This window comes from Dipodomys merriami, unplaced genomic scaffold (assembly GCF_024711535.1).
Source record: "Dipodomys merriami isolate MVZ:Mamm:240054 unplaced genomic scaffold, mDipMer1.0.p SCAF_24, whole genome shotgun sequence".
Lineage (NCBI taxonomy): Eukaryota > Metazoa > Chordata > Mammalia > Rodentia > Heteromyidae > Dipodomys > Dipodomys merriami.
This window is the reverse complement of record NW_027203826.1, coordinates 12,593,826-13,170,541: the sequence shown is the minus strand read 5'-3', so window position 1 is coordinate 13,170,541 and position 576,716 is coordinate 12,593,826. Positions and strand designations below refer to the sequence as shown.

The following is a 576,716-nucleotide window of genomic DNA, read 5'->3' as shown; positions in this document are numbered from 1 at the left end:
GCTTGAGGAATAAGAGCTTCTCAGGAAGGAAGAACTATTTCCTAAATGGAAACTTCAAAGTCAGAATATTCCCAGGGCACTGGAGAAAAGGAGTACTTTTGAGAAAGAAAAGATGCATTTCTTGTCTCACACAGTTTGCCTATATGAAATTACATGTCCAAAGAAGCTTGGAAATGACACCATTGGTTTTCACAGAAAATCTTAGACCCAGAAGCATAAGGCAACATTACTGGAAGGTGCTAGTGTGGAACTCAGCACTAGGTAAGGTGTGGGGGCACAAGAGTACCAGTCCAGCCTCAGCTTCAGCGTCTGCCAAATGTCTTTGAAAGTAGCCAAACTGAAGCCCCGGGCACCAGTGGCTCACACCTGTAATCCTAGTTTCTTAGGAGGCTGAGATCTGAGGATCACAGTTCAAAGCCAACCTGGGTAACTTTATAAGACCTTTATTTCCAATAAATAACTCACAAAAAATTGAAAGTGGTGTTGTGACTCAAACGGTAGAGTGCTCACCTTGAGTAAAAGAAGCTCAGGGACAGCACCTAGGCCCAGAGTTCAAGCCCCAGGGCTTAGAGTAGCTGAATTGCATGGCAGGAGTGGAGCTGATCACAGCATTGCCAACTCCTGAGACTGCAGCCATGCCAGGCCAGGCGGGCAAAGAGCGGCTTTGAGGGCTGCAGGCAGCAGTACTTTTTACAGACTCTGTCTCAGGGGTTCATTATCTCTCCCCAGTCAGCAAAGTTACTTAATGATTTTAGCAAAACTAATACTTAAGATTTGTAGTGATCAGGGACCTAAAGAATTTCTAACACTCAACTAATTTTGTTTCTGCTTTTAAAATGTATAACCTCCAGCATGGTAGTACATGCCTACAATCCAAACAGTTGGGAGGTGAGGCAAAAGGTTCACCTGTTTTAGATCAGCCTAGCTTGCTTAATGCATCTGTCTATAATTAAATAAACAGCCAATAAATACATAGATGTAAGAACAACAGACTTTTGATATTGGAGACTTACTATATTTGGCCTAAATTTTTCATAGGCAAGCCTGAAATTCATTGGAATGTAACAATTTATAAAGCTTTAAAACATGAATCTGAATCATGGGTGTCTTGCAGTAATGACTAAAGCTGGTGGTACTCAGCCTCTACATTTCAATGAGACTTTGCTGAACCCTAAGTCTGTTTTTGGAAGATGCTGGCTACAACAAGGAATAATTTCTTCATTAGTGTCACAATCCTCTCCTACAGTGATAATGACAGGGAATAAAATGCTCCATTTTCCATGAAATTTATGCACCTTGTTGATGACTATCTTAAACTCTGAAAATGAGTCATAAGAATAAATCTACATACCTAATGTCCTAACAAACTGAACAGCTACCTTTAAAACCACAGGATTAGATTATTTTCTTCTTTAAAAAGTCCACTGGGAAAATGACACCGAGGTAACAAGAAGTCTACCCCACTCATATTATAGAGAAAACACCTTTCTGGATTGCTAGCACAAATAACATCTTAATAAATTTATCCTAAAACCTATTTATCTTGTGGAGTTTCAATATGAAACAAGACAGATAAGAGATTCAGAACAAAGTGCTGGAACTGGCCTGCTTAATTTAGTGGGAGTTTTTTTTTAATTAATAAGTTCTTGTTATTGTGAAAATGCCATACAGAAGGGTTACAATTGCATGAGCAAGGTAATGAGTACATTTCTTATCAAGCATTGTTGCCTCCTCCTTTGTTTCCCCTTCCCATCCCTGCCCTCCCACCTCCACCCCCACCCCACCCCGCTACCAAAGTTGTAAAGTTCGTACATCTCATTGTTAGAATGGATCTGTATCTAGTAGGAGTTTTCTTGAATGGTGATTGAAATTACTATTCTTTAGACATGAAAGACATTAAATTCCTTTCTAAGTTTGTCAATGACGATGTGTTTAATCCATGTATTCCAATGCTGACCAAATCTATCCCAATTGCTTTCTATCACTAACTAGATTTTAACCTTGAAATGTACATCTAATCTCAAAAGTTTTATTATGTGAACAGATGAAAATGACCAAGTTTATCAAAAGAAAGAAAGAAAGAAAGAAAGAAAGAAAGAAAGAAAGAAAGAAAGAAAGAAAGAAAGAGAAAGAAAGAGGGAAGGAAGGAAGGAAGGAAGGAAGGAAGGAAGGAAGGAAGGAAGGAAGGAAGGAAGGAAGGAAAGACAGACAGACAGACAGACAGACAGACAGAAAGAAAGAAAGAAAGAAAGATTAAAAGAAATGGGAAGTAGAACAGTGGCTCAAGTGGTAGAGCACTATAGACTTGAGCAATAAAGCTCAAGAACAGTGCCTGGACCCTGAGTTTAAGATTCAGGGTTGAAGTATGCATGTATATGAACACACACACACACATACACACACACACACACACACACACACACACACACACACACACACACACACACACACACACACACACAAGCTCTCAATCAGAAGCCCAGACACACTCTTGACTACATCAGTGAGTTTTCACCATGTTCTGTCCTCCAAGATGTATCTCTCCCATCCTCTCTCCACCAGTTATTCTAAACGTAATAAAAATTCAAGTAAAGTCATGTATCTGGAGAATGAAAATGCCTGCTTCTTGAATTTCTCCTGTGCATCCCTCATTACAGTGTTCTTTCGATACAAATACCAATCATCAAGCAGTTTACTGTTTTCCCCAACAGGGCCACTAAGCATCTGCCTGCCTGCTTGCCTGCTTTCTCTTTCCTTTTTTTCTTCCTTTTTCTCTTTTTTCCCTTCCTTCCTTTCTCCTCCCCCCTCTCCTCTTTTGGTGCCAGAACTAATGCTTGAATTTAGGACTTGAGTGCTCTCTCTCAGCCTTTTCATTCAAGTATAGTATTCTACCCCTTAAGCCACATCCCCACTTCCAGCTTTTTACTGGTTAATTAAAGAAAAGAGTCTCACAAAGTTTCCTGCCTAGCTAGCTTCAAATGTGATTCTCAGCTCGAAGCCTCCTGACTAGCTGGGATTACAGGTGTGAGCCACCAGCACCAGCCTTTTTCATTTCTTCCTTCTCCTTACACCATGCTGGACTTTCTTTTTTTTCCAACGTAATGGAGAAGTAAAGCCCCTTGTCTACAGCTGCTTTCAGCAAAGCCTAAGAATCATCTTGTCTTTACATCATTGTTTTAACATTTCCTAAGGTAGAAAAAGCCCAGACTGTAATGAAAATGGTTTTCACTTTTTTGGTTTACATATAGGCTATCCTTATAAATGAGCACCCTGTAACTGTAGTCAGAAGGAAAGGAGAAGCAAGGCTGCTTGGCAGCCTACAGGACAGCAATGCACTGTTCAGCTGAACAGAATAGAAAACAAAGTGCCTTGAAAAGAGGTAGGGACTCCAGACACAAGGGAACATTGTTTTTCACTTTTCTATCCCTCTGAAAATCAGTGCCTGACAAGCAGTGTGACACCTTCAAAGCAATTCCAAAGCCTATGTGATCACAGGCCCCTCTCCTGTCACCCAATGTTACATGGTTGCATTTAGACATTTGGAGATACTGTCTTAGTATGAATGAGCTGCTGTTGAGAAGATTCCAAATTAAGTTTCTGAAAGGATTTCAAAGTTCAGATGGCATGACCTTGCCTCAGAAAGAACAAAACCATGAAGGTTGATCATTGGAACCCCCGTTTCCATACATGAACAAAACAGTCCCAGTATGAAACAAAAGCTTGGAAGAAAATGCCACAATAGGAATTGGAGGATGTTAGTGGAGCTAGTAATATCTCAGTATAGAACTTGATCTTCTGATAACAGATCACTGATGCTGGGAAGTAAAATAAAACAATGTTATTGCTTGCACAAAGAGGCACCTGTATGCACACACACACACACACACACACACACACACACACACACACACACACACGCATGCATGCACACACGCACATACACATACCTACATTGCATTCAGATATGACAGTCATTGTGACACCCAGAATCCCTAATTTTTACTTAATAGAAAACTTATTTCTATAATTTGGGACTTAACAGATCAAGGTTTTATAATTAAGAATATATCAGGAGTTTTAAAACAAGTCCAAGTAAAGATATTTCATCTTTATCAAGATAGGTATATTGAATTTTAACTGCATTTATTAAAGGACTAAGATTTTATCCTATTGCAGGCTAACAACAGTGGGCTTAGTTGGAACTAATAATAGTTATTTTAAAAGAATGAAGAACATATTAGAAAGGGCAGAAAAGATGAAAGATGAGTTTGAATTCTTAGTAACAGACAGTAAGGGAGCGTTCTGAAAATGCCCGTGAGCCCAAGTGCCACAGTGGGCAACTTGAAAAGATCCATACAGCCAAAGCAGAAGACAAGATACCTGATCAGATCCACAGTATACAGTAACTAAAGCATTTCACTAACATAAAATGCTTGAGTGAGTAACTATTAGAGAAAGGATAAATCTACCTAGAAGAATGACAAATAGAGACTTATCAGTTCATCTCCAGTACAGGAGTTGTTGAAGGTAGGATCTGAAAATTAACTTCCAACAATGAGACACACCTTAAACAACAGTAAAACTAGCTGAACAAGATCAAGGTCACCAATTGTGTCATGTCCCCAGAATGGACAATTTGATGTACACAGGATGATGCTTGAGTGTACAAATAACAGTCTAATCATGAAAAGCAAAGCCAAAATGCAGAACACTCTTCCAAGTGCCTTGTCATTTTAGTGCTTTGAAACTGCCAAGGTCAAGAAAGTCAAGGAAAGCCCGGGAAATTCACAGCACAGAAGTGACTAAATCACATGGCAACCACAGGCAATGCGATTCCTTGGATAGGATTCTGGGACAGGGAAAATAAAAGAAATGATATTAGAAGACTTGTGAAGTTTGAATAGTCTAGAGTTGTAGAATTGGCATTAGAAAAAACAACTTGTTTTTTCTACATGCACTATATGAAGTTCTTTTGTAGTTCTAAAGTTACTTCGAAAACTTAAAAGAAAAACGGCAAATAAAAAAACAAATCCTTTAAATAGGGATACAGGTGGACCCGTTGCAACAATGAGATGTACAAGTCGTTCTGTTGAAAATCGAACTTTACAACTTTGGCTGGGGGGGGGGTGGGTATGGGAAACAAAGGAGGAGGCTACAATGTTTGATAAGAAATATATTTATGGGGCGGGGAAGGTCGCTCAGTGGTAGAGTGCTTGCTTTGCATGTTTGAGGCCCTGGGTTTGATTACTCAGCACCACATAAACAGAAAAAAAAAAGCCAGAAGTGGTGCTGTGGCTCAAGTGGTAGAGCGCTAGCCCTGAGCTGAAGAGCTGAGGGACAGTGCCCATGCCCAGAGTTCAGGTCCCACTACCAGAACCCTCTCCCCCGAAAAAAAACGAAGAAATGTACTCATTATCTTGCCCATGTAATTGTAACCCCTCTATACAGCATTTTCACAATAAAAAAATAAGCAAAAAGAAGTATTAGGAATCTTACAGGATAGATTTGAAGTTGTGTATGCACATGTCATAGACTAAGGCAAGATTTTAGGGAATAACAAAAGAAGTTCAAGAAGAGAAGAGTTAGGAAACATAGGAGATTTTTAAGAAAAAACAAAAACTGGCAAGAATTTAAGAAGAATTGGAATGTTCTGACATGAAAGACACTGCAGAGTGTCTTTCAATCTCAGATCAATTGCACCCATCCAGAGTAGCATAGAAGGTAAATAATGAGCCATTAGATTTGGGCAAAGCAAGTTAGACCATAGTATTCAAAGGAAAATTTAAAAATCAATGTCTCCTCACCAACTTAACAGATTTGTAGCAAACAACCAATAAGAAGTCCTGCTGCAAACAATAAAATTAGATATTTTTATATATTTTTATTGTAAAAATATTGTACAGAGGGGTTACAGTTACCTGAGTAAGGTAATGAGTACATTTCCTATCTAGCATTGTTACCTCCTCCTTTGTTTTTCCCCTGCCATCCCTTTCCTCCCCACCTCCCCAACTCCAGCAGCCCTTTTCACCCCCAAGTTGCAAAGTTCGTTTTTAACATAGTGTTTTATATACAACACATTGTTACAATGGGCCAACCTGTATCCTTATTTAAGCATTTTGTTGTTTCCCTTCCAATCCCCAAATTAGAAAAATCTATACACAAGATGCAGGGCACCGGAATCAAATACAGTGAAAACAAGGATTATGCCATGGGGGAAGAACATACCAAAGAAACAAAAAAAATCACATAGTATATTATAAATACATTAAAAACAATAGCAAGCAAGAAAAAAGAAACACTTGTATCCCACTTGTGTCCCTATCTTGGGGTTCATTTTGCTTAACATCATCTTATATGGTCATATGTACATAGCTTTTGACCTTTACTGCTTGTCCTAGAACAAGGCTATACTAAAGCTACCAGCACAATGTTTATTGCAGCATTATTTACCATAGCTAAGATATGGAACCAACCCAGATGCCCCTCAGTAGATGAATGGATCAAGAAAATGTGATATATATATATATATATATATATATATATATATATATATATATATATTTGAATTCTATGCCTCCATCAGAAAGAATGGCATATGATGTTGCCCCATTTGTTAGGAAATGGAAAGACTTGGAAAAAATTATATTAAGTGAAGTAAGCCAGGTCTAAAGAAACATAGGTCCCATGGTTTCCCTTATTTGCAATAACTAGTATATGTCTAGGACAAGCAGAAAAAATTAGGTATATTTCTTATGTAGATCCAAACCTTCTTTTCCTGAGTCTTTTAAAGGAAATCAATAGAGTCTAAGCTGTAGCTGATGGCTTAGATACAGGTTTTGTCTATTTTCTTTTTACCCGACACCTCATTGTAGTGCTGTGAATACCTTTCAAGTTTTTTCATGGCACTTCTAATGTTTCTTTCCACTGAATTCTTGTATTAAATATCTGTAGCATTCAATTAGTAAGCATAAAAACACCCCCCACCTGCCATATTCTTTCAATCATGTGTATATCTTGCCTCGTTATGCACATGTCATTCTTTCATTCTTTCTACAATAGTTCAGTTAATCAATATTGGTTATCTACCAAACATTGTGCTGGGCATTAACAATGCATTCTTATGAATAAGACATCATTGACTTCAAACTTCCCACTAATACCTTAAACAGACTATCAGGCAATTAAACAATATGTTAAATGCTATATATTGCATGCCTGTAATCATGTTTTGGCCTACACAATAAAACTCAGCCAGACTTTACATTTAGAGATAATATATTATTTGTTTTAGTCCTGAAAAATAAATAGAACAGAAATAATATAAGGTCAAATGCCCAATCATGTATGCATATTTGAATGTTCCAAAGCTTGAAGCACAATTCCTTAGGGAAAGTAGGTATAGGGAAATTAATGTTAATTATGCTCATAATAATATTGATAATATGAATCAAGAGAATAACAGTGGCCTGAGTCCAAGATACAAAGATGAGCAGGGCAGATTTCCAATTCTCAAGGAGCTTTTGGATTTTTTCTGTTTATTCCTCTATCCACCAGGCAATTGCAATTTCTGGCACATCCCTATCACTCATTAAATGCTTGCTGGATGGATGAGCTTCCTCAGACTGGCCATATCCACTCCAGCACCAAGACCTGGGAACTCCTCTTTCAAGTTTGTCTCACATCAGCGCTTCACTTCTTATCACTACTTTGTCATTGACCACTGAAAGACATTTTCTATCAGTCTCTCCTACTCTTGACTCTTGACTTCAATACTATCTACTGTATTTGCTGAAAACTTGGACTTGCCAGGTATTTCTCCTTTGCTTGTAGAATAAAGACTACTATCTTCATATCCACAAATATACTCTGTTGAGTGTATTTATTCTTAGCACTCCCATAAACTTTGTCCGCTAGCCATGCTTGATAACTGGTGCTCTACACATGTTTTTCTATGTCAAGATTCTCATTCAAATCTATGCAGTACAAACCATTGTGCAGACCAGTACAAACCATTGTGCAGGATGCAGTCTTTCTGAACCAACTTGTATAGACAAAGAGTGTGTGAAGGTCTCTCAGATAAGGAAGTCATTATTGGCCAAGCAATGGCTAGCTCAGAGAGTACAGTAAGAACTTACAGAGTGAGTGATCTTGTGGGAGAATACAGATAAAAATTCAGTTCCAATGACTAGGATGACACAGCAGGGTGTGTAAACAGACACTGAAGTGAAGAGAGAGGAAAGGACTTAAAAAGCTATATGGGAGAGGTGACAAGCAGGAGTCATTCATGTGAAGACAACAGTGACAGAGGCCATGATGGCTCAAGCAAACAGGTTAGAAAGAATAGGATGACTGATAGAGTCTAAGGAGGTATAACCAGAGAAGAAAGGTAAGCAAGGGAAGGGGAATTATTCACATTCTATTTATTTTTTATTTTTTCCAATTAACTTTTTACTGTGAAAATTCTGTACAGAGGGGTTACAGTTACATGAGCAAGGTTACGAGTACATTTCTTATCCAGCATTGTTGCCTCCTCCTTTGTTTTTCCCCTACCATCCCTTCCCTTCCCACCTCCTCAGCTATACCCCCCCCCCATATTGTAAAGTTTTTTTTTGGACATAGCATCTTGTACATCTCATTGTTGCAATTGGTCCACCTGTATCCCTATTTAAACAATTTGTTTTTTCCCTTCCCCTCGCCAAATTATACCAACATCAGATACAGTGAAAACAGGGGTTATACCATGAAGGAGGGACATACAAAGCAACAAAAATAATCACATGGTACCTTATTTAAAAAAAAAACACTTGTGTCCCGATCTTGGAGTTCATTTCACTTAACATCATCTTATCTGACCTTTTCTGCTTGTCCCAGACATATACTAGTTATTGCAAATAAGGGAAACCATGGGACCTATGTTTCTTTGGGCCTGGCTTACTTCACTTAATATAATTTTTTCCAAGTCTTTCCATTTCCTAACAAATGGGGCAATGCCATTCTTTCTGATGGAGGCATAGAATTCCATTGTGTATATATACCACATTTTCTTGATCCATTCATCTACTGAATGGCATCTGGGTTGGTTCCATATTTATAAACCATCACTGAAAAATGCTTAATGCAGGCATTTCTTCAGCATATAGCTCTGTTAAACTCTTACCCACTATCCAAAACAAAGGAAATGGCACCTACTTCTGCAGAAGCCTGTCTTTAAGCACTTCCTTCAATGGTAGCTATCTCCAAAGCACAGCCCCACTTGCTTGCTGTGTGTATGTGTGTGTGTGTGTGTGTGTGTGTGTGTGTGTGTGTGTGTGTGTGTGCCTGTGTGTGCCTGTGTGTGCCTGTGTGTGCCTGTGTGTGTTGCTGAGGATCAAACCAGAGCCTTTCACATGCTACATCCCCGTCCTTTCATCTGCCTTTCCACATAAATGGATTCATCTCTGTCCTGTACTGATTACTGTATTTGACAAAGTCATCCACATTATTGCAATGGATATGTAAGCTCTCTTCACATGAATAATTTATACTGTCCATCTAACTATGGCTATATATGGATATTAGTGATATATCCTACTGGGTATTACAAAAACTAAGTGTCCAGTAAGTATTTGGAAGGGGAAAATTTTAATTTCTGGGTCAAAAAACATACTTATGCTCTCCTTAGTAGATAAACTATGGACAATTTTCTAAAATGATTCAATGAATTGTAGTCCTATCATTGATATATTACATTAGTATCATGTAAGATTTGAATCTTGTATTTGCTTGCTGACTGAAAACAAAGGCCATTTGGATTTGCTCTTCTGTAAGGTTCCTGTTAAGTGTCTTGCTTACTCTTCTGTTGGCCTAAATATGTTTTTGATTGATTTATAGGAGTTATTATTATTTTTAAATTTTATTTTATTGTAAGGATGCTGTACAGAGGGGTTACATTGTTACTCCCTCTGTTTTTTCTCCATACCCTCCATACCCTCTCCCACCTTCCCCATTCCTCCCGCCCCCGAAGTTGTAAAGTTCATTTTCAACATTTGTAAGAGTTATTATTGATAAAAATGTTTTCCAAACTGTATATTGAAAATACAGCCTTCTTCTTGTGGGTTTCTTTTTAGCTTCTAAATGTAATTGATATTTTGGAAACAAAGTATTTAGTTTTTACTGTATTCCAATTTATTAATCTTAATAAAATTAAAAACTTGCTTGAGAATGTCTCTAATCCAAGTCGGTAAGGATTTTCTTGTCTATATTATTTTCTAGAAGACTCATTATTCACTTTGTAATTTAGGTCTAAAACTCCCATTAAACTGACTTTCGTGGGTGGTGTGAAAAACAAATCAAGATATATTTGTCATATAAATGCGCAACTGGGGAGTCTTTAATTCCAATTTTCTGCATGGGGATTGGAATAATTTTTTTGTTCTTTTGATTTCTCTTTCCTTTAATCCTGTTAAATGAAAATAAAGCTTTGCTACAAATATATGAGTGTATCAATATATTTCTATTTTGTCTATCTATTCTATCTATCTATCTATCTATCTATCTATCTGTCTATCTATCTATCTATCTATCTATCTATCTATCTATCTATCTGTCTGTCTGTCTGTCTGTCTGTCTATCTATCTATCCACCCATCCATCCATCCAGCTAATCCAGTACTTACTTTTTCCTTGAAAAGACAATTCCCACTGTGTCACTTTATCATAAACTATGTAACTATATATGTATAGATCCTTTTAGCAGCTCTCTGGCTTGTTCTATTTGTTATCCTTGCACTAAGTCTTCACTGTTGTAACCACTACAGTTTAGAGAAAGCCTTAAGATCCAGAAGCACTGTTCTAGCTTTATTCTTCTGGATCGTTTTGCATATTTTGGGATTTTTCTTTCCATATAAATTTTGAATTATATTTTAGTATGTATCCATACACAAACATTAAGATGTTAATGAACTGATCTACTCTACATAGATCAGTATGGAGAATTTAAAAAGATGTCTTAATGGCTTTTATTAGATGTATTCCTAGTATGTCATTTTTAATGCTAATAAAAATGGTAGCAGTCTTAGTTTTACTTCAGAATTGGTTTTCCATATGGACCTTATATCCAATAGCAGTGACAAATCCTGGAACATTACTCATTCATCAGGTATATCTGTAGTTTATCTTGGAATTTTTAAATGTACACAATCACATAACTTGGCCAATAACCAGGGTATTATTACTTCCTCATCAGTTTTTATATTTTTACCACTTTTATTCCTTATTATCATTCCCTATGACTTCCAATTCAATTCAATGATGAATAGGAGCAGTCTCTGCAGATAATTTGTCAATATTTCACTATTATCCATTTCTAGAATACTAAAGGCTCCTTTTTTTTTTTTTTTTTTGGTTGGTCCTGGGGCTTGAACACTGGGCCTGGGCATTGTCCTTCAGCTCCTCAGCTCAAGGCTAGCGCTCTACCACTTGAGCCACAGCACCACTTTCGGTTTTCTGAGTGGTTTATTGGAGATAAGAGTCTCACAGACTTTCTTGCCTGAGCTGGCTTTGAACCACGATCCTCAGATTTCAGCCTCCCAAGTAGCTAGGATTATAGGTGTGAGCCACCAGCACCAGATTTTTTTTTTTTTTAAATTGTATTTTATTTTATTTGAGAACATACTGTACAGAGGGGCTACAATTACATGGGCAGAATAATGCATACATTTCTTACCAAGCATTGCAGCCTCCTCCTTTGTTTACCCTTCACTTCCCTTCCCTGCCTCCCCCCTCCCCCCACCCAATTTTACCCCCCTCCCCCCACCCAATTATACCCCCCTCCCCCCCCACACCGAAATTGTAAAGCTGGTTTTGACATGACATTTTGTACTTCTCATTGTTGCAACAGGTCCACCTGAATCCTTAAACGATTTGTTTGTCCCCATCTCCTCCACATGATATACTGATATCAAATATAGTGAAAGCGGGGGTTACACTGTGGGGGAGGGACATACAAAGCAATAAAGGAATAATCTTATAAATGCATTAGAAATACAGAGCACCAGATTTAAAGGCTGTTTTTGTTGACAATTTTCACAGATAGACACATGCTTTCATCAAAGAATCAAACTTTTTCACCTATCTATAGATAGTAAAACTGACTCTTATTGTAATAAAGTGCATTACTTGGTGTTCAAATTTGACATCAGCATTTCATTATTAGAATAAATTCAATTTTGTTGTGATATACTATCTATATACATCACCATGCTCATTACTTTTATTTATTTAGAGTCAGGTTTTTACTACCTCAACCTGTTATTCCTGCAGGCTCAGCCTCCCAAATGAGGACTGCAATTGCCACAATGCCTTGCCTCATTATTTTTAATCTGTGTTCTTTCTTTACGTAAATAGTGACATATTTGAAGGTAGTACACATACTGCTTTGGCCTTTTTCTGTTATGTACAGCAATATAATCATATACTAAATGAATCTGCAAAACTTTCCTGAGGAAAGGGCAGAGACTCCCATTCTCCAAGTTTGGAATACAGTCTATGGGAGGTAAATGCATGTGAAAGAAAGAAAGGAAGAAAGAAGGAAGGAAAGAAGGAAGGAAGGAAAGAAGGAAGGAAGGAAGGAAGGAAAGAAGGAAAAGTTTTCTTAATCTCATAATATGGTGTCTTTCATACAAAAAGTAGCCTCAACACATATCTCAACTGATGAGTTTTATAATTGGAAGGTTTTATGTCCAGTCGGTGCCATCTTCTCAACTGAGCTCATGTCACTGATGGGTCAGACCTAACAACTTATTGGTAGAAACAACAATAGCAGAATAAAAACCCACTCCAGATTAACACTGCTCACCTGTCCCATAATATATTTTAGAGAATATAGAAACATACTTACAACCCAGTGGTCATCACGTACATTCCCCCAACACACAAGTAGTTCAATTGGGCCTATTTCACAGACCAGGCAACAGTAAGCTTTCTAAAATGGTAATGTTGGCCCCATTTTAAAAAATATTCTCAATGTTTAGATGTTTAATTTTGGAAACTCAGTTTACCTTTCCATGCTTTAAGTAAAATGTATAATTTTTTGGATTAAAAAATCCTATATGTAACAACCATAGTCTAATATTTCTACATGTATGCTGCATCTAATTCTCTCATAACATAATCGGTGTAGCAATGGACCTTTGGAAACTCAGCAGCTTTAATGTCCCCAACAAATAATTTCGGCCACATTTGTGAGGTTAAGGTCTTGCCAGGAAGTGTGGATGTAAGACATTTTTCTGGTGTGCATAGAGAATGAAAGATGCCAGCAAAAAACCCTGGTTGTTTAGGCTGAGGGTTTGACCTGCAATAATCCTGTCAAAAGACAGGAAGGAATGTCTGAGGGTAATTACCTTACTGATTGCTATTTTTTTTCTTGTTATCTACCTCTTAGAATGTGGCCCTTTGGTTTGCTTTCCCATCACTCTCTTAAAATAGCCTATAAAAGCAGAGAATGGTGTAGACACCTTCAGTTTAACCATGTGTGTTGGTTAGACATTCGTCTTCCAATGGTGACACTAGAATATTATTTAATAATAAAGTACACTGAGATACCACTGCTTGGGCATCTCATCATCTGTTGGTTAGAACTGGCAAAAAGGCCACCCATTTAACTCTACAGCATCTATCTGCCCACCAATTCAGTGCGAGAACATACCATTGTTACTATCCTGTCCCAGAATCTCAATTTTTTTTTATCACACATCTTGATCTCTGGAGATGAAATAAATACATCAAATACTGCTACATAGATTTAAGACTGAGATGATTCAGAAGTCTAGAGAAACTAGCCTGCAATGGGTTATTTGACTACCATATGTAGAGAAGACATCTTAAGTCCAGTCACCGTAAGCTTCTTAAATTACTAAATGTGATGCATCAGAGACTATGATAATGTTAAACTAAGTCAATAAGCTACACTCAATAGAGTGAAAAGAAAACAAAGCCTCTTCTAAGCAAAATATAATGTTATCCACCATAAATTAAATCTAGTAGTGGGCCAAACACATGAAAACTGTACTAGGAACAAGTACCATAGGTGGACACAACCCTGAGTTCTATTAGAAGATCCTCATGAGAAACAAGCACTCATCTCTTGCCTGATAAGTTCTAGAGGTAGAATTCTGACTGTTTAGTGTGTCTATTTTGAATACTCAAAATCACGGGGACTAATCTTGGTAAATGTTACTGTGCTTAATTGTTTGCTCAGCTGTTTGACTTTTAATTGAACATTTTGAAGATTCACTCCGTTAGGTTGAATTTGGTCATCCCATGCTTTTCTGATCTGCTCTGTGTGGTATAATACTTTTATGGATCTGCCCTGTAGGACATAAATGGCCATTATATAACATAAGCTGAGACCATTGTGACTAATTTTCCTGATCTATTTATTCTTTGCTTATCAGGTGAATAATTTATTCAAGAACACAAGAGTGCATCTGGCATTTATTTACTACCTGCTGTAACATAAGTTCTATTAAAACCGATGCAAATTCTCACTTAGATGAGACTATCTTTGGATGAGACTATCTTTAAGTCTAAGACACTTAGCACCAAGTGGGAACATGAAGGCGTCTTCTACTCTTTACCCTTCTCTTCTTGGCTTTATGATTCTATTCCAAATAGATTTCCTGAGCCCCCTTGCACTAATTAAAATAGGTAGAAAAGAAATGAGGGATAGTGATAGTGATAAAGAACTGTTCAGAAGGGAGCATGATAACCAGAAGAGGTAGCTTTGGAAAACCTAGGCAAGGAGTATGCAAAAGGAGACTGGAGGGAAATGTCAGGTGCCTAGAGAATGTTCTATAAACTCAACAAGAGGATAACATAACAGGCCGGTCCAGTGAGGCAGTCTTGCTGGTTAAAGAAACCATATGGCTCAGGTTCAGGACTGTAAGGGAGGCTGTCTGATGTCAGTCAAGCGTCTGAGAGCTCTCTGAGTGGAGTGGGAGGACTGAGGCAGAGAGCCAAACAGTGCTTGAGAATTCATTACAGCACTAGGCACATATGTTGAAGACTTATACAAGTCCAACACTATACTAAATCCCTCATGTACTGTTGTAGTCCTAACATGGGGTAGAGAGGGATACTCTCTCTTCTTCCTGTTGTTTGGACCTGCTTATCACACTCATGTAAAGTGAGCCTGGAACATGAGATTTTCTTTGTCCAATAAGCATGACTTCTGGATGGAAATACCAGCTTATCTAAGCTATCTTGGCAATCGAGCAAAAATTCAGGGTTTTCATTAGTGGGCATGAGACTGACAGACCCTACCAGTCTTCCCAGATGAGAAGGAGAAGAGAAAAATACATTTATACGGTACTGAGCCTCTGACATTTGGAAACTATTTTTGCAGTGTAGAGTAAGATCAACCCATTTAATCCTTAGAGCAAACTGGAGACTTCTTTAAGGATGAATGTAAACATTCATCTTGGAGACTGTAAGAGCTTTGTCTATGGTTGCAGACTTAATTAGAAATGGAGGCAGTCTAAACCCAGGTCTGTCTAATCAGAGACACCTACTTTATGTACTGTGGTGAGTGTGTGTGTGTGTGTGTGTGTGTGTGTGTGTGTGTGTGTGTGTGTGTGTGTGTGTGTGTGTGTGTGTGTGTGTGCTAGTACTAGGGGTGGAGCTCAGAGTAAGGGAACTGTCCCTTAGGTTTTTTGCTCAAGGCTAACCTTGTACCAGTTAAGCCACAGTCTCAATTCTGGCTTTTTGATTATTAATTGAAGACGACGGTCTCACAGACTTTCTAGATAAGATCAGCTTTCCACAGCAATCCTAAGATCTCAACCTCCTAGGTAGCCAAAATTATAGGGTGAGCCACCCAGCCTGAGCCCTTATTATTTGTCTATTCATTTAGTCAGTCAGGAAGCTTGAACTCAGGGCCAGGGCCCTGTCCCTCAGGTCTTCTGCTCAAGGCTAGTGCTCAACCATTTTTGAGCCACAGAACCACTTCCTGTTTTCTGATGGTTAATTGGAATTAAGAGTTTCACAGTCTTTCCTGCCTAGGCTGTCTTTGAACATAATCCTTAGGTCTCAGCCTTCTGAGTAGCTAGGATTACAGGCGTGAGCCACTGACCTGCCTTAAGCACACTGAAGCATGAACCAATAGTATATAGAGAAGAAAAAAACAAAGCATCTCCACTCATAGTATCGAAAACTTTGATACAACTTGTGTAAACACTGACAACTTTCTCCAAAACAAAACAAAACCCTTTCTAAAAAGTAAAATGTAATAAGAATTGAAAGTTCAAGAAAAGAATACAACACAGAAGGTTATCAGCCTAACATCATGCAGTCATCTAGGAAAGTCAAGAGTACTAAATAGTGTCCTGACAGTGATCCAACCCTGGTGGCACAGAGAATCCAAAGGGTGCCACTGTTTCTTAGTTGCATTATAATCTTTTTCATTACACATCAATCTGAAAAACAAATTGAGATTTTTGTTTCTTCCTAAATCTAATGTCCTCAAAAGCTGTAAGAGTTAGGACACAGAACAGAAGCGAAAGATTCTTAGAACTAAGAGTACTATTTGTAGCCAATAAAACAATATTCTGGGTGTAGCCAGTAATTTTACTTTTTCCTGAAATGCCTACATGGATTTCAAAGTCAAGAAAGCATGGTAGGCTGCAACTTCATTGTGCATTCAGAAATGGGAGAAATTCGCCAGACTCTGGTGGCTCATACCTGTAATCCATAGGAGGCTGAGATCTGAGTATCACAGTTATAAGCCAGCCCAGGCAGGAAAGTTCATAGATGCTTGCCTCCAATAAACTGCCAAAAAAGCTAGAAGTAGAGCTATGGTTCAAATGTTAAGAGTGCTAACCTTGAGCAAAAGTAGCTCAGGGACAGCACCCAGGCCCGGAGTTCAAGCCTCAGGACCAACGCGCGCTCGCACACACACACACCCACACCCACACCCCAGAAAAGAAATGGAAGAATTGCCTACACTCACAGATGTTCATCTTATCAACCAACCAATGATAGAAATCCAGTTTCAAGATCAAAAGTATTATAGACCTCAACCAATTTGTGTCATTATCCTCTGCTCCAGCCCAAGGATTCATTCAGAGCCTTTATGCCAAAAATTGAGAGATAAATTATTCCCATTTAGTTAAAGGGGTATAAATATATTCCTTAGCTGCTACTTTACACGATGTTATTGATTCTCAGATTAAGCTGTACCTCTGAAGCTTGGATAGAAGCCACACTGCCACATTTCATCTGAGGGAATCCCTTTACTGTGGTGACTAAATATAAGTGTCACTTGAAGTCATAATTTATTTATTGCCTTAATACTAAGATTGGCTTTTAAAGCACCAGCAAAATAACTGAGTAGGCTGTTTTCAGGTATAATGATTCCATCATCATTAGCAATTCTTTTCTTTTTCAGCATAAAATTGCTCTTTATCCTTTCAATTAGACAAATCTGAAGAATACTTTTGAACCTGCATATAACACACTCAAATCTTCCTGACACCCGCATCTTATCCCTGTCACATTTGAACTCAAAGGCATCAGACAAGTTGAGCTCCTTGTCCAGTGAACATGACATTTTTACACCTTTTGTAGCAACTATCTATCAGGTTATAGGCTTTTATATCTCAAATACTCAAAAATGAAATCACCACCAATCTACATGAAACACATACCAAGGGCTTGAATTCCAAAGAAACTTAGATCTTTGACTTTTAATTTTCATGGCACTTCCATACCTATTAACTCATTAACATGTATGTCACTAATTCCAAAGGGCAGAGGATTGTAAAAAAATTTATTTGAAACAAAACTCCACTCTTAACTGAAAGTGGGTAGAGAGGAAAATAGAATAGTATACATATCTCTAGCAAAATATAGTTTAAAATGAAATCCTCATTTAAATAACAAATGAGGTAACTGATTATTTTTAATAAATGTAATATTCTTTTGTAGCTCTGATAAAGAAGAAAGCACGGATGTTTCATATGATTTCAAACACCCCGGTTTTCTTTTGCTTGGTGTCTAATCCCCAGGGGGTGAGCAGCCCATCCTCAGGCAGAAAGGTGAGGCTACAGGGTCCATATGGGAGAATCGATATTTTCAGTGAAAATTTTAACAGTGGGAAAGCATTAAACATTAATGCTCACAGCATCTGTGACTCTAGAAGACATGCAAAGGAAGTTGCACTATTGATTTTCAGTAATAAAAAGATCAGCTAAAAGCACGCACTGCAAATGAACACACATGCATGAAGAGCAGACATGCATGGTGACACTGAAATAAGACATTTCCATCCCCATTCTAAGGCTGGAGCTTTTTGTGCTGGTACGAAGATCAAAAGCATTCAGAACCATATTACACCAAGATGCCATTTGTCCCCTGTAAAACATAAGTTCCTTCACTAATTTGGAAGTCTGCATCTTTAAATTGCTGCTGCTGCCTTTAAACTTAAACATCCTAGAAATCTCCTTTAGTTAATGTCGGTGGTCTTAAAGATCCTGAGGCTTCTTTTTGGCATTAATAAATGGTCCTCCACACAATAGAGATACGTTTCTCAATGGAAAGCCTTAGAGCTTTAGATTGTTATTTCAGGACTTAATTAGGCCCCCAGAAAAAGGAAAGAAACAGACTGTCTTTTTTTTTTTTCAGATAGTAACAGAGAAATACCCAAATGCATTTGGCCTGTGTGATGCTACAAAGCGCTGGAAAAGCACTTGGGGAATGGAGGAGATGGGACTCAGGTTGTGCAGTGGTTGGAGATGGGCGAGTTCCAGGAGTTTGGGGTCTTATCTTTTGCTCATTTTAAGTAGCATGACCCAAATACGAGGAGAATTCCACATTCCATGAACAAACTCGATTTTGATTCTGCAGCTCTCTGGGGGCGGGGGCAGGGGGGACAGTAGTCCTTACCTCTAGCTGAGCTCTAAAATCTCCTCCTTCGATTTCTAACATTTCGTTTAAGAAGATGCTAGTGGTGTAGACGTAGTAGCACTGCCAATCTACAAAATACCCTTTTTAGGACTTATTCTTCCAGCAGGACCAGCCCTAGAGGCTCAGCCCCACAGCCAACTCTTCTCAGGAACCCTGCCTGCACGCTTGGAGTGCGGGGTGGGGTGGGGGTGGGGAGATGCTGTATTCGTTTATGGACCGTCATTGGCAGAGTGGAGGGTTTCTGGGGAACAGGGAGAGCTACTTTTCTTTTTCCTTTCTCTGTAATTCGCAAATCTCTCTCTCTACTAGGACTCCGGGACAGAGGGTGGCCAACTGCTTATTCCAGCAAACACTGCAGCAAACTCTTAAGAGTCCTGTGCGAATCGACAGGAACAACTTTACACCTGCATTCATTTGTAGTGTCTGCACGGAGTGAAATCGCCCCCCAAAGAACTCAAGTACGCGTCCTCTAAAACTCTCTAACAGAGCAACTCGACTCAGTGTCCAGTAGCCACGCTCCTGGAACTTGTACTTTATGCTCACCTCGCACAAACCCCTACAGAGAAAGTAGTGGATCTGAGGGTGCAGGGCCAGAGGGAGTAGCCACAAGAAAATGCCAGGTGTATAGCCCCAGGAAGCGGACCAGCTCTCCCCTAACCCCCTCCCCTGGCTCTGGGGCTGGCCATCTGCCTGTCCTGTGGCGGGTTCGGTGCTTGGTGCGCGCTCGGGCCAGGACCCCAAGGAGGGGTGCGCACGGCAGGGGCGCAGCCGAAGCCCCGGGGGACGGAGAGAGCCACCCTTCCTTACGTGTTCCAGCTTGTCTTTCCTCCGGAGCCAGACGCTGGCGCTGTAGTCCTGCTGCTTGACGCTGCTGTAGAAGTTCGCGCCCACTCGGGTCAGGCTTGGCGAGGGCTCCTTGGGGCGGCTTTTCAGCCTCATCTGCTCGAAGCCCTCGTGGGGGGAGGCCGAGAGCCACTCGTGCTGCCGGATCTCCATCCTGACATGACCAGGCGGCGGCCGGCGCGCAGCGGACTCGGGAAGTGAGCGGGGCGCGCGGGACGGACGCCGCCGACCCCGAGGCTGGGCAGGTGGGGGACGAAGGAGTGGCAGGAGCGATCGGGTTCCGGGAGCGCGCGGCCGCGCGGGGGGTAGAGGGGCCGAGGAGGAAGGGAGGGAGGGCGGGGTCGGGGAAGACGCGGGGAAGGGAGAGGGGACCCGGAGAAAGAGGGAGAGGGGACAAAGGAAGAAAGGGCGGAGGAAAGCCGTCTCCCGCCAGGCAGAAGCGCCGGGTGACGGGGCTGTGTCCGCGAGGTCGCGCGGTGGCCGCGGTCCCGCGCGGACCTTCCGATCGCCGGCCGCTCGCGGCGCCGGCGGGGACTCGCGCGGACGGGGGCGGGGTGCGGTGGGAGGGGCTCCGCCCGCCCAGCCTGCCCGAGCCCGCAGGTTGGTGCAGTGAGCCGCGGCCGCCGCCCTCCCGCGGTGCCCGGGCCGGGCGTCGGGTTCTCCCTGCGGACCTGACTCTGCCCCAGTTCCCTACGACTCGCCCGGGTTCTCGGGCATATTTGCTGCAAAGCCCGCGAGCAGGTGGAGGAGGAAGCGCTGTCTGTCCGGCTAGCGCTGGCCGAGCTCCTCGGGGCGAAATGTAGAGAACCCCCTCCACCCTCCCCCCCCCCCCCCCCCCCCCCCCGCACTCTAGCAGGCTTTACCTTCGCTCTTTTGGAAAGTTCACTAACTTGCCGCCTGGAGATCCCAGGCTTGGGGAAGGTACGGATGCTGTCGTCCTCCCCCCCCTCTCCCCCCCACACGTTGCATTCCTTGGTGGACTGGTTTTAGGACCACCGATGCTCATCCCAGACTCCATCTCTGAAACCGGGCTCTGAGGCCCTGTTCTCCTCCCCTTCTCCCCCCCCCCCCCTCCCCTCTGTGGCCCTCTGAAAAGCTGTGCCTGGGTTTGGATTCTTTTCTTTTGGGCCTGTGTGGCCTGACTGCAGGGCAACTTATTCTTCTGTTTCTACCCCCACCCCGCGGTCTTTTCACTGTCCCAAGGTTTTCATGTGTTCTCCCCTACTGGATTCACTCTTAAAACAGTCCAAGCATGGGGAGGGGGTGTTCAATCTGGAATCTGGTCCGGCTTTTGCTGGCTTTGGAGTCAGCATCGTCCCCAAGTATTTTAAATTAGCTTCAACTAAGAGCTAAACCATAACCATTGTTAAAGATTTGTTAGGTCCTTGAAAAGCCAGGGAAGCGGGTGCAAGTTTGAGTTGCATCCTTGGGGATTTTGAAGAGCTGTTCTTGGATTCTGCCTCTCCGGGAGGATGACTTCAAAGAAAGTCATTCTTGGTTTAAATCTGACAAACTTTTATGAGGACAAGAATTGTCTATCTATTGAAAGTCCCTTATGAACAGACTGTCCCTACCGTCTAGGGCGGAGTATGTGTGCTTTCGTGTGGTAGAATCATGATTTTGCATGTCCAAGACCCTGGGTTAAATTCCAATCATAAATAGATGTTAATCAATAGAAAAAATATTGCAAAAGCATTACTTGAAATAAAATACTGACATCTATCAATATGGAGATGAACACACACACACACACACACACACACACACACACACTTATATACTAACCAGGTTTTCTTTTTTCTTTTTTTTTTTTTTTAACCAGGTTTTCTTAAAAGTAGAATTGTAGAGCTGGGCACTGGTGATTCATGCCAGTAATCCTAGCTACTCAAAAGGCTGAGAGCTGAGGATCATAGTTCGAAGCCAGCCTGGGCAGGATAACCACTAAACTTATCTCCCATCAACCACTAAAAAAACTGAACTGGTGCTGTGGCTCAAAGTCGTAGAGTGCTAGTCTTGAGCAAAAAACTCAGGGACAGTGCTCAGGTCCTGAGTTCAAGCCCCAGGACCAATTAAAAAGGAGGAGGAAGAAGAGAAGGAGGAGGAGGAGGAGGAGGAGGAGGAGGAGGAGGAGGAGGAGGAGGAGGAGGAGGAGGAGGAGGAGGAGGAGGAGGAGGAAAAGAGGAGGAGGAGGGGAGGAGAAAGAGGAGGAGGAGGAGGAGGAGTGGGATGAGGAAGTGGGAAAGGAAGAGGAGGAGGAGGGGGAGGGGAGGAGGAAAAAGAGAACGAGGAGGGGGAAGAGGAGGAGGGGGAGAAGGGAGAACAAGAAGGAGGAGGAGGAGGAAGAAGAAAGTAAATTGCATTGTGTAGTATGTGTCTGACCTGTAGGTTATCTCTCAGTTTCACAGCTATCCTGCAAGCTTAATGTTATGTTCATTTTCCAAGCTCTTCTTTCAAACAAGAATTCAAATAGAATCCAAAAGTCTGTGGGGGCTATGACTCTGTATCACTGGTAGCTTGCTTGGCAGGCATGGAGTAGCCCTGGTTCCATCCCTAGCTAAGGGGGTATGTAAGGAGGGAAAAATAAAGAGGAGGAGGGCTCTTGTTGTATCTTTCATTTTATGCTATTTCAAGTTATCCTAGGATTTATTGTCTCCTTTTTGCTATCACAATTTAGCCTTTGTAGCTATTGCCTTTTATGTTTAAACACACAACTTAAAGGATACAATTAGTTTTCTATAATCCTGACATTAAAATTTGAATTTCTTTTGGAAAAATATTTCTGCTTTTTGCTCTAGGAAGCTACACTGTAAGTTATAGGATATAACCAAACTTTGATTTGTGGTAGATATGCAATTCAGAGGCATAACAAGATATGCTACTGTAGAATAATTTAAACAGTTTCTCTCTGAAGCTAGGTTTTTAGATTGAACCAAATTTTTAAAATTATCTTTTTATAAAGGAAAGTACTATGGTATTTGCTACCAACTCCATATTTAGAATCAGTTTAAAGTTATAGCAGAGTGCAAACTACTAAAATGAGCATTTTAATCATTTAGTAGATAATGTTTTGCTATTGTCCAAAAATATCAGACTAAGCATAAATTTTTTACTGTTTCATATTGAACCTAATTAGTATAGTATCCCAGATAATAAAGAGAACATGTCAAAAGAATCTCAGTGCATTCTTATTCACAGTTCTTTTTCTTTTCTCTTAGATTTCTGTCCAAGTTTATTGTTTATGACAGTGATATGGAACTTGCTAGTTGACCATCAAAGGAACATTTTCTATTAGATTAAACTCAATTCAAACTATTAGAGGGAGGAAAAGTATTTCTGATAACCAACTACTTTATAGAACTATTGCACCAAAATATTCTTGAAATGATTTAAAGTGATTTAATAAATTAACTCCTATAATACTTTATCTTGAACACTTTCATAGTCCTTAGATTGATTAATGGGTGCTACATATCTACCACACTAGCCCATGAGCATCCAATAATGATGGTGAATATATAGCTGAATGAGTGATAACCATTCATAACACACTCTTGGTTTATCTTTAGGAGCTCCAGACGTCACAGAAAAGTAGTCATATGTGAGAATGAACTTTTCTCTCTGGTAAGGGCCTTCATTACTAAATAATAACTTTGTTTCATTTTATTTTCATAAGCTTGGGGTTCATTAAATAAAGGGGTATGTGTTAGCATTCTGATACTGTAACCAAATACTAAAATAATCAACTTGAAAAGGTTTTGTTTTGTCTCACAGGTTTGGAACTTAGAGCTCATGATGGATTGGCTACCTTGCTTTCAGGATTGTGGTGAGGCAGGAAGGAGGCAGTGGGGAAAAATACACATCTCACAGTGAGGAAGCCAAGAGGAAAGACAAATGATGGGAATTCCTTATCCCCTTTAAAGGCATGCTCCCTGTGACCGGTTTTCCCACTGCTCTACACTTCTTAAAGGTTCCATCATCTCTCACGATCATGAGTTGGGGACCACATCTTCAACTACATGAGTCTTTAAGAGACATTTATTCAAACATGGTACAGAAATTATTGCCAGTTCACATGCTGCAGAGGTAAAGTAAGAAAATGCTGCCTGTGCTATGAAGCCCCTTCTGTTATTGTTCTGAGGACTTCAGGCACACAAATCTTCTTTGCATTATTGTAACAATAAGTTAGCTTCTGCATTAGCAATGATAACATTTAATTAATCTTCACTACTTATTATGGAAGCTGCACTCAGCCACAGATGTGAATCTTCCTACTGTTTACATTTATTCCAGAAATAGTTTACCATAGTCGCTATTGGTATTTTTTATAATATAGAGAGTATTCAAGTGAAACATCCATCTATTGATTTCAAATCTATTTTGCATGGAAAAGAGACCTAAAAGAATTTCTAGATCAAGAAGTAGCAGAACATCCAATTAAACCCTTTATAACAAGAATGTCTGTCATTTCCATAATATCTACATTTGTAGCATTTGTTTTTCCCTTTATCCTATTTCCTGTATGGAAAACTTATCTGAAAGCAGTCTTCATTTGCTTCCCACTCCTTTTTTTTTTTCAAAAGGGTGAAACTGAAGCTCATAGGTTAAGTGATCTGCTCAAATCTGTTGTAATATGTGACAAGAGTATGTGGTCTGAGAGCAAAGTTCACTCATTCTAAATTAAGCCATTTTCTCCTGCCATATCAGATTACCAAATCTCAAATGTGTATTTTGTAATAATTATGTTTTTTTTCATATATACTTTTATCAAGAATTTCTGGGTTTTGTGGAAAAGTTTATTGCTAGTGAATGAAACTCTTCAATTAAATCTTTCATGACACTATGCATTATGTCCTCCATAATTATCCTTACACTGTGCAAGGCCATATTAAACCCCGACCTAGGAATGACTCTCTTCTTTGCTGTGAAGAAGCAGATCTAGCAGCTTAAAATAGTATCATCTTTTCTAGATGTATATGTAAATTAATAGGTTATTTCTGTAGCAAATTTGAGTCAAGTAATTCCATTTGAACAAAATTAATGTAGTCTAGAATTTAAAATAGTTCCTAAAAGTATATAAGTAACCGTATATGGTATAATCCTAAGAGGGGTCATTTGTCCTAAATTATTTTCTTTTTAAAAATTTTTATTGTCAAGGTAATGTCTCCTATATTATTTTCTTTTCTTTTTTTTGGGGGGGGGGTCTGGTCATGGGGCCTGAACTCTGGGCCTGGGCACTATCCCTCAGCTCTTCAGCTCAAGGCTAGCGCTCTACCACTTGAGCCACAGCACCACTTCCGGTTTTTTTCTTTTTGCTTATGTGGTGCTGAGGAATCGAACCCAGGGCCTCAGGCATGCAAGGCAAGCGCTTTAACCACTGAGCTACCTTCCCAGCCCTCCTATATTATTTTCTTAACCCAAGTGGTCACTATTATAAAATGATAATGAGAGTTTTAAAACTATATTATTTAAAAGAAATACAGATCTATCTACCTACACACTGCTTGTAGAGTAATATATCACATTTTTCAAGCCCTGACTCTGTGCTCATCACTGTATTGATCTTCAAAAGCTTTGTATCACTAGGTTCTCACAAAATTCTTGCCAAGTCAGCATAACCAATCTCAAGTGTCATACTCTGTTTTCCATGGGTGTAAAAATACCATAGGCTGGGTAATTCATATATGAAGAAAAATAGGTTTAGGAGTTAGAAGCATGGCTCATTTGGTAGAGCACTAGCCAATGACCAAAAGGATTAGTTTGAGTTCTAGTCTCAGACCCAGAAGAAAAAATATTCACTTAGGCTGGAAAATACAAGGATTGTGTGTCACGTTATGTCAAAACATGGAAGAAGGTGGAATTACCTGGAAAAGAGAAAGTGTAAAATGTGGAATTGCTGTTACAACGGAACTTTCTCACAATGACTAATGTACTTCCCGATGAGGAGATGAGTCCTTGAGGGCTCTCATTAAGCCCTAACACCCAACAAAGAGCAGTGCATCTTTCACCACATGAACTGGATTGAGGAGAGGGACATATTCATGTCACATATGAGGAAACAAAGACTCAGAAAGATGTACTTGTCCAAGAACATAAGGACTGAGATAATACTATGGCTCATCTCCAAACTCTTTTCATACTTGACAACATGACATTACTTGAGGCTTTGCCATTTCTGCTGGGTTGAGAGCACCACAGTAACCAGAGAGAACCAGGGAATAGTGGGAAAACAACTAATTATGAGGGCAAGACTCATGCACAAGGCATTTCTACTGTGATACACAGGCTCTAATTTTTATTTTTTTTATTTTATGGCTATTGTAAAAGTGATAATACACAGGGGTTACAGTTACATAACTCAGGTAATGAGTACATTTTTTGAATACTGTCACCTTTTCCATTGTTTTTTTTCCCAATTTCCCCCTCCTAGACGAGTTGTGTAGTTCATTTTCAACATAATGTCTAATATCACTACTGTATTTGTTTACATTTTGTCTCTCCATTTCTGTGTTCCCCCTTACCCTACTACAACAGATAAACTTACATACAAAGCAAAAGTACAGATATAAAAAAACAGCCACAACAGAGGAAGAAAAACCACCTAAAAGAAGTAAAATTACATAAAAAACTCTTGCTTCTATTTCTTGGAGATCATTTTGATAAATATCATTTTATATGATCACATGACCATTTTGATCCTCTCCTAAGTACATTCTCCCTTGGTCTCACTCAGTGAATGTCTAGGCTTCAATCATATGCAAACAAGGATGACAAAATCAGATGGCACTGGATTATTTGATGCTGAGAATTACTTCTTTTGGATCATTGGACCAACTATAGAAATTTGTGACAGTTGCTTTGCTTGGTTTATCTGTTGAGCTGCTAAGGTTATGTCACAAAATTAGTCGTTGCAGAAAAATACCGCACAAGTCACACAACACAGAATTACACAATAGCTATACTGGAAGAACAATAGAAAGAAAGGAGATAGCTGAGTTAGTTTTCCGTTTTATTGACTGAAAACTTCTAGTGTCAACAAAATCCTGAATTCTCCCAGTTTACAACATGAGGGTATTAAGCTAATCAAACAGTTGCTTAAACTGCCACTCCATTTAATCTTTGTGTATACAGTCTTAAATTTAATAATCATAAAATATCAATACTTTATACTTATTTCTTCTTCTAGTTAAATTTTAACTTTGACTACTGTATTGGCCAGTTATTACTAGAACAAAATTAATTTATGAAGAGACAAGGTTTTGGCTACAGTTTTGTAACCATTATCAAATAGTTCCATTAGTTAGATTTCTGGCTGAAAGTTTCCAATGATAATGGAAGGAATTGTGGTACAGAAAAATCACTTAGACTCAATCTGCGGAGGTAACGAAACAGAAGATGAAGTGCCTGGTCTTACTGTCCCCTTCCAGGGCATTTCCTACTAAAGTTTCCATCGTCTCCCAGTAGTCTCATCCTGGGGATCAAATCTTTAACACTTAAAAGTTTTTAACACATTCAATATATGAACTATAGTATTATCGAGGGCAATCTTTGTGTATCTAACATGGTAACTCCTATAAAATACATCACATCAGAACATCAAACACAACAGTAAGAAGGACATATCTGATCTGATAAGCCATACCTTACTTCTGACTGATCCTTTGGTTCTTGAAACTGAAATCTAACCTTATATCAATTAATTTAAGAATGATGAGTGCTTATGATATTTAGATATCCTGGAAAATGGACTTTGCAATGGTAATATAATAAGCATTTTTTTGTCTTTTAAGAACTTATTTTTGAGACAAAAATGTAGAACTAGTAAACATCATAAAACTGTTTGAACATTGCTGACATCTACCATCTGTGCACACATGCTAAAGAGGGATTTTCTGATTCTTGACAGCTTCAATATTTCTGACAATTACAGTAATTGTTTCTACAGTAAATCACTTAAAACAAGCCAATGCAAACCATCTCAGTACTTGTCTTAGTCACTATTGTATAATGCACACATTTTTTTGTCATATTAGATAGAACTCAGAGCCTGACATTGCTCAGCAAGAACTCTATCCCCTGTCCACATGCTCAGCCCCCTTTTCTTTCCCCATTTTGTTATTTTCAGATAGAATCTTGCTTTTTATCCAGGCTAGCCTGGACTGCAATCCTCATGTTTATGCTGCTCACAGAAGCTATATGATAGGCATATAATACTCTACCTAGCTTTTATTTGTTGAGATGGGGTAGAGGGTCTTAAAAATATTTTTCTAAGCTGGTCTTTAACCACAGTCTTCATGGCTACTCCTGAAAATCAGTTTGTGACTGCTTTGTTAAAAATCAATTCCTCTGTACAACTGCTTAAAGATAATTAAACTATTAACTAATAAAAAACAGAACAAGTCAGTTTATGAATACAATGTATCTTGATCAGTGTCACCTCTTTCATCATTCTCCTCTTTCCCTCCCAACTCCACCCCTCACCTTAATGTTCTTAATTTCATAGGCTATGTATTGAGTATTGTGACTGCATTCCCTCATTACCTCTCTCGAAAGCATTTGTATTTCCCAACAATGACATTCAGAGTGTTCAGAATTAATCTTTGTTCCTAGTGAATAGAGCTTCTTTGGCCATAGGTTTTCTATGTCAATGATCTCTTCTCTCCTGATTATGAGCTTCTTCTACTGTACTCTTGCAATGATGCTACTTTGTGGTCTTTTGTTTTTACTTTAAACTGCTCCTGTGGCTTAAAAAAAACAGGCAGAGTATAAATAATAGATGAAGAATTAGTTAATCTGTCATGAACCAAGACTGCATAACAACATGTCAGACTGATGGATAGGTTCCAAGTTATAAGAAGTATTAAACTGATACCCAAAGTTGGAAGAGACACATTAAATTATCTTTCATCTCCCTCTTAACATTTTTCCTCTAATTATGCTCAAGCCACTCCTATGCTTTTCAAAAGAATTCATTTTAGAAATTGATGTGTGCTAGGCCATAGAGACAAGATAAATTAAGAAAACAAGATTAAAATTTATTTCAGCTTGATCTGGTTGGAGAAACAGACAAGTAAAGTGCATGCTGTAATACAATTAGAGGGGTCAGTCAGCTAATCTAGGGTAGGAAAGGCAGAGGTATAGGAGAAAACTAACCAGAGGGGTATCAAATGGGGATACGCTTCTAATAAGAAATCATGCTATAAAGTGAGGTGATCTAGAAAAGACAATTTTGTTGAACTGGAACTCAAAACTTGACAAATATTGAATTTCCATTATCTCCGTAGAATTTAGTAAGCATCATGGGAAGTCACAGTTCTGAGGAGCCATAAACCTTGATGTACAAATTCTAATGAAATCATGACTAAGATTTTGATCAAATGTTGAGATTAATGGTGCAAAAAATAAATACTAAATAGTCCTCAAATGAGACAGCAGTTTATGCTATTGAAACACCCATTCCCAGAAGTTTGAGGTTTGTAATATGGATTAGGAAAGCAGATGAAACATAGTTGAAAAAAGGCAGTTCACTGTAAGCCGGAAGTTTTTCATTAAAATGTCTTTAGAAAAGAGACACCGGTTTACAGTAGCTGTGTTGCTAAGGAATCTCAGTGGAGTTGGATGCTTACATTATCTGTACAACTAGCTGGCTTGAGCCTAACAATGATACAGAATTAGAGGTGGTAACTTGTGATGCTTGGCTTTAGAATGATACAGAAAACATTGTTCACTTCAGTGACTTTATGATGAATAGTCATGTGATGAATTTACTATATTTAATACTAGGATAAAAGGTAGACAGTTTCTCTGTTAAGTGTTACCCAATTGCCCGATTAGTCATTTGACACTTGTGTATTATGGTTGATGGAAAGCTAACAGAACTCTGAGCATCAACTTGTTGTAAATTTTAGACAGTGTCACAGAGTAAATATGCACAGTAAATAGAAGGAAATAGAAACTTTTAGTCTCTGTATGAAGGAAGCCCCTCAGCTTTGCTTACTCATCAAAAACCTGAGTTTGCTTTCAAGTGATTGACCAGGATGCTATGGATTCCAGAACAAGAAAGAGAGCTCACTGAATAGAAATAAGTTATTACTAGAAGCCAAGGCTGGTAAGTTCCTCATTGCTCAAATGTCTTCAGATCAAGATCTTTATTGGGAAAGGGAGGAAGGCTAGAAAGTTAGTAACACAATTTTTAGATTATAATCAGCTCAGTTATCAACAGATAGGTAAGAATATTAAGAAAACAATAAAAAGAGCTTTTGATGATAAAAGGATCTAAGAATTGTATGTTTACATTGTCAAACAATTTAGAGAAAGATAACTACAACAGACCAATTGAAGTTGCAAAGAATCATTGCCTCTCTGATTTTATTATAGGAAATAAAGAGGGATGAGATTCATACAAATTTCCTTTAGGCTTTACCTTTTTGCACTCTTCGTAGGTAAGAAGAGACATCGCTTTCTGCACATGACCTGATCCAGGAGTTCCTTGCATGCATGTCTGGACACTGGAAGAGAGAGTCTTCACATTTACTTTTTGTAGGGTGTTATGCAAACACCTCAGCTTACTTTTTCCTTTAAGCCTCACAGAAACTTACTATCATCTACATTTTATATTCATAGTTTGTGGCAACAAAGGCTGGAGTCAAGGTCACATAAAAGTGACAGAATGAAATCAAACCCAGGACTGAGTTAAAACCCAGATTCTTGAATCATATGTTACAGGAATCTGTTCATAATACAGGACACAGCTGTGCTTGTGCTTTAATTTTAAACATCCTAAGAATCACAGGTTGTAGAATGGTACTTCCATCCTTTTTGATGGCAGGGGAATAAGGTAGGGGGCTCCATGTCCTCTAGCCTTTGCTACCTGCCTCTTGTAGTCAGTCCTGAGAATCCAGTAAAGCATGAAGAGTGTTGCCAGTTGGTTTCTTCAGAGAGCAGACAGACGGAGATGAGTGTGCAAAGGATTTTTTTTAATATGTCTAGCTCTGTTCTCTTTCCATGGCTCCTCCAGGAATATAGCAAGTCAAAATGATCTTACTGTATTTGAATACACTACAGGATACTTTCATCTTCTGTCCAGGGATTGTTTGAAATCTCATGTGAAAACATGGTAATGATGACAGCCCTTTGCAGGAGTATTCCCTGTAAGATTTCAAAAGATAGAAAGCTGGGTTTTGGTGACTCACATCTAGTATCCTAGATATTCAGGTGTCTGAGAGCTTGAGGAACCAATTTTGAAGACAGCTTGGGAAGGAAAGTCCAAATTCCCTCTTTAAATAGCCAGCAAAAAAACAGGAAGGGGGCATAGTTTAAACAGTACATCATCAGCCTAAAAGGCAAGCTGAGCAAGGGTGAGGTCCCAGGTTCATACCTTCATATCAGCACAATAATCAGGAATCCCATAGAATGAGTGCCACATAGTTTCATGTGCTATGTGTATTTGTACTCATTTCCATCCAAGATACTAATAATATTTATCAATACACATGCATATTCTTTTCTGTAAGATTTGGTGGTTAAACTCAGGGCCTCTTGCTGTTCGTCAGGTACTCTATCACTGGGCTATTCCTCTAATCATTTTGGTATTTGTTTACCTTTAAGATAGAGTGTCCTTTATGCCATGCTGGCTTGGTCTTTGATCTTCTTATTGTGTTTTTTGTTCTATTTGGAATGAGGAATGCTCAGGACTGCATACAGCACTGGTTGAGATGGGGTCTAGCCAATTTGTTTTTCTTTTGCACAGCTAAACTTGTCACACTTTAAAGATGAGAGACTGAGTAATCCCCTGACCAAGTATATTTATATTTTCTTTCCCTCTGATGATTTTTTTTCCTCAGTGTTGAGGCCCTACCTTCCCCAGTGCATTTTTAGAATGGTTGAGGTCATTCAATGGTTGTGTTCTTTCCTTGCCTCTCATAGTCAGTTTTCACAGGTTCACACAGCCTGTAATCAGGCAGTATAGGCAACACATGAAAAACTACATGAGCAGAGTGTCAATTTAAGAGACAAGGATGAAAATGTCTTGAATACCAAGTGCCTATTACTAGTGCCAGGGAGAAACTATGCTTTGTACTCTACAGTCAGTTCTAATTATTCCTTTGAGACTTAGCAGAGAATCAGTTCAATTCTCACTCTGTGGGCAAGGCTGCGAAGAACACCTAAGGCATAGTACTCAGCCTTCTGCCACAGCAGGTGTCAAGTAAAAAATGCTACCAGGCACCATCCATCTTTAGAATAGTGGAAGATAAAAGCTCTTAAGTACAGGATGTACTATATTGTAATCATCATTAGAGTACTTCACATTTTTAAATGACTTTTACCTATCACTTCACAATGCACAATTGTGAGCTTTATTAAATGGGTTAGAAAGTCTCCTTACCCAATAATAATAATAATAATAATAATAATAATAATAATAATAATAATAATAATAATAAATTGTTGGGCAAAGTATGTAGGGAAACTTTCTCCACCATATGCTACTGGACAAAAATTTCCTGCTATGTACTGGTCCCATCCAGCTGGAAAGTCCACAAAAGCCAAACTTAAGCAGAGTCCTTGGGGCTCTTCTCTCATTGATAAGAAAAATTTGTTCTCATAACCCAAACTTCCTTTTTTACATCAGCCTGGGTCATAAAAGCACAGACATTTTATTAATCCATTTCTTTGGGCATTTGTTTAAAAAGCAAGGTAGACAGATATGCATAGCCACACTGAGGTATATTAGTAGCCAGACATATTAGTAGGCAAGAAATAATTAGGTGTTTTGCAATTATTGAATATTCTAACTCTCAAGAAATAGAAGCAGGGCTGGGAAGGTGGCTCAGTGGTAGAGCTCTTGCCTTGCATGCCTGAGGCCCTGGGTTTGATTCCTCAGCACCACATAAGCAGAAAAAAAAAGCCAGAAGTGGCACTGTGGCTCAAGTGGTAGAGTGCTAGCCTTGAACTGAAGAGCTGAAGGAGAGCGCCCGGGCCCAGAGTTCAGGCCCCATGACTGGACCCCCCCCCCAAAAAAAAAAGAAAAAAAAAGAAATAGAACCAAACAGCCAATAGCATTTCAAGTATCAATCACATTCAAGTAATAAGCATCATCTGGCAATGACAGAACAACAGGTCTTACTTTTGACATGCTCCTCTAGCACTGAAGAAAACCAGAGAAAAGCTTTCTGAATTATGGGCCAATGACTGGTTCTAGGTGGTAAAACTCTAGTGACAAATTTTGTAGTATCCATTCATGGCTACTCTGTCAGGTCTAAAGAATATCATGGGGACTTTCAGACCCTGGAAAACATTGCCAAGAAAGTTTTCAAATTCTCTTCTCTGGTTTTGTCTTAAACTATTCCACTTAATTTTTTTCCTACAGTAATAAGCTGACTAGGAGGAAAAAGAACAGTGAACATCACCTTGTGTTCTCTTTGGATGGAAGGATCTTTATTGTTCCTAAAGGGTACAATAAAACAAGAGTGCAGGCTGTAACTGGAGGGAAAAAGAGGCAATTCCATTTCAATGCTTACAGTGTGCTGGTGGGAAATGCCAGATTATGGATTCAGCTGCCTCAAAAGGTAATCACGAAGCAAAGAACAGAGGAACATTACCACTTGACAGAGACACTAAGTTCCGCAAGGATCTGCTGCTATCACTTTGCTGCCCTGGCCTGGTGCCACTTGCTTTGGATCTGTGCCACTTCCTCTCTCTGATAGATGTGTGTTCACTTGTTGAATATGAGCAAGGCACCCCATGTGTTTCTGAGAGCTAAGTAGCCAGATGAAACAATTGGACTGGAATCTTGCAAATGAGGAACCTTCTTCAGCTAGTAGAGAATGAAATACCATGACTCTTTTTGTGGGTTTCCCTTTTTCTTTTTGCTTTTTGGTGGTATTTGGATTGAACTCAGTTCTTTCTAGGCAAAGATTCTACCATTTAAGCCAAGCCAACAGCTCTTGTTTTACTTACTGTGATTCAGTAGGGCCTCAAACTTTCATCTAGGGAGACCATGGACTATAATCTTCCATATTCTACCTTCCCATAGCTGGGATTACAGGTTCATGGCACCGCTGTGTGTACTATACCTCTTTGGTAGAGATTAGATCTTGCTAACATTTTGCCTGAGCCGATGTCAAACTAAAATCCTATCTATGCCTCCTGAGTATTTAGGATTAAGACATACAACCATGCCCAGCCACATCTATTTTTAAAAATATTATTCATTTGAATAGTTTTATTAAGTAGTTGTACAGTGCTTATATAGGGATACAGGTTGATCCATTGTAAAAATGAGATGCAAAAGACACTATTTTGAAAAACAAACTTTACAGTTTAGGCCAGGGGGGCAGGGGGGAGGGGAGTGTAGTTGGGGAGGTGGGAGGGAAGGGATGGTAGGGGTAAAACAAAGGCGGAGGTAACAATGCCTGATAGGAACGGTAATGACTTTGCTCATGTAACTGTAACCCATTTGTACAATTAAAAAAAAGTATAAAAAGTAGTTGTCATTCAACAAAGCAGTTTAATAATTACACAGTGCATCTTGATCAATGTCACCCCTGTCAACATTCTCATCCACCCCTCTCAACTCATCCATTCCCTCACTTAATTTCTAGGATATATATGGAATTATTTTTTCCATTTAACAAAACAGTTTATACATACATACATACATATATATATATATATATATATATATACATACATACATACATATGCATTTTGATCTATGTCATCCCTTCTACATTTTCACTGGACTCAGAGAAACACAGGTTGCATGGTTTCCCTCATTTGTGGTATCTAGAATGTAACTAAATCTATAAGTAAATACAGTAGGGATGGTATAAAAGTGGTTATACCTGAATTTACTGAAAGATAACAGACTATGGAGACCTAAGTCAAAGCTCAACAAAATGAGTACCAGGAAATGGGTACTTGTAAAAGGGAGGTGGGCCAAGGGGAGAGGGGAAGAAGGGGAGAATGTAGTCAAGAATTCATTGTACACACCACATAATTGAGAAAAATAAGGGAAGGGGCGGGAAAGGGAAAGGGAATGAAAATGCAGAAGGGACAACGCATCGAATTTTGTGTATCCGCATTACTCTGGCTTGTATAAAAATTAAATCACTCATTTTATCCCCACAAAGATAAAACAAAGGAAAAACTGGGGATAGAAACCAGAATTTAATAAGTGGTATTATGATGGTTTATGTAAGGGTAATTTGAGGGAAGGGTATTGTAGATTCTGTTTCTACTTCCTAGAAGAAGCTCTGGGGGCATAAGGATGGTTGTCTAGGGGACAAAGGAAAAACAAGTATATGCCTGCAATATTTATCACTTACAGATTCTGCCTTTGTTTTCATTTATAAAGCATTTATTTTACTTGCCTCTGTCTTATTACTCCTATTTGAAGACCTTTGGTGTCGTAATTTGAACTTCACAATCAGACTACCTAGACAAAAGGAGATGAAATTATTTTAAGAGCTTCAACAAGAATCTGCTGGTTTAAAAAAATACTTCAAAAGGGATTTCCTGTTACATTATATTATTTCCATCCTAGAGTCCCCCGAAGATCAAAATGATGCCTAAGAAATTACAATCATTTACCAAAAGAGGATACACTAAGCATTTCATTTTGGGACTTGCCAGGAAGGTACAGAGCAAAGGAAATGCAGGCAATGTGAAGTCAGTTTTAAGTGACTGCATTTATTTTTAGAGTCAATTATAGCATTATGATCTACTTGGATAGGAAATACATATTAAAATTTATCCCTTGTGTGGTGACATCATAGTTAGTAATTCCTTTATCTGGGTTTAAATATAATAGCTCACCGAGTCAGGACTTGATCATAAAGACCACTAGAGGGTCAGCTCTAGGAATGAGTGCCACTTGCCTCACTCTTCCTGTGTGTGAACAACTATCTCCTGTTACTGTGTCCAGTGACATCAAATTTGAAGTGGGAATATTTAGACACAATCAGGAAATTTTACAAATCAGTAGCATTTGAGTCTGTTTTTGCTTAAACATTTACCAGATATGCATAGGAGAAGAAAGAGGAAATGTGTGGCTCATTTATCTATGTCATTAGAAAGCAAGAGTTCTATTTCCTCTAAATGTTAGGTTATAAGGTGTGGTTCAGTAGTAGAGCTCTTGCTAATTAAAACTGGGTTAGATCCCTAGCACAAGAAAAGCGATGGGCCACTTTCTGAAAATGTGGTCAAAATCATCTTGTTTGTGATCATTTGGGTAAATGCCCAAAAGTGAAATTGCTGGGTCATAGGGCTGCTCTATGTGGAGTCTTTTGAGGAACCTCCATACTATTTTCAAAAGTGGTTGAACAAGTTTACACTCCCACCAACAATGCAGCAGGGTTCCTTTCTGTCCACCTCCCCTCTAGCATCTGTTGTTATTAGAGTTCTTGACTATAACCATTCTAACTGGGGTGAGGTTGTATCTCTATGTTGTTTTGATATGCATTTCTTTTGTAGCTAAGGAGGTTGAGCATTTCTTCATGTGTCTATTGGCCATCCTTCTTTCCTCTTCAGAGAAGTTTCTCTTTTCTAACATATTTATAAGATAATTTCTTTGTGTGTCCCTCTCCCACGGTATAACCCCTGTTTTCACTGTATTTGATATTGGTATAATTTGTGGAGGGGAAGGGAAAAACAAATTGTTAAATAGGGATACAGATGGACCTATTGCAACAATGAGATATACAAGACGTTATGTCGAAAAACGAACAACTTTGGTTCAGGGTGGGGGTGGGGGGAGGGGACAGAGGGGATGGGAAGGGATGGGAAGGGGCAACAAAGGAGGAGACAAAATGCTTGGTAAGAAATGTACTCATTACCTTGCCCATGTAATTGTAACCCCTGTGTACGGTATTTTCACAATAATAAAAAAAAAGAAAAGAAAAAGAAATATCATCTTGTTTGCTTGCTTGTGTAATTGTTTATGATGAAAACAAACAAGAGAGCACACTCTGGGATATATTTTTGCTAAGAGTATTTAACAGCTACAAAATTTACCTTGCTTGCCACTTTGCAGAACTAGTCAATGAGAAGAAAACACAACTGTTGAAATCAGTGCCAGCTTTGCTTCATGAGAGCTAGTGTAGGAGAATACCCACCACGTTTTCATCATTCCATGAATTCAGATGCCCAGTGCCACTGCAACCTAGTGTCACTCCATGCCCATGAGACACATGATATTTTCACCTTTGTTGTGACTGTTTGATTGCTTGATTTTTGCCTTTTGATGTAATGGAGTTTTCAACTCAGGCTTTCTAGAGGCACAAATCATGAGGCTAGACTATTTTTCTCTGATGAGAGATAGTCATCTTTTGCAAAGGTTGCCCTATAACCATGATTTCAGGCTCAAGCATAGCTGAGATGATGGATGCATATCAATTTACCAAGCTTTTACTTGGATCATTTGAGGTTCTGTGACTTTTTGCTTTGGCTGGCCTTGAACCATGATCTTCTCTCAGTTTCTAGAGTAGCTAGGATCACTGGTGTGAGTCACCACATTCCGTTTTCACCTAAGTATTAAAAGAATAACACAAACACAAAGATGCCTTAGAATGAACCATAACCATCTTCAACAACATTCCTAGATTTAATTTTTCTCTTATACAAAAATTGAAGGAAGTCATTTGGAAATGAGAGAGACAAAAGTTCAGGAAATAAATGCTCTAAGGATTAAATTAGCTGCCCTTGATTGAGAGGCTAGGTAGGTTAATCATGTGGCTGTTCGAAGGTTGCAGACACCAGCAATCTATGTTTATTTCATCTGGATGTAGCTATCAGTAAAGGAAATTGAATGTCACACATGCATGTTGTCAGAAGCTCAGCAACACCATTCTCCTTCCTATAAATCCCACTGGCAATGAATACAAGCAGTGGGTCTTCACAGATGGCTCCCAAAGCACATCTCTGGCTCAGTTATCATTAGTCATTGTAGTGGGTAGTTTGGGACTTGTTTTATGTGCAAGAACAAAAGGTTCTATTTTTATATTATTTCCAATTTTTCAAAGCCAATCCTTGAAATTCAAGGGCAGTGAAATGTTTCTCATTTTGTTTCTTTATTTGAAACCATCTTCTTATGCTCTCATTTGTCTACTCAAATGTGATACTTGGCATATGTCATCTTGTATGGATTCAAGCATACATTTTTTTCTTGCATGTATAGGGAGGTGGGTGGTGCATCATACTCATTTTATATCAGTAATCAAGATATGATCTTATTAGGTGTTCATAAGTAGTTATTTTTAAGGGAGAAATTTAGTGTTAACTGGATAAATGGTTAAGCACGTGGGCTTAAAGTCTGAATATGCATGGGATTCAAGAAAATAATTTTGTTATGATTGGAAGTCTTCAGTTATCCAACTAGAGGGTATTTGATAGTTAGTTTCTTGTATCTGTGATATGGTTTATTGATACCTAAGTGGCTAGCACTCTGATTGGCATATGGCTGATGCCCTGTATATGTTCATCTCTTTCCATTCTCCTCTCAGATTACACTTGGGTTTGGCACTCTGATTGCATGTTCTCTGAATCTTTTTCACTTGATGCACAAAGACCTCAGCTACATTTCCCTACTTCCCTGACCCCTGCCTTGTTCAGGACCATGGAGAGATCCAGCAAGGCATGGTAAGAGGTAAAGTTTTGATCACAGACTGAGAGATCTTATTTAAGTGCTCTCTCTTTAACCTGTTTTATTTTCAACAAATTTATGGGTTGAACTTTCAAGCCTAAGGACAAATAAAATGGGACCTGTAAACTCCTATCAGGCCCAGAAAACACAGATTTCCACACCTTCTGGATTTGAAAGTCCTGATCTCCTTTAACTGCTTTAGTTTAGGTTCTGGAGTCACACTGCTGCTATTGAGAGTAATATTTTTAATGTACTATGTGATATTTTTTGCTGGTCCTGGAGCTTAAACTCAGAGCTAGGGCACTATCCTTGAGTCTCTCTATGCTCAAAGCTAGTGCTTACCACTTGAGCTACAACACCACCTCTGGCTTTTTCTGTTTATGTGGTACTGAGGAACTGAACTCAGGGCTTCATACATACTAGAATGTAGCCCCTACGCCACATTCCTAGCCCCTATTTTTGTTTCTTTTGTATGTTCTTCCTCCTGTGGTATACCCCCTGTTGATTTTGGTATCCTGAATCTTGTATATACATTTATCTAATTTGGGGAGGGGAAAGGAATAACAAAATGCTGAAACAAGGACACAGGATGACCCATTGAACAATGATACTCACAAGACACTACGTTGGAAATGATCTTTACAACTTTAAGGATGGTGAAGAAAAGAGAGTGGTTGGGAAGGGTAGGGACAGTAGGGAAAAAACAAAGGAGGGGGTAACAATGTTTGACAAGAGATGTACTCATTACCTTACTCATGTACCTAACTCCTCTGTACAGCATCTTCACAATAAAATAAAATTCAAAAAAATAGAAAAAAGAGTAACATATCTTGATACTGCTCTTTTCTTTTTGGGGGGAGAGGGGTGTCTACATTGTCCCGGCACATGCCTGCACATTGTCCCGGATAGGTTTTTGTTTGTTTTGTAACTTTTCTCAAATCTAGTGTTCTGTCAGTTGAGTCTCAACTTGGTTTTAGGCTTTTCTTTTGGGGGGGGGGGCATTAATTGAAAATAAGAGTCTCCTGGACTTTTTTGCTTTGGGTTGATTTCATATTGGGATCTTCATCTCAGCCTCCTAAGTAGCGGAAGTATAGGTGTAAGCCATTGGGACCAGATTGTTTGCAATAATCACTTTGCAATTCTTATAAGGAATCTATAGGACTTGGGCTATTGTAGTCAATCAATGCAACATTTACAAGGCTTTGCTGTTACCTTCTTCTCTTTTTTCCCTTGCCCCTCTTCCTGCTTCTCCTTACCCTCTCTTACCCTTCTTTCTTCTTCCCTTCCCCGCCTCTTGCCCTTCATTTCTTCCCTTCCCCCACTTCTCCTGCCCTTCTTTCTTTTTTCTCCCCACCCTCTTTCAATCTATAAAGCTAACCCATAGGGAATGAGCACTAGAATTCTCATCTTTTTCCTTGGGTAGTGCTTGGGCTTGAATAAACTTTACTCCCACACCCAGCATGCCTTGTCTTGCCTTTAGGTTGATGTTTTCCTGGTTTCCTCTGTAAGATAAAGAACTCATATGGTGACTACACGGAGTAATATGGGCAATAGGTCCAAGCTGCAGTACTTTAGCATGAAGGGCGCTGTGGCCAGCCTTACCAGCACAGGCCTTCACTGCAGGAAGCTCAGAGGGTGGTCCATTTCCCTTTTCCCTCATTTTGGTGCTCCAGAGAAGAGTCTGGAATGAAGCGTAGTGGGCCAGGGAATCCAGTAGAAAGTTTAGGGAATTCAGATTTGGAATTCAAAATACTTCTCATGTTCACTTCTCTGGTTTCTAAAGGCTCCCTTTTGTTCTCTTGATTCCCTTCCCCACACCTATCATGTATCTACCCCATCCAATCCTGCTTTGTCCCCATAGGATCACAGTTTAAAATCACACTCTTCCGTCTTTCCAGGAAAGGTATTGTATCTAGCCTGGACAGTCCCTAAATCCCTGTCAGGTAATAGCAAACATCCCAAGGCTCCTGTATCAGTCTGGAAATAGGTGGATCAGATGTGGAAAAGAGGTCCTACTTCAGGGGGACTTTCACAGAGAGAAGTTTCTTTAGCTATTTCCCTTAGAAGTAGTTATCAATGAATAGAAGGTGCAGGGACAGAGCCTTCAGCTCCAGGTAAGGGAGAATTTTCTACATTGAAAGATTGAATGAACTTTCGATCCCACCCACAAATAAAGACATTCAGAAACAACCTGAAATCACTGCCCAGCAGGTTAAATATTGGGAAGAGGGGGGGAATATGCTGACAAACTCAGAATAATTATTTTATTAGAAGTTCAATGGTATTTAAAGTTCAGAAATTTTAGACAGGAGAACAAGTCTGAATCTCACATGTGGCACTCCTTTTGCAGACTAAGTAAGGGTAGAAAAAAACTCCAATGGACTTAAGACTTTTCAATTTTATTTTTGAAAAGAGCACTCCAGAATAATCAGGACACATTCAGAGATTAGCTGCAGTTCATTTAGTTAATCCTCTTTATCATAAGAAAGCAGTTCTGCCCTTTCTTTTGGAGACTTAGCAGAGACATTTGTTAATAAAATTCTACTTTGCATGTTCCTGTGCATAAGTCCATTTCAGGACTACTTGATTTGAATGACAGGTATCTGCCTAGGTCTTTGAGTACACCCAATAAGTCCTATCAATCTAACCTTGGAGAAAACCAGAAATCCCAGTGTTATTTTGAATCAGGATGATCTCCTGGGAAAAGCATGGACACTTTATTACTGCGTCTTCCATTTAAAACTCATCTTTCTTTTGACACTTGGGCTTCCTTGGTCTTCAAGTTGTATGTAAAATATGATTCAGAATACTCACTGAATACTTGTGAAGTACAAGTTATTGTAATCAGCTTTGAGAGGAAATGCAGAAAGTTAGAAGTGAGTAAGGCATGGTTCCTGCCTCAAGAAATTTAAAATCTACGGTGGGAGGAAGCAGTGACTGATACTGTCGGTTTGATTACTGCCTTTTATTTTTTCGATCGTGGGGCTTGAACTCTGGGCTTGGGTACTGTCCCTGAGCGATTTAAGTTTAAGGTGAGAGCTCTACCACTCAAGCCATGGCACCACTGCTGTTTTTCTGGTGGTTAATTGGAGATAAGAATCTCATGGACTTTCCTGTCTGGTCGGTCTTTGAGCCTTGATCCTCAGATCTCAGCCTCTTGCGTAGCTAGGATTACAGGCATGAGCCACCAGTAGCTGACGAGCATATTTTTAAAAATTGATATAACATACTTTAAACAAGAGTTATTAAAAAGTTGAATACCAGGAAGAAAAATTCTTAAAGCATACTGGAAGACAGTAAATACTAATGGTCATGTGTCACAACATTCAGATTTAGGACAATTTGTTTTTATTTTGCTATTTTCTCATATTCAATAGAATTTTAAAATAATAAAAATCTGTATCAACTTGGAAGTTCATTTGAGTACATTTCACCCCTAACAATTAGCTATTATGTCTAAGAATTTTCCATAAGTTATATAAAGTTAAAATCACTATCAGTACAAGTGGAATTTATAAAAAGTGGCTTTCATATGATTTTATAGCACATATGCCTCACATGCACTCAAGAAGAGAAAAGATTAACTGGCAGATGCATACAAAGCACAAGTTTATTTCCCAAACTATGTGTATGTGTATGTGCACATATATATATATACATATATACATATATATATATATATATATATATATATATATATATTCCTAGCAAGGAATATTTTGTTTTTCTGTCCCTTGGGCCTTTATTATACTAACAATTAGAGACCCACTATCCATGTTCACTTTTATTAATGAAAACACATAGTAGAAAGTGAAAAATACCATTCGAGGAGTACTAGTTCTGGGTTCACATTTTCACAACTGCTCTGGGAATGTATGGAATTTTCTAACCTCCTGCCTACATATTCTCCGCAGGATTACAAGAGCCAATAAAAGCCCTTGGTGATAGCAGTAAAAGTCAGTTAGTTGACTAGAAAAAAAATTGAGAGGTATTGTGCTTCTGTTGACCTTAGTTTCTAGAAAGTATTTGGAAGTCTCTTATCCAGAAAGAGAAATTTACCAATTCCAACCCCAGAAACTTCACATTTGCCACTGTATCTACCTCTATTACCCACCACTCTTCCCTACTTCCTTCATAGAGGGGAGGTAGGAAATGGTTCTACCAAGATTGAGTGTAGACAAATAGCTATCTTTATTATTAAAAAAAATATATTGTAAAGGTGATGAATAGGGGGTTACAGTTACATAAGTAAGGAAATGAGTACATTGCTTTTTAAACACTGTTACCCCTTCCTCATTTTCTCCCACTAACCTAACTCCCCACTTCCCACTCCCCCTCCCACCTTGTAAAGTTCATTTCGAATGTAATGTCTAGTGGGTATCATTGTTGTATTAGTTCATCCTTTGTCTTGCTGTTTCTGTGAGCTATCTTTAGTATGCATTATTTTTAGCATGTATTATTTATCAAGGTCCAGTATAGGCAAAGTCTTTACTGCCATTACTTTAATTCTTATGAGAATCCTCCCAATTAGCTATTTTCCTGGCTTTGCCATGTAGAGCAAAGTAACCTACCCCAGGACCGCTAATTAACAAATCAAAACGTAGTTTGTCAATCTGACACTGTGCTATGTTAGAATGGCCATTATCAAGAAAACAAACAATAACAAATGCTGGAGAGGTGGAAATGTAAGTTTGCTTAACCACTCTGGAAAGCAAACTTACCGTATGACCCACCAATTCCACTACTGGGCACTTATCCAATAGAGCACAAATGAGGCTACAGTAAAGCTATCAGCACAACCATGTTTATTGCAGAACTATTTACCATAGCCAAAATACAAAACCAGCCAGATGCCCCTCAATGTATAAATGGATCAAAATGTGGTGTACATACACAGCAGAATTTTATTCATCCATTAGAAAGAATGATATTTTATTCTTCATAAGGAAATAGAAAGATTGGGGGGGGGGATTTAAGTGAAGTAAGCCAGATTGAGAGAAATAAAGGCTGCATGATTTCCCTCATTTGTGGTAGCTAGAATGTACCTATAAAATCTATAAGTAAACACACTGGGTGATGTATAAGTGGTTACAACTGAATTAACAAGTATAATACTCTATATGGAGAGTTCAGATAGTATAATTCTTTAGAAAGACTAAGTTAAAACCCAACAAAATAAATACCAGGAAATGAGTACTTAGTGAGAGGTGGAGTGGGGCCAAGGGGAGAAAGGTAGATTAATCAGGGGAAGAAAGGGTCAGAGGACACTGTCAAGAATTCAATGTATATGCCAGAAAATTAAGAAAAATAAGGGAAAAGAGGGCTGAAAGGGCATGAAAATATTGAAAAGAGTGACATATCAACATGCACTGGATGCATAAACTGTTTTGTTAAATGTCAAGGAAAAACTCAGTTCATATCCTACAAACTAAGAAATGAGAAGGGATGGGTTTCAGGCGAGGTTTAGTGATCATCTGCGTCTTCTATAGTTGCTTCTGTGTGACACTGCAGATATAAACATCTTATGAATGAAATCACACTTTTTCTCTGTTTCCCCATTATCAAGTTGGTGAGACTTATTCTCATGGGCTTTGAGTATATCAAAATGTCTTTACTCAGCTTATGGTGCTAAAGCTTTGCTTATGTTCAGTTTGTGTCTACTTAAGGCAAAAGGAAACATAGATAAAGCAGAAAATATTGAAAGTAGCTACCCAGAAATTTGCAGAAGGAGAAGAGAAAATGATTGCAGGCCAAAGGAAAAAAATTGTGACTAGTTCTTAAACATTTCTGCTTTTCAATCATAGAATGTTATATACTCAAAAATTATAAAAATCAAAATTTTATCTTGGTAATTATACATAATTAGGCTTCAACTAAATGCTTTTTTGTCTGCCAAACCATCTATTTCTCCATGAACTGCTTCTGCAATTACTGATTTTATTCACAAATAACTGGTAAATAGAAAAAGATCACCTATGAGCATTTGATACAGACATCATCTTTCACAGTCTTTCACTTGAAGAGTAAAAAGAAAGTTTTACATCTGCCTAAAAACTGCCTAAAAAGCCAGGTGCCAGTGGCTCAAATCTGTAACCCTCGCTACTCAGGAGGCTGAGATCTGAGGATCATAGTTGGAAGCCATCCTGGGCTAGAAAGTCCATGAGACTCTTTTCTCCAATATTTAGAAAAAGCCAGAAGTAGCACTGTGGCTCAAGTGGTAGAGTGCTAGCCTTGAGCAAGAAAAGCTTAGGGACAGCACCCATTCCCAGAATTCAAGCCTCAGGACTGGCAAAAACAAACAAACAAAATATAACTGTCCAAAGGTATGATGACTATCAGACTACAGAGGAAAAGAAGAATGAAACCAGGTGTGATAGTGTAGATTGTAATCCCAGTATGTGGGAGGCCAAGGCAGAGAAAATCATGAGTTTGAAGCCATCCTGGACTACATAGGGAGACTGTGTCAAAAATATCAGAAGAGGAAAAATGAGTGTTGCTTTGGCTGGGTTAAACAGATTCCTTTCTGTTTTCCTAGAGGATCTTCTCCTAAATCAAAGAATAACCTAAAAGATGGTTAACTAAAAGAGTTACAGCTTTTTCCTGTAAGTGTAAGAGCTTGTCTCTAAAAGTACCTACCTAGAGGCTAAGTGGAGCCATGTAGCTGATTCTGGAAAATGAGGTGTGGGCTGAGGTTTTAGTGATCTCCCTCTGCTGCAGAGACTGGCAACATTGGCAAAGGCTCTCAACATAAGAGATGCCAACTGAGAAAGGAAGGCATGTGTAATGTTAAGAAAACAAACCCTTGTTATAAGCCACCATGATTTTAAAGGAATTTGCATTGTAGAATACCTCATTCTCAGAGACAGACAACCAAAATGGTTTTAATCAACAAAGTCAACTAATGACTGATATAGAAAACAGAGAATTTTCAGCCCTACTTGAAGGCCTAAAGAGTAATATACATCAAGACAAGACTTTTTCCCTGTGGTTATAGGAACTCATTTAAAACTATTTTGGCTTCAGGGCATATTTATGAAATTTTCCTCTTTAGAAAAAGATTTTAATTTGGTTCTTAGTTTGTCATAATTAATGAGACCATGAAATCTGAAACAAAAGATCACATCAACTACTTTAGTCAAGATGTGCTTGTGTCAGTGAAAGAGAAGCTATGAATTTGATATTGTGGTACAGTGTTAAATAGTTTCAGCCCTTGTCCCTGATTCTTGACAGAAGCTCCTAAAACCATTGAAATCTCTGGCATGATAATGGTCTCTTGCACGCCAGGTTTGTTAGTAGTTTCAGGATGGAATGTGAAGAACTAGTTTTGATTAAAGGACAGGTCTATTCAGCCCCATTCCTTGGATCCTGGATAGAAGAGAAGAGCCAGAAATTGAGTTTTAACAACCGTAAATATTATAATGAATCTTCTGTAAAACCGTTAACTGTGGACCTTTGGGAGTTTTCAGAATGGTGAACCATTGAGATATGATAGAGTAATATGTCCAGAGAGGGCGTGGAAGCTCCTTCTCCTTTACTTTACCTCTGGTATTTGTTTTTTTTTCTGAATTGTCTTCTTTTTTTAATTGTGAAAATACCATACAGAGGGGTTAAAATTACATGAGCAAGGTAATGAGTGCATTTCTTATCAAGCATTGTTGCCTCCTCCTTTGTTTCCCTTTACATAAGCCAGAATAGTAAGCACTGTTTTGACTAATGTGATCCAGTCTAGCAAATAATCAAATCGGGAAGAAGGTATGGGAAACTAAGAAGTTGAACATCCAATACAGTGTCCTATGTCCAATATAGGACAGTGCCATAGAACTGAGCACTTGTACCTGTGGAGTAACTTTGATACTACTCAGAGAACTGAATGGTAGGATACTTACAGTTGGTGTTTGGTGATGAGAGTTGTGGAACAAAGTCACACATGTAGCATCAATTGTAGTGATCAGAAAGTGGCCTTGATCAATACTTTTGTTTCTTTTGGGATTGTATAAATCTTTCACCTTTTACTAAAGATTTCCATGGAAATCTTTAGTAAATCCATGGTCTTGATCACTAACTAGCAGACTTGAAGTCTATTATAAGTAGCTACCACTGACTTGCTTGTTAGAGTGAAAATTGCCCACTTACCCATTTTATCTTTGATAAGAAAGAATGAAATGTGTTGTATTATTGAGGGAATGTGCTAGTATCTGAAGATTCAAATTTACAAAATCTATACTCATAAAACCAGTGATTGAAACAATTTCAGAGGTTTTTAGGTTTGAAAAAAAGATTAAAGAGCATGATGGCTTTGAATTGTGATACCAGTGATACTGGTGCTGAGGTTCTAATTTAAAGATAAATCCAATGTTTTACTAAAGGATGGCATATAAGTTACTATAGAAAAAAGTGGAAATGAATGCTGGAATTAACAAAAAGAATGGAGTTGTCATAATCAGTTACTGAGCTAATCAGTGAAAAAATCAGACAGGACAAAAACAAATCACCTTGAGTGCCTAGTGTGTGGTCTTACTGCTTTAGCCTGAAGATGAACAAAACTAAGCATTTATGTATCAGGAATTTTTATTTCACATCCTTTCATTCTATTTTAACTTCTAATACATGCCCCCAGCTACAAATTACTTCAAGCCTCAGGCTCATTTTTACAACAGAACTTACGGGCTAGCATGTAGCTATTAGTCTATGGATGGCATAGCATTTTCTGAGAAGGTTTTGTGCTATTCCTTGAGTCTATGTGGCTCAAGGCAAAGCAGTAAAAGAGCAAGGTGACAAGAAACAGAGCTTTAATATGGAAGTCTAGATAAGAAAGGATCAAATCAGGAACAAAGGACAAGCAAAGTAAAGGAGTATTAAAAATGACGTATGGTTTGACATCTTTGTATTGAAATTCAACCACTAGCTAAGAAATGAAAGTCAGTCAATAGATGAGAAATGATTCCTCAAAATGATGCCCAAAGCTCAAAGCTTCACTTCATGGGAATAAATGTGAGGTTGAGACTCAGAATATAATAAAGGATATCCTGCACATTCATTTATATCTAAGTTTTTTTTCCCATTTAAACAGAGTTTCACTATGTAGCCTAGTTTGGCTTCAAACTCATGATCTTCCTGTCTCAAGTTTCTCTAGTGTTGGAATTACAGGTGTGCTTTATGACACCTAACTCAGTTAATATGGAGTTCCTCCTGTATAACTGTAAATGCTCTAGACACAGATATGAACAAAAAAACTTAAATTTTCTTTACTAAAGAAAATTAACCAATAATGTGGCTGTATATTTGCCACTCAGAGCTATAAAGAAAGCAGAAAGGAGGAAAAGGATATTTGAAAGATAATGCCAACATGTTTATCTACATAGTCAAAAAACCTTAGTCTAAAGTGATGGTTGATCAAAGGAGCTGAAAGATATTGTTGACAAGTATGTTTTTTTTTGGAAGAAAATCTAAGCAAGGGGGAAATTCTTGAGTAAGGTCTGAGACAAGAGCATGTCTTTGTGTATGATGAACAACAATGCAGCAAGTGTGGCAAAACTAGAAAGAAAGGGAAAGTTTTGTAATCTAGTGAAAGACTAATTTTTGCTTTGAGGGAGAAAAATGACATTGGGGAATGCTTGGCAGAATGGTTAGATGATTTATTAAGGTGACAGTTAGTTGTAGAGTTCTAGTGATAATTTAAGGATAAACCATATGCAAGTCCTATGGCTCTAACTATAAGTCATCAGAGAGTTAAAATATGGATTTGACCTAAGTAATTAAGAATGAAGTTTCTAAGTAGTTTTTGAGAGAAAATGTAGACGAATAGATTCTGAGTCAAAAATCTGAACAAGAATCATTTTAATTATGCTAAATTTGAGATGGGTAATATAATGGATGTTTAGAGAGCAAAGTCTGGAGTTTAAATCTTCACTGAAAATATGAATCATCTACACAACAATATGACTTAAGCCTATGGGGCAGAAAATGGAGCCACTTGTATTTGTCCTTTCAAAAGTAAAGCCAAGAGGGTAAGAAAATGGCTCCGAATGGCTACCTGATACCCATGCTTGTCTCTCTTTTAAATGGACAGAAACTAACTAGCTTTCCTTCCTCTGTTATTTCTGTGAGTACACTAAAACCTTTTGAACAAGTTTCATGCTCTTGTTCAAAATGGGCCCAACTAACCTGACAAAGGCTAAAGGCATCCTTGATTGGTTAGTTACCTTTTAGATTTTGCTTTCTGGTCTCTTCCTGTACAGCTACCACTTAGAAATGCCTACCAGCCAATTGGATTGGTGTCAAACATTTTGATTTGTTTCCTCTGTCTCAAATCTTCTCAAGTGAAAGTCCTTTGAATCTGTTTTATGGCTCCCGTTTTACCCCCAGCAGCAAAAACGGCAATAGAAGCCCTGCGTCTCCTGGCTGCAGTCATGGTTCTCTATGAGGGAGGAGGTAGCTAGTCCCAGGAACAGCATGTATTGTTATCTATTGAACTCTTTCAAATGCCTCAAAACTCATAAAAAGATTGATTATGCTGACTGCAAATTGGGAAGATTTGCATTCTTCTGGGGGAAGATTACTGTTTCTTTTCTTTTTTTGTTGTTGGTTGTGGGGCTTGAACTCTTGGCCTGGGAGCTGTCCCTGTGCTCTTTAGCTCAAGGCGAGTGCTCTACTGCTTGAGCCATAGCACCACTTCCAGTTTTCTGGTGGTTTACTGGAGATAAGAGTCTCACGGACTTTCCTGCCTGGGCTGGCTTTGAACTGTGATCCTCAGATCTCAACCTTCTGAGTAGCTAGGATTATAGGTGTGAGCCACCAGTACCTGGCAGGATTACTGTTTCTATACCAAAAAGTCTGGTATTGTTGAATACAGGGTCCCAGGGCTAAGGCTGAATGAAACCATCTTCCCAGCTGCAACACAAGAACATTCCAAGACTGTCCCCTACTCCAATCCCTTGAGAAACCTCCATATCATCTCACCTCAGCACAAAGTAGCCAGAAAGAATGCATTGCTCCCTCTTCCTTTTTCTAGAATTGTATTGATAGAATCAGTACTAATTTCAGGCCACTTCTCAGAAAAAAATAATGGCCCTTGATTACTATATCTTGCTCAACTAAGTCTACTCTCAATCAAGTTTGAAAGCTCCTACAGCTATGCCACAAATTTTAACCCCTGGCCGTGCATTTCATCTCTGTACCTCACCTCATTTCCTACATGCAGTCTTTAACACCTCCCACCACAATCTGTTAAGACAGGAATTCTTTCCATTAGTGAAGAGGGTCCCTCTCAGGTTTGTCCTGAATATACCTGCTTTATTAAGTTTGTTTCTACTTTTGTTCCCTCTGTTTCCCAACAGATGAGATCACAAAAGGAGTGGTCAAAGAAGAATGACATCAGAGCACAGCAATAATGAGAAGCAATACTGGGAGGAATGCTTGCGTGCAAGCCCAAGATACGCTTCCTGCTCTCCCTCCTAAGTATCCACTCAAGGTAAGAGAATCAGAGATGCTCCAGGCACCAACTGACAAACAGAAGGATTTAAAGAGAAAACAATTGGCTCTGGCATATGGCCAAACATAGAATAAGAGGACTTATAGTTGACCTTTGGAGTCTAATGTCAGGTGTACTAGTTCCACCTCAGGTACTAGTGTCAGCTGAGCGTTTAATGAAACAAACAAACAAAAAACAAACAAAAACCCAGTTGGAGGAACAAAAGAAGATGAAGGCCAAACCATATGGAATCACCCTACCTCTCTCTACTCAAACAGAGATTTAGGGTCCTAACACACTTCTCAAGAGAGTGACAACAACAAATCAACAAGAGTCACAGCAATGGGAAAAAATACTCCTAACTTGTACACATAAGAATGTAAATTAACAAAGAGCCTTTCCCATTCCCCTATTCCTCGCTGGCAGTGCAGTTAGGCTGCAGAAGTGGCCAGTGTCTGCCCAGGACCGGCCAGTGGGACCACAGCATCAAGACAGAAAACTTCCACAACACCGGACCTGGATAGCACAAAAGAGACAGAGACCACAGCACCATGACATCCAGACCTAGGGAACTTCCACAATGTCGCTGGTTAGTCCACAACCAACGTGCTAAGCTGGAAGAGCAGCTCTAAAGCTGCCCAGGACTCTGGACTGGACCAGCTTGGCAGACATTTACAATAGCACCACAGGTCTGCCCACAGCCAATTCCAATATCAGTGAGTGCCCTGCTGGCGACTCCCTCCCTGACCCCCAAGGGAGACTAGAACTGGTGGTGACCCACAGAACGTGGCTTGGACTCCTCCTCTCGCCCAAGAAGGGACACCACACTTGAAGAGGACACAGAGGCCACAGCCTTTCCTCACTCTTCATCAACCCACCTGCTGGTTTCCAGCCAGAGGCGATCGGAATTCACCCGGTGTGGGCACTAGGACTCTGCATCTTCCACAGCTCTGGCTATCCACAGGGAAACTGGGCCTTTTTGAAAACAACATAGACAAAAGCCCAAACACCCAGATGATCCACTCCTTCTGAAGCCTCGAGCCCATCCTGGAAGCCTGAAGTCAGCCTTCCTACTCCCCCTCCCCCTCCCACAAACAGGTCCAAGCACCCAGCTACAGCTGGATGGTTCCCCAGCCTGGAGCTGAAAAGAGTGTGCATGTGTACACATGCTGGCGGCCAAGTGCCGGTCAGCTAAGGGGTGAGAACTAACTAGGGGCCAAAGCACAAACAAACTGGCACACCAGTGGGAGCTCACCCCTTCAGAAATGCACACCTACCCCCGGGTCTTGAAATTAGCCTTCCTAGCTCACACAGCAGACTGGACCCTGTGCCCAGCTGTAGGCGGAGAGCTCTAGCCAAGGGCCAACCAAAGCATGTGTACACAAGGTGGCAGACGAGCGCAAGCCACCCTCAGGATGAGAACCAACCTGGGGCTGAAGCGCAGACAAACTCCATGCACCTGTGGGAGCCCATCCCTTCTGAAGTACATACCCATTCCAGAGGTCTGAATCTAACCTTCCTTGAACCCACTCCAGACCAGGCCGGGCTCCTTTCAGCTACCCAGGGGCCAAGCGCACATGCCCAAGCATTTGCTGGCCCAGGGACTCAGTGTGGACTAGTCCACCCAGAGTGAACTTGCCTGGGCCAAGCTAGTGCTGCCACCTGTCAGGCATGAGCAGGCCAACCCTGGGTCACAGCCCTGACAATCCCTGAAACCAAATGTGTAAATGACAATGAAAGATTACAAGATTCATGAACTATCAAGACAACGAACCAAATATAAAAGCCTACAACAATCCATGGAAGGACCCCAGTGAAAATGAAGAAGAGATGGAAGACAAAAGACACATTACAGAAATGATGGCAGAGCCAGCCAATGAAATAAAAGGGGAGTTGCAAAAACAATTTCAAGTAGAAATGAAAAAAGAAAATCCAGGACTTCCCAAAATATATGCAGATAAAAATAAAAACTCTATACATTCCTTTAAAAGATGAAATTAATTGATATCAGAAGCATAAAAGGTTCAATTTCCACAGTGCAAACCAGAGTGGAATCCATAAAGAGCAGAAGAAGTGAAATGGAAATAGAATAGCAGGAGTTGAGGATAAAGCAGAGGAACTAAAACAAAGAGTCAAAGATATGGAAAAAAAACACTCTGAATTTATCAAAGTGAAATCCTAGAATTGGCAGCCAGAGCTAAGAAATCAAATTTACTCATAATTAGGATCAAAAAGGGAAGAAGTCAATACTAAAGGCATAGAAAACCTAGTGAGGAAAATAATAACAGAGAACTTTCTCAATCTTGAGAGAAAAATCTCACCAGCCTAATAGAGGTAAATAGAACCCCCAGTAGAACCACATACAAGAAGAAACACTTCTAGATACATCTCAGTAAAAACATTAGTTTGAAAAGCAAGGAATTAAATTTAAATGCTGCAAAATCAAAGGAAGAGCTATATTACAATGGAAAGAAAATCAGAATCACTGCAGATGTCTCCACACAAACTTTTAATGCCTGGAGAGCCTGGAATGGTATAATCCAAGCCCTGAAGATCAATAACTGCCAACTCAAACTGGTGTAATCAGTGAAGTTATCATTTACATTTGATGGTGAAACTAATTCATGAACACTAACCCAGATCTACATAGAATATGGGAAGAATACAATCTGAAGAATACAAAATCAAAACACATCAGACAAAAATCACTAGAAGACCAATTTAGTATCACTAGAAGACCAATTTAGTATGAACAGGAAAAGGAAAGAAGCAAAGTACAGGAAATAAAAAAAATAGGAGGAAAAATGCCACATATCTCTATAATAATCCTAAGCATTAACAGACTAAATTCTCCAATATAAAGTAAAACAACAGCAGATTGGATCAAAAATCAAGATCCATCCATTTGTTGTTTCCAAGAAACCCATCAAAGATAAAAATATCAAAGATAAAAACAAACTCCAAGTGAAGTGATGGAAAAAGATCTTTCATGCCAATCCACCCTGCAGGAAGTAAGGAGTAGCCATGCTGATAAATGATAAAATAAACTTTTCATTAAAATCAGCACAAAGAGACAAGGAAGGTCATTATATATTAATAAAGGGAATGATCCTTGAAGAGCAAATCAAAGTGGTCAGTATCTATTCAAGCAAAGAGCACCTAAATCTGTTAAAGAAATATTTTCAGATTTACAGAACAAGATAGTCCCAAACACAATAATAGTGGGAGATTTTTCATACCCTACTTGCATCAAAGGACAGGTCAACCAAACAAAAAATAAGCAAAGAAGCCTCTGAACTAATTGACACCATAATCCAAATGGACTAACAGATATCTACAGAGTAATCCACCCAATAATGACCCAATTCACATCCTCCTCAGGAGCCCATAGAAATTCTCCAAAACATATAATATCATAGTACACACAGAAAATATAAGCAAATACAACAGGATTCACATAATTTCTGTCTCCTATCTGGCCATAATGGAATCAGAAAAGAGAATAATCTTGGGAGAAAATCACAAAAGTGCATACTGAACAAACTCCAACCATATGGAAACAAAGAACGTTTTCCTTGAGTTGTTTTTTTTTTTCTGATAACTGTGCATTCTTTACCTTATATATGGTTTATGTGGGAGGTTGAGGAGAGAGCACTAAATCAGAAGAAAAAGTGTGGAAAAAGCGCAGCAGTGGAGTGCACTAGACATTGATGAAAGTGAGCTATACAACTTGGAGATGGAGATGGGAGGAAATGGAGAGAATGAAGGACCAGATGACACAACGAGAAAGAAAATGTACTTATTACCTAATGTAAATAAATGTAACCCTGCTACATATCACCTTTAAAGTAACAATAAATTAAATTAGAAAAAAGGAAAAAAAAGAAACCAAGGAACACTAACAGAAGTTTTAGTTTCAGAATAGAACTCCACAGAGAATGTTTGTTCCTGGGGTAAAAGTAGAAAACATGGAAAAACTTTTTTTCTTTAGGTCTGGCAAAGAACTTTTGAAATGAGAAAGCACTGATAAATTGGATTCTTAAGAGGATTGCTATTCAAAGATCAGAGAGCCAGGGTGGCTTCCATAACTGGACCAAGGCAAACAAGAAAGCAGCATTAAGTGAAACTTGGCAGACGAAAACGGATCAACTTCTAGAGCACAGGGGAGATAGTCAAGACTGAGTAGAGTCTCCAAGAGAAATAAATAGAAAGAAAAAAAAGAGGAAAGAAAAAGGAAATTGCTTAGTGTAACCTTTCCCACTCCTCATTTCCTATTGCCCTATGTATTTGTCGCCGAAAGCGAAGTGCTCCTGGAAATTTCTCTGAATAGTGAGGTGTCTGGTAGGAATAAGGACACCAACTTGCAAGGAGCTCTGCAAAGCAAAGTTTGATTCTGCCAATGGACACGATTCCAACATGAATCCAAGAAAGAAAACGACTGGGTGGCAGTTTGCTCCAATTCCTTCTACTTTCCAGCCTCATCCTGGAGCTTGAACTATGGGCCTGGGCGCTGTCCCCTGACCTTCTTTGGCTAAAGTCTAGCGCTCTATGACTTGAGCCATAACACCACTTCTAGCTTCTTTTGAGTAGATTTTTGGAGAAAGGATCTCACAGACTTCCCTGCCCATGCTGGCTTCAAGCCGTGATCATCAGACCTCAGCCTCCTGAATAGTTAGGATTATAATTGTGAACCACCTACCCCATCTGCCCCAATTTTATACCTAACACATTATTGTCCTTTCTTTAGATTGGTGAGAACTTAGGTTCACAGTTTTAGGGGATTGGCTAGTTAGAAAAGGGTTACAAGTTTCCTGAGCAATTAACCAAAACCTGTCCCCAAACCAGTACCTTGTCAGTCGTGGGGCTTGAACTCTGGGCCTGGGCGCTGTCCCTCAGCTCTCCAGCTCAAGGCTAGAGCTCTACCATCTGAGCCACAGTGCCACTTCCGGGTTTCTTGTGGTTTATTGGAGATAAGAGTTTCAAGGACTTTCCTGCCCTGGCTGACTTTGAACCGTGATCCTCAGAGCTCACCCTCCTGAGTAGCTAGGATTACAGGCATGAGCCACCAGCACCTGGCCAGAAAAACAATTCTTACTTAGCTGGTACTCTACTACTTGAGCCCTGCCTCCAGCCCTAGAAATAGCAGGTTAGGGCTTAACTAAAATACCTTCTTGTATGATGGTGGCTACACTGAAAATGGTGTTGCTTATGTCAAGCAACAACTTTGACAGAGAAGATTCTAATTCCTACAGTGTGTGGAGGAAATCATGACCAGGGAATCTCATGTTGCCTATATTTAAAAGGGTTGCTGGGGTTAATCTAAAATGGATTTAAAAAAACTGAGGCTCTTATCCAATCTACTTACATCTGAAGTAATAAAGGAGCCAAGGAGATGTTATAATATGAGGAGCATATGGGAGGTTAGAGATTGATTTGAACCTAATTTAAATCCATAGCATGTCAATGGCTCTCGATAACTCTAGAAAGAATGTGATTTTTTTAACATAACTTTTCCAAAGGAGATGACTTATACTCATCTGGAAAAATAATAAAAAGATAGTAAATTAAATGCTGCCCAATCAATAAGATGTTAACATAAATGAGCTAGACAATACAACTAAAAGGTAGCATTTATTGGAATGGATTGAAAAAAAATTAAGACCCACATACAAGATATATTAAACAAAGATGTAGTCCCTGTATGGAAGCACAAGCAATTGAGAATAGAAGGATGGGAAAAATATACCTTGTAATCCCTAATCATAAGAAAGCAGACGTATCATATCAACATTAGTCATAAAGATATGTGTCTAAGCAACATTTAGCATAACTAAAACTAGGTAAGCCCACATGGAGAAGATCTGAACATTTATTTCTCAAATAAGCAAGGAAAAGAAGACAAAGAAGGGATGACAAGGACAGATGGCAAGAAATCTAGTGAAGATGCAACACTTTGAATGATACAATCAACAAATATGAAGCAATCAAAGTTTATTCAGAACCAATAACAAATGTAAAACATTGACATTTATTCAATACACCAACAACAAATATGAGCCAATCAACACTTACTTAATACAACCCAAAATGCATATAAGCCAACCAGCTTTTACTCTGTAAAACCAATAACACATGTGAACCAATCAATCTTTACTCAATAAATATGAGCCAATCAACATTTACTGAAAACCACCAATAACTGCAGAACATACAATATTTCCAAGTGTGCATTCCCCAATAAGAACTTTCTGCCATAAAAGCAAGCTCAGTCTCTAAGTTCCCATATGCTTCTCATGTATAATTATGATTATATACGATTATATATGATTATAATTATTATAATCTTTAGATGTATTTCTCAAGCCAAAAGAATAAAAATAAAAATAGACAGATGTGTGAAAAAAAATCTCCAAACATTTGGAAAGTAAGATACTCTTTTAAGGTACTATGAGAGAGAGGAAAGAAGAAGAGTATGGAGATCTAATTAAAAATGAGTGCTAGTAAAACCAAAACATAACATTTTATGGAATGAAGCTAAAGCAGTTTTTAGAAACTCTTAACTACAAATATTTACATCAAAATGAAGGAAGATTCAGAATCAAGCTTTCTTGTTTAGATACTAGAAAAAATAAATCTAATTCAAAATGAGTAAAAGCAAGGAAATAATGATAAAAGAGGAAATCAGATAACAGGAATAGGAATCATGCTGCAAGTTATTTGTTATAAAAGGTTAATACAATTGATTAATCAAAAGATTAATACAAATCCTCTTGGCAACTCTGTACAAGTAAAAGTAAGAAAACATAAATACCAAGATTATACAACAGTGTACTATGCCTGCAATCCTAGCTAAAATATGGAGAGTTGAGGTCCAAAGCCAGTTCAAGCAGAGAAGTGTGCAAAACTTTGTCTCCAATCAGCAACACAAAGCAGGGCTGGGGGTGTGGCTCAAGTCACACAGTACCACCCTGGAGCAATTAAGACAAGTTAATGTGAGGCTTAGAGTTTAAGCCCCTCCCCTGCATATAATCAATTAACTCTTCTTTTTTAATGTGTTACCATTTCTTTTTATTTATCTTCATGTTGTTTTGATTTCATGTAGAGGTCAATGGCAGAGTAAAAGTGACATTTTAATACCTACTTCTTTTTAAATACTTTTTTTGGTAAAAATACTGTACAGAGGGGTCACAGTTACATGAGCAAGGTAATGAGTACATTTCCTATCAAGCATCATTACCTCCTCCTTTGTTTTTCCCCTACCATCTCTTCTCTCCCACCTCCACAACCACACTCCTCCCTCCCCACCCTCCCCACTTAAATTGTAAAGTTCGTTTTTCAACTTAGTGTCTTGTACATCTCATTGTTACAATGGGTCAACCTGTATCCCTATTTAAACATTTTGTTTTTTCCCTTCCCCTCCCAAAACTAGAGAAGTGTATATAAAAGATGCAGGACACCAACATCCAATACAGAGAAAACAGGGGTTATACCACAGGGAAGAAACATACAAAGAAACTGAAAAAATCACATGGTACATTATAAATAAGTTAGGAACAATAGCAAGCAAGAAAAAAAACACTGTGTCCCTATCTTGGGTTCATTTCACTTAACAACATCTTATCTGGTCATATGTACATAGTTCATTGGGTACACAGTGTGGCTCACCGTGACTTCATTATTGTATGGAAATATCTTACTACACACCACCAGCCTGGGAAAAGATCAAAATTAAAATTAAAATTATGGTTCTTTACAGCCTAACACCTCACTCATCTTTTTTTTTTTTTTTTTTTTTTGCTAGAGTTCAGCCTTCTCCCCACCATACAACTACTAAAAGGTAATTTTTAAAAGGTATGATTTCTATCAAATGCATTTCAGGTTGTTTTTTTTAATCCTACTTGAAATTTTTTTTTAAAATTTCTGTTGAATACAACCCAGGCTGGCCTTAAACTTGAACTCCTCCTGTCCCAGCCTCCCAAGTATGAGAATTATGGGCAAATATCACCTATAAATTGTATTATCTTTGTACTATCATAAAGCTTGAAAATTATAGCTTACACCATTATAAGTAAAGGGTTATCTATGTCAAGAAAAAAAATGAATACATCTTTACTATATCTTATCACAACCCCTCTTCTAACAACAAAGGATAGCTGGGTAAAAAACAATGTAACCAGTCAGCCTTTATATGAGCAGAGCCAGTGGCAACACACCACAAGTAGGAATGAATAAGGAGCTGCATTTATAAATGTTTAAAGGACAGTGGAAGCTAGCCGGACACTTTAGAATTCCATTTCCCAAGCTTCTCTCCACTGACCTTCACTGATGCTCACATGAAATCTTTGAGCAGGAGACAATATTGCCAAAATAACCCTTATGAAGGGACAAAGTTGGAGACTTTATCTGATGTACACTAAAGACACACCAATGAAGATATGTATTAAATTAACTCAGTAAAGACTTACATTAATAATTTAAACTTTTTAAAAATAAATTTTGCTAGAATGACTGGACAGAGCAAAGTGAACATTGATTCATATCACACATTAAATGCACCCCAAACATATAAATGTATATGGTTATGTAGGTCTGAAGATAACAAATTACAGTGGAAAAATAATATAGTCCATCTTTACAACACATGAGAAGGCCAATATGTCTCAGAAAAGAAATAAAAGTAACTAATTATTAAAGAAAAAATTGTTATGCATTGCTTTTTATTAAAATTTGAAACTTTACAAACTTTGGGGAGAATACAGTCAATTAAATGTATATACTACAACATTTTTTAAAAAGTGAGGGAAGGGGTAGGTGGGGATAGGTGGGTGAAAATGTTGAACAGGGTGACACTGATCAAGGTGCATTGTATTCACGAACTTCTTTGTTAAACGACAACTCCTTTGTACAACTACTTAAAGATAATTAAAAGATTCAGATATCAAATTTTCTTTTTCATTTTTTACTATCTTTAAGTAGTTTTACAACAGGATTTCAATTCGACATGTTAATTTATGAGTAGTACAAAGTCTTGTGATCAGTGTCACCCCTTACACAATTTCTCCTCCATCTATCCCAATCCCAACCCTCTTCTTGTTTCCTAGTTCAATTTTCATGTAAAGCTTGAAACTTTTGCTCAGCTTAAAATACCATTAAAATAAATATTGAATGTAGAGTCTTGAAGAAAATATTTGCAATATCTTTATCTGAGAGTGGAGTTATATTCACTATATAAACATGTTATATTACAGTGATACATCCATGTGGTATAACTCTAATATTTCCCAAGAGTCCCACTCCTGGTAAGTAAGCTTGGTATATACCTTTCTCCTGTTTTGTATACAGGATCTGTGAATGTGATGCTTGTCATTCATGTCACCATATTATGTTATATGAAAAAGATGGAGACATTTTGTAGATTTAATTAAAGTCAATGATTAAATTACCAGCACCACTCAGGAATTAAATGTTACATACCACTGATGCATCCAGCAATGTGAGTGAGACTCAACCACACTGCATTCAGAGCCAAAATAATTAATATTGTGTAATTTTTTTATGTGTGAAAACCAATAATAAGCAAATCTACTGTGATAGAATCAGAACTAAGAGTTGCCTCTAGGGGAGGAGATACTAATTACAAAGGAGCACAAGCGAATTTGGGAATGGCAGTTAAGATGCTCTGTACCATAAATAGCCTGTGCAGATAAATACACTTTGCAAAACATTTGCCTTTATGTTAAATTACACTCTTATTCTGAAAAATGCTGAAAAAGGCAGCATTAGGAAAAAAGCATTAGGGTCAATATGGATCAATAATTGTTGAAGTTTGTTGAGCAACAAGGAAGGCACAAAGTAGTGAGTTCATGATATGGATGTTGGTGAAGAATTTTGTGCAGCTTAAATATAAGAGAAACATTTGTATGCTGGTGCAATGCTTTGCTACAGAGGGAAAAATCAATAGTAGAGGAGAGACAAAGAAGATTAGTCAGGATGAGAAGGTGAGGGGGAAGGGATGAATACGTTCACTTTAGACCAAAGTACAAATTACTCAAAGGAACAGGAGAAGGGCAGGGATTACTGGACAGATGCTCACTAAGAATGACAGAGAAAGACAGGGAAGGAGGGGGGTCCAAGGCACTGATTTTGAAATCTAGAGTTTCAGCGTTCAACACTAACTAGGTGGCAAAAAGACTTCCTGCTCTTCTTGCTCCACAAGATCATAAAATGAGCTTATAAATTAGAACGCATCTGTAAAATGATAAAATCCACAAAATAATAAAGCATTATAATTAATAACAAGATTTTCCCTGCAGTAGATTGGGTTAGATTATGAACTCAGGGACTAGAAATCTTGGATTGTTTGTACAGAAATAATTTGTGTGTTGTATGGAAAGCCCGACTTGGTGAACTCTCAAGATGCTTTATGGCTCAAGATGAACAAAAAGCAAAGTGAAATGATGTGAGGTATGATGGGGCACTGTCCTTTCTGTGAAGTGTCATGTAGGCAGTCCGATGCATGTCTAGATTTCAGGCAGGGTACAATAATAGGGAATGAACATTAGCTTGGTTACAATCATTGTTACATTTGACTGTAATCATTGTTCTATCACTTAGAAAATGGAAGACTTTTCAAGGAAATTTTATTACCCCAACCATAGCATAAGCAAGTGAATAAAATAACACAAATATAAATGATTAGCTGAAATAAAGTATTCTTCTACTGTTATTGAAAGGGTTAAATAATGATATTTGTAAAATATGTAGGTTAAATATTGCTTGGTGAGAAAATACAGTTCCTCTTAGTGTGGGGTATCATAGTGAATAAGTCAGATTTCTATGCCTGCAAGAAATACTTCAGATAATCAACACACAGAGATTTATTTTTGCTCATAGGGTCAGAGGTTCCAGTCCATGGTTGATTGACCCTCTTGTTTTGTGCCTTGGGCAAGGCAGTGCATGATGGGAGGAACATGTATCAGGGCAAAATCAGTCACCTTTTGTCTCTAGGAATTACAGAGCGATAGAAGAGACTGTGTACCACAATCCCCTTTGAGGGCATACCCTTACTGAACTCTAAATTTCACCAAGATCCACCTCCAAAAATGTCTAAATCCTCCAATAGCCCCATACAGAGAATAAATCTGTAATGTCTCAACCTTTGGAGGCCATTTGAGATAAAAACTATAGAAGATGCAATTTAACTATGCTAAAAGGAGACACTATGTCCCAAGGAAAGAAGAACTGGTACTGAGGAAATCAACACCTCCCAACACCCTTTTGGCACTCAGCTTCAGTTCTTTGTGATAAATTGAACAAAAAAATCATTCAGTGAAATGTCAACACTGACATATAGTGCCCATCTTTTGAAAATCTTCCCTCTCTACAGCCATGTGCATCTTAGAACGTGAGCTCCATTGAAACATTTGAACATCCTACCTTAAAACTAAACTTGCCGGGCTGGGAAGGTGGCTCAGTGGTAGAGTACTTGCTTTGTAAGCATGAGGACCTGGGTTCGATTCCTCAGCATTACATAAGCAGAACAGCCGGAAGTGGGGCTATATTTCAAGTGGTAGAGTGCTAGCCTTAAGCTGAAGAGCTGAGGGACAGTGCCCAGGGCCAGCGTTCAGGCCCTATGACCGACAAAAAAACAACAACAAACCCCCCCCCCAAAACTAAACTTGTCAAACTGTACTTCTCTGTGTTGAGGAGCAACAAATTCTGAATATCACTATGGATACAAATGTCTTTCATTAATTTTTATTTATTAATAAATAGCAACTTGAAGCTGGGCACCAGTGGCTCATACCTGTAACCCCAGCTATTCAGGAGGTTGAGATCTAAGGATCATGTTTCAAAGCCAACCCCAGCAAGAAAGTCTGTACGCTTCTTATCTCCACCAAAAACCACAAAAAACAAAATGAACAAACCACAAAAAACAACAATCAAAAGTGGAGATATGGCTCAAGTGGTTGAGCACTAGCCCTGAGCTAAAGAAGCTCAGGAATAGCACCTAGGCCCAGAGTTCATGTCAGAGTGGCACACAAAAAAGTTAGCAATCTGAGAATCTCCTTAAAATTATGTTAACCTTCCTAGATAAGGAAGGGAGAAGAGGACACAAGTAATACACAATGAACATAAATAGGTATATTAGGAATGAAACAGAAATCATCAGTAGATAGAAGAAATGCTTTATCAATGACTCACTTAACAAACCAGGTTTCTTTTTGCCCCAGAATTGCTGTAAGACAGAGATCCACAGATGTTTTCTGAAAAGGGCCAGATGGCAAATGTTTCTGTCTGTGAGAACCAAATAGAACCTGGAGGGCATCTACTCATCTTTGCTTTACAGCATGAAAGCAGTCACAGATAATACAAAATGAATAGATAAAGGGCTTTTAGTGTACCTTGATTTACAAAGATGGGTAGCAAGACATAGTTTACCATGACCTAGGCTTCATGGATACTCGGATCATATTTACCCCCTCTGTTAGTCTTTATCAACCATCCTTTCTCCCTTCCTCATTTTAGCAGTTTTTATTGGATTTCATTATGGCATTTTCACCTGAACATATAATATCCTTCTATTTTCCCCTTCACACTTAACACTAATAATTTTTTTTCCTAAAAAGCTATCCATCTTCTCATCATACCAGGTCCCAGGCAGGAACTTCCCTTCAGGTTTGCTAATCTCAAACAAAACATGAGAATGGTGTGAGATGATCAGGGCACAGGACTGGAACCACCTTAAATTTTGTTCATTGTATTTGTGAAAATCTCCAAAGCTCTCCCCTTTCGCATGGGAATTCCTCCCTGACATCTCTTCTCCTCAGTTTCTGGTTTGCTGCAGACTGCTGGCTCTCTTCTCTGTGATCGTATTCCTACATATAGATATGAAAAGGTTATAAGATTTATGTGTTATGCTTATTGATCCTGTCCTTAGAAGCAGGAATACATAAGGGATTCCATACCTCTGTGCTTCCAATTATCTCCTGTCTACTGAGAAGCCCAAATTTGAACAAAACTGTGATTGCCATGGAGTAATGTAAAATATAGTCATGGTTAGGCTGACTAATTCTTTTGGAAATGAAGGCTCTCATTGATCAGATTTCAAATTACAATGAAGTACTCTCATATGTGGAAAGTGGAATGTGTAGTAAGCCAGAAAATCTATAATGTGGGGTAGAAGCTGAGAAATGCTCTCTAATATAATTGATTTTGATCTCACTGAGAATCCAACTATATTCGAATATGCCTGTAGACTTCATGATGAGAAGTAATTTGTTAAGGATTGAAGTTCACCACTTAGCATGATGAATGTATCACCCATTTAGGTGAAGAAAATCATGTTTTTTAAAATTTCATTTGTACTTTTAGTCAAGTCCCAGCATGTGTTAGTATTCTAACATTCAGAAGAAGTAACCTTGTTTTCTAGATCTAAAGAAATAAATCTTTTAGAATCAAATAGAATCTAGGTTTCCAGGGCCTTGATTACTAAGTAACTATATTCCCTACTGTACCAAAATCCCATGGTCTGAAAGCATAATTCAAACTTTGCTATTGGTAGTGATATGGTGAGTGAGCTGGAATTAAAAGGATATAAAAGCTCGAAGGTAGAGATATATATGTAAAAATTTCTCAAGATTTATGGCACTGACTACCTCCTGTACTAGTAGGAATCACTTGCCTATAAATCTGGTGAGGAAATTTCCATCACTGTTGACAAATATTCCCCTTGAGGAATGAGCCAGGAGAAAGCAATGCTTCACTCCAGGGCATCAGGTACACCCATCACTTGGTGCTGCCAGTCTTGGCATTTGAGGCCTGAGAAATAATTAATTCTACTATGAGAGTACATAGAACAAATGAAAACTAAAATTAATCAAACTGTGACTACAGTTTCAATCAGACAGCACAGAACTTGACAAGAAGAATGTAAATGTTATTATAAGTCACATCAAACCTGGCACTAATTAGATCAGAATCCACAGAAACCAATTCTTATCAAAAAAGCCAGAAGTTTGGGGAGGTCCACAAAGCTCAGAATAGTCATTCTACCTAAACTGCTGCCAAGATTTTCAATGAGGAAAGAAAAAATCCAATATTGGAATGTATACTATTATATGTGTGTATGTGTGTGTGTGTGTATACGTGTGTACATGTGTGTACGTTTGGCATTGTCTTGCTATGTAGTCTAGGTTATCCAAATCTCTCTAGTGCTAGGACACAGGCATATTCTGCTAAACCTGACTAGGTTTTTCTTTTTATTTCTTACAAATAGATAGTGCTATAATCTTTTGAACTTTCCTCTAAAGAGATTTATCTTACAGGTTCCAGCCCATCACATTCCAGGAGAGAAATTGTAGGTATGACAAAAGCGTGTAGTGATAACCATTTTGAGGGAAGGGCCTAGTATGTCTTGTTTGTCCTTGAGACTCTAGCCTCAATCCAGAGCTTCTAAACACATGATTGTGAAATAAATGAACTCTTTGAAGGACTTCATAAATCATAGAAAGACTCAGCCATAGAACATTTTGTTAGGCTCTGTAGGTGAGTGATCAGCTCATTGAAAAGATAAAACGTGAGAGGTAAACATCAGTTACAATAAGGATCCCAGAGCTAAGGAAGCCGATACAAAGAAACTTCAGTGTTAACAGCCAGATTATGTCAGTGTTCTCTTTCAGATAGTTCTGCTACATTTTTCTTGCTCATGGATCTGGTTGAGGTGTGGAGAACCTCCAGAGACAAATCCTTGATAGTGGGCATTGATGAGGCTGTAGAAGGCATGCCCCTACACACCGCTCCCAGCTAATGACTGAGAGGGTCTTGAACACTTATTCCAAGAAAGAAGCTGGGTAGATTGAAGGCTAGGGTCTCTGCCAGATTGGCGATTAGAGTCTCTGGATGAGTTTGGCTTGACTGTGTACCTAATGCTCCAATGAATCTTCATTAGTGCAGATGGCTGGAGAACTGCCACCCTGTTTCCTTTTATCCCTTTCTCCCTCTCTTGGGATCAGCCTCCATTCACTAGTCTAACAATTCTTCCAAAGTCCCTAATCAAAACAAAAGAAACATTTTTGACCTGGGCGCTGGTGACTCACGCCTATGATCCTAGTTACTCAGGAGGCTGAGATCTGAGGATTGTAGTTCAAAACTAGCCTGGGCAGAAAAGTCCACGAGACTCCTATCTCCCATAAACTATTAAAAAAAAGCCAGAAGTGGTGCTGTGGCTCAAGTGGTAGAATGCTAGCCTTGTGCACAGAGGCTCAGAGACAGTGCCCAGACCCTGAGTTCAAGACCCAGGTTCCCCCACCCCATGCCCCACAAATCAGTCCTGTAGGCATTATATTAATGAAGCCTCTGATTGGTTATTTCCATTTTTGGTATCTTGGTTAACTCACCAGGAATAAGAGAGTATTTTGAAGTGGAGTCAGGGATGGGGACATCACATGACACTTTTCTCTGACTGGGACAAAATGAAGACCCACTAGGTCCCAGCCTGCCACAGTGCTGCTGCCTGCTAAAGATGTCAGCAAAATGTTTAAATAGAGATACAGGTGGACACATTGCAACAATGAGATGTACAAGTTGCTATGTCAAAAAACGAACTTTACAATTTAGGTGGGAGTGGGGGGTGGGTGTAGTTGATGAGGAAGTGGAAGGGAAGGGATGGTAGGGGAAAAATAAAGGAGGAGGCAACAATGTTGAATAAGAAATGTACTCATTACCTTGCTCATGTAACTGTAACCCCTCTGTACACTATTTTCACAATAAAAAACTTACTGAAAAAAAAGATGTCAGCAACCTTTAGATAAAGGAAGAGCTACTGATATAGGCAGAAAAAGTCAGTGATTACAATATAGTATATGCGATATATAAACATATAGAAGTCAGAAATTAATTACGATTAAACTAAAAATAAAAACATTACTTAAATTTAAAAACAAATTTAATTAAAATTTTCTTAAAGAAACATTACTATTTAACACAGAAAACATTGTACCTTAAAAAAGACGATAGGCAATTAGAAATGAATAGTCATGATACATTGTCTATTCACTGGGCTTTAATCAAAACAGCCAAGACTCTCACACCAATTCTTGGTGTCTACTTTAGAGAGGGAGCTGAAGCATAGGTGGGTTGAGATGGTTTGGACATCACTGACTAGCACTTTTTGGTGTCATATTGGCACTGCTGTGGTTGTTAGGCAGGTGCTATGCCACTTGAGCACACTTGCAGTCTTCTAGGCTTTAGAATTTTTTAAAATGAGGTTTTATTTTATTATTATTATTTGATCCTAAGCCTGCTTTCTGACTGCATCTTAAACCTTCCATGTAACTGGTATTACAGATGTGAGCCTCTAAGTTTGGCCACTGCCTCCAACCTTACCTCCTCATTCCATAATTCTATTGTCCCATTTCATAATTGCCTTCCAAGCCTGGTGAATGTATCATTAGTTAACTCAAATTCCAAATCTTGGCGTAATTGTCTAGTTCCAATTTCCTGATTGACCCCAGTCATTTTTGTATTAAATTCCGTCTCTAATAGCTTATTTTGGTTGTTAAGCTTGGAAAGAGCAATTTCCATGGGACTCTGCTTCCAGTAATCCAAACGGTTTTGAAGCAGTTTCTACCTGCCACAAAACAGCTAGAGGGCTATGTGTGGTAGAGGGGATATTCCTTAATACACCTAGGGGTTGTGTCGTGTTAGGAAACACTCCAAGCCACCTGTCAAACAAAAACACACCAAATAGCAGACCCTCATTTGAAAATTGAATTCTTTAGGAATCGATTCCTGAAACAACCATGAGAGAGAGAGAGAGAAAGAGAGAGAGAGAGAGAGACAGACAGACATGCAGACAGACAGACAGACAGACAGAGAGACAGACAGAGACAGAGAGACAGAGACAGAGAGACAGAGACAGAGAGAGAGAGAGAGACAGAGACAGAGACAGACAGACAGACAGACACAGAGACACAGAGAAAGGCAGAGAAAGACTGAGGCAGAGAGACTGAGGCAGAGAGACAGAGAGAGACAGAGATACATACACACACACAGAATTCAAGATGGCGATGCTTGAAGGTAGAGCCTTCAGCATAAAAGTTGCCAGGATGGATACCCTAAGGAAGAGTGAGCCTTGGTTTATCCAATCTCTATTCTCAGTACAACAGCCAAAGAGACCCTGTTGCATTCTAAGTTGGATCATCTTTGCTTTTTGTTCACAATTCATTAGAGAAGGTTCATCTCATTCATAATAAAATACGAAGTTCTTTCTGTGGTCTAGCTGACCACCAAATTAACTTGTTTCTTAAACCTCTTCCTCCATCACTCTTCTTTCTTCCACTGGTGATAGCAGACCAGGAAAAAGACTGTTGTTCTTAAGTTCCCTCTTCATTTAGCATAATGGTCCTGGACAGGACAGATGTTCTCAAGTTCTTAGCTTGAACATAGTAGTGGATCCCAAGGGCCCTGCATCTGCCTAGTGCCAGCTGTCTCCACTCCTTTATAAGCGACTGCTCTTCCACCTGTCAGAGCACCCACCTCTGAGACTGCCAAGAAGAAGGCCTCAATCAATCAAATTCAGATTAAGAGCAGATATTTTTGTCCTACTTTTTTTCTTTTACATATTATACAAATTAGTGAACTCTCTAATACATTCTCTTTAATTAGGTTAAAAGGGACTTTTCTGATGATCAAAAAATTTTTGAAAAAATAATTTACAGCTTTTTTCTCATAGTCATTAACTGTGAGAAAAACAGATTGACTAATAATGTTGACTAATAAAATCATTAGGAAGAGAATTTAAGGGGGAAATAAAATCATTTTTTCAGTTATCTACACTTATGAATTCCAATATCCTTCATTTATTCCAAAGTTTTGAGTTTCTATATCATGCTCTTTCTATTCAATCTGAGGAACTTCAGTATTTATAAAATATCTTGAAGTATTTTAGTTGGCTGCAGTGTGGAATGCCTGCAATCAGAAGGGTGAAACCGGAGGATTTTAAGTTTGTGGCCAGTCTGGGCTACATAGTGAAACTTTAGGTTAAAAATTTTTCTTCTCTTCTTCTTCTTCTTCCTCTTCTTCTTCCTCCTCTTCTTCCTCCTCTTCTTCCTCCTCTTCTTCCTCCTCCTCTTCTTCTTCTTCTTCTTCTTCTTCTTCTTCTTCTTCTTCTTCTTCTTCTTCTTCTTCTTCTTCTTCTTCTTCTTCTTCTTCTTCTTCTTCTTCTTCTTCTTCTTCTTCTTCTTCTTCTTCTTCTTTCTTCTGCTTCTGCTTCTGCTTCTGCTTCTGCTTCTGCTTCTTCTGCTTCTTCTGCTTCTGCTTCTGCTTCTGCTTCTGCTTCTGCTTTTGTCGGTTGTAGGGCTTGAACTCTGAGCCTGGGAGCTGTCTCTCAGCTCTTCAGCTCAAGGCCAGCACTCTACCACTTGAGCCACAGAACCATTTCCTACCTTCATTTTTTTTAAGACTTAGTTTTCTAGAGAAGTTTCAGCTTTAAAGAAAAACTGAGCAAAATATAAGACTTCCTAAAAGCCCCTTGCTCTCCCTTCTTTATTTTCTGTATTAACATACTTCATCAATGCAGTCCTTACGGTTGATGAAACAATATTAATAAATGTTAATAAACTAATAAATAACATTAATAACCAAAGCCGGCAATTTATACTAGATTTTACTCTTTTTTTTTTTTTTTAGTGTTACTGGGGTTTGAACTTAGAGCCCAGTGCTTGCCAGGAAAATGCTCAAGCACTTCACCAGCACTTTATATGGTGGTTAATTTTGTGATAGAGTCTTACATCATGCTTGTTTGTTTTGATGACATTTACTTCCTGAATAGCTAAAAGGCACATACTATAGTGTCCAGCCATTGTTTGAGATAGGGTGTCACAATTATTTTGCCCAGCCTAGTCTCTATCTGCTGCCATCAAAATCTCTGCCTCCCAAGTCGGTAGGATTAGATTGTTTTGAGTACGTTTACAAGGGTGTTTCTGGATATGGTGGTGGGCCTTGTTCAATTCATTAAGGACCTCATACAATAACAGGTAAGTAGGAGTTTTCTCTCTCTGGCTGACATGTTTCAAGCTGGAATATCAAACTTGGTCTGGAACCACAAAATTGGGTCAGCTGAGTTAACAGCTTGCTGACTGTACATACTGACTGTTTCCACAATAAAATAGGTCAATTTCTTCAAATGAATGAATGAATGAATTAGGTAACATTGGGGTTTGAAATCAGGGCACTGCAATTGTTCAGCCTGCTTGTTTGGCTGGCGGTCTACCACTTAGCTACACTTCCAGCCTTGATTTTTCCTGATTATTTTGAAGATGTAATCTTGTAGACTTTTCTGTTTGGGCTGACATTAAACTGCCATTTTCTGAATCTCAGCCTTCTGAGTAGCTAGGATTATGGGTATATACCATCAGTATTGGGCTTAAACATTATACACAAAAATACAAACCTTCTCTTGATTCTATTTTTTGGGGTATCCCCAACTAATACACAGAAAATGAGGCCTTTCCAGGCCAGCTTCTTTCACTTAGAAATATGAATTTAAGTTTCCTCTATGTATTTTTGGTAGCTTTATAGGCCTTTTACTTCTTATTCATTTATTTGTGTGTTTATTTATTTTTATTGTTTTTGTGCTGGTAAGTGAGCTCAGGGCAAAGCATGTGTTCTACCACCAACCTATACTCCAAGCCCTGCCTATTTCTTTTTGTTTCTGAATTATAGGCCACTCAACGGAAGCACTGTTATTTATCCATTTGCCTATTGAAGAATATCTTTACTGATTCCATGTTTGTTCAATTAGAAATAAAACTGTTATAAAAATTTGTGTGTATGCCTTGTCAAATCACAGATAGTAAATAATAAGTCCAATTAAGTATTTTATGGTAAAAGTATTTTTAGACTTAAACCTCCAAATTGTCTCTCAAGGTGACTAGCTTCCATTTTTACCAATAATAGTTACTTAATAATGACCCAAGTTTGTCTTTCTTTCTTTTTCTTTCTCTTTCTTTTGGCAGTACTGATGTTTGAACTCAGGGCTTATGCTTTTGCTAGACAGCTACTCTACTGCTGAGCCACACCTTAGTCTTTTCTTATATGGATTAATAATCTGTGGTCTTCCTGCCTTGTCGTGTACTTGGACTATGATCTGAATATTTTAGGCTTTTGGTCATACCTGAGATACTATACCCCGCAGGTGGTTAAGAAAGGATCTTGGAAATTTTCCATCTGCATTTGGGCTCAAACCATGACCTTTCTGATTTCAGTCTCCAAAGTAGCTAGAACTGGAAGTTGAGTTACTGAACATAGCTAATCATCTCATTTTGAAAGATAGTATTTAGATACAGAATTTTTTCTCTGGTCTTATAAGGTTGCCATTCTTCTGTCTTATTTCTGATCAGAGATCAGAGATTATTGATGTTGTTCCTGTGGCTGGATTCAAGGTTATATTGCCTTTATTTCCAGTAATCTGACCATCATACCCATATAGATGTGCTCTAAAAAAAACTGCTCTGAGGATTAAACCCAAGGGTAAGTGCCCTGTGAGTGACAGTCCCATTTTGTTTTTCCTTCTACAAATTTATCTTGTTTAGATAAATTTCTTCTGTAATCCTATGATTAGATAATATTTAAAAAATAATCATGTCAATTATTTTTAGTGACTTAATATAAAATGTTCAGAGCAGTGCTTGTCACATAAACAGCTATTACTATAGAACATGAGTTTTCACATTAACTGCAAAAATATGCAAAACAGTGAGATCTCTTATTACTGAGGGATATTTTTTAAACTATTATCTTTCAAGGAAACATTGTACTTACAGATAGAGCAAAGTTAAGCTATTCCTAAGCAGTAATCACAATTATTCTAAATTCAAAATTAAATAAATCCAACTTGGTATGGATTTTCTGTGTTCTAGTTCCCCAAAGAGAGATATGTACAAATATTATGGCTCAGGAAAGACTTTAAACTAATAACCTCTAAGGAGAATGCAAGAGGAAGAGGATTCAGGGCAAAATTACTTCTGCCTCCAGAGATTGCTCTTAATATTCTTTGAAGGAGAAAATACAAATGACTTCTCTATGAGTTGTAAAGCACCTTAAAGTCAGCTTATGGAAATCATTGTGAAGAAAGAATACATTTATTTTGTTTCTTGGTACTATTTCCTTCTTGGTAGCTTTTCCTATAGTGGTATCAGTTTCTCCATAGTAGCAACATATTTCAGGAAAGTAACAATTTATGTGTGGTACTACACCAATTTGCAAGGAATTTTTAATGCATTTTATCTCATTTAATCTTTACAAAAGTCAATGGGATCAGCATCTGTTTCATTTAGACTCAATAAATTTAGACTAAGTAAATTTTTCTCAATTCAATATATCTAGTTAATGCCAGACCCAAGCATCAGAACTGCATGCTTTAGTTCCATACAATTCAATACCCTACTATATTGCTATTGCATGAAAATCAATTGCTCCTCACACCAGGAGGTAAATTTACAGTATCTAAAGCACAAATGGCACAATTCAGTAGACGAAGTTTTGGGGGAAACTGGAAACATTTCAAGGTGTGATAGTGATAGAGCAGAGCTGAATGTTTGAGACAGTAGAGGCATATAACATAAAGAAAGAATGCACAGGGTTTTCTTTTTGTTTGTTTTTGTTTTGTAAGTGTACTGCTTGTGCACAAAACAACAAAGTAAACAAGACAGTGCAAGTGTAATGCTGACCACAGATTGCAGAGTGGTTGAAGGAGAGAGATAGACTAAATGACAAGATTACAAAGGAATCTTCCTGGGACAGCAACAAGTATACAAGATAGAAAAAGAATAATAATAGAAAAAATAGCCACTAGTACTAACACCCACAGTAAACATTTAACCCAGGTCTACATTAAACAATTCATGCATGTTATTTTTCAACCCACAATGAAATCATTTTTGAGACTGACTCTACATGTAGAGAAAAAAAGCTAGACTTGGAGGGATTGTATAACATGGCAGATCCAGTAGAGGACAATAGGTATGACAACAGATGAAAACACGTAATCTAGACAGTCCTAACACTGCTGGACTGCTCTGCACCTGCAGTTCCCTGTCCTCAGGGCTTAATGAAGAGACTGGAATGTTGTTCCAGTCCAACAGAACAGGGTGAACTAGTTTTGCATGAAGGCAAATGTTGGAGTAAGAGCTCCCTGTGCTTGCTCTTAATTTTATGCTATTGTGGAAGATATGAAAAATTATTTTTAAATAAAAGCCCTATATGTAATAATATTCCTATTTTGTAAAATGTCGCAATAAGTCTTAAAGGATCTTCAACCTTTGTTTTGTCTACTTCTCAATAAAGGACTGCTCTTCTGCACAGCAGTTCATCTTAGCATGGCAGATGCTTGATGCGTGCATGAACTGATAATACTTTTTCCTTGAAATTAGGGCAAGTGGCTGTACATCATTATACTTGATAAAATTCTCTCTACATTGTATTTTTAAATTTTGATATTAGTAGGATTTCTGTACGAAATTGGAAAATAAGTAGAACTTTAATAAAAGAGGATTCATAGATTTGTGTACCAAATTGGAAAATAAGTAGAAATTTAATAAAATAGGATTCAGGGACTTAGGAATGGACCTTGAATTTTTGTTTGATTTTCATTAGCATTGTAATTTTTCACTTGTGGATTCACAGTGTTCAACTCAATGCATGGGTACAGATCCACAGTAATACCTAGTTGTGAGCACCGTTGTTCCTCAAGAAGCCAAATACAAGCTGGGCACAGGTGGCTCATGCTTATGATCCTAGCTTAGATCTAAGGAAGCCAGGAGGCTTAGATCTGAGGATTGCAGTTCCAAGCTAGCAGGGCAGAAAAGTCCCCTTGAGACTCTTATCTCCAACTAACCACCCGATACTGGAAGTGGCACTGTGGCTTAAAGTGGTAGAGTGTTAGCCTTGAGCAAAATAGCGCAGGGTCAGTCAGTGTCCCGGCCCAGAGGTCAAGCCTCACAACTGGGGGGAGAAAAAGAGAGAAAAAAAGAGAGACCAAATGCCACAAGGACACAATGCAGGAACTCTGACTCTTTATGCATACCATAGGATATAGTCTTGTAATTTGAATTTTTTTTTTTTTTGGCAGTCATGGGGCTTGAACTCTGGGCCTGGGCACTGTCCCTCAGCTCTTCAGTTCAAGGCAGGCACTCTATCACTTGAGCCACAGTGCCACTCCTAAATTTTTCTGCTTATGTGGTGCTTAGAAATCAAACCCAGGGCCTCATGCATGCAAGGCAAGCACTCTACCACTGAGTCACGTTCCCAGCTCCTGCAACTTGAATTTCTAACAGTAATAAACGGGAAATAAATTGGGGCCTTGGCCTTTTTCTGCCCCCCCCTTGCCAAAATGCATTCTATTGGAGAGCATAGTCAGTTCCAGAATCTTAATCAACTACCTGGAAACTTCAAGAACTTCAGCATTGACATAGTTGTGGCCATGCAACTAACATTCCACCACATATACAGTCGCCTTTGAATTGTACTTTCCCCACAGCATATAATGTCTGCTCTTCTAAGGGAAGTTAATACAGCTCTGTCTTCCTGGTTCTAATCTTTCAGTCATGTAAATTATTAAAAATCACTTTTCTATATATCAGAACTAGCAATAGACCACAGTTTGTAGGATTTCTATGACCATTAAAAAACATTCTTTGTAGTATTTTATTTTTTTCTGGGTCCATCCCCTTTCATGTGAATGACATAATATTCTTTTTCTTGATGGATTAGTAAATCCATTGTGTTTATACACAAGTATATGCATACTTATACACATATACATACAACACACATTTTCTTTAGCTATTCATCTATTTTAGGACAATGTAACAATCTTATGATGGATGTTTATGTAAGGTATGGTGTGTACAGGGAAAAGTGCAATGGAACAAGTCCTTTGAACCATTTTTTTTGGGGGGGTCCGGTCGTGGGGTCTGAACTCTGGGCCTGGGTGCTGTCCCTCAGCTCTTCAGCTCAAGGCTAGCACTCTACCACTTGAGCCACAGCACCACTTCCGGCTTTTTTCCTTTTGCTTATGTGGTGCTGAGGAATCAAACCCAGGGCCTTAGGCATGCAAGGCAAGCACTCAACCACTGAGCCACCTTCCCAGCCCAATCCTTTGAACCTTTTAACAAAACAAATATAAGAAAGCTAAAATGTGATGTTGGAGGGTGTCAGGAAAAGAGAGAGCAAATAAATGGAGAGAGGAATAGCAAACAAATACAGTCATAGTATTCAATGTGCACATGTAAAAATGGAAGCAGGTAACTTGAGGAATAGGTGGGACTGGAAGAAATGGGTGAGAACAATGAAAGGGGTAACTGATCAAGATGCATTGTACTCACAGACTGACATGTTGAACTAAAAACACTTAAAGGTGGTGTGTGTGTGTGAGTGTGTATGTGTGTGTATGTGTGTGTGTGTGTGTGTGTGTGTGTGTGTGTATCCAGTGTACCTGAAAAACTGCTGCTGACTTAATAAACAACAAGCATCTCTTTAAGAAAAGTCAGTGTCTGCATAGCTTGTAATTTTCTTCATGGCTAATTTGGGGTGAAGAGACAGCTTTAAAAAGTGTATTATGTACAATCCCTAAGCTTTATTTTTATCTCCCGAATCCTACCCAAGTGTCAAAATTGACATGAAAGGACTCTCCAAATCTATGGACAACAGAAGACAGTGACTATGTCATTAGCTGGTGAGATATGCTTTTCCCTGAGTAGAAAGCTTGGAGTGAATTCTCCCTGGATGATTCCTTATTATGCCCAGGGGACCATGATTTTCAAGGAAATGTGTGAGTGAATCAGCATTTGCCAATTCAACTTCTTCTTAGCTCTTGGGAATTCAAGGAACAGACTTCTTCTAGGAAAACTTTCAGAGTAATGCTCAGAATTCCTTGAGCAAATCATTAGTATCTGGGACTCTATGTGTCCTACTTACCTGTTTAATAAATGGTGTTCTTGAAGATAGGCATGAAAATTTACTATTCCATATTTCCTTAATTTAGCTTGTCATTGATGACAGAAGTTGCCTAAAAGTAATATATATCCACTGGATCATTTTTTTATACTGTTGTGGCATTTATGACTATTTACCTTCAGCAACAACAAATGTACTCCCTGTAATAAGAAACCACTATTTCTACACACTGCTGGTGAGAAAGCATTTATTTACATGTTTTATTTTCAGTTTTGTTGTTATCTGTTATCTGGACTCCTGTCATTCTAGAGATGAATACCAAAATAAAATGTTTCTTAGTGTAGTAGGTGCTATTTGGTGCCAGCTACAATGAGAAAGCTTCTCTGAATCTTCTTTGTATCTACAGAGCTGCCCAATGTGCTATGAGAATTTAACATTTTTTGTTTGTTTTTTCTTAAAGCACATTATTATTATCATCATCATCATCATCATCATCATCATCATCATCATCATCATCATCATCATGCCTGGCCAAAACAGCCTGCAGTAAATACACAAAAAGGTGGGTTTATATATTATAAATAATGCTTCCAGAAACACTCTTGCATGTTTTCCTAGACCAAATAGTGTGACAGTAAATGTTTAATAACAGATTCTCCTGAACATTTCCATGTTGCTCATTTCAAGCCACCAGTGTGAGTCCCTGAGGTGGGCACAAACAATTCTCCCAAACCGGTTGTGGCTAGTTTTAGCAACTACCTAGAGAATATCTATGTTTCTTTTGATGCGGAAGATAACTGGGAGAGATTTGACTCTTCCAGTGTATGTTCAACTAGGAAATTATGTCATAATATTTCCAAAGTGATAATACCCATTTCAGGTAGTCCCGGTTCAATAGTGGGCTGTTTTCAGTCGTTTAGCATTGACACCTTAACATAAAGCAGTTGGCCATTTGAATACACTTTTGTGAAATTCTTATTTAAATCTCTTGTCTAATTTCCTATCAGGATGCCTGACATATTTTATTTTGTGATTATAAATGTATTATGATTTTTATTATCTGTAAGGAGTTGTACAAAGTATTTTGATTTGTAGTTCTTTTTATTTGTAGAAACTATTATTTTAGTTGGGTATTACTATGGATTGAATATGCTTTACCCCTTCTGACATTTTCACTAACGTTTGAGTTGCTATTGTGGAAGTGTAGGAGTGTGCAGCCTAATGGAAGGTTTTGAGGTCTTCTGGGGAAACTCTCATTAACAGATGCATGAATTTCCAAGGGGATTAGTTATTGTGGGGATCTGATCCCTTCTCTCCAACATGGACTCTTCTTCTTCTTTCTTCTTCTTCTTCTTCTTCTTCTTCTTCTTCTTCTTCTTCTTCTTCTTCTTCTTCTTCTTCTTCTTCTTCTTCTTCTTCTTCTTCTTCTCTCCTCCTCCTCCTCCTCCTCCTCCTCCTCCTCCTCCTCCTCCTCCTCCTCCTCCTCCTCCTCCTCCTCCTCCTCCTCCTCCTCCTCCTCCTCCTCCTCCTCCTCCTCCTCCTCCTCCTCCTCCTCCTCCTCCTCCTCCTCCTCCTCCTCCTTCTTCTTCTTCTTCTTCGTTATTGTGGGGATCTGATCCCTTCTCTCCAATATGGACTCTTCTTCTTCTTCTTCTTCTTCTTCTTCTTCTTCTTCTTCTTCTTCTTCTTCTTCTTCTTCTTCTTCTTCTTCTTCTTCTCCTCCTCCTCCTCCTCCTCCTCCTCCTCCTCCTCCTCCTCCTCCTCCTCCTCCTCCTCCTCCTCCTCCTCCTCCTCCTCCTCCTCCTCCTCCTCCTCCTCCTTCTTCTTCTTCTTCTCCTTCTCCTTCTCCTTCTCCTTCTCCTTCTCCTTCTCCTTCTCCTTCTCCTTCTTCTCCTTCTCCTTCTTCTTCTTCTTCCTTCTTCTTTTTGGGGGGGTCCGGTCGTGTAGCCTGAACTCTGGGTCTGGGTGCTGTCCCTCAGCTCTTCAGCTCAAGGCTAGTGCTCTACCACTTGAGCCACAGCACCACTTCCAGCTTTTTGCTTTTTGCTTATGTTGTGCTGAGGAATCGAACCCAGGGCCTCATGCATGCAAGGCAAGCGCTCTATCACTGAGCCACCTTCCCAGCCCCCATCTCCTCTTCTATGTTTCCACATGTATCGAAGTGGCATGTGATTCTCCTGTGTCCAGTTGATACTAGACTTTGCAGCCATTGAGCAAAATTAAACCTCTTTTCTCTATAAATTAGCTAGTCTCTGATATTGTTTTAGCAGCAGAAAATGGCATAAGATAGGTAGGCAAACTACAGATAATTTTTCTCATCCAGTATGCTTTCCTTTATTTCTCTTAGTGATTAGTGCTTTTGAGTTTTTAATTTTCTTTTTTTAAATTTTTATTTTTTTTTGTGAAAATACTGTACAGAGCGGTTACAATTACATGGGCAAGATAATGAGTACATTTCTTATCAAGCATTGTAGCCTCCTCCTTTGTTTCCCCTTCCCATCCATTTCTATCTTCCCCCGACCACCCCACCCAATCCTCCCCACCCCCCCTCCCTGCACCAAAGTTTTAAAGTTTGTTTTTGACATAACGACTTGTACATCTCATTGTTGCAATGGGTCCACCTGTATCCCTATTTAAATGATTTGTTTTTCTCCTTCCCCTCCACATATTATACCGACATGAAATACAGTGAAAGCAGGGGTTATACTGTGGGGGAGTGACATACAAAGCAACAAAGAAATAATCTTATAAATGTGTTAGAAACTATCACATGAAAGAAAAAAAAAACATTTGAATACATATCTTAGGGTTCATTTCCCTAACATCACCTTATCTGACCTTTTCTGCTTGACTCAGACATATACTAGATATTGCAAATAAGGGAAACCATGGGACCTATGTTTCTTTGGGCCTGACTTACTTCACTTAATATGCTTTCCTTTATTTCTCTTAGTGATTAGTGCTTCTGAGGTTTTAATTTTAATTAAATGTTTAAAAACTAAGACTTGATTCAGTTATTGGAAAACTTTTTACAATGTTTCGAAACAACTCAGATATAAATTTCATCAAGACCCACACATAAAGAAACTTCTATTTGAGCTGGGCACCAGAGGTGGATGTCTTTAATTTTAGCTACTTAGAAGGTTGAGATCTGAGGATCAAGGTTTGGCCAGTCCAAGAAGGAAAATCCATGAGACTCTTACCTCTGAACACTACCACCACCACCAGCAAAAGTAAGATATATAGCTAAAGTGGTTGAGCACTAGCTTTGGGTAAGAAAGCTAAAAGAAAATGCCCAGGCTCTGAGTTCAAGTTCCAATACTGGTACCAAAAAAAATCATAAAAGGAAAAGAAAGAAAATATAATTTTTCATTTAAAATTTGGAAAAATATGATCTTATATTTTTTGAATTGCCAACTTAGTTTAAAAGTATATTTAATACAGGCTTTCATAATATGAAAGTAGGCTATTTATATGGTCTTGATATTAATACAGGTTTTATCTGATATTCTATTATATTTAAAACCTATAGGAGTATAAGCATTAAAGCAAAGCCCATTAGGCAATATTAATAGAACTATATCATCTCACTACCAGGGAAAATATTCCATTTTATACCTCAAGCCTAATTTAAGTTGTAAATTACACAGCCTATCTTTAAACAGTCTTCAATCACACATAATAAGTAAATGATGGCTTTTCATTAATAGAAGTATTTGAGTTTGAACTACTCAAATACATTTTTCTTTTCTGTTTAATACTTTGTTTAAAAATTATTTCCTTATCATGAGATCTTAGAGATACTCTTGGACAACAATCTCTATATTTTTTTGTCTTGCTCTTTATACTTAGATCTGGAGTGGAGCTTCTGTGAGAGTAGAGGTGGTCTACAGATTCAATTGTTTCACTACCATTTATCAAGAAATTATCTTCTCCTAACTGCTGCTCCCTTATGTTGAATTTGTGCTAAATGAAGCTCCATTATATAAATAGATTTGCTTTTGTACCTCCTATACTTCTGTATTGTTTATTTTTCTAACTCTAATGCAATAATAATAGATTGGACATTTCATGATTTGTTTTATTTTGTTTTGTTCTTGTGTTTACACAGGGTCATGCTATGTAGGCTGGGCTAGCCTTTAACTCATGAGTGATCCTTCCTGCTGGATTACAGGAAAGTACCACTATAACCACCATTGCTGGTTCCTAAGTCACTTTTTAAAATTGTAATACTAGGTAGAACAAATGATCTCACGTTGTTGCTCTGCATGTATGTTTTGACTATTCTTGGTTACATATTTCTCCTTTCATGTTAAACTAAGCTTATCCCCCATACAAAGTTGAAATAATAGGATTACATTAAATATACAGATTAACTTGAAAATAACTGACATCTTAAAATATTGGGTTTTTAATTCAGGGAGGTAGTATAGTTCTTGATTTCTTCTGATTATTTAAAATTTCCCTAAATTTAGTTATCATGTTCTTCAAAGAAATTTTGCCCATTTTCACAACATTTTCCAAGGTAGATGATATTTTCTATTACTGAAAATAGATTTTTTAATTAAAAATTGTGCTTGTTGATAGCATTATGACAATTAAAATGGTATTGAATCTCTAAATCCTAATACACATGAATAACATCAGTATATATTCAATATTAATTTATATTTCAGATATATCAGTATTTATAATCTATTCTATGTGCACGAATAACAAGGAAATACTTTTGTGCTCTTTGGCTTGCATTTTGCTCACTCCTGAACATATATGCACACACCTTCCTGGTTCAGGGAGAGACGTTTAATGACACAAGGCTAAAGGCATCAGGAGTAGAAAATATGCTGAAATGGGAAAAGCAGATTTACTTTGTGAGGAATCAGGTTAAAACTCTTTTTTCAAAAAAATATGGAACCATTTTAGAGAAATGCAGATTTTGAATGTTCACACAAAGATCCTTTGAGCTCCCTCATTCACAGCATAGAACACCTTCATTTTCTCAAGAGATTTGACTTCATTTGCATTTGAGAGAGTACCAGCTTTCATGGCTTCTATTCCTTTTTCTCTTGTCAGCTCTAGTAGGGCTTCTTGCCAGCCTTCTAAAGATAATGTACATTTCTTGCTTTGTCTGGAGGTCTCTGTCCATGGGGCATCCGAAGAAGCAAAAATATGTACAGCATCCACCATTTTTCTGTGAGCTGTTCTCAGATGAAACTCCCTTCTCAGCACCCACGCTATTCCGAAGGTGACCTGCGACCAGCACACAGAATTGGAAAATTCGCAACGTGAGGAGAATGCCTTAATGCATGGAGAGCAGCCAGGCTCAGAGGCTGGCCCTGACAAATCGCAGCATCGCTTTGCTGAGCTTGGTGACGTGAAAGCTTCCTGAGAGGGAATCTCTTTGCTACGCAGTTAGCAGCAGCTGCGGCGTGACCACAATGCATAACAAGCAGGGCGAGACTCAGCTGAGAAAGATGCTAGCTGCCCTGTATTACTGCTGGTGTTACCGCTCATCTCTTCCTGGAGGAAGCCAGCAGCTGTACTAGTGGCAACAGGACAAACATGAAGGTCTGCAATAAAAAGAGTAAGGCTGTTACCATGCATCCATAATAGATAGGCACTCCTGCACCTCCTGCTAACCACAAAGATGTAGAAATGGGAAGGGATGGCAGCCAGGAACCTAACTCCTTGCCCTGGCTGGAGGAGCAGCGACCTGCTGTGAGACAGGTAGAGATTCCTAAGAAGCTTTAGTTGTTAGAGTAGCTTCTGATCACTTGATCCCACAGGAGTTGGCACTTTTTTCTACTGGAGATAAGAAAAGGTTGGAGAAAAGCTGTGCTTTTAGTCTCTTTGTCCCTGTCATATTACTGTACAAGTGAGTGATTTGCATAGAGAGGAGGATGCTACCTAGACTATAGACTGACCTGTAAGATCCTGGGCACTTTCAAGATTTGGAGCTCAGTCTTTGGAAGCACCAAATAAGGAGGTAGGGAAGTTAGAAAAGAGGAGTTAGAAATTGTTTGGGCACAGATTGGAAGAAGATCTTCACTAGCCATACAACAGACAAGGGTCTCATATCTAAAATATACTTTGAACTCAAAAAATTAAATCATTAAATCCCCCAACAACAAATCCTCAAAAAAACAACTGCCCAATAAATAAGTGGGCTAAAGACTTACGGAGAAACCTCTCTGAAGAGGAAAGAAGGATGGCCAATAGACACATGAAGAAATGCTCAACCTCCCTAGCCATAAAAGAAATGCAAATCAAAACAACATTGAGATACCACCTCACCCCAGTTAGAATGGCAAAAATCAAGAACTCTAACAACAACAGATGCTGGAGCAATGTGGACAGAAGGGAACCCTACTGCATTGTTGGTGGGAGTGTAAACTTGTTCAACCACTTTGGAAAGCAGTATGGAGGTTCCTCAAAAAACTCCACATAGAGCTCCCCTATGACCCAGCAATCCCACTTTTGTGCATTTACCCAAATGATCACAAACAAGACCACACTAAAGCTACCAGCAAAACAATTTTTATCGCAACATTATTTACCATAGCTAAGTTATGGAACCAATTCAGATGCCCTTCAGTAGATGAATGGATCAAGAAAATGTGATATGTGTGCGTGTGTGTGTGTATGTGTGTGTGTGTGTGTGTGTGTGTGTGTGTGTGTGTGTGTGTGTGTGTATATATATATAAATGTATATATTCATTGCCTCCATCAGAAAGAATGATACCGCCTCATTTGTTAGGAAATGGAAAGGCTTGGAAAAAATTATATTAAGTGAAGTACCTCAGGCCCAAAGAAACATAGGTCCCATGGTTTCCCTTATTTGCAATAACTAGTACATGTGTAGGACAAGCAGTAATAATACCATATAAGATGATGTTAAGTGAAATGAACCCTAAGATAGGGACACAAATAACTTTTTACTGTCTTGCTATTGTTTCTAACGTATTTATAATGTACCATGTGATTTTTTTGTTTCTTTGTATTTTTCTCCCCCACGGTATAACCCTTGTTTTCACTGTATTTAATGTCAGTTCCCTGCATCTTGTATATAGACTTCTCTAATTTGGGAAGGGGAAGGTAAAACACAAAATGCTTAAATAAGGGTACAGGTTGACCCATTGTTACAATGAGATATATGAAACACTATGTTGAAAATGAACTTTACAACTTTGGTGGGGGAGCTGGGATAGTTGTAGGGGTGGGAGGGAAGGGATGGTAGGGGAAAACAAAGGAGCAGACAACAATGCTCAATAGGAAATGTACTCATTACCTTGCTCATGTAACAGTAACCCCTCAATACAACATTTTTACAATAAAAAACGTATAAAAAAGTGGAGTTACATTTAGATTCGTTTAGTATGAATCTCTTTAAAGATGAAGTAGATTATCCAGTTAGAAAGGTTTGTTATAGGTCTGGAATTAGAGAGAGAGGTTGAGAGTCCCAGGACGTTGCACTTGCTAGGCAAGCGCTTTGCCACTGAGCTACATCCCAGCCCAGAAAGGCATTTTCTTTATAAGTTCACTCTAAAATCCTTTCTGTCAGCTTTGTCATTGTCCTCATCTTGATCTTAGTCAGAGAAACTCACATTTATTACAATGCTCACAAATGCTGAGGTTACAAGTTGGAGCATCTATATACTAATATGCAGGAAATAGGTTTTCTTTCCTGTCAGTGGATGCTCATTTCTTCCATTTGGGCACCATTTTCCAGTATTAGAATCCCTGGAATGCCCAAATAGCAAACCAAACACTAATTTGTGAGCATGAAATTGGACCAGAGAAAATGGACAGCTACCTGAAGAGATATTCTAGCATAGAGTCACCTATGCTCTGTGATTCTGAATTTCCTTAGTAACTGGAAAATCTCTATACCTTGTATTTATTGCCTCTGTTCCTATTTAGCACACAGTCAACATCAGCTTCTGAAGTTGATTCTTCTATGTTAAGTCATAGTTCCTGTTCACATATTCTTTCTGCAAGTAAGGCAGTTTATAATCGGTGTTTCTGATAAAGAACAAAAATGACAGTCATATTTACCTTATTTCTTTGGAGTTTTGGGTGCTTCCAAAATCCTATCCTACACATTTCTATATATTTTCGCATATTCTGCTGTCTCATCACATCCCATTGCTTCGGCCTGTGGGTTTTGCTGGTTTAATTAGAGTGGCTCATGCATGGTGGAATTAATAATAATAAATATTTTGGGGTCTTTTGTGTACTTCTATCATCTTTAAAATCTTTTTTGGCTGCAAGAAACAAACGCAAATCAGCTCAAGAAAGGAATAGATTTTGACAAGGGATAGGAGAGTACCATGAAAATCATGAATGGAAGCCAGTATTTTGCCTACTTTATTTAAAAAATATATTGTTAAGGTGATGTACCTAGAGGCTACCGTTACACAGTAAGGTAGTGAGTACATTTCTTGTTGAACTTGTTAACCCCTCCCTCATTTTTCTCCCACTTTCCCTCCCTTTACCCCTCCCCCAAGTTGTGTAGATCATTTTCAAATTATTGTCTTATGAGTATCACTGTTGCATGGGTTCCCATTTTGTCCATTGTCTCACCATATTTTTACACACTTCTTGAAGAAGTTTCTCTTGGGAAGTCTGTGAGAACATTTTGTAGATTCTTCTCTCAAGCATACCTAGTCAAGAGAAGTCAAATATTTCCAAGTATTTGATTATTCAAGAAGGCCAATTAAGAACACCTATTAGAAATCACTTCATGTCTTCAAAACTTGGGCTAAATAGAAGCAGAAGTCAAGACATCTCCTTTCCCATACATATGCTCTCCCATCTTTTCTTTTTTTCTCATCGCATTCAACATCTTCTTTGTTTGGAAGAGTAACGTCTTATTTTTCTAAAAGTCTTGAATTCATTTGCATCTGTCTTGTTATCTGTTCTTGAAACCATCAGAAAAGTCTACTTCCAGTGTCAGACAGGCACTGAGCTTACGCAAGAGTTTTGGTGACTGATAAAGAGCAGAATCCATGTGACACTCTGGTAGAAAGAGAGTGCCATCTTCTCTCTCATCTACTCTCCCTGTGGCTGGGAACAGATGGCCAGTGTCATCTGTAATTGGAAATGACAGTCAGTCAATACCATTTTTTATTGGACATTAACAGGGTGGTTGGTAATAATGAGGTATTTGAAAGACAAATGGCCAGAATTTTAGAAAAGATCCCATGCCAAGAAATCCAGCAAACAAAGGGAGAAAAGTTTGTCTCAGTTATAAGATAAAAGAAAAGGCTAAGTAACTCCTCCTCCTTCTGTCTCCCAGCTCTCTGTTGTGTTCTTGACTTGGCTCCTGTGACCCTCTGGCTTCAGTGAATATCTGGCTTTGTACTTATTGGTCATCTTCATTTGACTCTGAGACACACAAAACCAGTGTCAAGTGCCTAGGACACAGTAGTTATCTAATCAGTGGTTTCTCAAGTTTTAGTGTTGTACTTAATATATAGATAACAAAACTAATATGTAGGGAATAGTCAGTCTTATCCATGACTATTCAAAAGTTAATGACACTCTGATTTTCAATCCCCCAATTCATCCCAAATCCAGTCTCATATCTCAGCTTTTGGAGCATTCCATAGCTCTAATATTTCTGCAAGGAGTTGAGCTGTATGGCATGAGATCCTGCTGGACTTGTTCTCAGCTTTCTGTCTGGCTGAGTTCCTCCTTCTTTAGGTCCTTAGGATCATTGATTTGCAGCCTCACCCAGCAGCGGCAGAGATCCATGACCTCTTGGTGTTTGTTTCTCCAGTGCCTTTAGTAAAAACCCATCCAAGAATTAGAATGAATGCTGGCTGAATGACATGGCTGCATAGGTCCATATACGGTGAAACCACAGAGCTCTCCATATTTCTTTTACTTATTTGAAAATAAGGGATTAAGAAGACACTGTAATACAAGCTAAAGACTGACACTTGGTCAGACGGTTAGACCAAATATAGACCCAGAGTGTCTCAGGAATTTATGAGAAAAGCAGCTTTTGGGGTCACAATATTTTGTCAGTGCTTTGTCCTATTTTATACCTCCCTCCCTCCCTCCCTCCCTCCCTCTCTCCCTCCATCCCTCCCTCCCTCCCTCCCTCCCTCCCTCTCTCCCTCCCTCCCTCCTTCCCTCCCTCCCTCCCTCCCTCCCTCCCTCCCTCCCTCCCTCCCTCCCTTCCTCCCTTCCTTCCTTCCTTCCTTCCTTCCTTCCTTCCTTCCTTCCTTCCTTCCTTCCTTCCTTCCTTCCTTCCCTGATACCAGAGTTAGAATTCAGGACTTCCGCCAACTTGGTTTGCTTGTTTGGTTGGTACTCTAAGACTTGACTTATGTGTCCAATCTACTTTTTGCTGGTTATTTGGGAATGGAGTTTTATAGACTTTTCTTCCTGGGCTTGCTTTGAATCTTGATCCTCTGGATTGCTAGGATTACAAGTGTGAGCTACCAGTGCCTAGCTTCTTTTGTGTTTCTTATAGCTCTAAATAGAACCTGGAGCAGGAAGGAGAAAACTTTGAAAGAAAGGAAATGAAGCCAGCTGCTGTTCCAGTTTTTCTGGCTGGCATCAGACATACTCTGGGCTTCATTTCATCATCCACTTCTTTTCCCTGCTCCTTTTCATATTCTTTCCTATGCTTAAGACAGAATGAGGCAGATGGCAAAGAGAAGAAGGTTATGGTTGGGGTCAGCCTCAGCACAGTTTTAGAAAACACTCTTTCTAATATGTAAAGTGATGAAAGTGTTTATTTAGTCTTTTAATATTATAAGAGAGTTTGAAATGAGACATGGATGATGGTAGAGTGCTTGCCTATTAAGTATGAGGCCTTGAGTTCAATTCCAGCATCGCCAAATGAATGAATGAGTTGAAACTCAAAGAGTTCAAATGACTTACTCCTCTCATGTTTAGTTTGAGCAACAGAGAAAGACCTAAATCTAATAGCTTTGAGTTCCAGTTGGGTCTCTCATGGCTGTGGTGCAGTTTGTGTTGTATCTACTTGTGTAAGAAGTCTGTTTATGATGTCAGGATCTACCATAGAATACCAAAGGTGGTATTTTGCTTATATAACGAGAATATCACTTATGCATCTGGAGCTTGAGCAAAGATGGAGGTTTATTTGCCATCACTTTTTGGCATTTCACTTCTCAGTGTCTTGGAGAGGAGAACACAGCTGGATTAATCTCCTTCCATATTAAGAAGCTTTCATCCATGGCTTTCATGCCCAGAATTAATTGGTCAGCATTCTCTCCTGAGGTTTCACAGCAAGACTGTTTCCATTTTGTAGCTTTTGATACCTCAGGGTTCAATAAGGATGGTAATAAATGCTCTCCGTGAGTTTGCAGGGTTATCTGCATATTCCTACAGCTGAACTCTGCAAAGGGAATTTAGGTCCTATAAATTCAAAGATTAGACAATTAGGCAATAAAACCAAGTTTCAAACTATGAGCAGTATTGTCTAAGAGATTAAGTTAGTAGACTCAAGGGATGAATATAAGTTTAGTAAGTTCTGTTAACTATGAAATATTATGTAGGCATTTTATTCCCAAGTACTTGCCCATTCTGTCTATTATGATTGCATAGTAGATTGAATAGTAAACATATTTTCAGCCTTAAGTTTTCTGGGTTTATTTTAGATCGAGAAACACTAGAAATTAAAATAAAATTTAAATGGCTTGATTATGTTCCAGTTTCATTTTCTAAAGTTGGCTTTTGAGCTGGGGGGCATAAGATAGGCCTTGGGGTGGGGTTAGTACAGGAGGAGGAAAGAAAGGAGCAGAATGGGCAGGGGTTTGTTCCACTCAGGAGTGATATCACCTGTCTCTGGCACAAGCCTAAATAGTATGCAGAGCCATCCAGTTCTCATCACCTCTATGAAAGACAGAAGGCTGGTTCAAGACTTTCTCCACTTGCATCTTCTCAATGCTATATAAAAGAATTACCTTGAAGAGTAGATCTTATCTTAAATAAAGGGTTCAACAATGCTTATTTGGTGGCTCTTGTTCACTTTCCATAATCATTCCTCCTTTTTAATCCATGGGTTTGCATTAAGCCAAGACATTTCATGGATCAAAAGATGAGAACTCCATCCGTCTCTAGCCAGCCACTTGGCGATTAATGAGTAAGTGCATGTGCTGCAGCAAATTCCTGGTTAATAAGGCTGGGGGGAGAGAGAGAGAGAGAGAGAGAGAGAGAGAGAGAGAGAAGAGAGAGAGAGAGAGAGAGAGAGAGAGAGAGAGAGAGAGAGAGAGAGAGAGAGAGAGAGAGAGAGAGAGAGAGAGAGAGAGATTTCACTTATCCGTTTACTTAGGGCTAAATGAATATGAATGCAATGCAGCATGCATTCTTACAGGTTCCTTGTTTTTTCAGAGTAAAATTTGGGAATTCTATTCAATATCACTTCACAGATTAAAAAAGATAGTTGTATTCTCCACAATCTCTCCAAATATGGGAAGCTATTGTTTTGGTCTAACTAACAGCAGAATAAAGAAATTTACAGACTAAAGGTGACATTAAATATTAAATACTTAAGTAAATTGTTGTTAGCTGGCTATAACTTCACACAAACCCCGGCTGGAGTAGATAAGGAGAAATGTCTTTTAGATAGACTGCACAGAAATTACTTGACTCACTGCCATCTAGCATAGAGTAAAAGAATCCATCTACAAGCTTCTTTGCATCTCCTGTTTCTTTCTGATTGAATTGGCCCCATGGAGCAGTGACCATGCTGCATTTCTCAGTTGGGTTGCCTGGCAAAAAATCAGATCCTCTACCTTGCAGTGGATTTTTAAAAATCTCATCTGGAAGTTTATGTGGTCAAGCAAGATCATGAGATGGAGACCAGCCTCTGTGGCTCTCATCCCCACAAAAAGCTGAGAAACCCAAGGTAACTCCACTTGGCCCCAGCGTAGTGACAAGGGTTAAATACTTGAGGCAACCACAGCCAGGCAGATCGCAGAGACACGCGTGCTTAGTCCGGCTTAGATCCTGTCTATGTTGATATCTGCAAGGTGATTTCCCCCCGTTTCTTCTTTTTATCCAAGATTAAAGTTTAGTCAGGAATAGAGGTATAACTCAGTGGTAGAACATTTGTCAAGCATGTACCAGGCCCTATGTTTCATCCCTAACTATGAACAAACAATCTAGCACTCAAGGATACATTGTATATGTGGCATCAGCCAACTCCTCCCTTGCCACCTCCAAAATAGTGAATTGACCACACACAAAGACAGACCTCCTGGAAAGAAAGTGTTAAGACAGAAACAGGAAAAGATGTCAAGCAAAAACCAGTCTCATAAGTGCAGTTTTACCTGAGAGTTTTCGCTTTCATTCTCTCACAAATATGGAGTTCACATTATTCCACAGGAAATGCATTTTTCATGACTGGGATTTCTGACTCCTAGTTCGTCCCAGGGCCTACCTTCAGGAGCCTAAGATTATAGGATCACAGTGTGTGACCTGCTTACCCAGGTAGTGAAGAGGGCAGGTCTTTAAGCTGCTGTTTGTGAACTTTTTGTTTTTTGTTTTTTTTTACATTTTTTAATTGTGAAAATACTGTATAGAACTTTTGTATGGGTAGAAGGACAGACTTACAGCTTGCTTTATCAGTTTAACATAGTTTCAGAGGCTTACAATTAAGAGCTGCTTCTGCTTTCTGACAGACATGCAATCAACTCTACAGCCTAAACTGAAAGGTAACCATGAAAGAAGAATAAAAATAACAGAATTCATTATAGAGGAAGAAACCACAGGTCTGTGTTATGGAGCCTGCCCTCCACCATCTCCCTGTCTGTGGGCCTGTGACTCCAGTGTTCCTTCCCTCACAAATTGACCTATTCAACCATCTCAACCATCTGGAATTCCTAACAGGCCTATTCCTATTTCTATTGGCCTATTCCTGTCTCTCATCTACTTAGATTCTCTGCTGTGCCAAATATCTGGGATCATTTTCTTTTCCCCCCAAATGCCATTATTTGTCTTTAGAATTGCAGTCTTCAGATTCTCCTCTTCCTCTTGGAAAACCTCCAACAATCTTTTCAGTTGGCTTCCCTTCTTCAAATAGTTTCATCCATGATCATGGGGGCTTCATGGCCAATTACATGCTGACCCCAAATCTGCCTTTTTATTGCTCCCCTACTTAGGCTCTATAATTTTATTTCAGATTACTTAATGGATACTAGAACTTGAATGTGTCATTTGCATGTCAATTTGACATGTACTAAGCTTAACTTTGCTTGCAGCTTTGCTACCAGATGTGTTTGCTCTCTTATTGACTAGTTCAATAAATGATGTCAGGCATCATCTAAGAGATCTCAGAATTTGAGGAGTAATCTAGATTTTTCTTTTTCCTTTATAAAAGCTGTGATCTAAGGGCAGACTGGGAACATTCTTCCAGTCTCTGTATGGAGACTCTGATCCAGACACTTGACACTTTCCAAATTTATTGTCTCTATATCTTGAGCTCTGCTAGATCTCAGACTCACCATTGTGAGACTTCAATCTGAAAAAACAATTATTCTGTTTATTTTCCCTATGTCTTTAGTCAGATTCTCTAGAAACAGCCAAAGACAGGAATTGGGGTATTTGTGGTTTACTGTAAGGACAAAACTTTCAAGAAGGGAGTAAATAGGATAGCAAAGAGGAAAGGATGTGAAGGAAGGAATTAGATGTTCTGGCTTTCGCCCAGCCCATAAGGGTGGAATGCCTCTCCAGCAGAAATCTTGCTGTTGTTTTCCCTGACGGTAAAGGGGCTGTCCTATGTGCCTTTGGTTTAACTCCATGTCAGGCTCTGGATTTGCCCCAGAGTTAGTTGCCACAATTATTCCTCTTGCCCCACTAACACCCCAAGATGCTGTTAGGGCAAGAGTAATAACTTTCCATTTTGGTTATTCAAGAACAGTTCTCCAAAGATGAGAATCAACATGTCTTCAGTAGCCAAAGTGTATACTAGTTGAAGAAAAGGTACATTGGATCAGGACCTGGGCATAGTCCCAGAGCTTCTACTATATCATGGTTCATGGATTAAAATAGCTCTCTATTCAAATGAAATAGACTAAAAACCACTGGCCTTCTCTGATTTTTGTCAGCCTCTCCTTACCTGCCATCCTTATTCAAATTTTCCCTATTGGCTGAATCTCCTCTGCAGGTTTGCAGTTAATTTTTTCCCCTTATTGCTCCTTTTGTATGAGACTCTTCTTTCCTGTTCAACTGAACACTCTAGCTCAAATGTCACATGTGGAAACCATTGTTGAAATTCTTAGGCAGAATTAATTGCTCCTATATCTAGTTGCCATTGCATTTTATATATAGTTCCATTATAATAATCTTTGAATCATAGAGATTTTCTGGAGTCCTTGTTTCTTCTAGATCATTCAAGGACAAGAAGCATTTTGTGGCCCAATGTTTAAACCCAAAGACCTAGAAAAAGTTCTAATCCTTTGCAAAGAGTTCATAAATGTCAAATTGAAATACATATCTATGCCCTTTTCATAATCAGCAACAACACATTCCTAAAACACAGTAATTCCCAGTTGTAAAGCAGTAACTGATTTGATTATATTTAAGTTTACTGTTATAAATTCCTTTAATTCTTCAATCTTTATTTCACTTTCACATCTTTCTAATCCATTGTAATTTCTTTGGTTGTTTTCACCCCATTGGGACTCAGAAAATGATATTCTAAAAGTAACATTTGTTGGAATGTTGAGTACTTTGAACTAAAGAAAACCGGAAGACCTCAGATGCAGGTTTTTCTCTCTTTCTGTCTGACCTTCTGCTCTCTTGTCTCCCATTCCTTATTCTCCCCTAAAATGAGTCATAGAAAAGAATTCTTCTGACTCTTCTCCTGTCTCCTAGACCCTCATGCCAGAAGAAGCTCTTTCAATACACACAGAAAATACCCAACAGGTAGATCTCACTTGATAACTCCAACCCTCTTTGATAGAGTTTTAGGAATTCAATGCTGCCATATTTTTTGGAGAAAAAGATCATACCCTTTTGTCTAATCACATGTCTGTACACTGCCAATTCTTATCATCTAAGCATAAAAATGAAAAAGTTTTATCTATGTATTTTGTTATTCCTTTCTGAAAGCTCCTGTATTATGTAAAACTTTGATTAAATTTGTTGAACTTCTCTCTTGTAATTGTCCTTTTTTAAATTTAATTTTATTTGTGAACATACTGTACAGAGGAGTTACAATTACATGGGCAGGATAATGCGTACATTTCTTACCAAGCATTGCAGCCTCCTCCTGTGTTTACCCTTCACATCCCTTCCCAGCCTCCCCCCTCCCCCCCAATCCCAATCCTTCTCCTTCCCCCTCCCCCCCCCCCCTGCCCCCTGCACCAACATTGTAAAGCTCATTTTGGACATGACAACTTGTACTTCTCATTGTTGCAACAGGTTCTCTCTTGTAATTGTCCTTTTGTGTATGAATATTGGCCAGTATCCCTACTGTAGAGAGAAACAAAATAATACCTATTGCTCCTGCAAGTGCGCAAATCCTGAAACCATATGAAGTTTAAATTCTATGAAAAAGACTAGAAAGTTCAATAGAACACTGGCTAGGTAAATCCAAAACATAAAAAAATATTAATCATAGGAAAGAAATGTCTTTTCTGAAAGTCATATCTATCAGAGATGACATGATACCACGTGATTTTTTGTTGCTTTGTATGCCCCTCCCCCATGGTATAACCCCTGTTTTCACTATATTTGATGTTGGAATAATTTTGGTTGGGGAAGGAAAAAAACAAATTGTTTAAATAGGGATACAGGTTAACCCATTGCAACAATGAGATGTATAAGATGTTACGTCGAAAAATGAACTTTATAATTTAGGTGGGCAGGGGGAAGAGGGAGTGTAGTTGTGGACATAGGAGAGAAGGGATGGTAGGGGAAAAAGCAAAGGAGGAGACAACAATGCTTGATAAGAAATGTGCTCATTACTTTGCTCATGCAACTGTAACCCCTCCTCTGTACAGTATTTTCACAATAAAAACTTATTAAAAAATAAGATATTGAAAAGTTAAGGAGCTCTTCCTTTGATTTGGCATGATCAAAGCATTCAAATAAAAGCTTTATTATTGTTATTATTATTATTATTGTCAGCTGGGGGCTTGAACTCAGAGACTTGAATGCTGTCTCTGAGCCTCTTTGTGCTCAAGGCTAGTGCTCTACCAGTTGAGACACAGCACCACTTCCATTTTTTGAGTAGTTAGTTGGAGATAAGTGTCTCAGGGGAGACTTTCTGTCTAGGCAGGCTTTGAACTGCAATCATCTGATCTCAGCTTCCTGAGTAGCTAGGATTATAGGCAGGAGCCACCAATTCCTGGCTTCTTTTCTTTATTATTATATTTTTTTATTTGTATTTTCCCACTTCATATACCTTCTTCAGGCTTAACTTAGAATAACATTCATCCTTTTCAATGTACAGTTTGTAATCAATCATATATCCATCATTGCTTCCATGACTACTGTCCCCAGCTACCCTCTGATTTTTTTCTAGTGTTTCACTTAAATGAAGTAATAAATGTAATCTTTTTATATTTTACTTCTTTTGCTACCACACACTATTTTTGACTCATCAATGTTACTGTGTGTTTAACATCTTATTCACTTGTATATGAATGTTCTGCAATTGGTTTAGCCATTCATCAGCTGATATCTATATTTATATCTATATCTATTTAATTTTTGACTTGCAATCATGAATGCTCAAGAATATTAGTCTCTGGTGAACATGTATCTTCATTTCTCTTGAGATACAATGGCTTATTTGTACAGTTAGTGTACATTTAATATTATAAGATGTTTTCCAAAATTGTTGCACTACATTATATTCCTAATAGTAGTGTATGAGAGTTTCTTCCATTATCCAAAATAAATACTGGAATCTAGAATTCTGATTTTGATCAAACTATATGTAATGATAATCTTGTGTTGTAATTTGCTATTTTCTTATGAATACTGATATTTTGTGTGCTTTATGGCTGTATTTTTCAGATTTCTTCAGAGAAACAGAATCACTCAGATAATTATCTATCTATCCATCCATATATCCATCCTGTGTTTGTGACCATGTGTATCACACAAGGGAAATGATTATAATGATTTAGATGAAAATGTCCCAAGATCTCAATTTGGCCATCTAGAGATGCAAGAAAACCGGGAATATAATTCCTATCTGAGTCAAAGGCCTGAGGAGTAGAGAGCCTCTTGGGTGAGTTCCTGGTGGACAGGAGAAGACCAACGCTCAGCAATCAGTTAAACATAATTAAACTTTGTGTGTGTGTGTGTGTGTGTGTGTGTGTGCTTGTTCTTGGACTTGAATTCAGACCCAATATGCTGTCCCTCAGCTTCATTTGCTCAAGGTTAGCCTTTTACAACTTGAACTCAGAGCTCTACTTCTTGCTTTTTAGATGACTTTATTTGTTTTTGAGGGAGGTAGTTTATTGGAGATAAGAGTCTCAGACATTTCTGCCTAGGCTGGCTTTAAAACATGAACCTCACACCTCAGATCTCAGCCTCCTGAATAGCTAGGATTACAGATGTGAGCCACCGGCACCAGGCTAGACATATTAGTTTTTTTTCTGTAGTCAGTTCTTTAATTGAAGTACATTGACAGTGTGTGTGTGTGTGTGTGTGTGTGTGTGTGTGAGAGAGAGAGAGAGAGAGAGAGAGAGAGAGAGAGAGAGAGAGAGAGAGTGTGTATGAGAGCGAGAGAGAGAGAAAGAGAGAGAGAGAGGGAAGGAGGGAGGGAGGGAGGGAGAGAAAAATCTGTTTTACTTTAATGATTCAGAAGTTAATGTCTTTGAGAAATACTCTTAAGGACACACCCTAGGTAATGTATGATTACATGTTTGTACATCCCATGACTTAGTAGTGTTGGCATAAACATTAATGATAATAATGACTTCACTTATTCTCTTTGGTAAAGTATCTATTCAAATGTTTAGTGCAGTTTTTGTTGGAATAAGGATTTGTTTTCTTTCAATTAATCTTTAAAGATTATATTTTGGGGTTGACACATTGTAATAATGAGACGTACATGACACTATGTTGAATAAAATCTTTACAACTTCGGGGCAGGGAGGGAGGAGTTGGGGAGGTGGGGAGGGAAGGGATGTTAGGGGAAAAAGAAAGGCGTAACAATGCTCAATAGCAAATGTACTCATTACCTTACTCATGTAACCCCTCTGTACAGTATCTTTACAATAAAAATATATATTTAAAATAATATATTTCACACATAAAGATCTTTGTAAAAATTCTTTTTTTTCATGATCTTAGTTGATCTCATAATTTCTACATTTTTACTGAATTTTTTTATCTTTTCACAGTTTTTATATTTTGATTAGGAAAATTAGGAATAAGCCAATATCACAAAACGTTTCTCTTGTGTCTTCTGATAAATATTTTACAGTTTTAGGAAAATTATAGTCTTTTTCTTGTAGTCATTTTCAATGATCTATTCCTAGTTTTAAAGAGTAAGATTTTTTGCAGGTGCCTATTATAAGATTACAACCCATATTTTAAATACACAATGGAAATGCGTTACCATTTATTTATAATTATCACAGTTGCAAAAATCATAGCTAAAGTAAGATCAGACTTTTTAAAAATTAGAAAAAGAGACACCAAATAGAGAAGATTTCATCTTTGAGTAGTGTAATTGTCAGTCAGTTTTACTTTTGCTTTTGTGTATTTTTCCCGATTATTTGAATGTATAATTTTTACATTTCAGTGTACTGCTATTACATTTGGCCTGTTAGTTAAAGAGAAGCACAAATATATACAATTAAGTTTCTTCTTGTTAGTTAAGTCCTATTATTAGTTTGTTAAGTCCTATTTGTCTGAAAACATAAAGAAAAATGAATTTTTTTCTATGCAGTTAGAATGTTAACTTAATATACCCATTTATTTGGCATGCCCAGGATTTACTACAGTTTTTTATTTGTATTTTATTCACATATTTAAAACATCTTTCCACTGATTTTTGACTTCAGCTCTAACTTTTTAGTCATCATATTTTACAATAATAACAATAAGAAGCATTGACCTCCATTGACTCCCTTTCAAATCTGTCCTTAACTCTTTGCTTGGATTTATCTACTTGGGAGTAAGGAAATCCAACTAAAATAATTAAGAGAGCTAGTGCCTTCAATTACAAGAATTCAAGTGCTTTAACAAAACGCTTCATGCTAAGGTATGAACTCTGCTACCTTCTGTGTTTCTTTCTCTGGGCATGTAGACCTCACTGTGCTAGTTGACACAATGTAATTTCTTGAATGCTGATTTTATCTACTCCACAACTATAACTGCAGGAAGAGCTACAGTACTAGGAAGTGTACCAGGAAGTGTGTACTGTATCCGCTCAATGCAATTCTTCTTATTTACAACCAAATGCATTACATAATCACATCTTTCTTCTATTGTGTACATCTGTTCTACAGCTTAACCGAACCTTCTCCTAACTTGCATCTGATTAGAACACATTATCTTAGCATTGTCTTCCTCATTTGCATGTAGCTTTTCACTTTATATTATTAACATAATTAATAATCCTTATTCTGGAAGCCAGCTGGGGGGTTTTCATTATGTACTCTCATATAGGAAACTCATTCTGGTTCTTTATTTTCAAATCTATTTGGAGGTCACAGAGAATTTACCACTGTTGTGTCTTCCTTCTTATTTAATTTGTGTATTCTAGTGTGAGTCCTGAATTAAAACCAATTTCTTCTAACTAAACATAGTGTGATCACTTACAATTCAGTGATTTTTCCATTCATCTTAATGCTAAACTATAGATAGCTTCTTGAGGGAGACAGAATTTGTGGACCAAGATTAATCCCTGTATCACGCAGCAGCAAGGTATTCTAACAGCAAACTGTGAGGTTTCTACAATTGTTGGTGGCTGAAGAGAAAATGTGTCATAGATTTCCTCACTGAAAATAGGAACCAGCTATTTCCACCTTTTTGTTTCAGTCTCCTGGGGTCAGTTCTAGCATAGATTAACTGTGATTCCTCCCAAACATATTGTCAAGTTACTGACAGTGCTACATTTTCAAATCATTCATCCAATAGCCATGAATACCACTTATTAGCAAGGCAACTTCAAATTACCCCAAAACACTATAAAAGTTTATGGTAAGCATTCATCAAATCAGACTAATTGCTCTTTCTGTTCTGCTCCACTTCTTTGAGTAAGCAGAATTCATTACGATGCTAACATCATTTATCATCTGCCTTTCTCCTTAGTTTGGAATTAAGACCTCAAACTAATGTTTTAGATCTGTAGATTTAAAAAGCATATATGACCCTTCTTTTTGTACATTTTTTATTGTAAAAATGCTGTACAGAGGGGTTACAGTTACATGAGCAAGGTACTGAGTATGTTTCCTATTGAACATTGTTGCCTCCTCCTTTGTTTTCCCCCTACCATCCCTTCCCTCCCAACTCCACAACTACCCCCTTCTTTGAGCCACCAGTTACCTAGGCCATTCTGGTATTCAGAGAGTCTAAGGTCACCACCCAGTTATCCCAAGCATATAGTGACTGCCTATTGATCGACAGCATTCCTATGCCTGCATTCATAACCCTTTTCTCAAGTTCTGCTTGTCTTAATCTACAGATAACATATGCTCTTTAACACATTGTATAACTTATTATAACTACTGCTATTATCTCTTCTAAAGTTTAAGTTGCAGGGCAAGGATGTTTGTCTTGTTTATTGATACCTGGAGCAATGCCTGGCTTGTAACAGTCCCCCAGTAATACTTATTGAATGAAAAATTTGGTGATTGTGGTCCTCAGAAAGTCTTATAAGATATCCTCCATAGTGTCTTTACCATACAAATGGCCCAATGTCTTAAACTCTACCTTACAAATTTCTGCCTTGTAGTTTCTTTTTTGCTTATTTAGGTTATGTTCTCAGCATACTTCTATGAGGATCAACAATCACCTATCTATCCATTCAGGACTTAATAATAATAATAATTACTATAATAATCATGATTGTATTCAAAGTATTGTACTGGATGCCTTGGGGAAATATCATCCTCCTCAGGCTTATTCAGCCCACAAGACAGGCTTACACTTACTATCGATAGACACTATGGCCTCGAGTAAGAAATAAGACCTACCACTGGTGACAGTGGTTGCCTCTACCTTGGGAGGTTCAGATCCTATGGTGCTGATATTTAATTGCTACAAACAGAGAGTGATAAATGGAGACTTTCATTCACTCATTTAGTTATCTTTTTATTAATTTCACATATACTGAGTTCCTTCTTTGTGCCAGACATTTGCTAAGTACTACGAAGAGAGCAATAAATAAACATGAAAGACTCACAATTAGCTAATTACAAGGGTGGATAGTAAACAACAAATTATTTCTTCCAAATGTAACCAAGGTTTCCATAGGATATACAGAAGCACATACAAAGAACCTTAACTCTAATCTTGCCCCCAGATAGGGACTAGTTATGCCACTGAGGCCTCCAAGGAAGCCCAGGATTCTACAGGTTTGTACCTGATTCCCAGATGTATAGACCGAAGTCTAAGCATATGTCTTGAGAGTTTTATTTTGGCTTTGTTAGCTGGGCTGATTTTCACAGTTGTGATTGAAGTGGTTGTTATTTTTGTGTTTGGTTTGTTGCCTCTGATTACATGACCCTTGCCATGAGACTCTAGAATTCTCTTCCTCCATGCCAGCACTAGCACCAAAGTTCATCACATTTTACTCTATAAAAGCACTGCTTCTCAGCCTAAGCTGTACTTTGGAATCAATGGGAGGACTACAGAAAAAGTGATCAAGCACAAACCAAAACCTTAGTTTCCTGTCCATGGAAAACAATTTCCCTACATCCTTCCTCATCGTCTACATGGAAATCTTCTTCTACAGCTAATGATCAAAATGTGCCTTTCCTTCTGAGTTTGATGTCTTAACAAGTTGCTGCTTAGTCTCCCAATCCCCCAAAATATAAAAAAAAACCTTGGGTTTTAGGTCTATCCCATTTTACTATATCCTTTTTAATGGTATCTTTCAATTTCTTGATAAATATATCAAGTTTCCAGACCTTGCCTGAAATCATTTTTTCATTTGCTAATTCGTTAAAATTATAGTAATTAATATTATTTGGGTGACTCTAATGGGCTATGTATTTTTTTAGGTCATAATGGAAAGAACTGACAATATTGTTTATCTCAGTAATTTCCTAGATGTCTACTGAGGAGACAACTACTGTCCCCTGACTCAGTACAACTCAGGAAACATAGCTGAATGGGCAGAAGGTAGAGGAGTAAAGTTCCTAATTGCTATGGCTTGGAACTGGAATATCCCCCAAAGGCTACATGATAAAGGCTTTATCTTCAGCCTATGGTCCTGCTGGAGGTGGTAGAAGGCTTAAGAGATGAACCTAGTTCTAGAAGGACTTAGGTCATTAGAGCATGCTCTTAAAAGTGCTTGTAACAGCCTTGTCTCTTCTGCTCTCTTCCTGGATTCTTTTCTATGTGGTGAAAGGGTTTCCTCTCTTATACATTCCTGCATGCTACACCATGCTGCAATATCCTCAATCAGCATGAAGGGAAACTTCTAAACTGTCAACCCAAAGAAGTCTTTCTTCTCTGAAAGTTGGCTATACCAGTTATTTGTTATAGTAGCAGAAAGCTGACTAATACTAACTGTGTACTTCCACAGAGTACACACATACCCTGCTGGGAGTTTGGATTAACCAAATTCATTTTGGATGAAACAGCAACTGTAACTCATGTGGGTTTGTGCATGCTCTGTCAGGCACTTTGCCCAGTACGGAGCAAACATCACTTTATTTATGCCAGACAACTATACAGAATAAGGATTCTTGATGCACTTCTTCTCTCTCTCACAGATAGGCAATGCAAGAAAGTGATTTGAAACTTAGAGAAAGAGATGCATTGCATTCTATGAGACACTTAAAGTGACCATGATAGATGTTACCATTGTTTTTTTCTGTTTGATATTATTGCTGCTGGAACATTTATATCTGTAGGAGAGTTATCCAGTTTTTAAACAGAACTACTATGCATTTTTGAATGTCAAACAGCAACATCCTTGATACTGGCAAACCACAGACTTCAGTGAGCTATTAGTTCATTTAGAATTTAAATTTAGAAAGTAAGTAATGTCTAATTGCATTAGGTTTCCAGAGCCAAAGAATTGCTATCATTCACTAGGATAAAACAAAAACAGCAAGAATAATATGCATGTCTATATAATTCCCTGAAAAGATAAAAATAATTTAAACCCATGTTTTAGAAATTACTATGAAACCTTGGAAGTACTGTTTTGTGAAGTGAACGAAGAAGCCTTATGATCAGAAAAGAAGAGTATTTCTCATTTGTCAATCCTAAAGCATTATGTAGATTTTCATTGTCATGATTACAAGCTGTAGGATGCAAAAAAAGGGCAGGTGGCCCCTGAACTAAGCATCAGAAAAAAGAAGAGCTTCCTCTATGCTACTATCATTAAAACAGCATGTTGCAAAAGCTATGCGGGAGCTACTTTGGGAGAATTGCCAACAACCAGCTTCAACACGTGGACCCCACTGTTGAACAACAAGAACTCATCAGCAACTGCCATTGCAACAGCCATAAATAACTATCACAGGACAAGACTATTAGAACATATAGCTCAAATAAGCTGTAATTTGGTGCTACAGATAACAACAGCAAATAGAACATAAACTTAAAGGATTTGAGATTCAAATAAAGAAACTTTTATTCTCCATGTCACATCAACTCTAAAATATTCTTGTGAAAGATCTGTGGGGGGAAAACACAAGGGATTCACTAAAACTATTCCATTTAGTTCAGAATTTAAATCACTTACATAATGGCAAAGATTGAACATCACTATACTGATGAGATATTTTTATTGCATTGCATATTTTAAAAGTTCATAGCAATTATCCTTGGACATTTATGGACCTTTAGAAAAGACCTTAGAAAGCAAGGCAGCGTTTCCCCTGGGACCCTAATGACGTACTAGTGATCACTGTCAAGGCCAGCTGGGCTGGTTCTCTCTGGGTCTCAATGTTCAGAACACTGGATGTTGAATATTGTAGAAATTCTTTCTTTTGAGTTCCTCCCGATATGCCTGATAACACAGAGATTATGTCTCTGGCATATACTGGGGAAACAACTAACTCAATGAAACAATGGGAATGTTTCCTATTGATTTTGAAACCAGTCTTTCAAAGGGCCAAGATGATTTCTGTGATGCTTAGCTAAAGTGAGTGCTGAAAACATTAATGATGTTGGATTGGCAAGTGAGTGGAAACCTTTTGGAAATGTTCGTTCAATTGTTCTACTGACATTCGTCTAGAGATTAATGACGTCAGTTATCTTTCTGTTACTCTGATAAATATCTGAGTCAAGCAATTTATAAAGAGAAAAGGTATTTTTAGCTCACAGCCCTGAAGATTTTTGTCTAGGAATAATTGATCCCATTGTTTTTAGTCCTGTGATGAGGCAGCTTATCATAGTGAAGAGCATGCAGCAGGGCAAAGCCGCACAGCCCATAGCCTGGATGCAAAACAGTTAGAGGAAGGGACCATGGAGCCATAACCCTTTCAAAGGCACATCACTAATGACCCAGAGACCTCTCACTTAAATCTTACCTCTTATATGTTCTGCCACATCCCCCAAATACCTTGGCTGGGAATAAGCCTTTGACACCTGGGCCTCTGAGAAGCATTTTAGATTTAGTCACTAGCATGGGGTTAACATATTCCATTTTTCTGGTGAGAAAAGCCATGGATGAAGAGATGAATTGACTTAATTTTCTAAAGAAGCAAAGTGTCTAAAATGAAATCAGACAGAGATGACCTGGAGGAGACGGCATCTGCTTTTCCAAAGTGATCTGGAGATATGGAGATGGACGTACTCTACTGTCCTTCCATCCTCCATCCATTCCTCCTAATGTTTTCTTCCTTCAAACTCATGTTTGCATTGACTTCCATTCCCAACATTTAAATAAGCTTAACCTAGGCCAACATCATACAACTGGACACCAAGACTTACTTGGTAGGGCAAAGTTGAGGAGTCATCTGACCTACTCCTTATATTCACTAGAGGTTTTAGGCTTTGATTCAGCCCATCTTGCATATGTGACAAATGTTATATTAATTTGGCTAAACGTTGAATTGTTAAATATAAACATTTTATAAACATCATTGTTTTCATAAGTTTATATATTTTATTTTTGTAATTTATTGCCATTACTAAAAATAGAACTAGTTCAGACTTGTCCGTGTGGCTAAACTACTAATAATCAAAATAAATGATTCTCAGACTCACCCTGTTTACAGAGAACATCCTGGCCTTCTAAGTTTCATTGGCTCCTAATTCTGTGTTTTTGAGGCAGTATCATACTATTTAGTCTAGGCTGGCCTTGAGGTTATGAGCCTCCAGTCTTAGCCTCCTGATGCTTGGATTATGAATATGGGCTTTTAATCTGCTCCTTTCCTGGCTTTGAAAGGCTGCTATTCTATCCACTGTACCACTACTGTTTTTGTTCTGGCTCAGTGTCTTCATTTGATTTCTCACCACCAGCTTTACCTTCTCCTTGACTGGAAAACAGGACAGACTTTCTGCTTTGTCCTCACTGTGCCCATAACTTATAGATTGAATTTATCTTTATATTTTTTTCTCCTTTTCCTACTTATGTCCTGATGCTTTAGATGCTCCTACAAGGTTTTTCTAGCTGTCTCTGCCACTTACCTCCCACATAGGTGGACATTCTTATTTCAAACTTAGAAACCAAATAGGCCTATTGCTATGGCAACACAGATGCTTTGGTGATTACACAGTAATCACTTCACCTGAGAAGCACAGAGCTAAGGGAAGAAAATGCCAGCCTTCTTATGTCAAATTTATTGACTGAGGCTGCCTGAGGTCACCTCTAACTCCAACTTTCTACTTGATACAATCTTCATGAACTCTTCTTGGCTATATTTGAATCTCTGGTTATTGAAAAAATTTAGAAAATCCAATATAACTTCCAGAATTTGTACTGGAGTCTTAAGTTTAAATGGAATCTTAGGCCTTGGAATGTGGGAAAATCATTGGAAAGATGTCATGTCCCATGAAATGCACTAGTTCTCTATGGTTGGTAAAACATTTGTCTCATCATTGTCTTGGTGTTTATTGCTGAACTTTGATTGTGAATTTCTAAAGAATCACACTCTTTTGAAGTCTCCCTTGAGTCTACTATATGTCAGTCAATACATTTGTATACATTTGCATACCACCCAACATATTTACTTACAGGTTTGTAAGCTAAATCTAGCTCCTACATACAAGGGAAAACATGGACCCTTTGTCTCTCTGGGACTGACTTATTTCTCATTATATCACCAGGAAGCAGGTTCTCAAAAGGAGCGCAGTGACGTCATGGGGCAGGGGGTAGATGTATGAAGAGATGAAGAGGGAGAAAATGCAGACAAAATTCCAATGTATATCCTACAAAATTAAGATTCATGAGGGAAGAGGTGGGGATGGGAAGGGTGGGTGAGGATGTTGATCAAGATATACTGTATTCACAAGCTGCTTTGTAAATGGCAACTCCTTCATACAACTACTTAAAGGTAATAATAAAGTACATTATTACAACATTATTATCTCTCCCTTTCTTTGGTTTGAGAACAGTGTCTTTGCTGGTGGCTCTGGCTTAAGGTTGCCCATGAAGGCTCAACAAGGTACTAGGTAGCATTACAACCATCTGACATGTGAGCTGGGCTGGCCTCCATGATGGTTCAGAGGTGGTTGCTGAGGGAAGGTTTGCATGTAAAGTACCTTGGTTGTAAGGGAAGTTTCCTAGCAAGGGTGCTGCAAGGAGCATTAGGCCTCAACTATGTGGAAAGTTTCTAAGCACAAGGAAGCTTATCTGCTCAATGTCTAACTGACATCTAGTCACTAAGTATGCAAGTAGTGCTGCTCAAATAATCACACTAGAGTAACCCTTCATAATTTTTTTCTGCTTGTATTATAAAATACATGGGTGTGTACTTTAATTACTTACATGATTATAGAGTTACCTAACTTTTGTTTTCAGTTCCGTCATATCTTTTTTGTATAGACACATGTACATATAAGATATTGACACATATTGAGTAAGTCAGGGTCCATGGAGGGGTGAGCACAAATTGGCCTTGATTTTGTAAATCCATCTTTGCAGCCTCTTGGGTTCTGGGGTTATGGGTTTATGCTGTTACACTTTATATATTTTGAGGTTACATTATTTGGTCCTTAACATGTAAAACTGTATTCCTAGGGTAAATTGAAATATTTATCTTTATGAAGTGAACCTCTTTTCATTAGAAATATTATTTGACATTATATTAGCTTTACTGATTCTTTGATAGTATATATGTTATTCAAATTTATGCTTTTTTCCTAGTGTTCAACCTTTCTGAATGTGCTTTAGAATGGTCTTTTAAACACCATACCATTAGATTTTCTTATGCCATGTTTTCCTTTAAAATGCTCCCTGACAATAATAGTCTTAACATTTTGTTTACCTATAATTAAACACAACTGTATTTTGATCCATTTGCCATTTTATTTCATATGTTTTATCTTTGTTCCATCTGTCCAGTATTTCATTAACTTTTCTTCTTGACTATTAAGGAAAGTGAAAAACTGTATTTTATCATGTAATTTTTATTTCTGCTGGTTCCATAGTTTCATTGTGATCATATTATTTGTTTATACTAGAAAGTATTATATGATTAACTAATTCAACAAAACCTAGTTATAAATCTAGAACTTTCATCATCTCTGAGACAATGCAAATGTTTACACATTTAAATACATTTATACATTTAAATGTCCTTTTGAATATTTAAATTACTTTTACCTTCCTTTTAACCTATATGTTAATCTCTTTTTTCTGTTGCTGGCATCTCTTTGTACTACTAAACATTATTGTTACAGGTTCATAGAACTCACAAAAGAGTATAAGACTAAAGATACAGCTTCTTAGGATCTTTCCTGGATCCAATTCTCCGTGTTTTATTTATCTGCAATCCCCTGGGATTGAAGGTGCAGTAAGATTGGTTTAGATTGTTTTGTTCTCATCCTGGTGGGTTCTACACTCTATGTCTTTGGTGAGCCCTGATTGGGCTTCTGACCTTGGCCTATGAAGCTCACTTTCAGATCTTTCTTTTGCTGCATCAGCAAGTGAATTTAGGACATGTGTACCTTCTAGCCCCTAATTTTATGCTTACCATTCTGTTTTAGGCCTTCCTTGAACAATTAATTAGCATATGAGCTCTCCTCTATATTTTAAGGTGTTCATGTTCATTAGAAAAATGTACATAAAACAGTTTTTGAAAGATGATCCACCTAAATAATTCACTCTTACATAATCTTTCATGCAATAAAGGTTATATTTGATTCAAAAATGAACAAGACAGGGGCTGGGAAGATGGCTTAGTGGTAGAGTGCTTGCCTTGCATGCATGAAGCCCTGGGTGCAATTCCTCAGCACCACGTAAGCAGAAAAAGCCAGAAGTGGTGCTGTGGCTCAAGTGGTAGAGCGCTAGCCTTGAGCTGAAGAACTGAGAGACAGCACCCAGGCCTAGAGTTCAGACCCCATGACTGACCAAAAGAAAAAAAAAATGAACAAGAAGACAAAGACTTAGAGCACTAGCCTTGAGCTGAAGAACTGCGGGACAGCACCCAGGCCTAGAATTCAGACCCCATGACTGACCAAAAGGAAAAAAAAATGAACAAGAAGACAAAGACTTCCTTGATTTCATTTAATAATAAAATAATAAACTGATTAAAAAATTCATTGAACATTTACATATGTTAGAGTGGCATGAATATCGTTTGTATATCATATTGTCCCCATAATTTAGAACAGTGTCTAGCATATGTTTATGTGTAATAAGTATTAGTAATTATAGTTTCTTTTATATTCACTTCTTGTTTGAAACATTTTTCACTTCATTTTCTGCCCTGCTGAGGCACAAAGTCACTGTCCAAGGTCCTATTCCAGAGTTTGCTGGAGTTCTTATTAAAGTGTTATCATGTTGTAACATAACTGCTTAATTTAGTGACTTCTAAACAAGGAATTTCTGTTTTTGCAGGGGCTTTCTGTGTGATTTGATATTTTATGAACCTTCAAATTATATCATGTGTCATTGGATCACAGAAGAATTCTGTGAAATGTGGCTCAAGTGGTAAAGTGCCTGTCTACTAATTGCAAGGCCTTCATTTTAAATCAAAATAGTAAAAAAGAAAAAAAAAGAGAAAAGAGAAGAAATGACTTTATTTTTTGTGATGTCTGTGCAAGAGACTTCTTGACCATTCATTCTCAACCTTCTGTTCACAAAAAAAATGTACTTCTGGATTAAAATTTGGAGTTCTCATTTCCATTTTCACAATAAATTCTTGTAGAAAATTTAAAACTTAATTTTAACAGATACAAGGAAGAGCGTTTTCAAATGCACCCTTGACTGTAATTCTGTTTGTTTAAGCTAAATCTCAATGTCATTTGAACAGACTTGGACTGTAAATAGTTTAAGTTCTGGTGCCAAGAACCAATTATCTACAGCGAGCAAAACCCAAGTGATTTTATGCAGAATGAATCATGCTGGGAACTTCAAATTCTCAGCAGGCAAATTGGCTCAGATAAGATGTAATGCTGTTGCTTGATTAGAGATGAAGCCACCAACTTAAGGTGGCTGTTTTCAGGGACTGAAGCAGATACAAATCACATAATATTTACATAGCATTTCTAAATTTCAGCATGCAAGGATTCTATGTTCTTTTGTTTGCATTGTCTAAGATGAAAGTTTAGAGAGAAACAATGGGTTTTGTGTCTGTGGTTTTCCAAGTATTATGATCTAATAGGAGTCTTCAGTAGTCCCTTGTTTTTATTAAATTTCTGCAAAAAAGTTTATATAGTACGGTTTAAAAACTCTTTAGAGGCTGGGTGCTAGTGGCTAATACTTGTAATCCTAGCTACTCGGGAAACTGAGATCTGAGGATTGCAGTTCAAAGCCAACTTGGGACAGAAAGTCCATGAGACTCTTACCTCCAATTAACAACCAAAAAAGCTGGAAGTGGGTCTGTGGTTCAAATGTTAGAGTGCTTGAGCAAAAATGTACAGAGACAAATCCCAGGCCTCAAGTTCAAGCCCCAGGACCAGTACACATACTTGAAAAGAAGCCTCCAAACAATAAGAACAATGAAAATTGTTAACTTATTTAGAAGTTGATAAAAATGATAAGCTACCTCTTGAAAATTCTGACATCATAACATCAGTACATTTATGCATAGCTTGGAAGACAAACTTTGGTATACATACAGCCACTCTGAGAGATCTCAGGCTTGTGAAGCTTTAGTTTCAGGACCTAGGACAGTAAAATGATACCTCAAAATGAGCAAACAAAACATACTTGACATAATATCTAATGAGTATCATTGCTGCATTTGTTCACTTTTTGTTCCACTGTTTCTGTGCTCTCGTCTTACCCATCCCAAAACAGATAAAGATACAAATAAGACAAAAGGTATAGAAAACAAGAATGACAATAATTGGAAAAATCAAAATAAGCAAAAACACTTCTTGTTACATTTCTTGGCGTTCATTTAGATGAATATCATTGTATATGATATGATCATATGCAAATAGACATTTTGCCTTTGTGATCCCCTCCTAAAATATCCTCATTTGTCTCACTGTGTGACTGTCTAGAGTCTTGTATAATCTATCATGTCCCAGTGTATTTTTTAAAAAATCTTTTACTATCTAGTATGTTTACTACTTGTAGATTTATAGGTACATTTTAGATCATTAAATGAGAGAAACCATGCAAACTATATTTCCTTGGGTCTGGCTTATTTCTCTTAATAAAATTTATTCCAAGTTTTTCCATTTCCATAAGGCTAGAACAATAAGAGTAGAATTATATAATATATTGATGGGGCATGGGAGGGAAAAACTGGGGAAAAGTGAGAAATATACTCATTATCTGACTTATGTAACTGTAACCCCTCTGTAATCACCTTTACAATAAAAATAATAAAGCATATTTGACTGAGTTAAGAAATCTGACCTTTGATCATAGTCACTGAATTAATCTGAACACACTGGTGTTGATGTTACTGAGTCCTCACATTTATCCAGTCTGTGATGCACCTGAGAATTTGGCAGTACATATCTAAGTTCATTTTCCTCTTCCTGTCATTCAATTGTCACACAGACAGCCATATACACACGATATCTTCTATTGGTTTTGTACTCTTCCTACTGTTTAGTTGAAACTTAGGTGCTAAAAGTAGACAACTACGATGTGACACCTGTTAAACCCATCAACATGGCAAAGTGATCAGGCCTAGAGATGCAAAACAATATTCCGAAAAAATCTCCTAGAAGAGGCCTGAGCATGATGGCTTATGCCTGTGTTTCCACCTGTTATAAGGGAGGAAGACGTGAAAAGATTGTGATCTGAGGCTGGCTCCAAGCAAAATTGAGACCCCACCTGAAAAATACACCAAATGGAAAAGGACTGGGTCTGCAGCTCAAATGGCTGCACACTTGCCTATCGAGTGCTTCCTGGGTGAGTCCCTGAGTTCAATAAATATAATTGGAAAACAGTTTCATTATTTTGATGACTCTGTTAGGTTTAGGTTTGCTTATCGCAATTGTTCCAGTCTTTGTTTGGCTTTGTGTTTTTGAGACAGAGTCTCTCTAAGCAGCCCAGGCTAATGTCAAACTCAGTTTTAAAAATAAGTTTTTATTGTGGAAATTCTGTACAGAGGGGTTACAGTTACACGAACAAGGTAATGAGTACATTTCTTATCAAGCATTGTTGCCTCCTCCTTTGTTTCCCCTTCCCATCCCTGCCATTCCACCCCCCCAGTTGTAAAATTTCTTTCTCAGCATAACGTCTTGTACATCTCATTGTTGCAAGGGGTCAAACTGTATCCTTATTTAAACATTTTGTTTTTTCCCTTTCCCTCCCCAAATTATACCTACATCAAATACAGTGAAAATAGGGTTTATACCATTGGGGAGGAACATACAAAGCAACAAAAAAATCACATGGTACATTATAAATATGTTAGAAACAACAGCAAGAAAGAAATAGCCACTTATTTCTCTATCTTGGGGTTCATTTCACTTTACTTCATCTTATCTGATCATATGTATATAGATTTTTTGACCCTTTGTACTTGTCCCAGAATATACTAGTTATTGCAAGTAAGAGAAACCATAGGACATATGTTTCTTTGGGCCTGGCTTACTTCACTTAATATAATTTTTTCTAAGTCTTTCCATTTCCTAACAAATGGAGCAATGTCATTATTTCTGATGGAGGCATAGAATTCCATTGTGTATATATACAACATTTTCTTGATCCATTCATCTACTGAGGGGCATCTGGGTTGGCTTCATATCTTAGGTATGGTAAATAATGCTGCAATAAAGATAGTTGTGCTGGTAGCTTTAGTATGTATGGTCTTGAAAACATTACAGAATGGAATAGGAGGAATCCTAGGTCTCCTCGGAACAGGCCAAAATTTTCTTAATAGAGACCTAGAAACACAACAAATGAAAGAAAGGTTGGACAAATGGGATTGCATGAAGGTGCAGAGCTTCTGTATGGCAAAGACATAGCTGTCAAGATCAATAGAAAGCTCATGGATTGAGGGAAGATCTTCAGTAGCCATACAACAGACAAGGGTCTCATATCTAAAATATACTTGGAACTCAAAAAATTAAATCCCCCAACAACAAATCCTCAAAGAAACAAATGCCCAATAAATAAGTGGATTAAAGATTTAAAGAGAAACTTTTCTGAAGAGGAAATTAGAATGGCCAAAAGACGCATGCAGAAATGCTCAACTTCTTTAGCCATAAAAAATGCAAATCAAAACAACATTGAGATACCACCTCACTCCATTTAGAATGGCTATAATCAAGAACTCTAATAACAACAGATGCTGGAGGGGATGTGGCCAGAAGGGAACCCTACTGCATTGTTGGTGGGAATATAAACTTGTTCAACCACTTTGGAAAGCAGTATGGAGGTTTCTCAAAAGACTCCACATAGAGCTCCCCTATGACCCAGCAATCTCAAACTCAGTTTTCTTCAAGCTTGAATTATCAACCTGTGCCATTGCCATTAACTGTGGCTTTAGTCTTATCAATCAAAGTACTGATTTCTGTGAACAATGTTATTTCCTGATTCCTGAATCTGTGTCATGTGAAAAGTTTTCCCCTCAAGAAGACAATTCCTTAACATGGAGATATCCATGTCTGCATTCCTGAAGCTCAGCAGTGATTTCAGTTTCGAGTCTACTCAGCATCAGATGTTTTCTTCTTGTTTAGGTAGAACGTGGCCACAGTGGTGCTCCTGGTACCCACACTGCTCTGGTAACAAGCCAGTCCACAAAGAAGAATCTGGTGGATCCTCTAGTGCATCACATCAGATCTGGGCTCAGATGACCTAACTGGAATGAGCCCACTGTACTTTATATCATACATTTAAAAAATAAGAAATGATACCCCAATTTCTTTTTAAGCTAATTTAGTGGAAGATTAAACAGGCCAGTTGCCTTTTGACATTAAAAAGATTATAATATATCATCAGCTAGAAGATATTTGCTCATATGTGTGAAATCCTCCCACCTCTCTTTCCTTCCTTCCTTCCTTCCTTCCTTCCTTCCTTCCTTCCTTCCTTCCTTCCTTCCTTCCTTCCTTCCTTCCTTCCTTCTTTCCTTCCTTCCTTTCTCTCTTTCTCTCCCTCTCTCTCCCTCCCTCATTCCCCTCCTTACTTTCCTCTTACTCTTTCTTCCTCCTCCTAGTCCTCCTTTTCCTCCTCCTACTCCTCATCCTTATTCTTACTTATTTATAGTTTTGTGGGTTGACAGGAGCCTCATAATTGCCAGGAAAACATTTTACCACTTGAGGAATGTCCCAGCTCCTTTTTGCCTTGGTTATTTTCAAGGCAGGGTTTTGCCCCTTGCTGGACTGGCTTTGGCTGTGATCCTTCTATTTGTGCTCCCTCAATTGGCTAGGGATGACAGGCACATACCATTAACCCAACCATAGGTTGAGATGGAGTCTAGAGAACTTCTTTTTGCCTGTGTCAGTGTCTAACCTTGACCTTCTGTTTTCTACCTCCCAAATAGATAGGATTATAGGTGTGAACTACATCATCTGACTATACTCTTCATTCTTAATATTTCTGAAGGAGATTGCTGCCTTTACCTTAGAATAGGTAAGAGTGATGGTAAGATGAATATTAAGTTGGCTTTGATAATTGCCTGAAGTTGGAAAGCTGTAAATTCACACATGAAAATCCATGAAAACAAGGCAGACACTTGTCCAACCTGCCCATCACTGTTTGTAACTTTAATTGAATCCTATTATTGCCAATTCTTTCCTCCATGGTGCTGTGTTACGATTTGAGATGTGTATAAAGACATCCTGTTCCTTAAGACTCCAGACATTAACAAGTATTTAGCTGACTTTTCTCTGGTCATTAGGAAACACTTTGGATCCATTTCCTCACCTGTGAAAACATACAAGGTTTCTGAGATGAGGACATGAGATAATGCACACAATGTACACCATGCACAATTCCCCAGCATATGTTGGAGAATTAAATGCTTGAGCTACATTGTATGCTAAATCGGTGCATGCTCCTGAGTTGGTAAAAATCCTTGAGTTTAGAATGCAGATACTCTTGGAACCTTTCTAATGCCCAAGTATATGTTATTTGTGTCTAAGAAAGTCTAATCGCAGAGACGTTTAATTCATTTTTATATCTGTGAAATAGATAAGGGGGCAGGCAGAAATTTTTACTATAGAGCAAGAAGATGTTTAATTCATCACTCTTTCCTTAGTGTAGTGCCTGCGTTGCTTGGTGATGAGTATAGAAACAGAATTTCTTGACTATCCTTTCCATCTTAGGGTGGGTTTACCATCAAGTGAATTAAGCCCAAAGGAATGATTAATTTCATCACCAATTAGCATCATCTGAGCACCCTGTGGTTTGATTTATACATAAAAAGTAAATTGGAGTCATCATTAAAATAACACTAATCAAAGAATATTTTTTAGCGTAATTAAGATAGTAGTTTTGTGCTTGTGATTAATCTAGTCTTAGAAGATAAAAAGAGAGTGACTTCATATACCTCCCTTAATTTAATCCATTTCTTTGTAACACTGTTTTAGTTACCTTAAAAATCCTAGCCAATCTTGAAAGAACATGAAAGGCTCATTAATGAATAAATATTCATTAATTAGTTACACACACATACAGTCTGATATTCATGATAGGAAAGAACATTTAGCAAGGTTACAATTAAGGTCTCCTGTGATATCAAATGAAGTAATTTTGTTTGTCGTTACTAAAAGTGAATGATTCTCAATCAGATTTTCCCTAAACTGATTTTTATAATAAAATTCCAGTATTAGGTAACCCATCATTGCCTTGGCAATCAAAGCAATGAATGTGCTTATTTATAGAATAAAATACAGTCTTAGTGACATCATTCATTCCTTTAAAGAACAAATACAAATTAAAAACAAGAGACTTAATTCTGCCTACTGAAATTAAGGGAAGAGATTTTTATTAAGTGATTTCCCTCTCCTTCTTTGAGCACCCACTTTAGAAAACTTATCATTGTAAGTATTTTCTCCTATCTTGAAGCATGTGTGTGTTAGTTCAATTTACACAGTCATCCTTTCTTTTTAAATATTTTTGTACAACTACTTAAAGATAATAAACATAAATCAATCTTTGTGACTTAGGAATATCACAGTGACCTGGGAGCCATCTCGTAGGAGAAAACAAAGAAACAAAAAAGAAAAACAACAAATAAGTTCGCAGTCTCACCTCCCCATGTCTGAGCTCAGGAGCCTAGCTTCAGGGAGCTTCTTGATCTAGTCACAACTATCCAGTGGACCCTCTGGGTAAAGCCAGGGAGCTAAGCCAGATGATCAGACAACAACCAGTGAAGTTAGAATGAACTCTGTGTGTCAGTGCTCTCTAGTTGCCCTACTTTAGGACTAATTCCTGTTTATGGAAAATATGTCTGCATGAATTGTTTCTGCCCAAATGTATATATATATATGTATATATATATATATATATATATATATATATATACATATATATATATACTACATACATACATACATACATACATATTCTTTCTTTTCCTTTTTCTCTTTCCTTCCCTCACTCCCTCCCTCCTCCCTCCCTCCCTCCCTCCTTTCCTTCCCCCTCCCTCTCTTCCTTCCTTCCTTCCTTCCTTCCTTCCTTCCTTCCTTCCTTCCTTCCTTCCTTCCTTCCTTCCTTCCTTCCTTCCTTCCTTCCTTCTTTCTGGCATAATTGGAATTCAGACTCCAGGCCTCATGCTTACTAGGCTGGTACAATACCATTTGAACCATATACCTGTCCTATTTTTTGCTGGTTATTTTTGCAATATTTTTTTGAAATTCTGCCCAGGTTGGCTGCAAACCATCATTTTCCAGCTCTCAGCTTCCTGAAGAGCCTTCTCTTCGGGGGAATTGTGGCTCTCTTAATGGATTAATGGCAATGAACATCACATTCTTGTTTAACATTATTTAATAATAAGTATGGGCTTTTTTCCCTACTACCTTTATGGAGATGATTTTTTGGGTTGAGTGAAGTTTTTTTTTTTCTGTTTCTATTTTTATAACAAAGAAATGTCTTAGATGCCTTGTGTTACTGGGTACTCTTTCAGACATAGGGAAGCAATCGATCTACAACCAACATGAACAAAATCATTGTTATTTTGAACCTTGAACAAAATCATTGTTATTTTGAACCTTATCTAGTGATAACTTCTCTACAAAGATGCTATCTTTATTATGTAATGTTATTCTTTAATGAGTATAATGGGACGAGTGAATTTGCTGTAAGCTTTCATTATCTAAAATATTGAAATCTTCTTTTCTCATAACTTTTATATGTGGCCAAAATTATCAGGACAATTTCCCTGACACTGTGTCAATTTGGATAACCCTAAGCATTTTGTGCTTGGATTAGAATAAAATTAGAATCATTAGAGTGGTTAGAATAACTGAGATTAGGGATTAGAATTGTGTGTGTGTGTGTGTGTGTGTGTGTGTGTGTGTGTGTGTGTGTGTGTGTGATTTCAGATGACATGAATGATAGAAGCAACTAACTCATAATTTTAGTTCTATTTAGTCCTCCATACTTTCCGCATCTTAAAATTTATTTTTTTCTCCTTTTACAAGTTTTTGAGGTCTCATAAATTGAACTCTAGAATATGTTCTGAACATGCCCCCAAACAATAGCAATCAACACAGAAATTTAAGAAAATTTGAATTAAGTTAGGACCATATATAGGGTGGTAAAGAAAAACATAGCTCATGAGAAATGTAACCATATAAATCAGTTTTGAATACATTTGAAAAAGGGATGGGTACCTGTGCAATTCTAGCTACTCAAGGGACTGGGATTTGAGGGGTGCAATTCAAAGCCAGCCTGGGCAGGGAATTCCATGATATTCCTATCTCTGATTAATTACCAAAATGCCACAAGTAGAACTGTGGCTCAAGTGACAGAATACTGGTCCTAAGTAAAAAAAGCACAGGGACAGCATCCAGGCCCTGAATTCCATTCCAGGAGCAGCATATGCACATATACACACATGCACACACATACATACACACAGAGACATTCATACATACAAATAAATAAACAAATAAAATGTTTTATGATTAAGGCTTTCTAATCTTTTGTAGTTCTGGCATCTGAACTCAGGGTCTCATGCTTGCTTAGGTGGTACTATACTATACCATGCTACCTAAGCTGATTATTTTGGGGTACACTTATATATACTTCTCTGACAAGAAAAACTCAGGAAATTGCAATATCAATAATAGATAAATTGGAAGTTACATATATTATTAAGAACTGCTTAATATATTTCAACCTTATATTGTATCAGGAAATATCTGGGCTTCCAAGAGAAGAAAACTGCAATATGAAATCACGAAGAAAGCAAAGGAGAGAAAGAAAGAAAGGAAGTCAGCAATCAACTTCAGGTATGTGAAGAGAACAAAAAAAATGGTGAGATACTTTGGATGAATTGTTGAGGTCGATTGGCCAAAATTTTGTTGAGTAGTTTTGCATCGATGTCCATCAAAGAAATGGGTCTATAGTTCTTTTTCTTTGATGAGTCCCTGCCTGGTTTTGGGATGAGGGTAATGATGGCTTCATTGAAAGAGTTCAGTAGTGAATTTCCTCTTTCAATTTCATTGAAGAGTTGGATGAGTATTGGTGTGAGTTCTGCTTTGAACAGCTGGTAGAATTCCACTGTAAATCCATCCGGTCCTGGGATTTTCTTAGATGGGAGATTTCTTATTGCTGTTTCTATTTCAGTGCTTGATATGGGCCTGTTGAGTTGGTTTAACTCATCTTGGTTTAGTTTTGGCATGTCAATATTTGCTAGGAAGTTGTCCATTCCTTCCAGGTTCTTAAACATATTAGCATAAAGGTTTGCAAATTATTCCCTTATAATGTTCTGAATCTTGGTTGTTTCTGTGGTGATGTTTCCATTCTTATCTCTGAGTTTGTTTATTTGGGTGTGTTCTCTTCTTATTTGCAATAACTAGTATATTTAAGCAGAAAAGGTCAGATAAGATGACATTAAGCAAAATGAATTCTTCTTTTTAAGCAAAATGAATTCTAAGATATAGACACAAGTGGTTTTTTCTTCCTTGCTATTGTTTCTAACGTATTTATAAGGTACCATGTGATTTTTTGTTTCTTGTTGTATGCCCCTCCCCCACGGTTTAACCACTGTTTTCACTTTATTTGATGTTCGTATAATTTGGGGAGGGGAAGGGAAAAAATTGTTTAAATAGAGATATGGATGGACCCATTGCAACAATGAGATGTACAAGATGCTATGTCGAAAAATGAAATTTACAATTTAGGAAGAAGTGGGGAGGGGTGGAGGGTGGAGGGCAGGGGGTGGGGGGTATAGCTGAGGAGGTGGGAGGGAAGGGATGGTAGGGGAAAAACAAAGGAGGAGGCAAGAATGCTGGATAAGAATTTGACTCATTACCTTGGTCATGTAACTGTAACACCTTTGCACAGTACTTTCACAATAAAAATCTTAATTAAAAATGGTGAGGGGCTTGGAAGGTGGCTCAGTGGTAGAGCACTTGCCTTGCATGCTCGAGGCCCTGGGTTCGATTCCTCAGCACCACATAAGCAAAAAGAAAAAAGCCAGAAGTGGCGCTGTGGCTCAAGTGGTAGAGCACTAGCCTTGAGCGGAAGAGCTTAGGGACAACGCCCAGGCCCAGAGTTCAGGCCCCAGGACCAGACCCCCCCCCCAAAAAAAAAAAGAAATGATGAAATAATGAGACTAGAATGACCAAGTAAAAGTTTAAACAAAGGTTTTCTTTTGGCTAAAAAGAGCAAAATCACATCTTAGTGGTTCTGTAATTTCCTGGTTATTTGTTAGTAGTTTACCCATCCAGTAGTAGTAGGTATTCCTGCTCTTGCTTTTATCTGATTTTTTTTTTTCTGTTTTTCTTTCTTACAAAAAATCTGCTTTGCAACAATTCTACTTTATTGTAGATTTCAGTTTATGTAGGATTTGGATTTGGGCTTCATGAATCTTTAAAAATATGTTGTTATTCATTTGGGTCACGTAGCCTTTCTATTGTCTTTTATAAATTGTCTTAATGTTAGAATGTTAATCTTAGAATGTTCCTACAAAATTTCCTTTAATAGCATTTTGATGGTCAGAAGCACATTGTGAATATTAAGGCCCTTCTTTGTCAACCATGTTCTTCCCCTTCAGAAATTGTGAATGTGGAAGGGCAACCGATTGTCCTGAGTACCTTTGATGAGGTCTTACAGCATTCAAACATATGTATGATCACCTCTGCCAAAGACTCATAACCTATTGTATGGTGAACTTCAGGAATATTTTGCCTAAAGCATATTTTCATTTTTTCAGATTATTAATATTTTATGAATAAAAGGAATGGAAATACAGAAGAGTCAACTTTTTAGCATTTCCTATAAACTGGGAGATGAATTTATTATTGGATATACTGCTACAGAACACATTAATCAACTGATTTGAAGGAATCTTCTGTATCTTAGCTCTTTGTTTGTCAATGTTTATATTGGTGTCTCAGTCATTTGTCTTTTGTCTTGGTTTGGTTGTATTGTATATTCCCTTTGCCATATTTGTTCTTTCTCCTTTTCTATCTTCACTCCATTGTCTTTGTCCATTCCTTGTTTTAATATATACAACTAAACACATTCTAATATAACAGCTACTGTATGGTAGTCATCCAACATTGTAGGAGTAATCTAAAAATTCAATACTTTCTCCCTAAGAACAAGCATTCTTTTTTTTGGCAGGTCCTTGTGCTAAAACCCTGGGCTTGCATATTGTCCCTGAGCTTCTTTTGCTCCAGGCTAGCGCTCTAGTACTTGAGCTGTGCACACCACCACTTCCTGCTCTTTCTGAGTAGTTTATTGGAGATAAGTGTCTAACATATTTTTCTGCTTGGGCTGACTTTGAACGTGGATCCCCAATTTTCAGCCTCCTGAATAACTTAGAATTACAAGCATGAGCCACTGCTGCCCAATTAGAACAAACAAACATACTCTGTATACAGGAATCTTTTATTCAACACATATTTAAAATCATTTCTGGTCCAGGAATGTGTTTGGCTTTCAAATTTTCCTTTACATACATACATACACACACACACACACACACACACACACACACACAGAGGTTATTCCAGAAAGTAAAAGGATGCTTGTCTATCAATTTACTTATTTCAGTGTTTCAGGAATATATTCAATCTTACCGACACTTAAGGATATTTATATAGGTCACTTGATTACTTATTCTCTTCAGGTAAAATGCAAGCACTTGAAGCCATAAACACTTAACAGCAAGTAAGTGTTAAGTTTCCCAACATAAGAAAGTCCATTAACATCTTCCAACTTTTAGGGGCAGTTTTTTCTTGGAATATTTGATGCTACTATATCTTCTTATCACAAAATGTTATTGGTCTTTTCTCATTTTCTTTAAAAATTCTATCTAAAGGTTTGGTTGTTTTTCTTTAAATCACATTTAGTATTGGCCTTCTCAGTATTTGTTACATAAAGCACAAGCCATTTTCCAAAATGATGGTCCTTAGTAATGTCCACTCAATAATTCTCTCACTTTCTGTTTTCAGGCAGCCGTGTATGAATGCATTTCTTGGCCACTTGAAGGTCAGATGGAGCCATAGCTGATTGACTCTGACCAACAGCTAAAAGAGGAAATGAGAAGTACTGCTCTTAGTAGAGTATTTCATTGTCTAAAGAAGGTAATGGAATTTTACTCATCCATTAGAAAGAATGATATTGTACTATTTGTAAAGAAATAGAAAGACCTGGGAAAAATATGTTAAGTGAAGTAAGTCAGGGCCAGAGAGAAAAAGGATACATGTTTTCCCTTACACATGGAAGTTAGATTTACCAAATAAACTTATATGCAAGTATTTTGGTTGACATGCAAGTGTATGTATATCTGTGTATGAAATGAAATATGATAGATTCAAGGAAGATCTCAAATAGTATAATTCCTTAGAAAGGCAAAAACCTAAGTTCAGCAAAAGAAAACACCTGGAAGCAGGTACTCAAAACGGGTGGGACATGGTGATGGGAAAAAAGACAAACAAATGAAGAGGAGAAGAGGGAGAGGATGCAGTCAAGGTTCCAATATGGATGTGTCAAATTAAGAAGAATGAGGGAAAGCATGGATGAGAGGGGTGATATTATATTCATAAACTGCTTCCTTAAATGGTAACTCCTTTGTACAACTACTTAAAGATATTAATAAAAAGAAAAATACAAACAAAAAAATCTTAAATTATCTTACCCTCTATTACAGAAACAACAGTATCTAAGATGTTTATTGCTCTGACAACACTAAGCCTGGAATGAGGAGACTTGTAAATGAAGTTTGGACACATGTACAGGCAATTAAGCACTTGTCATAATCTGAAGTAATACTTGAGTTTCCAACCTAGAATGCTAATGTCATAATGAATATCTCCCAAGTTTCATCTATGTTTGTTTTCTTATAAAATAGCAAACATGGTAGGTCATGTCAGAAGCTAATGAATCTTGGCAAGGTTTCTGTATCATCTCAAACTTTAATTATTTTTCAAATAATAATGGCATCTATTATGGCCATATTTGCAGCTATTTTTTCACTTTTTGTATTGCAAAATCAGGACATATATACCAAAGTGGTGTAACATAAATCAGAAATAATCACTGAAAGAAACCCTCTAAAATTTCAGAAGAAAACATGCTTTAATGTTTGAAACATTAAACTTGTCTATTAAGCCCGAAGTGATACTCAAGTTTTAGGACCCTGGTCCATGCTTCTGGGCTTCCATGTGTCAAGGTGTCCTTAAATATCAAAGAAAGACATCCTGGATGACAATAAGAGAGATTTAGTACATGGCATAGACAGCAAGGAGATAATAGTATTTAGGTTCATCTTCAGCCATCTTCAGGGTACAAACATGAACTTTAGCTTTAAATAACAAAGAATTAGGGATATAGGGTGAAAGGCCCCGGCCATGCAGTCAGAAGTGGTGGCATCAGGTGGTCTGGCAGGTCATTGTCTCAGTGTTGGTCAGGGAGAACTTGCCTCGCTGTTCCTCAGTGCTTGTCCTCTGATAGATCTGGAGACACCAGTGCTGTACTTCAGGGGAGCAAGCTGGTTCCCATGAGATGATTACTCCTGCTCCAGGGTAGAGCCTCATCACTATAAATGATGTCTTCATTTGTCAGCACTGCTCTATCTGCAAGGCTCTGCTGTTCTTTCAGGTATTGGTCCCTAATCATAAAGATACCATTGGCTATCTCCTTCTTGGCGACCAAGTTTCCACAGTCTTAGATCATAAGCACACATAAGATGGAGGCCCAGATGACAAGCTTTTACTTTTACTTAATTTGTAGGTCCATGTAAGAAGTCAGTATTTTCTAGCTAAAGCAGCAACTTTAAAACCTGTTACAAAAGCACATAATAATAATGGGATTTAATAGGAAATATAGAATTGGTCTTCTTGGGGCTGGGAAGGTGGCTCAGTGGTTAAAGCGCTTGCCTTGCATGCCTGAGGCCCTGGGTTCGATTCCTCAGCACCACATAAGCAAAAAGAAAAAAGCCGGAAGTGGCGCTGTGGCTCAAGTGGTAGAGCACTAGCTTTGAGCTGAAGAGCTGAGGGACAGTGCCCAAGCCCAGAGTTCAGGCCCCATGACCGGACCCAAAAAAAAAAAAAAAAAAAGAATTGGTCTTCTTCCCTATTCTTGACACACTGGAATTTTTTGAGTGATAGGTATGAGACTACTGTCTTTTATTCTTAATGAAGTTTATGCTAATGAGGTGAGGACCCTTAGATTGGTGCAGAATTGGTATTGGTTGCCTGAGAACCAACCATGAGAGTAGAAAGGTGGAACCTCTGACTCTAGGGAGGGCAGAGGGATGAAGCTAAAGTTAATCCTAATGCCTAATGACATACCATATCATATTACATATAAGAACTTCAACTAAAAGCCCTAAATAATGGAGTACAGAGAGCCTTGTGGTTGGTGAACACACAAGTGCTGGGAGGTTGGAGCCTTTGGAGAGGGTATATCATTCCTATTCCAGTCCTTGTCCTATGCATCTTCCATTTGCCTGTTCCTGAGTGGTATCCTTTATCATAAACCAGTGAGAGGTGAACTGTTTATCTTAGTTTTCATGTAATTTATTCAAATAAAATTTCAGATATGAATAGAAAGATAAGCAATCTCTTAACTTAAAGGGAGCCAGAAATATGAGGAACAATTATAATTTGAAATGTGGCAGTCTTGTGGCACTCAACTCTATAAATTGTGGGTTCTGATATTCAAGTTCAGTTTTCAAGTATGGTGTAATTAGTGTTAGAAGTGAAAAGAATTGTTGGGCACCTAGTATTAGTGTGGATAGTCAGAAAATCAATTGTTAGTGTGGAAGCTCCACACACATATTTGGTGTTAGGTGTAAATACCAGCACTAACAGTCATTGTATTTATTGGATTGGAGTTTCATTTCACTTTATAAGCTTGAGCTTGAAAGGCCAGAGTACAAGAGTAATCTTGTTCTCTCTTGTCTTCTACACATAGATCTTGGCTAGACTTGTTTCTGTGGTCTACCATCCAAAGGAATGAAAACTTAAGGGAGTTATTATCTATTGATTTATAAATATTATTATTTTTCTCTAAAAACTTTAAAGTTACTCAAATTTTAATATAACTTAATTAGAAATATTGAAAAGGCTACAAAAACTGTTACCAATATTTAAAGCCATAAAACAGTTAATATCCTTGACAGATAACTGTTCAGCGTGCTGACTTTTTAACCTCTTAAACATGATATCTAAACATGTGACAATTTGCTTACCTTAAGGTAGAATAATCATTAAAGTTAACCATAGCTCATGCTTTTCTAGCCCTTGTAGATAGAATCTTGAGTAATTGTTCTTTCTACAAGGGGAACTGCTGCTGATCTCCTAATTGCAAGAAAATGTTGTTTCCCAATTCCTTAATATCATCTTTGGGGGAAGTCTCTCTGGTTACCTTGGACAGTTCCAGCTACCAGGAGAGGACAAGGGTTGAGGACAGTAATGTCAGGATGTGAGTCTTGAATATTTAGTCAAACCAGATCTTGCTAATTACAGACAAAGAGCCACCTCCTTAGTACCTCTTCCTCTGTTGAGATCTAGAGTTGTTTTGTCAGTATTGACAGCACACTATCTTGTCTTAATCCCAATGTCAGACTGACTTCCATACTCTGCCTGGCTAAGGAGGTACATACAGTTTCCTCAAACATTTTCTGAATGAACCTCGGATGCCTCTCATAGATATGATGGTCAACAATTTATCCTGATGCTCAATTTCTATCCTCTTGATAAGCCAGGCATTAAACTTTGCTTTGGTTGTAAAAGACCAACCTTCTCCTAGATATAGTGGTAGTTAGTTATTAGAAAAAAAGATGTAGTATGTAGTGGAGAATGTGAGAGTCCTCTCTATGCTATTAGATGGTACCTCACCTACTGCAAACCTTTTCTGGTATCCAACTATTTTTCTCCAGGTATAGATCAAACTGGGTTAGAGATATCACTTTTCAAAACACCAACAGTCAAAAGTCATTGTAAGACCCACATTAGTAGTAGAGAGACAGTTTCTATTACCTCCTACGAAGAAATGATTCTATTTGTACAGAAGTTTAGAAGAGACTACACAAGTGAATGGACACAGTTACATACACCTTACAACCTTCATATTTCTCCTATGCATAAGTAGAACATGACTTTTATTTTGCAGAGGCAGTGTAAGAAAATAATAAGATGACTTGCTCATCAGAACAGTTGGTGACTATGTTTTCCAAGCAGTGATTTCCCTGACAGCTTCTAAATTGCTTCAGGTTCTCCTCTTCTATTTATTTCTAGCTGTTAGATGTTTACTGATGAAGTAGTATTGCCTATAATTTGTCTTAAGAGTCCTGAAGCTAAAAAAGAACACACATTCTGGAGTTTTCCAATTACTGGTTTGGTAAGCTGTGAGAATTCATTGAAATAGTCTAATTTGAAAGTTTTTTGTCTAGGAAATGAGGATAATAAACTGTATATATATATATTTCTTTTTTGTCTTTTTAATTTTTTATGTTCTATTGTAAAGATACTGTGCAGAGGGGTTACAGTTACCTGAGTAAGGTAATGAGTACATTTCCTATTGAGCATTGTTACTCCCCTCCTTTGTTTTTTCCCTACCATCCCTTCTCTCCCTCCCCACCTCCCCAACTCCTCCCCCCTCAAGTTGTAAAGTTTATTTTCAACATAGTGTCTTGTACATCTCATTGTTACAATGGGTCAACATGTATCCTTGTTTATATATATATATATATATATATATATATATATATATATATATGTGTATGTTATATTTCTAGTTGTTGCGTCAATAGTGCCCAACTTTATGAAATGTCCCTTAGATAAAATGCAACAATATACTGTCATAATAGAATAGTTTCTTTGTAAATAAACAAAAAAGTAACTAAACATGCAATTTATATCATACCATGTATAAAATTTTGTCAAATGCTTTGAATTTCCAAAATTTTCATTTGTCAGTTATATACTTACAAAGAAATAAGTGTTCACCACGTGTTAAATAAATGTTTAATCTTAATGTGATTGGTATTGTATGGGGGTGAGTGATACATAGTCTCAAATCTTGGCACTCAGGAGGCTGAGGCAGGAGCACTGAGAGTTTAAGGCCAGTGTATGCTACACTGTGTCCCAAGATAGGGACACAAGTGGTTTTTTCTTTCTTGCTATTGTTCCTAACTTATTTATAATGTACCATGTGATTTTTTTGTTTCTTTGTATTTTCCTCCCCCATGGTATAACCCCTGTTTTCACTGTATTTTGATGTCAGTGCCCTGCATCTTGTATATACACTTATCTAGCTTGGGGAGGGGAAGGGGAAAAACAAAATGCTTAAATAAGGATACAGGTTGACCCACTGTAGCAACGAGATGCACAAGATACTATGTTGAAAAATGAACTTTACAATTTAGCTGGGGGTGGGGTGGGGGTCGGGAGAGTGTAGTTGTGGAGGTGGGAGGGAAGGGGGGTTAAGGGAAAAACAAAGGAGGAGGTAACAATGCTTGATCGGAAATGTATTCATGGCCTGGCTCATGTAACTGTAACCCCTCTGTATAGTATTAAAAAAAAAAACTTTCAAAACTTTAAAGGAAATTGTGAAAGATAATTTCTTTCAGCTAAAAGAAAACTATTTTTTCAAATATAAACGCAAGGCACTAAAAGGCTCTGTATTCCTTCATTCACAGTTGAAAAGAAGAGAGAGTATGGCAGACAGCAAACTAGGCAACCCTATCCAAAATGCTAAGGAATCAATTCCTGTGAGACCTGCAGCAGAAGCACCATAGCCACAGCTGTGGTGCCCATAGGGATTTATTTGCATTTCAAAAATCAACACCTGAGGCTTTATTCAAATTCTTCTGTCAGAGGTTACTGCAGGGAATTTGAACTTTGGTAGATAATTTACAATATAATTTTTTCTATTATTTTATCCACAGGGAGGATTTAGTTTATAGCAAATTAAGTAATACTGTTTAAATTATATGTGGATGCATTGAGTAACCATTTCTAGTTGCTATATTTGGATCTGAGAGATCTCCCCGAAGGGTGATATGTTTCATTAAAGGCTTGCTCCCAGGGTGTGATTATTGGAAAATTAAGAAATGTTTGGAAGATGGGGCCTTGGTAGAAGGCCTTACATTACTGGATTATTGGGATCAACCTCCATAGGGATTTTCCCAAACATAGACCCCTTCTCTTTCTCTTGTTTCCTGGTGAGGAGGTGAGCAGTTCTTTTTCCAACATACTCCCTGCCATTGCCAGCTGAACTGTACACAGAAGCCTAGGACCTGCCTAGGAGTGAACTGGAACTTCCAAATCTCTGAGACAAAACAAACTTTTAGTTTTTAAGCAATTAATTATCTAAGGTATATTGTCATGATGATAAGGCATGATTTTTCCCTTGTGAACTTCCCTGGAAATCAAGTTTGAAAATTTGAATTAATGAAGACTCATAATAAATAAATGTCCCACTGAAAGGGTTAGGCAAGGAATTAGGAAACCTGGTGGCTGAGAAAGATGGCTTTTACAGACCTCTGATAGTAAGAGAATGACTCATGCCATTCTGCTGTGTCTTGCTGATCTCCAGCCCTCTGTAGCCTGAAGAAGAATTGAAATGTCCTGGTCTTAGCATTGAAGGCTCCAAATTTCTCCAGTGGACATGTGGGAGGAGATAAGGATGAAAAACCCAGTCTCTGGTTGCAACACATTAGGCAGTTTCCCAGGAATGACCATTGTCATGTCTCTGATTGGGATAAGAGACTGCAGCTGCTATTTGAGCCTGCTCACTACAAGTAAAGCTTTCACATCACTTTTGCATTGATATTTATCCAGGGCTTCATGCATGCAAGGCAAGCACTCTATCACTGAGCCACCTTCCCAGCCCCCTCACTTTTCTTAACTTTGTAGCTATACATTGAATTTTCCCCTGCATTCAACCTTCCACCCCCTCCTTTTTTAAAGCCAGGAACTGGTGGCTCATGCCTCTAATTTTAGCTATTTAGGAGACTGAGATCTGAGGACCACAATTCAAAGCCAGTTCATGCAGGAAAGTCCATAAGACTCATATCTTCAATTTACTATCCCTTTCCCCACAACAAAAGGCTGGCAATAGAGCTATGGCTCAAGTAAGTAGAAGAGTACTTCCCTTCAGCAAAAGAAACTGAGGGACAGTGACCAGGTCCTGAATTCTAGCTCCAGGACTGGTGTTTGTGTGAGCTGTGTGCATGCACACAACACACATTATTTTAATAAGAAATTTCAGTTTTAAAGAAGTTCAACTTGTGATGTATACACAAAGGCAACAAGTGAGTTATGTAAGTTGATAGTGTTGATTCACACCAAGTGGTACCCAAGTACCCAGATGCATATAATGGATTCTGGGGGTGTCAGCCAGAGATGCTTGCACTAGGACTTCTGAGATGTACCAGAAAGCAATCTGCAAGGAGTGAGTGGAAGTAGCTGAAATTGATGTGACCCTGTTCTGACATTCTGCACATTTAACTCAGCTTACAACCTCTTCATGAGGCAGATACCATTATGCAATAGTCCCTAATTTTAAAGATGAAAAACATCTGAAATTCAGAAATGTTACAGGAGTTCCTTCAAATCACACAATTCATGATGGGAGCCAGGATGGAACCCAGTAGTATGACATCAGACTCTTACCTTTAACCACTATGTTGCCTAGCTGAGTTAACATACCAGAAGGTGAAAGAACTCCCCAGGCTGAAAAGCAGTTCCATAAGAGATCAATATTTTTGACCCTTGTGGACACACAAGACATAGATAAACCACTGAATTAGGTTGTCACTTCAGGCTGGTGTGAATTTGTCTAGTGTCAATATTTGTTTACTGTTTCTAAGATATAGTCAGTCAAGAAAGACAATGCAAGATAGAGTAGAAATTGCAATTCATGTGACTTCTTGATGCAGAATAATCAATAAGTTCTCCATGGCAAGCAGAGCAGAGTTTGCACATGCAGTGGTGCTTTAAAGTTATAGCAGGGTACAGATGTCATCCACTAGAAAGTTCTGGTTCATGTGGTCCAGTGTACATGCTACACATAACCCTTTAGCTTGGGGTGGGGGTGGGGGTACTGCTAAGGCTGTCTATTAGTTAAAGTCTCTTTCTCCCAGCAAATACCATTAGTTGGATCGCACGGATATTTAGCTTAAAAAGGATTGAAAGGATTAATTGCCTTCTTTTCTTTCATTTAGACGTTTCCCCTAGTAAAGGCACAGGGTGAATTTCCATCCAAATATTTCCTTTTATCCTCCTGATCACTAATACAGCCAGCTTCTATACACTACACATAAAGGAGATGGATATTTCCTTGTTCAATGCGTTATTAATGTAGCATATGCATGCTGTTCAGATCTGTATCATCCTGTACATTCTAACCCTTAAACCTTGCCTAGAAACTGAAGAGTGTATAAAAGCTCTAGTTACCTCTGCACACCATTCTGAGAGAAGACCTATGTGTATACATGCAAGTATTTATGTATGTATATATGCATCTATCTATCTATGTATCTATGTATCTATGTATCTATGTATCTATGTATCTATGTATCTATGTATCTATGTATCTATGTATCTATCTATCTATCTATCTATCTATCTATCTATCTATCTATCTATCTATCTATCTATCTATCTTTCTATCTATCTATCTATCTATCTATCTATCTATCTATCTATCTATCTATCTATCTATCTATCTATCTATCTATCTATCTATCTATCTATCTATCTACATGGCATAGCAGCGGATGTTGGAGACAAAAAGAGCAGGAGAGATAGAAGGTATTTGAATAATCCACTAAAAGGATCACCTGACCAAATGCTAGCCAATGGTAATTTTTCTGGTTCCATTCCTTATCTTCCAGAGCCTCTTTGAAGCACAGATGAGGAGGGAAAGGTGATAGTTCTCTTTTTGCCAGGATTGCAGGCTACAGGACAGAGATTCTTATGCACCAAGCTTAAATGTCTAGAAGCCTTGCAAATAATGTTGTGTTTTTCTCATTTCCAGGTAGAATTCCATCTCATCCTTCTGTTGTGTTTATTTTTGCTCACTATTCCATATCTTCATACTATGCAGAACAGCACATTGTAATCTTTTTGAATAGTGATAAGAAATGTATTATTAATTGGCTTATTTCTATTCTAAGTCAAGTAAGTTATTAAAAATGATGTTAGAGAGATGTCTGAAAGCCCAGCCTCAAGTTTTCAAAATGAGGGATATAGATTTATTGCATTAATTTACCTCATACTTTGCAAATGACTGTGTATCCTCAGTATTAAAGAGATAACGCAATAACTTTCTTCTCTATATTTATTTGTCTGTTTCTTTAGCTTTAAGGGACAATCCTTTTCCTTTTCATGACCATTTTCTTTCATCTATGTGTCATTAAGTTTCAATTGAGGTATTACCTGCTCAGTTAGTATTGTCTGACCTCTCTACTCTCAGAACACCGTGGTCCTAAGCACACTTAGGGCCTGTTATTTATGTTATCATCATCATACTGCTATCTACCTTTGACAGTTTATTTCTCCAGTACAGTCCAGATAGATGGATAGATAGATAGATAGATAAATACATAGATAGATTCCTAGGAATCTATGATGGTGAATCAGATGGAGCAAAAAGAATTAAGAAAAATTAAGTACCTTCCTTCAGTGTCAATTTTACTTGAATACTTAGAAAATATTTTTGTATGTATAAAATATCTGTATGCATTTATACTTAATACACATTAGTAGAATTCCCTTTTTATGTGTTGGCCTACTTCAAATTGGGTGTATGTATTTTCTTTAAAAAATGTTTTATTTTTATTGTAGAGTTGATATTAAGAGAGGTTACATGATTTAATCATATTAGAATACAAATACAGCCACAGATTGTTTCAGTCCCTCTATTTATATTCCTTGAAAATTTAGTGACTTTATAATTTATTCCCAACAGGAGCTATGATCATCATTCATCTGCTGGTTTCTCTTGTAATTGTAAAATATTATGCTAAATAGAGATCTGAAAAGAGTTATGTATTGGGCTAGCTCTTTCTGGAAAACTACTACCATGTCAAGAAGTCTAAGCTAAACTGCTGGAGAATGGAAGGCCATAAAAAGTGGGAGGCACCCTTATTCAATAGGTAGAGAGCTCCTAATAGGCTCTCAGTTATGCAATGATTTGAGCCCAGACAAGATCCAAACAGAAGGACCACTCAGATGAGTTCAGTCCTAATCATTACCTATAGAAGCCTAAACTATGTGCACAACTTAGTTAATTTGGAGCCAGCATTCATAAGGGACAAATAATAATATGTATAATGAATGAAAAAAGAAGGAAGAGAGGCAAAGAGGTTGTTGTTGGGAAAAAGTGAGTAGATGGTTTAGTACTTTGAAGTACTGATCCATAAGACTGCGTGGAGCTGTCACTGCTATGAGGATGTTTTCAAATCAACCATATGGAATTTTAAAGATAATCAGAAACCAAAGTGTTTGCAATTCAAATACACATTAAACACAATTGAACAAGTACTTTAGAAATGATTTGAAGCTTACTTCAAAGTTATTTTCACATATACTTTCACAGAGTTAAGCAATAAAATGGACTAGAAGGTATCAACACTGTGCATCACAGACCTAAAAGTAAATACATGTTTATACCTGAAAAGTAGAAACAAGATGTAAAAGTACCCTTGAGAGTACCTGGTGATCTATGTACACAACTTTGAGTGAAAACCAAACTTAAGCCAGCTGTTTACATTACATTTGGATGAACTTATGTTTTTCTGTTCTCTCATGTTAGAAGTGCTCATGTGTGTTCAATGAAGTGGTCGAAAAGACAAATTTTATACAGGCACACAATGTGTTAGGATCTGTGATTGCGTAGTATAATCATGTTGTAGCTAAACTTCAATAAAATGGGAAGGGATTCTGAGAGTTGACAATCTTGTACAGCAGTGAGTACTTATATATGGTGTTGGGAGTTTTCTGACCTGGGACAGGGGAGTATTTTCCATAGAAAGTTGAAAGGTATTCATAGAGCCTACTAAAATTAGGTCTTCCAATAATGACCATGTTCTGCAATTGTAGATAATTTCAGTGATAGTGTTTTTGCTCTCTCACACAGACACAGACAGCTTCCCCCTTACTTTCCCAGAAAACCCTGCTAGTGCCACCTTGGCTGGAGAAAAACCTTACTCAGGACTTATAGACTCATCATTTCTTTAGTTTTATGCATGAAAACTATTCCAAAATGGGGAGAATGTTGAATAAGGTAGATGTGTCAACTAGAAGAATCAAGCATAACTCACATAGTGACAGTTTTCACAAAATCCTAAAGAATGCTTTGAATATATATATGGATGTAGATTTAAAAATATACATTTATATGTATATACATGTAGCTATTTCTCAAAACATATACATGTCTAAATATTACACATTTCTAAGTAGATATACATTTCTAAATATATTTTATATCTACATTCTAAATGTATACACATATCTAAATATATACACATTTCTAAACATATACGTACCTATACTTACATATAATTATAATTATGTATAATTTTATAATATATTTTATATAGATAAAATATGTTTGTACAAATAGATAAACATGAATTTCATGCAAATATATACACACAAATGCACACAAAAAATTCCATACAAGTATCAAAAGTCAAAGAGTTTATTAGATGTGAGATATTACTACCTAATTTGGATTTTCTTTGTAGTTTTGTGTTAGGCAATTTCTGATCAGCTTTAAGAGAATTGTATGGTATGCTTATTAGGTATGAAAGGACAATCTAAGGATTGTTTCTCCAAATATTCTGCCATTATTTCTGGTAATGAGGATGCTGTAAAGCTAAAAGTACAATCTCCAGGCTCCTTTGTAGTTAAGATTGCCAACAACTCATGAGTGCCCACTTGATGGTTCACAAATGCCCATTGAGACTTGTTGCGGAGGACATCACATGCCATGTAGCATCTGTTCAGTGGGCACTGGTTGTTCTGGAGATGATATGGATTTGTCATCTGTGGTGGCAGAAGCATCTTCCTGATTTGCTAGACTTCCTGTTTGTAACACAAGCAGAATAAGTCTACAAACCGTGTTTTATTGCTGTAATCTCAGATCAAATGCCTGCTCCTCCTGTCTTTTTGATGATTCTATAAATCTCATTAATCTGTAGCACATTTCTTTCTATTTAAACTAGGTAGGGTAGATTCTAATTCAAGTATGCTCAAAAGGGTCTGACTGTGTGTATGTGTGTGTGTGTGTGTGTATGTGTGTGTGAATGCATACAAGTGTTTTCTTGAGAGTAACTTTGCTGTGAAGTCAAATAATCTCTGCAGATCAGACTCCTTGTCAAATGTAGCACAATGTGAAAGCAAATGTAATAGCTTATGAGGACATAGATAACAGTCCAATTCATGTATTAAAGTCTATTACCTAAAAAATATATCCAAGATCACTTTTAATTCACATCAAAAATCTGGTTTCATTTGAGTTATTTGCCCAAAGCAAATTAGGAAAGAATTTGGATGTCAAAGAAAAGCAGAATAACAGCAGGATATGTTATCTAACTTTCTGACAATGAAGAATGAGTCAGGAAATTATGAGCAAATACAAGAACAAAGAAAACCCTACAGTCTGGTCCAGTCATGTACAACAGGTGAACTCAGGACCTCAACGTCCCAAAGGACATCACCAGCTTGCTATATACAATGATGACACTAAATCAAAGGGGAGAATTTTAATGTATGACATTTTTCTCCTCTTCATAAACAGGAAAGGCCAGTGCTTAGCACCTGTGGATTTAATTGTCCCAAGAAGTCAGGAATATGCTCTCCAAGGAGAGAACATTGTGGGGGCCCAAAGACTGACCTCCCACCTGATGATGTTTTCTCCATGCCTTGTCATGTCTCACCACACACGGAGGCTAAGAGCTTCCCTTAGGACTCCTGAGAAGCCACTGACCTTCTGCTGGCTGTTGCAGTAGACCACTTAGGTTCTTTCATTGACCTGTCACCCCAGCCCTGTCGTCTGGGGAAATGGCATAAGGTAACAAAAGGACTAGATGAAAAGAGCAACGTGAAGAATATGGATCCTTCTATTTGACCTCTTGCCACGTTTGTTATATATAGCAGATAGAAATACAACAAAACAATTGGATTGTCTCCTTTGGAAAGAAAAGGAGGGAATTTAGAGAAAGGAGTTGAGGAAAGCCTTGAAGTTCCTGTAATTTTAATCCCAGTATTTTGCTATGGAGGAAAAAATAATTTTAAAAAAGGTATTGTTCTTGGTGGTTACTGGTGACTCATGCCTGTAATCTTAGCTACTCAGGAAGCTGGGAGCTGAGGGCTGTAATTAAAAGCCAGCCCAGGCAGGAAAGCCTGTGTGAAACTTTTGTCTCCAACTAATCCCCCAAAAGCCAAAGAAGAGCTGTAAGTCAAGTGGTAGAGTGCTGATCGTGAACAAACATGTTCAGAGACAGCATCTAGGCTCTAAGTTACAGATCCTGGGCACACACACACACACACACACACACACACACACACACACACACATGCATGCACGCACGCGCGCACACACACACACACAAACAAAGCAAAAATGTATCATTGTTTTTCCAATCAAAGAGGATGATTCCAACTTCCTTTCCTAGTGTCCAAGTTTACAGCACAGCCTTTGAGGGGTAAGAGGAATACACCAAATCCATAAAGACTTAGAGTAGGACATTTGTAAAACTCTTTTGTAAACTGGAATTAATTTATAAATTGCATTCTACAAAAGTAGAAAATTCACAGGAGAATCATCACAATTTCTCCAACCTGGGCTTTTAGAAAACTTCCATAAAAATAGTGATGGGAGCTTTGTGTTCTTTAAACTTTAAACAATATCTTCTAGGTCAATCAATGTTTTACCTAGGAAGTAATCTAAGAGGTTTCTTTTTCTAAATGCAATGGCAACATTTTGTGTTCCATTAGGTCCCTGAGCACAAGTGTGCAGTTGTGGAGTTGATCCAGGTTTGGAGTTTTGCCATATGATTGTAGGCAAGCAAGTTGTAAGGCATAGTTATAATGTTGGACTATGGAATCTAAGTAAGTTTAGCAGACACTACTAACTCCTTAACAAAACCCAAGTCATCTTTTATTCCCAAATACTCCACAAGACCTGGACTGATTAAACTCAGTATATCTGCGATAGAGATAGTTGACTTGATACAGTACATTTTTTGCACTAAAAGAAGGTGGTGATGTCTGGTGAAACACAATTCATGCTCTTCCAAAGGACTATGTTCTCCAGTTCCAGCTACAGCATTAGTGATACTATGACCTTTGACCTTGGAAGACCATTCAGAGTTGAATTAACATTTACATCCAGGAAAGTTGAAGCCTTTCTATGGAGTCTTGATGTCTCAGGTCATGCATAAACATGTACTATATACAAACAATATCATTCTGAAATGGAATACTATAAATTTATGTATTGATTAAAACAAAATTGACATGCATATGGTATAGTGCCTTGCATTAATACCACATATTTATTATTTAGTTTTAGTTATGTTTCATAGCATACTGTTTTGTGAACATAAGCAATAATGTCTACAATCAATGTATCCTTCTTCAAAGACTGTGATCTATGCCAATTGTTACAATTGGCAATGTCATTATCCTATTTTACTATTGTCAGTAAACTCTCTTATTGCCAGACCCCGTGGAAGAATTCATGTTAACAATTGTTATGATTCTATGCAGTCAAATAATTACAAAGCCGATTTACAAACATTAAATGCTTCATCAATAGCGAACAAGGACAAAAACAATGAATATGAATTTACTGCTGTATAAGAAATACATTATTTTTCAACTATGAATACAGGAAACTAGTTGTGAATACTAAATGAATGATGATCATTTTTCAATACATATTTCCAGAAAATAGTTATAATGTTAATTTTCTTTTTTTTATTGTGAAAATACTGTACAGAGGGGTTACAATTGCATGGGCAAGATATAATGTGAATTTTCTTACAAGGCAATAAAAATAATTATATTAAGAATTCAAGGGAACTGATTCAAATATTCAAGTTAGAGGAAACTCAGGAAATTGTATGCTTTCTGCTGTTGACTAATGATGGGTGTAAGGGTGAAAGGAAGTTTAGGAAGCTATTCCAAAAGCATTGAGATCTTGAGACCCTAATAAGGGTGCTAGGATACAAAAGAGGGTGGCCAATGGATAGAAGAAGCCGGAGTTTAAATGGTCCAGTAATTAGTAAGACAGGTAAATACACGCTGGAAAGGTGGAGACCAAACATTCATTTTGTCCTAAAACATACCTTATTTAACAAAAGAGGTGGACAGGACCCGAATACTGCATCCCACTTATCAACAGCAATTTCTCAAATAATAAGGAATAGGAATGTCTTACATATTAGATGTGAGATGTACTTAGGTAATATCCAAAATTTAGCCTTGCTAATATTTCATAAATGAATCAACCCTGTCCACAATGATTTTCATTTTTCTCTTTTACAAAAGACTAAGATTGGGGATTAATTTTATAACCTGCTACTTTGCCAAAGTTTTGACTCAGCTTGAGTAATTTGGGAGTGGAGTCTATGGGATTCTTTAAATACAAGATCATGTCATCTGCAAAGAGGGAGAGTTTTATTTCTTCTTTCCCTATTTGGATCCCCTTTATGTCTGCATCTTGTCTTATTGCTGTAGCTAGGCATTCTAATACTAGATTGAAGAGAAGTGGAGAGAGTGGGCATCCTTGTCTTGTTCCTGAGTTAAGAGGAAATGGCTTTAGTTTTTCACCATTGAGTATAATGCTGGCTGTAGGTTTGTCATATACAGCCTTTATTGTATTGAGGAATGCTCCATGTATTCCTAATTTTTTCAGAACCTTCATCATAAAGGGGTGTTGGATCTTGTCAAATGCTTTTTCTGCATCTATTGAGATAACCATGTGGTTCTTATTCTTGCTCCTGTTGATGTGATGAATAATATTAATTGATTTGCAGATATTGAACCAGCTTTGCATCCATGAAATGAATCCTGTTTGATCATGGTGTATGATTTTTTGGATGAATTGTTGAAGTCGATTGGACAAAATTTTGTTGAGAAGTTTTGCATCAATGTTCATCAAAGAAATGGGTCTATAGTTCTCTTTCTTTGATGAGTCCCTGCCTGGTTTTGGGATGAGGGTTATGATGGCTTCATAGAATGTGTTTGGTAGTGAGCTTTCTCTTTCAATTTCATTGAAGAGTTGGAGGAGTATTGGTGTGAGCTCTGCTTTGAAGGCCTTGTAAAATTCCGCTGTAAAACCATCTGGTCCTGGACTTTTCTTAGCTGGGAGGTGTCTTATTGCTGTTTCTATTTCAATGCTTGATATGGGCCTGTTGAGCTGGTTTGACTCATCTTGGTTTAGGTTTGGCATGTCATTATTTGCTAGGAAAAGGTCCATTTCTGTCAAGTTCTCAAACTTATTAGCATAAAGTTTTGAGAAGTATTCCCTTATAATGTTCTAAATCTTGGTTGTTTCCATGGTGATGTTTCCATTCTCATCTCTGAGTTTATTAATTTGGGTGTGTTCTCTTCTTTTTCTGATAAGATTTGCTAAGGGTCTGTCAATTTTGTTAAGTTTTTCGAAGAACCAACTCTTTGTTTTGTTGATTCTTTCTATAGTTTTTTTTGGATTCTAATTCATTTAATTCTGATTTAATTTTGATTATTTCTTTCCGTCTACTGGATTGGGGTTTATCTTGCTGCTCTTTTTCAAGGAGGTTTAGATGTGTCATTAAATTGTTAGTTTCCGATCTCTCCAATTTGTTGATGTAGGAGCTCAGAGCTATAAACTTGCCTCTGAGTACTGCCTTTGCTGTGTCCCAGAGGAGCTGGTAATTTGTGTGTTCATTTTTGTTGAAAAGCATGAACATTTGAATTTCCTTTCTAATCTCTTCCATGACCCACTCTTGATTCAGCAGTGTGTTGTTCAGCCTCCATGTGATACCGGACTTTCTTTGGTGGCTTTTGGTGTTGAGTTCTAATTTTATTCCCTTGTGGTTAGAGAGAATGCAAGGTATAACTTCAATGTTTCTGAATTTAGACAAGTTTGCTTTGTGGCCTAAAATGTGGTCTATTTTAGAAAACGTTCCATGTGCTGCTGAGAAAAACGTGTATATTCTGATGCTGCTGGGTGAAATGTTCGGTAGATGTCTGTTAAGTCTAGTTGATCTATGCAGCTGTTTAGATCTGCGGTTTCTCTGTTGAGTTTTTGCTGTGTTGATCTATCTAGTGGGGAGAGTGGTGTGTTAAAATCCCCAACAATTAATGTCTTTGGATCTATATGGGATTTGAGGGAAAGTAGTGTTTCTTTGATAAATTTGGGTGCTCCATTGTTTGGCGAATAGATATTTAGAATTGTAATATCCTCCTGAAGGAGAGATCCTTTAATTAGTATGTAGCGACCTTCTTTATCTCTTCTCACAAATTTTAATTTGAAGTCTATTTTATCTGATATTAGGATTGCAACTCCCGCCTGTTTATGGGGGCCGTTTGCTTGGTAGATTTTGTTCCAGCCTTTAACTTTGAAAATGTGTTTGTTTTTACGGGCAAGATGTGACTCCTGCAGGCAGCAGATAGAAGGGTCTTGTTTTTTATTCCAACTAGACAGTCTATGTTGCTTAATTGGAGAGTTCAGTCCGTTAACGTTAAGAGATAGGACTGAGAGGTATTTGGGAGTTCCTGCCATGTTATCCACCTTCTTGGGGGCTGCAAAAACTGGATTCTTCCTATGGTTCTTGGATTCTCAGTTTGGGTGCAGTTTCTAGGCCTTTGTTGCGGTCTTGTTGGTTTTCTATGTGTAGGACATCTTTAAGAATCTTTTGTAGGGCTGGTTTGGTGGAGATGTATTGTTTCAATTTTTCTTTGCTATGGAAGGTTTTTATTTGGCCTTCAGTTATGAAGGAGAGTTTAGCTGGGTACAGTATTCTTGGTTGATAGTTGTTTGTTTTTAGGGCATGGCATACGTCATTCCAGGCTCTTCTTGCTTTGATTGTCTCTGCTCAGAAATCTGAGGTGATTCTAATTGGTTTCCCTTTATAGGTGATTACCCTTTTCTCCTTGACAGCTTTAAGGATCTTTTCCTTGGTCTGAGTTGATCCTGTGTGGATTATAATGTGACAGTGGGATGTCCTATTCTGGTCTGGTCTATTTGGGGTTCTAAAAGCTTCTTGTATCTGAATAGGCCTATCTTTTTGTATGTTTGGGAAGTTCTCTGCTAGGATCCTGTTAAACAAATTTCCTAGACCATTAACTTCTGTTTCTAGGTGCTCCTCTACACCCATTATCCTTAGATTAGGCCTTCTGATGGTGTCTTCCAGGTGTTGGATAGATCTATCATATTTCTTGGACTTGTCTTGGATGGTTGTATATTCTTTCTCTATAATATCTAGGCTGTCTTCAATCCCTGAGATTCGATCTTCTGCATGGTCTAACCTGCTGTCGAGACTCTCTACTTTGTTTTTTATCTCTTTTCCTTCTAGTTGGTCAGCTTTGATGGCTTCAAGTTCTTTGTTGAAGCTCTGTTTTAGGTCTTGTATGAATTTCTTTACTTCCTTAATTTGGTGTTCAGTGTTTGTTCTCAAATCACTTAGTTGATTGGTTATGGTTTCTTTGGATTCCCATTCCTTCTGTTGGGTTCCATTCAGCATTCCCTTTGTGGTCTCCCTGACTTCCTTCAGCTCTTTGTTAATGGATTCCATGAATGCCTTTAGTGATCTTTGTGTATTCTCTACCTGGTTTCTCAATTCCTGAATTACTCTTTGATTAGCTTCCTCCCTTCTGTGGGATTCCTGCAGTTCTCTTTCTTCCCGTTCGTGGGATTCCTGCAATTCTCTTTGAGTGTTCTCAGCCTGCTCACGCCATTCCTCCCTTTCTCTTTGAGTATTCTCAAGTTGTTCAAGCAAATCCTGTATCAGTTTTTGAATAGCTTCCTCACACTTATGATATTCCTGTATAAACTTTTGGGATGCCTCCTCTCTCTCCCTATCACGCTCATACAGAATCCTTTGTAAGTTGTCAAACTTCTCATTTGTCATGTTTGCCACCAGTGTTTGTAGGGCTATTTGGGAACTCTCCTCTGGTTTGTTCATTATCTGATCTGACCCCTGATTATCAAGAATGGGAATTGAGATACCAGGATTTGCCATTTTTCTTGTGTTTTTCCGGCTTACTCTACCCATTTGAGATGAAAATAGCACCAGTTTTGTGCTAGAACACTATCTTAAGGCAACCATCAACCAACGTTCGCATTTATACAGTCAATAGTCTACAGATACAATCTAGTTCAACAGATACATGTATTCTACATCAAACAAGTATATGTTAATGGGTTTCGTACCGCAGAGAAGAATTTGGAAAACCAGAAATTTTTAGGGTTAGGGAAAGATGTGGGTAAAAAATAAGAATAGATTGGTGTGGGTAGGCACAGGGAGAGTTAACTATGTCCTAATCTCAATGCAGGAAATAGGTTGGGTAGGATGCAAGTAGAGCGAAAGAGAAAAGGAAGAAAGGGAAAGGGAAATGAAAAGAGACCAGAAAAAAATACAAACATAAAAATTAATATTATTATGGAGATCAAAAGACCATCTATTTAGAGAGGAATGTGAGTATATTAATAGAAGGGTAAGGACATAGAGCAGAAGTGAAAAACTTAAGAAAATGCTTAAAATATTATATAGGTATAAAGAGGTACTACTGCTATTAAGGAATTTAAGTCTCAGAGGTTTTGAATTGAGTAATAAATTTGTGGATTAAGTGTGTACACAGTGGGGGATAGGGTCTACTAGTTAACTACAGGTTTATCTGAGGATATGCAGGACAAGAGTTAAGTCACATACAGGAGATCAAAGGAGAGGAAAAGGTGAAAAGGATTAGAAAGGGAGAGAAAAAGATCAGAAGTTTAGTAGAGCTAGACAAAAAAACAAAAAGATAGTTAAGAAAGAAAGAAAAAGAGAAAGAAGACAAGAAAAGAAAGGAAAACACACATTCATGTATTCCTAAAATAAAAATTATAAGAGGAAAAAAAAAGTTACTGGAAAACAATTATTTTTTCAAAAAAGGCAAAAGTTAAAGATTAATACAATTTTTAGAAAAGGAAAAAAATTATATATATATATATATATATATATATATATATATATATAAGGTACCAAAAAAAAGAAAAAAAAAAGAGAAAAAAAAAGAAAAGAAGAGGAAGAGAAGAAAAAAAAAGTTCTTTGATTTTTTTTTTGATTTTTTGGGAGGGGTGGGAAGAATCCTGTATCTCCCTTTTGTCTGAAAACAGCCTCTTGTTGGAGTCTCTGGTCAGCTTGAGGTCCTGTGGCTTGATTGGTTTCTTAAGTCAGTTTGTTTGAACAGGCAGAAAAATGCTCTGCTTTACCCAAGATTTTGAGATCCCCCTCCCAGATTAGTTTACTGGGAGGGTGAGAATCACAAAAGATGGGGATGCAGTGGTAAGGCTAGGTTCTGGGTAGGGTTGAGGCCTTTCAACAATCAGTAGCTTTTTCCTGGGGTTATTTGTGAAAAAACAAAACAAAACAAAACAAAAAACTCACAGAGCCCAGCCTGGAGCCATTCTCAGGGTTTCTGTTTTTCAATTGATTGTTGAGGCTGCTAGAGGGAGGGGCAGCCTCTGGCTCTGGTTACCCAGTGAGGAAAGCCATTCCAATGGCTGGTGCCTGAGCTGGGTGACTTTTCCCTGGATGGAGCCGAGTCTGGCAGGTCACTTCGCCACCGTTAAGTTCTTGTGACCTGCTAAATGACTCATTTTATTCCAAGGCCTGGGTTGGAGCTGGCAGCTCCTCCGAGCTTTGTCGGTATCCAAGATGGAGATCACCGGTGCTGGGGGGGGAATGGTGGCCTTCCCTCCTCTGCTCCCCGAGAAGGAGTGAGGAAGTCGGGCTTCTACTCACGTCGAGTCTTGGATCCTGGGTCATCTCTGGTCTGCGACCTGCAGGATGAAGATGTCCGCTCCTTGTCGGTTCTTGGTGGTGTTGAGTAGAATCTGCTCGCCCTCTGCGTCTGGCTCCTTCGTCCTGGACTCTCTGTGTGAGCGCTCAGTTATGGCCCCGGCTGGCAGGCGCTCAGATGTGTCTTTTTGCCTTGGCTTCCCCTCTCTTGTCTAACTCTCTGTCCTGTGATGGCACACTTGGTGTGATTCTCTGGCTTAGGATTGTTCACTGGAACTCTAAAACTGCTTTCTATGTGAGAGCTTGTTCAGATTCCAGCTTCTCCGCCGCCATCTTCCCCAAGATGAAAACTTTAAAACCTTAAAAAAGGAAATCAACACAGAACTGAAAAAATGGCAAAACCTCCCATGCTCCTGGATTGGAAAGATTAACATTGTGAAAATGGCAATTCTTCCCAAGACTATCTACAAATTCAACGCAATACCTATCAAAATTCCAACCTCATTCTTCAAGGAAATAGAAGAGGCAATCCAAAAATTCATATGGAAAAATAAAAGACCCCGAATAGCAAAAACGCTCCTCAACGGAAAGAACACTGCTGGAGGAATATCAATACCAAACTTCAAACTCTACTATAAAGCCATAGTAATCAAAACAGCTTGGTATTGGCATAAGAACAGACCTCAGGACCAATGGAATAGAATTGAAAACCCAGAAATGAACCTACAGACCCATAGCCATCTAATCTTCGATAAGGGAGCTAAAACAATAGAATGGAAGAAAGACAACCTCTTCAGTAAATGGTGCTGGCAAAATTGGTTAACTACATATAGAAAACTTAAGCTAGATCCTTATATATCACCCTGCACCAGAATCAACTCCAAATGGATCAAAGACCTTGAACTCAAAGCAGACACTCTGAAAACATTACAGGATGGAATAGGAGAAACCCTAGGTCTCCTTGGCTCAGGACGAAATTTTCTGAATAGAGACCCGGAAACACAACAAATCAAAGAAAGGTTGGACAAATGGGACTGCATAAAGTTGCAGAGCTTCTGCAGGGCAAATGACATAGCTAGCAAGATCAATAGAAAACCCACGGATTGGGAGAAGATCTTTACTAGCCATACAACGGACAAGGGTCTCATATCTAAAATATACTTGGAACTCAAAAAATTAAACCCCCCAACAACAAATCCTCAAAGAAACAACTGCCCAATAAATAAGTGGGCGAAAGACTTAAAGAGAAACTTCTCTGAAGAAGAAAGAAGGATGGCCAATAGACACATGAAGAAATGTTCAACATCCCTAGCCATAAAAGAAATGCAAATCAAAACAACATTGAGATATCACCTCACTCCAGTTAGAACGGCAAAAATCAAGAACTCTAACAACAACAGATGCTGGAGGGGATCTGGACAGAAAGGAACTTTACTTCATTGTTGGTGGGAATGTAAACTTGTTCAACCACTTTGGAAAGCAGTATGGAAGTTCTTCAAAAGTCTTCACATAGAACTCCCCTATGACCCAGCAATCCCACTTTTGGGCATTTACCCAAATGTTTACAAACAAGACCACACTAAAGCTGCCAGCACATCTATGTTTATTGCAGCATTATTTACCATAGCTAAGATATGGAACCAACCCAGATGCCTCTCAGTAGATGAATGGATCAAGAAAATGTGGTATATATACACAATGGAATTCTATGCCTCCATCAGAAAGAATGACATTGCCCCATTTGTTAGGAAATGGAAAAACTTGGAAAAAATTATATTAAGTGAAGTAAGCCAGGCCCAAAGAAACATAGGTCCCACGGTTTCCCTTATTTGTAATATCTAGTATATGTATGAGTCAAGTGGAAAAGGTCAGATAATGTGATGTCAGGAAAATGAACCCTTAGATGTGTATTTTAATGTTTTTTCTTTCATGCATGTGTTTCTAACGCATTTATAAGATTATCTCTTTGTTGCTTTGTATGTCCCTTGCCCACAGTATAACCCCTGCTTTCACTATATTTGATGTCAGTATAACTTGTGGAGGAGATGGGGAAAAACCAGTTGTTTAAGGATACAGGTGGACCTGTTGCAACAATGAGAAGTACAAGTTGTCATGTCCAAAACGAGCTTTACAAAGTCGGTGCGGGGGGGGGGGGGCGAAGGAATAGGATTGGGATGGGGGTGTGGGGGGAGCCTGGGAAGGGATGTGAAGGGTAAACAAAGGAGGAGGCTGCAATGCTTGGTAAGAAATGTATGCATTATCCTGCCCATGTAATTGTAACTCTTCTGTACAGTATGTTCACAAATAAAATTAAATTAAATTAAAAAAAAAGAAATAGATTTTAGGTATCGCTATAGAACAATAACAACAAAACCAAGAAAGTGATGGAAGTACATTTAATTTCCCTGTGGTAGTCATTTCACAGTGTATTCACCTATTGAATCAGCACAACATACACTTCAAATATATCCTTTCTGTCCAGTATCCTTTAAGAAAGGTAAAAAAGACATCAATTTGGAGAAACATTCACACAGCAATAATAAGGAAATAGTAGTAACACATTTACCCTTGCAAGAAGTTTTACCTATATTGTATTTTCATGGGTATAAAGGAACATTTACGTACATTAATGAATTGGAACCCTTCAACATTTCTTTGGATTGCACATTTCCACAACATACACCAGACACAAGAGTTTGGGGAGGGCCAGCCACGTGCAATGGCAGGTGATCTGGGGATGTAGTGGTGCTGTGTACTTCACCTCCTTGCGGCTTATGTGCTCATTCTTCAAAGATCATCCTTGGGAGACTATTTTTTAAAACCCATATTGGGAAGGCGTAACAATGTTCAATAGGAAATGTACTCATTGCCTTACTCATGTAACTGTACCCTCTTTGTACAGTATCTTTATAATAAAAATATATTTTTAAAAACCCTCCTATTGGGGGAAAAAAAAGACTAAGATTGCAAATATTTAATCATTTTTGTGATGGTGTGTAGGGTTCTGTTACCTAACAAAACTCATGGCTAAACAAATGTGGTTAGCTTGCCACTTCCTTATAGGTAGCTTTTGAGAAATGAACCAGAAATACTAATTTCCAAGAAAATAATCTTGTTCTATGAGGAAAGGTTTTGACAATATAAATCTTGGGACTATTTGCATTGCTATAAAATTTTGTTATGGAAAAGAATTCATGTCAGCCATAAGGCTATTAATGTTTGGAATGTTCTAACTGATTAAAATAATCTTCAAAAATGATTTTTTCAGTGATTTTTAATTTCTTTGTTGGAAAATAATGTAATTAAACACCTTCACTTTTTTTTACTTGAACAATAGATTGACATCTAGGAAGAAAAGTAGTAAGAAAATTTCAAGAGAAATATGGACACACTTGGAAAATTGATTTTGATTTAATAGTAATTTAAAAAGGCAAGGAGGAATAGATGAATTAAATATTTTATTTTTAACTCAACCATATATATATGTATATATATATGCATATATATATAGTGTCTTATAATATCTATCACATATCAGTATAACAACATATGTGAATAATTTAGAAATAAATGTATCTATAGGTTACCTTCTTTTTCCATGGATTCCTCATATACATAAGCAAATGTGGATTGTAAATATTTAGAAAAAATGTGTTTGCACTGAACCTGTAGAGACATCTTTTTATTCTTTCCTCAACAGAGTATAGAAAATATGTATATAATATTTACATTATATTTGGTACAGATGATTTACAAAATCATCTAGAGATAGATTGACTTATCTAGACTGTGTTGCAGGTTATATGAAAATACTTTAACATTTTATATAACGAATTTGAGCATCCACAAAATTTGGTATTTGCAGGGTTCCTAGACCTAACTCCCTTGAATACCAAGGGATCACTTGTGTACATTTTAAGCACAAGAGTTTTGCAGTCATAAAAGTTTGGAAACATCAGTATTAGAGAGCCTCTTTTTCTCTACTCATTGCTCAATCAAACAAAAGATTATAAAAATTGTATTGTAAAGTGCATAAATAAATAAAATAAACCATTATTTAGCCATTTAGTGGGGCAGTATTAGTATCTGAACTGTTTATGTTTCGGGGCAGCTTGGACCACAGAAACTGACCACTATACCTAGTTTAATTCACCTTTGGCCTGCTAATGGGTGCAATCACGATTTTCCAATCTTTGCCCCCTGAATATCTGGATTATAAGCCCGAGCCACTGGATCTCACCTGGCTTCAGTATAACCATTTTAAAATGTGCAGTTCTGTGGCAATAAGTGCATTCATGTTACTGTGCATAATTAACTGCTCTTTAGTGTGCAACTTTATGCTCTGCAAAACACTACGAGATGGATCATTTAACTTAGCTCACTACTGCTTATGAGAAAGGAGTCTGAGTATGACTAAGCCCATTTTGTGGATGCTAAAATATACGCTGGGGAAATTAAATGTAGCAGTTTTCAGAGCCACCAGTATTCAAATTGTGATCTCCTGGCACAGCCCAAAGTACCATTTCCCCCCACACTTTCATCAAAACCTGATGTGTCTGATAGTCCAAAACTTTCTCCTAACTAACCTTTCAACCCCAGATTTATCTGTCATGAAATGCTTCCCTGCAGTATTCAGGTCCAAAATACAGAATTACACAAGGTTGCAAAAGATAGGAGATTCTCCAAAGCAGATCATTGAGAAACTGTATCCTTAAGCTAACACAATATACATCTTTGACAACTCTTTCCCTCCACACTTTTGGCTTCTAGAGGCCGTGGAAATGAAGGAAGGCAAAGTCTTAACCGTACTCGCATGTGCCCTGCTTAAGCGCTGAGACTAGGTGCTTTCTGCTCTGAGCATGCGCACAGCCTAAACACCCACCACTCCAACCCAATTCTGTTCAACTCCCGCCACTTAACAGTTCTTGCACCCATAAGACAGTGATCACAACTACTGAGAAGGCAGTTCTCAAGAATTCTTGGTCTAAACTGAAGTCCATAAAACAGTTTCTTTATCTACGCCGTTATTGCGCTGGGCATCTTGTTTTGCAATGGGGTGTCTTGCCTTTGTCAGTCCAGAACTGGTGGATTCTAGAGCCCAGAGTCAGATGAGGACCAGTGCTGTTTCCTTGCGGAGAATGGTTCATTTGTTAACCATCTGTTCATTTGTGTTAACAAAGGGGATCAGTCTTCTCCCTGGAGTTGTGGCTAAACATTTTAATCTTTTCTAAACAAATGCAGGGCACTTTCAGAGTTCCTGGGAAGGGGAACAAGGACGAGAGAGAATTATTCTTAGGGAATCACAGCTGTGGATCCAGTTATTCAACCTGGTCTCTCTGGGCTCAGCTGAACCCCTTAAAATAACCTCCAAATATTCTCCCAAAGGCTGAGGCAAGCACATCCTGTCAATCCAGCTCCCCTCATTTCTTAACCCCAACCCTCATTACAGAAGCACAGCTTTCTCCTTATACTCCTTCAAGTCCAAGCAGGGAGCCCAACAAGGTCAGACCTTTGCAGTCCTATGCCAATAACTGCTAAGAGCTCTGTGCTAAGCCTCACCAAGCATTTTGGGCATGGAACAGGGCTGATTCAGGGGCTAGGCTTGGCTTCTTAGAAGCTGCCATCTGGAAGTGCTCCATTTCAGAGAAAAATGCCCAGCTCAGGGCAGGGGGGAGGGGCTCCAGGTGCACCTCGGAGTAGCCTCACTCATCAGTTCAGGCACGCAGGACCAGAGCAATATAACCCAATCAGAAACAGTCCACCTGATCTAAGTATTGGAGCTGGGAAAATACTGACATCATTTGGCAGAAGCTTGGGGGCTGTCTGTAAGAGGCAAAGTGGAAGTGAATAGGGTCATGGGGTGGGAAGCCAAGGTCAGTGTCAAGGTTAATAGATTCAGAGTATCGAAATCTTCACTGCTATAACAGGCCTACAAAATGCTACAAGTCTGATCTTCTCCTCGCTCCCTGCTCTGTTTATCAGTAAAATAGACATAATGATAAAGAATAAGCAATGAACAAGAGAAATAAAGGAAGACATCACTGAATGAATGGAAAGTTTAAAACATTAAAGTCCTGTTACCTCAAGCCACACATACTTAGGATTATTTATGTGTTGGCTCAAGTCACTGCATTAATAAATGAGCTATCACTTCTGTAAAAAAAATAAAAAAGTAATTGCCAGGACGTGTTGGCTCTCAGACAAATACTGAGTTTTGCCTCAATTGACCTTGTTTCAGATCATAAATAGTCTGTGGCTGAGTGAGTTCAGCTTTAGTAATATCCCCCATTCGACTTGTGAGTAAAACCCAGGTTCTAAAGTTTTGCTGAAGGTTATGTTCATGACATCTCCCAGAAGCCAGATAAGTCCAGAGGCACGTCAGAGAAGCCAAGTACAGTTTACTATCCAAGATCCTGGTTTTAAGTGAGGATCAAACTCTCTCTTCCTTCCAACCTTAGTCTTTGCAGAACTATCAGGTAGTTTACAAAGGACGAAATGACTTTAGCTCATCCCTAAACTTTCCCCCTTCTCCTGTTGGCTGGGATGGGGAGTACAAATAGAGCATGTTCAGATGTTCATCTTAATTGGCTGATACATTAAAAATAGCCATAACAGGATTAATGATGATGCTGAACTGCTCATCTGAATTAGTTACCATATTAAGCTCAGCCAACAGAAAAAAAAGATTTATAAAAGACTGCTAATGAATACATGTCTGTACTATATTCCTGATACCAATTGCTTAGATCATTTTTCTGATGTGTTTGTTATATTGACTCAATTCCACATAGATGCTGGTGATTTTTTTTTATTTGCAATAACTAGTATATGTCTGAGTCAAGCAGAAAAGGTCAGATAAATTGATGTTAGGGGAATGAACCCCAAGATAAGTATTCAACATTTTTTTCTTTCATGCAATTGTTTCTAACTTATTTATAAGATGATTTTTTTGTTGCTTTGTATGTCTCTCCCCAGGGTATAACCCCTGCTTTCAAGTCATGGGGCTTGAACTCTGGGCTTGAGCACTATCTCTGCTCTCTTCAGCTCAAGGTGAGCACTCTACCGCTTGAGCCACAGTGCCACTTCTGGTTTTCTAGTAGTTAATTGGAGATAAGAGTCTCACTGACTTTTCTGCCCAGGCTGGCTTTGAACCATGATCCTCAGATCTCAGCCTTCTCAGTAGAGAGGATTCCAGGTGTGAGCCACCGGCACCCGGCATGGTGATTTTTTTTTAAACCTACAGAGGAAGGATCCAACTCAGTACTTCTACATTTCTATTCTATATCTTCCATCCACTAATTCCTCCTGCTTGGTCTCAGCACTGTATACAGTACTAACTTTCATTTAAAACCGAATGCCTTGACACATTTCCAATCTTTCATTGGTGAGTCAGGTACCTGCCAGGTGTGGCACAGAAAACTGCAGAGGTATTCCACTTCTTTCAAATCCTTTGGAATTATTTTATTTATTTATTTATTTATTTATTTATTTATTTATTTATTTATTATTTTTTGGTCTGGTCATGGGGTCTGAACTCTGGGCCTGGCTGCTGTCCCTCAGCTCTTCAGTTCAAGGCTAGCGCTCTACCACTTGATTCACAGTGCCATTTCCCGCTTTTTTCTTTTTGCTTATGTGGTGCTGAGGAATCGAACCCAGGGCCTCAGGCATGCAAGGCAAGCACTCTACCACTGAGCCACCTTCCCAGCCCCTCTGGAATTATTTAGTAGTGGGCACTTTCTTATTTATTTCAAGGAGTCTTGTCTCGGGAACTAGGAAAGACATAAGGTATAAAATCGTATTATTTATTTATTTATTTATTTATTTATTTATTTATTTATTTATTTATTTATTTATTTATTTATCTTTGTGCTGGTCCTGGGCCTTATACTCAGGCCCAGAAGCTTTCTCTGAGCTTTTGTGCTTAAAGCTAGGGTTCTACCACTTGAGACACATTGAAGATAAACATCTTATGGACTTTCTTGCCTGGGCTTGCTTCAAACTGCGATCCTCAGATCTCAACCTCTTGAGCAGCTAGAATTACAGTTGTGACCTACCTGTTCCCAGCTTAAATTTTTACTTTAAACACTGTTCCATTATCTTTATGAGCAGCACAATTATTGCAAAGGGATAAGAGAGCAAAAGAAACCTAAATACTAAAGAAGCAAGAAAACCTTTAGCAACCTCCCTGTTCATTACCTTTACAGTAAAGGTTAAAAACATTTAGATTGTTTCAAAATAATATGGAGTTGGTGAGGTGATGAGATGATCAAAACCCTCTTGAGGACAAAAGCTGTAGCTGCAGCAACACATACAGGGTGGCAGTATGGTTGCAATCCTCGCAAAGGCTTTTGGGAAAGTTCAGAGTTGAGAAAGCTTAGTTCAAACTAGCCTGATAGAATCAGATAGCCACAACAAGGACAGTTTGTTCTGTTCTGACATTTTTCTCCTCTTGCCTCTTCTTTGTCAAAATGCTGTCAGGCATCCTTCTAGGTTCAGCAGTTCTACTTTTTTAAAAATCTACTTCCCTAGATCACACAGCTTTCACTCTCGTCACCTTTATCCAAACTCTCAAAGCATGCCTCGTTCCTAATTACATAGTCGATTCTTCTTAGTCAATCTCCTGAATGCAAATATATATATATATATATATATATATATATATATATATATATATATACACACACATATATATATGTGTATATATATATATATATATATATATATATACTTATCTGTGTATTTATTTCCTTCACAAATATTTAAAAATATCTATTGGGGAAAATGTTGAAATCACAATGTAAAATAAGAATAAATACATCCCTTCAAAGGAGATTCAAAAAGGTAATAAATAATTGCAAGGTAGTATGACAGCTAAAGGATAAGACTAAGTTCACAGGAAGATCACATTTCTAAAAGGGTCCAATCTAAAAGATGTAGTTTAAAAAATAAAATGAGAAACCAGGACACAGGATGACCATGGCAACAGTGATACTCATAAGACACTATGTTGGAAATTATCTTTACAACTTTGGGGAGAGGGAGAAGTGGGGAATGTGGGGGAGGGAGGGGATAGTAGGAAAAATCAAAGGAGGGGTAGCAATGTTCAACAAGAAATGTACTCATAACCTTATTCATGTAAATGTAACCCCTCTTTATAGCATCTTTACAATAAAATAAAAATAAAAATAAAATGAAGCTGTTGGCTAGTCAAGCAAGGTGACTTTATTCTAAAACACTCATCATTCAGAGGAAATAATTTTTGTCTACCATGATAGGTGGTCTTGGCCCACTGTTGACTGATCAGTATGGAAAAATTGCCTTTTCTATGTCCCATCTATTCCCTTCTTGTGTCCAGCCAGCTGCCAGCAGTCAAGTGTTCCCAGGTGAATGGCAGATTACCGCTAGTAAACCTGGTATACTACCACCTTTAATTTTCCCCTGACAATCTGGAACATTAAACATTATCCATAAAACAATCTCTGCGCAGTCAGCATGTTTTTAAATACTGTATTTTTGCTTTTGTAGCAAGATGAAAACGCTGTCTATGACTTTTATCTGAGTCCTTATGGTCTTAAAGATTCTGACACATAAAGAGTGTGACCTAATCTATAAGCTCTTGGATTCCTTCCAACAACAACAAAAAGCTTTCAACAGTCCCTTCTACTCTATGGGCTCATATTGAAAGGAGGAGCAAGATCACCAATACCCTTAAGGTTTAGAGTTGAACTACAACATAGAACATCTTGTTGTCAGCATACATTCATGTTTCCCAAAACGTAGTCACTGAATAAATTCTCATGTAAATTTTTAGTGATTCTAAATGGACTAATCAAGATCCATTTGTGTTTCATTCCCCTTTGGCCAGAATGAAATCCAGGCAAGAAATATCTAATAGTCAGCAAATGTCTGTTTTTCCAGAAAGTCCCATGGCTCTACCGTATTTGGATTAATACCTGATAAGTTTCTGCATCATGCAGTCAGCCTGGATGTGCCCACTTCTGAGTTTTTACTTATCACATGTCCAGATTCTTTAGCATGTATGTGGAGCATAATATGTACATTTATTCTTCCTCTAGGAATGGGTTCTCAGAATTAATAGTTGTTTAAAAAGCAACCCCAAAGCAACATATTATGATCAGATCCACCCAATTCAAAATGCATATGAAAACCATGTGTGGGTGCCTCCTGCCTGTAATTCTAGTTACTCAGGAAGCTGAGATCCAAGGATTGTATTCAAAGCCAGCCCGGGAGGAAACTCCAAGAGACTCTGATCTCCAATTAGCCACCAGAAAGCCAGAAGTAGAACTGTGGCTCAGGGGTGGTGTCCAATCACTGAGTGTGATCCCTAGCATAGGCACACACACACACACACACACACACACACACACACACACACACACACACACACACACACACAGACAGACAGATGTAATAACTTCTGCAGTTTACTTACTGTCCATGAGTCTATATATTAATGTTTTTTGCCTTGAATCAGAAAACTTGTTTGCAGTACTAATTATGTAACTTTGATGAATTACTCAAAGCCTTAACTTTTTTGTCTACTATAGGAAAATCTTAACCTTTTAGAGGTTTCTGTAGTAAAACTATTATGGCACAGCACTTTTTTTTTCTTATTACTACCCTTGTTAGCTCCTTACTCTTTTCAATTAAAAGAAAAAGAGAGGAGAAAAATATATGGAGAACAGTCATCTTGAAATGTAAAACAAATGTTATTCTAAGTATTGTCTGATGTTTGACCCTTTGTCTTGAGTTCCTAAACCCAGTGAAATGAGTTGCAGGGCTTTTACACAACAAATACAACACATCGATGGTGTCAGAGACAATGCCAAAGTAGCAGAAAAGAACTCAAAAACCTTTCTCTAATGAAGAAGATAGGAATGGTGTAGACAAATATTAGATGGTAATAGGTAGTAAGGAGACTCCCATGAAGTGGGAGAAGTGAGCAAAAGAGTAATAAAGGATTATTTTTTCTTGTGTTTATTGGCTTGGCTATCTGTCTAGGATTTGAAACCTGTGATAAATGAAGGGATGAGTACTGAAATGGGGAAGAAATACAGGTGTAAGAAAGGAGGAAGTTAATAGAATCCAAAATCAAGTATCTGTTTGGGAAAAACTAAGTTTGAAATGTTAAAGTAGCTGATTCAATGCTGATACCACGCAGGCCTTTGGACATAGGTGGGTGGGGATTTCAGTACAAGTTTAGGCACATGACTTCACTTTTAGGATTGTCACCTAGGGGGTGGCTTTTAAAGCAAGGAGATTAGTAAGACAATGTAGGTGGCTGTGGAGACACAGGCTGGCACTCTGGAACACTTGGCATTTTGTGGTCAGGAGAAAGAGATAAATTTACAGAAAGGATAAGAATGTAAAAAGAAAATGAGGAGCATACATTAACTCAAAGTCAAGTACAAGTGTAGGATCAAGTGTTTAAAGTACTCCAGGAAAGGGTGTTCATATAAAGTAAAGTGCCCCCTGGATTTAGCATTATTGGGAATTTTCCAAAGCACAATTTTAGTTGAATGATGGGGACGAAAACCAGACTGAGGTGAGTTGAAGAATGAATACTAAATAAAGAATTGGGGTTTGTTGTCTAGTCAACTACTATAAAAAGTGCTACTGAGAAGGTCAGCAGGTAAAATGGTACTTTAGATAAAAAGATGTGAGGTCAGAACCACATTTGATGCTATTTATCCACTGTGAGCACTGATAGAGGAGGAGCAGGTGGATACAGAGAAATGTAGAATGAAATAGCAGAGATTCTCTGGAGGCATGCAAAGATTCTTTCAGAGGCCAAGCAGAAGTATCAGGAAGATACAGAAAGTACATACAAATAGATTTTCAGGCTGGGCACTGGTGGCTCATGCCTGTAATCCTAGCTACTGAGGAGGCTGAGATCTGATGATCATGGTTCAAAGCCAGCCCAGGCAGAAAAGTCAGTGAGACTCTTATCTCCAATTAACCACTAGAAAACTGGAAGTGGTGCTGTGGCTCAAGTGGTAGAATGCTCGCCTTGAGCTGAAGAGCACAAGGGTAGTGCCCAAGCCCAGACAACGGGCCAAAAAAAAAAAAAAAAGAAGATTTTCATATTCAGATAGTGTGTTTTGTTTTGTATGTTTTTGCAGGTACTAATATTTGAACTTGAAGTGTTATGCTTGTTCAGTATGCTTGCTCAGTGGGTGCTTTAAAACTGAGGTCAAACCTTCAGACTGACTTTCTGCTATTTATTTTGGAGAAGGAGTCACAGACATTTCTGTCCACACTGACTTTGCACTGTGATTATCATGAAGTCAACCTCCTGTATAACTAGGATTTAAGCATAAATCACCAATACCCCTTTAAAGATAGTCTTCTTCATAATTTCTATTTTAATCAGTAAGTCAACACTAGTCAGGGAAAACATGGGAGAGAAGGGATATGGACATGAGGAGAGAGTACATGATTATGAAAAATCATTTAGGAAATGCAAAAGCAAAGACAAGGCAATTGTTTGTTAGCTCAAGTTCACAGCCATAGATTTCAAGTTGTTGAAGAGCTCAGTCTTCAGTTACAAGAATGAAGAATGAGGGAAGTTACAGAGAAAATACGGAATTTTGTCAGGTGAGTATGAATGATGTGGATGATGGATCATTAAGTGTCAGAGTAGAAGAGAAGAAAATAAACAAATGGAGGGATAAATTGGTAAAAATTGAAAAAATGCCTGGCTAGATGACTCCGTGACTAGAGGACTGAAGTGAAGAGTTTTTGGAGAAACTGTGCTGTAGAAAAGAGACTATGAGTAGGGAACAGGACTCATGGCATTTATGAGATGAAGACACAGCCTAAAGGAGAGAGCACTGGACATAGGAATAAGAGGAAAATGAGAATGGGAGGGGAAAAGTCAAGGTGTTGATGGAGGGAGGTTATATCAGAGGAATGGAAGCTCTAGAGTTGCAAAGGATTGTTTTGAACCAGGAGCTAATGTCATTCTTGGGTAAAGGGAATGACCAGGAAGATGTCAGATAGCAATAACCCTTGTAAATGAGGGTTGGTTTTTTTTTTAGTGGAGGGTGATCAAAAGTCAGAAATAGCTAAACACCAAGAAACAAACATAAAAAAAAACAAAGCAACAACAAAAAAAGAGAAAACAGTCTCTACTATACAAATAGGCCAAGTGTAGTATCACTACACGTTTGAGTCATGCAAGAAGTCCAGAGAATACTCTGATAGATTATTAAAAATGGAGAAACTACAGGATGCCTGTGGCTCATACCTGTAATCCTAGCTATTCAGGAGCCTAAGATCTGAGGACCAAGGTTCAGAGCCAACCCCGGCAGGGAAGTCCATGAGACTCTTATTGCATGTAATCACCAAAAAGCTGAAAGTAGAGCTGTGGCTCAAATTGTAGAGCACTAGCCTTGAGGAGCATGTACACACAAACACACACATACACTCACACACACACACACACAGAGGGACAGAGAGAGAGAGAGAGACAGAGAGAGAGAGAGAGAGAGAGAGAGAGAGAGAGAGAGAGAGAGATGCAAGATTTTTTCCTATTATTATAATTGCTATATTGTATTTTATTTTGTTTTGAGACGTTCATGATAGTTTTGAAGATGAATGGGAAATGATTAAAGATTGTTCTGAAATATCTCAAGGTATATGAAATTAGATCTTAATCGCTTTCTGTCATTTATAGTCTCCTTTTAGAATTAGACATAGAAATACCTTAAAATAGAAATAATCAAGTTCTTTTTGGTTTACCTGATTTGGGTTTAGTGAAAAAGTGTCTAGAAGGTCAAACATTTGTACCTTTCCTGAATGTATTTCCTTTCATAATTACATGTCAGAGCTCTACTTGGACACTTTTATGTGAATCCATCCTGATGCCATCAATGGTTCAATGGCTTTTTGCATTTCAGTAACTATGAAATTTTTATTTTCCTTGGGTTCATGATGGAAACATCTAATCTTACAGTGCTGAAGATTTATTAGGAAAAAAAGTTGAAAATACAGGTTCAAATTAGAGTGGTGTGTGGAAGAGAAAGAGGCAGAGAGAAAGAGAGAGATAGTTTTGCCAGTTACTAGGTATGTGGTCTTGGCCTTGGTGTTGTGACTTTGGCTTTATATTATAAAGATTAGGAAAGAATCATAGGGTAGTATGAGAACTAAATCAGAAAACATACATATAGAGGTTGACACAAAATCCAAGTCATAGTGAGAATTAAATAAATGGTAAATTTGATGAGCAAGACATTAGGACTGTATAGATATAGGTTGTAGATCACCTGGAATTACAGATGTACACACAAATACAATTCCTAGGAACTTCACTGTCTTTTTTTCCCGAAATACTCTCAACAAGCATTGCAACCTGGAGACTTTGAGCATCTAATTATGTTCCACTAGAGCAATCAATCAGTTCTGTGATTTTTTCCTCAAATTTCCTTCAAAAGAGATTTTTGTCTTCCACTCCTCTAGCCATTAGGAATTTTGCTCTTTAAGTTTTAACCATTTGAAAAAGTAAATAAAAGATTGCTAGAACTGATGGGATCCCCCTAAGCAGTGTTTTTTAGCCAATATTATTTTAAAACTACTTTTAAAATGAATCAATGAATGCCTCAATGAAGACTGAAAATTACTTTCTCCTTGCCCTCTTGACATTCTTTGGTGAAAACAGTCATCTGATTAAGTGCATCTTAGTTATACATACCATAATTCATCTGAAGAAGAAAATAAGTAGATTTGGTGCTGGATATAGCTCAATAGTAGAGTGCTTACTTAGCATGCCCTGAGGATCATTTTTAACAAGGAAAAAAATAATAAAGTTTCTAGCTTCTGGAGGAGGACACAGAAGTTGAACTGTAGGATCCTGTCAGTGGTGACAAAAATTTTTGATAACTTGCCTCATAGAAATTTACCAACCTGATATTATTCTTTAAGTTTACCTTTTGCTTTTGTGAAAACAGAACTTTATTGGGGTACAGGTAAATATATAATTTCTCAAATTACAGGTGTCTATAAATAGCTGGTATCCAGAATGTAAGGTGAAGAGAGCAAGTTAGAATGTGACATTTACCTCAGCTTTTTTAATCAGTAGAAAGAAGGTAACAAAGTATTGTTATTTCGAAAGGAGTCATCTCAATTTGACTTCTCTCTGCCACAGGCAATAAGTAGTGTTGATTGCCATGGTTAATTAGTCTTCAATCACTTCATGTATGTGACGAAGACTATTATGGGAACAGGAGACAAGCCTTGGCAATAATGTGAAGAAATGGGAATTCTGGAACAGTGTTGGGGTAAAATGTAGATTGCTGCAGCCATTAGGGAAAATAGTACAGAGAAATTCCTGGAGAAACTAAACAAAAATACCAAACAACTGAGCAAACAACTCTTCTGGGTATAAACCCAAGAGAAATGGAATCACCATGTTATAAAGATGTCATAAACATGTCTCTTGTTCTACCATTATTCAAAAAAATGCCAAGATGTGGAATCAATGTAAACCACAGATGAATAAAGAAAGTGTTATATATGGCAGGATTTTAATCAACCTTAAAAATGATAGTTTACTGCTATTTGTTATGACATGAATGACCTTGGAAGACTTTGTACTAAATGAAAGAGGTCAGGCACAGAAAGAAAAATAGGGTGTGATCTCATTTATGTATGGAACTGTCCACCTAAAAAAAGGTCAAATATATAGAGACAGATAATAAAACAGCCCAGAAGAAATAGGCTAAACTGAAGAATAGAAAGTAGCAGGCCTAGAGGATGAACTGTAGAATGAACTGTAGAGATGTAATGTACAGCACAAAAATTATAGGTAATAAAATTGTGTTATATCAGCCAGGTGCTGGGGACTTACATTTATAATCCTAGTACTTAGGAGGCAGAGTCCTCGAGATTCAAGGTTCAAAGCCAACTCCAGAATTCTGCAAGCCTCAGTCTCTAATAATAGTAACCAGCAAAAAGCCAAGCTAAAGGCATGGTTCAACTAGTAGAGAGCAAGACTAACAAGCATGAGGCCCTGATTTCAAACCTTGGTAACAAGTAAAACCAAAAAGAAAATTGTGTTTTATTTGAGATTTTGCTGAATAAGTAGGCTTTAGTTGCTTTGTCACAGAAAAATATATGTCAGCTGACAGATCTGTTGGTCTGATTCACTGTAGTAACCATTTTATTCTTTTTTATGTATGTGATTGTTTCATAGTTTAAGCTTCAAATATATCCAGTTAAATTTATATATTTATGTTTGAAATCTAAAAATAATCTATTAAAAAGACCTCAGCTGAATAGCACAAAGGCCACTGAGCTGAAGACCACAACTTCTGGTTCAGACAAAAGGAGGGAAAAGAGTGGAGAGAAAGGCTGTTTGATCCCCTTGATGCTGTTCTTTAAAAGTAATTTGATTATCCAAAAATCACAATAAACTTGATGATTTCTATTTTAGAATCTTTTGATTTCCAACGCTAAAGACAACGTGTATCTTTTTAAGTGTATGGATTGACTATTGTCTTTTATTTCCAATACTTGTTTACTTTATAGTAAAATATATCTTATCTATAAAATTAGTAAGAGGAATTAGATATCATTAAGGCTTCCCAAATTAACCTGCATTCTCTACTTCTTTATGAAATGGTGATATAATAAGAACCACTCTGGTAACTTCACCAATTAATATTATATAATGTATGTAAAATAGAAAAGTATAATTCGTTAATCAAATGCACATTTCTCTTGCTATTCTGAGTAATGTAACCATTTGTCTAAGACAACCATCATTAATAATTAGAAATTCTTTGCTTCCTATAACAAGTATAACCCATCATAGAAATTTAAAATCTTCATTTTTTTCCTTTGTGTTCCAGTACCAGGGTTTAACATAAGGAGCTCACATTTGCTATGCTTTCTTGTTTATAGCTGACACTTTGCCCTTTGAACCATGCCTTTATGTAGAAGTTTTGCTGCTTCATTGGAGATGGAATCTCAAGAAGTTTTTTTTTCTATAGGTGGTTTCAAACCTTGATTCTACAGGCCTTAACCTCCTGAGTAGAATTACAGGTATATGCCACCAGTGCTTAGTTTAATAAATTATTTTTAACATATACTTGCATGAGCCAGGGTTTGAATCTAGGTTGTCTGGCCTAGGGGCTGAAAGTCTAGCCACTGTGTCATGTTATTTCATATCTACTGCCAAAGAGAAATTAAAGTTAGCTGAAGAGATGTGATGGAGCAATTCTACAGAATTAGTACCAACTCAATTTAGAAGAATGAAAACAGAAGACAGCAGAACAAGGAAGCCATCAGACATGATTTAGAATGAGGACAATTGTAATGAGAGAAATGCTTCTGAGATAGACAATACCAGAAAATACTCCTGCTTTAGGTATTGTAGCAAAGTTCCTCCTTTTCCTAAGAAAGGGGAAGAAATACACGGAGTAATTATAGTTAACTACTCAGATATGCTGATCCATCCCTGAGGGGGTAGTGCTTTAACAGGAGTAAGAACAATGCCCAGATGAGAGAGCCCAAAGTACCAGCTCGGCTCAATACAGAATAATTAAAGGAGGCTCCATTTCCTCCAACTCTCAAAGCACAAAGCAGACTTGCTGAAAAGGCCAATATGATCCTGGCTCCTCTTCTGCCCTGCTTACACCTACCATCTGTCCCTAAGCCTGTGGCATATGATACTGAAAGCTGACCTATCCCCTAGGAGTCAGACTATTTCTTCCTCCTTGTCTAAATGACATCTCCTCCCACCGCTGATCTTCCTCTGAGAATAGCACTATCAGCTTCCCTTCCTCAGAGACTTGTTTATGTTCAGGGATATAAAGGCATTTGTGTGTTTTTTTAAAAAATGCCTCTACCTTTTTTACTGTTAAAGTTAAGCCTTGCTTAACTTGGGAATATATCAAAATGTGTTGAAATACTAAATATAACTTTCTTACATAGAATCAAAGCACTCTGGTATTTATTGTCATGTGCCTGTATATGTTTATTACATTTTATCCAAAATTCTTGTGCCCAGTATTTTGGATTTATTATTTTCAGATTTTGTAATATTTGTGTCTATATAATAAAAATATTTTGGGTATACATCTAAGTATAACATCCATTTGTTTCATATATACCATATATATATATATATATATATATATATATATATATATATATATATATATATATATATATATATTCTGAAGGCAATTGGAAAAATAATTGTCAGTACCAGAGTTTGAGTTCGGAGCCTAAAGCTTGTTTGGGTTGCTTGCTGGACTAATATTCTCCCAGTTGGGCTATGCCTGCAGCCCTTTTTGATGGTTTGTTAGGAGATAAAATCCCTGAAACGTTTCTGCCTAGGCTGCTTTTAAATTCCTGATTTTCTGTATCTCAGCCTCCTGGGTAGATATGATTACAGATAGGAATGACCAGAAGTGGGGTAAAGGAAGAAAGGAAAAATGAAACATACCAATTACAGAGAAAAATAGTGATATGATACATATAACTATAATTGCAGCAGTAATTACAAAAAATAGATGAATTATAACTGCCAAGAAAAAAAAAAACAAAACTGTTAGGCTAATTTGACAAAGGGCAAAAACATCCATACTGCTTAAAAGACATACTTAAAAATATACTTAAAAGACATACTTTAAAAATAGGAGATGCAGAAAATAAAAGTGTGGAGGAAAACATTCCATACAAGCAATAACCTAAACAAACCAAGAGAATAAAATGAACATTATTAGAGGCCACAGGAACACTCATGAGCCAGAAAGTTAGCATCACTAGAGAGATAGGATTAAGCATTTTATACACTTCACAGGATTGCCTTGAAAAATGTAACTGGAATTTCTTGTAGGTGAAAGAAGTGAGCAAATTCACAATCATAGTGGGAGATTTTAATACTTCAATCTTAGTAACTGATAAGACAATGAACAGAGCCACAAGTAAACATAGCAAAGATGTGAACATGATTTTTATTGGTATAATTCACAAACATGTCCATCTATACATAAAACATTGCCCAATGGTGAAAGAATTATGTTTTTTATAAGTGTACATGAGGCATTTATAAAATACAGTATGCAATCTGCGATCAAGTCTCATCTGCTCATAGGATAAATAGACAAGAAATCAATAACCAAAGACTCCTGAAAACTAAAATGTAGAAGGGAGGCAAACACTTAGATTCCCTAAAACAACTTTTTGGGACAAAATGTGGACAAATTACATTACCTGAGGTAAATACTTTCTGTTCATCTATATTTTAAAATATGTAACTGCTGAGTGTAATGGCTCATACCTGGAAGCCTTTGGAAAATTGACATCAGGAGGATGATGGTTTGAGGCCAGCCCAGGCCAAAGTTCTTAGGAACATTTCAACAAATGGTTTGATACAGTAGGACACTATTGTCATTCCAAGTATTTTGGAAGTGAAAATTGGGAGGCTCTTAATCCCAGGCAAGCCTGGACAAAAACATTTGCAAGACCCTATCTCAGTAGGAAGACATAATGGCATGTTTATGTCATCCTAGCTAATGCAGAAAGCAGGCCAGCACTGGCAAATGCCAGATCCTTTTTCAAAGATGATTACAGAAAAAAATGCGTAGAGGTGTGACTCAAGCAGTAGAGCACTTGCCTAATGAGCACTAAGTCCAAAATTCAAACCCCAGCCCTTCTAAAGAAAGTAAGAATAAATATTGCAACTTCACTATGAGTTAACTAACAAAAAACAAGATGAAATATCAAATATTTTGGCAAGAAGATAAACAGATGATAAATTAGGAGATGAAAAGATGCTAATTTAACAATTTATTGTGAGAAATTTGCAAAGAAAACTCATAAGTAGGTTCCCATGGTTGCTTCCAATGTTAAACAAAACTGCAAAGGGATGGAAAAGGTAGAGTTACTGGTATTTATTGTAGCATAGAAAATGCAAAATGCAATGGCCACTTGGGAAAACAATTGGACAGTTTCTTAAAGGGCTAATCATATTCCTATCAAGTGTTCCAGCAATTCTATTCTTGGGTTTTTACTAAAGAAAATAATTATGTCCATGCAAAGATCTGTGCATAAATATTTACAGCATCTTTATTTAAAATAGTCCCAGTTTTGAACAGTTCAAAAGTCCATCCACTGGTGACAGTATAAATAAACCCATACTACAAAATGAAGAAATTATTTACATTTGTAATTCCATGGATAAATGCAAAAAATAGTGCTAAGATGAGTTAAGAGAAGCCAAACAGAAATGGAGTTCTCTGGGTCTTGCCTAAAAACCTAGTTACTCAAAAAGCTGACATAAGACCGATTGTGGTTTGAAGCTAGCAGGACCCAAAAGTGAGCCAGATTCCATCTCATCCCCTTTACTTTTCTTTTCTTTTCTCTTTTTTCTTCCTTCCTTCCTTCCTTTCTTTTTTGTCAGGCAATGTGTTTTATTTTATTTATTTATTTAGATTTAATTTCATACTCACATATCTTTCATTCTAGCTCCATGGGAAACATAAATAGGAAGATTATAGTCCAGGTCAGCCTGGGAAAATGTGAGAATCTATTAGGAAATTAAAGCAAAAAGGGATAGGAGAATGACTCAGGTGCTTGTCCAGTAAGTGCAGTGTCACAGATTCAAACCTATTATTGCCATAAAGTAGAGAGAGAAAGAGAGAGAAAAGCAAGTAAGCAAGCAAGCAAGCAAGCAAGAAGGACAGACAGGAAGAAAGAAAAGGAAAGAAAGACAGACTATATAAAAAGTTTGTGTAAAATATAATTTCCATAGTCATGTAGTTTTCTCCCAGATGCACAGGTTTTCTTGGTGTCAGTCACTTCCTCTTACCACCCATGTAAGGTGTCTGTTATATTTTGCTATTATGAAAAATATTTCTTTTTCACTATTGTGTTTTAATTTTCTAAACTTTTGAATTTTTTGTTTCTAAAGAAAATCTCCTTTCCTGGAAGCATGGTTCACTTGCTAAAGTGCTTACTTAACAAGCATAAAGCCTTTGACTTCCAACCTTCCTACTTAAAAAAAGGACAAAATCTCTGAAAGTACAAGTGCTAGGTCAAAGGAAGGCTTTACTTCCTTTTTCTTTTCTTGGTGCCTTGGGGTGGGAGAATTTCTGTCTGTGATCTACCACTGACCTACATCACCAGTGGATAAACATTTTAAAGATGAGAATAACATATTGCCCAATTGTCCTCCAGAAAAACCATTTCACTATTAGAACCCAAAGGTCATTCCTATTCAGGACAGATTTAGCTGCTTGCAGCCCTTATATTACTTGACCTTTATAATAGTTCACAATGTAACCATCTCTTCTTCCATAAAATTTTATTCTCCTCAGGCTTTCTATACACTTCCCTGCCCAGCCCATTCTTCTCCTTCCAGTGTCCATTATGTCCATTACTAAAGTTCACTTCCTTCTTCCTCTCACCTTTAAAAGGGATAATGTCTTTCTTATTTTTCACTTTCCCTCTGTGCTTGTAATTTCCTATTCTCTTAAATTTCAGCTTCCCTTCTTGTTCACCATTGACAACAGCTGGTTGTTTATACTCATTAGCCATTGTTGCCTCATATGTAATTAAATATTGGGAATAGTGCTTAATGAGCTAATGACTATGGGAAAAAGCAGAAGGAGTGAGGGATAATCTTTAGAAGGTGAAAGACCACAGAAATCATTGCATATACTCAGTCGCTAACATGCCCTCAACATCCAGGCACTGGCCTTTCCCTCTTCCTCCCGTTTTTCTTTATCTCTACCTGCTCTAGCTTCCCTAAAATCACTTCCCGTCCTCACTTACATCATCACCTTTTTCTCTACTTTCTCTTGTCCCTGTACTGCATTGTACAAAAGCCGAACATTTTTCCATTTACTTTATCAATAAAGTTTTGTGATGCTGGTTTTCTAACTAGAAGCACTAAACTAAAAATCAGTGAATAGCCAAGTACCAGTGGTTCATGCTTATAATGATTGTTATTCAGGAAGTGAAGAGCTAGAAAATCATGTTTTGAATCTACACTGTGCAGAAAAGTTTCAGAAACTCCATCTTTGGAGCCAGCTGGCAGTGTGTCTCAAGTGGTATCATGCCAGCAGAAGAAGCAAGTGCCAGGGATCTGAGTTCAAACCTCAAAAAATAAATAAAATAATAGTAGGTGAGTTAATACCTTGTTTGCCTGTTTCTTTTTTATTATCTTCAAGTATTTGTACAAAGAAGTTTCAATTAATATTTTACTTTCTAAAAGTAATTAATTCACTTATTGTTTTGAATGTGACCTTTTCTCAATAGGGAAGAAGAATGGATTGATTATATTGCTTAAAATGCCACACTGAAATGTCTGGTTATTGCATATCTACTGTGTCACTCATTCATAGTCCATTAGGCAAGTGCTCTACCACTTGAGCCACAGAGCTACTTCTGGTGTTCTGGTGTTTATTGGAGATAAGATTCTCACGGACTTTCCTGTCCAGGCTGGCTTTGAACCTTGATTCTCAAATCTCAGCCTCCTGAGTAGCTAGGATTATAGGAGTGAGACACCATGCGTGGCTAGTTGTCAGATTCTTTAGGATATTGCTTGTAGTCAGTTTGTGCTTTTTTGAATGAGAAACTGAAGCATAGACTGAGCATCTTGTCTAGGTCATTGTCTGGTAGGATGAAGGACAGCCTGATTTATATCTCAATTGTTGATTCTTGACTCAAGAGCTTTTCTCCATGGTGCTAAAAGCCCAGTGAAAGTTGTTACAGTGAGCAGTGATCACCTCTCTGATCCTCACTCTCTTAAGATCAGGAACACAAAACAGACCACTCAGAAATTGAGAGAACTCTGCAATGTCCCTCTTCTAGCCCTTTCTAAGCTGCATCATCTCCTTTGATCATAGTAAAAGACATAAATTGACATAAGGTTCCAACCGTTGCCTGAATTATGGACAGAATCCTCAGAGCCTGTCCCTAAGAGGTCTACTGGGTCTGGATATGGGGTATGAGTTATGGGCTAGAAAACTCTGAAGCAGACAAACATCTAATTTAAACCGTTTGTCTATTCCAGTCCTTATCTTCTTCAACACCACTCAGAAAAGAAAAAAGAGAACTATGTCCAAGGTCTTTCTTATTTATGAATTGAATGACTTATTTATGAGATGCACATGCTAAAGTGCATATTAGAAGATGACTGGCTAAAATTATGGTCTTAATGTGTCAGTCAGGGTCAGTTGATTTATTATGGGCACTTCAACCACTCTGGATTCTTGCTTATGATTACCTAGCTAGCTGAGATTTAGAGCTTGTAGTAAACATGATATTTAGGAACACCACAAAACTTCCCTGGAAACTCTTCCTCTCCATTTTTATTTGTTCATTTCTTTTGATATAAAGAAATCTGATCATCAATTTTGTTTGCCTGAATGCTTTGGTAAGTAGAACACTCACACTCATCTAATTACACATGACTTGCTCTCATAAAATATACAATTATGTCCCCTTTATACACACACACACACACACACACACACACACACACACACACACACACAAACACACACACACATTTCCATTCCCACAGCAGCATTCAAGACATGTTGGTCAGGCACTGGTGGCTCATGGCTATAATCCTATCTACTCAGAAGGCTGAGACTCAAAGAATTATGGTTTGAAACCAGCCTGGGCAAAAATCTCTGAGAGACTCCATCTCTAACCAGCAAAATGCCTGACTGGAGGTTTGGGCCAAGTGGTAGAATACTAATTGTGAACAAGAAAGTTGACTGAATGGGCAAGGTCCTGATTTCATCATAGCAACAAAAGTATTCATAGTCCAATCAAGGGCAATGCTTCAAACTGATTAGAGAAATCAAAGTGCTAAAGTCTTTATCTTCATGACTGGTCTACAGACAAGGTGGTATGGCCTTACTGCTTTGTGGGGCATAGGATCTCAACTTCTTGGGTAGAGCATTTGACACTTGCCAAGTTGATAGATATGGACCAGTTGTCCTCCTGTGAGAAGCCTTTCTTGATGTGTAAGAAAAGTGAATTACACTCTTTCATTTCTTGATTTATACTTTTGAACTCAAAAGCAAAACTCTACAGCCCTAGAGTCCTGGAGCCTTCGGATGACTGATAGATGCTAGCTGACAGTTAGTGGTAGTGAGTCTCTCTGGTGTCAGAAGAAAGATATGTGGAGGAAAGAATGACCTTGGGGGTCCATAGTACGCTGGAGAAGAAAGGGAGGGTTGAGTTGGGGGGGGAACAAAAGGCATCAACTAACATACAGTCATTTACCTTACCCACATAGTACTATAAAGATTTGCTTGTATATATGTCTTTCCTGCGAGCAAGAGATGTTCCTAAACTATAAACTGTGTCACCTTCATGTTTTATCACTGTGTCATGTGACAGAGAAGTGAACAGATCAGGTCCATAGTGAATGTTTGCTGAATGGACACAAGCAGCTAGAAAATGACATCCTGGTAGTGCTTTTTCATGAGAACATGAGAAACTATGTGCAGCATTGTTATACTTTCCCCGCAGAGGAAAAAAAGTAGGGACCTTAAGCTGTCTCTGATGTGACAACAGTTTTCCAATCAGGGCCCTACTGAAAAATTCCAACAGTGTGTAAGTTCCTCCTCAGTCATCCTGAGTGCCATTAATAGATTCCAGGGAAATTTTTTGTATGTGACAGATGAACTGTTAGGACCAGGAAACCCTCCAGAATGTAATCTCTGGGGAAGAAGATGATTATGAATCAAGCCCAGGTTAAATTTTCTTAAAAGGCTGTAGACCAAAACACCTGAGTTAGGGAGCAGTTTATTTAAAATGATCCATCAGAATAGAGCAAGGGAAAAAGCAGTGGCAATTTTATGTGCATGGAGGGAAGTTAGAGCCATAGCTTTCAGCTGGCCTGGGCTTCACTTATGCTTCAGCGATTGATTGAAACCCTTTTATGTAGGAAAGGGAAAAGGAGACTGGGATTGAATATTTAAACATAATTGTCTTAAGGGTGCTCCTTCATAAACAAAGACTAAAATGGACTTTGAGTCTCCAGATCTTTTCAGGGAAGCTTTAATTTCTTGGGTGCTTTTTAAATTTCAAGCAAGGGAAAGATATGAGTAACTAAGTTAGAAAAGCTAAGGGACAGTCTTGGTTCTGTAAGACCAAACACGCATGTGTTAGAACATATCTTCTATTGAGAGGTAGTGTCCTCCATGCATAAACTGGACCATTTATCTTGACAAAGACTTTTGGAACCTACACTGGGCTTCTCATCCCAACACACGAGCCAGGAAACTATTTTATTCCAAGATAGACACATCTTTGGGGCCAAAAATGGAGCTTAATAGAAGTAAGTATGGAGAGTAGTCCAAGATGAGTGGAAAAAAGACATCCAAAAATACCTAATTTGGAGCACATCCCTTTGCTCCTAGAAATACATTTTTAGCCATGCTACACATGCACACATATGCACATACTCACACACAGACAAAAGCGCGAGTACCCATACATACTCTTGCAGATGTAACCTCTTCATCCTCTTCAATGCCTAAGATCCTCTCACGACAGACGGATCCCTAGCCATTTACCTCTGAGATTAGCTGTTTTCAGGAATCAGCTGCATGTGGAACTTGCATGTGGTTATTATGACTGGTTTCTTCAGAGAGGGATTTCAAGTGTCAGGAAGAAGGTGAGGTAAAAGCTGTGTGGCTGCTCTTCCTCTAGCCAGGGCAGACAATGTCTCTGTCTTCCCAGGACAATTTTGTGCATTTTTACATCTATGCTGAGATATCCTTCTAGGCATGCTCTTTCCTAAATCTTACAAAGCTGCTTTCTCAGATGACCACTATTTAAACAGTATCAACAAAGCCAAATACTCTGAATCGTCTGGGAATGTTATGTCATGAGTTATCACCAAAACTTAATGTGAAAAAATGCTTCGTGGATTGATTTAACAAGTGATTATTGAGGATATAACAGTGTTTTCACTTTCTGTACCTGTGGCAAAGTATCTGAGAAAAATAAATAAAAAGAGGAAGACTTAATTTGCTTTGTGATTTCAGAGGTTGTAGTCCATGGCTGCTTTTCCACATTGTTGGCCAGTGATAAGGCAGAACCTCACAGTAAGAGGGCATAGCAGAACAAAGCTGCTTACTGCTTACCTTATGGTGACTGGAAAAGAAAGACAGAGAGGAGACTGATACAGGGCAAAACCCACTCTCATACACTCGGTCTCATCTCCAAGAAAACTATCAAATTATGAATCCATAAGTGAACCAAATCTTCAACACATAAGCCTCTGGGGGAACATTTTAGGTCTAAAACATCACATCCAGGTACTGGATTCAGTGCTGGAAATTAACACTTGCTATTACCTGGAAATCTTAATGTGACTTTCCTTTTTTTTTTCTGGTCCTGGGGCTTGAATTCAGGACCTGGGCACTGTCTCTAAGCTTCTTTTTCTCAAAGCTAGCACTCTACCACTTGAGCCACAGAGGTACTTCTGACTTTTTCTGTGTCTATAGTATTGAGGAATCAAACCCAGGGCTTCATGCATGCTAGGCAAGCACTCTATCACTAAGCCACCTTTCCAGCCCGTGACTTTATTTTTGAGTGAACTGAGTTTCATAGAAGTACTCTGAGTATCTGGTTCACTTTTGCCATGTGCCACAGAATGTGATTGTATCACCCGTACAATCTAACACCTGAATCTACCGAAGGTCGATGATGATTCAACAACTTGGCTGTTGTTATTTAAATCTTCTCTCAATTTTGTCATCTTTCAATCAAGTGCTCAGAACATTTATTTCATGGGACTATTTGAAGTATTTAATAAGAAGGTCTAAATTGAAAGCTTATCATATGAAAACACAGGCTACTTAGCTGGATTTAAGGATGATATCTTTAATATCTGGAAGAAGAGCTCTGGAGGTCAGTGTATATATTCAGGCCTAGATAAATGCATTTCAGGAAGATAGGAAATCATGGGAGGTCCATGAATCTGAAGAAACAAAATTTGAACTCCAGTAGATAAGGTGAGCTCTGCCCCAGTAGGTATAATATTCCCAAGGAAACTAAAGAGTAATAGCAGTACCCTTGCACTTCAGGCATTATCAGCCTCATTTCAGCTACCATATGAATCAGCACTACAATGTCTGTCAATACTAACTATTGTTGTGTCTGCTATCTCCTGCCAACACCATTGCCTTCACCACCATCCCTGTCATTGGCACCATCAATATCCACATCACTTTCATACAACCTCCATGACTACTATTAGTCCACTCCATGTCCACTGCCAATAAATGCCACCACTGTCATCATCACCACCACCAGCACTTCTCCTAGCCTAAGCGTAATAACCATTATTGTGCATCCTAATGTTTCTCCCCCAAAAGACTCAGCATCTTCTGGAGCTTTTATTCAAATTATAGCATCCCAAATAACTGGTTTCTGAACCCTAAATCTCTGGTTCTTCTCCAGAAATTGACACCCAAACAAGCATACTGGTAACCTGAGGTAGTTGAAATAAAGATCAGTGATTTGAGCTCATTTTTTTTTTTTTTTGTTAGTCATGGGGCTTGAACTCTGGGCCTGGGCGCTGACCCTGTACTCTTCAGTTCAAGGTGAGCGCTCTACCACTTTAGCCACAACACCACTTCTAATTTTCTAGTAGTTTATTGGAGATAAAGAGTCTTATGGACTTTCTTACCCGGGGTGGCTTTGAACCGTGATCCTCAGATCTCAGCCTCCTGAGTAACTAGGATTACAGGTGTGAGTCACCAGCACCTGGCTGTTTTGTGAACTCTTTCTCTCTCTCTCTCTCTCTCTCTCTCTCTCTCTCTCTCTCTCTCTCTCTCTCTCTCTCTCTCTCTCTCTCTCACATACACACACACACAGACACACACACAGACACACACACAGACACACACAGAGACACACACACACGTAGGTACCTCATCCATATATTGGGACTCCTTGTTTATCTTGAAACTACAAGTGGGAAAGTACTAAATTAAGGCTTATCGAATACTGAAGAGTAGAAGTCATAGGTGTTAGTGCAAAAAGAAAAAAGGAGAGAACAAACTGAACATATGGATAAAGAGTGCCTGGTGCAGAGACCAAGTGCTTATAAACTCTAGCAAGCTGTAGCTGATTCACATTTCTCTGGCCTTAGGATTGCTCACCTATAAAATGAGGACATGCCTCTAAGTGCTAGGAAAACTGTTTTCTGCCTCTCTATTTGGTCTGGTCTTTTTTTCAAGAAGCTGGAAGAAACGGTATAACCCCTGCTTTCACTGTATTTGATGTTGGTATAATTTGTGGAGGGGAAGGGCAAAAGCAAACCATTTAAATAGGGATACAGGTGGACTCATTGCAACAATGAGATGTACAAGTCATAATGTTGAAAAACGACTTTACAACTTTGGCCGGGCAGGGTGAAGGGGATATGGGGGGCGGGGGGAGGGGGTAGATGGGAAGGGATGGGAAGGGGAAACAAAGGAGGAGGCAACAATGCTTGATAAGAAATGTACTCATTACCTTGCCCATGTAATTGTAATCCCTCGGTATGGTATTTTCACAATAAAAAATTAAAAAAAAAGAAGCTGGAAGAAGAAGGCAATATAAACAACAGCAAAGCAGCCTGATTTGGGGTAGCTTTGACTCAGCCCATGCCTGGGACTGTGTGTGTAACATGTGTAATATTGATAGGGACCAGTCCTAGATAGGAAAGCATGAGAAAAGAATAAGATGTCTTTGGAAAGTGATCAATTGCTTCCTGTCCTGTTTGTCCCTTCAATTTCTCCTCTCCTCTCTCATCTACATATGCACTTCCTATACAGTGCATCAAGACCCACCTTCCTCTCCAAATATATCACCTCTGTTACCATAATCAACATCACCACCATAATTACGAACACTAACTATTATTGCCCAATACATTTCCTATCTGGCTTTCCCTTTGTTATGTCTCAAACCCAAGCTATTGTTATTGCTCAATGAGCTTTTGCAATCCTGCCATTCCTAAACATATCAAGATATCCCATCTTATGGCCTTGAGGATTCCTGGTCCTTTTTCTCAAATTGCTCTGTCTTTCTCCACTTATTTTCAGACGTTGTCCAGATGCCACCATCTTAAAGAGCTCTTACCTGATAACCCTTTTTCAAAGTGGTCTCTTTCTAGTTCTATACACTGATTTATTCTTCACTCTCTGATACATTATCTAAATATATATTAGGTTGATCCTCTCTCTTCTCTCAATAGAAACGTAACATTACTTGAAAAAAGGAAATTTAATGTCTATTTTATTCTCATAGGGAAGGATACATAGTAGGTGTTCAATAAGTATTATCTAAGCAAATGAATCACCCATTATGTTGCTACCACAAGCAGAGGTTAATACCTTATTCTTCTACAGGGAATCTATTTGCATTTGACATGACTTGCAGGAGAAAAAGAAAAGAAAATATACAAAGAAATCATCCCTGTAGTAGATAGAGCAGCTCAATGAAACTGACATTTGAAATACATGTTCAGCAACCCTATAATTACCTTACAATCACTATTCATCACTGGAATTCAACACTTTGACCAAGGCCTGACACATGGTATTTGTTCAATAAGTTTGTTGAACTTGACTGTGTGGGAGGCTTTGTTTTGCCCACATGGAAAGTCAGCTCTATGTGGACTAATTCAATTCTCACATCTATGAGGTTTTCTAATTGGTCACTGTGCTGGCTTTGCTTACAAAAATGTAACCACAGGCACAATTTCAGGTCTTGCTTCTCTTATAAACATGATTTTATGGCCTGTTATTGCAGTTTTACCATTGGTGACAAGTGGAAAATGGAAGGTGGTCTCATAAAGAGCCCAGATTTTTTTTTTATTTTGTAGAACAAATAATTGCTCATAGAATGAGCAATTAACAAGTTTGAATCCAGTGTTTTCCACCAGGATTTCCTAATAAGCCATGTTTCCCTTAAGAGGGAAAGAAAAACAGTTGTGCTAAGCAATTGTACCTTAACCTATCTTAGAGCTCAAGGATTCAGTTTTTAATCAGTGCTAAATTTATCAGATCTTGCCTAGATTTGCAATAGAACAGCTGCCAAGCAAACTGTGAAGGAACAGAATGCATCAATGTTCAGCTGAACCAGCAAAGAAATCCTTCCTAATCAAACCCAGCAGTCTCCGTCAAAATGAGCACACCCAGAGTGATTGCCTCTGACATGCTGATTGCCCTAATCCGAAAGTTCTGTGAAATACCCTGAACATTTCCATGAGCAATTTTTCAAACATAGTGGAGAATTTCCATTTTCAAAACAAAGACACTAACGTGAAGTATCTGTATTCTAATGTGTCTTAGGTCATATTAATGTTTAACTTCAGTGCTTGTAAGTTTTGCCCACTAGAAGGACTTATTTTTAAGATCAAAATTCTCTCATTTAATCCATATAATTTAATCTCATTTAATTACTATAATTTTTGTATGTTTTTATTGTAAAAATACTGTACAGAGGGGTTACAGTTACATGAGCAAGGTAATGAGTACATTTCCTATTGAGCATTGTTGCCTCCTCCTTTGTTTTTCCCCTACCTTCCCTTCCCTCCCACCTCCACAACTACACCCCCCTCCACCTCCAGGAGTTCTAAGTTCATTTTCATCATAGTGTCTTTTACATCTCATTGTTACAATGGGTCAATCTGTATCCCTATTTAAGTATTTTGTTTTTTCCCTTCCCCTCCCTAAATTAGAGAAGTGTATATACAAGATGCAAGATACCATAATTTCTTATTTAACTATATCTTTCTTTATTCACCACAAGGTTGTTTTGTTCTTTAAATTTAGTTAAAATAGCTGGGTGTCAGTTGCTCACGCCTGTAATCCTAGCTACTCAGGGGGCTGAGATCTGAGGATCACGGTTCAAAGCCAGCCCGAGCAGGAAAGTCTGTCAAACTCTTATCTCCAATAAAACCACCTTCTCAAAAGATCACAGTGCTCACCTTCTCAATGGTTCTTGTGTGGACTTCATGTTTTTAAACTTCCAGTACTATATATGATCCTCTCCCACTTCATTGTCCTTCAGACATTCATTCTTATCTAACGTGAGTCTCATATGTGTTTTGTGTATTCTACAACTCCAAGTTATCTGTCAATTCCACAGGGTTATTCATCTTTCTTTGTCTACTCAGAGATTGCCTGTCTTATAAAAGGTGCTAAAAATATTAGAATAAATGAATAAATCAGTAATAGTAAAAATGCTGGTTTCCAAGTTAGTTTGTGTAGATTAAACTCATACTTTACTACCTAAAGAAGAAATTTAAAAAACTATCAGTAGCTAAGATTGCAGATTGCAATACACACACACACACACACACACACACACACACACACACACACACACACACACACACACACACACACACACATATATGTCTCATATCTGCAATCCTACTACTTAGGAGGCTGAGATCTGGAGGATCATAATTTGAATCCAGCCCAGTAGAAAAATCCATGAGACTCTGCTTCCAAAATAACCAACATTAAAGCTGCCTGGAGGCACGGTAGAGTGTCAGCTAATAAAGGAAGCTGAATAAGCATACAGTTTTCAGTTCAAACACCAGCATTATGAGAAAGAATATGAAGCCTCACTTTTTTCTTCTGCAGAATAGAACTGATAATAATGATGTTAACTTACAAACAATAGTAGTAATAAATCGTTACAATTAACTAAAGAATGATACATATGAAAAGGTAGCAATATTGTCTATTAGAAAATTCCCTTGGCAGAAATGGCTGCTGTGGAGTTCTTTATACTGCACGGAATATCCCAGAAGTTCTCAGGCGCTCCCATAAGCTTTGGGGATGGAGAAGCCAAGATCTACTTTTCAAATGTCTCCAACCCAAATATCATCTCTAAAGCCAACAGTCCAGCTTAAGCAACTGCATTTTGTATATGGACTTCATTTTGCTCAGGCTCCTCCTTGTTTATTTTTGTTAAACTTATCTTACAGCTCTTTGCTTATTCTCTAAACAACAATAACAACAAACCCCACAGAACCCAGGAATTTTGAAGACATGTTTCTGGATAAAGCACACCCTGGCGAGTGTGCAGGTAGAGTCAAGGGCACAATTTACCACTTTTCAAAAGGACCAATGGCTGTCAATTCTCTCCTCTGCTCTCCACCCCCCACCTCCATCATTCCTAAAAGTCTCAACTTCTACCAGCCCTTAAAAACCAACTCCAATTACCTGTCAGGGCATCACTGTTTATAGTGCAGCCCTACCCAGCCCATCTCCTCTCTTGGAAAGTAAATTGATCTTTGTCCTCTTGCTTTCCTTACCAACTCTAGTGAAGTTTTTCCTACCTCATGTATCTGTCAAAGCTTCCAAACCTGCTAGCCACTCCTCCTTAAATTTTCAACTTAGTTTTTATTATTGCAGAGGAGACGTTGAAAAAATCCTCCTATACTTTAAAAAGTCCCTAGTCTATTATTTTCAGTAGTCGGAAGGGAAAAAGTCTTTGTGCACACACTTAGCTTCCCCTGCCCTCTCACTGGCTCTTGGACCTTACATGAAGTCCTTCTTTGAGGCTCATGTGTGTCTTTGGCCCCTCAGGGATGAAAAAGTGCTGGGAATGTTGATAGAATAGAGACAGAAGAGCATTATGGAAATCGACTTCTTATACTTAAGCATTAGTCCTGACACCACATAGACATTCAGAAAGTAGCATTTTCAACCTTTTTTATTTGGGATAAAGGAGGCAGCAACCATCCAACATCCAAAAGAGCAGCAAACTTATTCCAAGTCCAAGCGTGTCCATGTTCTTGCTGTCGTTTTGGATCGTGCACAGCACAGATCCTATGCACTGTAGGAGGAAAGAGGTACTATGATATCTCCTAAAGATTTCAGCTTGACTATTCATACTGTTTTTTCCACTTTAATTTACAGTAAAAAGTAATTTGATATGACTCAGTGCACACACACACACACACACACACACACACACACACACACACCAATGTATGTGTTAACCAATGCATATAAAACAGAAGCAATCACTAATGCTTAAGTGAAATAACTTGATTTCCATAATGCTCTTCTGTCTCTATTCTATCAATTTTCCCACTCCTCTTTTATCCCCAAGGGGGTATGTCTGGCCAAGGACACACATGGGCCTCAAACAAGGACTTCATGTAAGGTCCAAAAGCCAGTGATAGGTCAGTGGAAGCTAAGTGTATGTCCAAAGACTTTTTCCCTTCTGACTACTGAAAATAACAGACTAGGCTCTTTTTAAAGTATAGAAGATTTTTTTCAAAACAAAACTAGTAAGCCATAAGATAATTCTGCTATTTCCTTTTCTATTTTATTCATGTTTAAAGTGTTGGGCATAAGTTACTACATTGAAGTTTGAAAAACTCTGGGTTAGTATGGGAGATCCACAAAACAACAGTTTATTACGCAGCAATTTGAGAGGCATTATTAAAAGGTCATAGCCAAGCTATCACTAAGACACAAAGGAGAGGAGTCTGACCTGGCTGAAGGCAGATGAAAGTAAGAGGCCTGTGGTGTCTGTCTGAAGACCCTTGCTCAGAACCCCTGAGTTCACTGTTTCCCAGAAATGATTGCAGGTGTGATATTTGCAGTACTCTCAGAGAAATAAAGATTTCTGCATCAAAGAGGAGGAGGACGGGGAAAAAAAGGAAAAGGCATCAATGGCTGGGGTGGCAAGATTCAAAACTGTCTCATAGTGGATAAGTGGATCGAGAAAATGTGGTAGATATGCACAATGGAACTCTGCTCATCCATTGGAAAGGATGATAGAATACTATTTGTAAAGAAATAGAAAGATGGGAAAAAGTATATTAAGTGAAGTAAGTCAGGTCAAGAAAGACAAAAGATGCATGTTTTCCCTATTATGTGGAAACTAGATTTATCCTACAAACATCTAAGTAAACACATTGGGTAATATGCAAGTGTTTACAGATATATTCACTGAAATACGGTAGATTCAAGGGAAACTCAAATAGTGTAATTAGAAAGGCAAAATCAAAGCCCAACAACTTAGTGGAATCAAGGGTAGATTAGAAGAATGAAAAACTGGGTGAGGGGGTAAGAATGCACTAAAACATTCAGTGTATATTCTATGAAATTATAAAACAGTAAGTGAAGAGATAGGTTGGGAGGAGTGGGTGAGAATGTTGAAAAGATGACATTGATCAGGATGCACTGCCTTCATGAACTGCTTTGGTGAAGGGCAACTCCTTTGTACTAGTATTCAAAGATAGCTTACAAACAGAAAGCTGTCTAAGGTGAGGGGAGACAGTAGTGTGTAAGAAGAATGTAAGAGAACTTCAGATGAGGACACTGACAAGAGCTACAAAAGGTTTTAATTGGACCTAAGTTCATGAAAACTGTCTTATTGGTGCATGAAAAAAAATAAGGTATCTTTATGTCCATAAACAATGTAGGGCAGACAGTACATTTACACACACACACACACACACACACACACACACACACACACACACACACACACACACACAAAACACACACTCCACCACCACCATCGTTTAGTTGGTGGTGGGTTCTTAATAATGAGGGTGGAAAGATAGATTAAAAGATAAACATTGGGAGAAGGTTTGTCAAGTTCTCTTTTCCTTTTCTTCACCTTTATTTTCAGACTTCCTTAATGAATGGATTTCAGATGAGCAAAAACATTCTCATGCTCAGATGTTGATGAAGGTAAACTGTGCTAAGTATAACCAGGAAGAATAGAATAGCAGGACACCCCAGTACGAAATGTATCCTTTTGGATTTGTGTTGTTTAATTTGATAATCACTGGATCTTTAACCAATGATTCTTCAGACAGTAAATATTAAGAATATAATTATTAGGTGAAGATATTATATTGGGAATGGTCATGTAAGAAATGAAACGACAGAATATTATTTCTAATTGCTTTCTGTGTCTGTAGTTAGCAGCATTTCCCTGAAGCTCATTCAGAGTGAGGCATAACTTAGGTCAGTTGGAAATGCCTATGAGCATTAAGAGACTCCCCTTCTTCCCCCAACAAGAGCAAGACTGTATCTAGGAAATTCCTAGAATCCACCATGAAGCCAGTCCTGCCACTAACCCTGCCTCTTCTTCCAGACCCAGTGATTCTGCCCTGCACAGAAATAAATTAAAACCCTCTGAATAGCCTCTTGCCATTACTTTTTAGATACTTCAGAAGATTAAGGCCATTGCAACTTTGATGAGAAGGTAAGTAGAAGTTAATCGAATGTTTCATACTCAGACTTGTCTTCCTTGTGTGTAATGATTGGATTGAGAGATGACAAGGAGATTAATAAAACATACTTCTGAATGTGTGAGAACATTTCCAGAGATGATTGACATGTAGAAGAGCACCTATGAGAGAAAAACCTTTCCTGAATATCCTCAGAACCTTCCAGTGGGTGGGGATCCAGATGGGATAAAAGTGGCAAGAAGAGAATCAAACCTGAGAATGAAAGTTCCATTCTTCCCAAGCATCTAATGCTGCTGGCCATCATTTGACAACATGAGATTCTTTAGCTTTTCAGTGCAGATCCACACCAGCCACTCTCCAGGAAACCTTTAGTCTCAAATGGGCTGTTTCATTAGTCCTCCTTGGACTGAGGTTTCCAGCTTTGTGAACTGAGCAGATACTAGGGTTTCTTTCTCTACTGGCTTAAAACAATGACTGGGAGATTAGCAAGCCCTCAGTTATGCAAACCATTCTAAGAAATCCTCCTTTGTAATATATATTCCATTGGTTCTGTTCTTGTAGACAACTTTGACTATCATAAAGTTTGAGCTTGTCCGTGTTGCAGCTGGGGGTATTTGGGTGTAAAAAGATTTGAGCAAAAATAAAAATGTGGGGTTGGTATCAAGCTATCTATATTATAATATGTAAGCCCAGAGGGTGAGAAAATTCAGTGAATTGTTTTGTCCACTTTGACAAACCTCTCAGCGTTAGCATCTCCAGGGAGGGAAATGTGAAGGCATGTCTGTTCTGCCTTTAAAAGCTACCCAACAGCACTGTTAACACACCGGAGTCAGCACTCTCCTAATCAATAAGTGAAAAGGCCACAAAAATCGCTCTCATTCTTTCTAGAAGTCTGTGATGCATGCTTGTTAGAGTCATCACCTTGAGTTAGGATATTTTTCTTAGGGCCTTGATGTTCTTATCCTGATTAGAAATATCCAATGTGCCATGAAGATCAAAAGAGAGTACAATATCAGCAATCTCAATATTGTAAGTGCAGTTCTAAATTTCAGTACTGACTGCGTCTGTATGATTTTACTTCCCCTGATTTCAGTTCCTCATCAACCATGGTCAATGGAGGAAAATATATCTATACCTATATATCTATATCTATATCTATACTCATATGTTTGTGCATCCTACTCAACTGAGCTACAGCACCCCAGTCCTTAAGAATATTAACATTGGCCTTGATTCTTGAGAGAAAGAGACTACCTTCACTTGACTTGTGTTACATATATTACAATTGTTGTGTTTTATTATTAGTTATTGTTGAGCATTTCTTATGTTATTCATATGTATGGGAACAAACATTATATTCTGGGTTCAGGGCTATCAGGCATCCCTAAAGGATATTGGAAGACAGCTCTCTCCCTGTGTACAAACAGGGTGGACTGGCTGTACTTGCTTGATTGCATCTCTTGACTATTTTTCACTAAAGTCCTAACATGAAATTGTGTTCTCTCTTTGGAAATGGTCTCCAGGAGGCAAGCCTTGTGCTTTAATGGTCAAGTGGGGAGAGAGAGATGCTGGTGAAGTGGGGAGGGTTTTCTTTCTGTGGAGGCCTTCATGTGTTCAAAGTACTATCATGCCTATGGCTTTATTTTTCCTCCCAGAAAAATGACACCAGAGCCATCTAACAAGGTTACAGAAGAGGCATGAGGATGGCCCCGGGTGCTTTAGAGTCCTCTGTCAAATGAACAACCCACCTCTGTCAGCCTTAATAATAGCACCAGATTGCTAGTACTCCCAAAATAAATAAAATAATAAAATAAAATACAATCTTCTGGCCTTAAAGAGCAAGACACTGAGAAACATTCCCCGCCTCCCCCAATTTAAAGTGACAGTTACCAAATTGCTGTTTTCACTGCAGAGGATATTTTCATTGTGTGAAATATTCTAGCTCCTCATTAAGGTCTCCATCTTTAGAGCAAAGTTGCATTTATTATGCAGATGTTCATTTACAAAGGCTTTTGTTTGCTGTTTCTGAGACATGAAAATTATTTTTGCTTTTTCCTTATTCAGTTACTATGTGAAGTAAATGAATGAAATAAATGCAATGTTGAGTTTTTGGACAGATAGACAGCTGGACAAAGGACACATCAATGACTGTGGCCCCTGCAAAATGATGGAGATGAACAGGGGATTCAAAACTACCACTATCCCTTTCAGCTCAGCTGCAAACTGAACCACAGCTAGGTCTTTGGTTCAGAGACGTTTTGGTCCTGGACTTCCCTTGAATAAGGACATTTTAACTAACAAAAGAGAAAACACTTAAGTGGTTTTTGTTCAGAACTTTTGAACTTACCATTGTCTGCAAGATAGCAGATTCAGTATTTACTAGTCATTAAAATGTTCAGCAAGACTAAAGTACTTACATTTAAAGGAGCAGTCTAATATAATATACACACTGATGTGTCCATCTGTTTAATGATCAATAAAGACAAATGTAAAGCAACTCCCACTTCAATTTGACCTTGAAGAAAATCACACACACATACACACACACACACACACACACACACACACACACACACACACACACACACACACACACACACACATTATTTTAACAGTGCTGATTTTTCAGTGTTCATTTTGCAAGAATAGTGTGGATAGGACCCTGAAGACCCTGAAAAGCAAGAAGAGCTAATTCTACAGCTTACCTGGGCCAAGAAACTGTGGTTTTCTAGCAAGGACATTTAGAAGCTGAAAACTTAAAATGAATGAAGCAGCAAGCACACACTGACCAGTGTAAATCTACTTTCAGCAAGAACAAATGTTTCAGGTGATCAATAAAAACTCAGTCCTTCAATTGACTATTGTTCAAAGGGCATAGACTTTCCTATCATTCCTTTGATTCTTTTCTTTTTTAATAAGTTTTTTTATTATGAAAATACTGTAAAGAGGGGTTACAATCACATGAGCAAAGTAATGAGTACATTTCTTATAAAGCATTGTTGCCTCCTCCTTTGTTTTTCCCCTTCCATCCCTTTCCTCCCATCTCCACAACTACATCCCCCCTCCACCCTGCCCCGTCTCCCTTGCATACCTAAATTAAAAAGTTCGTTTTTTCAACATAGTGTCTTGTACATCTCATTGTTGCAATGGGTCCACCTGTATCCCTATTTAAACAATTTGTTTTTTCCCTTCTGCTCCCCAAATTATACCAACATCAAATACAGTGAAGATAGGGGTTATACAGTGGGGGAGGGACATACATGGCAACAAAAAATCACGTGGTACCTTATAAATACATTAGAAACAATAGCAAGAAAGAAAAAAACACCTGTGTCCTTATCTTGAGGTTCAGTCACTTAACATCATCTTATCTGACCTTTTCTGTTTATCTTAGATATATGCTAGTTATTGCAAATAAAGGAAACCATGGGACCTATGAATTTTTGCCCCTAGCTTACTTCACTTAATATGATTTTTAACAAGTCTTTTATTTCCTAACAAATGGGGGGGCAATGTCATTCTTTCTGATAGAGGCATAGAATTCACTGAGTGGGAGAAGATCTTCACTAGCCATACAATGGACAAGGGTCTCATATCTAAAATATACCTAGAACTCAAAAAATTAAATCCCCCAACAACAAATCCTCAAAGAAACAACTGGCCAATCAATAAATGAGCTAAAGATTTAAAGAGAAACTTCTCTGAAGAGGAAAGAAGGATGGCCAATAGACACATGAAGAAATGCTCAACCTCTCTAGCCATAAAAGAAATGCAAATCAAAACAACATTGAGATACCACCTCACCCCAGTTAGAATGGCTATAATCAAGAACTCCAATAACAACAGATGCTGGAGGGGATGTGGACAGAAGGGAACCCTACTGCATTGTTGGTGGGAGTGTAAACTTGTTCAACCACTTGGGAAAGCAGTATGGAGGTTCCTCAAAAGACTCCACATAGAGCTCCCCTATGACCCAGCAATCCTACTTTTGGGCATTTACCTGAATGATCAGAAACAAGGCCATACTAAGTCTACCAGCACAACTATGTTTATTGCAGCATTATTTACTATAGCTAAAATATGGAACCAACCCAGATGTCCCTCCATAGATGAATGGATCAAGAAACTGTGGTATATATATATATATATATATATATATATATATATATATATATATATATATATATATATATACACAATGGAATCCTTTGATTCTTTTCTAAATATTGGAACTCCTCTTTCAAGCAGCTTTATTTGAAAGAGCTCTCTCTATAGTTTAATGCTAATCATCTGGGAGCATCTCTATTCTGTTTTGCTTTATTCTTCCAAGCTCAGTGTTCAGACTAATATTAGTTTATTTTTCCAAATTTTCCCTAACAAAATCACAGGATAGGATGATGGGTCAGAGGCACAGTGGGCTGGGGGGTATTCCTTGTATGTTTCGCATGCTCAATCCAGGGGAAGACTGGTCTGGAATTCTCTGCTCTCATACCCAGAGGAGAAAAACATGGCCCAATCGGTGAGCAGAGGAATAAAGATATTTTTGACTCCAGAAAGTAGTAAAGAAGGTGAGACTGAAATACTTTGGATTTGCTTTCAATTGGAGGCACCAAATTTTGCAAGAAAGAGAAGATAAAGAAAAGTCCATGATGGGATCTACTTATACTAGGAAGTTATTCATTGTTTACCTACACTTCAGATTTGGCTGAGCATCTTACAGTTTACCTGGCAACCCTTATTGCCAACCTGCCTTTTCTCTCCCTCCTATTGGAGTAGATTCAACATTACTATTCCCTAAATTGAAGTCCATATAAAATTTTAAGAAGGAGTTTCTAGCTTTAAAAATATTTAAACGGAGGAAACTTTTTTTTAATATTTTATTTTATTTTATTTGAGAACATACTGTACAGAGGGGTTACAATTACATGGGCGGGATAATGCATACATTTCTTACCAAGCATTGCAGCCTCCTCCTTTGTTTACCCTTCACCTCCCTTCCCAGCCTCCCCCCTCCCCCCCACCCAATCATACCCCCCTCCCCCCCCAACCGACATTGTAAAGCTGGTTTTGACATGACATTTTGTACTTCTCATTGTTGCAACAGGTCCACCTGAATCCTTAAACGACTTGTTTGTCCCCATCTTTTGAAAATGATCTGTGCATATGAGAAGAAAAAGGAATACATATTCTATCACTTTATGAGAAAATTTACAGATTTATGTCATCATTGACATGGATTGTTATCCCTCATATATTCCAAGATGACCTGTATATTAAAAAGATAATCTTCAAATGGTTGCAATTTAACATTTCCATTTAAGCGTCCAGTGCTTCAGGATCAGCCTCTTCCCTCCTTCTCTCCTACTTCCATTATACATCTTGGATACATGTCATGTTTTCTCCTTCATATTTTTTTGTGTGTGTCAGTTGTGGGGCTTGAACTCTGGGCTTGGGAGCTGCTTCTAAGCTTTTCAGCTCAAGGCAAGCACTCTACCACTTGAGCTACAGTGCCACTTTCTGCTTCATTTTTTTAAAAAAATAACATGTTATTATTACTATATTTTCTTCCCATTCCTTTTCCCATTCATCTAAACTCTTCCTGCTAACCCCCTTCATTTAAAGTATGTTTCAGACAAATTGGTGAAAGTATGGTATACAAAGGAAAGATATAACTCCTCAGAACAACTAACTTATAGAGTAACAAAATGAATACAGGGAACTGAAACATGTTTTCTCATAGGGCATTGAGGAGGAGGGCAATCAGAGAGGGAAAGAGTTAGTGAATACTGTTAAAAGATTTAATGCACATATGTTAAAGTGGAACTGGATAATTTGAGGGGATGGGTGTAGTTGGGACAGAGCAAGGAAAATGATGGAAGATGATGTCAACAGTCAAAATTATACTCATGAAGAGACATATGAACTCCTTTATACAAGTACTTAAAAATAAGGAGAATAAATACAGAAAAAAACAAAAGGAAGACAAGGAATTAAATATAGAAGAGTAAAAAAAAAGAATGATTCAGCTTCCTGATATTCATTTTGTTAAACTGTGTTAATTGTTCAAAGAATTTACACTACGGTGTCTTAATCCTGTGTGTACCTTAGTCCACTTGGTTGCATGTGCTTCTGTGTATCTTTCATGAGAGGTTGTATTTGTAGTCTAAGACCCCCATATAAGAGCACATGCACCTTTTGTCTTTCTGAGCCTTGGGTACTTCTCTCTGTGTTTTATAAACACAGATTCACACTGGTATCATGACATAGACTTTTCAATGAAGTTAGGACATTTTTGAGAAGACATCCCCAGAAATTCCCAGTATTCACAGAGATACCATGCGGCTAAATCAAACATAATATCCAACTTGAGCAATCTGCTGAATTTGAAAACCAAATATTCTCTCCATGAGTTCTTTTTTTAATCTTTTTTATTGTCAAGGTGATGTACAGAAGGGGTTTCAGTTACATAAGTAAGGTAATGAGTACATTTCTTCAACCTTGTTACCCCTTCCCTCAATATTTCCCTCCTTTCCATCCCTCAATCCTTCCCCCCACCAAGTTGTACAGATCATTTCCAACACATTGTCTTGTCAGTTGGGACTTGAACTCTGGGACTGGGTGCTGTGCCTGAGATTTTCAGCTCAAGGCTAGCACTTGAGCCACAGGGCCACTTCTAGTTTTCTGGTGGTTAATTGGAGATAAGAGTCTCACAGACTTTCCTGCCCTGGCTGGCTTTGAATTGTGATCCTCAGATCTCAGTCTTTTGATTAGCTAGGATTATAGGCATGCTTTTTAAAAAGCATTTTGAAGGTAAAAATGAGGAGTAGCCACCATAAAAAAGTATACCACTGAACAGATGTTCAGGCAACTCATTTATTAAAGCAAATATTTAACCAGGCTGTAATTGGAGCTTAATATTCCGCATTCAATGTATTTTGTATTCAGGATATATGTTTCATTAAACTTGGTATTTGCAGGATGAATCCAGTGTAGCAGATGGGAAAGTTGGAGGATGCTTTCTTTTTATTTTGGTGAGTGGTATTCTGCAGAGATGTCTGCCACTAAACCTCCTCCCTCTACCCCACTCCTTGAAAAAAATATGTCAAAATGAATTTCTATGCTCAGTGCCTCCTACAACACCACCTTGCAATGTAGTAAAGCCAAATATTTGTACAAACATTTCTAAACATCACCAGAAGGACGAGAACTCTTCAAAATTCACACTGTATTACATGGAGCAAATTTGACAACCAAAACAAACTCTTCAATCAACTCTCATGCCAACCATTGCATGAGAAATCATCATCAAGCAGCTAGGGAAATAAAGTCTGCCTGATGATTTTTTAACAAGAACTGTAAAAATGACTCACTGGGAAAGACGATCAAGTTAAATCAGGTGAAAACACAGCGTGGTTCCAAAAAATGCAATCTGCTTTCTAGGAGTTAATGTCTAGGAGCTTAGTATCTCCCCTGAGCATGAGAATACATAGACCTGGCTATAGTGACAAGTTAAACATGGTAGATTTTTGAGGAAAATGTTGTTTCTGAAACATTTTGCCAAAAAATATTCTTTTAGGAAGTGAGGAAAGGACTTTAAGAGGTCTGATGTCACTTTAGACTAAAACTGCAGAGAATTAGGGAATTTTCTTTTCTTTTTTGTATATATTTTTATTGTAAAAATACTGTACAGAGGGGTTACAGTTACATGAGTAAGGTAATGAGTACATTTCCTATCGAGCATTTTTACCTCCTCCTTTGTTTTTCCCCCACCATTCCTTCCCTCCCCACCTTCCCAACTCCTCCCCCCACCCCCTGCCCCAGCAGTGTTGTAGTGTCTTGTTATAATGTGTCAACCTGCATCCTTATGTCAGCATTTTTTATTTCCCTTCCCCTCCCCAAATTAGAAAAATGTATTTACAAGATGTAGGGCACTGGAATCAAATACAGTGAAAACAGGGGTTATATCATGGGGAAAGAACATGCAAAAGAAGCAATTTTATTTTCAAAGCCCATAAGTTTTACATTCTATTTCATAATATATCTACTGTTTAACATTCTTCTTATTGTCAGAGGAAACATGTTTTTTGGATTATTTAGTCCATTGGTTTTTGAAAATTGGGCTATGTTTAAGAGCCCTAAGTCTAAATAATTTCTCACCAAAATGTTGAGATGCATCAGCAATTTCTTAGCTCTAAAAAAGCCTCTGGAATGAAGTCAATGGCAACAAAGCAAAGCCCACAGACGGAGACTTCAAATATGAAATTCTGCAACAACTGGAATATGTTTAAATATACTTTGTTCCCCAAAGGCTTGTGGGCTAGAAACACAATATTCAGTGTGGGGAACCTTTAAGAAATGGTGTCTAGTTGGGAGATCCTTAGGCCAGAGAAGAGATTTGGGACTGACCTCTCTGACCTCCTGCTATAAGATGAACGTCTTCTTTTCACATGCATTGTCACCATGATGTGACCCAGACAAGAGAGCTCTCTCCAGAGCCAAATCTGTGCTGGCACTATGCCTTTGGACCTCCAGAATTATGAGCTAAATACACTTAATTTCCTTATGACATTAGCATGTCTTGGGTGACTTGCTATAATAACAAAGGACAGAATAATACAAGCCCTGACATACAATGTTCCATAGTGGAGTGACAGTAATATGGGTGATGTGTCACAGGTAGTTTAGCTGTTTTTTTTGGAAAGCATTGACTATTTATTTGGATCCATGATTTAACTTGGGCAGGATTAAAACTAGGCATCCCTGTCTTCATTTTACATATTTGCCTTTTGCCTAAGTTTTTTCTTCAATTCCCAGTCACTTTGGCACTCCAGGAAGGTCAGAATTTACAGATTACCATCTTAGGAAACTGCCCCTCTGACAGGCAATTCATTCTTCTCATCACGTTGTGAAAGAAGAGGAAAACTATCCAAAAGGAAGAAAAAAGGCAAAATGTTAGGTCAGGCTATCTATCAGTCAACAGCAATTGATTCTCTCCCTCAAAGATGAAGAGATAAAATCATCTTAACAACTTCTTCAGAACTCAGAGAACAAAACTCAGATAATGGTTAATCAGGGCATAGCAGTCTGAGACAGTTTAGGAATACTTCTCTCCCTCTACCCTTTGTTCTTTGTCTATTTGAACCTACAACTCATGTCTAGACTTTGAAGGCAATTGAAGATGGACTGAAGTTTTGTCTTTCTATAACTGTCTATGACATGCAATACATTTCCTTTCTCTCTCCCTCCTTTACTCTGTGTCTCTATTTGGTATAGAAGGTATGTAGCTGGGCATGACATGTGAAACTTCTGGAGTTTGGGCCTGGGGTCTTAAAATTCAGTTTTTGATGACTGTAGGTTCAGGTATTTGAAAGTGGCAAATCATTCTCTTTTTTCTTTCTTTCTTTTTACTCAAGGTTAACACCTTACCACTTTGAGCCACTGGTTCACTTCTGGTTTCTGGAAGTTAATTGGAGATAAGACTCTCCTAGACTTTACTGTCTGAGGTTGCGTTGAACTATGAACTTGGATCTCAGACTCCTGAATAGCTAGAATTACAGGTGTGAGCCGCTAGCACCCAATAACAAATGCCTTTTCATGATGATATTTTCATTCAGACTTATTTGTATTTGCATTTTCAACAACAATGTATATGATTCTAATTTCTCAATATCCTCACCAAAACTTCTGCAATTGTTTCGCTAATTTTAGTCATCTAGTTGACATTCAGTATAATTTAGATTTTTGTTCCCCTAATGACTAGTGCGATTGAACATTTTGACATACTTATTGGCTGTTTATAAATGTGTCTTCCTAGAAGTGGCTATTCAGAGCCTTCAGAACATTTTACTTCATTTTTTTTGTCTGTTTTAACATTGAGCTGTAAGGCTTCATTATATAGTCTGAATACTGAACCTTTGCTAGATTGATAGATTTTCAGATATTTCATTTTAGTTTTTGGATTTTCCTTTATTGTTATTGATAATGATCTTTGAAGTATAAGATATTTGATTTTGATGGAATTCAATTTATTGGTTTTTTTTAGATTATTTATATCATTGGGCCACTTTGACCCAGTGAAAATGAGTACAGATACATTCTAGCTCAACAACAAACCATTAGGGATCAACTTGATTTCTATTTTTTTTCTTTTGTGTTTTTTCCCCTTATATCCCCTTTTGTCACTCCATTCAATTTTGGTACCCTGGGTATTGTATATAAGTTTATCTGAACTAGGGAAGGGAAGGGGAATGACAAAATAAAGTGAGTAAAAGGGCAAAGGAGGGACCTATGCAAAAGTGATATTCACAAAACAATATGTTAGAAATTATCTGTACAACTTGTGGGGAATTGGAGGGGGGAATAGGGAGAAAAATGAGAGAAGGGGTAACAAGTTAGACAAGAAATGTAATGACTACCTTAGTTATGTAACTATAACCCCACTGTACATCATCTTGACAATAAAATTAAAATATATTTATGTTTTTGGTGTCCCATTGAAGATACTGTTACCTAACCTGAGGACATAAGGACTTAATAGTTATATATTTTAGGCTTTACATTTTAATATTTAGTCTATTATAGATTGCATATGGCATAAAATGGTTTGCTCTTTAGACTCCTCTTCAATATAGTCCTGGAATTCCTAGCCAGAGCAATAAGGCAAGAAAAGGACCTAGAAGGCATTCACATAGGGAAAGAAGAAATCCAATTGTCCTTATTTGCAGATGACATGATCATACACCCAAAGGACCCAAAACCTCCATCCCTAAGTAGTTTGGCAAAGTAACAGGATACAAAATTAACACACAAAAATTACTAGCATTTCTGTGTTTCAACAATGTACAAGTAGAAAGTGAAATTATATTTAAAAAAAACTCCATTTGCAATAGCCTTAAAAAAAACCCAGACTAGGGGCTGGGGGTTTAGCCCAGAAGAAGGGCTCCCGCCAGACGCGCAGCAAGGCCCTGGGTTCGGTCCTCAGCCCTGGAAAAAAAAAAAAAAAACCTAAAAAAAACCCAAACTAAAAATTAAGCTAACCAAAAACATAAATGATCTGTATATTAAAAACTATAAAAACATGAAGAAACAAATCAAAGAGGTTTTCTGTTCATCTGATAAGAATATCTTAGACATATACTAATTATTGCAAATAGTGGAAAACATGGGACCTAGATTTCTTTGGGTCTCATTTACTTCACTTAATATGATTCTTTTTCCATTTCCTAACAAATGGGGCAGTGTCATTCATTCTGATGGAAGCACAGAATTCCAATATATATATATATATATATATATATATATATATATATATATATATATATATATATATATATATATATATATATGTACATATATATCACATTTTCTTGATCCATTCATCTGCTGAGGGGCATCTGGGTTGGTTCCATATCTTAGCTATGGTGAATAAAGTTGCAATAAACATAGTTGTGCTGGAAGCTTTAGTATGGCCTTGTTTGTAATCATTGGGGTAAATGTCTGGAAGTAGGATTGCTGGGTCATAGGGGAGCTCTATGTACATATGACCATATACGTTGATGAAATGAACGCCATATATGTGAAATGAACCCCAAGATATGGACACAAGATATTTTTCTTTGTTGTTGTTTTTTTTAACATATTATGTGATTTTTTCTTTGTTTCTTTTGTATATTCTTCCTCCTATGGTATATTCCTGTTGCCACTGTATTTGATTTTGGAACCTTGCATCTTGTATATATATTTATCTAATCTGGGGAGGGGAAGGGGAATAACAAAATACTGAAACAAGGACACAGGATAATCCATTGCAACAATGAGACTCACAAGACCCTATGTTGGAAATGAACCTTACAACTTTGGGGGCGGGGAGGAGTGAGGGAGGTGAAGGAGGGAAGGGATAGTGGGAGAAAAACAAAGGAGGGGGTAACAAGGCCTGACAAGAAATGTGCTCATTACCTTACTGATGAAACTGTAACCTCTCTGTACAGCATCTTTACAAGAAAATAAAAGTGAAAAAAATCAAAGAGGACAGCAGAAAATGGAAAGACCTTCCATGTTCATGAATAGGTAGAATCAATATTGTGAAAATTGCCATATCACCAAAAATCATTTACAAAAACAATGCAAAAACTCATATGGAACAACAAAAGGCCAAAACAATTCTAGGCAAAAATTGCAATGTGGGTGCTATCACAATACCGGACTTCAAACTTCTACAACACCATAATAACAAAAACAGCTTGGTATTGGCACAAAAATAGACTTGAAGATCAATGAAATAGATTAAAGGACCCAGAAATAAAACCATACATGTAATTATCTGATGTGTGATAAAGGAGCCACAGACATACAGTGAAAATAAAACAGCCTCTTCATCAATTAGTGTTGGGAAAACTGTGTGTCCATAAGCAGAAAACTAACAGTGGATCCTCATTTGTCCCCATGCACTAATAACAACTCAAAGTGGATCAAAGACCTCAATGTCAGACCAAAAACTGAAAGTACTGCAAGAGAAAGTAGGAGAAACATTCGAACTTACAGAAATAGGCAGAAATTTCTTACAGGAGTACAACAGATAGGAGAGAGACTAGACTAGTGAAATTATGTCAAAATAAAAAGTTTCTGCACAGATAAGTACATAGTTACTAAACTAGAAAGACAGTCAACCAGCTGGGAAAAGATCTTTGGAGAATTATAGTAGACAAAAACCTAATTTCCAATATTTACAAGGTGATCAAAAAACTAACTCCTGTCAAACCTAATAAACCAATCACTAAATGCGAAAAGGAGCTTAGGAGATACTTTTCAGAAGGGGTAAGAATGGTAAAGAAACACCGGAGGAAATGCTTATTATCCCTGGCCATAAAGGAAATGCAAATCAAAACAATTCTGATATTCCATCTCACCCCAGTTAGATTGGCCAACACTGTGAATTCAAACATCAAATGTTGGTGGAGATGTGGAGAAAAGAAGCCCTACTGCACTGTTGGTGGAAATGTCAACTATTAAAATCACTCTGGACAGCAGTCTGGAGGCTCCTCACAAAAGTAAACATAGACATTCCCTATGACCCAGCCATTCCTCTCTTAGGCATCTCCCTGAACATCATGAGCCAGGATATGATAAGGACACCTCTACATCCATGTTCATTTCCATACTGTTCACCATAGCCAAGGTATGGAAACAGCCCAGATACCCCACAATAGATGAATAGATCCAAAAAAGGTGGTACCTATACACAAGACATTTTACACAGCTATTAGAAAGAATAAAATGTTGTAGCCAGGGGCTGGTGGCTCATGCTTGTAATCCTAGCTACTCAGGAGGCTGAGATCTGAGGATCACGGTTCAAAGCCAGCCTGGGCAGTAAAGTCCATGAAACTCTTATGTCCAATAAATCACTAGAAAACTGGAAGTGGTACTGTGGCTCAAGCGGTAGAGTGCTCACTTTGAGCTAAAGAGCTGAGGGATAGAGCCCAAGCCCAGAGTTCAAGCCCCACAACCACAAAATAAATAAATAAATAAATAAATAAATAAATAAATAAATATTAAAATATTGCCATAAATAAATATTAAAATATTGCCACAAATAAATATTAAAATATTGTTAACTAGGGTAAGCCAAGCTCAGAGAGATGAATAGCATATGTTCTCTGGGATATGCAGAAATTAGATCTAAAATGCACTGGGATATGACAAGTTGTACTGGGTTTTACATACTCACAGATAGTGAGATCAAAAGAGGATAATCATTTCAGGAGAGAAACACAAAGTCACAATGCCTTTCATAATCTAAAAAATTATATAGTTGCTGAAATGAACTCCAAGATATGAAAACAAGATTTTTTTTTTTTAGTTTTTGATGATTCTGTCTTCTTTACTGTATGTATGGTGAATTCATGTTTATATATTTGGGAGATTGGGAGCAAAGCACAGAACTAGAGGGAAGAAGGGTGAAAAAGTACAGCAGTAGAGTTCATTGGACATTGGTGAAAGTGAACTAAACAATTTGTGGGTGGAGACAGGAGGGAGGGACTGGGAAAGAATGATGGAACAGAAGACACTGTAAGAATGGAAATGTACTCATTACCTGACTCATGCAATTGTAATCCCTCTGAACACCACTCTATAATAACAATAAAGGAAATTAATTAAAAAGAAAGAAATGACTCAAGAATGCTATTCTGTGTTGAAATTTTGTTTCAGCATCATTCATGCAATTGCTTGTCTTGGCATTCTTTTGTTTTGTCTTGGCATTCTTGTCAACAGATACATAGGTTTATTTATACACTCAAGAGTGTATTTATCTGATCTATATATCTATCTCCATACTCTGAAAGGTAGCCTGGTCTAGATTATTGCTGCGTCAAGGTGCAGTGCCAGCCTTCTAACAATTCTTTTTAGTGTGACATGTTTCAAAAGGTTAATTGGTTCTCTTACATTTTCATTGAGTATTTTGGTATGTGTTGCATTAAAACTGTGTATCAGTTTGCCATTTTGTCTTTTCCATTTTTTAGTACTAGTGATTGAACATAAGGCTTTGTGCTTCCTAGGTATGTGCTCCACCATTTAGGCTACAACCCCACACCTGGTCATCTTTACAAGATCTTTCTATTAACATAACTCTAATTTTTTCAATGATGTTTTGTAATATTGAATATTCAAACATATCTTGTGTTGAATTTCTTCATGTAAACTTTTTTGATACTGTAATATACATAATAGTTTTTGTGTTGTTCATTTCTACTACAAAACAACTATTGATGTTTGTGCATTTATCTTGGACCCTTCATGTGTTCTGAACTTAATTAGTTCCAAATGGTTTTCAATGGATTCCTTAGGATTTTCTATGTTCAAGGTTATGCCATTCACCAGTAGAGAAAATTTTGTGCATTTCTTTCCATTTTATCTGACCTTATATTTAATCTTCTTTCCAATGTAAGCTTGTTACAATCTGTATAGAAAGACTGAATGAAAGAAGAGACAGGTTCCGGGAAGATGGCAGAGGAGAAGCTGGAATCTGAACAAGCTCTCGCATAGAAAGCAGTTATAGAGTTCCAGTGAACAGTCCTAAGCCAGAGAATCACACCAAGTGTGCCATCACAGGACAGAGAGTTAGACAAGAGAGGGGAAGCCAAGGCAAAAAGACACATCTGAGCACCTGCCAGCAGCTGCCGCTGCGGCGGCAGGGTCGCGGCGGCGACCACCGCCGCGGGGTCATACCTGAGACACAGAGAGTCGGGGATGAAGGAGCCAGACGCAGCGGACGAGCGGATTCTACTCAACACCAACAAGAACCGACAAGGAGCGGAAATCTTCATCCTGCTGATGGCAGACCAGAGACGACCCAGGATCCAAGACTCAGCGTGAGTCAGGGAGCAGAGGAGGGAAGGCCACCCCTCCCCCCCCAGCACAGGTGATCTCCATCTTGGATACCGACAAAGCTCGGAGGAGCTGCTAGCTCCAGCTCAGGCCTTGGAATAAAACGAGTCATTTAGCAGGTCACAAGAACTTAACGGCGAAGTGACCTGCCAGACTCAGCTCCATCCAGGGAAAAGTCACCCAGCTCAGGCGCCAGCCATTGGAGTGCCTTGCCTCACTGGGTAACCAGAGCCAGAGGCTGCCCCTCCCTCTAGCAGCCACCACAATCAATTGAAAAACAGAAACCCTGAGAATGGCTCCAGGCTGGGCGCTGTGAGCTTTATCAAAAAATAGCCCCAGGGAAAAGCTACTGTTTGTTGAAAGGCCTCAACTCTACCCAAAACCTAGCCTCACCACCACATCCCCCTCTTTTGTGATTCTCAAAGCAGATCACCCTCCCAGAAAACTAACCTGGGAGGGGGATCTCAAAATCTTGGGTAAAGCAGAGCATTTTTCTGCCTCTTCCAACCAACCGACTTAAGAAACCAATCAAGCCACAGGACCTAAAGCTGACCAGACTCCAACAAGAGACTGGTTACAGACAAAAGGGAGATACAGGATTCTTCCCACTCCTCCCACCCAAAAAAAAAAAAATCAAAAGACTTTTTTTTTTCTTTTTTTTTTCTTTTTTTCTTCTTCTTCTTCTTTTCTTTTTTTTTGCTTGTTTTTTGTTTTTTGTTACCTTATATATATATATATATATATATATATATATATATATATATATATAAATTTTTTTCCCTTCAAAACTTTTATTAATCTTTAATTTTTGCCTCTTCTGAAAAAAAATCGTTTTCCAGTAACTTTTTTTTTTTTTCCTCATCTTATAATTTTTATTTTAGGAATACGTGAATGAGTGTTTTCCTTTCTTTTCTTGTCTTCTTTCTCTTTTTCTTTCTTTCTTAATTATCTTTTTGTTTTTTATCTACCTCTACTGAACTTCTGATCTTTTCTTCTCCCTTTCCCATCCTTAAAGTTTTTCATATCTCCTCTATGTCCCTCCCCTTCTCTGAACATATTCACATTCCTCTCTAAATAGACGGTCTTTTAACCTCTATAATAACATTAATTTTTACATTTCTATTTTTTTCTGGTCTCTCTTTATTCCCCTTTCCGTCTCTTCTTTCTCTCTCTCTCTCTACTTGCATCCTACCCAACCCATTTCCTGCATTGTGATTAGGACATAGCTAACTCTCCCTGTGTCTCCCCACACCAATCTATTCCTATTTTTTACCCACATCTCTCCCTAATCCTAATAATTTCTGGTTTTCCAAATTCTTTTCTGCGGTTCGAAGTCCTTTAACATATAGTTGTTTGATGTTGAATAGATGTATCTGCTGAACTAGATTGTATCTGTAGACTATTGACTGTACAAATGCAAACTTTGGTTGATGGTTGCCTTAAGATAGTGTTCTAGCACAAAACTGGTGCAATCTTCATCTCAAATGGGCTGAGTAAGCCGGAAAAACACAAGAAAAATGGCAAATTTGGGTATCTCAATTCCCAATCTTGATAATCAGGGATTAGAACAGATAAAGAATAATCCAGAGGAGAGTTCCCAAATAGCTCTACAAACACTAATAGCAAACATGATAAATGAGAAGTTTGACAATGTACAAAGGACTCTGTATGAGCGTGATAGGGAGAGAGAGGAGGCATCCCAGAAGTTTATACAGGAATATCATAAGCGTGAGGAAGCTACTCAAAAACTGATACAGGATTTGCGTGAACAACTTGAGAATACTCAAAGAGAAAGGGAGGAATGGCGTGAGCAGGCTGAGAACACTCAAAGAGAACTGCAGGAATCCCACGAACGGGAAGAAAGAGAACTGCAGGAATCCCACAGACGGGAGGAAGCTAATCAAAGAGTAATTCAGGAATTGAGAGACCAGGTAGAGAATACACAAAGATCACTAAAGGCATTCATGGAATCCATTAACAAAGAGCTGAAGGAAGTCAGGGAGACCACAAAGGGAATGCTGAATGGAACCCAACAGAAGGAATGGGAGTCCAAAGAAACCATAACCAATCAACTAAGTGATTTGAGAACAAACACTGAACACCAAATTAAGGAAGTAAAGAAATTCATACAAGACCTAAAACAGAGCTTCAACAAAGAACTTGAAGCCATCAAAGCTGACCAATTAGAAGGAAAAGAGATAAAAAACAGAGAGTCTTGACAGCAGGTTAGACCATGCAGAAGATCGAATCTCAGGGATTGAAGACAGCCTAGATATTATAGAGAAAGAACATATAACCATCCAAGACAAGTCCAAGAAATATGATAGGTCTATCCAACACCTGGAAGACACCATCAGAAGGCCCAATCTAAGGATAATGGGTGTAGAGGAGCACCTAGAAACAGAAGTTAATCGTCTAGGAAATTTGTTTAACAGGATCCTAGCAGAGAACTTCCCAAACATACAAAAAGATAGGCCTATTCAGATACAAGAAGCTTTTAGAACCCCAAATAGACCAGACCAGAATAGGACATCCCACTGTCACATTATAATCCACACAGGATCAACCCAGACCAAGGAAAAGATCCTCAAAGCTGTCAGGGAGAAAAGGGTAATCACCTACAAAGGGAAACCTATTAGAATTACCTCAGATCTCTCAGCAGAGACAATCAAAGCAAGAAGAGCCTGGAATGACGTATGCCATGCCCTAAAAACAAACAACTATCAACCAAGAATACTGTACCCAGCTAAACTCTCCTTCATAACTGAAGGCCAAATAAAAACCTTCCATAGCAAAGAAAAATTGAAACAATACATCTCCACCAAACCAGCCCTGCAAAAGATTCTTAAAGATGTTCTACACATAGAAAACCAACAAGAACGCAACAAAGGCCAGGAAACTGCACACAAACTGAGAATCCAAGAACCTTAGGAAGAACCCAGTTTTCACAGCCCCCAAGAAGGTGGATAACATGGCAGGAACTCCCAAATACCTCTCAGTCCTATCTCTTAACGTTAATGGACTGAACTCTCCAATTAAGCGACATAGACTGTCTAGTTGGATTAAAAAACAAGACCCTTCTATCTGCTGCCTGCAGGAGTCACATCTTGCCCATAAAAACAAACACATTTTCAAGGTTAAAGGCTGGAACAAAATATACCAAGCAAACGGCCCTCATAAACAGGCGGGAGTTGCAATCCTAATATCAGATAAAATAGACTTAAATTAAAATTCGTGAGAAGAGATAAAGAAGGTCGCTACATACTAATTAAAGAATCTCTCCTTCAGGAGGATATTACAATTCGAAATATCTATTCGCCAAACAATGGAGCACCCAAATTTATCAAAGAAACACTACTTTCCCTCAAATCCCATATAGATCCAAAGACATTAATTGTTGGGGATTTTAACACACCACTCTCCCCACTAGATAGATCAACTCGGCAAAAACTCAACAGAGAAACTGCAGATCTAAACAGCTGCATAGATCAACTAGACTTAACAGACATTTACCGAACATTTCACCAGCAGCATCAGAATACACGTTCTTCTCAGCAGCACATGGAACGTGTTCTAAAATAGACCACATTTTAGGCCACAAAGCAAACTTGTCTAAATTCAGAAACATTGAAGTTATACCTTGCATTCTCTCTAACCACAAGGGAATAAAATTAGAACTCAACACCAAAAGCCACCAAAGAAAGTCCGGTATCACATGGAGGCTGAACAACACACTGTGAATCATGAGCGGGTCATGAAAGAGATTAGAAAGGAAATTCAAATGTTCATGCTTTTCAACAAAAATGAACACACAAATTACCAGCTCCTCTGGGACACAGCAAAGGCAGTACTCAGAGGCAAGTTTATAGCTCTGAGCTCCTACATCAACAAATTGGAGAGATCTGAAACTAACAATTTAATGACACATCTAAACCTCCTTGAAAAAGAGCAGCAAGATAAACCCCAATCCAATAGACGGAAAGAAATAATCAAAATTAAATCAGAATTAAATGAATTAGAATCCAAAAAACTATAGAAAGAATCAACAAAACAAAGAGTTGGTTCTTCGAAAAACTTAACAAAATTGACAGACCCTTAGCAAACCTTATCAGAAAAAGGAGAGAACACACCCAAATTAATAAACTCAGAGATGAGAATGGAAACATCACTACGGAAACAACCAAGATTCAGAACATTATAAGGGAATACTTCTCAAAACTTTATGCTAATAAGTTTGAGAACTTGACAGAAATGGACCTTTTCCTAGCAAATATTGACATGCCAAAACTAAACCAAGATGAGTTAAACCAGCTTAATAGGCCCATATCAAGCATTGAAATAGAAACAGCAATAAGAGACCTCCCAGCTAAGAAAAGTCCAGGACCGGATGGTTTTACAGCGGAATTTTACAAGGCCTTCAAAGCAGAACTCACACCAATACTCCTCCAACTCTTCAATGAAATTGAAAGAGAAAGCTCACTACCGAACACATTCTATGAAGCCATCATAACCCTCATCCCAAAACCAGGCAGGGACTCATCAAAGAAAGAGAACTATAGACCCATTTCTTTGATGAACATTGATGCAAAACTTCTCAACAAAATTTTGTCCAATCGACTTCAACAATTCATCCAAAAAATCATACACCATGATCAAACAGGATTCATTTCAGGGATGCAAAGCTGGTTCAATATACGCAAATCAATTAATATTATTCATCACATCAACAGGAGCAAGAATAAGAACCACATGGTTATCTCAATAGATGCAGAAAAAGCATTTGACAAGATCCAACACCCCTTTATGATGAAGGTTCTGAAAAAATTAGGAATACATGGAGCATTCCTCAATACAATAAAGGCTGTATATGACAAACCTACAGCCAGCATTATACTCAATGGTGAAAAACTAAAGCCATTTCCTCTTAACTCAGGAACAAGACAAGGATGCCCACTCTCTCCACTTCTCTTCAATCTAGTATTAGAATGCCTAGCTACAGCAATAAGACAAGATGCAAACATAAAGGGGATCCAAATTGGGAAAGAAGAAATAAAACTCTCCCTCTTTGCAGATGACATGATCTTGTATTTAAAGAATCCCATAGACTCCACTCCCAAATTACTCAAGCTGATTCAAAACTTTGGCAAAGTAGCAGGTTATAAAATTAACCCCCCAAAATCAATGGCTTTTCTATATGCCAACAATGAAAAAAGTGTGGCTGAAATTAGGAAAGCAACTCCATTTGTAATAGCCCCACCAAAAATAAAATACCTAGGAATTAACTTAACCAAAGAAGTGAAGGACCTCTATGATGAAAACTTTAAAATCTTGAAAAAGGAAATCAACACAGAACTTAAAAAATGGCAAAACCTCCCATGCTCCTGGATTGGCAAGATTAACATAGTGAAAATGGCAATACTTCCCAAGGCTATCTACAAATTCAACGCGATACCTATCAAAATTTCACCCTCATTCTTCAAGGAAATAGAGGAGGCAATCCAAAAATTCATATGGAACAATAAAAGACCCCGAATAGCAAAAACGCTCCTCATCGGAAAGAACACTGCTGGAGGAATATCAATACCAAATTTCAAACTCTACTATAAAGCCATAGTAATCAAAACAGCTTGGTATTGGCATAAGAACAGACCTCAGGACCAATGGAATAGAATTGAAAACCCAGAAATGAACCTACAGACCTATAGCCATCTAATCTTCGATAAGGAAGCTAAAACAATAGAATGGAAGAAAGACAGCCTCTTCAGTAAATGGTGCTGGCAAAATTGGTTAACTACATGTAGAAAACTAAAGCTAGATCCTTATATATCACCCTGCACCAGAATCAACTCCAAATGGATCAAAGACCTTGAACTCAAAGCAGACACTCTGAAAACATTACAGGATGGAATAGGAGAAACCCTAGGTCTCCTTGGCTCAGGTCGAAATTTTCTGAATAGAGACCCGGAAGCACAACAAATCAAAGAAAGGTTGGACAAATGGGATTGCATAAGATTGCAGAGCTTCTGCAGGGCAAATGACATAGCTGGCAAGATCAATAGAAAGCCCACCGATTGGGAGAAGATCTTTACTAGCCATACAACGGACAAGGGTCTCATATCTAAAATATACTTGGAACTCAAAAAATTAAACCACCCAACAACAAATCCTCAAAGAAACAACTGCCCAATAAATAAGTGGGCGAAAGACTTAAAGAGAAGCTTCTCTGAAGAAGAAAGAAGGATGGCCAATAGACACATGAAGAAATGTTCAACATCCCTAGCCATAAAAGAAATGCAAATCAAAACAACATTGAGATATCACCTCACTCCAGTTAGAACAGCAAAAATCAAGAACTCTAACAACAACAGATGCTGGAGGGGATGTGGACAGAAAGGAACCTTACTTCATTGTTGGTGGGAATGTAAACTTGTTCAACCACTTTGGAAAGCAGTATGGAGGTTCCTCAAAAGACTTCACATAGATCTCCCCTATGATCCAGCAATCCCACTTTTGGGCATTTACCCAAATGTTTACAAACAAGACCACACTAAAGCTACTAGCACAACTATGTTTATTGCAGCATTATTTACCATAGCTAAGATATGGAACCAACCCAGATGCCCCTCAGTAGATGAATGGATCAAGAAAATGTGGTATATATACACAATGGAATTCTATGCCTCCATCAGAAAGAATGACATTTCCCCATTTGTTAGGAAATGGAAAGGTTTGGAAAAAATTATATTAAGTGAAGTAAGCCAGGCCCAAAGAAGCATAGGTCCCATGGTTTCCCTTATTTGCAATATATAGTATAGGTATGATTCAAGCGGAAAAGGTCAGATAATGTGATGTTAGGAAAATGAACCCTTAAATATGTATTTTAATGTTTTCGTTTCTTTCATGCATGTGTTTCTAACGCATTTATAAGATTATCTCTTTGTTGCTTTGTATGTCCCTCCCCCACAGTGTAACCCCCGCTTTCACTATATTTGATGTCAGTATAACATGTGGAGGAGATGGGGACAAACAAGTCGTTTAAGGATTCAGGTGGACCTGTTGCAACAATGAGAAGTACAAAATGTCATGTCAAAACCAGCTTTACAATGTCGGTGTGGGGGGGAGGGGGGTATAATTGGGTGGGGGGAGGGGGGAGACGGGGAAGGGAGGTGAAGGGTAAACAAAGGAGGAGGCTGCAATGCTTGGTAAGAAATGTATGCATTATCCTGCCCATGTAATTGTAGCCCCTCTGTACAGTATGTTCTCAAATAAAATAAAATAAAATTAAAAAAAAAAAAAGAAGTGACAGCCTTGCTTCCATGTTTTTCTTGCTGTTAAAGGAAGAGCCTCAAGTCTCTCACCGCTAGGCTAGCTGTGTTTTATACATACTCCTTTTTCAGATAAGAAGATGGCTTCTATTGCTGTTATTTTGAACATTTTTAACAGGAAAATCTGCTGTTGGATTTTCAACAATACTTTTCTGTGTCTAGTGAGTTAAAGGTTTTTGCCCTTTTGCCCTGGTCTATTACAGTGATTGATTTTCCGATGTTGAAACTATCTGACATTAACAGGGCAAATTCTACTCTGTGGTGACATATATGATTTTTGATACATTGTTAGATTTCATTTGACAGCATTTTGTTGAAGATTTTTGCATGTATATTCATAAGGAATATTGGTATCTAGTTTCCTTATTATATCTTTGATTTTAGTATCAGACTAATAATGGCCACTTACAGTGAGGTGTAACGTGGATTAAGATTTTTTTTAAATATGGAACACTTGACAAATTTGTGGGTCATCTTTGCACAGGAGCCATGCTAATCTTTTCTGTGTCATTGCTAGTTTAGTATGTGTGTTGCCAAAGAGAGCACATTGCCGTGTTTCTTGAAAAGAAAAAAAAAAACAGGAAACTTTTAAGGAATTGATGGAGTTGCTATCTTTCTTTATTCCTTCCTTGGAATAGTTCTAAGCCCCTGAACATTACATACAATGGAAACCAACAAAAAAAAGGCTCTAAGGCAGAATACCCAGGGATGTTACCATCAAAGAAAGCAAGACATGCTGGTTAGTTCCCTCGGTTTCCATTTTGCTCTTGGGTATCAGATTTGGTATTGGAAAAGCTGAGATCCTAAAGCTTCAACTCAAACTCAAAGAGCAGTAGAAGGGAGTATATCAAGCCCAAAAAGGTTCAAACAGAACAAGCACCTGGAATCACTCCAGCCAAGGCTGAAAAGAAACCTAGATGCTCTCATGTGATCCTGCAAGTGGGCTTCTAGTTTTACTCCAGGTGGAGTCAGCAATGGCTTATGGCATGTCCATAACTTCCCATCTCCCAGCTCTGGGAGGAGTCCTAATGGGGGTGGAAGTCTATTCCTGTCAAGGAAAACCTTGCTATTCAACGAGTACACTGGGGATCAAGAATGACTCTGGTCTTCTGGCACCAATAAAGTGTGTCCATCCTTCCATGGCCAGAGTGGTGTCAGGAGAGGCCACTGAAAAACAGGAAGGTTAAGTAATACATAATTTCATAACTTCCGGACTTGTAGGTTTCAATAGGAAATGACTTGTAAAAGGAGGTGATGGAGACATTAGAAATATCTGACATGCATTAGAGAACGCCGATAGTAAAAATACATCAATAATTGATCGCAAAAACATTCGATACAGCTGGATGCCACTGACCCACACCTGTCATCCTAGCTGCTCAGGAGGCTGAGATCTGAGGATTGTGGTTGGAAGCCAGCCCGGGCAGGAAAGTACATGAGACTTTTTATCTCCAATTAACTACCAGAAACCTGGAAGTGGCACTGTGGCTTAAGTGGCAGAGTTGTTGCCTTCAGCTGAAGACAGCACCCTGGCCCAGAGTTCAAGACCCACTACTGACAAACAAAAACAAAAACATTTGCTACATGGGCCTTCTCTATGCCATTCGAGCCACATTTCTAATTCTCTTTGTTTTTGCTGTTTGTATGCAAATAAGGTTTAGATTTTTTCCAAGAACAGCCTGGACCAGCATCTTCTTATTTATGTTTTCTAGTATCTAGGATGATAAATGTGTGACACTCTACTCAGCTTGTTGGTTGAGTAGGTGTGTTTTTACTTTTAGGTTTGGTCAGACTCAAACTGCTCTCCTCATTTCACCTCATTTCAGCTTCCTGAGTGGTTAGACTATGGGGTTGAGTGACTATACCATGATGGACATTTGAATATTACAAATACAATATCCAAAATAGAAAATCTATGTGAATTCAACAACAGGAGAGAGAAGAAGGGAAGAGAGAGATTAGTGAGCACATTCTTCATTTACACATTCTTCAAAACATATAGATCAACATAAATCATTGTATATAGCACAGAATTGAGAAACTAAGGACGGGGTGCGTCAACAGGAGGAAAGTAAAAATAAATATAAACCACACTGCTGGTAAGAAGAAAAGTTGATATAACTTCTCTAAACAATTTGCCTTTGCCTTTTTTTTAACAGCTGTATTCTTTTCAGAAATATCTTGATTCTACTCAGGATAAATAATAAATAATAAGAATGTCTTGCAAATATAATTACATTTATAACAACAATGTTCTTATCCAAAATTGCAGGTCAAAAAAGGGAATGGATCTGGGTGCTGGTAGCTCACACCTGTAATTCTAGTTACTCAAGAGGCTGAGATCTGATGATCTTGGTTTGAAGCCAGCCTGGCAGGAAAGGCCATCAGATTCTGAAGTAGTGATGGGGTTCAAATGGTACCATGCGAGCCTTGAGCAAAAGAAGCTCAGGGACAATGCTCAAGCCCTGAGTTCATGTTCTGGAGGGAAGCAGGTTGGAGGGTGGAGGGAGGAAGGATGATAACAAAGCATTCTGCGTTCATGCACTGAATTGTTTCATATTGAAAGGAAACAAGAATTACACTAACATCCTTCTAGCAATGGAAGGATTTTAGTGAAAATATCATTCGACCAAACCAAACACCCAGGTTTTTATGAAAACTTTTTTGTAAAAGCAATTAAAAGCAATGTCAAGCTTTCAATTTGTATATATTTTTGTTTATTTATTTATCTATTTATAAGTACACCATGAAGGAACTTTAGGAAACTGAGAGATTGGCTAAAGAAAAGCTCTTTGGTAAATGAGGTCATGGTTAATGACACGTTTCTTAAATTAGGCAGCAAATTCACAGTTGTTCTTTGTATTATGAAGATATATTCTTGGCAAAACAACACAAAATTGGTTTATTGGTATATTACAGATGACACTGTGACATAAAGCAGGGTGGTGACTCACGAATATTGTCTTCTCAAGATCCATTTAAGAAAAACAAATTCGGTAAGTGCTTTCTTCTGGCTAAGCCAGCTTACATCTGTACATTCTAGCAAGCTTGCAAAGACATTTCAGGGTTTTTTTTTTTGACATTTTTTAAGGTGAGTGTGTTTCAGGTCCTCTCACCCCAAATGAATTAACCAAGAAATTAATGAGCTTTCTCGGGTGAGATGTGTTGGGAAGATGTCTTGTGAGACAAGTCTTCCCTCAGTGTACTGCCAGTTAGCGAGTAAGGTATAATTATTCTCCTCTCTACCTCTCCATACTTGTCTCTACAGGTGTATGAGTTTTTGAAATTGATACAGTGAATGCAAACCACCTCTTGAAACTTTTGACAATGTTGTCACCAGTTCTTTTGCCAAAAGATCTTCTGAAGTTTGCATTTTCACAGACAACATGATTATAAAAATATGGTAACCTAACAACAATAAAACAAGTAAATTATTCACACCCATGTCTTTGACCATCTGTACTAGAAAGAACCAAATTAACCCAGCCTCTCAGCCAACTGTTTAAATATGTCTGTGGAACACATTAAACTGTGTCATATAAAAGTCATCTAATAATCAGTGGTCTTCCTTATGGGTGAGTCATATGGGACCCAAAATAGGGTCAAGATTTCACCCAATGGTCTCTGTCACTGAGAGGAGCCAGAGGACACCCACAGTGAATTGCCTGCTGCCTGTTGTCACTAAGATTTCAATATACTTTTTGTGATTGTTCATTTCATGGGACTTCTCAATGTATTGTTCTCACCAATACTGACCTGTTTTCATTTACATGTATTTTTTTGCCCAAATTTATAGCACTAAGAGCCAAAGAAGACCCTGGTTAGACAATCAGGGCACAGGCCCCCCTTCCCATAGTTATTCTGCATTCTTCAACCATAGCCTAGAGCAGTCCCATATACTGGCCCTTAAATATGATATCACTGTAGCCTTGAACAGTGTCATACATAGCCCTGTAGACATCATGTCATGGCCCATTGCCCCAGGAAGACATTCAATTGAACAATAATCTGATTGGAACCCAGAGAGGTACTCCAGAGTAGGCATCCAGTTGCAGGGCATAAAGGGTACATGGAGAATACCTGATTGGTTCTGGAGCGGGGAGGGACTGTCCAATTAGCTTGACAGTTATGTAGCTCTTTCCTAGAGACACTTTACTAAGCCCAGCACAATGCATCCTGGGCAATGCCCTTCCCTGGACCCCCTCCTGTCTAGTAGAAGCTCTGCTCATTTTTTCTTCAATAACACTTTTTTGCTTTAACTCCGTGTCTGTGGACTCATTCTCTGACTTTATAGAGCCCAAGGATTTGACCCAGTTGTTGCAGTTTTGCAGTATCAGCAATGATTTTTAAATGGTAGGTTTCATCAAAACAGCACTGTGGGCTTTCTCTTGTGGTTTTTGTCTTCTTTGTATACCAACTACAATTCAAAGTGCCAACTTAATGAAGCATCTAAGTGTCCTATCTGCTTTGAGATAAATTGTTTCCATGACCACCATTCTCTGGAAGGTAGTTGAGGAGTGTTTTCTACCTGCACTTTCAGAAGATTTGTGGGAAGATCTGGCCACCTAACACTCCTGGACCTTGCCTCCTGCCCCCCACATTCAGGCTTCCAAATTAATTAGTTTGTTATTGAAATAAAATTCTTGATTGGTTTTGCTGTGAAATCAGTCCTCTCTAATAAGGTGTCTTTTTTATATTGTACACCAAATAATCATCTATACTAAATATGTTGGAGTCCCAATTGATATTCTTCTCATCCTCATAAACCCACATTTACTCTGCCAGAATGTCCAGGCTCCATTTTCAAAATGTATCAGCAACTGATGATGCTCAAAATCCTCCCTACGTCCTGCACTGCCCCACTCCAACCATTAACACTGCTCAAGGGGATGATTGCAATGACATTCTAATTGATGTATCAGTTTTACATCCAAGAATGATCCTGCCAAAATGACAGTCATTGATACTCAAACTCTTGTCCTTCTATATCACGCAGATTCAAACACAGTTTTCTGCTGACAATAATTCCCCTCCTCAAATTTGTCTCCTATTCTTTGTCTTAGTTGCCACTTCGAACACCACCCACTAGCTACTATTCCTCTCAATACCTTCCTACCTTCCCTGTTTTCTTTCTTTCCTGAGCACTTACCATCATGTAATATCCCTAATGCAATACTTATGATTTATGTGTACAACAGTACTGGGGCTTGACTAGGATTTCCTGTTTTTTCTCAGTTTCATTTTTGCTCATTGCTGGTATTTTACTACTTGAGCCTTTACTACTTAAGCCATACCTCCAGTTCTTTGTTATAGTTCATTTCTATTTGCTTTTGCTTGGGCCAGCTCTACATTTGCTTCCTTCATAGCTATGACCAAAAACATTCACACCTTGTATAGCTTGTTTTCCAAGATGATGTTTTAATAGTACTGCTTACCCGAGCTGGCCTCAAATTGTTATTCTTTTATCTCTTTCTCCCCATGTAGTTGGGATTACAGGTGTGTTCCACCATGGCTACAAGACCTCAAAGGTTTTATTTTCTGCTTTCCTCATTAGTCAAAGAGGGAAGCATTTTGATTTCACTCACTGATATTCTCAATATCTAAAACTATCTATCTAAACAATACTAGATATTCACAACATTCAGGTATTGGTTGAGTTGTTAGTAGTTTAACTAGTTGAAATGAGAGATGTAGCTGGGATTTAAACCAAGTCAGGAAATGCTAGCATGAAATTATGAAATTCTTGCTTTACCAAGGGTGCTGTGTGTGTTTTGTGGTAAATGCTTCAAAGGAGTCTGTCTGTCTATCTATCTATCTATCTATCTATCTATCTATCTATCTATCTATCTATCTATCTGTCGATCACTGTATCTATTCATCTTTCTATTGTCTACTGCATCAGTACAGCGAGAGATGATCTTAGCTTGACTCAGGACTGTGACAACAATGATGGCTACTTTTAAGGAAATGGTGACTGGACTTGCTGACATGACACATATGAGGTAGGAGCAGTAATAAGAGATGCCTCCTTGCTTCTTGACAAAGAAGATAAATGAGGAGAAATCTGTGGTATGGGAGCAAAGCCAGAAAGCTGTAGACTTTAAAGAAGAAAGTACTTCAAAAAAAACGAGAGTGATTCATTGTGAGATGTAGTGTAAGGGAGAGAAGCAAGAATTGACACCAGATTCTGTTAAGATGGAAGTTTCTGGGAACTTGGCAACTGATGGTATGGTGATATGTGGTTTTAGTCAACAGTTCAGTTAAGGAGGAATGAGACAGGAACTTGAAAAAGCCAGACAGCAGTTCAGTCAAAGCTCACAAGAGGTTTTTTCCCCTCATAAGGTGATCTGAAAAATGGGAAAACACATAAAAAATTAAAATGGGAAATATAAGTTATATTTACAGGGTGTTAGAAATGTCCAAAAAGAGAAAAAAAGACTGGGTGTAATGATAGGGAGGGAAATGGCAAGAATAGAAGCCTTGAGAGTGAACCTACAGTGGGATCCACAGTGAAGGTGGAAGGTGGTGTTCAATGGCCGTGGGCCACATTGTCACCCAGCATAGCAGCTGTGAGGTAAAGCTGGTCTATGTGCACATGGGCTGCTGGAAGACTGGGTGGTGAGAACAGGGATTTTTTTCATTGAAGTGCTCCTATTTTGAGAGAGAGAGAAGAATGGGAAACTGTGCCATGAGTGGGGGTGGAACCCTTTTAGCACAGATCGGAAAGTTATGAACACAAGTCAAAATGAGACCAGTTGGTGTGCTTTTGTGGTCATCTGAGCTATTCAACTCTTCAGCTACAAGTGCAGGGTAGTTTAGACTCAAACTCATATATTTTATTTTGGAAAATAGTATGTAGAAGGATAAAGAGACTGTGCTCAGAAACTGGTATTGTGGAATTAAATACCTAGATAGACTATGAAGCTGAGCAAGGGATATAGAAGATGGAGAAATAAGCAATGGGCAGAATGAACCAGAGGTATCTATGCCTGGAAAATGCCTGAACAGGGTTGTAGAGGAGTGAAATAGGTAATGAAGTCACTTTAGTAACCAGAGAGCAAGCAAGATGGCTAGACCTGAAACAGCTCACCTGGAGAGCCTATTAACATACATTCGTGGATCAACTTTGAGATTTTGTTATGGTTGTGTGGTTTTGGAGTGATGCCTGATCCTCTCTATTTTTTCATCAGTGGCCACAAGTATCCTGACACTGTTATTCCAAAGAAATATATTTGGGACTATTAGGTGTTAATAAATGTAATTGTGGGGCTAAGAAGGAGATCAATCAAATAAAAACAATCAGAAGACCGAGATCTTGAAGACAGCAATGCTATACTTGTGGACAACACAAATTATTCTAAAACAGACACAAGATGACTAATTTTTTGGTAAATAAGTTCTTAGTCACTGAAGAGATAAATTTATTTAGGGATAAGGAGAGAAAAATAACTATAGCAATGAATGAGAAGAAAAAGATTAGATGCTTCACTTTAGACATCTGATGAAGACAGTAACGATACAGCCCATGTCAACAGTGTTACATGGAGACAAGATATCTCAGTGGGCATTGTATCTCTGATACCATAATATGGTGGTCAGTTAAGTTAAATGGCTTTCTTCTCTGAGTATTAGTTTCTTCCTTCTGCCATCAGATGTCAAGAAATGAGTAACAGGCTTGTGCTGAATGTCTCACATCAGGCCTTTTGTTAGTGGCAAAATCTTGTTCAAAACATTGAGGAAACAGGACAGAAGTGGTTCTCCACTTTCTCTCTGGAAGTGGAAGTAAGAAAGCACTTTCTTTGATGCTAAGTGTACACTTACCAAAGAATGCTACGTTATCCAAAGGAGATGAGTTTCAAAAAGAGAAAAGTGTTTGGTGCAGGGTACTGGCTGCATACTGTGAAGAGGAAAACAGGAGAGGAAAAGCAAGAAGAGAGGGGAGGAGAGGGGAGGGGAGGGTAGGTGAGGAGAGGAGAGAGGAGAGGATAGCAGAGAGGAGAGGAGTAGAGAAAGGAAAGGAAAAGAAAGAAAACAATGGGTTAGAAGGCTGTGAAATCTACTTCCTGCAGGGATACATTAGGCTGAGTTATCAATCTTGGTCACTTTGGCGACTAGGAAGGTGTCTACACAATTCTAGAGAGATTAGATTATATGAGAGATAAAGAAGAAAATGAGACATTTACAGATGTGCCTATACTCAAATTTCATTTAAGTTTGGCCAAGGCATAAAAGTTCCCAGAGATTACAGGGACAGTTTATGACAAGAGAAGCAGGGAAATACAGGAAAGAATCAGTCTATCCATTCCGTTAAGTTTCTGGAACTTGCTAGTTTTATAACCTTGGTCAAATTGTCAAACCATTATACCACTTTATATACAGAAGTACATATATTATAAAGGAAGATGAAGATAAGAGTAAACAGCCTATAACACAATTTGTGTTAAGAATTTAATTATAAGCTCTTAGCACAGAGCCTGGCTCACTGTACATGCTGAATAAATGCTACGTATTTTGAAATATTGAATGCTAAACACATCATAGAAAATTTTAAAACAGCATAGAACATTGACACAACAAAAACAGTGTAGATAAATGGTTCACCCAAGACTTGTTAAAAAAATAGGCTGAAGGCTGACAAAAGACAGAAGCAGAAATAACATCAATATAGGAAAAGGGAAAGAGATTTAAAAATGAATGAAAATGAGAACAAAATATTCTCCAGAGCTCCTGATAGAAGAAGTGTCCACATCACTAATTGTATCCCACTAAACACACACCTTTCTCATCTAATTCAATTCAGCTGGCGCTGGCGTGTTCCGTCTGCTCCTGTGCCAAAACCTGAAGAGAACATTGCAATAAAGAGAGGATAAAACATACATAAAAGAAAGTGATAGAAACAGTCTGGTGCTCAAGTCATGCTGAAATTGATCATAGTAAATCTCCATTTCCTCACATATGAAATAAGAAAACAATAGTTTTTATCTCTGAATAACTACTGATTAGATGAGAAGAGAATCAATGGGTAGATGTGGTTGTCTTCTAGTTCCAGGCAAAGGATAGTGGCTTTCACATATATTAACATTAAAGATCAAGTCACAATGGGAGGACTATTAAAACTACTTGGAACAACATAAACTTACAAAGTGCTTAAAACTTCAGTTAAATCTCAGGTTTGTCTACATGGAATGAATTTTCCAAAACACAAATTTATGCTTATCTTAAAACAGTCAGACCAGATGAAACTAATATTAACTACAGATGCCCTTCAAATAAAGAAATTAAAGATGAAAATAATTTTGTCTTTTTTCTACCTTCATTCATTTTCCACTTTGATGACCTTTTACATTCTCTTCAGCAAATAGTTTATTATTTTAAAGTTAAGCAATAAAAAATGTATCTAATAAAGAATGGCACAAAATCATTGAAATCATGAAGTAATTAGTAGGTGACTGTGTGGAACTAGCTGAATAATTACAAAAAAAACTATAATTTATAGCCACCTGTGGTATCTGTTTAATCAATTTAGACAAAAATAAATTAGTCAAAAGAGGTTGACAATATATGAAGACAATACACATTTTGTTCATTTCTACTGTTTTCATACTCAGTATGAGATTAAAACACAATAAATAAATAAAAATGACAGATGAATCAGGATAAGAAGCAATATGTATTTCCCAAGAACTTTTTTTTGTTGATTTGCTGGATAGTGTACAGAATGATGGGATAAATTTTAAAATTTGAACAGATAGTAAATAATTCTTTATTATAAGCATGCCCCTAAAAGTTGTATTGGGATGGGCTTAAAATGAAAAGTAGTGGTTATTTGCCTGAAATTCAAATTAACTTTTTATTATAGATTTTTTCTTTGTTATAGCTTCTCACTGAGCCTTCTCAATATACCAATCTTGAAGGGAAAAACCTGCATGTACGACCATGAGAAAGAGAAGACACAACTCTTGAAGCTAAGTCTTCACATTCTTCCAAATTGTTCCTATATTGGAATCAAACAGAAGAATGCCAGATGTTTAGAATCAAGTACTATTTGGATGCCTACCCAGTGTTGGATAGCTGGTGACAATAACTCTGGAGTTTTCAGATTTTGTGTCTGTTTCCTAGCCACTGGTCCATGTGACCTCTTACAAATTATGTAGTTGGCCTGTGCCTCAATTTCTTCACTGGCAAAGTAAATAATAAGAATTGTTAATTTGTGTAGAAAAGGAGTGATTTTCACACTGAGCACTCAGAACAGCAGTTAGTAGACACATCACTGTTTTTAAGGAAAGCAAAAAATAATACATATCATAAATGCAAAACTGGAAACAGGTTTCTGAGATGAAAAATTGTAGGAGAGGAAGGTGTCACATATGATGCAAACTAACAGACATTAAAAGACTAAAAAATATCACTAATAACTTCAAAAGAGGGCAAGAAAAACCAAAGAACAAAAGTGGACTTAATAGAAAACCACAACAACAAAAATAATACAATAGAAATAAAGCCAAAGTAACATTGCCAAAATAACTGTAAGTGGACTAGAAAATCAGATATATGATGCTTGAAAGTTTCAACCTAAATCAGATGTAGCATCAAGTATTGAACATATGATAAGAAAATATTTGAGAAAACAGGATACAAAGGCATGATTTGAGAACTTTTACCATTATGCAAAAATTAAATCTAGAGTGTGGAGAAATCTACAGGAAACACACAGTAAGTAAACTACATAGAAAACAATGTTGAGAGTGAATATAATGGGTTAAGAGGGACTTTGATCTGGTTTCTAATCACTCATGTCTATCCTCCTAACTACTTGGAAAGCTGAGGTAGACAGGATTGCAACTGAGGCGAGTCTGGGCTAAAGAATTAAGGATACTCCCTTCTTGACCAATATTTGGATGCTGTGGAGCCTTTATGTTAGCCCCAATTTTGTGGGAAACATAAATAGGTGGATGACAGTCCAGGTGTATGCCAAAACAAAATGAGACCTTCTCTCCAAAAAGGGTTGGAAATGTGGCTCATTGGTAGATACCTGTTTAGCATTAAGCCCTCAGTTCAAAATTCAATATTGCCGAGAGAAAAAGGAGGACACACACACACACACACACACACACACACACACACACACACACACACACACACACACACACACACACACACACACACACACACACACACACACACACACACACACACACACACACACACACACACACACCTGGAATGACTTACAGTTATATCAAACTAAAATTGCTATTTTAAGATATATAAAAATGATCACATAGAAGAAGTTTATAAATTCATCATTGTAGTAAATAATTTCAATGTAGCTTTATGACAGATCAAGGAAAGTAAAAATTATTGAATATAATTTTTATTTAAAATATATATTTTATTGTTATTGTAGAGCTGATGTACAGAGGGGTTACAGTTACATAAGTCACCCATGTCACCCATATCTGTGCTCTCTCCCAGTTTTTACCTCTTGTCACCACCCAAAAGTGGTATAGTTCCTTTTCCACACAGTATCTAGTGAGTATCACTGCTGTATTTAGTCACCCTTTATCCCACATTTGTGTGGAAACCCTTACCCTCAAAAAGATAATAAGCTAATGGAAGTTAATAAACAAAACAAAAAGAAAAGACAACAGAAACAGAAATAACAACAACAATAAATCTCGTGTTTACATTCCTTGCAGTTAATTTAGAAAGATCTTAGTTTATATGAGCATATTCACACAGCTGTCAAGCCTTTGTGATCCACTCCTTTGAATATCCTCCTTTGGTCTCATTTTGTAATTGTCTAGAATACATTTAGAACAAAATTACAGATAATTTATAATCTTTCTCCAAACAATCAAAGAATACATGTTGTTTTCAAGTACATATATGATACTCATGAACACTAAAGTAAGTCTCAAGACATTTTTAAAAATTGGCAAAAATAAATTCAATTCTCTAATCTATTGTGGTCAACTTACAAATGAATAATAAAAATCATAACCATTGATGTATACAATCTTCAATTTACCTTTAAGTCACAGATCAAAAAGAAATATGACTAAAATTAAAAATTAAATCTTGAGCACATTAAATGTTTTTAACGGAAATAGAGCATTATGCAGAGAGAATTCATACAATAGAGAAGAAAGTTGAAAATCCATGAGCCAGTCATTGATCTAAAGATTTCAGGGAACATCCGCAAGAACTTTAAAGGCATTACCTAGGATCAAAGCAAATGTTATGAAATAGAGAACAAAAATTCAACAGAAATAAAGTGAAAAGACTAATATACATGCCAAGTCTCCTGCAAAGGGAACAAGAAGGAAAACAGCACAATAAACAATTCTAGGCATGAAGAGGGATTACATAGAATCCATATTTATTTGAGATTGCAAACCAATAGTGCTACAAACAAATGAAAATAATATAGAGAAATCCTAGGAAAATATAACTTGTCAAGACTAACTTGAAGCAAGATAGGAAACTTGAACAATCATTGTACTAATGGTAAGGAAAATCACAGTTTAAAGATTGATAAGAACATCATGATGGGACACTTGATTCTGTTTTGTTGTTGTTGTTGTTTTATTTTTGTCTTGTTTTGTTTTGTCTGCATCTTGAAATCAGGGCCTGAGTGTTGTCCCTGAGCTGTTTTGCTAAAGGTTATCACTCTACCACTTGAGCCACAGCTTCACTTCCAGCTTTTTGATTCAGCAAGAATGTGTGTTTGTGTGTTTGTGTGTGTGTGTGTGTGTGTGGTTTGATAAGGTTGGAGAAAGCTGTCCCTGCAGGATGATTGGGTGTTCTCAGAATTCAGGGTCCATAAACATTAAGGTCTTTCCCTCATATAGTGTCTAGTGTCTAGTGAACTCTGGGCCTGGGTGCTATCCCTCAGCTCTTCAGCTCAAGGCTAGTCCCCTACCACTTGAGCCACAGCACCACTTCTGGCTTTTTTCTGATTATGTGTTGTTGAGGAATCTAACCCAGGGCCTCATGCATGCGAGACAAGCACTCTACCACTGAGCCACCTTCCCAGCCCCTAGTGTCTTCTGTTTCTTTCCTTAGTGTTTTATTGCTTTTATTCAATAAATATTCACCACTTTAGTTAAAGTTATTTTTAGTTTTTCTTGTGTGTCTTTTGCAGGGGAGGGTGTTATTATGGGATTGTTATCCTGTTTTTTTTTATACCCGGAAAGTTTAATTTTGGTATGCAAAAAAGCTACTGATTTTATATGTAGATTTTTGCATCCTGCCCCTCTTCTGAAAGTGTATATTAAGTCTGATAGTTTTCTCCAGGAATTATTTGTGCTTTTTAAGACATGCCAACTGCAATTAGAAATAATTTGACTTCTTTCTTTTCTGTTTGTCTTTTTTACTTTCTCTTTTCTTATTGCTTTGGTCAAGAATTCAATCACTGTACTGAATACAAGTAGAGAGAATAAATATTTTTGTCTCCATAGGGGTAATGATTTCAGATTTTCTCTGTTTAGTGCAATGTTGATTGTAGGTTTGTCATGTTAAGGCAATTTCCTTCCATCTTTACTTTCTTCAGTGTAGTTTTCACAAATGGATGTTGAGTTTCGCTTAAGGCCTCTTCTATATCTATAGAAATTATCATGTAATTTTGTGTCGTTAGTCCTGTTTAAACGCTGGATTACATTTATTGATTTTTGGTACATTGTTACAACCCTTCATTTCTGGAATAAAACCAAGTTCATTGCTTTGTACATAGACATGTACAAGGAAAGATAAAGTAGAAAAGATGACAGAAACAAATCAGCAATCAAAAATAAAGAAAAACCAAAACAAAAAAGAAAAAAGGAAAGAAGGAAGAGATGGAAGGAAGGAAGGAAAAGAGGGAGGGAGGGAGGAAGGAAAAGAAGGAAGATGGCTAGATAAGTGGGTGAGGAGTTAAAATAGACTCCTGGCCCACCCTGGAGCAGGATCAGTTTCTTCTTACTGTTGTTATTTGAGCTTGAACAGATTAGAACACAGGTGTAGTCTGAGTTAGGGATCTAGCTCAGTGGCAGAGCACCCATACAGGGCATGCAAGATATTGAGGCAGATGCCCAGCAGAGGATGCAGACACAAGATGCTATGTGCACGTTGGGTAAACAGCAAACAGCTGATGCCCTCCTGGCACCCAGTGGCCTGATACCTGACTGGTGTGTGTGAGGCTATTTCCTTATTCCTGTCAACTGCGAATTCACTTAATACTTGATTTGTGGATTATCAAGTTGGCTCTTACCTCTCTCTCTAGTTGCTTTATCCCAATGGCCTTGTAGCAACATATCAACCATGCACAAAAACATACCTGGAACTCAGGGAACAGTACCATGTTCTGGCTTTCCACTTGCATGATTCTAAATACTGGCGCTTCCAGCTCCCAGTTTTCAGTTTCTATGCAGATACTTCTTTGAGAATGTGAGACCCAGTCCCAACTAGTCTCATGGAGTCACGTGGCTCTCTGGGTGGTCTTTTGTTGTTGTCAGTGTGTGCGCACACTGGTAGAAGTGGAGTGGGGCTTAGAGATATAGCTCTGGTACAGTCTCCTGCTCTCCCCTCCCCTCCCCCAGGCCTTGTCCTTATAACCTCTCCCAAGGGCACTTCCAGTATGTTCTACTTTTTTTTTCATACAAATGTGTTTATTGTAAATTTTACATAAAATGGCCTTCTTTCTAAGGAAATGAAAATCTCCAAACAGGTAGTTTTTGATGCTTTTATGCTTAGGTTTGCTGAAGAGCAAGATAGTTCTGAGAAGTGTGGCTGAACCGAAGTGTGAACCAACAGCGATAAGCCTGGCCGTTTATTCAAATTGCCCATGTCTCTGTGTCTTCTGTGTCTTTGGAGGTGAGGAGGTTTCCCCCTCTAGGAACAGTGAAGGTCCCTCTCATACAATAGTCTTACTTCTTTCCCAGGGGAAGACAACAACAGAAAGTACAAATGATCTTCCTGCTTACAGTGTTTTCTCAAATACAGCTATGACATTGTGTTTTAGGATGATCATGTCCTGAAGCTCATTCATCCAATGCTACATTGCCTTAATTATTAGAGCTGTATAAAAAAGGTTTCTGAGCCGGTGGCTCATGCCTGTAATCCTAGCTACTAAGGAGGCTGAGATCTGATGATGGAGGTTCAAAGCCAGCCCAGGTGGGAAAGTCCGTGAAACTTATCTCCAATAAAGCACTAGACAACTGGGAAGTGGCACTGTGGCTCAAGCGGTAGAGTGCTCGCCCTGGGCTGAAGAGCGCAGGGACAGTGCCCAAGCCCAGAGTTCAAGCCCTATGACAGACCAAAAAAAAAAAGTTTCTGTTTTATGATAGTATAAGCTCTCCAACATAAATTATTTTTTAATGGCCATTCTCGCTACTAGAAAGCCCTATAAACATATTTTTGAGTCAGCTTTTCAATTTCAAAAAAAGAAAACCCAGTATTTCTGTTAACATTCCAGTATTTCCTAAGGATTATAAGCTCAAAAAGGTTGCTTTCTGAAAAGAATTTTTTTTCACTGTAAGCCAAGAAGTTGTTTACAAAATATGTGTGTTTATAAATGATCTTGCTCCAAGGCCGACGTGGAATGTGTTATAGTTAGGCTATACAGCAACCCACATGATGAAAAGTACCCAGACAACAGAGCCCAATAGCTTTTGCAAGGACTATTGAATTTCAATTTCCTCCCACGTGCTTCACACTCTCACTGAAAGGACGGGCAGGCTTTCTGAATCTGAAGCCATTTTTCATGAAGCATACAACCACTTTTTAAACTAGCTACCCCTTTTAAGTATGCTGAATTCACTATGAACTTGACTTTTTGATTCTGATTTCTTGGTTTTTAAACTTGCCTTTAAGTCAGTAAGTAATTGTACAAAAGGATTTTGATTCCACATGTCTGTTTATCAGTACAGCCAGACTGAAGCCTGCCACGCCTATCCTGTCACTTTGATATAAAAGTAGACTTGGTTGCCTTTCAGCTCATGTGCTGTTTGTAACTTTAATTCAGGAAAATTTATATATAGGCTTTCCTATAAAGTTCAGCATTTGCATGTGTTCATTGGAATTTGTAAGTATCTTGAATTCAAACTATTTCTATCTGCTAAAACTCATAGAAGACTTTTGGGGGGGTTGAGGGGTGTGGTCAGTATTGGAGTTTGAATCTACAATCCTGTACTTGTGTGCTGCCCAAGTGCTCTTCCACTTGAGCCACTTTTCCAATCCTAGAAAATGACTTTCAATATAATTTGTACTTAAAAGAAATTCCTTAATTCACTAGATGATGGGTCTTGTTAGAGATGTCTGCTGAGGGATTAAATGGTCCAATATTGTCTTAGAAAAAAATATAAAGAAAGGACCAGGGTAGTATAACACCTTGGAGAAGGAAAGGAAACAAAGTTGAGAGAATCAGGCATTGAATTAATCATTTTTGTATTTTTTAGCAGATTTACCTCAAATGCAATGAGTGATGGGTGTTATTTCATTTGCTGTCCCTGTAACTATAGTTGGTCTTGTTTTCACTGGTGAACAAAGAGGCACACAGGAAATGTACTACTTGAGGCTATAAAACCACTAGTATTTAAGCCATAAATTCCTGGTGTCAACCCTAAACCTAGGTCTTGTTTGCTTTTTTCCCTATGAACTGCTGTTGCTAATTTGTTGATTTATTTCTACACAAAATCTGCATCAAATAACTGAAATAAAACTTTTCACCCAGATAGATCAACGTGGGAGACAGTGCAGTTTGCTCACTAGGTTTAGGATTTACATATTATGATAAAGTTCTCCATATCCATCAGTGAACAAGGAATTCAAGCTGCTAGTGCTGTGAGGCAAGTGTAGGAGGTATACTCTGTCCTGGAAGGAAGGATAGCTTAAGAAGAGCAGGCCTAGGTTTTTCTATGAGATGCAGGTCCTGTGTGCTGGATTTTTGCTAGGATAATGACGGTAACTCTTAAGACAGCAGATTCTTTATCTACCTCTGTGCTATGCTTGGAGAAGATTGCTGATCATTAAACATGAGTTAAAGCTGGGAAAATATATTATGAACCTGGGACCACAAAATCTCCATAAAAGTGATTTGCTTAGTAATGTTTCTAATTTACATGGTTTTTTTCCCCCAGATATCAAGAATGCCAGGAAGCACTGGGTGGTCTGACAAACTTGTTCAAAGATTAAGCACATGTTTTTAACAACCAGGAGTCAGACTTGGACATTATTATTATTATAAGGACAATAGTTGTTAAATAGGTCAAATAGACTCTCCCTTCTTCAACAGACAAGGACTGACCAGATACATTGTAGATGATCCTCCATTCTCTTTCTGATCTACTGCACTGAAGCTACATTTATTATTGTTGGAGTCTGACTTTTCTGACTGAATTTGTTTTAAAACATAACGATCTTGTGTGAACATGTAGACTAAACTCCTGATAATGAGGGTGAGTGTGTCGGATTGCTTCTCCAGTGAGAGACACAGTTCTAGTTTCCATCTCATTAAAAAAACGGAAGAGATGATGAAGAGGGAACGGAATGCCTCCTGTTAAGTCAAATATTTGTTTACCATCCAATAACAGGCTTTTGGTTGTTTCTGTGGTTCATAATGTTACCAATGGAAACAGGAGCCCAAGAGATCATTTCTAAATGACATGGAGGATAGCCAAGAATATTAAAGGAGGTTCAAGCGAATGGAACAGAATGAGGAAGAAATTCTAGTCATGCATGTTTCCAGTACTTTCCATCACCTCAGGTGCCAGATCTGGTGAACCTCCAATGTTTGCCTGTAACAGGATTGCAGCCAGGGGCCAGACAGAATGAGAAATGCTGGCCTCTCCACACTCTGTAACCTTCACAGTGTTTCTCTTCTTGCAGGGTAGCATGTTCTCATATACTTTTAGGAAAACCCAAAGATAAAGGTCAACACAAATTAGATTACCCTTAAAGGCACTTCTCGAAAACTTCACTTTTTCAATAAAATAATCACAGAGTTTCAGAGCAGAGTTTATCTGACCCAGCTGCTTTCATTTCACAATGTAACCAGCAAAGTATGGAAGACCTGTACCAGCATCTTGACACAGAAAAATATATCTCATCCTGTTTTAAACCTTTTATGGTAAAAAAAAGTCAAGGAGGATAAAACTCAGTGTATAGACAATCTTTTTTTTAAATTTAATTTAATTTTATTTGTGAACATAGTGTACAGAGGAGTTACAATTACATGGGCAGGGTAATGCGTACATTTCTTACCAAGCATTGGAGCCTCCTCCTTTGTTTACCCTTCACATCCCTTCCCAGCCTCCCCCCTCCCCCCCAATCCCAATCCTTCTCCTTCCCCCGCCCCCTCACCGAGCTTTTGGACATGACAACTTGTACTTCTCATTGTTGCAACAGGTCCACCTGTATCCTTAAACAACTGGTTTTTCCCCATCTCCTCCACAAGTTATACTGACATCAAATATAGTGAAAGCAGGGGTTATACTGTGGGGGAGGGACATACAAAGCAACAAAGAGATAATCTTATAAATGCGTTAGAAACACATGCATGAAAGAAAGAAACATTAAAATACACATCTAAGGGTTCATTTTCCTGACATCACATTATCTGACCTTTTCCGCTTGACTCATACATATACTAAAGCAATTGTGCCTCTAATCAACATTTTAGTTTGTGTAGGGAAATCTTTTTTTGTTTTTGTTTTGTTGGTTATAGGGCTTGAACTCTGGGCCTGGGTGCTGTACCTGGGCTCTTCAGCTCAAGACTAGTGCTCTAACACTTGTGCCAGAGCACCACTTCTGGCTTTTTGTGTTTATGTGGTGTTGTGGAATCAAACCCAGGGACTCATGCATGCAAGGCAAGCACACTACTACTAAGCCACCTTCCCAGCCCTGTGTAGGGAAAATCTTAATAGGAACATTTCTGTTAAGTAGTTGTTTTTCTTTGTAAGTCTGAAGATATTGACATGTGGTCCAAATGCACCTTAGCCTTCTCTGGGTTAAATTTAACATGATCGCTGAATCAAACTGTTTCAAGGTGTTAGTAACATGAGTTGATTTTGCTTAAAATGCCAAGCCCCCCCCAAAAAAGGATTTTGTTGCATTATCTTGTTCTGATATTGTAATCACTGACCCAACTCTCTCTCTCTCTCTCACCCATTTACTATCTCTGTGGAGAAAGTGAGGGAGTGTGTGTGTTTCTCTCTGCACATCTGTCACTGATTCTATCTATCTATCTATCTATCTATCTATCTATCTATCTATCTATCTATCTATCTATCTATCTCTATCAATTATCTATCTAACTCAATAATATAGAGATGGAAATTTATGGGTTAAAAATAATAAACATACAATAGACTTTCTAGATATTACCTTCTATTTAAATACCAAAGAAAAGCAAGGCAATATGAAGCTACATAAAAAGTATGATTCTAATTATTCTATAAAGATACCTCTTTCTGTAACAACAAATAACCATGGACCTTACAATTCCTGTTATTTGCAAAGTAAAAATCTTAAGAAACTACAGAATCGATACTTGCCTTTATTATAGTTATTCTTGCTAACTGTGTTAAGTATTTAGCCTAAAGTGTTGAAAGGCTAAATAAGCATTCCACCATTGAGCTACACTCTCAGTTGAGAAGCATGGAAAGTACATGTCTTTTACTTGTGTGACTGAGCACACAGGCTCTGTGGCTGTAGGGCTGGTGGCCACCCTCTCGTTTCAGCAAAAGAAGTGTGATCCTGTGTGGGAAACCATGGAGAGCCCACTGTCTAATAATAAAAGTAACTATAAATCATTGTGGAGCCTATATCTCTAACCCTTCCCATGATAGTCTTGATCTTAACTTCTGGAGGCAGAGTCACTTCTACAGAAGTTAGTATTGATACTCTTTCTTGGACCATAGTTTCTGTGAAACTCTTTTTTTTTTTTTCGGTCCGGTCGTGGGGCCTGAACTCTGGGCCTGGGCGCAGTCCCTCAGCTCTTCAGCTCAAGGCTAGCACCCTACCACTTGAGCCACAGTGCCACTTCCGGTTTTTTTCTTATGTGGTGCTGAGGAATCGAACCCAGGGCCTCAGGCAAGCAAGGCAAGTGCTCTACCACTGAGCCACCTTCCCAGCCCATGGACCACAGTTTCTGATAGGTAGAGAAGAGCAACTCATCTGGTGCATACTTCTTCATTCAAAATGGTTTCTTCTTGGCAGGTCTACATTTACCCTCTACTGCCTTAGGTATAGTTGACTTTCCACTGAGCCTCAGTATGCTACCCAGGGACCTCGATGATTCACTACATTGATGTTAGCATAAATGTTCAAAACTAAAGAAGAAATTGTAGGAGGCAAACTAAAATCAAATGAGTCACATGCCCCAAACAATGGAAGGTAGTTAACATCCAACAAATTCACTGGCTTGAATTCTCAGTGACATTCCACTGGTCAGATGATAAAGCATATGTTAGATAGCCCCCCAAAGCATAAATGTACATCATTTCTTGTACCCATCAGCTCAGCAATACTATAGTGGCTAAGTATGTGAGCACCAAGTCCTTAGGTCCAATCTTGATTCCCTAGTTGTGTATCCTTGAACAGATTTCTTCACCTCTGTGCCTCAATTTCCTTATCTGTCTAAGAATAATTATTATGGTCTCTCTAATGATAATTATCAGCATTATGAGGGAAATTTCTAGGAATTAAACTCAGGACCCTGGACTTGATAGATAAGTGCTCTACCAATTTATCCATGCCATCAGTTCTTTTTTTGCTTTAGTTAATTTTCAAAGCAGTGGATTGATCTTTTCTCTGGTTAGTCTGGGACTGTAATTATCCTACTATAACCTCTGAGTAGCTTGGATTACAGGTATGAATATTGTGTGTGTGTATATATGTGTGTGTGTGTGTGTGTGTGAGAGAGAGAGAGAGAGAGAGACAGACAGACAGACAGACAGAGTGAGACAGAGAGTCCAAGGATTCGAACTCAGGGCCTGGACACTGTCCCTGAGCGTTGTTGCTAAGGCTAGTGCTCTACGTCTATGGCCACCGCTTTGTTTTGGTTATATGGTTTATTAGAAATAAGAGTCTCTTAGATTTTCCTGCCTAGACTGGCTTTGAACTGTGAACCTCAGATCTTAGCCTGCTAAGTAGCTAGGTTTACAGGCATGAGCCTCTGGCACCAGGCTACACCATGGTTTGTTTGTTTGTTTTTGTATTTTAATTTAGTATCTGTGTGACACAATGGGACTACAACTGGAAAACTGAATTCTCATACTTATCTACCAGAGCCAGTGCTGTAGTCGTTAGCTTATCTGGCTTTTTTATTCCCATTAAACACCACTTTGATTTGAGTTCGTTTTCAACATAGTGTCTTGTATTTCTCATCGTCACAATGGGTACTATGTTGAAAACGAACTTTACAATGTGTGTGGCAATGTGTGTGGCGGGGGGAAGGGGAAGAGGAGGATTTAGGGATGTGGAGGGAATGGATGGCAGGGAAAAATCTCAAAGGAAGAGGTAACAATTCTTGATAGGAAATGTACTCATTACCCTACTCATGTGGCTGTAACCCCTCTTTACATAAAACAAAACAAAACAAAACAAAACCGCAAAACACAATTGGTAGACAACATGCAAGCTAGAGTTTTTGGGAAATTTCTATCCACCATGATGAGATTCACAGTTTCCAAAAAATAAAAGAGTGAGATCAGTGAATTAAAATTCCATATATATATTAAGAAAATCTACAACTGAGTGAGCCAGTATTTTCCAAATGAACACTGCAGTATGTTATAACCGTGAAATCCACCATATAAATTGTAAAATAGAATAATAGATTTTGACCCAGCAGCATAAGAGTCTCATTAAATGCTTTCACATTTTCACTGCATCCAACCTATAAGATTAGACTTCTCAAACTTTGTTATAGAATAAAAAATTCACAATTATCTGAAAAATATACTAAAACCACCCCCAATTTCCTAATACATAACACATATTTCAAACAAAACTATATGAAAATATATTAAATGTAGAAGCACATATAAAAATATGACTGTCATCAGTTAGCCCAGACATTAAATAAGTTAGAAAATATAAGACATGAATACCATGTCTCATTAATTTTTTGGAAGACATTCTTATTTCTCTCCAAAATGACTTTCAGTAACATGGAATATGATTGCTGTTTCAGTTTTAAGATTCATTAATAAATAATTTTAAATTTTATTTATTATTGTCAGTACTGAAGCTTGAACTTAGGGCCTATACACTGTCCTTTACCTTTATTGCTCAAGGCTGGCATTCTACCACTTGAGCCATAGCTTTACCTCTGGCTTTTTTGGTGGTTAACTGGTGATAAGAATCTCAGAATTTTCTGCTCATGCTGGCTTTTAATTGTAGTCCTCAGATGTTAGCCTCCTGAATAGCAAGAATTATATGTGTGATCTACTAGCTTTTGGCTTCTCTTCATTTTTTTAAATTTTTCATATGATAAGTATTCACAGCATATATACAAGGCATACATAAACAGAAGCACTTTGGTTTCATGGTATTTGTGTGTGTGTGTGTGTGTGTGTGTGTGTGTGTGTGTTTGGTTTTTTGCAACACAAGGATTCCTAAGGCAAAAATGTTTGTGCATGACTTAGAAGGTTAATTTATAGAAAAGAAGGCTATTGGACATCTACAGAGCTATTTTGATAGACAATAAAAAATCAAGAGGAGAGTGGGATAAATGCTCAATATCACAAAGAAAAAATTTGTCAATCAAAAATGCTATATTCTGGCCAGACACAAATAGATTATACCTGTAATTCTCGATACTCAGGAGGACTGAGATGTGAGAATTGAAGTTCAAAGCCTGCCCAGGTAGGACAGTCCATGAGATTCTTATCTCTAAGTAACCAGGAAAAAAAAACTGGAAGTGGAACTGTGGCTCAGGTGGAAGAGTGCTAGCCTTGAGCACAAAAGCTAAGAGATAGCACAAAGGCCCCAAGTTGAAGTCCAGGACCTGTGTACTGTGCATATAGGTGTGTGCGTGTGTGCACACACACATATGCATGCACGTGCCCGTGTGCACACACAAACACAAAAAAAATGCTATATCCTTCAAAGATGTTCTTCAAAAACAAAGATTTTTTTCTTTGTATAAGCAAAATCTGAAAAACTTCATCCCCTCCAGATCTGTTTTGCAAGAAATGCTAAGAGGAGTTCCTAGAGCTGAAAGACGAGAGTGTAATTATTAATACAGAAGTAGCTGAATATTTACTAAAATTGCTTACTCTAATCACCAGGGAAACTTAAAATCAAACCACAATAAATGGTTACCTCCTTCCTGATGGAATAGCTGTTACCAAAAAGACAAAAGACACATGTTTTGGGCAAGTGTGTGGAGAGAAGGGAACCTATGCACACTATTGGTAGGAATGTAAATTAGTATAACCATTATATAAACAATATAGAGATCTCTAAAAATTTGTATCACAGCTACAATACAATCAGGCAATCTTACTTAAGGTATGTATTCAAGGAACTTATTACCACAGTAAAAGACTTGATTTTTGAGCATCTTGAAGATCTTGAAGAGAGGCTTAAAGCCATAGATGACCTAGGAAAAACTTTCAATCCTTCAAATAGTTCAAGGTAAATTATTTTCTCTAAAAACTGGCAGTCAAACAATCCACAGTAGAGAGTGTTGGGATGTTGATTTGCTTTCCCTCTCAGCTCCGATTTTCTTTCCATCTTTTCTTGGCTGAAGCAATAACTTTGAGCAAGTCTACCATGCAGATTTGTGGATAATGAAAATTACCAGTTGGTTACTGGAGTGATTTCCTGACAAAGGCATTTGCTGAACACTGGTCTCATGAGTAAGAGAAAATGAGGAGAACCCTGGATCTGGAATTTATCCACAAAATTTTCCACGACAGAACAGAAGCATCCCAGCTTTCCAACTGCCTGGGAAATGGTACAAGGTGCTATTTTGCTATTTCTCAGATTGTCTATTCAACTTCACTGGGATTTTGGCAGGGGAGCCTTGGCTAAGATTGAAGAGACTTATCTATAAAAATAATTCTTGTTAGACTAAAAGGCTGTCCAATTCTCAGGTTGGCTCTTTTTCCTGTGAAGAAGAATGTGTGTGTGTGTGTGTGTGTGTGTGTGCGCGCGCGCGCGCGCGCGTGTGTGTGTGTGTGAGATTGTGTGTGTGTGTGTGTGTGTGTGTGTGTGTGCTTACTCAGAGAAATTGGAGAAATGAGCAATGTGTCACCATGCCTCCCTCCCTCTTAAAATGAGTCACTACATCGTTATTCTTTCTGCTTTTGATTTTTCTTATAAAATGTCTCACTTTCAGAAACCTTTATCAGTTTGTTTCATTCTTCTTCCTCATCCTCCAGAAATCAACAGTCTGTCTCCAAGAAAGCTGTCTCAAGCCCCACTGCCTGGCACAGACCCTTCTGAAGCCCTTGCAAGGCACTGTAACTTGGCCTTGAAGACGCTTAGAGCCTTTTCATTCTGCAATGTGTTGCTTAGCATCTGACTTGCTGACAGAATACGGTCCAGGAAGGGCGAGCACCCTCTCTACCTCTACTACTATGGAGTTCTCACACCTCACATATCAAACACATTTAACTTGGTATTTAGTAAATACTAAATGAAATCTTGAATCTGAGCTTCATCTTGTAGAGAAATGAAATACAACAGAAGGCATTTAGCACACAGATTGAGATAGAGTAAATCCTTGATTATTTATTACCATAAATTTTGATCAATGTTGAGAAATTCTTGAAAAATGTCAATTTATTGAACCTAAAATCAACTCTGAAAATAGGACAGAAAGCACATTAAAATCCTCAAGTACTATTTCATTTTTCCCAAGTGTTTTCTGCCATTGGTAATTTTCAACATAAGGGCTTTCTTTGTCCTGACAGACCTGAAACCATTGTGCTTCTCCTGAAACTAATGATACCAGGCATGTACCACTTTGTCAAACCTTAAGTGATACAGAGTCATATAAACTTTTATACCTGCCCTGGTCTCAGATCTAGATCCACAATTCTTTACCTCCCAGGTAGCTAGAATTATACATCTTAGCCATTGCTTCTAGTTCAAGATCCTCAATTGTTTTTTGTTTAATACGTTTTTTTATTGTGAAAATACTGTACTGAGGGGTTATAATCACATGAGCAAGATAATTAGTACATTTCTTAGCAAGCATTGTTGTCTCCTCCTTTGTTTTACCCCTACCATCCCTTCCGTCCCATCTCCACAATGACACTCCCTGCCCCCTGCCTAAATTGTAAAGTTCGTTTTTCAACATAGCATCTTGTACATCACATTGTTGCAATGGGTGAATCTGTATCCCTATTTAAACAATTTGTTTTTTTTAGTTCCGCTCCACAAATTATATCAACATCAAATACAATGAGGATAGGGGTTATACCATGGGGGAGGGACATACAAAGCAACAAAAAGCATGTGGTCCCTTATAAATGCGTTAGAAGCAATAGCAAGAAAGAAAAAAAATAACACTTGTGTCTTTATCTTGGGGTTCATTTCACATAACATCATCTTATCTGAACTTTTCTGCTTGTCTCAGGTATATACTAGTTATTGCAAATAAGGGAAAAAATGGACCTATGTTTCTTTGGGCCTGGCTTACTTCACTTAATATAATTTTTTCCAAGTCTTTCCATTTCCTAACAAATGGGCAATATCATTCTTTCTGATGGAAGCATAGAATTCCATTGTGTATATATACCACATCTTCTTAATCCATTCATCTACTGAGGGCCATCTGGGTTGGTTCCATATCTTAGCTATGGTAAATAATGCTACAATAAACATTATTGTGCTGGTAGCTTTGTTTGTGATCATTCAGGTAAATGCCCCAAAGTGGGATTGCTGGGTCACAGGGGAGCTCTAAGATCCTCAATTTTTATATAAATACAAATTGGGCAACCCAAGCTTGGGCAAGTACACATCCTTGGTAGGACAGAGTGTATGTTTCACATAATGTACATTATGGCTCAGCCAATTGTTAGGTGTGAAGAGGCATCTAGTAAGCATTTTAGGCTTGTCATGCTAGCCTGTGTATCATAACTATTGAGGTCTAGCATTATATCAACATCACAGATTAGTTACTATGCTTTAGATTTGAAGTGTTCTTCCCAAGTTCCAAGTAGTTACAATCTTGTCCATAACATGGCACTATTGGGAGGTGATGGAACCAGTAAGTTAGGTCATTGGGACCATGTCCTTTAAGCAGAAAATGAGACTTTCATCTCTTTCTCTTTGTCTATCTTACTTCTTAGCCACAAGTTTTACTCCAGCATTGCTTCTGCCTTGGTGTGTTGTCCCAGGCATAACACAATGGGACTAACCAATCATGGTTTGAAACCTCTTTAAATGTGAGCCATAATAAGCCTTTTCTCTTAATAATTTGATCATACAATGACTAAAAACTGATTAATACATGTGTCATAGAAAGGAGGAAGAGGAGGAGGAGGAGGAGGAGAAGGAGGAGGAGGAGGAGGAGGAGGAAGAAGAAGCTGCCAGGCACTAGTAGTTCATGCCTATAATCCTAGCTCCTCAGGAGGCTGAGATCTGAAGATGGCAGTTCAAAGCTAGCCTGGGAAGGAAAGTCTGTGAAACTCTTATTTCCAATTACCCACCAGAAAACCAGAAGTGGAGCTGTGGTTCAAAGCAGTAGAGCTCTATCTTTGAGCAAAAGAGCTCAGGATCAGCACTCAGGCCCCAAGTTCAAGCCCATGACCAACAAAAAAGAAAGAAAAGAAAGAAGAGAGAGAGAGAGAGAAAGAGAGAGACAGACAGAGAGAGAGAGAGAGAGAAAGTAAGTAAGAAAGAAAAACAAGGAGAAAGAGAGAAAGAGAAAGAGAAAAAGGAAGATAGGAAGGGAGGGAGGAAGGGAGGAAGAGAAAAAAGAAGAGAGGAAGGGAGGAAGGGAGGAAGGGAAGGAAAGGAAGGAAGGAAGGGACGGAAAGTAAGGAAGGAAGGGAAGGAAAGGAAGGAAGGAACTCATTACCTGACTATGAAATGATAGCCCCTCTGTACAATACCTTAATAATAATAATAAACACTTTTAAATGCAAAAAAGAAATGAGAGTGGCAATATTCCAATAAAATTCTAAATGCTACAATTCTGATTTTTATAAAATTTCCATATGTCAGAAAATAGTCATTTCCCTTTTTCATTTAAGAATATTTAAGATGTAACAAACTATTCTTAGTTTGCAGGTTGTAAATGTATTGGGCTGATTTTGACTTAAGGACCACGGTTTAACAACCCCAATACACATGAATGTATTTATTGCTAGTTCCTTTTGAATATATTTAAGAAAGCTACTCATTTCACTGTTACTTTTACACACACACACATACACAGAAGGCATACAGTCGAAAAATTCAAGAATTTAGAAGTCATCTCAAGTAAATCAAAGATGAAAGGAGAAATGTACCAAATAGAATTTGATGAAGAAGAGTTACTACCCATCAGATTTCCCTTATATAACTTTTTGGCAGTAATATTTCTCTTGAGGCTTTTCATTGATGTGAACTAAAGTGCAGATTGATCATATACATCATTGCCTCACTCTCCACCAATGTTAAGAATCCAAGCCATAGCCCTTATTTTCCTTCAGAAGGGGATCTGATTTTTGACATGTCAAAAATCTTTATGGGTTTCATAGCTTCGTCACAATAATAAAGCAGCTCTGAAGCCATTCTCAGAGCTCTTTCAAGAAATGTCCAGTCAACACAAACTATTGGCACTCCTTAGAAATATTTCCCAAGGATTTCAAGTATGTCAATATATAAATGCCACTCCAGTACGTATTTTCCTATAAAATGTGATAGCGCATTCCTGAAAATCTGAATGAGTCCTTTCAGATCTTTTTTACAAGGAATAAATATAGAACCATAGTGATTTATAAGGCTATTGACTGCTTTCATGACTTACTATGAACATAAAGGAGAGGAAAAAAAACCCAAAGTGAATGCTGACTTTTGTATGGCTCACTGTCCTCGTTAAGTGACTCAATTCTCCATGTCAGCCTGGCAGAAAACATTACTCAATGTAATGTCCTAATGAAATTAGAGTTAGGTCCTTAAGTGAACCTTAAGGATCACATGAGATTGCCAATGTTCTATCTATGAAGGCCACATTTATTTCTGGGAAGGAAGTGCCTACATTGCATTAAGTTCATATGATTTTAGATAAATATAAGCAAATGACAGATAGACGTGTCTTAATATGGGACAGACTCACAGGAGTGACTGCTTCTTGACGGATGTCATGTGAGGGAAGGATCCACATGAGGAAGGGGGTGTAGAATGAGACCAAATGTTTTTCAGATATTTATAGGACAGCGAAACTCCTTCTTACAAAATTTCCCAGTGAAATCCCCAAAATACATCAGGGCTCATTCAACAGAACATATTTCCCTTAAAGACCGTTCCAATGCTAAGAGTTTTTTTTTAAAAACTGGTATTACTTGGCTATGAATAAGAAAATTAAAAGAAAAGAATGAAATAAATTCCGCATAACAATTTCAATTAGAAATACTACCTCATGCATGTAACTGTAATCCTTCTGTGCATCACCTTAACAATAAAATTTACAAAAGAAAAGAAAAAAAAGAAATTAATTCTGCAGAGGCCTCAGGAGTCCTTAATTTTCTCACTCAATCCTTGGCCTTGGTGCAGGACCTAGGCAATAAGAAATATCAGGTAATAGCTGGGTTTAGTAAAACTGAAATAGACAAATCTGTGCAGCTAGGAATTTAGCTCCTGTGGGGTTTGTCCTTTCTGAGAAAGACATGGACTAGAACAAGCATCCTTTCTAGTATCTACAGGATTGGGGGACAGTGGAAGATTGATTCAGGTGAAGAATGAAGACAGCGGTGTTTTCCTGATGTTACCATCTTTATGTCAATCTTGGAATTTATTTTCTGTAATAACATCACTTCTTTAAGGAATTAATTCTTCCCCCATTCTGTAAGATTCTACTGCTTCAGCTCAATCATGGAGGGGACATGTGACCTAGACCAGACCAATTACATGCTTTCTACTTAAAATATGGATCGTAAGCAATCTTGTAAGGTAAGGAAGGACCATGAGGATAAATTAACAGAATGTAAAGTCTTATTTCAACCATTAAATTCTGTTTTTGTTTCCTCAAAAAAAAAACAAACCCCACACTAGCCGGGCGCTGGTGGCTCGCGCCTGTAATCCTAGCTACTCAGGAGGCTGAGATGTGAGGATTGCGGTTCAAAGCCAGCCTGGGCAAGAGAGACTGTGAGAATCCTCTCTCCAATAAACCACCAGAAAACTGGAAGTGGCGCTGTAGCTCAAGTGGTAGCGCGCTTGCCTTTTGCTGAAGAGCTTAGCTTAGCATGTGAATTCATGCTCAAATTCCCACCTACTGATGAGGAGAGGCAGCATGCCTGCTTGAGCCCAAGAGTTTAAGATTACCTGCCCTCCTCCCGAGACTCCACTTCAAACAAAACAAAATTCTAATCCAAAGCAGCACTCTTTTTTTTTCAAATTATATTTTTATTATTTTATTTTTTAATTTTAATTTTTTATTTTTTTATTGTGAAAATACTGTACAGAGGAGTTACAATTACATGGGCAAGATAATGAGTACATTTCTTATCAAGCATTATAGCCTCCTCCTTTGTTTCCCCTTCCCATCCCTTCCCATCTTCCCCCTGCACCCCCACCCAATCCTCCCCGCTTCCCGCCCCTCTGCACCAAAGTTGTAAAGTTCATTTTTCAACATAACACTTGTACATCTCATTGTTGCAATGGGTCCACCTGTATTTAAATGATTTGTTTTTCCCTTTCCCTCCACAAATTATAGCAACATCAAATACAGTGAAAGCAGGGGTTATACTGTGGGGGAGGGACATACAAAGCAACAAAAATCATCTTATAAATGTGTTAGAAACAATCGCATGAAAGAAAAAAAAATTTGAATACATCTTAGGGTTCATTTCCCTAACATCACCTTATCTGACCTTTTCTGCTTGACTCAGACATATACTAGATACTGCAAATAAGGGAAACCATGGGACTTATGTTTCTTTGGGCCTGGCTTACTTCACTTAATATAATTTTTCCAACCCTTTCCATTTTTATTATTTTAAAAGTAGCTGTACAGAGGGATTACCTACCATTCAACATGTCTGTTTGTAAGTACCATGAATCTTGATCAATATCACCCCTTGAGAGGATTTTCTTAACTACATGAATATTTTACCATTTGATGGTAAAGAGCCAAAAGTAACTTCATGTCAAGTACAGAGACCCATGCCTGTAATCTTAGCTACTCAAGGCTACAAAACCAGGAGAATCATGGTTCAAAGTCACATTAAGTAAAATGTTCTCAAGGCCCCACCTCAACAAGATGGATGGAGTGCCACATACCTGCTATATTGCCTATACAGGGAGAACAAAAAACAAGATTGATGTTTAGACAGGCCTGGACAAAGAGCCAGAGCCCATTCTATTAATAGTAAGAGCAAAAAAGACTGAGCTGTAGCTTAAGTAGTAGAAGACCTATGTAGCAAGTAGAAGGCTCTGAGTTCAAACCCTAGTACTGGTGAGAGAGAGAGAGAGAGAGAGAGAGAGACAGAGACAGAGACAGAGACAGAGACAGAGACAGAGACAGAGACAGAGAGAGACAGAGAGAGACAGAGAGAGACAGAGAGAGACAGAGAGACAGAGACAGAGAGACAGAGACAGAGACAGAGACAGAGAGAGGAGAGAGGGAAAGAGAAAGAGAGACAGAAAGAGAGAGAAAGGGAGGAAGAGAGAGAAAGAGGGAGGGAGGGAGACAGAGGGAGAGACAGAGAGACAGAGAGAAGAAGCTGGACTCTGGTAGCTTACGCCTATAATCCTAGCTAGTCAGGAGGCTGAGAATCACAGTTCAAAGCCAGCCTTGGCAGGAGAGTCTGTGAGACTCTTATCTCCAATTTACCACCAGAAAACTGAAAGTGGCACTGTGGCTCAAAGTGGTAGAGCACTATTCTTGAGCAAAAAGAGCTCAGGGACAGTGCCTTAGCTCTGAATTCAAGCTTCATGACTTACCAAAAAAAAAAAGAAGACTTTTATGGCTGCTCCCTTCTATTAGTCCTACTATTTAACATTATTCAGTATACCCTGCCAAATGCACTAAGAAACATAAAGACAGGAACATAATCACTGTCCATTATCATAATGATCCTGTAACCAGATTAATGCCTTGAAAATGACATACTACATGATCTTTATTCTAGATTTTTGAAGGACAGGAGGAATAGAGATGACAATGTGATTTTGCAAAAAGAAAAAAATTATAAATACAGTAACATTCTGTCTAGTAGGTAGGATGAATGTTCTTTTGGGCAGAAAAGATACCAAGTCTTCTATTCCAAAAGAGCCAAGGACATTTCACATAAATCCTGATTGTGTCTGGCTTAGGAGAGTAAAGATACAAAAGAGCCAAGCTGGCCAGGACAGTGCTGGCTCTCTGGTTAGGGAGATTTGCAAGACAAATACAGATAAAATAGAACAGGCTATCATATCTCATGTTCCATTTGGGGACCTGGAAGAAGGTCAATATATTTATGTTACCCCGATACCATCATAAGATTAAAATGCATCAAATTCAGCTCAGATACATGCAGAGTGGGCCACTTTTTAAAACTAATGTATACTTCTAAACTGCGACCTGAAAGTTGTATATATTAAAGTAGAACCATATGATGCACAGATACTAGAAAGTTATTCAAACAAAGAAGAGAGTCATGGAGTATAGCTAGGGAAAAGATTTACATATAAAATTAGAGGTTTTACTATCTCCTTAAACTACCTGTCAGGCATAGTGGGGCATACCTGCCCCACTAATACCAGTGCATGGGAAGTAAAGGAAGACAGTAATGAGTTGCATAATGAGATTCTGTCTCAAAAAGGCAATAATAAATTAGTAGATGAATGCCAGTTGCAAGTATAATTTTAAAGATCCCCTTCATAATACAGTAAAGATTCCCTTTATGAGATATACTAAATGGTATAAAGACATTAAGTTAAAGGGTAAAGAAAAATAAAAAATGAAGAGAAATAATACGATTTTGGAAACAATTTCCATTTTTAATGTCAAACAAATTTCCTTAGGGATACTTTTTCAGTTGAAGTTGATGAGATGATACTAAAGTTTATCTGGAAGTCTAGTTAATTAAATCTGGGCAGGAAAAACAGAAAACAACAACACAAAAACCATCCAGCTATGTAATGGCCATAGGAGATATTTAGACATATTACTAAGAAAATATTCCTTAAACAGCTCATATATTGGTGCAGGATTTTTTTTAAAAAATGGATAAGAGAAAAAGAAAAAAACTTTTTAAAAAATGTCATAATCACATAGATTTTGTGGTTACTTGAATATAGTACCTGAAGGGAGATCAGTAGGTAATTGCTATGGAAAAGATATTTTGTTGTAATCATAGACCACTTAAAAGAGAGGGAAAGACATACGGAGCTCACAAGGAGGCCCTGAGTCAGCCAGGAAAGGTAGGAGGCAACCAGGGTTAGAGTCTTTACTGTGGCTTCAGTGCGGGCAGGAGGGGTGAGGGATATGGGTTTGACTGGCTTGGAGGATTTTAGTGATTTCTGATAGATAAGTTGCCTGCTGCAGCCAGATAAGGGCCTGAAGTGTGATAGGTTCCTAAAAGCAGGGGTGCCAGCATGAGCTCTAAGGCTGGTGTGTGAGCATTTCTTTCTGAACAACACTTCCGGCTGTATGTGAGCTGTTTACTCTCTCTAAGCCCTGGATAACTCTCCAAGCTCACCAAAGCCTCAGATATCAAGCATCAACATACAGAAACCAATAGATAGGGTTAACACAAATAGCATTTCATGTTGGTGGAATCACATCATTAGTTAACAAATTGGGGTGTAATAATTAGTTCTGAAAATGTTCAACTTCTTCAAGTGAAAGAAAAAATATTAAAAAGATAAAGTATTTCAACTACTGCTTGCCAAAGTAAAGTAGGAAATATGGAAATTGAGACAAGGAGTGTCTAGAAACTTCCCCTATATGTTTGCCTGGTTTCTTTGTGAAGAAACCACACCTATTAAGTGCATCATCTCTGCACTTGGACCTTGAATCAATCAAGAGCTACTATTCTGCTCTTGAACAAAGCTCCCAAACAGAACTGACCTCATCAGCAAGCAGACTGGGTGGCTGCCACAGAATAGATTACAAGAGCACCAAGAATATTCTCTTGCTCTATATTTCTCTTTTCCACTATCTACATGTCCATTCATAATTCAACCTCAGTTTTCATAATCATATGATACGATGTAGCTAAAACCTGAGGAGGCTAATATGCTCATCGCAGAGGCTGAACAGTTTAATAGGAACAAATAATCTTGTGTCTCTCCTAAGACTCACCTTCTTCTTCAGATAGTGATTCTATTTTATTAATAGAGTTGGACCATACTGATGACAAGGTCAGAGCACACTTCCCCTGGGCATTTGAATATGACCCCTGGGCATTTGAGAAGACATAAGCAAAATAGACTTTTTGATCTCCTTCCCTTTTCCTTTTGAAGACCCTCATGTCCAAGAGGAAAGAATAAAGGCACATGGAGGCCAAGAAGGATCTGAGCCTTCTGGACTTGCTAAGTTTCCCTCCCCTCAGTTTATTATCACTGGATCATACCCATGCCTGTCCACTGTGCTCCACCCTAAGTAGTCTTCCTCATTCCTTTGTGTCTTCATTTCTGTACGCACCTTATCACTACAGAAAACTTATATAGGTTTCTATGCTTTTCTCCTGTCAATATGTGTCAGCCTGATTTTAAAGCCTCAAAGACTCTGGAAGTAGATGAATCTTTTTTCCACTATGCTGGCAAGTCAGAAAGAATAATAAAACTGGCTGATGTGGACATTGTGGAGATGGGGTGGAATGTGTGAAACAATTTAATACTATTTCCAAAGAATGAATCAGTCAAATAAAGGTCAAGGTGGTTGTTTCAAACTTGGAGTTAAATAGGAACAAGGTCTTGCACCAAAAACATGTGAGAAATCCAGGCATGTACAAATAAGAAGTCTGTCTTTCTCTCCTTATTTGTTCTTCTCATTTACCATTTATTGTCTTATCTTTTGCTTTGAAGAATTTTAATTTAAATGCTTTCTTAATTTAGGTATTAATAAGTTTGTTTTTTTAACCTAAGTTTGTTAATATAACTTTTGGTAGTAGAAATCATAATGTTGGTTGTGGAGGGCAGAGTGTTTAATTTTTGGAAGGGGTTTATTTTTCATAGAGGATACATATTACGTTAAACAATATATACTCTTTCCTAAGAACCATATTTCTATCTAACTTCTCTACCTTCCAAAATGATTGAGTCTTTCATGTGTTCTTCTCACTCAGAATACACTTTATAATCTAATTTGGAGAATGTTAATTTTTACTGATTTCACGTTCTTTCTCTGCTTGAGAGACTGCTTATCCAGAGAGATGTCTGGTATCTCTGCTACCACTGGAAAGTGAGCTTTGTCTTCCTCTTATCTCAGATGGCCTTGCAACCCACGTTCCCTACTCCCCCAAGCCTAGACCTGTTCCTTGGTCCAGCAAGATTTAATAAGCAGTGCTTCAGAGTCAAACAGATCGTGGTGACCTTGGAGAAACCCACACAACTCCCTCAAACCCTACTATCCTCATTTACAACATAAAATTCACTTAGATTTCTTGGCTAATAAGGGTAAGTATAACTCCATAAAGTTCAGTGTTCACTGATATCTCTAGCAAATAACACGAATTACATAAACAGAGTAGTGTAATTACTCCTGCTATTCCCATGATTATTACTTTGAGTTGGTTGAGATTTTAGTCTTGCAATAGAGGGAGATTTATTAAGCATGAAACCAAAAGCAAAACCATTAAAAGGCAAAAAATATAAAATATTATATTTCTCCATGTAGTAAGGAGTACCATAAATAAGATTAATGTTCAAATAGAGGAAAATACCTATGTATGAATAGAACTCAAATATTTCTATCTTTAATATATATATTTTTAAACCAATAGAAAGATTTGTATTGCTAATATACACTTTTAAATCAATAGGAAAAAAAGAACGCAAAGAGAAAAACACTTCAAATTCATTATAAACTAAAGAAAAGGCCAGAAACAAATAAGAGCAAAATGTTTAGCCTTGCTCGGACTCAAAATGCAAATAAATGATAACTAGTTTTCACACTGATTAGACAAACATAAAATATTGAATTGAGGAAACATTCATTTTGTTTAAATAGATTATATTATGTGCCTCAGAATCATTTCTAGGCATTGCATTTTTTCCCAGAGACTTTAATCAGTAAGAATTAGTTTCAAGAGATATTCCTAAAGCACTTGGAGTGCTTTGCAAACTTCAACTCCACTTCAGGGATAATAAAAAATTCAGAATATTAAAAAAATGAAATATCCCTTATATTTTGGATCTTTTTATGTAGATTTTTAAAAACCAAAGTTTATAGTTATTCTTTTCTTTTTGGATGACTTTCTCTCTCTCTTTTTATTGTGAAAATACCGTACAGAGGGGTTACCTTTCCATCCCTTCCCATCTTCCCCCCAAACCCCTACTCCCGCCCCCACGCCAAAATTGTAAAGTTCATTTTTTGACATAACAACTTGTACATCTCATTGATGCAATGGCTCCACCTGTATCCCTATTTAAAGAATTTGTTTTTTCCCTTCCCCTCCACAAATTATACCAACTTCAAATACAGTGAAAACAGGGGTTATACTGTGGGGGAGGAACATACAAAGCAACAAAGAAATCATCTTATAAATATGTTAGAAACAATAGCAAGCAAGAAAGAACATCTGAGTCCTTATCTTGGGGTTCATTTCACCTAACATCAACTTATCTGACCATTTCTGCTTGTCTCAGATATATACTAGTTATTGCAAATAAGGGAAACCATGGGATCTATGTTTCTCTGGGCCTGGCTTACTTCACTTAATATATTTTTTTCCAAGTCTTTCCATTTCCTAAGAAATGGAGCAATGTCACTCTTTCTGATGGAGGCATAGAATTCCATTGTGTATATATACCCCATTTTCTTGATCCATTCATGTACTGAGGGGCATCTGGGTTGGTTCCATATCTTAGCTATGGTAAATAATGTTATTCTTTAAAAAAGTCACGATTTTGTCAAAAGTGAGCGACAGATCCGAAATATTTTTCTAAAATATATTTAAAAGTTTAATTTTTTTCTACCCCTACCTTTACAAAGAAATAGATTCATTAGAGGAATGACTGTTTTCTCAATCAAACTGTCCTAAAAAGAAAGAACCAGTGAATATAGATTAAAAAATAAGAAAAATTAATCTTTTTTTTGGGGGGGGGTCCAGTCATGAGGCCTGAACTCGGCCTGGGCGCTGACCCTCAGCTCTTCAGCTTAAGGTTAGCACTCTACCACTTGAGCCACAGCGCCACTTCTGGCTTTTTCTGTTTATGTGGTGCTGAGGAATCGAACCCAGGGCCTCATGCATGCAAGGCAAGCACTCTACCACTGAGCCACCTTCCCAGCCCGAAAAAGTAGTCTTTTTAAATTTAAAGAAAGGTGCAGGGCATGGTAAGTCATGCCTGCAAATTCCAGACAGACAGTTGAGGCAGGAAGACCTTTACTAGCCTCAAGAACACAAAATGAACAAAAAGAGATGTTATAGATGTATCTGACATTCTCACTATCAAACGTTTGAATATTCAAGTATTGAGGAAGGAAAATGGGAATGCAGAATGTTAATTTGATTAACAGTCAAAATCCGATTCAGTTTCTCAAATCTGATTCATTTTATCACCTCCATTTTGAATAACAGCATTTAGCATCATGAATACCAATTGGTTTCACATTTAAAGATCCAGAGACTGAAGAATTGGTAAACTTGGCAACAGATCAGAGGGCGTGGGAAACATGGACCTGTTCATCCTCAGAGACAAATCCTGAGCAGCTGGAGAGCATGTATTCTTTATGAGTGTCACATTGGCATTAGTCCTGAGGACTCAGGAAGTCAATGATATGGAATCTCAACACTCCTTATCAGGTTTAGTAGTCTTGAAGTCAATCCCACTTTGATGTAATATTGAAAGGCAGCTCCTAATTCCAGTTTAGCCTAATCTTTGGCCAAACTAACCAGCTAAATTGCTTTGGAAGCCATGGAACTTGACCACTGGGGTTGCAAGTTATCAAAGAGCTCTCACTGCAAAACACATCAGCATGAAAATGCTATTTACTGCCCAACTGCCTCAGATAAGGTGTGCTCAAGACTTTAATGAGATCAGAAGAAAGCTTGCTACACACAATGTGTCTTGGCCAATTGTCATAACTGCTTTTCCACAGTTGGGAAAACAGAACTTAGCCTCTTCCAACTTTGTAATGGAATAAAGAACATATATAACAATGAGGTAAAGACTTCCTTTCATATATAAGCATGCTTTTCTTAGAGAGAGAGAGGTGGGGGGGGAGGGAAAAGGGGAGAGAGGGAAGAGAGGGATTGGGGGAGAGAGGGAGAGGAGGAGAGAGGGGGCAGAGAGGAAAAGAGAGAGAGAAAGAACCACCAAGTGCTGGTAGATTATACCTAAATCACTAGCCATTCAGGAGGCTGAGATCCAGAGGGTTACATGCAAACTAGAAAAGTCCTAATAGAAAAGTCCTCAAGTCTCCAAATAAACCAGCAACAAGCTTGTGTGGAGGCATGACTCAAGTGGCAGAGCATAAGACAAGAAAGCAAGCTAAACAAGAATGAGACCTTGTGTTCAAACCCAGGAACCAGCTAATAATAAAATATAAAAAAAATAAGAAGAACAAAACTTAAAAATGTTGAAAGGCGTGGCATTGATCAACATATATTCAAAATCTGCTTCATTAAATGCAACTCCTTTACACAATGACTTAAAGATCAGAATAAAAAATTCTGTCCAAATAAAAAAATCTGAGAGTGCAATATAACTTCAAGACATTTGCATATAGTTTCCCCTCAGTGAATAGCTTCTTGTTGACAGCTGCACTGAAGATCAGGCAGTGTTTCGCAAGACTGGTAGAAGGCAACAATTTGGGGGGTTTGCTCTCACCTAAAGAAATCACTTAAGTTTTCTACCTTCTTGGGAAAGGCTATGCACTTTAATTTCCTGTGCTTTAATTGTCTCTAGGCCATGATTTCCTGCTTCAATAGCCAGTTTCATGCTTGATAACAGGAAGAAGAGTCAAATTTTTCCTCCAGAGCTAAAATGTATATTCTGGAAGCCAAAATTCGATATGCAATCTCTTGGATGATTATCTTTGTTTTCATTGTGAACACAATGCTAAAAATAAGAAAGGAAAGCAATGTGGGGAAATCAAATTAAACTTTTACACAGCCTGAGCTTGGATGTTCAGGCAGCTTCTATTAAGGAGGTCTGGGCAGAGAGAGATGTCAGCAGTCAAAACTTAGGCAGGATAGATAGAGGAGGAGACCAGGAAATTGTATTATTTTTGGCAAATATCAAAGGAGTCAGACTCAGTAGTTGAGACCAGGAAATCAAATGGAAAGGCAATTGAGCTCCTTCCCACAAACCTCCTTTCCAGATGCTAAGTTATTAGAATGGGAACATAAGAGGGTTGGCTATTTGGCTTTCTCCTTCAAAATGTGAAAAGTTTTGGAGTAGAGAAGGAATGAAAGGCGTAGCTGATGAGAGTAAGTCTTGACGAATATTACCTGAGTTATGAGTGGCTCTCCCCCATCTCACCCACCCAGAACCACTGATGAATAGCTCAGACTTGCTTTGTTTCTTTTTTTTGTTGTTTGTTTTTTGTTTTGGTGGTTGTGGGCCTTGAACCCTGTGCTTTGGATCTGTTCCTCAGCTCTTCAACTCAAGGCAAGCACTCTTCCACTTGAGACACTGTACCACTTCCAGTTTTCTGAGTGGTTTATTGGAGTAGCTAGAATTACAGGTGTGTGCCACAAGTTCCTGCTACCATGTTGAATCTTTAACACCCATTTCCCTCATGAGGGCAGAAAACATTTCCATTTTCTCATTTCTCCCTAATCCTGTTACACTAAAATAAACTCTTGCTAAAACTTCCACTTTTTGAGACTCCTTTTTATGAGACATCCTGAAATACTTTTCATGAGTGGATCTCAAGGACCTTTTATTTTTGCATAGAAATTTGGAAGCTTGAAGAAATTTCTCATCCATCTTCTGGTGAGACAAACTTCCAAGGTAACAAGGGAAATTATCCACATAAAGCAAGGTCTTGCACATGCTTATGTAGCTCCTCTGCCCTGCTAAGACAGCACATTTCCCTCTGAGATACAGTTTGCACAAATGCAAGGGAGGTTGCTTGCCTTCTGTGGAGTTAAAAAAGAAAGAAAGCTCTGAGAGCTATGTTATACTAAAATTGTATCCTAAGACATGAGAAAAGAAATCTACAAGGACTTTGATTCACAGATGTCTGAGAAGACCAAGGATATCTTGCTAAATTAGCTCAGAGATCCGTCCCCTCTAAGTTTTCCCCAGTCTGCGACAAGCCAGTGCTATCTTTGCACCATGTGCAGTAGAAAAGTGAGGAAAATGAGAATTTTGTTTTTCAATCAAAAATATCATTTTAAAGAAATATTTTTCATTCTACATTGAAACCTTCTGGGGTTTTTGTTGTTATGAAACAATGGTACTAATAACAAGAGTTGCTGTCCTTTGTTGTTCCTTGTTGGTGAATAAAATCAAATGTGAAGTTATCTGTCAAGGTTATAGCCACAATCATTCTGTAACACAGTACCACAAAACTCAGCACTATGTTACTAAAAGCATTCATTCCTTGGTCACATGTTGATAAATTGGTTGGGCCAGCTCCTCTCTGCTGCTCATTCTCCTGCGTGCCTGGTATGATTCACAGTGCTTCCTGGAACATGGGCTTTCCATTCTAATGGTAGAGAAGTAAAGGAAGCAAGCCTACAGGTCACTGTAGCAAAAGCGAATCACATAGCTGAGTCCAGAATCAGGGGTAGGAGAAGTGCACACCATCTTCCACTAGGGCAACGTTATAAAGATATGACACCATTACACATTAGTGGGGAGAGGAAAATGGTGACTGCATTCATTTTACCATTCGTTGTTTATCCAGTGTTTGCTAAGCTGAAACATTTAATAATTTATAGCTTAGAAGGGAGTCAAGATAGATAATGTTATTAGAAAATTATATATATGTGTGTATATATATATATATATACATACATATTTATTTAGTATGTATACACACAAATAACACACATACATTACACTTGATTCAAGAATTAAGAGGACCAGGAAATGAAGAACTAGTGCCTATCAGTGAGGACCACAGCATTCTTTCCATTACCCTCCTGTCTTTCAGAAGCTATACAATTTTATATCTCTTCAATGGTGAGGGAAATAAGATAATAAAGTCATGTCTGGTGAATAGATTCTCTGATGCATAGGAATGCTCCAGCATTGGTTCACCCTGGATTGACTCTTTGTCTTCATGGATTATAACTGATCAATCCACTCTATACCCATTGTCTCCATAATTTAGCAGATGATTAGCGTTTTTTAGGTGACTGATGTTTAAATGGAGTTTGAAGATAGGATCTCTCAGCCAGAAGGCATAAATATACTAGGGACAAGGACTGCCATTTTGAGTTCCTGTTTTCCTGCTGCCAGCATGCTAGAGGAAGTGTGTTTGGGGTAACGCTTTTTTTTTTTTAATCTATCAACTTCTGACTACTATGCACTACTTTACTAAACATTAAAATAAAAAGTTTGCTAAACTTTCACTTTGTGAGTTTCCTGCTTTTGCAAAGCGCTTTCAGTTGCTTTACTGTTGTAGATTTCAAGTTCTAGCGACTTGCATGGAAATTGGAAGTGGAGTATGGTATTTACTCCTTTCCCTTGTTATTAAGGAGTCCACTTAGGTCATTTCTTTTCTCTAGCAATGCAAATATGTTGAAGATAAGGAAAATTCATAATGAGATGAGGTGAGAAGATGTGATCAGAACTCATTACCAGTACTGTGAATCTTGCTAGTCTCTGACTATCCCTGCAGTGGCATGCTATTAGGCATCTCATTCTGTGAAATATGACACCAACATGTACCTCTTATATTCCTAAGGCATTTTTGATGCAGCAGTGAGGTATTTGTTTCCTAATGACCATTGCAAAGAACTTAACCTTTGCTATTACAGATGAGATCACTGATAATGGATTCAACTGTCCATATTTCCCTGAACACATGCAGTAGAGTCAATTTCCATTCAAGGAAATTAATGCACTAAAGTTTATTATTAATTCATTATCCAAATGTCTTTATGATATGTAATACCCTTTCAAGCTAATTCAGGTTTGACTTTCCCAATTCCTTTTGAATTTCAAAACACTTTTGAGCATAAAATACAATCCCTAAAACATTGTTGCTGTCTCAAATCATAAAGAATAAACATGGAAAATTCTAAGAAGCATCATTTTGAATATCATGTGCTTACCAGAACTAGGATCTCCAAAGGACTCAACAAAGACAAATGGCCTATACTTTTCTCCAGGAGCTGTCTCTGTGAAATTAGAGTAAACTTGTTTCTTATTTCTGTGACTCTCTGGTTCCATATTTACAAACTTGGACATGGGTTAAGATTTAAATATGTATATATATATATATATATATATATATATATATGTATGTGCTTTGAACAAAACTTAGTATAAGCATGGGAAACCAGGTCTTAGTTCTAATAAGAATCATGCTCAAAACTCAGCTTAAAGTCAGGAGAGAATGGCTGCTTCTTAGTGTTATTTTCTTTGTGTCAAACAAACAAAAGAAACAACAACAACAAAGAAACCACACAAAAAACAAAAAACACTGAATACATGGCTGTGTGTATTCCAGCCAGGATGCTGGGAGAAGCTACACATAAGAAGACATTGGCATAGTTAGCCAGCAAGTCCTATGACTTCTGCAACAGGTGTTGTGTAGCACAGCTTCCTTTTGCCCAGCTGATTTCTCTACTGTAGAGTGCCTAGGATATGGAGCTGTGGCCCCGTTAGGGGACATAATATTCATCTCCCTCACTAAAGTTCATGACAAAGAGGAAAAGGCTCAATTAGCATCAAATCAAAGGCCTTTGGGGAGACTGAGAGTAAAGGAAGCAGAATAGAAAAGAATGGACTCAATTAGCCTGGTAAATCTTAAGACTATGAGTTTTTTGACATGCTTTTCATCATATATAGATAGGTTGATGTATATACAATAACAGGGTACCAAAATCAAATACAGTGACAACTGGGGATATACCATAGAACATATAAAAGAAATAAGAAATCACATAGTACATTAAAAACAACAACAAAGAAAAACCTCTGTGTCCATGTCTTGGAGTTCACTTTGCTTAGTATCATCTTATATGGTCATATGTATGTATCTATTGTATAACACAAATCTCAAGTTTCTTGGGTGCCTAGCTGATGGAGAGGGTGACATCCAGCCTGGATGTCTCTTAGTTAAGCACACATGTAATTTCCATCCAAGAAAGGCAAAAAGAGAGAGACGCTAACATTCTCTAACCCCACAATAAGATATGGTGTAGGCGAGAATGAGCACATAAAATAGGTGGGGGTTTTAATGCTTTCTATACATGTTCTTTTTTATTGTGAAAATACTGTACAGAGGAGTTACAATTACATGGGCAAGATAATGAGTACATTTTTTATCAAAGTTGGCAATCAACCACTTGCATCATAGCTCTACTTCTGGTTTTTAGAATAGATCTTTAGATCTATTCTGGTTTTTAGAATAGATCTTTAGATCTCAGTCTTTTGAATAGCTAGATTACAGGTATGAGCCACCGATTCCTGACTCAGTAGGAAAGCTTATTAAGAGGGAAATATGGCAGAGAAATAGATTACATGGTATGATGCCCCAGGAGGATGGTACTGCAGGTATAATTGGCCATATTCCAGGTACAGACTTTAACATTATTAAGTAGAGGGACAATTAGAGGCAGGAGAGAAAGTTATCGATAGTTTAAGAGTACTAATTATGTCGGTGGGATTGACTCACACCTGCAATTCTAGCTACTCAGCAGGCTGAGATCTGAGGATCATAGTTTGAAGGCAGCCTGGGCAAGAAAGCTTGGAAGTCCATGAGATTCTTATCTTCAACTTACCACCCTGCCCCAAAAAGAAAATAAAAGAAGTGAAACTGTGGCTCAAGTATAGTTTGTTAGTCTTGAGTCACAAAAGCACAGCAACTGTGTGCAGGCCCTGAGTTCAAACCCAGGATAAGTCCTGATTACAGGTATGGCTGATCAGGCATAACCTCAATTCTGATTTTCTTGGTTTCAGATAAATTGCTATAACTGACATTACCTGAGGTGAGCAGTCTGGTTTTCATGAGAAGATGTTTCCAGTTTTAGGTATAGCCAGTAATTTTCCTCATTTGTAGATGATCTGTTCTGCAAGGCTCTACTGTTTTTTAGGGGTAGTTTTAGTTCTTTATCATAAAGATGTTAGTGATTGGTGACATGTAAGATCACTGAAAAGTGATTGTGGAGACAATGACAAACATAAAATGAGGCACAGGCTTTTCTCTTGCTTGTAGTTAATTCATGGTAGCAAAAACAATGTAAACACTTTACTACAAGTACACTTTCAGTAAACTGAAAGCTATGGTGAGAACAACAACATTTGCCTTTAGACTCTGAGTACTTTTTGATATTACCTGTAAGAAATTCCTATTTGTAGGTCAATTCTATGGGACTGAGAACTTGTGATGTAATCCTCTGTATTAGGTCTTCTATGCATTTTCCCATTGCCCATAACTATCTGCAACTGAGTAAAATCAGCTTTTAAATATGACAAAATTAAAACAAATGTGTAGGCGAGCTTGTCCTGGCATTGAGGTAAATCTTCTAGTAAAAACAATGAAGCAGTTAAACTGGGTACTGCTGGATGGCTCACAACTGTATTCCTAGAGTCTTGGGTGCTGGGACCTGAGGATTGTGGTTCAAAGCTAACCTAGGCAGAAAAGTCAGAAAAATTTCTATATCCAAGTAAATAACAAAATGCTGTGCTAGAGGCATGGCTCACATATTAAAGCACCAGCTGTAAACACTCCCAGTAAGATCAACAAGTGCAAGCCCTTGCACCTATACACACACATCCACATATCCACACTCATACTCAAACAAACCCAAACAAAACTAGAAGTCAAAATTTACCAAAAAGAAAAATAAAGTCAATCTAGAGAAAATCAGCAGAGAGATGAATAAATGTATCACAAACAATTGTTTTCTACTAAACATTGAAAAGAGCATGCACTGAGGGTGTATGATTGGGTCGGAAATGCTGGAACAACTGGTTCACCCTATTGAGATCTGAATCACTTCCCTAATGCTATACACAAAGGCCGACATTAATTTGCAATTGAATTCCTGAATTGAAAGGCACAGCTATAAAGTCAATGTAATAAAGCCTGAGATTGTCTCCATGACATAGAGGTAATGAAGGACTTCTTTAAAATCCAAAACCTATAAGCAAAGCAGTAATTAATTTGATCACATTAAAACAGGAAATTCTGCTCAATGAAAAATATCAAGAACAGGTGACTAAATGGGAGAAGGTATATTTTAACATTTGAAACCAATAATGTCATCTGACAAGAAAGGAATGTCTTCACCATAGCAAGAAGAGGATAGAAGCATCCTCCCACCACAGCCACACACAGACATCAACTGCAGGACACCCCTGTGGCCAGTGCACACTTTCCTTGTTGTTCTTATGGTCACCTCCCTTCCCTGATGGGTCAATCTCATTACCCCATGCTTGTCTTCTTATTTTTACTTATTTACTCATTTATTTATTTACTTATTTATGTGTAGTATTTGGGTCTAACCTCAGAACTTTGCTCTTCCTCAAGTTCTTGTTCCAGGTCTGTAGCTTTTTGGCTTTATTTTTTATTCATTTATTGTTATTGTAAAGGTTATATACAGAGGGATTACAGTTACATAAGTCAGGTAATAAAAGTACATTTCATTTTGAACACTGTCACCCCTTCCCTGTTCATCTCCCAATGTTTCCCTCCTATCCCCACCCACAAGTTGTATACTTCATTTTCAATATAGTGTCTTGTGAGTATTACTATGCATTTGCTCCCCCATTTGTTTAGATAGGATTCTTGAGCTTTGTTTCTCAGAATTGAGAGTCAGACTATGATCCTTTTTTCTACCTATGTCTACTACGGAGCTGGAATTACAGACATGTTATACCACACTTGGTTTATTTTTTAAGATAGAATTTTATTTTTCCCAGGCTACTCTAAAATAATGATTCTCAAATCTCTGCTTCCCATGTAGGTTGGGAATAAATGTGTGGCCCATTATGATTGCTCCCTCTCACATTGGATTGAATTCGGGGGCCTTGAGCTTGCTAGGCAAGAACTCTACCACTTCAAACTCATGCCACCCTCTTTTTGCATTGATTTTTTCTGAGGCAGTCTCACTTTATCCTCAGGCTGAACTTGATTTCTGATATTTCTATTTGTGCTTTACAATGTTGCAGGGGATAACAGTCATGCATTACTGTGCCCAGCCATTGGTTGAGAGACAGTCTTGCAAATATATATGACTAGACTGGCCCAGAACCACGATCCTAGGTAGCTAGAATTAGAGAACTGTGCCACTCCACAAAGCTACTCTGTTTTAACCCAATTTCAACCTAATTTCTGCAGTCTTCACAAAATCACTCTAAAAGGGTTTCTACTGTTTCATTCTCTTTTCAAATGTTTATCATATATGATTTGATTATTACAGAAAAAATATATAAATTATTAAACATTGATTTAAAGAACACCAGCAAATGTACTTCACTTTAAACTTGGTATCTCATCAATTTCATTCCATCAATGCACCTGTCTCTTCCATGTCCCACAACTCTGCCATTACTTCTCCCTATGAAGATGTCACTACCCTTAGTTTTCTATTCATCATTACATTCCATTTTGTAAAGTTTGTATCACACAGATCCATACTCATAAATGATACTCATTAAAATCAGTGTGCAAGGACTCAGGTTCTGTTTATTTTCGTTCTACCTTTTAAAGAGATTTCATATTCACATGTGCAAAGGAAGCTCTTAAAACTTTTTTTTATCACATCTGCATGATATTCTGATTCGTGCAAAGCCATCCTTCTTGTTGTGTAGACAGAATGTTTTACTCATTTATGACTGTCTTTACATGGTGACACACACACAATCGATCAGTAAATTCTGTTGACCTACCAAAATTGAAGCATTCCTCATCTCCCCAGTTTATGCCAGGCTGAAGTCACCATCATCTTTCTCTTTCACTTGCTGAAATATTTACACCTCTCAGTGTGTGTTTGTACCCTTCCCTCTGTGGTGGCCACAATCTCTTGCCAGCACCAAAATTAGGGTGATTATTTGGAAACTCACATCCAAGCACATTACTCTTTAATTTAGCACAACAATAAGTTCTATTGGAGAGTAAGAATCTCTAGGTGCTATACATATAAACATGGCTTGTAGATTCCTCCTATATCTTCAAGCTTTCTAGGACAAACAAGCATACTCCTGTTTCAGAGCCTCTACCTGTGGGGCTTTATCTTTGCGTATCTCCACTTTCCTCCTTCACTTCTTAAAAGACACCTTCCTTAATACTGTATTAGGAAGCGCATTTTTAGGGCTGGAATGGAGCTCAGTGGTGGAGCACATGCTTAGCACCTGTAAGGTTCTGGTACAGAAGAGTACAAAAACCAGGACTACAAAAGTAAACTGAAACTAGACTCCTATCTCTTGCCTCAAGCTAAAGTCAATTCTAATTAAATCAAAGTTCTTAATGTAAAACCAGAAACCTTCAAACTGCCAAAAGAGAGCCATAGGAGAATTCCTTGAGGATACAGGCATAGGTAACACTTTGTAACTAGCAACCCAATTGGTCAAACAAGAAATTAACAATGGGATTGCATCAAATTAGACGGTATTGCACAGAAATAAAAAGAATATATATATATATATATATATATATATATATATATATATATGAGAAATAAAAACCTCCAGAATTACAAAAACTACAGTATGGTAGAAAAATCTTTTCCAGTCATGCTCAGATAAAGTATTTAAAGGATTCATATCCAGAATATATAAAGAGCTCCAGCCTAGTTACTCAGGAGGTTGAGATCTGAGGATTGTCATTTGAAGCTACTCTGGGTAGAAAAGTCAAATGAGACTCCTAGCTTCAATTAAGTAGCAAAAAGCTAGAAGTGAAGCTGTGACTCAAACTGTAGAGAGATAACTTTGGGCACAAAAGCTCAGGGCCAGCACCAAGGACAGCACCAGTACTGGCAGCAAAACAAAACAAACAAACAAAAAAAACCAAGCAAACAAAAATAATCAAAAAATTAAATTCTAAAAGATCAAATATCCAATTAAAAATATTCAAATGACCTAAATAGGTACTTTTGTGTGTGTGTGTGTGTGTGTGTGTGTGTGTGTGTGTGTGTGTGTGTGTGTGTGCGTGCGTGCATGTGCGCGTGCGTGCGCGCACGCTGGAACGAGGGCTTGAACTCGGAGCCCTGCACAACTTAGCTAGCTTGTTCACACTGGCATTCTGCCACTTGAGCCCCCTTCAGTCTGGCAATTTTGCTGGTTAATTGAAGATGGAGACTCTTGTACTTTTCTGCCTAGACTGGCATCAAAATGTAATCTTCCATGTAATTATTAAGATTCTGTCTCACCCCAATCAAAATGGCTATCACAAAGCAAACATCAAATGCTGGCTCGTGAGGGTATAGGGGAGAAGAAGGCACACTTATACAACTGCTGGTGGGAATGTAAACTAGTGCAACCATTGTGGAAATCAGTAATGGTAAAACTAGCATATGCTTCTACTTAATCTATCCAAAGATATGTAAGTCAAAACATAGTTAAGACATCTGAACATCCATGTTGATAGCAGTACTACTCCTACTGCCAAAATATGGAGTCTGCCTCCATTATCAAATAGAGGAGGGGCACATTTGATAAATCAAGAAATGATGGTACATATCCCAAAGGAGGTACTACTCATCCATAAAGGAGAATGAAATTCTGGCACTTGGAGGAAAACGGATGGAATTATAGAAATCATGATGTTAGTGAAGTAAGACAAATTCAGAAAGTCAACTATTACATGGTCTCTCTGTAGTCTTCAGAATGAATGACAAGAATATAAAACAGATTGTGTGTGTGTGTGTGTGTGTGTGTGTGTGTGTGTGTGAATATAGAATAGAATAGATAATATATGCTGGGGAGTATGTTGAAACATTTTACATACATGTGAGAAAATAAACCTGTGAAACATATTGATATTTTCCCAAGAAAGAGAGGGGATAGACAAGGAGTGACAGAGGGAACAATTTGACAGAGCACATTACATCATAATCCCTGTGTACAAGTAATATAGGATAAGAAAAACTATGGAAACTTAGAATTAGCATACTGACAACAATCCATAGCATTCTTATCCCCATATGTTATCTTACTCTCTGCTTCATTTTCTTTCATACCATTTATCACAATTTGGCCATCCATTTCTTCTATTCATATATTGTCTAACTTCCACCTGTAAAAACAAGCTCCTTAAGTTATAGTTAATTGTTCTATGTTTAAAAATACCTATAAAATATTGTTTAGTAAACATTTTGATTGAATAAATGAATTAATCAATGCAAATATTTTTTGCTTACCATTGTAAAAGCCTGTATGCTTATAGTCTCAACTAATGTGTAGATTGAGACAGGAGGATTGCTTAAACCCAAACAATCATAGAAAACTTACCAATACTCCATCTGAAAGCAAAATCAATAACAATTTCTCACTTTCAGCACTTTAATCAGCTACCCATATCTCATCCCTAACTATGTACTCTTTAACCACTTTAAATATCTTTAACCTCTCCACAAACAAGCTCCAGAACAAATGAAACTGATGTTTATCACTGCACAACAGTGATAATTCTAAGTGGAATGTTTCCCTTTCTCCACCAAGGGCTGTACCCATGCTCTAAATGCTGGAAAATACATTCTTTCCTATGGAAGATCAATGGCTCTCTCTGTGGAAGTCATCACCTACTTGTTTCCTGTCCTGACATAAGCCTGTTGTCAGTTATGCAAATATTTAGGGCTCACGCATAAAGGTCTGTGGCCAAAAGTTAATTTCTTGGTTTTATTTTATCATATCCTCAGGTGAAATACATGGGTTTAATATTCCCCTTAGAAAGAAAAGAAAAGCAAAAGGCCTCACCCCATTGATCCTCAACCTTGCTCTTTCTCCAAGTATCCCCTCAGATGAGAGAACCTAAATTACTTGAAGTTTTAAAAATTAACTACTTTGTTAGCAGGTGGATTTATGACTGAATGTTCAAATGCACATTTTATTACTCAGTATCCTTGGAATGAAATACTTGAAATGTGGGATGAAGTCATTCCAGACTGACTCAATAAAAGGAGGTGAAGCAAAAATATTTTCATGAAAGATTTATCAGGAAGCCTGATGGCAGGGTGGACAAAAAAAAAGACTCCACATAAAGACCGCCAATGACCCAACAATCCCACTTTTAGGTATTTACCCAAATGATCACAAACAGGACCATAATAAAGCTACCAGCACAACTATGTTTATTGCAGCATTATTTATCATAGCTAAGATATGGAACCAACCCAGATGCCCCTCAGTAGATGAATGGATCATGAAAATGTGATACACACACACACACACACACACACACACACACACACACACACACACACACACACACACAATGGAATTTTTGTTTCCATCAGAAAGAATGACATTGTCCCATTTGCTAGAAAATGAAAAGGCTTGGAAAAAATTATATTAAGTGAAGTAAGCCAGGCCCAGAAAAACATAGGTCCCATGGTTTCCCTTATTTGCAATAACTATTATATGTCTGGGACAAGCAGAAAAGGTCAAAAGCTATGTAAATATGACCAGATAAGATGATGTTAAGTGAAATGAACCCCAAGATAGGGACACAAGTGTTTTTTTTTCTTTCTTGCTATTGTTTCTAACATATTTGTAAGGTACTATGTGATTTTTTTGTTGCTTTGTATGTTCCTCCGCCACGGTATAACCCCTGTTTTCACTGTATCTGATGTCAGTATAATTTGGGGAGGGGAAGGGAAAAGATGTTTAAATATGGTTACAGGTTGACCCATTGTAACAATGACATGTACGAGACACTGTTGAATATCGAACTTTACAATTTAGGTGTGGGGTGGGGAGGGGGGAGTGAGGGCGGGGAGGGTAGTTGTGGAAGTTGGAGGGAAGGGATGGTAGGGGAAAACCGGTGGCAACAATGCTTGATAAGACATGTACTCATTACCTTGCTCATGTAACTGTAACCCCTCCTCTAAACAGTATTCTCACAATAAAAAAACTTATTAAAAAAAGAAAGAAAGGAAGGAAGGAAGGAAGGAAGGAAGGAAGGAAGGAAGGAAAGAAGGAAGGTAGGAAGAAAGAAGTAAAGAAAGAAAAGAAGAAAGAAAGAGGATGGAAGAAAAAGAGAAAGAGAAAAAAAAAAGAAACTTAAATATATCTCAAATTGCATTTAAGACCCTAAGGGTCCAATATTTATGAGAAATTTTAGAAGGCAAATACTAAGGCAGATAGCACACCTTTCAAATTTCACCTTGACAAATAATAAAATCAAAACAGCATCAAGGGGAGAGGAGGGGAACTAAGGTATAAGTCGGGAAATATACACTGAGAAAGATGATTAAAAATTGAAACTTATCCTTCTCACTGTCTTTATGAAAAGCTCATAGGATATAGAAATATTGAACTCCAATTCTTTAGCAAAATATGTAATAAAGTAAATTGATTTTTCTTTTAGCGATCTGATGATTCATATACTTCATTAATAGCTTCTGGCTGGTTCCAGTTCATCAGAGTGGCAAGCTTTTAAATCTTTTTTATGTTTTTTTTTATTGTGAAAATACTGTACAGACAGGTTGCAGTTACATGAGCAAGGTAATGAGTACATGTCTTATCAAGCATTGTTGCCTCCTTTGTTTTTCCCCTACCATCCCCTCCCATCTCCACAACTACACACTTCCCCTGCCGACCTAAATTGTAAAGTTTGTTTTTTGACATAGCAGTCTTGTTTGTACATCTCATTGTTGCAATGGGTCAACCTGTATCACTGTTTAAACAATTTGTTTTTTCCTCCCTCCCTCCCTCCCTCCCTCCCTCCCTCCCTTCCTCCCTTCCTCCCTCCCTCCCTTCTTTCCTTCCTCCCTCCCTTCCTTCCTTCCTTCCTTCCTTCCTTCCTTCCTTCCTTCCTTCCTTCCTTCCTTCCTTCCTTCCTTCCTTGTTTGAACTCAGAGCCTTGGAGTAGCCAAAAATCCTCTATCACTTGATTTATGCCCCAGCTTTTGTTACTTTAGTTGTTTTTCTCAGGTAGATTCTTACTTTTTTTTCACCTTCGCTTGATCTCAAGCTACAGGTCTCCTAATTTCTGCCTCCTGATTGGCTGGTTTATAGGCATAAATCACTACATCCAGCCAGCTGACATAACCAAGTATCACAAATGGAGACAGGTATTGGTTTACATTTCTGCAGGCTAGATATCTGAGATATCGTCAGGACCATGCCTCCTTTAGAGCCTGCAGAAGACAATCCTTCCTTGTTTCTGGTGACTTGTGAGTGGCACTTTAGTCTCTACTCTTACATCACTTATGATTGTGTAATTCATCTATATCATTTCCTCCTTTTCTCTTAAGGACTTCAGTAGTAGTATTAGGTCCATCCTAATTTACCTTCACCTGATTATATTTGAAAAGTATTTTTCCAAATCCTAATACATTTTCAGATGCTAGAGATTAAGATTTCAACAGGGCATTTTACTGATCACAATTCAACAGATAATACCTACCTCTGGCCAAAAAAACCCACAAAAAAACAAAAACCAAAAACTAAAAAAAAAACTTTCATGAGGTTCCTATTGCCCACCATTTAGAGATGGATAGTGACCTTTAATCTCAGTTTCATAATTAGAATGCTGATGTTGCCTGCTTGGGGGGAAATGGTTAGCTATTCTGCATGGGTGAGGGACTTAGGTGATTATTGCTGTAGACCTCCTGAGTAGGTAAAATTATAGTCACATACCACCATACCCAGGCACTCAAATAATTTTTATAGAGTACAAAAATAAGGTTATTCTTCATTCTAGTCACCTCAAGAAGATGTTCTGAAATGCTTAGGTTCTGCCAAAGGTACAATAGTCTAAACTCTACATTTTCACGCCAAGTCCACCCAAGGTTAGAACTTTGGTGTTCTCCACATTTGCTTTGAATTTGTGGCATTACTTGGTTTTCTTAGATGCTATTTAAGAGGGAAGAAAAATATTTGATGGATTTAGGATTTTTAGATCAGATTCTTAGGAAAACTTTTTGGAGTTCAGGGTTGTATTTGGGGTTTCTTTTCTCTCCCTTGTATTTTCGTCCTATTTCTGCCTTGCCCCAGACCCCATGATGTAGGATTTTGAGCCCATCAATCCTCTCCAATATTCTACCAGGAGGAAGATATGCTTCAAGTATCTTTCTTATACCTTTCAACCAAACTCTCAATATGTCAATGAAACTAGCTTGAGGCCCTTATGAAAGAAACTCAATTAACAACTAATTTATACCAACATGGGGATAATTGAGAACTTGTAAGTTCCCAGAAGTATTTTTTTATTGTAAAACTGAGAACTCTTGAATATAAAAAAACTCTCAAAATCGATGGAATTTCAGTATATGTAAAAGATCTTATTGTTCTTTTTCTACTCTTACATTTTTTTCCATTATTCTATTATATGTACAAAATAAGAAGATAAGCTGGGCGCTGGTGCTCAAGCCTGTAATCCTACCTACTCAGTAGGCTGAGATCTGAAGATCACAATTCAAAGCCAGCCAGGGCAGGAAAGTCCTTTAGACTCTTATCTCCAATAAACTAGTAGAAAACCCAAAGTGGCTCTGTGGCTCAAGCATCAAGTGGTAGAGTGCTTGCCTTGTGCTGAAGAGTGCAGGGATAGCAGCTAAGTCCAGAGTTCAAACTCCACAACCCACACACACAAAAGATAGTAGATGGATAGACAAAAAAGAAAAAAGGACAGTATCAATAATTTGATTAGGTAGATTGTTGATACTGTAAGTTGGATTGGAGATTAGATAATGAGAAGTAATCAGTAGACCAGGAATGGTAACAATTTCAGTAGTGGTAGGGATCTGTTGGGCTATGATAAGTTGCTAAAATGGCAGACTAAATTTGAACTTGAACATAGTTGTAAATGACTTTAAGTCTATTATCTTTCCCCTTGGTGTCTGTAGAAATTCAAAAATTGTATTTACCCTTATTTTGCTTTGATAACATCTAGACACAGAATGAGCCATCAAAGGGCCCTGAGCGGAAGGTACTAAAATAAAAGCACATGATTTACTAAGTAGAGAGAGGTAAAAGTGAAGTAAACTTACTCTTTGGAATTTATATTCTAAAATAAAGGAGGAAGAACATGTTCAGTGTGGAATAATGTATTTTGTATGTATTATAAGACATATTGGAGTCTGCAGAATAGTCCCTCAATGGAGCTGGGTTAAATAAATATAGACTATCTGATTGCGCTAGACTATTTGCTGTTGTGATGAAATACATAAAGATCTCACAGCAAGAAAGGTTTATTTTTAGTTCAGTCAGTGTCAGCATTCAGTCCCTAATTCTTAGCACCATTGATTCTACTGCCATGGTGAGGCATACAGGTGGGAACATGTGGTAGACAATATTTAACTCACGGTAGAGAGGAAGCATGTATGGGGACACACACAACCCATTTCATAAGAACCTGGCTCCAGTGACCTATATTCTTTAGGTCCCACATTCTAAACTTCCCAGAACTTCCTAATGCATCATCATTATCTAAGGACAAAGGCTTTATAGCTTCATAGAGAAACTATTACTCATCAATTAAAACTTGTGCAAATATGTGAGTTAGGACTATCTGGACTAACATGAGACATGTTCATAGTATCAAGGTGAAACAGGTAACAGGAATGCCCAAATATTTTAAAATGTCTAAAGAAAACAAGATAAGGGGTTATTCCCCAACTCATTTCATAATACAGATATATATCATTATGGCAAGATATGTGCTTAAAATGAGAAATACAGATAAATGACATTTATGTAGGTGTGCAGAACACTTAGTATACAATAGAAAATAATATGCAAAGATCAAGTATGGTTTCTTGATCAGAATGCAATCTAGGATTGGCATTTGAAGATAAATTATCATCTACCACATTAATAGATTAAGAAGAAAATGCCATGACATATGCAAAAGTAAACATGACTATAAAATTTTACATTTATCTATGTTTGAGAATAGGAGGACACATACTTACCAAATTAGGTATTTAAAGATATTCCTCTGTATAATGCTTGGATGGATTGGATTGGATAATGATTTGGATAAATATTCTGGAAAGCCCATGAGCGAAGCTTGTCGCTAGACCATAAAATAAAAGCAAAAGGTGGACCCTGTCTTGAATAAAATGGTAAAGGATCTAGTACTAATCTAGTAGTAGTGACTGATGGGAATCAGAAACTACTGAGCATGAGTTTGACTTAAGCTTTATTCATAAGCATAGCTATGAATATCTCATAAGCCTAATATGTGAGATTTTGACCCATTATGAAAGATAGAAGTGTATCTATAAAGATTAGCTATGTAATAATAGATTTGTATATTTATATGTGCATATACACAAATAACTTTTATTTTCCCTTTTTGTTAGTCTACTGTTGTTAATTTACTTCTTTTTTTCAGTTAGCTCAGGCTGCTATATAAAGTACCATGGCTGGGGCATTACATAACAGACATTTATTTCACAGTTGTGAAATAAATAGCAAAGTGGTCATGCTCTTGTGAGGGCATCTTCCTTGCTTACAGAGACACCTCCTCACTGGGCTTTCACAGGGCAAATTGTGATCACCTTGTTGCTCTCCTCTCCTCAGGGTGCTAAAACCATTCTAGAGGAATTTTACCTTCAAGCCTAGTTATCTCCCAATGGTCCTATCTTCAATTTATGATTTTGGGATGGACATAGACATCCGGTCCATAGAACCTGCCAAATATAAAAGTCTCAACTGCTGCACTAGTAGCCAACTCCTAAAAGAAGAAGAGGAACAGAAAATAATCCTAAATGTCAAAAATTTTTGCAATAGCTAGCTCATAGTAACAGGGCAAATTGGCCCTAGGTAGACTCTAAAACTCTGAACTCAAATAAACCTTAGTGCTTTATTTTTTTTAATTGTGATTTTTTTAAATATAGTGGTACTGGGATTGAACTCAGTGCAAAGGTGCTGTTCTTTATCTTTTTTGCTCAAGGCTGGTGCTTTATCACTTGAGCCAAAACACCACCTGTGGATTTTTTTTCTGGCTAATTGGACCTTGTGCATTTTCCCATCCAGGCAGGCTTCAAATTGTGCAAACATCAGATCCCCAAATATTGAGTACTTAGGATTATAGGTGTGAGCCAGGGGTACCAAGGCTGTGGAGCTTGAACTAAACCTGGATGTTGTCCATTAACTTTTTTGCTCAAGGATAGCATTTTACCACTTTGAGCTACAGCACCATATCCAGTTTTCTGGTGGCTAATTGCAGATAAGAGTCTCATGGATTTTCCTGCCCAGGCTGGCTTTGAATCACAATCCTCAGATCTCAGCTTCTTGAGTAGCTGAGATTACAAGCATGAGCCACAAGTACCCGGCTTAAAAACTTTGTTTCCGGGCTGGGAAGGTGGCTCAGTGGTAGAGCGCTTGCCTTGCAGGCGTGAGGTCCTGGTGTTCGATTCCTCAGCACCACGTAAGTAAAAAGAAAAAAAGCCAGAAGTGGCGCTGTGGCTCAAGTGGTAGAGCGCTAGCCTTGAGCTGAAGAGCTGAGGGACAGTGCCCAGGCCCAGAGTTCAGGCCCCACGACAGGACCCAAAAAACAAAACAACAACAAAAAAACTTTGTTTCCTCTCTCTCTCGCTAATGGAAATTTTAATATTTTTATTGTGAAAATACCGTACAGAGGGGTTACAGTTATATGGGCAAGGTATGAGTACATTTTTTACCAAGCATGTTGCCTCCTCCATTGTTTCCCCTTCTCACCCTTCCCACCCATCTCCCCCTTCCTTCGTTCTCCCTGCCCCCGCTGCCCTCCACCTTCCTCCCTTCCTCCACCAACCCCACCCCTCCCCCGCCAAAGTTGTAAAGTTCGCTTTTCTTTTCTTTTCTTTTTTTATTGTGAAAATACTGTACAGAGGGGTTACAATTAATTACATGGGCAAGATAATGAGTACATTTCTTATCAAGCATTGTAGCCTCCTTTGTTTCCCCTTCCCATCCCTTCCCATCCTCCCCCCCACCCAATCCTGCCCACCCCACCCCACCCCCAAAATTGTAAAGTTCATTTTTCCACATAACGACTTGAACTTCTCATTGTTGCAATGGGTCCACCTGTATCCCTATTTAAACGATTTGTTTTTCCCCTTCCCCTCTACAAATTATACCAACATCAAATACAGTGAAAGCAGGGGTTATACTGTGGGGGAGGGACATACAAAGCAACAAAGAAATAATCTTATGTGTTAGAAACAATTGAATGAAAGAAAAAAAAACATTTGAATACATATCTTAGGGTTCATTTCCCTAACATCACCTTATCTGACCTTTCCTGCTTGACTCATACATATACTAGATATTGAAAATAAGGAAAACCAGGGGACCTATGTTTCTTTGGGCCTGGCTTACTACACTTAATATAATTTTTTCCAAGCCTTTCCATTTCCTACCAAATGGGGCAATGTCATTCTTTCCGATGGAGGAATAGAATTCCATTCTGTATATATACCACATTTTCTTGATCCATTCATCTACTGAGGGGCATCTGGGTTGGTTCCATATCTTAGCTATAGTAAATAATGCTGCAATAAACATAGTTGTGCTGGTAGCTTTAGTGTGGTGTTGTTTGTAAACATTTGGGTAAATGCCCAAAAGTGGGCTTGCTGGGTCATAGGGGAGCTCTATGTGGACCCTTTTGTGGAACGTCCATACTACTTTCTAAAGTGGTTGAACAAGTTTACACTCCCACCAACAATGCAGTAAGGTTCCCTTCTGTCTACATCCCCTCCAGCATCCCCTTCTTGATTTTTGCCATTCTAACTGGAGTGAGGTGATATCTTAATGTTGTTTTGATTTGCATTTCTTTTATGGCTAGACAGGTTGAGCATTTCTTCATGTGTCTATTGGCCATCCTTCTTTCCTCTTCAGAGAAGTTTCTCTTGAAGTCTTTAGCCCACGTATTGGGCAGTTGTTTCTTTGAAGATTTGTTGTTGGGGGATTTAATTTTTTGAGTTCAAAGTATATTTTATATATGAGACCCTTGTCCGTTGTATGACTAGTGAAGATCTTCTCCCAATCCGTGGGCTTTCTATTGATCTTGATAGCTATGTCTATTGCCATGCAGAAGCTCTGCAACTTTATGCAATCCCCTTTGTCCAACCTTTCTTTGATTTATTGTGTTTCTTGGTCTCTATTAAGAAAATTTCGGCCTGTGTCTAGGAGACCTAGGGTTTCTCCTATTCCATCCTTTAATGTTTTCAGAGTGTCTGCTTTGACTCTGAGGTCTCTGATCCATTTGGAGTTGATTCTGGTGCAGGGTGATATATAAGGATCTACCTTTAGTTTTCTACAATTAGTTAACGAATTTTACCAGCACCATTTACTGAAGAAGCTGTCTTTCTTCCATTCTAATTTTTTAGCTCCCTTATTGAAGATTAGATTGCTATAGGTCTGTAGGTTCATTTCTGGGTTTTCAATTCTATTCCATTGGTCCTGAGGTCTGTTCTTGTGCCAGTACCAAGCTGTTTTGATTACTATGGCTTTATAGTAGAGTTTGAAATTTGGTATTGATATTCCTCCAGCACTGTACTTTCTGTTGAGGATTGATTTGCTATTCGGGGTCTTATATTGTTCCATATGATTTTTTGGATTACCTCTTCTATTTCCTTGAAGAATGAGGTTGGAATTTTGATAGGTATCACATTGAATTTGTAGAGAGCCTTGGGAAGTATTGCCATTTTCATGATGTTAATCTTTCCAATCCAGGAGCATGGGAGTTTTTGCCACTTTCTAAGGTCTGTTTTGATTTCCTTTTTCAAGTTTTTAAAGTTTTCATCATAGAGGTCCTTCACTTCTTTGGTTAAGTTAATTCCTAGGTATTTTATTTTTTGTGGGGCTATTACTAATGGAGTTGCTTTCCTAATTTCAGCCACGCTTTTCTCATTGTTGGCATACAGAAAAGCCGTTGATTTTGGGGGGTTAATTTTATACCCTGCTACTTTGCCAAAGCTTTGAATCATCTTGAGTAATTTGGGAGTGGAGTCTATGGGATTCTTTAAATACATGATCATGTCGTCTGCAAAGAGGGAGAGTTTTATTTCTCCTTTCCCTATTTGGATCCCCTTTATGTTTGCTTCTTGTCTTATTGCTGTAGCTAGGCATTCTAATACTAGATTGAAGAGAAGTGGAAAGAGTGGATATCCTTGTCTTGTTCCTGAGTTAAGAGGAAATGGCTTTAGTTTTAGTTCACTTTTCGACATAATGTCTTGTACATCTCATTGTTGCAATGGGTCCACCTGTCTTTCTCTTTTTCTATATATAATATTTCTTACAGCAATGGAGAACTCACTGGCTCACTTACTAAGTGTGCTAAGGAACACTTTAGAGACAGGAAAAACAGTAATGTTCCAAGTTAGTGAATAGTACAAGAATAAATAAGAATTAATGAAGTTGGCATTTGCCTTGTGCTACTACAGTTTTCATTCAGCATCTCTTCTGAGGTTCCATTCACTAGATAATGTGATGTTAATTGAGGACAGTGATGGCCCAGGGACAGTATTTCCATTTCCTCATTATCCAGCGAGTGTGTCTCCTTTGGGCAGTAAGTCATCAGCCCCAACATATTATTAGCTTCATCGTTTTAGCAAATCAGCCCTGACTAATAGCTGAAAATTGGTTAAATAGGATGTTCTCTGACAGGCAGCTCTGAGAATGATGAGAAAATAATGGGTCTTTTCTTTAGGCAAAAAATAATTAGCAATAAGGACTTGCCCAACTTCGATTAAGTAATGATTAGCCAACACCCTGAGTGACACATAAGAATACAGAGAGTCCGGGTCAGGATTGATTTGAGGTGAAATGAATAAGCAAGTGAGATACAAAGAATACACTCATTAGTGTGTTTCTTTTTCTTCCATTTAGTCCAATTTCAAGTCATCTGTGCACCCAAAGTTCCACCTACCTGGGAGAACACTAATGAAAACCTTTCTCTTCCTTAAGAGGTAAGTCTTATGATCATTGTAGAGTTGGTGAATTTCATAGACTTATCAAAATACTTTAGCAATAAAATCTACTTCATCAATACTGGATGAGGAAGCATGTAAAATAATTCAAAAATGTGGGATAATTTTAGGTGGAAGAGTAGCTACCTTTTTCATTTGTATTTTCCTATTTACAAGTATCCTCTTCACTCAAATCCTAAGATTTGAGTGAAGATTTGGTCCTAAGAGAATGGTTTCAGAATATGTAGGAGTAGACCACAAAAATTGATTACACTTTATCAGAGGAACTTACCTGTTCCTCTGTATCCAAGTGTATGTGACCTCCTTTTTTTTTATTTTAAAAATACCATACAGAGTGGTTACAATTACATGAGCAAGGTAATAAGTGCATTTCTTATCAAGCATTGTGGCCTCCTCCTTTGTTTCCCTTCCCATCCCTTCCCATCTCCCTCCCACCTGCCCAGGTCCCCTTCTTCCCCCTCCTCCCCCAGGGCCAAAGTTGTAAAGTTTGTTTTGCGACATAACGTCTTGTACATCTCATTGTTGCAATGGGTCCACCTGTATCCCTATTTAAACAATAAGAAGATGTTTTGGCAGTTAAGATTAATAGGACATTTGCCAAATATTTAATCTTCCTCAAGTGGTTCATTGTTAAGGGCCCCAAAGCTTCTTTTAAAACTCCTCCAAACTATACTTCTCAAACTTACTCTGCCCAAGAAGTGCAGGGAAGAATCTCCAACTCCATTCTTTTGACAAGCTCAGCTTCAGCATTATGCTATGGGAAAAACGGTTTTAGAATTACCAATGCAAGTCCTGTTTTTGAATATAGTAATTCTTCAAATGCTTCAAAATGCTTTCAGTGCTATCTTAATTGGTTGTTACTTGAATTGTGGAAAAAAACTCAAAGAACACTGAAGCAAAGGTCAACATATAATGTTGGAAATAATATATTTTATGCATATATTTTTTGCATATTACTAAATAAAAGAAAACACAGGTCTGAGTGATTGCGCTCCTTGTTAAGTAACAAGGGGAACAATGCAGCAAATGTTTCTTTAGATAATAATGTAAAGAAACATTTTATAAAACTATGCATTGTTATGCATGTAACAGACATAAAACTGAAATTAAATATGCACCACTAATGCCACTAAACTGCAGGTAAAGTACATTTTCTTTCTTTCTTTTTCTTCCTTCCTTCCTTCCTTCCTTCCTTCCTTCCTTCCTTCCTTCCTTCCTTCCTTTCTTTCTTTCTTTCTTTCTTTCTTTCTTTCTTTCTTTCTTTCTTTCTTTCTTTCTTTCTTTTTCTTTTTTATTTTTTTGCCGGTTGTGGGGCTTGAACTCTGGGCCTGGGCGCTGTTCCTCAGCTCTTCAGTTCAAGGCGAGTGCTGTACTTCTTGAGCCACAGCACCACTTCCGGTTTTCTAGTGGTTTATTGGAGATAAGAGTCTCACAGACTTTCCTGCCTGGGCTGGCTTTGAACTGTGATCCTCAGATCTCAGCCTCCTGAGTAACTAGGATTACAGGCGTGAGCCACTGGCTCCTGGCTCACTCGTTCTTTCTTTCTTTTCTTTCTTTCTTTCTTTCTTTCTTTCTTTCTTTCTTTCTTTCTTTCTTTCTTTCTTTCTTTCTTTCTTTCTTTCTTTCTTTCTTCTTTCTTTCTTTATATATGTATATAAAATAAATGTATTTATTATATATATAATTGTAAAAATACTGTACAGAGGGGTTACAGTTACATGAGCAAAGTAATAAGTACATTTCCTATTGAGCATTGTTACCTCCTCCTTTGTTTTTCCCTTACCATCTCTTCCCTCCCCACCGCTCCAATTCCTCCTCCCCCACCAAGTTGTAAAGTTCATTTTCAACATAGTGTCTTGTACATCTCATTGTTACAGTGGGTCAACTGTATCTTTATTTAAGCATTTTGTTATTTCCTTTCTCCTCTCCAAGTTCTGATGCAGGGCACTGGAATCAAATACAGTGAAAACAGGGGTTATACCATGGGGGAAGAACAAACAAAAGAAACAAAAATATAATATAGTACATTATAAGTAAGCAAGAAAAAACACTTTTTATTTCAGATAAGTGAAACTATGGGAACTATGTTTCTTTGAGTGTGGTTCACATCACTTACTATAATTTTTTCCAAGTTTTTCCATTTCCTAACAAATGTGGCGGTGTCATTCTTTCTGATGGAGGCATAGAACTCCTCTATCTATCTATCTATCTATCTATCTATCTATCTATCTATCTGTCTGTCTGTCTGTCTGTCTGTCTGTCTGTCTGTCTGTCTGTCTGTCTGTCTATCACATTTATACATATACACATATATGTATATATCACATATACATATATAACATTTTCTTGATCCATTCATCTACTGAGGGGCAATAACTAGTATAAATCTAGGATAAGCAGAAGAGGTCAAAAGATATGACCATATAACCTGATGCTAAACAAAATGAACCCCAAGATAGGGACACAAGAGAATTTATCTTTCTTGTTCTTTTTAATGTACTTATAATGTACTATCTGATTTTTTTCTTTGTATTTTTTCTTTCCTGTTGTTACTGTATTTGATTCCAGTGCCCTGCATCTTCTATATACATTTTTCTAATTTGGGGAATGGAAGGGAAATGATAGAATGCTGAAATAAGGATATAGGTTGACCCATTGTAACAATAAGATGTACAAGACACGTTGAAAATGAACTTTACAACTTTGGGGAGCAGGAGGAGGGGATTTGGGAAGGTGGGGTGGAAAGGGATGGTAGGGGAAAAACAAAGGAGGGGTAACAATGCTTGTTAGGAAATGGACTCATTTCCTTGCTCATATAACTGTAACCCCCTCTGTACAGTATCTTTACTATATGTATATGTATATATATATATAGATAGATAGATAGATAGATAGATAGATAGATAGATAGATAGATAGATAGATAGATATATTTAAAAAGAGGAAAATAACACTTGTGTACCTATCTTGGGGTTCATTTTGCTTAGCATCATCTGTTCTTTCTTTCTTTCTTTCTTTCTTTCTTTCTTTCTTTCTTTCTTTCTTTCCTTCCCTCTTTTCTTTCTTTCTCTCCTTTCTCTCCTTTTTTCTTTCTAAAGGTCATTTTGAAGTGGAAGAATAGCCTACATTCCTAGTTTAGTTCAGGTGAATTCCTAATGTTGCCATTCTTCTCAGTTTCTTTGATTGCCAATTTAACAGAGATGAACAGTTTTCTCTGAAGGTATGCCTAACAAATTTTCTTTCAAAAGGCCAAGTAGCTAAGGTTAAAAAATCAGGTGTAGAAATAAGTGTACTTACTTTTATGGGAAATTTTATTAAGATAATGGAATCACAGGAAGTTGGAAAAGATAATATATGGACACTTCATATGCAACACCTTTTCCCTTAATGGAAAAATGGGCAATTCTGTAATAAAGCATCAAAAAATATACTGACATTCATATGACCTACAGATATAGTTAAAAATTTCCAAGTCTTCCTTACATTTATGAGTGTGTATTAAAAATGAGAGAGAGGGGGGAGAGGGACTATTCAGTTTTATTATCCATTTTGATTTCATATGTCCACCAACACAAGCAAAATACTGGATAATTCTCACACCACAGGGTCTCTCATGTTGCTTACCTAAACCCTGTTGCGTTCTAAGCCCAATTCATCTCCTCATTCCTAATCCCTGGCAAACCTGCTATTTGTAAGGTCTGACAAGTCAAGAGTGTTACACAAAATAATCATCCAATATGTAACTTTTGCAGATTTTGCTTTAACTCAGCCAAATTCTCTAGAGATTCACCCATTCATATGTGCATGGATAGTTGCTCCTTTATATTGCTGATTTATTTATTTATTATACATTTTTATTGTAAAAATACTTACACAGGGGTAACAGTTACCTGAGCAATGTAATGAGTACATTTCCTACCAAGCATTGTTGGTCATGAGACTTGAACTCTGGGTCTGGGTGCTGTCCCTCAGCTCTTCAGCTCAAGGTGAGTGCTCTATCACTTAAACCACAGCATCACTTGTAGTTTTTTGAGTTGTTTATTGGAGGTAAAAGTCTCTCCGGCTTTCATGCCCCAGCTGACTTTGAACCATGATCTTCAGACCTCAGCCTTCTGAGTAGCTAGGCCTACAGGTGTGAGCCACTAGATCCTAGCGCTGATTTTATTTTTAATCCATTCTACATATTCACTAGAGTTTAAGGAACCATTTTCCTGCTTTAAAAACCTCTGGATTGTTCCTTATTATAGATATATTCAAAATAACATTGTTATTAATTTGTGTGTGTATACTGGTTTCAGTGTAAACATTGTGAACATTGATTTTTTAATCATACCATAAATGATGACACTGATCTTCTATTACTCCTAACTAATCATTCTTTTATATTCAAGTGGTTAGATTTCATAAAAACAAAACAAAATATTTAGAGGTACAGGAAGTAGAATAATAATGAGGAATATAAACATTGAAATCAGTCAGACTTGGTTTTGAATCCTTGCTCCACCTTATAGTGTTAATTACCTTTTCATTCTTTTGGGTCGGTCATGGGGCCTGAATTCTGGGCATGGGTGTTGTCCCTCAGCTCTTCTGCTCAAGGCTAGTGTTCTACTACTTGAACATCAGTGCCACTTCCAGCCTTTTCTGCTTATGTGATGCTGAGGAATTGAACCCAGTGTCTTATGCATGCAAGGCAAGCCCTCTACCACTGAACCACCTTCCCAGACCTACTAACTACTTTTTTTTCAGCAGCAGGGCTAGAACTCAGAACCTTGCATTTACACAGATGTTGTTCTACCACTTGAATATTACCTCCAGTCCAGCATTTTGCTGGTAATTTTTTTGCGGGGGATGGGGGTCAGTTGTGGGGCTTGAACTCTGGGCTGGGCCTGGTTGCTGGGCCTGCACTCTTCAGCTCAAGGCCAGAGCTCTACCACTTGAGCCACAGGACCACTTCCAGTTTTCTGGTAGTTTATTGGCTATAAGAGTCTCAGGGACTTTCCTGCCCTGCCTGGCTTTGAACTGTGATCCTCAGGTCTCAGTCTTCTGAGTAGCAAGGATTACAGGTGTGAGCCACCAGGGCCCAGCTTTGCATTTCTGTCTAGGCTGTCTTCAAACTGCAAACTTTAAGCTTTCAGTTTCCCAAATAGGATTATAGGTGCAAAGTATGGGTGCCCGGCTCTAGTATTTGCTAATTTTGGTTGAGTAGAGAGTTGCTGCTGATCAGAGTACTGGTCATACTATATAATTACCATAAATTTTGGAGGTAAAAATTAGACATATAGACGCAGTTAATTTTTGTATAGTTGCACACTACACTGAGAGCCAAGCAGAGACTGAAATGTGGGCAGTCCAATCCAGAATTACCTGAAGCACCACTGTTCTGCAAACTCTGTCAGCCTGAAAGAGGCATTCATCCTCCAAAGACCCTATCTCCCCATATCAGGGAGCCCACCTCCTACAGCTACACTGAGCACAGGTAAAAATAGATGTATAGAGCCCTTGGTTCAGTGATGAGAATTTCATAAGCACTTGATGCTCAAAGCTATTCTCAATGTCACTTTTATTTCCTTTTAACCATGTGTTGAATACTAAAAATGGAAAGCTAGAGTTAGTGATAGAAAAGAAAAACAGGAAAAATGCATCTTTCTTTCCCAACCCTGGTAAAGACAAGTATGCTTGGTATCTGACATGTCACTACCTCGAGGTTTTAGATTTATAGATGTTCATGTTCCTGTCTCAAGAACACCTTGCCTTATCCATCAAAACTTGGTGGCAGATTAACTGAGTGTGAATGATCTATAACAAACAGAAATTGAGCTATGAGTAAGAAGCGAAAGTGAGAATAAACGGCTCAGTTGTGAAAAGCATTCAGATGATCTAATATGCCATTCAGGGCATCGCTGTTGGGAAAAAATGACTTGCTTTGGTTAATCTCATCTAAGATTTGAGATGGAATGCTGTATTGGCACACATACACTTACATGTCTATTTGTGTTTATATAACCATCACAGGTCAGTATATGAAACCAGCATTTCAGATGCAATAACGATTTTAAGCAAGTACATACACCGATACCTAAAACTGTGTTTCCTCTATTTTTGTTGACTCTTCTGATTTATGATCATACAAAAGACTATGTTCTTCACCCCGAGAGACAGTCATTTGACACAACCAATTTGAAAAATGACTTGGTAAAATCTAATGAAGTTGAAAATGTGCCTATTAACTATAATTTTCTCTTAAATATGACTGTGGATTCAGACCCTCTTTTGATATCCAGGTGCCCAATTTCTTTTATTTTATGTTAGTAAATTGCTTTTCCTGAAGGGTACTGCTTCTCTTAGACACAATCAAGTCTCTTCTCTCTTTTTTGTGGCAGCCTATCCTAACACAGGAGTATGAAATGCAAGCATTCTTGCTGTGATTTGGGACAGCTTTAAGGAACATCTTAGTTTGGGAGCTGGGGTTTCTTTTGCAACTACATTGGAGTTCAATTTTTTACCTCTATCCAGTTCTGCTTCATTCATTTCATTATATGTGGTGGTATTGCAAAGATCCCTGCCTAACAAGCAGCATATATATTTATATAAAACTTTAGAATCTTTTTAAAGAAGCAAATCTAGATACTCTCTAGAATAAAATCCACCCAACTTGCACAGAGATACAATACACATTTTCTGCAGCAATAGAAAATCTTAGGGTATCTGCAGAAAAAATTGAGTCTATAAATTTGATATGTTTACATACTTTGAGTACCTATTGTACTTTTTTAGGGATGTATCATTGCACAATACAAACAAAAAGTTTTAGTACCCATGGAAGAGAGGATTAGAGAGAGAAAGAGTAGAGAGGTAGTTGCAATACTAAAATGCCACAGAAAGATGACTAGATATAACATTAAAAGGTGTAAGTGTATGTGGATGTGTATATGTGCTAGTGAGACAGAGATGGACAGACTATCTCAATAAAAAAGTTTTAATTGCTTTAGAATAAGAATACAGGTATAGTTTTAAATAATGTCAAATAATGTCATCAAAATAGTCCTAAGAGGAAAACTTTGAACATATTTGCTGAAAGAAAATATTTATCAAAATGCCAGCAAGGGAAAGTTCAATCCATAAGGGGCTAAGGTCCTGCAGAAACACCCTGTCCGGCATGTTTGAGGAACAGTAAAGATGTCAGAGTGGCTAGAGTAAATGAAGAATGAGGAACAGATGATCGGGAAGCCTGAGCCATGAAAGGCTGTGGTGTTTACCCTGAGTGAGGTTGGAAGCAGTGTAAACATTTTGAAGTAAGGAGCATGATGCCACTTAGGCTTTAGACAGTTCCTGCTAACTATTGTACTTCAATGCCATGTAAAAGGAAGCAGTAAGATCAGAGATACCAACAAGGAGATTTTGAAAACAAGCTAAGCAAGAGGTGATGGTTCTTCTTTTTTAAAGCATATATACATACATATGTATATACATATATATATATATACGTGCATATATATGGTAAGATGCATATGTATACAATGTAAATATATTTATATTTTTATAAAGATGATGTACAGAAGGGTTTCAGTTCCATAAGTCAGGCAATGAGTACATTTCTTTTTGCCACGTTTTCCCTCATTTTCTCCTGGGATTTTATGGCTGTTTTCAACATGGTGCCTGCTGGTGATCACTGCTGCATTCAAGAGGCAGTGGTTCTTTTATATTGTCAAGGTGATTATAGAGGGGTTATAGTTACATAAGTAGGGTAATGAGTACATTTCTTGCCAAACTTATTACCCCTTCCCTCAATTTTTTCCTACTTCTCCCCACAAGTTGTACAGATCATTTCCAACATATTGTCTTGTGTATATCACTGTTGCATTGGTTCCAGCCTTGTCCTTTGTCTCACCATTCTATTGTTCCCCTTCCCTTCTCCAATTCAGAAATGTATATGCAATAGCAGGGTACCAAAATCAAATACAGTGATAATAAGGGATATACCATAGGGTGAAGAACATACAAAAGAAACAAAAAAAAATCACACAATACCTTAAAAACAACAATGACAAAGAAATGCCTCTTGTGTCCATATGGTGGAGTTCATTTTGGTTAGCATCATCTTTTTAAATATATATATATATAGTAAATATACTGTACAGAGAGGTTACAGTTACATGACTAAGGTAGTGAGTACATTTCTTATCGAGCATTGTTACCCCCTCCTTTGTTTATCCCCTATCATCACTTCCTTCCCCACCTCCCCAACCACCCTCTTCCCAATGTTGTAAAGTTCATTTTCAAAATAGTGTCTTGTACACCTCATTGTTAAAATGGGTCAACCGGTTTCTTTGTTTCAACGTTTTGTTATTTCCCTTCCCCTCCCCTATCTGAGGGTTAATTTTGCTTAGCATCATCTTATATGGTCATATAAACATAGCTATTGAGATATTTTGCCCATCTGCTAAGATTAATCTAGACATATAGTAATTATCTCAAATAATTTCTTTTGGTCTGGCTTACTTGTTAATATTTTTCCAAGTCTGTCCATTTTCTTAGAAGTGGGTGGCGTCATTCTTTCTGATGGAAGCATAGAATTCCACTATACATATATATTGTATATATATATATGTTATATATGTTATAGATAGATAGATAGATATAGATAGATAGATAGATAGATAGATAGATAGATAGATAGATAGATAGATAGATAGATCCATTCATCTACTGAAGGGTATCTGGGTTCATTCCATATCTTAGCAATGGTGAATAATGCTGTAAATAATGTATTTGTTCTGGTAGCTTTAGTATGGCCTTGTTTTTGATAATTTGAATAAATGCCAGAAGTGGGATTGATAGGTCATATGGGAGCTCTATTTGTAGTCTTTTGAAGAACCTCCATACTGCTTTCCAGAGTGGTTGAATGGTCAATAGACACATGAAGAAATACTCAACTTCTCTGTCCATAAAATAAATGCAAATCCAAACAACATTGAGATTCCACCTCACCCATGTACAATGGCTATAATCAAGAAATCTAATAAAAACAGAAGCTGGAGGGGATGTGGTCAAACGGAAAGCTACTTTTCTGATGGTGGAGTGGAAACTTGTTCAGGCAATGATTCTTCACAGAAAGCCAGTAGCAGTGACAATAGAAAGGAGTAAATGGATTCTACACATACATTGAAAGTAGTACCTCAGTAATTATTGATATTGGTTAAATGGTATGGGCATTAAGAATAAAGATGGAAAATCCTACTAAGGTAATCACCCCGATGAACTCTGTCTCTACAGTTGCCATTTACTATACTGGCATTACTGTAGAAGGCATGTGCCTTTATGGAAAAATTCAGAAATTTGACTGAGATTGCCATTATGCCTCAAATATGTCTAATCTGCCATTGGATATATACATTTGGAGCATGTGAATTGAGTATGTAGACTTCAATTATTTTAATGGGGCCATATGAGTTTAGCAGGGTGATTATTTTAGATAGAAGGGAAAGGAATTTAAGTATTGAGAATTAGAAACAAATGTACATATGTGTATATATTTCATCCATACGTACTTGACATAGAGTATATATGTGTTTTATATATATATATATTATATATATTACACAGTAACTGTCTTGTTCATAATTGTACCTTATTGCCTAGAACACTAGTACCTATTAAATAGGCATTCAATTAATTAATAAGTAAATTAATAAGTGAATGAGTAAACTTATGAATATTGGGCTTCTACATAAATTTTCATCTAAAGAAAATGTCTTAAACACTTTAAAAAATTTTTATAAACCATTTCATATTATTGGCATTGAAATATACATTGACAGTAGTTTGTTATTATTTTTTGGAGTTAATCTTGTTTTATTAAATTTTTTATTGTGAAAATACCATACAGAGGGGTTACAATTACATGGGGAAGGTAATGAGTACATTTCTTATCAAGCATTGTTGCCTACTCCTTTGCTTCCCCTTCCAATCCCTTCCCATCTCCCTCCCCCTAACCCCCCTAGGCCAAAGTTGTAAAGTTCGTTTTTGGACATAATGTCTTGTACATATCATTGTTGCAGTGGGTCCACCTGTATCCCTATTTAAACAATTTTTTTTCGCTTCCCCTCCACAAATTATACCAACATCAAATACAGTGAAAACAGGGGTTATATCATGGTGGGTGGGGACATACAAAGCAACAAAGAAATCACCTTATAAAATATGTAGAAACAATCTCAAGAAAGAAAAAACATTTGAATCCCTATCTTGAGGTTCATTTTGCCTGACAATCAACTTACCTGACCATTTCTGCTTGTCTCAGACATACACTAGTAACTGCAAATAAGGGAAACCATGGGACCTATGTTTCTTTGGGCCTGGCTTACTTTACTTAATATAATTTTTTCCAAGTCTTTCCATTTACTAACAAAAGGAGAAGCGTCATTATTTTTGATGGAGGCATAGAATTCCATTGTGTGTGTGTATATATAGATGTATGTATACATACATCTATATATCACATTTTCTTGATCCATTCATCTACTGAGGGGCATCTGGGTTGTTTCCATATCTTAGCTAAAGTAAATAATGTGCTTTACTATGATCTTGTTTGTGATCATTTGGTTAAATGCCCAAAAGTGGGATTGCTAGGGCACAGGGGAGCTCTATGTAGCGTCTACTTTCCAAAGTTGTTGAACAAGTTTACACTCCCACCAACAATGCAGTAGGGTTCCCTTCTGTCCACATCCCCTCCAGCATCTGTTGTTATTAGAGTTCTTGATTATAGCCATTCTAACTGGGTGAGGTGGTATCTCAATGTTGTTTTGATTTGCATTTCTTTTATGGCTAGACAGGTTGAGCATTTCTTCATGTTTCTATTGGCCATCCTTCTTTCATCTTCAGAGAAGTTTCTCTTGAAGTCTTTAGCCCACTTATTTATTGGGCACTTGTTTCTTTGAGAATTTGTTGTTGGGAGATTTAATTTTTTAAGTTCTAATGATCCTTAACAGAAAGAACAGTGCTAGAGCAGTATCAATACCACATTTCAAACTCTACAACAAAGCCATAGTAATCAAAACAGCTTGGTACTGACACAAGAACAGACTTCAAGGCCAATGGAATAGAATTGAAAACCCAGAGATGAACCCACAGACCTATAGCCATCTAATCTTCAATAAGGGAGCTAAAAAAATAGAATGGAAGAAAGACAGCCTTTTCAGTAAATGGTGCTGGCAAAATTGGTTAATCACTTGTAGGAAACTAAAGCTAGAGCCTGATATATCACCCTGTACCAGAATCAACTCCAAATGGATCAAAGACCTCCAAGTCAAAGCAGACACTCTGAAAACATTACAGGATAGAATAGGAGAATCCTAGGTGGCCTTGGCACAGGCCGAAATTTTCTTAAGGGACACAGAAACACAACAAATCAAAAAAAGATTGGACAAATGGGATTGCATGAAATTGCAGAGCTTCTGCATGGCAAAGGACATGGCTAGCAAGACCAATAGAAAGCCTTCGGATCGGGAGGTCTTCACTATCCTTACAACAGACAAGGGTCTCATATCTAGTTTATTATTTTTGAAGCATCTGATTTAATCAAAACTTAATTAGAACTAAATAAGGCAAAATATGTGCAGAAGAAAAAAAATAATACCATAACAATAGTGCATTAGACCAAAACAAGGAGCCAGTAATTGCCAAAGCTTGGGTTGAAAATAAACCTGGAACTCAAAAAATTAAATCCCCCAGAAACAAATCTTCAAAGAAACAACTGCCCAATAAATAAGTAGGCTAAAGACTTCAAGAGAAACTTCTCTGAAGAGGAAAGAAGGATGGCCTATAGACACATGAAGAAATGCTCAACCTGTCTAGCCATAAAAGAAATGCAAATCAAAACAACATTGAAATACTACCTCACCCCAGTTAGAATGACTATAATCAAGAACTCTAATAACAACAGATGCTGGAGGGGATGTGAACAGAAAGGAATCCTATTGCATTGCTGGTGAGAGTGTAAACTTGTTCAACCACTTTGGAAAGCAGTATGGAGGTTCCTCAAAAGACTCCACATAGAGCTCCCCTATAACCCAGCAATCCCACTTTTGGGCATTTACCCAAATGATCACAAACAAGACCACACTAAAGCTACCAGCACAACTATGTTTATTGCAACATTATTTACCATAGCTAAGATATGGAACCAACCCAGATGCCCCTCAGTAGATGAATGGATCAAGAAAATGTGGTATATATACACAATGGTATTCTATGCCTCCATCAGAAAGAATGACATTGCCCCATTTGTTAGGAAATGGAAAGGCTTGGAAAAAATTATATTAAGTAAAGTAAGCCAGGCCCAAAGAAACATAGGTCCCATGGTTTCCTTTATTTGTAATATCTAGTATATGTCTGAGACAAGCAGAAAAGGTCAGATAGGTTGATGTTAGGTAAATGAACCCCAAGGTAAGTATTCAAATGTTTTTTTTCTCTTTTATGCAATTGTTTTTAATATATTTATAAGATGATTTCTATGTTGCTTTGTATGTTCCTCCCCCATGGTATAACTCCTGCTTTCACTGTATTTGATGTTGGTATAATTTGTGGCGGGGAAGGGAAAAAACAAATCGTTTAAATAGGGATACAGGTGGACCCATTGCAACAATGAGATGTACAAGATGTTACGATGAAAAATGAGCTTTACAACTTTGGTGAAGGGGGGAGGATTGGGTCTGGAGATGGGGGCGAGTATGGGAAGGGATGGGAAGGGGAAACAAAGAGGAGACAACAATGCTTGATAGGAAATGTACTCGTCCCCATGTAATTGTAACCCCTCAGTACAGTATGTTCACAATAAAAAAAAAGAAATGTACTCTATCTTGCCCATGTAATTGTAACTCTTCTGCATGGTATTTTCACAATTACAAAAAAAAAAGAACTGAAAAATGTTCTTTCAATTTGACAAATGGATATTTATAATCTCAGCAATAAATAAATATAAATGTTTAACTCAATGAGAGCACATAAGAGAAATCTAAAGTATGGAGAATTATGTCTGGGGATATATAGAGTAAAGAGCTAGATATGAAAGATAAGGACCTGCTACTGCTAGAAGGTGATAGGAGAGAGGAAGCGAACACCAACAGCATTTAATTCTGGTTGTGTGAGAAGGGAACAATTCGAGTGAGATTTACTTTACCCCTGAGAATGTAATTATGAATTATAAGTATGTGCTCAAGTACATTTCTTTGAAAAGCAACAGTATTGTACAGCATATAATCTCTATGAAGTATATGTGTGATATAACTCAAATGGAGAGAGTGGATGAGTGGACTTTAATGAATGACGGAGATTTTAAACACACTGCATAAGGAATTGACTAGGAACTCTCAAGCGGGTTTATCTGTGCCCAGAGACCCTGAACTCAATGTAAGTAATGTTGTGATTTTCTTCAGAAATCTTTTTAAAAAAAACACGAAGGTTGGTATGCTGATAACTAGTTGGCTTAGCTTTGTGCTTGAAGGATAAACCAAAAATGGGGTAAGATCAAAAGACTGAAGGATTTGCTGAATTGATCAAATATTGGATCTAGAAAAGTGTTTATGAAGTGGAAGAAAAATGAGACATAACTGAATTGAAATTTGTTTTAAAGTGAAGAGTAAAAAAGTTTGAGAGATGGAGGAGGTCAACAGCTACATTTTACACACTGGCTCTGGTTGTCTGACCACTGGGGATCACTTGTATATGTGGCTAAATCCAGATGTTCAGCCATGTTTTGTTATGTCATAATGCAGCATATTTTGTAAAGCTCTGATTCCACAAGTCTTGTTGGAACCCTAAAGTTATTTGAGATCACGGTCTCAGCATTACTGTTCTAAGAGCTATCTGCTGCCTTAACAGATAGAAGCAGCAGTCTGGAGGTGGTGGCAGAATTGGGGCTGTTTTTGCTTCTTCTGCAACATCCCCTGTGCTTACAGCTCATCTGACCTTGAGCTTTGCACTACTCTGACCTTGAGCATCTTTTCATAATTACTGGAAAACTATTCTAACCCTCACATTTGGATGCTCCATATGGACTCCTGGCCATTTAATCCTCAGTAAATGTGAAAAAGGCATCATAATTGTGAAAAATTGACAAGAGCCCTGAGGCTATAATACCTAGTTACATAAATATTGATGATCTAATGAAGAAAGATGCATACTGATTTGGATGATGAGGTGCCTGGAAGGAGCATCAGGACAAGACTTTAGAAAACGGAGTTTGTCAGAGCCTCTCAAACAAATGGAGATGTGCCCAGGCATGGGCCACGTTGATGACAGTCTTCATGAAATGGATCCACTGGGACAGGGGAGCTGGGTATTTTCATATTCTGTATCATTTATAATTGACAATCACTTCTTGTTGTATGAGAGTATCCTTACAGAATTTGAATGAATCATTTCCCCTAGTCACAATTCTGAAGTGAACACTCTTCTACACATTTGTGCCAGACAGAAGTTTTGTTTGCAGTTTTTCTTTGGGATATATATATATATATATATATATATATATATATATATATATATACACATATATATATGTATATATCTATATATAACTATATCTATCTATCTATCTATCTATCTATCTATCTATCTATCTATCTATCTATCTATCTATATATATATAGTTAAATCAGCATTCCTTGAAAACTCAGTACCCTTAGTTCTGTTCCTGGCCTCATTTATTATTAGCCTACCAAAAACCTGTGTTTGACTCTCACTTTTCTTAGGCAGCAGGAGGTATGGTCTATATCAGAAAGCATCAACAGAATAGAGCAACATTTCTAATTTCTCTCTCATTATATATATATATGCCTATTTTAAATATATAAAATATTGCATATTTTGAAGAGATAGAGCACAAAAAACAAAACAGACCTAAATCCAGTGAATTCTTACTAAATCTCTGGCCATATATTTCTATTTTCTTGCCTGGATGTTATTTGCTGGGTCTCAAACTCAGGTGGAAATTTGTTTAAGCTCACAATAAGGCAACAATGCTTGATAACAAATGCACTCATTACCTTGCTCATGTAATTGTAACCCCTCCGTAACGTATTTTCACAATAAAAAAACCAAAAATATTTTATGCTCAGAAAATAGTCAATTTCCCTTGGAAACAATAAGCAAAAGACTGATTTGAGAATGTTTGAACAACCAGTTGAAACATGGAAAGCCTTCTAACAGAGTATTTGAGATAGGCTAGCCCAGCTCTTATGCCAAATGCTTTGATTGTAAACTTTGGGGAAAAATAAACAAACGTGGATACTATTTATTTTGTGTGTGTGCCTGTCCTGGGGCTTGAGTTCAGGGACTGGGAGTGGTCCCTGAGCTTCTTTGGCTCATAGCTAGCACTGAACCATTTGAATCACAGTGCCACTTCTGGCCTTTTCTGAGTAGTTTACTGAAAATAAGAGTCTCACGGACATGTTCCTGCCTGGGCCAGCTTTGAACTATGATCCTTAGATCTCATCCTCCTCAGTAGCTGATGGCCACCAGAGCCTGGCAAGAACTCCGCCATTTTATAGGATATAGTCTTGTTATCACAGTCAAACCCTCAGCTTCATTATCATGTGTGGATTTTGAAATAAATAATAAAAGTAATATACGTATATCTCCTCTCAAGGTCAATATCACTTTTGTATTATAGGTTTAAATATGACTGACTTATCCAATCTTCCAAATGATGGAAGATAGGATTAAAGATCAGTTCTAGATAAATATATGTAAGTTTGGAAAAGAATAAAATAAATACAGAGAAAAATATTAATCATGTTGATGGCCATTATCATTGGATGTTGATGATAATTTTGGTTTCTACCTATTGATCTTTCTATTACATATTTTACATAGACACATACCTCAGTAAATAGAAATGTTCACCATGTAGGTGGGTTCATGGGACAGGATCAGGTGTTAAAAGCAAAGTGCTTTATGATCCTTTCCTTCTTGGTTTTTTGTTTTCTAAACATCTTCAAGTTATTAGTTGAAACCCAACAAGAAAGGCTCAAATGAGTGGTATGACCTGTAGTAGCACCAAGAAACATCCCCAAATGCAAAAGCCCTCATGTAGGAGAGAAGCCTGGCTTGAGATACTCACCTAAATAAGGTGATCAAGATGAAATAGGTTAGCACATGACTAATCCAGGCCAGGGAAGTAAGTAGGACATACCTACAGTGGACAAGTGGGCATCAGAGTCTACATGGGGGGAAAGAAGCAAGCCAGATAAGAAGTCTGACAGCCTGGCATGTAGTGTTGGAGTTCAGCTAGAGTGAAAAGGTGAATATGCATGGGTAGAGACTGACCCAGAATAAAAGAGATAGAGAGAATGAGGAAAATACCATGTAGTAGGATTTCAGAAAGAGCACTGGATGTCAGAAGACACGTGGAATGAAGGTGACAACTAGATTGTTGTCTCTGTAAGCCAAGTAATGTTTTGACAGTGCTAACATGGCAGCATCCAGATTATAACTCCCAAAAGAGTGAGTGAAAGAAGCATGGATGCCTGGGAATATGACATGGGTAAGACTGAAAAATAAGACAATCTACTACTACCTTTGACGACATGTTTTAATGCTCCCCTTTCATCTGGTTTCATTGGTCACAGTCTCTTCCACCTCTCTTTGGGCTTGAAGTAAAGACTGCTTGGCTGTATCTGTGTGGAAAGGCCTGTGAGCACATGTGCCCTGCTCTTGGCAACCATGCTTAGGCAGAACAAAGGCAATTATGATGCTTGTTTGCTCCACAGGGCTCTGATAAAGGAGACAAGCCTTGGAAAATGGTAAACAATCAGCACACAGAAAACAAGCAAGCTAGCCCACTTGGTTCTCACAACCGTAATATACACTGGTAATGGAGCAAACACTCTTTCCCATCAGGAGCCAATGCCTCTGAATCTTTTTCCACACAGGCCGCCAATTTTCCATGACCAATCCAAAGAGGCTGAGACAAAAAGATAACATTTGTTTGGCCAACCTTGCAGTAATTGCAGTTATTCTTTGACATGGTGTTCTTCTCATAGTGAAAAGATACAAAAAATTGTTTAGAGAGAAGGGGTGATATGGTCCAAAAAGAAATGTACTCATTAACTCACTTATGAAACTGTAACTCCTCTGAACATCATCTTTATAATGGCAAAATAAATAAAATACATATTTTTTCAAAGGCCTGGGAGGAAGAAGAAGATGGAAATTAATAACTGCAGAAATGTTTTTAAATTCTAGAATCTCTAGCATTCAGTTCTTGTTAAGAGAATATAGCTGGTTTACTTTATATACTGGAAGAAGGGCTGTGGGCATGGATCAAGTGGCCAAGTGCTTATCTACCAAGCATAGCATAAGAATCAAGTTCAAACCCCCAAAACACACACACACACACACACACACACACACACACACACACACACACACACACACACACACATCCTAACCTGCAGGAATATAATAATCAAAGAAATCAGAATCACCTGGAAATTTCACACCATATCTGGAGCAAAACCCACACTACATACCCAGAGTACAGTATCCTTTCTAAAGCCAATGAATTGATAGCTTTCAGCATTGAAGGAGTCAGCCTTTTTCTGCATAGCCCTTTGTTTAAAACCTTAAATACATACAGAAGGATGCAGGAAGCTGAGCAAAAAGGCAGGTATAACACCACATACCAGTTCTCTTTGTTAAATGCCAGAGAATACATGGTAATGACACTAAAGCTTTGAGTGATAGCTACCATTCATGGAGGATCTCCCATGGATCGAGCACTTTAGGAACATTATATCATTTCCTAATGCAAACAATCTTTGAGAGAGGAATGTTTAGCTTCATTTTTACAAGTAAAGCATGGTAATTTGTAGGGATGAGTAATTGCTCAAGGACAGACAGAGCTGAAATTCAGACTGAGGCTTGGCTCTATCCCAGGCAAAGAAGTAAGCAGAGGGAATTTTCAGAGGGAAAATGCAGATGACATGTGGGATATTAAACTTCTATTGCTCACAAAATGGGCATTTTTCTGGCAGGCATTTTTCCCCAGTTGAAATTAAATATTAATTCATAATAGCCTGTCAACTGGGCAACAAAGTGACAAACACTGTCCTCCAGGAGGAAAGTAATGTTCTAGAGAATGGAAAGAGTTGTAGCTAACTCTGTTATCCAAGAGATGGGGGAAATAAAGCATCCTGAACCACTATGACCCTTTGCTGAGTATGTTATCACTGTAAACAGAGTTCCTGGAATTTTGGGACAAGAATCAGCACTGGTTCTTCAGCTGGTTTATCAAAGAGAGTAGAATCATATAGAAGAGGTAAAAGGAGGATAGAATTCCATGTTGAGTGCTGTGGCCATGGCTTAAATGGTAAAGTACTTGCCTTGGGTTCTATCCTCAGCAAAGAAATAATTGCATGTTGAGAACATAAAAAATATTATAATTATGCACATATTCAAATAACATATTTGCACTTAATAACATAATTTCTAAATGCATAAAGTAAAACTTGATATAAGATAGAAAGAAGGAAATTCAAATGAAGTTGGAAATGTAATTATTTGTCACTTAGAAACTAATAGTAAAGACAAAATGATCAGTAAGGATACAAGAGATTTCAAAATAAAAAGTCAAAATGATCTAAGTGAAAATTTGAAAACATTTTATGCAACAATTGCAAAATACAAAACATTTCAAGGCCATGAAGGAAGTCTAACCAATTTCCAAAGATGAAAATCATATGGTACATTTTATGAGTAGAATGAAAAGAACTTTTATCTGTTTTATGAATAAAGTTAAAAGAGGTTTAAAATAAAAGATCCAAACTTTTTATCATTAGAAGAAAAAAATTGTCAGAAGAGAAATAAGTATAGAGCAAAAATCAATGACATTGAAAGCAGAGAATTTTAAAGTTGAAATTTGAAAAGGTAAATGATTTAAAAATATGTGGTAAAATTTATTAAGAAAAGAAGATAAACAAAAAATACAAAAATTTAAGCCCAGCACCAATGACTCATGCCTGAAATCTTACTCAGGAGACTAAGATTTGAAGATTGTAGTTTGAAGCCAGCCCAATTAGGAAAGTGCATGGGATTCTTATCTCCAGTAAACTACTCAGAAAAAGCTGAAAGTAGCACTTTAGCTTGAGGAAACAGAGGCTTAGGGCAGTGCCCAGTTCTTGAGTTCAAGCCCCAGGTTTGACAAAAAATAAAATAAAATATATAATTCTCTGCAAATCTTATAGACATTAGAAAATATTAAATATTACAAATTATTTACACCAATAAATTTGCCTAATTAAATGACATGGCTAGTTTCTCTAAAAACCACAAATCACCGAACTTAACAAAAGATAAAACAGAAAATTTGATATCTGTGAATAAATTTAATAAATTACTCAAACTTTTCCCTCAAAGAAATCACTAGGCTCAAAAAGCTTCACTGGTGAATTTTATCAAACTCATAAAGAAATTATAACAATGTGATGTAAATTCTTTATGAAACGGAGAAAAACTTCCCAAATCATTGTGAGAACAGCTGACAAAATAACACAGTAGTCTCTAGACAAACTAGGAACAAAATCAAATCCAGAAACCTATAAGACACATGATCAACAGTGATTAAATGATATTAGTGTACATTTGAAGTTGGCTTATTTCTTGAAAGTCAATCCACGTAAAATCCATGAAATATCACATGACTTTCTCAGTAAATGCACAAGTATTTAAGAAAAATTCACAACCATGTGAAATAAAAGATTTGCAGAAAACCCAATCTAGAAGGGAAACTTAGTAATATAATTAAGTAGTAAAATATTATTCCTATTGACAGGAGGAAGATGCCATAATCATTTATGTTCAATCTTCCTCTTTTTTTTTCTAGTCTTGGAACTTGATTTCTGGGCCTGAGTGCTATCGCTGAGATCTTCAGCTCTACCACTTGGGCCACAGCTCCTTAATTAGAGATAAGAATATCATGGTTGTTCCTGCTCAGGCTGGCTTTGAATGCAATCCTCAGATCTCAGCTTCCTGAGTAGCTAGGATTATAGGAATAATAAAAGTTAGAAAATTTTAAAAAAATGAATAATGATTATTCAACGAGCCTTGGTTCAAACTGCTGATAAACTGACAATGTTATCGTATTTGGAAAAAAGAACTTTGAGAATGTTAAAACATGGGAAGCAAAAGTTACTTGGGTTATATTGGTAACCATCTGAAATGACAATGATGAATGCTAAGGGACAGAAGAAACATGATATGGAGAGGCAGGTGGGAAGATAAAGGTAGGTTCAGGTTGTGTACCAAGGAATACACAGCTAACAGACACTGGAAAACACTATGTTGACATTTCTCCAGGATCCTACAGAAGGGTTATGCTCTTTCCTCTACCCTGATTTCAGAATTATAGCCTACAAACCTGTGGGAAAGTATTCGTTGTTTTGGCCACCAGTATGTGGGAATTTTTCACAGCAACTACAAAGACTCAGTAGAGAAAGCATGAAGTAAGACTGGTTTTACTTGCAAATGATATCATTCTATACATAAACTGATCTAAAGGATTCCATTAAAGAGAAGCCATTAAAATTAGGAAATGATTTTAGCAAGTATGCTTGATGATGTTAGGTTAATATGCAGAAATCAACTGGAGTTTTATATATTTTACATTCTAGAAAACACTGGGAAATTAAGTTTTAAGCAGCACTCTTTGTGATATTACAATACTGTGTTCTATCATCACTACTGTATATCCTAACTATCTAGAAATAACTATTAAAAATAAATGGAAGACCACTACACAGAAAATTATAAATATTGCTAAGAGAAATTAAGGAAAATGTAAAGAAACATACTATGTTTATAAATTGGGAAGCACAACATTGTCAGAATCCCAATAAAAATTCTAATCATTTTAATTTTTTGGAAAGTGCCAATATGGTTTTTAAAATTCATATGGAAATACAAAGTTTTCAGAATAGCTAAGAACTGTAAGGAAAAGAAAGAACAAAGCTAGAAAATTTACATGATCATATTTTAAGAATTTCTGCAAATCCAGAGTAAATAAAACAATATAATATTTGATCAATATGTAAGGATAGAATAATAGAAGAAAATAAGATCAGAGATTTCCCATCTTTACCCAATCATGTGATTTGTAAGAAAAGCAGGCACCACATCAGCTCTGATAAAGAAAAGGAAAGTCAGTGCAAACAAATGACGCTGGAAGAACTGGAATTTCTATGGAAAAATTCATTAAAATCTCATCTCACTCCATTTTAAAAAGTTGAACTGAGACAGATGGTAGACTCACATGTAAAATCTAAATGAATAAAACATAGGAGCATGTTTCCATGGCCTTTCAGTTAAAGCAAAATTTTTAAGACTCCAACAGCCCTAACAAAGCAGCAAAAATCAGATAAATCGGATCAAGCTATGTACATATTATCTGTATATTAAAACATTATTGAGAATGTAAATTAAAAATATCATATGCATATAAAATATCCTTCTATATGTACACATAAAATATTCTCACACTCTCTTCTATATACCCTCCTGTTTATATTTTTATTCCATTTGTCTACATACATAAATATACCTCCTCATTCAAGTGTGCTGGAGGTTCTTCTATTCAGAATATATGGAGAACTCTTATTCCTTAATAAGCAATAGACAAAACAACATATTCTTTAAAAAAAAAAAAGCACAAATGTTTGGAGGAGCACTTCACAATAAAAATATTTAAGTAGTAAAATTTTATAATTAAAATTGTTTGAAATCAGTCTTCATGGAAACAAACCAAAATCACAAAGATGTACAAGTGCTTTGGCCATTAGAACTGCCAAAATGAAAAAGATAGACATTATCAAACTTGGGAAAATGTGAAGCAACTGTTACAGTGAGCTATTGCTGTTGTCAGTGCATACTATTTTAGCTACTGTATGATTTTTATTTTTTGAGACGGGTATGGAACCCAAGTTGGCCCCTAATTTGTAAATCCTCCTACCGTAGGCCCCTTTGAAACCGTGTGGGTTTAAGGATTTGGTAAATATTAATTCACTTGGTAGCTGAGAGGCTTATCTTCCATGAAAGTCACTTTTTGAGTTTTCTGGAGGAAGTAGAGACTTGGAGGTCTGGAGCATCTGTAAAACATAAAAACTGAGAAGTCATCTAGGGACATGTGCTCCAACATCCTATTGTCATTGAATGGGGTTGACCTTAGGCCTTGTATATAGACAAGGCAGCTCTCATCAGCTAAGGGAATTTCCTGAGATGGATTCAGTAGCCATTTGCCAGCAGCTCATCTTCCAACTATGGTGGGAAAGAAGAGCTTCATTCAGTTCTGAAGCGGGATGTGGCCATAGGGACCATAATGTCCCTTCCAACTCAAACTGATTATATACTCTGTCCTCACAGGAAGCTGGAAATGCATCAACATGTTTGCAGGTGACTTAGCATTTGGGGATTACAAAATATGAAATATGTTTATCATATATATTTACCATATAATTAGAATACAAATTGGCCTGATTTTTGTTTTTTGTTTTTTTTTTCCCAGTCAAGGGGCTTGAACTCTGGGCCTGGACATTGTCTCTGAGCTCTTCAGCTCAACGCAAGTGCTCTACCACCTGAGCCACAGTGCCAATTGGAGTTTTTCTAGTGGTTTATTGGAGATAAGAATCTCGTGGTCTTTCCTGCTCTTGCTGGCTTTGAACCATTTCCTCAGATCTCAGCCTCTGGAGTAGCTAGGATTACAGGCATGAGACTATGTTTTAAATAATAGTTGTATCTTAAATATCTTAAATAATTGGTGTATGCTATTAGTACTAAGTAAATGAGTCTATCATGGTTAGTATTTCATTATTGGTCCCTAGCAGCCTAATGAATTTTCATATCATTTATAGTTTTTTTCATTATTATTCTGATAGATTTAAATCTCTAAATGACATAAAAGGGATTACTGACTCAGACATGCTGTGTGGATGCCTAAAAGTAGTGAGATAAAAACTTAAATACAACTTAAATACAACTAAAGACAACACAATAAACCAGCAGAGGGAAAGGAATTCCAGTGCAAAGAAGATTTTGCAGCTGCTAATAATTCAGAAGGTGACCAGAGAATAAAAAATGAAACATAGGAAGATTGCATTTGTAATTAGGTGTTTGATTTTTTTGTTTAATTTTATTATCAAGGGGATGTACAGAGGGGTTAAGTTACGTATGTAAGTACATTTCTTATCAAACATTGTTACCACCTCTCTCATGTTGGAAATGAACTTTACAATAGTGTGGAGTGGGGGAGGGAAGTAGGTATTTGGTTTTAGTTCTTTTGGTATGTTTGCTGTCTGTTAAGATGTTTTGCCAAATATTGGTAGGCATCTACTGTAATTTTTTGGTATAATTTTCAAGTCTTTGGTATCATCTTATAAGTCTTGAAATGACGATATAATAATGCTTTGAAGTAATAAGCTCATTTGCTAAAAGTCATTATTTGAAGTTGCATTATTTTCTATAGGAAGAAAAATAAAGCAAGACAAGATGCATAACTGCCAAAAGTCGTATAAACTAGGAGCAATGTTGGTAAACTGATGCTCAAAAAGAATGCAGATGATACACACATTACAACTATAAAAATCTTTTCTGAAATGGAACTTTCTGGAAATGTAGAGGAAGAAACATAATATGTATTTGTGTGAAACAGGTGTTATCACAAACATGCGTCAGGTTTGGCAAATGTATGGTACATAAAAGTCATTTTCTCATTTTTATTCAAATACAATTATTAAAAGTAAGAACAATTATTTATTGGTTTGATTCTGTAATAAGAGAATGTGTATAGGATTCTTTAGTGGATCACTGGCCAGTATGGATAGATAAATCTCTTAAGTATATGTTATCTTCAAATTTGAATTTCTATCCTGCTTTATTAAGATGTTATGTTTTATGATTGATAATGTTGCCTTTTATCTTGAACCAGAAGTGAAGAAAACAGTGAAAACTGATGAAGTACTTTTCTTTTCTTAGTGTGCATGTTTGAAGGTGTGGGGTGGAGGGATGAACAATAAGAACTGACACCTCCTAAGAAAGACAACATGCAAATGAGTTTCTGAAATGAGAGAGAATTTACAGGAATCTTTTCTTTGCAAAGGACTATTTGGGTATACATAACATTATTTGCAGATCATACAAAATTGTCATCATCATAATCATAGAAAATTATCATACAAATGATAATTATTTATATATAATATAATCATATATTTTATATTATTATTATTATTATTATTATTATTATTATTATTATTATTATTATATCTGGTGTTGGTACTGGGGCTTGAACTCAGGGCCTGGATACTGTCCCTTAATATGTCTGTTCAAGGCTAGTGCTATACTATTTGACTCTCACTTCCATTTCTAGCTTTTTGCTGATCAGTTGCATGAATTTCCTGCTCAGGCTGGCTTTGAACTGTGAGCTTCAGATCTCAGCCTCCCGAGTAGTAAAATTATCAGTGTAAGCAGACCGTTGAGGCCTAATGAGGAGACGCTCACAAGAAGGATAAATATCTGTCTCATCATGTACCAGATGATTTTGCAGGCCTTATGTGACATAGGCAACATTTTAAAAACATTCTGCCAAAGAACTTCGCAAAAATATCCAACATAATCAGATTCCAGCTTTTCAATATGAACCTGTGCTCACCTATTCACCTTTGTCTCCTGGACTTTTCATTGCTCCTAGGATAGAGATCAAAAGCTCCCATATGACAAAATGTCTGGCTTTAAACACCACCTCTCCTATCTGCACCAGCCACTGAGTCTTTCTTTTTCCCCAGGAAGCCTTGTTTCCTCATGCAAGGAACATTTTTATATCATATTCAATCTGCGGTGCAATTTTCACCTCTGTTCTTCTCACCTACCTTAATTCCTAGGTTTTTTTGCCAGTGCTTCTTGGAAGAAACCTTTGCTGATAAGATCAGTTCCTTTGATAGACATTCCCATAGCCTGACACCTATCTTAATATGCCTCTTAAATTATATATATGTGTGTATATATATATATATATATATATATATATATATGATTCTTTGATTAATGTCTTTCTATACTTTCACATTATCTTCTACCGACATTCTCCGAAGTCAAGAGCTGGTTGTTTGTTTTTTCCTCCAGCTCTTCAGTGTAGAGATTTGATAACTATTTGACTGAATCACTAGTGGTAACGTGAGCATTTTAATTGGAATTGGGCTCTGGAAGTAGGGAGGTTGCTGTTGAATATATTCAGGCCACAGTGTACTGGAGTGATCTTTTTTTTTTTTTTTTAATTTTATTTTATTTTATTTGAGAACATACTGTACAGAGGGGCTACAATTACATGGGCAGGATAATGCATACATTTCTTACCAAGCATTGCAGCCTCCTCCTTTGTTTACCCTTCACCTCCCTTCCCAGCCTCCCCCCTCCCCCCACCCAATCATACCTCCCTCCCCCCCCCACCGACATTGTAAAGTTGGTTTTGACATGACATTTTGTACTTCTCATTGTTGCAACAGGTCCACCTGAATCCTTAAACGACTTGTTTGTCCCCATCTCCTCCACATGTTATACTGACATCAAATATAGTGAAAGCGGGGGTTACACTGTGGGGGAGGGACATACAAAGCAACAAAGAAATAATCTTATAAATGAGTTAGAAACACATGCATGAAAGAAACGAAAATATTAAAATACATATTTAAGGGTTCATTTTCCTAACATCACATTATCTGACCTTTTCCGCTTGACTCATACCTATACTAGATATTGCAAATAAGGGAAACCATGGGACCTATGCTTCTTTGGGTGGAGTGATCTTAATACACAAGAAGAAATGAAAGGAGCCTGGGTAGGATGGAATTGCTGTCGTGAGAGGGAGATTAGAATAGTACATTTAGATAAAGGCAGTGGCAGTCACTAAGTACATGGATTTGAAATATTTAGGTACACAGACTAGCACCTGAAAATGATGTGGCTATAGACTGGAAGTGGAATATCAAAGATGACTCCTAAGATTGAGTAATTTGATGGATGATGTCAATCTTTTTTTATTTCATTTTATTTTTTGTTGGTCATGGGGCTTGAACTCTGGGCTTGGGCGCTGTCCCTGCACTCTTTTGCTCAAGGTGAGCGCTCTACTGCTTGAGCCACAGGGCCATTTTTGGTTTTCTAGTGGTTTTTACTGGAGATAAGAGTCTCACAGACTTTCCTGCCCGGGCTGGCCTTGAACCACAATCCTCAGATCTTAGCCTCCTGAGTATCTAGGATTTCAGGCGTGAGCCACCGGCGCCTGGCTGATGTCAATCTTTAAGACAAAAAGACTTGGAACAAGTCCAAAATGAGAGATATATTTCCTTGGGAAGGAAATTTAGAGAAAGCTTCTTGAATTATTGAAGTATGGATTCGCAACAAAAGAGGAGTAAAGAAAATGTACTAACATTGTTGTTTTTGAAATTTGGATGAGGTACAAGAGTCTTTCAAAAAACAATGTAGCCTTTGGCTCAGAAAGCCAGCATTTACAGTGTGCCTTAAATACTTTTGCATAGAAATTGGTAATTGGGAATGCATTCATCTTTCACCAAATTGTTTGGAACTGCTGGTTGTTATCAAGGTCTGTTTTCCCAAGACATTCCCCAATTGAAGACCAGGGGTATTACATGACTAAGAAGTTTCTGATCCTCCTGTTCCCTTCGGTGTTTTGGTAATAATACTCTACACTTCTGAAAAGAATGAGCTAAGGTGACCTTTATAAAGTAGTCTGAGCCCATTGTGACCTAACTCATTTTTCCCTTGGAGGCCTTGCATGCTCCCTGTTTAGTGATCTAATTTGTTCTCCTCCTCCATCATTTCAGAAACAAACCAACTGTGGTACGTGAGGCTGTCAGTATTATAAAGAAGAGTCTATGAGGTATAAACTTTCTGCCCCTACAAGAAATTGGTAGTAGAACTGTCAATTAGTGTGGAGCTAATTTTGTTAAAAGCCACCCCTGAAGAGTGAGGTAATCTGTGGACAAAAATAATACAGATATGAACTGTCAGTGTGTAGCTGATAAGAAGTGGGGTTTAAAAACCCATGAGTTCCTTCCTCAGTCTAGAGTCTGAGACAGAAGTGACTACATAGTTGCTTCCTCCAGAGGTGCCAGAGAGCCTCTGCCCCATATGTCTCTCCTAGCTACTGCTGCTGTTGGGCACATGGTGTTCCTTGCTTATAGATGAATCATTTCCCTCTCTGCCTGTAACTTTGCATGATTTCTATCCTGGGTGCATGTATACTTCTGTGTCCAGATATCACCTTATTTTTCTTCAGTACTGGGATTTGTATTGAGGGCCTCATGCTTGCTCAGCTTTCTGGCTCTGCTAGTGCTCTACCCTTTGAGCCACTCCTCCATCACTGCTCTTTTGCTAGTTATTTTGAAAACAGAATCTCACAGACTTCCCTGCCTCAGATGGCATCAAAGCACAATCTTTTGGATCTCAGCATTTTGAGTTAGCTAAAATTATAAGTGTAGCCATTAGCACCCTGAGAGCAGTCTTCTTTCTGTGGGGGGAAAAGATTTGAACTGCTTCAGAAGGGTCATCTGAATTTGATTATCCGCAAACACTGTTTCCAAATAAGGACAACTTCAGTGTGGTCTCAGGGGTTAAAGCTCTAGCACTTTTAAGGGAATGCCCAACTCAAATTGGTCAGTGAAGTTTATGAAGTAACAAAGTAACTGATGGACGTATCCTAGCCAGAAATACTCTGGTAGGGAGAGCAGGGTTCAGTCTGGAGTACCAGAAAAGGACCCACTGGACAGGGCCTTTCACTGAGGCAGAGTCAGAGTTGGGCGAGTGGGCTACAACAGAGAATTTCCTAACTTTGCAAGCAATAGAATTACTTTCCCTTCTAACAAAATCTTGAACAATAACAGCACCACCAACAACAAGAACAACAACAAAAACAATGAATGAACCAATTTAAGGACTGGAGTCTGGCTCAACAGTACTTTCCATGCATGTGCAAGGCACAAGGTTCAATCCCAAGCACCACAGAATAGATAATAAAATAAATTCAAGATATTAAACAAAAATAAACAGCTATATAAGTGGAGTGATTCCAGTGGCACATTATGTGGTGGTAGGGGAAGGGGAGGAGGGACAGAAGGCCATGTACTGAATACATATCTCTCTGGTCCAGCATGAACATCCTGGCCTTGTGATTGGTGAACTAATAAACCATGGACTCAGTGGACAAAAGTCTTCTGGGGAAATGCCACTAGCTGAGGAAGCAGCCTTTTCCCCAAACACAGCTGTCCCTTTGTATCTGCAAGGTGTTGATTCTAGGAATTCCTTACACTCACAAGTTGCTTATGAAAAGTGGTATGGTGTTTGCATATAATCTGAACACTCTGTCCTATACAATTTTAGTCCATTACTAGATTACCTAACATACCCAATATAAGTGCTCTAAATGGTTTTTTTTTCAATGAAAATGACAACAAAAAGTAGACAGAATTCTTTGAAAACCCTTTTGGATCTAAAGTTGGATGTATCTGCAGATGTAGAACTCAGTGATAAGCAGGCTGACATGTACTTATCAAGAAGCCTTCTGAGCATAATCTATTTACACTATCCATGTCCCTCAGAGAGAGAATGTCCGTGTGAAAATTCAAGTTTCTATTTTCTTCAACCATTATCTTTCTAGATGTAAGTGAGGGCATTGGTGTTCTGATTTATAGATCAATACCCAATTCCAGGTGTTTGTCTTAAAACTCGTAAAGCTCTTAAAGCTGCTGATGCAGCTGTCACATATGGAATCAGGAACCTTGAAGCCAAGACACAGGCTCTGAAGGCCTCCTAAGGTGATGACAACTCACCTGGGAAGGTTTCAAACCAGGAACCTCAGATCTCAGCCTTCTGACTAGCTAAGATTAGAGGCATGTGCTACTGGGGCCTAGCTGAGAAATACATTAGTTTTTTGAATGAGAGTTTCTCAATCTCAGCATCACTGACACTTTGAGGTGAGAGAAGTCTCTACCCCTGCATTGGGAGATGTTTAGAAACATTGACACTGGATCCCAAATTTGATATCAAACAATGTCTTCAGACATTGCTGAGGGTTCTCCCACCTTCAAATGAAAACCACTAATCAAAAGAACTAGAGACATTTTTCCTTACATGTTCTTCAGGGAAGTTTGTAGAGTCAAAAGAAATTGACCAATATCTACCACACATTCCTACATAGCTGGCATTTTTTTTAATGTAACTGTGAGTGCTTTATTAGCAAACAGCTTATTCTCCTTAACACTGTTGCTGCATTTAGGAAGGAAAATCCTTGTGAGACAAAGAAACAATATTTACCAATCCTCTGCTCCAGGAAATTACAGGTGAACTAAATTTTGAAGTGTTCAGAGGAAACTTTTAGATAGTTAAACCTAAAAGGATACGTGCAGATAGAAAACAGAGTTCCTATGAAATATGGGGCCTTGGTTCTCACCACTTGCAGAGACAATGAAAATTATCTGCCTCTGCAAGTACTGTCACACAAAAAAATGTATATATACAACTTTATGATTTTGTGGATAAGTATATAATGTTGAAACCATCATCACAGTCAAAGCCATAGTCATATCTATTTCTTCACAAAGTTCCTCCTTTCCTCCTTTTCTCCCTTCCTTTCTCTCTCATTCTTTTCATTTCTTTCTCCTCCTCTTTTTCTCCTCTCCTCCATCTCTTATGCTCTCCTTCCTTCCTCCTGCCTTCCCTTCTTTATTCCCTCCTTTCTCCTTTTCTTAACTTTGGTGACAAAATTACAACACACACACATACACACACAAAATCTACTCTCTTTGCGTTTTTTTTGTTTTTGTTTTTGTTTTGTGTGGCTTGAACTCTGGGCCTGGGCACTGTCTCTGAGCTCTTCAGCTCAAGGCAAGCACTCTACCATGTGAGCCACAGTGCTACTTCCGGTTTTCTGGTGGTTAATTGGATTTTCTTGCCTGAGCTTGCTTTGAACTCTGATCCTCAAATCTCAGCTTCCTAAGTAGCTAGGATTTGTTGTAGTTTTAACAATCAAATCTCACTATATGGTCCAAGCTACATAGTCCCAGCCTCCAGAGTACTGGGATCCCTGGTGAGAACCACCACTGCAGCATTTAAATATACGCACTTTACTGTATATCTTGAGAATATACTTCTTTGCATAATTAACCATTTGTATCTTTAACCATGGTCTATTTCCCCTCCCTCCATTCCCTGGCAACTATAATCCTACTCTTTGTTTCTGCTAGATTATTTCATTCAGATTGCTCATGTAAATGGAGGCATGCAGTAGTTATCTTTTCTTGTTGGGTTGTTTTACTTAGCTTAATGTCTTCTAGGATTTTTCTTCTAGGATTTCCTGCTTGTTCTAAGATTGAGTAATACCTCATTAAATGCGTGAAGCACACTGTTTTAGGCATTCATCCATTTGCTGAACATTTGTGTTGTTTCTGTGCACTGATTTTGTGAATAGTGCTGCAACAAGCAAGAAAATAAAGCTATCTCTTCAAGTCTGACTTCAGTTTTTCTTTGGTGTATACCCTTTAGTGAGATTGCTTGGTTATATGTTGGTAGTTTAATTTTTTTGAGGAGACTCCATACTATTTTTCATAAAGGCGACAGCAGTTTGTACTCACATTGAGAATGTATCTTGGTTTTCCTTTATCCACACTTAAACAATTAATAAAAGATGTGAGGTGGTTTTGGTATGTATTTTTCTAGTTATTGGTAATATGAGCATATCCTTTCATTTTTCTGTGCCAAGGACTAAACCTAGAGCCTCATGCATGGTAGACAGATACTCTACCACTGAACTATATACACAGCCCTAAGCACCTTTCCATATACTTGTTTACCAGGTCTCTTGAGATCCTTTTCCATTTTTTTCCCAGTCCTGGGGCTTACACTCTGACCTAGGCACTATCTCAGATATCTTTTTGCTCAAGACTATCACTCTACAATTTGAGAAACAGCGCTACTTCCAGCTTTTTCTATTATTAATTGGATATAAGAGTCTTGTGGACTTTCCTGTCTGGTCTGGCTTTGAATCATGATCCTCAGATCTCAGCCTCCTGAATAGCTAGGATTACAGTTATGAGCCATCATTGATTGCCTTTGCCTAGTTTTTAATATGGTTGTTTTTATTCTATTGAATTGTAAGACATATATTTTGAATATTACTATCAACACCTTCTTAGGGAACATTTCTAGCAGCTTTATTAATCCTGACTTCCAAGTTTGTTTCCTCCATCTATCTGGACTTGCTGCTTATTAAAAGTAGTGGAAAGCATTAATGTGATCTTCATATGGCAGAAAGGAATTTAATTATTTTTATAATAAAAATCATAGAGACAAATGAGCTTTCCTTTACAATTTTAATAAAATAGGGAGAAATGTCTGTTTCCTGCACTAATGAAAGTTTGGGAAGCTGGCAATCAAAATGGGACTTGAGACAGCAACTGTGATAAGGGCTGTGTGCCAAGAACTCTGGGTATAAGCTGTTGTGTCATAAATTCCCTATGCAGGTTGCAAGCAACTGGCAACTCATTTTCTAGATTCTTAACTCCACATCAGAAATATTAAGATAAAAACTGCAGTCTGGTTTTTTGTCCTGGGCAATCTTTTCCCTTCTTGTTGGGAAATCTTTTGCTGTCAGACATCCGCAAACCAGAACTAAATTTATAAACTTTGTGCCAGTTCAGAGAACTTGGTTCAAACACCCTTAAACTGTTCTGCTTTAAGGGTCTTGACCTTCATGATGAAAAAGGCACAGGCAGGGAGGGTTTGGAACCAAATGGTTAATATAAAATCGATCTTTTATTTCCGTACCATACATCAATAAGCAGAGTGAGAGACTGTAGGAAAAAGTGCTCAGGCAACCAGAAATGTAAGTACCTTATGATTTATAAACTTTATGCACATACTTTTGAATTTTCTGGCTCAGCACTTTTCTTGAAGCTGAAAGAGCCCAAATACCGTAATTCTGTGCCCCAAACAAATGAAGTTCTTTCACTCTGTGCTGATTGATGGTGGATATAAAGTTTATGTGTTCCCTATCTTTCACAATATAGTGGGCAATTTGGTTGAAACGTAGGAAACGTCATAAAATAGCTCTGGTATCTTTGATGGAAGTCTTAGGAAAAAATGATGTTAATGCACAGTCACTTAGCAATGAAATAATGAGATTGATATGCTTTTTCTTCATACTGATTTAGGGAGAAGAAAGAGTGGAGAGTTCCCAATGTGAACTCAAAATGCAAAGTTCATGATTAAGTGAGAGGGGACTTTGGCTCCGCGAAACTCTGAGGTTCAAAACACGGATCATGTGGGTATAATTTGGGGAGGGGAAAGGAAAATACAAAATGCTTAAAGAGGAATACAGGTTGACCCATTGTAACAATGAGATGTACAAGACACTATGTTGAAAAACAAACTTTACAATTTAGGTGGGGTGGGGCGGGGCGGGGGATGGGAGGAGAAAAACAAAGGAGGAGGCAACAATGCTTGATAAGAAATGTATTCATTACCTTGCTCATGTAATTGTAACCATTCTGTACAATATTTTCACAATAAAAACTTATTTTAAAAAAACCATAGATCATTTTGCATCATGAAGCCACACTATGGCCAGCCAGCTCCCATTTGCTAGCTAATTCAGACAAAATTAAAAACAAAGGAAAAGAGATTAATTCTTTGAAAACCAAATAGCTAACTTGCTGAAACCTTCCTATTAGCCTGTGGCAGGTACCTTGATCTATGCATGGATCCCGTGTGTGTTTGCTAGTGATCACGATGTCCCCTAATCTACTTTCTTTTACACCCTTCAGAATCCCTTCTCCCCTAAATGGAATGACTCTTCCAATAGTCAACACCTGACATATTATTTCTACTTTCAAATTCAGAGCACAATACATCTTGCTTTAAATCCCAATATGTATTCAAATGGCCAATTCAGTGTCTGTGTGTTTGTGTTTGTGTGTGTGTGTGTGTGTGTATTTCTCTCCTACTAAAATTTTAATTAATTCAGATGTTCACAGTATTTTAGCTAATTTAGTGTTCTGTTTACCTCCAGATTAACTAGAAAATTGTATTTCTTTCAACCTGTACTGTTTAAAAACATTACTAAGCTACATTGATGCATGCTCTTCTTTCTGGTATCCCAGTAAAATAAATTTAAGTTTCTTTTGTTTCTGAAGTACTATTTGAGGTTAAAAATCACTGTCTATACTGATAACTTGCAACTCATAACTCCAAACTTTAAGCATAAATCTCAACTTTATTCATTTGATCTTTCACTCTTATCCCAGTATTATAGTCTGGTATTTTTTTCTATTTTTGTCTCATTTGGTTTTATTTAATATTTAATATCATGGCCTAAAATAATGTTTATATGAAAAAATTATGTCTGAGAGAAGTTTGACCTTTTGAGGATTTTTGCTATGTGTAGCATGTACATAAACCTAGGCTTACTTAAGGTTTACTGAAGTTCAGGTGGATGGAGATTATCCCATTTTAAGTGAAGAATAAGTAACTAGGGAAGACTAGCAACATGAGACACTTCATTTCTTAACTTAGGTGTAAGATCTGAGACAAGTTATTTACACAATATATAAGTTCCCTGACTTATTATAAGGAGAGATATGGGTTTGTGATTGTTTTTATGATTCTTCTTGCAAGACTTTTCTATGAACTTAAACGTCATTCAGCAGTATTCTGTTCAGTGGGAAGATATTGACTGCTAATGTAGATACATTTCTGAGAAAGATTTCAATTCTTTGAAAGCCAATGTCTTAGCCATCATGTACAACATATTATCATTTTTTTCTCTTAGAATCTTTTTCACCCTTAGTATCTTATCAACCAAAATTTATTGGGAACATCTGTACAAATTCTATTGATCGGAGAAATCATTTGTCTATAATGGAAATTTTGGAGCATGTTATCATTTGTGTCACATATTTTATGTAGTTCACAAAAGTGAAATTGCATTTGAAAAGAGTTTATTTGACCAATTCTGCTATATTGAAATTCTGAACTTGTCTATAATCAGTTTGCCATCAGAATTATAAAGAAATAATAGACAAATGGAAGCTCTATTTTTAAGGTACTGATGAAAATGATTTCTTAGGAAATAGTTTGTACATATGTAGTAAAGTCATAAATTAGACAAAAATGAGAAATAGAATATCTATGTACTTGGGATACATAACAGTTAAATGTCAATGTGTGTGTGTGTGTGTGTGTGTGTCTGTCTGTCTGTGCATGCAAATGCACACATGCATATATGGTGTTAGTGATCAAACATGGGGCTTTTCACATGTAGGTCATGTACTCTTTCCTAGACCTACATTGTTAGCCCTTGGTCTTTTGAGACAGAGTCTCATTATATAATTCAGTCTGTCAATGAACTCTCTTTGTGACTGAGGCCAGCTTCAAACTGACCATCCTCCTATCTCTGCATTTTGGTTCCTTGGATTATAGGCATGTACCTGTAATTCAGACCTACTCAGGGTCTGAATGTCAGTTTTTAAATTTAAATTTTAATTTTAAAATCCACTGTAAATAATTTTCTAATTACTTTCATTTTCTACATTCTTAGATTTGAATCAAAACTGATGCTTTGTTGAGTTACTGGCAATAATACACTTACAAGAGGGCTGAGGATGTAGCTGATAGAGAACTTGCCTATATTATGCAAGGCATTCAGTTCAATCTAAGCACAGCTAAAGGCAAAACCAAGCCAAACCAAAACATAAAAGTCTCCAAGGGAATGGCTGATTCTATGAGTATAATGAGCAAGTGCAAGAAAGTCAAAGCCCGATTATGATTTTCCATACTTCTCTGCTTTGCCTTTTTGGTTTGAGCTCCCAGGTTTAGTAGTGTTTGGGGGTATGGTCATGTTTGCAATTTCAAAAAAATCAACATTACATTCTTCCTAAATATATTGATGATTTTTTCCAAAGAAAACTCTTGAGTATAAAATCTTTTTCCAATCCTCAGTCAAACATACAGTATGAACACAATTAATCACTGCTTGACATATGAGTAAAGATGAAATTTACATCAGGAAAATATCACTGAATTATGACTTCTAGTTACACCTCCAAGCAGAAAATATATGACGTGTCTTTTGGATGACTGTCATTTGAATGCAATTTTTTTCATTGGAATACTATACATAATCTTTAATAGCTCTTAAAATGTATACATCCACATCTTCCTTTCTTTTTTTAAATGTTATTATCTAGGTGATGTACAGAGAGGCTACAGTTACATAATTAAGGTAGTGAGTATATTTCTTATTGAACTTGTTATGCCTTCCCTCATTTTTCTCCCATTTGCCCTCCCCTACAACCACCATGACCCAAGTTGTACAGTTCATTTTCAACATATTGTCTTGTGAGTATCACTGTTGCATTGGTTCACCCTTTGTTCTTTGTCTCACCATTTGGTTGTTCCCTTTCTCTTCCCTAACTCAGATAAACCTATATACAATATTCAGGGAACCAAAATCAAATACAGGGACAGCAGAAGACAAACCACAGGAAAAACAAAACAAAAAAGGAAATCACATAGTGCATTATAAACAACAATGACAAATAAAAATCTCTTGCTTTGTTGTCTTGGAGTTTATTTCATTTAGCCTCATCTTATATGGTAATATGTACATAGCTATTCTGCTCATCTGCTAGGACTATCCTGGACATTTATTACAAATGAGGGAAACCATGGTATCTATGTTTCTTTGGGTCTGGCTTACTTCATTTAAAATGATTTTTTCCAAGTCTTTCTGAAGGAAAGCACATAATTACATTGTGTATATATACTACAGTTTTTTAATCCATTCATCTATTGAGGGGTATCTAGGTTGGTTCCATACATTCTCTGAAGAGGAAATAAAAATGACCAATAGACACAGGAAGAAATGTTAAACATCTCTGGCCATAAAGGAAATGGAAATCAAAACAACATTGAGATTCTATCAAGAAATCTAATAACAACAGATGCTGGAGGGGATGTGACCATTAGGAATTCTACTACACTGTTGGTGTGAGTATAAACTTGTTTAACCACTCTGCAAAGCAGTATGGCCACAAACAAGGCCGTACTAAAGCTCCCAGTACAACCATGTTTATTTCATCGTTATTTACTATAAGTAAGATATAGAACCAACTCACACCTTCTCTTCTTTTAATAATATTTCCTCAGATAGGTGTCTGATTGCATCTTCTCTCTCAATTAGAATATATAAAAGTAGGTTACTGCAAACTGCTAATGTCATTCAAGATGACATTTAGGGATTAGGAAGAAATTTCAGGCAGAAATCACTAGTATTTCTCATATACTTGCCTAAGGAAATAATTTTCCTGGGAGAAAGTGGATAATTTTCAATGTTGCATTTGTTTTAAATGGCTTAAAATTTCCCAAATGTTTAGGATCTACACATTAAAACAAAAGTAATTTTATTATACTTCATTTTATCTTATAAATAGTAGTGCAAACTACTTTTTTAAAAACTCACCATAGAGCAAGGTCAGGAAACACAACAAGTTCTGTATTAGATTCAGAAGAGCCTAATTCTCTGTATGCTGTGCCACAGCCATGCTGTAGTAGGCCACATTTTGCTTATGGATTGTCCTTCCATGTCTTCCAAATGCAGAAGTTAAAGGTTCATTTAGATTGTATATTACTCTATCACATTTCCACAGTTCAGTTCATCCAGTTCATATTTACTGAATTTTGATTCTGAGTCAGGATCTGCCCCAGGGTTTAAGAAAACCATACATGGCAGAATATAGTCTTGATTCCTAAAGACTCCAATGAGGTAAACCAGTAGGTGAATACAACTGAGTCCATTCTGAGGCATGGTTTTATCTCCAAGTATTGAATCACACCCAATCTTTTTCATGTGCCTTTATCTATACATATAAATTTCTAACCATATGACCAAACTCAATCTATCAGCAAGTCATCTACCTTATTATAACTTTACTTAGGTTAAGTCTGTCTTTCTGATTGGCTGAATTGTACTTGATGGTTAAAATGTGAATTGATGGTTGAAAACTCTCCATTTTAGCTATATATATTTTTACATTATGCTCAGCTATATATGAAAAGGTAAAAAAGTTTGGGAAAAAGTAAGCACCTTGCACTAACATGTACCTTCCACTTGTTGGTCGCCCTGTCTAAAATTCAACCACACAATATTTCTTTCTTTGATTTCCTTTGTTAGCTCCCTATTTTCATCATATAGATACTATGCTATAGCTTTTCTAGTCATTAAATGCTTGGTACAAATTAACTTGACAGATGCTATTTTTTAACAAATGAGAACAAATTGCAGCTGGAATTGTTCCCACTCCTATTCTCTAAGTGGAAGTGTAGATATGAGTACTGGCTGAAGATCTGGATTTAGGATTAGGATAAGAAGAAGGCTGTGGAGTACAGAGCTGACAGAGAAGTTGAGATGGTATCTAGAGGCAGAGTCATAGCTGAAACTCAAGAATCTAGCCAAGAGACTAGGAAAGTCCAGAGATTAGCTCCCTTAACATAGAATAAGTAGATTCAGAGTAAATGTTGAATGTAATAATTTAGAAATTTTCTAAAACATTGGAATATAAAATCATGGGGAAATATTATAGGGAGCTACAAAAAAAGGCCATATATGAAAAGAAATGTAGCACACAGGAAAAACAATCACAAAAAGAAGAGATTTGGCTGGAAACCTATAAGAATGTCTTAGAGATGAATTAGAAAATCTTTTGCTGGCCTCTGAGCTCATTTGAAAGGACCTTCAGAGAAGACAGAGGTCAGCAAAGGCTTGTTTATGCCATCAGCTGGTTTAATGCCCAAGTCCTGTTACCTCCACCGAAACAGCACAGAGATTGTCACCATTTTTTTTTAATATCATTTCCATGCTGGATCTCCATCTTCCATGCATGTCCTCAGAGTAGACAGTCAACAAGAGGACAGAGGTTTTATACATTAATATTGCACTGGAACTGGTGAAATGAAATTACCTCTAGTTTATCCATGGACATCTGAGAATCTGCTCAGTCACACCTCTCCTAGGGTTAGATGCTTGTTTTCTTCTCCCTGACAGGCCCTTTTATGTGAGCTGCAAGCTCATGAGATGCAATTACTTCTACTTCTTTGTCTGCCTTGACTTCCAAACAAAGCTTTTGGAGGCACAGATCTTTAATGTGTTCTGCTGAGTCCCCTGGGCCTATCAGAGTCTCTCCTTTAATACATATTTATGAAGTTATTTAATGAAGGGATGACTATCCCCGCTCATTTTACAGGTCAACCACTCAGATTTGATCTATAATAAATCGCCACCCATACATCTGCAAACATAGGACTTGTCCTAAAGCTGTTTTGCCAAGATTAGATACAAGTACAAGACAAAGGAATTTGCTTATAACAATGTCTTGGGATCTAGGAATATATACCCATCGATGATCCGAGGATTTTCTCTGTTGGAGGATAATTACATTGGATTCTCTGCCCTTCCTCAGCTTCTGCTTCTAGACACTCTGCTGTTTTTATCTTAGCAAGCAGCTTTACCAGGGTAGAAAAGATAAGGAAACAGGTCAGAAGGCAGTTTTGTCTTTGGATTTAACTGTTCCAATAACAACGCACGCACTTCAGATTAAATTCTACCTGGACATGTAAGCTTCTTAGGTACTTTCAAAGGAGAAAAAATGTTTATTTGGCACACAGCACTAGACTTTGTGGCCCAGGGTTGGTGGAGGGAGAGCTGAGGTGGATGGGGTACTGCTTTGGGTTTCTGATGAGGCAGAATGTGTGGCAGAGAGAGTGCATGGAGGAGCAATTCTGCTCATACCATGGGCAGAAGGTAAAAAGAAGGGGAAGGGGCTGGGTTTACCTATTTCATGGAAAAACTTATTGACGAAGGATGTGGTCCCACAAGACTCTCCTCATAAAGATTCGAACTCCTTTCCATGGTAAGACCCTAGGGATCAAGCCTTTAACAAATGGGCCTGTAGAGAGCATTCAACATGCAAATCATAGCAGGTAGATAGTTAAGTTAAACTCCAGTAGTTAGGATACAACCTGGTCTGAGTTGTATCTTTATGTTAAAGCATAGAAAGCATATACTAAGACCTTTGACCGTGTCAAAGCAATTGCAAGTATGACTCGAAACTCAACGTATGTAGAAGCATTTTTTTTCTTTCCCATAGCACCATAAACATGGAGATCAGCTAACATCACACATAAACTGGCCAATGGCCCTTGACATAGAAAGGTTCTATACTCTGCAGCCTACTGTATGCATACAGAACAAAAGTCAAGAAGACATAAAGGAAAACCTACAAGAAAACAGGGTGAGAGGCCTCCGTAGAATAAAGCTTCACAACAGACCAAATAGTCTCCAGAACTATGTGCAAATGAAATTCTGTTTTGTTAGTTGCCTAATCTATAACATTTTGTTATAGCAAATCAAGCAAATAATACATCTACTAACATTCTTCTTGTAAAATTTTCCATAGAAGTTGTCTAGTAGCCATCTAACAGAAGGTGACAGAAGAATAGGAAAGATCATTGATATGCAAGTGCTGGACTGTGATGAGCAATGTTAGTGGTCCACACATCTCTTGGTCCCTTTCACCATTTTTAAGTAGCCCTCACCATCCTGTTTCCATGGGCTTTGCGTCACAAAACTTAATGCCTTGGCAAAGGCACAAATACAGAGAAATGGGAATTTCCTCTGTCAGCCCCATGCTTTGTCACATACACAATAGGCCCTTGGGACTATGGTACACTGAACTTGGGAACAGAGTGAGCTCTCTTACTAAGGAACAGAACAGGGAGAGTCCAGCAAAGGCCCCTGCTCCCTCCTCAATTTGCACTGATGCTCCTCAACATCGACTATGCCACACAAAAAACTGTCAGCATTCCAAGGAAGGAAAATGAAAGTTAACATTACCTTCTAAAATAATATGCCTAAGAAGGAAGACTTTCACCAGAGAAAATGGATCTATCAGTATACTCTGATTGCTGCCAAGAGAGGGGATATGACTAGCCCAACATAGCCCCTTATCTCAGGAGCAACCTGGAAAAAGCTGTTTCCCTTAAAAAAAATTGCCGGTTCAGTTTAGAGGGCTTGTGGGCTGTGTGAACATTGATCTCAGTCCTCTAAAGTTATCTTCAATTTAGTCATTTCTTGCTCCTCAATATCTTTCCCTTTCCTTATCTCCAAAATAAACCATTCTGGCTATTTTCTACTTTGGAAGGGGGAGGAGGGAAGATGGCTTATCTTTATTTATTTATTTGAAGATTTATATTCTGTATGCTTCTGGAAGGACCTGAAACTCGCTCACACTTTTAATGTGCAGCAGCAACGCAGAATAAGACATTTAAACATGGAAGCAAAAGGAGGGAATGGTGTTGGTACTGCTAGATGTGACAGTGCAATGATTTCTTATACTTAGGCAATGAGTGTGGTAGCATTTTTTTGGCACAATGGCAGAAGTTGAACTGTGCCTTGGTTGGCTGGCCCCAAAGCTCCTGCAATTCTTTTCAGAAATTAAGTTCTCCTCGAAACAAAAGAAATTCTTTTTTTAAAAAAGATTCTTTTAGAAACAGTCTTTTCTTCCTCCAAAGTCTCCTGGACCTGGAAAGATCAAAATCTTTCATCATTTCTGCCAAAAGAACTAACAAATGAATGGTGGTGGCTGTAACATCCCATTATTGATCTAGGACAGCAACTAATTACTCAGAAATAGGAAAAGAAACCACGCCTCCACTGTGTGCCCACTAGCTCATTGGGGGGAAAAAAGCATATCTAGATAAAAGAGACTGAGATCTGTTCCCAGCTTACCAAAGCCCATATAAGAGAAAGAGAGAGAGGAGGGAGGGAGGGAGAGAGAGAGAGAGAGAGAGAGAGAGAGAGAGAGAGAGAGAGAGAGAGAGAGAGAGAGAGAGAGAGAGAGAGAGAGAGAGAGAGAGAGAGAGAGAGAGAGAGAGTGAAGGGTGATAGTCTGGTAGGGCTGAATATGAAACACCAAATAAACTGGGTATGGTAGCAAATGCCTTTCATCCCAGCTATGTAGGAAATACAAATAGGATTGTAATGCAGGCAGCTTGGGAGCTAATGTGCAACTTTTTAACAAAATAACTAAAGCCCAAAGCATGAAGGTTTTGGTTCCAGTGGTAAAACACCTGCCTAGAAGCAAAACTTCCTAAGTTCAAACCCCAGAACTCCCAAATGCATGTCTCAGCTTTCTGTATTTTTCTAATTTAGCTAGCAAACTTTATGAAAATCCAATTATTCACTCTAGCTCACTTTCTCTTTTGTTGATTTAGTATCTAAAACCAATGCTCATGACGATTTCCACTTCTGTGGAGGTATTTCCCTTACAAAAATGGTATTATAACACTTTCCTTACTTCCCAGTCCAAAACATACAGGTTAACGTCTTTCTCTGCATTCTCCACTTGTGAGTTCCCAATTGTTCTAATCTTGAGCTACCTCTCTTCACAAACAAGATGACAAGGTCCACTATATGAACTTCTGCCTACACACCACCCCATTTTCCCCCTCACACATCTATAGCCCATCACCAGGGCTGCTTGGTCACAGCACAGACCTGCTGCAGAGCTTTCTTGCATGAGACATTATCCTTGACTCTGTCATCTTTCTACAACTCAGTGTGATACAGATTGTGCAACTTTAGAGCACAAAGAGATACGGTAGGTATAGTAGTTCCTTCTAAACAGAATGCACAACTTCTAATTAACTTTTAGTTTTCAACATTAGTTTTCCAAGTTCTCCAATTATATAATAATTGATTGCATATCATCATAAGACAAGAGGCTCCTAAATTCTACAAGGGCCATCTACAAACCAGAGAGGCAGGAAAACCCTCAGTGGTTCTAGTCTAAGATTCCAGAAACCCTACAATGAGAAAGCTTGGTGATGTAGCCCAAGTTTGAGGCTAAAGTTCTGGAAGCCCCGGAGAGGGTCCTGGACTCTCTGAATTTAAATGATGAAGAACCTGGAGTATAATGGAGAGCATCAGAAATAGGATGGTGACCACCATCCCTGCTGCCTTTACATCCTGAAGGTCAATACTAATCTCTTCCAACCCTCTAGCAGGTGATACTGCTTAGATTACTTTCTTAGCCAGATGCAGCAGTTTCAAAGCCATCCTTTTGGCTTTTACTACTAGGGAAGTGTAGGTCAAATAAGTCTTCAGTTGACCTTTGGGGCACGTGAGAGCCAGCAACATGTATCTGAATAGTTTCTTAGTGAGAAGAGTTGGCTACCTTTGTGTCTCCCTGTCAGGCAGTCACCAGTGGCAAGCTGTACCTCTGAAGGGTAAGGAAAGCAGGCCTCTGCCCCTGATAGAGCCCCTGAAGGTCTGAAGCTGGAGGCTGATTGTCAGCCACATGTGCACAGCTGGGACATAGTCCTTGCTGCAAGGGGAATCTGGATAATGTTGTTGTTTGTCTGCATGTGTGCTATGGTCTGCACCACTCTGGAATCCCAGAATTTGATCTGTAGGAAAAGATGTTGGAAGAACATCTTTGAGATCTCATCCCAAACAACTGCTAAAAACTATTATCATCACCAGCAGCAGCTGCATCTCCCCATAGAATTCTCTTTGATAAAGTACAAATCAAGAGCTTGTCCTGAGCACTGTTCCTGACATCTTTGAATTGATTCTTACAAAGAGTGGGGATCCTCACTATCTCTAAGTTATAAAAAAAGAAAGTGATGCATCCAAATGGGGAAAGAATTCGGCCAAAGTCATACATTTATTAAAGATAGCGCTAGGATATCTTTCTTCTTCCTATTTTGTAATATCATATAAAATAATGACATGTTACTACAATGCCACCCCACCAAACAAAAGCAAATAAACGTGTGGTGAGGAGGAAATGACTTTATGTTGCTTTGTATTTGCTTGGGATGGGCAAGGAAATAACTAATCCTGCTTTATCTTTTTTGGTCAGTAAATTATTCATCATGCTTTTCATTTTTAAAGAGTAGCCCTGAAATTTTTTCCCTATTATCTGTATTCAATTAGAAAGTATGTCCCAATTTCTATTCTGCAATAAATGCTGGAATGCCTCCTGAGTAGGTGAATGTGTAAGAGAATGATAAGACAGCCACTGATTCTAAAAATACATTGAAGCAGGAGAAATAAGCTGTTCGTTCTTTTCTAAAGAAATCTCAAAAATGGCATCTCTCTCTCAGCTCATTAGGTCCTGAGACTTCCTTAGGAAGAGGGCTACCAAGGAACTTTCCTTCATTTGAGACTGAAGGGGAAGTAAGTGGGTGGAAAGAAAAGATATCAAAATGCCAGTAAGAGCTTATCTTATTAAGAAAAAAACCCAAGTATCTTGCAGTGCAGGAGTTAAAATCAGGTCTTAATTCAAAGCTGTATTCAGTAGATGAGTTTCTTTTTGGGGGGAACAGGTAGGAAAGTATTGGAAAAGTATTTTTTAGGGATAACTTGTTTTTAATCTAGAGAGGAGAATTTATGGCCACAAGGGCATTCATTATACCATTTGTCTTTCCTGTATTTTTCAAACTTCTAAAACAAAAATAAGTTTTTAGAGAAATCTGAAAAGAAAATAAATATAAACAAAAAGTTTTCTTTTTCTTTTTTTTTGGGGGGGGGATCCAGTCATGGGGCCTGAACTCTGGGCCTGAGTGCTGTCCCTCAGCTCTTCAGTTCAAGGCTAGCGCTTTACTACTTGAGCCATAGTGCCACTTCTGGCTTTTTTCTTTTGCTTATGTGGTGCTGAGGAATCGAACCCAGGGCCTCAGGCATGCAAGGCAAGCGCTCTACCACTGAGCCACCTTCCCAGCCCAAAGTTTTATTTTTCTACACATCAATTTTCTTTCTTTTTAGAAAACAAATTAGAAGCAATTTGCAAAAAATGCCTTTTTTTCTACTTTATTCTTCCTTTATTCCCCCCCTCAACAAACAAAAACAAAAAACAAAGGGGAAAGACAATGTTCTCAACTGAAGAGTAAGGATATCCTTGGTTGATCATCCTGTTCAATATCTTAGTGAATTCTGTAATGACTAAGAAAGGCATGGAGATTTTGTGCGTAGGGATTTGTTAATGTGTGGGAAACAAAGGTGTCATGGCTTGATTAGAAGAGTGGGCTTTGTTACTAGCGTGTGACTAGTGGTTATTAAATCTTAGTAGTTTACTTGTTTATCTGCATTATGAAGATACTAAAGGTTTCCTTATGAGCAATCAAACTGGTGTACAGCTAGTACTCATATAAACTAATAAACATTTCCCAAGCCATCCTGCCTACGCTTTCTTCTACTAAGAATCTGGCTTACCAGAGGATCTTCTGTAGCACAAGCTGAGCACTTGGGACCATTTCCAAGTGCAGCACAGTCCCCATGAACTGCTCTCTAAACAAGCCAGATCCTCATTCCTGTCAGGCCCGTTGACCTGTGAACCCTGTGGAGTCATAGTCATTTCTGCTCTTCAAAGGACATTCTGAGAGAAACAAGGGGCACATGGTATCCTGACTCTCCAGAAAGCCTGATCTGCTTGGCACTGAGCCCACTATTGTTTCTGATTTGATGGGCTCCAGAGTAGCTTTAAGGTGGCTTCTGCACTGAGGTCTTGGGAAGCTGCTTTGGGTTTGATTTCTAACACGGTATGAAGTGTTAGCTGTATGACAGATGAGCAAAAATTACTCAAGGTCTGTAATTATCAACCTTAAAATACCCACCTCTGTGGTTATTTATGTTTCTCTTATGGTTTCTTTTCTTTTGATGATACGAAGGTTTCAACAGAGAGTCGTATGCTCACTACATATCAAAAAACCCAAACTAAATCATTACATTAATAAATCAATAAATCTTTCACAGAATGAATAAGTTAATAGCCACAGCCTTATAATAGAAAAGAATGTAGGCACTACTTTTCTTTGTTCTAGGAGTGATGTCTGACTTCCTTAGAGCTTTGTCCCCAACTAGCCCAAGCAGAGGTATTGGTAAAGAAGCCTTGAGGGGTTGGTAGCATGGTTTAGGTAGTAGAGCACCAGCCAATGAGCAAATATATCAAATACTGAGTCCTGAATCAGGATACAAAAAAAGGAATCTTGACTTCTCTATTAGTATTCTCAGATTATTTGTGTTAATTTTCCTGTTATCTCATCATTTGAATTAAAATATTGAAAAGAAACAATAGAAACAGTAACAGATCGCCATTATACATTCCAGAAAAACATTACAAAATGGTGTATACATTATATATTGTGTTCTATTCAGAAGTGTTTTCAATTTTCAAGAAGAAAGTAATAATAGTAACTTTGGATGAATGAATTTTAGAAGAGTGCAAAAGCTACAATTGTTGGTAAACTTGTACCACCCCCAAAAGTCATATGATGGTATTAGTTATTTAAACATGGGGAAGATAAGCAAAGCAAGGGGGAAATAGAAGAGAAATTCAGAGTTTTCTAAGTAATAAGGACGCAGGAATGCAGACTATTTCAGAGCTAGAGAATTTAAGTAGCCTTCCATGTCCTTGCTAAACAAGAGGGAGAAATTCTCTGAAGTCTTTGTTCCAATAGTGTAGAAAGCTCCTGTTTGCAAGAGCTTACTTACCAAAGAAATTTCAGTTTTTAATTAGTTCATGTTTCAACGATCAACTTTACATTAGCATAAGAGTGGGCCAACATGGATGGAATCTATAATGGCATATCAAGAGAAAATGTCAGACATTTTAGTTAGCCCCAGTAGCACCTATCATAAGTAAAAGTGTTCCTTTAAGATATTTTTGATGTAGCAAACAGCTTTGGACCCCCAGTGTCTGAAGAGTTGAGAGTAGACTTTACAAATCAAACCTTGACCAGTGATCGCAAATGTTACACAGACCTCGGGACCACTGGAAGTATTGAGTGCAAACGACTGACTTTATTTTTGTCTGAACTCGTTCTCCAAATACCAGAGGCTCCCTGAGGCTGCCAAAAGAAGTTAAATGTTCTTTGTAAGAAAAGCAAGGGTCATTTTTGTCAATGTAAAATCCCCATTCTGCTGGGTGCCAGCCACTTTGAAACTCAAGGTCACCTTCTTTGCCTTCCCAAAGTATCTCTGTTCCAGAAGAAGGCAGAGTAGAGTAGGATATCCAGATCATCACTCATCTTTCTTTTTCTCCTAGTATACAGGAATACTTCCTTGCTCTGAATATTCCAATACAGCCTCCCTTTTCAATACAGCACCTTTTCTCCCAGGTTTTATAGTGAAAATGATACAGCAATCATAATGGCCCTCTGGCCTCAAACAATTCCAGTTTTCTTCCACACCTAGGACCTCCCAGGACACTGACCAGATACGAGAACTGGGCAAGCATTGCAGCTTTTACTCAACAATGACTCACTGACACACGTAGACTCAAGGCACTGAGGGGTTTTTAGGAGTAACTGATACACAAAAAGTAAATAATTTCAACATTAATTAGATAAGGAGGTGAGAATGAGTGGAAGTTCTTTGAGCTTACAGAGGTAGGAAGAAATTACTGTGGAAAACCAAGCACATTTCATTTAGGAAGCTATGTGCGGAATTGACTGTGTTCAAAGAAATGATGGATATATCTCAAGCAGAAGCAATCTTATTGGAATAGCTGGAATGTGTTTGAGAATTAGTAGCCCATTCAACAAACCTAGGAATATCTAGAATTTATATGGGCTGTTATTCTCAACTTTAAAGAACTAAAATAGGCTCTAATTGGGCATTAGGAACAATCATGCACCAAAATTTAGTTGCCTAGAAGAAATGCACAGATTCCTAGAAGTGCACACTCTACCAAAAGTGAATCATGAAGAAATAGAAAATGTAAATAGATCTATAAGTGTTATAAAACTGCATCAATTTTCAAAAACTTCCTAAAAAGGAAAAACTTTGGGCCAAGTGGATTTATCTATGAATCCTATCAAATGTTCAAAGAATAATTAAAACCAATTCTGTCTAAGATTATCCCATAAATGAAATAAAGACCAATTCCAATTTATTCTGAGGCAAATATATAATACACAATATATATATATGTTTATATATAGTTACAATATTGCTCTGACACAGATATATAGACTGGTAGAATATGGTAGTGTAGAAAGAAATTCCCATATACAATTAATTAATTTTCAACATGGGCACAAAGTCTATCCAATAAGAAATGGAGTCTTTTGTACAAATGATGTCCAGAAAATAGTATGTCTGCATGTAAAAGAAGGAAATCGGACTTCTCTATTATTACAAATACAAAACTTAACTCAAAAGTGGTGAAAGAATATACAAACTAAAGCTAAAACATTGAAAAAAGATTAACATGCAGAGCACATAAAACTTAACACTACCAAAATATCAATTGGTTATTAATTAACCCAATTCAAAATTAGACAGAGGACTCAAATAAAAAAAGCTCTAGAAGTGATCTCCAAGCATATGAAAATATATCCAGCACTAATAACCACTAAGGAAATGCCAACTAAAACCACAGTTAGATACTACTTTATCCTTAATAGGTTTACTTGTTGGGAATTAAAAATAATGTAGCATCCCTATCAAAATTTTGGAAGTTCCTTCAAAGTTAAACATACAGCTGGGAAGGTGGCTCAGTGGTAGAGCACTTGCCTTGCATGCCTGAGGCCCTGTGTTTGATTCCTCAGCACCACATAAGCAAAAAAGAAAAAAGCCGGAAGTGGTGCTGTGGCTCAAGTGGTAGAGCGCTAGCCTTTAGCTGAAGAGGTGAGAGACAGCGCCCAGGCCTAGAGTTCAGGCCCCATGACCAGACCTAAAAAAAAAAGCCCCTAAAAACAAAGTTAAATATACAATTATGCTAATCCTCGTGATCTGGCAATTATCTCCTAGGAATAGACCTAAAAGAGCTAAAAATAACAACTGAAATGATACCTAGTCACATTGCTGACAACAGCCAAAAAAAGAGGGGTACCCAAATGTTAATCAATAAGTGAGTTAAGAAACAAATTGTAGTAAAAACATACACCAAATATTATTCAGTACTTAAAATTTCTGATACAGGCTACAAGACAAAAGAAACTTGGAAGACTATATTAACTGAAATAAGCTAAAAACAATAAATCAAATACTGTGTAATTACAATTAGATGGGAAACTTGCAATAAGAAAATGCATAAAGACGGAAAGTAGATTGGGCCATAAGGTGGGAGAAGTTGGAAGCTGTTGCTTAATGACATCAGTGATGATGAGAGGGGGATGATAAGTTGATGGACAATAGATGGACAATGGTGGACGTGAGATAAGGAACAGACAGAAAGAGGCAGCAAGCCAAGCAGGTGTACCAAGAAAAGAATGGAGACAGTTGCTTGTGTAGCATAAACAGCTGCAATCCTAAATTCCTCACATGGATTAGCTCTTTAAATATTTAAAACTCTTGTGCTGTAGGAGGTAATGAGTATTGTCTTTCTGTAGACTGGCAAACTGAAGCACACAGCTGCTAAATAACTCCCAGCAATATGTGTCCAACAAGCAGCAGAGGTGAAGTGTGCCCAGGAAAGCTGGCCATCCTGTGTTTCTAAGAGTGATCATTTCAGTCAGAGGAAAGCTGAGTGAAGATGATGTCTTTGCGGTGGAGAGAGGACTTGTAATATCTGCAAAGAGCGTAGCAGAGACAATTTATAGAGTGACTGAGACGTGCCAGAATGGAATCTGCAGGTTCTTGCAGGACCACTGTCGGAGTTATTCTGAGGGAGATTGATGAAACTGGAGAGATTTGGACAGGGAAATGTTTTGAATTTTCCAAAGTCTCCCTTCTGACTGTAGGATGAAGAATGATGCTAAAGTGAATGCATTCATTCCCTATTGCTGTTATAATAAATTACCAGAGATTTTAGTGGCTTAAAAAAACAAATTCATTATCTATAATTCTTTTAAGTTAATATTTCTTGTGATGTTGGGACTAAAGTGCAGTGCCTCATGGATATATGGAGCACATACTCCACTGCTGAGTTAATTCAGTTCTCCAAGCTATTTTTTTGTCAGTCGTGGGGCCTGAACTCTGGGCCTGGGCCCTGTCCCTCAGCTCTTCAGCCCAAGGCTAATGCTCTACCACTGGAGCCACGGGACCACTTCTGGCTTCTTTTACTTATGTGGTGCTGAGGAATCAAACCCAGGGCCTCATGCAGGCAAGACAAGCACTCTACCACTTAGCCACCTTCCCAGCCCAAGCTAAAATTTTAATCTGATTTTCACAGGGCTAGAATCAGGGTGTAGCAAGAATGCATTTACTCCTGAATAGTCTCTTGTAAGTTCTTTGCCTATTGTGACTCTGAAGACTATGCCATTCCTTCCTCCATCTGCAGCTACAGAAGGAAGTGAGAGTCCTCTTAGTTCATCGCTCTTACCTCTCTCAAGGACCACATGATTACACTGGAAAAGTCTAAGTAATCCAAGGAAAATTTTCCATCTCAAGGACCTTCATTCAATCACACTTGCAAAGACCCCTTGGACACACAAGATAATAAATTTACAAATTCTAGGGATTGTAGAGCAAATTCTAGGGATTGTAGTTCCAACTATGTGTTACCTCACCCCTGCTTTACAGATAAAATAACTGAGGTGTGAAGCTCAAATTCAAGAGTCTCACTGCTTGAATCTATGCCCCTTTTACTGTGCTATCATTACAGTAAGAGAAATCAGAACAATATGTAATCATGAAAAAATAACTTGTTGTGTTATAAGAAGAGGGGGGAGATAACCACAGTGGGTTATTGGATACCAAATCTAGATTTTTTTTTCTCCAGATAAGCAGGTTTCAAGCAGGAACTTGAAGGATAATATAACAATCCCTACAAAGAAGCCAGCCTGATTTCCCAGCACAGGACACTTCCAGACAACTCTGTCATGTTGAAAGCCATTATCTGCAAACGTCATTGTTATTTGTGTTAATGCTCTAATGGTGTTGAACCACAGAATTAAAGCTTTCTGGACAGCGAGCGGATACAATAGATGGAGAATGAATATATAAATATATGCTATCCCTTGACCTATTTCTACCAAGTCATTTGCTGGCTCCTTCAACAGAAAACTCATTAAGGATTTTTTTTTCTCAAGAGATTTTCTCATTTCTTTTTATTCCCCTGCTAGTCTGCCCTTTTACTCTAATTCACCCGTTCCGTGTGTTTAGGCTTTAGACTATAGTGCTACCCAAAGCAGATCAAATGATGCTTCAATCATTCATTTTCAGAGCCTTACTAATGAGGACACTTATCTCTTCTCCGCAGAAATACACCATTACTGTGCTTGTTTCTTTTCCCATCTAGAAGGCACACAGGTGGGCTAATAGGACATCTAGTTATGGTTCCTGCAGGGGTGGCACCTAGGTATGTAGCATTCCTATTTGAGGGACTTGGGGTAGATTATTTTGTTCTACTTTATAGTGTTGCATAGCATTTCTTTTTCTATGGTCAAACTTTAGAGAAAGACTCACCTCATCTTTATATACATATTTCCACCCAAAAGGGAGTTTGGGGCGAGTGGCAAATGAGGTAGATGGCCAAGTCTAATGCAGTGAGACTGTGGTTTGAAAGGTAACTAGGATGATTTTGAGGCTAACTCCTGTCCTGCAAGAGCAATTATCATTCGTGAAAAATAGAGGTCAACCAGATGGAGTGTACAGGAGAGGATTATTTGTATATTTCTTGAGGGAAGCAAGGGTCATAACTTAGCATCCATCCCAAGGTCCTCATGGGAAGAGGAACTAGAATTTTCCAGTCACAGCCTGTGAAGCAGACAAGGTGATCCCAGGACTAGCACAGAATAGTCAAGCAGAAAGTTCTACCTCCTTGGGCTGGGCTTGCTGTTACTCTTGTTGTTTTATTGTTTTTCTTTTGGTCCTACTGTGTATTGAACTCAAGCCCTCATTTTTGCTATGCAAGTGCTCTGTCACTTCAATTGAGTCCAAACTCAAGTTTTGTGTTTGTTGTTTTTGAGATAGGGCCTTGATTTACACCCAGGACAGCCAGGGGTTCTGTCATCATATTTGTGCTTCTTTTTGTGTCACTAAATGTGACAGGCAGAGTCGCCACACATAGCTATTGCTTTCTTTGTAGCTAACATAACAGGTGGATGCTACAGGAGCTAATCATTGAGTGAGCTAGAATTTCATAAATTTTAATGCCAGGATTCACCTTAAACTACAATCCCCAGATCTCTGTCTCCCAAGGAGCTAGCATTACAGACTTTCAGTTTTAAGAAGAAAAAAAAAGCATATACTCTAACATAAGCCTTAGGATAGAGAAGCTGCCCATCTTAAAAGAATCCTTCAACGTATAGTCAGCCCACACTAGATTGGTTTTCTCTTATCTTAATCCCTGAAAGAAAAGGTAAATGCTTCTTGGAGCCCATGCTTTATAGGACAGATATATGTTACCTTAGATCCATCAGAATCCAGTAGCTGGCTGTATCTATTAACATATTTTAGTTAATATGTTAGGAGATTCCTTCCTCGAGGAAGAGCAAGCAGAGAGGTGTTTCAACTTTTCATTTCTAATGCATTAGCAGTTTCCATGGAGACGAAGGTAAATGTGCTGCACAGATTTTTCTGGCACTCACTGAAGTGACATCACTATGCCTGGGGGCTTCCAGTGCCTGTGTCTTTCTGTCTTCTTTGTCAGGCAATGGCCCTCATATGTGCCTTCTGGCAGCAATAGGCCCTATGTTAGAACCTTGTAAGGCTGATACCACCAAAACCAGAATCAGGACACGTGACATAGTTTGTGGGACCCAGTACAAAATGAAAATGTATTCTCCTTGTTCAAAGAGCAAGGTAAGCATGCTGCTCATAGTGCTGAAAGATAAAGCTTTATTCTCCTTTCCGCAGCTTACCTCCCCTCCCTACCTCTTCTCTTTCAACTTGTCATGGTGCTTTTTATTTGCAATTTAATGTTGTTCTAAGCAAAGTAAACTAGAAAATTTAAATTTGTATGATAAATTTTACTGCTCACTATTATCAAGGAACAACAAAGCAAAGGAAAACAAAATAAAAACCATCTATAATCCAGTCTTTCAAATAGCATAAATAGGCATCTTTAACATCTTAGCTTTAATGCAAAAGTAAGGGCAACATTTAATTAAGGCAAAATAATAATTCCTGCAATTCCTGTTTCAGACATTCTTGATTACATAGGTATTTTGTTTGATCAGAACAGTGGAAATGCTTCACAGAACCAAATTAAAGTCTTTCTCTCTTTCTCTTTCTCTCTCTCTCTTACACACACACACACACACACACACACACACACACACACACACACACACACACACACACACACACATCAGTCATAGGTCTAAAACTCTGGGCCTGGACGCTGTCCCTAAACTCTTCAGCTTAAGGCGAGTTCTCTACCACTTGAGCCATTATGCCACTTCCAGTTTTCAGGTAGTTAATTGGAGATGAGTCTAACTGACTTTCCTTCCTGGACGGGCTTTCAACTGTGATCCTCAGATGTCAACCTCTTGAGTAGCTAGGATCACAGGGGTGAGCCACCCGTGCCCTGATCAATGTCTCTTTTATACCACTAGATCCTGTGCATATTCTACCAAAGCATTCTACCTAGTCAACTCACTTGTGGGTGAGAAAGTGCTACAAGAAAAAGCTTCAATCAGTTGCCTCATCTTTCTTTTTCTTTCTCTTCTGGTTCCTCCTTTAGAGTGTTGGCTAGTAACAAATAGAAAGTAGGTGATTCAACTCTTTAATGCACATTTTTCTAAAATACTGTTTCTTTGCTGTGTTGGAAGGAAGTTCTTGCTCATCTGGAAAGCAGGAACCTTAGGGTTGTCAGTCATGGACTTCTACTCATGTTCACCTTACACTCAGCTTGCCTGTCATCAACTCCCAGAAAGCGTAGCTTGTGGGTATTCACATAGACACTAAATGCTCTTGGAATGACTGAGGTGAGATACAGAAATTCATTTATATATCTCTCCTCTGTTCATGAGCACACCCCATTAGCCCATTAGAGTTCACTCAGAAAAATACAAGTTCAAAGACAAAGCTACAAGAAGTTTCAAAATGGCAGCCACAGAGCATTTAACTCTATTATAGAGCTCTTAAGAGTACAGAGCCTCATGTGTCTACCCAACACCAGGAAGCCAGTCCTAAATTGTATGAGCTGAATTGTAATATTTATTTTCTTCCTCTTGGTACTTTGTAGATTATCTTTGGTTACTAAGTTTCCTTTTTTATAAAATGACACAATACTTGCTCCAAGGTAACTTTCTATATAAAAGTGTTGTGCTTCTGAATTTAGAAGTAACCCAAGTCTTGAGATTGATTTAGAAAGCATAGCACAGAGGTTTTTAAGCACCTGTTGCTCATGAATGGTCTTTAGTGGTGTTACTAGCTCAACATCTAACATTCGACTCTTATCTCTTCTGTTACTTCCCCATCTAACATCCAGGAGATATTGACAATCTTGTCTAACATACCTTAGTAGAATGATTTTTTTTAAAACCAAGACCTTAAACTGCTTCCTTCACCTCATCCTCATATCCCAAGAATCATATTCAAGAACAATTATTCTCATCTTCAGGCAAGTTTTAGAAAACTAGTTTTCTATTAAGAACTCCTAGTGAATAATTGAAAATTCTAAAAAGATATCCATTATATTAAAAATCAGATATCTCATCTAACCAGTAGACTCACAATCCAATTTCCCATTTTCCAGCTCCCTGTGACCTATGTGGTTCAGACCCAGGCCTTGTGAGCCAGGCAACACAATAGAGGTATTTCTGTTTAGCAGGGCCAAAAGAGGATATCTGCGGGAAGACAGCATTTGGATACTGTACTGAAAAACCGGAGACAACCAATTTACAGTGAAGAAAGGTCTATCCTGACTCATCATTTTGGAGGTTTCAATCCATTGTTAGATAGCTTGTTACTTTTGGGGCTGTGGCCTGGCAGCATCTCATAGTGCAAGCTGTTCCTTTCATGATGTAGGGAGATAAGAAAGTATGAAGAGCAGGGTCTAGAATCCAAAGAGCCTCTTTCAGTGCACTAAGGAGGAATCATTCAGCCCATCACAGAGTTTCCATCACCTTCCAGCAGGGCCAAGCTGAGGACTAAGCCTTTAACATACAGGCCTTGAGGAACATTTAAAATCAGAAAGAGTGAGGAGGTTTGAGGACAGAGAGAACTTCAAGCTGTGGTCATTGAAACATATTGAATCTTCCTGTCACTCAAACTAAATTCCTTAGTGGAGCAATGTGAATAAGTTGGGTTTCTTGATCTCTTAGCCAAAGATATGATTGACTACATGTTTCACTTGGAAACAAGTTGTAGAGACCTCATGTAGATAAAGCTTAAGATTATTCCTTGCTAATGTCTCCTCTCAGCTGGTAATGACTGCAGAATCCTGAAGGTTGATTTTCAAGAAATCAATAGGGAAAAAATGAAAATAACAGTGTTGAAAATACATTCCCCTTGCCTGATACCTAATAGAAGTACAGATAAACTCGCAATTTGATCAGCATCTTAAGCAGGCTCTCTGGTCAACCCAGCTTCCTAGATAATGATTCTATTGGAAGTCAGGTTGCAGAAACCATTGTACAAATATGTCTTGCTAATTTGTCCATAGAGATGATGCTCATTCCTTCCATAAAGAGAAGCCATGCTGTCTGTCTAAGCCCGTGTTCTATGAATTAAGGAATAGGTAGGTAGATGAATCATAAAAAATATATACACCTTTCAGAGAGAAGATAACAGACTCTGTGTGTGTGTGTGTGTGTGTGTGTGTGTGTGTGTGTGCACTTCGTGAGAATAAAATCCATGAAGGCAAAATCTATTTGATGAAAGTCTAATTATGTTATTATTAGCAAAGCTTTGTCTTGGACATAATAGATTCCTTTGGCACTTTTGTGCTTTTACTTAGAGAATTGCAAATCAGTAGTTTGTTGTCAAGATTTTAGCTGTAGTTGTTTTGATAATTCATGCTACAAGGTTTGACTTTCATTCAGTTAACTACTGACCAAGAACTAGGATTTATAGGGAGCAAAAACTAACAAGAAAAAAAAAAGTAGCCAGCAGAAAACTTCTGAAATCTTGGAAAAAGCAGAGATAGACAATAAATGCTATAAGAAAAAAGGTAGCTTCTTCTTTGTAGCTTGGTTTTACTATAGTCTCTAAATGATGAACACTATTATCTCAGTACATTTCTGAAGTTGGTTTTGATATTAAAATATTGAATAAATATTATGAACTTAATGAACACTGATTTTGCCAGAAACGTCCAGAGTTTTAGTTTAAACTGATGTCCAAATGTGCTGATCTTGCTATGTCTTTGTTCTTTGGGAACATGGCTATAATATTACATCTATTTTATTTCTGGTCTTATAGTAGCAGTTGAAATCCCTAAAATAATGAAAGTTTTAGGTGTACTGACTATCATTGAGAGATTATTTCACCTGCTCAGTACTTGAATTCCACCTCAAGTCTTAACCCAGTTTTTTTCCCCCTGTGGTGTTTTGACAAGAAGAAAGTATTATTACTTTAACAAATAGATATTGCATGCCTACTGTGCAGTAGGTGCTTCTTAATTCAGGAGGTAGGAGGATAAACAATATGAAGATGGCTGCCTGCAGTGAAGGCAGGTGAAATAAACAAGCAAATAGGTGAATTTCAAGTCCTCACAAATGCTACAGAAAGAGAAATACAGAGTGATAGGCCCAAATAGGTTTATATTTCCATATGAATACAAATTCATGATTTTCAGAAGAACACTACAGGAAAGATATGTCTGTCCTTAGCCAAGGACTTTTGTCTGGCTCCAGGGTGTTCCTAGTGCTATGGCAACACTTTTAATCCTAACCAGAACACATCATTGTCCTGAAGGACACAGGTAACTTTACCATAGAAGATGACTTTTGTGGGGGTGGAGCTCTGTTAGAAACATCAAAGTAGGGCCTTTCTTGGGAGGTAATATTTGAGCAGAGACAAGAGTAATGAGAAGAAGCTTGTCACATGTGGATCTTGAGAAAAAATGCAGAAAGATTATACACAAAACACTAAGGTAGAAGTGGTAGGTATATTCAGGAAACTAAAGACCAAGCACCCTGGAGAATAAAAACAAGAGGAAAAATGCTGATTGGAAGGTTAAGAGCTTGCCAGGAACCAGAACATCCAGAAACTATAAACCTTTGCAAAGATTTGGGATTGATTGGAATTGTGGTGAACGGCTGGATTGGAAGGAATGATAATGATCTAGTGCTGTGTAGAGACCAAATTGAAGACAGATTAAAAATGAAACCTGAAAGACCAGTTAGTGAGAAAGAATACTCAAGTCAGATTATCTTTTTATAATCCTGCCTTCCCTACAATTTATGTAACTTCTAGGTATATATTTTATTATTTACAGAACATGTATAACATGATATTGTTAGGATGAATGGAATCATACAAATGAGAAAGCTTTAAAAAATAAAAAAAGTGTTTCTTGGCTCTAAAGAAGAACCCATTTTTCATGACTTTAAACTACTATGAAACACTACATCTTAGCCTAGTGCTTATTCAATCTCCTTTTAGCTCCTACCCACTGATTCTTTTGGAACTGCTATCATGTACTTTATAATAGAAAATGTACTTCACAGTATAAAGTATTATGTTGGAATTGTAAAACATAGTCACAATTTGCAGGAGGAGATATCATATAAGAAAGGTTAGTTATTTGGTGACCCATTCTCAATATAGACAGATGACACCAAAACACCATTCTGCAACACACACACACACACACACACACACACACAACACATATACTTATGGACACATATACATATCTCATATATGCATATATGCAGAAATAACTTTGCCAGAAAAGCAAATATTTGCATTAAGAATTCAGATGAATTCAAAATTAAATAAAGGGGCAGAAAGCAAGCTGGGTTCACGAGTACTCAGTTATACTTAGATAAGTGTATGGGTTCTGGTGTGCTAATTGCACAGCAGGGAGGTTAGATAACAAGTGCAGAATATAGACTTCAGAAAGTAAGAAGAAGCCTGGGACTGATGCTCCTAACTATAATCTTAGCTACTCAGGAGGCTAACATGGGAGTACTGTGATTTGAAGCTAGCCCAGGAAGAAAAGTCATCAAGACTACTTATTTCACTTAACAAAAAGCTTAGCTGGAGGCCAAATACAAATGGTAGACCAATGAGAGAGAGGATTTTTATGAACATTTTTGCCCTAAAATTTATAGGTATTTAAAGAGATAAATATGTATAACCTTATTATACATTGTATACATTTATACATTGTATTAAAAACATCATATGAAGCCAGAAACCAGTGGCTTATGCCGGTAATTGTAGCTAATCAAGTGGCTGAAATCTGAGCACTACTGTTTAAAATTATCATAGGGAGGAAAGTCTCTTAAGACTCATCTCTAATTAGCCCCCAAAGCCATAAATAGAATTGTGCCTCAAGTGATAGACTGCTACCCTTGAGCAAAAAATCGGAGGGACAGAGCCTAGGTCCTGAGTTCAAGCCCAAGAACCAGCACAAATAGAAAAAACAAAAACAACAACAAAAAACACATGGTCACCCATTCATATGCCAATTTTTATGGTTTCATGCATCAGACAAAAATTTAAAGACTGTTTAGGATAATGAATCTCTTAACAACCCAAAGTTATCCTAGAAGAAACAATCTGGCCATGAGAAAGAAGTTTATGATTTCACCTTGTTCAACCACTAAACAGTTACAGAGCCACCCAGAAGCGAACTCACTTATTCCACCAATGGGTACATTGGAGCTTGCTTTGTGCAGTGTTTTCTCATTTACTTTCAGGCCACCCTGTGAAATCGTTGTCATTTCTTGACATTTCCACCCCACTCACACATCAAAAGGGAGGGGGAGGGGAAGGCTTCAAGAAGACACAGAAGTTACATAAAGCTACTAGTACATTAGTACAGAGTACCCAATGCCCAGCTTTTCATGGATTGTCTCTATGGTCCACACATGTCTGCTATTTTGATCTACAATGAATAGCCAAAGTGTGCACAGGAAGGAATAAAAAAAAACTAATTAATTCCAAAGCAAAGGAAAAATCCCAGGAAAAAAAATTGTAAATTGGCTTTTGAAACACACTGTTGTCAATTTCTTCTATTATAATGTGCAGAGGAGAGGTACCTGTAAGAAGCTGAAAAAGAATCAAGGAGACTTGCTCAGGAATAATAGAAATTTAATCTACATTTCCCGGATTCTCATTTTCAGTTAACAGGAATGAGGGGCAGTTTTGCAAAGCAATGCATCCCAATTCAGTTTCCAAAGGTGAGTGAACATTAGCACAATTCTCTGATGATGGAGGGTCCTCTGCCCATACAAAACACTTCTCTCACTCATATCCTCACTTTCCTGTCCAGTGCCGTGCATTCTCTACATACCATGAGCTGAAGCCCATAGCCATAGTCACAGAGAAAAGAAATGAAACAGAATTCAGGTCATTGTTCTGTTAACAACCTAAATCCACCATGCAAAACAATCTACACATAAAGAAGTGCACCATGGATTTTCCTGGTTCTGTCACTCCTCTCAGCTAAGGGAAAAGTGAGAGAAGTTCATTTCATAGCCTGCTACCTGGCCCGGCCACATCTGACCTCTCTCCTGTGGGCCTAAGCTCTTCCAAATTCAATCTGAACACAGTTAAAGATTAGAAATGAATTCAAATAAAGTCCTAGGTGACTCATAACTACTTAACCATGAGGTATCAGAAAAATGCTTCTTTAATAGTTTTTTCTCTCCAGTGGAAGTGTTTTAACATCACAGAAGCCTAAATTTAGTCCCTGTGAAGGTAGCTGCAAAAATGGCTTTGGTCTACTCTTCCACTAGTTTGTGGATTACAAACTAGTAAACCTTAACTAACCCTAGTGGAGATGGCCATTCAAGAAGACAATTCTGGATTATTTAGCTCTCTCAGTCCTTTCTAACTTCTGCCTAAATCTTCAGATTCAGTTTCCACTTCCTTTAGGAAAGCAGAAATAACAGTTATTTTCCCCTCCAAATCCCCTACCATACACCCCCTCACACACACACACACACACACACACACACACACACACACACACACACACACACACACACACACACACACACACACACACACACACACACACACACACACACTGTAATTTACCAATTAGATGAGTGGTATCTGTTTGCTCCATTCCAAACAGAAATCACAGGTAGATTATAAGTACTTTTCTAATGTTGACTGAACTGAATCTTTGAATGTTCAAACTTATGGACTGGCCTGATAAACTCAGAGCTTACAATTGCACATCCTGAGAACTACAGGCATATGGCTACAGCCTTGAAGCCAGAGACTGATTCCCAGGTTGGAGGATTATCACTTTGGAACTTCATTGCCAGTAGCCTGGTACTCAGCTGCTAAAGTAATCCTTGACCAGTAGCAGCTAGTAGTAAAAGCTGCAGTCAGCATCAGCTAGTGTTATAGGACTGGGTGTCAGAACCTTCAGTTTGTAATAGTGGCTAGTCTTCTAGCTCTTCAGTCACTAGAGTCAGGACTCTCATAGTCAACAGTATCTAGCTCTCAGGCCTTAAATATCAGGACCCCAAGCCCTTACAGCTTGATAGCTTCCTAGTACATTCTTCCGTGATTGAGGCTTGTAGTCCCTTGTTGCTGACTCTTCATACCCTCTGCTCATCCATATATTAATTGTCCTTTACTGTCACAGATGTCTCTATTCCCTCTCTACCATCTCCACTTTCTGGCGGTTATGGATTCTGATGATTGTTGTTGCCATATGCTGTTTGGGAACCTAATGCCACAAGACAAGAAGGCAGCATCAGAAGCTAGGAAGCTGGCTTAAAAAGCAATTGTGCTGAATAGCCTATTATATAGCCAAAGAAGAACATGGTTGCAAAAATAAGAGCATAGTTTCTGGCTCCATCAAACATAGGACCTGAATCTGGACCAATCAGAAGCCTTAGGTAAGGACCAATCACAAGTCATGCATCATAACACTGGCCTCTTGCCGAGTTACCAAGGAGGTACTGATCTCCCATCTGGAGAAAGAATAGTTTCAGGATCATCTAAAAGCTCAGCAGGATCAGACAGGCTTTTTGTGCCTACAGAGCTGCCTTCTAAGTCCAGTTCAGAGCATCGAGAACTGTAGTGATTGAAGCAAGTCCTCCCAAAGCAGGAGTCAAGTCTCTAAGCAGCAACTATAGCTGTGGTCCCCCGGCCCACAGCTGCAGGAAGGTAATTCTAAAGTATCCCAATCAACCAGGCTGCCATGAGGCCAAAGAAGGGCTTGCTGGCTGACAGTTTCTTCTCTAGGCTGAGGAGAAGGTTCTCTTCATTGCTATTCTAAGGCCACTAATGTCTTCCTCACAGCAATTTTGCTCCATCACAGAATAAAGCAGTAGAAAGTGTTAAAAAAATACTAAAGACTTAAAGAAAGCTCAACATAAACCTTAATTCTCAACAGCACTTAACAGTGTTTAACAGCATTTGCCAAGGCTCAACAGTGTTTAAACCTGCCTTAGTGCCCTAGGGAGCATTCTGTCCCCCTGTCAGCCTCAGTGAGATTTGAAAGCCTCAGACTGCTCTTTGCCAAATCCAATAGATCTGTTAAATTTCTCCATTGAAGAGGAGATTATGTACAGATATGTTTGATACCCATATGTCCCAGAATTATCTCAGCCTTTTAGCAGATGAGGAGATCAACACTGTCTTCTGAAATTCTTGACACTGGTTCTTGTTTCTGACCCACTCATCACTAGGACTTGAAGAGATGTTATAGAGTACAAGTGAAGACTTGAGAGATTAACTGTGTGGCTAATTTGCAGATCTGTGCTTGCCTGGAGACTCTCTATTTCTTACCCATGTCCGTTAAGAGGTGACATTTCTCCAAGAGTATAGGTGTCACTCTCTTTGTCTTCTTAGACAACCACGTGAGGACAGCGAGTCCTGAATGCTCTTGTCATTCAGTGACTAATGTTTCCAAGTAATGGATACATGGAATCTTATTTTTTCTCCATCTCAGGATGTGTAGGGTCACGTCTGACCCATTTCTAAAGCGCTGTGGTATGCAATGTGTTCTTGACTAGTGTTCAATCACTTTCATTGCCACATAGAGCCCATTTGGGTTGCATATGCTTCTCCTTATCCTCTCAACTCAAAGTCTTAGTTTTCTTTCATGGTTCTAGCATTTAAGCTTAGAGCCTCCATACTTTTTAAACAGGTGGTCTACCAGTCATCCTTCCAGCTCTTTCTTTGCTTTAGATTTTTATATTGTTTGCATTTTTGTATCGGATTCACATTTTTGTTCCCTGTGGGCTGACGACTGTTTCTTTTAATTATGTGTTCCATACACCTGGGCCCATAGGTGTATACCACAACACCATGCTCATTCATTTTGCCCGTTTGGTCTTGAATCTTAATTCTACCTTCCACTTGAAGATATAATATAGAAGAAAAAGGCATCACAGGATAAGAAGGGATCACAAGAAAGAAATGAGCCAAGTTCCAGCAAATCAAAAAGGGTCTCTCAGAAACTATGATAAAAGGCTACAGGCTGAGGAAAGCACATCTATTTATTTACCAGATGAGAATTCAAATGGGACAGGGAAACAATGACAATCAGTAACTATGGGCATCAAGAACTGGTCATTGTTCTTCTCATGGCTCCAGCATCACATCCAGCTCCACGTGGCTCATTGCAAGTCTACCTTCTACTTAGTCTCTGTTCATGGACAATCCTGAAATATTGTTTTCTGTCCTTTCCTGTGAGCATCCTGATTCATCACTTTACCGTTTTTTGTAGGAAATGATAGCCAATAATGATGGCATATGCCATCCCCATCTCTCCAAAGTGCACAAATACCTCAAATAAAATTTTCCTTCTTGAAATTTGGAACCAATAAAATGAAGAATTAATTGAGCAGTAAAGGAGACTTACTATTGTCTAAGTATAGGAGAAGTGAGAAATAGACTTACAAATAAAGTTCTTTACTTATTAGGGGTGAGAAAGTTATAGTTACAGGGCAATAGAAATGAAAGGGACTGGCTACTAAGAGAGAAGAATATTCATGACTGAAGAAGCGGATAGGTGGAGATTTTTCCAGGAATCTGGGTCCTACCTCTTTTCAGTCCACTTATGCTCCTTTATGCTGTTGTCATGGCAATGGTCAACTATTCTGGCACTGAAGGCCTGTAATTTAGCATGCAAACATCATTTTAATGTAGTTAGAAGTTATCTGGTGACCACTCTGGCAGCCATCTTAGATACAACAAAGGCAGCACATGCAGTGGTAACTAAAACTTAAATGTAATAAATAACATTCTTTATTTCCCCAGAACCACAAATATACATGTTTATTTAATAGCCAGGTAGTGTTTTAATGGAAATCTCAACATTGAAAACCCCAACCCTGGCTGCAAAGTCAAAGTTTGAGATAGTGGTTCTCAACATTGACTCCATATTAATACTACGAGGGTAGTTCACTATATAAGAAAAGAAGCCACAGAGCAATGGCTGCAGTGCTTGGAGCTGAGGCCTGTGACTCTTCCCAAGTAAATATTAATGCTGTCAACCAAACGAAAGTGCTTCCAGCAGTATCAATCCTTATAATTTCTATGTAGAGGAAGACATCAATTGTTAGGTTGCTATTTCTATTACAGATGGCCTATAATTTGTAATGGTTTGACCTACATCATTTTCCATCTATCATGATAAGATGATACAACTTCAGTGGAAACTACACTACGTGTTTTTAGATTTTGATCTTTTTTTGAGACTAGTGATATGTGATATAATATTCATTTCATGAGGCTGCTTATCATAAAAGTAAACCAAGGACACTCAACTGAGTTTCATGTGGTAGATTAGGTGTATTTAATGCATTTTGACCAAATAATTTTTACTTATGATGAGTTTATCAGGATTTAACCCCTGTCATGAATCAAGGAGTATCAATGGTTGTTTGCTTACTGTATAGCCTTGAAATGAACTGGTACAATAATGAAAATGAGCAACATAGAGGGAAAATCTTTGTGAGAAAGGGTAACTGACACCAATTTTCATGTGTTAATTTTAATGTGCAAATAAAAATATCAACTAGATATTTGGATAAGTATAGTGTAGCTAGAGAAAAATTGGGACTAAAATATACATTAAGAGAAATCTTTTTTTGTGTGTGTAGAACTTGGTGAAAATCCTGTTCGCAAGCCCCCTGTCTGTTTCTTAAAGTGTCATCTTAAATGTAGCCTTACCTTTAATGGTTAAATAAAACAGCTTATGTTTCTGTCTTATATACTATAGAGAATCCAATGTTCTTGCTAAGCTTTCTTGTATTCCTAAGGGATGCAAGCCATAATGCACAGTTTAAATCTTTTTTTTTTAAGTCCCTTCCATCCACTTACTTTTCTATGACTGCCAGAATTAGTTTACTTTGACTCCCTAAAGGATCATTAACACAGTATCCTTTTATTAGGTGTGGAAGTAATGGAGAAATAGAAAGCAAAGACCAGAAACAATTTAATCCTGAAAACTTGGACATTTTACTCAACTGTGCCATGGAAAATTTCTTCCTGGATAGATTTTTCTTCCATCCTTGGCTACTGCCTTGTTAGGGCCCTCTCTTCTCCATCCCTGCAAACTGCAATCTGAGCTCATCAATTCTCTGCACATTGTGTTTGCAGCCCTTCCTGGAGCACCCACCGAATCTCAAATTTCTTATCTCTTTACTATGCAGATAAATTCAGTTCTATTTTGTACTTAACTGTCAAATCAGCGAGGTGCGAGGGGCTTCACTTTTTGTTTCCTTAAGAAGCATTTATGGGGGCTGGGAAGATGGCTCAGTGGTAGAGCGCTTGCCTTGAGCTGAAGAGCTGAGGGACAGTGCCCAGGCCCAGAGTGCAGGCCCCACGACTAGACCGGACCCAAAACAAAAAACAAACAAACAATAAACAAACAAACAAAAAGAAGCATTTATGCTCAAACAGGTCTGGACCATGATCTTCTTACAGAGGTAGGATGACTGGTGAATGCTGGTATGCCCAGCTTTTACTGGCTGAAATGGGGTCTTATGAGCTTTTGATCTCAGCTTCAAACCATAAGATTGAACTTGCATCCCAAGTTCCAACACTTATAGATGTAAGCCCCCTCCTAACTCCAGATTGCAATTCTAATTAGCCTCCAAAATGCAATTTTCCTTATTCTTGACTAGGGTGATTATAGTCAACAAAAACTCATGACCTTCATAAGAAACTAATTTCACTGCAGAGACAGCCAGAGTTCATGGAGATTAAGCTACTCAGCCAAGGTGATGTGGTTGTTAAATAGAAACTCAGACCCTGCCTTTGCTGAATCTAAGATGGCTGCCAGAGTGGCCACCAGATAACTTCTAACTACATTGAAATGATGTTTGCATGCTAAATTACAGGCCTTCAGTGCCAGAATAGTTGACCATTGCCATGACAACAGCATAAAGGAGCATAAGTGGACTGAAAAGAGGTAGGACCCAGATTCCTGGAAAAATCTCCACCTATCCACTTCTTCAGTCATGAATATTCTTCTCTCTTAGTAGCCAGTCTCTTTCATTTCATTTGCCCTGTAACTATAACCTTCTCACCCCAAACAAGTAAAAAACTTTATTTGTAAGTCTATTTCTCACTTCTCCTACTATTGCCCAAATAGTAAGTCTCCTTTACTGCTCAATTAATTCTTCATTTTATTGGTTCCAGAATTTCAAGAGGGAAAATTTTATTTGAGGTAAATAACTGATAACATCCTGTTGTTCTCCTATACCTCTTCACCCAGCACTGTGCTAGTAAATAGTTCACAAGCAACTTTACAAAGGAAAATTCCCACTTTGTACACTATACTAATTTTCCTGGTGAAAATACATGCTACAAGACCTACTTCAAGCTTCAATGTGACATCATTGAGCACAGAACAGGGAGGAGAAAAACGGGAACATATCATTGCTTAGTAATTGATATAACACCATATGAATTTAACAGACAAATATCCCAAGAGCACAAATAACAACTAAGTAAAGTAAATAGGAAGTAATTATTTTATATATTTATTATCTCTTTTAAAATATGCTATTTCATTCAAAGTTTAAGCAGTTGAAATTTATAAGGAAATACTAGCTAGTAAAATTCCTGAAAATTTAGCAGTTGATTATAGTAAGCCTGAATAAACTACTCACAATGACTTCAACATCCATAAATATCATCTAGATATAAAGCAATTAGGGAAAGAAACAACATCAAAGTGGAATAAAATTCAGGAAGGCTGGATATGGGCAAGGCAAACATTTTATGTTAAGCAGTATATAGTGGTTGGAGTTTGGGTATACTTGTCTCACACCAAAGAATTGGGATTAACTGGGAAACACTTTAAGGGGAGTCATATAGTTGTTTGTTTATTGGTCATTGTGAAATTATAAACAAATATAAGCATAGTGACTTCTTATAAAGGAAAATCATAAATTAACAATGAATGCCATTTCTCTGAATTTAAGAAAAGTAGTTTCTTCTTTCTTGCTATTGTTTCTAACGTATTTATAAGGTATCATGTGATTTTTTTTGTTGCTTTGTATGTTTCTCCCACACAGTATAACTCTTGTTTTCACTGTATCTGATGTCAGTATAATTTGGGGAGGGGAAGGGAAAAACAAAGTGCTTAAATAAGGATACAGTTTAACCCATTGTAACAATGAGATATACAAGACACTGTTGAACAACAAACTTTACTATTTGGATAGGGGGGTGGAGTGTAGTTTTGGAGGTGGGAGGGAAGGGATGATAGGGGAAAAACAAAGGAGGGTGGTAGCAATACTCAATAGGAAATGTACTCATTACCCTGCTCATGTAACTGTAACCCCTCTGTACAGTATTTTCATAATAAAAAAAAACTTATTAAGAAAAGAAATGTTGGCTTTATTTGGGATATATTTGATCAATGTCCACTATTTTACAATTCACTATCAGTTGTGAACATTTCATATTGGACTATCTATATGAGATTTTCTATGACTAGAGAAAATAATTCCCCTAATCAGACCCTTCCAGTGTAGAGAGCTAGAACACAGTATTACATATACAAACCTTACTGTCACAGGTGTGAAAAGAGTCCAAGAGAAGTCAGCATACAAACAACCCCAGAGTCAGAAACTCTAACTATTCCTACATTTTTTTATGGAACAGTAAATGAACTTTTTCTAGCCTCATTTTACATCACTCTGAGGACTGAAAATCACAAGTGGACTATCTGGCTACCTATAATTGTTCTAGTGGTAGTAAGCAAAGCCTTCTAAAATCCAGTTTCCCTTGAATAACTGACTGAGCCTATAACCATTTGTCAGACACAGCAGTTCCAATAATGAGCAAGACAGTCAAGGTCTCTGCCCATAAGGAATGTTCAGCCTACCATAAAGCAAAGGATGTTTAGAGAAGGGAAAATCTATATCCAGTGCATAAATTTTTGTTGTCATTTCCTGTTTTAAAGCAATCATTGCCAAGTTGACAATTAAAATAGGATCCATGAACATCCAGACCTTGGGGTGTTTTCTACACAAGATACAGCTATTAATTCCACTTTGGCTGTGTTGATATAATTAAAAGAAAGAGCCAAAGTTACATTGAGAAAATGCTGTTTATAATTAGAAAGTCTTATCTAACTAGATGATTTCATAACAAAGAGACAACATAAAGCAGATAATTATATGGTGAAAAATAAAATAAGTGTCTAAAATATTTTTCCTATTCTCTCCTACATGGTAAATGTCGATTGCAAGGTTAGTTTTAAGCTGAGACCAAGGGTTTTTAACCTTGAATGTCTGTTATTGCATAATAATAAGTTCTGACTATTTTATAATCTGTCCAAAATTTCCAAAAAGCTATTATTACTTAGCTTAATGGCCTGTGTAACCTAATTTAAGATAGAAAAGTGAACTGCAGGTTGCCTCTCTTCAGTTTACTGTGAAGTAAGCATTAGCATACCATTGTCTCCTAGATAGCATATCATTGTCTCCTAGCTATCGTTTATCATTTATAGTTTCTTTCAGTGAGGAAATCTGTCATATTATAGAGTTGATTCAAAATTATCTGCTTACATTTGCCTAGAAGAACCCAAGGGAAGATGGAAAAGAGTACATGATATGGCTATAGGCTTCAAAAGACACAGAAATTTACTCTGCAATATAGGAACATGCAGAACATTTTAATGATGTAATGTGACCTTGAGAATAGCATATAACCTGACCTATCTAACTCTGAATTGTATCATCTGGAAAATGGGTCTAGACTTTTCAGTTGATGGCTTCTGCAGTGCTATCCTCTATACAATCAGTGATTTGGCCTTCCCTTGGCCTCACTGAGCCCGACGGTCTTTCCATAGCTAGCACACTGACATACCCAATGGAGTCACATTGTGACTAAACATAACACAACTATATTCTCTGTCCTGGAAACTGGATATTTGTGCAGAGACACAGAAGCTATACTTTTCTTTGGAAACATATTTTCTTTGTAACCTAGGACAGTCTCAAGTTCTCAATCTTCCTGCCTCAGCATTGTGAGTGCTGAAATTGTAAGTGGGCATCATTATTCCTGGCTCTAACATGTATCATTCTAAGTGTTTTCTCTACATTAATTTATTTACACTAACAGAATGAGTCTATGCACTTTTACTGTTATCAACTATATTTAGCATAGAAGGAACTTTGTGCTCCTTTGTGTTTTTCTGGGACTCAGACTCAGAGATTCTGAGTCACCGTTACATTAATGTTAACCCTCTCGAGAAAATACATACAGCATTGTTTCTTAGGCCCCTGGGGTCTCAGTTGTCAGGGTTCAATTATTTGAATTTCATGAAGACTTCAATTTTAAAATATTCCTCTGTCCAATATTGGTGAGAGCCAGATTGTTACCAAACATAGCAGATTACTAGCAAAAAAATAAGATCTTAAGGAATGTAGTTATTACATTACTGTTAGTCATGGCTTATGTAAGCCAGTTAACAATGGACTTAGAACAATTACCAGGGAGAATCAGGAAGAATTTTTATCACTGAATCATCTCAACTATCCATGGTTCTCCAGGCTCTGTTGATTAGAGCCTTTTTATAAAGCTAAAATCCCATTAATGGCAATAGTTTCTGAAAGGTATTTTTTTCTGACACTGTGCTATGGGCCCTGGTTGTATTATCTCACTTAATCCTCACAGCCTCTGTGCTATGCGTTTTTTTTTCACTACAGTCATTTTGCATGTAGAAAAATACAACCTGGGCGCAGGCACGCGCGCACACACACACACACACACACACACACACACACACACACACACACACACACACACACACTTGTTCCCTTTCTCAACTCTCTGTTGAAGGATAGTCTCAGTATAAATAGCTAGGGATGTAGGACTGCTATGAATGTTGATGTCTCAGGATCTGATCAAAGACAACAGAAGGATTTGGCTTATTTCATGGATTCTGAAATGTGCAGAATGTAAAAGGTTGAAGTCCATTCACTTTTACATTATTGTCAGACTTGGAGATTGAATTGAATCACCTACCAGAGGAAGCTGGGTCTCAGAAAGTAGACACAGTGTACTGAAAATGCTGAATCAGAGGATGAGGACAGGAAAGACAATGACAGGACAGTTTCCTACCTTACCATGATTGGCAAGAGCTAAGAGACAGTGTGAAAATTATCCAGTAGGTGGGGGGAGGGTGTGGAACTGAGGCTTTCACAGAAATGAAGGCACTTCCTTTCAGAGAAGTTAACTAATCTGTGCAGTCAAACAGCTGAAGTAGTACAAGCAGAACTGAAACCCTTGTTTCAAATTTTGGAGTTCATTCTCCCAGTCCATGATTCCATATTGGAACTTCTTTTGCTCTTTAGAACTTTTGTCGTAGAGAGCTCATGCACAAGTGGGCTCTTATACAAGAAGCTCTACTTCTACCATAAGCTCTACACTTCTACCATAAGACTACCCAGGGAGGAGGAACCTCCCATGAATTGGGAAGGGTACCTTCACTCCAAATTCATTCTGCTGATACACTCTTTTCTTAGACTTCTAGCTTCCAGCATTGTAAATAATACATTTCTGTTGCTTAAAATCCACTCAATGGTGGTATTTTTGTTGCAGAATTCCCAGTGGATTAGGACGCTCTCACAGCTTCGTATTTACCTAGACATACCACGTGAAACCTGCTTCTGTGAGAGCTGTGTAGGTGTGCTCTGTTTTCTCTAACAATTGGTCTTCAAAGTGCTGTATCCACCTTCCATATTTCACTCTCCTCCCTGATCAATATGTCAACATCTCCAGGAAAAGGCCTACACTCAACACTCAAAAAATGAGGAGGCCGATAAGAGAGGGCTTCAACCAACCAGATCATTTTACAGACTCAGAGGCAGCACCTGCCTTAGCTTCATTCCTTAGGCCAGAAAGGCAGGTTTGAGTTCAAGAAGCTTCTTCTAAAGAAAGGGATATGGGTTCATAGTAATACATTACCATTAGATTTTTATACACAGATAGATAACGTCATCTAATTTAAACACAAAAAAGAAAGATAGTGTATTCCCCTGGTAGAATCATGGACGTTGTTACATTTACTTGGGTAATTTCCCCTGTTGACAATTAGGTCACAAAATGCTTGCTTAATCACATGCTTTCTGTAGGTCCTGTCCCAGGGACCAGCAGTATCTGGAATTCCCAATTGGAGAACTGGGTTAGGGGTGTCCCTGATGAGCTGCAAGGTGGCAGCTTGCCATACTCTTAGCATAAGAATTCCTCGGAAAAGCCAAGTAAGCCAGGCCCAAAGAAACATAGGTCCCATGGTTTCCCTTATTTGCAATATCTAGTATATGTCTGAGTCAAGCAGAAAAGGTCAGATAAGTTGATGTTAAGGAAATGAACCCTAAGGTAAGTATTCAAATGTTTTTTTTTTCTTTCATGCTATTGTTTCTAACATATTTATAAGATATTTCTCTGTTGCTTTGTATGTCCCTCCTCCACGGTATAACCCTTGTCTTTACTGTATTTGATGCTGGAATAATTTGTGGAGGGGAAGGGGAAAAAACAAACTGTTTAAATAGGGATACAGGTGGACCCATTGCAACAATGAGATGTACAAGTCGTTATGTCGAAAAACGAACTTTACAACTTTGGCTGTGGGGGTGAGAGGGGGGAGAGGAAGGGGAGGGGTAGATGGGAAGGGACGGGAAGGGGAAACAAAGGAGGAGGCAACAATATTGATAAGAAATGTATTCATTATCTTGTCCATGTAATTGTAACCCCTCTAAATGGTATATTCACAATAAAAAATTAAAAATAAAAGAATTCCTCAGGAAATCTTCCTAGCTTGGAAGATAAGATATCTTATAGAAGGACTGTTGGGGGATAGTGTATAGCATAAGTAAAGACCATGTAGATCCATTATTTAAACTAGAATCAGTGTTGATGGGTTGGGATGATAGCACTTCTGAGAGAAACTATCCATGAAGCTTGACAGAAACAAGCCAACGAAGTAGCCTCTACTCCCAGTGGTACCTTTAGTGGTGTTGCTGTTAAATTTACAAAATGAGGGGATAATTACAGAACTAGAAAAAGAGAGATGCTAAGAAGGAATGTGAGTCTTCTCCTAGGTGGTCATGTTTGGATTTTCAAAAGTGGACAATAATACACATGGATATGTCAAGATGGATAGGTGGTGGCTTCACCTTTCTTATTCTAATAAGAATAAACATAGAATGTCTTCTTCCTTTGAAGTTGTTGTCTGAGAGATTCATGAAACATTTCTATTTGAGAAGTTCTCAAATTGGATTGCATTTTTTTTTGTTTTCTCCTAATTACTTTACAGTAATCTGGTTCCTCTTAAGTATTTTGAGATCTCCGGAGTTTCATATGCCCTCTTTGATTCACAAGGGGGTTATGTTGTGGTAAAACCAAAGGCACCAAATAAAGCAGCTCTCTATTTCATAAGTCTTTAGAAATCCATTTAAATAATAACAGTAATAACAGTAACCACTACCACCTTGCCTCCAATACAACCACAATAAAACCACAAACACTCCAGAGCTCAGTAGCTGGAATTCCACTTCATTGATAGTCTTTTATATTCCACCTAGAATCATCCAGAAACAACCTCCAAAAGTGGGGCTAACTGCCTACAACAGCCCTGAATTAACACTCTAAAATACATGTTTTTTTTAAATATCTGCCTTGTTCTGTGCTATTAAGGGAGACAGACCCAGGAATAGTAACGATGTGTGGTACACATCAGACACAGGAAATGATAAGCTATATTGAAGATGAAACTAGAAAAAAGGCTGAGTATAGATCAGCAGAACTGCATGAGTGAAGACTATTCTAGAAGAAGAAGAGACAGAGAGGTGGAAAGATGCCTGTCAGTTCACAGTCTCTGAGCCCTAAAGAAAAATGTTGCCTTCATAAGAAGTAAATTTGGTAAAAGTAAAGAGATGATAAGGCTTTTGAAGATATGCTTGATGATTTGGAGTTGATATCTGAATTTTTCAAAGCCTTCTTACTTCCTTACCCAAGTGGACTCTCTAAGTTTTACATTTCTTCACTATTACTTAAAAATAACTGATGCCTAACTGAAGCATTTGTAATCAGTTATTGAGTGTGAACAGTACCAGGCACCCTGTCAAAGCTGCAGATATCCATCATTTCCTCCACGTCCTTGTGATGATGAACGGGATATTACCTACTCTGTCAGAATTTTCTGCAGAAAGAAAAGATTATAGTGTTATAAAACCAGCATTACTATCTATATTAAACATGTGATACAAAATATAACCTAATAGAGTTAAAAATAGGTCTTTGGGGAAAGAAATGAGATTTCTTTTACGTCAAGCAAAACCATAAAAAGCTGAAAAATGTAAACCAAACTACTTTTGGGATAGGATTATTTTCAAATAGATCCATAAAGACAGGTTGAACAGGAAGGTTCTGAATTTATCCCTGAAGATTGACGGGGGCAGTTACTCTATGTATACTACATATAATATTGGAGACCAGAGGTTAGCTATTTGAAATGTACAATGCTTTCGGCCTCTCATCCCACTCTAAATTGTAGCAATTGAAACCTGGGATTCAATCCTCTTTCCTCTCTTAGTATCTGTTAGTGCCTCCGTTTTTGTTTAATAATTAATCTTTAAGTAATTGTACAAAGGGCTTACAATATGTCAATCAGTGTATAGGCACAATGTTTCTTGATTGATACAACTCTGTTCATCATTCTCATTATGCCCGCCTCTCAGTTTTCCAAGTGTCATAGGATGTTCACTGAATATTATGACTGCACTCCCCCTCCTTCTGATAGCAGCCTGGGAGAAATAGGCCTCTCAGTCACATCTGCCCCAATGTCCCTTAGGTAACACTGAGGATTTGAAAGATAAAAAGCACGCACCCATGCATCTAATGTCTCCTTCGGTTGAGTGGGCTTCCCTTCCCTCTTAGTTGGTCTTTTATAAGCAGCAGATAGTATCTAAAGGTTTAGAGTTCTGAGTTGTACTGTTTTTGTGTGATTTCTGGATTTCCTCTTCACAGAACGTGACTTTAGGCTCTTCAGCCATCCAAGTCTTGTTCTTATCTCATGTAAAATAGATATATGATAGAGAAAATAAGGGGGGGGGTGTTAATGCTGTCCCAAAAGCAATGTACTCATTACCGTCCTTATGTAACTGGGATCCCTCTGTACATCAGCTTTAAAATAAAAATATGATAAAGATATACAGATAAACAGGGAGGTTAGGCAGATAAGCATAAAGAAATAGAGATAATTGATAGGTAGATAGATAACAGATAAATAGAGGTATAGACAACTGTAGGAAAATTATTACAGACTTCTTACATTTTATATCTGTAATGTCCTCCCAAATCCCTTGTATAGAAGGCTTAGTCCCTCAGTTGGTAACACTTTGGGGAAGTGGTGGAAACTGAAGTTTGTATTTTGTTCCTGACCCCTTTCTCTCTTTCCTTTTGCTTTCAAGTCATCACGAGTTTTGCTAAGCCATAATTCTCCAACTTGTTATTCAGCCTCACCATAGATGCACAACAATGGGGTCAAATGAACACTGATGGAAATGCCTGGAGTTGTAAGCCAAAATAAAACGTCCCTCCCTTAGGTTGACTATGCTTTGATAAAATATCTGAAAATAACAATACGGATAGGCAGATAAGTGGAAAAATGTTTAGACTGATTGATAGATGATAGACAGATATAGATATTATAGACACAGGTAGATCAAACCATATAAAAATACAACTTTCCAACTAGTCTTTGTGCCTCCACTTCTACCCCCAATATCTTTTTCAATTCAATAAAAATTTTTACTTGCACATATGTTTTAATGTTTTATATTTCTACTGCCTTACATCTGTAATACAATATTATTGTTACATTTCTGCACCTTTACACTGAATTACAACCTATTTCACCACTCTATCACACTTCCCCTCCCTGCTCTGAGAAAGAACATCTCCAAAAGCTTTCTTGTTACATTTTCATAGTTAGAAATCTATTTTGACTGTATATAATCCTCTTTATACTCTCCTCATGCTTACTCCCTCTTACCACTCCTCACCAAAGAGTCTTCCATTTCCCTATTAATGATCAGTTCTGGGTGAATTTCTCTGTGCTGCTCTCATAAACTTGCATTGTGTTACAGTTACTCATCTTCCTTTTTTCCCATTCTCCCATATCCTCCTCAGATGTCTCCTTGTTTGGTTCATGTATATTTTAACCAGCTAAGTAATTATGTAGATAGAAGTTAATAGTGACATATATTTCCATAAGTGTGGATGTCCATGCTTTGTGAGCTTGGCTTATCTCACTCAGTAGATTGTCCTTAATTTGTGTCTATTATCCATTCATCTGCTGTCAGGTACCTGAGTTGATTCCATTGTTTGGCTCTTATGAATAGTGTGATAAACAGGGATATGCACTTGTCAACTGGTATACTGATTTATTCTCCTTCAGATATAGGCCCAATAGCAGTATAGTGGGGACATAAGGAAGATTTACTGTTAAGTTTTTGATGGATCTCAATCCTACACAGATTTCTACACTTGCTTACATTCCCAGCAATGGTGTATGAGGGATCCTCTTTCATAACTCTTCCAACATTTCTTGCTGTTTACTTTCATGATGACTACCACTTTGACTGGAGTGAGATAGCATCTCAGGGTGGTTTTACTTTTCATTTCCCTTATCTCTAAGGACATGGAACACTTTCTCATGTATCTACTAGCCATTATATTTGCACAGATTTTTTTAAAAGCAAGTCATTCTGCAAATCATCTGGCAAAAATTGCCAATTTCCAATTTCTTTATCATCCCATGACCATTTCTTCTTCTCTAAAAGACACTGCATTCAATTCTTTCAACAGATTTATTACATTTGCCTCCATAACTTGGAACCGATCATGACTGGTCAGTGTTAGGGCATTACCTACTGACATCCCACCACGGATCATGAGGATGTGACTCTTGTTGACTATCTGACTTCCTTTGCTTCAAAACCCTAGTCACCCATCCTCATAATACACTACTCTAACAATTGTTTGGGTTAATAACTGGGATATATGTTTTGAGATTCTGTGAATAGTGCCTTTCAGTAATGTCACTTGAAAAGCTATAGGAAATGAGCAGCATATTTGATTTGTCAGAGTATTGATAAGATGGGGGGCTACAGGTATCTATTGGGTGAACTAGGATGCTAAAATTTCTAAAATGTGCCCAGCAGATAACCCAAATTCCAATATATCCTTTGGAGAAGCTATGATACTGTTTATGTTTAGGGTATGGTACTTTTTGTTTTCCTGGGCCACTTGTTTTCCTTGGAGCTAACATTGTCTTGATGTTTTTATTTTTCTTTTCTGGAAACGTTCACAGGCATATTTTTATTCCACTGTATTCTAGTATTTCACATTGACATCATTGTGTTTTATCCACTGTCTGTCTAAAGAAAGGGTCCTTTCAACCTTGGTTTCTGTACCTCAGCTCTTGGTTATTTTCTGAGATTTCTTCTTGAATTAATTCTTCCTTCTATTTCCCCAGACTTCTCGCTGATTTGTGTTGCTTAAGTTTTGGAACTACTAGTTTTCAAATTACATTAATATTTTTCTTGTTTTTTGTCTTTATTCTCAGCAATGTTTCTCAGATTTTGCTTCTAGAACCTACCATTGAACTGATTTTTGTTTTGTTGTGATATGTTTTTATCATATCTGTTGACTTTTTTAAGTCCAAAATCTTTTTATTTGCTAAGCCTATTTTATAGTATATTTATTTCTAGTTCATGGATACAGTTTCTTCTTTTATCATTCTAGAGAATAAGTAATACAATACTTTTTGTTTTATTCCATATTTTCTTTTTATTGCATAGGAATTTCCTATCTGCTGTGTTCAGTTTGTTCATTTTTGGCTTTTATAGTTTATATTACAACAAAAATAGAGTCCAGATATTTGATGATCCTTGGAATATCTAAAGAGGTTGGTTAGAAGCTCTTTGCATAAAGCTATGAATATTTCTAATCACATAATTTATTGACCCCTCTACATAATCTATGTGTATTGTTTCCGTAGCTACACCCATATCAGCAAATTAATTTTTTGATTGGGTTAGTAAAATTTCTCCAAGAAAAGCTTTGCCAATATCCTCTCCAAGGAGTGTAAGTTTGGTTTCTCACTTGCTAAGGATGCATGTAGCATGTTAACTTTCACTGAGTTCCTCAGTTTTGTCTTCACTAGCATGTCTTCCTTCAAGGAAGAAAATCTAGTCAAGATCTTTGGAGTTTTGCCCTCTCTAGAGAATGGGAGGGTCTATTTGCATCTTAAATGGACTTTCAGTCAAGGTCTCTGTTAACTTTACCTTGATCTTCCTTCTACAGGCAATTCAGCTGACCCCTGAGCATTCAGGGCAGCAATAGAGACAATGATTTGCTATGTGCCTCAGATGTTTCTCTGTGAAATATGTGAAATAGCAAACAAACAAACCTTTTGATCTTAGCAGAGGTAGACCTGTTCAAGTGTACTTGAAAGTGAGCGGAGAAGTCTCTTTGTGCCCTGTTATCTCCTACCATAGATGTGATACTTCTGCCAAGTTTTGCCACCTCTGCTCTAAGCCTTTGATTGGCATTAGGGCCAAGTTCTGTCTCCTCCTGAGCGTACACCCTCTGCCTTGGTACTCATGCTCTAATAATGTCTTCAGTGCGGGCTCAGGGCCTGGCATAGGTACTAGTTGTATTTTCAGTCAAGCAATCTCCAGCCTAGCAAGGAGAAGGGCCTATGAAGGAAGGCGTTAATATTTCTGAGTGTCATAGGGACATTTTACAGGGATGGAAGGCTGAGTTCACAGTGATTGGAAATGCTGTTTCCTTGTAAGGCAGAAGGTGACCTTGGACAGCTCTCCCTACCACAATCCTCTCCCAAACCACCACCCCTCCATGTGGGATGGGAAAGAGCACTTCTAGGAAAGCCACTACTTGACAGCAAAACTCCCAGTCATGAGGCATCCCATCCCAGTTGATGTGTTGTGTATCAGTTTCTACAGCATCTGTTTATGAACTCCAAGTCCTAAGGCCTGGGTGATTATCAAAGCAGTGTATTTAGCTATACTAGTAGTGACATTGTGGAAGAAGTCAAACATCTCCAGCTGTAACAGCCTAGAACCTTGACTTGGAAGGATGGTATACAATGGTAGATAGGCAGCAAGAATTTATCTTATTAGTCCACAGTGGCTCAGGGCATTAAGGATGGAACATAATAGAATAGAGAAGTATTTGCCTGTGGCTAGTGAATTGTGGTCCTAGTGTAGGAATATTTTTTTTCTCATGTTTCTACATAGCTGTTTCTTTTAAAGGATGCACCTGTCATTAAACATACAGGAAACAAGGTCTCATAGAAGTGCTTCCTCTGTACCTTTCCTTCTAGTAGTGCACACAGCAGTACATTTATACTATCTATTTGCAGTTGATTTTCTCTTTCTTTGCCTCCTTCTAGACCACTGGATGTATTCTATCAAGAATACAACTCGAGTCTTATTCAGCATAATATCCTGAATAAATGCATAAGAATTAATTAGTACTCAATAGATGCAGTGAATACAGGCAATGACCATAATAGAAGTGAGAAAAATAAAATTTGGGCAATCTGGAAAGTAGCATTATGTAGAATCACCTGTTTTATTTGATCTGAGCTATTAAGCAGCATTAGCAGTCATGTGCTAGCCACAGAATGAAAAATTAAAATCATTTGTCAGAAGTGGCACTAAATTGCTTTAGTACACTCAGCAACTGCCAATAATTATGGAAACAGGAAGAATGTTGGGGGGCATTCTTGGTGACACTGAGGGCTTGCTCCTCTATACTAACCTCCCAATGGAAGCCCCACCACAGTTTGAACCCAGTAAACATACTTAAAAACAAACAATCATATCATTGTTTCTATTTTCCATTCCTCCTTAACCTCCCCAAACACAAATACAATAGAATGGATATCTCTCACCTTGACAGTATCAAACATGTCAAGATGGTTGTAGTATACAGTGTGAATATCAGTGCTGTGTTCCCTGGAAGGAAGATGAGTTTCAATGCCGTGCTTCTAGAAGGCTCCTTATTCAGAACACCCTCTGTTCACTTGTCACAAGTAGTAATGCTTTGCAATGTTAAAAGTGAACTCTATTCTTAAAAGAATCTTCATTTCACAAAGTAATTGTAGAGAGTGTATACAAAAATCTGTTATGTTTTTCAGCTTTGTCTTTTCTGTGGCACTTACTTTTTTCAGACTAGAACACTCAGTGACATTTATTTTTTGGATAAATATCCATCCAGGCTCAAACTGTTGGACAATGTTAGAAAAGAGAAATTGCAGATACATTCCAGCTCCTACCTTGGACTTAAAGTTTACAAGTATATAGAACTTTATCTTGTTAAGGCAGCTGAGATATTTTATAGGAACAATTGGATTCTATGTGGAGTCTGAAGTAGTGAATCTTGTCTAACAAGACACTTTCCCAGATTATGGATGAGACTTTCCTTTCTGCTTTGACAAGAAAACAAGACTACTAGCAGACTTGAACAGAAGAGCAGGGGTGAGACTTTCTGGCTCAAAAATCAACTTCAATGAAGCAAGCCTTGTTAGAGAATCAGCCATGGCCACGAACGGTGCGTTATGACTCAGAAAGAATGGAGGTGGAGCCTTAGTATCTAAGATGCTCCTTGTGAGGAATGAGCTAGTCAGCGAGCACATAGTGCCCCAGATCCAGATTAGCAAGACTTCTCAGTCTTCTGTTCTACTTGCTTTTCATTACTATCCATGCACAACATGGAAGTGCCCAATAATGTTTTGAGTCTCATTTATTTAAAACCGCATTCCTCAGACCTTTCACCTGTGTGCCTAAGCAGATTTTCTCTTCTTTTCCTCTCCTATAATGTTTAACTCACTGGGACTAGCAAATTCAAATGTAGTCCAGAAGTGAATTGGAAGGTAAAAATAGAAGGAAAAAACAGGTGTTCAAGTGAGAATCACTGACTCCTGCTCCTAAAATCAAGTTACTCTGTAGATGAGTGTAGGGGTCAAGTGACTTTGGACTCATTAACCAGTTGATTTTATTTAGTCTGTTTCCCTAGAGAACTTAGCTAAGAAGCGAGGCCAACACACCAGCACAAGGTTCCTCTCGTTGCTCTTTTGCAGAGAAAGATACTAAAGTGAAAACATTTCTCTTAGGCAACGTAGGAGATAGACAGTGAGTTGGAAAACCATCCTCAATCAGACAATCCGTCAAATCTGTTTCAGTGTTCATTTAAAAATGTCTGACCCATAAACCCATAAACCAGAGAACCAGGAATAGTCTGCCTCTTCTGTTTATTTTTTCTTTCAATGTTTTGCCAGTCCTGGGGCTTGAACTTAAGGCCTGGGCACTGTCCCTGAGCTTCTTTTTCCCAAGGCTAGAACCCTACCACTTGAGCCACAGCACCATTTCCAACTTTTTCTGTGTATGTGGTACTGAGGAATTGAACCCAAAGCTTCATGCATGCTAGGAAAGTGTATTCCCAGCACTGCCTCTTCTATTTATGTGAAACTAGAGTATAAATTTCTTTTACTCATGCAGAGACATTCAAAATGCCACAGAACTCCCAGAAGGAGTTCATTTGCAGAGAAAGATATACTTGCCTTGGCCAAAGGGTAAGAGAAAGTTCTCTTTGTAGAACATGCAATTTAAAGGCTAATTTGGTGCCTGATACACAGAGGACAATCACTCAGTGAATGCGATAGACTGTCAAATAAGTTAGAAAGCAGTCAGAATGCTCCTTGAATTGATGATTTCTTAACCCCTTTCAGCCTGCTTTTAGATTGTTATTTGGAGCATCTATCCAGGGATTCTGTTTTAAAGAATAGGGACATTTTGAATTATTTTAGATCTTTGAGATTCCTTGGATTTGTATTTATGTTGCCTACTTGAGGTGACTAATTATGAGTAGAGGAGGCTCTTGAATTTTAAAGTCTTAAGTTTCTTGAGACTTCAAACCTTTTCTTCAATTGGGTTGTCAGTCATTGAATGCACAGAGAACTAAGCCATTGTCCTCTATTTCTGAATGCTATTCTGGCTGTCCTGGTAAAAAGGATTCTAGAAATCACAGAGTGATGTCTACTTTCTCTTTTCACAAGGTGTCACTACACCTCCAGACTTAAGCCATTACTTCTAATTTGGGGGGGTGTGAATTTGGGGAGCAGTGTGAATGAAAACAATGATGCACATTTTTCTCCTCTCTTTTTTCTATTAAAATCAATTATGTCTTTGAGTCTTTTCTTTGCTGTAAATGAATTGGGTAAAGAATGAAGGAGAAAAATAAAAAGCAAGCTTAATCTAATTTTTTTGGAAATGACAGATTTTTTTGGCCAATGAGTAGAGATGAGGTACAAAGGATGAAAGGGATAGAAACCAAGGGCATCATTAAAGAAGGATTGGAAGGAGCTCAGGGAGGAAGGAGAAAGGAGTAGAGATGAGGGGCGACAGCTTTAAGGGTAACTGCCATTTTGATAGTTGTTAAGTAAGAGAGACAAGTGGGAAAAGATTTTAATAACCTTACACCGTATTAAGAATGGTCCAGGGAATCACTCATACATTGAAATTGCTTTTCAAATATGTTGTTGAATGTCATGTTGTTCCTGTAATATCACTCTGTGCTAAACAGGAACCATAAAGGAGCTCAGATATATGCGAATTCTATTTTGCCCCAGCCTCTTCCATAAGTTAGGGATAGATTTAAATGTACCTTGTTGGTTTATTTGTCCTAACACCTCTTTAAAATTTAATTCCACAGAATCTGACAGTTGGATAGGACTTCAGAGCATATCCAATGCAATCTTCTGATTGAACTTTTTTTTAAAATTAAATTAAGTCAGACCATGTAGTCTAGACTGGCCTCAAACTTGGGATCCTTCTACCTCAGCCTTTTTAGCCCATGAGATCATGATTGTGCACCACAAAATCTGGCTTCAATATTTTGGTCGGGATGTAGGGAAAACCATCTGTATTTTGTTGTTATTGTTGTTTGTTTGTTTGTTTTGCTGGTCACAGGGCCTGAACTCTGAGCACTGTCCCTCAGCTCTTCCGCTCAAGGCTAAGGCTTTACCACTTGAGCCACAGCACCACTTCTGGCTTTCTCTGCTGATGTGGTGCTGAGGAACTCATGCATGCAAAGCAAGCACTCAACCACTGAGACACCTTCCCAGCCTTTGTTTCATTTTCTATAATACCTCTGCTTCTTTCTTTGATATGGGGAGATTAATGACCAAGTCTAACTTGATTTGGACTCTAAGGCTCAGACTTTCATCCCAAACTGAATTCAACAAGGCTAATGACTTTTTGACAATTTGGTAGTATGGCTAATGACTTTTTGACAATTTGGTAGTATGGGCTTTGTTTAAAAAATTGAAACTCGGGGATTTATTTATTTATAATATTTGCGATCTGATATACAAAATTAACAAGAAAAAAATGTGAGGTAACAACATGGTGAATTCTGATACCCAAGGCATTTATTTATCATTTACCATAAATGACTACCCTGTTATATACCTACTCATTACTTTTTCCTTCTCATGCCTTCCTAATTCAGCTCTAGATCCTGATCAATGTCTGGCCTCCCTAGCCTTCAACCTAATAAAGGATTTTAAAATGGAGGACCCTAAAATAGTACTTGGAAGCATTTACTAGCAAAAATGTCTTCTTTCTTAGATTTCTTTCCTCAGCCTTTTCTGTCTTTGAGTACTGATGTGAAAGGCAGGCTCTGGCTTTGTGGTCTGGGGGTGGAGGGGTAGTCTAGGTTTGTGGGGAGATATCAAGGGCTTTCCTTATCCCTCTAATCACAGCATCTAAACAATTACCACCACAAACAAGACTTCTTCTGGCCTGGCCTTTGAATCTGTCCCTTGGACTGGCCAAGTAACAGTAGTCATTGAAGCAGGTGGTACTTTTCAAACTACATCCCTGACAAAGACACATCTATAAGAGAGAAGTAAATTTCCATGCCAGGCATGCATACTATCCCTTTTGGCAGGAGAATATAATAAGTATAGATTATTGCAGGCTTACTGTCAGTGTCCAACAACAGAAAGGAAAATGGGTCTTTAGAAACTGAGTCTAAGGAAGAAATGAATATCTACTGTAGTAGTAGCTCCTCATTTCTCTGGGGAACCAGTAAAATTTCTTTTCTCTATATATTTAATTCATGACCTTTCACAAATATTTCCAGACCAGGACTGTGCAACATAATCATCAAGGGAAATAAGAAGAGATATGGGTACTAGGAACAATGGTTTAAGTGGTAACACATCTGCCTGGTAAGCACAAGGCCCTGAGTTCAAACCCAAGTACTGCCAATAAAATAAAATTAATTAATAAATCAAATAAAGAAGATAGTTTGATTTCCAGAAGTCCAGAATTGATGAAGAACTCTGAGACTACAGGAGTATAGAACAGAGAACTTGCTTTCAAATTAAATCCCTCACTCTACTAGGAAGATGTACTTTATAATGACATCAAGTAATGAGTTCCATTTAAAGCTTCAATACAGTGTGACCACTGTTTCTGAGTGTTATATTAATGTAAACATAATCATTTCCAGAAAGCCTAGACTCTATATATTTTTCATAATCAAGTGCATAAATACTTCTGAGCATCTCTATATGCCAGACAGCTGATGAGTATTGGAACAAACATTTAATAACACAAAGTCCTTCACTTTAAAATGGAATAAATGTAGTTGGTAATTCAGTTAAGACAGAAGCTCTATTCAAAGGTGATGGATTACTGAATGAATCAGAGAAAAACATAGACCAAAGCAATTACTGTTATGAAATACACTAAAAGCCTGTGTAAGCACAACTTAAAATTAACAATGTCCTATAACGACTCAAGGTCTCTAGGCTCCTCCAAATAAGAGTCAGATTGCTTCACTAATTGATGTGTTGCTTTTTAACCAAAGAAATTACTAGAAGGGCACTTTCCCTAAATAAGTCAAGCTATTCAATACCTTCAGTAAAGCAGAAAACACTTGATGTATCAAATGTTCTCTGCTTTCTCTACGTCAAGATACACATATTACCAAGCTTTATGTGTGTGATTCTAATTTGCATGCTCAATCACAATATTTCTTTTGTGTTCACTCAATGGAAATGCTAAGAAATGTTGAGGGGCTGGTGCTATCAAGACAAACCATTTATGGTGAATTTGTACATTTTGGTTAGAGAATGGTGAGCTAGGAATGAGCAGTCTTGAATCTTCTCCCAGGATACCAGTAAGTATTTTGCTATAATTTCCACTAAGAAAAAATTGCTGGGGCTGGAAAATTGCCTCAGTTGTAGAGTGCTTGTCTTACATGCATGAGGCCCTGAGTTCAATTCCTAAGCAGAAAAAAGCCAGAAGTGGTGCTGTGGCTCAAGTGGTAGGATGCTAGCCTTGAGCTGAAGAGCTGAGGGACAGCTCCTAGGCCCAGAGTTCAGCCCCATGACAGGCAAACAGAAAACAAAAACAAAACAAAACAAAACAAAAAAAACCCATAATTGCTGGCCTGGCATAGTAGTACACACCTATATATCCATTTACTAGTGAGGCAGAATTAGAAAGATCACTGCCCAAAACCAGCTTGAGCAAAATGTTAGAAAGATGCTGTCTTAGAAAACTGAGTATGTTGATGTATGTCTATAATCCTAGCTACAGAGGAGGTAGATATAAGAATGTCATGCTCAGTTATCTGCCTGGAAAAATATATGAGATCTTATCTGTATACAAAACCAAAGCAAAGAGAACTGGGCATATGGCTGAGGTGATAAAGTGCTTCAAATTAGTCCTCAGAACATACACAAAACCACACACACACACACACACACACACACACACACACACACACACACACACACAAAGGAAATTTTCACACTGGTAATCCTAAATTATTCAAGAGGCTGAGATCTGAGGATCATGGTTGGAAACCAGCTTGTGCAGGAAAGTCCATAAGACTCTTATCTCTAATAAATTAGCAAAATTAAAGCTGGAAGTGGCACTGTGGCCCATGTGGTAGAGTGCTAGACTTGAACACAAAGAAGCTCAGGGTCAGGGCTTAGACCTTGAGCTCAAGTCCCAGGACTAGCAAAAAAAAGAAAAGAAAAGAAAAGAAAGTCCTAATTAAGCTCTGTCAGGTCAGGGAACTAAAAAGCAAGTAATAAGGTATGACTAAAACCTTAAAATTTCTATTTGTATATGGGTATAAGTGTATTCTTAGAGGAGCATCTCATCTCCTATGTGAGATGCCTACATGAACAGATAAAAACCATTAGGACATGCAAGCTTACTACTTGAGGTTATATAACAACTTCTCAGGGTGAGGGTTGTCCTGTCCTGTCTGAGCTCAAGCCAAGCTCAGACTTGGCAGAAGAGGGCTCAGAAAATTTGCCCAGACCAGAAACCACATCCTCTAAGAAGGAGTAGATAAACTGGTGGAGGAAAATCTATAATGCTAAGGAACTTAAATTCATCAAGTCCTACTGCTATCAATCTTTGATCAAGCTCACACACCCTTCCTTCTCAAGCCACATTGGCCACCTTCTGGTTCCTGGAGAGGCTCTTACCTGATCTCACATGACCTCTAGATGTATTGCATTTACTGCTCCCTCTAATGAAATATTTTTTTCCTCCTCTCCTTTGTAAATGGCTGCTTCACTCATGAAGTCTCAGTTTAAATATCACTTTTTAAATTCTCTTTTTGGGGCTTCATTTTTTTTTTTTTGTCAGTCATGGGGCCTGAACTCTGGGCCTGGGCGCTGTCCCTCAGCTCTTCAGCTCAAGGCTAGCGCCCTACCACTTGAGCCACAGCACCACTTCCGGCTTTTTTCTGCTTATGTGGTGCTGAGAAATCAAACCCAGAGCCTCATGCATGCAAGGCAAGCGTTCTACCACTGAGCCACGTGCCCAGCCCCTAAGGCTTCATTTTTCTAAAGAGAATGTCCCTGGTTTGATTTCCCCCATGGTGTCTTATATATAATTCTACCAATGTTAATTGTCACAATCTGTGGTTACATGTTTATAAATTTATGTTACCACATAAATTTCATCAAGGGGAAAGAAATAATCATATCTATTCACTCCTATAGGCCACTGCCTAACACAGATTTGAGTGCCATAGATATGTAGTGAATATATAGGTTTAGAAGGAGTGAGAGATGAATTACTTTCATATGTCATAGTGGAGACCAATTGATTAAGTTTTATCATAAGCTTGTTAATATATTTGAAGATAAATGAAAAGGATTTACGGTCATTTTTTCAACCATCTATGATTGTTCATTGATAACTCTGTGATTTATCAATGTTGAAGAGTACTTATTGCATGCCAGCTAGGTTCAGGTGCTAGAGATGGAGTAGTGGATACAGTGTGGACTCAGGATTTGAGCTGGTCATTGTGTATTTCTATACATCAAGTCTGTGGGCTGAGAGAGTGCCTGGTCTCTTCAGCTTCTCAGTGAGTTGGGCTCTGGTGACACATGCATACAATCCTACCTACTCAGGAGAGTCAGATCTAAGGATCACTGTTTGAAATCAGCCCAGCAGGAAAGTTTGTGAGACTTATTTCCAATAAATTACCACCAACTACCAAAGAAAAAAAGCCAGAAGTGGAGCTGTGGATGTAGCTTAAGTGGTAGAGCACTAGCCTTGAGTAAAAAGAAACTAAGGGACAACATCCTGGCCCTGAGTTCAAGCCCCAAGACCAGCAGGAACATACAACATACATCCTCGAAATGAGCATGGAACTCGCTGTCAAAGTAGAGTGAGGAGCTTCTCCTGAGGGTAAATTACTCCAATTAGAAAGCCAGCTGCATACCATGTTCAGCTTAATGGTGTCTTCAGAAATAAAGGATCTCCAGCTTTATGTGTCTGATGTATATTGTCCAGAAGGACAGTAATTCTTTTTTTACTGGAACAAACGTTTCCCATGTAGCTGGTTATCTCAAACTGTTTAAATGACAGACAGTTTTAGTTTAAGCAACTTATCTAGGATTCTAGTCCAAAGATTGTTGGCAACTCAGTCTAAGGGTGACAACAGGCCCAGCCTACTGGAGTATAGCAGTCATTTATCATTTGACCAAACTTTGCACTATTCTTCAGTGTCTAGCTTCAGCTTTCTTTGATCCTTTTCTAATTATTGGCAGGATAATAAAGTCTATAGCCAAGACATTTCAGATCCTTGAAGACACCAAGCACTTGAAGTGATGATAAAGCACCGATTCTCCTCATCTGAAATACTGCTTTTTAGAGGCCTTTCTCGTTAATGAGTTGGAGCAATACAGATGGCTGCATTGCTAAGAGGCAGTTATGCAGCAGTCTAGTTGGAGCCGATAATAAGGACATTCTTTGCTACTAAGATAGCTAGTCTCACTCACTCTTATTGTTTCATTATCTGTTCCTTAGCTCTCCCTCTTTCAAGTGAAGTTGATTCTTATTTTTTTTAGAGGAGGAGAAGATAGTGTTCCAACTTATGTGACTTTAGAAATTGCTAAATGTCTTCCATCCACATCCACCCTTACAAAATCATTTTACTTGACTAATTTATAAAACCTCTGCAATTCTGAGCTAAAAACTCAACTTAGCCTTAAGTCAGACTCTGGACAATTGTAAGCAACCGCTATAAAAGCTAAGCTCTTCCCTTGAGTTGTCCATCATCACTTTAGTTTTGGATGTTCAGTGGACAGAAAGAAAATGGATTTCCAGTTAGGCTTGGAAGGATGTATCCAATGATGATTATACCTCACTGTGTTTTCAAAGAGAGATTTGGTCTTCTTAGATATGGTTGTTGACCCTAATTTGATTTAAATATCTTTGTACTCTGGCTCTACTCTTTGAATGGATGTTAGGTATTCATTTCTAAGGAAGCAATTGGACTTTTAGAGATAGACCAAGTTATTCACCTCCAACTCTGGTGGTTTCTGAAAATAGAGCATCACCAGGCATATAACATTTTAAACCCCCACCCTATAGAAACCCCCTCTCAACAATAAGTAGCTGGAATAAAGAGCTTTCCTCTTAGGGTATGGAATGAGGGTTAGTTACAATTGGAAAATGATTTACTGTTAAATGTATCTATTTTTAATCTAAGTATTTTACTTAGAAGAGTAAGAAGGTCAAAGAGGTAAAGGGAATTATGCATATGGCTGAGATTATATAATATCAATACATATTTATGATATAAATATAATAATCTCCCCAGTATTTAATATATGAGCAGCTAGCTACCTTGAGGGCTAAACTGTTAAAGAAATTTCCTTTAGTGACTTTAAGTCTGTCCTCAATAAAGGCTTTGGACTCAGATGCTCATTCATATTTTATTATGACATAGGATGGCTTGCTTATACACCAACAAAATAAATCAAGAAAATGCATCTGTATGTGCCAATGCAAACCTGGGATATCCAATTTAAGTGTATTTCCATTTTAATTAAAATAAAAGCTTTCTGATTGTGTTCTTTGGCGTCTTTCTTTGCCTAATCACAAAGAAATGAGAAAGGCAATGGAGACAAGAAAAGAAAATCTCACTGCTCTTGGAGAGACAGGTCACAAAGCAAAACCATCTTTTCCTTGGATGTGTTCATTTTTATACAAGTAAACACTTAGGGATTTGAGACCTATTAGAAATGTATCTACTGACAAAACAGAGGTACTTCTTGATCCATATATTTTCAAGGATGGCATCTCTTTTAAGATGCTCAGTTCTTCTGGAGAAGTACATGGTTAATAAATGGTTCAATTGAGGCCTGGTATACTTTTTTATCTCTTGGTAGGGTTTGGGGTATAGTTTCAGTAATGTTAAAATAAGCTCTACTGTAGCCAGGCACAAAGGGCTCATGCCTGTAATCCTAGCTATTCAGGAGGCTGAGTAGCCAGCCTGAGCAGGAAAGTCCTTATCTCCATTTATCGCCTTATCTCCAAGAAAGACTCTTATCTTCAATTAACCACCTGGAAATGGCACTGTGGCTCAAGTGGTAGAGTACTAACTTTGAGCTGAAGAGCTAAGGTCAGGGACAGCATCTCTGCTCCAGAGTTCAAGCCCCATGACTGACAAAAAGAAAAAGAAAAAGCTCTACTGGACTTCATGTAGGTGAGTTTAAGATGTAGAACTGGCAGAGGCAGAAGTATGCCACATCCGCTCTAGTCACTAGAATAATGGTAGCATCTACAAAAGCATAACCTTTTTCAGGACCTCAGAGAATCAATGTCCTAAAGTAACTTAATGAGTTACATCATGCTATTCCAAGAGGGAGAGAAAAGCACATGATTTCATTTCCTTAAGAGCAGAAATGGAAGAAGAAAATCTGACAAACTTAAACAACTTAAAATTTCTTACTCATCAAAATCAACGTTAAATTAATTAGCCAGCAAGGTGCCTCTGACTCACACCTATAAGTCTAGCTAGTCAAGGAGATGAGATCTGAGGATCAAAATTTAGAACCAGTTTGAGCAGGAAAGGCCATGCAGTTCTTATCTCCAATTAAGCACCAAAACAGCTTCAAGTGAAGCTGCGGCTCAAGTGGTAGAATGCTAGACTTAAGCACAATGAGACTCAGGGACAGCACCGAGGCCCTAAGTTCAAGGCCCAGGCCCAGGCCCAGCACATACACACAATAAAATCACATAGTCACCTTACAGTTGCCCATTGAAAATAATGACTAATGTGCATGCTATGTACTATATTCTGTATATTTTTCACCTTTTAATTATTTTGCTGATTTGGGGGCTTGAACGTAGAGACCCACTCTCTTAGATGGCTTCCTTAATCACAGCCGGCCCTCTGCTAGCTGAGCCATTTCTCGGGCTGGTTCACTGAACACGGGGTCTAGAATACTTTTATGATCAGGCTTAGCTTTGAACTGAAATCATCCGATCTCAGCTCCCTAAGTAGCTAGGATTATAAGTGTAAGCCACCAGGGATGGCTACCTTTCAATTCTAGAATGAATTACTGCAGGAGATAACTTAAAAAAAATGAGTCAAAGCATAGCAAAGTGAGATTACTCCTTCAGTGAAAAATAGTTTATAACACCTTTGGTCCAGAACACACCTCTCTTCCATAGCTATTCATGGACAGACTGAAAGTCAAGGCATGCTGATCTTGCTAACTTTTCTTAATATCTGAGGCAGATGAATCCTAAGAAATTATTGTGACTATCTCAGAAAAATGAAAAACCATGGCTTAAATATATGTATGCTTCCAATTTAACTGCCTAAAATCATCTAACTGAATTCTTAAAAGAATTATGCAAGAAAATTAAAGACACATGAGGAAATGTTTGATGAAAGGACTATTTAGGTCCTAAGCTTAATATCACATAATCATTCTTATTTTCCTGATTTAGTGTATTTCTAATATTAGTATAAAATTATTATAATTCAAATTATAATTCACCTAACACATGCATTTTCCAGGTATGGTATAAACATTTCAAGGAAGATGTCTGTTTCAACCAAAGTAAGCAAAGATATCTGTTTAAAGCAAAGTAATGCACTGCTCATTGAAAAAACAAGGAGCTTAAAATGCATTTGCTAACCTAGATGCAAAAGTGTTTTACATTCATTTAACAGTTTCATTTTGTTGATACAAGAAAACTGATAAATTCATGTTTCTCATGTTGAAAAGGATCCAAGGGGTAGAAAGAACCAATCTGAAGTAGGATAGCTCAGGAGAAAAAGAGGCATGGCAAAATGCAGGCTGGTAGTTAGAGGCAAATATTACATTAATGAATAGTGTGATTAAATACATAGAAGCACTATTTTTGTCCCTGCATTTCTCATTAGCTATAAGATTTAGTAAAAAGAAAGACATAGAACAGTTCTCTCCCTTTGAACTTAAACACATGCCTAGCTGATTAGCATGCTCTCCCTGATGAAGAAAAATCTTAAGAAAAACACATATTTTGGTAAAATGACTTTCTTTGGACAAAAAAGGTGTTTACTAATATCTATCTAATCTAATATTTACTAATAATGTTTACTAATATCTATCTATCCATAGATAGCTCTCTATATAGATCTCTATATCTTTATATAGAGATCTCTATATAAATATAGCTCTCTACAGAGAATGTCAGAATGATCATCCCAGCACATTTCTGAGTAGAAGTAAAGAAGTGAATTCAAGTTTTTCATTCACCTCAAGGAAGAAAAGGGGAGTGGAACTTTAATTGTACAGCGAGGGAACAAGGCAATGGTCAGAAACATCTTCTAGCTCTTTCATTTAAATCATTCATGCTATCCTAGGTATATATGTATCCTGGGAGCATTATTGTTTTGTACCCCATTGTTTTCCACAAACACTTTGATTTGCTTTCAAGAAAACAATGGGAGAGTGGCTACTCCTGAGATGATGAATATTTGTTTCATGAATAAACATTAATCCTCATAAAAATATAGCTCTCTCTATAGATATTTCTGTTTGTATCTATATATCTTTAGAGAGATATCTATATCTATATATGTATATGGAGAGATATCTATAAATACATAGCTATACATATGTGTTTATTAACAATTATCTCTAATATTTTTAGATATTTATGTAGATATCTTTCTATATATTTCTATATAAATATATAGGATATACAGATATATAGAGAGATACTTATATATCTATCTAAATATCTATAGATCTATATAGATATCCATATATATCTAGATATATTTATCTAGATACATAGATCTATAGATATAATTATATATAAGAATATAGGTATATAGATATATAGATATAGATATTTCTAGATAGATAGACAGACAGATATCTGAGGTTGGACACGTGTTTTGAAAAGACTGTGGAAAAATTCATTCTTTGTCTCACGTAAAGTGCACATATCAGTGATTCAATTGGCTTCAGTGGCTCAAATTTAGTGGGTCAATCTTTGAGGTCTCTAGACTCAGTTATATAAACAGTGTAAAAATAAGGATGACAAAATTCACTGGTGTCAAACCAAAGAGAATCACTACCCAAGGTGAATTTGAGCCAAACTCCAAACTCCAACATACATTTTTACCATGTATACACACCTACTTCACTTATTAATTGATGTGTCCATTCCTATATCTGAGCTGTGTATTATCTCTCTATCTTTCCTTTCCTTTACTAAATAAACATTCTTTGTCTCTACCTTCATGTGCCTTCTAAATATTTCAGTGACACAAGAACTTAATGTCAAAGGACCAAGCAGTAACTCCTTTGTTTTAGAGACCTCCCCTCCATGGAGGTACCAATTTGGTAACAAATGCACACACTGTCCAAAGATTTTAAGAGAGATGTCAATATAAACCCACATATATGAACATAAAATGACATTTTGGTTTTGGAGTGTTATAGTAGCAAATGCATACTTTGAAATAGACATTGAGGTCTAGTCTATCCACTATGGATTGAGGTCTAACAATCCACTATGGATTGTTTTGAAGCAAACGCTATATATTGAGTTATTTTATATGTGAATATCTCAGCATATTATACTCAAGAAAATGCCCACAGAATTAGAATCTCATCATTGCATTTAGAAAATCAATAGTAATTTGTCGATATCCAATATTATTTGGTATTCAAATTTCTCTCTCGTTATTTTGTATACTTGGTTTGAATACCTTGTTGTTCTTTGTGGTAATTAATAGGTTATCATTTTCCATGTGTTCTTCACATAGTAATTGATTTTATATAGTTTTTAAAGGACATTGTATGGGTAATACATTCAGAGAACACTGAATTCAACAGAGTTACACAGATTTTTTTTTCTGTAAGACTTGTCTCTGAAGGAGGAGACTACAATGCTTGATAAGAAATGTACTCACTATCTTGCCCATGTAATTGTAACCCCTCTATACAGTATTTTCACAATAAAAAAATTAAATAAAAAAAGACTTGTCTCTGCCTTCAATTCATTAATGTGCATTGAAGCAACAGACATACTGGTCAGTTGTTCACAGATAGGAACAGGACTTTGTTTTTCTGGAGCATATTTTAGGAACTATTGCAACTATTGCAAATGACTTAATTCTTGTTTCAGTTTTTGTCCCTATGTGAAATTCAGTTTTAATGGGGTTCAGTTTCATCCCAGAAAGTCTGAAGACTATTAATCAAATGGCTGTTTGAGAAAAATGTCTAGAGTTAGTCTGATGGTAAAGTGAAGACAACTATATTTTTGGGAAGAAAACTCTAGAACTGATCTATAGTTTGGAAAAGAGACCTAGCAAATGGCAGAATACTTCAAGAAACACTGTTCATAGAACGCAGAGTCTGCAGTCAGACTTTTGGAGAAATCCAGACTGTTCTCCTCATCAAGGAAACAACTTTTTCCTGCTGTGTGCCATTTTCTATGATGATGTTTTCCAAGAATAGATAGAACCTACCATATGAAGAATTTGTGTGTTACAAGGAGCTGGAAATAAGGAATTTGAGACATACAATGTCTATCCAGAGCATTTCACCTATTTGCAGGAATAATAAGGCAAAACATTTGAAATTTCCTATTAACTTGAAATAGTCCATCTTAGGAGAAGAAATCGTCTCAAAGACATACCTAGAGACAGCGCTGAATTTTCCTTGTCTCTCAAAGTAGTATTTACAGCTCTAGCACTCACTTTATTGTTCTAAAACCAATACTATAAAGAAAAGAGACCTCACTTTGTGTTCCAAAATGGAGAAAGCTATGTTGGCAAAAGACAGATCTTCCCCCATTTCCTGGCAGTGCCACTCAGGAAGAGAATGTAATGCTGAAAATAATATGCCAACATTGCTTTTTGCTGGCTTGGGTGACCCTGATGTTTCTCCAAATCCCCAGACACTCATTTTCCACCAAGTCTAGTCTTTGAAATGCCCCTTATGTAAGAGATAGGACTTGTCTGCCAAGAACCTTTCTAGAGCTTATGTCTTTGAGGACAATGAATTCAAAGAATTCAATATTCCAGGGGTTATATGTTGTTCCAGGATTTTACTTAGCTGACTTGCTTCAGCTTGGGCAGAAACAGCAATCAACATGAGTGATGCTAATTAGGAGGCTGGTTGATTTCTATTTTCTTTTTCATCATCTGCTCTTGGAGCAAAGTTAAAAAAGTTAGTTTTTGCTGGCACACATGGGGAACATGACTGCAATTACCATGCACTCATTTCCCAAGTGAGGGCTATAAAGATTGAAGGATATAAGACCTCTTTCCACTGGTAGCCCATTGTTGGAATTATTAGTCTGTTGGAGTTTCTCTATTGCTTCTGATTAATGAGGAGCTACCTGTATTGAGCATTATCACCAGAAATCTTTTTTTCTTTCCTTTTTGCCAGTCTTGAGGCCTAAACTCTGGGACTGGGCACTGTTACTCAGCTCTTCAGCTCAAGGCCAGTGCTCTACCCCTTGAGAAACAGAGCCACTTCTGGCTTTTTGGGCTTATGTGGTGTTGAGGAATTGAACCCAGGGCCTTGTGTATATAAGGCAAGCACTCTACCACTGAGCCACTTTCCCAGACCAGAAATTTTTTTTAACTCTATTTTTTGTTTTCCTTTTTGGTATTAGAGACCAAATCCAGGATGTAGCACTTGCCAGGCAAGCACTTTGCCACTGAGCTATACCCAGCCTGAACCAGAAATCTTGATGCACTGACCATTGGCCTTGCTAGTGAAGTAGTGAGATATCCACCATAGAGTGAAGCACTTGACCTTAGGGGGATTGCAAATTGCTTAATTCTCCCTTTATTATGAAAAATATAGAAAGAGAAGTGACAGGAATAGTATGAACTAAGCATCCTTATATTAAGTACACTGAACACCTAGATTAGAAAATTGCTCCCATGATTTACTTTATTATACTCTTTCTCTGTGTATGTGTGCATGAGAGAAAAAGAGAGACTATTGAATAACATGAAAGTAAATTGCAGATAATCTGACACTTAAAATTTCTAAAGAATTCAACCACACCTCTTAAAAATTCAGAATATTTTTTTCTATCCAATCACAATTCTTTTGTTTATTTGTTTGTTTGTTTTGTCGGTTGTAGGGCTTCAACTCTGGGCCTGGGCACTGTCCTTCAGCTCTTCAGCTCAAGGCAAGCTCTTTACCATTTGAGCCACAGCACCACTTCTGGTTTTCCCGTGGTTTATTGGAGGTAAGAGTCTCACGGACTTTCCTGTCCAGCTGGCTTTGAACCATTATTCTCAGATCTCATCCTCCTAAGTAGATAGGATTACCAGTGTGAGCCACTTGTGCCCAACCAATCACAATTCTTTTTTGTATGTTTTCTTATTGTAAAACTGCTGTACAGAGGGGTTACAATTACATGAGCAAGGTAATGAGTACATTATATGTATCTCAGAAAATTACAATTCCCTAATGAGATATATATGCCATGTCTATTCAAATATCCTTGCTTTGTCCAAATTTTCTTTTAGAATCATTTTGATTTTACTAGACTCCAATGGAGGTTTCACATTTTTTTTCTGTCTCATAGTTTACAATCTTTTTTCCAGGAGATTGGCTCATAGACTGTTTGAGGAGATTAGGCCAGTTGTAGATTGTCCATCTTTATGCATTTGTTTGATGGGCTTATCATTTTGTTGACTAACATTTTTTTTGTCAATGTGTTCCCCAAACTAAAAATTTGTCCTATAGTCTTCATAAACAAATCAAACATGATTGGGAGAAAAATCAAAATACCTTTTTACATGGATGGTTAGAATACAAGACAGCATAGTAGCTTTAGAATAAAAAAGCTTAAAGTTTAAAGAGTCACCAGATGATCTAGCAATCCTACTTCAAGGTCTATACTCAAGAAAAAATATTTTTAACTCATAGATCCAGACAAAAAATATGTACTCAAGGAACGTTACTTAGTCGAAGTCTCAAAGAGGAAATCACTTGTGTCTATCAATGGATGAATAAATAAAATTTGATATATACTTATAATGGAATGGTATAAAAACATCCCAAGTGTCCACTAATAGATAAATAAAATTATATATATATTCATTCATGGAATATTTTTTTTAAAGATGAAGTGCTGATACATGGATGAGTCTTAAAAACCTTGTAGATGAGCCAGGCTGACAGCTCAAGCCTTAATTGGAATTAGCTACCAAAAGAATAAAAGCTGGAATAGAGTTGTAGCTCAAATGGGAGAGTACTATCCTTTAACTGAAAAGCTCAAGGACAGGGGCTTGAGGTCCTGTGCTCAAGCTGAGGACAAGCAGCAGATAAAACAAAACAAAACAAAAATACCCATGGTAAGTGAAAGAAATGTGTCACAAAGGATCACTTATTATATGATTCCATGTATATGACATATCTCTAATAAGCAATGCAAGTAATAGTTAAACTAGATTAGTAGTTACTTGTAGCTTGTAGTGGGAATGACTGTGAATGGGTCTGAAAATTCTTTTGGAGGTGGTGCAAATGTCTTAAGCCTAGATGCTGATGATTATTATACAATGGTATGAATATAACACAACATGATCTTCTATGCTTTATTTAGACGAATCATATGCTTCAATAATTATATGTCAGTATAGCTCTTCATAAGAAGAAGCTTCAGAAACGGTGCTGTGTGTTTTCTATCAAGAGATTCATGAGTTCAGGTTATGTCTTGGCTAATGATGCTCCGTGTGACTTTTGAGTTAAGTGGGTGACCGAGAGCATCTCGGGAGGACAAGTCTGCTTTTGTCTGTATGTTGTGAGCCATCTATTGAGGGGAATGGACTGAAGTTTAAAAACACTGTGCTCCCTTGCATCTAATCTGTGGCTTTTCAAGAAAACCCTTGTTTGAATCAGCAATTTTATTAGGGATTACAGAAAGGCCAAGACTTTCTTTATTTTTAAATTTTAATTGTATTGTAAAGGTGTTACACAGAGGAGTACAGTTAATAAGTAAATCAACAAGTATATTTCTTGTCAAAAATTGTTAGGCCTTTCCCAATTTTTCTCCTACTTTCCCTCTACCCAACTCCCCTTTCCCCCAGTTGTAAAGTTCATTACCAACTTAGTGTCTTGTATAACTGTTGCATTGGTTCCCCCTTTTTCCTTTGTCTCACTAGTTTGTTATTCTTCTTCCCTTCCCCAAATCAGATAAATGCATATACAAGACACAGGATATCAGAATAGAAAACAGTGACATCAGGGGATAAACCAACGGAAAAGAAAAAGACAAAAAAAAATGAAAGGAAAAAGAACAAACTCTTGTTTCCGTATCTTGGAGTCCATTTTGATTAGGATCATTTTATATAGTGATATGCACATAACTATTGAGCTATTGTGATCCTCTGCTAGGATTATCCTAGACATATACTAATTATTACAATTGAGGGAAACTATGAAGCCTATGTTTCTTTGGATCTGGCTTACTTCACTTAATACGATTCTTTTCCAAATCTTTCCATTTCCTTAAGAATGGGTGAGGTCATTCTATGCTTCCATCAGAAAGATTTTCTTATACAGACTCAGACACTCCAATGCTGTGACAGCCATCCCAGCTTTTACACTACTTAGTGACTGCAGTAATCCTAAGTGAATAGTAGGACAGGGACTGAAAGACAAGGCTCTGTTTTGTAGTCTACTCAAGCCATTGCCTTAGGCTGTCATTTACATGTGTATAAGAAGAGAATCTGGTATCTTAGTATGTACAAAAATGCTGAGTAAAGTGTAATGCCAAAGATGGGCACCTGTGGCTCATGCCTGTAAACCTAGCTACTCAAAAGGCCAGATCTGAGGATTACAGTTTGAAGCCAACCCCAGGCAAAAAAGTTCCCTGAGACTCCTATATCCAATTAACTGCTCAAAAACCAGAAGTGGCACTGTGGCTCAAAGTAGTAGAGTGTTAACCTTGAGCAAAAGAGCTCAGGGACAGAACCCAGGTCTTGAGTTCAAGCCATACAACCCACAAAAACAAACAGACAAAAATAGTTTTACCAAGATCTTGGCCTTGAAATCTGTAGGCAGAGCTGGGAAGGTGGCTCAGTGGTAGAGCACTTGCCTTGTATGCCTGAGGCCCTGGGTTCAATTCCTCACCACCACATAAACAAAAAGAAACCTGTAGGCAATTCAGGAAGACTCCCTGAAAAGGGCTGGACCACTGGAAATCCTTCAGTCTACACAAGAGGTTTCCAGTTGTAGTTCAAGCAAAGAACTTCACTGGAAACAGCCTAGGTTCCTAAGTATAGAAGAAAAATGTAGTTGATGAGCTGAAAAATTGCAATCACTTATAATCTCCTGCTAAAGAACATGAGCTGTTCAGCTAAATTGTCAGGGTTTGAACAAGATGGCTACCACTTACTACCTATGCAGCCTTGAATAAGGCTTAACCCTTCCATGCCTTGATTCCTTGGCTGTAAAATGAGGATAATACTAATTTCACTCTCACCAGTTTTATGTGAGAATTAAGTGAGTTTGTGATCAGTTTCTGATGTCAGAAATCTTCAAAAATACTGGATATCCACATTCTACCAATGTGATGATAGTTGTTTGTAAAAGAATCAGAGTAGTGCAGAGGTTGCAAGCAGCCAGCCTGCTTTCGCTCTGTAAACATGACATTGTTCATGCTCAACGTGGGGACAGCTATTGCACTAAGTGAAGTATTTCAGACAGAGAGACATCAGGACTGGAACCTCAGGACTGGAGATCTGGGCTGCAATGACACATCTGCCATCAACCAAGGGGTGATCCAGAGTGAGTCCTTTCTCCTCTCGGATCCTCAGAGATGTAAAAATGGAGAAGTTGGGGAAGTTCATGTTCAAGGGCTCTTCTGCTTCTGCCTATGTGAATCTAAGAGTCTTCCTTGGGTAAGGAAGCCAATCTGTTCTGCTCAGTGCTTCCAGTGTGGTGTATAATCAGCACTGAGAGCCACTGATTCCCCAAAATAAGAGTCATTGCATGTCACAGCCCCCAAGTTAATTTATCATGTATCACCCATCCATTTATCTAAGGGATTAGTTTACAGAAACCACAATTAATCTGAAGTAGATATGGAATAATTTTAGATTATATTACTATTATTATGAGTCACAGGTAGCTCACTATGTGAACTTTCTTTCTTTTCTTCATCTTAGAAATTAATTTTCTTCTTTTGCCTGAAATTGACTAGAAAAAAAAATTAAAGGAAAAAAAAGGAAAATCTTTGATTGCATAAAAGACTGTTTGATGGTCATAAATGAACAATATAAAGCAGGTCACAGGCATATATTGTGCTGTGAAGTATTGGACGGAAATCAGCAAGTAGTCCTCAAGTGGACATTTCCTTATTATATTTTTCACTTTGGCATTGTCTGAGATATTGCAAGCATTCAGCCAGCAATGGCAACTGTCTAAATGACTGATATTATAGTTGCTAATGGGAGAGGGTGCTGAAAAAAGTGTCTACAGGCTTAACCATGACATAAGTTCGAGCTTTATGACAGGCATTCTGGTGATACATCCATTGCTTTCTTTATACTTCCCTTGCTCTTTCTTAAATCTCTAGCTCCAGATACAAAGAACTAACATGTTAGCAGCTCTACAGCAGTTGCATGATGAAGAACTAAGCCTCCAGCCAAGGCCATGTGAATAAGCCTTCCTTCTGCAGATCTTCCATCCCAGTCTAGCCCTCTGAAAACTTCAGTGTCAGTCAACATCTTGATTACAAACCTATAAGAGTAACCTCAGCAGACACACACAACTAGTCCATTCCCATATTCCTTCCCTTCCAAAAGTTACGAGATGAGTGATTGACATTGTCACTAAATGTTCAAGCAATTCATTAAGTAGCAATGATAATGATGACAGATGTATAAATTAATAGGTAGAAGGTATATTGCTTATGTAATTGACAAAGGGATACCAATACGTAGGCATTTGTGTTGTTGGTGTTTTTTCCCTCTGAATGTGTGTGTGTGTGTGTGTGTGTGTGTGTGTGTGTGTGTGTGTGTGTGTGTATGTGTGTGCAGATCCTAGGATTTGAATTTAGATCTTGGACAATGTCCCTAGTTATTTTTTGTTGTTTGTTTAAGGCTAGTGTTTTTACCACTTGAATCACAGTTCTACTTCTGGCTTTTATGTGGTTAACTTGAAATAAAATCTCATGGACTTTACTGGCTTCAAACAGAGATCCTCAGCTCTCAGCCTCCTGCATAGCTAGGATTGCAAGTGTGAGCCAAGGCCACTCAGCTCACTTTCTTTTTTTAATTCTCCATAAATTATCTTTTTATCTACTTCTTGCCTTATTTATATTGTTTTTTATCATTTATTATCATTTTTCTATTTTATACAGGCCAATGTGTTCTATATGGCAGAACTGTTAAACATAACAATGAAAATTCAAGGAAATGTGGACTGTTAATCCTTTTTCTTTTCCATGTTCTTAGTATACTGCCAGTCCCTCTGCCCTCTCTTTCTCTCTCTCTTTTTTTTCAACAGTGGGGCTTGAACTAAGGGTAGGGTACTATCCCTGAGATATTTTTTTTAAGGCTAGCTTTCTACCGCTTTGAGCCACAGAGTGATTTCCAGGTTTCTGGTAGTTAATTGGAGATGAGTCTCATGGAACTTGCCTGGCTAGTTTGGAACTGTGATCCTCAGATCTCAGCCTCCTGAATAGTTAGGATTACTGTCATTGGCTCCTCTGCCTTCTCTTTCCGAGGGTTAAAAGTGGTTTTTACTGTCTGTCCTCTGTGCTTAGGAAAAAAGAGCAAATTGAAGTTTGCAGCAGCAGTCATGGATGTCGAATCAGCCATGTTATCTGGGAGCCACAGGGACATTTTAATCAGAGCTAAAATGATTTATTTACAGATAAAAAGCCAAATATATCTCATACAGAATTTTCCAGGAGAGAAACATTATTTTGAGTTCATTCCCACGTTCATTCATTGGCTAGCCAACTACGAAGCCAGGATTGCTGATTGTATCTTTTTAGGGTGGCTTAGTTAAACTTGTTTCAATATGGAAAAACATCATCCAAATTACTGGGGTTTACAAATTGCAGCATTGGAAATAATACTGCTTCAATAAGGAGAAAATTAACTTCCAAAACGTAGCAGGGTTCAAAACATCATAGAAACGTATTACTCATATACATCAACCTGAAAATAGATGTTTTGATTTGCAAGTGGGTCTCTTCTGCATCAAGGAACACATCTTTTCATTTTGTGCCTCCATCATTTTCTTAGTCAGCTTTCCATAACTTTCATAAAATCTGTGAAGTAATCAATTTATAAATAGAAATGATACACCTTGGTTCACAATTCTGGAGTTTTTACTTGGCTCCACTGCCATCCAGCACACCGTGGCAGGAGGATGTAGTAGAAGCCATCCACTGCACAGGGGGTAAGAAGTATAGGCAGCAAGAAAAACAGCATCCTTTGATGTACTTCAAGGCCACTCCTCCATGACTTAAAACCCCTCACTATGTCCCAACTTTAAAAGGCTCCATCACCTTCCCAGAGTCCTCAGTTGAGGGCCAAGTCTTTAACCTATGGACTTTTGAGGGACATTCTAGATCCAAACTGCAGTGGTCATTTTTCACACAAGGCTTCTAGGTTTCTGTCTTGTTTATATTGTGTCCATAGATAGGGAAAAGCATGCCAAAAAAAAAGCTAGAAAATGTATGGACCAGGCCTTGAAGTAACATACTTCATTTCTAGCATATTGTTTTGGCTAAAATTTAGTTACTGGTTCCCCTGAGACAGCCAGGATGCTCAGCAGAAATAGCAGATAGATTTTAAGCAATTTGTCAATCCCCGCCTCAGTATGGATACCATCAAGCGGTGGATGGTCATAGGTTACCTTCACATAGGTCATATGTTACACCCACATCCCCCCCTCAATCTAAGACAGACTTAGACTCACTGTTGTCTGTTCCCAGAAAAATTTGTACCTATCCTTCCATAATTATTACTTGGCTATCATTGTTGATGAGTTTTTTCTTCCACACACTGTTGGCATGGGGAAGGCAGAGAACAGGCCATTTGTTCTCTATTTGGGAGCATCAGACAGAACAGAGGTTTGTTGTGAGAGAAAAATTGGTAGGTTAAAGAATGCATAACATTTTTTAAGACCAGTTTTGCTAATATGAGCAGGTCTACATTGATATTAGCATTCAATGGAATCTGATAGGAAATATAAGAAATAGCAGAGACATTACATGCTCATGAGGACGTCTGGGTGCAGTAGGGTACACTTGTAACCTTAACCCTTAGGTGGCTGAGGTAGGATAATCCTAACTTTGAGGACAGCTTGGATGACACAGTGATACATGGTTGCAAAATAACAACAAAACCAACTTGCCAACTGTGCAAACACTCACAAAATAAAGGGCAGTTGTAGTTCTACAATCAATCCGTGGAGGATTCCTAACTGTCTAGTAAAACCATCCCTAGGATTCTAAAATTCTTTCAACTGGGGCTTTCCAATTATCCATGGTAAGAAGTATTTAACTCTCCATTACTGAAAGCATTTGAACAACAACAGAAAAAAAGGAGTCAATTTTAATGACCATGCAGCTGCATTTATTGCATGCTTACTGAAATCCTAGAAATGTGTTAAGTACTTACTTGCAGTTTTCTTCCTAAAACGTTATGAAGAAATTTGTAATGTCATTTCCATTTTATAGATAGTGAAACTGATGCTTACAGATACAATGTAAATTCATGGAAGTCATCCTGCTGCACAATGGTGGGGTCAGGGTTTAGGCCTGAGCATATTCTCCTCTGTGCTGTAGTTCATAATTGAGAGAGCAATATGACTAGCAGACATTAGGGGTGCACTTCCACTAAGAGACTTTAGTTATTAAAAAAATAATAATTGAACATGCCATGTAACCGTGACTCATATCTGTGATCCAGCTATTCAGGAAGCTGAGACTTAATGATCAAAGTTGGAAGTAAGCAGGACAGGAAAGATTGCTAAATTCCATCTCTCATTAACCAGCAAGTAGCCAGTCTGTAGTCAAGGCTTATGTAGTAAAGCACTAACCATGAACAAGCAGGCCAAAGGAGAGCTCAAATATTAAAATATTCTGATCTCAAGCCCCCATGCTGGAAAAAATAATAATAATAAAATAATAATAACTGTTGTTACATAGTGTAATGATATAACACACATTTATAATAATAACATTATCATTATTATTATATGACTGGCTAGGGAAGGAAAGAAGAAATCCCCAATCAGAATAACCTTACACATATTTTTAGAATCTATCTATCTATCTATCTATCTATCTATCTATCTATCTATCTATCTATCTATCTATTTATTTGTGAAAATACTGTACAGGGGTTACAATTACATGGGCAAGATAATGAGTACATTTCTTATCAAGCATTGTTGCCTCCTCCTTTGTTTCCCCTTCTCATTCTTTCCCATCTCTCCCTGCCCCCTCACCCCCCCCCCCAAAGTTGTAAAGTTCATTTTTCCACATAACGTCTTGTACATCTCATTGTTGCAATGGATCTTAAGAACTGTCCCAAACCAGGCATCAGTGGGTCAGGCCTGTAATCCTAGCTACTCAGAAGGCTGAGATCTGAGGATTACAGTTCAAAGCCAGACTCAGCAAGAAACTCCGTGAGACTTTTATCTCTAATAAACCACTCAGAAAAACGGAAGTGGCTCTGTGGCTCAAGTGGTAGAGCGATTGCCTTGAGCTGAAGAGCTGAGGGACAGTGCCCAAGCCCAAAGTTCAAGCCCCACGACTGACAAGAAAGAAAGAAAGAAACGCCGGGCGCTGGTGGCTCATGCCTGTAATCCTAGCTACTCTGGAGGCTGAGATCTGAGGATCACGGTTCAAAGCCAGCCCCGGCAGGAGAGACCGAGAGACTCTTATCTCCAATAAACCACCAGAAAACCGGAAGTGGCGCTGTAGCTCAAGTGGTAGAGCGCTTGCCTTGAGCTGAAGAGCTGAGGGACAGCGCCCAGGCCCAGAGTTCAAGCCCCACGACCGAACAAAACAAAACAATAAAAAAAAAGAAGGAAGGAAGGAAGGAAGGAAGATCTGTCCCAATAGCTTTCTGTTATCTATGGGTCATACATTAACAAAATTTGAAAAGATGCTTGAAACCAAAGATAAAACCAATGCAATGAGTACTGTGTGTGGGGTTGGTTTTGTCTATGTTATTTTATCTATGAGAAAGTTTAATTACAAAGTAGGTACATAATAAAATTAACAAGAACAATAAATTAGGACAATAGACTAAAATAAAATTGCCAATATCACTACTCTTGCACATTGAGACCACGGTTTTTAAAAACAAAGGCTTGGTCTGGAGCTAGTGGCTCATGCCTATAATCCTAGCTACTTAGGAGGCTGAGATCTGAGGATAGCAGTTCAAAATCCAGCCTAGGCAGGAAAGTCCATGAGACTCTTATCTCCAATTAACACCAGAATACTTGAAGTGGCACTGTGGCTCAAGTGGTAGAACACTAGCCTTGAGCCCCATGACTGACCAAAAAAACAAACCAAACCAAAACAAAACAAAACAAAAAAACCCAAACATCAACAACAGCAGCAAAAACCCTACAAAGGCATAACTTAATGTAAGTACTGGGAATGCCAAAACTGAGGTGATCACTAAGTGATCCAGGGAAGACAGTATATACACTTTAAATACACTGGACAAGTTCAAGTTAAATATATGAGATGCCAACAGTGGCTGGCACATAAAAAGCACTAGGGTAGATAGTTCTTTCAAGTTCAAATAATCAATGGGTATAAATCAACATTCAGAACCTGGGGCTAGGCACACAGGGAAAAATATTCAATACAAAGTAATAAACTGAAGGAGTGGCAGGGAGTGCAGAAGTCACAATTGTTCCAGATAGATTTGAACTTGGTTTTACAAGCATCATGGACTATCCTGCAATCCATCAGTCAAGCCACAATTCCTAGAGGCCCTTGCTAGACAATTTCTCTTTGAGAAACCATTTATTCCTCAGATAGTAGTTTCTTATCTTTTTAAAATATTTGTATTGTAAAAGTACTGTACAGAGGGTTTACAGCTACATGAGTAAGCAATAAGTCCATTTCCTAACAAGCATTGTTCCCCCCTCCTTTGTTTTTCCCCTGCCATCCCTTCCCTCCCCCTTCCCCAACTCCTCCCTCCCCGCACCTCAAAGGTGTAATGTGCATTTTCAACATAGTGTCTTGTACATCTCATTGTTACAATGGTCAACCTGTATCCTTATTTCAGCATTTTGTTATTTCCTTTCCCCCACTCAAATTAGAAAAATGCATCTACAAGATGCAGGGCACGAGAATCAAATACAGTGACAACAGGGGTTATACCTTGGGGGAAGAAAATACAAAAGAAACAAAAAGTGACATAGTACATTAAAAACAGCAGCAACAAAGAAAAAAAACCTGTTGTGTCCCAATCTGGGGGTTCATTTCTCTTGACATCATCTTCTATGTTGATATGTACATAGCTTTTGACCTTTTCTGCTTGTCTGGTAAGATTATCCTAGATGTATACTGGCTATTGTAAATAAGGGAAAACATGGGACTGGGACCGATGTTTCTTTTGGTCAGGCTTACTTCGCTGAATATAATTTTTTCCCCCAAGTCTTTCCATTTCTTAACAAATGGGGCAATGTCATTCTTTTTTTTTTTTTTGTCGGTCGTGGGGCTTGAACTCTGGGAACTCTGGGCCTGGGCGCTGTCCCTCAGCTCTTCAGCTCAAGGCAAGCGCTCTACCACTTGAGCTACAGCGCCACTTCCGGTTTTCTGGTGGTTTATTTGAGATAGGAGTCTCACGGTCTCTCCTGCCCGGGCTGGCTTTGAACCGCGATCCACAGATCTCAGCCTCCTGAGTAGCTAGGATTACAGGCGTGAGCCACCAGCGCCCGGCAATGTCATTCTTTTTGATGGAGGCATAGAATTCCATTGTGTGTGTGTGTGTGTGTGTGTGTGTGTGTGTGTGTGTGTGTGTGTGTGTGTGTGTGTATCACATTTTCTTAATCCATTCATCTACTGAGGGGCATCTGGTTGGTTCCATATCTTAGCTATGGTGAATAATGCTGCGACAAACTTAGTTGTGCTGGTAGATTTAGTATGGTCTTGTTTTTGATCATTTGGGTACATTCCCAAAAGTAGGATTTCTGGGACATAGGGGAGCTCTATGTGGAGTCTTTTGAGGAACCTCCATACTACTTTCCAAAGTTTACACTCCCACCAACAATGCAGTAAGATTCCCTTCTGTCCAGATCCCCTCCAGCATCTGTTGTTGTTAGAGCTCTTGGTTTTAGCCATTCTAACTGGGGTGAGGTGGTATCTCAATGTTGTTTTGATTTGCATTTCTTTTATCACTAGAAAAGTTTAGCATTTCTTCATGTGTCTATTGGCCATTCTTATTTCCTCTTCAGAGAAGTTTCTCCTTAAGTCTTTAGCCCACTTGTTATTCAGGCGGTTTTTTCTTTGAGGATTTGTTTTAGGGGGATTTTTTTTTTAGTTCCAAGTATATTTTAGATATAAGACCCTTGTCTACTGTATGGCTACTGAAGATCTTCTCCAATCCATGGGCTTTCTATTGATCAATGGTTTTCCTGTATGCCAATAATGAGAAGTGTGTGGCTGAAATCAGGAAAGCAACTCCTTTTGTGAGAGCCCCACAAAAAATAAAATACCTAGAATTTAACTTAAATAAGAAGTGATGGACCTCTATGATGAAAGTTTAAAAACCTGTAAAAGGAAATTAAAGTAGAACTAAGGAAGTGGAAAAAACTCCCATGCTCCTGGATTGGGAGGATTAACATATTGAAAATGGCCACACTGCCAAATACTATCCACAAATTCAATGTGATACCTATCAATATCCCAACCTCATTCTTCAAGGAAATAGAAGAAGCAATCTAAAAATTCATATTGAACAATAAAAGACCCCTAATAGCAAAAACAATCCTTAGCAGAAAGAACATTGCTGGAGGAATATCAATTCCAAATTTTAATCTCTACTACACAGCCATAGTAATCAAAATACCTTGATGCTGGCACAAGAACAGACCCGAGGACCAATGGAATAGAACTGAAAACCCAGAAATGAACTCACAGACCTATAGCCACCTAATCTTCGATAAGGGAGCTAAAAAATAGAGTGGAAGAAAGACAGCCTCTTCAGTGCTGGAAAAATTGGTTAAACACCTGTAAAAAAACTAAAGCTAGATCCTTATTCCAAATGGATCAAAGAACTCAAAGTAAAAGCAGACACCCTGAAAACATTACAGGAAGGAATAGGATAAACTCCAGGGCTCCTTGGCACAGGCTGAAAGTTTCTTACTAGATACCCAGAAACACAAATCAAAGAAAGGATGGACAAATGGGATTGCATGAAGTTGCAGAGTTTCTGCATGGCAAAGGACAGAGCTAGCAAGATCAGTAGAAAGCCCACAATATTATTTTCTAAAGATAAATCCAACTGTTTATTCAGCATCTCTGTAGATGCTGGTTTATCACCTCATGGAGCTAGTAGAAAGCCTAAGGGATCTATTAATAGATCCAGGGCTGATGGTCACATAATACAAAGTAAGCTCAGGCATCATCTGTGGATATTGATGGAAGCATGATTCATGGAACACAAAAATCCTGCCAGAAGGGTACTTACCTCCTTTATTTATTTTTACATAAGTTCAGATGTTAGTTATTTCTCAGGAATGTAGTAAATTAATGCTAATTCTCTCGATTATAACTCCAGCACATAGGGCTATCATTTTTTCCTAGAGGAAAAAAATTAAACCTTCAGCATCAAATGGAAGTCCATTCTGTCTGCCTTCTCGTGTGGAACCGAAGGAGCCTTAGCTGATAGTGGGCTCCGCTCCTTTAAATACATGCATCTTGACTTCCAAGGGGAATAAAACAGATCAATTCCCAAAAATATTTCAAATACCCATAGTGTTACAGGGTTGGTCTCCACCCTGCAGCAGTATTGAGAGGAGGCAAAACCTTGAAGAGAAAGAACCCAGTGGGTTTCTTAGTTCATTGTGGAAAGGAACTGTGTAGGACAGGCGTTGAGGAGCCCCACTTGCATATTCTTCCTTTCTCTTCCATTCTCAGCTGTGAAGTGAATGGCTTTGCTTTATCATGTGCGTCTATGCTGCTCCAGCCCCAGAGAAATGGATTCCATTGCTTAGAGACAGAGACTTCCAAAATGACAAGCCCAAATAGATCGTACCTCTTTATAAGCTGATTGTCTTAGATAGTGTGTTTTAATAATGTAAAGTTAACACAGTAATCCTTCCATTCATTTAGTTTTAAAAGGAAGACTCAATCAGTTGTACTACCATGAAATCATATTATTTAAGAGGTTTTGCCCCTACCTGGAATTGAGGATTGGATTTAAGGATTTGAGCTTGCTAAGGTACGTTCTCTACCATAGAAGACACACCTCCAGCTCTTTTTGCTTTAAGCTTTTTTCAGACAGCATCTTGTGTTTTGGCCTGGGTCTGCATTCCAACAGCAATCAATTTATGCTCCTGTATAACAGAGGTAACAAACACATATCACCATGCCAAAATTGTTGGTTGAGAATAGAATCTCTAACTTTTTCCCTGGGCTGACCTTGAATAGAGGTCCTTCCGATTTCTGTCATACAAGTGGCTAAAATTACAGGTGGGAACTACCATACCCAGCCTCAGACTACTCAGTTCTTTGAAGAGTAGATGGAGATTGACATTTTGCATGCTCTAAATAAACACATATATTGATTAATTACTCCAGTGTTGATTTGTTGTTACAAAACCTAAATTTAATCCAAAATATAATCTCACTTCCAGTAAGGAAGAATCTTTAGCGATGCCTTAAACCTTTTTACCTAATTGAGTCCCTGGTTAACTCCATAAAAGAGGCCTCATTGGTATTCCTCCAAGGTTTTAGTAGAGGGAGAGATGTAACCAGGAAGCAAACCTGGAGCACAGGATCTAGGATCTTGGCGACACCAAAGCACTACTATTGGTGGGTTCCTTTGCCCTATCTGAGACCAATTACACCATAAAGTAGAAATAAACAAGCCAGATGAATTGGAGCCTTCCACTTCTGCCATGATTGCTCCAGTAATGTTGTATTTGTGCTGAACTTTACCTTCAATGGAGCTCCCACCCAGGAAAAATGAGTGAACTTCCAGAACTGAAAGTCCTCTTCTTCTTCCAGTGTTCTTGCTGCCTGTAATCCACAAGTTCCAGGGGAAAGATTTCTAGATTCTGGGAGACTTTAGTATACTCAAACTCCATCCTAGAGTTAGATAGAAATCTTGTCATTGATGGCAAGTTGACTTAGGAGGTAAAAACTGATATAGAGAAAGTAGCTATATTTTGCTTCCTTTTTGGGTTCATAAATTCCATGAAATAATCCAGAGTTCATTTTACTTTCTTTTTGGGTTCATAAATTCCATGAAATAATCCAAAGTTCAAGTACTACCAAGATCTTCCTCTTGGGTCACACCAAAACCTAAGCAAATTCTGCAGTTTGTGTTCCGTGACTGCTGATGGAAAAAAGTAAGGTTAATTATAGATCTGGAAATTGGCTCTACTCCCGGGCCTGGTGAGGGAAGCAGACAAGAAAACCTAAATTTAATCCAAAATACAATCTCATTTCCAGTAGGGAAGAGCACCTAGAAATGGCTTAAACTTTTTCACCCTTAGTTGAAGGGACAGAAAACCAATTATTTCACATTTAGGAAACCTCTCGTGTAGTCTAGTTGACTGAAATATTTTAGTTTATTTTTAGAAAGCCCATTCAATGCCACTGATAGATTAAAAATAAGACAAGTCCTGTGATGAGTTCAAGAAAACAAATGGTCTTCTTCATATGTCAATCAGGCCTTTCCCATCTCATCATAGGAATAAAATAATATGGATGGTCCATGTCATAGACTATTCTCACAAAGGGACAAATAAGTTTACTAAGTCTTCCTGCGTAGGTTCTTTTCACTGGCTGATGCCCATCCGGTATCTTTGACAGGCACTCTGCTAACGCACTATATGATTGAATCAAGTTGAGATACCATGCAACCCTGTGTTTGGGACATTCAGACGTCCACAGCTATGTGCGACCCTGCACCTGTTTGGCCCTTTTGGCTTCTGAGCTTTTCATTAACTCTGACTCCAACATCTGCTGTCAAGTTATTCTGTTACCTCCAACAAGATAGAGAAAGCAAAAACAAGGTATAGCCTGTTTTCTCCAGTGCCCCTCTTTGTCCCACCTACGCAGCATGGCCTAGGCCATGCTTGTTGAGAGTTTAAGGGAAATTACCTTTGACAGTAGCAAAAGATTTTCAGTAGCTTTAACAAGGAGATTTTCATAGCCATACTTGGATTTTAGTCTGGAGAAGCATTTTCTATTTTCTATTTCAAAAGAAATTTCTGGTTAGCTTTGTAGTTTGGAAATGGGTGATAAGGAGAAGTGTTTGGGAACCTGGACCTGTTGGAACAGGGTGGCATATGAATGATACAGCTCAGAGTAGGCTAGGAAAAAGAAGACCACAGGAACATGGGGTGTCTTGTCTCAGGCATAGAATATCCACGGTGTTGGAAGAGAAAGAAGAACACAACCATGTCTGCACAGAGTCTATAATTCGCCAGAGTCTATAATTCATAGAGGGGCATTTGTTTTCTTGTGGGTTCCTTCACCATCCATTGCCCCTTCTAGGGAAACAATTTTTATTTGGGAGTGTGCTGTCTCCCCTCCCAAATCTCTGTGTGTTCTTATTGCTCGTCTCCTTTCTCCCCTCTCTTCTCTCTCTCTTTTCTCCTCTATTCTTATCTTTCCTTCCTACTCTCCTCTTTTTCTCCTGTCCTCCTCTTTCTCCTTTCCTCCACTTTCTCCTTTCTGTCATCTCCTTTCCTCTCATTTTGTCTCTTTTCCTCTCATCTTTTCTCATTTTCTCTTCCTCTTCTCCTCTCCACTCCTTTCTTGTATAGTGTCTTCCCAAGGTAATAATCAGCACAATAATTGCAGGGGAATATATAATCAATCCAGGAGGTTTCAGAGTGTTCCTAAAGGTAAGGTCCAAAAAACTGCTAAAGGGAGAGAAATCTAGATGGAGACTCCTGGAATTAGGGTCCCTGTGTAGTCAAAATTCTAGGGATACAGGTGGACCCATTGCAACAATGAGATGTACAAGTCGTTATGTCGAAAACGAACTTTACAACATTGGTGGGGGGGGGATTGGGTTGGGGGGCAGGGGGAGGAGGGGAAGGGATGGGAAGGGGAAACAAAGGAGGAGGCTGCAATGCTTGATAAGATATCTACTCATTATCTTGCCCATGTAATTGTAAACCCTCTGTACAGTATTTTCACAATAAAAAAATAAAAAAAATAAAAAAATTGCTTTTGAGTTCCTGGGAATAACTTACTAGTGATTAGAGCATTTTAGCCCTTTTCAAGTTGCAAGCTTAAACCTAGACAACCTCACCCACCTGCTGAGATCAAAGTGGCTCCCAGGGACCTCACCACAGGTTCAGCAGACGACACAGCTGTATTTGTTTCCAGTCCCTCCTAGTCTCCTGAAATTGGGGCATCTCTTGCCTTTTTTGATGGAACACTAATACGTAATTGCAGAGGAGAAACGACTGGGTACTTAATATTATTTCCTTTTAAAATGAAAAAGAAAATGAAATCAGTCCAGCCATGTATTTCTAATTTTTTTTCACCTAAGGTTAAGCATTTTCAATATTTTGTGGTAAGTTCCAGGTAATTTATAAGAGAATTACGAATGAAAAGTACCTGTCATTAAAAATTGCCAATTCTGGTGGGCTTTGAATTCAGAACCTTGTGTATGTTAGGCAAGTACTCTACCATTTTAACCATGCCCCCAGTTGTACATATGATTTTTAAAAGTTCCCTTTATACTTAATGTAAGCAACTTTTCATATGAAATATTTATAAAGGTAATGTGTTAATGTTTATATAGTATTTCCTATATCATTGCAAATCCTCATTCTTAATTATTTAGATTGGTCCTAATTTTGCATTTCTATTCCTTTGTATGTATCCTTAATCAAACTGTTATGATGTAGTTCTATAAATGTTATCTCAAGGTCAAATGGCATGGTGAGTTTTTAAACCCATGGTAGAGATTGAAAAATTGCCTTCCATGAAGGTTATAACAGTTTACCTTTTCTCCAGGGAAACAGTCTCTGTAAAGCTCACAGTAGCTAACCTTTAATTTCTACCTTCTTTTTCAGTCCAAATGCTTGTACCACTCACTTCTCAGTGACTCTTCACAGAGGTGAGACAATTGAAAACTTACTCTTCACAGTTTGCATAGCACTTCAGTATTCTTTTAAGTTCTTGTGATGAGACATAGGACTTAATGTTATTGTGCTCATTTGCAAATCATGCCCAGTGCTGTTGAGCAATCATTCTTTGGCCTCCTGAACAAGAATCATGGAATGAGATTTTAAAAAGAAAAAAAAGCCTGCTTATCTCCCAAGGCCAACATTCCTGTTACCCAAATGATTTTCTACTCAGTCTTTCCCTTAGAGTGCAGTATCCTCGAGAATCTGATTTAATTATTCTGATGTGCATATCTGAAATGGGAAACATTCTCCCAGGTTTTGAGAACCTGATAGAAATAGTGGGTCACTTTCCAAAAACAGCAACGCTCATAGGCACTCAATAAATTATAAATGCAACTCCAGGAAGAAGAGATCAAAAAGACTTGAACCTACAAAAAGACTAGAGAATAAAGACTTGAAGTGAGATTTAGTAAACACAAGTTGCAGTCAAAACTGCTAAGATGATCCAAATTACTCACCTTAATATAATTCTTACCTTTCAAGCATGGGCAGAATCTCTGTATGAAAACCATGTGATGTTATAGCTAGAGATAAGGCACAGAGACTATTCCTGGATGGGTCCCTCACAATTTCCTGAATTGTTTAATCTGGACCTAGGAGTGAGAGACTGATCAGAGGAGAAAGAGATTTTCTTGATGACTTTGAAGAAGAATAAGACTCTGTAGAGAGCCTATGAAAGGCCTTTCTGAGTGAAGATTGCACACTGACATACAGACAGGCACATGCACATACAAATGCATGCACACATGTGTGCCCACACACGCAAACATTGACTGACAGCAGAAGTATAGAGTATCAGTACTATATAACCTCAGAAGTGACTCACAGGAGGCAGCAGACTTGAAGAATGTCCAAAGAGAAGCAATGATAGCCACTACCATATTTTAACCCTGTGAAATTCCAAGCCCCAAACCCACCTATGCATCAGCTATACTTCTGACCTACATAAACTGAAGTACTAGAGAGATGCTTGAAGTCAGTAAATGTGTCTAATTTGCAGTGCAACAGTAACAGATGCAAATCAACTTTATATACTGGAACACATGCTAGGATAGCATTAAGTTTGCTCCAATAGAGGATGAAAGGATCTTTGCTTCGTGTTTCTGCTCTGTATTCTGTGAGCAAATATGAAATAATCCTAGGTCTCAGGTATACATCAACAGACAGCCTGAGCTGAACACTGTATGTTAACAAAGCTGAAATTTTCTCTGCCAGTCCAAGAAAAGGAGGCTTCAATGGGCAAGAGGTCATCACAAAATCACTCACTGAAGGACAGTGAGTTGGGTTTTGTGGACAGACTTAGCGGAAATGTTGTCTATCCTCAGTTTCCTCCTTTGTAAGGTAGAGTGAAGGGGAACACTCAGAATTTTCAGGAAGCAGCAATTAGATCTAACTTGCTGAAACCCAAAGTAGGTCATATATCTCATGGAAGTACTTCCAAAAAGATAGGGAAAGATGAGATTGTGTAGAAAGTTGAGCCTTTGATCTTAAATATCGACATGGATTTGTGTGCTGTGGAGGTTCCTAGAAGGTTCCACTAGTGTGGCTTTTTCAAATGCCGGGCATAGAAGAATGATCAAAAACTGTTACACTCCCATCTGGCTGGGCTCCATGTCCAATTGTTTTTGGTTTTATTGCTTTCTGGAGGAGAAGCCTTGTTGAGCAGGATAGCTAGGGATTCCCATCTGTAGCAGTGTCATCAACTTTGCACAAGGGGTCTACATGAAGTGTATCTTGGCTTGACACTACCACCAGTCAAAGGTGACACATTCCCACTGCAAGCAGTATACCTAATGTGACACCTCCTTTTCCATCTGTCTAGTCAACCTCCATGGCTCCCACTTCACTGAACAAGAAGAGCCATTTTCTTGGGGCGCAAAAGATCATATAATCTGTTTTGTGTCAGCCAGAGACCCCTGACAGCAAATATAAACGATAACTTCTAAAAGATCTGCTTTACTGCTTTGAAGACTCCATTTATCTTGTGCCAAACCATCACTGCAGCAGGTCAGAGTCAATTTAAAAAAGTGGAAGCAACAATCTTCTGACAGCAATCACAAGGATTTATAAATTATATCACAAATACCCTTACTTTAGCCTGGCACCAGTGGCTAACACCTGTAATCCTAACTACTCAGGAGACTGAGATCTTATGATTGAGGTTCAAGGCCAGCCTGGACAGGAAAGTCCTTGTAAAGATGATGCACAAAGGGGTTACAGTTGCAGTTACAGTTGCAGGGGTTACAGTAAGGAAATGAGTACAATTCTTGTGGAACATTGTTACCCCTTCCCCCATTTTCTCCTGCTCTCTTTCCTCCATCCACCCTGACTCCTCTCCCCACCAAGTTGTGAAGTTCAATTCCAACATAGTTTCTTGTGAGTATCACTGTTGCATTGATTCACAGTTTGCCCTTTGTCTCACCAGTTTGTTATGCCCTTTCCCTTCCCCAAATCAGATAAACTTATATACAAGACACAGGGTACTGAAATCAAAATCACTGACAACAGGGGGTAAACCACAGGAGGAAAAAAAGGACAAAGAAAAATAAATAACTGCATACAGTACACTAATGAAAAAAAACACAACAAAAAGCCTTTTGTTTCCATATCTTATATTTCACTTAGATTAGAATCATTTTATAAGGTCATATGTGCATAGCTATTGATCTGTTGTAATCCTCTGTTAGGACTATCCTAGACATATACTAATTATTACAAATAAGGGAAAACAGGCAGCCTATGTTTCTTTGGATCTGGCTTACTCCACTTAATATGATTTCTTTCCAAGTCCTTAGCAGGAACAACTGTGCTGGAGGAATATCAATACCAAACTTCAATCTCTATTACAAAACCATAGTAATAAAAACAGCTTGATCCTGGCACATGAACAGGCTTGAAGACCAAGAGAACATAATTGAAAATTCAGAAAAGAACCAACAGACATCTGGCCACCTAATCTTTGATAAAGGAGTCAAAAAGACAAGATGGAAGAAAGACAGCCTCTTCAACAAATGGTACTGGCAGAATTGGATATATACATACAGAAAATTGAAGTTGGATCCTTATATATCACTCTGAACAGAATCAAATGCAAATGGATCAAAGACCTCAATGTAAATATTACAGGAAGGAATAGGAGAAACACTAGGACTACTTTCTTAATAAAGACACAGAAACACAACAAATCCAAGAAAGGCTGCATAAATCAAATTGCATTAAACTTCAGAGCTTCTGCATGACAAAAGACATAGCCAGGAAACTCTTTTTGATGTTGATGGTGGTGGTGGTCATGGGGCTTGAACTCAGGGCTTAGATGCTGTCCCTGAACTCTTCTGCTTAAGGCAAATACTCTACTACTTGAGCCACAGTACCACTTTTGGTTTTCTGGTGGTTAATTAGAGATAAGAGTCTTACCGACTTTCCTGCCTGAGGTATTTGAACCACAATCCTCAGATCTCAGCTTCCTGAGTAGCTAGTATTACAGGCGTGAGTCACTGGCATTCTGCTAGCCAGGAAACTTTTATCTGCAATTAATCACAGAAAAAGCTGGGAATAGACCTGTGGCTCAAATGACAGAGCAGTAGAAAAGAAGAAAAAGAAGTTCAGGGACAGTGGCCAAGCCCTGAATTCAAGCCCCAGGACCAGCACAAAATACTAACGATACTACTACTAATAATAAATACCGTACCACATCCAGACGAACCAATAGAATTGGATTTTTGGTTTGGCATTGGTTCTGAGTAGAAACTGGATGCAGAAGCTCTAACACATTGGTAACTCACCCACTCACCTAGTTGCAGTGAATTTCAGCCCTAGTTTCCCTGTGCTCTGTGGTCCTCAGCACATGCATGCAGTTCTGCCCTTCTGGCGGTAGACCTAGGGGATCTTGTCTATCTGCAGTCCTCTGTAAAATGGGTATAAGGACAAGATGTCTGGGACATGCTATCTATAGGCCAGAGGTTGGGAGCTCTGAACCTGAGAACACCATGCCCATGACCCACCACTAGTGAGTGTATGCTTATCGCAGAGAAACCTAGACCTCAGGTCAGTACAGGCCAGAAAGTGGCAGGGGCCTGATTCCAGAATTGCCTTCTCTTCTAAGTGGATTATAAAGCCAGGCCTCATTGAGTTAGTGGTGAACATTAAATCCTTGTGATGCCTTGAGATCTCCCTCTGTATGGCTCATTCTATTATTTTAAGCCAATATGAAAAAAAAAAACGCAGACATTAGAACCCAGGAAATAAAAACTGAAAAATCAGAGCAAATAATTTTCTCTTCTACACCTCCATGTAGATGATAAGTTTCACAAGGGCAGGAAGACTTAAAGGATTAATCTGCATCTGTATTCTCCTTTGAAATGGTAAAAAGATTGGGAACTCTAACAGAATAAAAAAGTGAGAGAAATATATCTGAGAGAAGGATAAGGATAAGGAAGCCCTAAAACACTGGTGTTTTCTTTGTGTTGTAAATAGATCCAGATATAGCTTCATAGTTTAGAATAATATATATTAATCATATCTTAATAACATCATCTATCTTTGGCCATCCAGAAGCTTTGTCTCACGATAGGGGTCCTTGAGCAACATGATCATGTGTCTGTTCAGAAAGAACAAAGTAGCAGATACCACTGGCCGTTTTCAATATTTATCATTCAGTCTTCATTTTCTGCCCGGAAGCAGGAACTGTCCCCACCCCCACACCTTTTTCTTTTCCATTTCTCCTTACCTTATCCTAATATACTAAAATAAATCCTTGCTAAAACTTTCACTTTGTGAGACTCTCCTGGTTCAACCCCTTGAAATACTTTTCATGCATGGATCTTAAGGGTCTGTGATTTTGCAAAGACACTAAAAAGCTGAGGGTCCCCTTCTCCATCTATATCATCTGACAATTCCAGGGTTCCACCAATTTGGGGGGCTCACCAGAAAAGGTTAACAGGATAGTCAGAGGCTGTGAAATGGTCATACCTGTGGCCACTGAGCACACTGACCACCAAACTCACATGAACACACACTGAGCCCATTGCACACAAAAGGGTGGACAAAGAGCTATTTCAGGGGATGCTCCCGAATGGGCTTGAAGAAATGAACAACATGACCCAGATGGAGGTTTGAAAGTTCCAAAGCCCAGCAAAAGAGACACACATCTGTACCTAAGAAAATTTAATCACTATTTCAGGAGCAAGGGAATTAAGACAACTCGTAACCACAAAATGGACCCTTTATTATTGGAACATTTAGAACATGTAACAGGACATTAGGCTTATAGAAGACTTCTCTGAATATTGTTTTCTTTTCAGATGAAAATTTAAGTCCATCTGAGTATTTTTAAAGAAAAGTGTGAATATAGCAATGAGACTTTTATCTTAGAGAGGGAGAGAGAGAGAGAGAGAGAGAGAGAGAGAGAGAGAGAGAGAGCGTGGGGGGGGCAGGCCTGTCGTGAGTAAGGTGAGGCTTCCTTAGGCTGACTGTATCTGGCCCTTCTGTTTCCCTCCTCTTCAGAACTACCTTCTACCACAATGCTCTAAGCCTTTGATTAACTTGTCTTGTCTTTATCCTCCATTCCAGATTCACTGGATCTCAGAACGAAAGTGGATGGATTGTTGAAGTAGTTAAAATACAGAACTGTTATGTAGAGTTTTCATTAGTGAACTAATGATCTGTGAAAACTCTCCAGCACTTCAAAAAGGAAAAAGCAGGTGCTTCCCAGGAACACTTTCCCAATAGTAGGTTCCCACAAAGCTTCTGGAATACTTTGTGAGTATGATTTTTTTTTCTTAATTTGAATTTTGTTTTGAGATAATTTCTCTTTCATTTCCTTTCCTTCTTTCTTTGCTTTCTCTCTTTCTCTTCCTTCCTTCCTTCCTTTCTTTCTTTCTCTTTTTTATTTTTGCAAACCATTTCTTTTTTCCCTTTTTGCTTACACATTGCAATCCCAAGCCCCACAATCAAGAGAAGCACCAAACACAGTGTAGGCAATAGTTCAGATTTTCCCCTATTTTAATTCCTTCTTCGTTCTTCCAGTGACATCTGACTTAATATCTACATGTATACCTGCTGCCATCATAGCATGAATTTTAACCCACTGTGCAATTATTTTGACTCACAGAACAGATCCTTGCACATCTCTGCAGTCACTCCTCTCAAGCTAGTAGGTGTACCCTTGAGGACACAGGAGCCTCTTCTTCCTAGGGATAGATGAGGATTGCCTCTGCCTCTTCCTTCCATGGCTAGTGAGTGATATCACACCCAGTGACTTCTGAGAGAGTGATTAAAATATTAGTTGTCAGAAACTAGACTGATCCAGATGCTTTGACTGCCTCTGGTCCTACTTCTCTGTATCAAATGCCATGACAGAGGAAATACAGATGTTTCTGATGGTCTCTAGGCCAAAGAAATGTGCTGCATAAAGTGGAGCTGATGGAGTATGAGAAAATTACATGGATAATGGTTATGAAATGACAAATATGAAGGCTGAGCTTTTTGTGGCATTTTCTGGAGAAAAAATGGAGATATTTCTGTTTGTTTTTTATTTTTCTGTGTCCCTGTTGGAAAGTTATTTTTACAAGCAATGATTTTATTTATTATTATATCCCAAGAACTTAGCACAATGCTTTCTAGCACATGATAAGTATTCCAAAAATGTTTAAGGTATGAAAGAAGAAAAAAACAAGCAAGAGAGGGAACAAAGGAAGAAAGAAATAGAGGAAGAACAGACAGAATGAAGGGAGGGAAGCAAGGAGAAAGAGAGAGAGAAGAAGGGAAGGAAGGAAAAAAGAGGAAAGGAAGAAAGGAACAAAATGAGGATGTAAAGGAGGTAAAGAAGGGCAATTCACATAGACAGTTGAGTCATGAAAACTGTTTAAATTATTCCTGTGGCAATTCTAGGTATATAAAAACATGGATAAAAAACATGTATTCATGCATATTCTAGGAGTACTAGGCAATTGAAACATAGAAACAAATTACATGATTTCAAATATTATTATTGATAATAAGTAAATCCTCGACACTGAAAATGGGATTAGTTTCCAGTCAGAGCATGTTCATAAAGGATGGTCACCAAGTTATCTGCTCAATGCCAGCTACCTCCTGAGCAAAAAATACCCTTCTCTGCCCAGTTTAGCAAAATATGTATCCATTGTCCTTCATTCTCATTTTGTCTTAGTTACCCATAATTCACTCTCAACCTCCCTTGTGATAAGGGATATATATTTCAACAATGGAGTTTACTCAGCCTTCATGTTTGACCCTGGTTTAGGACTTTCAAGTCTGAGAATGGACCCCAAGGCAGCATGTGAGAGTATAGCTTGATTCTTCCCTGTACTCTGATAAGGACAGGGAATTCTTAGAGCTTTTCTCAGTGTAGATGATTAAGTCATCAAAGTATATTTCCAAATAAAAAGTATACCCTTCATATAAGCATACAAGGAGATTTACTTACTTCATAAAAGAGAAAACCACAGAATCATAAAGCTGTTTCAAAGGACAGTGTGAAGGAGAAATATTTAGACCATTAGGTTGAGCACATTGTAATGACTTTGCTGATATAGAGACCATATAAGTTAATGTGTTATAGGACAATATAATCTTCTTACAAGAAGAAACCACTAGCATCTCTACCAGACAATAATTAACATGCAACTTCGCAGAGTCTGGGCTTTAATCAATAGAAAATAGTAAAATTCTATTGAGCAATAGTCCCGTATGGCAGACATCCTGTTTTCATTTATGAGTTTCAGGTACCTTTTGAAAATAGAAATGATATCCAACAGCCTAGTGGACTTTGCTGCAGTATTTAAAACTTTTGCAATTTTCTAGGTTCCTGGCATCATCACTTAATTCTCAATCGAATTGGCTGTAGAGGACATCTGCGCAGAACAGTTCAACTATCAATTACTCCCCAGGCACACAGGGCTGCCTTTTCTCTGCCATTGGTAGAGCAGCTTCTAGTCAGCTTTCTAGTCAGGTGCTAGTCAGCTTTCTATCACTACAACATAACACCTGAGGTAATTCACTTATAAGGAGAAAGGGAATATTTTTGCTCTCATAAAACTTTGCAGGTTTCAGTCCATAGGCAATTGGCTTTGCTGCTTTTTAGCCTGAGGTAAGCCACAGGCAAGAATGCCTGATGTAATATAATCACTCACCTCATGGCTAGGACACAAGATAAAGAAAGAGGAAAGGATGGGGATCCCAATATTCCTTCAATAGCTCCTTTCCAATGACCTAAAGACCTCCCACTAGACCAATATCAGAGAGCTTCCAACCACTCCCAACAGTGCCATCCCAGTGACCAAGCCGTCAACATAAGAGACATACAGTAACTTCCAAATGATAGTATTTTGAAAGAAGGGCAATAAACTAGAATGGAAGATGGAGGTATAAAAAAAGGAATCACAGCAGAGAGAAGCACTTTCTTTCAATTGCAGAGAATTGTCTACAGAGAACTCTATTTAATGCCTTCTCTTTTTTAGAGTGACCTGGTAGAGGAAGTAGCTGAGCTGAGTGACAGGAAACCCAAAGGTGTGCCCCTTTAATGATCTTTAGCAGTCAGAACAGCAGATTGCAACCACACCCTGGTATGAGTACATGAGCAATCTAGTTGAGCATCACTTCTGCAATCACCTGCACAATCTTGTTGTAGACCTGGTATTGAAACCACCATTTAGAGGGTTACCACCAATGGCATTTTATGGGAAAAAGACCAGTTAATGGGGTTTTCTTAGTCCATTTCACTCAGTCTCCTAAGGGCTTAAATAGCTAGCACAGTAGTCCTTTTATCTTAGTATGAATACTGGATTTATTTGCCAAAAGGAGATGTACAGATTTTACTGCAGTTTCAGGAAAAGATTAGAAGTACAAAGTACAATTATAGAATTATCATTGTTACTATGATCTCCAATCAGTCCTTCATTCACAGTGGCAGTTTCTAAGAGCTTTGTATGGAAAATGGAAAAAGGGTAATCTCTAGTACAAATAGAAGGCAAGCCATCATTTAGACCCTGTGGTCTCTTTCAGAGGGCAAGGGACACCATTTCCTTTTACTGAGCTGAAAGAAAGGAAAATGCAAGAAGCTGAACCTGGAGCAATGATGCCATGTTCAAGCCAATTCTTGGCTCAATTCAGTGTCAGACTCAATCAGCATGGAATCTTTGCAGTGGACATTCAGGAGCAACAGGAAACACCAAAACAACAGGAAGAAATTGTTCAGTTCTTGTAAGAGTCTCTTTGGATTTAGTTGGGCATTGTTTAATCCAGCCAACTGCTCCCCTTCCCAGGATTTTACAAATGCTGATGCTGATTTTTAATAATTTGTGTGGAATTGGGGGTTTGAACTCAGAGCCTCATGATTGGTAGGCTGAGATACCATTGAGACATACCATTGAGATACCATTGGCAGATAAGAGCAAACACTGAAGAACACTAAAACAGGGTAAAAAGTTGGAGATTTCTGTAAGGTGCTTTTTACAGTCTCAATGAGGAGAGTGCTTCTCCAGGGAGATAGATGTTGACAAGATGAAGATGTTGCATACAAAAATCATCTGAAGGAAGACATGACTTGATCCCCTGACCTCTGCCTGCACTGGTGCTGACCTAGAGTTTAGCTTTCTAACACCATCTCAGGGCTGGCATAGTCTGGTAGAATCTGGGGAAGGGCAGATGCTAGAGGAAGAGGGAAAGGAATGTGCATTATTGCTTCATGATCAGTTATCTGTTTGGGATTAGGTAGGGAAGTTCAGATCCAAGGAGACTTTCAATGGAATTCACTGCTCAGCCAGAGCTCCTATTTATCTTCGAACTCCTGGTTTATATGTGTAGTTGTCTCTGTTGATGTTGATATCTATGGATGCTTATACTTTAGTCTTCTGTGTTTGTCTGAGCCATGATACTCTTCCTTGAAGCCTGGTGGTGGTACACCACTGGCTTAGCCACCTAGAGACAATTAAAAAACAAAAAAGAAAACAAACAAACTTGCTGTACCTTACCTTTCTATTTGTCAATAGAACTGGAGTGTAAGAATACCTATGCCACAGGGGTATGTTGATGGCTAGAGATCTAATTTGTATAAAATCTTTAGAAGTACATCTCACCCACCAAAACCTCTCACAAACACTGACTTTTATTAATATCCTACACCCCTGCATCTATCTGTATGTTACTGAGCTTTCTGTCACTGTGACAAAAACCTGAGATAATCAACCTAAAGAAGATGAATGGTTTATTTGGATTCACAGTTTCAGAAGGTTTAGTCTGTAGTCATTTGGTTCTGTCATTTTTTCATCTGGTTTTCTGGTCATGGTGGAAGCATGTAGTGAAACAAAGTTCTTCACTTTATGGCTCCCAGAAAGTGAAAAATTCCCTGTCCCTTTTGAGGGAATGGTCATAATCACTCAAAACATCTCACTTAAATTTTCCTCAACTTCCCAATAGTATCTCTGGTGATAAAGCTATCGGAATTTTTTCATGATTCACACATGTGCATGATAGAGAGAAGGAAAGGGAGGGACAAACAATTCACAGAGTCTATTTTGCCACTAAAATTATTCCTTTTGCTTTCATTATTTCTGACACTTTGCATGAATAGCTCTCATGGAAGCAATCAATGTTTATGAGTAGTTATATCTTTTCCTATTAAATCTTATTAGAAAAAATACTTAAGGCAAAACATGGACTTACTTCCTAGGAAATTAACAATATATTGCTAGAAATTGTAATTATTTAAAAGGTCGCATCAGGACAAATTTGAGTACACCTAAAGTACAAAAATGTAATTCCCCACAGCTAAAATGAAGCTCTGTTTATTTGCCTCTACTAATTAAAAAATCAGAACTAAACACATTGCATTTAAACAATACAGTTAAAATGGCATGGCTTTATAATGGCTTAATGAATTCTCTTATGAAATCAACTAAAATGTTAGTCATCACAAATTATAAACCCTGATGTTCTGAGTTCTCTTAGGAGCTTTATAGTGGATTTTAAAAATCAATGATATATTCTATTGTATCATTTTTGCAATTACCTTTGATCAGGAAACAAAAAGAAGGAACAAACTCTGGCTTTGGAGCTATAGGTAAATTCCTTATATTCAAAACGGAAAATATGTTTAGCGTCTAAATAATGATTTTTCACCTTAGTTTTATAAAAATTTCATTCCTGCCCTCTTTGAATGTTTTTGCATTAAATTGTCAATCAGAACCCTCCATCTGAATGTCACTTCCAAAAAAAAAAAAAAAAAAAAAAGCACTTGAGCCTGATGCTTGTTTAACCTCAGCTACTCAGGAGGCTGGTTTTGAAGCAGCCCATGTAGAAAGTCCCATGAGCCTCTTATCCAGTTAGCTAGCAAAAAGCCAGATGCGTAACTCAAGTAGTAGAGCACCAGCCTTGAGCAACAAAGCTAAGCTAGAGTGTGAAGCCCTGAGTTCAATCAAGTCCTACTACCTATACAATATAAATATAAAATAAATAAAAGGAAAAAAAGAAACCCTCTTTAGGGCTGGCATATGCATGATCCCAGGGTTCCATCCACATACAACTCCCAAGAGAAATAGTACAACTAATTTTGTTTTAATTTTAAGCCTATGCATTATCTCTCTTTCCAAATTCACTATTTCCAGTAAGCTCAGGATTCTCCATCTCTGGGGCTGATTCATTCTCCATCCACTGTTTTCATCATATTAAAAAGAAGTCTTACTAATTTTCAAGTTCATTAAATCTGTTTTTCTTTCTCTGAAATGCTCCCTATGCTTCAGGATGCAGTCCACCATCGAGTCTTAAGTAAATTGCTGTAAGAACCTTCCAAATGATCTTAGCTGAAGCTTTGTGAACTTCAAGTCTGTGTGTCTCGGTGAACAAGGTCATATTGGAAAATCCGTATCTGGTCATGTTATTTCCTAGTTAATTCTCTCTCTAGATGCTTTTCTAAACTCCTTCATATTCTGTCCTGTTTCTCTGTGTCATCCTCAACAAACTTCTCTCCCACATACACACTCTGCAAATATTGTTCTTAGTGACCAGTATGTAGAAGCTTGTGGCAGCAAAATACAATGGATATTTTTACTTTTTAGCTGCTACTCAGTAATAACATCAAAACTAACCACATAATTAATTATATTTTGCCTGAGTTCTCTTATTTTACTGCATACAGTGAAGGATATATTGGATGGCAGCTTTATGAGAAGCCCACTCGGATTACTGGCAGTTGGATGCCAACTTCAATTTTCTCCAAGTGACTTTCTCACCCTACAACAAGTGATCTTAGGCTGTATAGAAAGACAATAAAGGCAGAAGTTCAAAGGCTTATTTAAAATTATATAACATTGTCTTTCCTCTTTCCTTCCTTCCTTCCTTGCTTCCTTGCTTGCTTGCTTGCTTCCTTCCTTCCTTCCTTCCTTCCTTTCCTTCCTTCCTTGCTTCCTTGCTTCCTTGCTTCCTTGCTTCCTTGCTTTCTTGTTTCCTTCCTTCCTTGCTTCCTTCCTTGCTTGCTTGCTTCCTTCCTTCCTTCCTTGCTTCCTTCCTTCCTTGCTTCTTTCCTTCCTTCCTTCCTTCCTTCCTTCCTTCCTTCCTTCCTTCCTTCCTTCCTTCCTTCCTTCCTTCTTTCTTTCTTTGTTTCCTTCCTTCTTTCTTTGGTTCCTTCTTTCCTTGAATCCTTCCTTCCTTCTTTCCTTCCTTCCTTATTTCTTGCCTCTCTTCCTTCTCCTCCCTCTCCTTCTCTATCTTTAGTTTTCATCTGGATCCCAGGGTGATTCCTTTACTTGTTCCCCCTTTTGTTATTAGTTTTAAGCAGTTACTATTTAACGAAGTACTTTATGAATGCAATACTTCTTGATCAATATCAACCCCTGTCAATATTCTCACCCATCCCTACTCTACCCATGCTTGCCTTCACTCTTCTTAATTTTGTAGGATACACATTTAATCCTTGAATGCATTTCCTCCATCTTCTTCTCTTCATTTGTCTACCATTTTCCCCTAGACCTCATCCCACCCTTTTAAAGTCTCTGCTTCCTGGTGTTCATTTTCTTGGATTTTGTGGCTTTGCCTTTATAAAGAATTACACTATTTGAGTTCTCTCTTGAATCTACTGTATTTCTTCTATACACTTGCATACAACTTTACATACTTACTTATAAGTTTATAAACTAAATCTAGCTCCACATTTGAATGGAAACATGTACCCTGTGTCTCTCTGAGCCTTACTTCATTGGACTTAATTTTCCCAAGTATTTCCATTCTTTACAAATGGTAAATCACTCTTTCTAATGGATGAGTAAAATTCCACTGTGTGTGTATACCACATTTTCTTGATCCTTTTGTCCATTGAGGGGCATCTGGATTGATCTCATACCTTGGCTATGGTGAATAGTGCTGCAAGAAACATGGTTACTTTTCAGTATGGAGAATGTGGCAAAGTCACATTGTCAAGTGATAACTGAAATGTTCCCTATACTGCATGTGGCTCTCTACCTGCCAATTACACATGCCTTTCATGTCTGTATTTTACAATCTGTGCTATGAATACAAATGAATACAAACAAATTGTTTTTTTAAGTTTAGGAGCAAATGGGACCCTAGCTACTCCTTTGGCCTGTATGAAATCCAAGGAGACTACAGTTATGGCTAGGCGCAGCAAGGTACACTGGATGGTACACTTACAGGGAGTTTTTATGGTTTTATTTATAATTATTTTCAAAGTGGTGTGAGCCTGGACTCCACCAGGAAGATTATAAAGGGAGGAACTAAGATATTCATCCTCCTTCTGAACTTGTTAAGTTAATAATATGGAGAGGTTTTATGTTCCCAACTCTCCAGTACAAAAAATAAGAATGCTTAATAAAATACACAGCATTTATTTTGTATGCAGTGACAACCTAGATTTCTAGACTTGAGGATCCAATAGCAATAATAATATGAGATGACAGAGCAATTTCTGAATAGTGCCATGTTTCTTATGAATAGATAAGCATATCTAGAGGTGTGGAAGAATCTAAAGAAGAAAACAAATATCTTCCATTCTGAGTCCAGGGATGACCTCAGAAGTTCTCATCATTCATAATGCCTCACATAAAATATCATTTCCACTTTCATCATATCTACAAGAGAGTCTGATCATGGTATCTGCTCTAAGTTAGGGCCAGAAAGTACATAGAGCAGACTCAAGAGTCAGAGTATCCAGGTCACCTTGACAAGGAGTAAAATCAAATGGAATGAACAGAAGGAGACATGCACACCTGTCACTAGTTCTGTGATGTTCTTCAGTGAGCTCTGGAAGAGCAAAGGTGGTGCACATTGCTGACAGGTAGCCCAGATCAGAGACTGAGAGCTGCTTTCCTACTTCTAGGAGAAAAGATGGTTGGAATTTAGCCTCCTCATTAGCCCATAGGCTCACTCCATTTTGGTGGAGTGGTGATAGACAGCTTCATAGAGAAAGCAACAATGAACGAGGAAGTTTAATAAATACTAGGGGGGGTGGTGGTGCGGGGGGGGGGGGTGTTGTAGGCCAGAGAAATATGCCAACTGCCAAAAAGAATGAAAAGGCCCTCATCCTGATCTTATGTTCATGTTAGGCCATTGATGCCTAGAAACTGGATTTCCTTGGGGATGATGTGATTATATAGGATGGGGGATGGTAGAAGCAGAGTGATCCCCAAAGATCCTCTGTTCAATTCACATGGAGCCAGTAGAGCAGAAGGGAGGTAGTTCATGTGCTAAAGGACAGGAAATATGTCTGTGCTTAAAGATGTCCCTCATTAGATGATAATAAAGAGTGACTTCCAGTCACTACAAGAAACCAATAAAGTAATGACCAAATGCTATTGCAGGATAGCTGGGAAAATGCATGAGGCCCAATTTCAGTAAAACAATTAAGACTGGCTTTTCAACTAATGTTCAGGTACTTGGAGTCTGCGACATGAGGACAGGAAATTCTAGTTTATCCTGAGTTACACAGCAAGGCCCTGTCTCAAAACTAAACCAATAAAAAAAACATTGTTCAAGATAAATGCTAAATTAGCTCCAGCAACTATTCTGAAGGGATATATGTGCTCAATGTGAACAATTGAGTACAATGGGACTTATGAATCTCATGTGCTTCGCATCTGTCTGCATAACTTTGTATGGCTCGAGAGTAATTTTGTATATAATCTAAATGGTCTTTTCCCTAAACCTATGGTGGGATCTCACCTCAGTCAGGTCGCTATATATTTCTAAAGGGAGAGTACTAAACTAGGAACTTCTGGATTAAGTGAGCTCCCTGGTTTGTGTTTCAGTTTGTTTTGTTTCTCTTCCTTTAATGTTATAGTAACAGGTTCCCATAGGCTAAGTAGGTGGAAATGAGTCTTGTCTTTAGCCTTGCTAATAGGCTGGTACATTAATCCTTAATGAAAGTAAACCTGCTTACAAGTGAAATTGTATTGCTGCTCTGTGTGTGTGTGTGTGGAGGGGGGACAGGGAGAGAAAGAGAGAGAGGGGGAGAGAGAGAAAGAGGGAGAAAGAGAGGGAGGGAGAGCAGGCTGAGGGAGAGAAGAGAGAAGGGATATAAGAAATGGAAATACTGGCCTAGAACTTGCCATTTAACAGAAGGTGAACTATAAACCATACCACCACCACTTTTAGATATTACTGCACTTCAGCTTGGCTTAGTCCATTTTCCATTACTATATGTAACTAAAAACAAGCAAAAACAAAAACTTCTTACAGTTCCAAGGTAAAGGATCTTTATCAGGTGAGGAGAAGAGAAGTTGCTGGTAGGGAGCTGTAAGGATATGCAGAGCATTCTATTCGGAAAGGTTCACATTTAAGAAATGAGGCCAACTTGTTTTCAATAGCAGCCTTACCTCTTAGACCATGAATGGATAAAGATAATTGTAACCCTCCCCAACATAAGCATCTTTCAAAGATCCAAACTATAAGTGCTATTAACATATGGCTTTGAGGATTACATTTTCCAGCCTGAATTTAAACCACACTTAAACCACAGCACTGTGTAGGGTAATAGTTTTATAATGAAATATTATGTTTACTTTCCCATCTTTAATGTCCTTCCCAGATGGGTTCTTATCTTCAAGGACTAATCCATGCCCCAGCAATGTGTTTTCTGAGTAAATGTTGTCCATATTTGCATGATACCTAAACTAGTGCTATGTTTTCTCAGTTCAGAAAATGTTAGATCATATGGTAAAGTGGGACTGTAATGATGGAACTATGTGAGAGCCGAAAATCCAAGCTGTGAGACCCTGAAAGGACTGGGAGTTTGGAATGCCTTCTTCCAATACCCCCTTGGAACACTGAGAGTTTTCCTGAAAAAATCAATCAGTCCTGGCTAACCCGCAACTCAGATTCCACCCTAAACTGTGTGGGAGCCTAAGGGTAGACTTTGGTTTATGTAAATTGTAAGTTATTTACTGCTTAGTTCCTCTTCCCAGAGAAAAGAAGGTCATCTACTACTTGTATACAAAATATTGTCACATGTTGAAGTTTGTACCTTACTTCCTTGCATAAGACCAATTACAAACCTTGCTTAATGGAACCTTGAGATCTATTTCTGGCAGAATGCTACAAGTCCCTTGGTCCCCAAACCTCAGTTCCACAGTCTGGTCTCCATTATTGTGTTGTTCCCAGTCACTGCAGATTAAGGAGCACAAGGGAGGTTGCAAAAGAACATTTGTTTTTACATTTTTGCAAATTGTTTAATATAGTATTACATCAAATTATAGCAAAACCCCATTTATTTCTTGATTATCATAAAGGTTTATTTATGTTTACCCAGTGGTTTCCAATATTCAAAGATTAGTCTCAGTTCTTGAGATGTTGTAGAGAATGTTGAACCTCTCTAAAAGTCTCTGATGTGCCTACTAAACTAGAGTAGATAATTTAAAGGAAATTTACAATTATTTCTTTCTTTCCCATTGAAGAGTGTCTTCTCGCCAGACATCAGTGGCTCATGCCTAGAGTCCTATCCAAACTCAGGACATTGAGATCTAAGGATCAAAGTTTGAATTTAGGCCAAGCAAGAAAGTCCATGTGATCCTTATCTCCAATTAACTACCAACAAGCCAGAAATGGACCTGTAGCTAAAGTGGTAAAATGATAGCCTTGAGCAGAAAAGTTCAGGGATAAGTGTCCAGGCTCCAAGTTCAAGTCCCAGGACTGCCACAAAGAAAAAAAAAGTGTCCTCTCTAGCTGACAAGATAAAAGCTATAATAATTATGATGAAATAGTAAATTCTGTGCAAAAATTATACCAAGTATACTCTGCTTGTCACTAGGCTGATATTCCTCCAGAAAAAAGGTCTTTTTAAATTTGAATATCATCTTTAAGATGTGACTTGTTTGAAGCAGAGACATGGCCATCAGTTTCAGAAGAATGTATAAAAAGACTATACATCTACCAAAAATTATAGAAGAGATTCATATGTTTTCCACCTGGTATATCCTGCTTCCCACAAACTTGATTCCAAATGAACTTGATGGGCAGAGCTCTTTATGTTAAGATGCAGAGATTTGGAAGATATATGTTAATGAAGCTTAAGCAAACATACCCAACTATTGTTATAGGGAAGTATATCATAAAGAAGTCTGTCAACACTGAGGGGAGAGGCTTCCATTATGAATGTCCTAGTTGGCTAGTCTCACAATCTCTCCTGAGAATTCTAGATAAGAAGGTAGGTAGGTAGGTTGTGTGTGTGTGTGTGTGTGTGTGTGTGTGTGTGTGTGCATATGTACCCATCAGTCCTGGGGTTTGACTCTCATTCACCTTGCTCACTCCCATGCTTCCACTAGATTAATGCTTTTTGCTAGTTAATTGGAAATAACAAATATGCAAATTTGTTGGCCTGGTCTGGCTTCAAATCACTATCCTCAGCTCTCAGCCTCCTTAGGTGCTAGGTTAAGTAAGATACCTGTGCCCAGCCTAGAAATTAGGCAAATTCTAATTCCTGGGATTCCCAGTCTCTATCCATCTCATTCCAATGTGGCAAAAGCAAACTCTGCTTCTCTAGCCAAGGACTTCCCTCAGAACTCAGCCAGCAAAAGAAAATTGGCTCACTTTTCTCCTCCTACTGCTGACTCACACCTTGTTTTATAAATTAATCTTCATCCAGAAACCTCACTTCTAGAAAAACCTTCAAGATGCCCTCTGGAGGCTAAATGGGTAACTGTATTGCCCCCAGCCACTATCAGAATACCCCAATGACCAAGAAGAGAAACTGTAGTTACTATTATGAAATGGAAAGTTAGAGAACCAAGTGAAGGTCTTTGCAGAATATGATTTTCTGTTTGTGTTTACCTCTTTCATACAGGCAATTAATAAACAGTGTTGACTAACTGACTAATGTGTCCAGCTGATGTCATCAAGAAAAGATTTCTATTCAAACTCAAGAAGCCACTTATCCTGTGATGAAGAGCTGCCTTAATTTCTGTTGGGACATATAGAAGCAATGCTTTCTATAGTAGCAGAATTTTAAAAATCATGTATAAATAAGCTTCAATGTGTGTACATGAGAAAGAGAGAGAGAAGCAGAAAGAGGGAAAGCAGAGGAATGAAAGAAAGGAGAAAGGGAGAGATGAAGTGGATTATTATTATTATACTGTGATGCTATATTCAGTGGGAAAATGTTCCCAAGCCTGCAAGAAAAGAGCTAAGTGCCACTGTCACCTGTCTCTGTGGTCTTCTGATTGCTTTTATAGCCATGTTTACATGCTTGCTGCAGGCACAATGTCATTTTGCCCTTAAGATTATTCTGTGCTAAACCTAGATCATGATGACAAATATTCAACACTGATGTTCTCAGATGAGAAGAGCAATTAGCAAATTCATAAATTAAGTGTTTGCTTTCTCTTCTTTAGTTAAACATAAACATTTGTTAAAAGGTACTTTTCTTTAACTGAAATTTTTCTCCTAGGAAATAAACAGATGTCTGAATACCTGCGTTGTTCCTTGAAAGTCATATTACTTCTTCATACCAGGCACTATGATCCAATTATAAAATATCACCAGCAGTGCACGTTGGCTCATAAGTCAATGTGCACTGGGAGAGATTTTGATTGAATGCCATAGGGCTTTCTTTCTCTTTCATCACATATTGTCTATGCTTCTGTGGGAAAGTACAGTGAAATCATAGGGCTCTGGATAGGGACAGTTAGAAGATTGCTATTACAGACAATATCTTATCCAGTTTATAATGTTATCAGTTCTGTCTAAATGTTGAACACACAAAAGCTATTTTAATCATCTGAAGAGGAAAGAGTATTTCTGAAGATGAAGTAATCACACCAACCCAGTCTATGGAGAACAATGTACAGAACCAAGGTGACAAGTTATCAAAATCTACTGGGATGGGGGCTGGAAATGTGGCTTAGTTGTAGAGTGCTTGCTTAGCATGCATAAAGCCCTGGGTTCAATTCCTCAGTATCACATAAAAGCTGGAAGTGGTGGTATGGCTCAAGTGGTATAGTGCTAGCCTTGAGCACAGAGAGAGAGGCTCAAGGACTTTTTCAGCTATATAAACTGATACTTTAGCACTCTGAAGCCTAGTATATCCTTTCTCTGCAGATGATGTAGATCATCTAGGATGTCAAATCAAAATCAGAATAATGTTTAAGGAGCAAGAAACTACATCAAGGGAAGTTAATTGTATAAATTTGTAGAAATATGTCTCAGCAAAAATAGCAGAAGGCAGACTTCCTCATTAGAAGGTAATCTTGGAATTAATAATCCCAATGAAACAGGACTAATGAAGTCATTAGAAATAATTCCTCTATGTTAGACACTTTCTGGATTTACATGGTCTATTAACCTTTGGCTGAGTCATATTTCAAACACAGAATCAAGCTCACCATTTTATAGGTGATTCTCCACTTATCTATTCTAACTTGGTTTGGGGTTTTTGGTTTTTGGTTTTGGTTTTGGTTTTTTTTTTTTTTTTTTTTTTTTTTTTTTTTTTTTTTTGGTCATGGGTCCTGAACTCTGTGCCTGGGCACTGTCCCTCAGCTCTTCAGCTCAAGGCTAGCGCTCTCCCACTTGAGCCACAGCACCACTTCCAGCTTTTTCTGCTTATGTGGTGCTGAGGAGTTGAACCCAGGGCCTCATGCGTGCAAGGCAAGAACTCTACCACTGAGCCACCTTCCCAGACCAATTCTTTTTTGGCTGGTCGTGGGGCTTGAGTGCTATCCCTCAGCTCTTCAGCTCAGGGTTAGCGCTCTTCTGCTTGAGCCATAGGGCCACTTCCTTCTAACTTGGTAAAGTTGGGTAACCAAACTGTTTCCTGGAGTGATGGAGCTGTCCCTGGTCCTGGACCACTATTAGCAACCTAGAGAGCCTATTGAAACCAAATCTACATCTCCCTGCAGTTTTAAACTAAGCTGTTAACACTAGGACTGGTTAGATATAAAGAAGACCAAAAGAAAGCTCTTTATAAAGGATAAGACATAAACTACTATGCAAAAAAGTACACCTTTTATTCATAATTTCATGAATATCAAACATCAGAAAATTAAAGGAGCTATACAAAGAAAGAAAAAATGATGGTAAAACAATACTTTTTTCTTTTAATCTCATTATAGAGCAACAAGGTAACAAAATATCTATATGAGTGCGTGATGCATATATATCATAATGATAATAAAGTAACATCCATTTATATAAAATATTTGAATGTGTAATAGGTACTCTGCCCACCCAAATCTTAGGAAACATTAAAACACTTCAAATATCTGGGCGCCATTGTGGACATCTGTAATTCCAAACCTTAGAAAGCTGGAAGGTTGAGAGTTCAAAGTTAGTCTATGATATATACATAGTGAGTTCCAGGCTTTTCTGTACTACCCAGGAAAACTCTGTCTCAGAATAATGCTAACAATTATATACTTAGTTCATATTGGTATAAAACTAAAAATGACAACATGGAAAGTTGAAAGTTCTCTCTTAAATAATAATCATGTCAAGGAAATGCAAAATCTGCAGAATGTCCAAAAATGAGTAACAATTTAAAAAGACGATATGGTTATAGCAGAGTGAAAATAAATGCATTATATGTTATATTGAAAAGGCATAGAAGATAAACTACCCCTTAGAAAAATGGTGTGCACTAATATGATGGAAAGTAGGAACTAATAAATTTGGAAGCAAAAAATGTATCTTGGCAAAGAAAAGGACTTTCTGAAGTAAGGCTGGTATATGTTGGGAAGACATAGAGAAGAAGGTAGAAAGAGCTCATTAGATAGAAGCAGCAAGAGAAAGAAAGCCACCAAAGATTACCAGGGATCAAAAAGAAATCCTCTATTTGCCACCTTTTCAAATGTGTAGTTCCACGCAAAATCATTTCTCCCTCTCTGGAAGATTAAGGGGACAATTTCTTTTTATTTCTTGTCCTCTGACCTTCCCCACACACTCACAAGCATTCCATGCCCCTCCCTTCCTCAAATGAAATCTCTCAAATAGCATTCTTATCTCCATTATTTCTTTGGAAAATAGATTGCATTTCCCTCCTGTGTACTAAGAAATCATTCATTGAATGCCTATCACAGGCCAAACTTGACATAGGGCTTTACAGACAGAGCTGCTGAACCCACACCAGAACTGTCTTTTGCTACAAGCAAATTTGTTTGATTGTAGATAAAGAAATTGAAGCTCATAGAATCTCAGTAGCTTTTCCAATGTTAGACAGGTTGTAATTTGAGACGCTGCTCAGTAGTTAAATTCTTTTCATGATTCTCTACTGACTCTCCATGGATAGCGGTGGGTATTACATTGATCAACATACATTGTAGTCTCAAACTGACATGTTGAATTAAAACCCGTTTCACAACTACTTAAAGGGGAAAAGGAGGAGGAGGTGAGGAGCAGGAGGAAGTAGAGGAGGGAGAGGAGGAAGAAGAGGAAAAGGAGAAGGAAGAGGAGAAAGCATTGTACTCACAAACTGATATGTTGAATTGAACAAGTACTTAAAAAAATAAAATGTCTTTTTGTTGTTTTGGTCATGGGGCTTGAACTCTGGGCCTGGGCACTATCCCTCAGGTCTTCAGTTCAAGGTGAGCACTCTACCACTTGAGCCACAGGGCCATTTCCAGTTTTCGGAGTGGTTTATTGGAGATAAGAATCTCACAGACTTTCCTGCCTGGGCTGGTTTTGAACAATGATCCTCACATCTCAGCCTTCTAAGTAGCTAGGATTACAGACCTGAGCCATGGGCACCTGGCAAAATGTCATTTCAAAAATTTTGTTTTATTGTAAAGATGCTGTACAAAGTGGTTAGTTACATAAGTAAAGCAATGAGTACATTTCTTGTTGAGTTTTGTTATGAATGTTGTTCATTTTTAAAGAACAGTTCTACACATTTATAACCAAGACCTGGCCTTGTACAAATGTGAAACATGGCTCAGTCTTTTTGTAATCTGTTCCTTTCTTGTAGTTTCCAGGATGCCATCAGAAAAGAGTTGTTATCTCCATGGTTTTATTAAGTAGAACTTCATAAGTGTTTCTAGAATCAAGGGAGCTAGCTAAGAATTGCCAGCCATCATGGCCTAAAGATAGGTGAAGAAGCTGTGAATATAAACATATATTTTTATATGTTCTTTATGCATGTTATTACATGGTTCAACACATCTTTGTGCTAACAATCAATATTTCTGTGGGGGTCTTCCAGTGGTCAGCTTCAACCAGAATCTACAGAGCAGATTTTACAAATCTGAGCAGTGCATTCAGTAGACTCACAAGGCAAGACAAAGTTTGAGGTTCCATTAAGTAGGAAAGCAAAAGAATTACTATTACATCCATCCTCTAGTAGCAGGATAATTCAGGTGCTAAAATAAAACTAATTCAGTTTCAGAATTTATTAATTTATCTTCTTTTTTGTGTGTTGTGTTGGGGATTGAATTCATGGTGTGTGCATGCTAGGCAGGTGCTCTACCACTGAGCTACACTTTTTGAGATCTAGATTTTCAGAACTCACAGACCTACTAGCCTGGGGCAAACCAGAACACATTTGGATATCATGTTCAACCTAGATATCTCATAGAGGAGAAAATTTACACATGAGAAATATATCCTGATGAAGCCAGCTGATCTGTTAGCCATTACAAAATCCCTTGTGTTTACTCTAGGGAAAAAATACTTAGGAAAGACAACTACAAAGGCTAATTTGAGGTGGTTTAGAAAGCAGCTATTAAATGAAAGAAAGCTATTAGGAAACAGAGTTTATCTTAATATAAGTAATAAGTTGCCGACCCCCAAATCTGTCCATTAGTGACATGAACTGCAGGTGGAAAGAGTAATCCTATCACTTACAGAATTTAGTACTAGCCAAGGCTGCCATCTGCTGCTGGCCCTGCTGTAAAAGGAAATCTTGCATTTGGTTAATATTGAGAGGAAGAGTACTTCCTTTCCTTCCAGCCCTAGGTTCTGAATCAGTACCAAACCCACTAAAACCCACCTAACAACTACCTTTCAGAGTAGGCCCATAAGGTCAGATCCACATTTCTGACTTTGTCCATTTGTCACCTCTACTACTGACATATCAACATTAAATTGTCAGTACATACATCCAGTGGTTTGGATCTTAAATGTCTCATGTATTAAAGGCTTGGCTAATAGCCTGTGGTGCTATTTCGACATAGGACATTTTTAAGTGTGAGACCTTAACGGAAGGAAGTTAAGTTTTTGAGGGTGTACCCTTGAAGCAGATCTTAGACTCTGGTCTTTTTCTCTGTCTTTGTTTCCTTTCAGTCATGTGGTGAAAAAGCCTTTTTTGCTATATGCTCCTGCCACGATGTATTGTGCTTCAACAGGCCCAAAGCAGTATGTTTAAGTGGTTGTGTGATAAAGCCTTTGAAACCATGAACTAAAACAACGCTTTCTGCCCTATGATGGTTGTTCACTGCAGGTATTTTGTCACAGTGACCAAGACCTGACTAACAAAATCCATAGCAACCTTTGAATGTTACCGTTCACAGAAAGGTAAGCAGATTGTGACCAAATATTGTGAAGCACCAAATGCTTTTAAATTCTCTCAAAACAACAACAACAACAACAACAACACCAATAACAACAATTTAATCACAACAAAGCAATTTTGCACTTAACTTTAGGCTGCATGCTGTTTCTCTTTTTTTGGCTATAATTATAGCCTCAGTAGTTCTTTCCACTCACAGGGTAAAATCCTGATGAAAATACAATGCCTCTAGATATGTCATCAAGGAAAAAAAAGTGTACTAGTATCATTGATAAGTGTACATTTATTCACTCTGTGGGATGTGTAAATCAACAGAAAAAAATGAAAGTTAATATACTCCAAAAAGTCATATTATCTCTAATTAGTGCATATAGAGTTGCTTTCCATTTTCTTCATTTTACTTACTGTACTTTCTACAATAAACTTCTTTCTTTTGAACAATGAAGCTTTCTACTGTGCTTTTGACTTTCCTCTGTTTAAGACAGAGGAAGATGATGTGAGCTAGGCTCTTTCTACCTTGGTTAGGAAGACTTTTCAAGAGGTTGGCTGCTTGGGAAAGGTAAAAAGAAATGTTTGTCTTTCTTCTATAGTTTGTGATCTGACTCAGAAAAGGACATAAAAATGTTGACTTGAACCCTGGTTTGGGGGTGTCATTCTCCCTGCTGGAGTTCTTTCATGGATCATGAACTTAGAAATGGCTGCCGTAAAACAAGCATTATTGATAGGAAGAAATCTGACCCAAGACAGATAAAGGAAAACAAAGAGCACATGAGCAAATGCAGTGGCCTTTTCAGAAACCTATGATTTATTGTTTTGGACCTGCTCCCACTCTGCTCACCAAACTCCCTTATGCAATTATAACTGAAAATTGCTCCTTTAGGAAAACCCAGGGGAATCAGAGGTGCTCCCAGATGGTATTGACTACAAAGACTTTAAAATAATAATACAGGATGGAGTGTATTTCAGTGGGAGAGCTTGCGCTTAGCATGTGAAAGGCTCTGGGTTCAATCCCCAGTACTGCAAAAATAAAAAGAGCAGACAAGAAAAAGGATGTCTACTTAGAAATATATATTTTGTTTCCTTTCAGTAGTTATACAAACAAGTTGTATTCAATAGAGCAGCTTATGAATACAGGGGCTCAGGATCATTGTCAATCCTGTTAACATTCTCACCCACGCCACCTCTTCCCTCACTTTTCTTAATTGAAAAATTTGCCACTTAATGAAGCAATTTATGTATTCAATGCATCTTGACCTGTGTCATGTCTTCAACATCTTCATACATCCATTCTTCCCCTTATTTTTCTCAGTTCTGTGGCATATACAATGCATTCCTGCCTTCATTCTACTCATTCTTCTAACCCTCTCCTTTTGTTCCTATCCTTGCAAGTACCTATTTCCTGGTACTTATTTTGTTAGACTTTGATTTAATTTTTGCCCCTTCCATAGATTCTATTATACATTGGTTAATCCATTGATAATCTCTTGGGTGCCACCCAGTGTTTGCTTTATGTACAAGACACTAGGTTGAAAAACAAACATTACCATTTGGGGTGGGGGTAGTTGTAGAGGTGGGAGGGAAGGGATGGTAGGGGAAAAACAAAGGAGCAGGCAACAATGCTTGGTAAGAAATGTACTCATTACCTTGCTCATGTAACTGTAATCCCTCTGAACAGTATTTTCACAATAAAAAACTTATTTAATAAAAAGTGTGCATCAGTGACCACCCTGACCATATTGCTTGTTGGGTAAATAGACAGCTCTTGAAGAATTTTATGCCTAAAAAGACAAATGTCTTCTTCATTCTTGACCCAAAGGTCATGAAAGCATTTCATCTTAGGTAGCTTCTATAATCATATTGCTTTGTCTTCATTGAAGGTCATTTGCCCACTAACTTTCTATTCCCCCTTCTTTCATTTCCCGCCTCTTATCAGGTCTTTTCTTTTTCTTCATATGTTCGTCCATTGGGAGAAAATGTGTGTAGAATACCCACTTTGCTCATAGATTTATTTCATCTAGTTTTGATCAGGAATGGTAAAAATAATAAATTTTTTAAAATCAAACAAATCACAAAAACAAAATTTTTTAATTTCTGCTTGCACATTATGGAGCTCATCTGATGTTGAAAAACTCAATACATTCCCCAGCATGGTCAATTATATTGAAAATATTGTGTGATCTTCTGAGTGTTTCCCTGTATTTAATTTTTGAAAATATGCCTCTTTCAAAACATTTTCCTTTCTTTCACTAGGACAGCATTCCATTTAACTAGATTTTATAATCTTACTGCTTTGTCTTTATTTGCCCACCAAATTTCCTCAACTGTTTGAAAAAGTAGTTTTTTTTTCTCTGAATCCTCCATTTACATATAATTTTTCTGAAATATGAGGACTTGATTCCTTAAGAGTAAGCACCTGAGATGAATTTTATTTCCCTTTTTCTGTATGTTATGTTCCAGGTGTCAAGATATTTTTAGGCTGTTGTGTTATTAGAATTATATCACTTTGACATTGCAAGGCTAAGGATTTTGTCACATCACTGTTGGTGTAAGGTTAATATGCCCACATATTTCACAGGACTTGAAATGTCTTGAAAGGTGTTTGCTCCCATTTTCATTCATGTGGTATTTTTAGCTTTGAATTTATTTTCACATAAGGTTTAATTCCATGTGCAAGGGAAACACCCAAAGTTACAATTCTGTTTTTACAATCTCATTGTTCTAGTACAGCAAGATTGATCTTATTTTATTCACAATTTAATGGGGGCTGAAAAGAATTCATATATATATATATATATGTGTGTGTGTGTGTAATAGACCTATATCAACTTCATAATTTCAACACTAACCACATAGCTGTGGCAAATACTAAGCCATTGCAAATACATGGACATGACATCCTATAGAAGCAAGTTAAACCTCATTGAAAGAACACACATATCATCTTTCCTTCCAGTATTTTTTGTTTGTTTCAGGAAGCATTTTATTAGTTGAACTTTAATTTGCATACTTTTTCTTCAACTTACGCAAATTAGTTTGAAAAATGAATGGCATAGAAGTTTCTCTTTTTGGAAAATATCAAACATGTGTTTTTCATATTCTTCTTTTGAGGGATAACAGTATTTCTGATAGACTGTGAGCCAGAATCTCCCAGTACCACATGTTCTAACAAGTAAGAAAGGAAGTTATTAAAGAAAGGCTCTGTAGGCTCCACTGTTCTCAGCATACCTCTTTTAGCTCAGCTTGGGACACTATAGTTTGTGAACCAAGTAGTAGAGTTTCATTTTGTGAATTTTTATCAGAGTAATGCATCCCTGAAAATGGATGGATACAACTTCAAAGCAATCCTAAGCACCAAGAAAATTCCAAAGATAATCCTCTTTTGATACCATTACTTTGCTTTACATAGATGTATCATAAAGAGTATGGCATTGCTATCAATAATACTACCAATAATAATGATTATAGAAGAAGAAAGCTGGCAGGGTGCTACTGACTGTGGATGACGGCAGGATTGGGGAGATGCTGATTAATGGCACACTTGCAGAAAGACATAACTACAAAATGTCCTCTGCTGACTAGAGCTACTAGCAACAAATTATGTGCATGGACATTATACAAAAGTTGATTTTAAAGCTGGGCACTGGTGGCTCACTCCTATAATCCTAGCTACTCAAGAGGCTGAGATCTGAGGATCACGGTTCAAAGCCAGCCCGGGCAGGAAAGACCGAGAGACTCTTATCTCCAATAAACCACCATAAAACCGGAAGTGGCGCTGTAGCTCAAATGGTAGAGTGCTCTCCTTGAGCTGAAGAGCTGAGGGACAGTGCCCAGGCCCAGAGTTCAAGCCCCACAACCGATTTAAAAAAAAAAAGTTGATTTTAAGTGTTCTAAGAATGAACAGTAAGGATATGAAGTAATACACAAGCTAATTATTAATGTTGTCATTTCACAATGAATATATATATATATATATATATATATATCAGAATGTCATGTTGTACATCGACCGATTAAAAAAAAAGTTGATTTTAAGTGTTCTAAGAATGAACAGTAAGTATATGAAGTAATACACAGGCTAATTATTAATGTTGTCATTTCACAATGAATATATATATATATCAGAATGTCATGTTGTACATCAAACTTATTTTAGTGTTTGTCTCAATATTTTCTTTTTCTTTCATTTATTCTTTTTACTTTCCTTCCTTCTCTCCCTCTCACCCACCTCTCCACTCTCTCTTCCTTTCTTCTTTTTGAGGTACTAGGGTATTGAATATAGGATTTTGTGCTTGCTCGACAGTGGTCCACCCAAGCAAACTGGTGCCTTCCCCACTGCTCTCCTGGGTTCACACGTGGCCTTTTCCCTAGAAGTCCCCGCCCAGCATTCCCAACCCAGGTAAGTGGCACACTGGGGGGTAATGAGCAGTCTACCAGGCTCTGAGGTCTTCCCTGTGGCCAAACCTCCTCCCCACCCTCTCCTTATATATGAGTCTCCATCATGAGTTCCACCTCTGTTTTGCCCCTGGCCTCCTGGCAGGCTTTCCCCTGCCCCTTGCCCCTTGCCCCTTGCCCTTTCCCTTCCCTTTCTCTTCTTGTGCATCCCCTGCACACCCTGCACTCCTCCATCTTGTGAAGGCCAGCAGTATGCTCTCCGCCAAATAAACTTTTCTGCCTGATATGTCAGTCTCCTTTTGCTGAACCTTACAGTATTGATACCACCGATCCACACTTCCAGCCCATTTTACTTTGGTTATTTTTTGAGGTAAGGTCTCATTTTTTGGTCCAGACTAGCTTGAACTATGATCTTCTATTTATGCTTCCTACCATAGCTTGAATGATAGGCTTATACCACCATGCCCTGCTTTCTCTGTTGAGATGGAGATATCCTATACTTTTTGCCTCGATTTGGCAGGAGCTATACTCCTCTATGTCTCTGCTCCTCAAGTTGCTACAATTTCCAGGAATAAGCCACCAACAACAGCCATCTGATAAGGTAAGGTTCTTAAAATAATAGCGCCATCTCCAGGTTGAGGAAAAAGAAGTATATTTATTAGTGGATGCATACTGCAATAATAAAGGTTAGTATTTTCTTTACTTAAAACATCTATTAATCAACTGACTCTGTAAAATTTGGCAAAAATATTCATCATTTGACATAATTTAGACAGCTACAAAATCCACTGTGGGCTGTGGGCATAGCTTCATGGTAGAACATTTACTGATGGATAAGGTCCAGAAAAGGAATATTTATAATATAGGCATCGAGAGTATCTTATTTCTTTTCAGACTTACTAAAGGATCCTTTTATAGAAATTCCTTTAATTACTAATACAAACAGCCAAGTTACTGAACCCAGATTAATAACCAATATTGAAATATAAAGTCTATTTCATCACTTTTTTTTTTTTTTTGTCGGTAGCTGGGGTTGAACTCTGGGCCTGGGTGCTGTCCCTCAGCTCTTCAGCTCAAGGCTAGTGCTCTACCACTTGAGCCACAGCACCATTTCCAGTTTTCTGTTGTTTTTTTTTTTTTTGTTGCTTTTTAATTGGAGATAAGAGTCTCACGGACTTTCCTGCCTGGGCTGGCTTTGAACCATGATCCTCAGATCTCTGCTTCCTGAGTAGCTAGGATTACAGGCATGAGCCACTGGCGCCCAGCTATTTCATCACTTCTGATCTCATTCTTCCAGAACTCAAAGCCAACTCCATTTTGGAAAAAAATATTTAAATATGAAACATCTTTTGGACATATTGTCTTAAAATTGTGATTGATATAAGTATCTCCACTACTTTCATGTTACTGAGAAGTAGTTTCTAAGATACACCAAAAAAAAAAAATCACCATGTGGGTTCTCCTTTAAGCCCCACTGGTAGCTAATTACCTCCCAGTAGCCATTCTATCTCAGAATGAAAGACCCTAGAATAAAAGCGTACTTTCTTAGGATCTTTACAACATGTAAAATTTTGACTAAAAGCACATTGCATGAGCATGAATGTAGTGAGAGATTTCCAGCAAAGTTCCTTGAGCATATGGGCACTGAGAAAGTACCTTTGTCTCTGTTACTCTCATCTGGGAGGAGGACTCTTCCCCCTTTGGCCTTCCTTCCTCCCCTTTCAAACCTGCAACATAGGAGGAATGGCTGGAGCCCTACCAGCCGTCATGAACCCTGACATGAACATAAAGAAAAAAATGCACATGGTAGAGTGTGGAGCACATGGGCAGCAAAGATGGCGCTGGGAGAGAGTAGAGTGGGCAGAGCCCAATTGATCTTCCGACCAGTGCCTAACCAGCCCGTGAAGGCTTAGGTGCATGATAGGGTGTGACCTTGACAGTGATTGGTTCCTCTTCCTCCCTTGCCATGCCATCCGCCCTTTTTGGCTTTAAAAAGGGCTGCTCTCTGTAATAAATGAGTTTTCTACCTGCTGGATTTGGCTCCCCGCTGTGTCTGATTGTCTCCGGGGCTGAGGGAGCCTGGGGAATGGGCAAGCTCCGCACTTACCTTTCCTCAGACCCCATCTGTCTTTCGTGGGACGGACAAAGACCCAACAGTAGAGTGAGGATGAAGCAGAGGAAACTAGCTCTCCCATGATTATGAGGCTGCTCTGTCTGTCAACTTTGCATTTCATATGCCAAGACTTCTTTTATGAGACTCAGAGATGCTCTGGGGACAGGGGTGTGAGACACGGAGGCAGCAGGTACATGCAGCAAGCCTTACCCTAACACATACAATCATAAAACACACTTCCCCACCTCACCCACCACAGGAGAAGCACCTAATGGGTTAACCCCATGGACATTCTCATGCCAGGATTTTCAAAAAGTGTGAAATCCAGAAAGGAAAATTGCTGGATAAAGGCACAGGCGGCAGGCACCAAGCTAAGAGACAAAAGGCTCCTCAGGATGTGTTTCACTTGGTGCTTCCAGACTAGCCAATTGACTGATAATTAAAAAACTGTGGACAAAATGGTGGCTGGTTTTTCCTTTTGTTGTTGTTACTTCTTTCACAGAACTGAATGTTTGAAGATCTCAGAAATAGATGAAAACATGTGAGTAATTTTTTTAGTTAAGTTGCAGAACAGGAAGGCATTCAGTAAACAAAGTCACAAATCTGGGTTCAGCTTTAGCCTCTTTATAACTGCTGGTTCTAAAGTCAGATGCAGAAGCCATAGCATCAAGAACTAGAGTTCTGTTTGGAAGCTAATGACACTGTCAAGATGAATTAGAGTTCTCTAACAGGGAGAATTAAGGTTAGTGTCCTCTGGTAAGAAGAAACCTAGAAAACTTCTTGAAACTTTCACTGAAACTCCAGAAAGCTATTCCTGGAAATGGATCACCCCTCTCAGGGAAGAATGTCCAGTTTAAAGCAAACTCAAATCCTGAATTGATGCTAGGCTACGCTAGCTGATTGCCACTGAAAAGGTAAATCTTATCTAAAAATTACACTCACCTAGAGCCAGAAGATTGCTCCACCCATAGCCTAAAACTCTGGGCATAAAAACAATCTCAAGATTTGGAACAAAAACAAAACGAAATAAAGCAGAAAAAACAACCAATCACATACACACAAAAACAGAAATAGAAATCCAGCAAGTGGAAAGATCCTTGGAGATGTGAAGATCAAAATTATAAGATAAGGAATTAAAGTATAAGAGTGAATTTTGTCAGAAAACTGAAGACTCCAGTGAGAGAGTCCCAATTAATCTTCTAGAATGGAAAACTCTAATGACCAAGGCTAAATAATTTATGGATGAACTGAACAGCAAGTTAGACAAGGTTGGTTTAAAGAAAAAATAATGATCTGGCTTGAAGACAGTACAGAACAAAATAGAAAATATAAGGTTGAGAAAATTGAAGAGGAAATTTAGAAAAGAGCTTATAAAAGCAAGCACATAGTTAGACTTTCTTGGCTTGGTTCACCTAGATGACCAGGGACACGTGCCCCTTCTCCACCCCCTCACTTTAGAAGTCAGGAGATTACCTAGATGGGATTTCTTTTTTTGTTCTTTTGTTTTTATTTTTATTGTGAAAATACCATAGAGAGGGGTTACAATTACATGGGCAAGGTAATGAGTACATTTCTTATCAAACATTGTTGCCCCCTGCCCCCCCTCCAGCCAAAGTTGTAAAGTTTTTCAACATAATGACCCATTGTTGCAATGGGTCCACCTGTATCCCTATTTAAACAATTTGTTTTTTCTCTTCTCCTCCACAAAGTATACCAACATCAAACACAGTGAAAACAGGGGTTATATTGTGGAGGAGGTAATAAAAAATTCGTCATTTGAAGAAACTTGGATCAAAGCTAGAGAGGAGAATGTATAGGATAAGCCTAGAATGCCTTTCTGGACAAGAAATAAGGCAGCACTCTAAAAGTAATGCTAAACATGACCATAAAAAACCCACAGAAAACACACACACACACACACAAACCCAGAAGTCAGAAAGATTCCACTTGACTAAAAATGGGATATTTCAATACATACAAAATATCAGCAGTAACAGATATGTAACTTAGTGAATAAAAATTTATGACAGAGTGTTGGTACAAACTATAATTAAACATTGCCAAGGTACCATGTACAAACCTACTTGGTGCCCTTATCACATTGTGCAGGAATTAAACAGGTAAGTCTAAGGATGATTATGAGCAAGAACTTCAGAAACTAAGTTTTTCCTTTTATGAAATGGGGGAAATTAGTGACTCCTCTGTACTTAGTTTTTCATTTGTAAGGAAGACGTGAGCATTTAATTTATTGTATGGATAAGAGGGTCAAATTATATTACATAGCATGTATGCAGCACTTCATAGAATGGAAGGGAAGAGTGATTGTAAAATAATTGAATGTCAGTGTTGGTATATATGATCAAATAGTCATGATTAGAAATCCATACAGGTGGACCCATTGCAACAATGTCAAAAAAACTTTACAACTTCGGTGTGGGGGGGGGAGGGGGGAGGGGGGTAGTAGGGAGGATTGGGTGGGGAGGGCGGGGGGAGGATGGGAAGGGATGGGAAGGGGAAACAAAGGAGGAGGCTACATTGCTTGATAAGAAATGTACTCATTATCTTGCCCATGTAATTGTAACCCCTCTGTACAGTATTTTCACAATAAAAAAAAGAAATCCAACACTGAGCCTGAGTTGTGTTCTTTTGCCCTCTTTCTCCACTTTGCACATTTTCTGTTAGGCAAGAAGATAGAGCAGTGGGAAAGGAGAAAAATTTGAATATCAACCCTGGAATCAAGACAGAAGAAGAAACCCTTTCTTATACTCACTGTCAATGTGATGAGCAGGAACTAGTGCAGCACAATTGACAGCAAAAATTCATCAAGCAGTCACCAAGAGATTCAGGCTCATGCACAGACTCGAATGGGCTTCCTTCCCATGGACATGAAGTGAGTGTGCACAGAGGAAAACAAACCCTAACAAATGTGGAGAAGAATCTCATCTTCAGAACTCCCCTATTGTCCCAGCCATCCAAAGATGGCAGAATTGTTTATTTCAAACTAAGTTTAGACTTCCTCAGTAAATGGCAAGTGAGAAAGTCAGTTCCTTTCCCAAAGGCCAGGAACCCATGAGAACATGTGAAGAATTCATTTCTGAAGTAAGCAGGCAGTGATAGATAACCAGTCTCAGAACATTAATTTACAAAGAGTTATCAGGTTAAGTATTTGGTAGGGAGGAAATGTAAGCCCAGAAAGAATGCCTGCCCTCTTGTTATTTGCTTCAGAACTTCTTGGTTGAGAGGTGACATGTTTTTATTTGAAACCGATCTCTCTGCTCTTTTGGCAGTTCTGTCTTTTATACAGTTTCTGGCTGCATCGGAAGAGAATTTTAGCTCAAAGTAATGTTGGAATGGGCTCCAACATGCTATGTCTGATCAAAATATCTTGAACCCTCCCTCTCTTTCCCTCTCTTTCTCACTCTGTATGTAGGTAGGTGAAAATCATTTTATTATTTATTTTAATGGAAAGATGTATTTCTTTTCTATGGATATTATAGTAAAGCAAGCAACACAAAATACATGAAATTAGATGGGAAAGCAAGGTAAGTAAGTGCACCTGTCTGAAAGATAGGCAGCCAGCTCTGGTGGTCTTGTTTTCTGAATGTCATGATTTCTTCTTCTTTGGAAAGCAATGCATTTTCATCCTGGGGTACCTATAATTCAAATTGTCACAAAGTAAGAATTACATTTGGATCTGTCCAGGTCACTAAATCTTCCTTCATGTTGTAGAAAGTAATCTGCCTGTTCTTATGACTAGGTTATCATGCTTGTATCCCTGGATAAATGAAATGATGGAACAGAAAAGCAAGATGGCTTTTACCTATTGATAGAGTGGGGAAAAGTGAAGCTAGATGAACAAGAACAAAAAATGACATCCTGCTCTCCCTACACTTCTAAGAATGGATGCTGATTTGGAGAAGGTGCTGAGAACCAGTGAGGTAGCTAAGAAGTGCCCAAGAAAACCACTTTTTAAATTGGCTCATATAGCAGGGAGTTTGCAAGGCTTTCTTTGTCCTCCAGGGAAGGCACTGGGGAAAACCTGCTGAGGAGGTGTGGCTAGAGAGGAGGCGGGGTTCTTGGTGTCTGCAAAGGAGAGTAATGCGCCAGATGTACAAACCCTGAGATTCATAGTGCTGTTGGATCACCTGATAAAATGAAGGATGTCTCAGTACATTGGGATTTCAGAAAAAAACAGCAAAAAATTAAAAAAATATATATATTTTTTATCATTGCTTATCTTCTACTTTCTTTTTTTTATTGTAAAAATACCATACAGATGGATTACAATTACATGGACAAGGTAATGAGTACATTTCTTATCAAGCACTGTTGCCTCCTCCTTGGTTTCCCCTTCGAATCCCTTTCCATCTCCTCCCCGTTCTCCCTCACCACCAACCCCCGCGCTAAAGCTGTGAAGTTCATTTTCATTTTCATTTTCGACATAACAACTTGTACGTCTCATTGTTGCAATGGGTCCACCTGTATCCCTATTTAAACAATTTATTTTTTCCCTTCCCCTCCACAAATTATACCAACATAAGGATTCAAACATTTTTCTTTCTTACTATTGTTTTTAACATATTTATAAAAAATATTTCTTTAGCCCCCATCGTTAAACTAAAAATTTGAAATTCAGATTTAACCAGTGTTCTCTTTGTGTGTGTGTGTGTGTGTGTGTGTGAATTAAAAACAACTTCTAGAAGCTCTTATCTGGGTGGATCCATAGCTTCCTGCCTTACTGCTGCCTAGTCACAGAACCACACATGTAAACACGGTGCTGAAGAGAGACGGTGTACAGGGAGAATCTAAAGGTTCTAGAAGCAGGATCACTGACAAAGGAGGAGATTGTCCTAGCATTAACTAACAGGTCTAACCTTCTGGTTTCCAACCAGTTTTCAGGGAGGGAATCCTCTAAAATATAAATTTGGTTAGCTACAGGGAAATACCAAAGCCATATTTTCATTTGCACCCCTAAAGAGTACAGTTGTGAAAGTTTTCATCCTGCTATTAGGACTGGAATATTTGTCATAAAAATATACAGAACTCCTAGACCAAATTTTAAAATATATGAATAGGGATTCTGTGGATAAAAGAGGTTCAGGGATTAAATAAGTTTGAAGAGAAATGCTGAAAAAGCCAATATGCAATATCTTCTTGAATATGAACAAAGCATATATATGTTCCAGTATTAGACATGTCCTACTTATTATTGTTTAATTAAATATTTTGTTATATTTTACATTTCCTGAGGGGAATATGTCATTTTCAAAATTGTTTAATGACTGTCTACTCTAAAGGTAACAAAATTGTAGTAAATGTGTTGTTAAAATTGTTATGTATTAGAATTTGTACATCAGCAGTACCCTTTAGATAGTAAATACTCTGGGGCTGGGAAGGTGGCTCAGTGGTAGAGTACTTGCCTTGCATGCATGAGGCCCTGGGTTTGATTCCTCAGCACCACATGAGCAGAAAAATCTGGAAGTGGTTCAAGTGGTAGAGCACTAACCTTGAGGGACAGCGCATAGGTCCAGAGTTCAGGCTCATGACTGACAAAAAAAAAGAGAGAGAGAGAGAGTAAATATTCCCATTTTGGTTATTTTTTCCATGAATGAGTGGTGTCTTGCAGCCACTAGCCACATATGTCTATTAAAATTTACATTTAAATTAACATAAATAAAATGTAAATTCAGTTTCCTAGTCCTGCTAGTCAGATTTTAAGTGCTCAATATGTAGTTGTAGCAATACTCTGCCAGTTTGTCTTTTTGCTTTTGTAGTTCACAATAAATACTCCAGTAAAACAAATTTTCATAAAAATCTAAAACATCTAATGGAGACATTTATCCAGGGTTCTCAACCTGTGTGGAAAACATCAATTTCTTAATCTTCAAAGAAGCTTGTGATATAAGAAGCATAATTCCTTTCTGGGGAGAAGAAATCAGGTGTTTTCATTTAAGAGAAATTGTAGTACCTGGGCTTAATTGCTCCATTAGCAACTTGAAAAAGTTCCCTGCAGTCCTTTGTGTGTGCTATAAGCAAATGGAGAATGCATAAAACAATTTGAGCCATTTCTTGATACAAAGTGAGAGAGAGACATGTTTCCACATACTTTTACAGGGACAGGTGTAGATGACCATGTAGCATCTGTCAGACAGTTCTGAACCATCAAGGTCTGAAACATCTGAAATACCTGTTCCACTCAGGGAGCTGGATCAAAATAGAAGTAGCTTGCAGTAGAATAGAACAACCTAAGGGTTGAGGGGAAAGGGAAGGGAAAGGAAGGAAAGGAAAAGGGCCAGAAGGAAAGAGGAATGGAAGGGAAAGGAGGGAAGAGAGGAGACATAAGAAAAGGAAAGAAAATGAAGAAACAAAATGTGACAATTTAACAATCTGATGAAAGCAATGATAATAAAGGATTGAAGTGGGAGGAAGAGAAATAAGAGAGGGAACTGAATAAGGACATTAAGAAAATAAAAGTAGGTTGACAGGAGAGGGGAAAGAAAAGTTAGCCAAAACTTGAGCATTGAAAAATGTGCTAGAGTTCACATGCATAATTCCCACATTTACATTTTTAAATGTATTTTTAATCTTCAAGCATGTGTACATAGGGGTTTCGATTCAACATGTAGTTTTTGAGTAACAAAGCATCTTGATAACTTTCTTGAAGCAATTGGACCAAAGTCCTAGAGTAGCTGGGTTCTGTGAAAAGACTGTCAAAGACTGAAAGAAGGGAAAAGAAACTATGTATCTATCTTAGAATAAAGATGGAAATGAAACTAAGAATTGCAAAGCAAAATAGATAAGAAATACATGGGAAAGTATACAAGCAAAGAAAATAAAATTGCACTATGAAAAGATAAAAGTGTATAAAAAATAAAAACGATACCAGTTGGTATGGTTTACAAGTCTCTATTAAAAAAGTGAACAATCAGAGCTGGGAAGGTCGCTTAGTGGTAGAGTGCTTGCCTTGCATGCTTGAGCCACTGGGTTCGATTCCTCAGCACCACATAAGCAGAAAAAAGCCAGAAGTGGAGCTATGGCTCAAGTGATAGAGCACTAGCCTTGAGCTGAAGAGCTGAAGGACAGCACCCAGACCCAGAGTTCAGCCCCCATGACCAACAAATATATATGTATGTGTGTGTGTGTGTGTGTGTGTGTGTGTGTGTGTGTGTGTGTGTGTGTGTGTGTGTGTGTAGTGAACAATCAAATAACAAAAGCAAAAATATCAGGGAAAAACTAAAAGGAACAGTAACAAAGCCAACATTTTAAATTAAAATTTTAACTGAGAAGAAGGTTATGGATTTTTTTTAATATTTTATGGGTACCATTTGTGAGTGTTGAAACTATTCCTTGTTGATGCTGACAGATTTTTGTTTGACTTATTAGAGGTGACCTACAAGGTGTGTTAATTAGCTTTCTGTTTCCTTTTGTGATGTTCCCTAGCAACCAGAAGACAGATTTTTTGGAGAGAGAGGACCTGGTGAGTCATTTATACTGTATGCGCCAGCAGTCTCTGAACTCTGTCTCTGTTTCAGGTTGGGAAAGTCTTATGGATTTGCATGGCTGGAAGAGGCTCTGTTCGCTAGGCTCTGGTCTCCAATTCTCCTGCTCTGAGCTCTGCCTGATAGGCAGTAGTTTCCAGTTGATGAGTCAAACCAGACTTTGCATGGAGCTTTCTACATCTCTGCTTTTTATTATCTGCAAGTTATTGTACAAAGGAATCACCACTTACAAAAGAAGTTTATGAATCATATTCCTTGATTCATGTCACCCCTTTCAACCTTTTCAGCCATGTTTTCCCTATGCACTTCTTCCCTCATTCCACTTTGTGGAGATACCCTGAATTCTCAACTTCATTCTCTCCTTCTTCTCTTCATTTGTCCACCCTTTTCTGCTTGATACCATCCCACTCCACCCCTTTTAAGTACCTCTTCCTGTTTTGCTGAACTTTGATTTTGCCTTTCTAAGAATTAAACTATTTGTGTTCTCCTTTGAATCTACCATATTGCAGTTAACACATTTGTATACTTGCCTACCAGAATACACAATGTATTCACATGTTTATAAGCTAACTCTAGCTTCTACATATAAGGGAAAACATGCACCCTTTGTTTCTCTTGGCCTGACTTAATTTACTTAACATAATTTTTTGAAGTCCTTCTATGTGTTTACAAATGGTATTATATAATTTTTCTAATGAATGAATAAAATTCTATTGTGTACATATGCCACATTTTCCCAATCCATTTGTCCCTTGAGAGCCAAAGGATACTTTCAAAGTTAAACATTTACTCTGCAAAACTTTACATCTAAATGATTTTCCTTGGCATTTCTGCTAAGATACAGTAGCATGGACCAGATTTTTCTCTCCTAAACAACTAGACAAGCAGACAAGAGCTATAAGTCAGGTTTTCAGACACTGTTCATCAAGTGATATGGGAGACTAATGCCTGAAGTGTTCTACAACTGTCTCAAATGTTGAGAGAGTTTCTAGGCTGCGGTCTAGGGGGAGAAGCTTTTAGCATTTTGGACATAGACTTTTCCAAAACATGAAGAGAAAGAACAAGTAGAGTAGACAGCTAGAGTCCACAGGGCAAAGTACCAGAGAAGATAAAACTGGAAAGAGGTGAGTTGAAGAGACCTTTAGAGACTTTCCCTTGATTATTTAGCCTAGTACTGAGCAGAATGTACATGAAGTAACTTAAGTCCAGAAATAGTGTTTCTCACTGTGTTAATCAGCATTCTATCACTATGGCAAAACACCCAAGAAAGTGAACTTTAAAGGAGTGGGGACATATAGGCCCTGGCTTCGGAGGTTTCAGTCCATTGTTGGTGTTTCTCTTGTTTTGGGGGCTGGAATGAGACAGATATCATGGCAGTAAATGCATGGAGTAGAAAAGATGTTCAGTGTAAGGCAGGTAGCCATCACAGGCAGGATTCAGTCTCACAGATAGTCAATAAGGATCCACAGATGACAGCTTTGTCCTACTGACTCCTCAGCCATGTACCTTATCGCATTTAGTTGGAAAGATTTGACCTTACACAGTTGTCGGAACTGGTTCAGTTATACTGCAAGACTATTGTTTCTGTGTCTGATGGTGGACCTCCAAGTCCTCAGGGTAGGAATTTGATAAAGAAAGATGGATGTACGGTGGAGGTAGAGAAAAAGAGAGGTTGAAGATCACAAGCAATGGAGCCCATGGAAAAAAGAGATTGGTGTCAGTGTTCTTGTGGTACCTATCCTTGGCGGGTAGAAGCCAATAGATTCCCAGAGTTTAACACTCAGCAGGAGTGGGACAGGATACAGGGACCCTGGGAGAAACAGTTGATAACAACTCCTGCTTTATGTTCACAAAACACATAAGTGTCAAAATGGGTGATCTATAAAATGGCTGCAATATCACTTTCTCCTCACAATTCACCTATCAACATCAGTTTTGTGGTCCATGCTACCAGACACCAATAGTAAAGGGAATTTGTGGAAATGCAATTCAACAAAGCCAAGTGGATAATTAATTTAAAAGCCACTGCAGTAAGTATAATAGCATACTGAAGAGAGCAGAGAATTTCAATTTACCCATATTTTTTAGGACCAACTAGCATCACCAATCAAAAATATGTTTATGAATCGTCTGTCTAAGCTAGTCACATAATGAATTGTTTTGTAGTCTTTTCTTGTATTTAGAATTGAGCTTAAGCAGTGCTTGGTAGTACATGCTTGAAATCCTTGCTCTGGAAAGACTGAGACAGGAACATCATGAGTTTGAGGGCAGCTTGGGCTAAAAGAGGTTGTTTCAAAAGAAAAGAGGAGGGCTGGGAAGGTGGCTCAGTGGTAGAGTGCTTGCCTTGCATGCATGAGGGCCTGGGTTCAATTCCCCAGCACCACATGAGCAGAAAAAGTTGGAAGTGGCATTGTGGCTCAAGTGGTAGAGCATTAGCCTTGAGCTGAAGAGCTGAGAGTCAGCGACCAGGCCCAGAGTTCAAGGCCCATGACCTTCACGAAAAAGAAAAAAAAAAGAAACTACAAGGAAAGAAAGACATCCTGTTTAAACACTATAATCAACTCACAGTGTACACATGGTCCTGTCTACCTTGTATTTAACAGGTCACATAGGGGCCTATCTGATGTATAACGGACCAGAAACCCTCTAAAAAACACCAGTGGAAGATTCTATCTCTAGAAAACTCCCCTTCTCATTACCCAGAGTCAAAAGGAAAGAACTTAGGGTATCTGCTCTCAGAAAGGAAGATGTTGGCAAACTCACCAAATAATCCGTATTAAAAGTTGGGAGAAGATCTTCACTAGACATACAATGGACAAGGGTCTCATATCTAAAATATACTGGGAACTCAAAAAATTAAACCCCCCAACAACAAATCCTCAAAGAAACAACTGCCCAATAAATAAGTGGGCTAAAGACTTCAAGAGAAACTTCTCAGAAGAGGAAATAAGGATGGCCAATAGACACATGAAGAAATGCTCAAACTCTCTAGCCATAAAAGAAATGCAAATCAAAACAACACCGAGATTCCACCTCACTCCAGTTAGAATGGCTATAATCAAGAACTCTAATACAACAGATGCTGGAGGGGATGTGGACAGAAGGGAACCTTACTGCATTGTTGGTGGGAGTGTAAACTTGTTCAACCACTTTGGAAAGTAGTATGGAGGTTCCTCAAAAGACTCCACATAGAGCTCCCCTATGACCCAGCAATCCCACTTTTGGGCATTTACCCAAATGTTCACAAACAAGACCACACTAAAGCTACCAGCACAACTATGTTTATTGCAGCACTATTTACTATAGCTAAGATATGGAACCAACCCAGATGCCCCTCAGTAGATGAATGGATCAAGAAAATGTGGTATATATACACAATGGACTTCTATACCTCCACCACAAAGAATGACATTGCCCCGTTTGTTAGGAAATGGAAAGACTTGGAAAAAATTATATTAAGTGAAGGAAGCCAAGCCCAAAGAAACATAGGTCCCATGGTTTCCCTTATTTGCAATATTTAGTATATGTATGAGTCAAACAGAAAAGGTCAGATAAGGTGATGTTAGGAAAATGAACCCTAAGATATGCATTTAAATGTTTTTTTTTTCTTTCATGCATTTGTTTCTAAAGCATTTATAAGATGATTTCTTTGTTGCTTTGTATGTCCCTCCCCCTCAGTATAACCCCTGCTTTCACTGTATTTGATGTTGGTATAATTTGTGGAGGGGAAGGAAAGAAACAAATTGTTTAAATAGGGATACAGGTGGACCCATTGCAACAATGAGATGTACAATTTGTTATGTTGAAAAACGAACTTTACAACTTTGATCGGCAGTGTGTGCGGGGGGAGGATTGTGTGGGGAGGCAGGGGGGATGGGAATGGGAAACAAAGCAGGAGGCAACAATGCTTGATGAGAAATGTACTCATTATCTTGCCCATGTAATTGTAACCCCTCTGTATGGTATTTTCACAATTATAAAAAGTATTAAGTAAAAACAAAACAAACAAACAAACAAAAACCTCAGTCTTTCTGAGGAATTGTGAGCACTAAACTACATCAAGGTCCAAAACAGCCTGTGGAGTTTGTCACTGGTCTAAAATGGAGTTCTGCTTTCTACAATAGAAATTCCACATGTAGGATTGGGAAGGTGGCTCAGTGGTAAGGGCTTGCCTTGCATGCATGAGGCCCTGGGTTCGATTCCTCAACACCACATAAGCAAAAAGAAAAAAAGCCAGAAGTGGCGCTGTGGCTCAAGTGGTAGAGTGCTAGCCTTGAGCTGAAGAGCTGAGGGACAGCGCCCAGGCCCAGAGTTCAGGCCCTACAACAGGACCCAAAAAAAATTAAAAAAGAATTCCACATACATATGCATTTTAACTTTTATTTCCAGGAATCTCAGGGACTTAGGTTTCTGCACCAGCCTCCTATTGCCCAGAATAATTAAAGACATGCCTTTTTCACCCTTGTCATTCTCCTCTGACGTAATCAGAGAGTAGCATTTTCAGAAAACTCAGCTGATGAAGGCAGGGACAGAGACTAGCTGAGGCTCAGTGCCTGGACTGACAGGCCCACCCGATCAACAGCCATCAATCAAGGTCACAGGCAGGCTACCTCTCAGGCACCATCTGGATTGAAGACCAGCATTTAAGATATGCAGGGAGTTGTCTGTCTTTGACATAATTGCCTTTGCCCAGAGAGCATTAATGGCTTCTCAGATTGAGGAAACTCTAGTGAGGGAGAAGGAGCCTGTTTGTGGGAAATGGAAGATTAATGACATTTTAGTGCCATTCATTTGTGGTTTATTACCACAAATAGGTAATTTCTAGGCATAACATCAGGGCTTGGATTTCACTTCATTTCTCCATGGGAAATTTGTGATTATGGATGGTTACAACTTTTTACTTCTTAGACAAACCCCAGAGAATTACAGAAGGTGAGGACCAAGTATTTGATTTTTGTCTCTCTCTCTCTCTCTGCTTAAAATAATGATTGGCCTTTGACATCTTTTATATCTGGCCTACTGGAGAGTTTCAGATGTTATGAATTACAGCTGCAATTTTCATCAAGTGCCTAAGAAGAGCTCATATGTAATCTTATGTTAGGCTTCCTAATGAAACGATGATGCAAAGTAATTCATGGCGATATTCAACTCTTCTGCTTCACCATTGTCCCAATTGTGTAGTCCAGCAAACATAAAACTTGGCTTTTGCTCATGTATTGACTAATGGTAGATTGAGGTATAGGCCCCAATTGTATCTACTGTTAATCTATCATTTTGTCATGTAAATTTGAAGCTCTATTCATTAAAGGTTTAAACTTCCCTAATTTATAACTTGGGACATGGCTAGGGAACTTGCTTTGACTAATTGGAGCAAGAGAGTAACAGCCTGTTGGTTCTGTCAACGCATTAGAAAGAACATTGTAGAGGTGATGTACAGAGGGGTTATTGTTACGTAAGTCAGGTAATGAGTACAATTACTTTGAACAGTATCCCCATCCGTACATTTTAAACTTTATATGCTTTCTTTTCCCATCTAGGACATATGTCATCGCCAGGAGAATGAGTGTCAGATGATTACCAGGCTAAGGAGGATGAAAGATGTGTGGGCTAGATCTGCACCAGACCTGCAGCCAATCAAGCTCAGTTAAGCTTAGATACCGGTTCACCCTGAGCTGACCCACAGCTCCTGAATAAGAGTTAGATGCCTGTTTTAAACTGATGACATTGGGACTGGTTTTTAAGCAGACCAAACAAACTACTTGATCACTTAATGAGTTCCTGTGATACTCCAGGCATAGGTTAGGATTGGGGGCCTAGAGAGATTGTGCAACATAGTTCTTGCTGTTCCTGATGGTTCCAGTTAAACATGGAAGGTTCTATCTCTTAACAATGAGATATTTCTGCCTTCATGGAGGGTGCAATCTCTGGCTGTCACTCTACTGCTTCCACATAGCATTGCTTCATGATTTCAGAAGCATTCGTGTAAATAAATGATGACTTCCATGATGCCATTCTTTTTGTTTGTTTGCTTTCATTACTGGGGGTTGAACTCATGCTTGCTAGGCTGGCTTTCTTCACTTAAGCTACACATCCAGCCCTGGTTATTTGCTGATTAATTTTGAAATTGGGTCTTATGAAATGTTCTGCCAGGGCTAGCCTCAAACCCCAGTCCTCTAAGAATTACAGATGTGTGGATTCCTTATCTTTTTTCCTGTATAGAATAATACATTTCATTATGACATTTGGAGGCATATGTGTATATGAGATGTTCTCTGATAATGACCCCTCATTATTTTGTCTTGTCCCCTTTCCACATTCTCACTGGTTTTCTTCATTGTCAAAAGCAATCTCCCTTCTTCTTTTATGTCCTTCTTAATGGTTTCTAAATTTTGTATATAAGAGAGAGAATAAAATATTCATCTGAGTCTAGTACTTTACTTATTATTAGCTCCACTTCCATTCATTTCCTGTAATTAGCATGTCTTTATTCTTCTGTTACTGAATAAAATTCCAACACATATAGGCATCACATTCTCTTTATGCATTCATCTGCTAATGGATACCAAGGGAGTCTGATACCAGAACTTGGCTATTGTAAATGCTGTGATCAATATGGGTGTGCGGGGATCTACATACCGTGCTGATTTGGGTTCTTTTGGGTACACCGTGAGGGTATGGGAGGATCATATGGCAGTTCTATATTTAAGAAATTTTCATATTGTTTGCCATAGTGGATGTATTAATTTATACCCACACTACAAAGAGAAAAGGAAGCATGAAGGGCTGGGACATGGTTTAGGTGGTAGAGCTATTGCTTATGAAGGTTCCTTTACATTCCCATTTCCCATGGCCTCACTAGAATTGGTGGTTGGTTATTTTCTAAGGGATAGCTCTTCCCAATGGCTAAAATACATTGACTTTTTTTCTTGGATTTATTGTCCATTCATACTTTGTTTTTTGACAACTGTGTGATTCATTTTTCCAGCTGTTGATGGAATTACTTATTCATTTGAGGTTTAGTTTTTCAAACATTTTATGTATTTGAGATGTTAAATACCTTGTCAGAAGAATAGCCAACAAAGATTTTTTTCTGTCGAAAGATAGAAAAAAAGATAGGCTGTTTCTTTCCTCTTGATTATTTTTCTGAGGTACAAAAGCTTCTTAATTTGATACAATTGCATTTATCATGTTTTCCTCTGCTTCCTGAGCTATCACAGTCATACTTAAGCCTATTCCAAAATCCTGAAATGTTTTCCCTAGTAGTTTGAAAGTTTCAGGTCTTATATTAAGGTCTTTGACCACATTGAATTGATATTAGTATAAAGTAAGAGATAGCGATCTAGTTTTACTCTTATGTAGGATCATTGGTATAAAGGCTGCATTGTCTCCAGTGAATGTTTTTGGCACTTCATTTAAGAATCAGGGCCTGACTCTCTCCACTTCTCTTCAATTTAGTATTAGAATGCCTGGCTAATAAGACAAGATGCAAACATAAAAGGGATCCAAATAGGGAAAGATGAAGTAAAACTCTCCCTCTTTGCAGATGATATGATCTTGTATTTAAAGAATCCCATGGACTCCACTCCCAAATTACTCAAGCTGATTCAAAACTTTGGCAAAGTAGCAGGGTATAAAATTAACCCCCCAAAATCAATGGCTTTTCTGTATGCCAACAATGAGAAAAGCATGGCTGAAATCAGGAAAGCAACTCCATTTGTAATAGCCCCACAAAAAATAAAATACCTAAGAATTAACTTAACCAAAGAAATGAAGGACCTCTATGGTGAAAAATTTTAAAAACCTAAAAAAGGAAATCAAAACAGAACTCAAAAGTGGAAAGACCTCCCATACTCCTGGATTGGAAGGATTAACATCATGAAAACAGTAATACTTCCCAAGGCTATCGACAAATTCAATGTGATACCTATCACTATTCCAACCTCATTCTTCAAGGAAATAGAAGAAACAATCCAAAAATCCATATTGAACAATAAAAGATCCTGAATAGCAAAAACCAATCCTTAACAGAAAGAACAGTGCTGGAGGAATATCAGTACCAAATTTCAAACTCTACTACAAAGCCATAGTAATCAAAACAGCTTGGTACTGGCACAAGAACAGACCTCAGGACCAATGGAATAGAATTAGAAACCCAGAAATGAACCCATAGACCTACAGCCATCTAATCCTCAATAAGGGAGCTAAAAAATAGAATGGAAGAAAGACAGCCTTTTCAGTAAATGATGCTGGCAAAATTGGTTATTCACCCCTAGAAGACTAAAGCTAGATCCTTATATAACACTCTCCACCAGAATCAACTTCAAATGGATCAAAGACCTCAGAGTTAAAGCAGACACTGAAAACATTACAGGATGGATAGGCGAAACCCTAGGTCTCCTTGGCACAGGCCGAAGTTTTCTTAAAAGAGACCCAGAAACACAACAAATCAACTAAAGGTTGGACAAATGGGATTGCATGAAATTGTTTCTGCATGGCAAAGGTCATTATTAGCAAGATCAATAGATAGCCCACAGATTGGGAGAAGATCTTCACTAGCCATATAATGGACAAGGGTCTAATATCTAAAATATACTGGGAATTCAAACAATTAAACTCCCCAACAACAAATCCTCAAAGAAACAAATGCCCAATAAATAAGTGGGCTAAAGACTTAAAGAGAAACTCCTCTGAAGAGGAAAGAAGGATGGCCAATAGACACATGAAGAAATGCTCAACCTTCCTAGCTATAAAAGAAATGCAAATCAAAACAACATTGAGATATCACCTCACCTCAGTTAGAATGGTTATAGTCAAGAACTCTAATAACAGATGCTGGAGGGGATGTGGACATAAGGGAACCTTACTGCATAGTTGGTGGGAGTGTAAACTTGTTCAATCACTTTGGAAAGCAGTATGGAGTTTTCTCAAAAGACTCCACATAGAGCTCCCTATGACCCAGCAATCCCACTTTTGGTCATTTACCCAAATGATCATAAATAAGACCACACTAAAGCTACCAGCACAACTATGTTTATTGCAGCATTATTTACCATAGCTAAGATATGGAACCAACCCAGATGCCCCTCAGTAGATGAATGGATCAAGAACATGTGGTATATATACACAATGGAATTCTATGCCTGCATCAGAAAGAATGACATTGCCCCATTTGTTAGGAAATGGAAAGACTTGGAAAAAATTCTATTAAGTGAAGTAAGCCAGGCCCAAAGAAACATAGGTCCCATGGTTTCCCTTATTTGCAATAACTAGTATATGTCTGAGACAAGCAGAAATGTTCAGATAAGTTGGTGTTAGGTGAAATGAACTCCAAGATAAGGACTCAAATGGTTTTTCTTTCTTACTATTGTTTCTAACATATTTATAGAATGATTTCTTTGTTGCTTTTTATGTCCCTCACCCACAGTATAACCCCTGTTTTCACTTTATTTGATGTTGGTATAATTTGTGGAGGGGAAGGGAAAAAGAAAATTGTTTAAATAGGGATACAGGTGGACCCATTGCAACAATGAGATGTACAAGATGTTATGTCGAAAAATGAACTTTACAACTTTGGTGGGGGGATGGGAAGGGATGGGAAGGGGAAACAAAGGAAAAGGCAACAATCCTTCATAAGAAATGTACTCATTACCTTGCTCATGTAATTGTAACCCCTCTGTATGTTATTTTTACAAAAAAAAAAGAATCAGGGGCTGTAGTTCTCTGAGTTTATTTCAGAGTCATCTATTTTATTTCATTGGTCTTTAAACCTGCTTTTATGCCAATGCCACGTTCTTTCTGACACTATGGCTCTGTAGTATCATTTGAGACCTGGTATAGTGATTCCCCTAGAATTGTTCATTTGCTATTTTGGGTTCGCGTTTGTCTCCATATACATTTTAGGAACTTTTTTTCTATTTCTGCGAAGAATGTCAATGGAATTTTGATGATGCTTGCATTGAATATGCAGACTGCTTTAGGTAAGAGAGCAATTTTGCAATATTAATACTACTAGTCAATAAACATAGGAAGTTTTCATTCTTCTGGTATTATCTGTAGAAGTATTTCAGCTCTTTGATTTGGTTTGTTCTTGGATATTTTATCTTAAAATTTTGAGGCTTTTGGGAATAGGACTGTTTTCCTGATTTCTTTGTCAGATTATTCATTATTATTCATTATTCATTATTCATCATTGTTTGTATTCTTTTACTTTGCTGGAAGTATATACTAGATCTAAATTACTTTTGGTAGCATTTCTGGCATCTTTTTCTATAGAATCCTTTCATGTGCAAGTAGAGATGTTATTTTTACTTTATAATTTATATCCCTTTTACATTTTTTTATTTTGTTTTTTTTTCTAGCTAGTAATACAAATGCTATATTTAATATGAGTGGGTAGAGTAGACATTGTTGATCCATTCCTGAATTTCATATTGCATAATATTAATATTATTTTGTATAATATATTGTAATATTGCATAATATCATACAATATTGACTATAAGTTTCTTATATATAACCTCTACTATTCTGAAATATAATTCTTTCTTTCTTGGTTTCCTGAGAAATTTCCTCATAAACAGACATTGAACTTTGTCAAAGGTCTTTCCTGCATCTATTAAAATGATCATGTAATTTTTCTGGTGATTTTTTAATATTTTATTTTCATATTTATTTATGTTTCTCATTTTGATTGGCATATGTTAAATTATCCTTGCATCTCTGGAACACAACAAATTTGTTCATGGTTTTTGATATTTTTAGCATATTGAATATAATTTTCAAGAATTTCATTGATGATTTTAGTATCTACGTTTATCAGAAAATTCATTGAAAATTTTTCCTTTTTTTGTGGTTGTGTTTTTATCTGGCATTGGAGTAATACTGGCTGTGTGGAATAAGGTTCAAAGATTGAAGTGCACTGTCCCTTTAATTTTATGGAATAATTTGTTGAGAATAGTGTTCTTTCATCTTTAAAATCTGGTAGAATTCAACAGTGAATCTGTCCAATTCTTAAACTATTTTACTCAGAGGTTATTATTTACTGTTTCAATTTCATTGTAGATATGTTCAGGTTGTTTATACACTCTGGGTTTAAATTAGGTACTAAACTTTTTCCCTAGCTATAAACTTTTCCTCTTAGCAGATCCTTTGCTATTTCCCACAGGGTTTGGTGATTTATATTATTACTTTTATTGGTTCCTAGGAATTTCTCAATTTCCTTCATGATTCTTCAATGACTCACTGATTATAAATTATTCAATCACTATGAATAGTTTTTTGTGGTTGATTTTTAGTTTTATTTATTTAATTATGATCCTGAGAGATACGAATGATTTACTAACACTTAGAGATAATAACTCTCAGAGATTTGTGTCCATTGGGATCTGCAGCATGCAGGGGAATAGATATAGATATTCCCTTTGCTAGTGGTGAAACCCTGGTATGCCTCTCACCATATTAAAAAAATTAGCTTAAATTCTGTTTTACACTTGGTTGCCAGTGGTTTATGCCTGTAATCCTTACTGCTGTAGAGGCTGAGATTCTGCCTGGACAAGAGACTTTGGCTGCCTGTCGATCACCACCCATACTAAAAAAAACAAAGCCAAAATTGGAGCTATGGCTCAAGTGGTACAGTATCAGCCTTGAGCAAGAAGCTTTGGGACAGCATTCAATAACTCAGGTCAAGCTCTTGTACCAGCATGAGAGAGAGAAAGAGAGAGAGAAGGAGAGAGAGAGAAAGAGAGAGAGAGAGAGAGAGAGAGAGAGAGAGAGAGAGAGAGAGAGAGAGAGAGAGAGAGAGAGAGACAGAGAGAGAGAGAGGGAGGGAGAGATTAGATAAATTGATTAGTTAGACCACAAAAGATAGATTAATTAGATGGATGGATGGCTAGATATAGAGAGATAGATAAACATAGGCAGATAGATAGATAGATAATAGATAAAGATTTTTAAAGCTGCTTTTTCTGGGCCTTAAAGTTAGCTCAAAACAGGAAAAACAGAGCTTGACATCTCTTCCTCCATTTTTATGTGTCTCTGCACTAAGACATTTTCTGTTCAGTCACTGACCTTGGAATGCAGTTACATAATTATGTGCACTGACTCTGTTCCTAAGATTCTTCAGCATGGCCCACCCACAGGGCACCACTGACTTCTGTATCCTGACCAGTGATGACAGCAATCACAACTTCTCTACTTCTCTAGAATCTTTCTTAAAATGAGGAGTGAAAAAATGATCAACTGGACCATAGCTTGACCATGATAAGGCATACCCCTCTCTGCCCCCAGTTCCCTCTCTATTTAAGTGTACAACTCATGTTTACACCCCTAAGATGGCTAAAGATATACTGAAGTGCGCTCATCCCATAGCTGCTACCTGGTAAATTCCAATTCTCTATCTTTTAATCATGTCTCTTTATTTGGCATATAGGAGCTAGTAGCCATACATGACATGAGAAACTTCCTGAGTGTGGGACTGGCGTGCAAAAGCTCTGGTTTCTACAAGAAAATAGAATTAAATTGTATCCAGAAAGGTTAGTAGTTCCTGAAAAACAGGCATGTTGACAATGCAGGCCTGGATGAATTAAACTTGAGGTGCAATCTTCAACATGCTGATGCTGGCTGCTTAACAAAGATCAATAAAAAATTCCAGCACATTAGCAAACCTGCAGCTCCACACTGCCATCCGGAGTCTGGTGTTCACATTCAGCAGCCAGCTACTCAACTTAATCACAATTCTCCTTTGCTTGCTTGAATGGATTTCCACAATATCCCAGAAGCACAAGACATTTCTTGGAAAAAGATACAAGATCCAATGAGGTTTAAGTTGGGTCTGCCTGCTTAATGGTCAATTTCAGACACAGAACAAGAATATGTCTTCTTTCGACTCTTGTAAGTAAAATTATTTAATAAGATCTCCAACTCTTGGATTGTGCCTTTTAAAATTTTTTCTACAATGTACTACTTAACATTAATCATCACTGACTCTCCATGTATTTTGTGTCACTTTAGTTAAGATTAGTTTTCCAAACCTCAACCAGAATGACTCTACCTTGTAGTAAGCTAAGTCAGTAAGCTCTTTTTTCCAGTGGTTAGGTAGTGTTTTCTGATACCGTAGAATTCTTAATAAAGGAGAAGGATGGAGTTCATATCAACTTGTCTCTTTCCAGGGTCACTGTTTTGTCTTTTTTTATTGGAGCCTCTAGTTACTTCTTCTGTGTAAACACGAGGTGGCGCTGTAAGACTATGATTCTGCTATTGACTCCCTCATTAAAAAGAGGAGCCTCTTGGTATTAGTAGTAGAACGGGATATTTGTGATTTGGGGATAACAGTAGTTACCCACTGCTCTGTAAACCACCCACTCCTATTAAAATTCAGTTTCACTTCTTGAAGGTTTTATTAGTTTGTTTTTTCTGGTGCCAGTCCTGGGGCTTGAACTCAGGCCCTGTACATTGTACCTGAGCATTTTTGCTCAAGGTTAGTACTCTATTACTTGAGCCATAGCCACTTCTGGCTCTTTTGGTAGCTAATCAAAGTTAAAAGTCTCATGGATTTTTCTGCCGAGGATGGCTTTGAACTGTAATCCTCAGATTTCAGCCTCCTAAGTAGGTAGGATTACAGGTGTGAACCACCAACACTCTGCTGAAAATGTACTTCTTTGGATGTAATTATTGGGTTTTGCATGTTCTCCCAGTTTGGATGATTCTTTTACACCTTCCTGGGATTTTTTTAAAATCAGCACTGGAATATGTACTTGATGGATGTAAAAAATATTCTGGGTAGAGCTCCTAAGGGGAAAAACACAGGGAAATTTATCCTCAACATGGTAAGAAATGGCACCATTACTTAAAAACAGGAGAATCAAAAATTTACTGCTGACCTCAAATGTCATCTCTGTGGGATGGGATTGCAGGAAAGCTGTGTCATCATTTGCTGGCCCTTCCTCTGGGCAGTGAGATTGGCCACTGAAGCTGGGCTTCCTGGGACTGGTTCACTTAAAGGAGACCCTCCAGTTGGAGTTGCATGTGGCATCCTTTGCTTTAGCCCTTTACCTGGAAGGAAAATTAGAAAAGTGAGAGGATATGGTCTTCTATGAAGTGTGAGCATATCTAACAGACTTTAATACTTTAGATCACAGGAGCATCTGTGCATGAGACACAACCAAGAATCCCCTCCGCTTGAGTTGGTGGCAAAGGAGGCAAAGTGGGTGCCATACTGGAATTCCACAAGGCTCAACTAAGGGGAATCCCAGGGCTGTCTTGATGACTGCACAGAAGACCCTGAAACCAGAGTAGCAGAAGCCGTGATGCCAGAGCCTTTGTAGTGAAGTCACAGGACCTTGTGGAGTCCCTTAAACCCTTCCTGTAATGAAAGTTGCAGGAAGTGTGGGCCACACACAGAGACGGGAAGCCCTAGGAGGAACTGAAAGTATATTGGTCCCTTATTGATACAGACGTCGCAGAAGCTTAGTGGGCACTGAGGTAGTGTGCATTCTAAATTATGGCAAACCCAGAAGGCTGTACTTGCTAGAGCAGCAGCACCCACTAAAATAACCTTTCCTACCTGGCCTTCTCTATGGTCTTTGGCTATCCTGCCTCAAAATCTATTGCTGCTCAAAGAAAGGAGCTAAAACAACAACAACACATTTTCCCTGGACCCTGAATTCTGAGAACACCCAATCATTGTGTGGAATTCTGAGAACACCCAATCACCAGGGACAGCTTTCTCCAACCTTATCAACCCCCCCCCACACACACACTCTTGCTGAATCAGGGGACAGCACAGATGAGGAATGCAAAGGTCAGGTTATGATGCCAATCAGCCTTGGATATGCCCACATCTGCCCACAAGGCCCATGTCCCTCCCTGGCACCACTTACTGTGCGTATATGTCAGATAAGGAGACTAAGGCTGTAGATTCTGCAAATCTGCTAGAGGGAGCTCCTCAGGCTATGAATGTGGAGAGGGCTGTGAAGGTTTGCATGTGTGTTGGATTCTCTACCTGTCTTTTGGGGCGATGGAATATTGACTGGCATTTGTGTCCTTCTGGGTGTAACTTCTATTTCTGTGCTATGCACTGTTGATGTGGAAGCAGTTCTGTGTGCTGCACGTAGCAGGAGGTAATAGCCATATAACACCCCTTCAAGGCTCAGAGAACATGTTAGTGGAGGGGGAGAAAGAGTCTAAGAACTCAAGGAAGGGCTATAGTCTTGTGAGACTAGTTCTGTGAATCCGAAGCAGAGTGACTCCATCTTAGCATTCTACGTGCCAGGCTGAAGCACAAGAATCCTCCCTTCACAGTTAGACTGGGCTTACTGCTATAATAAGAATTTCTGATAAGAAAAAGCACAACGTACCCATAAATATAACTTTTCCTATGGTCTGGATTTGTCTTAATGCCATTGAAATCTGTAGTTACTTCTGCTGTGTGGACACCAGGGGGCGCGCGAGAACCGCCGTTTGTGCTATAGACTTTGTGCCACATTGAACAGGTACTTGCTAGAGGGAGTCCTGGTGGAAAACTTGGTCACTTGATTAAGTTCAGGACAAAACAGAACTCTGAAGTGGTCCACCATTCTGTAAGTTGCCCTTCGTTAACTTACTGTCATTCAAAGTGAATCTGTCTGAGTCACTGGGCTGTTAGCACCCTTGTACTTCGGAGATGCCTTCTTTTACATCTTCCCAACAAATTCATGAAACAGGGACAAACACTTGGAGAAAATCAAGTGAAATCTTTACCGAATTACTATTTGTCCAGAAATGTGCTGTAGTTTGGATTTGGAATCTTAAAGCCTGTGTATTAATGCTGGGTCACCCAGACATACTCTCTTGGGGGATGGCGGAACCTTTAATGTGTGGGCCCTTGTGGCAGGCAGTTCAGTAGGCCTTAGGGCTGGGACGAGTCCTGGAAGGGCATTGTCACACTCTATACTTTCCTCCTTACGTTTTTCACATCTGAGCATGAGCTGAGTGGTTTTCTTTTGTTGTATGTGGGTTTTACAACGTGTGACTATAAACTGGAACCCCCAAAACTATGCAATGAATTAAACCTTTTCTCTTTTAAGATGATGTTCTCAAGTATTCATGCTGGGAACTGAACGCCAATTAGCACCAGAGGCCTGTAGATCAAATGACTGGAAGGATGTCATAAAAAAGCTGTGACAAATACTTTTGTAAAAGCAAAGTTCTTCGTAAAATATACTATATAATGTGGCAAATACACACAGAGGCACACAATACATTTCTGGACCTCTCTGGCATGAATCACTTTTATTTGCTCAAAAACTTACTTGTATTTGTCTTTATCACACATTGGAGAGTCTGTCTACTCTCCTTGTTTGGGCCTTCCAGATACCTGAGTCCTGTCAGCACCTGTCTCATTCCCGGCACTGATATTTGGTAAATGGGGGTGCAATTTACATTCTTTGATATAGCAGCCAAGAACGGGAAGAAGCAGCCAGGGTTTGTGGTGCTTAACAATGACTCCAAATGCAAACACAATCATTGTTGAACCATGTTCAACAATGACAAATTGATTGAAAGTATTTCCTAAGTGATACTGTCCTCAATTCTATAGGAAAAGTAAAGCTTTTTCCCATAGTTTTTCCCCTCGGTGTTACTTCCGGAGAGAAGATGATACACTATACACATTAGAGGAGAGGAAGTGCGCTGACACAGCCAGTGGTTTGGCCATGTGATCCTGGGGACTGATTAAGAGTGTAGTGGACATCTGGATGTCTGTCTGCTTCCTTTAAGCTAGGGAGAAGCTACCAAAATGTGCTGGTATCCTCATCTCCAACTTCTAGTGTCCCAGGCTCCAGAAGATCAATTTCTGTTGTTTCTACTACCCTACTAATTTATCATACAAATAGTACACATATACATATTTAAATACATATATACATGCAAAATAAACATATATACACATATAATATAAAAAGTACATTATATAATATAATATATTATATAGATTTATATAATTATAATATAAAATATATAAAATATATTATATGCTATAAAAGTATTTTAAAAGTACCTTTTAATATATAATTAGCATTATATATATTTTATGTACTAGGGCTTGAATTCACTGTTCACTCCCTCAGCAATCTTTTTCACAGCTGTGTTCATGACTTGAGTGACACTTCCAGTTCATCTTTTTTCTGCCAATTTGAAAATGGAGTCTTATAATATCTTGTCTTGGTTTGCTTGAAACTATAATCTTCCAATCTCAACCTTCTAAGTAGCTAGGATTAGATATGTGAACCCAAGTACAATCTCTGTTTCCCTCTCTGTCTCTCTGTTTCCGTCTCTGTCTCTGTTTCTCTCTCTGTTTCTTTGTTTCTCTCTCTCTCTTTCCTATATTTATATCATCCTTATCTATATTTTTACACAATCTCACAACTACACATTAAACCTTAAATACTGCAAAGCAAGATACCCTTTTTGCTCAAACATGATGATGCAGTGTGTAATAGTGTATAACCCACTTAGAATATGCAGGCTTTCAATATCCTACCACCAGGTGGGGGTAGCACCAGGAGTAAGGAGACATTAGTGAGTCCACGTGCAGTCACTTTGCTCTGTGGATTCTTTACTCCTTTGCAAATCATAACCTGTTCAAGAATACAAAAACAAAAGAATTAGATGGAATGTGCAATTTTTCATGGAAGGCCTTCTGCACACAATCGATGCCTTTAGTACACATATGGGTCATCTGTCAGGGCCTGAGCTTTAGATCATTCCCAGTGTCCATCCTGGTGGTGCTCACAAGGTAGTTGGCAGGTGAATAAAGAGAAGAAAACCATGAAGTGCAATGAACCTGTTGCTGACATGCTAGCAAGGCAGAGAGTGGCTAGGGAAGAGTCCATGCTGGGCAGGGTGAGGGAGACCGTCTAGGCTGAAAGGGCTACAGTTGCAGGTGCTGACACCGGTGTAGTGATGACAGAGTATTCATCCCAACCTTACAGCTGTCTGTCCCCATATTGCTCAGCCAGTCCCTGCCTCCCATGGTTCTGCTTCTAGAGTTTCAAGCCCCTTGTTCTAACAGACTCCAGCACCTGCTTTGTGTAAACATGCCCTGAGTGCAGGTGCCCCACCCACCCCTTAGCTGTCCACAGTCAGTGACTGATGATCTGGCAAGTCCCAGTGCCTGACTCCATGTGGGCAGCATGGTGTCCTTACTTCCACCCCAGAGTCCTGCAGCGAAGTCAGGACTCCTCACCAGTAATCCTGTAATCACCTTGGCTTGTCCTTTCCCCTCCCTGTCCCGAGTCCTCCCTCTCTCACCAGTCTCTGCCAAGGGCATTTCCTTAGCAAGTCACTTGCAGCCACTATCATCTCAAACTGCCTTTTTGGGTTTCTGGCCTCAGGTGTGCAGGAGCAGGAGATCCGTTTTCAGGACAAAATAAGTTCTTTCAGTCAGAAGAAAGAGCAGATGCTGAGGTTTGGAGGCACTGGATGATAAGAGATGGAGGCGCGAGGCCTGACCTAGGCTATGTTGGGGGGTTTGGATAAGTGAAGGGCAGTGAGGGGTACCCATGCGGGACTCCGCAGGCCATGTTCAGGGACTTACGATGTAGCCCATGAGCCGTGGGAGCCAAGGAACACCACAAGCAGGAGACAGGGGTAAGGACTTAGCACAGGGCTGAGTCCTATTATGGACTGAATGTTTGTGTTCCCCTAAGATTTTTACTTTTAATTTAAAGGCATTTGGTCAAAGGTATTTGGTGTCTTTATTAGAACAGTTGCCAGTTCACAAGATGTCTCTTCAATATCTCCTCCTTCTGTTCTTCCTCTTCCCTCTGCCCTGTCTTTCTCCTGCCCCTTTTCCGCTATGCAAGAGCTCAGTAAGAAGGCTGGCTTTCTCTTTTCTAAGCAAACCAGGAAAACATGTTCACCAGAACCCAACTGTTTTAGATATCTGCCTATAAAGCTCTAAGAAATCAATTTCTGTTGCTTCAGCTACCCAGCCTATGATTAATATTAATAGTAATATTTTGCAACATTCCATATCTGTGTTTTGAGCTTGGAATACTATAGGCTTTGTGTAAGTAAAAAATACACTGCATAAAATTTTCAACTTTTTCTTCAGCTATAATGGTTTCATGTGAATTATAACCTATATACTCAATGTACATTTTTCTAAAACAAAAGAGAATAAAAACCTGTAATTAAATTGAGGATGACTTATGAATCAAGTCAGACACACACTATGGATACTCTCAGCAGAGTGCAGCAGGCTGCCACGGCATTGATGGTATTTGGAAAGCATTTATCCTAAAGACTATTTTCCATAAACTTCTGGAGATACAAAGCTCACTTTGTACAAAAAGCCACTGACAAAAAGAAGTGGAAGGACATACAGAGGGACTTGGGGATGAGAAGGACAGTGTCCCATTGTCACTAAATATGATTCAGGAAATGCCTTGCTGTGTCAAAGGTCCTTATGAAGTCTAATTAACCCCCAAGTCCTAACTGCATTCATTCCCTGGGTTGTTGTGAAAGGTAACATGTAGCTTATGAAAAATAGCCAAAATCTCTAGTTACCCAGGACATGCAAACAAAAGCCAATCATTAAAAAAATAAATAAAACCCACAGTGATATACATCAACACAGTAACTAGAATGACGAAAACTAAAATGAGTATAAATCTCGAATATGGCTGGAAAGAATGCAAAGCGATGCAACTTTAGGAAACAGTATGACTATCTTTTGCAGCATTGAGATTTGAACTCAGCACCTTAAACCTGTGAGGTATGAAACATGCCTCCTACCCTTTGTGCTTGAGCTGTTTTTTTTCAGGTAGGGTTTCAGGCTGGCTACAGACAGTGGCCCTCCTATCTGTACCTCTGAATAGCCTGGATTACAGGGATGTGCCACCATGCACAAGGGTATCTTATGAATGGTTTTCATGGTTTCTCAGTCCCATTTCTGATTGTATCCTAAGAGAAATGAAATAGATCTCCATATAAACATATATGTGTTTATATCAAGTTTTTTTAAAACAGTCAGAAACTATAAGTAAAAGCAATGATGGTTACTTTGACCATTTTTTTCATTAAACATAATAAAAAAATTCTTATGAGAGAATGTATGCAAGAAAATGAAATAAATGACATCCAAACAGAAGGCAAACTGTCTCAGATGTCAGATGTCAAGATCTCTTATACATAAAGAAACTAAAGGTTGCTTTCTCTCATCCTCTCCTTTTTTTGTTTGTTTATTTGGTTGTTTGCTTTTAATTTATTTATTGAAACAGGATCTTTCTAGATAATCTCAAGCTGGCCTTGCACTCTTTATTTGGACTTGAAGTCGTCAATCTCCTCCAGCATCCAAGTCCTCAGACTATAGACAAGCAATGCCATCCACAGCCAATATTGCTCATTCTTTTTATTATCTCTCCAATTGTTTCTCTAGCCTCCTATTTCTTGCTTCTGCTCTGATATTATCCCTCCTTGCTGATACCTTTGGCCTTAGCTTGCCCTGTCCTAGTTCCTTGAAGTAGACTTTTAGGTTTTCTATTTCAGATCATAACACTTGGGTTAAAGTCAAATGTTCTCTTTATTCTCTTTGCCCAAATGGACCATAGTGCTCGAGTTGGGCTGTCCACACAGCCTGGAGGAGAAGGAGGGAACCTGTTCTCCCTGCCTCTTCTCTTCTCAACAGCATCTCTTCTTGTTTCTGTGCTCTATCGGCACGCTGAAATCTCTCATTCAATTCCTTCCCTTGTTTGAAGGTATCTTCTTGCATGGGTGGACGGTCACACTGACATCTAGGGAAAGACAAATGCTGGAAACCTGCATTCCTCCATCTTATTAACACCCTGCTCTGTACAAAACAGTTTTATAACCATCCCAGCCCCACTTAAATATACATTGTTTGTGGATAGGAGGCAAATGTGAAATTTTTAATAGTCAAGGTTCAACAACAAAAAGAGTTGTTTCTTTTATAATGAGGTTAGTTTCGGGTCCTTTAGATTAGATGTAGTCATTTGCTACAGTGGAGAGTGCTTATTGAATATTTGATTGGGTGGTTCTCAAATTTTCAGATGCACTGGAAGAGCTGGGGATGGTGCTAACATGTGAGTCATTGAGAGCCAGCTCCAGTTCCTTCTCCTTCATCCCGTCCTAAGGTTGCCTGGTCCTCAGGGTACCACTCATCCTTCTTCCTTCCCCTTTGCTCACTGTTCTGTCCCATGCTGAATTCTTTTCTTTGCTTTTTTTTTTTTTTTTTTTTTTGGTTGATTGTGGGGCATGAACTCTGGGCCTGGGTGCTGTCCCTCAGCTTTTCAGCTCTATGCTAGCATTCTACCACTTGAGACATAGTGCCAGTTCAGGTTTTCTGGTGGTTAATTGGAGATAAGTCTCAAGGACTTTCCTGCCCGAGCTGGCTTTGAACCACTATCCTCAGAAATCAGCCTCCTGAGTAGCTAGGATTACAGGCATGAGCCACCGGCACCCGGCTCCATGCTGAATTCTTGTTGTGGAATGTTTGATTCTGGGCAGCTCCCTGCCCACTTGGGTCCAGGGCTTTGGCTAGTCTATTGCTTTTCTCTCTTTAGGTTGCATAGGAGCTATGTTATATGGGAATTCTTTTTTATTTTTGAGTTCTATACATTAACATAGATAGTCTCTTTTTTATTGTGAAAATACCGTACATTTCTTATCAAGCATTGTAGCCTCCTCCTTTGTTTCCCCTTCCCATCCCTTCCCATCTCCCCCCTTACTTCCCTCACCCCCTCAGCCCCCACAACATTTTATCCTTTCAGCCTTGTCTGTGTTTCCCCCCTCTTCTTTTGGTGTCTAGTACCAACTGGAAGTATATGTTCTCTTATATGTGGAAACTAGAACAAACTTATAAATGTACAAGTAAACAAATATGGATTGTTTGCAAATGTACACAAATGTATTAGATGAAGTACAGTGTTTGAAGGGGAGAATTGCAACTGTGTAATTGCTCATAAATACCTAAATGAATACCAAGAAAGTCAAACACAATGAATACCAAGAACCTGGAACATGAAGGGTGCGGGGGGAGGTCAAGGAGAGGAGGATAGATGATTGAAGAGAGGAAGGCAGGGGTGGAGGCAGTCATAATATTCAATGCCCATCCTATGAGAGGACGCTGAGGAAAGGGGTTGGGTTGGGAGGGACCAGGGAAAATGATGGAAGGGGAAACACCCATCAGGATGCATTGTACTCATAAACTGATCTGTTAGATTATGACTCTTGGTACAACTACTTAAAATAATAAAATGTAATTCACAAAGAAAAGAAGAAAGGAAATAACAAGGTATGTGCTGAGGAGTGACTGATACTGAAAATGAAGGCCAGTCTCCTCCAGCATCATCCAGAATCATAGGGCAGTCATGGTCTCTGTCTGGCCAACAACTAATGGAACTCAGCCTCAGTCAAAATATTATAAAGTTTTATTGTGGTGCCTGAAACGTACACAAAAAATACCCTAGATATGCTGCTGCATGTAGAATCACATTTTTCTCCTGACAAAACATAAGGGCACAACCCATGTTTCATTCACCTTCATATGATTCCTCAGTGTGAGCATGGGGCACAGAAAACTCTGATTAAATCAAATGAAGTGGAGTGAATCCAGTGAACTGTAGGGAATTAGAAAACATTTGAAATCCTCTTGACAAATCTCAGGAGATATTTAAGTCACACACTTAATTTGCCATGTGAATAGTGTTTCTTCTCCTCTAACATGAAGTAACTTGAATACTTCAAAATGGAGAAATGAATGTACGGTGTCGACATTTTCTTTAAAATACTTTTTATCTTTATCATATTTAGAAAGTAGAGCTTTACTTTTGGATACATTTAATAGTTATGTTTTTTATTTAAAACTAAATAACCTGGTCCCTGGTTTTCCCTTCATACATATATATTATACATACATGTATATGCATATATGTATAATATATATGTATATGTATAATATATATATATGTATAATATATATTTATGTATAATATATATGTGTATGTATATATATGTATTTGGTGAAAGTCATAAGAGAGTTTATTAGAAAGGAATACACTTTCAATAGACTGAAAGCAGAGCATTTCTAGGTAGCTAATAATATCCTCATTTATTTGATCATATCAGTCAATATAGACAGCTTTAAAACAGAGGGTGACTGTGTGAGGTGATTATCATAGTAGTACATTATATATGAGTATGAAAATTGCATACTTAACCTATGGAAGACCATAAAAAAGAGATATGTGGAGGGAATTGTTTAACAAAGAGTAATAGAAATAGGCAAATTTGACCAAAATATTTCATATTCATTTTTAAACATTACAAAGTAGCCCCTGTGTACAATTAAATTATGCTAATAAAATTATGCGGTATATAGAGAGGATCATAATACTCAATTCTCTGGAGGTGATTAGAGCACAGGAAATTCAAATTTCTCCAGACTCACAAAGATAGTGTTGGAACCTCTGGTTTAGTTCCCTGAGAGATATAAGCTTCTTTGATACTATAATTTAGAAACAACTGAGAGACAATTTATAATGTGTGTTATCTACAACAAAAAGCACTACTATTCTTTGAATCAATTATTAAATTGGAATCTGAAGATTTAGTAACTGCCTTTTCCAGGGCTTAATTGGTCAAGTAACTATTCAAATACCAATGGACAATTTGCCCTGGCTGCACCTCAGAGTTATTCTTCAGCAAATTAAGGACTATATATTTTCACAGTTTGTCTAGAAGACAAGGGATGGTGCATCTTCAAACACGGGATGCTCAGTGTACTCATGAGAGTGACACAGAGAAGCGTGCTTGGCCTCCTGTCAGTTCCCAACTCTGTCCCAGCCAGCGGTGTGGTACTGGACCACGGCCCTGTGCATCCAGGGCTTAGATTCCTCACCTGGAATATCCATTAAATGGATATTCTCTAAATTAATTACATATTCCTCTTTTCCTATTTTTAATTAGTTTTTATTCTTTCCAAAAATATTTCAGTAATTTATTAATCCAACTATAGGTTGGTTTGAAGTTCCAAAGAATATGATTTCATAGCTACATAGACTACCAATGATATCTCGAGGTCGTGTGGCTTAGTAGTCCTTCTACATTACATTGGAAAATAGGTTCGTAATCCCTTTGAACAATTAGCAGCTAACAAAATGAATGCGAAGAAGTTGAAACGTATCTCGTCTGAGAGCTATAGACTTACAGGGAGGCAAGGAGGAAGGGGAGGGGAATGGTGGGTGAGTACAACCATGATACTCAGTGTACATATGTGAAAATAGAAGGAGGGAACTTGAAGGGCTGGGTGGGGTTGAGGTATATGAGGGAGGGTTGAATGGGAGGGCGACACTGAGATTCAGTGTGTACACATCTTGGCATGTTAAGTTGAAACCTATTTGAATATTACACAAACATTAAAAAAGACAAACAAGTGCTCCTAGGCACAAGATGCGGGGTATAAAACTCAGTACACAAGAAAAGAAGGAAGAGGAGGCTGAGATCCTTATCCTAGCAGCAGCTTTGTTTCTAAGCCTGTCTCCCTTCCTTCCTTCCTTCCTTCCTTCCTTCCTTCCTTCCTTCTTTCCTTCCTTCCTTCCTTCCTTCCTTCCTTCCTTCCTTCCTTCCTTCCTTCCTTCTTTCTTTCTTTCTTTCTTTCTTTCTTTCTTTCTTTCTTTTCTTTTCTTTTCTTTTTCTGGTCCCAGGGCTTGAACACAGGTCCTGGATGCTTTCCCTGAGCCTTTTTATGCTCAAGGCTAGTATTCTACCATTTGAGCTATGGTGCCATTTCTGGCTTTTTCTGAATAGTGTATTAGAAATAGAGCGTCCAGGGCTTATTTGCCCAGGCTGACTTCAAACCACGCTCCTCTTGTCTCAGACTCCTGGGTAGTCAGGATTACAGGACTGAGCCACTAGCACATGGCCTGTTTTTTTTTTTTAATTTTTGTATAATCTTCAAATAGTTGTCACCCTTCCATCTGTCTCTCCCCAGTTTATCCTAATCCCATTCCTCTTTTTATTTCAAATGTTTGCCAAGTATGTCTCAAGCTTTTTGATCCAGGCCAGCTTTGGACCATGATCTCTTGAGTGTCTGGGATTACAGTTGTATACCATCAGGCCTGGCTTGATTTTTGAGTTTAAGGTCTCTATAACTTTGCCTGTCTGATCTCAGACTGAGATCCTCCCATTTCAATGTCCCTCTTAGATTGGATTTAAGCTCAGATTTTTGGCTAAGATTGTCCAGGATACTCTATATTTTATCTATCTTCTTACTTCAAGAGATCCTCACTCCAAACAAGTGAAAGCTTGAGATTTATTTTTCCCAAAGCTGTTTCCCAAAGAGGTTTTTCACAACTTGTCCAGTCTTGCTTGGCAGCATTCCAGATCTACTCTTGTTCTTTATGTTCCAGCAAAACTGATCCTTTTAAATTTGTACAGGTAACACTGAGCCTACTACATTCCAGTCACATGCTCGCTTTCTACTTGTCTATTTTCTAGTACATTCTTTTTCTTTCTCAGAGTCTTTCATTCTCTCTCTCTTTCTTTTCTCCTTCCTTCCTTCCTTCCTTCCTTCCTTCCTTCCTTCCTTTCTCTCTCTCTCTTCTTTCTTTCTTTCTTTCTTTCTTTCTTTCTTTCTTTCTTTCTTTCTTTCTTTCTTTCTTTCTTTCTTTCTTTCTTTCATCCCTTCTTCATTTTTTGTCTCAGTGTATGCATTTGTTTCCCAGCACCCTCTCGTGGGCAGGTGCTCTTACTCTTACATTTTATGGCAGATTAGCCTATGCACTCTCAAGGGCTCAATGGTTATCTGTTGTTTCAACTCTTCAAACTCCTGTCAGGCTTTGGTATTCTTCTTTTCTTCTTCTTTTTTGCCTTGGTTATATTCTTTATACATATTTTTATTGTGCATATACTGTACAGAGGGCTTACAGTTACATAGGTAAGGTAATGAGTACATTTCCTACAGAGCATTGTTACCCTCTCCTTTGTTTTCCCCCTACCATCCCTTTCCTCCCCACCTCCCCAACCCTTCCCTCCCACTACCAAGTTGTACAGTTCATTTTCAACATAGTGTCTTGAACATCTCATTGCTACAATGTGTCAAACTATATCCTTTCTTTCAGCATTTTTTTATTTCCCTTCCACTCCCCAAACTAGAAAAATGTATATACAAGATGCAGGGCACCACAATCAAATACAGTGACAACAGGGGTTACACCATGGGGAAGACCATAAAAAAGAAACCAAAAAAATCATATAGCACATTAAAAACAACAGTGGCAAAGAAAAATTCCTCTTGTGTCCCTATTTTGGGGTTCATTTGACTTGGCATCATCTTATATGGTCATATGTGCATAGCTTTTGACCTTTTCTCCTTGTCTAGTAAGATTAATCTAGACGTAAACTAGTATATTGCAAATAAGGGAAACCATGGGACCTATGTCAGGCTTTGCTCCTCTCCAACAAGCTTACTATTGAAAGAGGCTGGCCCATTAATGCTCATTCACATTTTCTCCATAGTATTTATGAATTTCAAGGCTGAGTTTTCCTATTTTCTTTTTTATTTCTCAGGGCTTTCCAGAAGAAAAAAAAAACTAAACGATATCCATGTAGATAGAAAAATAGAAGAGATTTGATATGAAAAATGGATCAGGTGAATCAAGAAGACAAGAAGTGTGATGATAAGATCTGAAAGCTGAACCCAGGAATCTGATGGTGTTCTTCTGGTCAATTTAAGAACCTGAGGAGCAAGGTAGCCAACATGATGGTTTCTAGTCCCACAACAATGGCCTGTGAACTTGAGAAGCCACTGGTGTAGTGTTGAAATCCAAAGACCTAGAATGAGAGCTATAAAGCCTGTATCCCGTGTTTGGTAATCAGTGCTTTCCACGGTCACAAAGGGGAGGTGCTTTTATCTCTGGGGATTTTTGAGATAGATTCTCGTATTTGTGCTAAGGCTGGACTGGCACTCATCCTCTTCCTAACTAAACTGTGTGTATTCCTGGGATGACAGATATATACCAGTCTGCCCAGAATTCATTGTTAAGATGTGATCTTGTCAATTTTTGGTCTGGGCTGCCTTCAAACCGTGATCTTCCTGATCTCTGCTTCCCAAGGTAAAATTACAGGTACAAACCGCTGCACTCAGTCGCATCTGTCTTATTCTTGCAAGCACTCTAGTAATTGGATTTAAAATCCTAATACCTTACTTGTCTGAAAATACACTGCTGGAAATAAGCTCTTGCTTTTCAATGCCTTCACAAAGAATTTTTCTTTTTTTTGGGGGGGGGGAGGGTCCAGTCGTGGGCCTGAACTCTAGGCCTGGGCGCTGTCCCTCAGCTCTTCAGCTCAAGGCTAGCGCACTACCACTTGAGCCACAGCACCACTTCTGGCATTTTTCTTTTTGCTTATGTGGTGCTGAGGAATCGAACCCAGGTCCTCAAGCATGCAAGGCAAGCACTCTATCACTGAGCCACCTGCCCAGCCGCAAATAATTTCTTATATATAAGTTCTTAGTTTTTATCAATGTAATTTTTTACTCAATTCATCTTAACTTGTTACACCAGCAATATATATTTGTAATATTATATATATATATATATGTATATTTATATAATTTCCCAATAAGTTCACACTCAGGCTCTGGACGGACATGAACTATGCAATACAAGGAGCAGATCTCACCAAAATATTCTAACTTAAGCCTCATAGCATAAACTATGTTTCTTAGATTGCCAGCTTTGTGAAGGGAATGTGTCTCACACAGCAAGTAGATCTAGTATATCAGGTTCTGTTATTGATGTTTATTGACCTCATAATCAATATATCTCACCTAGGCTGTGGCACCTTTAATGTCAGAATCCCGCTTACATTTTTCCCTCTGATTGCAGAGAGTGGTAACGTGGTAGAAGTCCACACACAAAGAGAAGCAGGCTTACTGAGAACTCACGCAACACCAGGGAGCTTGAGTCAAGAACCAGCCACAAAAGAGGAGGCCTAATGCTTTATTCCTCAGTCAAATCATATTTTTCCTTTAAAACACTTAGAGAAGTCTGAGTGTTGGTGGCTCATGTCTATAATCTTAGCTACTCAGTAGGCTGAGATCTGAGGATCACCTTTCAAAGCCAGCCGGGGCAGGAAAGTCTGAGAGACTCTTATCTCCAATAAACCACTCAGAAAACCAGAAGTGTCTCTGTGTCTCAAGTGGTAGAGCACTTGCCTTGATCTGAGAGCTGAGGGACAGCACCCAGGCCCAGAGTTCAAGCCTCATGACCACCACCAACAACAACAACAAAAATTAGAGGAGAAAATCTTCTCTCTGTGTCCTGCTTTCTCTATCTTTCTGTTTCTGTTGCTCTCTTGGTTTTTCTCTCTCATAATTAAAGTCATATCAAGCAGCAAAGGTAGTTATCATCTTAAAAGAGTTATTAAAATTAAATAGAAAACCCTCTGTAAATCGGAGGTTTTTTTTTTTTGTGAGAATACCATATAGAGGGGTTGGGATACATGAGTAGGGATACAGTTGGACCCATTGCAACAATTGGAGGGGTTTTTAAGAGAAGATGGAGGAGGTGGGGGCTGCCAGGAGATTTTCAGATAGGAGGTATTATGGTAAGCCATAGCACTGTGTCATCTCCAGTGATTTGAAACCATAGAAACAAACCTAAGCTGCTGCTGCTGTTTGCACGGGGCTCAGATCCCATGCATAGACTGTTCACAACACCAAAAATGGTCAGAGTTTTCAGTGGTAAGTGACTCAGGTATATTTGTCCTGTCTTGGTGCATGTGTGGAGGCTTAATTATTCTCATAGCTACAAATCATCTTTTGACATTGTTGAGAAAGTGACTTTTCTTTTATGGTTAGTCAAACTCTAAGATTGTAGGTTGAAAAAAAAATAGCACTGCCAAGCTGAACTGCAGGGTGACAGTTATTACTGTGAAAATGAAACAAACCTTCCACTTAGGATTCTGTTTGAATAGGGTGGCACATATAATTGAGAGCACTTCAGAAAAGATGAAAAGCAGCCATCTTTGGCACATGGGCTAGAAACAAAAACCTAGTAAATCCCTATTGATAGAAAAATATCAGGTAGACATATGGAAGATGTAATTTGATCATCTGAACATTTCATAAACTTATTAAGAAATATAATCTGTTTCTTTCTGTTGAGATCCAGTCTGTAAAACATAAAATTTGGGATGGATAATAATTTAGACATGCTACTTTTATTTAAAATGTATACAAAATGATGCATACAAGCAAGGTAGAATCAAATAGGATAGGTATTGAATATGTGAAACATTTAATATGTTTACTTTCAAAAATAAGGACAGCAAGACTTTGTAATAGACTTGAACTTCAGATTTTCTCTCTTCCTTCTTCTTTTCTTCCTTCTTCCCCTCCTCCACCTCCTCCTTCTTCTTCTTTTTCTTCTCTTAGCTTTTTCACTCAAGACTGATACTCTATCAATTGAGCAACAGCTCCATTTTAGCCTTTTGGTGGTTGATTGGAGATAAGAATCCTACAGTCTTACCCTGTTGGATAGCTTTAAACCATGACCCTGAGATCTCAGCCTCCTGAGTAGCATGATCCATTAGTACCCAGCTTCAAACATCAGATTTCTACTGTATATCTACATGTACATTCACAAATTAGATGTCCTTTTTGAGTGATATTTTTCTTATTTTCTTTATGTCGTTATACAAAAGGATTTCAGCATGTTAATTTGTGAGTATAACTCATCTTGATCAAAGTCAATGAAAGCATTGCCACCCATCTCTCCCAACCCCACTGTCCTCTCAATTTTTCTAATTCCATTTTCACATATATACATTGATATTTTGCTTACATTCATCTACCCTTCCACTCTTTTTTTTGGTCAGGTGTGGGTTTGAACTCAGGGTCTGGGTGCTGTCCCTAAGATCTTTTTGCTCAAGGCTAGAGCTCTACCACTTTGAGCTACAGCACCATTAATGGTTTTTGAGTGGTTGATTAGAGATAAGAATCTCACAGAGACTTTTCTTCCCGGGTTGGCTTTGAGCCTTGATCCTCAGAACTCAGCCTTCTGAGTGGCTAGGATTACAGGCCTGAGCCATCAGCACACAGCCTACCCTTCCTCTCTTCATTCACCTGTATCTCTACCCCTTGACCTCATTCTCTTGACAAAACAGGTTCTGTCTTCCTGGTATTCATTTTGATAAACTGAAAGTTTGTTGCTTAAAGAAGTTACATCATTGGAATTCTTGCCTACATATATCCTGCATTAGTTAATGTTTCTCTTTCTCTCTCTCTCTCCCTCTCTCTCCTTCTCTGTATGACCCTGTTTATGTTTACATATATATTTATAATTCAAATTTAACTTCCACATAATTTTTTTTTGGTCGTGGGGCTTGAACTCTGGGCTTGGGTGCTATTCCTCAGTTCTTCAGCTCAAGACAAGCGCTCTACCGCTTGAGCCACAGCGCCACTTCCCCACATAATTTTTTAAAATAATCTTTCTCCAGTCTCTATTCATTGTTACAGAGAGGAAACTAAAGCATTAGATATGGTTTTTAAGTATGCTTCTTTCAATATTCACTAAAAGATTTACTTTGCAATTATTTATAATGAAATGTTTTTCACTCCCTAATTGCTCTTAATTTCATATTCTTTTTGCTTGATATCCTTAATATGTGTAGCTACATTTTCTATATGATTCTAGGCTCTAGCTGATGCCATTTTCTCTAAAACTATTGCCAAGATGTTATTTTTCTAGGTCTTTAAAAATCCATTTTCTCTTCAAAGAATATCCTAGACATAGTCTAGTTATTACAAATGAAGGAAGTCATATAGCTTATGTTTCTTTGGGTCTGGCTTATTTCATTTAATACAATTTTCCCAAGTCTTTCCATTTCCCTATGAATGGGGCAATGCCGTTCTTTCTGATGGAAGCATAAGATTCCATTGTGCATATATGCCACAGTTATGTACATATGACCATATAAAATGATGTTTATTGAAGTGAATTCCAAGAAATGGAAACAAGAGGATTTTATTATTGTACTATTTTTGGTTGTTTCTTTTTTCTTTATTTTTTCCCTTTGGTCCCTGATGTCACTGTATTTTATTTCTGGACCCTTTGTCTTATATATAAGTTTATCTGATTGGAGGAGCAAGTGGGGAATCACAGAAACAGTGGGGCAAAAGATGAACCAGTGCAACAGTGATACTCACTGGACACAATGTTAGAAATGCACTTTCTTACAACTTGTGGGGAGAGAGGTCAGAAGGGAAAAAAATGGGGGAAAATGAGGGAAGGGTAATGCTGTTCAAAAGAAATGTACTCATTATCTGACTTACATAACTGTAACCCCTCTGTACCTCACCTTTAAGATATAATTTAAATTAAAAATCTTTTCTCTATTAAATCTACCATAATTGTTGAAAACTTGCTTTTCTGTTTTCTAAGATGAATTTTCAAACTAACACCACAACAGCCAAGTTGTATATAATAAAGAAATAGATTTAATTTCTAGGTATTCTCCATAACTGAATAATTAACAACATACTCCTGTCTAAATTTGTGTTACTAAATAGTAATCTTCTACTGTTAACAGGGCCCTGTGAGAAAGACAAAAAGTCAAAGATCCAGCAGCACTGACAAGGTAGATGATTTCCATCAGATACATGGATCGTCCATCTCTAATACCAGGACTGAGGAGGCTGAGGCAAGGTCAGCCTGGACTACATCTCAAAAAGCACCACTCCTGGGCTGGGAAGGTGGCTCAGTGGTAGAGCGCTTGCCTTGCATGCATGAGGCCCTGGGTTTGATTCCTCAGCACCACAGAAACAGAAAAAGCTGGAAGTGGCACTGTGGCTCAAGTGGTAGAGTGCTAGCCTTGAGCTGAAAAACAGTGCCCTGGCCCAGAGTTCAAGCCCCACAACTGACAAAAAAATAAATAAATAAAGATACCACTCCTGGCACATTAGGGAAACAAGTTTACATGATTTTGAACACGACTCTTAACATGGGGATACAGGTTCACCCATTGTAACAATGAGATATACAAGACACTATGTGAAAACAAACTTTACAACTTGTAGGGGGGAGGGAGGAGTTGGGAAGGGGGGGGAAGGAAGGGGTAACAAGGAGGAGGTAACAATGCTTGATAGGAAATGTACTCATTACCTTACTCATGTAACTATAACCCCTCTGTACACTATTTTTACAATAAGAAACATATTAAAAAATAAATTGCAAAGTCTAAGACTGGAATCTAAGTTCTTCAACTCTATACTTAGCTTTTGTCCCAGTACTCATTGCAGCTGGAGATTGTAGCTATGGGTTTTGGTGAAAGAATGTTTACAGATGAACAGCGAAACAGCTCCAGACTTATTGCATCACAACTGGAGATCTACCCCTGTCTGTGACATTCACTAACTGTGAAATTCTAGGTGAATCATTGTCACTCCCTGAATTTCAATTTCAAGGAATTACATGCGGTGATATACAATTGGTTCTAACACCTGTGATTTTATAACCAGGAACTGCTCATGCAACTAGAATACGAATCATGCCTTATATAAGCTGGGACTCTTCCCTGCTGACAATCAAAGAGACACAACTGTGTGTTGTGCCTGTGATTCTATTTTTGACTCCATGTTCACGCCACGTGAGCACCGGGGGAAAATGTCAACAGTTACCAGATGGGCTGAGCATCATCTGAAACCAGCTTCAGTATGGAAGTTGTGTGCTTGTCCTGTACAGCATGGTTTTACTCCAGAATGGCCAAAATCATTTGCTGAGGGGAAAACCTTGTCCCTGTAAGTCTTACAACACATTTTAAATGGCATAAAAAGGCAATCACAAGGAGTTTTTGAGATACCTATATATTATGCACCTCAACAGCAGGCTTCTGTAATTAATTGGAAGACTAACTTCCTTTTGATATTTTCAGGAGCTGTGAGAGATCTGCTGCCTCAGTAGGTTTGGGTTTGCAAATTCAGTGAGGCAGAAGCTTCCTCCTAAGCAATGTGTCAGCAATTTGAAGAAAACTTCCATCAGAGAAAGCGTGTCCTTTGCCTGCAGCTTCACAGTCTGAGACCGTTTCTTCACATAAACAAATGATTAAGTCAAAGGAAATGTACAGCAGGATTCACATTGCTTGTCTGGTGACTGGTCTATATCAGAAAACAGGAAGTGATGTTTGCAGGAGAATTGTGTAAAAAGTGGATGGGTTATGCTTTGTGAAGGAATATTGGCTCTGGATGACTCGAACTATCATGGGGGTATGGATACATAAGAAAACAGCTAGAGAGTGGTGTGAGAAAGCATGGAATAGAGTGACCTCTCCTTTTTCTCAGAGGAGAGATGGGGAACTGCAGACTCCGGACTGATGGGAGGGAATGGTGCTGAGGCAAGTCTTCGCATTTAGTCTCTTTGTGAGTGGCAGAAACTGACTTTCATTAGTGAATTTTTTTTTCTTTCTTGCAATTCTTTCTAACACATTTATAAGATAATTTTTTGTTGCTTTGTATGTCCCTCCCCCATGGTATAATCTCTGCTTTCACTGTATTTGATGTTGGTATAATTTGTGGAGGGGAAGGGAAGAAACAAATCGTTTAAATAGGGATACAGGTGGACCCATTGCAACAATGAGATGTACAAGTTGTTATGTCGAAAACAAACTTTACAACTTTGGGGCGGGGGAAGCAGAGTGGGGAAAGGGGGAGCGGGGGGGGGGGATGGGAAGGAATGGGAAGGAGAAACAAAGGAGGAGGCAACAATGCTTGATAAGAAATGTACTCATTACCTTGCCCATGTAATTGTAACCCCTCTGTATGGTATTTTCACAATTAAAAAAAAGGAAGTTCAGGGGAAGAATTAGGTTGGGAGTTGTGGAGAAGGATGGAATGAGGAGAATGTTAGATAACATCAATCAAGATGCATTGTGCTTGCAAACTGATGCATTGAACAGGAACTCTTTTGTACAACTACTTATAGATAATAAAAATATATAATTAAAAATTTTAAAAATAGAACCGATTGGCTTATATAACTGGGCACTGGACTGCAGGCAGGCCTCTGAGCTCTCTGGCAGCTGGCTGGTTCTGTGGGAATCACAGTGGGAAAGGCTCTTCACAAGGAACTCCTGACCATCTTCCTCTGGCAGGAGTATGTGAGCCCCAGGGAGGATCCAGGCAATGCTAATTACATCTCAAACTCACCTCTGGTTCAAGTCCGTTACCCAGGAGATGGTATATGGTTTTTGGTGGTACTGCACATGCCTGGGGTTAGGGTAGAATTGCGACTATCATCAGGACCACAAATTAGAGAGGTGTGAGGTCTTAGTAAAGTAAGAAAATTTGGATAGATGAAAACATACCTGCCCTTGAAACTTTTCTTGAGGTTTTAAAAAAAAGTGTCATCATATTTCACATTGAGACTGAAGCTATGAACTTGAAAAACAATGTGAATCATTGACAATTTTCTCAAATTATATAGAAATGTTTGACCCTGAAATTATAAAACTGGAATCAGAGGCTGGGAAGGTGGCTCAGTGGTGAGAGTGCTTGTCCTGCATGCCTGAGGCCCTGGGTTTGATTCCTCAGCACCACATAAGCAGAAATGAAAGCTGGAAGTGACACTGTGGCTTAAATGGTAGAGCACTAGCCTTGAGCTGAAGAGCTGAGGGACAGCACCCAGGCCCAGAGTTCAAGCCCCACGACTGACAAAACAAAACAAAACAAAACAAAGTCTGGAATCAATAATGCATCTTTGCATTGAATTCTACTTTACCAATAAATCTCAGGGAAGGATCTGAATGTCGATCACAAATTGACCCCTGGATCAATCTCTGGGCCCAGAGGATGTGTATTGTCTCTGGCCAAGCCGAGTTACTACTTACTCCTGAGGTTAAGGAAGCATCACACATGGTTGTTTATCCGAACCACAAGTTGCAAGGGTGTTAAAAGAGCCATACTTGGAGAAGTTCAAAAATTAAATGTAAAGTAACTGCTAATTTAGATGACAATTTAAATAATTATGGATTAGATAAAGACAGAATCCAGGCTCAAACACTACTCCCCATTTCCACAACTGCAAAAGCCTACTGCAACCCATAAGATACTGGAAAGAGATAAGTGATTAGACTGAGTTCCACAGGCTCTGAGATAGAAATGAAAAAGAGTTATAAGAAAGTTATAACTCCTCTGAGCAACTAATGAACTGAATACCAGGAAGTGGAAATGTGTATGGGGCGGATAATGAGGGAGGGGAGGAAGGAAGGATGAGCTGGTGCAGTCATTATTTTTAATACATTTTTTTTTAATTGTATTTTATTTTATTTGAGAACATACTGTACAGGGGGGCTACAATTACATGGGCAGGATAATGCATACATTTCTTACCAAGCATTGCAGCCTCCTCCTTTGTTTACCCTTCATTTCCCTTCCCCGCCTCCCCCCTCCCCCCACCCAATTTTACCCCCCTCCCCCCACCCAATTATATCCCCCTCCCCCCCCACACCGACATTGTAAAGCTGGTTTTGACATGACATTTTGTACTTCTCATTGTTGCAACAGGTCCACCTGAATCCTTAAACGACTTGTTTGTCCCCATCTCCTCCACATGTTATACTGACATCAAATATAGTGAAAGCGGGGGTTACACTGTGGGGGAGGGACATACAAAGCAACAAAGAAATAATCTTATAAATGCGTTAGAAACACATGCATGAAAGAAACGAAAACATTAAAATACATATTTAAGGGTTCATTTTCCTAACATCACATTATCTGACCTTTTCCGCTTGACTCATACCTATACTAGATATTGCAAATAAGGGAAACCATGGGACCTATGCTTCTTTGGGCCTGGCTTACTTCACTTAATATAATTTTTTCCAAACCTTTCCATTTCCTAACAAATGGGGAAATGTCATTCTTTCTGAATACATTTTATGAGGGAAATAAAACAAGCTCTGTAACTTGAGGGTAAAGATAGAGAAGGGAAAAACGAGAGAGAATCAAAGAGTGACATTGACCAAGAAGCACTGAACTCATAACTCAGCTTATTGAACTGAAACCTCTTTGTACATCTATTTAATAAGAGAAAAGAAAGTGAGGAAGGCAAAATCAGGATAACTGATCTAACCCTGTGACTGTATAGGAGTTCTGGTCCCAAGCTGAGCCAGGCTTGCGCTGGGTGCGGAGGGAAGACTCGGCCCTTCCCTCAGGCAAGGGCAGATTACCCTGGAGGCCCTCAGTTGTCTTCACTGTCTGACTGCTTCCCAGAGTGGGTTAAGAACATTCCTCAGAGCTGAAGGACTCCAGTGACTCCACAGTTAATCCCGCTTAGAGGCAGTTACCATGAAGAGCACAGAAAATGAGTAAGATAATTCCAGTGATAGGAACAACACAGTTTGCAGTCACTTCCAGTGTCGGGTGAAAACCTGTAGTCTAGTGTCTGAAATATAGTAAACATCTCAGATTGGATAAAGTCCTGATAGCAGGCCTTGAGAAAAACAGAAGACGCTGGGCCTAGTATTAGTCTCTTACCCAGATGACCTAATGGTGATCACTAGCATCTTGGTTAGTAAGAACTGGCATTGGTATAATATTGTGCTTCATTTAAAAGAACTGCTCTCACCCAGGTTTTGGATTTCAATTATGCTTAAAAGTGCTGCTATGCAACAGGTGTGACTCAAGTGTTAGAACACCTGCATAGCATGCAGAAGGCTCTGAGTTCAAACCCTACCATTGCCAAAAATTATAAAGAGAAAGCCTTTTGTTATAGTGATAAAGGAGTAGCTTGAGAAGTAGAGCATCTGTTTATACATAGTGAAGCCCTGAGTTCATATCTCGGTACTATATAAAAAATAGCTAGGGAGAGCTAATTCCTATTTACAGTCCTTGCTACTTGGGAGGTAGAAATCAGTTATAGCCCAGGAAAATATCTTCTTGAGCCCCCAATTTCCACCAGTAGTCGGACATGGTGGTGCAGCACCTGTCATCTCAGCTATGGGAAACTGAGATCAGGAGGATTGAAGTTCTAGAACAGGCTATACCAAAAAGTTCATGAGAGTCCATTTTAATGGAGGAAGCTAGTCCTGTGGTATGCACCTGTTATGCCAGCTAAAGAAGGGAGCATATAATAGGAGGACTGTGATTCAGGCAATCACCTGGGCAAAAAATGAGTCTTTAATCTAAAAAACAACCAGGTGCTGGTTGCTGGTGCTCATGCCTGTGCTTAGTTACTTGGAAGCCTGAGATAAGGATCATGACTGCAATCCAGCCAGGGCTTTTCAAAAATGATTTTTATTATCAAAAGAGTGCACAGAGCGGTTACAGTTACATGAGTAAGGTGATGAGAACATGTCCTATTGAGCATTGTTTGTGAGATTCATTATCTCCAACAAATTATTAAAAAAGCTGCAAGAGGAGCTGTGGCTCAAGTTATGGAGTGTTAGCCTTGATAGAACTCAAGAGAAAATTCTGGGGGTAATACTTCTGTTCCATGTCCCCAAAAGCAGTGAGAGTAGCTTGAGTAGAGATATAAAAGCACCCTAGGACCCTGCATGTCCAACCTGGTCCTTGAGATTGGTTCCATTTAAGGATTCTCATTAATGTGGACCATAGATTTCTCTTTATTCTTTTACTTGTTTGACAAGTAACTTCTAAATTTAATATCTCATTACATCTCCCAAAGAGAAAAATCAAAGCTTCACACATCCTCCTCCACATATATTTACTCCTTGTAAGGGCAGATTAAATTCACAAGAAATACAGTAGGGTTTTTTTTGTTTGTTTTTGGTCAATACTTGGGTTTGAACTCAGGGACTCATGCCTTGCTAGGCTAATGCTGTACCCCTAATCCATATTTTGCGATTTTTTTTTTTGCAATGGTTGTTTTTTGAAATAGGGTCTCATAGGTTCTCATGTAGTATGATAGGACTTTATCTAATTCTACAGCATTTAATATTGACTCAATTAAACTATTTCTTGGTTTCTCAGAAAGAAGCACCCACGGTGACTAAGGTAATTTTTATTTAGAGTCATGTCCAGGGCTTTATTTAATCGTATTATTTTTCTTTAGATTCAAGCATGGTGACATGGAAGGCGTGTTTTTTGTTCCTGTGTGTTTCTGAAATGTCTACCTCAGCAGCCATGGGGTTGAGGGAGAGCAGCCAGTATTTGTATGTGTGGAGGGCAGGATTGAATAAGAATGTGTAAGGAGGGCGTGGATTTGAAAGAAGAATTTCTGGGGAAGTATGGAGAAAACAAGATTTGAAGCACACAGTCAAATTACATCTGTTGCCTAGCAACAGTTGTAGGATTGGATAGAAATGGATCAGTTGAAGACCTGCCATACAGAATAAAATACTTACATAAAGAGTTGATAATTACGTATGTCAGTGGAGACCGGGGAACCCCAGGATGTACATGCATTTGACTCAGATGGCTTGACAGACAAGTGTCGGTGGTATCGATCGAAGATATTAATATAGGAAAAACAGGCTTGAGGAGTCAGCACCTGATACACCTCTTACCTAGCATCATATGCAAGGTTTGAACCCAGTAATGAGAGAGAAGGGAAGATTTGGACTTTGAAATATTCATAGATTATGTTATTTAAGATCCACCAGTAAGTGATTGGAGATAAGAATTGGGACATAGATTTTGAGCCATTGATAAATAGGTTATAAATACAGTCATTGGGTTAGGAGACATAATTTTTGAATACTTTTTACAATGGGAATAGGAAATAATTGGTGAGGAATCAAGCAAACTATTAACAACGAAGGGATAAACAGAAGAAGAGGAGCTCCTGGGGGCATGGTTGAGTTTGGAGTAGGGATGAAAGCCTTCGTGTGCACCTCCAGACCTAATTCCATCACATAAACAGCTGTAAAGTTGAGGAATTACAATAGTCACATGCAAGTAGGATTATCTGTTCTGGAGACTTCAAATAGTGATAATTCAGACTGGGTTGAGGAAAACAGAAGCCTTTTATAGCCCTTGCCAGAGAAAGCAAAGGCTGATCCAAAATGGTTCTCACTAGGGTGAGTGAAAAAAACAAAACAAACAAACAACAAACAAAAAATTCAACAGGATTTATGTTTCTCCAAGAACCTCTCCAGTGATAACAGAGGCACGCATTGGGAAGGACAGAAAACTCTCTGGAAAGACTGTTTGCTTCCGTTTTGCTTCCTTCCTTCAGGCTCTTCCATCTTCCATTTCCTGGTTTTGTGTGGCATGGTTGAGTATGATTTTAGGATTATGACAATATTATTAGTTATAACACACCTTGTGCAAATTTGCCATGATACTTTGCCAAACAAATCACCTTTCAAGTCACAAAATATAAGGGCATGATGTGGTAGCACATGCTTGCAATCCCATCTAATCAGAAGGCAGAGGTAGGAAGAAAGCAGCCCAAGATGGGTTCAAGTATAAAGACAAGATTCTATCTGATAAAGTAAAATAAGAGTCAATGGTGTGTCTTAAGTGGTAGAATGCCTGCCCAGTAAGTAAAGGCCTATTTTCAAAGTGTAGCATTGCCAAAAGGAAAAAAAGGGGGGGAAACAAATTAAAAATATTATAAATATTATTTGGATGGGAAGACGAGATCTGATTATAAGTGATAGAAAAGTTCTCCCCAAGTCAACTTTTTGAAATGGGCGTAATTGTTCACTTGCTAACACAGACGCAGAAATGCAGCTGACTTCAAGTATGATTAGGTACAAAAGCTTAAATACTACTAGAGCTTTTTCTTACTCTGTTGTTCATTTCTTTTCATCTCTATTTGTTCTACCACAAGCATCTCCTTTCATTGCAGTTTTGAGGGGCTTGTGAAATTTTCCAATAAACAGTTTTAAATTTAAGTCTTCCTAGAACTAAGATTCCCGGCGATGGTACATCCCTTCTTTGAGGAAGTTCTCAGCCATATTCCAATGCCTGTCATACAAGTGTGTGAATAGGGATCATGCCAAAAAAGGTGCCCCAGTCCACAAACAACAGTGACTGATTCAGAGATGAGCACAACATCTCAGATGGGCCAACCAGAAGGCCAGCCAAGGAATGCTTCCTACTTGAATTAATCTGATAGTAACTTTCTGATTGGTCTATTTCTGGCCTTATGCCTATTTCTGAACCAATCACTGTTTTTTGGGGTTTTTTTTGGTCTGTCGTGGGGCTTGAACTCTGGGCTTGGGTGATATCACTCAGCTCTTCAGCTCAAGGCGAACACTCTACCGCTTCAGCCACAGCACCACTTCCGGTTTTCTCGTAGTTTATTGGAGATAAGAGTCTCATGGACTTTCTTGCTTAGGCTGGCTTTGAACCGTGATCCTCAGATCTCAGCCTCTTGAGTAGCTAGGATTACAGGCGTGAGCCACCGGCTTCACGCTCCAATCACTGTTGTTTGAGGTAAATATTATCCTGATTGGCCAGGCTTGGTCAATTGGTCACATCTTTAATGAACACTAGGATATGGACCAAGAAAGATTTCCCCTGAGTTTATCATATAAAACAAGTTACTGCGTTTTACTCTATGAGAAAGTTAAGTAGAGGCAGATTTGCCCCTGTTTCTATTAATCTTGGACTTCATGTTTATATTCAATATTAACTTCCCAAAGACATGGTAGATATTTTTTCAATGTAAATATTGGTTGTTAAGTTAGTATTTGGCAGGTTTTTGTGTTAACTGGCAAACATATGCATTCACATACAATAGTATGACAGTCTTTGTGAATGATGCTTTTGATTGAGCTACTGACATACTTACTTATTCTTGCTTGCAACAAACTTTTGTCAACTACCTAGGATAGCTCATGTACAAAATAAAAGACTCATAGTATTTCCAGAATAATGAAGTGGAAACACACACACACACACAAAACCCACTTTAAGATTGTAGATTATGTAATAACGGTAGATATCTGGGTTCCATTGGAATGCCAGAGACAGTGTCTCATAAGAAGTTATATTTAGATGGCAGTTTATATTGTCAGTAGGGATTCATAAGCTAGAAGAGAAGGATACAGTTCTAGGGAGAAGGAGCAACGTGTGTGATAGACCCCAATTGAAATAAAGCACCAGATATCACATCCTTCATCTGTGGGAAGAGAGTCTGAGGCATGAAATGTGAAGCACGAGATGAAGCACGTGTTCTGCAGGATATCCTAAAATGTGAATATTTTTACCTCCACACAACTAGAAGTCTCTGTAGAATTTAAATCATGGCAAAGACACCATTTTATTTAAGTTGATAAAAATCATTCTGGTTCTTTCATTCATTTATTCAAGTTAAAGCAAGACTAACTGGGCTTGTAGTTTAATTCCACCACGTTCTGTGTGATCCAGCATAACTCCCTGCCATAGGTTCCTCATATGTAAAATGGGGATAATAATAGTAAATACCCCATAGGTTCATTAAGAAAATTAAGTTAATATATTTAAAAGATGGGAATGTATTTTGTGTGTACTGTTATTCATTGGCTGTTATTTTCATGTCCTCGATAATTATTGAAAAGTTCCTATGACCCAGGCACTGAGGAATTTCAAATGGTCTATTCAAAGAGTGGAAATGTTTTCTCACTACAGAAATTATGATAAAGTTGTCAATGTTGAGTATCATCCTGAGTTGGGATGATCTGATTTTATAAGACTGTATAGTTGTGAAGGTGGGAGGGAAGGGAGAGTAGGGGCAAAACAAAGGAGGAGGTAACAATGCTTGATAGGAAATGTACTCATGACCTTGCTCATGTAACTGTAACCTTTTTGTACAGTATTTTTACAATTAAAAACATATTTTAAAAAAGGACTGACAATCTTCATATAACATGTTTTATACTTACCTACATTTGTGTCTATGGGTCTTAATTGGATATATAATTGAGACTTGGATTTTACTTCTGGCTTTGGTTCTAAGTATTTTCATTTAATGAGCTTCAATTGTATATCAATAATTAATGAGATTTTATATATATGTCTGTTTATGTCAGCATTTATATATAGGTTAAAATCTTTAGCACTATGGCTCCCACATTGTAAGAACTCACTAAATATTAGCTATTATTTATGTTAAGAGGTACAAATATTGTTATATATTATTTCAATATAAGACTGAATGCTTCATTTGTGTAATTTTGATACTTACTGAGTTACTAATGGATTCATTGTTAGTTGCTTAAAATAAACTTGAAAGAGGAAGAACACACACTGAACTATTTTTGAAGTTATTTTTAAGGAAGCAAGTGGAAAAAAAGCAGAATAGAAACCAAGGCAAACTTACATGTTTAACTGAATACACTAATTACTTAAGCCTTTGATGGTAAAATATGGTTATAAAGTATTAGTATGTTAAGTATAACTATTGTGAAGAGGAAAATAAGATAGTGGTGGGTACGTATACAAAATAGTTCCTTTTTGCCCTTCCCCTCCACAAATTATCCCAACATCAAATACAGTGAAAGCAGGGGTTATACTGTGGGGGAGGGACATACAAAGCAACAAAGAAATCATCTTATAAATATGTTAGAAACAATAGCATGAAAGAAAAAAAAAACATTTGAATACTTATCTTGGGGTTCATTCCCCTAACATAAACTTATCTGACCTTTTCTGCTTGACTCATACCTATACTAGTTATTGCAAATTAGAGAAACCATGAGACCTAAGTTTCTTTGGGCCTGGCTTACTTCACTTAATATAATTTTTCCAAGTCTTTCCATTTCCTAACAAATGGGGCAATGTCATTCTTTCTGATGAAGACATAGAATTCCATTGTGTATATATCCCATATGTTCTTGATCCGTTCATCTACTGAGGGGCATCTGGATTGGTTCCATATCTTAGCTATGGTAAATAATGCTGCAATAAACATAGCTGTGCTGGTAGCTTTACTATGGTCTTGTTTGTGAACATTTGGGTAAATGCCAAAAAAGTGAGATTGCTGGGTCATAGGGGAGCTCTATGTGGTGTCTTTTGAGGAACCACCATACTGCTTTCCAGAGTGGTTGAACAAGTTTACACTCCCATCAACAATATAGTAAGGTTTCCTTCTGTCCACATCCCTCCAGCATCTGTTGTTATTAGAGTTCTTGATTATAGAGGGGAAGGGCAAAAACAAATCGTTTAACTAGGGATACAAGTGGACCCATTGCAACAATGAGATGTACAAGTTGTAATGTCGAAAAACGAAATTTACAACTTTGGGGGGAGGGTCGGGTGGGGGGAAAGTGGAGGGAGTATGGGAAGGGATGGGAAGGGGAAACAAAGAGGAGTCAACAATCTTGATAGGAAATGTACTCGTTCTCTTGTCCATGTAATTGTAACTCCTCTGTACGGTATTCTCACAACAAAAAAAGAAAGAATGAAAGAAATGTACTCATTATCTTGTCCATGTAATTGTAACCCCTCTGTACGGTATTTTCACAATAAAAATAAATAAATAAAAATGAAAAAATAGTCCCTTTTCTAGCTAAAACTGAGTTATTAAAGGTACATATCTATAACTTAAAATTTTATTTTCATCTTGTCATTTATGTAGAAATAATCTAGTGGCTTTTATAAAGCATACATTTTCATTTTAGAAGTTGAATTCTGACTTGAATATCTCTATCTGTTGTTTTCAAACCTGTCTTCAAATTCACTCTTTCGATTTTTAGTCGTGTTTCTATCTAAACATGTACTTTTACATGCTAGATGGCAGATGGATTCAATTTTTATTATGGTCTAACAAATGGCAAGTGAAATGTGAAAAGGATATTTCCATTTGTATAGTGATAAGTTAATATTAAATCAAGCTTTATGATATTTACCTTTGAGGTATCCTGCCCAAACACAATTGATCAATATGATGGAAATTAAAACCACTAATAGGGTGCCTCATCCTAGAAATCAGGCCTGAGGGTCATTTTCTTTATTGCTTTTTGGAGGAAACTAGGTAAACAAAGCAGGCTGAGGAACTGGGGACCTTTGAGGGAGCAGGAGGCAAGGATGAATCCTGGGTCAGATAAAATTCAGCTACTCAGAAACACACAGGAGTTAAAACCTGCACATGAAATGAAAAAAAATGTAGAAAAGGGCTCATCCAAAACAAAAGTAAATTACAAGGTGAAATGCCCAGCATATGTCTCCCATTCTTCCATATGATATTGATTCCTTCCTTCCTGCCTCTAGTTGTCAGCAAAATCTACTAAGAGAGGTTTTTAAAAATTAAAAAGGGGAGAATAGCCAGGTGCTGGTGACTCATGCCTGCAATCTAACTATGTAGGAGGAAAAGATCGGAGGATCATGGTTCAAAGCCAGCAAGTAAGCCCAAGAGACTGCTATTGACAGTACACCATCAAAAAGCCAGAAGTAGAGCTGTGGCTCAAGTGGTACAGTGCTAGCCTTGAGCACAAAAACTCATGGACACTGCCCAGGCTCTGTGTCCAAGCCTCAGCATTAGCATTAAAAAAAAAAGAGAGAATAAATAGTTCATTTTTTCCCCTTATAATCAACTCTGCTGAGGATGAGTTTTTTGTAAAGGAACTTAAATATGAGCCTTGTATTTCAAGCCCTAAGCCCTAATTGATTTTCTTAAAAATACAAAACTATAAAGAAGATATTTTCCATGAAAAATTTTAAAGAAAGATATCCATTAAAATAAAATAAAATTATAAAACAATTTATATTAACATTGTAGGAAATAACGTCCTTATGTGTTATTAAATTTGTTTCCCTTTTCCCTTTTATAGTTTCTTTGAGACCTTTGGAATTTCCTTAAGCTCTCTGATTTCTCTTTTTCCTGTGTTTTTGTTCAGCTTATTTTCCTTTGTTTTTCAAGCTATTCTCAGCATCTATTGAAAGTAGGCAACTATAATTGTCTGTATCCAGATTTCCTGGTTGAGAAAATAAAATTCCCCAAGTTATGATTATCTTTTGTTGTGATCTTCTAATGAAGGACCCTAAAACCAAGTTTATAAAACACTGAATAAATTTATTTATATATAAAATTTATTACATCTTTATACGTTTCTAGATTTTCTCTTAGTCTGTTGGAAAATGTGTTCCTGGCTGAGCTCAACCTGAAGACACTTTGGGATATCTATCTCTAATGTGATGAGTCAGATGATGGCCAAAGAGCGGATTCTCTTGCTCTCCTGTGTTCTGTGACTGGAAACAATTGACCTTCCGGTTAAAGGAAATATAGGAACTTTGTCTCCTATTTAGATTGAATTCTATATTGTTGTGGATGGCTTACAGCCTGTTCTTCCCATTCCTTCACCTGTTTCTCTCTGTCAGTCTTCATCTGCAACCCTCACAGGTCCTGTCTCCTGTATCTCCAGAATCCTTTTATGCAACAACACAACTGTTCCTTCTGAGGCACTCTTCATTCAAAACACCATTCAAGACTCCAATTTTAGGGAACGTATTTTTCCAAAGGCCTTCAAATTAAAATAGTGTCTTCTCTCTTGCGCTCTCAAGGAATACACATACCCATATCCACCCACTCCATTCCCCTAAAACAACCCTTATACTGTGATATTTTATTTACACATTGTCTTCTAGAAGATCTCCTTGAAATAGACACTACATCCCTCTGAATCTTACTATGTCAATAACACACATAGCTATCACACAAAAATGTGATATAGTAAGATCATTTATTCCTAATTTGAAATTAGAAACTTTCCTTAAATGCGATTAAAATATTAGGCAAGACTCTTCTTACAATGATTTGTGTTGGTGCAAGAAAGTAGTCCAGAGCTTTAATTTTTCCCCTAGTTATACTGCTTTACATATATACTGTTAGTGTTACTCTGCTATACTAACTACCTTCTGCCCTAGGCCTTATATCTCCAAACCAGTTCTTAGAAGGCAGGGTGACTATAGTACCATTGTTTAACTTGTTTGTTGAATGTGGCACTACTTAGCCCCAATGTGTTTGTGTGTGTGTGTGCGTGTGTGTGTGTAAATCTTAGAAGACGAAACACAAGATGGGTGTGTATTGTGTATGTGTATATGTGTTATATATCTATGTATTTATACCTCTCTACCTGTATCTATCTATCTATCTGTATCTATCTATATACCCATATATGCATACATAAAAATACAGGTCAAAAGTAAACAATGCTCATACATGCATATTTTCCTATATGGTGAATCTCTTCCCATGCCAATAGATGTATTTTTATTTCATTAGGTTTAATAGCTGCCAAGAGAACCTGTATGACTGTATTTATTTGTATATTTATTCTCTGGCACAGTATCTGCAATAAATGTTTATTGAATAGAGGGTAAAACATCTCCTCCATGCTTCCCCATAAGCCTGATCTAATGAGTGTATCAGTATGACCTTCACTGTAGCTTCCAATGGAAAAACAGGAAGGAAATCAAAGGGAAGTTGTAGAGATGGCAGAGATGGAATGACTCATTTTGTTTTGCATTTAATTCCCTCTTATCATAAAGTAAAAAACAACGGCTGAAAAAAAAACAACCAGAAAATGTGGTTTCACCAAACATTATCATCATTTCCTTCTAAAATGACAACATAAGAACATGTAATTATGAATGTTGTTTTGGAAGCCCAGATTATAGGTCAATGACGCAGGATGCAGAACGTACCTTCACCCAAACAGTGTCTTCAGTGAGGCACTAAATACTGACATCATGTTATGAATAAAGTAATTGAGAAAATAATAAATCGATTTAAGAAATTATTTAAATATATGGGTTGAGTATTCAGAGACTGGCAAGGGATATGCAATTTGGAAAGGAGCCACCCTATGGTGCCTAAGACTGGTTATTGAGGTTAGGTGACACACCTGCCAGTACCAAACCTCTCTAATGATTTGTAACCTTGAACTACACTCCCCCTTGGCTCCTTTCCTTTGTGTGCACCTGACTACCTAGTGATTAGAGAAGCCTGTACAGGTCCATGGCCCAACTCCCCAGCCATTATCCATGCAGGCATATTTCCTCAGAGATAGTCTTTTTCCCTGTCAGAAATAGATTTAAGGGTAAATACATGATCAAAGGACAGATGCCACAGTGTGACATGAGGAGACCTTTAACCCAACATGATGAGGAGAGTGAAATAAAGAAAAATGGACTAAACAAATTTAACTGATGACACTGAGAAGCAAGAGCAATAACATATCCTACAAGTTCTTTTCTCAGGACACTTCATAAATTAGGATAGTAAGGAAGTTGGTTTGTTGGGGTTAAGGTTGTCTACTTATCTCTTTGTGTGTGTCTATGCGCATGTGTGTGTGTGTGTGTGTGTGTGTGTGTGTGTGTGTGTGCCAATGTCAAGTTTTAAATTCAGCTTACTTTCTCAAGGCTAGCTCTCACTTGAGTCATTATTCCAGACCAGTATTTTACTTGTGAACTGGAGATGCAATCTCATCAACTTTTCTTCCCAGATTAGTTTTAAAACAAGATTCTCCAGGGCTCAGACTCCTGAGTAGCTAGGATTACAGGAATGAACTATTGGTGCATGTCTGAAATTTTCTACTTCTTGAAACCAGAATATCCTTATAGGTAGACTTGAAATATCAGGAAGCCCCAGTGACTTCCTTGTACTGCTTCTACCAAATCAAGTTGCAGAATCAGAATCATTGTAATATACATTTTTTTTAAAAGAGTAGTCCATCTAGGAACATAACTTTGTAATATACATATATATATATTTATATATGTACATTGATTCTTTGAAAAGAATCTAAATCCCATTCCTGGAGATAGCCTTTCAACATTCCATAAGCCAAAATAACATCAATTGTTTATGGATTGTTCTTGGATGAGTTGGCCTATGAGCCTTTATATTTATTTGATTTATTCTATACATATACATATACATATACATTCTGTCTCTTCCAATAATAATAATGACTAATGATTCATAAATTGTCAAAATTTAACATTAATCATAAATGATTAAATTTGTGCCATCAAGAAGGCATAGATTAAAACTTGCTTTGCCAAATTTTTCAAGGAACCTTGATATTTGATGGTAGTCATTCATCCCCAGCTTTGGCACACTTCCTTTTATGAGGTCCCCATAACAGTTTGTCAAATTGATCATGTATGAAATGGAATTGGATTATAAAATACTGGGCATCCTTCTGGATCCAAGTGCAGTCGTGTCTAAAATAAAGGAAAACCACACTTGTTAGGGACATTTAGAAGTATGAGATTTAAATAGAAAAACAAAGAGAGAATTGTTAGTGTGGGTGATGGTAAAATACAGGATCTTGAACTTTTTTTAAAGATTGGTCTTTTTTTAAAGCTACACTTCTATTTTTAGACATCTTTCCTCGTGATATTTACTTTTGATGATTATCCGGAATAGTTCATTGCAAATGCAGAAAGACCGGTTGTTTGGGAGGAATGTGCTGAAAATAGAATCTCATAATACATGGCCAATCATAAATCTTTCATAGGCCTGCCAATATTTTGGGATTTATTGTGGAGTTTTGCCCTTGTTCTAAACGTTGCATACCTCTGACATGTTGAATCTGGAGTAGAATGTGCTTTGCTTGAGGGAAACACTCCAGCATGCTATTTTTGTACTTCGATTTGACATTTAAACTTGAAAATACTGTGTTTTCAAGGTATTTATCCATGGATAAATTTGCAGTGCAGATGTAGAAGTTTTATCAGGTCAAACTTTTTTTTGGGGGGGGGGTCCGGTCATGGGGCCTGAACTCTGGGTTTGGACGCTGTCCCTCAGCTCTTCAGCTCAAGGCTAGCGCTCTACCACTTGAGCCACAGTACCACTTCCGGCTTTTTTCTTTTTGCTTATGTGGTGCTGAGGAATCGAACCCAGGGCCTCATGCATGCAAGGCAAGTGCTCTACCACTGAGCCACCTTCCCAGCCTCTCAGGTCAAACTTTTAATCATCTGTTAATATGCTATTTTATAGAGGGTTTCCCTGCTATGGACTTCTTTTGTGCAGATTGATTGGTATAAAAATAAATCCAAATGGAATATGAAAAGTATAAAATGCTCAAGAACTCAAACTTAACCTCTTATTTATTTATGTCACTGTTTTGTTTCTAAGGTGTATTAACATAGGAAAGAAACATACAGAAGACTCTGAGACTCTGCTTTGTTTTAGCTTAATGATGAATCAAATAAATCACTGCTTGTTTTTCCACTACCACCTCAATTAGGTCTGCTAGATCACGAGAAAAGACAGCCAGGTATGCAGAGGCTATGTGCAAAGTTTAAAGGAAGAGATGCAATGCAATGTGGGTATGAAGGAGACAATAGAAGGATAGAAATAAAGGTTGATGCAGGAGGATAAAAAAGCAAGAAATGCAAGCTTGATTATTTCTTTTGTGTGTTTTGATTTTGAAGGCGTTTTGTTTTCTTTTGAAGTGTGTGTGTGTGTGTGTGTGTGTGTGTGTGTGTGTGTGTGTGTGTGTGTATGTTGTGTTAAGGATGGAAATCAGATTTAAGCATGGTAGGCACGTGTTCTACCACTGTAGTGGTTTCATGCATTCAACAACTAAGAATAATTGGAAATTTCCCCCAGCGATGGTATTGGATCTATTGAAGCCGAGATCCTGCCTCATGTTTTTCTAGAAGCAGGTACAGTCTGGGGAATTTGGCAGAACGTCTGCAGCTAAGATCAAAGTGCAAACCATACAAGTCGAAAGCACCAGTGAATACCAATTATGTTGAATCAAATTATGTTCTTCATTGGCAACTGTTTTCTCCTAGTAAACAGTAGCCATTAAGACTTTCATTTTCTATAAAACAGCGCATTTCTATTGTTGTACTTTTCTTCCCTTTATTCAGAGACATATGATTTTGAGAATATTTAAGCTTTCCTTAAAACATTTTGTCCTGAAGCCTTTTGACTACACTTTACACCAGAACTTACCATCCTGCCTTTGAGCTTCCACTGGGTACAGTTACATATATGCAGCTTCATAATGCTGTGATTATATTTAGTTTGTCTTTTTTTCCATGATTGTGTTTTTGTTTTCTTTAGGCCAAGAAGTGGTTTGAAATCATCTCCTATCCCATGAACTCAGCAGGTTCTGTTACTGTAGGGAGTCAATGTGTTACTTCTGTGGGTAAAACAAAGAATGAGGTGTGGTAGTGGTGGTGTGTGGGTGTGTTCAGGCTCCGAAATTAAATTGTTAAGGGTTAAAGGATTGTACAGCTCTTTTTGGTAGATATATGTGGTGTGATTACTACACTGTAACTACTTCGTCAAGACCTGTCATTGTTATTGGGGTGTGGAGGCAGCAGTGACAAGTATCTCTTCCTTCTCTGTTCAGGAATCTGCTATTAGCTCATTACCCAGGTTTAGCTCCTCTTTCCCCAGCTAAATCCTGCATGATCTCAGAGAAGTAATGAACAATATGTAATCCTCAGATAAGGTTTGAAAATTTGCATCTAAGTTTTATCCTCTAATCTTCACTAAGTATCTACTGAGTATTTTCAATGCTCCAGACAAGAAGGTAAGACTCACAAGGCTTCTGGAATTTGCAAAATCTGTCCAAACCACCATCTCACCTTTGGTGTTCCAAGAAAAATTCTGGAAAACAACTGACCATTTTTCTTCATTGTCTTTCCCCTTTGTATTTATTGGGAATGAATGGAGCGTACTACAGGATTTTCTTTGTTCTGGAAGGTATATTGGATTACAGGAAAGCATTATCAGCAAGCCTTCTTTCACCTGAATCTGTAGATAATTCATTTAATATCTGTAATCATCATTTTTTATCAATAAAAATGATTGAGAGAATAGAAATACAGATGCATCTATAAAATAACAGTGCTTAGAAATGGGTAAGTACAAAGGGTGAACCAATGCTGCAGTGGTATTAACTAGACACTATGTTGAAAATGAAATGAAATAAAAATACAAATTGTGGGTGGAGATAGGAAGGAAACATTGAGAGGAAGTGAGGGAAGGGGTGAGATTGTCCAAAAAGAAATGCATTCATTACCTGACTTATGTAACTATAGCTACTCTGCACATCACCTTTATATGAACAATCAAGAAAAAGGGAAGTGGGTAAGTGTTCTTATGTTTTTTTCTTTCATATACTTCAGAATACTGTAAGTAAAACTCTTCAGAAAACCTCATGCTTTTTTAAAGTTGTGTGACATTTGTGTATTTGGAGTGGATTCTATACACTAAACTTTTTTCTGGAGTGAAAGGGATGCCCCAGTGGAAAGTAATTCATGAAAGAACAAACACAAATGTTGCCACCATTGAGATACTGGCGTTTCTGGAATCAGTCCAGGCCCTAAACCATCTGCCCAGCTCTGACAAGACTGGAGAGCTGTGACCGTCTATATGCACCAAGCATAGCATCATTCATAGAAATTGTATTATGAAATAAAAAATGCTATATTTGCATTAACTAACTAATGAAAATCAAATATCTTTGGTACACAGAATAATCTCCCTGACCCTTTACCTATGATGTCTGTATCTTAATATCTGGAATGTATGGATGTTTATTGCACATGGTCAAAAAGGAACTTTGCATTGTAAACTTCATTAAAGCCTTTCAGATGAAAGGAATACCCTAGACTATGCAGGTGGGTTAACTGTGAAACTAGGAGAAACAAGCGCTACGGGATGACATGCAACATGGGACCTAATGCTTTCAGTGATTCCCTTTGAAGATGGAGGACTGAGCAGAAGCCTAGAGGGTGCGCAGCTTTAGCAGCTGGAAAATGCAAAATAATGTTAGCTTCCCTTCAAAGAGATGAAGTTTCAAACCAATGAATTCATGATCATTGGTGATGGCAGCAACTGAAAACTAACACATATTAGGCTTTAAATTCTTATTTATGAAATGTTTCTATAATATTCTACCACATAGTATTTTAATAATAGAAAGTCAAGCATTTAATTCAAACTTCCTGTCTTCAGGAATTGGAAAAAATTTAAAAAAAAGAAAAAGATAGAAAGAGGGGGAGAAAAAAAGAAAGAGAAAGAGAAAGAGAGAAAGAAAGAAGCAGAAAAAAGAAAATGGCAGACTCTCAACAGAAAAGAATCTAAGAGGAAAGCAGGGCACGTTAACCAGTGTGAGTGGGTGGATGCATTATAATGGTCCAGAAGGATTTGAATTCACATGTGCACCAGAAGGAGGTAGCGAATGAAGATCTGCCCAAAGCACTTTCTATAGACTGGGAATAGTTATCTATGGAGTCGAGTAAGAGAGAGAGACAGAGACAGAGACAGAGACAGAGAGCTACAGAGAGAGACAGAGAGACAGAGAGATACAGAGAAAGACAGAAAGACAGAAAGACAGAGACAGAGACAGAGAGAGACAGAGTCAGAGACAGTCAGAGACAGAGACAGACAGAGACACAGAGAGAGACAGAGACAGAGAGACAGAGACAGAGACAGAGAGAGAGGAAGAGAGACAGAGAGACAGAGAGACAGAAAGAGAGAGAGAGAGAGCAAACATACTAAAACTTGAAATAACCTTCAAACATGGGAATCCATGTGAGGAATTTAGATTTTACTCTCAAGTGCGTAAGGAATCTGTGACAGATGAAAGTAGAGAAATGACTTAGAGAGAAATTGTCCAGCCTATGTTTCTTTGGGTATGGCTTACTTCACTTAATATGATTTTTTCCCAAGTCTTTCCAATTCTTTACATTTGGGGCAATGTCATTCTTTCTGATGGAAGCATAGAATTCCATTGTGTATATACATTTTCTTGACACATTCATCTAATGAGGGGCATCCACATTGATTCCACATTTTAGCTATGATAAATAATGCTGCAAGGAACATAGTTGTGCTGGTAGTATTAATATGGCCTTGTTTCTGGTCTTCCCAAGAGTGGGATTTCTGGATCAGTCAAAGAGGAGCTCTATGTTTACTCTTTTGAGGAACCTCCGTATTGCTTTCCAGAGTAGTTGAACTAGTTTACATTCCTACCAGCAATATAATAGAGTTCCTTTTTGGCCATATCCTTACCAGCATCTATTATTTGTTTTCTTGATAATGGCCATTCAAAGGAACTCATTACCTTACTCATATAATGGCAACCCCTTTGTAATCACTTTTACAATAAAAACTATGATAAAAAAGAAATGACTAAGATTTATATTAATTAATTTATATATATTATATTCTAAGAAAGGATAATGGGAGAACAAAAATGGGAAGGGGTAACAGTACTCAACAAGAAATGTTCTCATTGCCTTATTCATGGTAACTGTAACCCCTCTGTACAGCATCTTTACAATAAAATAAAATTTAAAAAAATTATTCTAACCACAATATCAGCTAACACCTTGCATATCTGAAAATCACTAAGTAGGCAAATGTTTCCCAAAATTAAACAGATCAAAGATAAGGATATACAGTGAATTAGTTTGCTTATACAAATTGTTACACACTATAAATGTATATCATCATATCAAGTTGTACACATTGAATACAGACAAGTTCTTGCTGGTTGTTATATCCCAGTGAAACTAGGAAAAAATCATTTGGATGATTTGAATGGGAGCTTTGAGCGGATGTCTGAACTGGAGACAGTGTTCAGGATGGAGCTGGCTCCAGATAAAGAATGGAGACACAGAGACGCTCCCCCTGGAATTGTAGTGTCTAGGTCTTTCAGTGGCAGGAAAGAGATGAAAAGGAGCAGCAAAGACTGGGCAGGAAAACCCAGAGGGTGGGGGCCTGAAGTCTGGTGAACAACAGTGCTTTCAGAATAAGTGAGGCCTTGTCAAAACTATTTTATTTTGGTGTTCAGTGGTAACATTAGACATGAAGAGCGGGACTCAGAAAACTTCAAAACGACTGCTGTACTAAACGCCACTAATGAATTGATTCAGATCTCTCAAATGTTGAGAACAAAGATAATCGCTGATCAATCTTAGAGTTTCTTATCATTTCCTGGTAGCTGTGACTTATCATAGTAGGGAACACTAGCAAAAAAAAAAAAAAGTAGAAAAAAAAAACACTGTATGGAATCTCTACCCCAATAAGGAATAGCTTTGGACACACAAAGACTGGAATTTAGTAAAGGAGGATGCATTGATGTAGCCAGGGAAAATGCTGTTTCCTGAAGTGCCTGGCAGCCTTGTATCATTATAACGAAATGTCAAATTCTACATTATAACATACAAACAACTGCAGAGTAGAACAATTGGATTTTAAATTGACTAAGCAGACATTATGTATTTATTATGGATTTAGGAGCATGGATTTATTAACAAGCATTGTGTATTTATTATCAAAAGCCTTGAGGTAGTGATTTATAGCTTTTTCCATATTACAACAGCCTCTGTTGCTTTGATTCTTTTTCTTGTTTCTTCTTTTCCTTTCTTTATTTTTGTCTTCTGTCACTCTTCACTCTTCCTCATAAGGGGGTAATGGAATAACTTTATTCTTTGAAGTAAATGTAATTTTGTTTTGAAAAATTCTGTTGTTAAGATTGCTGAAGATAGTCGGGTTGTTATAAAACTGCACAAGGGAATAGCTGGACTAAGAGGAAAACAAGAGCACAAAGGAGCTAATAATTTGATTCAACATGAGAACATTCCTCAGGATTTAGTGTAATTTAAAATCACTTTAAAGCCTAGCCTTTTTTGCTTTCTTTTTTTGTCAGTCCTTGGACTTGAACTCAGGGGTTGGATGCTGTCCTTAAGCTTCTTTTGCTTAGGGATAACACTTTACCACTTGAGCCACAGCTCTATTTCTGAGTTTCATTCTGAGTAATTTATTTGAGATAAGAGGTTTTTTCTTTTTTTTCCTGTTGGTCATGGGGCCTGAACTCTGTGACTAGGCTCTGTCCCTGAGCTCCTCAGCTCAAGGTAGTGCTCTACCACTTGAGCCATGGTACCACTTCCAGCTTTTTCTGCTTATGTGATACTGAGGAATCAAACCCAGGGTCTCCTGCATGCAAGACAAGCACTCTACTACTAAACCACCTTCCCAGTCCCTGAGGTAAGAGTTTGCTGGACTTTCCTGCCTAGACTAGCTTTGAACCACAATTCTCGGATCTCAGCCTCTTGAGTAGCTAGGATTACAGGCATGAGCCACTGGTGCCTGATTGAAGCCTAATCTCTTCATAAGGATTTTTGAACATGGTTCCTGTACAGGCCTTATGATAGGGCAAAGTTTACATTACCCTTTCTGAATCCTTTCTGCTTACAGAGAATACAGTAGTTCTCAATTTTCTTTCTACCTTCACCTGATGCCTGTTTATTCTGGGTGTCTGCATTCCAACAAGTTTCCTCCTATTTTTCTGCTTCAAGGCCAATGAAAAGGATGCTTCCCTTACAAGAGTTTACAAAAATTGTTTCTTAAAATCAGCATTCCCTGTGGCTTTGGTTTCTGCACCTAGAGTCCTTCTTGGAGTCTTCACAATGCCTTCTCACCCTCTGCTCCCAACACAACACACACACACACACACACACACACACACACACACACACACACACACACACACACACACACACACGCGCGCTCACACCCCCCCCCCACACACATTTTAGCCAGTGTAGTCAGTGTAGTGATATGAGGTCTGCTTTTCTAGAGAAATTACACCTTAATCCCCATCTTCTATGTTCCAAAGAATGCTCAGGGGCAGGACATGGCCACAACCTTGCGAAATCCATAGGTTTAGCTAGTAATTATTACACAGCACCATGTGAAGACAATTTTTCCTCTATTAAGCAGTCACCACAAAATTTAGACACTGAATGAATGTATGTATCTGTGAGGTGCTCATTCCTATAATCCTCTGAGTGACTAGGATGAGATATGAGGATTATGATTTGAAGCCCTGGGAGGAAGAAAAGTCCTTGAGACTCCTATCTCTAATGAACCAGCAAAAAGCCAGAAGTGGAGGAGTGTTTCAAGTAGTAGAGTGCCACTTATGAGTATAAAAACTGAGAAAATCAGGAAGTGGCACTGTGGCTCAATGGTAGAATGCTCGCCTTGAGCTGAAGAGCACAGGGACAGCACCCAGGCCCAGAGTTCAAGCCCTACAACCAACAAAACAATTTTTTTTTAATGAGAAAATGATTGCCCCTCCCATTCTCCTAATACTTTTTCTTTTCTCATATCCCCACAGACCTCCTCCATCCAACTAATTTCCATCATCCTTTGTTGTTTTTGTTTACCCTCTGTTTTTGTCTACCCTTCCCTTCTTTGCCTCTTTCACCCCTGTATTAATTTTCTGTGTCACAGTAACACATCATCATGGATTTGGTGCCTTAACCCTATGCCTATTTGTTACTGCATATTTTGCAGGGGTCAGGAGATAAAGTACACCTTAGGCATATCTCTTTGGCTTTTTCAGGACCACACTGTCCAAGACCACACAGTTGTTGGCAGAGTTTATTTCTTGCAGCTGTACCTCTTATGCTGTTTTGTTTCTTCAAGGCCAACAACAGAGCATCTGTAACTCTGAGAAGGCCCGAGACTTTGCTGAGGCTTCATTAATTAGGTCAGGCCCACCCAGCATAATCTCTTTTGAATTAGGAACCTGTAAAATAACACATAACATGACATCATTGTGGAGAGCTATCTGTCATACTTTAGACCCTATCTGTATGACTATCTATCTATCTGTCTATCTATCATCTATCTAGCTATTGTGAATATCATTGAGGAAAAGACACAAATGTACTAACTGACATAACATTAAATTCTCAATCACTAACTTCCAGTTCAGTCTTCAGGGGTGGCAGCAACCTACCCTATTTATTCTGTTTCTCCTCTAGATGAGCACCCCCTGTCGTACACACCAATGCCTGTGGATTTTCTGAAACACAATTTAGAAACCAATGAGAGATGACTTCGCAGCTGCCCACTACCACTCTGCTTCTCTGCTGCTTGTGCTCACAGCCTGCTTTCCCTCCAATTGAGAGGATGAGCTGTCTCCATGCCATCCAAGGCCCACTCTGCCTTTCCTTTCCCCACAGTCAGCCACCTGTTGGAGGACATTGTTTCTGTACTTGTCGCTTTTTCTCATCATCTATCATGTAATTGTCCTGCTGCAATGGATTATTCCTAGTTCCATCTAAACACAGTACAAATGTTGTACAGTAAGAAAACTGAGAAGCCACATGATGCGAGGTCGAATTTGGAGCCTTTATTGGAGTTTCAGTGGTCTTCAGATGGACTCCTGTCACAAAGATCTTCGGCCCAGTGAATGCACTTGACACTATTAGAAAATGGAGTTATGAGAGGAGCTGGAAAGGAAAGAAAGAGAAGAAATACAATAACACCAAACCAGATCAATTTCAATGAGGAATTGAAGTGAGATGCCATGTTGACCAGAGGAGAGCCAGGAGATATGACATGGACATGAAGACATGTGGCATGGGGGGGGGGGTAATGGTGCCTGAGCTCATCAGGGCCTAAATAGGGTCAGGCTGAGGGTCTGACTTTGGGAGCTTGAGAGTTCAAGACCAAAGACTGGCAGATACAGTAACCTATTGTCCAAGTCCACACTCCTTACTCTAGGAATTCAGGCATGCCCATCAACTGGGAGGTGGGACTTCCCTCACTCCACCATGAAGACAAGATGGAGCCAGCCAGACTCAACTCCCCACCATCCACCATGTGGCCAAGATGATGCCTGCCAAATCCAACATCCTTATGTCACAAGTTAATCTCTGTTTCAAATAAAATACACTTCTAACTTTACCTCCAGCTCCCTTATTTTATTCCCCATGCACAGAAGCTCCTTGGAAACTGTCCATGGTGAATGTCTCACTGAGCTAATCACTTGTCCTTTTCTTCATTCTCTAATTTGTGTGAGTTTGTTGTCCCCAACAGTTCTTGTCAGAGTATAAAAATGACCTTCTTCTTGTCGAACCCAATGTTCTATCCCCCTCTGATGAAGCATACCACAGAATCACTAACATTCTTCACATGGTTTCCAGAATACTGGCCTCTATAACTTTTCAAATATTGTGATATATGAAACCATTGAACATATAAAAGAAAAACACAACAACAGACTCATAAAAGCATACGCCCTAGATTGCAGAGCTTCTGCAGGGCAAATGACATAGCTGGCAAGATCAATAGAAAGCCCACCGATTGGGAGAAGATCTTTACTAGCCATACAACGGACAAGGGTCTCATATCTAAAATATACTTGGAACTCAAAAAATTAAACCACCCAACAACAAATCCTCAAAGAAACAACTGCCCAATAAATAAGTGGGCGAAAGACTTAAAGAGAAGCTTCTCTGAAGAAGAAAGAAGGATGGCCAATAGACACATGAAGAAATGTTCAACATCCCTAGCCATAAAAGAAATGCAAATCAAAACAACATTGAGATATCACCTCACTCTAGTTAGAACAGCAAAAATCAAGAACTCTAACAACAACAGATGCTGGAGGGGATGTGGACAGAAAGGAACCTTACTTCATTGTTGGTGGGAATGTAAACTTGTTCAACCACTTTGGAAAGCAGTATGGAGGTTCCTCAAAAGACTCCACAGAGAGCTCCCCTATGATCCAGCAATCACACTGTTGGGCATTTACCCAAATGTTTACAAACAAGACCACACTAAAGCTACCAGCACAACTATGTTTATTGCAGCATTATTTACCATAGCTAAGATATGGAACCAACCCAGATGCCCCTCAGTAGATGAATGGATCAAGAAAATGTGGGATATATACACAATGGAATTCTATGCCTCCATCAGAAAGAATGACATTTCCCCATTTGTTAGGAAATGGAAAGGTTTGGAAAAAATTATATTAAGTGAAGTAAGCCAGGCCCAAAGAAGCATAGGTCCCATGGTTTCCCTTATTTGCAATATATAGTATAGGTATGAGTCAAGCGGAAAAGGTCAGATAATGTGATGTTAGAAAAATGAACCCTTAAATATGTATTTTAATGTTTTCGTTTCTTTCATGCATGTGTTTCTAACGCATTTATAAGATTATTTCTTTGTTGCTTTGTATGTCCCTCCCCCACAGTGTAACCCCGCTTTCACTATATTTGATGTCAGTATAACATGTGGAGGAGATGGGGACAAACAAGTCGTTTAAGGATTCAGGTGGACCTGTTGCAACAATGAGAAGTACAAAATGTCATGTCAAAACCAGCTTTACAATGTCGGTGTAGGGGGGAGAGGGGTATAATTGGGTGGGGGGAGGGGGGAGGCGGGGAAGGGAGGTGAAGGGTAAACAAAGGAGGAGGCTGCAATGCTTGGTAAGAAATGTATGCATTATCCTGCCCATGTAATTGTAGCCCCTCTGTACAGTATGTTCTCAAATAAAATAAAATAAAATTAAAAAAAAAAAAAGCATACGCCCTGTGTCAATGATTCCCACAGGTGTATTTACTTGTGTCTGCACAAAATTTATTCATAAGGAAACACAAAAATATTAATGGCGTCCAATACATAAAAATTTTGGTAGCCCAGGGAAGCTTTTCTGTCCTTTTATACCTCTTGAATGTTTGCCCTCTCAGCATATCACTTATTCAAAAGTAAATTTAATTAGAATAATATTAAAACTGCATCAGAGGAGGTGTTTTGTGGAAGGGTGCCAGAACTCCTGTCCAATTTACACCTGGCACGAGCATCTGGTGGCAGAGGTGACTATGGACACAAAACACCTTGATCCTCCGTGATCTCTCATCCCTGAACAATAACATTGAGCTCATTTTCTGCCGTGGGACATACTTTAATCATAGAACCAACTGAACAATTTAGTTCACTAATAAAATAATATTTATGGGGAATATTGATCACAACATGATCTTTTTTTCTGCCTGAGGTATAAAGAGCAATGCAGACTTATATGAAGCAAGATGTGGTCAAGAATTTGAACTGTTTGAATTGTTTCTCAAATCCTTGTGATGACAAAGTGAGAGAGAGATACCAAGAGAAGAAGAGAGGGAAAAAGAGATGAAGGAAGGGAGGGAAGGAGGGAGGGAGGAAGGGAGAGAGAGGGGGAGATATGGAAGGAGAGAAGGGGAGAGAGACAGAGAGAGACAGAGAGAGAAAGAAAGAAATTGTAAAAAGAAAGACATGACAGGATTAGTTTGATTAAAGATATGCTTTGAAGCTGAGTGCATTTTCTTATTTCTGTAATCTCAGCTACTGGAAGGATGAAAAAGATTGGTAGAATTGCAGTTCAAGGTCAGCTCAGACAATAAGTAAGTGAGACTCTATTTCAACAAATAAATAGGTCATGGTGGTGAGTGACTTTCACCTCAGTTACATGGAAGGCATAAGTAGTAAAATCCCGGTCCAGGCTGTCCCAGGCCGAAAAATGCTAGACAGATCTTATGTGAAAAATAAGTAAAGGATGGGCTGGGAAGGTGGCTCAGTGGTGGAGTGCTTGCCTTGTATGCATGAGACCCTGGGTTTGATTCCTCAGTACCAAGTAAGCAGAAAGAGCCAGAAGTGGCCCTGTGGTAGAGCGCTAGCCTTGAGCTGAAAAGCTGAGGGACAGCACCCAGGCCCAGAGTTCAGGCCTTATGACCAATCCAAAAAAAAAAAAAAATGTAAAGGAAAAAGGACTGGTAGCTTCAGTGTGGTCTTGTTTGTGATCATTTGGGTAAATGCCCCAAAGTGGGATTGCTGGGTCATAGGGGAGCTCTATGTGAAGTCTTTTGAGGAACCTCCATACTGCTTTCCAAAGTGGTTGAACAAGTTTATACTCCTACCAATAATGCAGTAAGATTCCCTTCTGTCCACATCCCCTCCAGCATCTGTTGTTATTGGAGTTCTTGATTATAGCCATTCTAACTGGGGTGAGGTGGTATATCAATGTTGTTTTGATTTGTATTTCTTTTATGGCTAGAGAAGTTGAGGTGTAATTTGTGGAGGGGAAGGGAAAAAACGAATTGTTTAACTAGGGATACAGGTGGACCCATTGCAACAATGGGATGTACAAGTCATTATGTCAAAAAACAAACTTTACAACTTTGGTGGTGGGGAGGAGGAAGGATTGGGTGGGGGGGGCAAGGAGGGATGGGAAGGGATGGGAAGGGGAAACAAAGGAGGAGGCAATAATGCTTGATAAGAAATGTACTCATCTTGCCCATGTAATTGTAACCCCTCTGTACATTATTTTCACAATTAAAAAAAGGACTGGTGTTCTTTGTTGCTCTAGAGAATCTGTCAAGCAAATGAGATGCTCTGCCTTGTTTCAAAGGAAGATACTTCAGAAAAATGAAACACAATTGAAAGGAATCTTTAAGTATATGTTAATTTTTCATTAAGTATTTTAAATATTTTAAGAAGCATCAGCACTGACATAGTTCATTTCTCTCAGGTAAAATACATATATATTACTTGTTGCCAAAAATGTATGATAATATTTTATTGCTTATTTAATGGCTAGAATAATTCCATCAACTTGAAAAATCTAATATATTTAAGTTCTGTGGTATTGTTTTCTATTATAATAGTGATGGTGGTGGTCTTTAAAGGTGAAGAAATACAGTGAAGTATGTATGGTTTTGGTTGTGCATGCATACATATGCAAACGTGTGGGGCAGATACTAGTAGAGACTTTTAAAAAAGTAATAAATATGTAAATGAGTCATGGAATGTTCTTCCTTTTTGAACCTTATAAGAATCCTGATTTTTCTTATTTCCAATCTGAATCTGACCCAACAAATGCCCTTTCTGTCAATTCTGGTTTTGACTTGGTGTTTGTATGAACACCTTATTTATATGTATGTGAGAATTTCAGGTTCATACCAGTAGAGTAGTTAAGGAAAATTAAGAAAGGCACCAGTGACTCATGCCTATAATCCTAACTACTCAGGTGGCTGAGATCTAAGGGTCAAGGTTCAAAGCTAGCCCAAGCAGGAAAGTCTGTGGGACTCTTGTCTCCAATAAGCCACCAGAACCCTGAAAGTGGCACTGTGGCTCAAGTGGTAGAGCACTAGCTTTGAGCTGAAGAGTTGAGGAACAGCACCCAGGCCTAGAGTTCAAACACCATAACTGACCAAAAAATAAAAATAAAAAAGATAAATATCAGATTGTGTCAACACCTACAAAGAGACAATAAAAACAATATTCATACCTCCCAGTAGAGATACACAGCTGTGTGATAACAGACACAACTGGTGATGTTACCTAAGTGAGCATCTTTCTGAGAAGGCTGAAGGACTGAGGAAGAGGAACGACATGACACTTGTCTTCAAATATTTCAAAGACAAGACTGAGACCAGAAGTTTAGAGCTGAGCCAAATGATTAATGATAAAAATTGGATGAAATTTTGCAGGCCAAAGATTGCATAACATTGCAGGAACCTCCCCCCCCCCGCCACCCCCTTCCCCCCACACACAAGAGATGGAATGAAAGGGACAGGGCACAATGTTCCTGGGGTATTCCCGTACATACAGGCTGAGCAGGATTCATTTTGAGTTGGATGATTGAACGAGTTGACATTTCGCATCTCTTCCGCTTCTATTTATATTTTAGGTCAGTGGCTCTTGACATTTTCTGAACCTAGGATTCTTCAGAAAATCTAATAAAAGGTATCAACATTTCTCCTCAAAACAAATGAGCACAGGATGCCATTTCTTCTTGCAAAAAGGAAAAAGAAAAAGAAAAAAAGAAAGAACAAAGAACACTCACAGAACATCTCTGGGGATGAACCAGAATCTCCAAAGCTCAAATTTTGAAAAGTATTTTGAAGGTATTTCCTGCTGGAAGAGATTTAAATAATTAAATATATAATTGGAGAAACTAAAAGAGATTTTAAATTCTGCTACAAGAAACAACATTCTCAGACTGAGTGCAGTGATTCTCACCTCGGCTCCCATCTATTTGGAAGGTAAATGGACAAGGAACACAGTGTGAGATCAGGCTGGTCAAATTTAGCATGAGTCCCTATCTAAAATTAAGACTAAAGAAAATATGATGGGGATCAAATGGTAGTATACTTACAGCCCTGAGTTCAAACCCCAGTATGGAAATAAAAACAAACAAGTAAACCAGTTTAAAAATGCCCCAACATGTTTTACATGGTGTATAGATCTTAATTAGCTTGTAAGGCTGTGTTTATGACACGCTGATTAGAAATAATACTAGATGGTTAATTAATATGAAAGGTTTTTGAAAAATAGAATTCCAAATTTAACTAAATGTAAGTGTCATTTATGGGTTTGCTTAAAATGAATTACCTTAGTTATTTTGTGAACTAGTCCTTCTGAAAGTCTTGTGAGGCAATTGGATTATTTATAAGTTTCCCCACTTTGCAAGCAACCAAAATGAGCTTCCAGGTTGTTAGCCTGATATCAAGATGGGAAGCACCATGTATCAGAGAAAGAGGGAGCCATAAATAACTCCATGCAAGTCTGCTCTGTTGGGAGAGGAGAGGGCTTCTAGCATCTCTGTGACTCAGGTTTTTCAGTTGAAACATGAGTGTGATGCTCAGTTAAACTTCTGGAGATGCTGTCAGTCTGTAAGCAAGATTTCTCTCCTCTGTACATGTCCCAGACATGTTTCCAGGGCAGTATCCTAAGATAATACAGCTAAAACACTTAGCACAAAGACTAGCCAGAGTAAGCAATGATTTAAAAGATAATAATAAAGTTAATTTGGAACCTAAGACTTTTACAGGCTCTGTGTCACACAATGCCTTCTGGAAATTACAAATGGTTCTAATAAAATCAATAAAATTGTTTTTGTAAAAGATTAAATTATTTTTTTTTCTGTCGTGTGACTTGAACTCTGGGCCTGATCTCTGTCCCTGAGCTTTTCAGATCAAGGCTAGTGCGTTAACACTTTGAGACACTGCATCACTTCCAGTTTTCTGGTAGTTAATTGGAGATAAGAATCTCACAGACTTACTTCACTTAATATAATTTTTTTCCAAGGCTTTCCATTTCCTAACAAATGGGGCAATGTCATTCTTTCTGATGGAGGCATAGAATTCCATTGTGTATATATAGCACATTTTCTTGATCCATTCATCTACTGAGGGGCATCTGGGTTGGTTTCATATCTTAGCTATAGTAAATAGTGCTGCAATAAACATAGTTGTGCTGGTAGCTTTAGTGTGGTCTTATTTGTGAACATTTGGGTAAATGTCCAAAAGTTGGATTGCTGGGTCATAGGGGAGCTCTCTGTGGAGTCTTTTGAGGAACCTCCATACTATTTTCCAAAGTGGCTGAACAAGTTTACACTCCCACCAACAATGCAGTAAGGTTCCCTTCTGTTCACATGCCCTCCAGCATCTGTTGTTATGGGGGTGCTGGTGGTGGTGATGGTAGGGGGTGTGGGGATAGGGGGTGTGGGGGTAGGAGGGTGGAGAGTGGAAGGGATGGGAAGGAGAAACAGGAGGATGCAACAATGCTTGATAAGAAATGTACTTATTACCTTGCCCATGTAATTGTAACCCCTCTGTACAGTATTTTCACAATAATAAAAAAAGAAACTACTTTTAAAAAAAGAATCTCACAGACTTCCCTTCCCAGGCTGACTTTGAACTGGGATCCTTCGATCTCAGCCTCCTGAGTAGCTAGGATTTATAGGCATGAGCCACCAGCACCTGGCATAAAAGAGTTAATTTTATACATTTCTCAGAAAGGTGTCTTGATACAATGATAAGCACAGAAATTCTTTGTGTATCATTTTTACTCCTCTCACCATCACCTAGGATGACTGACAGCCTAGGGACCTGAATCATCATTTGTCTCACACTTAGTAGGTGACATTGGGGCTGGGCTCTGAGGTGCGTTGAGCATCTCTCATTATCACTGCTTAGTCTTTTTTTTAATTGTAAAGGTGATGTACAGAGGGGTTAAAGTTACATAAGTAAGGTAACGAGTACATTTCTTTTTAAACAGGGTTATCCCTCCTTCATTTTCTCCTGTGTCATTCCCCACCCCCCACTCTTCCCAAAGTTGTAAAGTTCATTTCCAATATAGTGTCTAGTGAGTATCACTGTTGGATTGGTTCATCCTTTGTCCCACCGTGTTTTCTGTGATTCCTTTCCCTTTTCAACACAACATAAAGGGTGCAGAAATTTAACAAAAAAACAACAACAACAGTGACAACAGGTCATAAATCAAAGGGAGGGAGAAAGAAAAAAATAACTGGAAACAGTACATTATAAAAACTTCTTGTTTCCATTTCTTGGAGTTCATTTTGATAAGCTTCATTTTATATGGTCATATGCACCTAGCTATTGAGCTATTGTGATCTTCTGCTAAGAAACCCACACATTGGGAAAAGATCTTTATTTTCTATAAAACATACAAGGGTCTCATATCTAAAACATTCTTAGAGCTCCATACAAATCCTCAATGAAACAGCAACCTGATTAAGAGAGACTTCTCTGAAGAAGAAATAAGAATGGCTAATAGACATATGAAGAAAAGTTCAACATTTCTCACTATAAAAGAAATGCTAATCAAAACAACATTGAGATTCCACCTCACTCCATTTAGAATGTCCTTTATCAAGAAAATTAATAATAATAGATGCCGGGGGGGGGATGTGGCCAAAAGGGAATGCTAGTAACTGTTGGTAGGAGTGTAAACTCATTCAACCACTCTGGAAAGCAGTATAGAGGTTCCTTGAAAGACTAAACATAGAGCTCCCCTATGACCCAGCAATCCCATTCCTGGGCATTTACCCAAATGACCACAATCAAAGCCACACTAAAGCTTCCACCACAACCATGTTAAATGCAGCATTATTTACTATAGCTAAGATATGGAATCAACCCAGATGCCCCTCAGCTGATGAATGGATCAAGAAAATGTAATATATATACACAATGGAAGTGAAGGAAGCCAGAAGCTCCATGGTTTCCCTCATTTGTAATAACTAAAAATATCTATTTGGTCTTTATATGTGGTTGTTTTAGTTGGCAGTTTCAAGTAGTCAAACTTCTTCTAAATCAGGAATGATTTGGATGTGTTCTGATTGAGAGAGTGAGTACTAGCCTAAAACCATATGAGTATTTCTAGCACAGGCTTAGAAAAAAGGCTCACTTTTACATTGCACTACTCATAAAGAAGCATGACAGTAAGATTGCGTACAATCTAGGACAGGGGAATTGCTACATTTTTTTTGGTTTGTGTGTGTGCCAGTCCTAGGGCTTAAACTCAGGTCCTGGCCACTGTACCTCAGCTTTTGTGCTCCAGGCTATTGATGTGTCTTTTCAGCCACAGCTGGACTTCCAGCTTTTTTGAGATTAGCTGGAGATAACAGCATCATGTTCTTTCCTGTCCAGACTGTCTTTGTACTGTGATCCTCGGATCTCAGCTTCCTGAATTGCTAGAATTGCAGGCATGAATCACCTGAGTCTGACAAGCTATGCCTTTTTATGGTTTTAAAGCTATCATGTATAATAACTATTTTTCCTTGTGAATACTATGGCAATGTGAATAAAAATCCCTGGGAGAGGATTACAGTTGTAGAATGAGGGGAATTGCTTCCTCGCTGTCTTCAGAGGGATTACAGTCAAGTTAGAGAAGGCAATATCTACATAGGCAACGTTAACCAACAATATCATTGAAATGAACAGTTCCTTAGCCAAGTTTCTAGCTACCCAGGAGGCTAAGATCTGAGGATCGAGGTTCAAAGTCAGCCTGGGCAGCAAAATATGTGGGATACTTATCTCCAATTAACCACCAGAAAACCTGAAGTTGTATTGTGGCTCAAGGTGGTAGAGCACTAGCAAAAGAGCTCAGGGACAGTGCACAGCACTGAGTTCAAGCCTCATGACTGACAAAAAGAAAGAAAGAAAATTTCGAAGTGATGACTTGAGGAGTGAGGGAGACGTGTGCTGTTTGGGCTCCAGCTATTTCAATCATGCATGGTGCATCACTGAGTATGCCGACGTCTCTGAGTTTCTATTTTACTATGGTATAGGAAATGCAGGTTATGGAATCTGTGTGGAGACTGAGGAGCCCTTTATTCTTCTTCGGAGCTCCTTTAGTAGTAAATCTTGCATAATGTGGGCAAGAGTAGAGGTTTAATTTCAATGCACTAATTTCTTCCAGTTTATCAAGAATGTTATACATGCACAGTGCTGTGCTAAATGCTAAGAGGAAAACTCTCCTATTTTAATGACCTAATACATTCATATCTTTATTATATTATATGTGGAGAAGGGTATGTGTTCTTACAGTAAACAGAAAAAAATCACCTCTCTGCTATATTGACACAATATGAAACAATTATTAAAGACCATACTATGAATAATATGAGTATGTGATATATAAATCATTTGGAATGCTAAGATAAATGTGTGTATATAAAATTTATGTGATACATTCAACAACTGTATGTCAATAATGGTCTGAACTGACCAGTGTCAGTTCATAATGGATATAAACTATGTCCAGAGGCAGCAGACCCAATTACAGTTTCTCTTCTGATTACCTAATTTGGTAATGCTAATGGCAAGCTCCTCATCTTCACCAAACTTAAATGGCACATTTATAGACTAATGAACGTCCAGTATTTTCTTTCTAACGTTCCTCTCGACTTTTAAATTTCTTTGATTGACTTACTTTTGCTTATTTGTTTATAACCATGCATGACAAGAAGCTATCCAAATACACATGTCTAAATCTTTCTAATATTTCTATTTACAGTGCCCATGATTGAATATATTAAGAGCATCCTTTTGGGCAATGTTTCTCCAGAATACTGTAAAAGCCAATAGAGTAAAAGCCAAAAAAGATCTGCTCAGGAGTTCAGACGTTTAATGTTACAATGATTGTCCTAAATATGTCTACAAAATAATATTGCATTGCCTTATGTGTCTGTGATCATTTTTAAAGTGCTGCATTTATTACAATTCTGACTTTATCTGTCTCCTGGGCTTTTCTGTTCCTACCCTTTTAAGGACCTTTCTGGCCAGTCTCAGCACTCCTGGGCCTGAGCCCAAATTCAACTTGATGGGTAAACAATGTATTTCCATATGAGAAGGATGACAATGAATTTTTAGCAGGCAGCATTGCAGTAAAACTAAGAGGCCAACAAACTAGCACTTTAGGAAAATTACTGAGATGTACTCCATTTCAGATGACCAGTTCCTTACATCCTGGCAGAGAGGAGTCAGCCTAGGTCTCTGGGAAGAATCAAGTCCTTCTCAAGGTATATTAATTACTTTATTTAACCCTCAGTCTTCTCAGGGTATATTAATTGCTTTATTTAACCCTCAGTCTTGGGTGGTAAGTAACCTAGGGCACAAAGGGGCAAGGTGTTTCACCTAAGGTAACAGAGCTCATAAGAGTGCAGGGGCAGAGAAGGAAGATTGAGTCACATCTCTGCTCTGACATTTGCCCTTGATGAGCAGCACCAAAGGGCCCGTGGCATTTGAGTAGCCAACTCTATTGAACTGTGGGTCCTGTACTAAAGTTGCCACCCCAGAGAGCCTGTGGCCTGTGAGGATGGGAAGGTGGGAACTGACAAGATGCAATGCACATGCAAGAGGAATCATAGTGTACATGCATGTGGAGTGGTAGCCACAGCTGCTGGGGGCTGGGAGGATTCTCATTTGTTCCTTGAATATGCTTATGCCTGAAGGATCTTGACATCAAATAGTGAATAAACCATGACAGATTTTGAGGGACCCTGTAGATACATGGATGCATGGAGTTGATAACTCCTAGGGGTACTATTGTCCTTGCTTTTTGCAGTGAACTTATCACATATTATGTAGTCTCTTATCTAACCTGAATTGTTCTCATCCCTTTACTGCAAACTCTCCCAGTGTCAGGTGGAGAAGAACCAGGCTGAATATGATGGAGGGATTGATTCCCAGATTAGCCATGGAAAGGGTTTTATTGGCACTCTGTTAACTACCACTAGTCTTCTAGCTTCTATAGTCTATAGATTTAGGTGAATAGATGAAGGCCCATCTCAATTCTGTTAATGGGATTTTACTGCCACCGAGACTGTCTAAGAAATGGCCATTCTTCCTGGGACAGAAATCAAGTTTAGTTCACCTCTACTTGGTCCTGCCGTATAATATTCATTTGAAATAAGTGAACAAACCAACCTTCCCACTTCTCCTCTGTGGCCCTAACTTGGACCTTGGTCCTGTCTGCTATGCTCATTTTCACCATATTTTAGTGGAACTGTGGCAGTGGAACCTCACTCAGGACCGACTGGACAGCGGGGTGTTATTAAAGGGAAAGCTCTTCATGAATTTATTTCACAGTTTTTACTATGGAAACTAGTCGATATAGGATGGTAGTGGGAGAGAATGCTCTCTCCTTAGTAATATAACTTCTCTACTCTTTACCAAGGCATATTTGAGGAGCAATCACTTGCTTCTTATATGAATCTTATAGATTAAGAATGTAAAACCAGATCATTCTGTCTTATTGCTAGGGGTCTAGCAAGAATCTGTGCCCAAGAAGTGCTTTCCATATTGACTTAATATTTACAACACACTACTCTTTTGATACCTGTGGTTTCTTGGTGACCTCCCAGGATAAACAAAGGTCTCAATTAGCAGCACCTTCCCAAATCCTGTTATTCAGACATACAATTTTGTAAGCTAAATGCAATGAATACATGTCAATGTCAATAATTAATATTCACTGAATAATAGCAATGGACATGGGAAGTCTACATGTGTGGCAGGATTTCTTGAGATACTATCACCTTATCCTTGAGGACATTTCAAAGAAGATAGAGCATAGGCACATGAAATAAGATATCAGAAATCCATGAGGGGCTGAAACTCCTGACAGTAGGTGTTTTGGTGGCAGGTAATTTCTGTGATGACCTTGAAGATTATTCCAGGTGGGGTAAGTACTATTTAGAAAAAATAACCCTACAAAGGAAGAATGCTTTCTATAGAGAGGCAACTTAAATAAGCAGAGTCCAGATTGCCTACTTTTGTTTAAGAAATTTTTTACAATACTGTATCAGGAATCTTCATCCAAGTTGTATTTTAAGTAATATGTCCTCGCTAGGCACAGTGATGCATGCCTTTAATCCCAGCAGTTGGGAGGCCAAGGCAAGAGGACAATGGGTTTGAGTTAATCCTGGCTACATACTAAATTCTCAGCTAGCCTTCGTTACATAGTAAAACATTGTTTAACACACAGCAAAAAAATCTCAGCCCCTTTCACAGGGTTTGTCTTATTCGGGAAGCTATTTCTTTCATCGGGGCCTGGAGAGTGTTTATTCTTATTGGACAGCTGTCTAAAATGCTTTTGTTTATATATAGTTTTTGTTTTTTGTGTCTGTTTTTCTTTCTCTCTCTCTCTCTTTCTTTCTTTCTTTCTTTCTTTCTTTCTTTCTTTCTTTCTTTGTTTCTTCCTTTCTTTCTTTGTTTCTTCCTTTCTTCCTTTCCCCCCTTAATTTATTTTTCAAATAATGGCAATCCAAGGCCTGGCCCCTTCAAATGTACAAGACAGATGGATAACTAACTTTTCTTCATTATCAGCTAGTAACTAGTGAACCATTCAGAAACAAAGATACCCTAACATGCTAACATCTGTACTAAAGATAAACTTTAGTTCTCGGATACTATATGATCCAGATAACTGCTCAGGAAATACGTTGATTGTATTAAAAGAATCCATTCAAGTTAGTCTACCAAGAAGCAAAGCTTGTGCCAGGAACTTGCTTACATGTGTTTTACTGAAAGGAGAATTTCAGAGATTGAGAGGAATGGGGCAGGGGAGAGCTAGAGCCAGGCAAGGATGCAGCCTCAGATGAAGGCTATCCCTGGTCTGATCAAGGTCAGGAGGAGGGTGAGGTAATGAGGCTGAGCTCCAAGACATAAAGTTGCACTGTGCAGTGGCACCTCCTGGAGGTAAGGAGTAGGCTTGCTTGTGGGCCAAAGTGAGCATGGGTGTTGTAGTGGAGGAGAATGCAGTGGGAGAGTGGGTACATAAGCTCAAACGTGTAAATTTAGGCAGGACTAGGCAAACGCTTCCCAATATCTTTTTTTTTGGGGGGGGGTCTGGTCGTGGGGCCTGAACTCTGGGCCTGGGCACTGTCCCTCAGCTCTTCAGCTCAAAGCTAGCACTCTACCACTTGAGCCACAGCGCCACTTCCAGCTTTTTCCTTTTTGCTTATGTGGTGCTGAGGAATCGAACCCAGGGCCTCATGCATGCAAGGCAAGTGTTCTACCACTGAGCCACCTTCCCAGCCCCGGTAAATATATTTTTAAACAAATAATCTTCCAATTTTTGTGTGTCGTAACACATAAATGAATCTATGAAACATTTAATTTATTTCTAGGAAATTGATATTTTTCACATTTTTAATTAGCATCAGTTAGTTGTACAAAAGGGATTTCACTTGAACTCATCCATTTAAGCAAATAATGTATCTTGATTATAGTCATGCTTGCTTTCATTCTCTCTAATCCCCTTTGTTATTCCTTTCACACATGAACATAAAGCATTTCACCCATATTCTTCTTCCCTTAGCCTGTCCTTTCAGGCACTGTCCCAATTTATTAGTATCCATACTCAAGTCAGGATATCTTTCAGCTTTTAAATAATCATTCTTTCAAGTGTATGTTAACTTTTCAAAGAGGATTCACTATAATAACTTATACTTCCATATACCATATTTTAACCTGGTTGATATGTTTTTAAGTATGAATTTATCATTTATATATAGCATTCACATGTGAGAGAAGTTTTTTATTGTTATTTTTTTATATTTTTATTGTAAAGATACAGTGCAGAGGGGTTACATGAGTAAAGTAATGAATACAATACATTTCCTACCAAGCATTGTTATCCCCTCCTTTGTTTTTCCCCTACCATCCCTTCCCTCCCCAAATCCCCAACTCCTCCCTGCCCCCCACCCCAAAGTTGTAAAGTTCATTTTCATCACATATCATTGTTACTGTGGGTTAACCTGTATCCTTGTTTCAGTATTAAGTTATTTCCCTTCCTCTCCCAAAATTAGAAAAAAATATGTATATACAAGATGCAGATAACAGAAAGAACAGTGCTGGAGGAATATCAATACCAAATTTCAAACTCTACTACAAAGCCATAGTAATCAAAACAGCTTGGTACTGTCAGAAGAAGAGACCTGAAGAACAATGGACTAGAACCAGAAATGAACCCACAGACCTATAGCCACGTAAACTTTGATAAGGGAGCTAAAAAATACAATGGAATTAAGGACAGCCTCTTCAGTAAATGGTGCTGGCAAAACTAAAGGTAGAAAACTAAAAGTAGATCCTTATATATCTAACCCTGCACCAGAATCAACTCCAAATAGATCAAAGACCTCAGCATCAATGCAGACACCCTGAAAACATTACAGGATGGAATAGGAGAAACCCTAGGTCTCCTTGGCACAGGCCAAAATTTTCTTAATAGAGACACAGCAACACAACAAATCAAAGTAAGGTTAGACAAATGGGATTGTATGTAATTGCAGAGCTTCTGCATGGCAAAGGACATAGCTAGCAAGATCAATAGGAAGCCCACGGATGGGAAGATCTTCACTAGCCATACAACAGACAAGGGTCTCATATCTAAAATATACCTGGAACTAAAAAAATTAAATACTCTAACAACAAATCTTCAATGAAAGAACTGCCCAATAAATAAGTGGGCGAAAGACTTCAAGAGAAACTTCTCTGAAGAGGAAAGAAGGATGGCCAGTAGACATGAAGAAATGTTCAACCTCTCTAGCCATAAAAGAAATGCAAATCAAAACAACACTGAGATACCATCTCACCCCAGTTAGAATCGCTATAATCAAGAACTCTAAAAACAACAGATGCTGGAGGGGATGTGGACAGAAGGGAACCTTACTGCATTGTTGGTGGGAGTGTAAGCTTGTTCAACCACTTTGGAAAGTAGTATGGAGGTTCCTCAAAAGACTCCACATAGAGCTCCCCTATGACCCAGCAATCCCACTTTTGGGCATTTACCCAAATGATCACAAACAAGACCATACTAAAACTACCAGCACAACTATGTTTATTGCAGCATTATTCACCATAGCTAAGATATGGAACCAACCCAGATCCCCCTCAGTAAATGAATGGATCAAGAAAATGTGGTATATATACAGAATGAAATTCTATGCCTTCATCAGAAAGAATGGCATTGCACCATTTGTTAGGAAATGGAAAGAATTGGAAAAAATATATGAAATGAAATAAGCCAATGTTCAAAGAAACATAGGTCCCATGGTTTCCCTTATTTGACATAACTAGCATATATCTGAGACAAGCAGAAAAGGTCAGATAAGATGATGGTAAGCAAAAGGAACCCCAAGATAGGGACACGAGTGTTGTTTTTCTTTCTTGCTATTGTTTCTAATGTATTTATAAGGTACCATGTGATTTTTTTGTTGCTTTGTATGTCCCTCTTCCATTGTATAACCACTGTTTTCACTGTATTTGATGTTGGTATATTTTGGGGAGCAGAAGGGAAGAAATAAATTGTTTAAATAGGGATACAAATTGACCCATTGCAACAATGAGATGTACAAAACCACCTAATTTGAGAAAAAACTTTATAATTTAGGCAGGGGTGGGGGGAGGGGAAATGTAGTTGTGGAGGTGGGAGGGAAGGGGTGGTAGGGGGAAAACAATGGAGGAGGCAACAATGCTTGATAAGAAATGTAATTATTACCTTGCTCATGTGACTGTAACCCCTCTGTACAGTATTTTCACAATAAAAAACTTATTTAAAAAAATAAAAAGATGCAGGGCATTGAAATCAAATACAGTGAAAACAGGGGTTATACCATGGGCAAAGAACATGCAAAAGAAATGTAAAAACTCACATTGTAAACAACATTATAAAGAACCGTGACAAAGAAAAAAACTTCTTGTGTCCCTATCTTGGGATTCATTTTGCTTAGCATTATCATATATAATCATTTGTACATAGCTTTTGTCCTTTTCTGCTAGTCTGGTAGGATTATACTGGATGTATGCTAGTTATTGCAAATAAGGGAAATCATAGGACCTATGTTTCTTTGGTTCTGGTTTACTTCAGTTAATATAATTTTTTTCTAAGTCTTTCTATTTCCTAACAAATGGGGTGGTGTCATTCTTTCTGATGGAGGCATAAATTTTCAGTGTGTGTGTGTGTGTGTGTGTGTGTGTGTGTGTGTGTGTGTGTGTTGTATCACATTTTCTTGATCCATTCATCTACTGAGGGGCATCTGGGTTGGTTCCATATCTTAGCTATGGTGAATAATTCTGCAATAAGCATAGTTGTGCTGGTAGCTAAACATGATTTTTGTCCTTCTGAACATGGTTTACTTGGGTAACATAATGGTTAATAGATCTATCCAATTCCCTGAAAATGAAATTTCATTCTCCTTTATGGCCGAACAGACCATTGTGTATATACACTATTTTTAAATCTATTTATCTGTTGTAGGACATCTGAGCTGTTTCCATAGTTTGGCTGTTGAAATAGTGTTGTAGAAAATGTGATGCTCATTCTTGCAGGTGTGTCTGTTTTATCCTGATCTTTCAGATAAATGCCGACCAGCGATATTCATGGGTCATACAGTAGACTATTGCTAGATTTTTGAGTAATGATCATAATGATTTCAGTTCATCAATAGTGTTTTAGGGCTCTTTTGTCCTGTATCCTTGCCAACATTTGGTGTTATTTGTATCCTTGATTATGGCCACTTTGACTGGAATCAACATCAGAGCTGTTGAACATTTTATCATATATTTATTGTCCATTTGCACTTCTTTTGAGACTACTCAGTTCATTTGTCCATTTATTAACAAGGTTTTTGTTTCTTTGGGTGCTTATTTCTTTTCTTTTTGTCAGCCATAGGACTTGAATTCTGGGCCCGAGTGCTGTCCCTCAGCTCTTCAGCTCAAGGCTAGTGCTCTACCACTTGAGCTATGGCACCACTTCCAGTTTTCTGACTGGTTTATTGGAGATAAGAGTTTCAGAGCCTTTCCTGCCCAGGCTGGCTTAGAACCATGATCCTCAGATCTGAGCCTCCTGAGTACCTAAGATTACAGGTGTGAGCCACGGGCATGCTTAAAATTTTAATCTCTCTGTATTTCATAGTTATTATACCTTCGTCACATGTATTGCTGGCAAAAGTTTCCTCCCATTGTAAAGTTGGGCTTTAGCTTGTTGACTATATCCTTTGCTGTGCAGAAGCTTTCACGCTTGATGCTATGCAATCTGTCAACTCTTGAGTCTATTCTCTGAGTAACTGGAGTTCTTCAGTTTCGTGTAACAATAAGTTCTATTGTTTTCTCTTTGCTTTCTTGTAGCAGTTTTAAGATCTCAGGATTTAGTTTTAATTATTCTCAACAAAAAGTTTTACTTTTAATTATGCACAGCACAGACCAAAGTATCCTGACTAAATAATGCGGATTAAGATTGTTTATTTGCCAAATTTTTGCCTTTGTGCCTACATGGGAAACCTTTAAAGTGTATTTATATTTTTAAATTTCAAAATCTGCAAAATGGTTGTGCTCTTGTTATGACTCAGATGGTCGGGACACTGCTATTTAAAAGTACAATTTGATTTTAAAATTATCCAAGAAATATGTACTTCCTCAAGCAGAATTTTCCATTCTAAGACTTCTGAGGTTAAGGAAATTGCTATAATCCTTATTTCCACAGCAAAATTATAATAATGCCACAAGAAAGGATTGTATGGAGTAGTTAGTAACTCCAAGAAAATGACTTTTAATTAGAGAAAAGCCCAAAAATGACATTTAATCACCAGCTCTTTTCATAACACATTTGCTTCTAAGAACATTTAAGAAATACTAGATTTGAAGGTCACTACAAGCCACACTATTGTTCTGGCTCTCTGATGCTGTGGAGAATCTGAGCTCCCAGCTCTGATGTTACAGCCACTGTGTGACCTTCAAAGTTCCTCCTGACCAGACTTTCCAGTTCTAATAAACTGAAATTCACAGCACGTCACAGCAATTTACAGGAAGGTAGGCGCAAGGCCAGGTATATTGCATTTCTATGATCTAGAATTCTTCAGCACACCCCCCCCAACACACACACAGAGTTGATCTAAAACAGAATACCAAACTCTTTTCAAAACATTGATTTCAAACTTAGATAGCAAGTAGCTGTCTCAGATTTCACATTTTTGTATATAAGTTTCTGGCATAAAGTGCAAGATTAAGTTAGCACCACAGGAGATCTAGAGACTTTCATACTTCAGTGTACTTCATGAAACTATCCTTTGCTTTTCTTTCTTTCCTTCATTTTCTGAAAAAGGAAATTTCATTCTAGCAAGGTTAAGTGACTTATCTGGGGAAAAATCAGGAAGAGGGAGCAGAAATTGGGATCCAATGCATTGTTTAGTATTCAGATCTGATATTAATTAGCTTAGCTATCAATTTCTATAACTATTTTCCCTGAAATGGATAATTTATGGTTGTCTCAATGAGGGTTTATGCTATAAACATTATGAATAAAATTGAATTGTATAAGTTTCTCATTTTCTTTTAAATCAGTAAAAATTGTTAACGAGCTCACCAGATTTGAATGCACTTTACATATGAGGTTGTTTGAGTCTTCATAATTTGAGAATAAATTTAAACCATCATCTGTCTTACTTGAGTCTACATCTGCCTGCTGTCAGACTCAATCCTGTGGCTAGAAGCATTGCCCAAAATAGTAACATAGGAAAACAGATACAAACAAATGGTAACATGGGAGTACACAATTGATGCTAGAGAAGCCTGTGCTATTTATTAGATTCAAATCTTAAAATAGGATCAGGAATAATGTGCACCCAGACTTTATTTTGAAATAAAATACTTTGTATCATTTCAAACAACAGCTGTCTTTGGAACTAAAGCTAATTCAACTTTGCAAAAGTTACTTTTTAGATGGCAGTATATCAACGGATCTATGAACAACAGCTCTGTGTACAACAGAATGAAGGTTTGTTAGTATCATTCTGGCTCTTTCCTGGGAGCAAGGCCTTTGCTGTACAGGGTTCTCTGCAGATGATGGTAAACTATACAGCCATGTGGGAGTCTGGAAGGATTCTCTGACCTCTATTATTTCTTTTGAGGAAAATATTAGTGGGTGGATTAAGTGTTTTCAGCAGCTTGAATCAACAGTACAACATAGTGGAAACTGGACTGTGCAGCTAGTTTAGAGCTAAAACTTGGTTGTTTATTCAGAAATCCACTCCAATTTGGATCCAGAGCTAGAAGGCAGAGCTTTCCCATATGCTTCAGTGTTTCATTAGGGATATGAATGTTCCTAATAGAATACTTAGGAAGCTTTGAGGTGTGAGGAAAAATTTATTCATTTCCCCAATAGATTGATAAGAGTATGAATTTTTCTGCATCTCATTCTAGGGCACAGCGGGTTAGTAAACCAACACATTAATCTAGCTACCAGAAAATACATAAAGTCATCAGTTCCTTATAAGTTAAGATGCTAAAGCAATATGTCCTGGAAAAAGGAGTCAATAAACTATGGTTATGAAGGACCACTTGGTATGCACTAACAGTGTCATTGTGGTTGACCACAATGACATTGCTGAAGCAATGCAACTCAGCTGCTATGAACTGAATACAATCATAGACAAAAATTAATATGTGTGTGACTTGGTTCTAACAACACTATTTACAAAAAGAAGCAATAGTTCAGGTGTATAGTTTCTTACCTCTGCCATAGGATGTAGGCTTATTTCATATCTGGTATAGATATATATGATAAACATTTTCTTAGTTGCCCATGTAGAACTGAAGATTATTTGTTATCTTCTTCTTCTTTGTTAATATTTTGTCGACAATCAATATTATTTATTTCACCTTTTCAAAACCCAAGAGGAAAAAATATGGCACACGTAAAATAAGCTAACTAAAGAAAGAAACACTTAGTGAAGGGAATTTTGAGTGTGTTGAGTAAAGGAAAACAAAGGAATAGCAGCATTGTTGGCAGTCTTGGAGCATGAAGTGAGAGTTGTTCCAAGGAACTGAAAAGATAGTGTCTTGTGTAGACATCCCTCAGGACAGAATCTGTATCCTTTGGTAGAAGATGGGGCCCACCAAAGACAGTCCCCAGGATGGGAGTGAGAAAGAGGATGTCCTCGACTGGGTCTCATGTCTCCTTCAGATTTTCTTCTGGGACTTGGCACAATACCAATCACAACCCAAGAGACAATGGAACCAACTGGTAAAACCCATGGGGATCTGCACAGTATACAAACACCCCCCTCAGTGTCCACTTGTTTTTTCAGGAAAATTTTGTGTCTCCATCCCAGGAACACATAAAGTTCTACCAGCTATTGAATCACAATTAGGTGACGTCAATTCTTTCATCCCAGTGTCTGAAAAAATAAAAACATTAATGATCACTGGGGTTCTTCATACAAGGTAGCAGGGAGGAAAAAGGAAGAAGAGGTAATTAACACAAACAATAGTAGACTCCATCCCTTATCTACAACTGCACACATGGCATTGTTTGACAATCATAATTCCTTTTTCTTCCACATATTCTATTTCTGTCTCCCCTTTCCTTTGCCAGGACTATGGCTGGACAGGGATTCTCTCTTGGTAGGATAATCCAAGCTTTTATTCTTCTTAGGAACCTAAAACAGATAAGTCCTACTTGTATTGTATGTGTCTGCTTCCTGGAGTCATTTTAACACTAATAATAGATACAACAGGAAATGTGGCGACTGAAATGAAGGTAATTGAAATAGTAGTTAAACGAACTGTGTACAAAGATATGGCTAATGAATGAAAAGACCAAAGCTCAGGAGTTCCTGAACTTCTATTAGATTACCCCTCCCTAGGCACGAAACAAAAGGACTCAGTCCTGTAATCCAGAACAAGAAGGTAACATGGAGAACACAACACCAAGAAGACTTTCTTTGGGTGGAGAAACAGAGGTGTCCTAATGTGAACTGCAGAGCAGGATTTGGGACAAATATCTTATCTTACTCTCCCCTCCATATTGCTGGTGTGAAAACACTCAGGAACCAGAGAAAAAAGATGTTATTGATTTAGACTACCTAGAACAGCGAGAAAGTGCAGCAAGTAGAGAGAGGATTTTTTTTTCCTCTCCTTTTTTCTTTTCTTCTAAATTTTATTGTAACCGTGATGTACTGAGAGGTTACAGTTACCTAAGTAAGATAATGAATACATTTCCTTTTATACAACGTCACCAACACCCTATTCTCTCCAAGTTTTTCCCTTCTTGACTTCCCTCTCCCCCAAGTTGTGTAGTTAATTTCCAACATGTCTAATGGGCTTCACTGCTGAATTTGTTCACACTTTGTCCTTCCTTCCTTCCTTCCTTCCTTCCTTCCTTCCTTCCTTCCTTCCTTCCTTCCTTCCTTCCTTCCTCCTTTCTTTCTTTCTCTTCCTCTTTCTCTTTTGTTGGCATTGAACTCCTGCTTGTTTTTTTTTTTTTTTTCAATTAGTTCTCTACCACTTGAGCCATGTCACTAGTGCTACTTTCCACTTGTCATCTTTGGAATGGATTTTACTGAACATTTCTGTGAGGGCTGGCCTCAATCCACAGTCCTCCAGGTCTCAGCTTTTTGAGGATCTAGGATTATAGGCATAAAGAACCAACATCTGGAAAGAGAAGAACTTGAAGGGCAAATGAAAGATATGAAATGAAAGAAATAATATGAAATAAGTGAAATGAAAGAAATGAAGATAAACAAAATTCTACCTTTGATGGAACTTTTATTTTTTAGTATTTCATAATTTATTAAATACATATTATTTAATTTATTAAGTGCTACATATTATGCATTAAGTTTAATTATATTAAATTATGTATTATACTAGTACATATATTATAGTTAATTTATTATATTAATTTTTACTTATTTGATTTTTATTTAATTTTAATTTAATTTAATTTTAATTTTTTTATTTTATTGTTCTAGTCATTGATTGAATAAAGTCCAAATCATTTTGATAATTGAATTCTCCTACAATCTCCTCATCATAACTTGATTTGTGTGCTTATGACTGTACTTTGACTGTACTTATGAATTACAGGATTTGCTTTATGTTATCATTTAATTCTCATAGCAATATGACTATTTTTATCCAGTATTGAAAACAAAATAGACCAAGCTGAAGCTAAGTTAATCCACTGATGAATCTCAGCATCACTAATGGTTGAGCCGGCTGGTCTGGACAGCCTTCTTCCTAATGAGGCACAGAGTACTTTCCATGAAGGATTCTTGCCAAATAGTTAGGGTTACTCTACTCAAAGATTTAGATCTGACAACCAATCTGAAAGAATGATGGGAGAATTCAGAACCATATTAGATATAGCATAAGGAGATGATAGGAATAAAATATGAATGAAACCTCATAATTTCTATCAGAAGTCAATGGTATTAGAAAAATGAAGGATGGATGACTCTAGATCAAGGGACATCGTACCTAGCTGTCCATACTCTGCCCATAGCCTCCTGGTACTTACTTTCCTAACTGTAGCTCTGCTATGTCAAAGGCTTCTCATTCCAAGCATTCCAAGAGCTTTCTTTTGACATACTATTCCAGAAGGGGTTGGAGATAACAGATTTGAGAGTAGCCCACCCTGAATAGAGAACATTTCACTTTTCTTCTTTAGAGTGAAAAAGTCTAAGAAGTGCTCTCTACCACTTCCCAGGGCCTCCACTGGGATTTATCCCCACTGAGTCAAGAAACTCATTTCCTTCTTATCATACCCTCTATGAGTTCCCCACCCCCCATTTTGTCTTACTTCCAGTGCTTCCTGGGATCACTTTCCAAATCCAGTACTAAGCATCCTTTACTAAGGGTGTGCATCTGGGAGAAGCAAGCTAAAACTCATTGTCCAAATTCCAGCTTCATTCACTACCTGCTTCATCCATTCTGTCTATGATACAGCTTGTATGAAGCCCAGTGACAAATTCATAGAAAGAGAATGAGTGTGCAGTCCCACAAACCCAGGATTCCCCCAGTTGCTCCATCCACTTGCTAGGTGCCTAACTGGAGGTGTCTGAAACAAATCGAGCTTCAGCATTCTAATTGGTGAAGTCGGGTAGCAAGAGCACAGTTGCTTTATTTGGTCTTTCAACTTAAAACCTTGTACTAGAGGATCTTGGTGCTTCTACTGCTGTTTCCTACATTCAATTTGTTGATAACTACCTATGAGGGTTCATAAGCTAAGGTTACATGCAACTACATAACTCATGGCAAGATGTGTGTGATGACTTGAATAGAGTCATGTTGCACTTCACATAGATGGACATAAAACAACTTCTAGGTACATGACATGCTGGTGAGTCCAGGAAGATCTGTGTCTGTGACGCAGAGAGAGTGTGTGACAGAATACCTCCAAAAACAGGGCTCATACCTGACAGAGAAGGTGCCCAGGGGATAACCACCCTTGTAGTTACATGTCTCATTCCAGATTTTAAGTTCCTTGGTGGCAAAAGCAATGTTTTATTCATCTAAGATATTTCACTATAATAGCTGTGCAAACACGAATGAGATAAATTTTATACTTTGCAACTTCCTTTTCATAATACATGTACATCATTTATAATATTTGGCATAAACCAAGTAACATTTAGCACATTGTACTTCAATTATACTTACAGAATTCAATATGATTTGTTTCCACAATTTCCTGGTAGCAATCTTCTTTCTTTCATTTCTCCTTCTTATACCACTGGGGTTATTTTACTTAATCAAGTTACTGCATTCCATTGAAAATGGGAGTTTTCTTTTCCGGATTCTTAATCCTTGAATCTTATGTTTTAACTCTCCCATTTAAACTCTGTTCTCTTTGTCTCATTACTACATGGAAGTTCTTTCTGAAAGTTAAAGCAATTTTCATTTCTGCTGATTATATGACTGATTTTATATTACTCTCAACTTCAATACATATACAGCTGGAATGACTAGCAACAAATCCACAAATTAGATATTTTTCTCTTCATAAGTTAGTGACTTTCTTACATAAACTTACCTTAATCTTCTCTTAGTAAACATAGATTCTTAAGTTCCTCTAATTCTAAGATTCTAAATCGCATACTTTTCTCTTTTAACGTTGTTTATCATGTTAATTACCTACATAAAGACTATAGTATCATTCTCTCCATAGAGATAATTTGCTCACAGTCAATTGATGTGTACCTCCCCCCAAAGCCACAAAACACAATAGTACCTTACTTTGTGGGTTTAGCTATAGATCAGTATCATCCCATAGAAATTTCTACAATAGTGGAATATGCTATGCCTAGATTATCCAGTAAAGTAGTGATGTGGCTAGTGAGTACTTGGACTATCAGAAGTGTGACAAAGAAACTAAAATTTCAACTAATGTAAGTATAAATTGCTGCATACGGTTAGGACAACATAGATCTAGATTTTATTTCAGTGTACATAACAGAAATACTTTTTCTTATTTATGTCTTTTTCATATCTACATACCAATCATCCATCTATCTATCTATCACCTATCTATCTATCTATCTATCTATCTATCTATCTATCTATCTATCTATCTATCTATCTATTATCTTCAATCATCTATATAGTCTGGACTAAATTACTATGAACAAAAACTACTGGTGCCTATAACAATATATTACAAGTGTGTTCATTACTCACATTGTAGAAGTGAGGAAAAGAAATGTGGTTGGTGTGATTATTTCTCTTATTTTGACTAATGTACTGGTAGCCTAGTGTGCCAACACAGTAGTCCTTCACTGTGCAAGCTAACAGACAATATGTTACCTGTGGAATGGTTTTTAGAGGAGAATATTACATAGAAGTCAATGATTTTTAAACATGTCCCTGAAATTGTGATAAATTGTTCAGTTCCCACTTCCCTCTTTTCCTTCTTCCAGTTTCTTATCCACTGGAAGGCCAGAGCCATCTCATTTCTCCTGCTGACCTGATCACAATGTCTCCTTCATTTTCTCCCACTGTGGAATCTGACACCCTTATAATCTACTCATTCCCACTAAACTGCTAATCGCTAATAGGATTCTATGCTCTTCCACTGGAAACCAACCCGTAGACCAATATAGTACTGTGTGGTTCAGGGGAAAGCCTATGAAATGAGGGGCTTTGGGTATTGTCCCAGAATTACTAGCTTGAAGACCTTGGTTAGGGAAAGTCATTTGAACTCTTTACAGTTCCATAAACTCATGGATAATATAGATGAATCGATAGTCCCCATGTTGGGGTTAAAATGAATGTTAGTATATGAATATACCACAAGAAGAGAGCTAACGTACCTTGTAATCTATGCTGCTATTAATGGAGTTTATTAGAAAAACTACTCAGTATGCTTCCCAATTCTATTCACTCCTTGGCTGCATAAACAAGCGTAAGTTAATGAGCTACCTGCTTACTCTGACAGTCAAATGTTCTGTTCTCTATGGGTTCAAGTTCACACCGAGTTGGTAGTAGAGGCAACATAACATATCAGCTTTAACTTAACTTCTCTTTGCCCTCTCAAGAGGGCTGGGAAGGTGGCTCAGTGGTAGAGCGCTTGACTGGCATGCATGAGGCCCTGGGTTCGATTGCTTAACACCATATAAACAAAAAGAAAAAAGCCAGAAGTGGCACTGTGGCTCAAGTGGTAGAGCACTAGCCTTGAGCTAAAGAGCTGAGGGATAGCACCCAGGCCCAGAGTTCAGGCCCCACGACCATACCCCCCCAAAAATAATAATAAATAAATAAGGCCATTCTATTTTTAAAAAGTTTCCTATATAAAATAAATATAAATCTTTCTAATATGTATAAATGGGTAGAATGGAACATTAGATTTTGACTTCCTTTTCTCTTTGTTTATATTTTCTATGGCTAATTTTTGTGTTTGTTTGCATTTTGTTTGAGACAAGTTTGCACTTTATAGCTCAGGTTCACCTGTAAATTGCCACATACGACAGGCTGGCTTGAACTCAGATTTCTCTTGCCTCCACCTACTTAGTACCAGGATTCTAGGTGTGAAACACCACATCCAATTTAAACCTGAATTATTTCTAAAGGAGAAAACACAACTACATACAATTATACTAATAAACTAGCCACTGACTAGCATTATGTACCTTGCCTTGTGACATAGTAAATTATGTCTATTCTCATGATATTATTCCAAACTGAAGATTTGTAATATTTGATAGTTTAAAACAAAAGGTTGAAGAGTTTAAATATCAATGCTTTTCTTATGGTTGATTACATAAAATAAATACAAGTTGTACAGAGGTAGCAACAAGAACATTTACACACACATACAAACACACACACACACACACACACACACACACACACACACAGACTTTTATAGGAATTTGATACAGGAAATTCTAGTTAGAATAGATTAACACACTTCCCACACTTCACTTTGATCAAAACTTTGAGATCACTTTGTATCCTTAATGAAAATATCCTTTACTCAGAAAAAAAAACCAGAGACAATAATGGAAAAAGAAAAGACTGTCTTTCCTGAAAGCTATTGTATAATAGTTTTTTCCAATCGATGTGAAGTACAGTAGGAAACAATTTCATAATTTTTTGGACATTTGTGTTTAGTAACACTTGGCAATTAAGTGAAAAATTACATTAAAAGGTAAATCAGTTTAACAAAATTTTACAATTCCTATTTTTACCATGAACTTTCAGATTTGATAAAATAAAAAATAACACAGTAGCTGATTATTCTATAATATATTTCTAAATTATAGGATTATTAATTTAATTATTTTGACATATCTGCAAATCTTATGTGATGTACTCTTGGTGAATAAAGTCTTGTGAAACACCACCCCTCAATATTGCTAAACAGTACAAAAACTTTTAAATAAAACATTCCTATCTCTAATGTGTTTGCCAAAACAGTGAATCAGAGTAGAGCTGCTGTCGGTAAATAAGCAGCCAGTGACGTATGTTCCTTTTGCTTTTCTTTAACACTAGAGCAACTGGAGTTCTTATCACCAAACCCTGACTCCAGGGATCATTGTGATCTGTAATGTGCTTGCTTGGTGCCTCACATGGTTAGCTTCTCAAAAATATGATGGACACTAGCCACTGACGTGGTTTCTATCTGTCAACATCATGAATACAATATTCTTGCTCCCCCTTTCTCCTCCTCCTTTAACCTCTTTCACAGTTCTACTTCCTTTCCTTGGCATGATAATGTGGGACTGGCAGCAGGATTTATTGAAAAGTTGACAAGCGTGATAAATGAGGAGTGTTCAGACATCAGAGTTAAGTCATTGCTTCTGCCACCCAAGGAGACTTTTGTTTGTACCCTGAAACTATACATATTTACAGGATGTGTGAATAGGATATGTTAAATAATAAACATTTATAAAAGAGTTAACCTGCAAAACAGAATTGAACACAATTTTCTGTAGAATCTTCTAAAATATAATTCATTATCCCGTTGTCTATACATAGCCACATATACATACATATATTTATTCATTTACAACCAAATTTCCTAATCTGCTTTTACCATTTCACTTAATGTTAAATCATGTCTATCCTGTTACTAAATTAGAAAGTTTCACTTTACAATTACAGTTTCATTATCTTTAAGGAATTTTCATTCAACAAGTCAGTTTATAATGACAATGCATCTTGGTCTATATCATTCTCCTCTCCATCCCCCTACCTTATCCCTCTAACCCTCCTCCTAGTTTCATAAAATTTGTATTGAATAATGTAAAATGTTACATAAATATTAGGTTCATGCTGTATTGCTCTTTTCTTTAGGCTTTGATTCCAAGTCTGAACATAAGGATGAATTTCCTTGGCAATGTTCAAGACAGTGTAATACCATATTGCTGAAAAACAGCATCTAATTTGTTGAAGAATTGGAAGTTAATATCAGATTAAAAATGCAATCAGATTAAGTAATCTGAGAGTACTTGTCATCATGTAAAGGTATCTGGGCTGCATTGTAAAAAATATATTCACATCATTTTAAATGTGTGCTACTCCTGGTGCTAGAATTAAAGGCCTGGACATTGTCCTAATTTTTGTGCTCAAGGCTAGCACTCTACCACTGGATCCAGAAGTGTACTTCCAGCCTTTTGGTAGTTAATTGGAGATAAGAGGCACATAGGTTTTACTACCTGGGCTGCCTTTGAACCATGATCTTCAGATCTCAGTCTCCTGTGTATCTAGGATTACAAGTGTGAGTCACTAGTGCCTGGCTACATTCTTGGTGAAGAATAGAGACATTCATATTTTACTTTAAATTTCCTAAATATTCCATTAAACTGTGAGGAAAGCCTGTACTTTGTCTACAGTTTTGTCCAGGAGAGAAGCTGGAGTTATTTTTATAAATTCCTGCCAAAAATGAAATGAATTTTCAGTGAGCCTATAGCAAAACTAAGACATGAGTAAATTGGGAAAGTGGTTTTAGTTATAGAGATCTGGGTTAGAAACAAAGCAATTGGAGGATTCCAAAGGATTAAACAGAGAAATAGAATTCCACACAGTTTACATGGAATACCAAGAATATTGCTAGCTTTCCAGCACCATAAAAGAAGGAGAAGAAATGGTTTCAGAAAGTCAAACTATTCAGTTATACCCTAATAATATAAATATGGATGCCACTAAAGGAACGGTTGACCCCTCAAGATCCCAGTCCAGCTGTCCCCAGTTCATATTGCCTGTGGAACATTTTCTTGTATCCTCTATTTAAACCCATCACCTGCTGGGAAATACCCCTGGCATGGCTACAGAACCGGTGGTATAGTTGTTAATTTCCAGAGCTTGCCTTAGTTATTAGAAGACTAATTCCCAACAGGGAGACATTGTGTGTTAGGGATGAAAGTGTTCCAGAGCCCTTGGAATTGCTAGAATATTTCAGAGAGATCTGACAGACCAGTGGGACTATGTTCTGAACAGCCCACATCTTTTATTTGGAGCTATAAACACAACCATAGGAAAACAGCATGAAACACATGCATTCTACTCAAAGCCTACCAGTAGGGTTACAACTCTACAACAGAGACTCGGCATTTTGTAGAGATACTGTCATGAACATGAAAATGAAAGCCTTGCTCTCTGAAGTATGTGATAAAAAAGTATTTATTTATTTTCATATTTATTTTATTTCTCATTTTATATTTTTTAGGTTTCACTAACTTCCTTTCCTGTCTGTGAAATTGTTTTGTAAGCTGAAATCCAAATGGCCAGATGGTCAGAATTGTGCAGAGATTGAGGGGAAACAAAACATAGCATGAGCAGGGCGCCGGTGGCTCACGCCTGTAATCCTAGCTACTCAGGTTCTGCCCAGCCCGGGCAGAAAAGTCTGTGAGACTCTTATCTCCAATTAACCACCACTAAACCAGAAGTGGTGCTGTGCTCAAGCGGTAGTGTGCTCGCCTTGAGCTGAAGAGCGCAGGGATAGCGCCCAAGCCCAGAGTTCAAGTCCCATGACCGACCAAAAGAAAAAAAAAGAAAGAAAAAAAGATAACATGAGAACCAAAAGCAGTAGTGAGGGCCAAGGACCTCGCTGGGTGCAGTTGGGAAGTGAAAAGATATGTAGTTGTGAGAACACAAGGAATGGGAAGGTAGCAAGTGTAAGACAACAGAAGACTTATACATTCTAGCTTATTCTAAATAGTATTGAATGGGAGAGAAATATCCCAGATATAATTTGGATTCTATATTCAAAACTCACTGTGATGTGAGGTCTGTTTAATATATGCAACCATTTATTTCCTGGTGATAAACAGCAATTTTAGTGATACACAGGTGCACTAGATACTCTTTACCTTGAAGAAGCTCCAAGGAAATTGATATTTTTTCCCCATGTACTTTCTATTCTGAAAAATTATTTTGAGTATTAAATATAATATGTAAGGATGATGTTAGCAAAGAGTCTAATCATTTCTCCTTAATAAATTGTAGTTATTATTATTTTACTCATTACCATAATGTCATGTAAGAACTTTTAAAATGCATACAATCCAAGAAGAAAATTAGCATTTTACAAAATTTCTTACTACATAAAATAATAAAGTGATATATAATAATAGGAGATCATGTATGAGACATGTAAAAGTGAGGTCATTGCATGAAATTTATATATATTTGTAGATATATAGACATATACATCAGTTGTTTTTTATATCTTTTCTATCTGTGCTCTGTTCTGTCTATCTGTCTGTCTGTCTGTCTCTCTCTCTCTTTTTCTCTTTCTCTGTATAATATATGCATCTTAGCTTTCTAGGACTACTCGAACAAATCACCAGAATCTGAATGGGTTGAAACAACAGCAACCGTTAATCTTACTCTTTGAAGCTGCCAAGTCCAAAAGCAAGGTTAGAAGGCCATACTTTTTCTGAAAGCTCTAGGTTAGGAAAACTCCCTACTTCTTCCAGCTTCTGGGTGTTGCCAGCAGTGCTTGGTGTTCCTTGGCTTGAATCCACATAACTCTAATCTCTGTCTCCATCATAGCATGTTGTTCTCTCTGTGTATTTGTCTCTGTCTCTTGTCTTCTTGTAAGACTAACAGTAAAATGAGTTCAGGGCCCAAACTACAGGAGCATGACTTGACTTTGTGCCCTAACTACATTTGAAGAGAGCCAATTTTCACAAAAATTTACCTCCATAGATGCCAGACATTAGGATATTTTCACATTAGCCAATTATATTGAGGGACTCAATTCAAGCTGCTGCTAACAAATGCTTTCTTTCTGCCCATCTGTCATCTCCCTCTCTCATGTATGAGTGCTTCTTTTGTATATGTATATATGTGTGTCTATTTGTGCATGTCAATAGACACACATATATACATTCAACACTCAAAATGAGGCAAGGAAGAGTCAATTTGCAGTTTAGCAACTTCACTGAGCATAGATGTACAAAGTTGGAAACGGGGTTAAATTTTCTGTTGTTTTCTCTGAACCTTTACCAGAAAAGGCAACGAGTGTTTTTCTTGGTCAATATATTGTTGTCTTAGAAATATAACTTTACTATTCTAAGATTACAATTCTGATATTTTAGAAACCTTCTTAGATCTTTTTTTTACATTTGGGATGTCATTTGTGTAATTTACTCTTTTAACATAGAATCCTCTGAGTTCTGACAAATGTACGTATTTGCTTACTCACCACTCCCAACAAGACGCAGAATAGTTCCAGAGTTTCTCCATATTTCCTCTGTCTCTTGTGGTCAGTCTCACCACAGGCCACTAGCAATTACTGTTCTATTTCCTGGATTTCTAGAATGTTGTCTGTTCAAAGTGTTGATAAATAGACTGAAAAGCAGGGAAGCTATTTGAGTCTGGTCTCTCTGCTGATAATACTGCACCTAAAGTGCTTGGACATATGTAACAAGGTAAAAATTCCAATATATATGTTAATATTTTAGATTTTTTGATGCCTATCCTGGGGCTTGAAGTCAGGGCTTTAGAAATATCTCTGAGCTGTATCGCTCAAGGTTAGTGTTCTACCATCTGAGCCACAACTCCACTTCCTTAGAAAATTATGTTTTATGTGATTATGGCTTAATTTGTGGCTTAAATTTTCAACTGAAATGATTTTAAGCCATTTCATAATGCCAATAATTAGAAAAATGTAACAAAAAGATATGCTCTGAAAGAACTCACACCCTGTATGTGAAATCGACATTAGCCAATTGCAAAAATGAGGAGCTACTTTAAGAATAAAGGTGTTATCCTTAAACATTCTGATAACTGATGCATGACTTAAACATAAAATAAGCAGGTCAGCATTTCCACAAGTGCCAACAAATAATTTATGTCACAACCCAGTTATAACTCATTGAGGACAGAAACCTTTCTTTTACTCTGCTGTATGACTCATATATTGTAGCATATTTTTAATAATTATGTCTTAATTGCCAAAAAGTAGTTTTATTTCAATCACTTGGTGAATCTGTAATTTGAAAATCCAGAGATATCAGATGAAAGGAAATCAATGAAATAATGAGAAGTAAAATTTTCACAAACTTAAAAACAATAACTGTTAGTAACTGTTATTGTGTGCTGGTATTAGGACTCAAACTCTCAATCTTAATTGAGAGCTGTAAGCTCTTAATTGGCTTACTTGTTCTAGGCTGGCATTCTACCACTTGAACTGGACCTCCAGTATGACTTTTTATTGGTTAATTGGAGATGGAGTCTTACAGACTTTTCTTCCTGGGCTGATGAACCTTTGAACTATCACCTCTTGAATAGCCCTTAGTCACTTTTAATGAGAAAAAAAGTATTCTGAGATAATCATAGGATTGCTGGAAATAATTCTGAAACCAGATATTCTTTCTTCAGGTTTATTGAGTTAGGAGATTCATAATTAATGGTCAATAAATTTAACAATAACAGTAGCCAATGACAGTCATACTTGATTTTACAAACGCAGAAGATAGCAGAAAGTTCTTTGGGTGAATACCTCAAGATTTTTGACTGTTAAAGAATGAAATACAAGGCTTAAATAATGCTGACCTTGATGATAGCTGAGATATGCTGCCATTAAAGTCTACATTACTGATAAAATTTCAGGCTAGAAATACCTCTGTGTACTAGCATCATTAATCACCAAATATTTAGACAATAACTGTACACCAAATGTACAAAAATTCACATGAACTGCAACATATTCTTTGAAAGATAGGACTGTTTTCTGTTATTTTTTTATTTGAGATCTTGCATTTCATTTCCCAATTTATTTTGTGCCTGAGCTTTCTAGAGCTTTTGGTGAATTGCCTCTTCAAGTCCTCAGTAATCCTTAGCCTCTCCTCTCACAATTACCAGGTTGGTAGAGGCTGCTGTGTAGAAACAACAGAACAGAGTCAGGCAGAGCTGTAGTTTTTAGGCTTTCCTTGGAAGCTGAAAAACACCTTAGGTTCTTTAACAATGTTAATATAGTCATGAAGCTGGGAACTTCTTAACCATTTACTGCAACATAATACGCGCCAGAGAGGTATAATTTTTAACATTCACCAGTATATATAAAGGTAATAGCTTTTTTCTCTGAGGAACAAATCCTTGCTCTATGAAGATAGAAAATTTCAGAGCTATGTGATGGTGGCTCACATCTGTAATCCTACATACTCAGGAGGCTGAGATCTGAGGAACATGGTTCGAAGGCAGCCCAGGCAGAAAAGTCCCCATGATCTTATTATCTTCAATTAATACCTCAAAAAACAGAAGTGGTTCTGTGGCTCAAGTAGTAGAAACTAGTTTTGAGCATAAAGAGGCTCAAGAACCAGCACCTAGACCCTGAGTTCAAGCCTCACAATCAACAAATAATAATAATAATAATAATAATAATAATGGGGAAGTGCCATTGAAAAATCAATCAGTTCCTAATCTATACTCAGTCTGTGCAAACTAAGGCTTCGCTGCTAAGGACAGTGTAAATTGTCTTTTAAATAGAGATTGCTTATTTATTTATTTGGTTGTTTCTGAAAATCAGTGAGCAAGATTGCTATTTAACCAAATAAATCTTGATATATGTCTCTTTTCTCCAGAGAAATTTTAGTTTGTTTTATAATTCGGGGGGGGGGTGAGGGGAGTAGGGCACATTTAAGAAGTTGTTTCATTATTCTTCATAATTCTAACCAAAAGAGTATACTGAGGTAAAGACTCTGAATGAACTTGGCATCAGGACTCTCAAAAAGCAGCAGTTTTTTATTAATAAACATGTACAAATAAACAGTCTTCTGAATTTATTTTTTCTCAACAAGCAGAATTATTTTTTTGTTTTTTGAAGATTACTATTACTTATCTTTTGTAGTACTAGAGATTGAACCTATGGCCTTAAGCCTATTAGGCATGTACTTTACCACTGAGCTACATTCCCAGCCCAAGATATACCTAAGCTGTGAAATGTTTACAGAAAAAAATTCAATTACATCATCTAGATAGTAAATGTGAAAAAAGAATAAAGGACATTTTAGTTGTAGTTCTTTAAATATGTTCCATAGGCCACCTGGCCAACAATAAATACTCTGAAAATGGCCATCATGTCCTAAAGATTTTTCATGATCACATACATATAAATGAAGCACTTATCAATCAGTTCTATTAAATATATCTACTGATTTCTAGGCATTCTAAAGTGATTTGCTAAGAATTTGTCTGTTATGTGTGTGTGTGTGTGTGTGTGTGTGTGTGTGTGTGTGTGTGTAGTGATTTGCTAAGAATTTGTCTGTTATGTGTGTGTGTGTGTGTGTGTGTGTGTGTGTAGTGATTTGCTAAGAATTTCTCTGTTATGTGTGTGTGTGTGTGTGTGTGTGTGTGTGTGTGTGTGTGTGTGTGTGTGTGTGTGTGTACCAATCCTGGGGCTGGAACTAAGGGCCTGGGCACTGTCACTGGGCATTTTTGCTCAAAGTCAGTGATATTCTAGTTTAACCATAGTTCCACTTCTGGCTTTTTTAATGGTTAATTGGAGAGAAGAGCCTTACATATATATTCCTGCCAGCACTGACTCCAGACTGTGGTCTTCAGATCTCAGTCTCCTGAGTAGCTAGGATCACACGTGTGAGCCACTGGCAGCTGGCTGAGCGCTGTTATCTTAAAAGAGGAGGGAGAGGGAAGGGGGAGAAAAGGGATAGTGAGAGAGCAACAAGGGAAGGGGTGACAATGCTTGACAAGAAAGGTACTCATTGCTTTACTTATGTAAACATAACCCCTCTGTCCAGCATCTTTACAATAATATTAAATTTCAAAAAGAAAAATGTGAGAAGCTGATATTTCTATGTTCCCCAAACAGTGGGATCCTTTTAAGTCTACTCTATGACAACACAGAAATTGATTATATACTTCATAGTCTGAAGACAATGCCATTTATACTTTTAAGGTTTGGTAAAGCATTCCATACTGGGCATAGTTAGGATATGTTGAGCTTCATATTTCTACACCTTCTTTGTATTATGTTTTTATTATCTTCACATAGTTACACAATGTGTTCCCATTTAATAAATCAGTTTATGAATGCAACAGATCGTCATCAATGTCCCCCCTTTCATCATTCTCCCCCTTCTCTCCCAACTCAACTGCTCCCTTCAATTTTGCAGGTTATGTATTGAATATCACGTGACTGGCTCTTCCTCCTTTTGACCCATGCTCCTAACATTCAACTACCAGTTTCCTGGTGTTCATTTTGTTGTACTGTTAGTTTTTCTTTCTTTCTTTTTGTTTTTATTTCTTTCTTTATAATAAGGTTTTTTATTGTGAAAATAGCATACAGAGGGGTTACAATTACATGAACAAGGTAATGAGTACATTTCTTTTTTCTTTTTTTTTGCCAGTTGTGGGGGCCTGAACTCTGGGCCTGGTCGCTGTCCCTCAGCTTTCAGCTCAAGGCTAGCGCTCTACCACTTGAGCCATAACGCCACTTCAGGCTTTTTCTGCCTATGTGGTGCTGAGGAATCGAACCCAGGGCCTCATGCACGCAAGGCAAGCACTCTACCACTGAGCCACCTTCCCAGTCCATGAGTACATTTCTTATCAAGCATTGTTGCCTCCTCCTTTGTGTCCCCTTCCCATCCCTGCCTATCCCATCTCAACAATCCCCTCCCCGGCTCCACCCCTGCCACCAAAGTTGTAAAGTTTGTTTTTCCACATAATGACTTGTACATCTCATTGTTGCAATGGGTCCACCTGTATCTCTATTTAAACAATTTGATTTTTCCCTTCCCCTCCACAAATTATACCAACATCAAATACAGTGAAAACAGGGGTTATAGCGTGGGGGAGGGACATATTAAACAGCAAAGAAATCATCTTATAAATACCTTAGAAACAATTGCAAGAAAGAAAAACCATTTGAATCCTTATCTTGGGGTTCATTTCGCCTAGCATCAATTTATCTGACTGTTTCTGCTTGTCTCAGACATATACTAGTAATTGCAAATAAGGGAAACCATGGGACCTATGTTTCCTTGGGCCTGGCTTACTTCACTTAATATAATTTTTTCCAAGTCTTTCCATTTCCTAACAAATGGGGCAATGTCATTCTTTCTAATGGAGGCATAGAATTCCATTGTGTATATAGGCCACATTTTCTTGATCCATCCATCCACTGAGGGGCATCTGGGTTGGTTCCATATCTTAGCTATGGTAAATAATGCTGCAATAAACATAGTTGTGCTGGTAGTTTTATTATGGTCTTGTTTATGATCATTTGGGTAAATGCCCAAAAGTGGGATTGCTGGGTCATAGGGGAGCTCTATGTGGAGTCTTTTGAGGAACCTCCATACTACTTTCCAAAATGATTGAACAAGTTTACACTCCCACCAACTATGCAGTAAGGTTCCCTTCTGTCCACATCCCCTCCAGCATCTGTTGTTATTAGATTATATCTTAACTAAACATTTTCTAAGGAACTGTACCACTTGAATTCTTCCTTGCAATCATTATATTTCAGTTAATACATTTGTATACATTTGCATACAACCCAGTCTGTGTTTATTTGTATATTCAAGTTTGAATTCTGAAATAGTAACATTCCATTTCAGGCCAACATTTTCTCAGAGACTTAGAGAACAAATTCACAATTTTAAAAGTCAATGAGTCCTTTAAAAACATGTATTCCTATCTTCTCATTTTAAACATGTTAACTATGACTCAGAGGACCAAAGTGAACTACCTACAATCACAAGGGCACTTAGAAAAAGACAAACCTCAAATCTCTTGACAATTCCCTAGGCAAAACCTTTGTGATGAACTCAGAGACTCTCCAGAGATACCAGTACAATTGCTAAGGTGGGGCCCAAGCAACTCAAAACAATACAAAACAAAAACACCCCACAAAAACAAATGAGTTCCTTTGGTATTTAGTTATCTATTGCTTGTTAGTTCTGCATCATTCACCTTATTCTCGCTTCCCAGGATTTTCATGTCTAACATATTTTTTCCTTCTTCCTCACAGATAATCAACTGACTGACATGATTCATAAGTTTAGTGCCCAATTACAATGTGCTCATCTAGGACTGGCCCACTTAGCTCCTTTTCAAACAGCTCCTGTTTCTTGAAAGGAATTACATCTATAATTTTTTGTTCTTATTTGACAGGCATAGACAGGACCTTTTAAGTAGATCTTTAGGTAGCACAGGCCAGCACATTGCAAAGAAGAGCACAATGTTTGAACAAAGTCTGTTTTACATATTAATCACCAGTGAGTGTTTACTTGAAAATGGAAAAAAAAGTTAATAAATTAGCTAACTGAAGTTTCTTTGTTTTTTGGGGTTTTTCTTTTTTAGCATGCAGTCACATGTCACATACCATTAGTTGAAAAGAGCAGAAAGAATGGGCCTTGCTTACAAAGTTTAACAGTAAAAAAGGCAGACAAATGAACCAGTGGCCACTTTGAACCACAATATATCATGTGATGCTGTCCCAATGCACAGGTTACATGTGTCCCAGCAAGATTGTGCACGCAGGTGACACTCAAACCAAACCTTCAACAATTAGAAGCATTACAAGGATGAAGAGGAGAGTGTGAGAATGGATTACCAGTCAGTAAATAGTGTGAATGAGTGCAGAACACATGAAAAACAAAAAAAAACTGTGGCCTATGCAGGGATTACAAACACTGAAGTATCACCAAGTGGCAAGAACGAAATGAAGGACATACATGAAGCTGAAGAAAGAGGTTGGGCACATGGATGTTCTAGGAGAGTGGGGTACCCTGATTTAAGGGGGATATTGTTTTAGAAGTTTGTTATTTGGGGTCCATTCAGGCCCCACTAACCCTATGTGTCCATTTTGGCTTGTCCAAAGGCTGAAATTGGAAGATCTCAGAAAGTCTCCAGTTGGCCAGCCAAAAGTCAGAAGTGGAAGTGTGACTCAATGGCACAGTGCCAGTCTTGAGCAAAAAAAAGCTAAGAAAGAGCACAAAACCTTAAAATCCAGACCCAGAACTGATACAAACACACACATATTCACTCTCTCTCTCTCTCTCTCTCTCTCTCTCTCTCTCTCTCTCTCTCTCTCTCTCTCTCTCTCTCTCACACACACACACACACACACACACACACACACACACACACTGAAATTATTATGAATAAATGACTTAGTTGTTTTCTGTCCTCATTTCTTTCATATCCTGTCTGTCATATTGTTGTAGGAAGGGCATATACCTGTCATATATATATACCTGTCATAATGCCACACAAGAAGAGACCGTAGCAATCACAGAGAGCTCTCAAACCAAGGGTGTTTGGAAATTGTCCAGATACTCACATGAAAAACGTATCAGCCATTTCTCTTAGGGTAATACTTTTTGCTACCTGTCATCAAATTCACTTTTTGTCTACACTAAAATGGGATGTATTATCTCTCATATTAAATGGTTCCAGGACTGCTATACTGTTTCTGCCTGGCAGTATCTTGTTTCCTTTTATTTTAAGAACCCATGGAAGTGTAGGATTTAATTGCTTGACTTGACATTTGGCTGAAATGTTTTTCATGTGAATGTCTGGACAATTTCCAAACATACTATTCTGGGAACATGAAAATGTTTGGTGAAGGCAGACCTACACAGATAGGTAAGAGTAACTGGACATGATGACAATGGAGGAAAGTGAGGGTGATACTGATAGTGGAGGCAGAAATGACTATCTTTCATATCACAATTTTCATTTCCATTTCCACCTTTTATCCCCTAGTTCCGTGATCTTCCATTACCTGGATTCCTGATACTGTCTTATAAATGATCATTAGACTCTTGTCTTATTCATCTCCAGTACATTTGTTTCAAAATCAGTTCATTTTAAACCCCAAACAAGCAAGCTACTCACTTGCTTAAAATATCTCAATGGTTCTTTATTGCTCTTAGGCTAAAGTTAAGACAATTTAGCATCATATTTCAAAAGGCTTGGATAATTAAACTTTATTATCTCTCCTTTCATCATTATTTCAACCATAGAACATTTCCTATTCTTCATGTGTATCCTAATCTCTGTTTCCTGTAACCTTTCAGCCAGCCTGTTCCAAGGATAACAACCTCAAATGTCTTTAGGGAACTTCACAGAGCAGTTAAGGTATTTGCTTCAACATCTTCTCTTTTGAACAAAAATCAACTTCCATTAGTTTGGAAAACATGTTGCTCTAAGGCTATGTGTATTTTGTTTTCCCAGTGTTTACAGACACCCACCTTGGATATACTATTGATTTGTCTTCTAGCTCTTCTTCAGATAAGTAACAGTATATATTGTACTATAAAAAACAATGATATTTAGTCTTAGGCTCTATCATGGAAGGTTATAGTTGAGAACTAAAGGGTTATTCAAATGTGGACAAATATTTTCAAATCTTGTAAGTGTTTAAAAGATGGAATTAAAAAGTTTTAAGGCAAGTTTTGATTTTTCTTTAATGTGAGCCTATTCTGGTTAAATACAACATACTTATTGAAGAAACCTAACTCATCTGTTGCCAGTTCGCATCTTTTTTCTGCTTACTTCATTGACTTCACACCAAAGTTTGTTTTTTTATTTTCTTCATCTAACTTCTCAATTTTCAGGTTATACTTTAAATGCCAAATCTTTCCAAGGAACCTTTTGAGTACTCCTTGGTCTGGGTTAATTGCCTGCATGCACACACTCTCATTATGCTTGGCATTTTAGTGGAGTGCGAAAACTTTTGTTTTCTATCTGAATCACTTCTTCATTCACTCATCAATTTCTTAATGGACATCTCTATGTGTTAACACTATCCTAGACACCAGAGATTCAGAAACTAACAGGATAGAAAAACATCTTGTGTTTGTAAATTTGGACATAAAAAATTAAGCAGGATAAATAAGTTAAACATACAGCATATTACATAGAAATTCTCTCTGAATGTCCTTTAGAGAAAGTCCATTACCTACAAGATGTTAATTCCTTAATTTATATGCTACTTTATTTGTCAGAACAGGTTGAAGTATCAATGAAAATATAATTGTCATTAGAATGTTGAGCCTTAGTTAAACATTTGTTATTCATACCAGCCTTCTCCCCACCATGAAAATTTAATACCATAAACAAACTGTATTCAACCTCTACCTGTACTATAGACTTTTAAAGGACCATAGATCATTGTACAATATGATTTTTTTTTACAGCCCAAGATTAACTTTTTGTTCCCTTGGGAGAAATAATATTCCAATTGAGAACACATGAGGTAGTTTGTGTTGATATTGAAATTATCTCAAAAGGATAATATCCAAAAGCAACAAGAGAGGTTAGATGGAGCTCTGGGACTCAGGGTAAAGGCAAATGCTTGCAGCCATGCCAGACATCCCGAGAAACACACTCAGCCATGGAAGAAGATCCACAGCTGCTGACGCTTCTGCTCATAAGTCATAGCTCTCACTTTATTAGAAAACCACTTTATTGGTATGTTGTGTGTGTGTGTGTGTGTGTGTGTGTGTGTGTGTGTGTGTGTGTGTGTGTGTGTGTGTGTGTGTGTGTGTGTGTAGAAGTGAGAGATATAGAGATTGGGACAGAGAGACCAAAACAGAGATAAAGACACAGCAGGGCAGGGGGAAGAGACAAAGAGAATGATAGGCCTACTGAGAGAGACAGTGAGAGGAGGCAACAATAGAGAGAACAACAGAAAGAGACAGACAGAAAAGTAGAAAGTGGGAGACAGAGAGACAGGGATACAGTGATCTAGAGACAAAGGAGACAAAGACAGTGGGAGAGAGGGACAGAGAGAAAGGTAAAGTAGGAAATATAATTCTATTTTCATGTGACCAGAAGGAAACAATATAGCAGGATATTTGTGAAGAGTTCAAAGGACTACAATCGTTATCCTAACTCCAAATGCTATGGCGTATGAGGGAGAAAAAGTTAAGTGTTAAAGAGTGACAATGATTTTGTGCAGAAGCTTACAGGGGCTAAACGACACTAGGTTATTGTTCTACTTTCTCTTCCTCTTTGCCTTCTATCTTCTTTCCTTTCTTCCACCACAATGCACTTTTTTGTAGACTCACCAAGAGGTCTATCCTATCCATTCTCCTAGACCTGAGAAAGCTACAGTTTTCTGGGATAAGCCTGTAAAGGAAAGAATGGTCCAATACAAAGAAAGATATTTTGCCAAAAATTTGGGCCATGAGTTTAATTTTTTTTTATGTTACCAAGAAGATACAGTGGAAGAAAAGTCTGGGTTTCCTTCTGACAATACAGAGCTGGCTTCATGTCTGAGACAGATAATTTTGCTGTCAATCTTCAAGGGTAGAGCCCTAAGGCCTCTCATGTGGCCTTCTTGATATACCTCTTGGAAAGAATGTATGTAAAAACTATCATTTGTTGATTTCCATGGGTGGAAGCTGGGTAATGGCATGGTTTGGGCATGTCAAAATTTGAACATTAGGAGGAGGAAAAATCTAGTTTAACTCTATGAAGGGACACTAAAATGCTTCATCTCCCACACTAGCCAATGGCAGAGAATCTGTCTCAGGGCATTTGCCTTCCAGGATAATGTGTATGATGTGGCCCTTTCTCTGGGAGGATCAGTCCTTCTACGGATCTCACTGCTTTGCTTGCCAAGTTTTCTTTCCCTTAGGGCCCTTTCTTCTCTCTTCTACTCCAAAAAGAAGTGTGCTGTGGTTTGAGAGGCAGAAGTCAGGTCTGAACTTTTCCAAACTTGGCTGAAACCCCTGGCAAATTTTCTTTTGAACTGTCTGTTTAGTTCCACGAGCTGTTTGGGGACATGTAGTTGGAGAACACCCAGTCTCTCTTGAGGGCTGGGAAAGTTCTCTGTGAATCCTCCCAGCCTTATGCTCTACTGTGTGCTTTCAGCAGCAAAACTCTCCTGGGCCCTGGAGAGTCTCGCTACCCAGATGACCTGCCTTCAAGGGCTCTGGATACACTGGGAATTGTGCAGCTCCTTACATGGTTCTTCCCATCCTGCCTCATTGATTCTATCGTTGTTTGTTCCTCCACACTTAGGACCCCACACTGTAGCTTCTATTCCCCTACACCCATGACAACTTGTGGTATTTCATAAACCTTTGTTGAAGCTGGAGTGGTGGTATGTACCTGCAATCCCAACACTCAAAAGGCAGTGGCAGGAGGACTGGCAGTTTGAGGTCAGTCTGGGCTACTTAGTGAGAACCAGTCTCTACACTTACATTTCACTACCTTTAATGGGATTTATAGTGAGAAAGTGGGAGTTCAGTAAGTATCTTGCTCAAAGTTGCTCAGCTAGGAAGCAAGTAGTTGAATTCAGAATCTGAACTCCATCTCTCTGACTCTACTGCATTGGTTACCCTTACCATGCAAGCTGAATGAAAGGAGTTACTCATGAGCTTTAGCTTGTGGGACAAAGGAGAACACATGTTATAGGTTGGTGGCTGGGAAAACTCCTGTCTCACCCACCCACTTGACATGTTTAGAATAGTAATGATAGCTATGAGATTTCCCTGGCCACACCAATCATAACCTAAATTCTTATAGACCTCTTATCGTAAGATACTGAGAAGTGCCACACGCAGAAAGTAGGCATCAGTCGTGGGCAGTCTGACCATGGACCTTGCATTGTGGTCATTTAGCCTATTGGCTTTTCAGTCCATCACTGGATTCCTTTCCTCAAGGTTTTCCCATGCACAGAAGGTGTCTCGTTTCAGAATTTGAATATGTAAGAGCCTGATTCAGCTTTCTTTAACCCAAGTTTAAGTGGCATCAGAATTCATAGGAGGGTCTCCAAACTTCGGCTGAAATATTAAAATAGCAAATGTGGCATAGATGTCTCATGCTTGTAACCTTAGCTATTCAGGAAGCAGAAATATGAGGACTGGTATTCAAAGCCAGCCTCAGCAGGCAAGCCTCTGAGAATCTTATCTCCAGTTAACTACCAGAAAATCAGGAAGTGAAGCTGTTGCTTAACTGGTAATGTGCTCGCCTTGAGCACAAAGAACAGGAACAGGGCTTTGGCTCTGTGTTTAAGCCAGCACAAACACACACACACCCACACACACCCACACACACACACACACACACACACACAAATAGCAAAAGTATTCCAATTTATTAAAGACAAATAATGAATGTGCACATATCATGTTACTGTTTTCATTAGAGGTTTGGATGAAAATTCTGTGGAAATGTTGCTGAAAACTGTGCGTGGCTGATGGCTCACACAAGTTTCGTGGCCTGAGAGGGACTACACTGGATTCTTGTGGCCACCCTGGAGCCTATGCTACTTTTCTGAAAGGTTGATCCTCAGATTACGCACTGTGGGTAACCTGAAATGCAGCTGGAAGTCCTAGTGCTTTCTTCCAGTCACTCTACTATTGTGTTTTGGAGGCCAAAACATCATTACTTTACCTTTTTTGGCTCCCAGAAAAGGCATTAATCAGAAGGTATTTTCTTTCAGAAAAGAGATTGATATTATCCTTCTCTTTCCATTGTGGAAGGATTAGCTTTGAACACTGCTGAAAAGCCAAGTCCTGTTTATTCCGCCTCTCACCCATTTAAGTACCCATGCCCTCCAAAGAAGAGACCATTTCAGGTTATCAATCTGCCAGGAAGTGACTAGCAGTACAGTGCACTCATATTGGTTTCAAGTTCTTAAACAAGTGGACACAGTGGTGATGCTTACTTCTCCATTGGGCTATTTCCTCATGTCCTGAATGTTATAGAATATTAACTTCCTCTGTTTTTAAAGGGATCTATATACATGGATTCACTTTTATCAAGACTCTGACAAGGGTAGTTGGCTCTTTTCTTTTCTGACCATCTAATAATCATCATGGAATAGATGTGCATGGAAATGAAATTCTCAACTATAGTTTCCAAAGTAAGATTTAGGCAAAAAGAAGATGAGAACTGGGGCTACCAAAACAATAGTGTCCAGATCTGAAGAAGCCAAAAACTTCTAAGCAAACTTCAGGCAAAATCCTTGTAAGAAAAAAGACACTGATTTCCTCTTCCTTGTTTTCTGAAATCAGAGGGAGAAGGAATTCTAACAGCCAAAGGCTAAGGAGCTATGAACATCATTTTGTTCAGATTTTCTGGTTGGATTCTAGATTCATAGCGTGGAAAGAGGTAGCTATTGATAATTCTCCCACTGTCTGTGTCTGACAGCTGAACCTATTGAACTATGCACTGATATTTCTGTAAATGCTACAATGTGTGTTCATGGAGGGTAGTCCCTTCCCTTCCCTTCCCTTCCCTTCTCTTGCCTTCCCTTCCCTTCCCTCCCCTTCCCTCCCCTTCCCTTCCCTTCCCTCCCCTGCCTTCACCCCCCAAAATCTGCTACATTTCCACTAGTTTTAGGGTCTGTGAAAGTAACCTGTGGAAATAAAGGCACTTCCTCTCCTTTTGGCCAATAGATTACAGCCACTTTTTACCTGAGCCCTTTCCTTATCATACTGGGGGAGGGGAGTCACCTGCTGCTGCTAGCAGGGTTCAAAGGCTCAGTTCCCCTCACTCAGCTCCTATCAGATTAGACTCCTGTTCTGAGTAGTATTCATTAATTTCCAATAATGCATAATGTCTCATTAGTTATGTAACCCTGAGGACTCATGTCACCTTTTTAGGCTTAATATTAATTCAGATGTGTTTTCTTTGCTTGCCTCCACTCTACTAATCAGGTGTCTCCCACTATCCTCATCTGTCATGAAATATACCTCTCATCCAGCATGACATCCAAGGAGACAGAACAGAGCCTGTGTCATGCATGCTGGGATTCCTTCTGCTGCCTCTCAGAGATTTGTATGCAATAGATACTCTGTACACGTCCATTAGCCAATTAGGGAAAATCACCAGCTCTACATCTTCTTAGCTATCCCCTCTTTCATCATCTAGATTTCCTCTCCTGACCAGTAAGTAAGTGAGAGACCAGGAATTCCCTGCTTTATCTTCAACAATGAGATTAATCTTCTCACTCTTTTTGACTTAAAATACAGCAATGAATTCATCAACATAGGGCTCAGGACCTTTCCCTAAATAACAGCAAAATTCCGAATGGAGACTTATTATGCATTTTCTTATTTTGTATTTTCTTTGAACTAGGCCTTTAAATTTTATTTGCTCATTTGGTTAACTGCAGATATTAAGTTCTGAATTCAGGGCTCTATGCTGTCACTTGGCATTTTCCTAAAGCTTGTGCCACTTAAGCGACACCTCCACTTCTGGCTTCTTACTGATTAACTGAAGTCAAGGTCTGTGTGAGCCACATTAGTCAAGATTTAACCTAGATTTGAACCTCCTCAATCCTCAAATCTCAGTCTCCAGAATAGCTAGGATTATAGATGCAAGTTTTCTGCATCTAGCAGGATTCAACTTTTAACGAGAAAAAATACAAAGACTTTCTAGGTTGCTTGCTTGCTTGCTTGCTTGCTTGCTTGCTTGCTTGCTTTTTGGGTCCGGTTGTGGGGCCTGAACTCTGGGCCTAGGTGCTGTCCCTCAGCTCTTCAGCTCAAGGCTAGCGCTCTACCACTTGAGCCACAACGCCACTTCTGGCTTTTTTTTTTTTGCCTATGTGGTGCTGAGGAATCGAACCCAGGGCCTCATGCATGCAAGGCAAGCGCGCTACCACTGAGCCACCTTCCCAGTCTCTCTAGCTTTCTTAAGAGAGTAATCTTGTTGTTTTGAGAGGTGTTTAACATCTGTAGGAGAAAAAAAAATCTCCTGAATAACAATTGTCTTTCTCTTACCTCCCTTATGAACATCCCTACATATCACTATATTGTTTGAAAATCATTTTTAGTTATTTTTGTTTCATCTAGTATCAAGCTCTTAAAGAATATTGAGAATATAATTTTACATTATATTTGCACCCTTGTTTCTAAAGTGGTACATGTTAATTTTATATTTCTGTGTCTAAACACCTGAGAAAACAACATAAGGATGATAATATTCACTTCTTTTTTAATTTTTAATTGAAACTAATTAAATTGATATCACTTCTTTTTTAATTTTTAATTAAAGCTAATTAAATTGATATTCAAAGGTGTTGTACAGATGGTTAGAGAGTTTCATAAGTCAAGTAAAGAGTGCATTCTTTTTGGACAATATCACCCCTTCCCTCACTCTCTCCCAAATTTTCCCTCCTGACCTCACCCACAATTTGTATGTTCATCTTCAACATAGTAAGACTCACTAGTTTGGGCTCGGGTTCTGAAAGGTTCAGTCCTGGGTCATTTGGCTCTGTGTTTCTGTACAGGAAACACAGGGAGGAAGAACATCGTGGTGAAAGGAAGCTGTGGCTGAAACTATCATGGTGGCCAAGAAGCAGAGGCAGAGAGGGACTTGGTACAAGAAACCAAAGACTCATCTCACAGACCTACTTCCTCCTGCGAGGCTCCACCTCCTAACATTTCCAAACGCTCCTGAAATAGCACAACCAACTAAAAGCAAGCCTTAACAGATGAACCTTCGTGAAACACCTTTCCTATCAAGCCATCACAAACAATGACACACAGCAGGTGTTCAATAATGGCAAGCTACACTGTGAAGACAAAGATTCAGAAGACTTGAGATATGTGATGAGGTAACTCAGTCAGTGGGGGAGCAAAATTATGGGAGTGATTTTTCATTCCAAACATTGGGCTCTTGGTTTAATTGTCAATATTTCAGAGAAAGTAATACATCACATGATGGTACCAATTAGGGTGAACACAAATTGAGAAATCGTTGGATTTGGGATAATGGATACAGGTTGCTTCCAAAATGGGTCTGATTAGTCAAGTAAGAATACAAATCCTAATCTCAAGGAGTTTATTTAAACAAAGTAAGGAAGAAACACAAAATTAAGAGTTTAACATCCCCATCCTTCTCATGAAAATAACTTTGCTTGGCTGAGCATGGTGGTTCACACATGTAATATGACTCTTAGGAAGCAGAGATCAGGAGGATTTTAGTTTGGGGCCAGCCTGGAATGTTACTGTGAACCTATCTCAACAGAGAAGCTAGCTATAGTGTTGGTTCTTGTAATCACAATGAGGCATAAAGAGGCATTAAGTGGAGTTACTGTGGTACAAAGCCATTCCAATAAAAAAAACTGAGAAAGTATCTGACAAGCAACTAAATCGAAGAACTGCTGGGTTGCGGTTCAGAAATTTCATGAGGTGAATTGCACTTATATGGAGAGAATCCTGATGTTATAGTTTCCTTACTCTCATTTGAAAAAAGAGAGTAAAAAAGAAACAGCAGACATTACATAATTTCCCTGAGGAACTGGTCTGAAGCAATTTCATCTGAAGCAATAATTACTGTCCGTATGAAGCTCACCAAGAAAGGCAGAAAACAGGAAAACAAACAACTGACTTCAAACAGCAAACAATGTGATAATAACAAACATTATGAGAAGCAAGATTATTCTTTTCTATTTTTTCTTTCTGATTTTTTTACACACAGGTTCTTACAATGTATACTAAACTAGCCACAAGCTTGTGATTTTTTTCATCCTCGGATTTCTAAGTGCTAGGAATGTAGGCATGAATCCTTACACTGAACTCAAGCTTATATTGTAAATTTTAGGTATTCTAAAACTTAATGACTAACAAGCTAAAGCAATCCTTGAGCCAAACTTGTATATAACACTATGCATAAATGTAACATATTTTCCCCTAGCATTTGACTTATTTAAATTCCATGAGAGATTTACAGTTTGGTTTTAGTAACTAGTATATTCCAAATTCCTCCATTTTAACTTGGGGTAGCATTGGGTTTATTTATTTATTCGTTTGTTTGTGCTTTTCCTGGATCTTGAACTTAGATCCTGAGTGTGAGCCCTTGAGCTGCTTTGCTCAAGACAACTGCTCTGCCACTCAAGTCACAGCTTTACTTCTGGCCTTTGCTGGCTAATTGAATGTAAGAGTTTCATGGATTTTCCTGCCCCGGCTGGCTTTGAATTGTGATCCTCAGATCCCAGCCTCCTGAGTAGCTAGGAGAATCCAGCATATGGCTGAAACTGGAATTTTAACTCAGGGCCTTCACTTGGCTTGCTTGTTCAGGTAGTGCTAAACCAAGTATTTGAGCCACACTTCCAGCCCTGCTTTATTCATGGTAATTTTTCAGATGGAGTTTCTTTTTTTATGTTATTGTATTGTAAAGATGCTGTACAAAGGGGCTACATTACATGAGTAAGGCAATGAGTCTATTACTTATTGATCATTGCTACCCATTCCCTTGTTGTCCACTATCCCTTCCCTCCCCTACCTCCCACCTCCTCCCCCACAAGCCCAAAGTTGTAAAGTTCATTTCCAATACACTCTTTTATGGGTTTCATTGTTGCAGTGGGTCATCCTGTGTTCTTGTTTCAGCGTTTTATTATTCCCCTTCCTCTTCCCAAATTAGACAAATGTATATACAAGATACAGGGTACCAAATTAAGTACAGTAACAACAGGGGATAAACCATAGGGGGAAGAACATAGAAAGGAAACAAAAAAATCACATAGGACATTAAAAACAACAACAACAAAGACAAACATATTGTGTCCATGTTTTGGGGTTCATTTCACTTAGCATTATCCTATATGGACATATGTGCATAGCTTCTGAGCTTTTCAACTGAGCTGATAAGATTATCCTATATGTATTCTAATTATTGCAACTAAGGAAAACCATGGGACCTAAATTTCACTGGGACTGGCTTACTTCACTTAAAATGATCTTTTCCAAGTCTTTCCATTTCCTAACAAATGAGATGCCACCTCACCCATTTAGAAGGCTATAATCAAGAAATCTAATAACAACAGATGCTGGAGGGGATGTGGCCAAAAGTGAAGCCTACTGCATTGTTGGTGGGAGTGTAAACTTGTTCAACTACTCTAGAAAGCAGTATGGAGGTTCCTCAAAAGACTCCTCATAGAACTCCCCTATGTCCCAGTAATCCCACTTTTGGGCATTTACCCAAATGAAAACAAACAAAGCTACCTGCACAACTATGTTTACTACAACGTTATTCATCATAGATAAGATATGGAACCAACCAGATGCCTCTTAGTAGATGAGTGGATAAAGAAAATGTGATATACACAAAATAATGCTCTTTTCCCTTCATTGTTCTGTCATTGGAAGTCTAGCTGAGCCTCAAGGGTAGGGTTCTAGCCTTAAGCAAAAGAAGATCAGGGACCATGTCTAGGAAATGAATTCAAGCCCATGGAAGAGCACAAAAAATGTACACACACACACACACACACACACACACACACACACACACACACACACACACACACACACACACACACACACACACACACACAATGGAATTCTGTGTTTTCATCAGATTGGGGTCTTGTAGCATTTTCTGCCCAGGTATTCCAATGGTGCTGCTCCAGGTTTCAGCCCCTTACTAACTTACAAGCACGAACTTTTTGCATCCCACTTAAATATTTTTATTCTTTCTTTTCTTTTATCCCTCCTTTTGCTTCTTTTTTTTATGCAATGCGGAGGTTTGATCTCAGGACCTTGTACTTGGTACACAGGTGCTCAATGGCTGAACCATAAATTTAACTATCATGACCTATATTTCATATCTGACTTAGTGTGAAAAGTAATTATATTCCGAATGCTATCTAATATTTATGTAAAACGATAGATCAAATGACCTAGAAGACTTGTTTCTTTCTCCTGTGAAGTGCCTTTAAAATAAAATTGAAACTTCAATGGAAAGAAAACCATGCACTTAATTTTATTAAAAATTGTTTAAATACTTCAGCAATAGAAAATACAAATAATTGAATCCATCTTGAGAATTCTTACAGTTGTTTTTTAAATAAGAGGCTATGCTTTGTTTTTTGGCACTAAGCTCAATTTTCACATAAGGAAGCCTCAATTCAACACAGAGCTTTATTGTAATACAAGATGATTTATTGTCTTCACTATGGTGTTCCATTCTAGTTGCCAGCTTTCCTCCAAATAGAGTCACATGCCTGGGGACCTGCAGATGAACTGCCCTGTAAAACCTTGCAAGGGCAAGGTAAAGCCTAAAGCAGTAAGGAAGGAAGGGAAGCTCTCTTCAGGCTGCTCTCCCCCTATGTTATGACTGCTTTTACCACTGGATCAGTGGGTTTATTTCCCCATGTTATTCATTCTGCAGAGTTCAGATATACATTAGAGTCAGACAAAATTGTCTCTCAGTGGAACAGGTCTCTCCCATTTCTGGAGTTTATACTGGATTTGTTTTATCTAGCCACTGGTAGCTTCTCAGCTCTGTTGTTTTGCTGTGTACTGAGACTACCAGGGACTAAAACAATACAAGATCAAGACTTCCCTTGAGCAATTGAATCAAAGGACAAATATGCAATTGTTTTGTCTTGTTTTTGACAACATTGAATATAAGTATATTTATACATACACAGCTATTTTTACCACTTATTATTGGATTCCCGTAGGAATCTTTGCTTGTGCTTTGAAGGGTTTCACCCTAATACATTTAAATTAGCCAGAAAAATGAATGAATCCAAAGGTCATTCCAATGATTTTGATTGACAAGCACCAGGGTAGGGTTCAATAGTCTGGGTTTTTAAAGACTTAATGAGATCATTGGAGACATCTTTGCTGTCTGCCTTTTCTTAGAATCCCAGTGTGAATACTTCTGTGTGTCCTGTGTGTCCTGAAACCTAATGCTACCTTGCTAGATACATGGCAGTGTTTCAGACCATAGCCAGTGATTTCCTATTTGTGGTTATAATTTTGATATTTCTGAATATAAAAGTATTCCTGATCTATGTTTCTTTGGTCATGTAATAATGAAGGTTAAGAAACAACCTCACACCAGGGGAGGAATGAAAGCCTATGGTATGAAGTCGTGTTTTACATGCATGAGGTTTATTAGCTCCATTCATCCATCATTCCATCATTCTATTCAGCCAATCTGGTGGGAGTATGAAATTGTGACAGGCTCAATAGTTACAAGTTCACTCTGTAGCCAGAGCCAGAAACTGAAGGTGACAAGTGCCTGTCAAAGTGGCAAGTTATCATGAAGAAAAGGAAATAAATTCGTCATTGTTACCAGCAGAGTTAAAGTATTTCAGACAGACAAAAGGAGAGAGCTCTTTATTTAGGGATGTGATAGATGTAGAAGCATATAGGAAGGAATAACTATGCATGTCTGGGAATGTGCCAGAAGAGGGGTCAAATGTATAGCCTGAGCTTAATTAAGAATAGCTTTCTGGAATATTAATAGAAGTGACAATCCAAAATTTCATATGGAACAATAAAAGACCGTGAATAGCAAAAATGATCCATAACATGAAGAACAGTGTTGGAGGAATATCAATACCAAATTTCAAACTCTACTACAAAGCCATAGTAATCAAAACAGCTTGGTACTGGCACAGGACAAATGGAATAGAATTGAAAACCCAAAAATGAATCTAAAGACCTATAACCATCTAATCTTCAATAAGGGAGCTAAAAAATAGAATGGAAGAAAGACAGCCTCTTCCGTAAATGATGCTGGCAAAATTTGTTAAACACTTGTAGAAAACTAAAGCTAGATCCTTGTATATCACCCTGTACCAGAATCAACTCCAAATGGATCAAAGACCTCAGAGTCAAAGCAGACACTCTGAAAACATTACAGGATGGAATAGGAGAAACCCTAGGTCTCCATGGCACAGCCTGAAATTTTCTTAATAGAGAACCAGAAACACAACAAATCAAAGAAAGGTTTGACAAATGGGATTGCATAAAATTGCATAGCTTCTGCATGGCAAAGGATATAGCTAGCAAGATCAATAGAAAGCCCATGGACTGGGAGAAGATCTTCACTAGCCATACAACAGACAAGGGTCTCATATCTAAAATATACCTGGAACTCAAAAATTTAAATCCCCCAACAACAAATCTTCAAAGAAACAACTGCACAATATATAACTGGGCTAAAGACTTAAAGAGAAACTTCTCTGAAGAGGAAAGAAGGATGGCCAATAGACACATGATGAAATGCTCAACCTGTCTAGCCATAAAAGAAATGCAAATCAAAACAACATTGATACCACCTCACACCACTTAGAATGGCTATAATCAAGAACTCTAATACAACAGATGCTGGAGGGGATGTAGACAGAAGGGAACCTTACTGCATTGTTGGTGGGAGTATAAACTTGTTCAACCACTTTGGAAACAGTATGGAGTTTTCTCAAAAGACTCCACATAGAACTCCCCTATGGCCCAGCAATTCCACCTTTGGGTCTTTACCTGAAAGATCACAAACACGATCATACTCAAGCTACCAGCACAACTATGCTTATTGCAGCATTATTTACCATAGCTAAGATATTGAACCATCCCAGATGCCCCTCAGTAGATGAATGGATCAAGAAAATGTGGTATATATATACAATGGAATTCTGTGCCTCCATCAGAAAGAATGGCATTGCCCCATTTGTTAGGAAATGGAAAGGACTGGAAAAAATTATATTAAATAAAGTAAGCCAGGCCCAAAGAAACATAGGTCCCATTGTTTCCCTTATTTGCAATAACTAGTAAATTTCTGAGACAAGCAGAAAAGGTCAGATAAGTTGATGTTAGGTGAGATGAACCCCAAGATAAGGATTCAAATGGTTTTTCTCTCTTGCTATTGTTTCTAACATATTTATTAGATGATTTCTTTGTTGCTTTGTATGTTCCTCCCCCACGGTATAACCCCTGCTTTCACTATATTTGATATTGGTATAATTTGTGGAAGGGAAGGGCAAAAACAGATTGTTTATATAGGGATACAGGTGGACCCACTGCAACAATGCGATGTACAAGACATTATGTCGAAAAATGAACTTTACAACTTTGGCTGAGGGTGAGGGGATGGGGGCTGGGAGGTGGGGAGGGATGGGAAGGGGAAACAAAGGAGGAGGCAACAATGCTTGATAAGAAATGTACTCATTATCTTGCACATGTAATTGTAATCCCTCTGTATGGTGTTTTCACAATAAAAATATATAGCCTTCTGGATCTGGGTGTGTAGCTCAGTAGTTGAGTGTGAGTTAGCCATAAACAATACCTTGGCTTCAACTCCCAATATCACACACAAAAAGAAAATAAATAAAATAAAGTCTCCTATATCACTGTAGAGGACTTTGAACCTCATCTAGTCCTGTTCGATACAGTGCTACAGACAGTCGCCACCTGCAGCTGTTGGACTCTAGGAATGTGTGTACTCTGAACTGCAATATGCTATATGATTAAAATATACCATCGATTTTGAATATTTAATAAGAAAAAATGATGTTAACTGTCTCACTATTATTTTTTAAGGTAATTTTGTTATTATTAAGGTATTGGTCAGGTTTATAATTCACGTAATGAATACATTTCTCTTTTGGAAAAATGCTTTCCCCTAGTTTTCCCCTCCAGTCCCTGCCTGCAAGTCACATAGTTGATTTTCCACATTTAGTAACAATGTTTAAGTTCATTACTATAATATATCTACTTTAAATATTCTTGTAATATTCATTAAAATTAATTTCACTTTTTTGCTTTATGCCTAAATCAGGCATACTGGCTCATTCCTGAAGCCTTAGCTATCTGATTGGCTAAAGCGAGGGGATTACATTTCAAGGCCAATTTAAACAAAAAGTCAGTTTCTCTTTTGAAAGCTAGCCAAATGTGGTAATGTGCTCTTGTAATAGCAATAACTTGAGCAGTAAAAGAAGTATTATTATCTGAGGCTGGCTCAAGGGAATATACAAGAACCAATCTTAAAAACACAAAAAATCAATGGGACTGTATGCAAGAAAGTTTTTGCCTATAATGTGTAGAGTTCTGAGTTCATGACCTTATACAGCATAAAGATATCCTCACTTAGTATTTATAAGCTATTTACAGCTAGCAGGCAACTGCTATTTTTCTCTATATTAAAAAGTAAAAGTATGTAAATTAAAAATGCAATTTCTGGGGCTGGGAAGGTGGCTCAGTGGTAGAACACGTGCTTTGCATGCATGAGGCCCTGGGTTCAATTCCTCAGCACCACATAAGCAAAAAGACAAAAGTTGGAAGTGGTACTGTGGCTCAAGTGGTAGAGCGCTAGCCTTGAGCTGAAGAGCTGAGGGTCAGCGCCCAGGCCCAGAGTTCAGGCCCCACGACCGGACCCAAAAAAATAAAAAAAATAAAAAAATAATAAAAATGCAATTTCTGATTTTTAGTCTTGAAAGACATGTATTAAAATATATTAGTATCCTGAGAGATGTGCATTAAAATATATTAGCACATTATTCTCGTATTTTTTTCATGCCCAGTGGCTAGTATATTTATCATGGAAGGCATTTTCAATGTGGCTAAGTGGTTATCATGATCATATATACAAAGTTTGGCTGGAAAAACAGAATAGATTGATTCTTTTCAATTAGATTGGTAAAAGAAAAACAGTTGGTATACTCAGTACATTATGGCATAACTTATTGTTTGAACAATTTTGAAAGAAATATCACACTTGCCGCTGGAAAATCCTTTAGTACAGAAGTGTGAAAATCTTGTTTTTGAGGTTATATCCTAGGGAAATAGTGGTAAAATGAATGTTAAAGAATTCTTAGCAAATTATAAATGACTTCTGAAGTGGAGGCATTTTCTTGATTTTCTTTTTCTAGGGAAACTTTAGGGATCATTTATTTAGTTAGTTAGTTGGTCATGGAGCTTGAACTCTGGGCCTGGGCGCTGTCCCTCAGCATTCAGCTTAAGGCGAGCACTCTACCGCTTGAGCTACAGTGCCACTTCTGGTTTTCTAGTGGTTTATTGGAGATAAGAGTTTCACAGACTTTCCTGCCCAGGCTATGTTTGATCAGCAATCCTCAGATCTCTGGCTCCTGAGAAGCTAGGATTACAGGCGTGAGCCACCAGGGCCTGGCTCCATTATGTATTAACTGGTCTTTCTCAATGATCTAAGCAGCATGCTAATTCCTTTCAAGATGAGGAAAGGTTTGAAGGAACATTTATCAAAACTCTAAACAGATTTGTTTATAAAGCTCTTTATAAAATTCTTAAAGTACTTGTAAAGGAGGACTTTTTTCCTAAAAGACTTATTGCTGTGGAACACACACAAACATATACACACATGTGCAAATACACATACACACAAACATACACATACAACCATATCAAAGACATGGACTAGATGCAGTCAAGTTTAAACAGATTTCAAAAACTCCTCTGAAGGCAAATGTTAAGCATGAAAAATACATCTTGAAGAATGTGTATAACAAGTGGGGGCAGGCAATCCTCCTCTGTTCTTCCAGAAGTACAGGAACTGATTGTCAGGCTCTCCTTGCACGCTTGAGTGCTCTGCCAGGCAAGGGATAATCTCACCTTGGCTGCCTTGCTATGCCTAAAAGACTCCACATATACAGAATAAACAAAGGAACATTTGCTTATTCTGTAGATTAAAAAGTATAGTGTCAAACACATTGAAAAAATATAAATCTATTTTTTCTTTATTTTTACCTTATTTTCTAATTCTGAGAATAAAATCCAGGGCTTCCCACATGCCAAACCCATACTTTTCTCCCACAATTCGAGATGTTATTAATTCTGATACTCATAAGGCTCTGAGATGCTTATTGTTGCAATTGTGTATTTATTGTAGTTTATTAACCAGAATAGTTTACAGGTATTATTTCAAAGAGTTCTACTAATATCTACTAATAACTAATAATGTTAGCTCTTTTATCTCTGAGCCTTTCAATGTTTATGCTAATAGATTAGATAGACAGACAGACAGACAGACAGACAGACAGACAGATAGATAGATAGATAGATAGATAGATAGATAGATAGATAGATAGATAGATAGATAGATAGATAGATAGATAGATAGATAGATAGATAGATAGATAGATAGATAGACATCTGTAGACATAACCATGGACTTGTAGATTTGATCATTTCCATGTTCTGTCAACTACACTGAGCCCAACTTTCTTGTTTTATAGATGGCAAAGTAGGAACTCTACATAAGTAAGGGACTTACCTAAAGTCACATAAAGATAGTACCACCATTATCCAGGAACCTGGATTTCCATATTTTGACCTGAAGCTCTTTCAGTGCCTTTATACTTACAAAAAGTCCTTGTTGGTACTTTTAACAATTATGGACATTTTTCTTCTAAAATGCCAACTCATTTTCATCTTATATATTGTTAGCTGCAAAACTTACTGTCTTGAATAATTTATATTTTATCTATCTGAATATATTGTCATTAGTTTTGGACAACAGTGGATTATTGAGAAACATTTCATTTTCTTGGGGCATTGGAAATATCGAAAATCAGCAAGATAGTACTGAGAGCTGCTAGCCACTGATACTGGGACTATAGGTCTATCTTAGTCATTGATCTTTCAAAAGCTTCTATGTCTCAATTTGCCTCAGTTTCTTTTTTTATTGTGAGAATACCATATATAGGAGTTACAATTACATGGGCAAGATAACGAGTACATTTCTTATCAAGCATTGTTGCCTCTTCTTTGTTTCCCCTTCCCATCCCTTCCCATACTCCCCCGTCCCCACCAAAACCTCCCCCACCCACCAAAGATATAAAGTTTGTTTTTCAACACAATGACTTGTACATCTCATTGTTGCAATGGGTTCACCTGTATACTTACTTAAACTATTTGTTTTTTCCCTTCCCCTCCACAAATTATACCAACATCAAATACGGTGAAAGCAGGGGTTATACCATGGGGGAGGGACACACAAAGCAACATAGAAATCATTTTATAAATATGTTAGAAACAATTTCATGAAAGAAAAAAAAAACAAAAAACATTTGAATACTGACTCCGTTTCTTAATCTGTAGTCTTACCTATAGATAAGAACACATAAGCTACTAATAAAAATTAAATAAATGCAACTTAAATAAATGCAACTTTAATTTGTATGTATTTCAAAGTTAGAAAACTTATTTTAAAAAGCTTACTTAAATTGTGGTAACATATTTAATCTAATCAAATGATTATCCTGTAAGAAGAGATTACTAGTATTTGCTTTGGGAGTTTCTTGGTAGTTAGCTGAGTTCTGTACAATTGATGACTCTAAACGTGTGGTGATAAAAATAACTGTCCTATTTATTTTGTCATCCAACTCCAGTAAAATGGTATAAGCTTTAAGGAGCAATGAGTACTGCTAATGAACATGATGCCAAATTTTATAACATCCCAGTGAAGGCTGAGAGGACTGACTCATTTCCATTGCACATGGTGTTCTAGCTTGGCAAACAGGAACACAATGGACCCCTGAAAGTTGAGATGGGAACATTTTCTATTCATTTCAAGGAACTTGGCCATTGTTTGCACAGCTGTCGTATTCCTGTTACTGGAGGCAGAAATTACTTTCAAAAGTCTCTCAGGACTAATAACAATGAAAATAATAGCTATAATTTATTGGCCTTATAGTTTTTGTCAGTCACCAGGCAGTTTTTACATGTATTATTCTAATTCTCAAAACAACCCTATGAAAGAGTGGTTTGATTATTCCTATTTTAATATCTCCATAAAGTGAAAACTGGATATTGGAATTGGAATGTTTTAGTTTCCACTTGCACTGTGGCTGACAGCGTTCCGCTCCATTTGTTTTCATAGCTATTCTATTGGCCAAGATGGGACAAGCATTATTAATTCAAAATAGCAGATGATCTAAAGCAATATGTTGCCAAATAACTTTATCAAATATCAGAGTAAGATTATAATGATGATTTAGTATAATGGTTTCTCTTTAAGAATTTTTCTCATTAGACCTTTCCTTCCTTCCTTCCTTCCTTCCTTCCTTCCTTCCTTCCTTCCTTCCTTCCTTCCATCCTTCCTTCCTTCCTTCCTTCCTTCCTTCCTTCCTTCCTTCCTTCTTCCTTCCCTTCCTTCCTTCCTTCTTTTATAATACTGGGATTTGAACCGAGGGCCTTATGTTTGTTAGTCTGACTCTCTACTACTTGAGCCACAATTAGACATTTTTTCCCTTTAAATTATTTTCTAGTCAGGACCTTGTGGTTTTGCTCAGGGACTAGCTTTCTACCTGTGCCCAGCCTCCTGTGTAACAGGGATCACAGATGTATTCCATCATGCCCAGCTGACATTTTTCCCAGGTTATATTTGAAGTCTGATCACCCTCTTCTCTGTTTTTTTCACCATTGGTTTTCAAATTGACCAATGTAATGAACATGTTCATGGTATCACAGAGAGAAAAAGACAGCACCTTTAATTTAATTCAAGGGAATAAGGAATCTTGACATCAATACTTTGGAGAGGGTCCTATTTTGGGGATCCTTGATAGTCACCTTATTCCTTTTCTCTTCCTCTACAATATCTTTCCACTCGCTTATATAACTTTAAATAGTTAAGCATCATTTAAAGTGTTTAGTCCATGTTATCTATTTAATAAGTCTGACTGGTAGAAAGGGGACCAGTATGAGCTTCAGAGCTGTCAAGAGTCAGAGGTCAGAGATCAGAGGTCACAATCAGGAACTAAGAATGTCGTAATGTCAGACACCCTGAGTCTGTCCTTTGTTGCTACTCAGTTATAAAACTGTGGTTGTTTTTCAAGAGCTCCTGATGAATTCTTCTCTCATGTCATTTTGACAGACTAGGAAGGCAAAGCAGAGTGAAGGGTGCAGGGAGTCCTTGGCCTATTTTAGGAGCATTACAGGAAGGACATGCAAAGCCTGGATAGTAGAAGGCTGGAAGTCTAATCTTTATGAAAGAGGAACTTTGCCTTTTGAGCCCTTCTCATGATATAGGTTCCTTTCATTTCAGTAAGAATTTAGACACTAAATTGGAACTACTCAGCAGATCGAGAACTGAAGCAGTACAGGAAACGCTGGAGGAACTGCTGAACAAAATGTCTTAGAACTCTTAGCCAAGATCGTGACACATTTTCTAGTGTGTTTCCCAATGAACTGAAGGTGATTCTTGAAATATCTCTTTCAGTCTTCATGGTGTGACTGCTCTCAAGTAATTTCCCTCTGATTTCTTGTATTGAATCCTAAATTTTCAGCTCTTCTGGCAACAAACCATGTTTTCTGAAATGTAATAGTTGTAGTTCTGATTGCTAAAACACCATATCGAGTACAATCCCTTGTACATATGGAACATGTACAATTTCTTGCTGAGTGTTGGCATGAACTTATTACCTCAATTGTTCAGGAGGCAAAAGGAAAGAGGATTGTGGGATCAAGGGCAGACCAGCTGACCAAAAAAGTGATAGAATACTTAAAAATTCACAATTAATCAGTAATAGTAACAGTAAGGGAAGAATGCTAGTTAGCATGTTGTTGGTGCAATGTTTGGCAGTAGATTAGATGTATTGATGAATTATTTCACCTTACCAGAATTCTAAAGAATATACCATGTATTCCTATGTGAACAATTCTAATTCTCTACTTCCTGTTCAGAAAAACACATCATCACATTATTTCTAGGTAGCAGTTCCTATTGTCTAAGTTTTCTAGTAATTGAAATTTGATCTGTTCTTCTCCCTGCTAGAAACATGCTTTGATTTTAATTGCTGAAAGCATCTGACAAAATAAAATTGATATTTTATAATTAATGCTTACAAAAATATTCTGGTAAAGGAATATTATCTTAATAATAATAATGTCTTTCAAATAGATATACTATGTCATTCTTAGGTAAGTTTTTGATACTGTACATTTTTAAAACATTACTCTGATTTTGTCCTACATTTATATAACACTTTGAGTTGTATGTTCTTTCTTGTTTATGCATGGATTATAATGTATTATAATGTATCTGTTAATAATGGAATATATTGCTGAAAGGCTTAAGACACATTAAGTATCAGGCTCCAGGAAATTATGATATAACATAATATATGTCAATATTTATGAATATTTTTATTATTTTCTTTCTTAATATAAAATCAATATTTAACATGTTTGAATAGCATGTACATATTTAAAGGTCACTTATATTCTTGATAAATGGTTTTGAGTTACTCTTTTTTTTTCCGCTCTCTCTCTTTCTATCTTTTGCTATTCCTGGGGCTTGAACTATGGGCACAGGCACTGTTGCTGAGCTCCTTTTGCTCAGAACTAGCACTCTACCTCTTGAGCTACAGTGCTATTTCTGGCTTTTTCTTTGATTAATTGGAGATAAGAGTCTCAAGGTCTTTCCTATCCAGGCTGGCTTCGAAGCTTGTTTCTCTGATCTCAGCCTCCTGAGTAGCTAGGATTATAGGTGTGGGCCTTTGTTTATTGACAAGATACTCAGAAGGAGAAATAGCCTTGTTAAAAAAATAGTAACTAAATGTATCCCACTTTCTCAAGTAGGGAAAATGGAATGAAAGTACAGGGAAAAGAAGTAAGTCAAAACTAGAAAATTATTAGTTCTGTTATTTTTCTTTCATTTTTTCATAATTTTATTAAATATGTTCATTTTATAAGTTAATCAAACCAGTGTTGTTTTTATCATGAAATTTCCTTTATGAAAGTTTGTGCTCTTAGCCATTGTAAAAAGTAAGAAATTAAGTGACTTTGACTTTCAAAGGAATTTGAGAATGTGTGAGCCCTAATCATACCCTGGATCATTTGGATTAGAGTTGGAAGAGGTGGAATCTAGGCCATTGGAAACTATGCTCCCAGGTGATTCCAATGCATAATCAGGTGTGATCTAGCTGCGGTGAAAGTGAGCAATACTGATTGAAATAGGGACCTCTTCATTCTTACAAAGGTTTATTTCTTAGCCTCTTCTAGGCTTTCCCTCAAATTTAATTCTCTTCCATTTGAGGCCATGAAGAGCAAAGACCTTCCCCCCTTTTTTTGCTCTTTTTCTTTCTCTTTCTCTTGTTCCCCCCTCTTTTAATCTCATTTTCTTTCTTTCTTTCTTTCTTTTTTCTTCCTTCCTTTGTTTCTTTCTTTCTTTCTTCCTTTCTTTCTTTCTTTCTTTCTTTCTTTCTTTCTTTCTTTCTTTCTTTCTTTCTTTCTTTCTTTCTCTGTCTCTCTCTGTCTCTCTCTGTCTCTCTCTGTCTCTCTCTCTCTCTCTCTCTCTCTTTCTTTCTTTGTATTGGGGCTTAAACTCAGAGCGTATCTCTTAAGGCTGGCACTTTAGCACTTGACCCACAGCTCCACTTGGGTTGTCAATTGGAGATAATAGTCTCATTCTGCTTGTGCTGGCTTTGAAAGACAAGCCTCAGATCTCAGTTCCTGAGTAGCTAGGATTATAGATCTGAGATACTGGCATCTGGGTCACTTGTGTTTTTTTCTTTATTTTTTTCTACTTTTTCTTGTTTTTCTCTTTATACTCCACACTGTGAATGACAACTTTGATTTTGAAGAGGTAACTATAATCCAAAATTATGTGTGGAATCCTATGAGTTACTCAGTGCTACAAATTCCACTTTAACAATATTATCTTAAGATTATGTTTTGAAGGAGCTAATCTCAATACCTTAGTACATAGCTCTATACATTTATAATTTCTTAATGGTATATTTTATTAAAAAGGTTCAAAACTATCTAAAGCCTTGAAAATAATATACATTTAACATTTTTTCAGAATTACATCATTGACTTAATTGTAACCATATGAGCCTAGACTTCCAAAAGTATTAAATTAAACAGATTAAGTTCTAAGAGATACCAGACTTGCAAACTACTTTTCAATTATGGTATTTCCAATTCTAGACTCCAGAAGCTTTAGTTCAGGACTTCTTTAGCTTACAATAGGCTGCTATTTTTTTTCATTGTGAAAATACCATACAGAGGGGCTACAATTACGTGGGCAAGATAATGAGTACATTTCTTATCAAGCATTGTTGCCTTCTCCTTTGTTTCCCCTTCCCATCCCTTCCCATCTCCCCCCCTCCCGCCAAAGTTGTAAAGTTTGTTTTTCTACATAACAACTTGTACAAGGCTGCTTCTTTGTTTTATGAAATAACAACATTAAACTATAACACCACTTAGAAGTAATTTTTATCACATGAAGGAATTTGGCACCTTGATTTGCTTGTTTTGCATTTATATTTCTCTTCTCTAAAATTGTTTTCTTGGCTTTGTTTTCTTCAATTTAAGAGCAATCATTGTTTTGATCAGACTACAAAAATACCATGCTGATTACCTTAGTTCATCCTTCTAATCATCTTGTCTGGTTGATCTTGTGATCTTGTCTTCCTTCTTTTTAGAACTTCTAAGAACGTCCTAGTCATTTTACTTCTTTCACATTTCTTTGGTATAATTATTCCTTTTTCTCTTCTATTTTTTTCTGTTTCTTACTTAGGATATAAGGTATCAGCTCCAATTTATAACATTATATCTTCCTGTATTAGTCCATAAACATCTTTCCTCATCAAACAACTACCCTTATTTCATATTTACACTTAATCTCTGTCAATATTTGGTCCTAGAAATGCTGTCTATGTGGCCTAACGAGAGTCCATCTGGAGCAGGGAAGGACAGGCAGTCTTTTGACCAGAAATTTGTTCTCTACTTTTTAGGCCAAAACACATTAGACGCTGTCCATGTGCCAAACAAGCAAACAACAACAACAAAAGGTGCTAAATGACTAAGTGGCATTAGCCAAAATCTAGTAAAACATTAGTAGCACAAATCTTTAACTAAATAATTTATTAAAATAACTATTATAAGAGAAGAAAAGCTTTAAACCTATACCGTTACTTGTGCTCTTTCTGCAGTCTACCCACAAGAGAAATGTAATCAGAGAGTTTTTTTTTTTGGGTCCGGTCATGGGGCCTGAACTCTGGGCCTGGGCGCTGTCCCTGAGCTCTTCAGCTCAAGGTTAGCGCTCTACCACTGAGCCACCTTGCCAGCCCAATCAGAGAGATTTTTGAGTGAGACTAAATTCAAACTAAGAAACACTTACCTTGATTTATATAAAGTCCCTTTATAGTAGAATAATAAATATCAACACAGGTTGCTAATATAAGTGAGTACAGTTGTCCCAGAAAAGAATTTAAAAATGGAGTAACAGACTCTCTTCAGAGTTTGCTCATCTATTCTAATCAAGGAATTATTGCCTCACTTTTTGCAGATACCTGATTTTTTTTGTCAATTGTGTGATATATAGATAAAGAAATCACAAGAAAGGAGGGAAATATCTTGGTTGTAGTAAAAAAAAAAAAGTAAGTAATAAACAATGAAAGAAAGATGGAAAAGACTATTTGATTCCCATAATAGTAGAGAACCCTGCCAGAAAAAGCCTTGACTCAGTATTAAATGTCATTTCCCCAAAAGAGTGCACATCAACAGTGGTGCCTTTGAATGTAATGTACCAAGAAGATCAGATCAGCACTCTGTGACCTTCCTACTACAAATGCACAAATGTAGACTGATCATAAAGAAGCATTAGACAAAATCAAACTGAAGTGAGTCTGTGAAATTAGCACAGTACTGTCATTGTGGTGAAAGAGGAGGACTGTTTCTTGACAAAAAGACTAAAGAGATAGGACAATGAACAGAACACAATCTGAAACTGCAAGCATATTATCAGGTCATAGGTAAAATCTGAATTGAATAAACATTAAGAGTGTGTGTGTGTGTGTGTGTGTGTGTGTGTGTGTGTGTGTGTGTGTGTCCTAGGGCTTGAACTTAGAGCCTGGGCTTGTCCCTGGGCCTTTCTGTTTAAGGATAGCACTCTGCCACTGGATACACATCTTCATCTCTGGCTTAAAAAAATCATAGACTTCCCTTCCTTGGGCTGACTTTAAACTATAATCCTTAGATCTCAGCCTCCAGAGTAGCTAGGATTACAGGTGTGAGCCATTGGCTCTAGCTAACATTAATGTCTTGATTTGGTTAATTTTGCTATGGCTGTCTGAAAATATAACACCATAATATTTAGAAGTAAAGAGGCTTTCTGTCTGTTATTAATGACTAAATAGTTCATGCACATTAGAGAGAGCAAACCGGATAGCTTATCACCAATATAAAATCCCAATGTACTGACACAGGGACTGTCTGTAATGTTCTTCTTGTACTTTTTCAGTCTGAAATTATATTAGAATGTGAATAGGATTACAACCACTAGTTTCAATCAGTGCTCATCAAGGAGAATTTAGGATTTAAAATATAAGGCTTGGAGCCCTTTAGTTGAATCTACAATGCAATGTGACAGGATGCACAGAGTCTGATTTTTCCTTCACTATCTTGTTTTCCTCTTTCAATATATAAATTAATCATCGGTGTCACTATTTTACATGCTGAGAGACCATAATGTAGGACTGTATTCTGTTCATGTGACTAAAGAAAGTCACAGAACCCATCCATGCATCGTTGGTCAGTGACATGGCTGTTAGATTTAGGAAACTTTTCCATCTATCTTTCAGTATTAATTTCATATACTAACCTTTGTGATAGGGAAACCCTGAAATCTCAGTTTAGGGTAAAACTTCCAACTATTAACAGTATTTTACCTTTCTCCTTAAGTAAATGCATTGCAGTCTAAGTCCTAATCAAACTGCCTTATTATCTATGATCCTAATATTTATATAGATTAAAGATATTTGTTTATTTATTGGCTTCTTTGTCTCTGGCCTACTCATGGACACTTCACCTCAATTGCTTTTATCATTGTCCTGTTAGAACTTCCACATTACCTTTAAAAGTGAATGCTTTCAGGGAACACACTGATTGTGCCACTCAGCAAGTGTTCCTGAATTATATTGAACATTTTCACTTTAATGAGGTCTCTCTGAATTACAGCTGTATCTAAAGTTATCTAAAATGGTCCAGCACCTGCAGTAGCACTCCAGTCATACCTATGCTAAGGAGCGATGGAGGCGTGCTTCCTTCTACCCTCACAGCTCTTCCGTAAAAGGAAAAAAAAAATTGCTGGATATGCTCCTTCAATGGCAAAGTAAGTAGCAAATTGATTTTTTTGACAGGATTGCTGAAGAGAATGATGAGGAGTGGGTGGAATTTACTGAGCACAATGAGAAGAAAAGTGAATAGCCAAAAGAAGCCAGGATTCTAACAGTTAGAAGTGGGTGTACAATTAGAATATTAGAAATGTTGTTCCTGAACCTGCTTGGCAGGAGCAAAACATATTCAGATAAAATGTAACACAATTAAATTTAAGATCTTTTAGGAGCCATATGTAAAACAAAATGTGCATTCATCAAATGCATAGAATTTTAATGGGAAGAATGCTGCTCTTTATTTATATTAACTTATGTATATGATCTTCATGGGCTTCATCATGACATTTTCAAACATCTGTACAGTATCTTTGATTACATTCACCTTCCTTATAACCTTCTCTTTTCATTTTCCATTTTCCACTGAATCTCCTTGGCAATATATCCCCTTTATGCCCAAGTCCCTTTTCCTTGCATTTAGGTTCCTCATTAGAAAGAAAATGTGATATTTGTTATTTCTGAGTCTGTCTCTTTTCACTTAACATGAAGACTTCCAGTTCTATATATTTTCTTACAAATGATATCATTGGTATGGCTGGTTAGTACTCCATCATGTATATATGATACATTTTCTTTATCCAGTAATCTGTTGATAGGAACCCAGGCTAATTCCATAACTTGGCTATTGTGATTAGAACTGTAATAAACATGAGTGTGCAGATATTTCTATCATATGCCGATTTAACATTTCTTTGGATATATGCCCAGGAGTGGCAGAATGGGATTATATCGTAGTTATATTTTTAGTCTTTTTTTTTTTTTGGTCAGTTGTGGGGCCTGAACTCTGGGCCTGGGCGCTGTCCCTCAGCTCTTCAGCTCAAGGCTACTGCTCTACTGCTTGAGGAACAACGCCACTTCTGGCTTTTTCTGCTTATGTGGTACTGAAGAATCAAATCCAGGGCCTCATGCATTCAAGGCAAGCAGTTTTCCACTGAGCCACATTCCCAGCTCCTATTTTTAGTCTTTTTTGAAGAAACATCTTATGGTTTTGATAGTGGCAAACAATAGTTTACCTTCACACCAACAGTGTATCAAGGCTCCATTTTCTCTTTATCCTCACAAGCATTATTAATGACAAACATTATTAATGATTGCCATTGTAACTGAGGTGTAATGGAATCTCAATATGGTTTTTTATTTACATTTTCTTTATGTCTTCTAATATTGAATATTGTTCAGTTACTAATTGGCCATACGTTCTTTTGAGAACTGTTTAGTTCATTTTCCTGTTAATTGGATTATTTGTTCTTTCAATACTTATTTTTTGAGTTCTTAATATAATCTTTATATTCATTCATTGGCAAAGATTTTCTCCCATTCTCTAGGCTGTCTCTTCATTCTAGTAGTTGTTTGCTTTGCTTTGCTAGAAATTTTAAATTTGATTCAATCCAATTTATCATTATTCTATTAGCTATGTAAAGGCCTATCCAGAAACATGTTGCCTATGTCTACAGAAGGCACAATTTTAATTAGAAAGTGATTGAGAAAACAAGTAAGTGGTAAAGAAAAGGAATGAATTCCCAATACTGAGGGAAGAGGGAAAAGCTTTGAGGTTTTAGTATACTGGAAGGAAAAATGGTAGAAAACAAGGCATGGTGTTGCATGCTGTGATACTGGCATGAGGGAGCTAATGTGTAATGATGGTAAGTTAGAAGAAAGTGTGTCTCAAGACAGTCTAGAGTACTAATAGTAAATAGATAAATAGTAAAAAAAATGAGAATCTAGAGACTAGAAAGGAGGAAAAATCATCATAACACTGGCATTTTATAGAACCGAGTTGTCTGAAACAGTTTCTAAATTTGATATGAGCAACTGAAACTAGTTAATATCTCAAATTTTAATGAGTTACAAAATGGCTGAGGAAAAGAGAACAAGAAGAACAGGTTTCTTACTACAGATATGGGGGGAATTTGCCTGTGTGTTCTTTTTCTCATATAAAGGAAAGCTATTTCTTTCTGTCCTTTTAAAAACATTTGAGCAATGGCCCTTTTAGATAAGAAGAAGGAACAGGCAGGATGTCTCTAGCTGGGCTCAGGCAGAGTTCTTGCCATCCATGCTCCAGGAAAATAATGATCTTTCAGCTTCTGCAGACTTGTGCCTAACAGCCCAGAGCAGTTTATTTTCTCATGCATTTTTATTGTTATTATGAATGTGGTATACAGAGGGGTAACCGTGACATAAATCAGGTAATGAGTACATCTCTTTTTGAATAATGTCACCGCTCCCTCTCTCCCAGTTTTCCCCTCCCATTCCCCCCCACCCCTAAGTTATATACTATAGTTCATTTTCAACATAGTGTCTAGTGAGTACCACTGCTGCAAATATTCACCCTTTGCCCCACCATTTCAGTGCCTGCATTACCCTCCCAAAGACAGATAAAGGAACAAACAAGACTAAAGGAAAAGAAAACAAAAATAACAATGAAGCTAAGAAAGATGCTTGAGGAAATGCTGCTTTGACTCTTAGACCTGTGTTCAGACCTTGGCTTCCTATCAGCAGATTCCTTTATCTCCCTTCCCATCCTTAGACTTACAAATCAACCTACAAATACATGATTTAGGGCTTTTTTTCTTTTTATTTCTGGCGAAATCAAGACATTAAATCTGGGAACTTGCACATGCTAAGAGCGTGCTTTACTGATGAACTACCATCTCTTAGCTCTTTGTTTTATTTCTTTGTCTTTTTTTATTTTAGTAGAGGCCATGTTGTATTTCTCTTCTTAGCATTTAAGGATTTAATTTTCACTCACTTCCTCTAGGGATTCACAGTGTTTGCCTTTGAATTCTCCCTATGATAGATCTACCTAGTTGCTGGGTCACTTCTGTGAGCCCAACAGACTTTAGTAGCTCTTCTGTCTAAAAGCTCTAACTCACAGACATATCATTTCCTGTTTCTCAGCTCCTTTTTGCACACTTCCTCCATCTCAGTTCTCATAGATATCCATATTCTACAATATAGGTAGTATATATCCTATTTTACTATTTTATATTCTATACATAGCAGATAAAAGTATACATAGGCTTACAATATTAACATAAATAATATATTATAGTATATACCAGTATATGTCCACATTCTACTCCATTCTCTCCATATTCTACTAGAATTACTTAGGGAATCCTTGTCATATATATGAGTGACTTCCATATAACCAAGTCCAGTAGCTTCTGCTCTCCTTTTCTCACGCCCATTGGTCTTTCTTTGGAAAGCCACTTCTCTTGGAGACATGGTAGTTGTTTGTTTGCTGTTTTACTTTGAAACTGAATCTTATTAGGTAGCTCAGGCTGGTCTGTATTTTGACATCTTCCTCAGTTTGTGGAGTACTGGGATTATAGGTAGATGCCACTGTGCCTGGCCTGACTAATTTGATGCCACAATCTCTCTCTCTTTTTTTTTTTTGACCATTGTAGATGATTTTCTTCAGCATTTCCCCCAGCTTTTCATTCTTACCTAAATAAAGTTTGAAGTACTTTAGGTCTTTCTGGATGCTTTTTTTTTTCTTCCCTTTCCATCCCCAATTTATCTTACTCTGTTCAAACTAGGTAATCTCATCCAAATCCAAGACTTTATATGTCTTTATTGTGCTATTGAATATTTGCAGTCTAGAGTTCTTCACTCACTTCTCACTTCTTCACTTTGAACTTCATTCTCTCCTACTATTCTAACAATTTTATTCTTAAAGAGAATTCCCAATATATCTTTGTTTCTTGTTCTAGGCCTTCAGTATTCCTATCTTAATAAAGAAGTGCAGTTGCATCTCAAGTGATAGAGTGCTACTCTTGAATGTAAAAGCTTAAAGCTTAGGAACAGTGCCCAGGCCCTAATTCCAAGATCCAACACACACACACATACACAGACACACACACACAATAACTCAGGATTCATTCTTTTTCTTTTCATATCCTGTTTTCTTTTCATCCCCAAATCCTGTAAATGTGATCTCCAAAATTTAAGTCCTGTATTTATCCTCCTCTCTGTGTGGACTCTTCACCAGCATTTCTCCTTCTGGTTGATAAGATATGACCTGGCAAAATATCCCCCTGCTTCATTATTGCCCAATCCCTCTTCCCTTAATATCTCTAGTTTTCTGCCACAATGCAAAGTATAAATCAGATCTATCCTTGCTCTTGTTTATGTGATGAATAATATTAATTGATTTGCATAAATTGAACCAACTTTGCATCCCTGAAATGAATCCTGTTTGATCATGGTGTATGATTTTTTGGATGAATTGTTGAAGTCCACGGGCCAAAATTTTGTTGAGAAGTTTTGCATCAATGTTCATCAAAGAAATGGGTCTATAGTTCTCTTTCTTTGATGAGTCCTGCCTGGTTTTGGGATGAGGGTTATGATGGCTTCATAGAATGAGTTTAGTAGTGAACTTTCTCTTTGAATTTCATTGAAGAGTTGGAGGAGTATTGGTGTGAGCTCTGCTTTGAAGGCCTTGTAGAATTCTGCTGTAAAACCATCTGGTCCTGGGCTTTTCTTAGCTGGGAGGTCTCTTATTGCTGTTTCTATTTCAATGCTTGATATGGGCCTGTTAAGATGGTTTAACTCATCTTGGATTAGTTTCGGCATGTCAGTATTTGCTAGGAAAAGGTCCATTTCTGTACAATTCATCACAACAACAAGAACAAGGATAAGAACCACATGGTTATCTCAATAGATGCAGAAAAAGCATTTGACAAGATCCAACACCCCTTTATGATGAAGGTTCTGGAAAAATTAGGAATCCATGGAACAATCCTCAATACAATAAAGGCTGTATATGACAAATCTACAGCCAGCATTATACTTAATGGTGAAAAACTAAAGCCATTTCCACTAAACTCAGGAATGAGACAAGGATGTCCACTCTCTCCACTGCTCTTCAATCTAGTATTAGAATGCCTAGCTACAGCAATAAGACAAGATGAAAGCATAAAGGAGATACAAATAAAGAAAGAAGAAGTAAAACTCTCCCTCTTTGCAGATGACATGATCTTGTACTTAAAGAATCCCATGGACTCCACTCCCAAATTACTCAAGCTGATTCAAAATGTTGGCAAAGTAGCAGGGTACAAAATTAACCCTCAAAAATCAATGCCTTTTCTGTATGCCAACAATGAAAAAAGTGTGGCTGAGATTAGGAAAGCAGCTCCATTCATTAGAGCCCCCCCAAAATAAAACACCTAGGTATTAACTTAACCAAAGAAGTGAAGGACCTCTATGATGAAAACATTACAAACCTGAAAAAGGAAATCAAAACAGAACTTAGAATGTGGCAAAACCTCCCATGCTCCTGGATTTGCAAGATCAACATCGTGAAAATGGCAATAATTCCCAAGGCTATCTACAAATTCAATGTGATACCTATCAATATTCCCACCTCATTCTTCAAGGAAATAGAAGAGGCAATCCAAAAATTCATATGAAACAATAAAAGACCCCAAATAGCAAAAATGATCCTTAACAGAAAGAACAGTGCTGGAGGAATATCAATACCAGTTGCAAACTCTACTACAAAGCCATAGTAATCAAAACAGCTTGGTACTGGCACAAGAACAGACCGCAAGACCAATGGAAGAGAATTGAAAATCAAGAAATGAACCTAAAGACCTTTAACCATCTAATCTTCGAAAAGGGAGGTAAAAAATAGAATGGAAGAAAGACAGTCTCTTCAGTAAATGGTGCTGGCAAAATTGGTTAATCACTTGTAGAAAACTAAAGCTAGATCCGTGTATATCACCCTGAACCAGAATCAACTCCAAATGGATCAAAGACCTGAGTCAAAGCAGACACTTTGAAAACATTACAGGATGGAATAGGAGAAACCCTAGGTCTCCTTGGCACAGCCTGAAATTTTCTTAATAGAGATCCAGAAACACAATAAATCAAAGAAAGGTTGGACAAATGGGATTGCATAAAATTGCAGAGCTTCTGCATGGCAAAGGACATAGCTAGCAAGATCAATAGAAAGCCCATGGATTGGGAGAAGATCTTCACTAACCATACAACAGACAAAGGTCTCATATCTAAAATATACCTGGAACTCAAAAAATTAAATCCCCCAACAACAAATCCTCAAAGAAACAACTGCCCAAAAAATAAGTGGGCTAAAGACTTAGAAACTTCTCTGAAGAGGAATGAAGGATGGCCAATAGACACATGAAGAAATGCTCAACTTCTCTAGCCATAAAAGAAATACAAATCAAAACAACTTTGAGATTCCACCTCACCCTTGTTAGAATGGCTATAATCAAGAGTTCTAATAACAACAGCTGCTGGAGGGGATGTGGACAGAAAGAAACCCCACTGCATTGTTGGTGGGAGTGTAAACTTGTTCAACCACTTTGGAAAGCAGTATGGAGGTTCCTCAAAAGACTCCACATAGAGCTCTCCTATGACCCAGCAATCCCACTTTTGGGCATTTACCCAAATGTTCACAAACAAGACCACACTAAAGCTACCAGCACAACTATATTTATTGCAGCATTATTTACCAGAGCTAAGATATGGGACAAACCCAGATGCCCCTCAGTAGATGAATGGATCAAGAAAATGTGGTATACATACACAATGGAATTCTATGCTTCCATCAGAAAGAATGACATTGCCCCATTTGTTAGGAAATGGAAAGACTTGTAATAAATTATATTAAGTGAAGTAAGCCAGACCCAATTAAACATAGGTCCCATGGTTTCCTTTATTTGCAATAACCAGTGTATGTCTGAGTCAAGCAGAAAAGGTCAGATAAGTTGATGTTAGGGAAATGAACCCCAAGATAAGTATTCAAGTGTTTTTTTTTCTTCTAGCAATTGTTTCTAACATATTTATAGATGATTTCTTTGTTGCTTTGTAAGTCCCTTCCCTATGGTATAACCCCTGCTTTCACTGTGTTTGATGTTGGTATAATTTGTGGAGGGGAAGGGAAAAAACAAATCGTTTAAATAGGGATACGTGGACCCATTACAACAATGAGATATACAAATCGTTATGTGGAAAAACGAACTTTCCAACTTTGTTGTGTGGGAGGATGATCGGGTCGGGGGATGTGGGGTATGAGAAGGGATGGGAAGGGGAAATAAAGGAGGAGGCAACATTGCTTGGTAAGTAATGTACTCGTTATCTTGCCCACGTAATTATAACCCCTCTGTATGGTATTTTCACACATACAAAAAAAATCAGATCTATTCTCTCCTTCCTAAGAAGTTTCATAATGTTTCAATAAATTTAAGATGCAGCACAAAATTCCTTGTGAAAGTTTTTACCTCTCCACACACTTAGAACCCTTGCTCAACTAATCTCAAGTTATTCACTCTAACATAATCCTCTAAGGTTCTTTACTATGAAAAACACATTCCTGTCACAGGACTTTTGCACTGACTGCTTTCCTCACAGGATAGAAAGTTTCTTTTTGCCCAAATATGATCCTTCTTATCTCTTGGTTCTAGGTTAAAATGCAAATCTTTTGATAAGCAGCTTTTCCTCACTGCTATAGCTGCCTATTTTGCCAATTCTATTACCGAATCATTTTCAAATTTTGCACCACTAAATTCTTGTACTTGAGAATTTTTGTTTTGTTTCCTTAATTATTTATTTTTTGTAAATGTTATTTTTATTTATCTCCAAGATGGATATGTGAAAGGTTACCTAATTTAGCAACAGAGGACAAGGTGCATTGCAAATGACACATTGGAACCACAATTTGAATTTAAATATTGAAAAATGCAACTGGTTATTAACTTCCTGAAGCTTCAGTATTCTCCTCAATAAAATATTGATAATTCTGTAAACTTTTCGGTGTTGGTGTGCCAAGAAAATTGATTGTAAATAGAGTCATCATCTGCAAGCTTGGTACATTGTGAACCATCCACACCTTTTACCTGATCATTTTATTGATCACTTTTTAATTCCCCAATAGCTAACATAGTATTTGGAACACGGTAGGTTGTGGCTGGATTTTTGTTTGATGATTAATGAATGAATAAGTCGTGGGATCAGTTTTACTCATAGAATAGTCTGAGGATGAGAAGGATCAAGCCTGACAAGCTTGAATGATACCTGATGCACCAGGAGCCAAGTCTTGGTGAAGCCTTATCATTATTGCTTAATGAGGCTGCTAATCTAATTAATTCAGATGATTAAGAACTGACCAGAGAGCTCTAAGCTGAAACATCCTTTTAATTGCTGTAAGAGGGAACATAGCTTTTGCTACTCCCCATTATCTTATTTTCTTCCCTCTCTTATTTCCTTACTTTTCTTATTCTCTTATGTCTCTCCTTACTGGATCCTTGCCATGAACTTAACATGCTGAAGCAACTTTCATGCCAGCAATCCTCTTAAACCCAACTTCTTTGTTTTTACAATTAACTCCTGAAAGACTTGTCTATAATTTTCTCTGCTCCTTCCTCTCCACATCTCCCTGGCCCATTCTTATCTTACTGTCATATTTATCTCTACAGAAACTCTTTTGGCAAAGGGACTTACACAACCTCAAATCAAATATTAAAATCTTAATTTTCAATTTAACTCTACCACACAGCAGCATTGAGAGTTGCCTCTCCTTGTATAAAACTGTTGGGTGGTGTACAACATACTGTTTATGATTAATTTTACCTCCTTAGCATGTTTATGAATCACCTGCCTCTTCCCTCCTCTTCCTGTCCCTAATCCAACCACTCCATCCAGCTTGCTATATATAGAACAATCCAAGGTTTGTTCTGCCCTAGGGTCTTGGCATTTGCCAGAGCTCATTGCTTCATGCACTTGTCCCTAAGGTATAATTAAATCTTCATTTCTTTAATCTCTCACATCTTCAGAGTCTCTTCTAGATGATCAAATAAAATGTTATTTTAGTCCTCACAATCATAATTGTCACCTTTATTCTGCTTATTTTTACTTACTGTACCAATCACCTGCTGGATAAATTTATTCTATTAGTGCACTAGTGTGTAAATTCTCCTCTTTATTTCTTTTTTTAAAATATATTTTATTTTTTTGTGAACACACTGTACAGAGGGGTTACAATTACATGGGCAGGATAATGCGTACATTTCTTATCAAGTATTGCAGCCTCCTCCTTTGTTTACCCTTCACATCCCTTCCCAGCCTCTCCCCCCACCCCCCACCCAATCCTCCCCGCCTCCCCCGCTCTTTATTTCTTCAATCTAGAATGCTATGAAAAAGTATGTCCTGTCACTAAATGGATTAATAAATGTATGCATTAGAGGTCTCATCTTCTCTTAGTTTTTCTGTCCTAAGTAAAAGTTTTTCTGTCTTAAGTAAAACTTTTACTTATTAATAACATGATAAATGATTATATTCCAATTTTATGGAGCAATTTGTATTATAGATAGAAAGGTACTGAATTTTTGGTGTCTCCACAATCTTGCTAAGTAGTTGGCTTCTCTCTGATTGTCTCCCACTCTGTCTTTGTCTGTCTCTCTCTCTGTCTTTCTCTGTCTCTGTCTGTCTCTGTCTGTCTCTGTCTGTCTCTGTCTCTGTCTGTTTCTCTCTCTCTCTCTCTCTCTCTCTCTCTCTCTCTCTTTCTCTCTCTCTCTCTCTCTCTGTCTCTCACCAAAGTGAATCTTCACTTATGGAAGACAGTAGTTCAACTTTAAATTATCCTGCGCATTTGAATTCATTCAATGATTATAAAATGACTCATTGCATGTCCTTAAACACTCCTAGGCTCTCCTTTCCCAGCTCCTCCCGTCACCTACTCATTGCTATTTAAAGTGAGCACTACCTTGTCCTCAGTGTGATTCAGAGGTGATAAATGTGTCTTTTGGTTTCTTGTCCTCCCAGAGACACAATGTAGCTGGCTATTTAATATTCCAGTTGGTTGGTGACCAAGTGTGACCTGGTTTACATTTAAAGGTCTGGTATTATTTTGTGATTCTCAGGTTCACAGCAGCTGTACTAGGAACACAGCACAACTATAAAACACAAAACACCTCAAGTGACTTTTCTTCTAAACCCAATCTGGTAAATGAAATTTATTTGTATACTTGTAGATAAATGCAACAATAAAATCTACTTTAACTACACGTATTTTTAATTTTTTTGTTTTTTGTTTTTTGGGGTGGTCCGGTTGTGGGACCTGAACTCTGGGCCTGGGCACTGTCCCTCAGCTCTTCAGCTCAAGGCTAGCACTCTACCAATTGAGCCACAGCGCCACTTCTGGCTTTCTTTTTCTGCTTATGTGGTGCTGAGGAATTGAAACCAGGGCCTCAAGCATGCAAGGCAAGTGCTCTACCACTGAGCCACCTTCCCAGCCCTTTAGTTTGTTTTTGTCTTTTGCTTTCTTTACCTCTCATTTATATGTACTAGATTTCTGGATCTTATAATTCATGTCCTTGGTTTTCTATGCACTTTGCATTAAAGCCAAAATTACTATGAAATCATTAAAAATGTTTCGTAACTTTGTGGCATATCAATAAGAAGTTATTGTTTTTCTTTTCTTTTTTGAACGGGGCGGGATGACAATACTAAGACTTGAACTCAGGTCTTGGGTGCTGTTTCTTACCTTGTTTGGCTCTACCATTTGAGACACAGCTTCAATCTACAGTTTGGATTTTTTTTTCATGGTTAATTGGAGGTAAGAGTCTCAAAGACTTTTTTTTTTTTTTTTTTTTTTTGCCTAGACTGAATTTGAATCACTATCCTTAGATCTCAGCCTCCTGAGTAAGTGGGATTATAGTGTGAGTCACCTGTACTCAGTTAATATTTGAAATTTTAAAAATATGCTTTAAAGAATAGTTTCAAGTATTTCTGCTTCTCTTCTTTGAGGAAAACTTATAATAGACCAGTAGTGGCCTTGGGAATCCTAACACTTTCTAAATTTGATAGAAATGTTTGGCTGCAATTCACATGCCTCTGCTGATAATAATTACAAACATCATAATTATTGTATTTGTTTAGTGCAGCATGTGTTCACATGGTCACGTGGTGGCTTAATTATTATGTGAACAATTTTGAGAGTGCTGACTTAGCTACCATGTTGCCTTTTAAAATAAACCTATAAGACATGCTTAGAGTCTGACAAAACAAACAGAGTAGGGTTAATTTTCCTAACTCATAAGTAGTCTTAAGCTCAACCTTTCTCCTAGTTAGAACATCTAACTTAGCTAGATAAATCTCAAAACATCATTTTCGTGTTCCATGTCACTATTAAAATCCATTAGTTGTTTTGAGCTTCCAATACAAGCCAGTTCAAGCTCACAAACACATACACACACACACACACACACACACACACACGCACACACACACACACACACACACAAAAAGACAAAGACAAGAAACATACCAAACACAGAATATGAGTGTCTAACTTATAAGAAAATAGTGATTCAGGTTAGCCAGAAACTGCAAAAATAAAAAAGGTTATTTTTCTTATTTTAAGGACAATTTTACAAGATTGGATTAGGACTGAAGTTGAAATCTTTACCCACACAATCATTTTTTAAAAAGGTATCCTAATCCTAACCTACTTTTCTAACTTCTTATCCCCCACTGTCCCATGAATCTTGGATAAACTCTCTGTCAAAGTCTAAAGTGTCCGTGTGTTCTCCCCAAGTACATTTTGTGCCTTTGTGATTACTCCCCAGATCTGTCTTCTTTTTCATTTTTTTAAACCATTTTCCCACTCCATTCTGTAAAGCCTCTTAAAATCACATTGTGTTCTCTCATCCTTCACCTTCACTGTGGTGTGATACTCGGCTTTGCTAGACAGTTTTATTGTCCTGTGTCTTATCTTTCCAAAAAGACTTTGGGGTTTTTGAAACTAGAACTCTACCGTTATTTTTCCCCTGAAGTAGGCTGCACACATGGAAAAGGTCCAATATTAATTCCATTCTAATAATTTGTAAATCTACTTCTTTGTTTTAAAAGAAAAGAACATTTTCAGTCTTTTACATTTTGATGTACCAGGGCATTTAATATAAAATGTCAAATATTCAGGACCAATTACACAGGTATGTGTAGATCATATTAGAAATTCTACTGATTATGAACACTATTGACAAATAGCTTTTGTGTTGCTGTCAAGTAATATTTGAAACTGGGTAATTTATAAAATCTGATTCTGCTAAATCTGTTCTCTTCCTGCAACTGCTCACTCAGGAACTAAGTATTATTCAGAAATTTGGTGAATAGAGAATAAACAAAGGATATTTAATTTTTTATGATATCTTCAATGAAGGTATGATAATCTGAAGAGTTTTTTATTTTATTAAAGAGATTGAAATTGTGATACTAAACAGCAATACTTAAAAGGAATATTTTAACTCCTTTTAGTGGTATATATTAATTGTAAAGGGATTTCACTATGCCCCTCTTTTTATTATTGTTATTATTATTTTACCTATTTGTACAAAGAGGTTTCAATTCCATAGGTGAGTTATGAGTACAATGCATTTGATGTCATCCCTTCCATCATTCTCTCCTGCCTTTCCCAACCCTAACCATACCCTCAAGTTCCATATCATTTCCATACATGTGTTCATTATATTTTCTCAGATTAAGTCCCTCCTGTGCTTACTTTTCCATGCTAGCTTTGTCATTATTAGTTGGTTTTTGTTATGCCATTTCCATTCATAGGCATGGTGTACTTTGACGTTGTTCTGTCTCCATCCTTCACCTCCTTTCTTCCATTCATCACTCCCAACATGTTGTGTGTCTGTGTCTAGACACTAGGTCTACATTCTACTACTCACCTCTAATTTTCCTCTGGGGTTTTACCCAGTAGAAATTCACCCATTCTCATTTGACCATTTTCTCATAATGTATTTTAATGCTTGTTTTGCAGGCTGTGCCAGCTTCAATTGATTGCTTTCATTAGCTTTGTTTACCATGGATACATTGCAGAGTGAGTTTCCTTGGACTAGTCTGTATAACTACGCTACTCAATGAGGTGAGATGTGTTAGTTTACTACTTTATTTTTTTATTAAAGTGTTATTATCTTTGCCTTTCTCTAATTCCTGTCAATATGCTCTTTTAAATCAGGCTATTGAATACACAATTTCTGAAAACAACTTGTTTTTATTTGTTGGTTACAAAAAAGCCCACCATTTACAAAATCCCACTTTGGGGCAAATATCCTAAAGAGAAAAAAATCAAAATACCAGAAAGATTCCTACATACCTATGTTCTTTGGAACTCTGTTTACAATAGACAAACCTTAATGAGTTGAGGTGTCCAACAATTGATTAATGAATAAAGAAAGTATTATACACACATACACACATATACACACATATATAGAAGAGATATTATTCTACCATAATAAAACATGAAAATTATGTTGTTTTCAGGGAAATGAATAGAACTGGAGATAGTAATGCTGAGAAAAATAAGATACACCAAAGAATCTAAATATTGCTTATTTGATATGGAAATATTAAATGCTGTTTCTTAATCATAAGCTGAATTATTATGGAAGCCATCCTGATGTTGGAACCGCCAACTCTGATTATCCTCTAAACTACACATCATTAACAAATGAAACAAAATATCAAAAATAACCTTTGAGCTGCTTTAGTAAATGTAAATCTCCCTAGATATACATACAACCAGAACAGAATGTGCTATTAAAAATTAATTGATCATACTTGTTCAAATCCAACAGAAAAAAATTATTTTCCTGGCTTGGCAGAATTCCTCCCCTACTGTATAACATGTTCAATAACACTGGTTCAGTAATGAGCAGGCACTGCCTATAAATGACACCAGATTTAAATGGCTGACATGTAGATCTATAGTTTATGTATTACATCCTCATAATTCATTTGAACCAAAAGTGGAATCTATGATATTATGAAATTTAAGAAAACATGAAATGATTTTATCAGAAACAGTTTTGAGTTAGGTGAATTGTCTCTTAGGTTATCAGTGAAAGGATCCTTCACATCCATCCCAGGATGAACAGCAGGTAGAGTGCTCAGTCAGGAGAAAGTTACTTCGGTGGTCCTCTGGCGACGGAGTGTAGGATCTCAGGCTAGGTCCCAGGGCAAGTTATCGGACCCCCATCCAAACTGGAGCGGGGAGCAAAGAAACGTATCCTCATTGGGCCACCAATGAAAGTATCCTTCACATTCCCACCAATGAAAGTATCCTTCACATCCATGCCAGGGGACCACACAGAGGCAGGCAGGTTGGCACAGGAGAAAGATCATTAAAAGGTTTATTATAGTAGCCATATTTTCCCCAAGAGGGAGCACATGGCACAGGCAACAGAACATCTGGGGGTAGGAATCGAGGTGGGTGGGAGTTCAGATGGGTCCGTTTGTTTGGTGGGAATTCCAGGGCTGGGAGGAGCTCAGGTGGAGCTGGGTGGAGCTGAGGACCAAAAGACCATAATGGTTACAATCAAGAGTCTCAGATCTGAGCATCTCAGTTCAAGGTCAACCAAGGTAGACAACCTAAGAGACTCTTATCCTCAGTTAGCCAGCAAAGAGCTGAAAATGAAGTTATGGCTAAAGTGGGAGAGCACCAGCCTTGATTTAAATAAATAAATAAAGGTCAGCAAAAACATGAGGCAGAGTTCGAAACCAGTACCGCACTGCACACACACACGTGCGTGCACGTGGGTACACACACACAATAGTAATGATTCTGATATTAGTTATTATTGGCAATTTAACTTCCATTGACTAAACCTTTATAGTATTCTTAATTGAATATTCACACATATTTTAGATCATCTACCAGTAAATAAACTAATTGAAAGCCTTCTATACATTTTACCCCTTTGGAATTCTTTTATGAGTAGAAATAAAATTTGTGTGAGTCTATGCTTAATTAATGTTTTGCATTTTTGATTATGGAAGAAAGTATGTAGTTAGGAATAACTTATAAACTACTTGAGTCAGCAATTTATGGAAAATAAGAACATAACAAGATACATGTTGAATCTAATTTGAGTTTATCTCATTGGATACCTGAAGCTTGATCTAGACACTGCAGAGTGATATCACCTTATTTTCTAAGTATGGGCATACTAACTAGTAAAGGGCTCTAATTAACAACATAGTGAATCATAGAACTGATTTTTATCATGCATATAAACTGATGACTAGTAAATAGGCATTTGTTATATACTCAAGTTTTTATGAACTTCAAGGAGTGATAAACCACATAAGCATTAAATTAGGTGAGCATGTAAAAGAAAACAAGTTTAAAAAATCATATTAATGGAATGAACTCTAAGGTTTTTTAAAAATAAAAATGCCAAGTGACTGAAAGTTAAAATCTAATGACTTGGAAGAATTTCTCCTTAACTAAGATTCTTTTTTGCAAAGACAATGTGCTTTTCAACAGAAATTGAAAATAAAAGTTTTATTTACAAAATCTTTCTCAGTAAGTCCAAGTTTGTGACTATTTCCTCCTTTAAATTATGTAAATTAAGAGAAATAGGAATCTTTGAATGATGAATCTTTAATATTTCATCACTATATATTTAATATTTAACATGAATATATTATTTAGAATGCAGAAATTTGTTTATATATCCTAGAGAAAAATATAGACTTCTCATCAAGATAAATTATTTAAATTATAAACAATGAAAAATGGTAGTTTATAAATAATTCTTGGTATATATTGCTACTCATCATGGCATTTATAAAATAGTGATAATGTCATATTGATGAATTGAGAAGAAATAAGACATTATATTTGACTGAATAAATTATGTTATGAATTAATGTATATTTTAATGACTTTGTATGATTCTTAGCTTCTGAATTTGCTGAAAATATGTCAAAATATTATATTTCCATATACAAAATTATAAACTTGGACTAGTATGTAGTTCATTATGAGGGCTTGGGCTCAGCCTATACCATTGTAAACAAAAAACAAGTAAAAATAAATAAAGGAAAACATTAGAGAGTTGAAAAACTTACAGACAAGTCTGCTTGCCAGTCTAGTAATTTGTGACAACAAGTTTCACACAACTCCTTAGTTATTGCTTATGTATTTGGATCACTTGACAATGATAATTGATTTTGGGAAAAAACCTTCACATTTGAAAATCTCATACTTGATGCTCATTGAGTTTACAGATTATGTCACTTCTTTTCGAAATCCTGTTAAATTTCTAGATCTTTTTAACGTACTACATACTTTCAAACTCTGATTCTAGTTGTTTTGTTATATCCTTTCAATTATAGCCTTTTTAAAGCTTGGAACTGAAACTGGATCTGGTCCTAGGGCGGTTTAAGCAGTATGTTGGCCTCATACCTATCTTATTCCAAACATTAATTTTCTAGTAACAGACAAACATAACATTTGTTTTTAACAGCTACTAAGCACTAAAGGTTACAGTATTTATCTGGCTAAGATTCAAATATCTGTTCCATATGAACTACTTATTTAATTTTTTTATATATTTTATTTTATTTGAGAACATACTGTACAGAGGGGTTACAATTACATGGGCAGGGTAATGCATACATTTCTTACCAAGCATTGCAGCCTCCTCCTTTGTTTACCCTTCACCTCCCTTCCCAGCCTCCCCCCTCCCCCCCACCCAATCATACCCCCCCTCCCCCCCCACCGACATTGTAAAGCTGGTTTTGACATGACATTTTGTACTTCTCATTGTTGCAACAGGTCCACCTGAATCCTTAAACGACTTGTTTGTCCCCATCTCCTCCACAAGTTATACTGACATCAAATATAGTGAAAGCGGGGGTTACACTGTGGGGGAGGGACATACAAAGCAACAAAGAAATAATCTTATAAATGCGTTAGAAACACATGCATGAAAGAAACGAAAACATTAAAATACATATTTAAGGGTTTTTATGCAGCATAAATATAAAAATATATATTTAGACATTCAAATGCATGACTTTACAAATATATTACATTGGATTTTGTGTTACAGGTTCTTATTCTAACATTCTAGATCCAGCTTAGAAATGTGTTGATGGACTACTGCCAAAAGTGGAATTGTCATTTTGTTTATTCATTTCTATGCCCCAAACCAACTAAGCCAAACATTTTGGCCTGGCTTTCAAAATCTTGTGCAACAAGGTACTTTAATAGCTCCTAAGAGCTTATGGAGAAAATTTGGCAGGATGGAAAGAACACTGGCCAAATGGTCAACAGGTCTGGTTTCTGGTTAGACTGTCATACTCTTTGATTGATAACTCAACAAATTACTTGGATTCAAAATGTCCATATCTGAATTACAATAGAAAACTGAGTATAGAAGCACCAATACTAACCAGGCGCCGGTGGCTCACGCCTGTAATCTTAGCTACTCTGGAGGCTGAGATCTGGATCGTGGTTCAAAGCCAGCCCCGGCAAGAAAGTCTGTGAAACTCTTTTATTTTTAATTTTTTTTTTGGGTCCAGTTGTGGGGCCTGAACTCTAGGCCTGAGCACTGTCCCTCAGCTCTTCAGCTCAAGGCTAGCGCTCTACCACTTGAGCCACAGCGCCACGTCCAGCTTTTTTCTTTTTGCTTATATGGTGCTGAGGAATTGAACCCAGGGCCTCAGGCTTGCAAGGCAAACGCTCTACCACTGAGCCACCTTCCCAGCCCCAGTCTGTGAAACTCTTATCTCCAATAAACCACCAGAAAAATGGAAGTGGCGCTGTAGCTCAAGAGGTAGAGTGCAAGCCTTGAGCTGAAGAGCTGAGGGACAGCACTCAGGCCCAGAGTTCAAGCCCCACCACCAACAAAAAAAAGAAGGAAGAAGGAAGAAAGAAAGAAGAAGAAGAAGAAGAAGAAGAAGAAAGAGGAAGAAGAAGAAGAAGAAGAAGAAGAAGAAGAAGAAGAAGAAGAAGAAGAAGAAGAAGAAGAAGAAGAAGAAGAAGAAGAAGAAGAAGAAGAAGCAGCAGCACCTGTACTATGCTTTCTCTTGAAGGGAGAACTGAAAACACTCATATTGAATGTAACAGAGCAGTGATTCGAATAGTCTTGGAGATATGGCATGCAGGATGTGTAAAGATAGGTTGGATAATCAGTGCCCAAACAAAGTTAGAGTGAAAAGTTCTAGTAGTGTGAATACAGTTTACAGCCACATTATCTATCTATCTATCTATCTATCTATCTATCTATCTATCTATCTATCTATCTATCTATCTATCTATATCTATCTATCTGTGAAAATCTACAAGAGAGAAGCACAAAGTCTCCACACATAGGAAAATGATACAAGGGCAAAGTTAATTATTATAATTTGATCAGTAAATGCCGTGTGAATGTGTCAAGATTATCTCACTAAACCTCATTTATATCTACATTTAAGAGATACTAAGTTATAGTTAAATAGGAATAAGCAGCTCTGGTGTACCATTCATTGCACAGGTAAGGTGCATATAGATGATAATTGTGAAAACATTCAAACATATAGAACTAATACATTTTAACAAAAACTAAACATAAAATACAGACAAGATAGTCTACTTACATATTTTAAAGATTTTTTTTTTGGATTTTAGGAAAGAAATTCTTTTTTTTTAAAAAAGAAATTAAGGCTTACATTTTTTTTATCTTGATAACACACATAATGTGAAGTCCTCAAGTTTACTTATTCTTTCTCTTTTCCCTTTAAATCCATTGATAAAACTTAGGCCCCTAATTCAGGACTAAAGTTAAATGCAATCTTATTCATGAAGGCTTGATTTCCCTGATGACATTCAATCTCCTCTTTATTATTTCCTGTGGAAGTAGATTTGTACCTTCAGGATTTCATTTTTATATCCCAGGTAATCTTATTCCTGTTTACCCATTCTGACAGACAAGTAGCATGTCTCTGTATAAACAGGTATATGTTTATATTTCCACAGTAATCAGAATTGTGCTTTATTATTAATCCCATTTTTATAGGTGACTCAACCAAAGTAAAGAGATTAAAGCATTTGCCTAAGCAGCAGGAAGATACTTGTCTCCATGATTTCAAATCTCAGTCTCTTTACAGTGTTGCTCAGGCTTCACTTGATCTTGAGTACTGTCATCACAATGCATGATGATGTGAATTAACACAAATCCCTCTCTCTTCCCCTACCACAATTCCTACCTGCAGCGTCCCTGTTTGGGAAGTGCATTGATCATTGCTCTGGAATGTTGAAGTATATCTCCACATCATCCAGACAAATATTTTAGTGTCCATGTCTTTTGCTATTGGAAATGTCAAAGTCACCTCTTTTTTTCCTTCCAGGAGGCTTTTACAGTTTCACCAATGATAATGCCATGATACTTGCTGATAGAAATAAAGGCACAGTATCTACTCCTGAGTATCTCCTCTAATTTGTGAGATGTGACCTTCAGTATCACACAGGCTACTCGGTACAAAAATATGCTAAGTGTCTGCTGATTTTAAAGCAATCCTTAGTGTATGCTTCGTAGGAGTCCCTCACTGTCTCCTTGAATCTGGCTTGCTTGTTTACTTTGGACTGCTTCTGGCCTCCTGCCAATCCCTTTTAGCAGGTAACCAGATGCAGAGTTTTGTCCACCTTGGTGTTTGGGCACATATCACCATACCCTTTGACAAATTTACCTGTGGCTGTTAGATATATATCTAACCAACTTAATAAATTCTAGAGTTTTCCAATTTATGATTTTGTCCACAATTGACATCTATTGAGCATTTCCTCTGTGACAGGAACTGGGCTAAAGTTCTTACCTACACTGTGAGCTTTCATCTCAGAATGATGAAAATGTTTTTGAAACTAAAGTTTTTATTTTTCCTTGTTCTGGGGCTTGAACCCAGGGCTTGGATGCTATTATCCCTGAGCTGCTTCTGTCCAAGGCTAGAATTTACCCATTGAGCCACCATGCCACTTTGGGTCTTTTCTGAGTAGTTTTTTAGAGATGAGAGTCTCATGGACTTTCCTGCCCCAGCTGGCTTCCATCAAAGATCTCAGCCTCCTGAGTAGCTAGGATTACAGGCATGAGTCACCAGAGCTCTGCTTATCATTCTTATTTAAGGTAAATAAGATAGGAAAGTGAGGTAAATGTTCATTGACTCGTGTCAGTGGTGACAGGATTTGATTATTATACTGCCTGGTCCCTAAGACTGTGGCAAAGATGAGGATTTGTTCAAGCTTTTCCCTTAATCATTAACTAGCAATGATTTACATTTACCTACATTATTTAAAATAATATATTATTTCAACTAGTTTAAATATGTACATATATGCTGTTTTTGTTTTGGGGTACTAAATTTTGTGAACCTAGGTTTAAACATGCAATAGGAGAAAGCTCTAACAGTGAGCTACACCCTTGTTGTTTTTAATTTGCACATGCATATACTTGTATTAACCTATACATGTATACATATATGCATGAATTGTAATATATGTATACATATTCAAACACATGAATTGTAAAGAGATCTCAACAGAAATTATAGACTGCAACAGTACTATGGTTTCCCTTACTTGCAATAACTAGTATATGTCTGGGACAAGCAGAAAAGGTCAAAAGCTATGTACATATGACTAGATAAGATGATGTTAAGTGAAATAAACCCTGAGATAGGGACACAAGTGTTTTTTTTCTTTCTTGGTATCGTTTCTAACGTATTTATAAGGTATAATGTGATTTTTTGTTGATTTGTACGTTCCTCCCCCATAGTATATCCCCTGTTTTCACTGCATTTGATGTCGGTATAATTTGGGGAGGTGAAGGGAAAAAAGAAAATGTTTAAATATGGATGCAGGTTGACCCATTGCAACAATGAGATGTACAAGACACTGTTGAACCTCGAACTTTACAATTTAGGTGTGGGGGGGAGTATAGTTGTGAAAATGGGAGGGAAGGGATGGTAGGGGAAAAAAAAAAGAAGAGGCAACAATGCTTGATAAGAAATGTACTCATTACCTTGCTCATATAACTGTAACCCCTTTGTACAGTATTTTCACAATAAAAAACTCATTTTAAAAAGACTTAAAGCTAATTTAAAAAAATTGGACGTCTATATGATGTTCCATGTTTATCTCTTTAGTTATAAAACTAGGGAATCACTAAAGAGTTTAAAACAGAAGATTGAAATGTTTATTTAAAATTTGTTATCTTAGAATTGGTATATATTTGTATTAGAAAGTGATTTTATTATAATACTTCCATGTAAGCATATAGTGTATTTGAATAAATTTTCCCTCATCACCATATTCCCATAATCACCATATTGTTCTGTTCTTTCCTTACTGATTTTCCAAACTGAGTTTAATAGCTTTTATTATGCCTTCTTCATACATGTGTATATATGTGTGTATATTTCACACATACATGTATGTATACACTGTTTCTTCAATGTTTAGTTCCCTTTTGTCTTACCCATTCCTGAACCGCTCTTAGACAGCCACTCCTTTACGTTCATAGTTCATTGCCATTATGTCATCTTCAAAGTCCATTACCATTACTGGTCATTATTTTAGTTCTAAACTCTAGCAATCAGCAGCCTTGAGCTGAAGAGCTGAGGGACAGCACCCAGGCCCAGAGTTCAGGCCCCACGACTGGACACCCCCCAAAAAAACCCTAAATAATTATACACCTATTTTTATGATTCTGCCATGCCAGTCCTGCCCTATACCTGAAGGAGAGTAAGTCAATATTGAGATAATTGCATACTATGTTTATTATAGCTCTGTTCACAATAGCTGAACTGGAAGCAACCAAATTACCCAAGAACTGCCAGATAAATAAGGAAAATATTGGAATATATGTGTAAGTATAAATTATATATATATATAAATGGACACATACACACATGCACACTCACATATATATTTATACTTGTAATAAGTTTACTTTGGCTGGAGCAGTGGGAATTGTTTAAAGGAAGTAGAATGAAAGAAGGAAGATGTCAAGGACTCCTCTAGAAAGATAGAGGAAAGTAGCAGTGAATTGGAAAGGAAAGAGAAAATTAGAGATGGGTTGTATGGTATGTGATAGGATTTTGTGGCTGGTTTCCTAAGGGGTTGAAGGGAGGTTTAAAATGACCACGCCTTTGTACAATAAAAATTTTAAATAAAGAGCTACAACATAGAAACAGGTAAGAGACACACAAACACACAGAGAGACTGAGAAAGAGAGACAGAGGGAGAGGCAGAGGGGAGAGGACTGATGGTAGCTCCTTGTCTTGGGATGGGTGATTGTAGGGAAGATGTCAGTAACATCAGGGTACAAAGTGGAGGACAGAGAAGAATAGGAAAACAGGAAACTATGGAAAACAAATGACAATAAGTGAATGGACTAAGCTGATCTTTAGGAGGACGAGTTTTATAGACAAAATAGACATGGTGGTTGTGTTTTAAAAGTGTCACTAAATACTTTTGTACCTTTTCTGTTCCTGCGATAACCTCTTGGAGCTCACCCTTTGGTTCCAACCAAATGATACAACTTGTTGGATGGATGAGAATGTTAGACAAATAAATATGTTGGAAAATATTTTTAATGTATGCCTAAAGTTAATAATATTAAGTAATATTTGTTGAAGTCACAGTATATTCAATGCACCTGCTGTTGATTGTATTGTGATAGTTTTTTTCACCTACACACACAAATAAGAATAGTGAAATCTAAATTTTGAATAGGAAGAAACTCTCCCTGCATGGTAGGTTCACACTTGTAATCCTAGTTACACAGGAGTTTGCTATCCAAAGAATCATCAGTTAAAGAAAGACCAGGCAGAGAAGTACCCAAAATAACTGGCCAAAAGCTGGGTTGGAGATGTAATTTAAGTGGTAGAGTGCCAGCCGTGAGCAAAGCCCTGAGTTCAAACCCCCAAACCAGCAAAAAAGCAAACCAATGAAACCACAAAATTAGGGATCATATGGCACCTTTTAATTTAGCTTCCTTCTGAATAGCTTTGAATTAAAGTACAAATCATAGGGAGAGAAGCAAGAATTTAAATATTTAATGGTTTGTGTCATTTCTCAAATAGTTTTTAAAACAGAACATTTATTTAAATATGCAGTGAATTTTAGGAATAAGATAATTTGTGATATGTTTATTTGTCAACAGAATAAATGTGATTGAGTCTTAACACTGAGACATTTCTTTCAGATAATTGGGCATGAGAATGTGAGGTGTGGAACTGCTGCCCATCTTCTTATTGTGAAGGAAGCCAGACAGATCAAAGATGGCGTTGGAGAACAGGAAAACAGCTACACAGTGGATTTGTGGATTGAATCACAACAGCAAGCCCACACTTATTCTACACATGCCTTTTCGGTTTTCTTTCTTTCTTTCTTTCTTTCTTTCTTTCTTTCTTTCTTTCTTTCTTTCTTTCTTTCTTTCTTTCTTTCTCTTTCTTTCTTTCTTTCTTTCTTTCTTTCTTTCTTTCTTTCTTTCTTTCTTTCTTTCTTTCTTTCTTTCTTTTTGAATGCTGGGCCTGGGCACTGTTCTTCAGCTCTTCAGCTCAAGGCTAGCACTCTACCACTTGAGCCACAGTGCCAATTCCAGCTTTGTCAGCTCTTGTGGTGCTGAGGAATAGAACCCAGGGCCTCATACAAGCAAAGCAAGCACTCTACCACTGAGCCACGTTCCCAGCCCCATTTTTTTCTGTCAGTCATGGGGCTTGAACTTTGGGCCTAGGTGCTGTCCTTCAGCTCTTCCGCTCAAGGCAAGCACTTGAGCCACAGCACCATTTCCTCAGTTTTTTATTTTCTATTTTTTGTTTGTGTCATTTAAATGAAGTTTGCTGTTATTACCACATTACCATGACAAATCCTTCTAAGTTCTTTAATTACTTTGCTAAACAACATCATGAGTCTTGACAAACTTACTGTATAAGTTTGGAACAGGTCTTTGTAAAGCATGTATCTTCTAGCATTGGTCTTAATGTTGCAATGAGACTTCATTGAAAGGCCATAATAATGCATGAAGAGTAGGATATGAAGGATAAGATGGGCAAAGTACTATGTTCTGTTAGTTAGAGATATCCTCATGCAGAATATTAACTTCAGAAACCTATGTCCATAGACACTAATTTTTCCAAGTACTTTCCTCTAGTATTGTTAGATTAAGGGACCTTGATTAAAGATTTAAGACCATTCTTTCAAGGAAGGTTGTAAATAAAATCAGTTCTTTGAAAATGGCCCAGTGCATCCATATATTGTTAAATTTCAGTCATTAGAGAGCTACTTATAGTAGAAAGGAAGTTAAACATTTCTGATATCTGATGACCACACTGTCCTGAATGATGACAAGTTCTTCTCTGATGGAGCTTCTTTTTCCTATCAAGTGAGGTTTCTGTAAAAAGAGACAATTCAAAGTTTTTTCATCACTTTCCTCCTTACTTTTTCCATCTCTTTTCTTCTTTTTCTCATTCTATCACAGTCAGAGAATATTTGTGCAGGAAGGATGACTTTATCTTTACTTTTCAGGATAAAACTAACAAATTCACAGCCCAATTATCCAATCAAATGCTTGTTTAGGCTTTGATTGAATTGCCATATAGCTATGGAAAAAACTATGAACTTGAAGTATCTCCTTACCAGTGTTTATATTTCATGTTTCAGAGATCTGGCCTTTTATGAAAGCTTTATAAAAGTTATTTTTAGATCCTTAAGTCCTATGGACATAGTGTTAGCTGCTTTGTCACTTTGGAAGATGAGGAAAAGTTATATGATGTGTTTTCCAGACTGTTCTTTGGCATTGGGTTTTAATGTTGTATTGCAATCTCAACTACTTGAAGATATGTTTTTGATATCAGCAGTCAATAGATTAAGTTTGAGGACCATTTAGAAGTGACATATGAACAATAACTTCTTATAGAACTGGGGTCTATAAGACTATGACTTAACCAAAAGAAAAATAATCATACAAAAATATTTATCAAGAACTTCCTACAAGTCAGGTATAGCTCCATATTGAAGAAATTTAATAGAAACATTTTACTGAATGGTGGATTGTAGAGGGTGAGTGCTACATCTTTATTTTTATGTGTCTTGGGTTTTGACAGCATGGTATCTCAATAACTGGTAGTTTATCTGAATCTTGGATGGGCACTGAAGAAGGGGTTGGGTTTTGATGGAAGACAGAAGTATGGCTGGGAAGCCGGGTGCTGGTGGCTCACGCCTATAATCCTAGCTACTCAGGAGGCTGAGATCTGAGGATCGCGGTTCAAAGCCAGCCCAGGCAGGAGAGACCGTGAGACTTCTATCTCCAATAAACCACCAGAAAACCGGAAGTGGTGCTGTAGCTCAAGTGGTAGAGCGCTCGCCTTGAGCTGAAGAGCTGAGGGATAGTGCCCAGACCCAGAGTTCAAGCCCCACGGCCGACCAAAAAAAAAAAAAAAGTATGGCTGGGGGTGAAGCTTGGTTACTAAGTTGATTACTTCCTCCTGTGGTGAAGGGAAGTAGGTTTCCCACTAACAATAATTTCCCTGTTCTGATGTTGACTCTCTTCCATATCATGGTGCTCACATCCCACCAACTGTGACAACAGTTGGACACTGTCTCCTCCTCCTTCATTTATATCTCTTGACTTGTAGCTGGACACAACTAGATGTCATAGATATGAGTCCCAGGAAATGTTCACAAAGACTCACAGCATAACTTTCCTTTTGCTTTTGTCCTCCTGCATGGATTGGGGATTGAGTAGCAGGAGAGTGTGTAATCAGAGTAGCACATGAAAAACTTTGGGGGTGAGCAACAATAGAGAAGGAGGCTAGGTTTCCCCAGTCTTGGATCTTTGAAATAAGTTTAAGAATGACACATTGCAACAATGAGACTAACAAGACACTATGTTGGAAATGAACGTTAGAACTTTGGGGGAGTGGGGGAGAGTGGTGGAGGTGAGGGCGGGAAGAGATAGTAGAAGAAATACAAAGGAGGGGATAACAAAGCTGGATAAGAAATTTACTCATAGCCAGGTGCCGGTGGCTCACGCCTGTAATCTTAGCTACTCAGGAGACTGGATCTGAGGATCACAGTTCAAAGCCAGCCCTGGCAGGAAAGTCCTGAGACTCTTATCTCTAATAAACCACTAGAAAGCCGGAAGTGGTGCAGTGGCTCAAATGGTAGTGTGCTTGCCTTGAGCTGAAGAGCGCAGAGACAGCGCCCAAGCCCAGAGTTCAAACCCCATGACTGACCAAAAAAAAAAGTACTCATTACCTTACTTATATAATTGTAACAACATCTTTACAATAAAAAAAAATAAAATAAAAAATAAATGAATCTGCCTGGATTAAGGTATAGTTTTAGTTATTTTGCTTGCTGCTTATAGCTGAAACAAATCATAATACATATCTCTTCATTTGATGTTGAGAATAAATTTCTGAATTAAGTACTCCATTATTAAGTAAAGTAATGGAAGCCCAGATAAATTAAGCAACTCCGTTCGGGTCTTGACAGCTCCTGAGTAGAAAGCTGGGGTTCTAACACCCTCTCTGATAAGCTACACTGTATTTGTTCCTTGTAAGATGACTCAGAGTAAATAAATCCCACTGATCTTATTTCCTTTGTTAGGACACTTTTCTGATAAGACTAAATGATAGGTGTGACTCTTCAGTGGCTAGCGTTGTTACCACGCAGACTTCAGTACTGACAGAGAACAATCAGTCACTACATAGAGAAGGCAAAATGTTTTAGTTAGGATGAGTTTTACTTCGCAGTCACTAAAAATCCAATTCAGAATAGTTCAAATCATTAGAAAATTGACGAATTACCAAGATAGAAGAAGGGCACATAGGGCGGGCCTTGGGATCAGCTGATTCAGCTGCAAGGAGATGCTATCAGGAGCACATACTCTTTATCCTCTGTTCTGTGACTCACAGCATTGGCATCAGTCAGAACAAAGGAAGGCTGGATTACCCATTTGATCTTTCTTTCCTTTCTTTCTTTCTTTCTTTCCTTTCTTTCTTTCTTTCTTTCCTTCTTTCTTTCTTTCTTCCTTCCTTCCTTCCTTCCTTCCTTCCTTTCTTTCTTTCTTTCTTTCTTTCTTTCTTTCTTTCTTTCTTTCTTTCTTTCTTTCTTTCTTTCTTTCTTTCTTTCTTTCTTTCTTTCTTTCTTTCTTTTCTCTCCAGCTCCCCTTCCATATTTTTCTGTGTTTTAAATTGTAGATAAGAGTCTCACAGAGTTTCCTGCCTTGGCTAGTTTCAAATTGTGATCCTCAGTTCTCAACCTCCTGAGGAGCTAGGATTATAAGCATGAGCCACTGCAACTGACAGAGACACTCACTCTTTAATTCATATCTAACAGAAAAAGGAAAGGCATTTTCTCATCTTTCTTTAAAAGCTGAAGTAGAACTTTCTCAGCAGTTTCTTGCCAACTCTCTCCTGCCAAATAGCAACTGTGGTAGATATGGTCTAAAGGTGATAATAATATCTAAATAATAATCTAAGACATCAGGAGAATAAGTGAGAAACTGTGCTGCCTCCTGGCTAACGTATCATCTGTGATAGTTTCTAAAAGGATATTTCTTCTAGGAAAAATAATTAGAAATCTTTGCTGCAACCAAGGCTAGCGCTGCCTCTTCCCTGGCAACTACCTACAAGATTCTCCCTTTTTCAGTGTACATGACAACAGAGAAGAGCTGGCCCAAGAGAGTGGTATACTGAACAAAGAAGAGGGCTAAGAATGGAACCCCTTTTCATCGCCTGAAGTCCAGAACTGTCATGAGAATTGTGCCATGACAAGTCCAAATATTCTAAATATTCTATCACTCATCTTAAATATTTTATCTCTGTTAATATGGCCTATCACTACATTAGCTTTCTTTGGGGTTTATAATAAACTGTCACATTCACTTGAGCTTCTAGTTCCTTTGCATGTGCTATGTCTCAGATATATCTCTATCTGGTGATAAATGGTTGAAGAGAAGAGTTATATGTTAATTACTTTTAGTTACGCTGGGTGACTGGGACCAAATATCTGAAAAAAGAAAACAACTTAAGACAGGATTGATTTTAGCTCATGGTTTCAAATGCTTCTGTCCACAGAGAAATTTCTCAATGACAAAGCTTAGTGAGTTATTTCCTGGAGAGACAGACCGACAGACAGAAAGACAGACAGACAGACAAGAGATATTCCTCAAGGACAGATTCCCAGTAACCTACTTCCTTCAGCTAGTTTCTACTTCATAAAATTTGGGTACCTCTGAAATTGGCATGACCAATGGAAAACTAAACATTCAAGACAAGAACTTCTTGGCATAACCTTCCTATTAACCCATAAGAGTGAAAGTAAGAAAAAGACACTGAAGAGGAAAAGTGAGAAAGTCACCAACAGATGTGAATGCTTGAGATTTGCTCATAATTAATGTGGCTTGCCCCTACCTGGCCCACCTGTAAGTGAAAATGCCCTTTCTTTACCTATAGCTCTATGGTATATTTGGTATGTTTAGCTCTGGGCCCAACCTTAGTTCCTGGAAAGTATCACTAGGCAATCTTTGCTGCATGGAAGAGTGCCCAATCCCATTATCCGGTTGTGTGCCTTTTAAGGTGGCAAGATGTTTGGAATGTGATAATCCTTTTCAAGTTCTTCTAGAAGACAGAGACTAACCACTTTATGCTCTCCTCCAAGATACTACCTCCATGTAGTTGCTAGTAGCCAATAGCTTATGATTGTAATCATAGCTACTCTGGAGGCTGAGATTGAGGAAACCAGCCTCAACCAACAAACCTGGAAGACGTTTATCCCAATTAGCCATCAAAAAGCCAGAAGTGGAGGTGTGACTCAATTGATAGAGTGCCAGTCTTGAGCGAAAAAGCTGAGACTGAACCTAGGCCATGAGTTGAAGCTCCAATACTGGCACAAAACAATTAAAAACCAAGCAAGCAAGCAAACAAACGAAACTATGACGTATTAATTGGCTCCATAGTTATTAGAGTAGCAGACTTTCCTCTTAGACCTTAGCAATAGATCACATGTTAATTATAGGTTGCAGTTTTCTTCATCTTTCTTTTAATACCTTCATAGGCACTTCTATGGTTCAGATAAATGTCCTCCAAATGCTCGTGTGTTAATGCTTTGTTCATCTCTTGGTGTTATTGGGAGGTGATACAACCTTTAGGAGGAAGAATATAATGAAGGGTTTCCAAGTCATTGTGGATGTTACTTTGTAGGGGATATTGAGATCCTGGTCCCTTCTAGTTTTTCCATTTATTTATTTCCTGGCCATCTTGAGGATAGCAATTTTGTCCTTTCTGCTTAACCCACCATGATGTGCTACCTCAAAGCAGAAACCAAAAACTACAGGGCCAATGGACCATGTATTAAAACTATTAATACTTTGAGCCTGAATAATCCTTTTCTCTTTATAAGCTTATTACCTCAGGTACTTGTTACAGCCATGAGAACTAGAGTTACAATATACTTTCCAGGACATTGTGAGAAGCTTCCTCAGAGAATTCTGTACAAAGATCACAGAATACTGAAGTCTTAGTCACAGAACATGCGTAAGTGGATCTATAAAGCCATTTGAAATATTTGTTTTTGTTTGAAAATGAAAAGCAGTCATAATTACTGGTCTGACTAACTGCCTACTTAAATGACTCGCTCCACCTTGACTTAATTACGGATCTTCCTGTTGGAAGTCAATACATGATTTTTAAAATAATACTTTCTTTTTTAACTGTAAAAAAATTGCTTGTTTTCTATATAATACTCCTTGAGTCTGCTTCTAGCCAAAATCCTTTTTCAAATTTTCCCTGATACTAGCCTTTATGGTACAAGTGTAGAAATTTCTCTTTATAAGTATATATGAATTGGTATTGTCAGCTAATTTTTAGATGCACAAGAACTAATTTTATCCTCAAGCAGGTTTCTCAAGGACCAGGATTGTACTTTGTGTACACTATATATAAAACACATATTTGTTTTTTTTTATTTTTATTTTGGTACCAATATGTTATATTTGTTCTATTTCTTTATATGTTATTATATTTTTATTGGGAAAATACGATACAGAGGGGTAATAATTACATGAGCAAAATAATGAGTACATTTCTTATCAAGCATTGTTGCCTCCTCCTTTGATTTTCCCTTACTATCCCTGCACTCGCATCTCTACGACTACACTCCCCCCTCCCAAAGTTGTAAAGTTCCGTTTTCAACTTAGCATCTTGTATATTTCATTGTTGCAATGGGTCTTCCTGTATCCTTATTTAAACAATTTGTTTTTTCCCTTCCCCTCCCCAAATTATATCAACATCAAATACAGTAAAACCAGGGGTTATATCATGGGGTGGACATACAAAGCAAGAAAAAAAATCACCCTATAAATCTGTTAGAAACAATAGCAAGAAAGAAAAACCACTTGAGTCGTTATCTTGGGGTTAATTTTATCTAACATCAACTTATCTGACCATTTCTGCTTGTCTCAGACATATACTAGTTATTGCAAATAAGGGAAACCATGGGAACCTATGTTTCTCTGGTCATGACTTACTTCACTTAATATAATTTTTTCCAAGTCTTTCCATTTCCTAACAAATGGGGCAATCATTCTTTCTGATGGAGGCATAGAATTCCATTGTGTCCATATATATATATATATATATATATATATATATATATATATCACATTTTCTTGATCCATTCATCTACTGAGGGGCATCTGGGTTGGTTCCATATCTTAGCTATGGTAAATAATGCTGCAATAAACATAGTTGTGCTAGTAGCTTTAGTATGGTCTTGTTTGTGATCATTTGGGTAAATGCCCAAAAATGGGATTTCTGGGTCACAAGGGAGCTCTATATGGAGTATTTTGAGAAACTTCCATACTGTTTTCCAAAGTGGTTGAACAAGTTTACACTCCCACCAACAATGTCCAGATCCTCTCCAGCATCTGTTGTTATTAGAACTCTTGATTATAGCCATTCTAACTGGGGTGAGGTGGTATCTCCGTGTTGTTTTGATTTGCATTTCTTTTATGGCTAGAGAGAATGAACATTTCTTCGTTGTCTATTGGCCATCCTTCTTTCCTCTTCAGAGAAGTTCTTCTGTAAGTCTTTAGCCCACTTATTTATTGGGCATTTGGACAAACGGGATTTCATGAAGATGCAGAGCTTCTGCATGGCAAATGACATAGCTAGCAAGATCAATAGAAAGCCCACGGGTTGGGAGAAGATCTTCACTAGCCATACAATGGACAAGGGTCTCATATCTAAAATATACCTGGAACTCAAAAAATTAAATCCCCCCCAACAACAAATCCTCAAAAAAACAACTCTTCTATTTCTTTTGAACATCAATTTCTTCCCACATTTCACCCTCCTGAGAACCACTCCATTTCCATTTGCTGTATAATTGTAATCCTTCTTTTAACAATTGCTTTTCACTGTAGTCTGTCTTTCACGAATTGACCAGATCAGACTTCTTGGTGAAAAAGTCTCACCTTGTGAGGCTCTCTTATCCAAAAATGATTTTTTAAAAATTTTAATTTTAATGTGCCATAGGTTTAGTTGCTTCTTACCTTTATTTCATGTTTCTTTTCAGTTGAAAGTTTCTTGGCTTGAATTATTTATTCAAGGATTCTTTCTCTCTTGCCTTCTTCAATGAAATCTACCCTCAGTGTCTGATATCCCCATTACAGATGCTACCTGGCCCCTTTCAGTCTTTTTTGCTGGATCTTAATGTACCCTTAAATGTTTACCATCCCCTACTCATGCTAGGTATCTTCTCTCACCTCCATCCAGGACAGGCTTTCTTTGCATGACTTAACTTAGTCTCCTGCCTGAATGTACCTGAGCATGGTAAGGATGTAGAAACCTTAGATTTCAGGCTGGTTGCATACTTGCAAATAATCTGTAAATCAAACTTCCATATGAATAGAGAAAGACGGCTCCATGTGGGCTTTACTTTGGTATTTATCTGACACGAGACTTTGGAAAACTTACTTTAATTCATAGGTCTCAGGTTGGAGTCATTAAAATGCAGGCTAACCTGCTGAGAAAGCTGGCATGGTGGGAGCCAGCCTGGGTCTGAAGTCCAGTCACGGTTCTGGGCCAGATGAACTGAGTATTGTTAGAAGCCACTTCACTTTTCTGGTGTTCCCTCCTTATGAAAATAAGGAGATTCTTTTTCTACTTAAATGTATTAATCTAGACTAGATACGATGGTGTACTCTTGTAATCTCAGGTACTTGGAAAGTGGGAATAGAAGGACCAAGAGGTCCAAGGCTAGCTCTCAGGCAAAAATGCAAAATCCTTGCTAGCACTGGTAACTCACACCTGTAATTCTAGCTACTGAGGAGGCTGAGCTATGAGGGTCAAGGTTCAAAGACTGCTTGGGCAGAAAACACCATGAGGCTCCTATCACCAATTAACTACCAAACACAAGTCCAAAAGTGGAGTTGTGGCTCAAATGGTAGAGCAGTAGCCTTGAGGGAATCTCCTCAGGGACAACACCTAGGCCCTGAGTTCAATGCCCAGGACATGCCCAGACAAACTAACCAAAAAAGTAAAATCCTACTTGCAAAATAAACTGAAACAAAAAGGGCTGGAGGACTGATCTAAGAGGTAGAGCAATTGCTTCAGAAGCACAAAGTCCTGAGTTCGAACCAAGAATTAGCAAACAACAATAATAATAATAACACAAATAAAATCACCTTAGTGCTTTCATTACACAGTTCTACACACATTAACTATACACATGGTATATAAGGTGCATGTGACTGTGAAAGTACTTGTCAAAGGTTAGCCTTCATATAATCTTTCTGAATAGTTATCAGTGTAACAATCTAGTTGCCACTAAAGATGAGGGGCTAAGTTATCCAGCATTGCTACATTTTGGAGTTCTATTACAATCTACAAGGACAAAATTATTTGTTTGTGGATATCTTAAAATTTGGAAAGAGGGCTACCAAAGTATTATCCAGGAATAGTATAATTAATAATATTTAAAGATAATACTAATTTAGTGTTGGTGGCATAGTCACTGATTGTGTATTTAAAATAGCTTATTGTAGAATATATTTATAATATACTTATTTATAGTATACTTATTTATAATTCTTATTTTTAGCAGCTTAGTTCATAGCATACGTCGATAAACTTTTGTGGCCAGCAGTGGTGGCTCACAACTGTCATCCCAGCTGTGCAGGAAGTGGAGATCAGAAGATCATGGATCAATGCCAGGCCAAGTCAAAAAGTAAGAGAGACTCTATCTAAAAACAAAACAAAAACAAGTTTGGTTGGGAGCCAGTAATCTTGTCTGTAGCTCTAGCTATTCTGGAGGCTGAGGCCTCCAGAAGTCAACTCTGACAGAAAATTGTGAAATATCATATACAATAAACCAGAAAAAAGCTGTGCTGGTGGCATGGTTCAAGTAGGAGAGTGATAGCCAAGAAAGTGCAAGGTGTTAAGTTCACACCTTAGTACCATCAAGAATGAATAAATAAATGAAGTTGGTGAGAGTCTATCTTAGCCAATCACCAATGACAGATGGAAGCACAAGTAGGAAGATCACAGCCCAGAATGGCTCAAGGATAAACTAAGACCCAATCTATCTTGACAACAAATGCAATAATGACAGATGTGGTGCAAGCAGTAGAAAGCCTTCCTAACAAGCTTCAGGCTCTGAGTTCAGCCCTAGTTACACCAAACTATCATCATCATCATCATCATCATCATCATCATCATCATCATCATCATCATCATCATCATCATCATCATCATCATCATGAAGTTTGGGTGTGAACTCAAGTTTGGCACTTTACATACCAAGATGCTGAAGCTTTAGGATACTTTAATTTTTTCTTCCGGTCCTGGATCTTGAACTTAGGACTTAGGCACTGTCCCTGTGCATTTTTGCTCAAAGCCAGCATTCTCCCACTTGAGTCACAAGTCTACTTTTAGCTTTTTGGTAGTTAATTGGAGGTAAGAGTCTTATGGCCATTTTGGCTGGTCTGGCTTCAAACCAGGGTCCTCAGATCACAGCTTCCTGAGTAGCTAGGATTACAAGCACAAGTCACTTGTACCTGACTCTGAGATAACTCTTAATCACAAATCAAGTTCTCTTTCTTTTATGTGACATTATTTCTCCTGTCATCAGTCACACTATGCATGTGTTTCTCTCAAAGAATCTTGAAAACCCTTAAAGAGAATATAAAGTTGGTTAAAAAAAATGAAGAAAATCAAGCATGAACCTTTTTACCACCTTGTGGTTTATATGGAAAAGAAAAACAGGGAAGCCTGAATATAAGATTTGGTCACTGCAAATCAGAATAGCTACTGAAGCACAGAGCTTGCTGCCAGTGATTGTTGTTTTCCCGAGGAATGGTGGATGACATATGCCCATGTTCTGCTTGAATTCTGTATGACGTTACTAAACTTAAGATAAAAGCAAGCTCTTTTATTTCTGTTGTTAAGATTCTAACGTTCTGGGGGGGAGGAGGGAGGTATAATTGGGTGGGGGGAGGGGGAAGGCTGGGAAGGGAGGTGAAGGGTAAACAAAGGAGGAGGCTGCAATGCTTAGTAAGAAATGTATGCATTATCCTGCCCATGTAATTGTAGCCCCTCTGTACAGTATGTTCTCAAATAAAATAAAATAATATTAAAAAAAAAAGATTCTAACGTTCTTACCAAGAATGACAATTGAGTTGTGTATCAACATTTTGCCAGTTCTAAAGAATTGTGATTCATGACTATTATCATTTCATCTTGAATACCACTGGTTAAAGTAAATTTGCTTTCAATTAGTTGTTTTAGTTTTGTAAGTGGTCCAAACTCAATTTTGGTTACAATTCAGACAGAGATGTTATCACTCTAAAGACATACCTGATGTGTGTTGGATTACAGCCCCTCCCATCCTGCAATTTATGTTTTTGTGTACAATTACAACATTCTGAGTTATCTAAGACCTGTTATAGGCAATTCATAATGTCTAGACCATCAACCTGTTCATTTGACTTATGGACAATTTAATTTTGCAAGGAAAAATAATTCTAAATAGGCATGACAGATTTCTGCAAAGCTAAATATTATATTCCTTTCTTCAAGTTAGCTGTCCATAGAAGAAAGGAGATTAGAAAACATGCCTATGTGCACACAGATTTCATATAATTTCAGTCTCTCTTATCTGAATTACTCAAGACCTAATTTATAGATTTTAGGATATTTCTGAGTTTGAGCATATTTACACATGCATAGTAAAATATTTTAGGTATAGAATGAAAGCCTAAGCACAAGTTATGTATTTCATTATATATATATGTCATATATGTGTGTAATGGGAAGATAATTTTATGAATATTTTTATAAACAAAGCTTGTTTTATACTCACTTGTAGCATTGTGCTACTGTGTGCAAACTTCCCAATATGGGATATTTGGATTCATGTTACTCAAAGTGTGCTATTGCCAGTCTCACTATAAATCTACAACAGCAAGTGGTAGCAATGTTCTGCAGACCTGTCATTAAAATACTTACCTGGCTTTGTTAACTGGAATAATAGATTGAGCCAAAGCAATATGGTCTGAAGAAAGGCATTTTAGATGTAGGAGGAAAACTATCATTGTGATGCATATAATCTTTGTAAATTTCAGTTAGAGTTCCAAACCAAAACATGCCTAATGACAAGTTCTTTACCTCAAAGAGGCAGTGCTTATAGCAATAAACTTATATGGCCTTTGATGAGTGCTTTTTTCTTCCAGCAGGAAACACTTGGCAACACATAAATGTAACTGTGTGTCTTATACTCCTTGTCTAAAATATGGACTAAATATTAAATCAATGTTCCTTTTCTTCCAGATAGTAATATGTTTGTTTTAGTTTGTTTGTTTAGTAGGTAGGGAGACCTGGTCTTACTACCCAGGCTGGCTTCAAACTTGTGATGCTCTTGCCTCAGTGTTCTTAGAACTGGGATCATAGATGTGGGTCATGATACCCAATTCAATTTGCCATTTTTTTCTCTAAACCTAACACATAGAGAAGAATGTGATGAGAATGTCTTGGTGCTAGAAGCCAAGTCAGGATGCATGAAATTTTCATGCATACAAAGAAGACAGTTCAGAATGTTGCTAGGGAAAGGAGGTGTGACTTTTGACTTCTATAACTAAGTTATTCCAGTAACAAAAAGTGAGAAAAAAATCCCCACAATTATTCCTAAGCATTAGACATGACTAGAGAAGAAATAGACCATTTTATCCAGTCACCCAACAGTCAACAGAGATCCTGCTCTTGGCCCTTTGACTTTCCTTTTCATCATTTTTTATAGGGTATCTTTTTCTGTATGTTATGACTTTACACCTAGGAATGTAAGCAATAACAGTGAGGAGGGTTACTCATACATGCTACTTCTAAAGCCTATGACCTTAGCTCCAACCTTCACTGCTAGAAGCCATCTCCATGTATATCTCATTGTATAATCTGTAAAGCTTCTTTAGAAATGTAATTTGGTACTTGCCATGGTTCTAATATTGTCTGTTATGTCCTCCAAAGAGCCCCGATTGGAGATTTGGTGCCTTGCTTGTGCTTGAAAGATTATAAACACTTTTGGATATGGAGCCTGGTCAGAAATCCTCAAGTCTTTGGGCCCTTGCCTTGAAAAGGACTGTAGGATCTAGATTATTCTCTTTCCTTGTCTTGACATGTGAGTCTCGACATGTGACAGTTTGTTCTGAAACGAACTTGTTATTGCTGTCTGCAAACAAAAATGATCTGGTCATCTTGGACTTCGAGCTTCTGAAATTGTGAACTAACTAAATATTTTTAATAAATATAGTTGCCTCAGGCATTTCATTTTATTAACACAAAGCTAATATATTACATAAAACATTCATCCCATATCTTCTTAGATTGTGTTAATATATGAGTAAGACATTTTTGCTTTTATTATTTTGTATTTTCTTTGTCTCCCACTCAGCTGTTCACTGGTTTATTGACTAATAGAAACATTATTGCCCATGTACTGCTCTAGGCCCTATGAGGATCCCAGGTATATAAAATTAAAATTCCAATATTCAAACAGCCCTTGATGAGAGGCAAGAATATGACTAACACCAGTGTAGTATAAGGGAGTTCATTTATAATTTCTTGTATCGTTTATACGTACAAAAGATCAAATGTAATACATGTAGCAATGCTATGTTTTTTTCCTCAGTGATTACATAAATTATTTTTCATGGAAACATACAACCAACTAGCTCAACTGACCAATTTGACCATTTTAACTAGCATAATTTTGAAATTGAAATTCCATGGACATAGATGTAAAATGACTATAGAAGACAGATGTCTTCAGTTTTGAATGTACAGTTCTTACCAGCTGATGTCACTCCAGGTCTCATTTAGTTTTTCCTGGAGCCCCAGTTCTCTTTAAATGTTCTTAAAATAGGCATAGATATAAGGCTTAGCCCTCCAACAAGTCAAAATATTTACAAATCATAGGAATGCCTCTTTTCTACATAACACAGATATACCTACTATTTGAAAAGTTTGCTTAATTGCCTGATAAGATACCACTGAAGGTTATTGTTCCAAAAAAAAGTAGGCAAGTCAAAATTACCATACTAAAAGCTGGTTGGTTATATCTTTAGACTTTTTAGAATCCCATAGATTTTAAACTTAAGGAAATAGCCACAGGCACACTTCATCAGAATGAAAAGGTCACCTATTCCAACCATTCAGTATTATGATTTCTTTAAAAAATTCTGATGAATCAATATAATGGAATTCATTTCAATTTATTTATTTTATTTATTTTTTGGGGGTCCAGTCGTGGGGCCTGAACTCGGGCCTGGGCGCTGTCCCCCAGCTCTTCAGCTCAAGGCTAGTGCTCCACCAACTTGAGCCACAGCGCCACTTCTGGCTTTTTTCTTTTTTGCTTATGTGGTGCTGAGGAATCAAACCCAGGGCTCATGCATGCAAGGCAAGTGCTCTACCACTGAGCAAACTTCCCAGCCCTTCATTTCAATTTAAAAAAATAGAATTGAACAGTGTACGTAAGGTGGAAAAAGAAAGGTTCATTATTTTTAAAAAGTAAATAAAAATAGTATATTAGAACTCTATTTGGAGAAAAAAACTATCCAAAAGTACATAAATGCTTTCATAATACTTAAGACATAAGCATTCTCAATTATTAGTGGTTATATCCATGTGTTGGCAAGAAAGGTGACTATAGTTTTCTATTTCACTTTTGGAAAAAATAAATTACACTTTTTAATGAGTTAAAAGTATACACTTATGACTTTCAATCAAATAGAATAAATAATACAATCTGACTCCTAAGCCAGAATCAATGAAAATACATTGTACTCTATAAACTTACATCTAGAGAAAAAATACAATTGTATTTTTTAATCTTACCTAATAACTTAATTAATATAGTGGATTGATATCATTGCCTAGATAGTCTCATCAGGAAATATTGAACAATATCTTTATAATACATGTGTTGATATAAAATAAAGTTTGGATTGTTTCTTCTATGAAATAATCTGTAGACAGAATTATGCCAGGAGTCATTTCTTTACAGTAAGTTCTAAAATGCTAAGCAATAGCATTATCATTAATATCTATAGAAACAATTTCATCATGTGGGAAAAATAATTGTAGGTACAATTTTAAAACAGTAGAATTTGTGTTTAATATGTGTTTAATATGTGTTTAATATGTGTTTAATACTAATCCAAAATATTGGAACTTTGTTATAAAGGGGAAAGTATGACTGTGTTCCCCACTCTGTCCGTCCACACAGCAGCAATTCTTTTTTCAATTTTAATCACTATTTGGAAGATACAAAATGAAGATCAACACTTCTCTTTTTCCTTTGTGGTGTTGATCTCAGATCATGTCATAATTATCCTTTTGAGGAAAACTGGAAAGGACACACCACTTTAATGGTGAATGCAACGAACTTCAACCTCAGTAAAAGAACATTTATTTCATTCTTTTTTTTTTTTTGGGGGGGGGGGGGTTCTGGTCGTGGGCCTGAACTCTGGGCCTGGGCACTGTCCCTCAGCTCTTCAGCTCAAGGCTAGCACTCTACCACTTGAGCCACAGCGCCACTTCCAGCTTTTTTTCCCCTGCTTATGTGGTGTTGAGGAATCGAACTCAGGGCCTTATGCATGCAAGGCAAGCATTCTACCACTGAGTCACCTTCCCTGCCCATTTATTTCATTCTTTTTACCCCCATGTTGGTACCTTGGGATGTGGAGCACTCACTATCCTTAGCTATTTCCCTCAAGGATTGTCCTCTACTACTTGAACCACAGCTCTATTTCTGGCCTTCTTGGTAGTTAACCAGAGATAAGAGTCTCAGGGACTTTTCTGTCCAAGCCTTGCTTGAACCGTGAACTTTAGATCTCAGCATCTTACGTAACTAGGATTACAGGCCACCAGTGTCTGGCTCACTAAAGGAACATTTTTTTAATCAAATTCTGGAGGACTTTTTGAAGAAAAAACATAGTAAATACACCAAGTCTTCCAAAAGACAGAAGATTTATAAAGTGGTCTATTTCATAATAACTTAACCACAGTAATTGTAACAAATAAAACGGTTGACTACCCACATGAGTTTTTCCTTCCTTATTTGCCACTGTTAATCCAATTTTTAAGTACCTTTGGAAACAATATAACTAAAATGTAAGTACTCTAGAGCCTTCTGTACTGTACTAGTTAAATAAAATAAAAGTGGAAGTATAAGGTGCAATTCTAATCCTAAATTTAGATAAAGCAGACACAAAATTAATTTCATAACCTATTTGATGTTGCACAAAATAAATGGAAAGATGGTAGTCGTAAGCTAGCACAGGTTCATCTGGAAAACTGCCCCACTTAATGTAATGCCGTGTTATCTTTGATCCATTCACACATTTGACAAATGTAATAAATTACAGGAAAATGTTTCAAGGTGACAGGAAGTAAAGAGTTATGTTTCTCACCAAGTCCTTGTTCAGTATATCAGAAACCAGGCAGATGACATCGACCAAATCAGAGCCATCACCTCCCTGACTCTGTCCATCCACAGAGCAGTACTGGTACAAAACGAAAATCAATACATGTCATAATTATCCTTTTGAGGAAAACTAGAAAAGGAACACCATATTAATGGTGAATGCAGAGTTGTTAAACAACAAACTTCAAGGTCTAAAATTTCTTAACTGAAATTACTGGGCTGTAGAATATGATTATTATAAAATACCTTATATGTTTTAATGTATGTTCGCTTTTGAATTTTATTTTTGTCATTGATAGTCCAATAAATTGATCCATTCCAAGTGCTTTTTAATATATAGTTTATATGGTATATACTATATACCTTATCATATATTTCAATGCCATTCAGGATTATATATTATTAACAATTCTAGCTCTTATTCTTAAACACCAAGCTCATTGGTGATAAAAATAAAGGTATACTCAAACCTATTTTACTGATAAGTAAAATGAGGTTCAGGGAGTTTAATGCCATTCATGAAAGCCACATAGTGAATGGCTGAGACTAGACTTGAAACCAGAGCTGATCTGGCTGGCTGTAAATTCAGTTCTCTTTATACTGTGTATTTTGCAGTATACTAAGTTCAAATGTTGAAGTATACATTATTTATAAAAATTGAGTATATATTTGCAGTGTGCTTGAGAATTCCTTTATATATGTATTATTCATTCTCAATGAATAATAACTTTATAATAACAATACTTTTACTTCTGTTTTAGTATCATATTTGATTAGTTTTTTTCACAGAAAAAGGTCTTATATCCTAATGAATTTTGGCTATTTTGGGGATATCATTTTTATTCCAGAATAGAAAGTGGAAAACTAATTAAAACTATTTAAATAATTAATATAATACCCATTCTTCCAATTCTTAATTCTCATTTATCTTCTGAGTGAATAAACACAAAGTTTGTCAAACAAGATTAAGTAGATTTAATGCAACAAATGCAAGATGTATTTAAAGAAAAGACCGGAGTACTTTTACAAACCTACAAACCCACAATACATAAATATGGAAAACAAAGCCCTTGAAGAAATATTGTATCATGTTACATGTAGATTTGGAAATACATGAAAATAGAGTATTTTTGCAAGTTTCAGATACTGTTTGTATAATTGCAATTATGGTTCAGAAGTAAATAAATAAGTTGCAGGAGAGCCTTACTGAAAACAAGCTGAATTTTGTGTCCTGGATAAGAAAAACAAAACCTACTTATAAACAAGTAGAGTTGTATTTGTTCCACTCACCTCTACTTATCTTTGGAGAACTTTCCTGTTTGGCAAGTATTGGTCACTCCCCACATGCCTCTTGACCTTTAAATTTATTTTAAAATAGCCTTAAGATAAGTGTCAAGAAGTCAAGAAAAACTTTCTCCATAATCACTTATTTTGTTATGTTAACAATCAAGTGTGGGGAAAGCATTTCCATTCACAGTTTTTTTGTTTTTGTTTTTACTATCTTCAGTTGTACAAAGCAATTTTGTCTTACCAAATCAACTTATTAATACAATATATCTTGATCAATGTCACCCCTAAATAAAGACATAAAACTAAAGATATTAATGGGGTACTAATGAGTGTTTGAGTTTATCTGTTCATTATGTAATAGCTAAGTCAGCTTAGGCCTATAGAATTTCTCAAGTAGTTATATTTTTATGTTTTCTGATTAACTAGAAGTGAAAAATTAATCATATGTATTATGATTTCAAATTTTAAAGACAAAGTAATGATAAGAAAAATGAAATGTTAATTACCCTGGTTTGACCAGCATTCATTATACATATTTGTTGAAACATTACACCGTATCTCATAAACATTTGGTTACTAAAAGTTAATTTGAAAAATTAAAAATTTTATTAACATAGAATTTTTTATTTTAATTGAACAAGTGAAAGGTTTCATTGTGATATTCCCACATATGCATGTACATTGATCATATTTTCCCTTCTATTACTTTTTACAACTTTCTCCATTTTAATAAATGTTTAAAACATTTTGATAAGTTGATAAATTTGACTTTTGATAAATTTCAAATCATTTTTATGTTGGATTTTTTTTAATTCAAAGGAATATGACCAGGTGATCTAGTAATGTTTTAAGTGTATCACTTATCAAAACTTAAATGGGAAAATTATACCTCATTTTACAAAATAAGGATGAGTGATTTCATAAAATATGACCATCTTTAAATAATATATTATTGCTTGTTTCCCTAAGGCCCTGGTTGCCTAATTTATTTTTCTGGGCTTTCAGAGAACATTAGGAAATAAACTTGAGAAATACCATCATAAGAGAATTCAGTCTAGAGACTAATCCCTGGCCTACCTGTAGAATAAGAAGTCATTAGAACTATATACAAACAACTAAAGTTACCCCAAGGCAAAACTGTAGTCATCAGAAACATATTTGGTGGAGTCTTTTAAAAGACTACATTTGAGGTAGGTCCGATTACAATGTGAGTTTTGTCTATGTGTAAGTTTGGACTGAGCACAGTAGCTGTACAGTATAATGGACCTCAGCCATGTCCTCTCCACATTCCTCTCTCCCACTTGACTCCCTCTTTGAAGAAATAAGCCCTTTCTACGGAGCCACAGCATTCTAATTAGATTCAAAACCAATGTACCTTGTCCTCCTACAATTGAATGAACTGTGAGCATGTGAGTTGTACTGCACATATTCAACCCTTCTCTAGGTTAATCATGCATTTACAACTTCTGTAACTCTGTCTTCAAATGCTACTCTGTGTCCTGGGAGGGACTCTAATTCTCCTTTTGGTTCTTATGGCAGTGTTGTCATTCCTTATTCCTTTCCTTTCTCCATAATGCCAAAATCACTTAATAAGTTGTTATATTTATCTCTTAGATAAATTAAGAATAAATATAATAAACATTTTTAATTTTTCAGGCTTTCTCTTGCACTCCTTTCTGAGATCTGATCATTTTTATTATTCATTTTGTCATTCAGTGCCTGGGTACTGTCCCTGAGATCTTTTGTTCAAGGCTATGCTTCTACCACTTTGAGCCACAGCTCCACTTCCAATTTTCTGGTGGTTAATAGGAGATACGAATCTCATGGACTTTCTTTCCTGGGCTTTGAGCCACCATCTTCAGATAAGATATCAACAGATGTGAACCACCAGAACCCAGAAACCTGATCATTTTCTATCTCTCTGAAGAACTTAACATTTCATCCAGTATTCCTGATGAGGGGGAAAAATTACCTCTGTGGTTTTTGTTTGTTTGTTTTGTTTTGTTTTTTGCTTTTGTTTTGCCTGTCTAAGGAAGTATGTTATTTTCATGTTTGAAGATTTAATTTTGTTGAAATACAGGCTGCTAAATGGACAAGGTGTTAATTTTCTTAACAGTACTATTTTATTGCACTTTCCTTTTATGATTTCTGAACAGAATCATACTTTAATTTTGATCAGAGACTCTAGAGGCTTCTCTGTGGCTACTTTCAAGTTTTTTTTCCCTTCATTGACTAGTTTTTAGCAGTATGAAGATGACATTCAAATTATTGGTGTTTCCAACCTGTGTCATGCTCTCTGAATTTCCTCCATCCAGGAACTGTTTTCTATCATTAACTTTGGAATATTTCTCCCTTTCCTCCCTCAAGTTTTAGTGGACATATCCACAGCAGGACAATAGAGAAAACTAAAGCAAACATATTTAGAAAAAATTTGAGAAAAATGTCCAGCATCTCAACCATTGCTTACATCATTCCCGTCAGCTATTTCGTTGATTCTTAAGGACTGGGCTTTAGAGAAAACTGACATTTATCATGGGTAGAGTGTGTCTGTGGGTAAAACTCTGAGTTCAAGTCCTATCTTTCAGGCTCATGACAGACTTAAACTAGGTCTGTAAAGTCACTAGACAGTGGAAGGAAGAAGTTTATTTGTTGAGCAAGCATTAAAGACAAATTCTGTGTCAGCTGTTTTTACCTACATTTCTTTGTTAGGTCTCAATCCTCCTGACAGAGCTGACACACTTGTAAGTAGTTGTTGGTCCCATTTTTCTATATTGAAAGACTTCATCTGTGGCTTTCTCCCAGTTGCCTTTTCACTGTTACTTCTTTAATTCTGTGCTTCCTATCCTGGGATTCTGGCTTCTGGGACCCCATTCATGGGACACTTTATATTTTGTAACGTTCCCTTTTCCTGTTTTAGTTTTAACTCAAGCCAGTGCTACTGCCTGGTGAGTTCCTCCAGTTTTACCTTCAGAGACATCTCTGGAGGCTTATTTGAATAGTCGGTGGTACTACTCGGGAAACAGCTCAGATGGGCACAATCTTCACTCAGATTGTTTAAAGGCAGCAATCATTTGACTAATCTTCTATTCCAGATGACTATTAATTTAGGTTTTTTTCTGTTTTATAGCAAAGTCTGACCTTTGCAGCTTGAAAACAAGTTCATTCTTTAGAGTTTTGATATCCTAGCTGCTTCCAGGAGACATTGGGCACCCTGCGTCTCACTGACGTCCTTCCTGAGCACCTTGCTCCTTGCTGCACTGGATCTCCCTTTCTTTCTCATCCAACCATAATTGCAGCTCCTGCAGATGCTTACTTCATTTAGAGCCAGCCATTCTTCTGTGTTCATTTGCTTCCTGGAGAAAAGTAGAGGGCAGGAGAGGCTTTTAAGGTGGGTTGGGGCAATTAGCTATCCATAAGCAAAAGTGAACTTTCTACATCAAATGGATTAAAATGGATCATTTAATTAATTGTTAGATACTATATTTTCAGAAAAGAACTGAGAACATCGGACCTAATAGGCGGAACAATTCCTAAGCTTGCTTTCAAAAGCATGAGTCACTAAAGGGAGAATTGATATGTTAAAGTTCACCAAATTAAAAGCACTTGTTTGTGAAAATGAAGAATTAGATACAGATTTGGAGAAAGTATTTGCAAAGCACATGTTTGATGTAAGGCATATGTAGAGATTATGTGAAGACCACCCAGTGCTCAGCAGAAAAAAAAAGTCTCATTAGAAAATGGGTATTTTTATAGTTTAAAATTTTTATACAGAATATATTACCAGAATTTTTTAAAATCACAAATGCCAATTTTTTGTGAGAAAAGAAAAGGTTAATCACATGTTCATGCAATGCTGGCAAGAAGGCACATGTCACTGTAACTCTGAAAGTAGTTGACTCACAAAGGAACTAAACATGGAACTAAAGACAAGAATACACTCAGGATAAAAATCATATGCATGCTGGAATTTTCAAGCACTTATTGAGTCATGAACTAACTGTTCAGTGGATTCAGAAAAAATACACAAATCCAAGTAGACTTTCAGTATTGTGAGACTGCCTATTACTCACAGTTTTAAGTTTTCCTTACTAACTGGAAGTGATGAGGAAGAAACCCAGGGCCCTGTACATGCTAAGTAAATACTCTACTACCGAACAACGTCCCTAGTCATACTTCCCTCTTTTCAAACTAAAAATGTGTAACTGGCCGTTATCAAGCCATACTAAGGCTCATATGAGTGGGATGTGTTCCTTAGCTCCTTCAATAGTGCAGTTTCTAAATGCTCTCATTGTGCACTACCTGGGATCACATTCTTCAGCCAAATGCAGAGTCATTTGGAATGGAGCTGAAGAAAGGCCTATGACATTGAAAGTGGCAAATATATTTTTTTAAATATCTGGTCTCTTCTCTATCTAAAGTCTACAGCAGGAAATTGTTTCATTTTACTCTCTTTTGGTCCATTCCTTTTTCAGTGTTTTGATTTTGCCATGACGTCTATGCATGTGTAAGACAAGCTCCGGCTAAATAAACACCAGCCTCACTCCTAAGAGAAGTTTCCATATAGGTCACTACACTCTTGAAACTATATAAATACCAGATTAAGTTGGGATTTAAGAAAACCCAACAATAAGACCATTAATTTTACCTAAATTTATAATACTAAAATATACAACCATATTTTTATCTTCAGGAGCAAGAAAAAAGTTTGAATGAGCATTAAACAAACCAGAATCTTTGTTATTTTTAGCCTTTGATGTAGGAGTATACCTGGACTTGTGAGACAACAGAAAATTCATGCACTTCCCTGGGAAGTTAAAAATTATGTAGATTCCTAAAATAACTGTCATTTAAAAACGAATTAAGCAAAAATGGAATCATCTGTTATTGCACACATTTTTAACAAAGATCATTTAATCAAGCTAAGTCACACAATCAATACACAAGGTGTACTGAGTATCCTCCATTAATGAAACTTTGGCAGTTACTCTGAAAATTAAATAGTATACATTCAGAGTAGTCACTATCAATCATTTAGTTTTGAGGTTAAGACAGACGGACACTTGGGAATATTTCACAGAGGTGAAACTTGACCTAAGTGTTAAAAATAACATTTAAAAAACAGACCGTTTCTTCACAAGGGAGATTTTTGACCTTGTAATAGGAAAAATTACCTTAGGGACACTAAGAGAGCACAAAATATACTATTTCTGGTCAGGAGGGAGAAAACAAGTTTGAGTAGGCAAAAAGCAGACCAAATTCTTTTTTTTTTTTCTTATTTGAATTTTTTTTTTTTTTTTTTTTTGGTGAAAATACCCTTAGTACAGAGAGGTTACAATTACATGGGCAAGATAATGAGTACATTTCTTATGAAGCATTGTTGCCTTCTCCTTTGTTTCCCCTTCCCATCCCTTCCCATCTCCTACCCCCCTCGGTCCTCCTCACCCCCGCGCCCCCCCAGCCAGAGTTGTAAAATTCGTTTTTGACATAATGACTTATACATCTCATTGTTGCAATGGGTCCACCTGTATCCCTATCTAAACGATTTGTTTTTGCCCTTCCCCTCTACAAATTATACCAACATCAAATACAGTGAGAGCAGGGGTTATACCGTGGGGGAGGGACATACAAAGCAACAAAGAAATCATCCTATAAATACGTTAGAAACAATCGCATGAAAGAATAAAACATTTGAATACTTATCTTGGGGCAGACCAAATCCTAGTCCAGTTTTAGCTATAGACAATAGATTTGTCTTGACTTGAATGGTAATAGGGAATTCATATATTTGCCTGAGCTCAAAATTCCCTAAGAAAATAAATATTCAACCAACATTCTCAGGAATAGAATGAAAGCAAGACACATAATGTGAGGCATACCTAGAATGGAGTGAGAGGATGGCAGTGGTAAGTATTGTCTTTGTTGAATGTTGTGGTTTGGCTATGAAGTATGCTGGAAAAGGCTTCTGTATTGAAGGCTTCATCCCCTCTTGGTAGATCCAAACATTAAGAAGTGATTGGAGTTCATTTCTTTTAGCATCCATCTTGTATGGTCACATGTACATAGCTTTTGACCTTTTCTGCTTCTCTGGTAAGATTATCCAAGGCATATACTAGTTATTGCAAATAAGGAAAATCATGGGACCTATGAACCCCAAGATAGGGACACAAGAGGTTTTATTTTTGTTGCTGTTCTTTTTAATGGACCTATAATGTACTATTTCAGTTTCTTTTGTATGTTCTTCCCCCATGGTATAAGCCCTGTTGTCACTGTATTTGATGTCAGTGCCCTGCATCTTGTATATACATTTTTCTAATTTGGGGAGGGGAAGGGAAATAACAAAATGCTGAAACAAGGATACAGGTTGACCCATTGTAACTATGAGATGTACAAGACAAAAATTAACTTTACAGCCTGGGGGGGGGGTGTTGCTTGGGAGGGAAGAGTTGGGGATGTGGGGGGAAAGGGGTGGTAGGGGAAAAACAAAAGAGATAATGCTCGATAGGAAATGTACCCACTACCTTACTCATGTAACTGTAACCCCTCTGTATAGTATCTTTACAATAAAAATATATATTTAAAAAAAGAAAAAAAAGAAGTGATTAGATCATAAAATCATGGACACCTTAAGTAAATTAATCCATTAGTGGCTTCATAATTTGTGACTTTATTAGAATGTGGTAGAAATTAGGAGGTAGAATCTGATTGCAGGAAGTAGTAACAGAATGGAAGAAGGATTCCTTTGAATAGTGTATCTTATACTCAGTCCTTTACTGTCTCTTGCTGCATGAAATGGATGGTTTTCCTCTGCCATGTTCTTCAATTATGTGTCAGAGCAACCAGGCCTGAAACTGAGACTTTTGTAACCATGAGACAAAATAAATCTTTCTTCCATTAGGTTTTCATAGTTATTTTGTCACAGTAATAAAATGACTAATCTAATTTCTCAATAGAAGAGAAAGGTAAAGGTGTCTGGGATATCAAGAAGTAAGACCTGATAGAACCTTAAGGTGAAGTTTGGATTGTTCATCTTATAAAATCTATTTAGTGTTTGTGTGTGTGTACACACACCTCTGTGTGTGTGTGTGTGTGTGTGTGTGTGTGTGTGTGTGTGTGTGTGTGTGTGCGCCCGTGCTATTGGGGTTTAAATTCAAGGCCTTGGTTCTTTTCCTGAGCTTTTTTGCTCAAGGCTACACCTCTACCACTTGAGCCACATCTCTACCTGTCCCATGGCTACTACTGGCCTATATTAAATATTATAGCCTTAGACTCTTCACCTGATGACCCCTCTTTTTATCTTGTAGGCCACAAGTGAGGTACTATCTAGGCTGTTATTCTCTTTTATGTTGTTGTTGTTGGTCATGGGGCTTGAATTTTGGGCCTGGGCCCTGTCCCTGAGCTCTTCAGCTCAAGGCTAGCACTCTACCACTTGAGCCACAGTGCCACTTCCAGTTTTCTGGTGGTTTATTGGAGATAAGAGTCTCACCTCTGGTCTTTTCTAACTAATTTATAGGAGATAAGAGTCTCACGGACTTTCTTGCCTGGGCTGTCTTTGAACCGCAATCCTGAGATCTCAGCCTCCTGAGCAGCTAGGATTATAGGCGTGAGCCACCTGCGCCCAGCAAGGCTGTTATTCTCCAATCAAGAAACTCACAGCTGTACCTTAGCTGAAAATAGTTAAATAAAACTCATCTCATTGCCATCGATAAACTGATTTCTAATTGTTGTCAAAGGCATCTATGCCTTGAAATTTCTGTATACATCAACTCACTATTAAATAGTAGCTATGGTCTCCATGAATTCAGAATAATTTGTTCAATTAATTAATTTAATAATTACTTAATGTTGGGCTAACCTAGGAAACTAAACTTAGAACACAGTGGCTGCCTGACATAGGTGTGTGTTATAATCTCTGCACTGTTCAAGGTCATATAACATTCTCATCTGTGACAGAGACAGTCATAACCACTCCTCACTCCCCAAACCAAAATGCTCAAATATACCCTTCTACCGCCTCATGCACACACAAATCTTACTACTAAAAACCTCTTTCCTCTTAAATGTTAGTTACATTAATTAAATTAATTGAAACTTATTTATTTCTATCCTTGAAGAATAGGATTCAACTTTCTATTGGTTTTAGGTGACTGTATAAAATTACTGTATTTTAAAACAAACGGGTTTAAAATATGGACACAATAATACATTATCAAAATGAGTGGACTGTGGATCCTAACCGTGTGAACACTTGGGAATCTGGAACACAAAGTAATACTTATTTGTGGAGGTATGTGGTTTCTAATCTTAAATCTATTTCAGTTTGTTCTACAATAGAGAACATTGGAAAATACCACTTGAATAAAGCCTGTGGTTTAATCAGTCTGCAGAGTCAAAACACTTTTTTTTTTCTTTTTTTAACCTGGCTTACTCTTCTAAGAAAAGTCAAAAGTCACAGAGATCATGTCAAGTAAAAATATTCATTAATTGCCAAATGAGAAGGCCTGCAGGTGTTTGTAGATATTTGATCCAGTAAGGCTTTTAAAATCTTAAAATAGGGGCTGGGAAGTTGGCTCAGTGGTAGAGTGCTTGCCTCTCATGCATGAGGCCCTGGGTTCG

The 576,716-nt window shown here is 37.8% G+C and overlaps 1 protein-coding gene and 1 non-coding gene across 2 annotated transcripts in view; both read right to left on the bottom strand.

The window, feature by feature from the left end:
- The window catches only part of Pld5 (phospholipase D family member 5), a 350,998-nt gene extending 331,064 nt beyond the window's left edge, over positions 1–19,934 (bottom strand). The window contains exon 1 of the mRNA XM_070034254.1: positions 19,746–19,934. Within this exon, the coding sequence (XP_069890355.1) occupies positions 19,746–19,934 (189 nt within the window). The remainder of the gene's footprint in view (positions 1–19,745) is intronic.
- A 176,576-nt stretch (positions 19,935–196,510) lies between these two features.
- Positions 196,511–196,617, bottom strand: LOC138835867 (U6 spliceosomal RNA). The gene has a single exon (XR_011374757.1). It is a non-coding gene; the product is annotated as a U6 spliceosomal RNA (small nuclear RNA).
- Between the last annotated feature and the right edge of the window lie 380,099 nt (positions 196,618–576,716).